Source organism: Gorilla gorilla, chromosome 5 (assembly GCF_029281585.2).
Source record: "Gorilla gorilla gorilla isolate KB3781 chromosome 5, NHGRI_mGorGor1-v2.1_pri, whole genome shotgun sequence".
In the NCBI taxonomy this organism is placed as follows: domain Eukaryota; kingdom Metazoa; phylum Chordata; class Mammalia; order Primates; family Hominidae; genus Gorilla; species Gorilla gorilla.
In genome coordinates this window covers 21,403,411-21,980,126 of record NC_073229.2, presented here as the reverse complement: position 1 = coordinate 21,980,126, position 576,716 = coordinate 21,403,411, and the positions used below count along the sequence as shown (strand labels likewise).

At 42.3% G+C, this 576,716-nt stretch overlaps 5 protein-coding genes, 4 long non-coding RNA genes and 5 pseudogenes across 42 annotated transcripts; 6 read left to right on the top strand and 8 right to left on the bottom strand.

Annotated features, from left to right (window-relative positions):
- The first annotated feature begins 15,764 nt into the window (after nucleotides 1–15,764).
- On the top strand, nucleotides 15,765–20,053 carry LOC134758697 (uncharacterized). The gene is made up of 2 exons (XR_010134149.1): nucleotides 15,765–16,518; nucleotides 18,288–20,053. It is a non-coding gene; the product is annotated as an uncharacterized lncRNA (long non-coding RNA).
- Nucleotides 20,054–134,190: 114,137 nt separating this feature from the next.
- LOC115935222 (uncharacterized) lies at nucleotides 134,191–134,306 on the top strand (annotated as a pseudogene).
- A 32,849-nt stretch (nucleotides 134,307–167,155) lies between these two features.
- LOC101135045 (N-alpha-acetyltransferase 40-like) lies at nucleotides 167,156–168,504 on the bottom strand (annotated as a pseudogene).
- A 30,728-nt stretch (nucleotides 168,505–199,232) lies between these two features.
- Nucleotides 199,233–221,867, bottom strand: LOC101131227 (uncharacterized). The gene is made up of 4 exons (XR_174776.5): nucleotides 221,662–221,867; nucleotides 220,504–220,548; nucleotides 202,598–202,750; nucleotides 199,233–202,110 (listed from the first exon to the last, which is right to left on the bottom strand). It is a non-coding gene; the product is annotated as an uncharacterized lncRNA (long non-coding RNA).
- On the top strand, nucleotides 216,133–217,560 carry LOC134758651 (uncharacterized). Its single transcript, XR_010134088.1, has 2 exons — nucleotides 216,133–216,214; nucleotides 217,425–217,560. It is a non-coding gene; the product is annotated as an uncharacterized lncRNA (long non-coding RNA).
- Nucleotides 221,868–222,473: 606 nt separating the features above from the next.
- On the top strand, nucleotides 222,474–242,493 carry ECI2 (enoyl-CoA delta isomerase 2). Of its 5 annotated transcripts, XM_019029329.4 has the most exons (11): nucleotides 222,504–222,597; nucleotides 223,600–223,812; nucleotides 224,414–224,576; nucleotides 227,264–227,362; nucleotides 227,570–227,758; nucleotides 230,372–230,441; nucleotides 231,956–232,058; nucleotides 232,823–232,943; nucleotides 238,919–239,008; nucleotides 240,734–240,877; nucleotides 242,157–242,493. In XM_019029329.4, the coding sequence occupies exons 3-11, from the start codon at nucleotides 224,454–224,456 to the stop codon at nucleotides 242,310–242,312; spliced, it is 1,095 nt and encodes a 364-aa protein (XP_018884874.1). In that variant the 5' UTR covers nucleotides 222,504–222,597; nucleotides 223,600–223,812; nucleotides 224,414–224,453; the 3' UTR covers nucleotides 242,313–242,493. The 5 variants fall into 5 exon arrangements, with proteins under 5 accessions (XP_018884872.1, XP_018884873.1, XP_018884874.1 ...); XM_019029327.4 differs by lacking the exon at nucleotides 223,600–223,812 and having other exon boundaries at nucleotides 222,474–222,597; XM_019029328.4 differs by lacking the exon at nucleotides 223,600–223,812 and having other exon boundaries at nucleotides 222,487–222,597; nucleotides 224,424–224,576.
- On the bottom strand, nucleotides 227,368–278,772 carry LOC101130624 (uncharacterized protein C6orf201). 4 transcript variants are annotated; one of them, XM_063707297.1, is made up of 7 exons: nucleotides 278,319–278,535; nucleotides 270,303–270,680; nucleotides 258,944–259,142; nucleotides 242,523–242,745; nucleotides 236,148–236,245; nucleotides 227,769–227,988; nucleotides 227,368–227,645 (listed from the first exon to the last, which is right to left on the bottom strand). In XM_063707297.1, exons 2-5 carry the CDS (start codon nucleotides 270,493–270,495, stop codon nucleotides 236,234–236,236), a joined length of 627 nt encoding a protein of 208 aa, XP_063563367.1. In that variant the 5' UTR covers nucleotides 270,496–270,680; nucleotides 278,319–278,535; the 3' UTR covers nucleotides 227,368–227,645; nucleotides 227,769–227,988; nucleotides 236,148–236,233. The 4 variants fall into 4 exon arrangements, with proteins under 4 accessions (XP_063563367.1, XP_063563366.1, XP_055246950.1 ...); XM_063707296.1 differs by lacking the exon at nucleotides 278,319–278,535 and adding an exon at nucleotides 232,074–232,281 and having other exon boundaries at nucleotides 270,303–270,665; XM_055390975.2 differs by lacking the exon at nucleotides 242,523–242,745 and having other exon boundaries at nucleotides 278,319–278,772.
- Nucleotides 270,666–289,750, top strand: FAM217A (family with sequence similarity 217 member A). Of its 5 annotated transcripts, XM_004043213.5 has the most exons (7): nucleotides 278,794–279,139; nucleotides 280,542–280,635; nucleotides 283,341–283,425; nucleotides 283,546–283,559; nucleotides 284,492–284,566; nucleotides 284,657–284,724; nucleotides 288,198–289,750. In XM_004043213.5, the coding sequence occupies exons 2-7, from the start codon at nucleotides 280,576–280,578 to the stop codon at nucleotides 289,420–289,422; spliced, it is 1,527 nt and encodes a 508-aa protein (XP_004043261.3). In that variant the 5' UTR covers nucleotides 278,794–279,139; nucleotides 280,542–280,575; the 3' UTR covers nucleotides 289,423–289,750. The 5 variants fall into 5 exon arrangements, with proteins under 5 accessions (XP_055246942.1, XP_004043261.3, XP_063563365.1 ...); XM_063707295.1 differs by lacking the exon at nucleotides 283,546–283,559 and having other exon boundaries at nucleotides 278,796–279,139; XM_055390970.2 differs by lacking the exons at nucleotides 280,542–280,635; nucleotides 283,546–283,559 and having other exon boundaries at nucleotides 278,796–279,139.
- LOC115935200 (uncharacterized) lies at nucleotides 281,521–281,611 on the bottom strand (annotated as a pseudogene).
- Nucleotides 289,751–293,121: 3,371 nt separating the features above from the next.
- On the bottom strand, nucleotides 293,122–336,350 carry PRP4K (pre-mRNA processing factor kinase PRP4K). Of its 15 annotated transcripts, XR_010134156.1 has the most exons (21): nucleotides 336,167–336,299; nucleotides 324,885–326,081; nucleotides 320,087–320,260; nucleotides 316,703–316,858; nucleotides 315,059–315,140; nucleotides 313,616–313,826; nucleotides 310,386–310,459; nucleotides 308,548–308,638; nucleotides 307,771–307,918; nucleotides 305,875–306,012; nucleotides 305,093–305,246; nucleotides 301,533–301,647; nucleotides 300,795–300,946; nucleotides 299,169–299,255; nucleotides 297,416–297,689; nucleotides 296,954–297,086; nucleotides 296,401–296,446; nucleotides 295,802–295,888; nucleotides 295,468–295,544; nucleotides 294,982–295,027; nucleotides 293,122–293,304 (listed from the first exon to the last, which is right to left on the bottom strand). XR_010134156.1 is itself a non-coding variant. In XM_055390945.2 (15 exons), exons 1-15 carry the CDS (start codon nucleotides 336,205–336,207, stop codon nucleotides 297,486–297,488), a joined length of 3,024 nt encoding a protein of 1,007 aa, XP_055246920.1. In that variant the 5' UTR covers nucleotides 336,208–336,350; the 3' UTR covers nucleotides 296,196–297,485. The 15 variants fall into 15 exon arrangements, 1 of the variants encoding a protein (XP_055246920.1); XR_010134151.1 differs by having other exon boundaries at nucleotides 296,954–297,689; XR_010134157.1 differs by lacking the exon at nucleotides 295,468–295,544.
- Nucleotides 336,351–336,457: 107 nt separating this feature from the next.
- Nucleotides 336,458–351,208, top strand: LOC134758698 (uncharacterized). The gene is made up of 2 exons (XR_010134170.1): nucleotides 336,458–336,584; nucleotides 338,822–351,208. It is a non-coding gene; the product is annotated as an uncharacterized lncRNA (long non-coding RNA).
- Nucleotides 351,209–365,428: 14,220 nt separating this feature from the next.
- Nucleotides 365,429–526,938, bottom strand: LOC101129165 (protein FAM50B). 9 transcript variants are annotated; one of them, XR_010134166.1, is made up of 4 exons: nucleotides 526,690–526,938; nucleotides 480,761–480,873; nucleotides 415,005–415,123; nucleotides 365,429–365,658 (listed from the first exon to the last, which is right to left on the bottom strand). XR_010134166.1 is itself a non-coding variant. In XM_055390974.2 (2 exons), exon 2 carries the CDS (start codon nucleotides 508,576–508,578, stop codon nucleotides 507,601–507,603), a length of 978 nt encoding a protein of 325 aa, XP_055246949.1. In that variant the 5' UTR covers nucleotides 508,579–508,601; nucleotides 526,690–526,788; the 3' UTR covers nucleotides 507,090–507,600. The 9 variants fall into 9 exon arrangements, 2 of the variants coding, with proteins under 2 accessions (XP_055246949.1, XP_004043258.1); XR_010134169.1 differs by lacking the exon at nucleotides 480,761–480,873; XR_010134168.1 differs by lacking the exon at nucleotides 415,005–415,123 and having other exon boundaries at nucleotides 526,690–526,934.
- Nucleotides 378,422–379,221, bottom strand: LOC101133654 (glutaredoxin-3-like; annotated as a pseudogene).
- Nucleotides 415,852–416,394, bottom strand: LOC115934946 (protein Cripto-like; annotated as a pseudogene).
- Nucleotides 526,939–576,716: the final 49,778 nt, after the last annotated feature.

Here is a 576,716-nt window from a genome sequence, read left to right as displayed (position 1 = left end):
GCTCCAGGATGCACAAAATCATTAGGCCAAAGCTGTTAGCAAGTCACTCAGTATCTCCATCGGTCAGCGCAGCTTGGTCTTGCAGAAGTCTGCACACTGGTTCCCCTAAGGAGGCCCCACGTTCTCCTCTGTTTGCCACTCCCCTTGCTGGGGCCACTTAATTCCTGACTCTTTTCGGACCAGGTTTCTCAACCTCTGCATCATTGACGTTTGGGCAACACCAGTCTTTGTTCTGGGTGCCGTCCTGTGCAGTGTATGGTGTTCAGCTGCATGCCCGACCTCCACCCAGTCAATGCCAGGACCACCTAACCGCAAGTCATGACAACCAAAAACGTCTGCAGACGTTGCCAAATGTCCCCTGGGGGGCTGAATCGCCCTTGGTTGAGGACCACTGTGAGGATCTTTCACCATCATGGATTCTGGGCTCTGATGGTTTCCTCCCTACAGTCCCAGAACGTCCTGGCTTTACTTCTGCATCATTCTAAGAGCTGTACTAGCTCTTTCCCAGGAAGTCCAGTTGCCTTTATAGAAATCAAGCTATATGATTGATGTCTAACATAGGGCATGATGTCTGGGGGCCAAAGACAGCAGGATGATTTCTGCTTCACATAATTACCAGCAGGATGAGAAAGGCAATTGATAAAATGGAAAGTCCCTTTACGTTTCCAAGTCTGAGTTCCTCATCTGAGAAATGGAAGTAGGAATGGGAAGCTTGCCTAACTCAGGGCTGTCATGATGGTCAGCATGTTAAGTGATTGACTCATTTGTTCCTTCAACATTTATCAAGAGAATGACATGCCAGGCACGGTGTTTGGTGCATGGGATACAGAGAAGTATTAGACAAAGGGTCCGACCTCAGAGTAGAGACAGACACAAACACCTCTCTAACACAGTGGTTTCATTGGTGAATGTGTGGATCAACAAAATGTGGTGTGTGCAGACAGAGGAATATCACTCAGCCTTAAACAGGAGGGAAATTCCGACACATGCTACAACACAGATGAATCTTGAGGACATGATGCTGAGTGAAATAAGCCAGTCACAAAAGGACAAACACTGTGTGATTCTACCTTTACAAGCTACCTACAGGAGTGAAATTCATAGAAACAGAAAGTAAAATGGTGGTTGCCAGGGCCTGGGGGAGAGAGTGGGAGTTATTCCTCAATGATGTTAGAGACTGAATTGTGCCCCCCTAAATTCATATGTTGAAACCCTAATCCCCAGTGTGCCCGTATTTGAAGACTGGGCCTTAGGGAGGTAGAGTTAAATGAAGGCCGAGCCCCAGTCCAATGGGACTGGTGTCTCTATAAGAAAAGGAAGAGATGCCAGAGCCCCCTCTCTCCATAAGCACACAGAAGAAAGGCCATGTGAGGACACGGGGAGAAGCTGGCCAGCCACAGCCAGGAGGAGAGGTCTACCAGACACCAACCCTGCCAACGCCTGGATCTTGCACTTCCAGCCTCCAGACTGTAAGAAAATAAATGTCCGTTGTTTAAGCCATGCAGTCTGGTACTTTGCCATGGAAGCCCAAGCAAACTGATACAAATGGGTAGAGATCTTCAGTTTGGGAAGATGAAAAATGTCTGGAGATGGGTGGTGGTGGTGGTCGGACAACAATGTGAACGTGCTTAATGCCACTGAACTGTATACTTAAAAATGGTTACAATGGCAAATTTTATGTTTGGTATATTCTATCCCAATAAGAAAGCCACACACCCTCAGAGGCCATCAGAGAGATATGCACAGGACATTACGAGCCCTGAGAGGGGGGCCTGGCACAGCTGGGGAGGGGCATGGCAGGGGGGTTGTGGGTGGAAGAAAGAGCAGAGCAGATGGGGAAGCCACATAGGCTGAAGGACAGGCAAAGCCGAGATACGGAGGGTGAGAGGAGGGAGATGTGTGTGTTGAGAGCCACAGGCAGTTTGAAGTTCCGGGAGCTTGCAGTGGGAGGTGGGATGGGGAGGCGGCAAAGAGGTGAGAGCTGGCCTGCACAGTGAGGAGATGGGGGCCATGAACACCCTGGGAAGGAGACTGGAATTCCAGCCACCACTGAAGGCTGTTGGGCAGGGCAGCACCATGGTCAGTCACCTACACTGAGGCGATGTATGTGAAAGCCCTTTGCAGGCTGTAAACTCCTGCAGAAATGTAAAGTTCCATCACCGTGGTTATTGCTAGTGATGATGGCTGCAAGTGGCATAGAGCATCTGGTGGAACAATGCAACCTAGGGTTGCAGGGCCCTTCAAGGCAAGTTCAGGAAGCTTGGACAAGCTCCTCAGAAGACGGCCTGTCCTGCAGATGCAGGTAAGAAACAAGGGGCCATAAATATGGACCAAAGATTGTTGAGAGCCACTAGGAGACACCTGGAATATAGTCACAAATCCAGACCCACAAATTCCGCCCAACAGAGACTTGGTTACTTAATAGAGCTGGCAGTGCAGGGAGGCCTATTCATGAGGCTGCTCCATTTCAAGAAAACTCTGCAAGAATCTACACAGAAAAGAAAGCCTGGGACTCTGTTGAGGGAGCAGTCACAAATGTGAGACCTGAGGAGGAAGGAGGGAAGAAGGGTGTTGTTTTGACTATGGGAACTCATGCAGAAAGCAGTTAGACATTTTAAAGACTAGAAATGTGCTATGCACTGATATTTATTCAGAAATGGTGGGTTGAATATTTCCTATACTCATTATGGGAGCAGTTCTGCCCTGTGACGGTGTAAGCCCCCACTTGTACAACAAGGCTGGAGTATTGGAAGGTAACCCTGACTTTAGGTGCGAGATTTGTGACTTAAATTTTGCATATAATTCAAATATTTGTAGATTGAATCTTGCCTCTTCATTGACATACATTAGAATCTCACAGTTGTAGTCAATTTGTTTCTGATTGACTTTTCCCTTCAAGGGCATTGTTAGAGCCTTCCCTGCAACCCTTGCTTCTCTTGGTAGCCCTCAGAACACATGCACATGCGTGTGTACACACACGGAGCCCTGCGAGGCTGATGGCTTTTAAAGAAAGCCCTTGACAAATCCTTCTAGATCATGAGCAATCATTTCCTAGCATTTCAGTTTTGAAGGTTCAGACTTTTCAATTTGGTCACAACTGAAATATGTTAAGCTCTGAAATAAAATATCATGAAGGCATTTCACACTTTTCATCTAAAACTCCAAAGCTAAAACTCAACAAATATTTATTTGGCATCTATTATACTTATCACTATGTGGAAAATATTTTGTTTATTTTCACTCTACCTGTCACTAAGGAATATTTATGGTGACTTTACAAAGAAGTATAAGACCAGACTTTCTGTTGGGAACAGCATCTTTCCCCCTTTGACTCCCTAGTGTCTGGCACAAGCTGTGGAACATAATAGACTCTCCACAAAAATTCTTTCAAAAAATGAATGAAAATACACATTCAATTAGGGAATTAGTATACACACATAATAAAATAAATATAAACATACATGGATATAATGGATGCTAAAGAAGTCATAAAAAAGTAAGAGGCAGTGAGAGCAAAAGAGGCGGGGCCAGCATTGATTGAGTCCTTACCTTGTGCCCAGCACTCAGACACTAAGTTCCATTTCCCTCATGAACCTCTGATCATTTGTAGCAGAAGAAGAAATCTAAGGGCCAGGAGGTTTTGTGTCTTGCACAAGATCACACTGCAAGTCAGAGAAGGATCTGGAATTTGAGCTCAGATTTGTAAGTCTCATTGTCCCTGTCTCTGCCATGAAGTGCCACCAAAGGCTTCGAGAATGGAAAGAGGCCACTGTGGGGCTGGCTGTCTGGGAAGGCTCAGGGAAAGGAGGGATATGAGCCACACTTTGAGCCTGGGACTTGGGAAGAGCAGGGAGGGAGAGGGCCGGCTGGCTGGAGGAGGCAGCTGGCCAGGACAGCAGTGGAGGATTATCCTGGGAAAGAACCAAACTGTGACAGCCTCGAGAGGCTTCCTCTCCAGGGCCAGAGCTGTTCCCAGGACATGATGGTTGGGCCACCAAATTGTAGACCCTTAAATGCCAGGCTAAGAACTGAAACTTCATCCTGTAGCAACAAGAGACTGTGAATATTCAAGCCTGATTAACTGCAAAGTCATCTTAAGGGGAGACCTGAAAAATTAAAGAATACATAGGGCATGGAAAAGCTGAAGTTCCCTTTGCTAAGGAAAGCTGAGATCTGAAACACAAGCCTGCTCCTGCCCTTCTGTCTCCCCCACCCCAGCCTGCCACCTTTCCTGGCCCTTTATGCGCCTTCCTCGCATGACACACATAATCTAGTGACCTTGGTGACTAAGGCACAGAACTGGAGAGAATGCATCACGCCCACTCATTCCTGTCAATGGCAAAGGGCTGCCCAGTTCAGACGTTCCCGGCAGGCAGCCACAGCATCCTCTCGCTCTGCATCCAGGGTGACTCAGCATTTGCAGAGACATGAATGTGACGCAGTGACTCAACTTCGCCCTCCCACAGGACTATCCCAGGCTGTGGGCTGTGTCCCAGGACCAACAGGACAGGTGCCAAGAGGGCAGGCCTTCGCCAGGCCCTGCACTTGAAGAGGCTGGGGAGGCCAGCCTGGCTGTAGGCTCCCCTCAGCCGGCCAGGTGTGCCCATCCCTGAACTCTCCTGCCATTGGCCTGTGCCAGAGCTGGAACCCCATCCAGATGAAGCCCTGATTTGGACATTAGGAAAAGGATCTCATTTTTAGTAACAGCATTGCAGATAACATGACGGTGTAGCCATGTGGATTCAGACTTAGAGATGGTCACAGGTGAGCAGCACTCAGCCAGAGCCTAAGATGCTGGGGGTGGTTTTTGGAGCACACCTCAAAAGAGTAAACATTCTTTATTATTATTATTATTATTATACTTTAAGTTGTAGGGTACATGTGCACAATGTGCAGGTTAGTTACATATGTATACATGTGCCATGCTGGTGTACTGCACCCACTAACTCGTCATTTAGCATTAGGTATATCTCCTAATGCTATCCCTCCCCCCTCCCCCCACCCCACAACAGTCCCCAGAGTGTGATGTTCCCCTTCCTGTGTCCATGTGTTCTCATTGTTCAATTCCCATCTATGAGTGAGAACATGCGGTGTTTGGTTTTTTGTCCTTGCGATAGTTTACTGAGAATGATGATTTCCAATTTCATCCATGTCCCTACAAAGGACATGAACTCATCATTTTTTATGGCTGCATAGTATTCCATGGTGTATATGTGCCACATTACATCCTAAGGAGATACAAAGTATGTATTGATGTGCTGACTTTTCATCTTAAAACCTCAATACTTCATACGTGAAATTCACCTCTCTGATCTGGGGCATCTAAACCATGACAAATAAAATCTCTCACCCCAAGGGCCTCTCCACCTCTCCCACACCCTCCTTCTCACTAAACCAGTTCTTCAACTCCAGGCTCACTCCTCACAGATGCTTTCATTCTGACACAACACTCCTGGCTTTCCTCCCTCCCTCCCTCCCTCCCTCCCTCCCTCCCTTCCTTCCTTCCTTCCACATCTGGGTTCTCTGGCCCTTTCAACACAACACTGCAACTTCCCTCCCTCCCTGGTCCAGCTGTGCTCACCCAGTCGACCTCCAACCCTGCCATCTGCCTTTCTCACATTTGCTCCCATGCAGCAAGTGGGGTGGAAGAAAACCATGAACTAATTGCTGGCACTGGAGGTTTATTGCTTCTGGTCACAACTGTCCCTAGTCTGGCAATCCTCTTTTATGTCCCTAGCCAGACCCGTTTCTAACACTCTATGGTGCTGATTACAGACCTGTAATGCTCCCAGAGTTGGGGGCATCCTGAGGTGGGGGTGGTGGCCAGCATGCTGATGTTTACAGGTGCCTCCATAGCTGAGCCCAGCACTTTGGTGTTGGCAGTACCTGACACACCACAGAGTGATTCCCAACAGGAACTGAGGACAACGGTGGATGAAGACAGGGCTGCTGGGCACGTAACAGGCTCCCCATGGGGACTTGCCGGCTCCACTGAAAGCATCTGAAGTTCCTGGGTGTCCCCCATCAAGTAGAACAAAGGAAGTACTGTTTTGTTTCTATCCTTGGGAAACTGCTCTTATTCCCTAGATATGCGGCCAGGAAACTCAGAAGACAGTTTAAATACAGTGCTCTCCATCAAGTGACATAGCCACATCTGCCTTATCTGACTGCCATCTCTCCAATCAGCATGGAAAAAAATGATAAACTGGGTTTTTTAAAGGAAAGAACACTGACATAGAGGTCAGGAAGCCTGGGCTCAGCTCCAGCACTAACCAGCCATGCACCCCAGGAAATGACAGCAGCTCTCTGAACTCAGCTTCCAACACCTGGAAATGCACAGGGAGGGGTGGGATGAGGTGATCTGGCAATTCACTCGTGTTCTCACATGCAGCCCTCCCCTTTTAACGTAACACAACGTTTGCCATTTTAGTCATTTTTAGGGGTACAGTTTAGTGGCATTAGGAAAATTACACTGTAAGAGTGAATGAGGCATCACCCAACCCTCAGGAGCTGTCCAGAGAAGGAGGTGAAGTTTGTGCATGGGGAAGATACAAGACATACAATAGTAAGTGGTATTGGATGCCACAGTATCCACTACATGGATGTTATGCACCCATCACCAACATCCATCTTCAGGACTTTTTCATCTCCCCAAACGAAAACTCTGTCCGCATGAAACACCAACTCCCCATTTCCCCTCCTTCCCCAGCAGCTCCTGGCCCTTCTCATGCTACTTTCTGTTGTTATGATTTTGACTACTCTAGTACTGCATGTACGTGGAATCACACAGTATCTGTCCTTTTGTGTCTGGCTGATTTCACTGAGCATAATGTTCCTCCATGTTGCAGTGTGTCAGAATTTCCTTCCTTTTCAAGGCTCAATAATATTTCATTGTGTAGATGACCACATTCTGTTTATCCATTCATCACTAAGAGACACTTGGATTTCTTCCACCATTTGGCTGTTGGGAATAATGCTGCCATTAACATGGGGGTATAAATATCTCTGCCAGATCCTGCGTTTGATTCTTTGGGGTATATACCCAGAAGTGGGATTGTTGGGTCACACGGTAGCTTGCTGTTGTCTAAGCAGCGCCTTCCCAAACTTCCCAACAGAGCAGCCACACAGCCACTGTAAATGAGTGCAGGAACTAGTAACTGTCCAGTAGTGGCCAACATATCACGCTCTATTTTTACGAATTCACCCAGATTCAGCATTCTGCATCACATCATATCCTTGTTTGTTTATAAAAGTGTTGCTTTATACTACATTCCAGTGTAAGGAACATTTTGCTCTGCAGAGTCCAAAAAGCCCTGCTTCTCCTGTGGCTTCCCCGGGCTGGGCTGTGATGGCAGTGCCCAGTTGGACAAGTACCCAGAACAGGGTTGCAGTTAAGATCCCGTCCAGCTCTGACACTCTCTGACTTAAAGCAACACCCTCCCAGTGGCTTCTTCATTTTAAACAAAAATGAAGTGAGCTCAGGACTCTTGCTGCTGAGCCAGGAGGCGTGAGTCACTAGCCATGGGAATTTCAGGCATCTGCGTGTGTGCGATGACGGCTGGAAATGGAGAGGGAGCATTTCTAGAGCTGAAATGTCGCAGAGGCACAGCCCCCAGTGGGTCTGGCACAAAAGCAGTGTTATATCGAGAGGCCTGGCAGCGCTGCCTGGGCTTGTTTCCCAGCTCCTGCAGCTCTCGGGGGGTTCTAGAAGATCGTCCAGACTATGACTCATTCATGTGTTACTGTAATAGAGAAAGAAGTAGGTGGCAGTGTGACATGGATTTCACAGAGAATTAGTGAGAAATCTGTGTCCACTCAAGCACATTTTATGTTGTCTGAATGTGAGGATTCTCCTTTGGGCTGTTTATGGGCAGGGTGGGAGAGATATCGCAGAGGTGCAGTCATGGGCTTCCAGAGGCTTTTTACAATTCTATAGTGGCCATGCTGGGAAGATGCCCTGAGAAGACACTGCGACTGTCCATGTGACAGCTGCGGGAGTGAAAGCCATTGGAAATTCCTCCAAACCCATTGAGCCAAGGCTGCCACTGCCATGTCCCATCCAGGTGAGCCTTTGGCCAGAGCTGGCTATGGACTGGTTTGCATTTCCCTGCTTTTGATTTCCCTGACAGTCTACGGTGGAAATGCCAATGGGGAGTGAGGAGATGGAAGAGAACACAAAGGCAGACAGGAAAGGCTGAGAAGGTTCTCCCATTGGACACATAGTCCTAGATGCATGAACTGTCCCTTGAGAGAGAGGAGTGGGACTGTAGGTCTAAATTCACATCACTGTAAATTCCATTTGTATCTTCACGGGATGTGACGAGGACCATAATGTCAACGCTCTTGAGACGTCTGCCCACAGGTGCCCTCGTGCTAAAGCTTTCCCTCCCAGCTCCCATTTCAGGAATGAAGGGTTTCTTCCCCTAGCTGCAGCAGATGTCACCAGTGGACAGTCTTCAGTGGACAGCTCTCTTCTGGAAATACCCTAGCTGAAGGGAGCCAGTCTGACTAAGCTGCACAGCTCTTTCTGATGCAGACTATACACCAGCCATGATGCAGAAGTCAACTTGCAAGTGGAGAGAGAAGGAATTCAGACCAGAAATGGACTAGGGTTCACAGCTGAAAAATACCAGTAGTGGCCATGAGGTAGGTTGTGTGAGCCACAGACCTGAGAGACACCGTGGGCAGCAGCAGGAGAGGCGGTGGTGACAGAGGCCAGCACCCCAGGCCCCTGGTCTGCAAACACCTCCAGTGAAGCCAGGGCAGAGTGGTGACCAGGCGCCATCCTCCTCCACTGTCATGACAGCAGGTGAGACCTGGAATGTGTGTGCAACCCCACAGGGAGCCAGGATCAGGAACACTTGAATTCACTAAAGTAACCCCAAACTGACAGAGAAGCCTTGAACTGAAAGAGAAATTACTTAGTTGCCTGAGAAATAGCTAAATTTGTTTTTGCACACCTGAGGCTTGTGAACAATCTGAACTTCATACCTGCTCCACAGTGTTTGCAGTTTAATCACTTCTTTCCTGCTTTTCATTACAACGGCAGGGGGAACAGAATAGGGTGCCAGGACAAGGCCCACAGACACAGCTCAGTAAGCTCTCCAGCTCTCCAACAAAATCCTACCTGCGAGGGTGTGGCAGCCATGGAAATGCCTTGCTCACATCTCTCTGCAAGAGAAGCTTCTGTGGAGAACACTGCTGACTACAGCCTCCAGCTGCTAAGCCTTGGATCCATCATGGCGGCCAAGCCAGGTCCCACCTCCCCAGGCTACCCAGAGAGGGTGCCAAAGCCAGGACTCTGGAGGATTCCTCTTCCTGGCAACTTTGGCCCAGGGACTCCCAGTGGCCCAACTGGGACTCTCAGGGCTTCTGTGACATCTGAGGCTCCTCCTGACCATCCTTCTTCCCTCTCTCCCCTCACAGGGGTCAGACCCACACTTCAGTCTGAGGGTCCTCCCTGCCTTCCTATGCTCCCTCCCCTTTGTCACCAAATGTCTCCTCCAATAAACCTCTGGCATGTGTACTCTAGTCCTAGCATCTGCTTCTCAGAGCACCTAAACTGACAAGGGAGAAAGAAGACGTTCCCTGGAAAGAACTCAGCATAAAAAAAAAAGAGATGGCCTGAGGATCTTGACTCGGGAATAGGCTTTGCTAGAGAGAGGCAGGGATCAGAGTGTAGTATGCCATCTTGTGTTTGAAGCCAGCGTTGGCCCAGCTCCCTGGACTCCTGTTTGGGTTCTGAAGTCAGAAGATGTGACAAAAACGTTCATCAAACTTTGTGACATGCTAGGGGGTGCCTCTCCACCAGAGTGTAACCCAAAGCGGGAGCATTCTCTCCAATATGGACACGAGTCCAGCTTGGAATCCCTAAGATCTCCCGGTTGATCTCCCAGTGTTCCTGGTGGGGGCTCCCTCCCAGGCCTGCAGCAGCCTTGGCAGGCAGAGCAGCTACCTGCAGGAGGGACGTGTGTGGAACAGCACTGGAGTGGCACCTGTGACATCAGAACCAACTGGCTGCTTGCTTGTTTGGTGGTTGCTGTTTTATTTTCTCTAATGACACCCCTCCAGCTTCAAAATACCATGGTTTTATTCCACGTAGGTCTTGCCTCCCTGACCAGACCATAAGCTCCTTGTGTCAGGGATTATACTTTCTGTGTTTTCATCCATTTCTAGGGACATCATAGAAATCCAGGATATACTGGTTGGCCATTGGTAGTTACATAATTGTTCAAATTTTATTTTTTATTTTTATTTTTTTGAGATGGAGTCTCACTCTGTCACCCAGGCTAGAGTGCAGTGGCATGATCTTGCTCATTGCAACCTCCACTGAGTTCAAGCGATTCTCCTGCCTCAGCCTCCCAAGTAGCTGGGTGAACGTCACCACATTCCACTCATTTTTGTATTTTTAGTAGAGACGGTGTTTCACCATGTTGGTCAGGCTGGTCTTGAGCTCCTGACCTTAAGTGATTTGCCCACCTCAGCCTCACAGAGTGCTGGGATTACAGGTGTGAGTCACTGTGCCCAGCCTCAAAATTTATTTTAGACCTTCAACTCTTTGTATAGTTTCATGTGCAAGGGCACTATATCAATACTGTTTGAGGATGGTTATTTTCCAATAGCTATTCCTCTTGATATGAAAGCTATGATGAGCAAGAAATTCAGAGATATAAAAAGAAATTGTTTTTTCAAAAGATGAATTTATCAAGTCACGATAACATACCAGGCATAGTGATGGGCTTTGCAGGGGGAATGATGACACAAAGATGAGCAAGACACAACCCCTGTCGTGCACTCATGTGGCCTGATGGGAGGGACAGGCATGAATCAATAGGTCTTACACAATAAGATAAGAGCTACAGAGTCTGGGGACCCGGGGGTTCTGACGGCACAGGAAAGACGGTGACTAACTTTATCTTATCTTCAAATCCTCAGGAATGCTCTGGAGAGGATTAGTAATTGAACTGGCTCTTGCAGGCTGAGTAGGTGTTTGCCAGTTGACAACAGAATGTAGGGGGAGGATGTCCAAGAAGAGGAGAGGAGGGCTTTACAAGTGCAGAAAGGCCAGGAAATCACAGTCTTCCCAGAATGTGTGGAAAGTGAGAGGCTTAGGGGCATGGCCAGCCATGGGCAGTGAAGCAGCTTAGCCCTAGGTTTTCAAGGCCCTTAAACACCACCCTTGGGAACGCAAACTTTGCCCTAGAGTTTGTTACTGTGGAGCCGTGTAAAGTTCTGGAGGGTAGTCATATTTTATATTTCAGTTATAGAAACTTTACTGCTTTATTAAATAGAAAAACATCAATTGTTGGTTTTTTGCATACCTTACCAGTGTTCACTCAAAGACATGTTTCCTTGTTTATTTATTTATTGCTGTTGCATTTTTTTAAACTTTTATTTTAGATTCAAAGGTACATGTGCAGTTTTATTATATAGGTAAACTGTGTGTCAAAGGGGCTTGGTGTACAGGTTATTTTGTCACCCAGGTAATAAGCATAGTACCTGATAGGTAGTTTTTCAATCCTCTCCCTCCTTCAACAACAGATATGGCCCCCTGTCTGTTGTTTCCTACTTTGTGTCCACTTGTACTCAACGTTTAGCTTCCATTTTTAAGTGAGAACATGTGGTATTTGGCTTTCTGTTCTTGTGTTAATTTGCTTAGGATAATGGCCTCCAGCTCCATCCATGTTGCTGCAAAGGACATGATGTCATTCTTTTTATGGCTGCATAGTATTCCATTGTGTGTGTGTGTGTGTGTGTGTGTGTGTGTATCACATTTTTTAAATCCAGTCTACCATTGATGGGCATTTAGGTTCATTCCATGTCTTTGCTTTTGTGAATAGTGCTTCGATGAACATACTTGTGCATGTGTCTTTATGGTAGAAAGATTTATATTCCTTTGGGTGTATATCCAGTAATGGGATGACTGGGTTGAATGGTAATTCTATTTTAAGTTATTTGAGGAATCGCCACACTGCTTTTCACAATGGTTGAATTAATTTACACTCCCACCAGCAGTGTATAAGCATCCCCTTTTCTCCACAACCTCGCTAGCATCTATTATTTTTTTACTTTTTAATAATACAATTTCTGACTGCTGTGAGATGGTATCTCATTGTGGTTTCAGTTTGCATTTCTCTAATGCTTAGTGATGTTGAGCATTTTTCATGTTTGTTGGCTGCATGTATGTCTTCTTTTGAAAAGTGTCTGTTCATGTGCTTTGCCCACTTTTTAATGGGGTGTGTTTTCTGCTTATAAATTTGTTTAAATTCCTGATAGATTCTGGATATTAGACCTTTGTCAGATGCAAGTTTGCGAATATTTCCCCCCCATTAAAGACGTTAAGTTTATAGAGATGGCCAATCACCCTCTGACTTTCAACTTAGAGATGAGATCATTAGTTTGTTCCTCTTAAAAACATATTAAATGGAACAAGGGATATATTTTTTTTTTCCTGGAAAGAAAGAGGTCATTTTTCTTTTTTCAAGTTGTGGCCACTCCTCTTTTCCAGTCCTGCTGCCACCACCCTTGTCCAGGTGTGCACAGCCTGAATTACAGCAGTAACCCTAATTTGCCTCCCTGACTCTAGTCAAATGCGTTTTGCTCACACTGCTGAGGGACAGACTAAGCATTTCACTCCCTGCCTCCCAAATGTCCATGGTTTCCCATTTTCAAGAAGAGAAATAGCAAAAGTTTTAGACTTAAATGTGACACAATTAATTGGTAATGGGCATGTGTCCTCCAAGAAGCAGATACTGAAATAAAATTCAAAGTGCAAGAGATTCTAGGGGATAGCCACCTGTGAAGGCTAAGGAGGTGGGAGCAGGAGAAGCTGAGAGGGAAGGAGCATTGGACAGGAAGAGCCCCAGATCTCATGGCAGTCCTGAGCGAGTCCTAGGCAGACAGACAGAAAGTCCTTGAGCCAAAGCTGCCCATAAAGGGAATCACCCAGAGGGCAAGAATGGCCCACTTCTAGCACCACTGCCAGGCTCAGTGTTGGCCGGAGGCAGCTGGCAGAAGTGCGGCCAGGTGCGAACACCCTGATGGATCCAGAGGTGCAGCTTCCCGGAGGTTTCAATCAGCTGTGATCTCTGCAAAAGGTTTGCTTGCAGGCAGGCACCTCTGTGGCTACTGCAAGATACTTGGTCCTTTTGCTTTTATATACTGAGAAACATCTGGATTCTGAGGCCATAGTCAGGCCAGGAAGAAGGGCCACAATGGATCACTGGTGTTTCTTGGCTTTGTGTAGGAGGTGGGTAGGTACAGGGATAGGATAGTTGTGGCACATGAACAGTGCATTTGGCATCCCTTCTCTTACACTGTTAGATAGAGTCAAATTCCATAGTCTGGTGTTCAAGGTTATTCATAACCTGTCTCTCTGGCCATTGAATGCTATGGAGTTCTCAAGGCAAAAACCGCCTCCTCCTTAAATCCTTCCCCTTGTCCTCTGCCTTTGCTCTAAGCCCCCACAGCCCTCTGAGCCTTACTTATGGCACCTACTATTGTATATCTTGTATCTTCCCCATGCATAAGCTTTATCTCCTTGTCTGGACAACTCCCCGGGGTTGGCGTGATGCCTCATTCACTCTTGCAGTGTGGTTTTCCTAATGGCATTGATGTACAGTCCGGTCGAGTTAAATTAACTTTCTCCTCTCAATGGACTCATCACATGGGAACACTGAATTCAATACCAACACGGGGGCTGACGCCTGGGCCTCCTCCCTCCAAGAACGTAGAGGGTTTGATCATGTGTTCCTGCTACCATGCAGTAAAAGGTGAGGCTTTCCTTTACCGCTGCATGTCGACCTGTCCTTCCACTCAAATAGAAGATATCCACAGCAAAGAGCCCTGTGTTTCTCTAAGAACAGACCTCGGCAGAGGCATTTTATAACATCACAATATAAGGACCAGCACCTTATTTTTAAAAAATACTTTTTAGGCCGGGCACGGTGGCTCACGCCTGTAATCCCAGCACTTTGGGAGGTCGAGGCAGGTGGATCATGAGGTCAGGAGATTGAGACCACCCTGGCTAACATGGTGAAACTCCGTCTCCACTAAAAATACAAAAAAATTAGCCAGGCACGGTGGTGCATGACTATAGTCCCAGCTACTCGGGAGAGGCTGAGGCAGGAGAATGGCATGAACTTGGGAGGCGGAGCTTGCAGTGAGCCAAGATCGTGCCACTGCACTCCAGCCTGGGTGACAGAGCGAGGCTCCGTCTCAAAAAACGAAAAACAAAACAAAAACAACTTTGTAAAGCCCTAACAATATATAAACGGTAGCTATTCAATATCTCTTCAGGAATAAAGCAAGCAAGGAATGCCAAAATTGGAGGCTGTGGTGGGGAAGGCGGCTGGCAAGACTCAGAACAAAATGTGCTGCTCTACTGTTTTGGCCTGAGCCAGCTTTGGCCCCATGATGGATCCGAGGCCACTGAGTTTGAAAGTAACGTTTGGCTAATTCCATCTCGTCTTCGACAGATCACTTCCTCCTCTGCTGAGATTTCTCACAGCACTTCATCTCTCTCTCCTCTCTGGTCAACCCCAGTATCAGTCATCACCACGAAATACATCACTCTGAAGTGAAAGTGCGGTGGGCCCTTCCTAATTGTGCAGAAATAGGGATAATGAGCTAGCCAGTTGCGCTGCCTTTTAAAAGAGAGAGAGAAAGAAATGAAAAAGAGTCAGAGTCACTTCAAGAAGAAATGAGCTATCTTTACAAAAGCAGGGGACAACTTCTAGAAATAACCTCCAGAGTGGAAATTTGATGACTGCCTTATTCAAAATACTTGCTGTAACTTAAAATACACTGTCAGGGTATTATAGAAAAGACAGTTGTACTTTGCAGGAAAAAATAAGGCTTCACGAGTAGGAAAAATATTTTTAAATGATCTATTTTTCATAAAAATGTAGTGCTCATGATTTGTCACCGAGGCATGGGCGCTGGTTTCATCTAGCTGCTCTCATTTGCTCCTGTGATACACCTGTGCTTTCCAAGGACACCCAAGGGGCTGCACCCCTCCATAAGCAATGTTCAAAAGGAGCACGGGGCAAGTGCTCCCAGCGCCTCATGGCTACAGAGCCCTGGGCAGTGGCACCGGCCACCTGAGACATGCCCCTGGGACATCTGGGTTTCCCCTGCCCATTTCTCCACGCAGTAAACAAAGAGTGGTCACTGTGTTGCCACCTACCCACAACCATGGCCATACATGCCACCCAGCAGTGGCATGAGTCAAGCCCTATCCCATTCTGTAGGGCAACAAAGCCTGCTAGAAAATCAGAGCCAGTGCTTATGGTTTTCTGCAAAACAGGTAAGACAGCAGGTGAGTTCCTCCAGCCTTTCAGCATCATGCTCACAGTCCCTTCTCTCCGCTCCAGATGACCCTAAGTGTCAGCCCAGCGATGGCGCACAAATCCAAGGATGTCACACAATTCTACTGATGGCTGAAGTGGGTCTGCCCCCGAAACAACTCTGGACAGTTTTCTGTCACTCCTGTGACCTCTCCTTTCTCCAGCTATCACCTGTTGGTGGTCCCTGATTCCAGACAATGAGTCAGGGACCCAGAGGGAGAGTCAGCGTAATCCCCGACCTCAAAGGAAAACCTAGACAAGAGGGACAGAGACACAGGAGAAACAGCAAAAGCGACAAAGCCAGACAGAGAGAAACGCAGGAGACTGCGAGATGGCAAGACAGAGAACCAGAGGAAGGTAGAAAGACAGGTGAAGAGAGAAAGACAGGTAAAATAAGGAGAGGGAGGAAAGAGAGCAAATTGAAAAGGATTTTCTTTCTTTTTTCTCTCTGGTGGCTTGAAAGTTCTTTGAAATGATTCATTCTCTGTCCTCTTCAGACAGCAGCAATCAGCCCATGCTCATGTGCAACCTCAAGGAAGCCTTCCTGGCTCAGGGGAGGAATGTGCTCTTTGTCGCTCTCTGGCCATTGGCTGGCCCCTGAGGGCTCCAGGGCGCCCCTGATAACTACATTTAGACAGGCAGTCACAAGCCTGGGGACTGCAGGCACAGTGAGGAAGGTAGGGAAGGGTCTCTCCAAGACAGGCCCACTAGGAGCCCCCACTGGGAGTAGTGCAGCCCCTGTCAGGGGATGGAGTGTCTGGAATTCCATGGCTGAGGTGCAACAGGTGACTAAAGGTTTGAGGAGGCAACGCTCCCACTCACAGTCAGAAGCAGAGGGGATGAGATGGCCAGATGTGATTGGAATCAGACACAGTGAGGTTTGAATCCTCACTCTGTCCTTTTTGTTGTGTGGCCTGTGTGACAGGTCCCACAGCCTCTCCAGCCTCTGTGGGAAGAAGGATCATCTGATGCCTACGTAATAGAGTTGCTGAAGGAGTGGAAGCAGCTTTGACATTATCAGTGGAACCCACCAGTGCAGCAGTGCAGACTGCTTCATCCAGGGGCACCTGAGGCAGCAGATCTGAGGATTAGGGACATCGGGAGCTGAAGCCTGGCTGGAGAGGTGGTGCGCACGAGAACCCCCACGTTCCCCGACAGGAGCCTGAAAAAGGTAAGTGGCAGCCAACATAGGTTTCACAGCCAAAAGTGGAGGATTTTATGCAGCAGGCCAGTTCTCTGAAAGCCCACTTGTGAAAGGATACGTTCTGGGGATACCCACTCTACCTCCTTACAAAAAGCCTGTTTGAAGGAAGAGGCTTTCTGGCCATACTTGGTGAATTTATATATATTTGTCAGGCTGGGCACAGAGACACAAAAATTAGCCAGGCATGGTGGCACGCGCCTGTAGTCTCAGCTACTCAGGAGGCTGAGACAGGAGAATCGCTTGAACCCAGGAAGCAGAGGTTGCAGTGAGCAGAGATCGCTCTACTGCACCCCAGCCTGGGTGATAAAGCAAGACTCGTTCTCAAAAAATAATAATAAAATAAAATAATAAAATAAATATATTCGCCTTGTGCAATATTTCAATGCTTGGCAAGGGAAGTTTTTAATTTTTAACTAATTTCTTTCTAGTCCTTGGTAAAGCCATTTTCTGTCTTGCCTACATTTTAGCTTTTTAAAAACCCTTTCTCCAGTTTTACTGAATTGACTGATTTACCCCCCAAAAAAGTTTGTTTTAGTTTTTTATAAAATTTCTAGCAATAGATTTGGAATGGCAGAGGGAAGGGAAGACTAAGAGACAGAGGAGGAGTAGTCTGAGGGTCAAAGAGGGGCAGTTTGGTCACCAGCCTCCAATGAGTTCTACCTTTGGGTCTCCTCTTCCTTGTGTCATCCTCTTCCATGCTGGATAGGAATGATTTGTGTAACCAAGAGGACAATGCAGAAATAACATAGCAGTTTCCCCCTTCCTCTCTCTTGGATCACTTACACTGGGATAGCAAGATGCCATGTTGGGAGGACACGGAAGCAGTTCTAGGGAGAGGAGCACATGGCAAGAAGCCAAGGCCTCCTGCCCACAGCTGATGAGCAGCCATCTAGGGGGTAGATGTTCCAGCTCCAGTCTCAAATGACAAATCACCTTAATTGTGACCTTACAAGAGACTCCAAGCCAGAACCATCCAGCTAATCTGCCCCTGAACTCCTGACCCACAGAAATTATGGGAGATAATAAATACTTGTTGTTCTTTTAAGCCATTAAATTGGGGGATAATTGGTTCTGTAGGCAGACAGAGGAGGACTCTGAAAAGCAAAGGAGGATTTGAGGGACCCAGATCCCTGCAGTCCTGACTGCCATGGCTCTCCTGGGCCCTGTCTACGCATCTGAATGAATTGCTATAAGCTTCATAAGCAGCTGAAAGAATATATATTTTATAAGTTGGAAAATTTGATGAATTGGTCATTATGGAAATAGATCCTTAGATGAATTGACTTTCAGTGAATTAGTTTTCTGTGAGTAACCTAGAGCTGGAATATCTAGAGTGTTTTTATATTTTTGAATCGTAGAGCCAGGGTTTTAGAAAGCATTTCAACTGAGAGATGTTAAGGTGAGGCTGATATAAATAAGTATCAAAGTAGTAGTAGCTGAGACAGAGGTTTGGGAGACATAATATCGTCTGTCCCCTCTCTCTCATTCTCATTACATTTATCTGGGTCATTGTAAGGCAAATGTAATAAATTCCCTATCCATGGATGACAATACTTATACTTTTTTATTTTTGGTAATCTGTGATTATGTTTGGGAATAAATTTGCCTCTACAGGATGATGATAAGAATGTAATTTGCAGATAGAATAAAAACAGAAATTGGATTCATAAATAATGTCTCCACAGATGCTTAAAAGATGAAAATTCTACTACTTTCACTAACATGTGGAAGCCTAGTTTCTTTTGCAGATACCCTGTGATTGCCAGCAAGTAAACCAGATGCAATTGTGGTTTCCGTGAAGCACAGCTGGAAAACTGCTGCCCCCACGGAGGAAGAGGAAGATGGGAAGATGGTGGTTACTGCACACCAGGCACCAGCCTCGGGGCTATGAGCTGTACAAACATTACCCATTTAATCCTCGTGACCATGTTCTGAGAAGGCTGTCAATGATCTCACTTTATACATGGGGAAATTCATGCAGACAGAGCTGACTAAATTGCCATGGTCACCCAGCTAGTAGGAACTGGAGCTGTAACTTGAACCAGGGTCTTTTGTTTCTGTGGCTCCTGGTAGCACATGCCGGGCTTGAAGTGAGATCCGGAGTATGTTGGAAACAACGTGTTCCCCATCGTGAAAGTCCTTATGATACCTTATGATGCAGAGTTGGCAGCCAGCAGCAGGGGCTTCCAGAAGCATGGCTGACCCTTGTTGGGATCTCGCTCCTGTGAGCCTTGGAATGTCTAGGGAGAAAGAGCAGCCAAATTTAGAGCTACAGGAGCTTTGAGATGCAGCTCAGGCATCATCTCTGGGAAGTCTTTCCTGGAACCACAGCCTGGGCCCTGTACCTGATTCCCAGCCCCTCTGGCTCTTTTTGCATTTGCTGCCTCTTTTCACAATTCTGTCTCCTTATGTCTTCCACTCTACATGCAAGCCCCTTGAGGGCAGGACCATGACTCAGTCATCCTGTACCCTAGCACCCACCCTGGGTCTGCATCTGGAAGGAGCTCACTAAGTGATTATTGAGCCAAACTGAACTGTAGCAGGAGTGAGCAAAGCTAATTCACGGGTGCAGCATGGGAGCACAGAGCTGCCAGAATCCAGAGACAACTGTAACTGTCCCAGCATAGGGGGCTTCAGGCCGTGGTGAGAGCCACTGAAAGCAAGAGAGCCAGGTGGTGGCTCAGTTCACACTGAGTCCTGCTGAAGAAATAGGCACATCGTGTGTGTTAAAATCAGCACCCCATGCACCTGTAGGAAGAGACTGAGGCACCCTGGAGGCCCCTGCCAATAATTAAAAGGCCCTCTGGGGCCTGTGGGAGCCCTAGCTGATGAAATCACAAAGGCCTCAGCCTCTAAAGTGTTTCCAGTAAAATGCTACCAGGATTTTCCTCCCTTAAATCTGGATGAAAGGGCTGTCTGTGCTACAAAATGCACACCTGGCGTTGATATGCAGTCTCTTGCTGCCTGTTAACCAACCCACCAGCCAACAAGTTCTGCCCACTGGCAGGAGCAAGGACTTATAAAAAATAGTGCCTCCCTCCCAAGGGCTTATGAGCTGGTTAAGTGCAGAGGACAAATAGAATGAAAGAAAAGGCAATCTCGGCATAGTATTCAGTTAATTCTTCTCTCTCTCTCGTTCCCTCTCTCTGTCCTTTCTCTCTTCCTCCCTCCTTTCTATGACTTGTCCTCTCCACACAACTCCTTTTCCGTTTTCCCTCCCCTGCCTCCCTACCTTCTTTCTTGACTTCCCATCTTGCTCCCTTTCTTCCTGCCTGCCCATCTGCTTTCCTTTCTTATCTCTTGTGCAAATTCTGCATATAGTCGCTCTCCTCATTTCATGACAGGCTGTCTTCATCAGTTTCTGAGTTCTTTTGTTATTTTATAATATATTTTACATGCTGTCCTCATAAAATCCCCTCCCCCAGAAAAGGCCCATTCAAAAGTACTTACTATACGTCCTTAGATAGGCAATGATCTCTGAAATATATATAGGCTTGCTCTATATGTGTTTTTGTAAGTGTACTTTTCTTTCATTAAATATGCAGATCTTAATTGTACAGTTTGAGGTGTTTTGACAAAGGTATATACCAGTAAAACCACCACGCCAACCAAGGTACCAAACACTTTCATCTCTCTGGGAAGTCCCCTTGTGCCACCTTCCAGTCAACTCTCACCCTCCAGAGGCACCCACTGTTCAGATTTCTACATGCATTTTGCCTGTTGCTGAACTGGAACCTCACAGCCTTTTACGTCTGGCTTCTTTCACTTAACATAATGTTTTTAAGTCATCCATGTAGTTCATTCTTTTTTTTGTTGCAGAGCAATATTCCATTGTGTGAATGGATGTACTTTATCCATCAACAGTTGATGAAGTTGGGTTGGTGGCACTTTTTGGCTATCGTGGGTAATGCTGCTCTGGATGTTTCTGCACAAGTCTTTATTGTGGACATGGGTTTCCATTTCTTTTGGGCAAATGCCCAGGAACGGAATTGCTGATTCATTAGGAAGTTATATGTTTAACTTCATAAGAAACTGGAAAACTGCACTCCACAGTGGTCATGCTATTGCACATTGCCCCCAGTGCCATGTGAATGTTTCATTCTTGGGGTCTAGAATATCTTACTGCAGTTTTAATTGGAAGTTCTCTGATGACTTTTGATAGAGTATCTTTTCATGTGCTTATTGGTTATTTCTTCTTTAAAGAAGAGTCTAGATCCTTTTCCCATTTAAAATTGCATTGCTTCTATTTTTACTGTTGATTCTTAGAAGTTCTTTACATATTTTAGATTTATGTACAGTAAATATTTTCTCCCAGTCCATGGCTTGCCTTTACCTTTTCTTAATGGTGTCTTTTGATAAACCAGACATTTTAAATTTTCATAAAGCCTATTGTATCGGGGGTTGTTTTTGTTTGTTCATTTATGGTTAGTACTCTTTTTGGTGCTAGCCAGGAAAACTTGCCCTACATTCTCCTAAGCTCATGAATATATTTTTCTATATTTGTTTCTAGGACATTTATAATTCAAACTTTTATATGTTCTAGCCTATCACTCATGTATAGTTATATATAGTATAAATAAGGGTTGAAGTTCATTTTTCTTTCCATATACTTATCCAGTTATTCCAGCACCATTTGTTGAAAACACTTTCTTTCCCTCATTGAATTTCCTTGAAGCTTGTGCTCATAACTTATATAACGAGTATTGTGTTACAATTTCCATTCTATTTCTTAATTTTTCACTTAACACAATGTTTATATGATCTATCTGCAATGCTATATTCAGTCATTTGAATTCACTCATTCATTTTATCATTCAATAAATCTGCAGTGGTGAAGAAAACAGAACATGGCTTTATTCTCATGAAATTTATAATCTAGTGAGAGATATTGGCCAAAAAATTATACACACACACCCAGGTAATGATAAGAGCTATAAAGAGAAATAAAGCAAGACAAACAGGAAGAGATTTAACGGGAGGTGCTATTTAAATCGGGCAATGGGTCAGGAAACCTTGCTCCTGGTCCTGACATTGGAGGAGAGAGCCATGGGCTCATTCAGCCTTGAGTTGAGCAATTGCTTCCAGAGGAGCTAAAAGGCCAGAGGGCCCAAAGGGTGGCAGATGAAGGGGTGAAGGGCAAGAAATGAGATCAAGGACCACATCATATACGACCCTAGAGGCCAAGGTAAGGACACTGGATTTTGTTTTAAGAATGCTGGGAATCCACTGGAGGGTTCTGAGTGGGAGAGTGATATGATATCATTTGTATACTTAAAGTATTTGGATACAAAGAAGAACGGGGTGAGGAGAATGGACGTGGGAGGGCAAGTAAAGCAGGAATCACCATGAGCAGGGAGATATGATGTGGCCTGGGCCAGGGTGAGAGTAGTGGATACATTCAGAAGTGGTCATATCCTGATAGACTTTGAAAGTAGAGCTGATGGATTAAATATGAAGTGGAGCGGGAAGATGAGGACTCAAGGGTAACAATAATAAAATGTGGCACATTCAGGAAGTGACAGGTTTGAGGGAGGAATAGCAAGTGTGATTTTAAAGAGTTTGAGTTTGGGAGGCCTGCTAGTGATAGAAATCGAGATGTTAAAGAGGCTATTGTGTATAGAAGCCTGGAATCCAGGCGGGGAGGCTGTGGTCAGAATCAAAAGTTTGGGAGTCATTAGTGTGCAGATAATATTTGTGAAATCACAGAACTAAGAGATCACTTACAAAGTGAGTGACCCTGGAGGAAGAGTCTGAGGACGCTCCACCGGGGAGCCTTCACTATTCTGAGGTTCGAAGCATGGGAGGAGGACCCAGCCAAGGAAGCTGAGAACGTAAAGGAAAAGCCAAGAGGCCGTGGGATTCCATGAGCCAGGCGGAGGGAGTGTCTGCATAGGAGAGCCTGCCCCATTGTGCTGGAAGCCCTTACCAGGTGGAGGTAAATCAGGGCAGAGAATTGCCCTCAAGATTTGTCCCTGTGGGAACATTGCTGACCTTCGAGATGTCAGGCTTGAGGAAGTGGCAGGACGGGAGACTATATGGAGTGTGTACTGGAAAGAAGACAAGTGTTGAGGAAAGACCGATGGTAAATAGGTTGAGCATCTCTAGTCCGAAAATCTGAAATCTGAAATGATCCAAAATCTGAAATGTTTTGAGCACCGACATGATACCACAAGTGAAAAATTCTATGCCCAACCTCATGTGGTGGGTCACAGTTGAAATGCAGGCACATGACACCCAGTTTATTCTGTGTCCCCAAGGGAAAAAAGATCCTCCCAGGCCCCTTCAGCTGCCATCTATCTTTTTGGCAGACACCCAGATTCCCCACGCAAGCACGCTCACGAACAATAATAAAATAGCAATGATCCAGGCGAGACACACTGACTGCACATTCCCCTCAATGCTCCACAGAAGGCCAAGACCTCTGTGCATTACTTACTGTGTGTGTGTGTATGTGTGTGTGTGTGTGTGCATTCTCTACTCTGTGGGATAAAGATATTGTTGAAAATGTCAAAAAGGCCTGCAGATAACCCTATGGGTAACAGTGATAAAAAAAAAAAAAGAGAAAGTATTTATGTTTATAGCACAGGAAGTCAAGCTGTTGGAGAAACTGGACAATGGTGCATGAAACATCTTACAGGGGAGTATGGTGTTGGAATGACCACAATATGTGATCTGAAGAAATAGAAGGATAAAACTAATGCCATTCTATGCTAAAAGTGATAAGCAGAAGTTAATGAAAAAGTAGGAAAACACTGGGTAAAGATGAACATGAAGGTCTTGATCATGTATTGAAAGAGTTGATCTGTCAGCATCCCTGTGAACACATGCCACTTAATGGTATGCTGATTATGAAACAAGAGAAGATCTATCACAATAAACTGAAAATTGAAGGGAAGTGTGAATATTCAACAGGCGGGCTGCAGAAATTTTAGAAAAGACGTGGCATTATATGTTTAAAGATTTGTGGTGATAAAGCACCTGCTGATCACAAAGTCGTAGAGAAATTCATTGACAAATTTGCCAGAATCATCACTGATGAAAATCTGATGCCAGAAACAGTCTATAACACTGATGAAACATCCTTGTTGTGGTGTTACTGCCCCAGAAAGACATTAACTCCAGCTGATGAGACAGGAATGAAGGATGCCAAGGACAGAATAACGGCTGGGATGTGCTAATGCAGCAGGCACGCGTAAGTGTAAACTTGCTGTGATGGGCAGACTTGCATTCATGCTGTTTTCAAGAAGTGAATTTCTTACCAGTCCAATTGTTATGCTAACAAAAATACATGGGTCACCTGGGGCATAGTTTTTGATTCATTTCACAAACATTTTGTACCAGTGGCTTGTGCTCACTGCAGGGAAGCTGGACTGGATGATTGACTGAAAGATTTTGTTTTTCCTTCAACAACTGTTCTGCTCATCCTCCAGCTGAAATTCTCAACAAAATCATGCTTATGCTGTATCATTTCCTCCAAATATGACATCATTAATTCAGCCATGTGACCAGAGAATCCTTAGATCAATCAAAAGTGACTACAAAAACACTTTCTTGAACAGCATGCTAGCAGCAGTGAACGGAGGTGTGGTTGTGGGGGGGGTTTCAAAAGGAGTTTAACATGAAGAATGCCATATATGCCATTGCCAATGCATGAAACACAGTGACTAAGACACAGTCGTGCATGCCTGGCACAACCTCTGGTCTGTAACTATGTTTAATGATAATGATGAACAAGGTCGTGTCTTTGAAAGATTCTGTATGTCAAGTGAGAAAAAAAAGACGTCTGACTTCCTTACATATGGTAAAAATATTCCTTCAGAGTCCATTAGTAAGCTGGAAGAAGTGGATATTGAAGATTTTAACATTGATAATGAGGCTCCAGTTATTCGTTCACCGACCAATGATGAAGCAGTAAAAATGGTTCTGAATCAAGATGATTCTGATAATAGTGACAGTGAGGACGATGTTAACGCTACAGAAAAAGTGCCTAGAGACAACATGGTGAAGATGTGTGAAGGGCTTATCGAAGGACTAGGGCAGCATGCATTCGTAATAGAACGTGAAGTCATGTCAGTTTATAAAATCAAAAAGAGATTTCTAAGACAAAACCCGCAGATAACGAGGCAGATGACTCTGAGGAAACATTTAGAAAGGCCACTCAGCAGAATGCCTCCTCATCCCTAGAGGACACACTTCCTGGTCCCTCAATGCCTCTAATGTTTCCCTCACCTAAAAAAAAAAAGAAAAAATTACAGTTACAGTAAACTTTTAATCCAAGCAAGGCAACATAAGTGGAGACTGAAAGGCTGCTTACTGTTGCTGTTGTTTAACAGTTGTTCCAGGTGTCTGGTGATGCTACTGTGCTGCTTACACTTTATTCTCTCACTGTAATAATGGTATGTCAGTAAGTGTAAGAGAATGACTGCTTATCAGCATTATATAAATTCAAAGTCAGGAATGATGGTGATGCCAAACAACTGCAGATTCTCCACAGAGATGGCCGAGATAGTCACGCCTTTGCTTTCTGATAGGTCAATGTCGACACACTTTGTTTTATGCACAAAATTATTTAAAATCATGCATAAAATTACTTTCATGCTATAGGTATAATAAATATGCAAAATATATATGAATTTCATGTTTAAACTTGGGTCCCATTCCCAAGATATCATTATATGCAAATATTCCAAAATTCAAAAGAAATTCAAAACCTGAAACTCTTCTGGTCCCAGGCATTTTGGATAAGGCTACTCAACCCGTATAATGTAGGGTCCAACCCTACAGGCCTCTTCATGTGCGGAGACGAGAGATCGTAGGAAAAATAAGACACGAAACAAGGCCAGGCACAGTGGCTCACACCTGTAATCCCCGTACTTTGGGAGGCTGAGGCGGGTGGATCACGAGTTCAGGAGATCGAGACCATCCTGGCTAACATGGTGAAACCCCCATCTCTACTAAAAACACAAAAAATTAGCCTGGCGTGGTGGCGTGTGCCTGTAGTCCCAGCTACTTGGGAGGCTGAGGCAGAAGAATGGCATGATCCCGGGAGGCAGAGCTTGCAGTGAGCCGAGATCGTGCCACTGCACTCCAGCCTGGGAGACAGAGCAAGACTCCATCTCAAAAAAAAAAAAAAAGAGTAAGAAAGACAGCTGGGCCCAGGTGGCCACTATCACCAAAGCGTGGAATCCAGTAGTGGCCTCGAATGCCTGGACACACTGCTATTTATTGTATACAAGGCAAGGGGTCAGGGTAAGGAGTGTGAGTCATCTCAAATGATTGATAAGGTCAAGCAAATCAAATGTCCATGTGACAGGGGGCCCTTTGTGGTAGCCGAAGCAGAGAGGGAGGACAGCATACGTCAGCATTTTTTCTATGCACTTATCAGAAAGGTCAAAGACTTTAATACTTTCACTAACTCTGCTACTGCTATCTTCTAAGAACTTAAAAAGAGGAGCCAGGTATACAGGCAGAACATGAAAGTGGACAAAGAGCATGACCACTGAAGCACAGCACCACAGGGAGATGTTTAAGCCTCCAGACGACTGTGGGCAGGCCTGGCTAATGTCAGACCTCCCACAAGAGGCTGGTGGAGCAGAGTGTTCTCTAACTCCCCCAGGGAAAGGGAAACTCCCTTTCCTGGTCTGCTAAGTAAGGGGTGCTTTCCCAGGTACTGGTGCTACCGCTAGACCAAGGTCTGCTAAATAACGGGTGCCTTCCCAGGCACTGGCCCTACAGCTAGACCAAGGTCTGCTAAATAACGGGTGCCTTCCCAGGCACTGGCGCTACAGCTAGACCAAGGTCTGCTAAATAACGGGTGCCTTCCTAGGCAATGGCGCTACAGCTAGACCAAGGTCTGCTAAATAATGGGTGCCTTCCCAGGCACTGGCGCTACAGCTAGACCAAGGAGCCCTCAAGCAGCCCTTATCTGGGCGTGACAGAGGGCTCACACTCTTGTCTTTTGGTCACTTCTCACAATGTCCCTTCAGCTCCTAACTCTGTATGGCCTGGTTTTTCTTTGGTTATAAGAATAATACAAAGGTTAATACTGAAACCTAATGATTGATAATATCCATAATCATCTCTATATCCTACTTCTAATACAACTTTCTCTTATCCTATTTTCTTAATTATATTGGAACATCTTGTGCCTTCAGTCTCTTGCTTCGGCACCTGGGTGGCTTTCTCCCCACAGTGTAAGTCTTCGAAGGAGTTTTGTGTCAAATCTATTCATTTTCCCCCTTAACACTGGTACTTTTTAGATCTCATTTAAGAAATTTATACTTGCCCCAAAGTGACATAAGTTTTGTATTTTCTTGCACTAGCTGTGAGAATGGTTTTCACAGCTAAACTTTTAATCCAGTTAGTTTATTTGTGTGTATGATATGAGGTAAGACACTTTTCCTCTCGTCTACAGAGTTTATACCTTCTGCTCTCTCCTCAAAACTTCCTCCCCCATTTCTTCCTCATACCGTGATTTCTACCTCACAGAGAAAAGGGAAGCAATACTGTGAGAATGTTCACAAACTGCAACCCTGCATCCGCCTGCCTACCTGCAACTGTGTCTATGTCCTTGAACTCTCTCCTATTCATACAAGTGAGTTTTCCATGTTCCCACCAAGGGCAGCCTCTCAATCTGAGCCCTCAATCCCACCTTCTTTGTCTCCCCAATGCTTCCTCTCTCCTCCATTATCAGCTTTTCCCTCTGCTAAATTTAACTCACTTCTCAAGAATATTGTGAGTTCTTCTTTAAAATAAACAACAACCCATGTTGACCCTCCTTCTCCCTCCTGATACCTCACTTCTCTTCTTTTTCTGCATCAAAACTTCTCCAAGCATTGTCTATAGTCACTGTATCCAATTTCTCTCCTTTCATTCTCCCTTGAATCATGGTTTTGCCCCAACCAAGTACACACTGAAAGTAAAGCTGACAGAATTTGCTAATGTACATTGTTCCTTTTCAATTCATGAATGACCTCCACATTCCTATATCCAATGGTCAATGTTCAGTCTTTATTTTCCTTAACCTGTCATTTAAAATTATTGTTCTCCCTCTCTTCCATGAAACACCTTCATTCAATGTTTCACTCTCTCATTTTTCTCCCCACTCTCTGGCCATGTTGGAGAGCTCAAGACGCAATCCTTAGTCGCCTTTTCTATCTGTATTCACTCCCTTTGGAAGACCAGCCAGCCTCATGGCTCTAACGCCATTTGTTCACTGATGACTTTCTGGTATGCATCTCTAGCCTGTGCCTCTCTCCTGAATTCTAGGCTCATATATTACACTGCATTTTCACCTCATTTTGATGTTCAACAGATATCTCAAACTTAGCATGTCCATGAGCAAACTTCCAATCTTTCCTTTCAAACTGGCTCTGCACAATCTACCTCCTAAAACACAAGTGCATTCTTCCTGTTGTTCAGAAGAAAAATCTTGGATCCTTTCTTAACTCTTTTTGTTGTTGTTGTTCTCTCAAGCTTCGCATCCTATCCATCAGGAAGTTCTGTAGGCTCTATTGTCAAAATATTTCCAGAATCAAACTACTTTTTACTACCACCCAAGTCACAACCATCATAATCTGTTGCCTGGATTTGCTGAAACTCTGTTTATAGGTCTTACAGCATGTTCTTTAATAAAGTTTAAAATATATTTTGCATAAAGTTTTTGTTTTACCTTCTTCTAGATTAGTTCCTGGATATTTTATCATCTTGTTGCCGTTGTAAATGCGTCTTGTTTCCTAGTAAATATTTTAGGTGATTAGTTCTGGTAAAGCGTATGTGTAAATTGACCTTGTATTCAGCTACCTTGTTGAACTCTCTAAATATGCTGATAGTTTGTTTATTAAGCCTGGTAGATTTTCTATAAAGATCATCTGGAAATAGTGATAGTTTTATCTCTTTCATTTTAATCTTCACATTTCTTTTTGGTTTTATTCTACTGCATTTTCTAGTAGCAGCATTTGTTTTACATTAAAATGTAAAGCAGGCAAGAAAACAAAAACTTCAGGTAAAATTAATTCTAATAATACATTTTGGAGGAGGAGCCAAGATGGCCGAATAGGAACAGCTCCGGTCTACAGCTCCCAGCATGAGCGATGCAGAAGATGGGTGATTTCTGCATTTCCATCTCAGGTACCGGGTTCATCTTACTAGGGAGTGCCAGACAGCGGGTGCAGGTCAGCGGGTGCGTGCACCGTGCGCGAGCTGAAGCAGGGTGAGACATTGCCTCACTCGGGAAGCACAAGGGGTCAGGGAGTTCCCTTTCCTAGTCAAAGAAAGGGGAGACAGACGGCACCTGGAAAATCGAGTCACTCCCACCCAAATACTGCGCTTTTCTGACGGGCTTAAAAAATGGCGCAGCACAAGATTATATCCCGCACCTGGCTCGGAGGGTCCTACGCCCACGGAGTCTCGCTGATTGCTAGCATAGCAGTCTAAGATCAAACTGCAAGGCGGCAGCCAGGCTGGGGGAGGGGCGCCCACAATTGCCCAGGCTTGCTTAGGTAAACAAAGCAGCCAGGAAGCTGGAACTGGGTGGAGCCCACCACAGCTCAAGGAGGCCTGCCTGCCTCTGTAGGCTCCACCTCTGGGGGCAGGGCACAGACAAACAAAAAGACAGCAGTAACCTCTGCAGACTTAAATGTCCCTGTCTGACAGCTTTGAAAAAAGCCGTGGTTCTCCCAGTACACAGCTGGAGATCTGAGAACGGGCAGACTGCCTCCTCAAGTGGGTCCCTGACCCCTGACCCCCGAGCAGCCTAACTGGGAGGCACCCCCCAGCAGGGGCACACTGACACCTCACACGGCAGGGTATTCCAACAGACCTGCAGCTCAGGGTCCTGTCTGTTAGAAAGAAAACTAACAAACAGAAAGGACATCCACACCGAAAACCCATCTGTACATCACCATCATCAAAGACCAAAAGTAGATAAAACCACAAAGATGGGGAAAAAACAGAGCAGAAAAACTGGAAACTCTAAAAAGCAGAGCGCCTCTCCTCCTCCAAAGGAACGCAGTTCCTCACCAGCAACAGAACAAAGCTGGACAGAGAACGACTTTGACGAGCTGAGAGAAGAAGGCTTCAGACGATCAAATTACTCTGAGCTATGGGAGGACATTCAAACCAAAGGCAAAGAAGTTGAAAACTTTGAAAAAAATTTAGAAGAATGTCTAACTAGAATAACCAATACAGAGAAGTGCTTAAAGGAGCTGATGGAGCTGAAAACCAAGGCTCAAGAACTACGTGAAGAATGCAGAAGCCTCAGGAGCCGATGCGATCAACTGGAAGAAAGGGTATCAGCAATGAAAGATGAAATGAATGAAATGAAGCGAGAAGGGAAGTTTAGAGAAAAAAGAATAAAAAGAAATGAGCAAAGCCTCCAAGAAATATGGGACTATGTGAAAAGACCAAATCTACGTCTGATTGGTGTACCTGAAAGTGACGGGGAGAATGGAAACAAGTTGGAAAACACTCTGCAGGATATTATCCAGGAGAACTTCCCCAATCTAGCAAGGCAGGCCAAAGTTCAGATTCAGGAAATACAGAGAACTCCACAAAGATACTCCTCGAGAAGAGCAACTCCAAGACATGTAATTGTCAGATTCACCAAAGTTGAAATGAAGGAAAAAATGTTAAGGGCAGCCAGAGAGAAAGGCCGGGTTACCCTCAAAGGGAAGCCCATCAGACTAACAGTGGATCTCTCGGCAGAAACCCTACAAGCCAGAAGAGAGTGGGGGCCAATACAACATTCTTAAAGAAAAGAATTTTCAACCCCGAATTTCATATCCAGCCAAACTAAACTTCATAAGTGAAGGAGAAATAAAATACTTTACAGACAAGCAAATGCTGAGAGATTTTGTCACCACCAGGCCTGCCCTAAAAGAGCTCCTGAAGGAAGCGCTAAACATGGAAAGGAACAACTGGTACCAGCCGCTGCAAAATCATGCCAAAATGTAAAGACCATCAAGACTAGGAAGAAACTGCATCAACTAACGAGCAAAATAACCAGCTAACATCATAATGACAGGATCAAATTTACACATAACAATATTAACTTTAAATGTAAATGGACTAAATGCTCCAATTAAAAGACACGGACTGGCAAATTGGATAAAGAGTCAAGACCCACCAGTGTGCTGTATTCAGGAAACCCATCTCATGTGCAGAGACACACAAAGGCTCAAAATAAAAGGATGGAGGAAGATCTACCAAGCAAATGGAAAACAAAAAAAGGCAGGGGTTGCAATCCTAGTCTCGGATAAAACAGACTTTCAACCAACAAAGATCAAAAGAGACAAAGAAGGCCATTACATAATGGTAAAGGGATCAATTCCACAAGAAGAGCTAACTATCCTAAATATATATGCACCCAATACAGGAGCACCCAGATTCATAAAGCAAGTCCTGAGTGACCTACAAAGAGACTTAGACTCCCACACATTAATAATGGGAGACTTTAACACCCCACTGTCAACATTAGACAGATCAACGAGACAGAAAGTCAACAAGGATACCCAGGAATTCAACTCAGCTCTGCACCAAGCGGACCTAATAGACATCTACAGAACTCTCCACCCCAAATCAACAGAATATACATTTTTTTCAGCACCACACCACACCTATTCCAAAATTGACCACATACTTGGAAGTAAAGCCCTCCTCAGCAAATGTAAAAGAACAGAAATTATAACAAACTGTCTCTCAGACCACAGTGCAATCAAACTAGAACTCAGGATTAAGAATCTCACTCAAAACCGCTCAACTACATGGAAACTGAACAACCTGCTCCTGAATGACTACTGGGTGCATAACGAAATGAAGGCAGAAATAAAGATGTTCTTTGAAACCAACGAGAACAAAGACACAACATACCAGAATCTCTGGGACGCATTCAAAGCAGTGTGTAGAGGGAAATTTATAGCACTAAATGCCCACAAGAGAAAGCAGGAAACATCCAAAATTGACACCCTAACATCACAATTAAAAGAACTAGAAAAGCAAGAGCAAACACATTCAAAAGCTAGCAGAAGGCAAAAAATAACTAAAATCAGAGCAGAACTGAAGGAAATAGAGACACAAAAAACCCTTCAAAAAATTAATGAATCCAGGAGCTGGTTTTTTGAAAGGATCAACAAAATTGATAGACCACTAGCAAGACTAATAAAGAAAAAAAGAGATAAGAATCAAACAGATGCAATAAAAAATGATAAAGGGGATATCACCACCGATCCCACAGAAATACAAACTACCATCAGAGAATACTACAAACACCTCTACGCAAATAAACTAGAAAATCTAGAAGAAATGGATAAATTCCTGGACACATACACTCTCCCAAGACTAAACCAGGATGAAGTTGAATCTCTGAATAGGCCAATAACAGGATCTGAAATTGTGGCAATAATCAATAGCTTACCAACCAAAAAGAGTCCAGGACCAGATGGATTCACAGCCGAATTCTACCGGAGGTACAAGGAGGAACTGGTACCATTCCTTCTGAAACTATTCCAATGAATAGAAAAAGAGGGAATCCTCCCTAACTCATTTTATGAGCCCAGCATCTTTCTGATACCAAAGCCTGGCAGAGACACAACCAAAAAAGAGAATTTTAGACCAATATCCTTGATGAACATTGATGCAAAAATCCTCAATAAAATACTGGCAAAACGAATCCAGCAGCACATCAAAAAGCTTATCCACCATGATCAAGTGGGCTTCATCCCTGGGATGCAAGGCTGGTTCAATATACGCAAATCAATAAATGTAATCCAGCATATAAACAGAGCCAAAGACAAAAACCACATGATTATCTCAATAGATGCAGAAAAGGCCTTTGACAAAATTCTACAATGCTTCATGCTAAAAACTCTCAATAAATTAGGTATTGATGGGACATATTTCAAAATAATAAAAGCTATCTATGACAAACCCACAGCCAATATCATACTGAATGGGCAAAAACTGGAAGCATTCCCTTTGAAAACTGGCACAAGACAGGGATGCCCTCTCTCACCACTCCTATTCAACATAGTGTTGGAAGTTCTGGCCAGGGCAATTAGGCAGGAGAAGGAAATAAAGGGTATTCAATTAGGAAAAGAGGAAGTCAAATTGTCCCTGTTTGCAGATGACATGATTGTATATCTAGGAAACCCCATCGTCTCACCCCAAAATCTCCTTAAGCTGATAAGCAACTTCAGCGAAGTCTCAGGATACAAAATCAATGTACAAAAATCACAAGCATTGTTATACACCAACAACAGACAAACAGAGAGCCAAATCATGAGTGAACTCCCATTCACAATTGCTTCAAAGAGAATAAAATACCTAGGAATCCAACTTACAAGGGATGTGAAGGACCTCTTCAAGGAGAACTACAAACCACTGCTCAAGGAAATAAAAGAGGATACAAACAAATGGAAGAACATTCCATGCTCATGGGTAGGAAGAATCAATATCGTGAAAATGGCCATACTGCCCAAGGTAATTTACAGATTCAATGCCATCCCCATCAAGCTACCAATGCCTTTCTTCACAGAATTGGAAAAAACTACTTTAAAGTTCATATGGAACCAAGAAAGAGCCCGCATCGCCAAGTCAATCCTAAGCCAAAAGAACAAAGCTGGAGGCATCACACTACCTGACTTCAAACTGTACTACAAGGCTACAGTAACCAAAACAGCATGGTACTGGTACCAAAACAGAGATATAGATCAATGGAACAGAACAGAGCCCTCAGAAATAACGCCGCATATCTACAACTATCTGATCTTTGACAAACCTGAGAAAAACAAGCAATGGGGAAAGGATTCCCTATTTAATAAATGGTGCTGGGAAAACTGGCTAGCCATATGGAGAAAGCTGAAACTGGATCCCTTCCTTACACCTTATACAAAAATCAATTCAAGATGGATTAAAGACTTAAACGTTAGACCTAAAACCATAAAAACCCTAGAAGAAAACCTAGGCAATACCATTCAGGACATAGGCATGGGCAAGGACTTTATGTCTAAAACACCAAAAGCAATGGCAACAAAAGCCAAAATTGACAAATGGGATCTAATTAAACTAAAGAGCTTCTGTACAGCAAAAGAAACTACCATCAGAGTGAACAGGCAACCTACAAAATGGGAGAAAATTTTCGCAACCTACTCATCTGACAAAGGGCTAATATCCAGAATCTACAATGAACTCAAACAAATTTACAAGAAAAAAACAAACAACCCCATCAAAAAGTGGGCGAAGGACATGAACAGACACTTCTCAAAAGAAGACATTTATGCAGCCAAAAAACACATGAAAAAATGCTCATCAGCACTGGCCATCAGAGAAATGCAAATCAAAACCACAATGAGATACCATCTCACACCAGTTAGAATGGCAATCATTAAAAAGTCAGGAAACAACAGGTGCTGGAGAGGATGTGGAGAAATAGGAACACTTTTACACTGTTGGTGGGACTGTAAACTAGTTCAACCCTTGTGGAAGTCAGTGTGGCGATTCCTCAGGGATCTAGAACTAGAAATACCATTTGACCCAGCCATCCCATTACTGGGTATATACCCAAAGGACTATAAATCATGCTGCTATAAAGACACATGCACACGTATGTTTATTGCGGCACTATTCACAATAGCAAAGACTTGGAACCAACCCAAATGTCCAACAATGATAGACTGGATTAAGAAAATGTGGCACATATACACCATGGAATACTATGCAGCCATAAAAAATAATGAGTTCATGTCCTTTGTAGGGACATGGATGAAATTGGAAATCATCATTCTCAGTAAACTATGGCAAGAACAAAAAACCAAACACCGCATATTCTCACTCATAGGTGGGAACTGAACAATGAGATCACATGGACACAGGAAGGGGAACATCACACTCTGGGGACTGTTGTGGGGTGGGGGAAGGGGGGAGGGATAGTATTGGGAGATATACCTAATGCTAGATGACGAGTTAGTGGGTGCAGCGCACCAGCATGGCACATGTATACATATGTAACTAACCTACACAATGTGCACATGTACCCTAAAACTTAAAGTATAATAATAAAAGAAAAGAAAAAAAATACATTTCATTTAATCCAATATATCCAAAACAATATCACTTTTCTAAGTTATTCACTCACCCTTTCTTTCTATATCTCACTGCTTCCTCATGAATTTATTTCTTTACTTTGCTGGGGTACTTCTTTACAGAATACTTTCATTGTATGTTACAAATTATGAAGACTTGTGTAATTGAGAATATCTGTTTCATCCTTATATTAAAATTGTTTAGCTGCATATAAAAGACTAAATTTGAAGTTATTTGCCTTCATGTTTAGAATCTTTGCTTCTTTCTCAAATCTATCTGACTATATGTAACAGTCTATTTTTTCTTGTTCATTTTTGATCTGATCTTTTATTTTTAATTAAATTTTTCATAGTTATTTTCTAGTTCATTTCAGATAATCCCAGGATCTGAAGCTTTTGCAGTCTAAATCTATTTTGGATTGTTCCCTCTGACTCTTATTCAGGGAAGCCTGCTTCCTCATGATTTTTGCATATCTATATATTTTTAAATTTTGAGCTCTTATTTGGCTGAATTTAATCTGTAGGCGACCTGAAGGACCTGACTCTAAGAAGGTGTCCACCAAAGAGGATCTGTATTTGATTCTGCTGGATGTCTTAGACTGGAACCATTTGAATTTCATTTTAGATTAATGTTTCTCTGACCATTCAGGAAGTATAAATTCAACACCAGATGCAAGAGGAAAGGCCAGTGGTTGCAAATTCTCAGGGGATTATGACTTGGTTTTATCCCTTCTGGCTTCATGCTGGAGACAAATATGTCTCCTAAGTGATTCTTTTGTCTCAGGCAAGTGGATTCTTTTATTTTTGTAAAGCCAACAATTCACTAAGAACATGGACTCTTTGAGAGGTGGCTTCATAAAAAGAGGTGCAGTGGGCAGCTCCTACAACATTTCCAGGTTCCCAGGCCTAGTTTCTATTCCCTATTTGACAAGTTATTCATACTCAAAGTTCTAAGATCTTGGATAACCATTTGCTTCATTCACTCATCCATTCATTCGACATATATGTACTCAGCACTTACTCTGTCCCAGGCTTTGCTTCAGGGGCTGTGCTTTATCAGGAAATAAAATAATCAGAAATCCCTGCCTCACAGAGATTACATCCTAATGAGGGCAGCCTTCATTTCCAGCTTCATTGGCTATACTTGTTTCAACTCTCTATTTGTTGAGGGAGGCAGAAAGTATAGGCTAGACTTACTCACTTATGGATTCAGTATTGTATTTTAAAACATTTAAAAATATATCCAGCATCTAGATGTTTTCCATGGGGAGCTTTTCAGCATATCTGGTCTGCAATACTTTCAGAAGGAACCAAATTGTTTTTCTCAAACCCAATAACTTCAGTTGGTTCTTCTCCAATTATTATTCTACCTTCATGTTGAATATCCTTTCTTGGCTACTTGAAGCTATGTAAAAGCTTATTTAATTGTTTTCTCTTTTTGGTCAATTAATTCTTATTTTCCTGGTATAATTTGTTCAGTGTATTGTGTTTCTTTATGGTATTTGTGCTCTTCAAATGTGTCATTATCTTTTCCTCTGAGCTCATATTTCCTTGGTTCTATCAAAGCTGGTAATTGCCCGCCTACCATAAATAATTAGAAAATTGGAAAACAAAATCTATTAAACAACTGTTTTCAGACATTGAACCACAGGCAGCACAAGACTATGACTCCAGTGAGAACAAAGACAAATGAAGTGAGCCCTGCACTTGTACCAGCTTACTACCTGGCAGCAGTTTCTAGGTTACAGTGCAGGGAGGAAAACCCAATAATCCCAGCAGTCTTACCTAGTGAGGAGTAGAGATCAGAACTTGAGAAAGCAGAAGCACCTAGAATTGGCTGGGTGGATGCCTGGAGCAGAGGTAGCTACATGGAGTGAGGGCTTAAGAGAACAGAGGAGTCCCCTGGCGTCTTTGGCCAAATTGTGATCTGAGCATGCATGGAAGGAAAATCCACAACACCAGAGAAAGAACCACTGAGAAGCAATAGGTTGAACAATTCCCGGAGTTCTCACAGGGCTGGGGAGAGTTTGCAATCTCATCAATTATAAGAGACCTCACAATACACAGGGCATTGGATAGAGAGAGTCCTTAGAAGGGCCACACCTTAGTAGTGAGACTATTAGCCTTAGAGTAAGGGCTGCTCTGGATCTACCCTTATAAGCCTGAAAAGCAAGCCTCAAAAGGATCAGTCTGATCTGCAAGTAATGTAACTGCAGGAAGAACACAGTCCAAACACTCTTTAAAGGAATATGACAAAATCCAGCATTCGCTGACCTAAAATTCTTGCTGCTCAACGTTTAAAATTTGTTTATAATTTGTATTAACTAATTTTTCTGGGAATCATGTGGTCTTGACTTAGGTCTTATTTAAATCTATTTACTAAGCCTGAATGTGATCAATATATAAGAAATTTAGAGAGATTAAGTACCCACATACTCAAAGTACTTGTATTCTTTTAGTATCATATATCCCAAGAGCTATGAACAACCAGTGTTTCCCAATGGTTTTTAAATTATTGCTCCCCTCAGGAGTATTTTAAACATTTTTTAAATAATTACTCCATTGCATAAGATTTTAATATGGCAGATATAATGTATACACTTTTATGCATTGGCTTACGTAAATGTATATCTATGATTTAGACATTAAAAGAGTAAGATTTTTCCATCCCCTTGGGAACAATATTTTTCCCATTGAGAATGCATGCTCTAGACCCTCTGCAGTCAGTTATTTCAAACATTAAAAATGTCAGTCCTTTATGCTTATCTGCCTGCATGTCCTATCTTCTAGCAACAAAAAAATTAGAAGTCAAAATTTTCAAAATGCATTTCCAGTGGCATCCAAAACATGAAATATTTGACAAAAGAGGTCAAAAAACCTGTACACTGAAAACTATGAAAAATCACTGAAGAAATTAAAGACCTAATTTAAATGGACAGCTACACCATGTTCATGCATTGGAAGACTTTAATGTTGTTATGATATCCACTTCCCCCAAAATTGACCTACAGATTGAATATAATTTCTATCAAAATTTCAAATTTTTTAAGATATAAATTAACAAACTGCTTCTAAAATTTACATGAAAGGTAAAAAATCTAGCTTGGATAGTCAAAGCAATTTTGAAAAAGAACAAAGTTGGGAGACTTACACTGCCTAATTTTAAGACTTAATACAAAGCTACAATAATCAAGACAATTTGGTCATTGTGTAAGGATAAACATGTGGACTAGTGGAACAAAATAGAAAGTCTAGAAATAGACCATACACAAAGCTGCCAAGGTATTTCAATAGGGAAATAACAGGGTCTTTTTTTCAACAAATGGTGCTGTAATAACTGGCTATTCATATAGAAAAATATGAGCATCAACACTTATCTCACGCCATATAAAAATATTAATTCAAAATAGGTCAAATACCTAAAAGTAAAACCTAAAACTATAAACTTTCTAGAAAAAAAATATAGGGGAAAATCTTTGTAACCTGAAGTTAGGCAGATATTTCTTAGTTATGGCCTGAAAAAGTATAAACATAAAAGAAAAAACACAAATTGGACTTCATCAAAATAAAAAACTTGAAAACTTTGAAAGATATCGTTAAGAAAATAAAAATGCATGCCACAGACTGGGAGAAAAATATTTGAATAACGTACACATTATAAGGTATTTATCTTTAGAATATAGAAAGAATTCTTGGAACTCAGAATAAAAAGACAAATAACCCAATTAAAAATAGAAAATATATTTGAACAGGAATTTTACCAAATAAAATATATGATGGCAAAAAAGACACACAAAAAGATCCACAATATCATTAGTTATTAAAAAGAATGCAAGTTGAAACCATATGTTACTAATACATACTACTAGAATGTCTAAAGTTAAAAAAAAAAATAAAACTGACCATACCAAGTGTTGACTAGGAACTCTCAAACATTGCTGTTGGGACTGCAAAGTGGTACAGTCACTTTAGAAAATCAGTTTGGCACTCTGTAATACAATTAAACCTACATTTTCCATATGACCCAGCAATCCTACTTCTAGGTATTTACCCAAGAAAAAGAAAATATTGTACATGAGTGTGTATAGCAGCTTTATTTGTAATAGCCAAAAACTATAAGCAACTCCAATGTCCATCAACCAGTGAATTGACTAAATGACTTTTGGGATATTCATGCAATATTCAGCAATATGAAGGAATAAATGACTGATACATTCAATGCCATGATGAATCTCAAATGCATCACACTTAGTGAAAGAAGCTAGACTACTTCTTTCACTACCATATGATTCTATTTATATAAAATTGTAGAAAAGGCAAAACGACGATGATAAAGAACAGATCTATCTTTCTGGGGAAAGGTACTAGGGTGGGGTATTGGTACGGGAATTCTGTAAAGGGTCATTAGTGAACTTTTTGAACTGAAAAAATTGTTGTGTCTTGATTGTGATGGTAGTTACACTAATACACCCACTTGTCAAAACTCAACACTGAAAACAAGTAAATTTTATACACATTATAGTTCAATAAATCTGCCTCTTTTTTTTTTTTTTTTTTTGATGGAGTTTCGCTCTTGTTGCCAAGGTGGGAGTGCAATGGCACGATCTCAGCTCACCACAACTTGCGCCTCCCAGGTTCAAGCAATTCTCCTGCCTTAGCCTCCTGAGTAGCTGGGATTACAGGCGCCTGCCACCACGCCCAGCTAATTTTTTGTATTTTTAGTAGAGATAAGGTTTCACTATGCTGGCCAGGCTGGTCTTGAACTCCTGACCTCAGGCGATCCACCTGCCTCAGCCTCCCAAAGTGCTGGGATTACAGGCGTGAGCCACTGTGCCCAACCCCTGACTTTTTTTTAAAAAGCCCATACCCCTAAGTAAATACTTCTAATTCTAAATACATTCTGGATTTCAGAATGAGTAGAAGGGATATGGACTTGGAAGGATCTTCTGGCTTTACAATCTGGGTTCAGCAACTCCTCCCCACTTATTTGCCACAGGTAAACCTGCTGCTAGGTAGATCTGTCTTCCAAGATCTGCTACATAGAATGCAACTGATAACACAGGAGTGGCATCCAGGATGAAGAAAAAAAGAATTCTCAGGATCTTCCTGATCCTCTCACTGTTGTTACTCTTTCACTCCTTACTCAGCCAGTCTCTGGGCCTTCCCTAATTTTTGCCTCTTGCCTTTGGCTGGCTCTAAGCTGCTGCTGCTGTTTTCCTTACCATCCATTTCCCCATAAAAGCGTGAGTAGTAATGTGGTTGAGGGGGAGGGGCCAGAGGTGGAGAGATATAACTAGAAAGTTTTCTCAAAATTCATTCCTCAATACGAGGCTCTCTCTCACTCTGTGTTTTCCACTGCACCTGGAACCACTCTATTTCATCGTCCCAAAGATTTCTCACGATTTTTGCACTAGATTCTGGGAATCATCAATATCTTCTGGCTTCTTGGGTAGAGATCCTGGGAAAGAGCCAACAGCTGGTGCTCGTCCATAATCATTGTATTTACTGAATTCCAAACTAACTTTTGTCTTGAATCTTTTTGCTAGAATAAAAGTTGGAATTGGATTATAAATCAATGCAACAGTCAACAGCAGCTCTACTGAAGCCAAGGTGGGGCTGGGTCCCATAGTGCTGCCCTACAGGGTTGGGAAAGGAAGACAAGGAAGATTCCAGGAACACTGAGTACTGAAATCAAAGAAGCAGAGACAGAGATGATGTAGTGTGCTTGGGGCAATAGGAGCAGGCCAGTCTGGAGGAACAAGAATAAAGATAAGGTTGGAAAGCTGGGGGTGGGGTGTCAGTTCATGGGACTTTACATGACAATGGAGGAAGTTTGTTTTCTGCAGGCAATAAGGAGCCATGGATAATTCAGATGATCCAGCAGCATTATGATCTGATATGTTGTTTCAGGCTTAAAAGCCAAACTTCCCAATGGAAAGGCAAAGAAGCTGCTGGGGATAGGGGAGCTGGAGCACTGGGCTTTTGTCAAGAATTCTTGGCTGGTGTAATCGAAGGTAGGAAATGCTGGAAGCACAGAGCAAGAGCAGAACCTTCTAGTTCAGCCTCCGGATTTTACAGCTGAGGAAATGAGGCCAAAGAAAATCAGAGACTGGCCAAGTGTCAAGGTGAGTTAGTGGCAGACCTGGGACTAGAATACTGTTCTTTGGACACTCACACCTATGCTCAGTGCTGGCAGCAAGGCCTTCACACAGTTGTGCAGTTGGAAGTAGCCAGTGATTTTCGAAAATTCCTATTCATGGAGGAAGGCGTATAAAATGGTCAGATCATGGAAAACGACATTCCAGTTGGGTCTTTCCAACCCACGGTACAGGAACAGCTTCTCAGACAAAGTGTATTTGCCCATGGTCTTTCCAATAAATTCTCAAATAGATGTCAAGATTGAGCAGTCAACTTGGTCACCTCCTCAAGCAGGCTTTTGGACTTGTTGGAAAGTGCACATCCAGCCACCTAAGCACTTGAGCCCAAACCCTGGCTCAACATCTGGTCCCTGTTTCTCAGTGTCAGGTTGAGTGGATTGTGCAAAGCACACATGCCTCCTACCAATTTAGCAATTGATAAATTGCTCTGGGGGAGCACTTTCAAGGAGTCCTCTTGCTCTTTGTCTTTATTCTCTGGCTATTGGGGGTTTTTTAGGTCACAAAGACAGAATGGGACAGGGAAAAAACTTAAACAATTATTGCTCAATCTCAAACTGGGAGCCAAGTAACTTAACCTACTAATTGTTCTGAAAGATTTCCTTTGCTCTTTCTCCTTCAACACAACCTCTTATCAGAAATCATTCATTGTGGCCTGCAGAAATTACACACCAAATTCCAAGGTTGGCCACTAGTATAAAATAATAGATCATTAGTAGACTTCTATGAATTACACATTTATAAAATAGTCCAAGAACACCATCTGGGTTGCTGTAGGTCTGCTGGGGAAACAGGTAGGGAGATGGAAGGGTCTGTGTCTTGATTCTGAGCCAGACATTTGATTGATGACTATATCGGACAGTTGACGTCTCATCTTCATTAGCAAATGTATTCCTATTATCTACTCAATGACCTAAGATCAATGTAAAAAAACAAAAATGATAACAAAAACCTTTCCCAAGCTCAAAACTTTCATGTTATTTTTTTTTCAAATGTTTTGACTGATTGGAAGAATTAAAATGAAATTTACTTCAAAAGCAGCAAACATGAGTGATGTTGTGTGCACATGAACTGGATTTATTAGGTTAAAAAAAAAGCCCAAATAAACCATCTTAAAATATGCTAATACATGTCCACAGCATCCACAACACACTTTTCCCTAATGTTAAATATGAAAATACAGTGCAAATCACCCCGGAAATGTGTGGTGGAAAAAAAGGTATGCCGTGGCTGAGATAATCAACACACACTGATTACTGTTTTTCTAAGTGCTTATGAGTCTTTTGCATTTCTTCTATATAATTCAGTATCAGAGTTAATGACGTATCATAGTTTTCTCTGATTCAGAAGCACCTCAATTCCTGAAAGTTTTTGCTCCCTTCAAGACAACTTATCTGCAGCAAAATTACCAATAAATCTCTCAGCATGAGAAATAACAGGGCTGAATGACTTTGTGATGAATAAAGAGGGTGGTTGGCTTCTCTCCATTCATCTTGATAATCTTCATTGCTATGTAAACAGTAAGAAACATTATCATGATTCATGTTCAAGTCAGTTCTCAGCTCAACACTGTATCCAGAGAAATGCTACCTAGTAAACATTTTATTAGGATTGCAAGGCACCGGCAAGAAAATGGCAAAAACATGACAGCCTGAACTTGTAAGTGAATGTGTGCATGAGAAAGAGGAATACTGAGAAAGAGTAATTAATCTCTGTGAAATTAGACACATTTAGCAGCATGTCTAATAAATGAATACTCTTCTAAACATGGTTAAACTATTCACTTTTCATTATTCTCATCAGAATCCATGTTAACCCAAGTTAGGAGATACCAGGAATAAACAGTAAATCCCACAATAAGGGTTTCAAGTCCTTCCTATTTTTAACATCCCAAAACTTAGAAGTATGAAATCAACATGATCATTATAGGGGTGCTGAAAGGCTGGGGTTGGGTAGATATTCTAAAAATGTCTGAGAACTGATAGGATCATATTTCCAAACAAGTCCAGACTTCTGTCATCTGTGCCCAGTTGGAAGAAAATTCTCAATGTAAGAAAATCATTCTCAGGCAGGCACCTGGAAGAATCTGTGATTGCCAAAACATTTCCAGTGAACCACTTTCCCTCTCAGGATACATGGCCCTGATCCATTTGCATAAAGTCCTAATGCTAGAAAATCAACCAGAGTAGACAAGATCTGCCTGTCGGTTTCAAGCCAAGAGGAAAAGAGGAAGCCAGACACTCCTCCAAAGCTTTCTTTCCCCTTAGGATTGCATCAGTTCCCACTCTATGGGATTATTTTTAAACGTTGGTTTAAAATATTCCATAGCCCAGCTGTTCAATACCACAACATAAGGTCAATTTTATATAGTTGTACTTCCTTGAAGAGCTAAAGTAAGGTGACCCAAAAGGCCAATTTTCCCCATCAATAAAATATTCATTCTTGGAAAGCTGCCATTGTGTTATGACACTTATATTTCCTTGTTTTACTAATGTAAAATTTGAACTTTGAAATACATTTGTGGATTTAATGTTTGTAGTTCTCAGGCTTGGATCACAAGATCTCAGTGTGTATCAATTATGTTTGCTAACAATGAACTGAGCCTAGATATGTCAAATCCAGTGATACTTCCCAATTGCATAGAGCCCAATTTAGCCAACCAAATTTCTTTTGAATTGTCAGAATGAGCATCACACCTGTGAAATAGTCAGAAGAGGAGCTACTCTGGGAGGCTGAGGCAGGTGGATCACTTGAGGTCAGGAGTTCAAGACCAATCCGGCCAACATGGTGAAACCCTGTCTCTACTAAAAATACAAAAATTGGCCAGGCATGGTGGCCTGCACCTGTAATCCCAGCTACTCAGGAGGCTGAGGCATGAGAATCAATTGAACCCTGGAGGTGGAGGTTGCAGTGAGTCTACATGGCACCACTGCACTCCAGCCTGGGTGACACAGCAAGACTCAGTCAAAAAAAAAAAAAAAAGAAGAAGAAGAAAAGAAAGAGGAGCTACTGCAACATAGGATGGTGAGGAAGGGAGGTACTGAACACAGACTAAGGAGCAAGAGCAACTAGCAAGGTTCAAATCCAAGCATGTCACCTGTTGGTTTAGCTGAGGGTCTGTGCCTCAGGCTTCTCTTTCAAATGAGGAAGGAACTTCCTTCACAGTTTTGTTTTGAAGACTAGATGAGATCATACCTGTGAAGCTCTTAGAAAAGGTTTTAGGCTGTGGTGAGTGTGCATGGTGTTTGGCATTAGCATCCTCACGAATCAGCAGAAGCTTTTTTGTTTGTTGATCCTCACAAAATTCCTGTAAAGAGAGACTCGTTTTACAGATGAGGAAACTGGGACTCAGAGTGGTTAAATACTGTATTCAGGGTGATACGGTGAGAAAGAGACATCCAGGAATATTTGCTTGTTTTCTCTTTTGTGCTGTTGCTCTCTAGATACTGTATTTTACTTCTTTTTTGAGCTAACCAAAATTTTTATTTCAGTACTTTGAATTATCCCTTTTTCTCTTCTTCCTTTTATCACATCTTCCCTTTCCCCCTTTTCCTTTCTTCCTACAAGAATATTTTTAGCATCTCCCATGGACAAAACGCCCTTTTAATCCTCACAAAATAGATGCGCATTGTTAAAAAGCAAGGAAGGCCTCTGGTGCCCTTGTCTCCCAGAAGGGAAGAAGGCTCTGTATCCTCCCCACTTCTTTGATGTGGCCTAAGAGCTTTCAACTTCACTTTTCCTTGAGGTTCATTCAGTAGCCCCTAGCAAGGAGCTGTTCCTGCCCAATCAGAGATCTGAAAGTCAAGTTCATGTGCCCACAAATGGCTCCAAAATAAAGTCTCCCCTAAGACCCTCATCTAAAAGTAGGTTGCTCCCTCCCTAAAGAGTGCCTCATTTTAATGATACACAAGATCCTGGCTCAGAAGCACTTTATGTTCCAGACTTTCCCAGACAGTGCTGACTTCAATGTCATTTTCAAGAAAGATAATTCCTTAAATGTAAGCCTGTAAGAAAAACTCCTGTTTCCTTCCTTATACTCACACTTAACACAGAACACTTCTGTAACCAAATAAGTGTGGGGTTTTCCCACACCAACTAGTTCTCCAGTTCTCTTCAGACACCAACTTGGTGTTCAATAATTCAATTCAATTCTGACACCACCTACCTGGGATTAGCACAGATCCCACAGGTCAAGTGTTCAGTTCCTCCTGACTCCTCACCCCACTTCAGACACCAATCACAAGTGATGGTCTCTAGGTTACCCACAACTCCTGTCTGACTTGGTTACAAATAGGAGGGTCCCATAACCTCCTCCTCAGTTTTGATCATTTGCTAGAGCAGCTTGCAGAAGTCCAGGGAAATACTCACTTATATTCACCTACCACTTTATTACAAAGAATATTACCAAGGATACACATATACAGCCAGATAAAGAGATGCAGAGGGCAAGGTCTGAAAGGGTCCCAAGCACAGGCACTTCTGTCTCCATGGAGCTGAGATGCACCACCCCCAGCACGTAGACGTGTTCATCAATCTGGAAGCTCTCAGCCCTATACTTTAGGGATTGTTATAGACACAGAAAAATCTATGATGTAGATCTTTCATGGCATAGGCAGGATCAATTTTTAACTAAATCTCCAGCCCCACTCCTCTACCCAGAGGATGGAGAGTGAGGCTGAATGTTCCAAGCTTCTCATCATGGCTTGATCTTTCTGGTGACAAACTCCATACAGGAGTCCACCAAGAGTCACCTTGTTAGAATGAAAGACGCTCCTATCACCCAGGAAATTCCAGGGGATTTAAGAGCTCTGTGCTGGGAACTGGGTCAGAGACCAAATATTAGGACAAAATATTCTCCTCGCACCCCTATCACTCAGGAAATTACAAGGGTTTTAGTGGCTGTGTCAGGAATCAGGAGCAGTGACCAATATCTATCTATTTCTTATTATACCTCAAAGCCCAAATGTAACTTTTTTAAATGTGAGTAATGGCTGCATTTTCTGTAGGAAAAAAAAAGAGAACAAGACAAGTACTCCCTCACCAGAAAATAGAATAACTTCCTGGCCTCATCAACATGCCACCTCCAGCGTCAGCATTGGCCCAGAAATACAACCATTTTATATTTTCAGAAGCTTGACTTCAGTCTAGCCAAAATGAATTCAGCTCACCTGGTTTTACTATGCATGTGGATGCATGTGTACACAAAATGTGATCGTGTGAGTTTTCCTTCCAGCAGCAGTGAGCTGCAGAGACTGGTCTAAAACAAAAGGCATGGGCAGCAGGGCTGTGGAAACGGGCTGCCTAGAAATGCTGTGCTCACACATGTGACTCTGAATCCCAGCTGATAGTTTGCCAAGCTAATGTGATTAATGTGCCCTTGTAGGTGACGTTTCCTGCTATTTCATGTTCTCCAGTAAAAGCTGATCACACCCTGCCTTACAGCCTCCAGCAGGGTGGGGGAGTTGAAACAGGAACTCCTGCATCTCAGCTGCTGTGTAGAGGGGTGGCCAGTTCCTCAAAGAGGAATACCACCCTTAGGGGATTTAGAGCTGCTGGTCATCCTGGTTTTCCATCCTCACTCTCCCTCCCTGCCCACCACCCCAGCCCCGTGGACGTCCAGCAGGAAGTGGCGGCCATGAGGCAAGCAGCTGTGGCTAGAGATCACCCAGAAGCATGTGGGCAGAGGTGGCTCAGAACAGCCTCAGAAAACTGGAGATGGAGTTGTAGAGGACTAAATGCTAAAACTAAAGAGAGGAGAGGAACTTGAAGACGGCCTATGCTAATTTTTCCTGCTTCCCTGGAAAAGAACTGAGGCCTAGCATCCAGTTAACTAGTGGCAGAGCAGGCTGGACTTGCTACAGACTGTCCAGTATAGGACTAAATAATTTTTTTAAATGTAATGGGTGTCAAAGAGAAAATGGATGAAAACGCTTTTGCCAAATGGGGAAAGGAATAATGAGTGGCTTTTAAAAATAAATCTCCAAAAGATCTAGCACTAGATGGGTGGAGCTTCATCTGCCACTCTAACCAGTTAGGGTAAAAGGGTCAGCACTCAGGCTCCATCCAGAAACCTTCTGGCAAACCCAAATCTTCTAAGACACTGGCTCTCAAACCTTCCACACAGTGCCATCACCTTGGAGATTTAAAAAAATTCAGGTACCTGGTCCCACCTCAGAGACTTTGATTTGAGAGGGTTGGATTGGCCTGGGTGTGGGGATTTCTCAAAGTTCCCCAGGTGATTCTGAGGTGCAGCCAAGTTTGAGAATGACTGTTAAAACATGAGCATTTCTCCACTCTTCTCCTCCCAGAGCTTATCCTCCTCCAACCCCCTTTATGACGTTTCTTACCACCTGGCTCCTGGGGCTCCCTGGTGCATTCACAGATGTGGCCCACATCACTGTGGCTCACTTTTCTAAGCCTGATCCCCGAGTAGATCAATGGATCTGTCTCAGGAAGAGTGATCCTTGGAGAGACACATAATGACTCCCTGCAAATGATTCTCCTATTTGAAACACAGCTCAAGCCAACTATCATTGCTTTAAAGGGGAGAATAAAAAGAAAGGCATGCTCACTTAGCATGTGAAATTGTCCTCTATCCTTTGATCTCCTCTGCCTGGCTGTGATACTGTAAGTTGATAGAATACCACCGCATTCCCCTTAGCCACAGAAAATAAAGGAAGGGGCTTCATCAAGAATAGCTTCAAGTGAGGGAGGGAATGATCAGGTTTGCTTTCAGGAGAATGGCTGCAGTGTGTTGGTGTGGAAGATGGATGCTGCTCAGGAGACTAGAGTTAGGGAGCCCACTTCGGAGGCTACTGGCACAGTGAAGGTGAGAGGAGACAGAGCCTGAGCTAAAGCCACCTATGGGGGACTGACGTGAAACACGTGCCTGTAATAAATCCAGTGCATTGGTAATAGATTTGGGGGAGGGAATGGATTTGTTGATGCAAGAATTTAGGGAAATTTGAGTGTCTACATAAAATGACTGAAAATATTATGATCCAGGAAAGGTTAAGAACCACTCATTTAAGAAAACCGACAAAGAAAAGAACCACTAACTGGGAGAGAGAATAGCCTTAGATTCTGTATGATGTTCTGCACCTTCTTTTTAAATTCCCCAGCTATTGATCTGGAATTTTATGTATAACTCTAGCACCTGCCAACAAACTCTAAGGTTAGCCTATGCAAGGAAATGAGGAGAAAGAGTGAAATAACTCTATTTAATGGTTTCTGGTTTGACTCTCTACATGGGGCTTGTGACCTTAGCTAAATTGAAGACTTGGATGACTATGAAGGGGACAATCATGAAGTTGGCCCTGACCCTTGCTTGTAGTTTTTAAAGTCTTTATAGTAATGATTTTATTAAATAAATAGCTTTGCAAAGCCTGTACAATTATTGTTGTCATAATCATTAATGTAATTTATCAAATGGCAGAGACTACTGAAGCTTGCTTGGTTCCTTAAAAGGCATAGGGAATTGGTGGGAAATGCCAAAATCCTGAAATGGTTTTTCATTACAACGAAAGAGAACAATGAGGATATTGCTGTCAGATATCTCAAAGAGGCAAATAAAGTATAGAAAGAAGAATTCCTCTTCTTTTAAAAATAACATTTCTTCTGATTGTAAAAATAACCCATAGGCATTGTAAAAGCTGTAAAAATGTAAAAACAGCAAAAACAAGTAAAAAAATGCCAACCATATCCCAACAGCCATACATATTATAAACATTTTGATGTATTTTTCATCTTTCTTCTAAAAATACTTTTTTGTATAATTGGGAGTAATATTGTATTGTACATAACATTTTTGTATCCTAAGATTTTTTTCACTTAGTATTATAATTATGATCTTTCCTACCATCATTATTTTTCAAAAACATGATTGTAATAGCTATTTTTCCTTCTTTATAAGTGCTCCTTCAGTAGATATATTGTGATGAGTATAAAATATGTTTCTTATGTTCTCAAGATATAGCATTAGTTTTATGTTTAAATGCAATCATAGGAACTGGGCCTTTCTATTGCCTTCTTGTCTCTTTTGTGTAGATCTTTCAGTAGAAGCTCTCTTAAATGACCTTCGCTTAGCTGACTCTCCAGATTGACTGACCTTCTGTTTACTCTACTTTTTCATGACCATGCTGAATTGCTATAGCCCAGTAGTCTACTGTGATACACTGATATACTTTTGCTCTTCCTATTTTATTTGTATGCTTACCAAGAGTTGATTGGGTTTGTTCCCAACCTGTTTCTGCCACCTGTACATATTATAATGATTACACAATTTAATTATATACTTCACCAACCCATAAAATCTCAGGGTTAAAAGAGTGTAATTTCCATGAACATAAAGTAGAATCCTTCAGAAGCAGTCTATAAAGAAAAGTCACTTAAGATATTTTTACTGAAAAATAATTGTTTACAAAAATCAATCATTTCTATATACTAGCAATTATAATTTGAAACCGAATGTTAAAAAAACAGCATTTATGATTGTTCACAGGATCTATATGCTGAAAACTATGAAACACAGATGAAAGAAATCAAAGAAATCAAAGATCTAGATAAAAGCAGAGATACACAATGTTCATTGATTGGAAAACTCAACATAGTAAGAATGAAAATTTTCCCCAAACACATCTATAAATTTACTGCAATTCCAATAAAAAGTTCATCCATATATGTACACATGCTGATTCTAAATTTCAGGTGAAAAGGAAAAGGAATTAGGATAGCTAAAACAATTTTTGAACAAAAAGAATAAAGTTGGATTAATAACACTACTAAAGTAATCAAGATAGTATAATAGGACTTTTGATTTCAAAATGGCAGAGTAAAAGCAAGCTGGTTTCACTCTCCCCACAAAAACCAAAAACAAATACACAGTACTGAGATTATTGCCAGCAATATCCCAGAACTCAAATATCAGAATGAGACAGTTCCCAGGGCAACAGAGCTGTGAAATCACTCGGGGCAGATAGTAAAAGGACTACCGTATCCATGACACCCCTCCCTCCAAGTCTGCCTGGCACAGCACCAAGCATGAGAAAAATTTCTCCCTGACTCACAGTTTCTACACTGGAAAAGTGAGACCGAGGTGCACAACCAGCTTCTTTACCAACCTGGGCTCCCTACTACAACAGTCCCTGTCCCAACCCATGGGAAGCGTCAGGAGTGCCTGAAAGGAGAAATAACCCTGATTACAGCCAGTGACAAAGGTGGGGGTATTACCATTCCCAGACCCTGAAGCTTTACTATGTAACTAGGCCAAAGGAAATGCTAAATTAGCATGGCTGTCCAGCAGCACTACACTGTGGAAGGTTTGTTCCACAGGTCCCCTGGGCATAAACTCCTAGCCAGCCTTCCCACACTACCAGGATGTCCCCTTTGAGATCTCTCCCATTTGGAATGGGTAGCACTCTGGTTGTTTACTACAACTGAGGCAACCCTGGGCTTAAGGCACCATCTAGTGCCAAAAAAGAGGCAACAACATCATTGGGGAAAAAAAAAGATAATCTACAATTAAATTACAAAGAATTTCTAGGAAAACTTATCCAATAAAACCCAAAACAACCCAGGCAGAGAAGACTGAAATAAATAATCCTTCAATGCAAAGATGTAAATGTACATCTACAAAAAACAACAGCAAATGGGGAACCATGACCTCCCCAAATGAACAAAATAATAAACCAGTAACTGACCCTAATGAAACTGCAATATGTATGCTCTCAGACCAAAAACTGAAAATAGCAGTTTTAAGAATACTCAGAAATCTCTAAGATAACACAGAAAAGCAATTGAGAAATTTATCAGAGAAATGTAACAAAAAGATTGAAATAATTAAAAAATCACACAGAAATCGTGGAACTGAGAAATACATTTGCTGAATTAAAAAATGCAACAGAGGCTCTCAACAGCAGAATGGTGATATCAAGCAGAGGAAAGAATCAGTTAAGTTGAAGATAGGTTTTTTGAAAATGCACAGAAAAGAAAAAAATGAAAAGAAACAAAGATCACCTAAAAGATATAAAAAATTACCTTAAAAAACAAAATCTAAGAATTACTGGTGATCAAAACAGAGTTGAGTAAGAACAAGGGATAGAAGGTTTATTCAAAGGCAAAATAACAGAAAACTTTTAACACTTGAGGAAAAATAAATAACCAGGTACAGAAAGGTCAGAAAACACCAAGCAGATTCAACTCAAATGAGACTACCCCTAGAATAAAATGTTCTACCCCTAATCAAATGTTCAAGAATAAAAAATAAGTAGAGAATCTTAAAAGCAGCAAGAGAAAAGAAGCAAATAACATATAAAGGAGCTCCAATTCATCAGCCAACAGACCTTTCAATGGAAATCCTACAGGCCAGGAGGGAGTAGAATGACATTTTCAAACTTCTGAAAGAAAAAAAAGACTGTCATCCAAGAATACTATATCCAACAGAGCTATCCTTCTAATATGAAGCAGAGAAGTCTTTCCCAAACAAAAGCTGTGAGAATTTGTCACCAGACCCATCTGACAAAAAATGCTAAAGAGAGCTCTTCAAACTGAAAGAAAAAAATACTAACATGCAAAAACAAACAAACAAAAAAAAGTGTAAAGATATAAAACCCACTGGTAAAATTAAGTACATGACAAACCCAGAATACTCTAATACTGTAATTGTGTTGTGCAATCTACTCATAACTCCAGTAAGAAATCTATTAAAAACAATAATACCTACACCAACCTGCTAAAAGATAGACCACCAAACAATTGTTTTGCATTTATTTCTGGGTCCTCTATTCTTTACCATTGGTCTACATGTCTGTTTTTATTTCATTACTGTGCTGTTTCAGTTAGTATAACTTTGTAGTATATTTTGAAGTCAGGTAGTGTGATCCCTCCACCTTTGCTCTTCTTGCTCAGATTGCTTTGGTTACCTGGGATATTTTGTGGTTCCAAACAAATTTTAGGATTACTTTTTCTGTTTCTGTAATGAATGTCATTGGCATTTTGATAGGGATTGAATTGAATCTGTACATTGTTTTGGGTAGCCTGATCATTATAACAATATTAATTATTTCAATCCCTGAACATGGAATGTCCTTCTATTTTTTTTTATTGTGTTTGATTTTTTTCATCAATATTTTATTGTTTCTCTTGTGGAAGTCTTTCACTACTGTGGTTAAATTTATTTCTCAGTATTTTTTTCTTTGCTATTGTAAATTGGATTGCTTTCTTGATTTCTTTTTCACCTAGCTCGTTGTTAATGTATAGAATCACTACTGATTTGCAGCAGAGAGGTGGGTCTCATTTTTCTAAAAATTTATTTAGCCAGTCTATATATTTTAATTGAAGAATGTGATCTATTTAGATTCAAGGTTATTATTGGTATGTGAGAACTTACTCTGTTTGTTATTTGTATTTTGATGCCTTTGCATATTTTTTGTTTCTTTCTTCCTCTGTTATTGTTTATCTTTGCATTTTGGTGGTTTTCTGTAGTGATGCATTTTAACTACTTTTTCTTTCTTCTTTATGTCTCTGTTCTGCCAGTGAGTTTTACACATTCATGTGTTTTCATGATGGTAGATATCATTCTTTTGCTTCCAGATATAGGTCTCCCTAGTGTTTCTTGTAAGACCAGTCTAGTGGTAATGAATTCCATTTTTGTTTGTCTGGAAAAGACTTTATTTCTACCTTCATTTTTGAAGGATAGTTTTTCTGGGTATGGAATTCTTGGTTGTAAGTCTTTTTCTCTTTCAGCACTTTGACTATATCATGCCATTCTCTCTCTGCCTGTAAGGTTTCTGCTAAGAAATCTGTTAGTCTAGTGGACATTTCCTTATATGTGACTTGATGCATTTCTCTTTCTGTTTTTAGAATTTTTCTTTGTCTTTAACTTTTGACAATTTTACTATAATGTGCCCCAGGGTGAAACTTTTTGAATTGAATACATTTAGAAACTTTTACACTTTGTGAACCTGGATGCTCATATATCTCCCAAGATTTGAGATTCTCTTCAGATATTGTTTTATTAAATAGGCTTTCTATGTCCTTTCTTATCTCTTCTCCTTCTTAAACTACCATAATGTGAATATCTGTTTGCTTTATGGTGTCCCAAACGTCCTGTAGATTTTTTTTTTCTCTCTGTCTTTTCTGCCTTGGTTATTTCAAAAGACCTGTCTTCACATTTAGAAATTCTTTTTTTCTGCTTGATTTCGTCTTACCTCTTAATTTCATTGTTTATTTCCCTCATGAAATTCTTCAGCTCCAAGATTTCTGTTTGGTATTTTATATCTCTTTGTTGAATTTCTTATTCAAATCATTAATTTTCCTGATTTCTTTGAATTGTCTAACTGTAATTTCCTGTATCTCATTGATCCCTTAAGATTATTATTTTCAATTATTAATACTTCTCTGGCATTTTGTACATTTTCGTTTCTTTAGGACTCTGTTCCTAGAGAATTATTATCCTTCTTTGAGGTGTCCTGTTTCCTTGCTTTTTCATGTTTATTGTGTCCCGATGTTGATATCTGCTCATCTAATGGAATAGTTGCCTCTTTCAGTTTTATAAAATAGCTTTCATAAAGACTTATTCCTGTAGCTAGATCCTAGGGTATTGGCTGGGTAAGGCACACTGATTTTGGTTCTGGAAAGACAGGGTAGTGCAATGTTCATGCAGTTTCTTCAGCTATAATTTATGTTAGTGATGCTTGCGAGTGCCTCAGTGACCTAGGCTATAGGAGTCTGTGGTGGCAGTGTTGTGGCTTAGCCAGAGATGGGCTTACCAAATTGGCTTATAGGCAAGGGGCATGCATGTGCACATGGGGGCAGGACTGCTGGGTTGTTTCTCCAGCTAGGGGTGCAGTGCATGATGTGTTGGCTGACTTGAGAACTGGCTCACTGGGGGCGGGGCCACCAGGCTATATCTCCAGCTGCAGGGATGTTCATGTGGTGGCTCCAGGATTTGGGGACATTTTCTCAAGGGGCGGGTCAATTTGGCTGTTTCTCCAGCCAGGGGCACAGTGGTCAACTGATTTTGACAAAGGTCCAAAGGCAAAGAAATGGAGGAAGGATAGTTTCCCAACAAATATGTTGAAACAATTGGACATCCACTTTTTTTGGAAATCCCTTTTTTTCTTACCACACCTCTCCCTCAAGCCTCTTTGCAGTTCCCACATGAATAATTTTTTGCTTATAAATAGCATGTCCCTAGAAAGGAGCAATGGTAGCAACCTGCCTCAGATGCAGGCAATAAGGGAGTACCTTGTCTGGAGAATTTTAAAAATAATAACGACATTAAGAGATAATCTGCTTTTTAAATCACTGTTACAGCAACTCTAAGCAATGCCACTGATGATACACACCTCTCTCAAGACTATCTTTTTATGGGAGTCTAACTTCTAATCACTTCTGTTGAGTTTAGTAATGTATGTGTGAGCTTTAAATTAGCACATTTCTATTACTTATCCTTGAATAGACATTTTATTGTATGTTGAAGTTAATTTGGAGAACTCTTGGTTATTATAGTCAGCCCCCAGCAGACACAGATTTAGCTACACACATTCCTCTTGAAAGTAAATTCATGGCCAGGCACAGTGGCTCACGCCTGTAATCCCAGCACTTTGGGAGGCCGAGGCGGGTGGATCACAAGGTCAGGAGTTTGAGACCAGCCTGGCCAAGATGGTGAAATCCTGTCTCTACTAAAAATAAAAAATTAGCCGGGTGCAGTGGTAGGTGCCTGTAGTCCCAGCTACTCGGGAGGCTGAGGCAGGAGAATCGCTTGAATCTGGGAGGTAGAGGTTGCAGTGAGCCAAGATCATGCCACTGCACTCCAGCCTGGGCGACAGAGCAAGACTCCATCTCAAAAAAAAAAAAAAAAAGAAAAAGAAAGTAAATTCATAAAGGTATGGACACTAGATTCAAATTAACCAAGAATAGCACAGTGATTGTAAAAATGAAGAAACAGAAATCGGGTTACTTCTATTCTGTCATTCTATACAACCACTTGGAGTTTCCATTTGCCTCTGAAATTTCTGGAATTTATTGTGAAATAGAATGTTTATGATTCATTGCCAAATTTATTCTCATGTTTAAAATCTTTTCTGTCTATGCATATACCTGCTGTTTCATGGGAAATAAACTTTTCAAAAACAAAATGGATAAATACTATTCCTTCATGAGTGAAGATGGATTGATGACTCTAGTACTTCTGTTTTGATGAAGTCAATGACAAATTTGTAGAAGCTAAGGCTCTGAAACAGAAACTGTAATGTGATTATCTATTACTGTAATAGACTAATAGGCAAGTATATGGGTTTTTTTGTTTAAATAATTTAAACATGCTAATCTATTAATAGTTCCTGTTTGTACTATAATATTTATTTTATTTTAATTTTTAATCAGCATAATTATACAAAATTCAGTAGAAGAAAAACTTTACTGTCTATTTTTCTTTTCTGGCCATTATTAATTTCATTTCTTGATTATTAATGAAAATTATTTTAGTGTACTGGGCAAAGAGGTGTTAAAAATTATCTGCTTTGGTATTAAATGGGCCAGCTATGCTATTTCTTATTAAACTCGTATTGTGATATAGACCTCAATCTTTTTTCTACTTTTTTTGTAGGGGAAGCGCTGATTTTCAGATTGATCTGGGGCTATATGTGCACATCTGGCCCTGAGTGGTGAGCTTCCTCCACACTTTCCCTACTCACATCTCTACCAACGGTGGCCGGCTCATTTCATCTCCTCTCCACCAGGATGAATTCTCCTTTCTTTGCCCCTGCTGGGATGTGATATACACCTAAACCCATGGCTGCATCTGTCTATCTTGCTACCAGCACCAGACAAAGGTCCCTTTGCCTTCACAGCTGCATCATCCTACCTCTTAATTTTTTCGAGTCTACTCTTATAAACTGACAACTCATTGTAGACTGATTTGCATTTCTCTGATTAGTAACAGTTTTAAACATGTTTTACACTTGCTAGCCTCTTGGGAGTCCTGTTGTGTAAATTGCCTGTTCATGTCCTTTGTCTGTTTTTCCTTTTTGCGATTGTCATTTTCTACTTGTTGACTCAAAGGCACTAGTGATTCCAGACACTGGTTCCTCATTTTAGAAATTGCAAATATCTTCTCTCCTGCTGTCATCTTCTTTGATCATGATGTCCTTCTTTAAACAGAAATTCTGTCCGCACACTTAGTCACCAATGAAGCAATGTCTTTAGGCCCTGTCCTTGCTACTGAGACTGGACAGATTGAGTTATTTGACCCAGGCATACCTCCTCCTATACAGTATATTATAGTTACTTCTAGCGCTCATTCATTTGATCTCTTTTCTGTATTTTTTACTTTCTTTCCTCAATTCTTTATTCAATAAAATATTTTTGAGCACATATTATGTATAATCAGTATACTAGTCATTGGGATATAAGCATGTACAAATAGGCACAGTCACTATGTTGGAGGGATGGAAAAAGAGAGACCAAATAATAAATAAAGAGAAAAATACCTTTATGCTCCAAAACTTGTGAAGCAACCAAGATGTCCTTCAGTAGGTGAATGGACAAATAAACTCTGGTACATCGAGACAATGGAATATTATTCAGCACTAAAAAGTAATGGCTCATCAAGCTGTGAAGACATTGAGGAAACTTAAATGTATACTGCTAAGTGAATGAAGCCAATCTGAAAAGGCTGCATACCTGATGAATTCAACTTCACGACACTCAAAAAGGCAAAGCTATAGAGACAGTAAAAAGATGAGTGGTTGCCAAGGGTTGGAGGAAGAAGGGATGCACAGGTAGAGCACAGAGGGCTTTTAGGGCAGTGAAAACACTCTGTATGATACTAAAATGGTGGATACTTGTCATCATATATTTATGCAAACCCACAGAATGAACACCAAGAATGAACCCTAAGATAAGCTATAAACTTTGTGTGATGAGGGTATGCCAATGTAGGGTCATCAATAACAAATGTGCCACTCTGGTGGAGGATGTTGATATGGAGGAGGCTGTGCATGTGTCAGGGAAGGGGCATATGGGAAATCTCTGTGTCTTCCTCTTAATTTTGCTGTGAACCCAAAACTGATCTAAAACATACAGTAAATTATATGTAACATATATATAATTGTCTATGTATAAAATTCATCAGTTGATAAGTGTTATGAAAACAAATGATACGTGGAAGGCAATAACGAGTGATGGGAATGCTTTTTGAGCTGGTCCAGAAGGTCTCTCTAAAGAAGTGCATTTGAGCAGAGCTAAAGGAAGCCAGCGAGTGAGCTATGATGAGAATATCAAGGGAAGAGCCTTCAGGCAGAAGGAACAGCACGTGCAAAGACACAGAGGCAAGAGCAAGCCTTGTGCGTGTTGCAGGAACAGCAAGTAGGTCTGTGCAGCTGGGGGCAAGCACATGAGAAAAAGAGTAGCAGAAAATAAACTGGAGGAGTAGGTGGGAGCCAGGTCACGCAGGAGTGAAAATGCAGGCATTAGTGAGGACTCTACATTTCATTCTTCTCCTGATTGGCACAGACATTCTTTCTTAAGTTAACACCTTAAGCTCAATCTTTACTTTCTTTTTTAAAAAACTTTTATTTTAGGTTTAGGGCTACATGCGCAGGTTTGCTGCATAGGAAACTTGTGTCATGGGGGTTTGTTGTACAGATTATTTTATCACCCAGTTATTAAGCCTAGTACCCAATAGTTATCGTTTCTGTTCCTCTCCCTCCTCCTGAAATAGACCCCATGTCTACTGTTCCCTTCTTTGTGTTCATGAGTTCTCATCATTTAGCTCCCACTTATAAGTGAGAACATGTGGTATTTGATTTTCTGCTCCTGAATTAGTTTGCTAAGGATGATGGCCTCCAGCTCCATCCATGTTCCTGCAAAATACATGATCTTGTTATTTTTATGGCTGCATAGTTGTCCATGGTTTATATTACCACATTTTCTTTATCCATTCCATCACTGATAGGCATTTAGGTTGATACCCTGTCTTTGTTATTGTAAATGGTGTTGCAATGAACATTCATGTGCATGTATCTTATAGTAGAGTCATTTATATTCCTCTGGAAAAAAAGCTCAATATCGCTGATCATTAGAGAAATGCAAATCAAAACTACAATGAGATACCATCTTACACCAGTCAGAATGGCTACTATTAAAAAGTGGAAAACAAACAAACAACAGACACTGGCAAGGTTGCAGAGAAAAGGGAACACTTACACACTGTTGGTAGAAGTGTAAATTAGTGCAACCATTATGGAAAGCAGTGTTACAATTCCTCAAAGAGCTAAAAGCAGAACTAACATTCAACCCAGCAATCTTTTCTTTCAGGATGATTGTGTTTCAGCTCTGATTCATTACATACCTATTTTATGGTTTAAAATGAGAGACAGTCTTAATTTATCATCCTTCCAGATCATCCCCTCCCCATCAACCGCCAGTTAAGTGATGCTGGGAAGCTTAAAAAGATAAAAATATGTGCAAGTGATATATTAGCCCCTGTATAAATATAGAGCATGATCATCATTGGAATTGCACACATTGACACCAAGAAGCCAGGAAGATTTTTATTTTTAATTAGCAGAGATAAATCACTTGTAGTCAACTGAGAGTTCAATAGCTCTTTTCAGTAAGAGTGGAGAAATTAATCCTTTGAAATCTGTGATCATTTTTTTATAAAAATAAAAAAATAAAGATTTTCTTAGCCCTAGCACTGCCATTTCCTGAGTAATTTAGTGCAATATGCTATTGGTTCAAAAGCGTTTTCAATTAAGAAAGACAAAACTTCCTATCACAGATTAATCAAAATTCACTTTAAGTGACTTGAATTAGCAACAGGAAAAGAATCTTCATCAACTTGAAAATTAAACTAAGCAACATTTGATTTATTATTTGGAAGTGCAAGTCAAAGGAAAATTTAATCGAAATGTTTAAATAAACAGCATGTGGTTTAAATTTCCTATTGCAAAATTCAATAACAAGTATGGAATTAGAGTATATATCGGGATCAGGGTTCAGAAGACATTTCCAAAAACATCCTGCAGTCCCCCCACCTCATGTAAGGCAGACAGGCAGACAAGTCATGACTTGGGCCAAAGGGAGACATGATTTGCTATTTCCCCCATGAAGGCTGTCTTTCAGTAGCTTGCACCCAACTCTGTAGGTGGAGCATCTTTTCATTTAGTTCATCTAGTTCTCTCCTACTGGTCTTCCAATCTCAGCTCACTGTCATCTCCTCAGAAAGACTCCTTCTGACCTCTCAGACCACAGTGCCAGAGTCCCTCTGTTTGTGGGGCTTGATGCAAGTGGCATTTGCAAGGCAGAGTTCATGTCATCTGTTCACACTGATCTCTAGTTCATGGCGCCAAGTAGATGCTCAATGAATATTTGTCAAATGAATGAAGGATGTGAGGAATTTGTGAAATCACCATGAGGGCAATTGCTGTTGAAGTACTTGAACTAGCAGATGGATGCAAAGATCCAAAAATGTACCATCTGGGAATTCTAGCTTTACTGTGATTAAAGATGAGATCTTCATTTTTTTTCCTGGTGACCACATGCTTTTGATTTTCCTCAAGTTTTTGGAGCCAGGGTTTGATGCTATCTGTGACAGGTAAAAGCTGCCTTGGGATGGCTCCTCCCTTTCTGATAAAAATCCCCAAAAGCCAAAGAGAGGGGGCTCCCGATGACATGGCATGTGGACATCAACCAGGCCAAGCTTTGAGGTCAACTATTGGGTGGCCCTGAAGGCCTGGTTCCCATTTACTTCTACATGTGTCAGATCTTTCACTTCCTGATTTTGCCATTTCTAATCAAGAGAATCTAAACATAAAGCAAAGAGATGAGGGAGACAGGATGGGGGGAAATGAGGGGAAAAAGAAAATATTTCAAAAGTAGTAGTGTAATGGAATGTAGTTCTTCTCTAAAACATTTTCTTTAGACTATCTGATATAGAGCCAATTTCTCACCTGTTTTCTTTGTATATTTACCTCTGCCCAAAGAAATTCAACTAAGAACTACTGCTGTCTCAAATGCTTCCAAATGTTATTGTGATAAATTATTGTAAATTCCCCAATCATTTAAAAAAGCTTTATGTGTAAGATAATAAAGAGAACTCTAAAGCCAACCAGACAGAATAAAATTTCACATCACAGCCAGGGTCCAGCAGAGACTGTTGGGGCTGGAAGTTTTCTATCTGCTCCCAGTATTTTCCCAACTGTGGTCCATAGAACATCAGTGTCAATATCAATGAGGAGCTTTTAAAACGAGAATTTCTGGAAATTGCCATTGGGGATTACACATTGCCCAGATAATTCTTAGAAACTGGTTTGGGCTAGGTGCGGTGGCTCACACCTGTAATCCCAGCACTTGGGGAGGCTGAGGCAGGAGGATCATGAGGTCAGGAGTTCAAGACCAGCCTGGCCAAGATGGTGAAAGCCCATCACTACTAAAAATACAAAAATTAGCCAGGTACGGTGGCACGCACCTGTAATCCCAGCTACTCGGGTGGCTGAGGGAGAGAATTGCTGACATCTGGGAGGCGGAGTCTGCAGTGAGCCGAGATTGCACCACTGCATGCCAGCCTGGGCAACAGAGCAAGACTCTGTCTCAGAAAGAAAGACAGAGACTCTCTGGTTTGAGAACCACTGGTCTTACCTGGCCCTTGTGTCTTACAGATGGGGAAGATTAGGCACATCCTAGGATGACCCAACTGGTGAGAAGCAGGGAACAACCTGACTCTGACTGGGACCTTTCTCTGTGATCACCATCAGACCCAGAGCTTTCAGTGAGGTCTGCTAGTGATAAAAATAAAAACACACTTCCTACAGACCTGCAGTAGAGCTGCTTGCTGCCCACACCATTCTGCAATCCGTGGGATTAAATGTCTTGATTGTCGGAACTGGCGACAATACCAAAGGCTGGGGTTGCAGCAGGTCTCCAGCTGGAGGTGATCGGTGGTCTTTGAAAACGTGCTCCAGCAAGTGTTCCTGCTTAACCTTTTATGGCCCAGAACACCCCAGGTGGGGGTGCAGTGGGGGACACAGTGGCAGAGGGGCAACTCACTTCAATGGAGCTTGAAGCACTAGGAGTGCGAGAAGACTGTGGACACAGTAGCCTTTGGGTAGCAATTTCCCTCCACCTCACCATATGAACTGAGAATATTTTTTCAGATTTACTGCAAAATTTCACAGCCAGCCTGGAATGTCACTAGTGTTTTTGAAGTTCAGGTCCTGCTATGTCTTCGGAACATGCAATCCTCACAGAGGTCAAGGAAAACCAACCAGGAATGAAAAGCTGCATGATCGATACAGGCAGTAGAAATCCCATTGCCCTTTGGAAAGCAATTTATTTTTCTCTCCAGAACGAGAGCTATGTTCACTGAACATGAAGTCCTAAGTAGGAAGTAACACTTTTTCACTGTGCGGCTCAAGGAGAAGGAAATAGTTATTACTCAGAATAACTTCCCATCTTAAACAAGAGCTTAACTGTAAAGAATGAACTTGAGAAGTCTCTCCTCTGGGAGCTGAGCTATTCATAACTCTTGGAAGCACAGTACGCACCCTGCAAAGGCCACTGTGATTCCCCTCCTCTTCATCACCAGTGGAGTTGGTACAGCAAACCAGTCCCTGGGTGGGGGCTGATTTCAGTTGAGATGAGGTTACAAGTGGACTAAAGTCCTTCTGGAAACCAGTGAGTAAGCTCATATGGGCGAATGTGGGCAGGGGCTACTCTGTCAAGGGCAAAGTCTGAACAGCTCAATGCCACATCCAGGCCAAGCATTGCTCACCTTTCTTTCTGAGAATGGAGGATCCCTGGGTCAGATGCAGCCCTTGCCCCTCTCGGCTAGATGACTGGATCTGGAGGCTGGTGGGCGGGGGGCACTTGAGCCAAGGTTGTGGGATTGGTATTCTCACTTTGGTCAATGCACGCCTCTCCCTGGCACCTTCTCTCCACTACCTCCCAAAGCAAAACACTCCGGGCACCCGCATTGTGTCCCTTTGCCTACATTTCCAGTTCCAGGACCTCAATTTTTAAAAATTTTATTTTCTTGTTAAAAACACTTATTAAGATCCCAGAGTGACTTTTAAAAAAGACATAGGTTGACAACATCTTGGTAGACTTCACTGATACCATGACACCTGTTTAAACAAGAATGCCTCCCAACTTGCTCCAAAACATGCTTTCTGAACCAGGGTCACAGGAGGAAAAAAACCCAAAACACTCCCTTTTAATAGTGCTTATCAGTTCTAACCCCATCCCAACACCATAATGACCCATGAGGCATGACATGGACTAGGGGGACATTATGACGAGGAGAGATGGGAGGTGTCATTGAGTCACGCGGCCTTCCCTGTTTGGGGGAGGATTATTCTTGGACCTACTCTCCTACCTTATTCTTGTGAGCAGTTTCCCTCACGAGGCCCTCCAGCCACAGGCTGTGGTGGGATTTGAACCTTATCAGACATGGTATCAGTGTTATCATGGGAGCCCAAGAAGTCATGTTAAAAGTGAAGAGATCAGATGATTAATGCAATTAAGGCAAGATGTTCTAGGACAAAGGGCAATGCGTGGAGTAGCTCTGTATAAGAAAATGCAGTGGCCTGGAAAAACAATACAGAGGAAATAGTCACTCGAAGGGCTTCACCATCACCGAAGCATAGAGCTCAGAAAATCCCACCTCTTCTGATGAGTGTGGGCGACAGTTGGTTGTTCTTCCTGGCAGCTTGCTGGTAACAGTTATAACCCTCCCAAGAAGGGCTTTGGGTGCCCTGAAGCTTCAAAAGGCTACAGTGATGACAGGCTGAGGTGGGTGTGCCTGCTTGGGCCTGCAAATACCCCACCATGGTCTGACCTAGGCTTACCTGGGCTCCTGTGATCAGCACAGTGACTGCCTGGGGTCAGAGGGAGTTTCTGTCTCTCCATTCTTCTCAACCAATTCAACAACTGTGTATCAGGTTCTATTCATGAGGTTCTCTACAGTTTGCTGGGGAAGTCGTCTCTTCCCCAGGCCAAATTTTCTCCAAAGTATCCTACACAACCTGGCTTCAATATCTGTCCAGACCTGTTGACACATTCTAGTTTGTTAAAACCCCAGGACAAGAAAGTGCAAACGTCCATCACTGTAGTGTCAACTCCAGCTAGATGAGGACATGCTCTGGCGGGATGTGACCATTGCTTGGAAGCTTAGATTCCCTGCTTCTGCAGTCCCCTGTCACCACAGCTCATGCTGGAGCCCATCCTGGTTCCAGAACTCTGCCTGTAGTTTTCAAAAGGGGAATGAGCTAGATCCCAATAAGTGCATGAGCCTGTCCTTTTTGGGTGCAAGGCCCTGTGCAAATCAACCCAAGGACCTAACCTCTTCTGTCCTATCCCAACATCTTTATCCCTGGGAGATCAGGTTAAGATAGTGTATTAGTCAGGATTCTTCAGAGGGACAGAGACAATAGGATACATATATACGAAAGGGAATTTATTAGGGAGAATTGGCTCACATGATCACAAAAAGGAAGTCCCACCATCAGGTAGGCCATCTGCAAGCAGAAGAGGAAGAGAGGCCAGCAGCATGCTGCAGTCCAGTCCAAAAGCCTCAACACCAGAGAAGCTGACAGTGCAGCCTCCAGTCCAAGGCTAAAGACCCAAGGTCCCCCAGGAGGCTACTGGTGCGAGTCCCACAGTCCAAAGGCCAAAGAACCTGGAGTTCAGATGCCCAAGGAGGGCAGGAGAAAATATACCTACTGCTCTGGAAAAGAGAGAGAGCATTAAAAAGAAAGCCAAGCAAGCTGAATTTCCCTTTCTCCTGGTTGCTTTGTTCTAGCTGTGTTGCCAGCAGATTGCATGGTGCCCGTCCACACTGAGGGCAGGTCTTCCTCTCTCAGTCACTGACTCACGCATCAATCTCCTCTGGAAACACCCTCACAGACACACCCAGAAACAATGCTTCACCAGCCATCCAGGCATCCCTCAGTTCAGTCGACACCTAAAATTAACCACAATCAATTGACATCCAGAGTTTAGATAGAATAGAAAATGACTGCTTTTTCATCTTTAGGCAGTGCATGAATGGCCTTGAATGCAAGCCTCAAATGTAACAAGAAAAAATGTTCTTGCTCTTTCTATTGCATAACAGTATACATATATAAGGGCTTTTGTATTTTTCTGTTGAGTTTAGTATCATTTAAATGCTCTACAGTACAGTTACACGTCAGTGGCAGAATCAGGACTCGAATCCGGATCTTTTCCTTCCAAGGCCCTTGCTGACAGAAAGACTGAGTTTTTAAAATTAAGTAGGTTCGAATAGCTGGGCCAAATCTCACACTGAAAAAGAGGACAAGCATTTGTGTAGAGGAGCAGTTTGGGTGCCTACCCTGGGAGAGTGCAGTAGGGCAAGAAGATAAATAGAAATTTTTCACTGTAAATTTCTATTGTTCTTCAGGCCCAAGGATCTGGGAATTTCTAGGACAATGCAGTTTTGAACATCAGAAATCTGCCTCATTCCTCCAGGGCTCAAGTCTGAAATATATTCAAGACCTCACCAATAATTGCTAATCAAGGAAACCATATCCGCAAAGAGAAGCAGTTTATCTGACAAATATTCTTTTTTTTTTTTACACAGAAATGGAAAATAGATTGAATCCTGAATCTCTTGAATCCTAAATAAGCCTTATTTCAAGGAATACTCTACTATTTATGATAATCCTATGACAAACACAATGCTGCTTAAATGAAACGCATTTACCCTGGGGCCACTCAGTGAAATTGTCTTATGGAGGCCGCTTTAGTGGTTGAGGGATTGCCCTTCAATAATGCATTATTTAAGCTAAATGGATTTTAAAGGCCCTGTTAAACTCTTCACAATTTTTTTTAATTGAAGGTAGTGATGGTGAGATGGATATTTGAAGTGACCTAGAAATTATGAGGCAGGAAAAATAATGACAGAACACATTGATATGCTCTCTTATTTCTGGAGCTGGTATAACCTAAGCATAAATGGGACCATTGAGAGGGGACTAATTATTTTTCCCCTTGGAGAAAAATCACTAGCTACAATGCAAACAGTGACACCTGAATCAAGACATTCCATTTTTGTTTAGTTCTAGCATCTCAGTCAATTAAAAAAAAAATAAACTGAACTACTATCTGAGATTAGAAGGCTCAAAATAGTAAGGGGAGAATAGGGTCCAAAACACACTGCTTTCATCATTTTTAATGTGAATTTCCCTCAGTTTTATTTCACATTTTCTCATCTTATTAATACAATAGCACGGGTATAATTTGGCCTCTAGTTGATGGGTCAGAGTTCTTATCCAGAGAAGTGTACTTGTTAGCAGTGGAATGTATCTGAGTCACACGACACCAGAGTACGTTACCAGCGGCGAATCCATACAGATCTGCAGCAACCTCAATTCTTGCCTCCCCAGAAGAAAGAATTCAGCCAAGGGGCATAAGGCAGAAGGAGAGCCCAAGGCAAGTTTTAGACCAAGAGTGAACATTTATTAAAAAGTTTTAGAGCAGAAATGAAAGGAAGTAAAGTCCACTTGCAAGAGGGCCAACCAGATGACTTGAGAGATCAAGTGAGTGGTTTGACCTTTTGACTTGAGGTTTCATATGTTGGCCTACTTCCGGGGTCTTGTGTTACTTCCCCTGCTTCCTTCCTTCGGGTGGGCTCTCCACATGCGCAGTGGCCTGCTAGCCCTCGGGAGGGAAGCATGCGCAGTGTGTTTACTGGAGTTGTGCGCATACTCCCTTGAGGCATTCTTACCTTACCAGTCTAGTATTCCTAGAGGAAGGTCATATGCTAGTTAAACTCCACCATTTTGTCCCTTAGTGCACTTGCTTGAGCCCACTTGCCCAACTCCGGAGATCTTACAGGGAAGCCGCCGATCACCAGTTTCAGGTGTTTTCTATCTACTGGGAGACCGCCTTTCCCTGCTACCAGCTGCAACCAATTATTATTTTAGAGAGACAGTTAACAACCGCCTGACCATCACCAAATGGCCACTTGACATTCCTGCTGTGCTTGTGTTGGGAGGAGCCCTCTCCTGCCTGAGAGCTGCTGTGCTCTGAGAGCTGCTTGCATTTTCCATTTTCCCAGTTTGAGCTAATCATAGGTCTAGACCTCATTCTCTCTTCTTACTCAGTGCAGCGCATTTGCTCCTAAATGCAAATGCTGAGCTCAAAAAGTGCCCAGTAGAAGAGTTCCCACATAGGGAACGAGCATTCATTACTGAACTTCTGCCTTGTTTTATTCTTACTTCTTTCGACTGTCCTTAAACATAAATTACTGGCAAGCAACAAATAGCGATTGTGTTGCACACCATATGCTTTTCACATGTCAATAAAACCAGCCACTTACTCAAGAGTCTCATTTCGATGTCACCTGTCTGTCCCAGGTGTAGATAGCTATAGGTACAAGTGTGGACCTTTATCATTGTCTCCCCTTTCCCCATGCAACCCTTCCTCCAGTTTCTCTAACAGCAACCTGTGTACTTCTCCTTCATAGACTCTTCCAGCTGTGACTGTGTGTAATAATTTGTTTAAAAGCCACCTCCTCAGCTAAACTGTAGGCCCGAGGAGGGCTGGAATGACATTTACCACTGTATCCGCAGGTTGAGCACACTATGCAGGACCTATAATCAGTAGTTAATTCATATTTATTGAATGAATATAGAATGATGGGAGCCCCCAAAGCAGGCTATATCATTCAGGTCAGGACCTGACCAACTGTGCTGCCATTGCTCTGTCTAACTGCTGTTTCTGGGCTGTGTTTCACATGTCACTCCAGTTGCATTGCTTGGGCTCCAGGATGACATACTTCTTTGATTCTTATCACATACTCCTTTGCTTTCCCAGGCTCCTGAGCATTCTAGGGACTCTACAGGACGGTGGTTGTCATGAATTAAACAGTGTTTCTCACTATCCCACTACACACCCGGCTGCTAAAACCCACTTATGAACCGAGCTCAAATTTCCATCCTCAAGGCTCCTGGGCCCCAGGCAAATCACAGGGTGTGCTTAGACCCCTGCTTTCACCATTTCAAATGGAATTTACCTCAGCTTTATTTCATATTTTCCCATCTTATTAATAAAATAGCGTGGGTATAATTAAGCCTTTCATTGATGGGTCGCAGTTCCTATCCAGAGAAGTGCACTGAATTGCCAGATACAATGATGGCTTCTTCAGGGTTAAATGGGGAGAGAGTCATCATTCCCTGGGGTGGCGGGGGCAGGGACGAAAATGGGGAGGATTGATTCCAGGAGCCCCCTCGGATACCAAAATCCACAGATGCTCAAGCCCTTGATATAAAATGCCATAGTATTTGCACATAACCTATGTATATCCTTCCATATACTTTAAATCACCTGTAGATTATTGTAGTACTAATGCAATGTAAATGCTATGTAAATTGTTGCTATATTGTGTCATTTTTATCTGTATTATTTTTTATAGTTGCATTGGTATTTCTTAAATTTTTTTCAACATTTTTGAGCCATGGTTGATTGAATCTATGGATGCAAAATCCATGGGTATGTAGGGCTGACTGTATCTCCAAAGCAAGCCTCTCAGACTCCAGTGGCATCAGCCTTGCCTGGAGGGTTTGTTACAACACAAATTGTGAGGCTTTACCCCAGAGTTTCTGGTTCAGCAGGACTGGGGTGAGGCTGGTGGATTTGCATTTCTGTCCCGTTTCCAGGCAATGCAAAGCTGATGCTGCAGTCCAGGAACCCCACTTTGAGAACCCCTGCTCTCACTTGACCCCAAAAGCCCTGTGTTGAAGTCCAAGCCCTGTCTCCACGAAGTTCACTCTACTACATTTATAAATCATTTCTCCTGTGTTGGAGCATTTGAATGCCTTACCCTCTACTCTGCATTTCCCGGCTATCAGCTAAGTGGCTTGGAAGCTGAAGTGACCCTTTCAGGCCCTGCAGGATCTGATTCATCAGCTTGAATGCATCCTTTATTTTATGCATTTACCAGTCCAAGGCTGGCAGGGCACTGAAAGCCCCAGCTCACCCGTAAGTGTAGCCTGTGGCCTCGGAGATTGTGTGCTGCTTCCTAAGAAGCCTTGTAGCCATGGAGTCAGCATCGTCAGCATTTGGTGCAGGGTCAGGCAGCCTAATTTCTAGAGAAATCCCTCCCTCTCATTTAAGGAGCCCATCGCTGTAAAATGCAAACTTCCCCAGGAGCCTGAATGTTAGCTGGGACCTGAGAAAAAGTCCAAGAATATGGCCCCGACCCCTCTGGGACTGTGAAGAAGACCATTTGTAATATAGCTGATCCAGGAGGCGAGGCCACCTGGGTGCTCAAATAAAATCCTTTTCTCTGTTTTGTAGGAAGCCTCCAAGACCACATCCCCCGACATCCTAAGTGATGTGAGTCTGGCTGAGCAGCACCCACTGGAGGTAAGCAAGATTGGACCAGCATCACCCATGCCCTGCATAAGGGGTGAGGGCATGAGGGCAAGGGGAGGGCAGCCTAGAGCAAATAATTCCTTCCAGAAGAAATGATGGTGTGCAGCAGTCCCCCTGCCCCTGCCCCTCACTGCTGTATGTGAGGAGTGGGCTGCTACTCTTTGCACTGGGCTAAGCAGCAGGGCTGCAGGGCTGGCTTTGGATGCATCGGCTGGTGGTAGGGTGCAGAGAGATGGTCTGTGCGCTGGTGCCCACCAGCCTGAAGGACCAGAGCGGAGGACCCGTCTCACCTACCACAGGGTGTGACCCCAGAGGCTGCCTGCAGGGGTGGGGCAACCCGCAGAGGGTGGATCCCAAGGCCAGGGTCTAAAGGCGGCTTCAGAAGTGGCCCCCAGAAGGAGGGGGCATGTTGCTCAAGTCTTGTGAAGGGCATCAGGGGCTGGCCATACAAGAATCACTGATAAACAATCCCGCCCCTGATCCCTAAGAGAACGACTTTGAACATCTGCCAAGCCCAGAGGACATCAAAGAAGAACATGCAGCCCAGGTCTGGAAAGCTCTGTCTCTCCCTACAAGGCCTAGAACCTGGATCGTTACTGGTGCAGCCTCTGGGGGCAAGGTGAGGGAGGGAGGAATCCCGCAGCTTCCCTCTTCATGCAGGCTTCGGAGCTGGGTTAACATGCACTTCAAATTAAGTTTGGAGTAATATACGTTAGATTGAACATTTTGTTTTATGAAATGAGACTATTCCCGTGGCTAGAGAGCCAGAAAAGGCTTGAGACACGCTGAGAGTTTATCCAGGTCCCGGGAAAAAACTAGCCCAGGACCCAAGGAGAACAGGGTCCGGTTCCCTGGGGACAGTGGCACGTGGAGTCCAGTGTCTTCCTATACTGGGAGCATTTATCTATTTATAAGGTTTGATTTCCTAATTTAGGGATAGACATTTTTCTTTTTGATAATGGAAGCTTGCATTCATTGTACATTTTACTGCATGCCAAGAACTGTGCTAATCATTTAAATGTACACTTTCTAATTTCATTCTCAAGCAAACCTAGGAGGCACAACCATCTACTGTACAGACAAGGCATCTCAGGCAGTTATTCAGTTACTTGCACAGATAAAGAGTGGTGCAGCTGGGATTAGAACCCATGCAGTGGGATGTCCAAACCTGGACTTTTAATCCTCTGCAACAGTGGTTCTCAACCAGGGCAATTCAGCCCCCCAGGGGTCATTTAGCAATGTCCGGAGACATTTTTGGTTGTCAGAACTTGGGGTGGAGGGTGCTGTTGGCTTGTATTGAGTGGAGATCAAGGATGCTGCTACATACCCTACAAAGCACAGAACAGCCTCCTAGAAGAAAGACATCCCCAGATGTCCACACTGCCCAGGCTGAAAAACCGTGCTCTGCTGCCTTCCTTTTATTGATTTTTCACTTATTTATTTATTTTGAGAAAGGGTCTTGCTCTGTCACCCAGGCTGGAGTGGAGTGGCACGATCTCGGCTCACTGCAGCCTCGACCTCCGAAATTCAAGTGATTGCTTGTGCCTCTGCCTCCAAAGTAGCTGGAATTACACTTATGCGCCACCGTGCCCGGCTAATTTTTGTAACCCTGTCTCAGTAGAGACAGGGTTTTGCCATGTTGGCCAGGCTGGTCTCAAACTCCTGGCCTCAAGTGATCCACCCCGTGGTCCTCCTAAATGCTGGGATTACAGGCATGAGCTACCGTGCCTGGCCAATTTTTCAAATGGAAATAGTTTGTTTTTCTGAAAATAAACGTAATATATCATTACAAAAAAAAAGTCCATATGGAAAAATAGACATTAAAAAATGAAAATGACCTGTAATCTCACTCACCAGAGACACTTATGGTTAATGTTTGTTTACATATGTTCAGATGTTTTCCTCTCTGGACCTGCACACATACACAGATTTTTCTTTCATGCAGTCTTTCTTTATGTTTGGCCTTTTTCAAAAATGGAATCATGTTGTAGGTGTTGATCCTTAAGCCTACATTTACTTAACCATACGTCATACTTCACAATATGTATCGTAGACTTCTTTCCCAGTCAGTAAACACATGTCAGTGGTCACTGGTTCTCAGAGGCCATTCTGCCCCCTATCAAGGGTGGACTGGAAATTTGTGGGGGCTTTTCTGGTTGAGGGGTTCCTGGCATTTAGTGGGTGAGGTCCCAGGGAAGTCAGTCCCTCCATTGATGATTATCCCACATAATTTTGAAATATCGCACCAGACATTCATGTAGTTGAAAATTCCTGCTTAAAATAATCTGAGCCAAGGCATAAACTTCATTTTAATTTAGACACGACTGATTTTTGCATGTTTTTAACATACACGATGTTTCTCAGGTATGTTGAGGGGTATTAAGGGAGGATCGTACCTTGCTTTGTTGGAAAATCACATCCGCAATTGCCACTCAGCGGGATCCTGAGATCTGAGCTCCCAACACACACGTTTGAAGGGTCAACTTTCCTGGCTGGGGCCTTCATGGTGGTTTTACACAGGGCAAACTTCACACACTCGGCATCTCCTAGTGTATGCATGCCTGTGCATTCCCATGTTGAAACATTTCATTATAGATTCCTCTTTTTTTATTTCTCCTTTATATCACAGCGAAGGCAATGTATTGATTTTTTAAAACTTATGTGTGTATCATTGGGCCGTTATATTGATTTTTTTAAAAATCATATATATAGGTTATATTATCTATGAATTTCATTTCAGGATAGTAAAAGGAGCATTACAGGCACTTATCATAAAAAGGAGGCATTGCTCAGCTTGGGTGTGCTTAAGCTGAGAACCACTGATCCGTATCATCACATTTAACTCAGCCACACTCCCATGCTCACGGGCATCATGGTTTATTTGGCAAATCTATCACTGATAAATATTGAGGTGTGTGGGTTTATATAAGCAATACTCTGATGAACAAACATATGTATAAATATACTCTCTAGGCACTCACTGAATTATTTCCTTAGGAAAAAACTTCATAGGAGTAGAATTGCTGAGTCAAAGAGTATGCACATTTTCCATTTTGGTGTAGTTTTTCCAAATTATCTCTTCATGAACGTATGAGTCACACCCATGTGAGACTCGGCAAGGGGAAGATGATGTCAGGCAGCAGGCACTGCAGGTGCTGGTTCCTGGGGTGGGGGACAGCGGAGGTCCCTTGCATGGGGCCGGAGGTTGGGGGTAGTAGTTCTCTGCTTCAACAGAACAATGCCTCATTGTAATTAATGTCCTTCCTGACCCAGTGGCCCCTGTGGAGTTAGCGAGGATCCTTTCATACGTTTCTTTCCAGCACAAACTATAAACAGGCATGAGTGGATTCTGTTAATTGCAACAAGTACAGTCATGTGTCACTGAGTGACGGGGATGCATTCTGAGAAATGCACTGTTGGGTGATTTTGTTGGTGGAATGTACCATGGAATGTACTTACCTACACACCTAGGCTGTATGGTAGATCCTATTGCTCCTAGGCTACAAACCTCTACAGCAGGCTACTGTGCTGAATACTGTAGGCAACTGTGACACAATGGGATGTATTTGTGCACCTAAACATACTGAGACATAGAAAAGGTACAGAAAAAAATATGGTATAAAAGATAAAAAGTGGTCCACCTGTATAGGGCCCTTACAATGAATGCAGCTTGCAGGATGGAAGTTGCTCTAGGTGAGTCAGTGAGTGGGGAGTGAATGTGAACACTTGGTACATTCGTGTGCACTACTGCAGACGTTATACACATTGCACACTGAGGCTACACTTGATTTCTTTTTAAAAATTGTTCTGTCTTCAATGAGTTCACCTTAGCTTACCGGAACTTTTTTGCTTTATAAACTTTTTACCTTTTTAAAACTTTCTGACTGTTGTAATAATACTTAGCTTAAAACACAAACACAGCTAGGTACAGTGTCTCACGCCTGTAATCTCAACACTTTGGGAGGCTGAGGTGGGAGGACTGCTTGAGCCCAGGAGTTCTAGACCAGCCTGAGCAACATACCAAGTCCCTGTCTCTACAAAAAAATAAAAAAGTTTAGGCCAGAAATGGTGGCTCATGCCTGTAATCTCAGCACTTTGGGAGGCTGAGGCAGGTGGATCACCTGAAGTCAGGAGTTTCAGACCAGCCTGACCAACATGGTTAAACCCTATCTGTACTAAAAATACCAAACAATTAGCTGGGCATGATAACACCCACCTGTAATCCCAGCTACTCAGGAGGCTGAGGCAGGAGAATCACTTGAACCCAGGAGGCGGAGGTTGCAGTGACCTGAGATTGCACCATTGCACTCCAGCCTGGGTGACAGATCAAGACTCTGTCTTAAAATAAATAAATAAGTTTAGCCAGGTGTGGTGGCATGCACTTATGGCCCTAGATACTCAGGAGGCTGAGGCAGGAGGATTGCTTCAGCCCAGGAGTTTGAGGCTGCAGTGAGCTATGTTGCAACTACTGTGCTTTAGCCTGGAAGACAGAATAAGACCCTGTCTAAAAAAGAAAAAATCAAAAGAAAAACACACAAACACATTGCATAGCTACCCAAAAATGTTTTCTTTCATTATATCCTTATTCTATATGATTTCTTCTATTTAAATTTATTTTTATTTTTTTACTTAAAATTTATTTTTGGTTAAAAAGTAAAACACAAACACACACATTAGCCTAGGCCCACACAAGGTCAGAATCATCCACATCACTGTCTTCCACCTCCCCTCCACTGGAAGGTTTTCAGGGGCAGTAACATACACAGAGCTGTCATCTCCTATGATAACAATGTCTTCTTCTGGAATTCCTCCTGAAGGACCTGCCTGAGGCTGTTTTACAATTAACTTTTTATAGATGGGAAGAATACACTCCAAAATAATGACTAAAAAGTATAGACTAGTAAATACACAAACCAGTGACAGTAATTTATTGTCATTATCAAGCATTATGTGCTGTACATAATTGCATGTCCTCTACTTGTATGTGACTGTCAGCACAGTAGTTTGTTCACACCAGCATCGCCACACACACGTGAGTAATGCATTGTACTATGACATGAGGATGGCTACGACATCACTAGGTGATAGGAGGTTTTCAGCTCCATTATAATCTTGTGGACCCACCATTGTTTATGCAATCCATCATTGCCCAAAACACTGTTATGCAGTGCATGACTGTATTCCCGACTGATGCAGAAACTTAGCTCGGTTTCAAGTGACTTCAGTCTATCTTAGTGCTGTTTCTCACTTGGACTTTGTCATGTGTTGGACTGAGTCCCCCCCCCCAAATTTCTGTGTTGAAGCCCTCACCCCTGGTACCTCAGAATGTGACCTTATTTGGAGAGAGGGTTGTTGCAGATGTAAATTAGTGAAGGCGGAGTCGTACTGGGATAGGGTAGGCCTGTCATCCAATATGACTGGTGTCCTCATAAAAAAGGGCTATTTGCACGCAGACATGCACACAAGGAGAACGCCATGTGAAGATGAAGATAGAGATCAGGAGGATGCTTCTGCTAGCCAAGGAACGTCAAAGCTTGCCAGCAATCTACCAGAAGGTACCAGAGCAGCGTGGAACAGATGCTCCCTCCCAGCCCTCAGAAGGAACCAACTCTGCCAACACCTTGACTTTGGACCTTAAGACAATAAGTTTCTGTTGTTTAAGCCCCCAGCTTGCAGTGTTGTTTTTTTTTCTGAGATGGAGTTTCGCTCTTGTTGCCCAGGCTGGAGTGCAATGGCGCCATCTCAGCTCACTGCAACCTCCGCCTCCCGGGTTCAAGTGATTCTCCTGCCTCAGTCTCCCAAGTAGCTGGGACTGCAGACACATACCACCACACCAGGCTAAGTTTTGTGTTTTTAGTAGAGATGGGGATTCACCATGTTGGCCAGGCTGGTCTCAAACCATGTTGGCCAGGCTGGTCTCGAACTCCTGACCTCAGGCGATCCACCCACCTCGGCCTCAAAAATTGTTGGGATTACCAGTGTGAGCCACTGCCCCTGGCCTGTATTACTTTCTTATTGCAGCGCTAACAACTAGTACAGACTTCTAAGCTTCAATTCCTGAACGTATCAAGACCTGATAGCAGAAGTGCCATCACTGCCCAGTAGAATTGTTGAATGTTGAAGCTTGAGGCGATCTCAGGTGTCATCTTGTCCACCCTCCAACTGTGACATACAAAGAATTAAAATCCAAACAGGGCATGTGACTGTCCAAAATCAAACAGCTGGTTGGCAGCAGGGCCAGGTCTGAAACCCTGATCTTTTAGGTCCTTCCCAACTTCCCTTCTGCTGTGATGAGAACTAAAAGGGCAGCAAAGCTCCATAGGTAGGTTTGGGCAGAAAATGCCCTGCGAGGCTTATAACTACTATGTCATTATATCCCATCAAAATCACCTGGGGAGTCTTTAAAAGAAGCGTGTGGGCCTCTTCCCAGGACTCACTGAATCACATTTCTCAGAGTGTGATCTGAAAATCTGCATATTTTAAATTTTCAACTGGTTTGAAAATTCTTGCACACCACCCTCCTCTATGGCTGCAAGTGAGGGGGTGGGCCTGGCTGGGGGGCAAACAGCCTGGGTTGGGGGCTGCCAGCTGTGTGACCTTGGGCACCCTAGTGAAGTTCTCTAAGTCTCAGCTTCCTCATATATAAAAGCAAAGAACAGTGATGCCATTTATTGCCTCATTAGGCTGTATAGAATCAAAAAAGAAAATTCAGGTATGGCACATAGCAGGGTGCCTGGCATGTAGTAAACACTCATTAGAATTCAGCTATTATTATATTGTTATTCATAAAGAAGTGGGCATGACATTTACGACGCCTAATCTTCAGGCCCCGCCACTCCCCAATGTCAGGGGCTGTGCTTTGCCTGTGTTTTCCTCCTCTAACGAGGTCATAGACTCACACTAGTCTCTTTGCCTGGATATCTTTCTCCATCTCCCCAGATCCTACTCACCCTTCCAGGACAAGTGTCACCTCCTCTTGGCACCTTCCTTAGTCCCCAAAGTCACGTGCTGGCTTCCTCCCTGTGTCCCCAGCCCCTTGTCCAAATCTCCTCTTGGCCTCGTTCCCAGTCCGACTGATGGCAGGGTGGTGGGTCTGTTTCTCAGCCCTCACTAGCCTGTAGTCCTGTACTGAGTGCTGTGGCTCAGAGGAGGTGCTCGGCAACATTAACTAAATCGGATTAAATATGCATGCTCATTCCATTCCAAACAATGCCCTGCTGGACTTCTCTGCTGGCGGCGAGTCAGCTTTCCAAGTGACTCTGTTTCACCGACACCACCTTTTACAGGAGCACAAAGGAAGAACAGGCAAAGTGCTCAGGTCAAAGGTGGCACTTACCCTCAAATGTAATTCCTAGGGACTGTCACAGGGATTCTGGGTCATGGGTTTCTGAAAGATGCTTCTTTCAAGGTTGCAATGGGCAGCTCGTGGTGATTTCCATGGAATCTGTACGGCAGATGCTGACTCTAATACAGAGTGATGTGCATCGATTCCCCAAAGAAAAGAGCGGTAGTTAAGGAATAAAAACATCACTGTGGGCAGAGGCGATATTAATCATGGCCACTGCTCTGCAAGAACGCTGCTTCATAGGACACTATCTGTGCCTACGTTTCTTATCATGGAAGTTTCAGGGTATTAGGTCAGGTGAGATGAAAGAGGGAGACAGAGAGAGAGAAATTGATTAATGGTGTACTGCTGAGTTATTTTTCTCTTAAATATCTTCTCCTTTTCATCTGTTATAACACCCTGACCTGAAGGAAATTTCTTACGTCCTCTCCTCTTAATGAGATGTGGCTGCACAGGCTTGAGATAGATGCTGTCAATCAGGTGGACCATTGTGAACAAAAATACAGGCAGCTCCCAGGGTTGAGGTGATGGGCAAGAAGGATGACACTGGATGATTAAAATCCACCAAAAATCTCCAGCCTCCTATTTACCCTAACTTTTGACTGCTCTCCCGCCTTCCCGGGTTTACCAGAGTGCTAATGATTTGGCAAATGCTTAGGCACTCCGTGACCTGGAGTTTTCCTGCCACTGTGCAGTAAACTAGTAATCCCTGGAGAGAAAGGGGGTTTTCATTTCTTTCTAGAGGGCCTCTTCCTCTTGAAACTCACTGTCTAAACTTTGCCTCCTCCTGTCTTTCTTTTCACTGTAGGTTATCTATTCATTAATAATTGCCGCCGCCTCCTCCTCTGTGCTGTATCTTAAATTGATTCCTTTCTCTCTCTGCCCAAAGGAAAATATCTGCACTTTAGCCTAGAACCTCATTCCCTCATCTTGGAACCCTGCAACCTCCTTCCTGGTTACAGACAACCTCAGCCACAAATCTTCACAGACACCAATAAACTCTTCATCCTGATGGTCAAAGCTCTCCTGGTCCTGACCCCTCAGGCCTTGTTAAATATTGCTTGCTCTCTCTCCTTTATCTATTACCTAACTATCTATCTACCTATCATGTATGTGTCCTTTGTCAATATATACCTATCATATTTATCATTTATCCCATCTATCATTTGGATCTATTTATCACCTATTTATCATATGCATCTGTCATCTGTCTATAATACACATCTATCAATCATATGCATCTGTCTATCATTACCCTCTAATCCCATCCACTTTACCTGAATCAGGACCTTGTTCTCTCTGCCCCTGGAACAGCATGGTGGCCTCAAGACTTCTTAAATGGGGGCTTAGGGCTCCAAAGGCAAGTTATCCCTAGAAAACCAAAGGAAGTCTTGCCTTTTATGACTGAGCCTCATAAGTCACACAGTATCACCACCATCACAGCCGCAGCCCATCCAAATTCAAGAAGGGGGAATACAGAGCGCAGCTCTCATTCAAAGGAGTGTCAAAGTCATGTTGTAATAAGAGTGTGAGTTAGGAGCTATCATTGAAACCATCTTTGGGAAACACAGCATGCCACACCCCACTGCCTAGGTTAAGTATTTTAACTGCATAATGACATTTCCGTCTATGACAGACCAAATATGCAATGGCGGTCTTATAAGATTATAGTGGAGCTGTCCTATACAGTGTACCAATTTTAATCTTTTAAATTATTTATTTACTGTACTTTCCTGTGTTTAAATATGTTTAGATAAACAAATCCCTACCATTGTGTTACAATTGCCTACGGTATTCAGTACATTAACCTGCTGTCCAGATTTGCAGGTGAGGAACAATAGGCCATACCTTATAGCCTAGGGGTGTAGGAGGCCACCCCATCTCAGTTTGTGTAAACACACTCTATGATGGTCAGATGATGATGAAATCGACTAACGATGCATTTCTCAGAACAGTTCCCCGTCGTGAAGGAACACATAACTGTACTACTTGAACCAGTGACTGAATTCAAGAAAAGAAATAATTTGTCAATTGCATATTAGTTTAATCTGCAGCAAAAATCAAGTAAACTTTTATTAGGCTTCCTATTTAAAATGTGAAAACTTCTGTTAGAATTTGTATAAGAGAAAAGGTTGTGTGCAAGATCAAAACAGGTAGGGAGAGGCTAAGGATGACCACTTAAGGACTTGAAATCATCATTGGAAGTAGAATTGGTCTTGGGAAAGAAATGCCTCTAGGAACTATCCAAGCAGTTTTCCAACTTCTCCACTGCCTGGCTCCCCCTCCAGATGCTTTAACCACCCTTATTCTTACCCTTATTCCCTTATTCTTTTAATCTCTTAAATTCTACAATCCAGGCATATCAATTTTTTGTAGTTTCTTTTTTTTGAGAAGGAGTCTCAGTCTGTTGCCCAGGCCGGACTGCAGTGGCACTATCTCGGCTCACTGCAAGCTCCGCCTCCTGGGTTCATGCCATTCTCCGGCCTCAGCCTCCCGAGTAGCTGGGACCTACAGGCACCCGCCACCGCACCCGACTAATTTTTTGTACTTTTAGTAGAGACGGGGTTTCACCATGTTAGCCAGGATGGTCTCGATCTCCTGACCTCGTGATCCACCCGCCTTGGCCTCCCAAAATGCTGGGATTACAGGCGTGAGCCACCGTGCCCAGCCCTTGTAGTTTCTTAAACTTGCTGCAAACTCAGTCTCCTTAGGACCTTTGCACATGCTGCTCCCAGCCACCTATAAACATTTCTATTCCTAATTCAGGGCTAGCTTAGGTGTTACCTTCTCCAGGAGGCCTACTGAGACACACTTCTCTTTCCTACCATCCGAAAATATCCCATCTTTTGGGCTCTGCCTGGTTACTTGTCCATCTCCTCCACTAAGCTATAAGCTCTATGAAGGCAGAGACAAAATCCGTCTCTATAATGGTGACCTGACAGTGCCTGGCACACAGGAAGTCCTCAAAGAATATGTTGCAGATTCTGTCACTGCCCCATCCATAGCCCCTTGTGCTTATCTCTTTAGTTAAAGCTGGTCCAACATCCAACTGCCAGCCCCTGCTTGCCCCAGGGCTTTCTCTGGCCACTAAAGTCTGCTTTGCCTATTTCAGGATCAAGGCATAAGTTCCAGGAAAGTCATGCTCCCTAGGAGCAGCCTCAACCAGTGATTGATGGGACTTTGTGTACAAATACCCCAGCTTCCTCACCCCTTGGTGAGATAACTCTGAGGCATGTATTCTACACTGGATCTTAAAGTTTCCCAGTATGATTAAGCTCCCACAATGGTAGCAAATTCAACAATGCACCCTTTACTGGCCACCTTCCTTTCTGTCTTCTTCACTTCCAGAGTGCCAATAAACTCCTTGCTCTTGAATCCTTGACTTAGCATCTGCTTCCCTGAGAACCCACTCTAGGACAGAATGTTTGCTGAATCAATGAGTGAGCCTCTGTCCCAGTCTCTGCCGCCCACTCAGCACATCACAACTGGTGCATGAAAACTGACTGCTAGTAGGCATACATGTTCCGAGCAGGGGAGAGCATACACACAACAGGAAATTTCAAATCTTCATTTCTGTCTCTACTGGCATTTATCATTGAGACCATGCAAAGAAACCTTATTTTATTTAAAAGTGCAATGTTGAAGAGTGGCATTGAATAAGATGATTAAATCAGTAAGTAACATGGCACCTGTGAGTGTAATTAGCTCTAGCAATAGAGACCAAGACTGGCTAGATTATTTGCCAGAGAAATACTACTACTTGGTTTTCGTCTGCCTGGCAACAGACTGACATTGTACAATCCTTCTCCCATCCTGCTGCACTAATGGAGACTAACAGCCACTCCAAGTGGGTCACCAAACAGTGGACTGGATGAAAATGTTGAAGGCAGGAATGAAATTCAGTCTTTTTCTTTTTTTTCCCTCCACTACAAATCACTGTAATTTGGAGAGGGGATTTGCAGTGGATTATACATGGCTCTAGGGCCAGAGAGGGTACCTCCTCTTTTATTCCCCTGACACACTTCATCCTACAATTCTCCATTTTTCCTTAGCAGGGGAAGAATATTGCACTGGTTCTTTGGGGGATGAATACTAGAGATACTCGAAAAGTATGCAGCTTAATCCTGCAAGGGGTCCTTTAAGGTCGGAAAATTGATGGTCCAAGATTTGAAGTTCTCCTTGGGCCAAAACCCAGCTCCATCTCTAAGGGTGAGGGCAGAAGGGAGAAGCAGGCCTACAAAAAAATGGTATTTGTACTTCCCTCCCATTCTCAAAAGAAAGTGATCTTAACTAAACATGAGTGATTCTTGACAGGGTAAAGAAATCTTAAGAAACTAAGAACTCAAAGAGTTGAAGAAGAGAGCAGTCTTGCCGTACTCAGAGTGTGTGCCTGAGTGTACCTGCACGTGCATGGGTGGGGAGTGGAGGGACAGGTTTCCCACTTTACTTGAATCTGGACTCTCCTCTCTAAGGCTGACTGACATGTCTCCCTGCTTCCATCCCTTCCTTTCAAATTCAATCACCTCACCATGTTACCAGCCCAGATCTTACTGTTGGACTCTCCTGACAAGTGATAAGTGTGTCCCTGTTGCCTCTAGGGACTGAGACCGCTGCAGAGCCCAGACAGGATCCCAGGAAGCCTGAGGGAATGGCAGGGACTGAGACAAAGGGCAAGCTGGTGCCTGGTTTCCAGGAAGCAGCTACAACCTGGAGCCAGCTTATGGCAGGATGGTGAGTCCAGTGACATCAAACCCTCCGATTTTTCCAAGAGATGCCAGAAAGGTACTGACTTTTAAAACTTTATAAGAATTAAACAAAACAAGTCCGTAGGGTTTAAAAAAAAAAAAAAAAAAAAGGTCATCTCATGGCCACCAGCTTGCAAGCTCCAGCCTACAACATAAAGCTTAAGTCCTTAAGCATGACCTCCAAAGTCCTTTATGGTCTTGTCTGCTCCTGTTGTAGTTCCAGAACTACTCAGTCCTTTGTCCCCAAAGCCCCAACCCACACCTCTCCCTGAGTGTCAGCTCAAGCTAGTATGTAGGATCGAAAAGGACAGTACAGATTTGTCTTGACATGGAGTTCACATTTCGCATAGCAAACTCGCTATTTCTGCTTAGAATGCTTATTTAGGGTAGCTTCGAAGGGTGTTGAGGAGATTATGGGAGGGCACCAAACCCCCCAACTCCGGTTTCCTCTAACAAGAATGTTCTTCTATGCTCTTGGCCACCTTGCAAAATTGTATCTGTTCTTCAAAACTCAGGTTGAGCGTCCCTGGAGACTTTACTGACTCCAGAAAGAATCGCTCTCTTTCCCCCTCCCTGCTCCATTCACCCCCCTCCCCGCCCCATCCACCCCCTCCCCCCACACCTTGCATACATTTTTCACTATTATATGTGTGGTAATGTGCTGTATTATTGCTCCCACGTCTGCTCCCCTGCGGACTGTGAACTGTCGAGTTTGAGGACTGCGTCTCATCCTCAGGGCTTTGTTCCCAGAGCCCTCCCTCTGCTTCTGTATTCCGACACGGAGTCATCTATCACACTTCTGCGAACACACCAGACATCCAATAGCTGCTTGTTGTAACGAAACCAAAAGGAGAACTGAGAATTCACGTTGTCAGGCTCCTGATTCACAACTTTCCTGTAGAACGCACCTCGCCAGCCACCTGCCTAACCCATTTACGTAACCCAGTTTGGCGTTTCCTATGTCTCATTGGGCCTGCGAGGTTGTGCGGCGGCCCCACCTGCTGCGGAGCTGGGGGACTGCCGCGGGGGAGCAGGTGGACCGCAGAGCGCAATTACGCAGAGCCGTGTCTGGCCAGATTGGGAGCGGGAACAGCTTCGTCAGACTGCCTGGGTGCAGCACCTGGGCTGTGAGAAAGGCGAGAAGGGAAGGATGAGCCATATCACCGCGCTTGCGGAGGACGCGGCGCTGGAGCGTGGGCAGGGTCTGCGGGGTGCAGCCAGAGGGATTGGCGCAGCTCCCTAAGAACCACCTGGGTTTCTGGGTAGGAGGAGTCCTGGGAAAGACCTTGCATGGGTGGATGAAACAATCTTCTATTTGTGGTGAACGCCAAGGGGAGTGTTCGGAGACGCCCAGGCACGTGGGCAGGGGAGGGTGGCTGCAACGCCTTCGGCACCTGGGGTTCTTGCACCAGCTGGACCAAACCACGGACCGAGAGACAGATGGTCCTTCATCTCCCAGTGCCTGTCCAGGTGAGCATACGAGGCAGCGATTCTGACCCTGCGTTTGATCTGCCTCCTGGACTCGAATGGAGCCACACACGTCCACAGGAAGAAAAAGGGGTTGCCCCAAACAGTGTTCCCTGGAACCACAGGCCCAGGCAAATTTCCACTGAGGCAGTGAGAAGTATTTGGAAAATAAATGCACCCTTTACCAGAGAAGGGAACTCATCATCTTTGACATTTTGAAACCCTGGGGGGAATGTCTTTTTGGTGCCAGGACTTGCCTTGCATTATTTCAGTTAATCTCACACCACCTCCCGGGGTAGGTATCATTTTAAATCACCAGAGACCTCATGTTTGCCCCCACAGCAGGCACCAGCTTCTGCTGGTAAGATCCACACATGGTCCCCCACCCCCTTGCCCCATGCCAGTTTTCTTTTGGTGGGCTTGCATTAATCCAAGCTTCTATGTGGTGACCTGGGAGAGAGGAGCAGGCTAGGTGATGGGGAGAGGGTGGTGATGGAATGCTATGTTTCCCCCCTCTAAGGGCTTCCACCAGCTGGAGTATGGCCAGGAATACAAGGGCATGACGCTGATAGGATTCTTCAAGTATAAGTCAAGGACTCCAGGGCTGGGCGGAGTTGCTTGCTGCATTTGGAGTGGAGACTATTCTTCTTGTCTGCATAGAAACAGCCCTGCTCTGGTGCCCATAGGACAGGGAGCTTTGAATGAATCCCAAAACAACAACCTTGCCTGGTTTTGGCAATGCAATGACAAGCACTCCTTGTGGCCCTGCAGAAACAAGGTGGGTGGAGGTGGGGAACAGGTGCAGGAGAGTCAACGGGAGTGATGTGACGGAGCAGATGACTGCAGCTAACAGACTGGCTCTGCACACAGGAGACACTCTTTTGAGACTCAGAACAAATAGGGGACACTGTGAAGAGGATTTCTGGAAGCCAGGCTGGGGAGGGTGTAGCTTTGGTAACTATAATTTGTCATTAAAAATGAGTGTGTCATATTACAGACACAGGCCCACGAGGTCACCTGGTCACCTGGATCACACCACCGTAATGAAGATAAAAAAAAACAGATTCAGAGAAATTAAGTACTTTTTCAAAATTCCACACTAAGACAGGGGAACGGAGAACAAGCAGTTGGGATGGGAAACCAGCTCTTCCTAATTCCTCGGGAGAGCACAGTACTGTGGGAACTACAGTCTTTCATTCTCATCACAGATCTAGCTGTTCTTCTGTGGCAAGTGAGGTAATTGCTTGAATGTTAGTTTTTTGCCTTGACTTCTTCATCTTTTTTTTTTTTTTTTTTGAGATGAAATTTCACTCTTGTTACTCAGGCTGGACTGCAATGGCGCAATCTCGGCTCATTGCAACTGCCGCCTCCTGGGTTCAAGTGATTCTCCTGCCTCAGCCTCCTAAGTAGCTGGGATTACACGTGCATGCCACGACACCTGGCTAATTTTTGTATTTTTAGTAGAGATGGGATTTCACCATGTTAGCCAGGCTAGTCACGAACTCCTGACCTCAGGTGATCCACCGGCCTCAGCCTCCCGAAGTGCTGGGATTATAGGCGTGAGCCACCATGGCCAGCTGATTTCTTCATCTTTTAGTGAAATTCATATAGTACCCACACCTAATAACCCTAGTAAAATGGAATCGTTAAGGTCTCATAGGGAAATATAGTTGAGCTCCTCTGGTACAAAGAAGATAATTTACAGACAAGGTGAAGCATTCCATTTTTTAATGTAGCTGGAGTAAATAGGAGTGACTTACATTGCAGAAAAACTAAACTGTTGCAAATGGAAGTTGAGTAACTGTTGAAATCAGTGATTTGTCTTGTTTTTTTAAGAATAACACTCTAGAAGACAATAACGTTAACATGGCAATACTCCTTAAGTTGATCTACAGATTCAATGCAATCCTTATGAAAATTCCTGCCACCTCTTTTGTCTAAATTGACAAACTGATCATAAAATTTATATAGAAATACACGGGACCCAGAATAGCCAAAACAATCTTGAAAAAAAACAAAGTTGAAAGACACAAACTTTCCAATTTCAAAATGTATGACAAATCTACACTAACCAAGACAGTGCAGTACTGCCATAAGGATAGACGTGTATTGAGAGTCCAGAAATAAAATCATATATTTATAGTTAATTGGTTTTTGACAAGGGTTCCCAGGAAACCCAATGAAGAAAGAATAGTCTTTCAAACAAATGGTGTTGGAATAACTGGCTATCCACATGGAAAAGAATGAAGTTGGACCTGTACCTCACACCACATACAAAATTAGCTCAAAATGAATCAGAGATTTAAGTGTAAGTGCTAAGATATGATACTCTAAAAAGAACAGAGGAGTAAATCTGTGTGACCTTGGATTAAGCAATGGTTTCTTAGACGTGACACCAAAAGCGTTAAGCAAAAAAAGAAAAAGAAAGATACATCAAAATTATGGATTTTACAGATGAAGTCAAAAAATAGACTTGATCAACATTAAAAACTTTTTTGTGGCAAAGGGCACTATCAAGAAAGTGACAAGACAACCCACAGAATAGGAGAAAATATTTGCAAATCATATATATGATAAGCATCTAGTATTTAGAATATATAAAGAGTTCTTATAATGTAATCATAAAAAGGAACGAAATTTTTTGAGCAACCTATTTGAATAGACAGAAATTACATACAAAAAAGATATACAAATGGCCAATATGCAAAGAAAAGATGTTCAGCATCACTAGTAATTAGGAAAATGAAAATCAAAACCACAATGAGGTACCACTTCGCACCTACTAGGACAGCTATAATAAAAAAGATAGACAAATGTGGCGGAGAGAGTGTGGAGATACTGGAACTCTCATACACTGCTGGTGAAAATGTAAAATGGTGTTTCCCCTCTGGAAAACAATTTTGCTATTCTAAAGTAAATTAAACAGTAATTCTGTTCCTGGATACATGCCTAAGAGAATTGAAAAGATACATCCACATAATAACCTGTACACAAAGGTTCACAGAGGCATTATTCATGATAGCCAAAAAGTGAAAACAACACAAATGTCTATCAGTTGATGAATGGATAAACAAAATGTGGTCTATACATACAATTGAATATTATTCAGCCATGAGAAGAATGAAAAACCAATATATACAACAACATGGGTGAACCTTGAGAACATTATGCTAAATAAAATAAGCCAGACCCCAAAAGCCACATGTTATAGATTCCATTTATATGAAGTCTGGAAAGGCAAATCCATAGAGACAGAAAGTAGATTAGTGGTTGCCAAGGGCCGGAGGAGGGGAGCATGGGAAGTGACTATTAATGGGGTTGGTGTTTCTTTCTGGGAGTAATAGAAATGTCCTGGAATTAGTGGTGATGGTTACAAAACTTTGTGATTACATTAAAAACCATCAAATTGTACACTTTAAAAAGGCAAATTTTATGGAATATTAATTACATCTCAATAAAAAAATGCTCAGGTGTAGGAGAAAGGAAGGAAGGAAAGAAGGAAGGAAGGAGAGAGAGAGAAAGAAAGAAGGAAGGAAGGAAAGAAAGAAAAAAAGAAAGAAAAAGAGAGAGGGAGAGTGAGAGAGGGAGGGAGAGAGGAAGGAAGGAAAGAAGGAAAGAAGGAAGGAAGGAAGGAAGGGAGGGAGGGAGGGAGGGAGGGAGGGAAAGAGAGACAGAAAGATAGAATAACACTATAAGAAGTGTGTTGTCTGGCCCGACAGTGCAACCCACACTCTTCCAAGAAAAAAGAACGGCATGTCCCCCACAGAGAACAAGAAGGGGGGTCTCCACTGTCTCTTATATTAGGGTTTTCCAGTTAGACAAAACAAATAGGATGGATGGACAGATGATAGATAATGAGAGAGGATTCATTAGGAAAAACGACTCATGTGATTATGGAGGCTGAGAAGTCCCACGAAGAGCCAACTGCAAGCCGGAGGCTCAGGGAAGTCGACAGTGTGGCTCAGTCCAAGACTAAGGCCTGAGAACCCTATGGGGTATGTGCAAGTTCCAGAGTTGAAGGCCAAAGAACCTGGAGTGCTGGTGTCCAAGGGTAGGAGGAGAAGGGTGTCCCAGCTCCAGAAGAAGAGGGAAAATTTGCCCTCCCTCTGCCTTTTTGTTCTATCAGGACTCTCAGCAGATTGGCTGGTGCCCGCCCACATTTGAGTGAGGGCGGATCTTCCTTACTCAGTCCACTGATTCAAATGTCAATCTCTTCTGGAAACACCCTCACAGACATACCAAGAAATAATGCTTTGCCAGCTATCTGAGTACCCCATAATCTAGGCAAGTCGACACCTAAAATGAACCATCACGTTTCTTATGCTCAGGCAGTTCAGACACCTGTACCTAGAGCTAGTGCAAAGAACACTTCTGTCCGGGCTTCAAGAATCTCCACTATCGAACCTGGGGCTCCTTGTAGCCCACATTTGACCTTCCCATGCTGCTATATTCTGGAAACCAGATTGCATCTAAGAAATGTAATAGGTTTCTACATGTTACCCAGATCCAAAACATGAATGGCCTTAAAGAATTCAAATTGCAAAGGAAGCAATCCACAGTTTACAAACATGTTCACTGCAGCACTCCTTATAAGACTGAAAAACTAGAAACAACCTAACTAACAATAGGGAAAATCATGGTACATCCTTACAATGGAATAGTATAGAACTCTAAGAAAAGTCATGGCTGTAAGAGCTTTTAGTGATATGGGAAATGCTATGATCATGACAAGCAGAACATAAAATGCAAGATACCAAATTATATGTGTATGGTGTTCTCAACTATGGTAAAATATATATATATACTTACCTTAAGAAATATAAGGATTTTCAACAACCTCCACCAAAAAAAGATAAAAGGAATATGAGGATTCAGCCAGAGGTGAGATATTTTAAAAAAGAAAGAAAGAAGAAAGAAATACAGGAAGAAATATGCCATAATATTGTTAATGATCATCTTTAGTGGGTGCATTTTTTACTCTTTCACAATAAAATTTTCTTTTCAAAATTTCCACAATAGGCATGTAATCCTTTGTTATCAGAAAAAAAGGAACCATTTGGGAGGGAAATTCCAAGTAGCAAAATAGAAGAAATGTAACAGAACACCAAATGTGCCACCAGGGATGAGCTGGAAGAGTTAATTGACCTCCTGCACTGCAGCATCCCATGCAGAGAAGCAAAAGTGGGAGGAATGGTGTCTGCTTGGACATGAACAGGGTCCATCATGGGGCTTGAGGAATGGCTTGTGGATTCAGGCCTCCTTCTGGCTGGGGAGCCTCACCTAGCGTTGACTAGGAGCAAGGATACCATGGATCTAGTGGGCTGCCAGCAGGTGCAACTGCGTTGATTAACCAGATTGGTGATGAGGACTTGTAGAATTTCTTTTTTTTTTTTGAGACGGAGTCTCACTTTGTCGCCCAGGCTGGAATGCAGTGGCGCGATCTCAGTTCACTGCAAGCTCCGCCTCCCGGGTTCACGCCATTCCCCTGCCTCAGCCTCCTGAGTAACTGGGGCTACAGGCGCCCACCACCATGCCCGGCTAATTTTTTGTATTTTTAGTAGAGACGGGGTTTCACCATGTTAGCCAGGATGGTCTTGATCTCCTGACCTTGTGATCTGCCCGCCTTGACCTCCCAAAGTGCTGGGATTACAGGCGTGAACCACCGTGCCCAGCGAGGACTTAGAGAATTTCTAAAATCATTTCCTATACATTATTTCTTTTCACCTTTATGACACCTAAGATAAGGATCAATTTTTACCTGTATGATACAGACAAGGAAAATTTGCCTGTATCAGTGAAGCTAACTCTAGATGCGGTAATAGATAAACCCCAAATTATCAGGGGCTCAGCACAATAGAAGTGTATTCCCTGCTAACACACAGGCACACCCACAGACCACTTCCAGCACTGTGGCTTTTCATGTGGTGTTTCAGGACCCAGACCCCTTCCGTCTGTGGCTCTGCCCTTCTCTAGCCATCAGCACCTTCTCTCTAGCAGGTAGGGAAAGAGCCAGAGTCAAGGAGCACGTGGACATGTCAATGGCCAGGTCTGGGTGCAGCAGACGTGCCTCCCATGGACATCCCATTGGCCAGAGTCAGTCCTGGGGCGGCTCCTGGCTTCTCCCCTGTGCCCAGTGGAAAAGGAAATGATTTGAGGATGAACAAGCTGTCTCTGCCACAGTCCCAGTGTCTAAGGCATTGGTTGAAGGTCACACAGTTAATAAAAAACAAAGCAAAGACTCAAAATCAGGACTATGGTGTCCTCGTCTACCTGGTCATCCTGCCCTCTTGCAGGTCCCTGGAGTCTCCCCCTTCAGTGATGTTCAATAGGCCCTGGCTATGAGCATCCACTCAGGGCCTCGATGCCAGCATGACCACTGAAAGGGGTAAAAAAAAAAGTCTAATGAAAACGATGATTTTAAATACAAACCCATCAATAATTCTTGTACAATATTTTTCCCTAGGTTTTATTCTTCCTTGATTAACTCCTGCAACTCCCCATCAAACATAACACCAGTTGTAACACAGTTCCTTTCTGTGCTCATGATCTGTGTTGCCATATAGAGGTTGGGTTTGCAAGAGTGACATTTCAAAGGCTCCTGCCCTGCTTCGGAGGGCCCCTTCCAGCCAGTGGGATCTGCTGCCACTGGTTGGAGGGTGGTGCTGGATTCTGCCTCATGTTCTGAATGGTAATTGTTTCCAGGAATGTCGGCAAAAAAAAAAAAAAAGAAAGAAAGAAAAAGCTAAGTATAAATATGAACTTGGCTGACTAATAACCATCATTAACCAAAAGATTTATCATCCAAACATGGTCTAAAGAAATACAGATACCTGGATATACCTATTTACTTACAAACATTTATTTAAAGAAATAAGCAGGGATCCAATTAATATCATCTAGACAGTTCAAACACATTTTCTTATCTGACCACCACATGAACCCTGCTGAGACAGCTTTCCTTTCCTTGTTATGTCAATGGTGGCTGGTGATATTGGATGGTGAGTAAGGGGGTTGGTGTTTATCTTCTTGGCAACCTCTTGCTGCTGGAAACCTTTTGCTCCCTGAACCTATTTCTTGTCTATAGAAAGAGCAAAAATTAGTAAAAAAATAATAATAATAATAATAATAATACAACACCTACTTCTTAGGATCTGTAAGAGAATCATTTGGGATAATAGATTTATAGCATCTGGGACATGATCAGAGTGACTATTTCAGTTACAGTTAATGAAATGGAGACTCGGACTCGGACAGGTAATTTTCTCAAAGCCAGATAGCCAGTGAGTGGTAAGGCTGGGATTTGAACCCAGGTCCATCTAAGTCTAATGCCTGAACTCCTTTTACCTGCTGCTGACTCTTTCTACTAGGAAGCTAGGCACAAAGACTCTTAAGCTTGACCGGCTCATAGTACGCAGGGAAGGGTCCTTTCCACTTAATTTGTAAAACATCTCAATCACTGTCTAATCAAACTCTATGACTTTTCAGCATTGCTCTTCGTTCCAGCTTCTTGAACTGAAGCTGAGCTCATGTATGTGCAATCTCTCTCACCCAGGATGAATGCTCATCTGGAAATACAGGAGTTTCTGGAGCCATGTCTGAAAAATGCAGCAAAAATGGATCAGGGTTTCCACCCATCTCAGCCCACTGAGCTGGTGGTGAGGGCAGGACAGCAGCAGAGGGAAAGAGCATGCCATCTGAAGTCACAGGCCCCCAGCACCAGCTCCACCACTTAACAGCTGTTTATCCCCTGTGAGTCTCAGTTTCCTGAACTATGAAATGGAGACACCTGTAACACGCCTGTTTGCCTCACAAGGTTGAGAGGATTGGTTGAAGTCAAGCCGCTAAAAGCACACTGCAAACTGTAAAGTTCTATGTGATGTGTTTTTACCAACCAAACCACAATCCATTGCCAGACAGTTATTCAAATAAGGGACAGACTTCTGGCTGGGCGTGGTGGCTCATGCCTGTAATCCCAGCACCCTGGGAGGCCGAGGTGGGTGGATCACCTGAGGTCAGGAGTTCGAGACCAGCCTGGCCAACATGGTGAAACCCCGTCTCTACTAAAAATACAAAAATTAGCCAGGCATGGTGGCCGGCACCTGTAATCCCAGCTACTCGGGAGGCTGAGGCAGGAGAATTGCTTGAACCTGGGAGGCGGAGGTTGCAGTGAGCCGAGATCACGCCACAGCACTCCAGCCTGGGTGACGGAGCGAGACTTCATCTCAAAAAAAAAAAAAAAAAAAAAGACAGATTTCTTTCCCTTAGCAATAATCATGACTAATATATTCCAGGATGTTTTGCACTTTCCTAGCCTTCAAATAAAACTAAACCCAAACAAGAATTTTGAAACGGTCTTTAATGCCACAACTCTTATTGAGTATCTCCTGTGCGAGGCCCTGTGCTGCGCATGCTGTGGAAGGCAAATACGACTAAGACTTAGCCCCCTGCTTGAGGAGTTTGGTGGGAGAGTTCAGACAATTACATGAAGTGTGTCATACCAGAAGAGGGGAACAAATAAAGTGTTAGAAAAGTGTAAGGAGGCAGAGCTTACTATTAGTTTAGTGAACTCAAGGAAAGCTTTTTGGGGGACAGAATATTTCAATTGAGCCTTAAAAGTTGACTAATATTTGGGCAAGTAAAAATAACCACTTGAAAGCCAAGCCAGGTGTAATCCCAGCTACTCAGAAGGCTGAGACGGGAGGATCACTTCAGCCTAGCTGTAATATCCCAGCTACTCAGAAGGCTGAGATGGGAGGATCACTTGAACCCAGGTGTAATCCCCGCTACTCAGAAGGCTGAGATGGGAGGATCACTTGAGCCCAGGTGTAATGCCAGCAAGTCAGAAGGCTAAGATGGGAGGATCACTTGAGCCCAGGTGTAATCCCAGCTACTCAGAAGGCTGAGATGGGAGGATGACTTGAGCCCAGGTGTAATCCCAGCTACTCAGAAGGCTGAGATGGGAGGATCAGTTGAGCCCAGGAGTTCAAGGCCAGCCTGGGCAACATAGCAAGACTCCATTTCTACAAAAAAGAGAGAGAGAACCACATGAGCAAAGGGTTGGGGCAGAAAAACATAGGCTATGTAGGCAAAGAGGAGACAGACTTGGACTTGACTGACTCAAAGGGCACATAAAGAAGAGGCTGGGAAGCAGAGACATGTAAGTGGGAATTGAAAGTCAGCCCAGTGGCTTGTTTTTTGAACAGGAAATAGAAAATTGATCCAGCAAGAGATTGCAGAATGGTTTGCAGCAGAGGGAGACCCAAGGCAGACAACACATTCCAGAGTTCATTGCAGTGGGCCAAATATAAGGAAATTCTGAATTAGGACAGCAGCAGTGGGAACAGGGAGATGCCTTATAAGAATAAAATCCAAAAGATGTGTCAGAATAAATAGTAGAAAAGACCTGGGACTGTAAAACCTGGTAAGCAAATGGGGGTTTGTTTCACTATTTCCAAAGCTTCACAGATTCATCCATTCTACAAAGATGGGTCAGACGCATGCTGGGGTGGAAGGTACGGCAGTGAGCAAGACAGACAGGATCCCTGTGGGGCTCACGTGCTCAGGAGGGAAACCTGAACAAGTAACTCAGTGCAGAAACAAGGTGGGCACATGGCAGTGTCCCTGAGATGGGGCCAGGGAGGAGGGGAGCTATTCAGGGAGGTGGGGGGCCTCTCTGAGGAAGTGACATTTCATCTAAACTTAAATAATGAGCATGGAACAGCTGGATGAGAGTGGGGGAGAAGCGATCTTCACGACTTTTTATCCAAAAAGCATTTTAGGGAGTTACTGTTTGTTTATTTGTTTATTTTTGAGAGACAGGGTCTCATTTGGTCACCCAGGCTGGAGTGCAGTGGTGTGATCAGAATTCATTGCAGCCTCAAACTTCTGAGCTCAAGTGATCCTCCCACCTCAGCCTCCTGAGCAGCTGGGACTACAGGTGCACACCACCACACCCAGATAATTTTTTATTTTTTCATAGCTATGTTGCACAGGCTAGTCTTAAACTCCTGGCCTCAAGTGACCCTCTCACCTCAGCCCCCCAAAGCACTGAATTACAGGCATGAGCCACTGAGGCCCGGCCATGGGAGTTACGTTTTGGTGTCGAGACACCAAGGTCCCTCTGTGGCCCTAAACAAGGGAAAATCTCTTATTTACTATCCTTTGGAATAGATGAGCTCCCTGTGTCTTGCATACAGTATACTCCCAACCTCTGATAATGTCTTCTTCCTCCGAAAGTAGCTATGAGACAGTTTCCCATCTTTTCTTCCAAACAGCTGAACTTTAGATGTCCACATGAGTTTTCATTAAGTTTCTCCAAAAATCCAGCTTGACAGGTAATACTTAGCACCAAACTTAAGTGTCCCAGAAGCTCATAGACACTGGATAAACAAGACTTGTTCATCAATATAGAATATGACAAATGTCCCTGGTCCATTTAAGAGAGCAAAGGGTAGTTTTTAGAATAAGACAGGTGAACTTTTCTACCCAAAGGGTGAGTCAGCCCATCTGGTATGACAAATGCTGTTCCTGGCTTCATTCCTTGCCTGAGACCATTTGCCAAAACCTTTTTCATGAATCAGTAGTGAAGATAATCTAAGCTGTTCCCAGTAGACTCACTAGTGCATAGGTTCCAGGCATAAGACATCAATTTGGTTTGGTTATAAAATTTAATATTCTACAACTCACAGAGAATCTAATTCATTTGCCATCTGGTTTGGGAAGAAAGACCTCTGGAAACATTCAGGGGCCTTCAGGATTAATATTTCTCATCTTCTTCCCGGTCTTCCTCAAGATCTTTCCATTCACAGTAAAAGGTAATAATCTACCTGGAGTATTACCCTTTATTTCAAAAACAATAAGTTCATTCCACCTGGTTTATTTTGTAATATATCTATGGATTTTCTCATTCTCTTGCCCTAACAGTTTCAAGCCACATTAAATGTTCTCTACCCCATCCTTGAGGGCTGTGAGTGTATAGACCCATCACATTACAACCTAATTATCTTAAAACACCATTTTATACTTTCGTGACCTGAAAGGTTTACAAAACACCTTCACTTACGTTATCTCAATTTGTTCTCATGCTGACCCTGAGAACACTCCTATGAAACAGGAAAATCATGCATTGTTATTCGCATTTTACAGACGAGGCTATTAAAGCCCAGGAAGGTGACATGGTCAAGATCTGGGATTCCTTCTTTGGTCTTCAGTGTGCATCCTGCCTAAAATACTTAACAGCCCTCATCCTCAGTACATCAGTACATCAGGGTAATGTCCCCTAACCTCAGCATTCCAGATTTTCTATCTAGTTTTCCAACTTTTTCTTCTCCAATATCAACCATCTGTTCCAATGCAGCTGGTGTTTCTAGTGTTATCTGAGTCTCTCATGCCCTAGAGGGCCTTAACTGGCTGCCCTGCATCCCCCTAGGAGCTGGTGGGTGGGCGGCCGGGAGCCTGAGTACCCTGCAGGGATGCATGTGGCACTTTGCATGTATGTGCTTGTGTGTATTTGTCTGAATTCATAACTTTCATTAGATCCACAAAGAGGTCTGTGGCATTCTCCCCCTACTAAAGGCTAAAAATCAATTTCATATACCGTTTTCCTTGCCCCCAAATGTGCTTTCCACTCCTCTTGACCTATTTAATGCTATGCCTCTTAATTTTTTTTCAGAACTTAAACAAAGCCAACTACTAACATTAGTGATCTGTAAATTTCCCTTTCTAGAATAGTTTATTTGTTCTTTTCTTTCCAAAGATTAATTCAAAAAGGGAGAAGCTGAAGTATTCCTAGGGTGGCTTTTACATATGCAAATAACATGCCATAACTTATCCCAATTGATAGAACAATTAGTTGTAAACCTTAATCATTCCCTTCAGGATTGATTTAAATCCTTCCATTAGCACAATGGTGCTGTGTGATAAAGAGCATAAACAGCTCAATAGATACATCTAACCACATTGATACAGATAAGGTATCAGTTATGAAAACTATACTCTCCTCTGTAAGGATTGTGTAATGATATTCCAGATGAACAAAAATAGCAAAGGTTCAGCCATTCCCTAGACACCAAAACAAGCCAGCCTCACTGCTTATGGGGCCCGGAGGGCATAATGAGCCTTATAAGAACAGATTTGCTTTGGGAAGTGTCTTAGTGCATTCTGTGTTCCTTATGAGAGAATACCTGAAACAGGGTAATTATAAAGAAATAATATTTATTTTTTACAGTTCTGGGGGCTGGGAAGCCCAAGGCCGAGGAATCACATCTGGTGAGGGCCTTCTGGCTGGTGAAGACTCTGCAGAGCCCTGAGGTGGTGCAGGGCGTTACATGGTAAGGGGGCTGAGTGTGCTGGCTCAGGTCTCTCTTCCTCTTCTCATAGAGCCACCAGTTGCACTCCCATGGTGATATGGTTATATGTGTGCTCCCTCCAAAACGCATGTTGAAATGTGATCTCCAATGTTGAAGGTGGGCCTAGTGGGAGGGGTCTGAGTCACAGAGGTGGATTCCTCATGAATGGTTTGGTGCTGTCCTAATGATAATGAGTGAATTCTTACTTTGAGTTCACACAAGATCTGATTGTTAAAAGAGTGTAGCACTTCCCTCCTCTCTCTCGTTTTCTGTCTCACCATGTGATATGCTGGCTCCCACTTTGCTTTCTACCATGAATAAAAGCTCCATGAGTTCTCACTGGAAGCTGAGCAGATGCCAGCACCATGCTTCCTGTACAGCCTACAGAACTGTAAACAAATTAAACTTTTTTTCTATGTAAATTACTCAAAATCAGGTATTTCTTTACAGCAACACAAAAACGGACTAATACAGAAAGTTGATATCGAGGACCAGGGCATTGTTAAAAAGATACCTGAAGATGTGGAAGTGGCTTTGGAACTGGGTAACAGGCAGAGGTTTAAAAACTTTAGAGGGCTTGGAAGAACACAGGAAAATGAGGGAAATTTTGGAAGTTCTTAGAGACTGGTTAAATGGATCTGACAGCTGAGCTTCATCAGAAAAGTCCTATAGCCATGGCATCTGTATTAGTCATGGTTTTCCAGAGAAACAGAACTAATAGGACATATAAATAGATGTATATCTAGGGAAAGATTTATTATAAGGAATTGGCTCATGTGATTATGGAGGCTGAGGAGTCCCATGATTTGCAGTCTGCATGCTAGAGACCCAGGACAGCTGGTGGTGTAGCTAGAAGGCCTGAGAACCACAGAGCTGATGGTGCAGATTCCAGTCCTGCACTGAAGGCTGAGAACCAGGAGTGCTGAGAGCAGGAGAATATCCTTGTCAGTCAGACAGAATTCAAACTTCTTCCTCCCTTTTATTCTATTCAGGCCCTCGACAGAAGGGACAAGGCCCCCCCTCATTGGGGAAGGCCATCTACTTCACTCATGCTGCTGATTCAATGCTAATTTCTTCCAGAAACGCCCTTGCAAACACCCAGACTGATGTCTGACCAAATATTTGACCATCCCACGGCTCAGCCAAGTTGACCCATATGATGAACTATCACAGCAGCTACTAGATGCTGCAGCAAACTCATCAGTGTCTTCCTCAGGAGGGTTTGAGAATCCTGCTACTTGTCATGAGGAAAAGATATTTTGTCATTCTTGTCAATGTCTATCCCAAACCTTAAGTCCTTACTCCCAACCATCTCCACCTTCCTCATTTGCAGGAGACAAACATCACCCACTTGAGCCTATGAAGGCCAAAAAGCCTAAAGACCTACTCTTCTGCTTCCTCCATTCTCAGAGGATGGGGTGCTGTTTCCCTTTTCTAGACAAACCCCTCCATCCTCGCCCCTCATCCAGTCCATCTTCCCTAGAGCCTTGATCTACCACATTTAGCAGACAGTATTCTATCTTCAGACTCTTCTCTTGTGACGCTACAGTTGACCCTTGAACAACATGGGTTTGAACAGTATGGGTCCACTTATGCATGGATTTTTTTTCAATAAAAGTTACACCAAGCGTGCCTGCTTCTTCTGCTTCCCCTTCCACCTCCTCCACCTCTTCTACCTTTGTCACCCCTGAGACAGCAAGATCAACCCCTCCTCTTCCGTCTCTTCCTCAGCCTAATCAATGTGAAGACAATGAGGATAAAGACCTTCATGATGATTCATTTCCACTTAGTGAACAGTACATATATTTTCTCTTTTTTATGATTTTTCTTAAAAACAATTTTCTCTAGCTTAATTTATTGTAAGAATACAGTACATAATACATATAACACACAAAATATGCATTAATTGTCTGTTTATGTTATTTGTAAGGCTTTGTGTCAGCAGTAAGCGATTAGTAGTTAAGTTTTAGGGGAATCAAAATTATATATATGCAGATTTTCCACTGCGAGGGGAGCCAGGGCTCCTAACTTCTGCATTGTTCGGGGACCAACTATACCTTCTTTTGAAGCTCACACCACTGGCATACACCACCTGCTGTTTTTTTTTTTTTTTCCTTAGTCACCACCTCCAAACCCCTGCACCATCCCTGTGGCCATTATTCTACGGCATTAACTCCTGACTCACTGGTGACCCTTCCCCTCTTTGTCCTTCCTTCATTTTGGTAACTTCACCATCCTTGTGAATGTCCTAGCCCTTAGAGGTTTGATGCCCTCTGCAGCAACCTTTTTCTTCCTCTCTCTCAGTCACCCTCTCGCAAGATCACACCCTAGACCTTGTCTTTACTAATAACTGTGCCATGCCTGAAATCCCTTTTTCAAATATCCCATAATCTGATCACCACCTCTCATCTTTCAAACATATTGGTTCTAGAGGCCCCAAAACATAATTTTTTACCTTATCAAGACTGGCAGTCTGTAAGCCACAACTTTTTGTAATATTCATCATAAAATTATAATCATCAACTTGTAATCACTCTCAATTCCCTTGTCCTTTTCTCTTTTCCTCAGACATAGCAGGAAAAAGTCAAGACTGGGCAAATCTACTTTTGTGTGATTTCATCCAAGCAACCAAACACTGCTCAAGAAAAACAACACACTTTGACTGGCTGGTTGGACAAGTTCAAAACCATGAATATCAAAAGGACACCCACGCTCCCCAGCAATCCTACCACCCAGTGAGTTTGCTTTCACACTCTCCTTGGGGATGATGGTATACTCTCTCTCTCCTCAAATCTCTTTTTCTCTCTCCACTCTCAGCTCATGGACTTACCTCATCTTTATGGGAAAAATAGAAGCACTCTATAGTTTGATGACAGCATAATTAAATCCCCAGCCCTGAGCTCTAAACTTGTATATCCAACAGAAGACTCAACGTCTCCCTTTGGATGTCTGATAAGCACCTCAAACTTAACGTATCCAAACAGCACTCCTAATTTCTCCCAAAGACACTGTTTCTGGACCTGTTTTTCCAGTCTCAGCAAACGGCTCCACTTTCTACTCTGCTGCTTATTAAAGGGCTCACAGTCTTCCAATATGACCCCATTGCTTGCTGCCTAGGCAATATCCACTCTCCTCTTCTTTCTTATTAACACGACTTCAGTTCACGGGGCTCAATGTGACAAGCCAAAATGTTTACCTCCCCAAACTTATTTACAGACAAGAATAGTCATGTGATCCCAGTTTTGGCCAATAAGATATACTCAGAAGTTCCTGGGTGGGCTTTTCGAGGAAGCTCTTAAAAGGGGAAGACCCAGTGGGTATTACTGCTTTTGTCATTCCTCCTTTCTCTTTCTTCTTGGCTAAAACGCACACATGACGCCTGGAGGCACAGCAGCCAACTCACCAGCAGAACCAAGGTCGCACAGGTAGGAATGGGGAGCAGAACAGGTCTGGGTCCCTGATGGCATCACGGGGCAGCTGTATTAGCCTTGCACTGCCCATCTATAAACTTTTTGTTGCTTTTGAACAAATTAATCCCTATTTGCTTAAGCCATTACAATGAGGTTCCTGTTATGCACAGGTGACTGCAATTTTAAATGCATGATACTGTTGAAAACGCAGGGCAATCCTTGCTTCAGAACTAACCATCTCCTCCCAAGAGAGGTAGATACTTTTCCTAGGTGTTCATTCCAACTGGTTTCTAAAAAAATGAGTTCTTAAACCCAAATGAGTTCCTAAATATACATTTTCTCCTTTTTCCTACACTTAGGACTCTAAGTTCTCCTGCTTTGGTTTTGAATTGCCACAAAAATATCTGTTTTTCTCCGCATGATTTCCCCACTAATACCTTTGGAAACTGGCATTTGGGATCCTCACATGCTCATTTGTGTGAGGTTTTTGTCCATCTAAGCTGCTCCATGTACATACACATCAGAGATTTCCTAAACTAAAGTTCTTTTTTTTAACAAGCACCTATACAGTTCTTACTATTAATATGTGCCGAAACCCTGGTATAAGTGTTTTACAAATACAAACTCGCTTAATTTTCACAACACCCAGGTACTATCTTTATCTCCATTATTGAAATGAGGAACTGAGGCACAGAGAGGTTAACTAAATTTTTCAGTATTGCTTAGCTAGTAAATAGCAGAACTGAGTTCAAACCCAGGATTCAGAGATGGTGCACCATGCTAAGCTCACATGAATGGGGAAAACTAAACTAACCAACCAAACACAGAAACAACAAATATTCCAGAAGAACTTGAAAACCTACTACATTTAAACCACTGTCTAAACTGCAAAGAAATCCAGGAAATAAATAACACATGTTCTGTATTTTCCAAGAGCTTACAACAGAGCAGAGAGGAACCGTGTATCCAATAACTTACTGAAAGCAAAGCATGATGACTCCTCTGGGATGAAAAGAGGTACAGAGCACAAACTTAGACCATGTAGGGACATGGGATAGCATTATGATAAAATTTCCCAGGAAGCATCCAGATGTCCCCATCCAGGTTGTGATGGGGCCATGGAGAACAATTTTTCTCAGCAAAAAGCAGCCATCTCACCAGCAGAACCAAAGTCGCACAGGTAGGAATGGGAAGCAGGACGGGTCTGGGTCCCTGATGGCATCACAGGGCAGCTGTATTAGCCTTGTACTGCCAGTCTACGGACTTTTTGTTGCTTTTGAACAAATTAATCCCTATTTGCTTAAGCCATTACAATGAGGTTCCTGTTATGTACAACTCTCAGCTTAATTGGCTATGTGACTTTGGTCAATTCACTTCCTTTCTGGGACTTGGACTTCAGCATATACAGAATGAGGGATCTGGACTTTACAAGGTTACTTCCAGTTTGACAGTTGGTGGGTTGACGTTTTCGGCAATGTTTTTGTTATGGAGACTCGCATTACTCATTCTGTAAGCCCCAGGCTAAAGCTTCTGTCCTTCCAGTTGGCTGTGATGTACATTAATATTATTTTTAAATTGGGAACCTCTTTCCATGTCAATAAACATACACTATTTCACGACTTTAATGCCTGCATAATACTATGTTGTATATACTCTACTTCATTTAACCAATCTTGTTTTATTCACAGCTAAAGTGTTTCCAAATTTGCTGCCATGAATATCTATGTATCCATATCTTTATGCCATGTCCAATTACTTCCTAAGAAAAATTCCCAGAGTGATTTTTTTACATCAAAGGGAAAGCACGACTTTAAAGATTTTTGGTGCATATTGCCAAATGTCTTCCTGAAAATTTGCCCTTTTTACACTTGAACATATGAGAGTTCTTTCTTTCTCCCCATAACTTCATCAACCTGGAGTATCAATTAAAAAATAAAATAAAAAAGAAGAAAATAAAAGAAGAAAAGTTGTTGCCATTTTCCTGGAAAAAATATTTTTATTGGTTTAATTTGTGTTTCCTTGATTACTAGTGGTGTTATCAGTGTTTCCTAGGCTTATAGGCCAGTCAGTTCTTCATTAGTGAATGGGCTATGTGATGGTTAATATTAGATGTCAACTTGATTGGATTGAAGGATGCCTAGATGGCTGGCAAAGCATTGTTTCTGGGTGTGTCTGTGAAGGTGTTGCCAGAGGAGATTGACATTTGAGTCAGTGGACTGGGAGAGGAAGACCCACCCTCAATGTAGGTGGGCACCATCAAATCAGCTGCCAGTGTGGCTAGAACAAAACAGACAGAAGGTGGGGTAAGCTGGCTTGCAGAGTCTTCTGGCTTTCATCTTTCTCCTGTGCTGGATGCTTCCTCCTGTTCCTCCTGCTTGGACATCAGACTCCAGGTTCTTCGGCCTTTGGGCTCTGGGACTCACACTAGTGGTTGGCTGGGGGCTTTTGGGCCTTTGGCTGCAAACTGAAGGCTGCACTGTCAGCTTCCCTGCTTTTGAGGCTTTTGGACTCAGACTAAGCCGCTACTGGCTGCTTTCTTCCCCAGCTTGCAGATGGCCTATTGTGGGACTTCGCCTTGTGATTATACGAGCCCATTCTCCCTAACAAACTCCCTTTCATATATACATATATCCTATTAGTTCTCTTCTTCTGGAGAACTCTGACTATTTATGGCCTTTATCCATTTCTCTGTTGGTGCTATTCATGTTTTGCTTGTTGATTTAGAAAGCAATATATTTTGTATTTTTTATTACTATTATATAGCTATCTTAAAGCAATTAACCCATGATTTATTACATATGTTGTACATATTTTCTTCATTTTATCGTTTGCTTTTTAATATTTTTTATGGCTCTTTAGATGAACCAAATTGGTTAACTGAAGCAGGCAAAGGTCTTCTGTCAAGGGCTGGATAGCAAATATTTTAGGCTTTATAGGTCCTACAGTCTCTGATACAACCACTCAACTCTGCTGTTGTAGCTACAGACAATTCATTAATAAATGGACATGGCTGTGTTCCAACAAAACTTTATGTACAAAAACAGGTGGCGGGCAGCTGGATTTGGCCTACAGGCTGTAGTTTGCTAACCCCCAATCTATACAACTGTTTAATTTTCCCCCTGAGGTTCTGATGGTTAGCCCTTCTAACTGTAGCAGTATCTCATCCTAATTCAGATCTGTTCCTTGAGGAAGCCCACAGTGAGTGGCACACACAGCCTGCAATCCCTGACTTGTCTCTTTCCCAGGACAGTCCACTATCTCTATGCCACTCATTCAGTGCTGCTTTGTTCAGAGCGAATCCCCAACCGTTTTGGCACCAGGGACCGGTATTGTGGAAGACAATTTTTCCACATGGGGCGGGGAGTAGCTGCAGATGAGGAGAGTTCGATTCTTATAAGGAGCTCATAAGGAGTGTGCAACTTAGATCCCTCACATTCGCAGTTCACAATAAAGTTTGCACAGCTATGAGATTCTAATGCTGCCACTGATCTGACAGGAGGCGGAGCTCAGGTGATACTACTCACTCGCCCAATGCTCACTTCCTGCTGTGCGGCCTGGTTCCCAACAGGCCAGAGACCGGTACCAGTCTATGGCCCAGGGGTTGGGGACCCCTGGTTTAGAGGACCAAATGCTGCCATGGTTCTAGATATTTACTTCCAATATGTCATTTTATGAAATAAAAATGTAAGATCATTCCTTGATTTTGTATTTCTTTAGAGTTTTTCCAAAACATAGTTTGGAAAAAGATTATTTCCCATATTTCCAAAGAAAAATCATGGCTTTCTCTGAAATATCTGAGTTTCCATAAATTCATTGTTTCACTTAATCACATGTGGCATTTGCCACCATCTTATGGGTTAGGTTTCTGAGGCTAACTCTTTAGAGATGCATATTTTCCCTTTGGTTCTCTGCCTGCAATCAGGGTGGTTGCCAACAGGTAAAATATAAGGCCTTGGTAATGGCCTATGATCTGAATTATTAGATGTCCTCTAAGTACGTTAAAGTGAGAAAAAAAGACAGTATCACATTTTCCTGCTCAATTATACGTTTCATTTTATGTAATGAAGATAATACTTTATTAAGACAGACAAGCGTAAGTATTCAAAAGAACTAAAATCACTAAATTTAAACTGATAACACACCACTGAAATTATTCTTTAAAGAAGGTAAAGCACTGAGGTAATGATATAAGAAACATAGTTAATATTTTGGAATATTTACTATGTGCCAACATTATGCTAAGTACTTTTCAAGCATTCACTTATTTAACCCTTACAACCCTACCAGAGTGTATACTAAGATCAACCCATTTTATAGACAAAGTCACTGATTCTTATAGACATACATTTCTTGCTTATGTTCACACAGCTAATAACGGAGCATGAACTTAAAACCTGGTGTGTCTAAATTAAGGGTGCATGCTCTTTAAATTGCTTTTCTCAATAATTCTGAATCATAATTCTTAAAAAGTCCTCCCCTCTCCATACCCCCAATAATAGCAGTAGCAGCAATAGACATTTGTACAGTGCTCAGTATGTGCCAGGCCTTGTTCTAAGAGTTTTCCATTTATTAACCTATTCATCCTCCTGTTGACAAAAAGTCAAACTCTGTAAAAATATTTTAAGAGATTTATTCTGAGCCAAATATGAGTGACCATAGCCCATGACACAGCCCTCAGGAGGTCCTGAAAACATGTACCCAAGGAGGCTGGGGTCCAGCTTGGTTTTATATATTTTTGGGAGGCACGAGACATCAATCAAATACATTTAAGAAATACTCAGCAGACTTTAGAGAGAGCAGGTTGTAAAATGTTTCTTATCAGACTTCAAAGGGTGCCTGGCTCTTAGTTGATTATCTCCTGGATCTGGAAAGGAAGGAAGGAAAACAAGGGGGAAAGGGAATTCTCTACAGAATGTGGATTTTTCCCACAAGAGACTTTGCAGGGCAATTTCAAGATATGGCAGAGAAACATGTTTTAGGGTAAAACATTTTATTTTCTTCCTCATTATACCAGAGTCAGATTGGAAAGTAAGTCATGATATACAGTGTTAAATAAAATCCATCTGATGAGAATTTATGGTTTGTAGGGTATGACTCTCTAGAACCCTTAGATAGGAATTTGGGCAAGATAAAAAAAAATCAGAGCTTAGTCCTCACTCCTTAAAACCTTTATTAAGTAGGTACTATAAGTATCCCCATTTTTCAGATGAGGAAACTGAGGCACAGAAAAGTTAAGTCAGTAAATATCACAGCCAGGAGTTAAACCCAGACAGTCCTAGCTGGCTTCAGAATCCATGCTTGTAACAGCCATGGTTCAGTTATAGATGTTTAGAAATCACAGGAAAACATGAAAATCACTAACCACTGTCAATTACAGCTTCATATATCTCTTGTTGATTTGAAGAGGACGCACAGCTTCATTCTAAAACATATCAAGTAATCCCAGCTGCTTGGGAGACTGAGGCAGGAGGATTGCTTGAACCCAGGAGGCAGAGGCTGCAGTGAGCTGAGATCGCACCACTGCACTCCAGCCTGGGTGACAGAGCCAGACTCTCAAAAATAAATAAATAAAATTTTAAAAATAAAGCTTATCAAGTTTTTCTTTCTGTTGGACCTTCCCATGGCTTTTGGTGGCAAAACCCCTTGCAAAACAGCTTTCTTCCAGGCTTAGAACTCTTTTAGCAAGTATGGTCCTCCAACTACTTCCAAATGAGGGCATTATGTTGCTTTCTTAGAATGACCCCATCATCTCTTTGAGAAGCAAGTATTCTTGAAATTTTTTATATGCAAATTAAAAAGGAACATACAATCCTACTATCTACTTAGATAACTTGCTGTTGGGAAATCAGTAATTTCTGCGTTAGTTCTTCCTAGCAGAAGGAAGTCATTTCCCTTTCTTTTAACCTGGGCAGTTTGCTCTGTGAAGTTGCCACTGAAGTTGGTCCTTTTATATGTCCCTTGGAAGTCATCAGTAATTCTGACGCAGCCTGCTTTAGCAAGAAAGGTTTCAATAGCAACATAGGCTTATCAGTTCATAATACTTTATAACACACATAAAATGAACATAACACTTTGAAACATGGAAGAAAGACGTTTAGCCCAGTCCAGACATGAGCTTGCAGTCTAGAGAGGAGAGGCGTGCCTCGTGAGACACTGACTGTGCACCCATGGTGGGCATGCTAGTGCAAGTTGATGCCCTGGGGACATTTGGTGACAGTATTAAGGTGTGTCCCAAGACCTTCATTACAACCGTCTTTTCTGTATCACCCCTACCATTGCTAAATGTGCCTCCACTCCAACCTGTGAATGAGCTGGGCCTATACCTAAGGGACTGGCCAAGTTACTTCAAATAAGCCCTCATGCAACTGAAACAGGACATTAGGGCTGACCTGATAAATGACTGCGAAAGGAGCTTTTGATAATGAAAATCTTAGCCTGGGTGCAGTGGTTCATGCCTGTAATCCCAGCACTTTGGGCAGCCGAGGCAGGGGGATCATCTGAGGTCAGGAGTTCGAAAACAACCTGGCCAACATGGTGAAACCCCGTCTCCACTAAAAATACAAAAATTAGTGTGGTGGTGGGCACCTGTAATCCCAGCTACTCAGGAGGCTAAGACAGGAGAATCACTTGAACCCGGGAGGCAGAGGTTGCAGTGAGCTGAGATTGCACCACTGTACTCCAGCCTGGGCAAAACTCTGCCAAAAAAAAAAAAAAGAAGAAGAAAAAAAATCTTAGTTGTGTCACAGGTGGATGTTTTGACCCCTATTGTCAGCCAAAGCCTTTGACAATAGAGATAGACAAGGAGGGGCCGCTGAGGGGCAGCCCGGCAGCTTACTGAGAATGAAGCTGTCATTCTTTGGCTGACAAAATGTAATTTGCTAACCATCCTGCCAAATAGGCGTGCTCCATCCTGCCAAATAGGGGCTGACTATTCTATTATCTCTAGTCCTACCTTTCTGGATTTAACAGCCTCAGAGGCTGGTTTATAGTTTACACTTCAATAAGATCTCAGATCAGTTCCAACATGTGGGGAAATCCAATAAACAGGGACGCTGAAATTTATGTGTTTATTTAAAGCTTGCTGTGAAACAATTACATGACTCTCACTTATAATCATCTATTACAGTTTATAAGTTACTATCCACAGCAGATTTTGTTTGAGACAGGAAAATAAATTACATTCTCAGCATCTTGTAGAATGTCTGCCTGAGAGTTCAAGATGAGAAGTTGTGAAGTCCCCTCATGAAAATATGAAATCAGGGGCTGCATTGGTTGTAGCTGCTGTGTGTGTGCGTGTGTGTGTGTGTGTGTGTGTGTGTGTTCTCCACTTCAGTGAAAGGAAAGCATAGTTAAGGAGCAGGATGCTGCAATCAGTCAACCAACTGCTATCTAGTGATGTCTTCTCTGTTCAGGGCAGTCTCCTAGCTAGCCAGGGGCTATATGGAAGCCCAAGGCAGCATCCTTTCAGGAAACTGAATACCCATCTAAAAATAATAGTAACACCACGAGACAGAATGTGCTGATGTTCAAAGGAAGATGAAACAATAGGCATTGTGGGAGAAAAACAAGTGCCTGGTGGGTGATCCAGGAAGACTTCCTAGAGAGGATGGAATTTGGAATGGGTTCTGAGAGTGGATGCTGTTTGAGAGGCAGGGACAGAGGACATCCAGGAGGAGAAACCACCTGAGCTGAGGCATAGAGGGTGGTGCCTGAGGTATGTTGGGGAAGAGCAATGGCTCTCACTGAGGGCAGAGAACTAGGGTAAGAAAATGAGGGGTTAGGCCAGAGAGGAGGTACAGTGGGGAAAGGTTAGAATGCTGCCCTTTCTCTGTATCAGAAAGAGTCTTCTAACAGGTACCTATTAGAATGCCTTTACCCTGAGAAATGCTCAGGGGAACTTCAGAAGCCTCGTGCACTCCTCCAGGCTCTGAGAGACCCTTGGGAGCCCCACAGTCTTGTATAATAATTGGTTCCCTTGTGCCCTCCATGAGTGAATGAGGAATTAAGTAAGACACAGTTCACCCCACCAGATAGATATTATGTAGAAATTCCACCTTCTGATCTCTCCTCTTCATCATTACTTTTTAGATGAAAACACTGAGAAGCCAGGAACAGCATCAGAAAGTCTCTCCCTCTCACACAAGGAGCAAACTAAGCAGAACATCAAAAAGATTGTGCTAGAACTGTAAGGAGAAACTTCATTCGTGTGTTTAATTGAGCTCCTGTTATTTTGCCAGGCAAGGGGCTAGGCCTTGGAGATACAGCAATGAAACGGACCAGGCAAGATCCAAAGCTTCATGCAACTTGCAAACCATTGAACAAGATAGATATTAAACAAATTAATGCGTAGATAAAAGTTGGAAAGAAATATGGAGGAAAAGTTTTGGGAGCTATCAGAGACTACAACAGGAAGGCCAGGAAATGCCTATTGGAGGAGGTGACATTGAGGCTGAAATCTGAAGGGCCAGTGAGCATTAGCCCAGTGAAGAGAGTAGGAGGAAAAGCATTTGCTTTGTCACTCATTCCTTACTCTCTATGCCTGGATACCTTCTTTAGTTATCTTGATGACCTTAGAAACTACAATGACTGTGCGTCTCTAATTCCCTGAAGGCTGAGACAGTCTATACAGCCTGAAGTGAGTCTACAGTATTTTTTTCTCTTCATAATATAGAGGCATCTCCCACATCCCAGGATGTAGCTACGTTGGCAGCCCTTGGGTATTTGCAGGTGCTGCAATGGGTCTTCCTACAATTTGCTTTACAGTTAACATGAGACAGTGCTTGCTTGAATCCACCTACAGGCTGTTCAATCTTTGTCCTCAGATCTCATCGTCTTTCACATTGTAGGTCACCTCCTTTCTGAAATTCTGCCCTTCTTTGTCTCCATGACACCGTCTTTCCTCTGTTCAAATTCTCTGGCAACTTCTCCATCTGCTGTTTTCCATGCTATCAGTTGAGATCAGGTTTGGCCAGAAGCAGAGGCCCGCAGTAGCAGCGGCTTACACAAGATGGAAATCCATTTCTCCCTCACGTAAAAGCCTGGGGATTGGCAATCCAGGGCAGGTATAGCGGATTCCCCAAATCATCTAGAGGCCTGGCCCCGTGCCAGCCTCTACTGCTCCATCTTAAGGTGGAACACTCATCCTCCTGATCCAAGAAGACTGCTAGAACTCCAGCCCTTCACATCAGGATTCTAGGAAGCAGGATGAAACTTGGGACAAATAAAAAGGGGACAAAAGACGTCAAGTGTCTATTAGGACAGGTTCCCGGAAGTGACTACGTGACACTCACTCTTTTTAAAAATATATCTATTTTTAATTGGTATATCATAATCGTATATTCTTAAATCTCTTGGCCAAAACTTAGTCCCATGGTTACATCTAGTGATAAAGGAAGGTGGAATATATAGTTTTTATTTCAGATAATTCTGTGCTCAACTAAAAATGTGGGTTTTGTCACGGAAAAAGGTGAGAATGAATGATAATGAACAACCATCTTGATGAGTATGTCTAGTAACTTGGCTGTGGTGATGGCATCATAGGCATATGCATATATCCAAACTCATCGAGACACATGTAGCAAATGCGTACAGTCTTTGTATATCAATCATACCTCAATAACGCTTAAAAAAAGGTCAGTGTGAAAGCACTGATCTGTGCTACACACTGATGGATGTGGGTGTCGTCAGGAATTTCGACTTGTATAGTCCCAAACTTGCCAGTCTCATCCAACTGGGACTGTGTGCAGACAATGTCCACATTTCTCACTTCCTTTCTTTTCTTCTGAGATAGAGTTTCACTCTGTTGCCCAGGCTGGAGGTCAGTGGTGTGATCTCGGCTCACCGCAACCTCCTCCTCCTGAGGTTCAAGTGATTCCCCTGCCTCAGCCTCCTGAGTAGCTGGGATTACCGGTGCCCACCACCATGCCCAGCTAATGTTTGTATTTGTAGTAGAGAGGGGTTTCACCATGTTAGCCAGGCTGGTCTCAAAATCCTGACCTGTAGCAATCCTCCCGCCTCAGCCTCGCAAAGTTTTGGGATTACAGGCTGGACCCACCATGCCTCGCCCACATTTCTTACTTCTTGACTTTCTCCTAAGCTCAACCACTGCATCCCAACTATCTGCGGTATACCTCCGCCTGCTTGTCTATAGATCTCAAAGTCAACACCTCCAAAATGTCAATCATTCAATTCCTTCCCACATCCTGCCTTTCTTCTGTGTTTTTATGCTGCCATAAAGTGATCCCAGACTTTTCTCCACTCAACACATACTACTAAGCCCCTACTGCGTGAGAGACTCCATTCCAAGTGCTTGGGATACACTGTGGAACAAAACAGACGCACACACACTGAGTCCCCACCTGAGGAGCTGGTGTTCTAACTTCCTCCTGTTTTGCCTCAGTCTTCTTCACACCCTGCATTCTAGGCAAACTGAGTTACCTGCTATGTTCATGTAGGACCTGTCCTTTGCTTGTGTCCTCTTTCCAGAATGTTCTTTTGTTGATTTCTTACTAGCAGTGGCTCTCAATCAGGGTGATTTTGCCTGGAGACATTTTTGGTTCTCACAGCTGGATGGGGTCCTATTGGCATGCTGGTGGGTAGTAAGCCAGGGATGCTACTAAACATCCTGCAATGTATGGGCAGCCCGACAGTAAAAAAATGATCTGGTCCCAAGTCAGTAGTGCTGAGACTGAGAAACCCTGTACTAGAGTCAAGTCATACGTATCATTCAATGCCAGCTCTCATGTCACTTTCATGAAATGTTCATGATGTTTTCTCCCATTTCTGTGCTCTCAAACCTATCTATGTCTCTACTGAAATCCTAGTTCCCGTGTGTACCTCTGTGATGACGCTCATCGCTTTTCATAGGCCGTAAAAGTCAACAAGGCTGAATTTATACCTGATTCATCTGAGTTCTCAGAGGCTAGCACAGAGCTTAGTGTACAGCAAAAAGGTACTCAAATATGTGTTCTACGCAGGAGTGGGGAATACGCAAGCATCTGTCTCTTCTCCCAGACTGCATTTCCTAGGAATTAGACTGAAGATTCTAGCTTCAGAAGGGAAACTGCCAGGCTCCTTCAGCCACATCTGGAAGAGTTTCAACTGGCATCAAGCCACAAGAAAGACTCTGCCTCTACCGGCCTGAAAGGGAAAGGGCCAGTGGAAAAAGAGACTAAACAAACATGGCAGGAAATATGACTCTGTGCACCCTCAGAGGCTCCCTGCAAAAGTAATCGAAAGCAGGAAGAACCTTTGCTTAGATGGGAGCTTGACCAGCTTTGCAAGTGGGTTAGGGCAACGAGTAGCCTCAGCTGCCCTTGGAATCCTCACAAAGCAGAAACCAGGAGCCACGTGCAGTTAGCTGCACCCAGGGCAAGCTCCCAGCCAAGGGGCTCTGTGCTGTTTCTGGGCCACTCCCGGTGAGGGCCTGAGCACAGACATTGCTGTGGCTGAGTTTAGGATGGTGTGTCAACTATCACTTATTCACTGAACGTTTTTTGGCCAAGTCCTTGAGTTGTCTGGGAGGCTGGAGTGTCCTGGCAAGCCTGGAAAACTGTGGAATCTAAACAAACTGGCTCAGTTATCTCAGGTTCCTGTTGAATCCAGATGTGCCAGCTTTAGCCTTCTCATCTAGCTGCTGAAAGCCAGAAGCTCTGCTAGGCACCATTATTAATCTTCCTGGCAGCTGAAATGGCAATAAGGTCTGTGGCGTCCCAGTTCTGAATCTCCGAAAGCAGGCACAAGGGAGCTTTGGGGCTTTTGCAAAAGGAGTGATTGAAATCAGATGGAGGAGAAGAAAATGGCTCAAAGCTGTAGTCAAAGCCCAAAGCCACAGAGCTTTCGGTGAGCACTTTACTGCTAGATCTGTTCCACTGGGGAGCATGTGTCACTCATCCAACTTAATGCAGAACAGACACAACAATTAGTTATGTCTCTTACCATCACCTAATTCTCTCCTTCCACGTGCACCTAATTCTCTGTTTTCACATTCGTGCACCATGGTGGGGTTGAATGTTGAGAGAGGGTGGGCCAGGAAGAAGCCTAACATGTTTTTTTCCTTTATGCAGGATTTTGGAGGTTTAAGCAGGAAGCAGAGAGTGGGTGTGCTTTCCAGGAAGGAAACAGTGGTATGCGGCGTGGACCATGTGGTTGGCTTTCTGCTTTAAGGTTCAGCCATGGGATGAGACTCCAACTCTATGTCCTAAATCAGCCTGTCCAACAGAAATACAGTACCAGCCACAAATGCAAGCCACACATGTCATTTTATTTTATTTTATTTCTTTTTTAAATTTTATTATTATTATACTTTAAGTTTTAGGGTACATGTGCACAATGTGCAGGTTACATATGTATACATGTGCCATGTTGGTGTGCTGCACCCATTAACTCGTCATTTAGCATTAGGTATATCTCCTAATGCTATCCCTCCCCCTTCCTCCACCCCACAACAGTCCCCGGTGTGTGATGTTCCCCTTCCTGTGTCCATGTGTTCTCACTGTTCAATTCCCACCTATGAGTGAGAACATGCAGTGTTTGGTTTTTTGTCCTTGCAATAGTTTGCCAAGAATGATGGTTTCCAGTTTGATCCATGTCCCCACAAAGCACATGAACTCATAATTTTTTATGGCGGCATAGTATTCCATGGTGTATATGTGCCATATTTTTTTAATCCAGTCTATCGTTGTTGGACATTTAGGTTGGTTCCAAGTCTTTGCTATTGTGAATAGTGCCACTCTAAACATACATGTGCATGTGTCTTTATAGCAGCATGATTTATAGTCCTTTGGGTATATACCCAGTAATGGGATGGCTGGGTCAAATGGTATTTCTAGTTCTAGATCCCTGAGGAATCGCCACACTGACTTCCACAAGGGTTGAACTAGTTTACAGTCCCACCAACAGTGTAAAAGTATTCCTATTTCTCCACATCCTCTCCAGCACCTGTTGTTTCCTGACTTTTTAATGATCGCCATTCTAACGGTGTGAGATGGTATCTCATTGTGGTTTTGATTTGCATTTCTCTGATGGCGATGGCCAGTGATGATGGCCATTTTTTCATGTGTTTTCTTGCTGCATAAATGTCTTCTTTTGAGAAGTGTCTGTTCATATCCTTCGCCCACTTTTTGATGGGGTTGTTTTTTTCTTGTAAATTTGTTTGAGTTCGTTGTAGATTCTGGATATTAGCCCTTTGTCAGATGAGTAGGTTGCAAAAATTTTCTCCCATTCTGTAGGTTGCCTGTTCACTCTGATGGTAGTTTCTTTTGCTGTGCAGAAGCTCTTTAGTTTAATTAGATCCCATTTGTCAATTTTGGCTTTTGTTGCCATTGCTTTTGGTGTTTTAGACATGAAGTCCTTGCCCATGCCTATGTCCTGAATGGTATTGTCCAGGTTTTCTTCTAGGGTTTTTATGGTTTTAGGTCTAACATGTAAGTCTTTAATCCATCTTGAATTAATTTTGTATAAGGTGTAAGGAAGGGATTCAGTTTATTAAATTTTCTCATAGCAACATTAAAAAATGTAAAAAGAAATGAATGCAATTAATTCTAATAAAATATTTAAGCCAAAATATCAAAAATATTATCATTTCAACATGTAATCAATATGAAGAATATTATTTATAAGACAACTTACATAATTTTATTGTACAAAGTCTTTGTAATTCATTGTGTAGTTTACACTTACAGAATGTCAATTTGAACTAGCCACATTTCAAGGGCTTAATACCCTTGTTTGAAATGCTTACCTGCAGTGCAAACCCAGAATAATTTCATCCTTTCACAAGGTACCAATTGGTGCCCAGGCACTAACGTATCAAATATACAACAGGGGGCTAAAATAGCACTTGAAATATAGTGAGATGGGGATTTTTTAAAAAAATTTACCAGAATCCTCCCAAGGGGAATATGTATCATATGTGGTTGGGAGAAATCCTTTGAAAAGTTTGCCACGGCCAAGACAAGGGTAGGAGTTGGAGATGCAGAAGCTCCCACGAAGAACTCCTATCGATGGCTGAACTTGGATCTCTCAGAGATTTCACCATTTTTAAAAATTACTTTTCTAGGGCCAAGACAAAGGGCAATAGTGACTCAATTTATTATTGGAGAAATTTTAACAACTTCAATCTCTAATAAGAGGGCCTTAGCAAAATTGTGAACTACCCACATGAAAGAATATTTTGCCATGATTAAAATACTATTTAGAAACATGGGGATATACCTAATATAGAATGGCAAGTAGAGGAAGAAAGCAGAACTGAGTGTAATTATTCATACAAGCTGAACCATATTTAATAAGTGCAAAAGAAATATGCCAAAATATTGCCATTGTTTTTATTAGGAAGTAGCATCATGGGTGATTTTTCTGGACTTTTCAATGTTTTTCTAATGAACATATATTACTTTGAGGATTATCAGGAAGGGGATAAAACAAAACCCAGTGACTCACTTGCCAGAATTTCCCCTGTTCTGTAACTACTTAATTATATATGTGTATTTACAACGCGTGTGTCTTTTGTAGGTATGCAAGTGTGTGTGCACGTGTGTACATGGGTGCATGTGTACCTTCCTGAGTTGTCTCCTGAGCCTGATCTCAGACTAATGCTCCAGAGATCTAGGAAAAGGCAACCCTCTTCCACTCTAACATAATTATTTCCTTGAATTTTATTAATTTGGATAGAACATCATGTCTATAGCAATTCTGTTGCCATTTCTAATCCCCACATCCCCAATTGCTTTTTGAGAGATAATATCGCTTATGAACATTTCTAGCTAGATATAGAATGATTTCTCCTGTTCACTTTATGTGTAAATAAGACAATAAATCATTTCTGATCTCCAGGTTCCCTCTCCTAAATTTCAATCCAGAAGCAAGGAACCTGAGATGATTATGCAGCCAAAAAATCATGCCACATCACTTTCATGACATCTAATCATACCGGCCTGACTGAACAGCTTTTCAGAAGATCATTTTACATAGCCTGTTTTATACTATAGGGTTAAGAGGGAGAAAGAAAACTGATAATAAACAAGAAGTAGAAAATTTAAACTATTTGGAAAAAAGTCCCCAAGTAATGATAAGAAATGGGGTAATCATTAAATACTTTAAGACTGCAACATATTCAGCTAAGACACATATGCTAAGAAGATAAAAGTTTATAGAAGAAAATAATATATTATGAGTAATTCTTTTTCCAGGAGTACAGTAAATTAGATTCCCTGACAAACCCACCTACATAAAATGACTCAAATACTGAATAATAAATGTTTTAAAATATATTTTGTATATTAACTTGTGTAAAAGTAAGTATATGCCAATCTCCCAAGTGAAGTAAGACACAGAACTCTAGAAGCACCAAAGCAAGCATCTATCATGGAGAATTTTGCCAAAATCCAGAATCCTTGAGTTTCTATTTTAATGACTACACCATGTACAGGTGACAGAAAGTAAAGCCCAAAACATAACCAGGTGGGGAATAAAAATGAGATCCCCCCAAAAAGCTGAGACTCCAAAGAACTTTACCCACAGTGAAGCCCCACTGAAAAGAAAGGAATAGCAAGGAAATTTACTATCTCAACCCCAGTGTTGGAAGGAGTAAATTAAAATAATCCCCTGATAATTCATAACTATAAGTTGGGCTTCATGTGGACCTGAGTTTCTGTTATCTATGTAGTCTGAAAACCCTAAAAAGGAAAATTTAATTTAAGGTGGACATTGACGGATAGTGTTTCAAAGTGACTGGCCGAAAATACTCAACTTTAACCTAGACCTCAAATAATCTGCATAGATACATTTCTAGTAAAAAGGAGCAGTTCATGGTCAAAATAACAAAATGCAAGAAAACACGGCACTTCTAGTCCCTTTAAATAATGGAATAGTTATCTAGACAAATCCTCCCAATAAAAAAAAAGAAACTAAAAATCCTGATGTTAAAAAACAAACAGCATTAGAAGGTAGGAGAGTTCTGCTTCTGGGGAGATGAAGTAGGCATACTTTTGTCTATTCTTCCCACTAAGTGCAAGTAAAAACCTTAGTAATTATACATAAAGCATTCTCAGATGAAGGAAGACCAAGAGAATCTATCACTAGCACACCTACTCTAAAAGAATGGCTAAGCGAAGATCCCTAAACAGAAAGGAAACAATAAAAGATAGAACCTTAAAACATGAGGCAGGAGAAAACTAACATTGTAAGCCAAAATATGGGTAAATACAATAGGCTCTCCTTTTCCTCTTGAGTATCCTAAATTATGTTCGATGGCTGAAGCAAAAAATTATAACACTGATATTGCTCTAAAACTATTTGCAAAAACACAACAGATTTGGCAAGAACACAAAAAAATCAAGATTTGTAATTAACAAACATTTAAAAATTAGAAAGCCCTACCCTCTGTCTAATTAAATTCTAGAATAAGACAATAGGAAATAGGATATGTTCTGTGGATAACAGCTGATAATTTTCCAGAATTATTGAAATACATCAATAAGCAGGTGTAGGAAGACCAACAAACGTACCCCAGAATCAATACCCAGACTTATTATGGCAAAATTTCAGAGCATTAGATAGAAAGAGGCCTTAAAAGGAAGCCAAAGAGATCATCGACAAATGAATAGCAACTAGACTGACTGCTGGTATCTTGTAGCAACCATGGAAGTGAGAAGATAATAGAAAAAATACCATCAATAAGCTGAAAGAAAATAATTTTCTACCTAGAATTATATAACCAGAAAAAGTAACTTCCAAAGAAAAAGACCAAAAAACCCACAAAAACCAACAGAGACAAAAGTAACAATGTATCACCAAAACTTTCCTACTAAATTAAATTCTAAAGTGGATACTTCAGTAGAATAAAATGACCACAGATGGAAAGACTGAGATGCAAGAAGAAATGATGAGCAAAGTAAGTAAATTCAAAGAAGCATGTATTCTATCAAAAATAATTATGATAAATGGGAAAATAGTCTAGAAGTAAAATACTGTATAACTGTAGTATGTAAGTTTGGATGGGGGTGATTAAAGTTAATGCACTTCAAATCTTCATATTGTTGAAAAGAAGGGTAAATAATGTTGAAATGCAAATATTTGAAAGTCAAATATGGAAAACAATGAGTCAAATAAATAATATTAACCAAAAAAACCTGCACTACATATGACAAACCCACAATTAAAACCATAATGGTAAAAAGTTGAAGGCTTTTCCTCTAAGATCAGAAATAAGACAAGGATGCCCACTTTCACCACTTCTATTCAACACTGAACTGGAAGTTCGAGTCACAAGAATTATTCAAGAAAAAGAAATTAAAAGCATCCAAATCAGAAAAGAAGAAGTTAAATTGTCACTGTTTTCAGATGACATGCTCCTATATGTAGAAAACCCTAAAGCTTCCACTAAAAAAAAAAAAAAATCAGAACTAATAAACAAATTCAGTAAAGTTGCAGAATACAAAGTCAACATATAAAAATCAGTTGCATTTCTTTACAACAATAACAATGTATCCTACAGAGAAATCAAGAAAACAATCCCATTTATAATAGCATCATATAGCCAAAGAGATGAAAAATCTGTACACAGAAAATAAAACAATGAGAGAAATTGAAGGCATAAATAAATGAAAGAATATTGTGTATTCATGGATTATAAGAATTAATATCACTAAAATGTTCATACTACCTAAAACAATACACAGATTCAACATAATCTCTATCAAAATTCCAATGAACTTTTTTACAGGAACAAATAAAATAATTCTTAAATTCATATGGAACCAAAAAAGACCCTGAATAGTCAAAATATTCTTAAGGGGGGAAAAAAAAAACACCAAGGTTGGAGGCATCACATTCCTAATTTCAAATTGCATTACAAAGCAACAGTAATCAAAACAGTATGGTGGCACATACTTGTAATCCCAGCACTTTGAGAGGCCAAGGCAGGTGAATTGCTTGAGCTCAGGAATTCCAGACTAGCCTGAGCAACATGGCTAAACCCCATATCAAAAATAAATAAATAAATAAGTTGGGTGTGGTGGTATGCACCTGTAGTCCTGCCTACTTGAGAGAGTGAGATGGGAGAATTGTTTCAGCTCAGGAGGTCAAGGCTGCAGTGAGCTGAGACAGCACCACTGCACTCCAGCAAATACCTTGTCTCAAAAAAACCACAGTATAGTACTGGCATAAAAACATATACATAGACCAATGGAACAGAATCAGGAGCCCAGAAATAAATCCAAGCATATATGGTCAATTAATCTTTGGCAATGCCACCAAGAAGACATGATAGAGAAGGGATGGTCTATTCAATAAATAGTGTTGGGAAAATTGGAAATCCACATGCCAAAGAATGAAACTGGACCCTTACATTACACCATACACAAAAAAATCAACTCAAAATGGATCAAAGATCTAAATGTAAGACCCAATACCATAAAACTCCTAGGAAAAAAAAAATAAGAGAAAAGTTCCTTGACGTGGGTCTTGGCAATTATTTTTTGGATATGACACCAAAATAACAGGCAAGAAAAGCAAAACAAAAAATGAAAAAGAAGTAGAACTACATCTGACTAAAAAGCTTCTGCAGAGCAAAGAAAACAATAAACAAAATGAAAAGGCAGCCTATGAATTAGAAGAAAATATTTGCCAACCATTTATCAGGTAAAGGGTTAATCTCCAAAATATACAGGGAACTGACACAACTCAACAGCAAAAAGGCAAATAACCTGATTTAAAAATAGGTAGCCCTGGCAGGGCGCAGTGGCTCACGCCTGTAATCCCAGCACTTTGGGAGACTGAGGTGGGCGGATCACAAGGTCAGGAGATTGAGACCATCCTGGCTAACACAGTGAAATCCCATCTCTACTAAAAACATAAAAAAATTAGCTGGACATGGTGGCGGGCGCCTGTAGTCCCAAATACTCGGGAGACTGAGGCAGGAGAATAGTGTGAACCCGGGAGGCAGAGGTTGCAGTGAGCCAAGATCGCACCACTGCACTCTAGCCTGGGCCACAGAGCGAGACTCTGTCTCAAAAAAAAAAAAAAAAAAAAAAAAGGCAGCCGGGCACGGTGGCTCATGCCTGTAATCCCAGCACTTTGGGAGGCCAAGGAGGGTGGATCACCTGAGGTCAGGAGTTCAAGACCAGCCTGGCCAACATGGTGAAACCCCATCTCTACTAAAAATAAAAAAATTAGCCAGGCATGGTGGTGTGTGCCTGTAATCCCAGCTACTAAGGGGGCTGAGGCAGGAGAATTACTTGAACCCAGGAGGCGGAGGTTGCAGTGAGCCAAGATCATGCCACTGCACTCCAGCCTGGGCAACAGAGCAAGACTCTGTCTCAAAAAAAAAAAAAAATGGACATTTTCCCAAAGACATACAAATGGCCAAGAATATGAAAAGGTGCTCAACATCACTAATTCACAGGGAAATGCAAATCAAAACCACAATGAGCTATCATTTCATGCCCATTAAGATGGCTGTTAACAAAAGGACATGATATAATAAGTATTGGCCAAGGTGTAGAGAAAGAAAACCTTTGTGTACTGTTGGTGGCAATGCAGATTGGTGCAGCCATTAAGAAAAACAGTATGGAGGTTCCTAAAGATATTAAAAATAGAACTACCATATGCCCTAGCAATCGCTATTCCAGATATATACCCAAAAGAAATAAAATCAACACTTTGTAAAGATATCTGCACTCCCATGTTCACTGTAGCATGATTCACAGTAGCAAAGATATGGAAACAACCTAAGTGTCTGTGGACAGATGAATGAATAAAGAAGTTGTGGGATATATATATGTGTGTGTGTGTGTGTGTGTGTGTGTGTGTGTGTGTGTAATATTATTCAGTCTTAAAAAGGAAAGAGATTCAGCCGGGTGCGGTGGCTCATGTCTGTAATCCCAGCACTTTGGGAGGCCGAGGCAGGCAGATCACAAGGTCAGGAGATCGAGACCATCCTGGCTAACACGGTGAAACCCCATCTCTACTAAAAATACAATTAAAAAAATTAGCTGGGCATGGTGGTGCGCGCCTGTAGTCCCAGCTAGTAAGGAAGCTGAGGCAGGAGCATGGCATGAACCAGGGAGGCGGAGCTTTCAGTGAGCTGAGATCACACCACTGCACTCCAGTCTGGGTGACAGAGGGAGACTCCGTCTCAAAATAAATAAATAAATAAGGAAAGAGATTTTGCCATTTGCAACAACATGGATGAAACTAGAGGACATTATGCTAAGTGAAATAAGCCAGACAGAAAAAGACAAATACTGCATGATCTCACTTATATATGGAATCTTTAAAAAAATCAAATACATACAAACAGAATAGAACAGTGATTACCAAGGGTGGAGGAGTGCAGAAAATAGGAAGATATGAGTACAAAGGTACAAACTTGCAGTTATGTCATATGAATAAGTCTAGAGATGTAGTGTACAATGTGAAGATTATTAATAATATTGTACTGTATGCTGGAAATTTGCCAGAAGGGTCTATTTTAGGTAATCCTATAAGATTACCTAAAAGGAAAGATTAACAATGTGATATGGTTTGACTTTGTGTCCCCACCCAAATCTCATCTCAAATTGTAATCTCCAGGAGTTTAGGGAAGGACCTCATGGGAGGTGATTGAATCATGGGGTGGTTTCCCCATGCGGTTGTCGTGATAGTGAGTTCTCACAAGATCTAATGGTTTTATGCGTGTTTGACAGTTCCTTCTTCACAAGGGTTCACTTTGCTGCCACCTTGTGAAGAAGGTGCCTGTTTTGCCTTCTGCCATAATTGGAAGTTTCCTGAGGCCTCCTCAGCCTTGCAAAACTATGAGTTAATTAAATCTCTTTTCTTTGTAAATTACCCAGTCTCAGGTAGTAACTTTATAGCAGTGCGAAAATGGACTAATACAGAGAATTGGTACCAGCACAGCGGGGTACTGCTATAAAGATAACTGAAAATATGGAAACGACTTTGGAACTGGGTAGAGATTGGAACAGTTTGGAGGGCTCAGAAGAAGACAGAAATATGTGGAAAAGTATGAAACTTCCTAGAGACTTGTTAAATGGTTTTGACCAAAATGCTGATAGTAATGTGGACAATGAAGTCCAGGCTGAGGTGGTCTCATATGGAGATGAAGAACTTACTGGGAACTGAAGCAAAGGTTACTCTTGGTATGCCGAAGCAAAGGTTACTCTTGGTATGCCTTAGCAAAGAGACTGGTGGTATTTTGCCCTTGCCCTAGAGATCTGTGGACTTTTGAACTTGACAGAGATTATCTGAAATTGGAACTTATATTTAAAAGGGAAGCAGAGCATAAAAGTTTGGAAAATTTGCAGTCTGACAATGCAATAAAAAAAGAAAACCCCATTTTCTGGGGAGAAATTCAAGCCTGCTGCAGAAATTTGCATAAGTAACGAGTAGCCAATGTTAATCACTGAGATAATGGGGGAAATGCCTCCAGGGCATGTCAGAGATCTTGGTGGCAGCCTCTCCCAACAGAGGCCCAGAGGCCTAGGAGGAAAAAATAATTTTTGTGCCAGGCCCAGGGCCCCCCAGCTCTGTGTAGTCTCAGGACTTGGTGCCCTGTGTCCCAGCTGCTTCAGCTCCAGCTGTGGCTAAAAGGGGCCAAGGTACAGCTTGGGCAGTTGCTTCAGAGGGTGTAAGCCCCAAGCCTTGGGAGCTTCCACATAGTGTTGGGCCTGTGGGTGCACAGAAGTCAAGAATGGAGGTTTGGGAACCTCCATCTAGATTTCAGACAGTGTATGGATGTCCAAGCAAAAGTCTGCTGCAAGAGTGGAGCCCTCGTGGAGAACTTTTACTAAGGCAGGGTGGAAAGGAAATGTGAGGTTGGAGCCCCGGCACAAAGTCTCCATTGGGGCACTGCCTAGTGGAGCTGTGAGAAGACGGTCACCATCCTTCATACCCCAGAATCGTAGATCCACTGACAGCCTGCACTCTGTACCTGGAAAAGCCACAGGCACTCAATGCCAGCCTGTGAAGGAGCTGCCCAAGGCCATGGGAGCCCACCCCTTGCATCAGTGTGCCCCAGATGTGAGACATGGAGTCATTGAAGATAATTTTGGAACTTTAAGATTTAATTATTACCCCGCTGGATTTGGGACTTGCATGGGGCCTGTGGCACCTTTGTTTTGGCCAATTTTTACCACTTGGAATAGATATATTTACCCAATGCCTGTACCTCATTGTATCTAGGAAGTAACCAATTTGCTTTTGATTTTATAGGCTCATAGGTGGAATGGACTTGCCTTGTCTCAGATGAGACTTTGGACATTGGACTTTTGAGTTAATGCTGAAATGAGTTAAGACTTTGGGAGACCGTTGGGAAGGCATGATTGGTTTTGAAATGTAAAAAGGACATGAGATTTGGGAGCGGCCAAGGGTGGAATGACAGGGTTCAGCTTTCTCTCCCCACCCAAATTTCATCTGGAATTGTAATCTCCAGGTGTTGAGGGTGGGACCTCATACGTAATTGAATCATGGGGGCAGTTTCTGCATGCTGTTCTCATGATAGTGGGTTTTCATGAGATCTGATGGTTTTATAAGTGCTTGACAGTTTCTCCTTCACTTGTGCTCTCTCTCCAGCTGCCTTGTGAGGAAGGTGCTTGCTTTGCCTTCTGCCATGATTGTTAAGTTTCCTGAGGCCTCCCCAGCCATGTAGAACTGTGAGTCAATTAACCCTCCTTTCCTTTATAAATTACCCAGTCTCAGGTAACTCTTTATTATAGCAGTGTGAGAAAGGACTAACATAGTATGTGAGATGACGAATATATTAATTAACTATAGTAATCACTTCACCATATATACATATTATCAGAACACCACATTGTATACCTCAAATATAGACAAGTTTTAAAATAAGAAAAATAAAACAAAACTATTTGTTCCCCTTTTTGAAAAAAAACACATACACACGGAACATTGATCTAGATACACTGTATGCTGGGCCATAAAGCGAGTCTCAACGAATTTCAAAGGATTGCAATCACACAAAATATTGAATTAAACTAAAAAATAAGCTTTTTAAAAGTCATTAGAAAATCCTGGGCCAGGCACAGTGGCTCACACCTGTAATCCTAGCACTTAGGGAGCCCAAGATGGGCGGATCATCTTAGGTCAGGAGTTCGAGACCAGCCTGGCCAACATGGTAAAACCCCATCTCCACTAAAAATACAAAAATTAGCCTGGTGTGGTGGCAGGTGCCTGTAATTCCAGCTACTCAGAGGTTGAGGAAAGAGAATCATTTGAATCCAGGAGGCAGAGGTTGCAGTGAGCCAAGATCATGCCACTGCACTCCAGCCTGGGTGACAGAGTGAGACTCCATCTCAAAAAAAAAAAAAAAAAAAGAAAAGAAAAGAAAAAGAAAATCTTATATACACCATGGAATACTATGCAGCCATAAAAAGGAATGAGATCATGTCCTTGGCAGGGACATGGATGAAGCAGGAACCCCTTAGCCTCAGCAAACTAACCCAGGAACAGAAAATCAAACACTGCATGTTCTCACTTATAAGTAGGAGTTGAAAGATGAGAACACATGGATACATGGTGGAGGGAACAACACACATTGGGGCTTGTTGCAGTCGGGGGAGGGAGAGCATCAGGAAGAACAGCTAATGAATGCTGGGCTTAACACCTAGGTGATGGGTTGATTTGTGCAGCAAACCACCATGATACACCTACGTAACAAACCTGCACATACTGCACATGTACCCTGAAACTTAAAATAAGAAAAAAAAGAACAAATCTCCCCAAACTCAGCAATATATCACAAGTCTTTTAAATTTTTTTAGTGGGTTGACGACCCTTAGTCTCCTATTCGTTCATTCTTGCCTTCTTTTGAAAACACACACACACACACACACACACACACACACACACACGCCCTAAGAAAATTTAACTCCAAGTATCTGCACCTGAGAAAGGAGCTCCATTGCCAAGTATTTTGCCCCCAGGAATGACATGTTGTTTTAACATCTCCATGACTTCCTGCAGGTCAGGGCTTCTTGGCCACCATTCTGACCCTGTTGGTAGTTATAATAACCACCTGGCTTCTGGGGCCTAAGCACTGCCATTTGTCCTCAATTGCTTCAGGCTCCATATCCCAGTTGCTATCAGTGAGCCCACTCCTGTGACAACTTCTTCTGCCACCATTGCTCCCAGCTGAGGGAGCCACCACCAACCACCAACACCCCTTCACAGCTCGATCTGGATGGCCTTGGTGGATGATGTGTCCTCTAGGCCTTCCCATGGAATACAGTCCTCTAGTGAGCTGATTGGCCTCACAGAATATATCCATTTTAGCATGCTCACTTCTTGTGTAATCCCTTATTCTATCATCTACCAGAGAAATTCAGGTATTTCAACCTTGCTCAGCATGGGACATTGCCTTTTCCAATCTTCTAGGAGCCACCTTAGCAGCAAGTCTGCATCATTTCCAGGTATTAAATCCCAAAAGAGTTTCCTCTAAGTCAGTCAGGAGATCGAGACCACCCTGGCTAACATGGTGAAACCTGTCTCTACTAAAAAAACAAAAAAAATTAGCTGGACATAGAGGTGGGTGCTTGTAGTCCCAGCTACTCGGGAGGCTGAGGCAGGAGAATGGCGTGAACCCAGGAGGCAGAGCTTGCAGTGAGCCGAGATAGCGCCACTGCACTCCAGCCTGGGTGACAGGGCGAGACTCTGTCTCAAAAAAAAAAAAAAAAAAAGTTCCTCTAAGTCAAGAAACTCTCTCATCTCCAGTATTATGATCACTCCCCGGCCTTGATTAAGCACCCTCAGAATCTAGTCCCACACTGCTGGTCCATGCTGTCTAGGGCTGTAGACCCTTTCCTCTCTTAGCTCATGCAGCATATACCCTGATGGGCTTATGTTGCAACTTAACTCTGGTTCTAAGTCTGGCAGCACAAGGACAGGGGAACAGCTCCTGAGTTGGGCACGTATTGCCCTGAGGTAGAGAGATTTCTGTCCTGTTGCTCTGTGGAGTGCTGGTTTGTAATGGGATGGATGAGCCACTCAGGATAGGCCAGAACTATCAGTCCTGAGCCTCATATCCCACCTTTTCTGTTAGCCTACTGCAAGGCATGAGAACTGCTTTGCAAACTCTCATACTTAAATTTTTGATTGTTAATTGCTCTCAGGTTTCTAAATTTGCATTCACTGTTGTCTTATCATCCCATAGGGCTTGGATGCACTTGATAATGACCATCCGTAACAACCAGCAGGATTGGGCAGGGAACCATCAAATCACAATGCAGATTTAACTCCGTCTTTGCACCTCAAAAAGGGGCTCCAAATTTTCTCTCTTGCTCGTCTGCTTTGTATCTCTTTGCCTTCTGCTCTTATCTTTATTATTTCCATCCTTCTATTTTCTTTGTGCTTAATTTGCTGTTCTTTTTCTAGCTCCTTGATATAGATACTTGAATAATCAATTTTTTTTCTAGAATAGGCTGTAGTAGACATAGAGATGTGCCACTCTGATAACCCTTCAAAAAAGAACTGTGGGCCAGGTTGGGTGGCACATGCCTGTAATCCAGTGCTTTGGGAAGCCAAGGCGAGAGTATCACTTGGGGCCAGGAGTTTAGGACCAGCCTGGGCAACATAGCAAGACCCTATCTCCACAAAAATAAGAAATTAGCCAGGCATGGAGGCATGCACTTGTAGTCCTGGCTACTCAGGAGGCTGAGGTGGGAGTTCAAGAGGTCGAGGCTACAGTGATCTATGATCATACCACTGCACTCCAGTCGGTGACAGAGTGAGACTGCCCAGCTGCTTATAAGAGTGGTCATATGACAGTCTCCAGAAGGCAAGAGAAGAGAAAGCAGATGGATAAGAGAGAAAACACAGAAGTCAAAAGTTGGTTGTTTGGAAAGACTAATAAAATTGATAACTTCCTAGCAAGATTTATTAAGAAAAAGAGACATAAAGAAAGAGAATACAAACTGCCAATATCAGGATTCAATATAGATGAAAAAGATAAGAAAACATTATGAATCATTTTTGCCAATACATTTGACAACTTAGATAAAATGGGCAGAATCCTTTAAAAGCATGACTTACTAAAATAGCCACACAGAAAATTGAAATTTTAAATAATCCCAGATCTGTCAAAGTAATTGAATCCATAATTTAAAAACTTTTCCACAAAGAAAACTCTGGTTCCAGATAGTATCACTGGTAAATTCTTCCAAACATTTGAGGAAGAAATCATACTTACCTTGTATTAACTCTGTTAGAAAATAGAGACCAGGGACTACTTTCTAGCTTGTTTTATGAGGCTTGATAGCATAATATGTCAAGAATATTATAAGAAAGTAAAATTATAGGCCAATTTCTGTCAGACTAAGGCAGAAATTCAAAACAAAATAACAAATCAGATTCAGCAAGTGTGGTTTATCCTAGGAAGGCAAGATTGATTTAATATTCAAAAATCAATCAACGCAATTCATCACATTAACAGAATAAGTGACAAATATATAATCATCTCAGTAGATTTAGAAAAGGTATTTGATTAAATTCAATACCCATTCATCATTTTAAAAACCCTCAGCAAAGTAGAATTAAAAGGAAACTTCCTCAATCACATAAAGGGTAGAACAAAACACCCACAGCTAACAATAAAGTTGAAACACTGAACATTTTCCCCTATCAGAGCCAGGCAAGGATGTCCACTACAGTTTTTCTTTCAGCTGTTAATTGTTCATTCTAGCCAGTGTAATGAGGCCAGAAAAATAAGTAAAACATATAAAACTTGTACAGAAAAATGTAAAACGTTCATTTGAAAATTATGTGACTGTTAACATAAAATATTCAAAATAATCTACAAACTATTGAATTTAATGACTGAATTGAGTGAGGTTACTAGATGCATGGTCAATATACAAAAATCGGATCAGTTAGGAGGTAGTGTCACATATTCTAAAAGTTGACTTCAAACTCTTTCCTACCCTTGGCAATTTATCTAGCTTCTCCATACAGGTGATCTTCTTAGTTTAGATGGGGGGAAAACCTGCTAGAACAACTCCAACATTCTTTGAATGAGAGTGAGGGGTGCTCCCAAGAGAAGAAATTGCTCTTTTGTTTAGGGAAACAAATTTTTCATGAGTTGTTGGTTATGAAATGTAAGACTCAAGGTTTTCACCAGAATGGGGAGGATCTGTAAAAGAGAACTAAAGTTATCTTCATAATAATATAAAAGACTAACCTCTGAGGAGAGAGCATTTTGAGTTGTTTCCTGTTTTGTATCTTATTTCCTCTCCGTTGTCCTCCAATGCAGCAAAACTATATTAATTGCTTAATTAGTGTCAGATGTATTTTGGAATTTTCTTAGGAAATAAAGGAAGGGTTGTGATCAGATTGGTGGGTGAATTGAACCACAGAAAACAGAAAGCAATAAAGTATAGCAAACCAGGGAGGGAACCCAACAGCCAAAAGTGGTCTAGAATAATCTGACAACTGGAGTTTGCAGTTGACAGATGCTGTCTGGGAATTTTCAGAAATATTTCGGGGTGGACTAAATTTACTAAAATCAAAAGTGAGATGTGGACTCAAGTTATTTTATTTGGATATAAAAAATAGTTACACCTCAGTTATCTATAGACTTGGGGATATTCAGTTTCATTATAATTACTGTACTGATGAATAACTTTTGTATGAAAACAGAAATCACATAGCTTGCAAAGCACTTTACTTTTTATTTTATAATTTCACAGATAATTCGTTATTGTTTTATTCTCCAAACCTGTCCCAATACTTGGAAGAGATGATATATATTTTCCCTAAATAATACTTTTAAGGTATTTAAACAGAACCTAACACCATTTTAGAATAGAGCCATGCAATGATTTCTTCAGGATTATTAAGTAATCCATTCTATTTACCATAGAGCAAACATCCAGCTCATTTGAAATTGTTTGCTTGTTTTTTAGAGATGGGGTCTTGCTGTGTTGCCCAGGCTGGATTAGAATTCCTGGGCTCAAAAGATTCTCCTGTTTCAGCCTCATCAGTAGCTGAGACTATAAACATGTACCACCTCACCCAGCTGAAATAAGATTTTAAATTTGAAAGTAGACCTCACCTTTCAAGGACATCTTTATTAGAGAGCATGTTGATACTCTCTAGTGGCGTGGGCCAGATGGCCCTATAATTCTCCCCCCTTCAGGTTCTATAATGCATGGAGATGGAAGAGAATGAATAAAGAGAACATCAGAAAGGCTCAAGTGTCAAAAGAGAAATGTACCAATTATACTGCTTCCCTTAGTAAAAGTGAACCTGGGATTAGCATGGCAGCGATGGAGGTCACATCTGTCTGTGATGAGCAGAGACATCATTAAATAGCTTTTGTTTTATCAATGAATAATGTTATCTGGCCTTTCTTCCCTTAAATTAGAGCTAATTGATCAGCTCTCTCTTCCTCAAAAAAGGTGTTATCTTACACATTAACTGCAAAGCACTTTCAAAGTTTTTCCTCGAGCAGCCCACAGCAACCAAGGAAAGAAACTCCACATGTGCACAGGAAGTTGGGATGAACCTGAATCTAATATAAGAGCATGTCATGCAAAATTAAACTGGGGGGCATTCTCCAAAAGAAGTGGCCTGTATTCTTCAAAACTTCCAGGATCTTTAAGGACAATGAAAGGCTGAAGTTCTGATGAAAGGAGACGAAGGAGACATAACAGCTCCATGCACTGTGTGGTCCCCTTTGGATCCTGGATCAGAGAAAAAATATCTATAAAGAACATGAATATGGCAATTGATAAAAATTGAATGTGCACTGTAGATTATATCATGGTATTGTCTCAGTGCTAAGTTACCTAAATTTAATCATTGTACTGTGGTTATGTAAGAATTATTGTTCTTACAAAATCCATGCTGAGCTATTTAGGAGTAAGGGCATGGTGTCTGCTATTAAGTTTTAAATAGTTCAAAAAATAGTAATACACACATATGTTTAGAGAGGAGTAATAAAGCAAATGTGGCAGGATAAGGTTAGTGTCAAAGTAGAATTTTCTAAATGTTAATGACATGACTCTCACACAAATATATGCCATATAGAATGAACATGCTTCAGAAATTTATTTTACTCATTAATTAAAGAACTAACAGAATCGTAAAGCTGATTCAAAGGGAATTGAGGAGAGTGAGCATTATAAATGCTATAATTATAAATTACAGGCACTGAAAGAAATAATGCTGAATACGATTGTTAGGTTAGATATAAAACCAGTTACTGGCCCACAGGGCTATAAAATCGTAATCCTGTGGCCATCTTTTCTACAGGGGAGAAATTATTTTGTATCTGTACTGCAAAAAAAATCATTTCCACATTATACATCTGCAAGATAACATTTAATTTTACAGAATGTGAGCCCTAGTTGATGGTAAACGGTAAGTGAAACAAAGGTACAGAACTCGTAGACAATGCTCATGTATGGCAATAATAAGACAGGGTCACCTTTTACTTCATATCCAAGTCTTGGGTGTTTTTTCTTAACACTTGGAATACATAAAAGAATGAATGAAATAAACTTTAAGCACATAACTGTAAGGATTTAACCTTATCAATCTATCAATGCCAACAAGTTTCTCTGGGATTTATCTATTTATTGGTGTGTTTGTTTGTTTAATTATTTACTTTTGCAACAAGTAAAGAGACTCTTAAGACTGTCTTTCTTTCCCAGGAGGAAATACTCTTTACAAAAATATCATCTTTTTGCCTTCACTATTACTAATGTCATTAAAGGAGTACAGGCTCTGCTAGAAGGAGTACAAAGTTCAGAACATTCAGAACTTTCCTTAACCTGGTCAGCCAAATTGAAGGAAATAGGTTACAATGTCTTTGAAAAAAGAGAATAAATCTTCAGAAAAACAAGCTTTACTAGTCCATTTTCACCCTGTTGAAAAAGACATACCAAAGACTGGGCAATTTACAAAAGGAAGAGAATTAATGGACTCACAATTCCATGTGGCTGGGGAGGCCTCACAATCATGGTGGAAGGTGAAAGGCATGTCTCACCGTTGCGAGACCAGGAGGGCCAGAGAGAGACCTTGGGGTGTATACAGAAGGATATCTTTATTGAGTGCACTCAGACTTAACATCCAAAGACTGGGCCCAGAATAAAGAGAGCACTCGATTTTTAAAAATTATTATTATACTTTAAGTTCTAGGGTACATGTGCACAATGTGCAGGTTTGTTACATGTGCCACGTTGGTTTGCTGCACCCATCAACTCATCATTTACATTAGGTATTTATCCTAATGCTATACCTACCCCAGCCCCACAGCCCCCGACTGGCCCCAGTGTGTGATGTTCCCTGCCCTGTGTCCATGTGTTCTCATTGTTCAACTCCCACTTATGAATGAGAACATGCGGTGTTTGGTTTTCTGTCCTTGTGATAGTTTGCTTAGAATGATGGTTTCCAGCTTCATCCATGTCCCTGCAAAGGACATGAACTCATCCTTTTTTATGGCTGCATAGTATTCCATGGTGTATATGTGCCACATTTTCTTAATCTGGTCTATCATTGATGGACATTTGGGTTGATCCCAAGTCTTTGCTATTGTGAACAGTGCCACAATAAACATAGGTGTGCATGTGTCTCTATCGCAGAATGATTTATAATCCTTTGGGTATATGCCCAGTAATGGGATTGCTGCGTCAAATGGTATTTCTAGTTCCAGATCCTTCAGGAATCGCCACACTGTCTTCCACAATTGTTGAACTAATTTGCACTCCCATCAACAGTGTAAAAGCGTTCCTATTTCTCCACATGCTCTCCAACATCTGTTGTTTCCTGACTTTTTAATGATCGCCATTCTAACTGGCATGAGATGGTATCTCACTGTGGTTTTGATTTGCATTTCTCTAATGACCAGTGATGATGAGCATTTTTCATGTGTCTGTTGGCTGCATAAATGTCTCTTTTTGAGAAGTGTCTGTTCATATCCTTTGCCCAATTTGATATGGTTGTTTTTTTCTTGTAAATTTGTTTAAGTTCTTTGTAGATTCTGGATATTAGCCCTTTGTCAGATGGGTGGATTGCAAAAATTTTCTCCCATTCTGTAGGTTGCCTCTTCACTCTGATGACAGTTTCTTTTGCTGTACAGAAGCTCTTTAGTTTAATTAAACCTGATTTGTCTATTTTGGCTTTTGTTGCCATTGCTTTTGGTGTTTTAGTCATAAAGTCTTTACCCATGCCTATGTCCTGAATTATTGCCTAGGTTTTCTTCTATGGTTTTTATGGTGTTAGGTCTTACATTTAAGTCTTTAATTCATCTTGAGATAATTTTTGTATAAGGTGTAAGGAAGGGATCCACTTTCAGCTTTCTACATATGGCTAGCCAGTTTTCCAAGCACCATTTATTAAATAGGGAATCCTTTCCCCATTGCTTGTTTTTGTCAGGTTTGTCAAAGATCAGATGGTTGTAGATGTGTGGTGTTATTTCTGAAGCCTCTGTTCTTTTCCATTGGTCTATATATCTGTTTTGGTACCAGTACCATGCTGTTTTGGTTACTGTAGACTTGTAGTATAGTTTGAAGTCAGGTAGTATGATGCCTCCAGCTTTGTTCTTTTTGCTTAGGATTGACTTGGCTATGCAGGCTCTTTTTTGGTTCCATATGAACTTTAAAGCAATTTTTTCCAATTCTATGAAGAAAGTCATTGGTAGCTTTATGGGGATAGCATTGAATCTATAAATTACTTTGGGCAGTATGGCCATTTTCACGATATTGATTCTTCCTATCCATGAGCATGGAATGTTCTTCCATTTGTTTGTGTCCTCTTTTATTTTGTTGAGTGGTGGTTTGTAGTTCTCCTTGAAAAGGGCCTGCACTTGCCTTGTAAGTTGGATTCCAAGGTATTTTATTCTCTTTTTAGTAATTGTGAATGGGAGTTCCCTCATGATTTGGCTGTTTGTCTATTATTGGTGTATGAATGCTTGTGATTTTTGCACATTGATTTTGTATCCTGAGACTTTGCTGAAGTTGCTTATCAGTTTAAGGTGATTTTGGGCTGAGATGATGGGGTTTTCTAAATATACAATCATGTCATCTGCAAACAGAGATAATTTCACTTCCTCTTTTCATAATTGAATACCCTTTATTTCTTTCTCTTGCCTGATTGCCCTAGCCAGAACTTGCAACACTATGTTGAATACAAGTGCTGAGAGAGGGCATCCTTGTCTTGTGCTGGTTTTCAAAGGGAATGCTTCCAGTTTTTGCCCATTCAGTATGATATTGGCTGTGGGTTTGTCATAAATAGCTCTTATTATTTTGAGATACCTTCCATCAATACCTAGTTTATTGAGCGTTTTTAGCATGAAGTGCTGTTGAATTTTGTCAAAGGCCTTTTCTGCATCTATTGAGATAATCATGTGGTTTTTGTCATTGGTTCTGTTTATGTGATGGATTACATTTATTCATTTGTGTATATTGAACCAGCCTTGCATCCCAGGGATGAAGCCGACTTGATCATAGTGGATAAGCTTTTTGATATGCTGCTGGATTCAGTTTGCCAGTATTTTGTTGAGGATTTTCACATCAATGTTCATCAGGGATATTGGCCTAAAATTCTCTTTTTTTGTTGTGTCTCTACCAGGCTTTGGTATCAGGATGATGCTAGCCTCATAAAATGAGTTAGGGAGGATTCCCTCTTTTTCTATTAATTGGAATAGTTTCAGAAGGAATAGTACCAGCTCCTCTTTGTAACTCTGGTAGAATTCAGCTGTGAATCCGCCTGGTCCTGGACTTTTTTTGGTTGGTAGGCTATTAATTATTGCCTCAATTTCAGAACCTGTTATTGGTCTATTCAGAGATTCAACTTCTTCCTGGTTTAGTCTTGTGAGGGTGTATGTGTCCAGGAACTTATCCATTTCTTCTAGATTTTCTAGTTTATGTGCATAGAGATGTTTATAGTATTCTCTGATGGTAGTTTGTATTTCTGTGGGATGGGTGGTGATATCTTCTTTATCACTTTTTATTGAGTCTATTTTATTCTTCTCTCTTGTACTGCTAGTGGTCCATCTATTTTGTTCATCTTTTCAAGAAACCAGGTCCTGGGTATACTGATTTTTTGAAGAGTTTTTTGTGTCTCTATCTCCTTCAGTTCTACCCTGTTCTTAGTTATTTCTTGTGTTCTGCTAGCTCTTAAATTTGTTTGCTCTTTCTTCTCTAGTTCTTTTAATTGTGATGTTAGGGTGTCGATTTTAGATCTTTCCTGCTTTCTCTTTTGGGCATTTAGTGCTATAAATTTCCCTCTACACACTCCTTTAAATGTGTCCCAGAGAATCTGGTACATTGTGTCTTTGTTCTCACTGGTTTCAAAGAACATCTTTGTTTCTGCCTTCATTTTGTTATTTACCCAGTAGTCATTCAGGAGCAGGTTGTTCAATTTCCATGTAGTTCTGCAGTTTTGAGTGAGTTTCTTAATTCTGGGTTCTAATTTGATTGTACTGTGGTCTGAGAGACAGTTTCTTGTGATGTCTGTCTGCTCTTTTACGTTTGCTGAGGAGTGTTTTTCTTCCAATTAAATGGTAAATTTTAGAATAAGTGCGATGTGGTGCTGAGAAGAATGTATATTCTGTTGATTTGGGGTGGAGAGTTCTGTAGATGTCTGTTAGGTATGCTTGGTCCAGAGCTGAGTTCAAGTCCTGGATATCCTTGTTAATTTTCTGTCTCTTTGATCTGTCTAATATTGACAATGGGGTATTAAAGTCTCCCACCATTATTGTATGGGAGTGTAAGTCTCTTTGTAGGTCTCTAAGAACTTGCTTTATGAATCTAGGTGTTCCTGTATTGGGTGCATATGTATTTAGGATAGTTAGCTCTTCTTGTTGCATTGATCCCTTTACCATTATGTAATGCCCTTCTTTTTCTCTTTTGGTCTTTGCTGGTTTAAAGTCTGTTTTATCAGAGACTAGGATTGAAACCCCTGCTTTTTTTTTTTTTGCTTTCCATTTGCTTGGTAGATCTTCCTCCATCCCTTTATTTTGACCCTATGTGTGTCTTTTCAAGTGAAGTGGGTCTCCTGAATACAGCACATTGATGCAGTCTGTCTTTTAACTGGGGCATTTAGCCCATTTACATTTAAGTTTTATATTGTTATGTCTGAATTTGATCTTGTCATTGTGTTGTTAGCTGGTTATTTTGCCCATTAGTTGATGCAGTTTCTTCATAACGTTGATGGTCTTTACAATTTGACATGTTTTTGCAGTGGCTGGTACCAGTTGTTCGTTTCCATGTTTAGTGCTTCCTTCAGGAGCTCTTGTAAGGCAGGCCTGGTGGTGACAAAATCTCTCAGCATTTGCTTGTTTGTAGAGGCTTTTATTTCTCCTTCACTTATGAAGCTTAGTTTGGCTGGATATGAAATTCTAGGTTGAAAATTATTTTCTTTAAGAATATTGAGTATTGGCCCTTACTCTTTTCTAGCTTGTAGGGTTTCTGCTGAGAGATCTGCTGTTAGTCTGAGGGGCTTCCCTTTGTGAGTAACCCGACCTTTCTCCCTGGCTGCCCTTAACATTTTTTCCTTCATTTCAACTTTGGGGAATCTGACGATTATGTGTCTTGGGGTTGCTCTTCTCAATGAGTATCTTTGTCATGTTCTCTGTATTTCCTGAATTTGAATGTTGGCCTGCCTTGCTAGATTGGGTAAGTTCTCCTGGATAGTATCCTGAAGAGTGTTTTCCAACTTGGTTCCATTTTCCCCTCACTTTCAGGTACACCAATCAAATGTAGATTTGGTCTTTTCACCTAGTCCCATATTTCTTGGAGGCTTTGTTCATTTTTTCTCACTCTTTTTTTCTCTGATCTTGTCTTCTCACTTTATTTCACTAAGTCAATCTTCAGTCACTGATATCCTTTCTCCCACATGATCGATTCAGCTACTGAAGCTTGTGTATGCTTCACGAAGTTCTCATGCTGTGTTTTTCAGCTCCATCAGGTCATTTATATTCTTCTCTACATTGCTTATTCTAGTTAGCAATTTGTCTAACCTCTTTTCAAGGTTCTTAGCTTCCTTGCGATGGGTTAGAACACGCCCCTTTAGCTTGTAGGAGTCTGTTATTACCGACCTTCTGAAGCCTACTTCTGTCAATTCTTCAAACTCATTCTCCCTCCAGTTTTGTTCCCTTGCTGGCGAGGAGTTGTGGTCCTTTGAAGGAGGAGAGGCATTCTGCTTTTTGGAATTTTCAGCCTTTCTGTGCTGGTTTCTCTCCATCTTTGTGGTTTTATCATCCACCTTTGGTCTTTGATGTTGGTGACCTATGGATGGAGTTTTGGTGTGGACGTCCTTTTTGTTGATGTTGATGCTATTCCTTTCTGTTTGTTAGTTTTCCTTCTAACAGGCCTCTCAGCTGCAGGTCTGTTGGAGTTTGCCGGAGGTTCACTCCAGATCCTGTTTGCCTGAGCATCACCAGGGGAGGCTGCAGAACAGCAAATACTGCTTCCTGATCCTTCATCTGGAGGCTTTGTCTCACAGGGGCACCCACCAGATGCCAGCCAGAGCTCTCCTGTATGAGGTGTCTGCAGCCTGACTGGGAGGTATCTCCCAGTCAGGCTACACGAGGGTCAGGGACCCACTTGAGGAGGCAGTCTGTCCTTTATCAGAGCTCAAACTTCTCTCTTCAGAGCTGTCAGACAGGGACATTTAAGTCTGCTGAAGCTGTGCCCACAGCTGCCTCTTCCCCTAGGTGCTTTTTCCTAGGGAGATGGGGGTTTTATCTATAAGTCCCCAATTGGGGCTGCTGCCTTTTGTTCAGAGATGCTCTGCCCACAGACGTGGAATCTAGAAAGGCAGTTCGCCTTGTTGAGTACGGTGGGTTCCACCCGGTTCGAACTTTCCCGGAGGCTTTCTTTACACAGTGAGCATAAAACCGCCTACTCAAGCCTCAGCAATGGTGGGTGCCCCTCCCCTCTCCAAGCTCCAGCGTCCCAGGTTGATCTCAGACTGCTGTGCTACAGGTGAGAATTTCAAGCCAATTGATCTCAGCTTGCTGGGCTCCATGGGCATGGGACCCACCGAGCCAGGCACCAGAGGGAATCTCCTGGTCTGCCAGTTGCAAAGACCATGGGAAAAGCACAGTATCTGGGCAGTAGTGTACTGTTCCTCCTGGTACAGTCTCTCATGGCTTCCCTTGGCTAGGAAAGGGAAATCCCCTGATCCCTTGCACTTCCCAGGTGAGGCGATGCCTCGCCCTGCTTTGGCTCGCCATCCATGGGCTGCACCCACTGTTCAACCAGTCCCAATGAGATGAACCAGGTACCTCAGGTGGAAATGCAGAAAACACCCATCTTCTTCATCAGTCTTGCTGGGAGCTGCAGATTGGAGCTGTTCCTATTTGGATATCTTGCCGGAAATCCCCGTCAGTCTCTTTTATTTTAGCTATTCTGGAGGATGTGTGGTGATATCTCATTGATTTTAATTTGCATTTACATGATTGTTGAGGAAATTGAACACTTTTCGACATCATTTTTTATAAATTATATATCCAGCCTTCTACTCATTTTTCTATTTGTCTTTTTATTTTTTTGTTGTTATTATACTTTAAGTTCTAGGGTATGCGTGCACAACGTGCAAGTTTGTTATATATGTATACATGCGCCATGTTGGTATGCTGCACCCATTAACTCGTCATTTAGATTAGGTATATCTCTTAATGCTATCCCTCCCCCCTCCCCCCTCCCCATGACAGGCCCCGGTGTGTGATGTTCCCCTTCTTTCTCAGCCTTTTGGCTAAGATCTAGTGTAGTATCTGTTCTTATCAGTTTAATATTTGTCTTTTTCATATTGTTTATAGGAGTGCTCTGCACATTCTGGATGTGATCCCTTTGTCAGTTATGTGTGTATATATATTTTCTTCCACTCTAAAACTTGCCTCTTCAATTTCTTAATGATGTCTTTTGATAAATAAAAATTATTAATTTGAATGCAGTCTAGTTTATCAATCTCTTCCTTTATAGCTACTGGATTTTGTAATCTGTTTAAAAAATATTTCCCTACTCAAAGTTATAAAAATAATTTATTTTATTTTTTAATATTTATATTTAAAGCTACATTCCTTCTGAAATTGATTTTTGTGGGTAGTTTAGGGTATGTTTCAAGACTTTCTTTTCACACATGGCTATCTAACTGATCTGTCAGCATTAATTTCTTAATTACATTTTTAATTTTTTTGTATTTTTTGTAGAGATGGGGTCTTGCTATGTTGCCCAGATTGGTCTCAAACTCCTGAGCTCAAGTGATCCACCCACCTTGGCCTCCCAAAGTGCTGAGATTAAAGGTGTGAGCCACTGTGTCTAGCTACTTGTATTTTTGTACCCATTAATCAACCTCTCTTCACCCCTCCCTCCTTCCCACTACCCTTCCTGGCCTCTGGTAACGACTGGATAGAGTGTATCTTCATGAGATCCACTTTCTTCAGTTCCAAGTGATTGAGAACATGCAGTATTTGATTTTCTGTTTCTGAGTTACTTCACTTGGGATAACAGCCTCCAGCTCCATCCAAATTACATTACTGCAAATGACAAGATTTCATTCCTTTTTATGGCTGTATAATATTCCAGTTTGTGTGTGTGTGTGTGTGTGTGTGTGTGTGTGTGTGTGTGTGTGACGTTTTCTTTCTTCATTCATCTGTTGATGGGCACAATCTCAGCTCACTGCAACCTCCACCTCCTGGGTTTAAGCAATTATCCTGCCTCACCCTCCTGATTAGCTAGGACTACAGGCATGTGCCACCATGCCTAGGTATTTTCTGTATTTTTGGTAGAGACAGCATTTTGCCATGTTGGCCAGGCTGGTCTCAAGCTCCTGGCCTCAAGTGATCTGCCCACCTCAGCCTCCCAAAGTGCTGGGATTACAGATGTGAGCCACTGCACCCGGCCAAATTTTGGCTATTATGAAGAGTACTGCACTAGAAATGGAGTGCAGAATCTCTTCCACATATTGATTTCCTTTCTTTTAGGTAGGTACTACATAAGTTTTAATCCTTGAAAGCCCTGTCTTAACTTACATAAGGCTATATTAACTATTTTAACTGTGGATCTGTGGGATCCCATTTTATTATTTTATTTATTTATTTATTTATTTATTTATTTATTTATTGAGAGAGAGTCTCCATCTGTTGCCCGGACTGGAGTGCAGTGGTATGATCTCGGCTCACTGCAACCTCTGCCTCTTGGGTTCAAGCCATTCTCCTGCCTCAGCCTCCCAAGTAGCTGAGATTATAGTGCAGGCAGCCACCATGACTCCTGGCTATTTTTTTTATTTTTAGTAGAGATGGGGTTTCACCATGTTGGCCAGGCCGGTCTTCAACTCCTGACCTCAGGTGATCTGCCTGCCTCGACCTCCCAAAGTGTTATGATTACAAGTGCGAGCTACTGTGCCCAGCCACTGGGATCCCATTTTAATCAAGCCAATTTGTAAGTACCAAAAATTTGACTTTTTAAACTTCTTATTCATTGTGTTGGCACATCTATTCCCAATATCAGATATTTTAGTGCAATGGCTACTATGACTATGGGACATTTAGGCAAGAGTATAGTTAAAGTGAGGCACACCTATATTTCATCTATTTTATATTTACTTTCCTAAGATTGTAGGGGGTACAGTGTTTAAACTTAGTGGCATCTCAAAGTATAATTTGAGCTTCTGCATTGATTAAGTCTATGAATTGGAAATTTTTGGAAATTGGAATGTTGGCCTGCCTTGCTGGGTTAGGGAAGTTCTCCTGGATAATATCCTGAAGAGTGTTTTCTAACTTGGTTCCATTCTCCCAGTCACTTTCTGGTATACCAATCAAATGTATATTTGGTCTTTTCACATAGTCCCATATTTCTTGGAGGCTTTGCTCACTTCTTTTCACTCTTTTTCTCTAATCTTGTCTTCTTGCTTTATTTCATTATTTGATCTTCAATCACTGATATCCTTACTTCCACTTGATCAAATCAGCTATTGAGGCTTGTGCATGCATCACAAAGTTCTCATGCCATGGTTTTCAGCTCCATCAGGTCATTTAAGGTCTTCTCGACACTGTTTATTCTAGTTAGCCGTTCATCTAACCTTTTTTCAACGTTTTTAGCTTCCTTGTAATGGGTAAGAACATGCTCCTTTAGCTCGGTGAAGTTTGTTATTACCCACCTTCTGAAGCCTACTTCTGTCAACTCGTCAAATTCATTCTCTGTCCAGTCTTGTTCCCTTGCTGGTGAGGAGCTGTGATCCTTTGGAGGAAAAGAGGCACTCTGGTTTTTAGAATTTTCAGCTTTTCTGCTCTGGCTTCTCCTCATCTTTGTGGTTTTATCGACCTTTGGTCTTTGATGTTGGTGACCTACAGACGGGATCTTGGTGTGGATGTCGTTTTTGTTGATGTTGATGCTATTCCTTTCTGTTTGTTAGTTTTCCTTCTAACAGTCAGACCCTTCAGCTGCAGGTCTGTTGGAGTTTGCTGGAGGCCCACTCCAGACCCTGTTTGTTTGGGTATCACCAGCGGAGGCTGCAGAAAAGCAAATATTGCTACCTGATCCTTCCTCTGGAAGCTTCGTCCCAGAGGAGCACCTGCCTGTTTGAGGTGTCTGTTGCCCCCTACTGGGAGATGTTTCCCACTCAGGCTACACAGGGGTCAGGGACCCACTTGAGGATGCAGACTGTCCATTCTAGGATCTCAAACATTGTGCAGAGAGAACCACTGCTCTCTTCAGGGCTGTCAGACAGGGACGTTTAAGTCTGCAGAAGCTGTCTGTTGCCTTTTGTTCTACTCTGCCCTGCCCCCAGAGGTAGAGGCAGTAGGCCTTGCTGAGCTGAGGTGGAATGTGCCCAGTTCATGCTTCCAGGCTGCTTTGTTGACACTGTGAGCTACTCAAGCCTCAGCAACGGCAGATACCCCTCCCCCCGTCCAGCTGCAGCATGGTGGGTCGATTTCAGACTGCTGTGCTAGCAGTGAGCAAGGCTCTGTGGGCATGGGACCCACCGAGCCAGGCACTGGAGGGTATCTCCTGGTCTGCCAGTTGCTAAGACTGTTGCAATAGTGCAATATTTGGTCAGGCGTGAACCGTTTCTCCAGATACAGTCTGTCACAGCTTCCCTTGGCTAGAAAAGGGAAATCCCCCAACCCCTTGTGCTTCCTAAGCGAGGCCATGCCCTGCCCTACTTCAGCTTGCCCTCCGTGGGCTGCACCCACTGTCCAACCAGTCCCAATGAGATGAACCTGGTACCTTAGTTGGAAATGGAGAAATCACCTGTCTTCTGTGGTGATCTCGCTGGGAGCTGTGGACTGGAGCTGCTCCTATTTGGCCATCTTGGAAGCGACTCCGAGCACTTGACTTTTATACACACTTTTAAAAGGGGGTGGGCTAGCTTGAAGCAGGCTTACAGTTACAGTGGCACGAAAGCAAGGATACGGAGGCAGAACAATTAATTAAATTGTGACAGGTTTAGACCTCAGGATTACACATGACCGTTGCCAAGCAACCCAGATGTCTGTTATCTAGGTTTTGCTCAAAAGAGCCTTGCACTGGTTTATCTTATAACCTTCACTATGGTGCCCAGACAGCTGTAGCTCAGGTCTGCTCAGGCTTATCACAACCTTCACTGTACTTCTTAGATAAAACAGAATACTTGAAGTTACTAGTTACAGAGAACAAGAATCTATAAACTCATACCATAAAACAGAGGAAAATTTGTTTTTCCTCTCCCTATGTTGAGGGAGTGCTGGGAGAGTCTCCAGAGCACATTCCTTTGTGTCTAGGCTTCTTAGATAGTATTATCAAGACTTTCGCTGGGTCTGGGCTGTGCCCATTGCTGCCTCTGGGACAAGTCAGCCTATTACAGGAAAGCTTATTTCTTTCTCTTTTTCATTTATTTTTCTTTATTTCTTTAATTTCTCACCTCATCACATGGCAGAAGACAAGAGAAGCATGAGAGCCAAGTGAAAGGGGTTTCCCCTTATAAAACGATGAGAACTTACTCACTACCATGAGAACAGTATGGGGGAAACCACAGCCACGATTCAATCATATCCCACCAGGTCCCTCCCACAACTTGTGGGAATTATGGGAGATACAATTCGAAATAAGACTTGAGTGTGGACAGAGCCAAACCATATAATTGCACCTCTAGCTCCTCCTAACTCTCATGTCCTCACATTTCAAAACCAGTCATGCCTTCTCAACAGTCTCCCAAAGTCTTAACTCATTTCAGCATTAACTCAAAAGTCCACAGTCCAAAATCTCATCTGAGACAAGGCAAGTCTCTTCTGCCTATGAGCCTGTTAAATCAAAAGCAAGTTAGTTACTTCCTAGATACATACGAACTACAGACATTGGGTAAGTACACTCATTCCAAATGGGAAAAATTGGCCAAACAAAGGGGCTACAGGCCCCATGCAGGGCAGTCAAATCTTAAAGCTCCAAAATGATCCATTTTGACTGAGACATGTGACTCCATGTTTCACATCCAGGTCATGCTGATGCAAGAGGTGGGTTCCCATGGTCTTGGGCAGCTCTGTCCCTGTGGCTTTGCAAGGTAGAGCCTCCCTCCTGGCTGTTTTCACAGGCTGGTGTTGAGTGTCTGTGGCTTTTCCAGGCACATGGTGCAAGCTGTCAGTGGATCTACTATTCTGGGGTCTGGAGGACTGTGGCCCTCTTCTCACAGTTCCACTAGGAAGTGCTCCAGGAGGGACTCCATGTGGGGGCTCTAACCCCACATTTCCCTTCCACACTGTCCTCGCAGAGGTTCTCCATGAGGGCCTCGCCCCTGCAGCAAACTTCTGCTTGGGCATCCAGGCATTTCCACACATCCTCTGAAATACAGATGGAGGTTCCCAAACCCCAATTCTTGACTTCTGTGCACTTGCAGGATCAACACCACATGGAAGCTGCCAAGGCTTGTGGCTTGCACCCTCTGAAGACATGGCCTGAGCTCTGCTTTGGCCCCTATCAGCCATGGCCGCAGCAGCTGGGATCCAGGGCACCAAGTCCCTAGGCTGGACACAGCATGGGGACCCTAGGCCTGGCCCACTAAACCATTTTTTTCTCCAAGGCCTCTGGGTGTGTGATTGGAGGGGCTGCCATGAAGACCTCCGACATGCCCTGGAGACATTTTCCTCATTGTCTTGGGGATTAACACTCAGCTCCAAGTTACTTATAAAAATTTCTGCAGCGAGCCTGAATTTTTCCTCAGAAAATAGGATTTTCTTTTCTATTGCATTGTCAGGTTGCAAATTTTCTGAACTTATATGCTGTTTCCCTTTTAAAACTAAATGTCTTTAACAGCACCCAAGTCACCTCTTGAAAGCTTTGCTGCTTAGAATTTTCTCCAACCAGATACCCTAAATCATCTCTCTCAAGTTCAATGCTCCACAGATCTCTAGGGCAGGGGCAAAATTCTGCCCGTCTCTTTGCTAAAACACATCAAGAGTCACCTTTACTCCAGTTCCCAATGAGTTCCTCATCTCCATCTGAGACCATGTCAGCCTGGATTTCATTGTCCATATGATTATCAGCATTTTGGTCAAAGTCATTCAACAAATCTCTAGGGAGTTCCAAACTTTCCCACATTTTCCTGTCTTCTTCTGAGCCCTCCAAACTGTTCCAACCTCTGCCTGCTACCGAGTTTCAAAGTTACTTCCACATTTTCAGGTATCTTTTCAGCAGAACCCCACTCTACTACTGGTACCAATTTGCTGTATTAGTCTGTTTTTATGCTATTGATAAAGACATACCCAAGACTGGGCAATTTACAAAAGAAAGAGGTTTAATGAACTAACATTTCCATGTGGCTGGGGAGGCCTCACAATTATGGTGGAAGGTGAAAGGCACATTTCACATGGCAGCAGACAAGAGAAGAGTAAGAGCCAAGGAAAGGGGGTTTCCCCTTATAAAACCATCAGATCTCGTGAGACTTATTCACTACCATGAGAACAGTATGGGGGAAATCGCCATCATAATTCAATTATCTCCCACTGGGTCCCTCCCACAACATGGGGGAATTATGGGAGATACAATTCAAAATGAGATTTGGGTGGGGACAGAGCCAAACCATATCACAGGCCAAGCCAACTCTGATAAAAACAAAAACACACACACTTTTCTTTGAGGAGAAGAGTTCAAAGTTCATTTGACTTCTTCAAGGAATTTTTCTATAAAAGTTTACCAGCACAGGTGGTTAAGAAAAGGCAAAACAGATGGTTGGGAAGCCTGCATTATCTCAGCATGGTGATGAAGTGGTCCTGCCTCAGCTGGCATCACTGCTGTAGAGTGGGGTTAGTTATGATGTGACACAGAAGTCCAAAGGTGTGACACAATGAGGGATCCATCCCCTGCTTAGATTCTGAGCAGAAAGGGGCCCTGAGCACTAAATGCTGGATATGCAGGGAGATCACAAGCAATAGAGAACATACCAGGGCAAGGTGCAGAACTTAAAGACACCGACAGAGAATGAGCTGTAGCACTGTGCCACCAGTCCCATTAACTAATGAAACGGGTAGCCATAATATCTTGTAGGAATATTTAAAGGGAAAAAAGTGTGACCACAGAAATCAATACATGAACATTTGGTATTCAGCGACTACTTCATGTCCAAGCTGGTTTGGAATCTTAAATCAGAAGCCCACCTATATCAATACAGGTCAATTTTGACAGTCAGATAACTTAAATAAGCCTCATGAGCCTTGTGGGGAACACAGAACTGGAGACTCCTGATCCCACTGAAAGTGAGAAGCCACTACCCAGGGCCACTGAGTGCTACCGTTGGGAACAAAGAACTCCTGGCACCAAATATTCAGATTTTTTTTGAAGCTAGAACCTCAATTTGTATGTGTAACCTCCAAGTTTTTTAACTTTGACTCAAATTATTATAAATGCTGGTGCAAGGCAAACAAAACACATCTATTATGAGCCAACAGTTTAGGACCTCTGCATTTATGGTTCCCTTTCAAACCATATCCAATATCACCAGATCTCTATAAAAATCCCCCTTTCAAACAATCTGGTCCCCATTCCCAGATACTTCATCCCCAGATTATCTCCTTCTGTCTTGTGTCTTTGAATGGAAGACTCTTTGCCAAACTTTTGATTCAGTCTCTCCTAAGATTTTCATTTCAAATCATCTTTCTTGGCTCGGCCCACTGCAGTCTTTGAATGAGCGATCTTCCACCTTTGTGTTTGACCTTGGCATCCATGGAATACACTCCAATTTGGGGGCTTGGCATCTCTGTTACTGTTTTTGTGAAGAGAGATTCTGAGCTAGGATGTGTGTGTGTGTGCGCGTGCATGTGTGTGTGAGTGTGTGTATTTCCTTAGCTACACTGTAATTAATAATTACAATTAGAGGTTCTCAACCTTTACTGCACATTACAATTACTTAGGAATGACTTAGGAATTATACAAATGCCTGGGCCCCACCCTAGAAATTCTGATGCAATTTGTCTGGATTATGCAATTTGGCATCAATACTTTTTAAATGTTTTCCAGTGATTTAAATGTGCAGCAGGGTTACAAACTACTGAAGGAAAGGCAGCAGAGCACACGATTCAGAAGGTAGACTTACCTCCGGGGCCACCTGAGCTCCCATTCTGGTTTTATCATCCAATGGCTATGTGACCTCAGCCAAGTGTCTACAGTGTCTGAGGCTCCCTCAATCACACAAAACACATAACAGGCTGCTTCATGAGGCTGTGTGACAGTTAAATGAAGCACTGTTTGTGAAGTGCTTAGCAAGTATGCAATAAATAATGGTTATTATTATTAGCAGCTGTGAGAGAGAATCTTATAACCATATATTATTTAACAATATTTTCAGTATTCTTGCTACTTAAAAAAAATTTTTAAACATCCATATTAAAGTCCTATTGAATTAGTCACACACACAAACACTTATATACACACATATAAACTAACTTAGTAAAATGTGTACTCATTTCAAAATACTGTTTCAATAAACCATTTTCACGACAGCATAGAAATTACAGTTAAAGAAACCCTTTGAGCATTGTGATATGTAGACACCTGAGCAGAATAATGTCATCAATTTGTTAAATATAGTTGCTGCCTGATATGGGTTTGTTTTGTTCCCACCCAAATCTCTTGAATTGTAGTTCCCATAATCCTCACATGTCATGGGAGGGACCTGGTGGGAGGTAACTTAATCATGGTGGCGGCTACCCTCGTGCTGTTCTCATTATAGTGAGTGAATTCTCATAACATCTGATGGTTGTATAAGGGGCATTTCCCCCCTTGGCTCTGCACTTCTTCCTGCCACTATGTGAAGAAGGACGTGTTTCCTTCCCCTTCTGCCATCATTGTAAGTTTCCTGAAGCCTCCCTAGCCCTGCAGAACTGTGAGTAAATTAAACCTCTTTCATTTATAAATTACCCAGTCTTGGGCATTTTTTCATAGCAGTGTGAGAACAGACTAATACAGTAAATTGGTACCACAGAGAGTAGGGCACTGCTGTAAAGATATCAGAAAATGTGGAAGTAGGATTGGAACTAGGTAACAGGCAGTGGTTGGAACCATTCGGAGGGCTCAGAAGAAAGGAAAATGTGGGGAAGTTTGAAACTCCCTAAAGACTTGGAGGGTTCAGAAGACAGGAAGATGTGGCAAAGTTTGGAACTCCCTAGAGATTTGTTGAATGGCTTTGATCAAAATGCTAATAGTGATGTGAACAATGAAGTGCGGGCTAAGGTGGTCTCAGAGATGAGGAACTTGTTGGGAACTGGAATAAAGGTGACTCTTGCTATGTTTTAGCAAAGAGACTGGTGGCATTTTGCCCCTGCTATTGAGATATGTGGAACTTTTACCTTGAACGAGATGATTTAGGGTATCTACTGGAAGAAGTTTCTAAGCAGCAAAGATTTCAAGAAGTGACTTGGATGCTGTTAAAAGCATTCAGTTTTATGTACTCACAAAAATAGGCTTTGGAATTGGAACTTATGTTTAAATGGGAAGCAGAGCATTAAAGTTCAGAAAATTTGTAGCCTGACAATGTGATAGAAAAGAAAAACCCATTTTCTGAGGAGAAATTCAAGCTGGCTGCAGAAATTTGCATAACTAACAAGGAGCCAAATGTTAATGGCTAAGACAATGGGGAAAATGTCTCTAGGGCATGTCAGAGAACTTTGCGGCAGCCCCTCCCATCACAGACTCAGAGGCCTAGTAGAAAAAAAATGGTTTTGTGGGCTGGCCCCAGGGCCTTGCTGCTTTGTGCCATCCTAGGACTTGATGCCATGCATCCCAGCCATGGCCAAGGTACATCTTGGGCTGTAGCTTCAGAGGGTGCAAGTCCCAAGCCTTGGCAGTTTCCTCATGGTTTAAGCATGCAGGTGCACAGAAGTCAAGAACCGAGGTTTGGGAAACTCCACCTAGATTTCAGAGGATGTATGGAAATGCCTGATGTCCAGGCAGAAGTTTGCCGCCCTTATGAAGAATTTATGCTAGGGCAGTGCAGAAGGGAAATGTGCAGTTGGAGCCTCCACACAGAGTCCCTACTGGGGCACTGCCTAGTAGAGCTGTGAGAAGAGGGCCACTATCCTCCACACCCCAGAATGGTAGATCCACCAACAGTTTGCACCATGCACCTGGAAAAGCCACAGATACTCAATGCCAGCCCATGAAGCCAGCCAGGAGAGGGGCTGTACCCTGCAAAGCCACAGGGACAGAGCTGCCCAAAGTCATTGGAGCTCACCTCTTGCCTTGTCTCAGATGAGTCTTTAGGCTTGGACTTTTTAGTTAATGCTGGAATGAGTTAAGACTTTTGGGTACTGTTGGAAGGGCATGATTGTGTTTAGAAATGTGAGGACATGAGATCTGGGAGGGGCCGGGGGCATAATGATATGGTTTGGCTGTGTCCTCACCCAAATCTCATCTTGAATTGTAGCTCCCATAATCCCCATATGTCATAGGAGGAACCCAGGGGGAGGTAATTTAATCACGCAGGTGGTTACCTTCATGCTGTTCTTGTGATAGTGAGTGAGTTCTCACAAGATCTGGTGGTTTTATAAGAGGCTTTTCCAGCTTTGCTCAGCAATTCACTTTCCTGCTACCATGTGAAGAAGAACATGTTTCCTTCCCTTTCCACAATGATTGTAAGTTTCCTGAGGCCTCCCCAGCCCTGCAGAACTGTGAGTTAATTAAACCTTTTTCCTTCATAAATTAGCCAGTTTTGGGTATTTCTTATAGCAGCATGAGAATAGAGTAATACAATGCCTGAGCATCCATTTCTAGGCCTGACATAAATTGTTTGAAACCCAGTAGTACCTGGTCACCTTTGACCTGGTTAAAACTTACCCTCCTTTTGTGGTATTTGTGATAAAGCCTGCTTGTTCCTCATCCCACTGACCCCAAATCCAATACATCCCACAGCTGGTGAACAGGATAAAAACTAACCATTGGCCAGGCGTGGTGGCTCATGCTTGTAATCCCAGCACTTTGGGAGGCCGAGGCTGGTGGATCACGAGGTCAGGAGATCGAGACCATCCTGGCTAACATGGTGAAACCCCATCTCTACTAAAAATACAAAACAAAAAAAAATTAGCCAGGTGTGGTGGTGGGTGCCTGTAGTCCCAGCTACTAGGGAGGCTGAGACAGGAGAATGATGTGAACCCAGGAGGCAGAGCTTGCAGTGAGCTGAGATTGTGCCACTGCACTCCAGCCTGGGCAACAGGTGAGACTCTGTCTCAAAAAAAAAAAAAAAAACAACTAACCATCAACACTAGAGTCATGTAGTCATGTAAATGAGTTTCCCAGCTTGCACACGTTTTCTTTAAACCAGCCAATCCACAAGCTCCACAGAAAAGCCTAAGAAATCACATCCACAGACCCTAATAAAGGCCTAGTCCCACTGGTCCTCTCTCCCTCTCTCTGTGCCCCCTCTTCAACTGCTGGTTGAGCTCCCCGCTGCCTCTGGACTTTCCATCACCTGCCTCTTCCGTCAGCACTCCTAATATCTCTGGACCTGTGGGTAATAAATTTCTTCTGTTTTATGTATTTTGGTTTTGTCTCCTCATTGTTTCTCACCTGACTGACACACCCAAATCTAAGTTTTCTCCCAGTCAGGGCTCTCCTAGAGAGGAGCTATCTTGGCTAAAGGAAACTTTTGACAGAGAGACCTCAAGACCAAATTGATATAATAGAAGTCATGACAAATAGGGGTATCTAGGGGAATCCATCATTTAAGAAATGTAGATAGAAATGGTGGCAGCATATTTTTTAACCTCTTCTATCTCCTCCATAAAAGTAATAAAAGAAAGTAGGAAGGCAAAGCAGAAAGTTAAAGTTCAATATTTACACTATAATTAGGTTGGCAAGATGTCCCACAGAGTCCAGAATCCAAACAGGTGCATAACAAACCCAGGCAGCTACAAGTTCTGTGTGGCATCATTACCTGGACCAAGGGAAGTTGAAGGTAGCAACATGGCATCTGATGGACACAAGAAATCCAAAATATCCATCAGTGGATCACTTGAAAAGCTCCGCAGGCAACTTGGAGAAGAGCAGATGAAACTGGAAGGGATTAGCACAGGCCAACAACAGATAAATTGAAGGGGCCCCAAGAAAGGTCTGAAGTAGATAAAATGGTCGTTCTCAAAACAGCCAATGCTCCCTTCAGTCCTGTTTCACACTGAAGAGAAACAGGATCTACAGAATTTGACCATAAGTGATAGAAAAAAAGGCAAAAAACAGGATCCAAATTGAACAGGACAAGGACAATGTACACAAATGAAAAAGAAGTACAGATAAACGTGGGGCACAGGAATTGAACCAGGAAATATTAAAAAGCAAATTGCCATATTATTGGCCACTCTACAAAATCATTAGAAGAAGAAAGTCTGTAAAGTTGGCAAGAGCTCTCTTAAACCCTCTCATTTTAAAAGTTGAGGAACACTAATTTCACATAAAAATAATAAATAAAAAAGATTGAGGTAAAAGAGATAAAGAAACAGAATAAGACTATTCAGAAAATGTCTGAGTCCCAGAAAGACAGAAGGAAAACATTCCTTAATATTTCAAAATGAGCAAAAAGACATCAAAAAATGATGAAATATATAAAAAGAAAATATGCATCTGAAATAGAAAATATCAGAAAGAAGGTGACAAAACTCAATAAAGAATTAGAAATATAGACAAATCATTTCAGAAATGAAGACTAAGTTAGAAGGAACACAAAAGAAAATAAACATAATGGATAATGCCTTAAGAGAAATAAAACACTAAAAAGTTAAAATTTTAAAATGAAGAGAAAGATAAGTTGGATTAGGCAGAAAGTAACAAATACAAAAGATAGGTGAAGAAAATGCAATTAATGAATAATAGATATTCCTGCAGAACAAATTAAAGCAAGAAAACAGAACAAGCATTGTTTTCCTGAAATAAAGAGATTTAAAACTACCTATACATTTGTAAGGTACCTCATGTCTGTTTCTAGTGAGGGGCTCTGGCTGCTTCCACTCATGGCAAAAGGTGAACGGGAGACTGTGTGTACAGAGATCACATGGTGAGAGAGAAAGCAAGAGAGAGGAGGAGGTGCCAGGCTCTTTTCAAAACCAGCTCTCAGAGGGAATTCTCATGGGAACTAACAGAGCAAGAACTCATTCATTATTGCAAAGACAGCACCAGAGTTTCCTAGGATCCAAACACTTCCCATCATACCCACCTCCAATGCTGGAAATCAAATTTTAAATGAGATGTCAGGGCCACTATGTCCAAATCATAGCACAGGACTTTCTTAATACTCCTGAAGTCATACCAAATAAGTAATTCCAACTGCAACAAACTATCACTCAAACAAAAGAAAATCAGTAGGACTGACATGGTTTGGTTGTGTCCCCACCCAAATCTCATCTTGAATGTCAGTTTCTGTAATCCCCACATGTGGTGGGAGAGAGCGGGTGGGATGTAATCATATCATGGTGGAGGGAGGTTTCGTCCATGCTATTCTTGTGATAGTAAGTTCTCACAAGATCTAATGGTTTTATAAGGGGCTTCCCTTTCACTTGACTCTCATTATTCTCCTTCCTGCTGCCGTGGGAAGGGACATGTTTGCTTCTCCTTCTGCCATGATTGTAAGTTTTCTGAGGCCTCCTCAGCCATGCTGAACTGTGAGTCAATTAAACCTCTTCCCTTTATAAATTATCCAGATGGGTATATCTTTATTAGCATCATGAGAACAAACTAATACAGTAAATTGGTACTGGGTACTGGGCAGTGGGGGTAATGTAAAGATACCCCAAAATGTGGAAGTGACTTTGGAACTGGGTAACAGGGAGAAGTTGGAACAGTTTGGAGGGCTCAGAATAAGACAGGAAAATATGGGAAATTCTGGAACTTCCTAGAGACTTGTTGAATAGCTTTAACCAAAATGCTGATAGTGATATGAACAATAAAGTCCAGACTGACGTGGTCTCAGATAGAGATGAGAAACTTGTTGGGAACTGGAGCAAAAGTGACTCTTGTTATGCTTTTGCAAAAAGACTAATGACATTTTGCCCGTGCTCTAGAGATCTGTGAAACTGAACTTGAAAGAGATGATTTAGGATATCTGGCAGAAGAAATTTCTAAGCAGCAAAGCATTCAAGAGGTGACAGAGCATAAAAGTTTGGAAAATTCACAGCCTGACTATGCAGTAGAAAAGAAAAACCCATTTTCTGGACAGAAATTCAAGCTGGCTGCAGAAATTTGCATAAGTAATGAGAAGCCAAATGTTAATTTCAAGACAATGGGGGAAATGTCTCTAAGGCATGTCAGAAACCTTTATGGCAGCCTCTCCCATCACAGGCCCAGATGCCTTGGAGGAAAAAATGGTTTCCTGGGCTGGGTCCAGGGCCCCCTGCTGCATGCAGTCTAGGCACTTGGTGCCCTGTGTCCCAGCCACTCCAGCCATAACTAAAAGGGGCCAAGGCAGTACAGTTTGGGTCACAGCTTCAAAGAGTGTAAGCTGTGAGCCTTGGCAGTTTCCACATGGTGTTGGTCCTATGGATGCACAGAGGACAAGAATTGAGGTTTGAGAACCTTTGCCAAGATTTCAGAGGATGTATGGAAATGCCTGGATATCCAGGCAGAGTTGTGCTGCAGGGGTGGAGCCCTCATGGAGAACTTCTGCTAGGGCAGTACAGAAGGGAAATGTGGGGTTGAAGTCCTCAAACAGAGTCCCCACTGGGGCACTGCCTAGTAAAGCTATGAGAAGAGGGCCATCGTCCTCCAGACCCCGGAATGGTAGATCCACTGACAACTTGCCCCATGAGCCTGGAAAAGCCACAGACACTCAATGCCAGCCATGAAAGTGGTCAGAAATGGGGCTGTATCCTGCAAAGCCACAGGGGCAGAGCATCCCAAGGTCATGGGAGACCACCTCTTGCATCAGCATGACCTGAATGTGAGACATGGAGTCAAAGGAGATCATTTTGGAGCTTTAAGATGAAATGACTGCCCTATTGGATTTCAGACTTGCATGGGGCCTGTAGCCCCTTTTGTTTTAGCCAATTTCTTCCATTTGGAATGGATGTATTTACCCAATGTCTGTATCCCCATTGTATCTAGGAAGTAACTAAGTTGCTTTTGATTTTAGAGGATCATAGGCAAAACGGACTTGCCTTGTCTCAGATGAGACTTTGGACTTAGACTTTTGAGTTTATGCTGGAATGAGTCAAGACTTTGGGGGACTGTTGGGAAGGCATGATTATGTTTTGAAATGTAGAAAGGAAGTAAGATTTGGGAGGGGCCAGGGGCAGTATGATATGGTTTGTCTGTGTCCTCACCCAAATCTTATCTTGAATTGTAGTTCCCATAATCCCCACGTCATGGGAGGGACTCAGTGGGAGGTAATTTAATCATGGGACAGTTTCCCACATGCTATTCTCATAATAGTAAGTTTTCATATGATCTAACGGTTTTATAACGGGCTTCCTCCTTGACTCAGCTCTCATTCTTCTCCTTCCTGCCACCATGTGAAGAAGGACGTGTTTGCTTTCCTTTCCACTATGATTGTAAATTTCCTGAGGCCTCCCCAGCCATGCTGAATTGTAAGTCAACTAAAACTTTTTTTTCCATAAATTAGTCTCAGGTACGTCTTTATTAGCACTATGAGAAAAGACTAATACAAGGATGTTATATGTCATGGTGATGTTTTATCAGGCAGCACCTTTCCTATTTTTACCACCAGAAAACACAAAATAAGCACATTATTTCTATATGGGAACAAGTTAACCCTTGTCAGAAAGTAGAAGTTACTCTTGTTCTGCCAAGTGCTTGATTTTTGCACAGAAATTCAGAAGAAAAAGCAGAGGTATGCAGATGATGCACAGAGAAGACAGTTACAGAGACACTGAGACAGAGAAAGCGGGCTTAGGGACATGTGATGTGTTGTAACAGACACTGAAAACCAGATTCTATTTTCATGACCCTTGGCACAGACATCACACCACTAACACTGGCACCAGGTCAGAATTGTAGCTGGCTGAAGGAAATATGACAAAGGTCAGAGACACATTACTGCAATCACATTAGAGGCACATTAGAGCACAATTAGAGGCACATTAGAGTTATGGAAACCTATTTGAAGTCTTCCCACAATCCATTAGAGTGGTACACCTCCAGGCCATATCACCCCCTCACTGGCATATAAACATAATTATCTGCTTATTGAATTTGAGTATACTGAAAGCTCTGTCCCATTCTGTTTATATTTAATCAATTTTCCGCAAAGATAAAAATTATAAGAGTAGGAACTGTGTGTGTGTGTGTGTGTGTGTGTGTGTATGTGTGCGTGTTTTGCAGTAGCTGGAGGAGGAAGGTGCTAGGAATGGGATCTATCAATGGTTCTAAAACATGGCTGCACACTAGAATCATTTGGGAAGATTTTAAGAATCCCAATGTCCATGCTCTCTGGACTCAAACCAAGCTAGTCAGAATCTCCAAGATAGGGAGGCAGCAGTAGTATTTAAAACTCCCTTGGTGATTTGCATGCATAGCCAAGGTTGTAAACCATTGTTTCCTCTCTGTCCCACTCATCTAACTTCTTGTTCATCTCCAAAACTATAAAAGCATGCCTTACTATCTCCTATATTTTAAAATCTTCCTTTGATTGGGGTTGAGACTCGGGACTACAGATTGAGTTTCCTTAAATTCACCATGGTATAGATTATGTTCTTCTAACTGCTTATTTTATTTATTAGTTCACTTTTTTTAGAGATGAAGTCTCACGTTGTCACCCAGGCCAGAGTGTAATGGTGCGATCACAGCTCACTGCAGTCTCGAACTCCCACCTCAGCCTCCTGAGTAGCTAGAACCACAGGTGTGTTCCACCATGCACAGCTAATTTTTTTAAAACAAATTTTTAGAGATGGGGTTTCGCATCTTGCCCAGGCTGCTCTCAAACTCCTGGCCTCAAGCGATCCTCCCATCTCAGCCTCCCAAAATGCTGGGCTACAGACATGAGCCACCACACCCAGCCTATTTGTTTTAATATAATAGAGCAGTCAAATAAAAAAAAAATTGGTTTCTAAAGGTAAGATGATTGGCCTAAAGCAGGAGTCATGGCTGCATCCTCTCTGGTTGTGTGGGTCCCATTCATTCTTTGCTTTGATGTACTATTGTCCGGTGTGCCCATCTCATCTCTCCAAAGAGGCTGCAAACTCCCTGAGGCGAAGCCACATCTGCCACCTGGGTCATTCCCTCCACTTTGCAACATGCCTCATACACAGTGGGCACTCTATGGCCTTCTGATTTCTCTAGGATGTGTCACTCCCATTGAATAGCAACATTTAAAAACATTTTTAAAGTTTAATGTGCTTTCCTACTGCCTCAGTACATTTTTGTTCACATTTCGAACATAATCCTGACATAACTGCCTTCTCCACACACCCCTCTTGTGGTTTTCACCACACCTTACACCACAAACTCTACCTCTCCAGAATGTTCCCCCTTGGATTGGTTTCCATGGAAACCTGTCTCTGGGGGAGAAAAGTGTGTGTTTGCTGAAGGAGAACCATAAAGGCAGGTTGCCTCCTGGTGTAAAGAAGTCACCAAGGGAGATGGAGAGAGAGTTGAGGCAGAATTGCACCAACTCTAGTGGGAAGCTAATGCACTTCATGCCAGTTCAATCCTGTAGACACAGGGAGAGATGTGAAATCCCAGCTCAAGGCAGAGACAAATTAATAGGGTTGCCTTGTCACACTGAATTGAGCCTTCCAGTTTAGAATACTCCTATTCCAGGTCACTCAGTCTTCAGTGGGTGAGGCGGGGGACGGGGGGCGGTAGGAGGAGAGGAGATTATACTGAGATTGTCAGTGGAGAGTGAGCCAAGGTGGCCCCAAGCAAGGCATGGGGCCTACTTCTTAGAACAGAGGTTGGGGTGCAGTCCCCACACATGCCCACAAGGGGTCACAGTGATTCAAAATAAGGCTATTCCTCACCGTCTTCATGAGAAAAAACAAGAAACTGCCTTAGAGCTAGCAGTCTTCAAAGATACAAGAATCTCCTTGGTACATTAGAAAGCAAGCTATGAGAGGGGGTGCAGAGGCCATGTGAGCAGAGCCTCCAAGTCTACTTGGGATGTGCGTACTATTCAGTAGGAGCCACAATTTAAGATGGAATGCCACAGATGTGTTACAAGTTTACTACACAGGAACAGGGATTGGTGACAAACTTTTCAATAAGCCACTCCAGTTACATGAAGTTACTCTCCCTGTTTCTTCTGATCAATCATTTAATAAACACTCGTGAAGCTTCCACCTAACCGTACACATGCAATGTGCAAGATGCTGAGAAATTAAAGAAAGTAAAGAATATTGGAGACCTCCCCTCCAGGAGCTCAAAAACAAAATGTGGAGATCATTTTATAACCAAAGATGGTAATGGTTGTGGGATCACTCAGCTATTGGGGTGACCTATTTATCTGCACGAGTACTCCTGAAGGGAAACAATGACTTAGAGCACTAGTATTTATTCTCAAACAAGGGTCCACAAGAGATGTTCCTAATTTGGGGAACTATCCTAGAAAAAAAAAACCACACACTTGCCTTTAAGTGATGTCAAGGTTCATAAGCTTCACTGTGACACAAGGTCTTGTGTTGGTCTCCCAAAATTGTTATTGTTCTCCCAGCAATATTCCAATGGTCCACCAAACGAGCTGGGACTTTGGACACCAAATCAGTTAAGCCTCATTTTTTAAGCCCTTTGTACCATGTAAGGCCTGAGCACTTTAGCAAGTCAGGAGACTAAAGTTTAGAAATGAAAATTCAATTTAGTAGGCATAAAATAGTCAACTGGAGTGGACCTCAAATAGGTTCTAAATCTGTAACACTCAAATTCCAAGTCCTGATTTTTATATATTTTATGTATTTATTATATTAAATTATATATTATATTAAAATTAACTGGATTTTAATATAATTGACTCTGCCTCTCTTTGACCCCTTGTTTTGCTTCCTCCTTCAACTGCCTTTTCTGCCCTCCCATTCTCACAGTAACTATGACCATTTGGTCTACTATATATAATGTTTTTATTTATTTTATTTATTTCCATTTATTATTGTACTGTTGATGTTACCAAAACTCCAGGGGTTTGGTCTAGGCCCTGATTCTCGCTGCACAGAAAGCCAATCACTGAGATGCCAAGTATTGCCAAGGAAGAAGTATTAACTAGGTGCTGCAGCCAGGGAGATGGGAGCTCAGTCTCAAATCCATCTCCTTGACTTACCAAAACTAGGGGTTTATAGAGCACGGAGGAAATGTAACAATGTGTAAGAAAACAGGAACTAGGGTGGGGCAAGGAGGTGTTTGGTGCAGTGATCTGCTGAGTTTCAGCTCTTTGATACTTCCCGAAGGTCCTTTCCTGAGGAAGGAACTCATAAAACAGATACAAGTTTCAAGCTTTAACAGCAGAAGGGTGTTTCTATGTTTATCCCAAAACAACTGTCTATGGGACTATTGGGCCCATTTCATTGAGGAGATATTGCCATGGTGATACTGAAACATGTTTGTGCCAAGATTTGGCTACAATAAACTTATAGGTTCTTAGCATGCCTTCTAGGGCCATTTCATCTATTTCTGAGATTCAGTAAATCCAAAGAGTGGTTGGGTATCCTTCTATCTCCTGCATCTGTGTGTTTTACAGGTGAAGCAAAGCCAAATCTACTAGATTCGAGGACTTAGCAATACATAGTTTAGGGGAAGAACCTTTTGAAGATTTTTGTGGTTGACATGAACCTACTTGCCCAACATATTCCTGAAGGCTTCCCATCTAGCCATGAGATTGGCATGGAGGGATAGTTATGGGAGTGACCTTAGGTGGTGTTATCCAAATTTCCTTCAATTCAACTGTTGAGAAATTCCATCTCTCAGCTATAAGCAGGGGCTGCACAAGTGAAAGAATATATTGACTACTGCGTAGGAACTGTAAGTTCTTGCCACCTGATTCTTAGAAGAGTTGCACTTATTAATTTGGAAGGAAAGTCTGGCCCTCACCAAATCACCCCATTGATAATAACTGGAGGAAAAAAGAGAAAGAAAACAATGATAAAGATAATAGCAGAACTCTCATTTGGCCAGTCATACTTATTGCAGGCCTACTCTATGCCAGGCACTCGGTAGGTACCAGAGGCCACAGAATTGTCACTTTGGGCTGATAAGAAAGCAGAAAGTCAAGAACTGTACAGCAAGAACATTTTTAAGACTGCAGAGGCAAGGCAAAATCAAAACCCAGAATAAATGGAAGATAAAAAAGGGCTTAGAGAAGCTGGAGCTCCCTGGAGAGTGGTGCCATGGGTAACTCTGAGTATGTCCAGATGGCCTGAGGAAATGGGAGACAAGTGGATAATTCTAACTCAGTGTGGCCAGTGCTATTTATAGAGGCAGGAACAGGGTGGTGTGCGAGCACAAAGAAGAGAAGTTATTCCCTCATCCTCAGGGAGAAGATAGCAAGAAAGTCATGAGTTTTGCATTTAACAGTGATGGCCCCTGATGGCCATGTGGAACCCCAGGAGGCAGATGACACTTGCTCAGAAAGTTGCACAGATACTGCTTGTGGCACCATGGGATCTGTCAATGGCCTGCAGAGGTGCTCAGGTGAAGGCAAACCTACTGTTTCAAACTCTTACAAAAATTGCTGTTGGACGTCCAGGAAAATAGTGTTCACAGGCAAGAAGCACAGGTTTAAAGAGGAAAATCTACATGCAAACATGGCCTAAAAGTATTTAACTCCTGGGTCTCTGCCACCACCTTTCAATTATCCAAAAAGGAATCCCTTGCTCTTTAATTACAGTGCTTTGGAGTCCACAGGGCTTTCCAATATAGTTACTTCATGTGGTTGGAATCAGGGCCCTTCCTTGGAATAAAAGTGTAATTTAAAACACTAGGAACAGGAAAGGGAGCTAGGAAAGCCACGGGGCCCCCAGCTCTGCACCCTTAGGCACTCGCTGCTGTGCCTGCCACAGAAGAGTTCAAGTAGGGTATCCATGACCTCCCCACAGAGGAAACTCGAAGGGGCAATGCTGGCCAGTTTGCTGTTTAGATTTAAATAACACATAACATTGTACCCAAGAGCCTTCCCAGGAAAAAGTAAATGAAAATCATTTTTTAAAAGTCTGAAAATGGCCAGGCACAGTGGCTCACAACTGTGAGGCAGAGGCAGGAGGATCCCTTGAGCCCAGGAGTTTGAGACCAGTTGAGGCAGTATAGTGAGACCTTATCTCTACAAAAAATTTAAAAATTAGCCAGGTGTGGTGGTATGTGTGTGCAGTCTCAGCTACTTGGGAGGCTGAAGTAGGAGGATCACTTGAGCTTAGGAGGTTGAGGCTGTAGTGAGCTGAGACAGTATCACTGCACTTGAGCCTGGGTGACAGAGAGAGAAAGAGAGAGACGCTGTCTCAAAAAAAAAAAAAAGTCTGAAAGCAACTGTGGGAAAGCAGGGTACATGAACAGATTCTCCAGCAAAATGTGCAGAAGAGAAAAAATAAGCAGAATGGGAGAAGGAAGGAAGAGAGGAAGGAAGGGAGGAAGGTAGGAAGGAAGGAAGGAAGGAAGGGAGGGAGGGAGGGAGGGAGGGAGGGAGGGGAGGGGAGGGGGAAGGGAGGGAGGAAAGGAAGGAGGATGAAACTGAAGTTAACTTTGCACACATATATAAAATAAGCAAAACCCATATGTCTATGTCAAGAATAATGTTTACGGCAGATTAACAACAACATAACCACCTATAAAAAACAGTTAACAGAAAAGCTTAAGACTGATTCTGTCAAAGATTTACCACATAGTTTGGAGTCACAGCTTATTCTATACTCTCTGTAGCCTAACTAAGCTACACTCAGGGCAGAGAAAGAGCACATGGTAGAGCTCAGAAACAACTGAAAGCAAAAATCGGACAGAATCAGAGTTCTTAAAGGATAAGCTATTTCCAATATGCTCAAAACTTGACCAAACGATATATTAGATGGTTCTTCTTGACCTTTAATTTTTCTGGCCTTCACTGTATCAGGCCTCCTCCCTGATACTAATACCACCTTTTGTAATTGTATGGTCACTTCTTTTTTTATATTTTTCACCTCTATTTTAGTAATGTGTACTTCTCTCAGACAGATAGAAATACAAAGTACTAAGATAAGAAATCTACGTGAAGGCTATTTTCCTGGTCTTGCTTACTCGGGACTTTAGCATTTTTAACTATAATTGTTGAGGTAGGGTCTGTAGGATCCAGACATTACATATAATAATTATCATAGCAATTAAAAAAAACTCAAGACTTTAAGTAGACAATAAAAGTATTAGTTGACAATGATTACACTTACAACTGTCATAAGAATTATATTCATTCAATATGATTATAAGAAATATACAGGAAGCTCTGAAATTAATTTTTAATCTCTCCAAAGGAACTAGAGATAATTACCTGAGCGACTACCTAGTGTTTATCACCCACATTGTTCCCCCATGCTCTGATCTGAAGAATGACTGATCAGAAAGTTCTAGGCCACATTGCTTCAGTGAGGTAAAGGAGTGGAAGGTGAAAGGAACATATAACCTTTCAGACTGATAGAAAAAGTAGAAAAATACATAAAATTAACTAATTATGAAATCAACTAAGTAGACTGTGAAATCAATGCATAGTACCTCAGTTTGCTACAGTAGAAGCACAACTTTTTCTGCAAGGTGCAATAAAACCCAAGAAGGACCCTAAGGAGCACCATGTAAATAACAACCGATTGTCTGCACTCTTTTCCTTCTCCAGTTTTGTTTCATTTTTTTCATGATGGACCTGTTTGTGTGATAGTTAAGCAAGGAGCTAAAGACCACAGCGTGAAGGAAAATCCACATTATCTCAAGTGAAGCAGGTCTAAAGTCACAGGAGGAAAATGATGCTGTGCTGAGTGTGAGGGTAAAGGACCAGGTGACATGAATCTAGGGGCAGGAGCCAGGAGAATCAAAACAAGGGCAGAATGCTAAGGCTAAGATGTGACAGCACACAGCAGGAGACAACGTTCAGGATCACTGGAGGGTTTTGGAGGTCTGTTCTTATGTCAACCTGCTATGTGACACTTTAAAAAGCTGAATGACTTCAATGACTTTAAAAAGCTGAATGCCTCAGGCCAGGCATGGTGGCTCATGCATGTAATCCCAGCACTTTGAGAGACTGAGGTGGGAAGATTGTTTAACGTCAGGAGTTTGAGACCAGCCTGGGCAACAGAACGAGACCCCACTTCCACAAAAAATTTAAAAATTAGCTGGGTGTGGTAGCATGTGCCAGTAGTCTCAGCTATTTGGGAGGCTGAGACAGGAGGATTGCTTGAGCTTGGGAGTCTGAGGTGGCAGTGAGCTATGACTACACCACTACACTCCAGCCTGGGGACATTAAAAAAAAAATGCTGAGTGCCTCAAAGGCAGACGAATAGAACAATGGAACAGAATAGGGATTATTTGGGAGGTGTAGGGAAGTGAGACAGGGAGGGAGTAGCCTGTAAAGGGTGAAATAGCTGAGCCAGCTACAACAATGGGCTATGCAACTATTTCCCATGGGAAAACTCTGGGAAAAGGTCTAAATTTTGTCTTAGAATTACCCCACCTGAGGAGGCGGGAGCTGTGATTTCATGAGCCAAACCTTCTTTGGCTTTTGCTATGAGCTGTTCCCACGGGATGCTGAATCCCAGCACTTTTAGCCTGTGTGGTTCTGTAAAAGTCCTCAGGAAGAGAGCTAAAATAATGTCAGTTGGAAGTCATCATGAACACAATGATAAGGTAGAATACATGTATGTTACATTTGGTATACGAAACTGGTAACCCTACAAACAAGTGAGAAAAACAATGGACTCTTCAATAAATGATGTTGAGACAAATGACTACCCATATGGCAAAAGATAAAATTAGTTCCCTACCTCACACCATACGCAAAAATGAAGTCCAGATGGATTAAAGAGCTAGATGAAAAAAAAAGAAAGAAAATATGTAAAAAAAATTATGGGCAAATATCTTTGTGACCTCCAGATATGGAAGGGTTTCTTAAAGGATGAAGATCACAAACAATAAAGAAAAACTACATATTGGGACTCTGGAAGATGGCCGAATAGGAAAAGCTCCAGTCTACAGCTCCCAGTGTGAGCGACACAGAAGACGGGTGATTTCTGCATTTCCAACTGAGGTACTGGGTTCATCTCACTGGGGAGTGCCGGACAGTGGGTGCAGCGCACTGTGTATGAGCCGAAGCAGGGCAAGGCATCGCCTCACCCGGGAAGCGCAAGAGGTCAGGGAATTCCCTTTACTGGTCAAAGAAAGGGGTGACATACGGCACCTGGAAAATCGGGTCACTCCCACCCTAATACTGCGTTTTTCCAACGGGCTTAGCAAATGGCACACCAGGAGATTATATCCTGCACATGGCTCGGAGGGTCCTACGCCCACGGAGCCTCCCTCATTGCTAGCACAGCAGTCTGAGATCAAACTGCAAGGTGGCAGCGAGGCTGGGGGATGGGCGCCCGCCATTGCCGAGGCTTGAGTAGGTAAACAAAGCGGCCAGGAAGCTCCAACTGGGTGGAGCCCACCACAGCTCAAGGAGGCCTGCCTGCCTCTGTAGGCTCCACCTCTGGGGGCAGGGCACAGACAAACAAAAGGCAGCAGTAACCTCTGCAGACTTAAATGTCTCTGTCTGACAGCTTTGCAGAGTAGAGGTTCTCCCAGCATGCAGCTTGAGATCTGAGAACAGGCAGACTGCCTCCTCAAGTGGGTCCCTGACCCCAGAGTAGCCTAACTGGGAGGCACCCCCCAGTAGGGGCGGACTGACACCTCACGTGGCCGGGTACTCCTCTGAGACAAAACCTCCAGAGGAATGATCAGACAGCAGCATTCGTGGTTCACAAAAAACCACTGTTCTGCAGACACCGCTGCTGATACCCAGGCAAACAGGGTCTGGAGCGGACCTCCAGCAAACTCCAACAGACCTGCAGCTGAGGGCCCTGACTGTTAGAAGGAAAACTAACAAACAGAAAGGACATCCACACCAAAACCCCATCTGTACGTCACCATCATCAAAGACCAAAGGTAGATAAAGCCACAAACATAGGGAAAAAACAGAGCAGAAAAACCAGAAACTCTAAAAATCAGAGCACCTCTCCTCCTCCAAAGGAACGCAGCTCCTCAACAGCAACAGAACAAAGCTGGATGGAGAATGACCTTCACAAGTTGAGAGAAGAAGGCTTCAGAAGATCAAACTACTCCAAGCTGAAGGAGGAAGTTCTAACCAATGGCAAAGAAGTTAAAAACCTTGAAAAAAAATTAGACAAATGGCTAACTAGAATAACCACTGCAGAGAAGTCCTTCAAGGACCTGATGGAGCTGAAAACCATGGCACAAGAACTATGCGACGAATGCACAAGCCTCAGTAGCTGATGTGATCAACTGGAAGAAAGGGTATCAGCGATGGAAGACAAAATGAATGAAATGAAGCGAGAAGAGAAGTTTAGAGAAAAAAGAATAAAAAGAAACAAACAAAGCCTCCAAGAAATATGGGACTATGTGAAAAGACCAAATCTACGTCTGATTGGTGTACCTGAAAGTGACGGGGAGAATGGAACCAAGTTGGAAAACACTCTGCAGGATATTATCCAGGAGAACTTCCCCAATCTAGCAAGGCAGGCCAACATTCAAATTCAGGAAATACAGACAACACCACAAAGATACTCTTTGAGGAGAGCAACTCCAAGACACATAATTGTCAGATTCACCAAAGTTGAAATGAAGGAAAAAATGTTAAGGGCAGCCAGAGAGAAAGATCGGGTTACCCACAAAGGGAAGCCCATCAGATTAACACCTGATCTCTCAGCAGAAACTCTACAAGCCAGAAGAGAGTGGGGGCCAATATTCAACATTCTCAAAGAAAAGAATTTTCAACCCAGAATTTCATATCCAGCCAAATTAAGCTTCATAAGTGAAGGAGAAATAAAATACTTTACAGACAAGCAAATGCTGAGAGATTTTGTCACCACCAGGCCTGCCCTAAAAGAGCCCCCGAAGGAAGCACTAAACATGTAAAGGAACAACCGGTACCAGCCACTGCAAAAACATGCCAAATTGTAAAGACCATCAAGGCTAGGAAGAAACTGCATCAACTAATGAGCAAAATAACCAGCTAACACCATAATGACGGGATCAAATTCACACATAACAATATTAACCTTAAATGTAAATGGACTAAATGCTCCAATTAAAACACACAGACTGGCAAATTGGATAAAGAGTCAAGACCCATCAGTGTGCTGTATTCAGGAAACCCACCTCACCTGCAGAGACACACATAGGCTCAAAATAAAGGGATGGAGGAAGATCTACCAAGCAAATGGAAAACAAAAAAAAAGGCAGGGGTTGCAATCCTAGTCTCGGATAGAACAGACTTTAAACCAACAAAGATCAAAAGAGACAAAGAAGGCCATTATGTAATGGTAAAGGGATCAATTCAACAAGAAGAGCTAACTATCCTAAATATATATGCACCCAATACAGGAGCACCCAGATTCATAAAGCAAGTCCTTAGTGACCTACAAAGAGACTTCGACTCCCACACAATAATAATGGGAGACTTTAACCCCCCACTGTCAACATTAAACAGATCAATGAGACAGAAAGTTAACAAGGATATCCAGGAATTGAACTCAGCTCTGCACCAAGCAGACCTAATAGACATCTACAGAACTCTCCACCCCAAATCAACAGAATATACATGCCTTTCAGCACCACACCACACCTATTCCAAAACTGACCACATAGTTGGAAGTAAAGCACTCCTCAGCAAGTGTAAAAGAACAGAAATTATAACAAACTGTCTCTCAGACCACAGTGCAATCAAACTAGAACTCAGGATTAAGAAACTCACTCAAAACTGCAGAACTACATGGAAATTGAACAACCTGCTCCTGAATGACTACTGGGTACATAACGAAATGAAGGCAGAAATAAAGATGTTCTTTGAAACCAACGAGAACAAAGACACAACATACCAGAATCTCTGGGACACATTCAAAGCAGTGTGTAGAGGGAAATTTATAGCACTAAATGCCCACAAGAGAAAGCAGGAAAGATCTCATATGGACACCCTAACATCACAATTAAAAGAACTGAAGAAGCAAGAGCAAACACATTCAAAAGCTAGCAGAAGGCAAGAAATAACTAAGATCAGAGCAGAAATGAAGGAAATAGAGACACAAAAAACCCTTCAAAAAATCAATGAATCCAGGACCTGGTTTTTTGAAAAGATCAACAAAATTGATAGACTGCTAGCAAGACTAATAAAGAAGAAAAGAGAGAAGAATCAAATAGATGCAATAAAAAATGATAAAGGGGATATCACCACCGATCCCACAGAAATACAAACTACCATCAGAGAATACTATAAATATCGCTATGCAAATAAACTAGAAAATCTAGAAGAAATGGATGAATTCCTCGACACATACACCCTCCCAAGACTAAACCAGGAAGAAGTTGAATCTCTGAATAAACCAATAACAGGTTCTGAAATTGAGGCAATAATTAATAGCTTACCAACCAAAAAAAGTCCAGGACCAGATGGATTCACAGCCGAATTCTACCGGAGGTACAAGGAGGAGCTGGTACCATTCCTTCTGAAACTATTCCAATCAACAGAAAAAGAGGGAATCCTCCCTAACTCATTTTATGAGGCCAGCATCATCCTGATACTAAAGCCTGGTAGAGACACAACAAAAAAAGAGAATTTTAGACCAATATCCTTGATGAACATTGATGCAAAAATCCTTAATAAAATACTGGCAAACCGAATCCAGCAGCACATCAAAAAGCTTATCCACCATGATCAAGTGGGCTTCATCCCTGGGATGCAAGGCTGGTTCAACATACGAAAATCAATAAACATTATCCAGCATATAAACAGAACCAAAGACAAAAACCACATGATTATCTCAATAGATGCAGAAAAGGCCTTTGACAAAATTCTACAATGCTTCATGCTAAAAACTCTCAATAAATTAGGTATTGATGGGACGTATCTCAAAATAATAAGAGCTATCTATGACAAACCCACAGCCAATATCATACTGAATGGACAAAAACTGGAAGCATTCCCTTTGAAAACTGGCACAAGACAGGGATGCCCTCTCTCACCACTCCTATTCAACATAGTGTTGGAAGTTCTGGCCAGGGCAATTAGGCAGGAGAAAGAAATAAAGGGTATTCAATTAGGAAAAGAGGAAGTCAAATTGTCCCTGTTTGCAGACGACATGATTGTATATCTAGGAAACCCCATTGTCTCACCCCAAAATCTCCTTAAGCTGATTAGCAACTTCAGCAAAGTCTCAGGATACAAAATCAATGTGCAAAAATCACAAGCATTCTTATACACCAACAACAGACAAACAGAGAGCCAAATCATGAGTGAACTCCCATTCACAATTGCTTCAAGGAGAATAAAATACCTAGGAATCCAACTTACAAGGGATGTGAAGGACCTCTTCAAGGAGAACTACAAACCACCACTCAACAAAATAAAAGAGGACACAAACAAATGGAAGAACATTCCATGCTCATGGGTAGGAAGAATCAATATCGTGAAAATGGCCATACTGCCCAAGGTAATTTACAGATTCAATGCCATCCCCATCAAGCTACCAATGCCTTTCTTCACAGAATTGGAAAAAACTACTTTAAAGTTCATATGGAACCAAAAAAGAGCCCGCATCGCCAAGTCAATCCTAAGCCAAAAGAACAAAGCTGGAGGCATCACACTACCTGACTTCAAACTGTACTACAAGGCTACAGTAACCAAAACAGCATGGTACTGGTACCAAAACAGAGATATAGATCAATGGAACAGAACAGAGCCCTCAGAAATAACGCCGCATATCTACAACTATCTGATCTTTGACAAACCTGAGAAAAACAAGCAATGGGGAAAGGATTCCCTATTTAATAAATGGTGCTGGGAAAACTGGCTAGCCATATGGAGAAAGCTGAAACTGGATCCCTTCCTTACACCTTATACAAAAATCAATTCAAGATGGATTAAAGACTTAAACGTTAGACCTAAAACCATAAAAACCCTAGAAGAAAACCTAGGCAATACCATTCAGGACATAGGCATGGGCAAGGACTTTATGTCTAAAACACCAAAAGCAATGGCAACAAAAGCCAAAATTGACAAATGGGATCTAATTAAACTAAAGAGCTTCTGTACAGCAAAAGAAACTACCATCAGAGTGAACAGGCAACCTACAAAATGGGAGAAAATTTTCACAACCTACTCATCTGACAAAGGGCTAATATCCAGAATCTGCAATGAACTCAAACAAATTTACAAGAAAAAAACAAACAACCCCATCAAAAAGTGGGCGAAGGACATGAACAGACACTTCTCAAAAGAAGACATTTATGCAGCCAAAAAACACATGAAAAAATGCTCATCAGCACTGGCCATCAGAGAAATGCAAATCAAAACCACAATGAGATACCATCTCACACCAGTTAGAATGGCAATCATTAAAAAGTCAGGAAACAACAGGTGCTGGAGAGGATGTGGAGAAATAGGAACACTTTTACACTGTTGGTGGGACTGTAAACTAGTTCAACCCTTGTGGAAGTCAGTGTGGCGATTCCTCAGGGATCTAGAACTAGAAATACCATTTGACCCAGCCATCCCATTACTGGGTATATACCCAAAGGACTATAAATCATGCTGCTATAAAGACACATGCACACGTATGTTTATTGCGGCACTATTCACAATAGCAAAGACTTGGAACCAACCCAAATGTCCAACAATGATAGACTGGATTAAGAAAATGTGGCACATATACACCATGGAATACTATGCAGCCATAAAAAATAATGAGTTCATGTCCTTTGTAGGGACATGGATGAAATTGGAAATCACCATTCTCAGTAAACTACGGCAAGAACAAAAAACCAAACACTGCATATTCTCACTCATAGGTGGGAATTGAACAATGAGATCACATGGACACAGGAAGGGGAATATCACACTCTGGGGACTGTTGTGGGGTGGGGGGAGGGGGGAGGGATAGCATTGGGAGATATACCTAATGCTAGATGACGAGTTAGTGGGTGCAGTGCACCAGCATGGCACATGTATACATATGTAACTAACCTGCACAATGTGCACATGTACCCTAAAACTTAAAGTATAATTTAAAAAATTTAAAAAATTAAAAAAAAGAGACAAAGTCATTATAAGGTAATAAAGTGGTCAATTCAGCAAGAGGGCAAAAAAAAAAAAAAACTAAAACTTCTAAAATCTTACAAAATACATTAACAGGCTTCAAACAAAAAACAACAAAAAGTTTGGTACAAAAGGACTGCTGTGTTTCTCAAAAGCAAGATCTGGGGAAAGTGGAGAAAGACTGATGTTTTGGAAATTAATGGGCTCAACACCAACGAGAGTAACTGCAGATCTCAGACAGTGCTCTCCCACTCCAGCCCCGACCTCCTGAGGAGCCCTTCCTGACACGGCCTGCCGAGACTTCAGTGAGCAGGGAATGGCATCAAGCCCTCATTTACCAGTTGGTGCCAGGAGTCCAATGACTGGAGAATATGTACACTGAACTCACCTTAAGTGTGATGTACACTGGGGGGTTCCTTTTGGTCGCCTTGAGTGAGATGTATCAGAAATCTATGATCTAAGAAAATAAATATTTCATTCTGTGTCCTTTGACAGACAAGGACCAGAGGAAAATCTCTTCTTAAACATGCTTCTGTGGTTTCATGAGTCTTAGGAGTCCACCAAAAACCTCCCAGCACCCTCAACTCTCCCTTGGGTGACACCCCAGGGAGACAGCAGGGTGAGACATGCATACTTATTCCAGTGTAAAGCCACAAGGCCCTCTCCCAAAGAGTGTCCACTCCCACCACTGCCAGAGTCAAGAGCAGCAGAGAGTGTTTAGCAGAGGGACCAGGCTGGGTGCGGAAGGCCCTGTGTACGCAGGCCTCTACACAAGTAGGAATCCAGGTGAGAATCAAGGACCACTCTGGGGAGATCTACCAGGACAGACTGCCTGAGTTGAGCAGAGGGTGAGATGTGAGCAGATACTGAGGTCAGAGAGACCAACAGATCTCCAGGAGAGCAACTTTATGAAGGCTAGAACCTTTACGATCCTCCCCAAAGCAGAGTTCAGGAATGTCCAAGGGGAAGTGTTGGGATTTTTCCTTGATAAGGATTTGTTTTATCTTCCCTGGAAGAGGAACAAGGCCTAGAGATCAGGATGAGCATTAGTTCTGAGGCTGCAACCTCTTTATCCTATTAAAGAAGAGGAAGGCCTTCTCCCCCTGCTCCAGCCTGTTGCCACACGGTGACCTCAGAAAGAAAAGCAGCTGTTTTGGCCACAGAAAGGCATTCCTGCTGCAGCCTTAACTATGGCCTGCCTAGGTCATGGCAGTGGCACTAGTGCCTCACTGAGGCAGTAAGGGGCAAGGCTGGAGAGTGAGGGCAGGGGGACTGCTGGTGTCTGAGGGCTCTCTGAAGAGAGGGTGGTGGTGGGAAGTGATGCCCTTACCCTCAGAGAGCTATCAGCACCAAGAGATGAGTGAAAAAGGCATCTCTCATCTCTTGGTGCTGATAGCTCTGGGGGAAGATGAGGGGCCCCCTGATGTTATTCTACCCTGGAGACTAAGAACAGAGATATCTGGGGTACAGGCAAGAAGCAGAGGATAATGAATGGTGGGAACTGGCAGAGAGAAACAAGCAGAACCTCTGGTTTTCTTCTATGAATAAAAACCTCAAGTCACTGCCATGAGACCAAGAGGTTAAGCTTAGAATGCAGCAACATCCAAAAGCGTACACAAGCGATCACCCCATGGCAGGTCCCATATAACACCTCATTCCTGGTCCTTTTGAGAGGTGACAGCATGCTGGCAGCCCTCACTGGCTCTCGGTGCCTCCTTGGCCTCGGCGCCCATTCTGGCCATGCTTGAGGAGCCCTTCCGCCCGCCCCTGCACCATGGGAGCCCTTCTCTGGGCTGGCCGAGGCCAGAGCCGGCTCCCTCGGCTTGCGGGGAGGTGTGGAGGGAGAGGCACGGGTGGGAACCGGGGCCGCACACGGCGCTTGCGGGCCAGCTAGAGTTCCAGGTGGGCGTGGACTTGGCAGGCCCCACACTCCGAGCAGCCGGCTGGCCCTGGGCAGTGAGGGGCTTAGCACCCAGGCCAGCAGCTGTGGAGAGTACGCTAGGTCCCCCAGCAGTGCCAGCCCACCAGCACTACGCTCAATTTCTTGCCCGGCCTTAGCTGCCTCCCCGCCAGGCAAAGCTCGGGACCTGCAGCCCGCCATGCCTGAGCCTCCCCGCCCTCCTGCGCAGCCCGAGCCTCCCCGACGAGCACCGCTCCCTGCTCCACGGCGCCCAGTCCCATCGACCGCCCAAGGGCTGAGGAGTGTGGGCACATGGTGCAGGACTGGCAGGCAGCCCCACCTGCAGCCCTGGTATGACATCCACTGGGTGAAGCCAGCTGGGCTCCTGAGTCTAGTGGGGACTTGGAGAACCTTTATGTCTAGCTAAGGGATTGTGAATGCACCAATCGGCACTCTGTATCTAGCTAATCTAGTGGGGAAGTGGAGAACTTTTGTGTCTAGCTCAGGGATTGTAAACGCACCAATCAGCACCCTGTCAAAATCGAACAATCAGCTCTCTGTAAAACAGACCAATCGGCTCTCTGTAAAATGGACCAATCAGCAGGATATGGGTGGGGCCAGATAAGAAAATAAAAGCAGGCTGCCCAAGCCGGCAGTGGCTACCCGCTCCGGTCCCCTATCCACACTGTGGAAGCTTTGTTCTTTCACTCTTTGCAATAAATCTTGCTACTGCTCACTCTTTGGGTCCACACTGCCTTTAAGAGCTGTAACACTAGTCACAAAGGTCTGCAGTTTCACTCCTGAGCCAGAAAGACCACAAACCCACCGGGGGGAACGAACAACTCCAGACACGCCGCCTTAAGAGCTGTAACACTCACCGCGAAGGTCTGCAGCTTCACTCCTGAGCCAGCGAGACCACAAACCCACCAGAAGGAAGAAACTCCGAACACATTCGAACATCAGAAGGAACAAACCCCGGACATACCGCCTTTAAGAACTGACACTCACTGTGAGGGTCCATGGCTTCATTCTTGAAGTCAGTGAGAACAAGAACCCACCAATTCCGGACACACTTTCAGCCTCTCTCGTACTGTCAGTGGCGGTGGCGATGGCGATGACCAGTGGCGATGAAGACAGCCAGCCTTCCTCCCAGGGGCTACTGGTCCCAAGCTGAGTCCACTCCATGGATTCATTAAAAACAGCAGGAAAGAGCTTTCCTCATTTCCCTGCATCTTGGCACAAAATATCTTCCCACAGTCTCCGTCAGGGCATTCCACCTGCGAAAGCCTTAGATTCTCTGAAGCCTCTCTCTACGCCCAGATCTTACACCCAATGCGTTCCTCTTTGGGGTTCCAAACCACAGACCCAGGACTCCAAGATTTTCACAAAGGTGAAAATAAACATTCCATTTTCCCAAGTGTGTATGTATGGGGGAGGGGAGTATCTAGGAGCTGCAGCGAAGTGGTTTCAGAACCTCCACCCCATGGCCCAGGAGCCTCACTGTGAGGATGAGCTTCACAGTCAGCCCTCCACTCACTCTTCCCTCTCCTCTTCGTTCTCTCCTGGCACGCTGGTCTTCCAGAAGAGGGGAGGCAGTGTTCCGTGTTCTCGGGGTGCAGCCCGACAGGTGCAGGGCTGAGGAGGCCACAGCTCTGAGGGCACCTGGCAAATGGTGAGACCAAGGGAGACGACAGGCCTTAGAAGAGAGCACACTGATTTGCAAGTGGCAAAAGGTCAGTGGCAGCAGCCACCACAGTGCCCACCTGCATGGGCATGCTGGCTGTCCCCAAACTTGGTCCTGCAGCTCAGGATCTTATAGGAGCAGTCCTCCCCACAGCAACCAGACATGCTGGGGGAAGAATCATCAATTTCAAACTGCAGGCTTCTCTGAAGAATTGGTAGGCGCTATGATTGTGCCTGAACACCATTAACATAACCTCCATCATCTGTGTCCTGTTGGCCATGAGCTGCAGTCTCTGTAGGAGGAAATTCCCCCAGGCCTTTCCACCGCACCTTGCTTCCCACGCAGGACTTCATCCCCTGCACTCCACATCAAACGGGAAGTGAAAAAATGCAACAGGTGGGCAATGCATTCTCAAGCGAGGAGGCGCCAGGCTGGGTGATTACCGTTTCTCCCGTTTCTCTCTGTCCTTCCAGCCCCACTCCCTCTACTCATACGTGGTCTGCCTATCAGTTTTGGTCAGGTCGAAGGCCCAATCCATGGTGGCTGGCTCCAGTCCAGACCCTGGCCTACACTCAGTAGAGACATTCAACCCGGTTTTGATCAGATTTCCTGAACAGCAGGAAAGCCTCCAGAGGGTCTCCAGGCCTGCTGATGGCGTCCCCTTTGGCACAAACAGCATCCGTGGCTGCTGGCTCCTCCAACCACTTCTGTTTTTTCTTAGCTTTGCTCGACTTTCTCCCCACAGCAGCGACGGCGACGCTCAGCTCCTCCCTCAATCATTTGCTGGCAGGCACTCGCGACCTGCGGCTGTGGCTACGGTGAAGACAAAATGGCGGGGTCCTGCACTGCGCATGTGCCTCGCGGGCTCCGCGGCCCCCTTCCCACTGCGCCCTGGCACCCACTCGCGCCCCCTCGCGGGCCACGTTGGTTAAATTAACGGATGCAGGATACAGAGGGCCTGTGGATATAGACGGCTGACTGGATGTACACGTTTATTATATAATTTTGTTTGTAAATTATATTATGATTTAATTCTATTTACAACTTTATAATTTTTTGTTTTACAAGCCTATAGAATTATATATAATTATTATAGTTTATCCTTATCTCTGTTTCACGGAGAGGTAAATGATGACCAGGGAGTTACAAAGCTTCATAAGTTTCTCGTGAGTACCAGGGAGCAGAGCCGGGGTCTAAACCAGTCTGCTTTTTTTCTGAAGCCAGAGTCCTCTTCTTTACACCAAGCTACTCTATAGAAAGAGCATTCTCAGGCCAGGCGCAGTGGTTCACACCTGTAATCTCAGCACTTTGGGAGGCCGAGACGGGTGGATCACCTGAGGCCAGGAGTTGGAGACCAGCCTGACCAACATGGTGAAACTCCGTCTCTACTAAAAATACAAAAATTAGCCAGGCGTGGTGGCCTGCGCCTGCAATCCCAGCTATTCAGGAGGTGGAAGTAGGAGAATCGCTTGAACCCGGGGGGTGAAGGTTGCAGTGAAGCAGGATCACGCCACTGCACTGGGATCGTGCCACTGCACTCCAGCCTGAGCGACAGACTCCGTCTCACCAAAAAAAAAAAAAAAAAAGTAAAATAAAAATGTAGGAAGAGCATTCTCAGAGAAGCTCAGTTCCAAACTTCAACCTCAATTTTTTATCACTTTATGTTTTTTATTTAGGGAATGTGTATCGGAGAAAAAATAACAGAGTCTGGCTAAAGAGATGAAGAGCTCATGAGGGCGTGTCTGCATTTAAACAAGAGTAGCATTGTCAATTGTTGTCCTTACCAGCGGCCGACAAGGCGGAATTGGAACGGTGCTGCTCCTGACTACCTCTACTCCCCGCTAGGCTTAGGGGCTGGAGTGACCCAAGCCCTCAGGTTAAGAAAAGTCCGATTTAGAACCTAGGACCTGACGACAGGGAACATTTAAGCCGTCAGTTCCTACCTTAATCTTATCCCTTCTTCTCCCTCATGACACCATTTTTGTTCCCCTAACAACTCAGGGCTTTTCCAAACTCTGAGGCAATTCCTACCCCAAGCAGAATTTTGAAAGCTTTTTTCCAATACCATGTTATTCAACAACAAGCCCGCTTTGCTGCCACCACAGCCCAGCACGTGTTCCAAAAGACTGAAATCTGTCTTGTTTGTGATTGAGACCCTGCCAGGCACCCTGGGGCCTGACGGCTTTTATCTGGGGTACCTCATCTGCTCATAGGTCCTACTGGGTGCTGCTCATGAGCCAGATTTGGACAAGAACATTTTAAGTTTTATTCTGGGTTTTTATTCCTACTTACAAGGTGTCAAAGAACAAACTTTCAACAAACTGAGATTAAAAGATCTAACAGACAATTATTAGTGATTCACAAACCAGGCAGCATTCAGCCCACAAAATGGAAGGGAGCTCCACTGAGCTGAGCAGAGAGGGCAGGCTTCATAGGCAGAAAAGGCTGGAGAAAGCCGAAACAAGGAACATAAGGTGGACTTGCCATTTCAAAGTTACTTTCCTTACAGAGAGTCTTGTTGGCTTAGTGAGATTTGGCTATCATATCTCTCCTGATTTCTGAAAAGATCAGACTTTACAAGTAAACAGCTTAGCATTTGGTTTGGTGATGTGGAATCGTAGTATGTGAGTAACTCTATTTTGGGTAGGTCTGCTGGGACCTAGTGCAGGAATTCAGTCCAAAACAATGGCCTCCCATAAACTTTATTTAACAGAGTTCTGTGATGTTGAGCAAGTTACTTCACTTCTCTGGACCACAGCTTCCTCATTTGGGAATGGAGACTGTAATGCTAGCTACTTCCTAGGCTTATTGTGAGGAGTAAATACATAGGGATGGAAAGTGTATATCAGTACAATGCCTGTCACTGAAAGACTTATTAGGTGTTAGCTGTTATTAGACTGTAGCTATTGTGAATATCAGGCTTCCCCTCTGTGTTGTCTGGACTTCTGAATATCACCTTCTCCTGAGTTTCCCATTGTCCTGTTTGTCCCCCTGCAAGGCCCTTTACCACACTGGGTGAGAACCCCCAGGATACCTCTTCCCTGTCTCCATGCTCTTCAATTGCTGTTTTATTTCTACAGTTGGATTTTTCTTCCCCAGGACCTGCAGCTGCTGAAGTCCTCTCAGCACCTGCAATATCCCAGAGGGCAAAGACAGGGCCAAATACTGGATTCTGGGTTCTCTTCATTGTTGTCCCCCTGCAAGTGGAGGGGTATCCAGGCTGGGCCTTGTCCTAAGATATGACGGAACTGAATTCTTCCAGCAAGCATGTGAGCTTGGAAGAGAACACCATGCGCCACACGAGAATGCATACTGGCCAACACCCTGTGCAAAGATCCAGAGAAGCTGTGCTCAGACTCCTGACTCATGAAAATAGTGAATTTATAAATGTATATTGCTTTAAGATGCTAAATTTGTGGTGATGTGTTACATGGCAATAGAAAATAGAGATAAAACTTGACATTTGAAGTGCATCACATAATGAAATTAGTAGATGAGAATCTCTCTAGAAACAAGTAAAATTTTGAGTTAAAATGAGAGACTGGACATATAATTCCTCCTCCCTCCAAAATCCCAAGAAATGAGTAGTTAAAAAAATTTTTTTTAATTTTACAATATAAGAACAACAAGCAGAGATACTTGAAATAGGGGCTGGTTCTTCCTCACTCCCTTTGTTATATAACTGAACTTCCTCACACTTGAGAAGTACATTTCCCTGCTCCTTGACTTTCAACTCAGCCATGTGGCTTGCTTTGGCCAATGAGTTATAGGTAGACATGATGTGACCAGAGGTTTAGAACTCATCACTGATCTTGAAACCACCTTTGCAAAATTATGACTGAGACAGTGAAACAGATCTAACTTAGCCAACTCCGTCTTCTTCCAACCTGCAGGCTGTGCTTGTTCATTCTGGGTGTAGGCTGAACTAACTATGGGAGAAACTTAGTTTATAGTTTAAAACAAAGATGATAACAGCCCTTTCCCAAAGCAGACCTTCTTCTTGCCTGGGGACTAGATTGCCTTTGTAGGACTGACAGTAGCCACGAGATTAGAAATTATGATTTAGGAATCATGCAGCTGGAGGCTACAAGATTCTGACCCTCCCTAAATTGCTCCTAAGATCAATGCTTGAGATATTTTGCAGACCCTGCACTTGATGGCACCACTCAGATCAATAAACTGGCTCATCTGATCTTGTGGCCCCTTACCCAGGAACTGACTCATCACAAGAAGACAGCTTCAACTCCCTATGATTTCATCTTTGACCAATCAGCACTCCTGGCTCACCGGCTTCCCACACACCCACCAAGTTGTTCTTAAAAACTCTGCTCTCCGAATGCTCAGGGAGACTGATTTGAGTAATAATAAAACTCCGTTCTCCCACACAGCCGGCTCTGTGTGAATAACTCTTTCTCTATTGCAATTCCCCTGTCTTGATAAATTGTCTCAGTCTAGGCAGCAGGCAAGGTGAGCCCACTGCGCAGTTACAATCTTGCCTTTTATGCTTCTACCATCACTATGTGAAGAGCTGCACTGGCTAGCATTCTGGTCCAATTGGAATGGGAAAGACATTGAGTAGATCTCGACAACCTGCTGCTTAGAACATATCCCAGCTAAGCTCAATTAATTGACCCCAGGTTAATGTGCAAACATCTGAGAGAAAATAAATGATTGTTTTCTTAAGCCACCAAAATTTTCAGTTGTTATTCAGTAACATTGTGAAAAGAGGTGACTAATACAAGAGAAGAAACAACAGTAAAAAAAATTTGGACATGTAAAAGCAGATGGTAATGTCCACTTTCATTTCTGACAGTATAACATATCAAAACTAATGCCAGTTCTAGAACTGAGACATAAAACATCTAAAATTAAAAATGTAATAGGTGGTTTTGAAAGCGGAGAAGAGGATTATTGAATTGGAAGATAGGTAATAGAAAATATCCAAATCGAAGCAGAGAAAGAAAAAAATAAAAATGTAGGTAAAAGTATATGTGAAACACAAACAGTCTAAAATTAGTGTAAAGGGAGTTCCAAAAGAAGAGGAAAAAGTGGATGAGCAGAAATAAGATTTGAAAAGAAATTTTCAAAACTGACAAAAATAAAATCAAAACTCAGATTTAAGAAGTTCGGGAACCCCAAGCAGAATAAAGTCAAAGAAAATTGCATATAAATATATCAAGATAAAAGAGCTAACAACCAAAGATAAAGAGAAAAATCCTAACAACTGCTGAGGGTGGGGGTAGAGGGTGCTGGGAAACACATTACCTTCAAACCCCAACAATAAGACTGAAAGCTTACTTCTCAACAGAAATGCAGGAAGCAGGAAAAGATATTTGGAATAGTTTTTCCAAAATATTTGGAATAGTTTATCTAAACTATTCCAAAGGGATATCTTTAAAGTATTTTAAAAGACAATATTTGCCAAGTTACAATTCCAAACTCAACAAAAAATATCCTTTAAAAATAAAGCAAAATAAGCAATCACCTGCTGGCCTGTACTGAAAAAAACACTGAAGGGAATTCTTCAGAAAAATGGTACCAGACAGAAATGAAAAAATGCAGGTAGGAATGAGGAGCACCGAATAGTGTATATGTATTTAAAATACAAATGAATATTGACCATACAAAACAAGAGTAATTATGTCTTTGAAGTTTCAAATACAGATTGAGTATTTCTTTTTCAATATGCTTGGGATCAGAAGTGTTTTGGTCCATATTTGGGATTTGTTTTTTTGGATTTTGGAATATTCGCGAATACATAATGAGATATCTTCTATTTTCCCACAGTTCTGGAGGCGCAAGTCCAAGATTAAGGGGTCAGTGGGGTTGGTTTCTTCTGAGCCCTCTCTACCTGGCTTGCAGAGGACTGTCTTCTCATTGAGCTCTCACATGTTCTTTACTCTGCATGTGCACATCCCTGGTTCCTCTTGCTCTTCTTATAAGGTTATACACCAATTCTATTGGATTAGGGCTCCACCATCATGACCTTACTTAACCTTAATAACCTTTTTAAAGGCCCTGTCTCAAAATACAGCCACATTGTGGGTCAGGGCTTCAAATATGAATTTTGAGGGGATGCAATTTAGTCTATAACATTTATCTAGAATTAAAAATTCAAGGCAAGAAAAGTCACTGGAGAGGAAAAAAATAAGTGGAGTTAAAATATACCAAAGTTCCAGCATTATCAGGGAAGTTGAAAATATACTCAACTGTAGTCAGTCATGAATGTTTACTGTAACTTCTAGCATAACTTCTAAAAGAAGATGTATAACAGAAAATGGTATTTAAGAAATCAATTCACTTAAAAGAAAGCAAGAAGAAAACAGAACAGCTGAGTCAAATACAAAGGAAATATTAGATGGCAGATATAAATCTGAATATATCTGTATTGGGTTAAATATTTCAGTTAAAAGATTAAAATAATCAGATTAGATTAAAAGTTAAAAGAACTACATACTGTTTTCAAGAGTGCCTTGTAGTTATGTTACAATCAAAGTCAACTTTAAAGCAAGAAACACCACAAGAAATGAGGAGGATCATAATATAATGAAGAAGTGCTCAGATCACCATGAAGATATCACATCTACCAATTCTAAATCATATGCATCCAATAACATAGCTTCAAAATATATAAAGAAGAAATTGGTGAAACCAAAAAAAATACCCAAATGCAAATTGATGAAACTAAAAATGAAATAAATAAAAATAATCAAAAAAAGTAGGATATTTTGACACAGTCCCTGAAACATTGTAGAACATGCAGACAAAAATAAAACCAGTAAAAATGTAGAGGCTCTAAACAACACAATTAACATGACCAGATGGGCACATACAGAATACTATGTCCAACAATGGCAGAATACAATGAAATGAAAACTCCAGAAAATTCATCAGTGAAGTCTTCCAGACTAATTAGGAAGAAGTAATGCCAATCAAATACAAACTCTTTAATATTGCATATATTTATGGAAAAAGATTAACCTGGGCCACTACCTCACACCATACACAAAATCAGGCCCAGGGAGAATTTTTTAAAATCTGAGTAAATCTAAATCTGAGAGGTAACACAAATATAGCTTCTTAAAAATAAAATAAGGAGATATCTTCATGACTCTTGAGTAAACAAAGACATTAAATAAGACATTTTTAAAAATCGTCCCTAAAGGAAAAGATTAATGAATTGGAAAAGTGAAGAATTTGTGTACATTGTGAAAAAGCATGTCATCAAAAGGCAGAAAAATATTTACAATGATGTATCTGATTAAGAAATTTTTATCTAGAAAAAATAATTATTAGTAAGAAAATGACAGATAAGCCAATAGAAAAATGGACAGAAACTTAAATAGGCACTTTCTGAATAAGATATACAAATGACTAGAAACATTTATTATCATAAGTCATCAAGAGGTGCAAATTAAAATCACAATGAAATACCAGTATGCACCCAATTAGAATGGCTCGTATTTTAAAACCAACAATATCAATTACTGGTGAGGATGTGGGGGCCAATGAAACTTCCAGTAGGAGCATAAATTGGTGCAGTTACTTTGGAAAACTGGCAGTATCAACTAAAACTGGAAAAACCCATCCCCTAAGACCCAGAAATCCCCTTTCTATATATCCACCCAACAGAAATGCACACACATGTACACCAAAAGACGTAAACATTAATGTTCATGACGACATTACCTGTACAACAAGAAAGAAAGGCATGAGATCCAGAAAAACAAATACAGCACAGGACAAAGATAAGGGGAATTCCAAGAATTATAGCAAACAGAAATCCCAGGATAAGAGCTGCCCAGGGATCCCAGGAAGCAAGCGGCACAGGGAGGAGAATGGAAGCTTCCAAGGGAGTGCCTTCAGGCAAGAAAAATGGGATTGATGAATTCCCTGATGTAAGTCAGCTTGAGGAAACTTACACTGTGGGCTGTGAGTTGTGTGCAAAGAACAAGCAATGAGCACAAACAAAACTAACTAAATAAAGACATGGGCCATTGTTACTTTCAGGAAAAGAAACAAAAAGAAGGAAATGTCACACTCCAACCTTCAGCTGTGAAGATTATTTGTATATGTATATTAATATTCTGAATATTGCCTCCAACAATTTGGAAGGACTATGTTGGGAGGATAGAGAAAGGGATTCGGAGATGGGGACATTGTCAGAAAGCTAAATCTTCATTTGCTACAATAGGAAGTCAGTAGATAATGTCTAAATTTTGGAAATAATTAGATGTGTAAGGGCCAGAGAGACAGATAAAAGAATTGAAAGTGCTTGTCCTTAGAGTGGAAATGTGGAGACAGTGGGGAAGGGAGAGATGGAAACACTGCATTTTACAAAAGCCTGTTAGAACTATTTGAGTTTTTACAATTCTGTGCTGACATTACTTTGATAAAATAAAAATCAAGTAACTAAACAGTAAGTGAAATGAGAAAAAAGTCTAAAAGAACATAAACCAAAATAGTAACAGTGTCTCCAAGTAATGTGATTGTAAGTCATTAGTTTTGTTTCTTTTTTCTCCTCCGATTTTTCTACAATGAACATTTTTAACAATTAAAAGATCCAGTTTATTATTAAGCAGAATATTTTATTTATGTGAGGTCATAATTGTTTTCTGTGAACTCCCGAGGGAACTGTTACAGGTTGCTCAGCAATGAAATCAGAGCTCAGGAAGCTCCAAGTTGGGGCCTGGCAGAAGTGACACTGCTGGGCCAGAACAGGGCAACAAGTGATCCAAGCAATGTCCATAAGGGCAGGCCAGGCGCTCATTTCCGAAGTGGTCAGTGTACAAGTCTGATGGGGAGGCATGGGCACAGAGTGCGGGTGGGCACATGTGGAAGCCGGGCAGAGGCTGGGCACCTAGAAGCCCAGCAGCAGACAATCACGTTTCACATACACAAGAGGCTCTGCCTTTCAGGCTGTAGACGCCCAAGCAGGATCTGGTTTCAGGAAGCATCGCTTAAGCTGGAAAACCTGCACGTCTGCTTAACTTAGGGGCTTCCATAGCTGCCTGTTCATGTTTGTGCTGCCTGAGCCAACCAATAGGCTGTGACCTATGTCAACCAATCAGAACTCAGCAAGTGTTGACCAATCAGAACTCACCAAACATGAACCCGTCAGAACTAAGCAAGTTTGAATCCTTTATTTGACTAAGTGGACCTGAGTGGAACCTGGATGGGATCTTTCACTATAAAAGAAAAATCTTTCCTTTGCTCTCTTACCAGGATAAACTAGATGGTTAGGCAAGCAACCCGTAGTTCAGAAAAAGCCAACATGGGAAACTGGGGGATCTCTCTAAGGTCCAAACTCTGGGATTCCTGGCAGTGAGAGACTTCGGGGTGACTCAGGGAGCCCAGCCATTGCAACCAAGCCCCTGGGAACTATGCCCAGAGTTGTCAATTCATTATACCCTGTGTTAGTTCCTACAGCTTCTGTAACAAAGTAGCATAAACGGAGCATATAAACAACAGCAATTTATTGTCTCACCGTTCTGGAGGCTAGAAGTTCAAGATCAAGGTGTCAGAAGAGCCATGCTCCCTCTGAAGGTGCTACAGAAGGATCTGTTGCAGGCACCTCTCCTAGCTTCTGGTAGTTCCTTGGCTTGTGGCAGCATAACTGCAATCTTCACGATTGCTCACTCTCTCTCTCTGTCTCTCTGTCTCTCTTTCTCTCTCTCTCCCTCTGTCTCTATCTCTCTTTCTTTCTCTATGTCTCTGTCTCTCTCTCTCTCCATCTCTCTCTTTCTCTCTGTCTCTCTCCCTCTCTCTGTCTCTCTTTCTCCCTCTGTGTGTGTGTGTGTGTTTCTGTCTGTCTGTCTTCAAGTCCAAATTTCACTTTCTCATAAGAACACCTGTCACATATGGATTAATGGCCCACCCTATTTCAGTATGACCTTATTTTAACTTTATTAATCACATTAATGAAGTAACCCTATATTTACAGTAACCCTATATTCAGACAAGGTCACATTCTGAGGTCATGGGGGTTAGGACTTCAATATATAAATTTGGGGAGGTGGGACACAATGCAACCCATAATACAGTCCCAGAGTGATATAGGTATTAGAGTTTGGATTCAGCCTCAAACAGAAAGTGGGGCATACCAGTGGATCCAATTTCAAGGAGCTGAGGAAAACCGCGGCAGAATAAAAGAGCAAAGCCATATACCACCCTTCGGTGCATATATGAGAAAGAATGAATGTACAGTATTACCCGTTTGACTTCAGGTGTGACATGGAAGTATGGTACAGTAGGATGACACAAAGGAGTTGTCATTAGCATCACTGCTGAGATCATAATCAAAATCACAGCCAACAAGTCCTCAGCACCTACCTAAATGAACTATTTTACATGACTCGACACAGCTAATCCTCAACTTGGACCAATGGGATGGGTATGACTTTTATCCTATGAACAAAATTCTCTGAAAGAGAATTTAGAGGAAAGGGACTTTATTCCAGTAACAGTTGGCAAACTGAAGAGACACCGCCTTCAGTGTAAAATGAAGGTACATTCCAGAGAGCAAAAGGAAGGTTTTCCTTTTATAGTGAAAGATCCCATCCAGGTTCCACTCAGGTCCACTTAGTCAAATAAAGGATTCAAACTTGCTTAGTTCTGACCGGTTGATGTTTGGTGAGTTCTGATTGGTCAACACTTGCTGAGTTCTGATTGGTTGACATAGGTCACAGTCTATTGGTTGGCTCAGGCAGCACAAACATGAACAGGCAGCTATGAAAGCCCCTAAGCAGACATGCAGGTTTTCCAGGAACTCCAAGTATGTGTGTGACCTCTAGTAAGCAAATGGCCACTTGGCTCTTTTGAAATTAGGCTATTAGCCACTCAGGATTCATCCGAGGGATTGGCTCTTTCAAGGTTCACATTCCCCCCACGCCCCCCGTTTATCAAAACCTGTCAGCAGACAGCACTGATGATTGATTAGGTTGGTTGCATCCCATCATCGTGCTAGAATGGCTGGCAACCTGTTCCAGATTCTTCTAGTCCCGTGCAGAGATCCTTTGACAAGGCAGTGATCAACTGAGCAACTAGAGCCATTTACTTATAAGAGACACTCAGGCACCTGTTAAATATGAATTAACATCTCTTGGCTTAAGCTGGCTTCCGTTTCCAGCTGGAATGAGTCTAAAGTCTCAAGGTCTTGGGTCAGCACGATCCTGGTGAGGGTCTCATGCAGACATCTGTTAAAGCAGGCTAGAATGATTTTAAAGAGGAGCCAAATGCTTAGCCCAAGGAGATTCATTACAATTTGTAGGGCAGAACACAGAAGGAATCCTATACCAGAAGAAGCCGGCTGAAAATATTTGGAAATTGGAATTCTAATCCAGCAAGCCCAGCCAGGAGGCTTTCTGAAAGTGTCCTTTTCAGACAGCCAGCTGTAGGATTTGGCCAACTTTGGATCTCAGATGCTTCTAATTCAACCTGAATGGAAGTATTTACCCAGGTGCAGCAGGAAGTGTTAGTGACAGCATAAACACCACCACATGCAACGAGGAGACCGTCTAATGCAATGTGGTTGTGCAGGATCGCATGGGCAAGGGAATCTGGAAATGTCTGTTGTGCCCTGATGGTACAGGCAGTGGAGTGGGCAATTCTGCGAACCATGCAGGAAAGGTTTCTGATCCTATATTCATTCCAAGCAGGGTCTAGCCCAAACCAGGACCCCAGAATCCTTTCCCATTTAGATCCTTCACTAGAGTTAAGCCCACCAGGTAAATCACATCCTTGAGAGTATCCACAGCTATCATCTTTATAATCTGAGGGGCTATCACCAGCATAGTCATCAATTATTGGTAGAGCTCTTTTGGCCCTGGGATGTAGATTCTATATTCCCTGAGTTAGAGACTTAATAACAGTGACAGGAGCAACGGCTTGACCCAGAAAGCAAATGCCTGTGTTTTCTCGGGACCTGAGGCAGGGGTAGAAAAAATCTTTTTGGCTGACGTAGCTGCAGTCAAAAACACAGCCTGAAGGGGCACATAATTATCCTGAGAGGTTATGAAAATTCAAGGAGCTGTTTACAGGCAAGAGAGGGTATGTGGTCAAACCAAGTACCTGTCTTAGGTAATGACAGAGTGGTATGATCCAACCGGCAGATTTGGGGAGCCATAGAGGAGACTCTTAAGCTTTCTTTGGTATATTCTGCAGAGAGGAGTGTTACTAAGTGTTCTGTTTCTATGGGATTTTGCAAGACACAGAGGAGGGGGGTGGTGAGTATTCAGAAGAAGGGGAGGAAATGCAAGGTAGGGTAATAGGAAGGTATTTATGGGATATACCAGTGAGGAGAAAACAAGGATGAACCTCAGGAGCATGAATATGCACCCAATAGGCAACAGCAAGTGGATCAAACAGGAGTACCAAGCAACTGAGCACATTAGGGAAGCTGGTCACTAGGATGATTATAGGATTCCTGTTTCCTCCGATGACTTCGGCAGGGGGAAGGGTGACGTATCCAACACTCAGTTAGGTTGCCTGCAGAGGCAAGGATTGGGATTGCTGTACCTAGGCATTATCTTCCCACGAGTAGGAAGAACTGGAAAGCAGAGCTGAGAAAGAAAGGAAAAGGAAGAAGTACAGCATGGTGTAAAAAGAGAGGATTATAAAGAGTCCAGCAAGGCAGTAAGTCCCATGGCGTGTCTAAATAGTGGAATATATGGAACTACCCCAGAGTGGCATAAGACACCCAGGAGGCATAAGATTCTCAAAGCTATGATAATTACAATAATTGTAAAGTAAACATAAGGACTAGGCATGTTAGCTCAAGATAAGAAAGAGGTTATACAGGCCTGCTCTGGGATCTTGGGAGAAAGCAGTCTACCCCAGATGTTGTCTTCTTCTTGTCCTCGTGGCTGTAGTTTGGTTAACTTGAGCTTGATATCAGTGACTAGCTGGGCGGTTCACTTGGTAGAAGGATCAAGAGCCTTCTTTTTAAGTGAGAAATATGGATCCATGACTCAATGCTCTGTAATTTAGCAGCACATAGATTGGTTAAAAGTACCTGATAGGGTCCCCTTCCCACGAGGATGGAGGGAATTCTTAACTTGGTGTCTTTTCCATGAATTTCCTTGACAAAGCAGCAAATTTTTAGACTGTAACTGATTATAAATAGCTTTTTTAGAAGAATAAAAGTAAAACCATAATTGTCAGTGGATTACATAAGACTTAGAATGGCCATAGTTAAAGATGCAATTGAGAAAGAAATTTGATTAATTCTGTGACATACAAGTTAATAATAATCAAAATCATGACTGATGGTACATATCATAACAGATCAGAATCTTAGGAATCACATATAATTTTGGAACATATATGAATAATGCATTATACAAATATAACTTAAAAGAAATTAAACACTATTTCTTGTTTGATAATGCTTCCCACATGACTTGCCCAATAAGCCTAATCATTTAATATCTCTACAAGATGAAAAATACATTATTTGATGCTCTCCAGGGACCCTACTGGCAAATCCTAAAGTTAATTTTAGATCAAAAATACTTAATTTAGAATCTTGTTCCTGGGGAAAACCCACCAAATATGTAAAACGGTTCAAAATACTTGATCAAAACAGAATCACAGGTCACTACTAAATAGTAGTTATTCATTTAACCAGAGTGATAATAAAAAGACTTAAAAAGCAATAAAGAATGTTACATGGATATAAAAACTCTAACCTTTTAAAGCTCAGTTTTCTTTTTTTTTTTTTTTTTTTCGAGACAGAGTTTCAGAGTTTCATTCTTGTAGCCCAGGCTGGAGTGCAATGGCATGATCTCGGCTCACTGCAACCTCCACCTCCCAGGTTCAAGCTATTCTCCTGCTGAGCTCAGCCTCCCAAATAGCTGGAACTAGAGGCACACGCCACCATGCCCAGCTAATTTTTGTATTTTCAGTAGAGATGGGGTTTTGCCGTATTGGCCAGGCTGGTCTTGAACTCCTGACCTCAGGTGATCCACCTGCCTTGGCCTCCTAAAGTGCTGGGATTACAGGCGTGACCCACCATGCCTGGCCAGTTTTCCTTTTTTTTAGAGACAGGGTCTCGATCTGTCACCCAGGCTGGAGTACAGTGGTGTGTTCACTGCAGCCTCAAACTCCTAGGCTGAAGTGATCCTCCTGCCTCAGCCTCCCAAGTAGCTATTAGTTTTCCTAAGTAACCAAAAATTCAATAAAGATAACATGAAACATAAGAAATTATCTTAGTAAACACAGAGTCTTTGTTTTCTAGGTCAGTTACCTAAAAGGTAAAGAAAAAACCTCCTGTAGGTTTTTTAGATAAACTGAAAGTTAACCTGGTACTTGAATTTAATCAGACACAGGAAGAGTGTGTCCAGGGTTATGAATGTACTCATATTATAGAGGGATGTAAACAAGAAAACTAGTACCTTGAGCAGGGAAACTCATGGCTTTTAGTAACAGCATGGGAAGTTTCCTGGTTACATGGAACAACTCAAACACATCAAGAAAACCCAACAATACAGAATCAAGTTACACTGAAGGTAACATTGTTTCTCTAGACCTTCAAGGTAAACGTTTCAGCATCAGGCCATAACAGCAGTTAGAACTGGAGAAAAAAGTTACAGCAGCTGAAGAAAAGGTTGAAGAAAAAAGATATTACCCGAGCCAAGCAAAAAGATAGACCTTTTCAAGGTTAGAAAGAAGAGCTGTATTTCTTTTTTTTTTTTTTTTTTTTTTTTGAGACGGAGTCTTGCTCTGTCACCCAGGCTGGAGTGCAATGACGCGATCTCGCCTCACTGCAACCTCCACCTCTCAGGTTCAAGCGATTCTCCTGCCTCAGCCTCCTCAGTAGCTGGGATTACAGGCGCCCACCACCACACCCAGCTAATTTTTGTATTTTTAGTAGAGGCAGGGTTTCACTGTGTTGGCCAGGCTGGTCTCGAACTCCTGACCTCAGGTGATTGGCCTGCCTCAGTCTCCCAAAGTGCTGGGATTACAGGTGTGAGCCACTGCATCCAGCCGAAGAGCTGCATTTCTAACCTGAAACTAGAGAAGTTAGATAGATCTCAGGAAGAAATGTGGCAGAAATAGAAACTGTTGTAGTTCAGAGGGTGGCTGTTAAAAAACAGATTTCAGAATTAAAAATCAAAACCTCTTGCAATTTTTTTTTTTTTTTTTTGAGATGAGGTCTTGCTCTGTCACCCACGCTGGAGTGCAGTGGCGTGATCTCGGCTCACTGCAACCTGCGCCTCCTGGGTTCAAGCAATTCTCCTGCCTCAGCCTCCTGGTAACTGGGATTACAGGTGCACACCACCATGCCCAGCTAATTTTTGTATTTTTAGTAGAGACAGGGTTTCACCACGTTGGTCAGGCTGGTCTAGAACTCCTGACTTCATGATCTGCCCTCCTCGGCCTCCCAAAGTGCTGGGATTACAGGCGTGAGCCACAGCTCCTGGCCTTAATGTATTCATTCTTAACAATTTGGAAAATTCCATGAGACATTAGACAATTCTAGCCATCATCTCAAGTTAAATTTTCTATTAACCATTTCTACATAACTTGTCTGTCAGGCACATATCATGAAAGCAAGAATCTTAACGTTAAATACATGCATATTTTGCTGATAACTCAGAAGATCTGGTTACTTTTATTAAACAAACAGTATTAAACTAGTGTTAGTTGCCAAAAGTTGACTAAAGTCACATGAACTTGAAAAGCATTTGGGCTTATTTACTTAATTTATGAATACTCACATTTATTTAAAAGTCAATTTGGGGCCAGGCGCGGTAGCTCAACAAAAACAAACGAACGAACAAACGAAGTCAACTTGGTATTATGTAGACAACATACGAACAGACATGCATACACCTGTATACATAAAAATATATACAGACACAAATAAAGATTGTATGGCTTTAATTTTAAAATTTTAGCCATGTGTCAGGTGTAACTTACTTGTTTAAATGGACGGTTGGATTCTAACTGTGTCTCTGTAAATGGAACAGGTTAAAATTTATGTCTCACATGGTCAAAGCCCTTACTGAGTTTTAGAGAAAACAGGGTAGCAATTTACACGTCAAATAACTGAGAGAATCTAAGCTTTGTCAAGAAGGAGTTTGAGTGTCTTAGAGGAGGATTACAGTGGGTGCCAAGATAACCTAAAATTACAGCAATTTATCACAGGATTTTATGAGGAAAAATAAAGATGAGCCTAGACAAAGTTTAGAAATCTTTTCAAAATAATCAGCTGAAGGCCAAAAAAAATCATATCCTGGAGACCAATTTACTTATGTGATTTCTAACTTAGTCTCCATTTTCTAACTGTACTGCTGAGCTCAGGGCTGCCAACTCAAGCATTAGCCCCCCACTTCAAGAGAAGGAAATAGGGGCTTGATAGGCCTCCAAGGAGTTCCTTTCCAGGAGGTGCATTGTATGGGAGCCGATGGAACACACGAAAATCAATGATTGTCAGTCAGGACCCCCCAGTTGGAGGGATAGAGATTTAGGAACCATCACAGGTTTGTCGGCTCCTGCAACCACCCAGATGAGTTCAGAACTCTGGCAGGGACACTCCAGAGTATCAGGGTTAAGGACAGTGGCTCAATGTCAACTAGAGCTCTAGTCCCAGAATGTCCCTGGATCATCCCTTGTCCTGCTTGAGGGTACAGGGCCAGGGACTTTATCAAGATGTAATTGCAGCCATCATTTGTATCTGGGGCAATCCTTTTTCAAATGTCTGGAACATCTTCTGAAAACACACTTTTTTTTTTAAATTTTGGTTTTGAAGAATGGGCATGTTTGAGGTGTCCCTTGCTAATTGTTGTAACCAAAGGACCATTAACTTAGCAGCCTTCTCTTGACAGTCTAATGCTCAAGTAGCCCTAGATTCTTTATTCTTTTCTAAAGTTTTGGATAATGAATTGGCCAAAGAGGCTATTTCATAAGGTTACTTTACAGCCCAGTTAAGGTCAAGCTGTTTTACCAGGGTACTGAGAGCTTCAGAAAGACTAGTCACAAAAAAAAAAAAAAAAAAAAAAAAAGGAATTAAATAAATGGAATGTTTCATCATTCAAATATTTCATCTCCAAATTTTGTTGGAAAGTCTGTTCAAATTTATCAAAATAATCAAGAACGGTCTCATCCTTTTTTTGTGTAAACAGTGTATGGCTTTTCAGTTTACCTGATGGGGAAAAAATAGGGGAATGGCTTTTAGTAATCTGGTATCCTGTTTCTGTGCCTTATCAAATCCTTGGGCACCGGTCTGCTTAAAGTCCTCAAAGAGCCTTTCCCATTCAGCAGCTAACAGCTGATCAAGATTGATAAGCCCTGATGGTTAGGCTACAATGTTACTCAAATTCAAGGAAGTTAGTCTTCAAGGGACTAGGGAAATGTTTTACTAGGGCCAAAAGTTCTGACATGGACTAAGGAGCGTGGAATTTGCCAATTTCTACTCCCCATTATTTGGGCCTTAAAAGGGGCTGAGTCTGGAGGAAGTGGAAATGTCAGAAGAGAAAAAGAGGAATTCAGAAAGCGTAAAAGAGGAAGGAGGGAGTGAAAGGTAAAGTAGAGGCCTTGTAAAAGACGCAGCAGACAGGCAAGGTGACAGGAGAGGTGAGCTAGCAGAAGAAGGGTCTTAGAGAGGTTTTTCTGCAGCTTTAGTTTCAGTCTCCCAAGTGCTAATCTCTTTTTAATTCATTAAGATGTTTGCCTAATTTGGAATTGGTTTCTTTAAGGGAAGCATAGTAGCTCTTGATTTTATTCGAAACTCTAAAAGTACCAACTGCAAAAGGCTTTTCATTATCTCTGGGAAGTTCAGTGTTTTCTTTGTTCTAATTGTGAGCACAGATAGGCAAGTTTCAGAATTTCAAAAGAACCTCATCTTGGCCAACAAAGTTTTTAGATCATCCCAGGTAATTTTTGTCCAGAGACCTAGCCAATTACAACTCTCTGGACCATAATTTTTGCTCATAAAGCCAGTTGGAGTGCCAGAGGGCAGCTGATCATCAGGGAAACACAGAAATCACGGGTTACCCATTGCACTAACCTGATGAAGGCATCCCTCTAGTGCACCTTAGAGTGTCCTCACAAAACCTGATGGAACAGCTGGGTCTGCAACCTTATGAAGAGGCCACCTCTGCAAACCAGACGGAGAGGCCCCCCTTCCTGGGGAGGTCTCTTTCAGGGTCCAGATGAAGAGGACTGGCTGAGGAGGTTAAATAAAGGCTCTGAGGCTTAGATCAAAAGCGTGGGAGAAGTGCGCGGTGATTCACACCTGTAATCCCAGCACTTTGGGAGGCCAAGGCAGGTGGATCACCTGAGGTCAGGAGTTTGAGACCAGCCTGACCAACATGGCAAAACCCCGTCTCTACTAAAAATACAAAAGTTAGCTGGGCATGGTGGCACACGCCTGTAATCCCAGCTACTTTGGAGGCTGAGGCACAAGAATCACTGGAACCTAGGAGGGAGAGGTTGCAGTGAGCCGAGATCATGCCACTGCACTCCAGCCTGGGCGACAAGAGTGAAACTCCGTCTCAAAAAAAAAGAAAAAAAAGGCGTGGGAGGTCTGAATTCAAGAGGGCTTACCTGAGGCTTCCTGGCATCTCTGAGAAGACAACTGAACTCAAAGGACCCTTGCAGATCCCAATGTGTTGGTTCAGGACAGCATCAGGAGAAGAATCAGTGTTGCTTGAATTCCACTTCTGATTCCAAAGAATGTGAACAAAACTTCTCTGAAAAGGAATTTAGAGGAAAGAGACTTTATTCCAGTAAAAGTTTTCATACCAAAGAGACACAGCTTTCATGTAAAATGAAGGTGCAGTCCAGAGAACAATGGGAAATTTGACTTTTATAGAGGAAATTCCAACCCAGGTTCTCACTAAAGTCCACATATACACATGAAACATTTAAATGTGCTTAGTTATGATTGTTTGACGTTTACTGAGCTCTGGTTGGTTAATGTAGGTCACAGCCTATTGGTTGGTTCAGGCAACAAAAATAGGAACAGGCAACTATGAAAGTCCCAAAGTTATGCAGACATGCAGGTTTTCATGGAACTCAGAACACGTATGTGACCTCTAGTCAGCAAATGGTCACTTGGCTCTTACTGAATTTAGGCCCAGTCACCCAGTCAGGATTCATCTTGAAGGATTGGCCTTTCAAGGTTTGCAATCCGCCTTTTCATAAATGAGGAAACTGAGACTCAGAAAGATTGAGTAGTTTTGTCAATCCACCAGTGATTAATGACATAATACAGGATTGCTGTCTGGCTGGCTGGCTCTAAAGCCTGTGCTCACCACAGCCACTCTGCTTGTGTAGATTCCCATTGAAGTAAATGGCTGCCTGGATCTCTGAAAGAAGAAGCGACATTGAATGGAGGCTGTGCTGGGATTGATTGTGGATGTCTGCCATGGACAGGAATGTGGGAAGTTGGGGTGTATGTGCTGTGTCTATGCCACACAGTGGAAAGAGCTCTAGACAAGGACTCCAGAGAGCTTGGCTCTTGACCTGACTTTCAGTTTATGGGCTACAGATGCCACTCATCTGTGTATCAATGGCCTCACTCACTAAACAAAAAAAATAAGAAGATGATTTCAAATTTCCATTTTGCCCTAAAATTCTATGGCTTTTATATAGCTATTTTATTTATTTATTTATTTAATGAGACAATGTCTCACTCTGTTGCCCAGGCTGTAGCACAGTGGCACATTCTGGGCTCACTGCAACCTCTTCCCCTCAGGCTCAAGCAATCCTCCTGCCTCAGCCTCCTTATTTCTATGAGTATAGGCACACACCACCGACAAAGCTAATTATTTAAGGTTTTTGTAGAGACAAGGTCTCACTATATTGCCCAGGCTGGTCTTGAACACCTGGGCTCAAGCCATCCTCCTGCCTTGGCTTCCCGGAGCGTGGGGATTACAGGCATGAGACACACGGCTGGGCCTGTGGCTTTTATAATGAAAATAATTGAATTACTCCTCCTTTCTACTGAGAAACAATGTATAAATGTATTAAATTTACATATAGGTGCATAGCTGTACATAAAAGAAAAAGAGATTTTTATAGAAAAAACAAATATTTCTATCTGAACAGGATTACCTAGAGAAGTTGCAGGATGTCTTTCTCAAAAAATGTTTAAGTTTGTAAGAAAATACCTGTCTGCCTGTTAACAAGAGCCTTCTGGATGACCAGGATTCAGAATCATGTGGATGACCCGTGTTCTTGGGTAAAAGCTCTGGAGCGCTCATCAATAGCCCACGAGCACTTACGAATGAACTCCACCATCATTCATTGTTCAGTTTGGGGATGAGTGAGCCTAGGTGGGAGGCCATTTACATTCATCCAAACCAGACTGTATTCTTCATTTCACAGGGGTGCTGGAAGGATTAATAACTGTCTGGAAATGTAACATTTGTAAAGTATTTTGTAATCCTTGAAGAAAAGACACCGGATACATGTGAGATCATTGGCAGCCCTGAAATAACAGCATTGTTTTTCCCTCTCTCTTCCAGAAACCTGCCAATAAACTCTCTTTTTATATAAACGCTGTCATGCTGCTGTGAAGAAATTTCAAAGAAAAGCCATGGGAACTTCTCCCACCCTTTCCCCCTGTGATTCACCGTTGTTCTCAAAACAACTGTTTTTATGTCTGAAATGTTCAGAGCTTGAGAACTCGAGGCAGAATTTGACTGTATCTTTCCTTTTGGAAGTTGGCACACAGGCTACTCAGCAGGCACCTTCCAGTCCAAAACTCCCCATGAGAAAAGAGCAGGCTGTTTCTTTCCTTGCCCCTCCTACACACTCTGCTCTGCCCAAAGGGCTGCTTCTCCAGACCCCATCTGGGGACAGGCGAATCCAGGCAATGCATGAGTTGAGTGGGTAAGAGCCGGAAATGGGGTTGGGAGACAGCTCTGCCCACTCAGGATCAGCCCCTTATTCAGAGTGGTTAACAGCACATCCTGATGAGATTAGCCCTAATAAACATTAAAAAATACTGCAATCCCTCAGTCATTAAAACAATGTGCTATTGGTATGGATCAAAGGATTATGGTGTAGAACAGTCAAAACAATTTTATCAAGAAAGAACAAAGTTAGAGGACTCACTCTACTGAATTTAAAGCCTTATTATAAATATACAATAATCAAGACATTGTAGTTTTTATAGAAAGACAGACAAACTCATGACTAGAACAGAGGATCTCAGAAATAGATTAAGACATATATGGTGAGTTGACTTTGACAATAGTATCAAGGAAATTCAATGGGGAAAGAATAATCTTTTCAACAAATGGTGCTAGAACAATGAGATAGTCATATGCAAAAGAATCGACCTTTACCTGATACTGTATGCAAAAATTAACTGGAAATGGAGCATGGACCAATTTGTACACCTAAATGTCAGAGTTAAAACTATAAAATTTCTAGAAGAAAACAGAAGAGAAAATCTTACTGACCTTGGTTTTGGCAAACATTTCTTAAATATGAAACAACAAGCACAAAGTATGAAACAGAAAACAAGTTTGATGTCATCGAAGCTAAAATGTTTGCCCTTCTAAAGGATATGAATATAAAAGTAAAAAAGTAAGACAGAGATTGTGAGAAAATATTTACAAAACGTATGCATCAAAAGACTTGTATCTAGATTATATAAAGAGCCCTTACAATTCAATAAGAATTCAAGTAAATCAATAAGAAAAAAACCCCAAAAAATTTGAACATACACCTCAACAAAGTAGATTGACTGATGGCAAATAAACACATTAAAAACATGATCATTGTCCAAAGTCATTAGGCAAGTGCATATTAAAACTACAATAAGATGCTACTTTACTCCCATTAGAATGGATAAAAGACTAACCATACTAAGTGCTAGCAAAAACATGGGCAACTAAAGTTCTTATACACTATTGGTGAGAATGTAAAATGGTACGACCACTTTGGAAGACAGTTTTTTCTTAAAAGATGAAGCATACACATACCATATAACCCAGCCATTCAACCCATGCACAAGTGTACATGAATGTTCATAGCAACTTTATTTGTAATAACAGCCAAAACTGAAAACAACCCAAATGTTCATCAACAGATGGATGGATAAACACACAGCAGTATAGTATCCATAAATGAATATTACTCAACAATAAAAAGAAATAAATTATTGATACATGTAAAAACATGGTGGAATCTCAAAATTATAATGCTGAGTGAAAGAAGCCAAACAAAAGAGGCTACATGCTGTATTATTTCACTTACATAAAATTTTAGAGGCCAGGCACGGTGGCTCATGCCTGTAATCCCAGCATTTTTGTAGGCCGAGACTGAAGGGTCACTTGAGGACAGGAGTTCGAGACCAGTCTAGCCAAAATGGTAAAACCCCATCTCTACTAAAATACAAAAATTAGCCAGGCATGGTTGAACACACTTGTAGTCCCAGCTACTCAGGCAGCTGAGGCACGAGAATGGCTTGAACCTGGAAGGTTGAGGCTGCAGTGAGCCGAGATTGCGCCACTGCACTCAAGCCGGGTGACACAGTGAGATTCTGTCTCAAAAAAAAAAAAAAAAAAAAATTAGAAAATGCCAACTCATCTAAAGTGATAGAAAGCTGACCAGTAGTTGCGTGGGGAGGGAAGATTTCCAGGAGGAATGAGAAAACCTTTGGGGGTAATGGATGTGTTCATTATCTTGGTTGTGGTGATGGTTTCACAGGTAATGACAGATATAAACATCACTGAATTGTACAATTTAAATATGTAGTTTATTGTATGTCAATGTCATTCAGTCTTTTAAAATGCTGTCTTGATCCAGTTTTGGGGGGTTTTTTTGTTTTGTTTTGTTTTTTGGTTTTTGTTTTCTTGAGACAGCGCCAGGCTGGAGTGCAGTGGTGCGATCTTGGCTCACCGCAACCTCTGCCTCCCAGGTTCAAGCAATTCTCCTGCCTCAGCCTCCCAAATACCTGGGACTACAGGCATGTGCCACCATGTCGAGCTAATTTTTGTATTTTTAGGAGAGACGGGGTTTCACCATGTTGTCCAGGATGGTCTCAATCTCTTGACCTTGTGATCTGCCTGCCTCGGCCTCCCAAAGTGTTGGAATTACAGGCGTGAGCCACCACGCCTGGCCCTTGATCCAGTTTTTAGGCCCTAGCTAGAGGCCTGTCATTTCCCTTTCTTGAGCAGCTAATTTAATTCCACACCCCAACCAACTCCCTTAATGGGATCTACACTCCAGGCCACTATTCCTCTTCCCTAATTAACCCAAGGCTGAGTACCAGACAACCAAGGACAGCCCATATGCCACAGAGCCCTGAAATTATTCCAACTGGTCAATCCTAAGCGTGCCAGCCCTGCCTCGCCTGTTGCTTCCTGCAGAAACCACAATAAGGGTGCTTGCTCACAGCCCCCCTCCCTCTGCCTTCTGACCCACCCCAGTGCTTCCCTCAGGCAGCCCTCCTATGCTCATACAAACCTGTAACACTTTCTGTTTCCTTTCCCATAATCTGTGTCTGGCATCATACCTCATCCAAGGTAGTTTGGTTGAAACAGTCCATTGTACTTCCATGAAGCTGCTTAAAAACAAAGGTACAGTTGACTCTCCCTATCCTTGGGTTGTGCATCCACAGGTTGTGCATCTGCAGGTTCCACCAACCTCAGATCAAAAACATTCAAAGAATAAAAATAATAAAACACTAAAAAATGATGCAGGCTGGGCGTGGTGGCCCACGCCTATACTCCCAGCAATTTGAGAGGCTGAGGCGGGCAGATCACGTGAGGTCAGGAGTTCGAGACTAGCCTTGCCAAAATGGTGAAACTCTATCACTACTGAAAATACAAAAATTAGCCAGGTGTGGTGGCAGGTGCCTGCATTCCCAGCTACTCGGGAGGCTAGGGCAGGAGAATCACTTGAACCCGGGAGGCAGAGGTTGCAGTGAGCCAAAATCGCGCCATTGCACTCCAGACTGGGTGAAAAAGCAAGGCTCAGTCTCAAAAAAAAGCAAATAGAAAACAATACTTCCATAGCATTTACATTGTATTAAGTATTATAGGTAATCTAGAGGTGAATGCAAGATAAGAGAGGATGGACACAGGTTATCTGCACATGCAACATCACTTTATATCAGGGACTTGAGCATCAGCAGATACTGCTATCCTGAAAGTCCTGGGACCAATCCCCTCTGGATACCCAGGGATGACTATACAAAAAACAGGAATGTAAAGATGATATGAATCTACTGCCATCATTTTACAAAGGAGAAGGAAGAGGAACAGAGAAAGCCGTCCTCCTGCCCCTGTCATCAACTCATCAGCTGTATAAGTGGGAGAATCTTTTAACTGGAAGTGTCTGAACTTTACCGGATGAGAGGAGGAATGAGTGGGGGAAATGTAGGCTTTGGGGAATAGAAAACATCTCTTTGCAAAGAAAATGACAGCAACAAACCCCAGAACAAATAGAAGAGAACTGGTACGTGAAGAGGTGATCCAGTGGCAAACATCCGCGTATGAACAAATGGCAGTGATGACAGGTGGAGCAGCAGAATCAATACTGAGGCCAGCTAGTGGGAGCCCACACAGACAGCAAGAAGGGAGCCCAGGCAAGCCTGGCAGGGCCCATCTGACCAGAGGAGCCTTTTCCCTTAGGGAAGGCTTGGGCAGCCAGATTGTCTCAGATAATGATGGTCTTGGCAAGCAAAGGACAGCAAATGTATGGATGTTGAGCAGGGCCACAGGTGACTTGCCACACACCCACCACAGCAGTGGAGACACAGCATGCTCTGTCTGAACCCTCCCACTCCCAGTGGCCATTCAAAACAGTCCCTTTTCTTCTTGTCCCCAACACCCTCATGGTGTCATTTCCCAGAGGCTGTCTTCTCACCTGCAGATTTTGCCCATTGACTTGTGCAGCAGCCCAGCCCTGCCTCGGGGGTGGAAGATTGCAGGGCACACAGGCCTCGGGAAAATTCTGCCCACCTGCCACACAGCACTTTTCAATGGCGGCTCACAGAGGCTGAGCAGCGCTGCTCTGTCCATCTACCCTTTCCTACCTAAACTGCGTTCGCTAGACTGTGAGACAGGCCCCGGAGGGTTCCTGCTCATTCCTCCGAAAATCAATGCTTCAAAAACCAATTTACCAAATGACCAAATTCACCAAAGGACTGAGTCATTAAAAGCCGATTTGCTGAGTTGTTGACTGGGACTCACAATTACCGATTGGGACTCAGCAGGCCAAGGCCAGGGGCTACTCACAGGGTTGGTGCCAAAGCCACAAAGTAATAAACAGAGATTTGGCCTTGGGCATCCACTCATTCATTCTCCCTGGATAACTCTGTTAAAGGCCTGTGGATTGAGTTGGCTTCTGGTCCAAGGATTTGGGGACCCTGGGTCCCCACTGTTGCTCTCTCAGCCTCTTGCCCAGGAGCAGTGTCTCCCGAATGCCTCTGATGTCATTTGTAGCAGCCCCACTGGTTTCTGGGTTGGAGGTCCAGGCTGCTCATAACCGAGGGTGAGCAGGCACAAAGCCTCCAATTGCACTCTAACCTGCAGAGATGCAGGCAGTCACCTGCTATTCTTGATAGATAAACCCAGGACACATAGGGTTATCCACTGCAATGAAGGCAGCTTCTCCAGCTGCCTCTGGCCTTTTATGCACCTGCACCCTCTACACTCCAGTCTCAATATTGCAAGAGATAAGCCTGTCTATAATTTAAGTAATAATGTTGAAAGATGCCCTTATCTGTACTGGAAACACATTCTATAGATTTTCTCGCGGCCTGCTTGGAACTGTCCCTTTCCCTTGGAAATTAGAAGGGATTTTGTCACTTGGAGCCATCATGTCTAGATTTCACCAATATAGAACTATCAGGCTTCCTGCAGCCAGTGCTAATGGAGACCGATTTTCTTTCAACGCGATTCAGGCTGCAGACCCTTGGTGAGGATGAGCTCACACTGTCTGTCCCACCTCCTTTAAGGCTTCTGTGGAGACTTTTGGAATCTGTTTTACTGACTTTTTTCATGGTGATCATTCATTATTCAGCATTTCAGCATTATTCAGCTTTTTATAACCTATTCTAGCACCAGCGTTTCATTAATTCCAGGATTGATTCCATTTGAGAGACACCCAGGCTGTTTCAGCCGCCTCTGTTTCCCTCCAGCTGCTGTCTTCCAGCCTTGCTGCTCAGTGCTGCTGAGGGCCATCACCCAGGAGGAGACCTCCCTGCTTTCCTGTGGCAGGCCCCTGGTTTCTGGGTTGGAGGTCAAGGCTGCTGACAACCAAGGGTTGAATGAGCACAAAGCCTGCATTTGCACTCTAGCCTGAGAAGAGTCCAGCCTGGGCTCCTCCCACCTCAGTAAAGGGAGAGCTGACTCTATATTTAAAAGGCATGTCATCAAAAATAACTTGTCTCTGCTCTCGCCTCCAAATTTCTTACAGCAGGAAAAGAATGAACTTGGCCGTGTACTGGAATCAGATAAGACTGCCCGAAACTTAAAAGTGTTGAGGAAAATAGAGGGCAAGTTGCTGGGTCAGTTATCTCTGTTATTCCTCATTTTATCCATTAAGGTGCTTTTCCAGAAAACCTTCCCAAGCAGTAAGGAAACTTTTAATGTTTTCCTACAACAGACTGAAAAGGAACAGGGGTGTCCATGGCCACATGCTTCCATCTGGGTGAATGTCACCGCTGAAAACCTGTCGGCTTGGCACTTTGAGATGAGTGTCTTGAAGACCTGCTGTTTCCCTGACCCTTGTAGTGTCCCTGAGAGGCTTGGAGCAGGACGGCAAAGTTCAAGGACAACTAGCATTGATATTGGTATTGAAATTAGACAGGGCGTCATTCCCACCATCAGGACTGGGACCGCTGCCTTTGTTGAACTTTGTCACTAACTAGGACTCGGGGCTGAGCTCTAGCTTTGAGAGTAGGTGCTCTTTCCGGGATGCCTGGGGAAAAAATATCAAAACATTGACTAATCTAAGCCTCATTTTTCCCAGACCACGCCCATCTTGGGACAATCAAGGACTTGGATGACAATCCCACTAGGGTTTGTCGCCAGCAGCCACCTAGACACCCCCATCCCTTGCCTTATACTTACCCACAGTTGGGAACCTGAAATGTTTCTCCTTTCAGCTATTTTTGCATTTCACTTTTCAGAAGTTTTATTATCATTCCTTCTGCCCAGGGCCTGGTGGGCCTCTGCTGTCCTAAAAGTCAAGAATTCCTTTAAATACTAAAAGTCAAGAAGAATTTTTTTAAATCCCAAAAGCCAAGAAGAATTCCTTTAAATCATTACAGGCTTTCCAGCCAATGAGTGCCATCTGGCTGGTCTTTGAGTAACTCCTTCGCTTGATTGAGCCCTCTTGTGGCTCAGGGGGCCCTTCAAGTTTTCAGCTTGGACACAAAAAGGCAAAACACACTTCAGAGAGTAGTCATATACAGTTGGCTCTCTGTAGGTTCCACATCCATAGATTCAACCAAACACAGTTAGAAAATATGCAGAAAAAAATGTTTTCACAAAGTAACAAAAAGCAAAACTTGAATTTGCTGCATGCCGAGTACTCCACTGAATCCACATGAATGAAGTAATGTGTAGGGATTGTATTCAGTATTATAAATAAGCTAGAAAGGATTTTAAGTACGTGGGAGAATTACATGGGTTATATGCAAATACTATGCCATTTTTTGTCAGAGACTTGAGCATCCACAGATTTTGGTATCTATGAGGTGGTCCTGGAACCAATCCCCAACGGATACCAAGGGATGACTGTACTAGGAAAAATGTAAGCAGGTCATTAACGGCTATACCAGAGAAATAGGTCGACGCTAAGAACTGAGTTAGTAGCAGACAGCTCTGATCTGAAGGAGGCCGATGTACTAATCCAAGGCCAAGGGCAGGCTGAGAACAGAGGTGACAGGGCTCAAGAAGGTGGAAGGGCAGAGAAGGAGGTTCCTACTGGGTGGCCAGTGCGTGGACTGAAGGAAAGGCACAGGCGTCTGACCCAGCATCTAATAGCCCATGCTCTGATGGTCTTTACGTGATCTAGCCTGCATGATTACTGCCTCCAATATTCTTAATATTCTCAATATGCTCTCATAGTTCAGATTTCTAAATTCATCTGCTTAGAAACCTCAAGCATTGTTCCTTAAAACAATTCCTCTGTAATGCAGCCTAGTTTTCTAAGCAAGGGAGCTTGTCCTCCAGCACTTACTGACTCGTGGCAAGTGATGCCCCAGAGATGAGGACACTACATTTATCTAAATGTTTTTTTGGTTATGGATGACAGAAACCCCACAAAGAATAGCTTAAGCTATTTCTTAGGAATTTAGTTATTTACTATAAATTCTTTATTAAATAATTATGAGTTTGCCGGGTGTGGTAGCTCACACCTGTAATCCCAGCACTTTGGGAGACTGGTGCCAGGAGTTTGAGATGTGCCTGGACAACCTGATGAAACCCCGTCTCTACTAAAATTACAAAAATTAGCCAGGTGTGGTGGCGCATGCCTGTAATCCCAACTACTCGGGAGGCTAAGGCACAAGAAACATTTCAACCCAGCAGGTGGAGGTTGCAGTGAGCCAAGATTGCGCCACTGTACTCCAGCCTGGGCAACAGGATGAGACTTTCTCTCAAAAAAGAAAAAAAAATTTTTGGAAGGTATTAGAATGCATTGTGGGATCCAGGGAAGGGTAGACCGGCAAGTTGTGAGAAAAATGGGGATGTGTTTGGGTCTCAGGGATAACCGGAGTCAGGGTCTAGATCCCCCCAGGACTCCTCATCTCTACCTGTGACTCTCTTCAGAAGCCTGCACTCTCCCTGTCTGTGGGACAGCTTTCTCCAAAGGCGAGAAACATGAAGGCCAACTCGTGAATCTCACATTTTATTGCTCTTACTGCCAGAAAGAAACTCTCTGTTTGACTAATAATTCAAAGCATTCTGGGGGAAGATTCTCCAGGCTCAGTGTGGCAGTGTGCCAACCTGAACGCTCACTTTCGGCCACTTAGCCCAGCCATAACACCAGCTGGCTGCGGGGGCAGGGGACAGCATGCCATGGATGCGGCAGCTCCCAGGAGCGCCATGGAGTAGAAGCACAACCCGTGTTCCCAGGAGAAGCAGAGAAGCTGGGTGTCTCATAACACAGCTGTCCAGAACCTTCAGAAAATCCTTCTTCACCTGGAGAATGCCCATTTCCCCCAAGGCTCTTCTCAGGTAACACCTCCAGAAAACTTTCTCTGACCCCAGTGGACCAGGTACCCTACCTACATGCCCCAAGCCCCCAGCACAGGCACCTACCTCTAGCCTTTATTTTTGATCCCCCTCCTCACCTGTGCCGTCCTGGAGAAAGCAAATGTGGCTGTGCATCTTGGCATTTCTAAGACGTAATCCAGTGCCTGTCCCATGACATGCTTTCAATTAACATTTCTTAAAACATGCATCAAAGAAACATTGAAAAATATGAGATAATACCATGGAAAGAGGCTACAGACCCACAGTATGAGTCCGTTCTCACATTGCTGTAAAGACATACCTGAGCCTGGGTGATTTATGAAGAAAAGAGGTTTAATTGGCTCACAGTTCCACAGGCTGTACAGGAAGCATGGCTGGGGAGGCCTCTGAAAACTTTCAATCATGGCGGAAGGCGAAGGGAAAGGAGGCCGCGTCTTACATGGCGGGAGCAGGAGGAAGACAGCGAAAGCAGGAGGTGCTACACACTTTTAAACAACCAGATCTTGTGAGAACTCACTACCAAGAGAACAGCAAGAGGGAATTCTGCCCCCATGATCCAATCACTTCCCACCAGGCCCCTCTTCCAACATTAGGAATTACAATTCGACATGAGATTTGGGCGGGGACACAAATCCAAACCTTATCACCCAGGAGGTGTAAAGTGGCTTGCGGGCCACTGGGTGCAGAAGATGAGGCCTGTGAGGAAGTCCCGGGCAGCATCACACACCAGCCCAGAGCAACCGAGGGTACTCACAGAGGCACCAAAACAGACTGAGTTTGTTCAGTTTATGTTGTTTAAAGAAGAGAATGTCTATTTTCAAGATTTTCATTAAAATTGTTTTAAAATTTTATATGCCGTCTCTATAAATATAAATTTCCTTCTGTGATTTCTGTGAAGCTGCAACCTCTGGATTGTCTTCTGTGTTTATTTTGAATGAGGGAATGCGACAAGCCTTTATCACATGTCAGTTATGAGGCAGGAATGGTGCTGGGCGCCAGCACCATCAAGACGTTCACAGCTCTCAGACACCAGCGATCAAATCAGAATCACGCTGTCAGTGCTTTGGTAGAAGCACCCAAAGGGACTTTGAGAGCAGAGGAGAGAGAATTCTCAGTCAGGCTGGGGCATCTGGAATCTTCCAGAAGCTGCATTGTGGAGGGTGAGAGGTGAGTTGATTTGGGTTTTTTTTATTACAGCACAGAATCTGGCTCTGGCGAACTCAGGCAAGATGGAACCACATTTGAAAGAATCTATGAAGACAGACTTGGCAAAGGCAGGAGTCACAGCAAATCAAGGGATCTGGCCAGCAAGGACTCACAGGTAACCCAGCTGGAGCTGCAGAGCTGACTGAATGAGCTCCTCGCACTTCATGTCTTTCTTTATGTCACTTCAGTCACATTTCCAAATCCTGAGATGAGGATCCAGGGGCCTGGGCTGAATGACACCCCTTTCCTTTGGCCAGGAGAGGACAGAGGGTGTTACTGACACCCCCACAGTGTGGCACAGGATGGTGGAGAGAAATGTTCCCTGAAGAATAAGGAGAAAGAGACGCTGATAGTAAAATAAGAAATGATCAGTAAAGTGAAAATTAGTTAAGTGAGGAGGTAGGGAAGAACATTGCAATTTTATGGAAATACAGTTGCTTATATGATTGGAGCAAAAGCCTAGTGTCAGAGAGCCGTAAGAGTTAGCAAGATGAGTAGGCAGGGGTTGACCTCAAAGAACTTCCCGGGCCAGGCCACAGTCTATACCCTCTCCTGACAGACTGGAGAACCACTGGGAGGTTTGAGGCAGGAAAGAGACATAATGAGATTTGCATTTTTAAAAGATCCCTGGCAGAGATGGAACTGGATGGGAGGAGGTTGAGCTACTGGAAGCCGCTTCAGGATCTAGGGGTACAAGGTGAGCTCTTTTTTGGACACGTTGAGTCTCGTCTGAGGTTTTTTTTTTTTTTTGAGATGCAGTCTTGCTCTGTCGCCCAGGCTGGAGTGCAGTGGTGCGATCTCGGCTCATTGCAACCTCCACCTCCCGGGTTCATGCCATTCTCCTGCCTCGGCCTCTGGAGTAGCTGGGACTACAGGCGCCCGCCACCACGCCCGGCTAATATTTTGTATTTTTAGTGGAGACGGGGTTTCACCGTGTTAGCCAGGATGGTCTCGATCTCCCGACCTCGTGATCCGCCTGCCTCAGCCTCCCAAAGTGCTGAAATTACAGGTGTGAGCCACCATGCCCAGCGAGTCTGAGGTTCTTATGAGGCTTCCCAGAGTCTTAATAATCCAAATCCTACCCACTCCCAATTATAAATAACAGCAAAAAATAATAAACAATATTATTGCCTCATTCATTTATTCATCAAGCATTTAGTGACCACCTATAATGTGCAGGTGTTGGGAATATAGCACATAACAATTTCTCTCTGTAAGGACTCACAATCCAGCGCAGATAAGTGACCACAGGAATACAGCATGATAATGTTCTGCTACAGAAAGAGACTGAAGTAAATTTCCTCTTTTGCTACGAGACTTAGGTGGAAAGAAAGAGTAGTGATGATTTTAAATATTATGGTAGTCCCGAAGTCATTCTCTTGCATCCCCAAAACTGACATACTCAACTCCTCAAATATCTTTAATTTTTACATTATGAAAACATAAAATTATCCAAAAAAATTCTTCCTCCACAATTCCTTTTAGTTTCCACTAAATAGTATATTTATATTCACACATGAAGATATATTACACTGCTGAACACCAAGTAACTGAGGAGAGGTTGCAAATAGCTGGAGTAAACAGCAAATTGATTAAACCATAAGTTGATAGAAAGTTCAGACGTTGCACAAACCATGATTGCTCTCACGACCGACACCAGTGCAGCCCTGGGAGCACATCTTAAGTCAGCAATCTGGAAACTCCCCCGTGGCCACCTGTTCCCCTTGCTGTTCTCAGTCCCAGGCTCTGGACTTCATATTCACAGGCACACACACATCCCTGCAGACATCTGTTTTCAAGAAATGGTGGTGCCAAACTCCTCCTGGGAAATGTGCTGAGAAAATTCCTCTATCCGTGAGCTGTGAAGAGCAGAAAGCAAACGGGAGGGGAGGGGCCTTCCAGCTGCCCTGCTCTTGCCCGATGGATGGCTGCCGTCCACCTGAGGGCACCCATTTCAATGACAGCCGCTAACATCTTCCAATGCTTCCCTGGTGTCTTGCTGTGACAGTTAATTTTGTGTGTTAATGTGGCTAGGGTGCATTGTCCAAACATTTGGTCAAATGGTATTCTGGATGTTTCTGGGGTTTTTTTTCAATGAGATTAATATTTAGATGAGTAGATGTTGAGTAAAGCAAATGACCCTTCATAATATGGGTGGACCTCATCCAATCAGTTGAAGGTCTTAATAGAACAGAGACCGACTTCACCTGAGCAGAAAGGAATTCTGCCAGCAGCCAGCCTTTGAACTCAACCTGCAACTCTTCCTTGAGTCTCCAATGTGCCAGCCCACTTCCATCTTGCAGATTTTGGACTTGCCAAGCCTCCAAGATTTTATGGGTCAGTTACTTAAATCTGTCTGTCTGTCTCTCTCTCTCTCTCTCTGCATCTCTCTATCTTGTTGGTTCTGTTTCTCTAGAGAACTCTGACTAATATACTTGGCTCATCTTCAGCTGTGTGTCCAGATGTTTTGCCCCCAAGACCTGTAGTCAGCCTCTAGGGCCTCAATCCCAGCATGGTTTCTGCACCTGCCATGCCGTGGCGTGGAAGGAAAGGTGAGAAGAAGGTGGGCTGCAATGGCACAGCAGTGTTGGGCAGGAAACCTCATGCTCAGGCCTTATGTGAGCCTTTCTGCCCCTAATGCCCTCCTCAACCCGTCTATGAGAATGTGAGGCTTCCAACTGTGCTGCACTTAATTTGAAAGATTGGCAGAGCAAGACTGTACCAGAAAGTTCCCATTGAACCCTGGCCATCGACGCAGCCCCTATAAGGGGTCAAGAGTGTGCCAGCCCCTCGCCCCTCTGCATTCATCAGCATTGGTTGAGTACATGCTGTGACTGACCGGTGTTGGTACAATGGGCACAGAGATTAATAAGACACAGCCACTGCCCCCAGGGAGCCAGAATTTCATGTCCCTTTTCTTTTATTCTTCCACAAAACTGGAAACATCATCCAGACATGAGAATTTCAAGATTTTTTTTAAAAAATCCTTTCAGAAACCACTTAAAGGGAAAACCTACTGATCACCAACTGAGGGCCGAATTTTGACAGCCCCTAACATCCAGGTGACTATACCCAGGGGCATAACGGAATTCAAGTGCTAAGGAACCACAGGCATTTTAAAGATAAATTTAGTAGCATTTTTAGGCACTGCTGTTAAGCCTGTCTGTTCTACTCCCTGAATTGGGGGCATAGCTTTTAGGTTCTTGAAAGTGAGGCTACATCCATTACAGGTCAGATTCTTAAAAAGGGATATGCATAAGAGTTTACAGAGTTTTAAAATATATATGTTTTTAAATTGTAGCCAAAATAGAGCACTCAGAGGTAATTACAGGCTTCCTTTAGAAGTAAACGTGGTTCAAAACTTCTTTCCCAGGAGGCTGTGTAGTTGTATTCACATTGTCGTCACTAGGTGGCAGCAGAGGGACTTCTGTGACTTTCAACCATTGGCTTTGGAAGGGATGGCGGAGGGGAGGCAGCTGACTCAGACTTCATTTTAGTGTAGGTGAGTGTGCGGCGTTTTCTCTGGGCAGCAACTATGTTAAGCCACCATAGTACCTATTAATGTCAAATAAGTACCCCACAGTATAGAATTGATTTTAATACATCATTATCAGTATGTGGCCAACAGGGAAATTTGCTAGATCTCAGATGCACTTTGTCTCCATTGTGTGGCCTTTCCTTGGTGTTTTTGAATAGTAGAGATAATCTAGTTTTAAAGCTGGTACTTTTTTGAATGTGTACTTTCATACTCCATGTCTCAGGTACCCCTAGAGGATTCACTTAGAATATTAAGTGAATAATATAGAATACCCCCAGGAGTATTCACTTCTCTCTTCTCAGGCTGCCTTGGTGCAGACAAATGTATTGTCCCCAACTTCCTGCCTTGTGCCCCAAGAAGTCTTACTAAAATAGTACATATGGAAACAGCAGAATGTGACTCTGTTCTCTGTGTCTGGAAATCAATGGATCAACCCCCAGTTAGGGATGCTGTAGAGATGTTTCCTGGATTGAGAAAGATAAATATTAAATTAAAAGGTGACCAAAGTTCCTTCTAATTCTAGGATTCCATTACTTATAAACATATGGCAATTACAATAAACTAGCGCTCCACAGTAACTCCCAATGAGCCCGCTTTGGGGATACCCTCCTTAAGACACGTTCAGATCATGCAGTAGCTACAGTTTATACCACTCAGCCTTGAGCTAGAGGAGCTGCTCCACCAGCCCCTTCCTCTGTTTTCCGCCCCTGCATGGGCCCTTCCTCCATGGCCTTTATCACTGCATGGTCTTACATTTACTCGGGTGCTTGTTGCATCAATGTCTACCTCCTATCCTTCACTGAAAGGTGCAAAGGACAGAGACTAGGTCTGTCTGTGCTCAGCACTGTATCCCCAACACTTCACAGAGTAGGAGCACAATTGTTGAATGAATGACTGCATGCCAGTCCCCCTCGGGCCTATCACTTTTCAGAATGGAAACCATCTGCAGACCTGGGCATCTTCATGTCCATTTCTCAGTTTCTGAGCTGGTCCTGGCTTTCTGCAGCTCAACCTGGTGCTCACAGGAGAGCTTGAGAACTCTAGAGAAGCAGGTGATTGGCCCTCTGAGTAAGGTTCCTTCCAGCAAAGTTTACACCGTTTGACCTGCCAAAACAAAGACTTGACTTGAACTGTCCCATCACATTGTAATTCCAGGGTCTTGGGCTGCCCCTCCCATTCAGAAGAGAGTTCTTTATGTCTGCAATAGACCCACATCCCTCTCCGTCTTTAATTACAACCATCACAACACTGCCGCTTTTGTTCTGCTTCCAAAATTCCCAAAATGGGTGATTTTGCCCCCAAAGGACTCACATACCAGTGTAGCCCTAGTGGGAAGCAGGACAGAGGGCGTCTCCCAGGCATATCAGACCAGCACAGGGGGAAAGGATGCCAACACATGTTAGGATATGACCTGATGTGACCTAATATGACCCTTGACAGGTTCTTACTTCACATGTTGGCTTTAGTTTCTTCGTCTGTAAAAACAGAAGGTTTGGTCAGATAGCATCTCAAGTCTCTTCCACTCCTGAAAATCTGTAATTATGCCTGGGTCATGTGGCTCAAGGGCAACTACCCCATCCCAGGTGAAGATATCCCATTTCTAGACACACTAGTTTGAAGCCTGCTTTAATAGATATATTCCAATCCCCAAAGAAACTATAAAATGATAGGAGCTTTTCCCTAGATTTTCTAACCTTCTCCTTAACACATTATGGCTGAATCTCTTACAGATGTTTCCTGACAGATCATAGTGAAATTACCTCTCAAGAATGATAACAATCAAATGCAACTTTGTCATTTTTTAATTTAACATTCACTATTTGGAGTTTCCTCAAGGATTTCCAGAGGCCTACATGATTATGGCACAATGGGTAACTTTTCTGGGGCCCGATTTTAGTAGCAGATGCTACACTGAGCCGCTTGGCCAATTGATGGGCCTGCCCACCTCCAGTCTCCACAGGGAGAGGCAGCCCTGTTTTTCTCTGCTTCCCTTAGCATACTCAGCGACCATCATGAAGTGATAAAAGTTTCACTTCTTTAATGAAAACAGCACCCAAAGAGAGTCTAGTGTTTATGTTGGTGACGAACGTTGAAAGAAAGTGAATAGCTGTAAGAAAATGACAGTTCTTCCAGAAAGTGGAAGTTTTAGCTAATTATGGCATGGTAGTAGCTCTAGTCTTTTAAGGGAAAGAGAGTGTGTGGGAAATCCCTCAGTATTTTTTTTCTCTCCTTCTTTTCCATTCTCTGGTGCCCCAACCCTCAGGCAAGCCCACAGCAGGCTCGGTGCAGCAGCGAAAGAGGCCAGCAACAGGAATCTGCAGGAGCTACAACTCTGAGGGAGAGAAACCTTGCTCTCAGTTCAGAAGAACTGCACCTCCAAGAAGTTGCCACAAACACTGTTGCCTCTCTGTCTTCCTCTCTCTCTCTCCCACCCTCTCTCTCCCAGCACTGCTGTAAGGCAGTCACAGAAGTGGGTAGTTACTGGCTGGGCAACCATAAAATAAAGCCTCAGGGAACCAGAGGTGCTAAGGAGAGAGCAGAGAGAGAAGAGTTTGGGAAAGCATACAGTATTATCCCCAGAGAAGTAAAAAAATAAATAAATAAATAAATAAAATAAGAGTGTCTGGGAAAGGAACTCCATAAAGAGGTTTATGAACTCCTGGCCAACCCCTGGCCTGAGCATGTCTAAATCTGATCCTAATTGGCATTCAAAAGACCTTGAGGACTGAGCTTAAGAGACAGGTCTCCCCAGGTTCCAGTCTGACCTCTTGGGTAAGGAGCACTCACAGGGGGCACCCACTTGGGAATGATCTGAGTAGCATTGAAAGGCTTTGAAAATTGAACTAACATTGGAATTGCAGCTCAGAGAAGGTGGGTTGAAATGTGAGGCCTGAACTTAACCAGGTCAAGTGCCTGCCAAAACAAAAATGTCAACATCTTCTGTAGGATTTAAACAAGACCTGAAGTCTTACATATAATAATCAAAATGTTCAGGGTACACTCAAATAGTATTCAGCATATAAAGAACCATGAAAACCTCAACATGTATGGGAAAAGTCAATCAACAGATGCCAGTGCCATGACGACACCAATGTTGGAAGTATCTAACAAAGCTTTTAAAATGCTTGTATGAGCAATCTTGAACACTCTTGAAGAAAAAGCAAAAATACAAGGTATCATTAAAGAAATAGAAGATATACAGGACAAAAATTAGAAATTTTAGAGTTGAAAGTACAATAACCAATATTAAAAAAAAAACACATTAGCTGGGTTCAGTACCACAAAGGATGTGACAGAGGAAACAGTGAACTTGAAGATACATCAAAAAAAGAGGGAAAAAAGGTTGAAAAAAACCTAGTAGAGCTTCAGGTACACATAAGACAATAATAAAAGTTCTAATGTTTGTGTCTCTGGAGTTTTAGAGGACGAGAGAAAGAGTGCAGTGCTGAAAAAAAGTTTGAAAAAACAATGGCCGAAGACTTCCCAAGTTTGGCAAAGGATGTAACCTACAGATTTAAAAAGCTGAGTGAACTTTTAAAAGGATAAATACAAATAAAATTATGCATAGATCCATCATAATGAAATTGTTGAAAAATAAAAAGAATGAAAAAAGTTTTAAAGCAGCCACAGAAAAACAGTGCATTGTCAATAGAGGATTTTCAATTTGAGTAACTATAGATTTTTCATCAGAAACTGTGGAGACCAGAAGGAAGTAGAACAACATTTTAAAGGAGAGAAGGAAGGAAGGAAGGAGGGAAGGAACTATAAACTGAGAATTCTGTGAAATAAATACATTCTTAGATGAAGGAAAACTAAGAGAATTCATGACCGGTGTACCTACTTAAGAGATTTGCTAAACAAGTTCTTCAGGCTGAAAGGAAATGATCCAAGAAGAAATCTCAGAACTTCAGTAATAAAAGGGAACAACAGAAATGGCAAGTATCTGGGTAAATATAATAGACTGTTCTTCTCTTTTTGAGTACTTTAAAACATATCTGATGTTTGAAAGCACAGGGTATAACATTGTCTGATGGAGTTTTCAATGTGTGCAGATGTAATACATAAACGAGAAAGGAAACCTACTGGTAAGTTTTACACATTCCAATTAAAGTGGTAAAATGCTGATTATAAATTGCCATTAAAGTGTTAAGTTTGTATTTTTTTAAATCCCTAGAGCAACCACTAAAATTTTATATGAAAAGATATGGTTAAAATCAAAATAAATTCAGATGGAATGCTAAAAAAAAAAAAAGAAAGTTCAAATAATACAAAAGGCAGGAAAGAGAAGACAGACAGGAAGAAAACACAAATAATAAAATGGAAGACCTAAATTCAAACATATAATTACATTAAATGTAAATGGTCTAAACAATATCTAGTTTTTACCTCAACTTTGATCTCCCTTTAAGGAATCCTAACTAAAAGATTTTGGAGACTTCCAGAAACCACTGGACCATACTTCTAGAATCACTGCATTTGAATTTTTATCATTTAAAAATAACTGAAAGTGTTGAAAATGGTTTGCTCTGGGGAGTTGGCATTGTGATGGCTTTAGGGAGAGGTCTGAAAAGGAATTAATTTTTTGTCTAATCTACACGATCTGACATAGACTGCAAAACATAAGTTAATGTCTTTTACTACCATATAGTTTTCAACTATTTCTCTAGCATGGTGGTGGGCACCTGTAATCTCAGCTACTTGGGAGGCTGAGGCAGGAGAATCGCTTGAACCCATGAGGCGGAGGTTGCAATGAGCCAAGATCATGCCATTGCACTCCAGCCTGGGCAACAAGAGTGAAACGCCATCTTAAAAAAAAAAAAAAAGGAAGAAAGAAAAGAAAAAGAAAAACATCAAACTTAATCTGCACTATAGACCAAATGGATCTAATAGATATTTACAAAACATTTTATCAAACAGCTGCAGAATATACATTCTTTTTCTCAGCACATAGATCATTTTCAAGGATAGACCATATGTTAGGTCACAAAACAAGTTTTAAAACATTCAAAAAATTGAAATCATATCAAGCATCTTATCTGACCATGAATGAAAAAACTGGAAATTAATAACAAGAGGAATTTTGGAAACCATACAAAAACATGGAAATGCAACAATATGCTCCTGAATGATAATGGAAACACAACATACCAAAACCTACTGGATACAGCGAGAGCAGTATTAAGAGGGCAGTATATAGACATAAGTGTCTACATCAAAAAAGAGGAAAAACTTCAAATAATCTAATGATACATCTTGAAGAATTAGAAAATCAAGAGCAAACCAAATCCAAAATTAGTAGAAAAGAAGTAATAAAGATCAGAGTAGAAATAAAGAAAACAGTACAAAAGATCAATGAAACAAAAAGTTGGGTTTTTAAAAAGTTAAACAAAATTGACAAACCTTTAGCCAGAGTAAGAAAAAAGAGAGAAGATGCAAATTAATAAAATCAGAAATGAAAAAGGAGATAATACAAATGATACTGCAGAAATTCAAAGAATCATTAGTAGCTACTGTGAGCAACTGTATGCCAGTAAACTGGAAAGCCTAGAAGAAATGGACAAACTCCTAGACACGTGCAACCTACCAAGATTGAACCAGGAAGAAGTATAAAACATGAACAGACCAATAATAAGTAACAAGATTGAAGCCATAATAAAAAGTCTTCCAGTCAAGAAAAGCCTGGAACCCATGGCTTCACTGCTGAATTCTACCAAATATTTAAAGAACTAATACCAATCTTACTCAAACTCTTCCAAAAATAGAGGAGCAGGGAATACTTCCAAACTCATTCTTTGAAGCCAGTATTGCCCTGATACCAAAACCAGACAAAGACACATCAGAAAAAAAGAAAACTACGGGCCAATAGCTCTGATTAGTATTGATGCAAAAATTCTCAAAAAAAATACTACAAACGAAATTCAACAATACATTAGAAATATCATTCACCATGACCAAGTAAGATTTATCCCTGGGATGCAAAAATGGTCCAATATATGCAAATCAATGTGATACATCATATCAACAGAGTGAAAGATAAAAACAATAATCACTCCAATTGATGCTGAAAAAATATTTGATAAAATTCAATATCCCTTCGTGATAAAAAAAAACCCTCCAAAAACTGGGTATAGAAGGAACATACCTCAACATAATAAAAGTCACATATGTCACACACATGGCTAGTGTCATTCTGAATGGGAGAAAAAATAAAAGCCTTTCCTCTAAGATCTGGAACATGACAAGGATGCCCACTTTCGTCACTGTTATTCGACAGTGCTGGAAGTCCTAGTTAGACCAATCAGACAAGAGAAAGAAGAGGTGTGCGAACTGGAATGGAAGAAGTCAAATTATCCATGTTTGCAGGTGATATGATTTTGCATTTGGAAAATCCTAAAGACTACACACACAAAAAAACTATTAGAACTGATAAACAAATTCAACAAAGTTGCAGGATATAAAATCGACATACAAAAATCAGTACCATATCTATATCCCCACTATGAACAAAGTGAAAACTTAAAAAGTAATGCCATTTACAATAGCCACAAATAAAAGCAAATACCTAGGAATTAACAAAAGAAGTAAAAGATCTCTACAATAAAAATCATAAAACACTGATGAAAGAAACTGAAAAAGGCACCAAAAAATGAAAAGATATTCCATGTTCATGGACTGGAAGAGTCAATATTGTTAAAATGTCCATACTACCAAGGCCATCTACGGATCCCATGCAATGCCTATCAAAATACCAATAACATTCTTTACGGAAATAGAAAAAACAATCCTAAAATGTATAGGGAACCACAAAAGCCAAAGTTATCCTGAGAAAAAAGAATAGCCAAAGCTATGCTGAGAAAAAAGAACAAAACTGGAGGAATCACATTACCTGACTTTAAATTATACTACACAGCTATAGTAACCAAAACAGCACAGTACTGGCACAAAAACAGACACACAGACCAATGGAACAGAATAGAGATCCCAGAAACAAATCCATTCATCTACAGTGAGCTCATTTTTAATAAAATGGAGATCATTATGTCAGGTAAAATAAGCCATGCACAGAAAGACAAACACCGCATGTTCTCATTTATTTGTGGGAGCTAAAAATCAAAACAACTGAACTCATGGATACAGAGAGTAGAAGGATGGTTACCAGAGGCTGGGAAGGGTAGTAGGGGGCTGACAGGGAGGTAGGGATGGTTACTGGGTACAAGAAAAAAGTAGTTAGAAAGAATGAATAAGAACTACTATTGACAGCACAACAGAGTGACTATAGTCAACAACAACTTAACTGTACATTTTAAAATAACTAGGAGTATAACTGGATTGTTTATAGCATAAAGGGTAAATGCTTGAAGGGCTGAATACCCCATTCCCCATGATGCGATTATTTCACTTTGCATGCCTGTATCAAAATGTCTCATGTACCCCATAAATATATACACCTACTATGCACCCAGAAAAATAAAAAATAATTTAAAAAAAAAGTATTGGATTGCCGGGCACAGTGACTCAGGCCTGTAATCCCAGTACTCTGGGAGGCCAAGGTGGGCAAATCACGAGGTCAGGAGATCGAGACCATCCTGGCTAATATAGGAAAATCCAATGTCTACTAAAAATACAAAAAAGTAGCCAGGCGTGGTAGCACACGCCTGTAGTCCCAGCTACTTGGGAGGCTGAGGCAGGAGAATCGCTTGAACTAGGGAGGCGGAGATTGCAGTGAGCTGAGATCACGCCACTGCACTCCAGCCTGGGTGACAGAGCGAGACTCCATCTCAAATAAATAAATAAATAAAAATAACGATTGGCAAGTTTGTGGAGAAATTAGACCTTTTGTGCGCTGTTGGTAGGAATGGTGTAGCAACTAAGGAAAATGTTACGGCAGGTCTTCAAAAAATTAAAAATAGAGTTACCATATAATTCAGCAACTCCGCTTTTGAGTATATACCTCCCAAAATTGAAAACTAGAAATAGAGTTACCATATAATTCAGCAACTCCGCTTTTGAGTATATACCTCCCAAAATTGAAAACTAGGAGTCAAAGAAGTATTTGTACACCTACATTCACAGCAGCATTTTTCACCCTAGTCAAAATGTGGAAGCAACCCAAGTGCCCATCAGCAGGTGAACAGATACACAAAATGTGGCGTGTGTATATGTATATATGTATATATAACCAAACATTATCTAGCCTTAAGAAGGATTGAAATTCCGACACATACTATGATATAAATGAACCTTGAAGACATGCTAAGTGAAATAAATGCTACACCATTCCTACCAACAGTGCACAAAAGGTCTAATTTCTCCACAAACTTGCCAATCGTTATTTTTATTTATTTATTTATTTGAGATGGAGTCTCGCTCTGTCACCCAGGCTGGAGTGCAGTGGCGTGATCTCAGCTCACTGCAATCTCCGCCTCCCTAGTTCAAGCGATTCTCCTGCCTCAGCCTCCCAAGTAGCTGGGACTACAGGCGTGTGCTACCACGCCTGGCTACTTTTTTGTATTTTTAGTAGACATTGGGTTTTCCCATGTTAGCCAGGATGGTCTCGATCTCCTGACCTCGTGATTCTACTTATATAAGATACCTAGAAAAGTTAAATTTATAGAAACAGGAATAGAATGGTTTAATATTGAGAAATATATTAGTTTTATGCAAGCCATCAGTAAAAAATAGAATTTTTTCATTAACACCAAGAAAGTATTCAGTAAAATCCATTATCCATTCCTGTTGAAAACTGTTCAAAAATTAGAACCAGAGTAACAATGCATTAATATGAAAAGGCTCTCTCTCCCAAACCAAAAACCAACATCACGTTTAAAACCCTAGAGGATATCCTCTATAACCATTACTAATTTATATTTTGGAAATTGTAGCCAACACAAAAACATATGAAACAAATAATAGTTATATTTATAGTAAGAAGAAGAAAGTATATATCATTGTTTGTAGGCAGTATTTCTAGTGATCTAAAAGCATATTCTACAGTTTACAGAGAACCCTTCTTTCTCTTCATCTTCACTCCTCCCACCTTGATTCAAGTTCACCTTTTACCTGAACATTTATCACCTTTAATTACTCTTTCTTGCCTTAATCCATTTTACAATATTGCAGCCAGTTTGGACTTTTAAAGACATCTTTCTGCAGACAGTTATCCAGGTGACCTTGAATCAACCCAGTTCTTCTCCCTTTCTCATTTGTAGTTTTCAAGAATAAGTATAAAATGTGCTGGGAATCCAGTGTCCTGAGATAGGCAGAGGCTGGCCACAACAGCCTGGGCTTTATTCCATTTCCCCTCCAGAAACAGGATGTCCTTCAGTGCTTTGGCCCAGTGACCCCCCAGGACCCCGGCGTGTAAAACATAGAGTGGGTTGCTTTCTGGGATCCCTCACCTGCAGTGCAAGAGGATGTACAGACAAGACTCCATCTGCCCAGGGCAGCTTTCCTGAGCCTTGAGGGACCAGCTTACAATGGACCTTAGGCTTCCGTTGTTCCTGCCTACATTTCTGTGAGTAATAAACCCACTTCATGTAACCTGATGTGCGGGTGGGTGATAGGTTGATAACCGGTGTATAGTGAATCTTCTCACACTTTCCACTTTAAATTCCCAGTAACTTCTTTGTTCTTAGAATGAAATCTAAACTCTGAACACACCCGTAAGGTTTTAAATGAGCTGGCCATTTTCTATATGATATTTAATACCTGAAATTATTTTATGCATTTGTCCACCTATTACTTTTGCCTTCCTCCACTGGAATGTGAACTCCACAGAAGCAAAGCATTTATGTATCTGGTTCACCCCCATCTCCTTAGTGCCCAGGACAGGCCTGGCACATAGTAACCACTCAATAAGCACCTCTTGGAGACATAAAAGAATGAATTTCAATTCTGAGCATTGATAACTTATGAAATAAAGTAAACATTTTTCTAGGAAAGTTTCATGGGGAAAGGTTTTATCACAGCAATCAACAGCCAAAAATTTCAATGTGAAATTAATGACAAGAAATGAAATTACCCAGAATGCAATGGAATATTTTTAAATGGGTTTGAGATCAGCAATTGGTACTTAATATGAGTTTCTGAAAGTATGACAGCAACAGAAAAGTTCATCTTAGCTTCTGAAAGTTAATAACGCTGAGTACAAAGTTTAAGAGATTACTGCCTAGAAATCCACAATTAATCAAATTAACTCCAACTACATTAAATAGATTTGTGGCCTTAGGCATATCTGCCATTACTTTATTTAAGTTAGGAAGGAATTTATTGCTTTTCAGTATGCAGGGTCAGTCACAGAAAAGCTGAAACATCCATGGATCATCTCATGTTTTTACCCTATTTCTTTTGAACGAATAAGTAGATGTTGTCAATTTGCCACTTCTATAGTTTGGATATGGTTTGTTTGGCCCCTCCAAATCTCATGTTGAAATGTGATCCTCAGTGTTAAAGGGGGGGCCTAATGGGAGGTGTATGGATCATGGGGGCAGACTCTTCACGAAGAGATGGAGGATGGGGGTAGTAGGTATCAGTGAGTTCTTACTCTATTAGCTCCCAAGATAACTGGACATTAAAAAGAGCCTGGCACCTCCCACCTCTCTCTCTTGATTTCCCTCTTGGAAGTGATCTCTGCACAAGTCAGCTCCCCTTTCCCTTCCACCAGGAATGGAAGCAGCCTGAGCTGCTCACCAGAAGCAGATGCTGGTGCCATGCTTCTTGTATAGCCTGCAGAACGATAAGCCAAATAAACCTCTTTTCTTTATAAACTACCAGCTACATGTATTCTTTTATAGCAACAAAAACAGACTGCAATACCAGCCTTGCTAAATGCTGCCAGTACCTTAATGAAGTAGGTGATCACAGCAGATAAATGGCAGATCATTTTGTATAATCATGTTATATTATTTGTCTTAATCTCACGTGATTAATAGCAGCAGTAATATATTAATTCCATCTGGCCTGGGTACCTGTGGAGTCACTGTAAGGCATGTAATTAGATTTATAAGGCTGTCTGCAATTATAATTTGGCTTAAAACATTTGGAGGTATGAAATGTGCACTACATTTCTGCTCCATGAAATTCTAAAGATGCTTTAGAATGAAAACAGTTGATTCAAGAGAATAATCACATTGTATTATGATAATAAAGTGTTACATTGGCTGGATTGAACCCGCAATTTTTCTGCAATTTTTCTATCAATGAATGCACTTGCTACAATTTAATTCAGCTTGCCTAGCATGATCAAAGATACTGTTGGGGGAGAGGAATCAGCAAGGATCCTAGCCTAGCTGGGGACTCAAGACATGACTTTGACATGATATTGTCAATTGCAGGCCACAGCAGTGAGGGTGAGGAAGTCCAATGGACAAGTGGAGTCCCAAAGCAGGTGCACTGGGGGCATAAAAAATCCAAGGGGTCAAGTGCAAGAGACCAAATGCATAGGGGTCAATAATTTAAATCAGTCATTATGACCTTCCTCTATGAGGTGAATGTAAGCACTTCCAAATTTAAAAGAAAGATATGAGTAGTCAGCAGAGAAAGAGAAACTATTAAAAAAAGCCAAATAGAAATTTGAGAATTGAAAAATAGAATACCCGAAATTTAAAAATGCACTAAGTGGGTTCAATAGCAGAATTGAGAGAGAATAATGTCAGTGAATTTAAAGATAGATCAGTAAAAATTACCTACTTGTAAAACAAAGAGAAAAAGGATTAAAAGTAGGTAAATAGCCACGGAACCTGTGGGACAATCTCAATATCACTGGAGTCCCTGAACAAGAGATGAAAGGTATCAGGACAGACAAAATATTTGACAAAACAATGAACAAAAATTCCTCAAATATGGCAAAAGACATAAATTCATAGATTCAAGAAGTCTAGAAAAACCAAACAAAATAATCTCAAAGAAAACCATGCTAACACACATCAAAATTAAACTGCCAAAAACCAAAGATAAATATCTAGAAAGCAGCCATAGCAAAATGATATATTTCGCATAGGAGAGCAACAACTCAAATACTGCAGATACTAGTGAATGCTAATGATTCCTCATCAGAAACCATAAAGGCAGGGGAGCAAAATCCTTAAAGTGCTGAAAGAAAAAAAAAATGTCAACTCAGAATTCTATATGCAGTGAAAATATCCTTCAGGAATGAATGTAAAATAAGGATATTCTCAGATGAAGAAAAACAAAGAGAATTCATTGCCAATATATCTAAGAAAAATTCCTAAAGGAAGCTAATGTGGAAGAAAAATGTTCCTAGAAGAAAACTTGAAACTTCAGGAATGAATAAAAAACAGTAGAAATGATAAATACCTAGTTAAATAATACTTTTCTTTTTTAAGTTATTGAAACTATGTATGAAGTTTGAATGCAAAAATTGTAACACTGTTTGGGAGGGTGTCAATGTATCCAAATGTAATACAGACGACAACAATAACATAAAGAGAGAGAGTAAAGAAACCTGTATGGTTGCCAGTCTTCAACATTTTACTTGAAGTTGTTAAATATAAAATCCAGATAAACTAACAGTATGTGTATATATATACACACATACATATATATATGTATATGTGTGTATATATATAATATCATAATATTATATACATATATTCTTTGGAACAACCACTGGAAAAATATATAAAGAGATTGATATGGTTTGGCTCTGTGTCCCCACCCAAATCTCATGTTGAACTGTAATCCCCATGTGTTGAAGATGGGGCCTAGTGGGAGGTGATTGGATCACGGGGGCAGACGTTTACCTTGCTGTTCTTGTGATAGTGAATTAGTTCTTATGAGATCTGGTTGTTTAAAAGTGTGTAGTGCTTCCCCCTTCATTCTCTCTCTCCTGTTCTGCCATGTGAAGATGTGCCCACTTCTCCTTCACCTTCTGCCATAACTGTAAGTTTCCCGAGGCCTACCCAGCCATGTTTCCTCTACAACCTGCAGAACCATGAGTCAAGTAAACCTCTTTTCTTTATAAATTCCCCAGTCCCAGGTAGATTGTTGGTTTGGGGTTTTTGTTGTTGTTTTGTTTTGTTTTGTTTTGTTTTACAGAGTCTCGCTCTGTCTCCCAGGCTGGAATGCAGTGCCACAATCTCAGCTCAACCTCTGCCTCCTGGGCCCAAGCAATCCTCCACCTCAGTATCCTGAGTAGCTGGGAGTACAGGCATGTGCCACCAAGTCTAGCTAATTTTCTTGTATTTTTTGTAGAGATGGGATTTCACCACGTTGCCCAGGCTGGTCTCAAACTCCTGAGCTCAAGCGATCCACCTGCCTCAGCCTCCCACAGTGCCAGGATTACAGTTCAGGTAGTTCTTTATAGCAGTGTGAGAATGGACTAATACAGACATAAAGCCAAAACAAAACAAAAAAACAAACAAACAAACCATCCTAATGGATAAGTTAAAATGGAATACTAAAAATAATTCAAAGACGGTAAGGAGGGAGAAGAGAAAAGCAAAAACAAACAGAAAAATAACAAAATAGGAGGTCTACATCTAATTATATCAATAATCACATCAAATGTAAATGGTCTAAATATATCATTTAAAAAACAAAGATTGTCAGATTGGATTTTTAAAAAAACAAACAACTATATGTTGTCTACAAGAAACCCACTTTAAATATAATGATACACATATATTAAAAGTCAAAGAATAAAAACAGATAAACCATGCAAACACTAATCAAAAGAAAGCTGTATTGTCTACATTAATATAAAAAATAGACTTCATATAAAGGAAAATTACTTACCAGGGATAAAAAGGGACAGTACAAAATAATAAAGGTCAATTCATCAAGAAGACATACAGTCATCAGTTTGTATCCACCTAACAACAGAACTCCAAAATGCATGAAGCAAAAACTGATTGAACTGAATAGAGAAATAGTCACATTTACAATTACATATGGCGACATCAACATTCCTCTCTCAGTAATTTATGGAACAAGGAGACACAAAGTCAGTAAGTGACAATGAATGATAGGATGCATATTCTTTTGACAACACATGGAATGTTCACCGTGATAGGCCACATACTACTGGATATAAAACTAACAAATGTAAAAGAATTGAATTCATACAAAGAATGTTCTTGGAATACAGTGGAATTAAACTAGAAATAAGAGAAAGATCACGAAATATCCAAATACAGCAGGACACAGTGGCTCATGCCTGTAATCCCAGCACTTTGGGAGGCCAAGGTGGGAGGATCATGAGATTAGGAGTTTGAGACCAGCCTGGCTAACACAGTGAAACCCTGTCTCTACTAAAAATACAAAAAATTAGCTGGGCATGGTGGTGGGCGCCTGTAGTCCCAGCTACTTGGGAGGCTGAGGTAGGAGAATGCCTTGAACCCAGGAGGAGGAGGCTGTGGTGAGCTGAGATCGCGCCACTGCACTCCAGCCTGGGGCCAGTGTGAGACTCTGTCTCATTAAAAAAAAAAAATCTCCAAATACTTAGAAATATCTTACCTTTCTCTCCCTTCAGGAAGGACACCTGAGGCACATGCTCTTCACTGGCACCCAGGCTACTATAGTAGAATTGAGTGTCAGTTGTCCACAGAGGTAACTTGCTTAATGATTTTACCCTTTATTGCCTGCCTTTCCTTGTCTCTTTTAATTCTCTACTCCTACACCAAGGTTTCCTGGAATCATTCCCCAAATAAACTCCTCTCTTGGGGTCTGCTTCTGGGAGACTCTAACCTAAGACAGCTGCATATACAGTTAAGTCTCATTGTTCATGATAATTAGATTTTCTAAAGTCATAGCAAACACTGAATAAGTCAATAGTGAACCACTGTTTCTAGAGGCAATCCAGGATTAGGTTCCTTTGAGTCTCTGGTTACATTTTCATCATAAGCTTATCCGATGTGTTTCTATGGAAAGACACATCATTTAAAATACATATATATGTATATAGTTGATTCAATAATACTGAATTTGCTAACAGCATTATAAACTCAGGCCTGAAGGAAGTCTATCTCACATTTTCTCTATGAGGCACATCACAGCCTTATTGCTTTTACACTAGATAGCAATTCAGCATTATGCTTGCAGGCCATTTTAAACAGCAAATCACCAAAAAAAGGACAAAAATATGAAAATATGTGGCATTAAGTAAACCCCAATAAGGACATTTATTTACAGTATGACAGTTGAAATAAGAAGGCAGAAGGTCACCTTGTTTGACCTCAGCTGTGAATATGTGCTTCGGGCAAGTCAAATTTTCCAACACTCCAGACATGTTGCAAATGCCCCATGAGTATTGATTTAAAGTTTACAAATAGGCCGGGTGCAGTGGCTCACACCTGTAATCTCGGCACTTTGGGAGGCCAAGGCAGGTGGATCACCTGACGTCAGGAGTTCAAGACCAGCCTGGCCAACATGGTCTTTACTAAAAATGCAAAAAAATTAGACAGGCATGGTGGTGCATGCCTGTAGTGTCAACTACTCTGGAGGCTGAGGCTAGAGAATCACTTGAACCCTGAGGCTAGAGAATCACTTGAACCCAGGAGGTGGAGGCTACAGTGAGCTGAGATCATGCCACCACACTCCAGCCTGGGAGAGAGAGCAAGACTCCGTTTCAAATAAATAAATAAATAAATAAATAAATAAATAAATAAATATAAAGTTTACAAATAAATTTTAGCAAGTAGGCAAACTCTCAAATATACAAACTACAAAAAATAAGGATTGACTATGTTTTTCTAATCTTATTTAAAGTCAAGCTGCTGATTTATGGATGGAATTTTAAATTTACTTCTTTCTTGTGCAGAACAGAGAAGGCAGGAGCACCTTTGCTGAGTCAATAAGGATACCATCTGCCTACGAACCATGGATGCCATTCTTGAACATTCTTCTCAGCCCTTAAATGCATGTAAATTATATGACACTGTGTTGAATACATATAATTGTCTTTGTGGCTCTCTGTGGTTGACTAAATTGTAGGTATTGTTCTTGTTCTTATGTATTCATTAGGACAGGTAAATTAATTTAAGCTGTGGTGTAAACAAGAAAAAATGGAATGACTTCAGAAAAGCAGCCATTTCTTACACAGTGTATCTATCAGTTCCAATCATTTTCAGAGGGAGAGTCCTCCAAAAATGATTTTTTTTTTTTTTGCTACAGAAGGATAGTTGAAAAGTATCCTCAAATACAAGGTCAGGTTAATGCTTGTGCAACATACAGAAAGAGTGGATAAAAGAGCCTTGGATGAATGAACAAATCACGCAGGTGTAAAGCACTTAGACAGAGGTGATAACATGAGCCAAATGTTTACTTCTGAAATGACTTTCTTCTCTAAATTATAACGATGGGAAATAAGAAAAACACCCCAAAGCAGGTAATATTCCAGCATATTATTTTTAATATCTCTGACATATAAGATTGTGTAGGAAGGCAATACAAAGCCTAGCTAGGAAGAAGAAAAGAGGATTAATTTTGTAAAGGAGACATAATAATGCCACAGGTTTAATTTATCTCAAGCAATGTCATCCAGCTAAAGCAGGAAACAATTATGATACAGAACATTGAACGTGGACTAATCATTTTAATGACTAACGGAAAAAGCTATAATAGATTTTTCACCCAGAAATTTATAGAGTTAAATAACACCATAGTTGCCTTCATACCACTCTTCCCAGTTCATTTCGGCACAGGAACTTGGCAATAGTCAAAGTCCTTTGCCTTTAGCTACCACTCACTGAAAAAGCAACATTTCAAACCACAAAAACACTCATGTTAACACCTTCTGACAACTTAATAAAAAGGTAGCAACTGACTCACAACTTATTATCAAATGTGGAAAAGCACGCTCTAGAAGGAAACTTTCAACAGCTCATCCATCATCCAACAAACCTTCACAGAGTACAGTATTTTCTGTCAAGCAGTGTGTCCAGAAATGAGAAATGGGGTTGAATACAGGGTAGAATTCTTCCCAGGATATGCCCCTTGTAATAAAATAGATTACTAATCAGATATAAAACACAGTGACATAGGGGCCAGAAGAAAGAAACGCCCAGGAGACTGTAGGAACTCAGGACAGGACTAACCAGTGGGTGGGTCAGAGGACATTCCTGGATATGCCAATGCCTGGAATGAGAGAACCTGGAAACTCAGAGAAACTGAGCATCCCAAGTTCACCTGAAATGGGAAGGTAACATGTGGGGCTGGAAAGAGGTGCCTGAGAAGGTAGGCAAGGGCAAATCTTGTGGGCCTTATTTGCCAGTGCTAAGCAGCTTGGGTTTGTTTAACAGGCAAAGGGGACTCACTAAGAGATTTTCAGCCAAGGCGAGAGATCGGGGAGAATCGTGTGGAGTGTAAGATTTAAAATTTAGGGAGAGCGGCCTGGAAGCAGGGAGAGAATGGATTGCAGAGGTGGGACTAAATTAGCAAAACTGAGAAGTGGCTGCTACAGGAATCCAGGTAACGGTAATCTCAAAATCAATGAGGGCATGAATTAAGACCATGTAGAGGGATATGAGATGAGGGGGGAAATTAAAAAAATATATTTAGGAGACAGAATCACTAGTATTTGATGAATGATAGATGTGAGGTGTCAGTGAGGTAAGGGAATCAAAGACTCTTCCAGGTTTCTAGCTTGCACTGTTAATTGGGACAGTGTATCAGAATTGTTCCTCAAGACTGAATGTGACAGACTTTGTACATGCTGTAACAACAGTATCTGATGATGTAAATATTGGAAATAAAAATTATCATGACTGACAGAGTCATCATGTAACATTCTACTCTGATATAATCTACTCTGTGATCCTAAAAAAGAAACATTCACACTACCACTGAGCACAACACTGTGAAGTCGATATGCTGACCCCAAAGATTCATTATAGCCGGAGACAACACCCCCTGGGCACCGGCTAAGAGAGTCTGAGATTCTCTGAACCCAAAGAACATCAACGGCCCTCCCAGGCAGCATCAGTCCCCTGCAATCAATAAGACAGGATCTAACCAGACTGGAGGACCCCCTCCCCAAGATTTTCATAAGCTCCAGGGGAAGCTGGTTATATAACAGGGTGAAGATTAGAGCTTTAGAGAGGTCTTGACGGAGTTTCTGCCTTTCCTACTCTTATCCAGAACCATTACACCCTGAAGATACATCTGGAGTCCAGGATTTCACTGAGAACTGGATAGCTGGGCATGCCAATTGTATCTTCAATGGCTCTCTGCTTGCTCTCAGCACGGAATCCAAACTCCTTAGCACAGATACAATGATCTTCAAGCTCAGGTGGAGCATCTACCAAAATCACAATGGTTCCCTTTTGCTGCAACTGGCCCTCCCACCCACAGGGCCATGGCAGCCATGTTTACAAGGCATGGTCTGGACACCTCTTAACAGTTTAGTAAACCAAATACGGACCCAAGATGACCCTCTTTAGGATCTAGGAATCTAAATGTCTGTCTCTTTAACCAGGAATGTCTGTCTCTTTAACCATCTCCTTTCTCTCAAATGCTGGATATAACGGGGCTTTAGTAAATGACAGCTGGTAGATATGCAAATGATTTCTCCAATAGGAAAAACATTCCTCCCGAGGTTATGGTTTTATTGCTCTATGGGATATTAAGCAGTTTTGCTTCTAACTTTGCAATCTATTCCAGCATTCTTTCTTTAACATTGACTATATTAAACTAGTCTTTTAACTTCTTCTTTAGCACCCTGTTGGTTCCCTAATTAATGAGCTAAGTAAATCTTTGACACATGCTCTTTCTATATTTTTAAAATTATACTTTGAAAAAGATAAGCTAATTTCCCACACGCCACTCTTTTCTGTGGTAGGTATAAGCCTGAGAGTAGTTTGCTTGCATTGCAAAAGGTTTCACTATCAAAATATGCTTACCAGTACGAGATTTAAAAAATATTTCCATGACAGCTGTTTCATCTTCTGGAAATGAATGAGTCTTGTATTATCTGCAATATCTGATTACTGCATTTCCATTACCTCTGAGGTAACCTAACAGCCTTGGAGAGAGTCAAGGTCTCTGAGAGGCAGCTCAGCCTACCAACTACCACTTTGTAATATATGGAGAGGCCGGGTGTGGTGGCTCACACCTGTAATCCCAACACTGGGAGGCCGAAGCGAGTGGATCACCTGAAATCAGGAGTTTGAGACCAGTCTGACCAACAAGGTGAAACCCCATCTCCACTAAATACAAAAAATTAGCCGGGCCTGGTGGCGCAAGCTTGTAATCCCAGCTACTTGGGAGCCCGAGACAGGAGAATCACTTGAACCCAGGAGGTGGAGGTTGCAGTGAGCCGAGATTGTGCCAGTGCACTCCAGCCTACGCAACAAGAGGGAAACTCCATCTCAAAAAAAAAAAAAAAAAAAAAAAACCTCTTTGGGATAAGCCCAAATTGTTCTATTTGACTTTTGGTGTTGCCCCATCTACACTATTACCCAGATCTACCTGATGAAACTTAATGATAAAGTTACTTGAGACTTGGACTCTGCCCACCTGCAAGCCTCATGTCTTTGGGGAATTCACCTGATTAATCTTTCTGGGTCTCAGTTTCCACATCAGCTCAACAGGGCAATATGCTCAACAGGGCAATTTCCACAACAGCTCAACAGGGCAATATCATTTTCCTTACAGGGTTGTCGAAAGACTTACAATTAGCCTGGTTCACTATAGGTAGTCCACAGGTGTCAGCTACATAAATCTAAAACTCCTAGGCATGCTTGGATGGGACAACTGGGGCACAGAATTTAGAGGAGTGGTTTTGTTTTGTTCTGTTTTGTTTTTTGGTTCTCTGGGAACTGGACAAGGTGACACAGCCAAGGCCCTTCCAACTCTTAAGAATTCTTCCCCAAAGAAAACACTTTGCCAATGCCTCAGCAGAACTCAAAAATATCCACAAACTCTTAACTGACACTAAAAACTTGGGTACTCCAAAAATCACTTCTGACCCCCGGGCGTCCTACCAGGTCTGCAAACATTCGATTAGGGGATGCGTGACCTAGCTGCTTTTAAGCATACGCCCTCAAGTGTTACCCCACCTCCCGGCTCAGGGCTGCCCCTCGGGATGCAGCGACCCCTCCTCGCCAGGCTCCGCGGGACTCCGGGCAGGGCGCTCAGTGCTCCGGCAGCCACAGGGTTCGGAGAGCTGAGGTCCGCCCGAGAGAGCAGCCGCGCCTCCAGCTCGCAGTTACTCGGAGCCAGGCCGGGGAGCATCTATGCCCCGCCCCACGCGCCGCGCAAGTCCTCCCGGGATCACCGTCCCCGCGCCGCGAACCCCGCGCACTTCCTCCACTCCCGGGTGATACCCGGCCTCGCTCCGGCCCCGCCCCCGCATCTGAGCCCCGACTCCTAACCGCCTAGAGCTCCCGCCCCGCCCACGCACCGACCCCCGGCCCCACCCCCGAGTCCCCCCAGCCCCAGAGGCGGCCACGGGCTAGCGGTGGCGAACGTGGCTCGGCTTCGCTCTCAGCCTGGCCCCGCCCCAACCCTGGCCCCGCCCATGCCCCAGGCTCCTGCCTCTGCTCTGCTCTCGGCCCCGCCCCTCACCCAAGCCCCGGCCCTACCCCCGAGCCCCCGCAGCCCGAGAGCCCAGGCCCCGCCCCCGAGTCCCGGCTCCACCCCCGAGCCCCCGCAGCCCGAGCCTAGGCCCCGCCCCCGAGTCCCGGCTCCACCCCCGAGCCCCCGCAGCCCGAGCCTAGGCCCCGCCCCCGAGACCCAGCCCCACCCCCGAGACCCGGCCCCACCCCCGAGCCCCCGCAGCCCGAGCCTAGGCCCCGCCCCCGAGACCCAGCCCCGTCCCCGAGACCCGGCTCCACCCCCGAGCTCCCGCAGCCCGAGAGCCTAGGCCCCGCCCCCGAGTCCCGGCCCCACCCCCGAGCCCCGGCCCCGTCCCCGAGCCCCCGCAGCCCTAGAGCCGCCCAAGGGCTGGCGATGGCGTACTTGGCTTGGAGACTGGCGCAGCGCTCGTGTCCGAGGTAAGCTTGGAGTCCCGGCCGTCCGGCCCATGGTCGCCGCAGGATACCGCTGTCCAAGCGAAGGTCGCCGCCGTTGGAAGATCCTCCTTCCCTATTGTCTAGGTGGCAACAGGATTTTGCTTTGCTGGTTTTCCGGTGAGGTAGTGCTAAAAAGTGACCACCTCGCACGCGCGCCCTCCTGCACCGCTGGGCCCAGAGTGGTCAGGATGGGCGCGTCGGGAGGTCAGGGCTATGGTTCTGTGTCAGCAGTCCCCAAGGTCTCCGCCTGCCTTCGCGCACGCTCCCATCCTCCTGGGGCCGGACTCCGGGCGGGTGAGCCGCCCCAGCTGGGCACGGTGGTTCCCTGAGCACCCGGGCCTGCACTTCCCAGCCGGGCTGCTTCTGGGGTGCAAAGCGTCGCTTGCTAAAAGCGAGGTAAACGCAAGCCGTTATCACTCGTGTGGACTTAACGCTCTGCTTTTTGGAGAACACGTATGCTATAAAGTGAAATGGCCGGGTACAGAGTAACGGCTAAGAAGCACGCTGCACCTCCCTGGGGTCCCGGGAACCCGCACGAATCTGTGTATAGGGAACAAAACCGAAACACGGTGGTGGCCTTGAAGTGGTAGAATTATGAGTGATTTTCCCGACTTTATGTATTTTCTTAAATGGTCGTGTTTTTGCTATTTGTTTTTAAAACTCACGCTTTATTTAAAAATAAATTTGTTCCACATTTTGTGGAAACTTGTACATTTCGGCTTTCTGTGGACATTTTAAATTTTTCTTTCGTTTTCTACGTGGAATCTGCCATATAAGATGCAGTTTTTCCCTTTACAGAAAATCATTTTAATATAAAACTTACTCTAGGCTGATCTTACTGAATCAGTTACTAATAGTCCAAAGTTTGAACCTAGAGTTCATTGCACCATTTTCGAGTTACATAATTGTGTTTGTGTGTTAGGTTTGGGCTTTGTAACCTGTATTATTTTAATCATCTTTTTTGCCATTATCTCTACTATTCAGTGTCATCGTCGTGAACTCCATTTTTAGCTTGTGGCCTGAGTCCTGTGTATTGAAGTTTGCCACCCCACCCCCGCTCACTATGTGTGCTTAAAAACGTGCTGATCATCCCGCGGTGGTTGCTGTTTCTGCTCTGTTCCTGGCTGGGTGGTTAAACATACCCATAGAAAGGGGCACGCCTGCTGAGCCCCCTTCACTGACTCCCTTCCACTGCAGGTAGATTCCCTCCCATCTGCTGAGAAGGCTGTGGCTCTATCTGGAATGCCAGCAACTGCTCGTGTGTTCTTTTGAATATTTCTTGTATGTTCACATCCATTCTCCCCTCCTTCCACCTGTGTGTATGTTGGAACACCAGCTTCGCCAGCAAAGAGGCAAGAATTGACCCGATATAGCTTATGGCTTATCAGTGAGTGCAGAGGCTGTTTCAGGACTTTGGGACACTTCACTAAATTCTGTGCACTTTAGCCTTTTGGTTTCCTGCTGTCCACTGTCTTGCATGCACTTCACTTCTTGCCTTTGGCAAAATTTACATGGTCATTCCTGTTCTGGTTGCTTTTATCTTTAGTTGCTTACAGATACCTCCCTGGATGGTTACTTTTCCTTTTATTTAAAGTTACTACCGTTAGCTTCTGTATTGACTTATTATCTTGGAATCCTTACAGCCAATTATTTGCAGCCAGTTTGCTGAGGCAAGTATAAAGAAAATATCTATAGACAAACATGGCATTTTGGTATGTATAGGCTGGGAACCATTAGAAATCAGGCTGCAGAAATGTGAGGGTTGGGAACAAATAGAAATCAGTCTGCCTAATTGTAGTTCTCTGCAGGTCACTGGTTTCCCGGTAGTTCAGCTGCACATGAATAGAACAGCAATGAGAGCCAGTCAGAAGGACTTTGAAAATGCAATGAATCAAGTGAAACTCTTGAAAAAGGATCCAGGAAACGAAGTGAAGCTAAAACTCTACGCGCTATATAAGCAGGTAAATGCCTACGGTCGAACGTTATTTAAAGAATTTTGGGCAAATGACTTCTTAAATAAATACACTGTGTGTGTACTAAAATGTAGCCTTAACATTTTGGTTTGTCTTGCTCCCTCTTCTCTGAAGAGTGTATGTATGTGTGTGTGTATATATATATATATATGCCAGTTTTTTATATTAGACCTTGAAATACTATTAAGGCACAAAGTGCCTCAGTGTCACACCAGAGTAAAAGAGACTTACGAGATATAATATTCACATTTGTAGACCTTACTTAGCTCTTGATTAGAATAAATCAATTGAAAAAGGTATTTTTAAGACAATTGGGGAAGTTTTGAGTAAGGACAGAGTGTTAGAAGATACCTAGAAATCATTGTTAATGGTGTCAAGGTTATATAAGAAAATGTTGATATTTTTAAGAAATGCGTACTAAGGATATAGGGGTGAAATAGCATGGATAGTTGAAGTTCTCTAAGCACAAAAAGAAAAGGATAGATGAGGCCAGGCATGGTGGCTCACGCCTGTAATCCCAGCACTTTGGGAGGCTGAGGCGGGCAGATCCCTTAAGGTCAGGAGTTTGAGACCAGCCTGGCCAACAGGGTGAAACCTCATCTCTACTAAAAATACAAAAATTAGCTGGACTGGTGGTGCACACCTGTAATCCCAGCTACTTGGGAAGCTGAGGCAGGAGAATCGCTTGAACCTGTGAGGTGCAGGTTGCAATGAGCCAAGATTGCGCCACTGCACTCCAGCCTGAGTGACAGAGCGAGACTCTGTCCAAAAAGGAAAGAAAAGAAACAGAGAGAGAGATGAAGCAAGTAAGGCCGTTTGATAATTGTTGAACCTGGATGATGGGTATTGGGAATTCATTACAGTATTCTACTTTGGTATGTTTGGAAATTTTTATAACAAAATTTAAAAACTAAAGCGCTTAAGTTTCAATGCCAAAGACTTCCCTGGCATGTCTGCCTCTCTGGGCTCCTGTGTTATCTATTTTTCTGTTCTATGATGGGTATGAGCTTCTCTTTCATATGGGTGTGTATAGTAAAAAATTTAACCTTGCCCCAAAAGAGGTGTGGCTTTGCCCTCAGCTTCTGGGAAGTGAGTCTCTAATGACTGATAGGAGTGTCTTTATTTGCCTGGATTGTCTTAACCATGTGATTTAGGGTGGGGGCTTCAGGTTATACAGTCACACACGGGTGATGGAGCCCCACTAAAAACTCTGGACACCGAGACTGGATGAGCTGAGCATCTCTGGTTGGCAGGACTCCCTGTGTACTGTCACATCAATTCTGGTAGAGGTGCCCTATGCAGACTCCATGGGGAAAGGACAATGGAAACTCCACATTTACTCCATCCTGTGTGTGTCCTCCCTTGGATGATTCTAATCTCTATCCTTTCCCTTAATAAACTATTAATTGTGTGTTTAACAGCTTGCAGTGAGTTCTGGGTGTCTTTCTAGCAAATTGTTGCACCTGAGGGTGGTCCTGGGTGCCCTCCAGCCTTGCAATTGGTGTTAGCATTGAGGACAGTCAGGAGACAAGGGCAAGCCCTTATCCTGTGGACTATGTTCCCTCTAACTTCTAGGTTGGCCAACTCTTGCCAGATGACACTATCTCTGTCTAAAGAAATTCATAACCTCCTTTACTGCCTTTTTCTTTTTTTTTTTTGTTTTTGTTTTGTTTTTTTGAGACAGAGTTTTGCTCTGTCACGCAGGGTAGAGTGCAGTGGCACCATCTCAGCTCACTGCAACCTCCGCCTCCCGGGTTCAGGCAGTCCTTCTGCCGCAGTCTCCTGAGTAGCTGGAATTACAGGAACCCGCCACCATGCCTGGCTAATTTTTGTATTTTTAGTAGAGATGGGGTTTCACCATATTGGTCAGGCTGGTCTCGAACTCCTGACCTCAGGTGATCCACCCACCTCATCCTCCCAAAGTGTTGAGATTACAGGTGTGAGCCACCGTACCCGGCTTGTTTTTCAAAGACTCTTTCTTCTTTCCTCTTTTAGCTACCTGTATTATAAAATTTTAAAAATTTTAACAGGAATTTTAAATTGCTATTTCCGAAAAGTAGCTGAGTGAGATATTTTATTCATCTCAAAACACCCACTCCACCTAGCCTCAAAAATAAAATTTAATTCCTTTTTGCTTTTTACTTACGTGTTCTTCAGTTAGGTTTCCTAAGAACCAGTAGCTCTGATAGCCCCACCCTAGCCCCTCAGCTACAGCTTTGTTACCCAGGTACCAAAAGTCCACCACTGAATTAGTGGTGTTTTTTTTGTACCTTTAGATGGGCTTTTGGAATATGCCGTGGGTTTTCAAGTATTTGTTGACTAGTTTCTTTTAAGGATTGTTTGCTTGAATATTTTTATTGTTTGTGGAAAATGTGATTACCAATATAAAACTAATGAACCATTAGATTTTTTTAGAAAGTACTTCCCCAAAACCTTTATCCTGCATTATTTTCATAGACAGGCAGTTATAATTTATTTCCAGTCTTTTTTCTGTTGTTTGTGCATTTTCGGCAACAACATCAAAGAGACTGGAGGGGGAAATTCAGATCAATTTACATACCCTGTGAAAGGATTTGGGGGAGGCATTCATGCACTTACAGATTTTATGGATCTTAAATATTTAGGGGTCTAGTTTACATGGACATTTGAACATATTGCCCCTCTCCTTTTCACAGGCCACTGAAGGACCTTGTAACATGCCCAAACCAGGTGTATTTGACTTGATCAGCAAGGCCAAATGGGACGCATGGAATGCCCTTGGCAGCCTGCCCAAGGTGAGTTTACTAGTTACTGTGCTTTTATTTGCTGTACTTCTAAAGAAGTTTGGTGCTTCTCATTAAGCCATTATAAATGGAGTCTTCAAGATCTTGATGTGCTTCTATTCTTTCTTCATTGCAAGGTGTTAGTTATTAGCATAGTAACTTTCTCAAAGTGCTTATTCATTGACCATGGGCTGAGGTTGTTTGTCATCGTCCGTTCAGGAAGCTGCCAGGCAGAACTATGTGGATTTGGTGTCCAGTTTGAGTCCTTCATTGGAATCCTCTAGTCAGGTGGAGCCTGGAACAGACAGGAAATCAACTGGGTTTGAAACTCTGGTGGTGACCTCCGAAGATGGCATCACAAAGATCATGTTCAACCGGCCCACAAAGAAAAATGCCATAAACACTGAGGTAATGTTACCTGCCCACGGAGTTTGTCCTGTTTTACTTTCTTCTTCTATGTGTTTCACACAAAAGCTGTAGAGTTTCAGCATCATTCCTATTTTAAGGTATCTCTTGTTTGATTTGTGCAGGAAGGTTGGTAATTGTGGCTACTTCATACAACAGAGTTGAGCATTCATTGTTTAGAGTTTGTGAATTTCAGGTAGGTTCTGATATACCCAGAAGGCACTGTGATTTTCCTAATAATGGAAGCAGAAATAAATGAATATAAATGAAACATGTTGCTATGAGAGAATTTGCATAGAAGCCATCTAAGGTTGGTGTAGACTGCTCCCAGAAGTATCTTCATGTCACTTAGACATGAAAGTAAGTCTTTCTGCTTGCACAGGGGCTTCATTTTTTATAAGTATAGGGAGAAAGGAGAGAAGGACTTCATCTTAAACAAATTATCACCCAGCTCCGCTTTAAAGTAGCTGCTTCACTCGGTAACGTTAGTCTTTGAATCTCTCACTGAACTAGAATGATAACAAATAATAAAAACAAACAATAAAATAACTACCTTAGCCCCTTCTTCTTGAAAAAAATTATAGGGAATTAATTGGATGCTTGGTGCTCAACTGGGACTAAAATTTGAGAGGACTATGACCATTGGGTCAATAATCTCCATTGTGGCAGAAAGAGCACACTCACTTTAAAATCATCTTCAGAATTTCATGAAGTAGGATATGTGTCATTCAACTAATAAAGCATTTAATGCTCAAACTTTATTTCCACTTTCCCCTGACTCATTTTTCTACAACTATAATTATAATAGCTACTCTGTACAGAGTGTCTAATGAGTGCCAGCACCCTCCACACAGAAGGTTATTTAATTCTCACAGGGAGCCTACTGTTATCATTACTTAACAATAAAATAATTAGATTAAGAAGTAACTTGCTCAAGTTCACATAACAAATAAGCAGCAAAACCTAAATTGAAACCCTGATAGCCAGTCCTGGTGGCTCACCCCTGTAATCCCAGCACTTTGGGAGGCCAAGGTGGGCAGATCACTTGAGGTCAGGAGTTCAAGACCAGCCTGGCCAACATGGTGAAACTCCATCTCTACTAAAGATACAAAAAATTAGCTGGGCATGGTGGTGCGCACCTATAGTCCCAGCTACTCAGGAGGCTGGGGCAGGAGAATCTTTTGAACCGGGGAGGTGGAGGTTGAGCCAAGATCATGCTATTGCACTCTAGCCTGGGCCTCGCAATGAGACTCCATCTCAAAAAAGAAGGAAGGGAGGAAGGGAGGAAGGGAGGGAGGGAGGGAGAAACCCTGATAATCCATCTCCTAATCCTGGTCTCACCAGTTGGAAGGAAGGAACCCTGATAATCCATCTCCTAATCCTGGTCTCACCAGTTGGAAGGAAGGAACCCTGATAATCCATCTCCTAATCCTGGTCTCACCAGTCGCCCTGCTGTGTGGTGTTATCATAACTATAATAATGATAGAATGAGTTCCTTATCACTTCCCTCAGGAGAAATGCTTAAACGCTTATTCATATACAGTCATCCCTTGGTATCCGATGGGGATTGGTTCCAGGACCTCCGTATGGACACCAAAATCCGCGGAACCTGAAGTCCCCCATAAAAAGGCATAATATTTGCATATAACCTCTATATACACTCCCATATACTTTAAATCATCTCTAGAGTTATTATAATACTGAATACAATGTAAATGCTATATTAAATTGTTGTTATACTGTATTGTTTAGGAACTAATGATAAGAAAAAAAGGCTGTACATGTTCAGTATAGATACAGAATTCTTTTCCAGGTATTTTTGATCTGTGATTGGTTGAATCCATGGATATGGAACCCGTGGATACGGAGGGCCAGCTGTTTTATGTAAAGTCCATGTGTCTTTTCCAGTATATTTGTATCTATAAGTATCAGCCCTCTTCATCATTTCTTTCCCACACTGAAATCTCATCTAAGGTTGAAATTGCACCTGTTTTAAATGCATTAAAAGCTATATAGCTGCATGTCCAAGATTTTCAGAAATGTTGCTGATTTAAAATTTTGAGGCACCTTCCTTGAATACCATTACAGTGTCTTGAAAATTCCAGCCTTTTGGCAGTCACTAACACTTCCCAGACTGCCAGGGGTTTCCTTGAGGTCACAACAGAGACGTTGCTTTCTAGAAAGTTTCCTCTGACCACCTCCCACTCTGCCCACACTAGATAAGCCTCAGCACCTCCTCTGAGTTCCCTGCTACTTTGTACTTTCCAACCCCCTCCTCATTTGAACATGTTAATTCCAAATTGAACATGTTAAGTCCTCTGTTAATTCCAAAAGCTCAAGGACTATTTCTTTCGTGGTCCCTTTTGGAAAAAAAAGTGGTTTATAGCCTGCAGCTCCTGCCATAGCACCAGGTACATAATATGCACCAAGTAATTGTGAAAGGAATAAAAATTCCTTCAATTATATTGGTCCACCTTTTTGGTTATAAAATACAACCAAAATAAATGTTAGGCACTTTGCTGAGAGCAAGCTTGCAGCCTGACATTTGGTGAGTTCATTGATTGATGATTCCTGTGTTCAGAGTTCTTTTCTTTTCCTTGTCTTCCCATTACACAGATGTATCATGAAATTATGCGTGCACTTAAAGCTGCCAGCAAGGATGACTCAATCATCACTGTTTTAACAGGTAAGACATTTTCTCAGGCATCCTAATTAAATTTCTATTTTGAGGGGCCTCTTAATAGATAGGAAATTGAGTTAAAAAGCTCTAAGACCTGGAGGCCGAGGCAGGTGGCTCCTGAGGTCAGGAGTTCGAGATGAGCCTGATTAACATGGTGAAACCCTATCTCTGCTAAAAATATAAAAATTAGCCGGGCATGGTGGCACACACCTGTAATCCCAGCTCCTCAGGAGGCTGAGGCAGGAGAATCACTTGAACCTGGAAGGCAAAGGTTGCAGTGAGCCGAGGTCGCGCCACTGCACTCCAGCTTGGGTGACAGAGTGAGACTCTGTCTCAAAAAAAAAAAAAAAAAAAAGGCTCTAAGATCTTTTCCAGTACTGTCATACTCTGATTTATAAATATACAAAAAATGTTTAAAAAAACACAGATACCCACTCCTTCGCAATTACCCAACATCAATTAAGACACATATGTCCACCAAAAGACTTTTACAGGAGCAGTCATGGTAACCTGATTTATAACGGCCAAAACCAGAAAACAAATGTTCAAAAACACATGGATGAATAAACAAATTGTTCACTATTTGTACAATGGAATACTCAGCTATAAAATGGAATAAATGATATACACAAGAATGTGGATGCATCTTTAAAACACAGTTCAGCAAAATAAAGACAGGAGTGTACATATTGTATGAGTCCATTTGTAGAAAGTTCTACAGTAGACAAAAGTTCTTCTCTATGGAAATTGAAGTCAGAAAGTGATTGCCTTGGAGCAGGTGGGATGGGATAGCTAGGAAGGAGCCCACGGGAAACTTCTGGGGTGATGGAGATGTTCTGTATCTTGTTTTGGATGGTGATCTTGTGGGTATTTAATTATTAAAACTCATCTAAATGAACATTTGAAAACTGGTTGTTTTATTGTATATAAATTATACTTTAATTAAACACACACACTCAGAAACATACTTTCAGTGGCTCTTAGAATAAAGGAAAAACTTCCTCATGGGATCTACAAAGCACCGTCAGGTCTATTCTGCCAGTCCTCATCCTGCACCGACTTCCCCCTGGCTTTCTCTGAGTCAGCTACAGTGGCTCTTATTTCATCTACAGTGGGGATAACCTCTCCAAAGAGCCTTTGCACAGGCTGTTCCTTTGTGTAAACTGTTCTTCCCAGCCCTCTTTTTCTAGCCCACCTGGCCTCTCCTTCAGATCTCAATTCAGTTGTCCCTTCCTTAGGAAAGTTCTTTCCTGAACTCCCTGATTAGACCAACCCTCCTGGTACATACCCTCATTTCATGATGCACCGCTCCTCTATTTCAACAGTAGCATTAGCTACATTTATCGGTGTGTTTTTATAGATCAGTGTCCAGCGTACTCACTAGTTTGTAAGTTAGGGCAGGAACCATCGCTCGTTCTCCAGTGTATTTCCTGTGCCTAACCATAGAGTTTGGCATGCAGTAGATACTCAAGAATTATAGGATGATTGAATGAGGGATCTGTTGATTTTCTTACTTATAGGAAATGGTGACTATTACAGTAGTGGGAATGATCTGACTAACTTCACTGATATTCCCCCTGGTGGAGTAGAGGAGAAAGCTAAAAATAATGCCGTTTTACTGAGGTAAGAGTAACTGACCTTTGTCTGATCCCAGAGGGCCCGTTCTTAGTCATCAAAGTGGTATTTAGTTGAGCAAAAGTGCAATATCTGCTTCTCTGTGTCAGTGCAGTTAATTGTGACTTTGGACAAACATATTTCTCTAAACTGCCTCCATCCATAGGTGGGCATTCATTCTTTCTCTTTGACCTCTGTTACCTGTTCATCCTGCTGGTCTCATGAGATTTGACTGGAAAACATAAAAGTGAGCTATAGTTGTAAACAAAATTATCTTGCATTGAGGCAGAGGAATTTAGCAAATTCTCATCCAGCCAGAGGAATGGGAGATTTCCATGAATGCTGAAAGTAGGAGACTCAGAAGAGTCTTGTAAACACAGGAGGAGGTCATGAAGGCTTTCCTCGTTATTCCTGCCAAATCTGTAACTCCCACTTGCTGTGATATTGCAGCATGTGTTCACTCACCTAACCTAATCTCTAAGACTGCGGCTGGTTTACAGCCCTGAACTCACTGTCCAGAATACAAGATTCAAACCAGGGTTGACCCATAGGTCTCACTGGTTGGTCTTCCATCCACTGCCATTCAGACGGATGCCCTGGATGAATCTGGTGCGGAAGACCAGGGGAGTGGCAGGACAGGGAGGCACTGCTGGTGGTGGCTATGGAAATACCCAGCCTGACAGAAGGCTTTATCTCAGAGTCAGACTGTCTTGCCCATGCTTCAGTCATGCTGCTTTGGCACATTTAATGATTTCGTGTTTCCATTTCTGTAGGGAATTTGTGGGCTGTTTTATAGATTTTCCTAAGCCTCTGATTGCAGTGGTCAATGGTCCAGCTGTGGGCATCTCCGTCACCCTCCTTGGGCTATTCGATGCCGTGTATGCATCTGACAGGGTAAGTCAGCTCCTAGAAAGCAAGAGGTCAGGCAAGCAGTGCGAGACGAGAGCCTTTGAATCCTCCTTCAGCGTTGCCAGTCATAAGCAGGTTACATGTTGTTTGTGGTAGAATTAACTGAATTTAGATTTTTCCCAAAGCATTAGGCTAATTTGACTGATTTTATTTTTCCTTCATTATTAACTTGCATTTTGTTGTGAACATTGTTCCAACTCTGACTGTTCCGGATTCTAGTCAAATTCCACAATAGGTATACAGCTTTCATGTTATTCTGAAATATTCAGGAGACACTTGAAAATTTGTTATGGGAGGGAGGAATAGCATCTTTGCAGGTTGTGCAAGGGATTATTTGATCCTTTTTACTGAGTAAATGGATTTAGAATTTTAGAACGAGAAGGAACTGTGAGCATTATCTACTGTCACTCCCTCCTTTGCAGATAAGAAAACTGAAGCTCTGAGAAGTTCCTTGCCCAGAACACAATTCAGCCTTGTGTTCACCATTGCATTATACAGATTTTAGTTTTTATTTTTACTACAGTAGTAATATATATGTCATAGTGGAAAATAAAATTTTGAAAGATATGAAAAAGTACCAAGAAAAGCTACAAGGTAAAAATCACTCCTTATCTTGCCACCTAGGGATAACCAGTCCTAACGTTTGGGTTATTAACTTATCTTGTTTAACCAGTCCCTGACTGCTGGAACCCTAGGCTGTTTCCAATTTTTATCATTACAAGCACCTAATAACCACCTTTAGGGTATCAGATTGTCAAGTGACTTATGCTTATGTGATGGTAAAATGTGCTGATGATACAGCCTTCTAGGAAACATATGGTTTTTACCACTGAAGAGATTTCTAGTTTTGTTCAGAGGTATTTTCCCCACTGATAGACAGGACGATATAATAGCATCCTTAATTCTTTGAATTTTCTTTTGCTGGATTCCATTGAACCAGATTGGATGTATTGACAGACCTAATTCTTATGAATAATTTTCCCGCAAAAATAGCAAATGAGATTCTAGGTGCCAGGCTGCCCAGCCTTTGTAGGTAGAAGTTTCTGTTCAAAGGCAGAAATCAATGTCTTTGTTCACAGTCTGTGTATTAGATGACTGATTAGTCATTGACCTGCTTTTAACAGGGACTGGGTCAATGGTTCCTGACCTAAAATTGGGGATCTCATTCTTTAATACTTGGAGGGCAAATATTGTATTTGAATCTTGTTCTGATTCTCCCACTGAATTGAAAATTACTTTCAATATACATCATCCTTATTTCTTTTTTTTTAAGAGATGGGAGTCTCACTCTGTCACCCAAGCTGGAATGCAGTGGCACGATCTTGGCTCACTGCAACCACCACCTCCCGGGTTCAAGCGATTCTCCCACTCAGCCTCCTGAGTAGCTGGGATTACAGGTGCGTGCCACCACATCGAGCTAATTTTTTTGTATTTTTAGTAGAGACAGGGTTTCACTGTGTTGGCCAGGCTGGTCTCGAACTCCTGACCTCAAGTGATTCGCCTGCGTTGGCCTCCTGAAGTGCTGGGAGTACAGGTGTGAGCCACTGAGCCTGGCCTGCATCAACCTTTTAAAAATTTTGATGACTTCCGTCTTATGATATAAATTGTAATAAATGTTGAAATCAGAGAACATATATACATAATATATATAAAACATATCTATTCTATATATATTATATGTATATTGCATATATATATTAAATGCTAAAAAATTTGGCCAAAAGTAAAATTTATTTGTCAAATAGTGTCTTCTGATAAAAGTTTACCCAACCAAACAAATCAAGCATCATTTAAAATAAAGGAAATTGAGGTGGGCAGATCACCTGAGGTCAGGAATTCAAGACCAGCCTGGCCAACATGGTGAAACACCATCTCTACTAAAAATATAAAAATTAGCCGGGCTTGGTGGCGGGTGTCTGTAATCCCAGCTACATTGGAGGCTGAGGCAGGAGAATTGCTTGAACCCAGGAGGTAGAGGTTGCAGTGAGCCGAGATCGTACCACTGCACTCCAGCCTAGGTGACAGAGTGAGACTCTGTCTCAAAAAAATATATAAGTAAAAAATAAATAAAATAAAGGAAATATGCTAAAGGAAAAGGCTGTAGAAAAAATTGTTCTATAAGATTTACCATTATTGGCTTCAAGAATAAATATCATATTAAATGATGGGTTAATATTTAACCCATATAACCAAAATATTAATCAGTACATTTAATCTATTTTGTACTGTGGGCAATGGTTAATAATGCCTATTAGCTCTGTCAGCAAATGATACATTTCCTGTGTGAGTTAAGAAAAAGGTAGAAATCATAACAATAATAAATCTTTGAGTGGTCACTGTTTAGGCACTCTATTCACGTGCATTATGTATATTATAAATATACGCATACACACACACGTATTCACGTAATGTACAGAGTAGCCCGATGAAAGAAGGACTTGGCCAGGCACAGTGGCTCACGCCTGTAATCCCGGCACTTTGGGAGGCCAGGGCAAGTGGATCACCTGAGGTCGGGAGTTCAAGACCAGCCTGGCCAATGTGGTGAAACCCCTTCCCTACTAAAAATACAAAAATTAGCCAGGTGTGGTGGCAGGCGCCTGTAGTCCCAGCTACTTGGTAGGCTGAGGCAAGAGTAAGGCTGGGCAACAGAGTGAGACCCTGTCTATAAAAACAAATATTCTCCTCCAATGTGGCAAAAATAAGTTTTACAATCTAGGCTGGGCATGGTGGCTCATGCCTGTAATCTCAGCACTTTGGGAGGCCAAGGCAGGTGTATCACTTGAGGTCAGGAATTCGAGACCAGCCTGGCCAACATGGTGAAGCCCCGTCTCTACTAAAAATACAAAAATGAGCTGGGTGTGGTGGTGCACGCCTATAATCCCAACTGCTCGGGAGGCTGAGGCAGGAGAATCGCTTGAACCCGGGAGGCGGAGGTTGCAGTGAGTTGAGATTGCGCCACTGCACTCAAGGCTGGGCAACCGAGCAAGACTCCATCTCAAAAAAAAAAAAAAGGAAAGAAGGATTGGTTCCCATTTTACAAATGAGAAAACTGTGGTACAGAGAGGGTAAGAAACTTTCCCAACGTCCCTAAGTAGTCTGACGCCAGAGCCTAAACCCTTAACTCCACCTGCTGCTCTCTTTCTGAAAATCAGCATTTTAAATGCTGCTTATTGGCAACTTTGCATGTACCTGTTTGTGTCCCTTTAGCTGTTGTTGGCAGTTTTCTCTGTTTCCTGCTTATATTCCTTAGGCTGTGTCTTCTGGGTACATTTTTTTTAATAAGTTTTCTTTTGGATAAAAAAAGAAGATAAATGACATTAGCAGAAACTTTTAAAACTATTGTGATTATTTTTACGTATATGCTGCATATGTTATAGATTTATATCTTCTAACAGTTATGCAGTAAAAACAGCAGCGTGTCTGATTGTAGGAAATGAAATCTAAATATTCTTTTACATATGAATTTTAAATTAACATGCTTTCATAATTTATTCATTAAGAAACACAAAAATATGTCTTAAATGTAAAAAAAAACAAAACTAAAAATGACTATATACTAAATAACCAATATTGAATTAATTCCAGTAGTTAAAGCCAACCAAAAAAACCACTGGGGCAAAATCAAGACAAATGACAGATTGAGGAAACAGTTTTTCAACTCATGTAACAAAAGCTGATCTCTCCACAATATTTTTTAAAGTTTGTCTATAAAGCGATAGATCAACAAGCTAAAATAAAAATGGGCAATGGTGAGGAATGAATAGGTCAGACAAAATGAAATATAAAGGGCTATTAAAACCATATGAGAGAAACCACTGAGAAAATGAAAAGATAAGCCACAGACCAGGAGAAAAGATTTGCCTGACGCTCTAATAAAAGACTTGCAATCTGAATGTGTATCTTACAACTATATAATAGGAAGGTAAACAGCCTAACTTAAAAAAATAGTGGAGAAAATATCTTAACAGTTGCTTCACCAAAGAAAATATACGTATGTCTAATAAGTACATGGTAAGAGACTTAATACCATTAATGGTTAGGGACATGTAAATTAAAACCACAGTGAGACCCCACTACATACCTACTAGCATGGTAAAATGAAAAAGACTTTCAATAGCTAGGTTTAGTGAGGATGTGGAGCAATTGGAACTTTCATACATTGCTGGTGGGAATGTCAAATGGTACAACCACTCTAGAAAACAGTCTAGCAGCTTCTAAGCTAAATATACATTTACCACACAGACCAGCCATACCACTTAGGTATTTACCTATGATAATTGAAAACAGATTCACCCAGTGACCTGTACACAAGTGTTCCTAACTGCCTTTTTGTTGACATTATCTGAACATTTTTATTTTTAAATTTTTTTTCAGTTTCATTGAGGTATACTTGACAAATAAGAATTGTACAGTCAGGTGCTGCATAACAACATTTTAGTCAATGGCAGACTGCATGTAAAATGCTGGTCCCCTAAGATTATAACACCATATCTTACTATACCTTTTCTTTTTTTTTTTTCGCTCTGTCACCCAGGCTGGAGTACAGTGGCATGATCTCAGCTCACTGCAGCCTCCTCCTCCTGGGTTCAAGCAATTCTTGTGCCTCAGCCTCCCGAGTAGCTGGGACTCCAGGTGCACACCACCACACCAGGCTAATTTTTGTATTTTTAGTAGAGATGGGGTTTCACTACGTTGGCCAGGCTGGTCTCGAACTGCTAACCTCAGGTGATTTGCCCACCTCTGCCTCCCAAAGTGTTGGGATGACAGGCATGAGCCACCACACCCGGCCTACCTTTTCTATGTTTGATATATTTAGATACACAAATGCCATTTGTTATAACTGCCTAGAGTATTAAGTATAGTAACATGCTGTCCAAGTTGGTAGCCTGGAAGCAGTAGGCAATACCACATAGCTAGGTGTGCAGTAGTCTGTGGCATCCAAGTATATGTAAGTATACTCCATGGTATTGGCACAATGACAAAATTGCCTAATTATGCATTTCTCAGAACATATCCCCATTGTTAAGCAACACACGACTATATATATTTAAGGTGTTCAACTTGTTTTTCATAGCAGCCTTCTTCATAGTAGCTTTTCATGTGTTGCTAGTGGCAGTGTCAAATAGTACAACCATTTGAATGCTAGAAACAACACCAATGGCATGAACTGGTGAATGATAAACATATTATTGTACATCCATACAAAGGAATACTACTCAGAAATAGTGAGGAACAAACTACTAATACATACAACAGCATGGTGACTCTCAGAAGTCAGACTCAAAAGGCTACAGAATGTAGGATTCCACTTATACAACATTCTTAAAAGTCAAAACTGTAGGGACAGAAAACAGATTAGCAGTTGCTTGCAGGTGGGAGGGAAGGACTGACTACAGAAGGCCCCCGGAACCTTTCCGGGTGGCTGAAATGTTCCCCATGTCAGTAGTGGTGGTGGCTATGTAACTCTCTATTTGTTAAAACTCATCCAACTATACGCTTTTAAAGGGTGAATTGTGTGTGCATATTAACCACATAATCTTAATTTTTAAATAAATATTATTAAGTATTGTGAAGTTATAAGCAAATTGTGATTTTTAAAAATAACACATGAAGCCAGGCATGGTGGCTCACGCCTGTGATCCTAGCACTTTGGGAGGCCGAGGCAGGTGGATCACCTGAGGTCAGAAGTTTGAAACCAACCTGGCCAACAGGGCGAAACCCCGTCTCTACTAAAAATACAAAAATTAGCCAGGCATGGCAGCGCATGCCTGTAATCGTAGCTGCTGGGGAGGCTGAGGCAGGAGAATCGCTTGAACCCAAGGGGTGGAGGTTGCAGTGAGCCGAGATCGCGCCACTTCACTGCAGCCTGGGCAAAAGAGCGAAACTCTTTGTCTCAAAAAAAAAAAAAAAAAAAAATCACACATGAAAAGATGGTTTTCTTTTCTCTCCTGCCCCTGCAGGCAACATTTCATACACCATTTAGTCACCTAGGCCAAAGTCCGGAAGGATGCTCCTCTTACACTTTTCCGAAGATAATGAGCCCAGCCAAGGTAACTTTTGGAATGTTTAAATATAAAATTTTATGAGTCATCTCAAGAAAGAAGGAAGAGTAATCTCATATACTCTCCCTTCTTTCCCTTGGTAATATGGACAAAAGAGAAGCTAATGATTTGCTTTTCAACTCTAAGAGTTTTACCAGTGGAGGAATCAGGCTATGGGAAGTATCTGCTATGCAGGAAAATTAGAAATTCTCTCTGCAGTTCCCAGAACTGGGATCCTCCTCTTCAGCTGGCTGCTTAGTGCTAGCTGCACTGCAAGCAGCACAGAACCTCAGCCTTGCAGCTGTGTGGCATTAGTCACTTGAAGGACCAGGGCTGTGCCAGCCTCCCTTGGTCCCCTGAGTTTGGAGGCCACTCGGTTCCTTTATGGATGACCAGTATCTCCTAAGGAGAGACATGATGACGTCTTCACTTTCAGAGTTACAGTAAGTACCAACAGATGGGAGGTTTTGTGGGGGCTCACGGCTGCCAGAGCCACCCCCAGTCACAGCAGCCCTTCCATCAGCCTGCTCACGGGTGTATTCTCTCCCGGGCTGGTTAAGTGGCTGCTCAGGTCTTTCACTGTGTTTCCTAGTTGCCCACGCCCTGTGGCATGACTCGAAGGGGATTGTGACAAGACTAGAAGCTGAGTTACAGGAAAAGGCTTAGCAAATATTGCTGCAAGATCTCAAAGTGGGGCAGTGGGAATTGAGCCTGTTTTCATTGCCTATTAGGATTTTGTTAAAGACTTATATATGTATGTTTTTACTCTCATTAGGCTATCACATACCCTGAATTGAACTTGGGAAGGGGGCAGAACTGACTCTACAAGTCTTGGAGCATTTGGCTATTAGAGCATTCCTTGGCTGGGTGCAGTGGCTCACACCTGTAATCCCAGCACTTTGGGAGGCCAAGGCTGGTGGATCACTTGAGATCAGGAGTTCAAGACCAGCCAGGCCAACATAGTGAAATCCTGTCTCTACTAAAAATACAAAAATTAGCCGGGGCATGGTGGCGGGCACCTGTAATCCCAGCTACTCAAGAGGCTGAGAATCATTTGAACCCAGGAGGTGGAGGTTACAGTGAGCCAAGATCATGCCTCTGCACTCCAGCCTGGGCAACACAGTGAGACTCTGTCTCAAAAAAAAGAAGAGCATTCCTTTTCTGGAAAAGAAATTGCAAATGGAGAGAGGATATCCACTTAATGTCCTCAGTTTTTTCGGAAGCTAACTATAAGTCTTTGCTTTCCTTTAGTCAAATAGAACTAATTTGAGTACCAATGCAGGTAAAGAAAACTCTCAGAGCCAGATCACTGGGTAGTTTCCAGAGAATGGAATTTTGAAAGTTTCTAAAGGTTGACCCAATGACCGTGATTTTTCTCTCCTTTTTTCCTCTTTAAAGTAATAGTTGATAGTGTATCAAATGGAAAATCATAGCTGCTGTGGGTTATAGAATCAAGCATCTGCTTCAGATCATTTCTGCCCTGGACCCCCTGATCTTGCCCCTCCAACAACGACACACAGAAGCAGCAGCCCTTATAGACCTTCCCAGGAGCCTGTCTCAGCACACAGTTTGCAAACCATTGCCTATTGAGGTCATCAGTTTCTCCCTTACTGAGAAATACCAGCAACCTCAAAAGACCATGAGTACATCTCTCTAAGCCTCCTGAAAGCAGTTAACTGAAGCCTTGTTTTATTAAGTTAGTATCTTAACCTTGCTTCTTGCTTTTCATTTCAGGCAACAGAGATGCTTATTTTTGGAAAGAAGTTAACAGCGGGAGAGGCATGTGCTCAAGGACTTGTTACTGAAGTTTTCCCTGATAGCACTTTTCAGAAAGAAGTCTGGACCAGGCTGAAGGCATTTGCAAAGCTTCCCCCAAATGTTAGTATTCATCTTTTACTTCTAAGAATCTTGAAAATGATTTCCTAAGGGAAAATTTTATTTGCCTTCAGAGAATAAGTCATAAAAAGCCCAAGACACATCTTAGTTACCTCTAAGCACATCTAAATTTGGAATTAAAAAATAACTGTAGTAATGTTGGAAATACAGTACTGATTTTTACAAAACTTATCAAATAGACCTTCCATTTCTGTGTGGGGACAGAGGGGCAATTCTGTATGGGGATTACTTGAGCAGGATGCTAGGCAGTATTTGCTGAGCACTTTTACTTTGGAATCCAGGTGAGAAGCGTGGATTAGCTACTTTGAGAGTCTTATTGTATAGCACTTTTGTTTTTGTATGTGGTAGTGAGTGACTGATTGCTTTTATATTCTTGCTATTCAAAATGTAGTCCTGGAGCCAGAAGCTTGAGCAGCTACCTGAGGCTTTTTGGAAATGTATTATCACAGGCCTGCCCCACACCTACTGAAGTGATTTATATGCACACTGAATTTTGAGAAGCACTGTCTTATATTACACATGCAGCTTAAGATTTAACAGCATTAGGGCCGAGAACGGTGGCTCACGCCTGTAGTCTCAGTACTTTGGGAGGCCAAGAAGGGCAGATCACCTGAGGTGAGGAGTTCAAGAACAGCCTGGCCAACATGGCAAAACCACATCTCTATTTAAAAAATACAAAAATTAGCCAGGCGTGGTGGTGGGCGCCTGTAATCCCAGCTACTCTGGATGCTGAGGCAGGGAGAATTGCTTTAACCCGGGAGGCAGAGGTTGCAATGAGCCAAGATTGCACCACTGCACTCCAGCCTGGGCGACAGAGTGAGACTGTGTCTCAGAAAAAAAAAAAAAGATTTAACAGGATTAAATGAACATGGGAGAAACAAGAACCAGAATCATAGAATAATCTCACTCCTATTAGATTAACTCTTTTTTTTTTTCTTTTTGAGACAGAGTCTCACTTGTCACCCAGGCTGGAATGCAATGGTGCGATCTTGGCTCACTGCAACCTCCGCCTCCCGGGTTCAAGCAATTCTCTTGACTCAGCCTCCTGAGTAGCTGGGATCACAGGCATGCACCACCACAACCAGCTAATTTTTGTATTTTTAGTAGAGATGGGGTTTCACCATGTTGGCCAGGCTGGTCTTGAACTCCTGACCTCAAGTGATCTGCCCGCCTCGGCCTCCCCAAGTGCTGGGATTACAGGCATGAGCCCACATCCAGCCTAGGTCAACTCTTAACCTTATTGTTGGTTTTGTTTTTCCAGGCCGTGAGAATTTCAAAAGAGGTAATCAGGAAGAGAGAGAGAGAAAAACTACACGCTGTTAATGCTGAAGAATGCAATGTCCTTCAGGGAAGATGGCTATCAGATGAATGCACAAATGCTGTGGTGAACTTCTTATCCAGAAAATCAAAACTGTGATGACCACTACAGCAGAGTAAAGCATGTCCAAGGAAGGATGTGCTGTTACCTCTGATTTCCAGTACTGGAACTAAATAAGCTTCATTGTGCCTTTTGTAGTGCTAGAATATCAATTACAATGATGATATTTCACTACAGCCCTGATGAATAAAAAGTTTTGTAAAACAAGCTTAAGAATTCACACAGGTGTTTGGTAGTAGAGAGTCTTACGTCTTTTGACATGAATCGTTGTTGCCAGGAACACTGGAACATGGTGCCTGGGGTCCTACTTTGAAAAGCACTCACAGCATTACAGGCTGAAGTCATGTCTTTGAATGCCACTATAGCACTTTGACGTCCACAAACAGTGACTGACTGAATTGGGCCAAATGCTGACAGCCTACAGATCACTGACTTGAGGTCTTCAGTGGGTTGCATGTTCTTTTTCAGCCATCTAGCAAGGGAGCAAAATGGAAGGAATAGTATTACTAGAAAACAAATAAGAATCAAGAATAAGAATAAGAACCCAAATAAGAATCTTAGTTGGGTTTTTTTGCACAATTTAATAAAGAGGCATGAAGGGAAAACTGGGTCATTTCATAGGAAAGCAATGCTCTGTATGAGTAATTGTTTTCTTATTTGTTAGAGTCCCATTCTTGTTTAATGTGGTACTTTATGAAAGGCATCCCTGCAAGCTGCCTTGATTGTCCTTGTAACACCCTGTTTTGATTTCATAGCTATCACTTGACAAGGACTGAGGGTGTAATTCCAAGGGCTACAGAAAAGGATGGGATATTTTGCTTTTCTTAGTCTTCCTTTTGACCTTTTCTTCAAGGTCAAAGTTAGCTAACTCACCAAATCTCTTAACTTTTTAGTTCTAAATTTTTTATTCCAGTAATTGTAATCCAAGATGTTCAGTTTTATAGAAAATATAAGAATAGAAATAAGCATTAGTTTCAATTGAGCAGTTACTAGTGCTTAATGCCCATTATCATATTTTATCCACCAAAAACAATGCCAAAAATTAAAAATGAGGTAGGTCTGTTGCTACTACCCATTTTCAAGTAGGCATCCCGAGGCATGGAGATTAAACTAGCTTCTCCAGAGTCAAACTCCCAGTAAATGTCAAAATGAAGATAAAAATCTAGGCAGAGTTCTCATTCCACAATGGCAGCACAAGCCAACTACTGCCCATTCCTCCCACAAATTACAACTAAAATCTCTAGAAGAAATACGAAAAAGAACTACTTGAGCATGCTGAAATTAATCAAAAGCAGGTGGATTGTGAAAGGGTGTCAAAATACAGAGAAGCAACTGCACAAGGATAAGTTTCCCAGATTACGAGAAATAAACACAATTGCTGGAATCTAACTCCTGAGCGTGGTATTAGAAGTAAGGCAAAACTGCAATTACTTTTGCACCAACCTAATACTTTTGCCTCAGAGGCACACCCCTATTGTGGGGTGGTGCTGCGGTGACCATGGAGTGGCCAGCCAAATAGAAGTTGAAGAAAACAAAAACACTTTGAAAAGGAAAAGGGCCCTCTGGGGGCTAAAGAGTGAAAGCAAGAAGAGAATCCCAGAGCCAAGAGAAAGAAGCTCTAATTCTGTGTATGAACCTAGATAAGTCTGATTCATAAGTGAGACAGACTCAAACCAGCATAGCAAAGGCTTTGCGAAGTGTACTGGGATTTTAACCACCACCCACAGAAGATCAAGACAGCTTGGAGTCTGAACCTAACCAGATTGATTTCTTGCTAAAACAAAAACGGCATTTTCCAGATGATGGTAACATGATCCACAAAAACATAACTTCCATCCAATGCCACAATATAGTAAATATAGTAAATATCCAGGATCCATATGACATAATATTGGATCCATCCATACAATAGAATATCTAAGGACCTGAGAAGAAGCTGTCATATGGATCCAGGATCCATATGACATAATATTTACAAAATGATGTGACATAAAAAGAAACATGGAAATGTGAACACTTGGACAGAAGGAGCAGAGTGAAACTTGTTGCAACATCCTGGCCTGTCTGTGGGCTGCCTACAGAAATGGTGTCTGTAATGTCCGACTCAGATATCAGACTGGAGACAGCAAATAGTTTTGATTTCAGGCTGGAAGCCACAGAAGGCAGTGGTGAGCAAGGCAGCACATGAAAACTACACAGGGATTGCTGCCCTGTGGACTTCTGAGGGCAAGAGATTACAGAGGAATACAATAGAATATCTAAGGCCCTAAGAAAAAGCTGCAGTGAGACTGTTTAGGAAATGAAGACCTTTAAAATCACCTGTGATGGGGACAGGGCGCACACACACATTCACAGGAAGGAAGCATGCCTAGAAAAGACCTGAGAAGACCTGGACTAATCTCAGATTAGTGAAGACCTCATGGACTTACAAATTAGTGAGGTCTTACATGCCAGTCTGCAAAGACTGGGAGAGTGGCCATATTTTTTTTAAATACCCAATTTTCAAAAAAAGATCATAAGGCATGCAAAGAACCAGGGAAAGATGGCCCATTCAAATAAACAAAACACATCTCCAGAAACAGTTCTGGAAGAAACACAGGCATCAGGCTTACTAGACTTTAAAACAACTGTCAGCCAGGTGCGATGGCTCATGCCTATAATCCCAGCACTTTGGGAGGCCAAGGCAGTCAGATCACTTGAGGCCAGGAGTTTGAGACTAGCCTGGCCAACATAGTGAAACCCCATCTCTACTAAAAATACAAAAAAATTAGCAGAGCATGGCGCTGCACACCTGTAATCCCAGCTACTCAGGAGGCTGAGGCATGAGAATCACTGGAACCCAGGAGGCAGAGGTTGCAGTGAGCCAAGATCACATGACTGTGCTTCAGCCTGGGCAACAGAGTGAGAGTCTGTCTCAAAACAACAACAAAAAAACCCACAACTGTCAAATATACTCCCAGAACTGTAGAAAAACATGAACAAAGAACAAAGGAAAGTCAAGAAAACATATGAACAAAATGAGAATATCAACAAAGAAATTATTAAAAAAATTATTGAGCTGAAAAGTACAATAACTGATTTGAAAATTTTATTAGAGGAGTTCAACAGCAAACTCAAATAAGTAGAAGAAAGAATAAGCAAATTTGAAAACAGCTCATTTGAAATTATTGAATTTGAGAAGCATACAGAAGAAAAAATAAAGTGAACAGAGGCTTAGGGACTTATGAGATGCCATCACACTGACCAATATATGCATAATGGGAGTCCCAGAAGGAGGTGAGAAAAATGAGAAGAGAGACTATTTGAATAAATAATGCTGAAAACCTGCCAAATATGAGGAAAGACATGGATATACAAATCCAAGCTCAATGGTCTCCAAGTAGGACAAACCTGAAGACACCCATACGAAGACACATAATCAAAGCTGACAAAAGTGCAAGATAAAGAGAATCTTGGAAGGCATCAAGAGAAAAGTGACTATGTACAAGAGATCTGCGATAAGACTATCAGAGTATTATTTCAGCAAGAACCTTGGAGACTAGAGGCAGTGGGGTGATATATTTAAAGTGCTGAAAATTAAAAAAAAAACTGTCAACTGAGAGTTCTATACCTGGTAAAATGTTTCTTCAAAAATGAGGGAGAAATTAAGACATTCCCATAAAAACAAAAGCTGAGGGAATTTATTATTACTACACTTGCCCTACAAGAAATGTTAAAGGAAGTCCTTCAGTTTGAAATGAAATAATGCTAGATAGTAACTGGAAGACAGATGAAAATATAAAGTTCTCCAGTAAAGGTAAATATATGAACAAATGTAAAAACAGTATTAATGTAATTTTGGTTTATAACTCCACTTTTGATTTTCTACAGGATTTAAGAGACAATTGCATAAAATAATTATGAATCTATGTTAATGGATATATAATATTAAACGGTATAATTTGTGACATCAATAACATAAGGGGAGAAAAGCTTTAAGGAAGTAGAGTTTTTATATGCAATTGAAGTTAAGTTGGTATCAATTAAGATAGATCATCATAACTCTAGGATGTTATATGCAATGCCCATGGTAAACACCAAGAAAATATACGCAAGCAGAAGTGAGAATCAAAATATGCCATTACAACAACTTTAAACATGAAGGAAGGCAGTAATCAAGGAAATGAGGGAGAAAAAAACCTGTAAGGGACAGAGAAAACAACAAAATGGCAAAACTAATTGCTTTCTTTTCAGCAATTTAAATGTAATTGGATTGAAAACATATCAAAAATCATAAGTTGGCAGAGTGGATATAAAACCAGGATCAACTATATACTGTCTAAAAGAGTCTCACTTTAGATCTAAGGATATGAGTAGGGTGAAAGTGGAAGGATTAAAAAGATATTCCATGCCAATAGTAATAAAAAGAGAGCAGAAATGGCTATACTAATTGACAAAATAGACTTTAAGTCAAAAACTGTTAAAAGAGACACAGACATAATATAATGCTAAAAGTCTCAATTTACCAAGAAGATATGACAATTATAAACATATGCACTAAATATTAGAGCTCCAAAATGTATGAAGCAAACATTGACAGAATTGAAGAATAAATGGCTCTACAATAATAGTAGAAAACTTCAATACCTCCACTTTCTTCAGTGGATAGAGAACCAGGTAGAAGATCATAGGGGAATATAGGACTTAAAAAACACTATAGACCCACTGGACCCAACAGACACATACAGTACACTGCACTTAACGACAACAGAATATGTATTTTTTAAGTGCACATGGAGCATTTTCCATATGTTAAGCCATAGGACATCTTACTAGATTTAAAAATTGAAATACAAAATATCATTTCTCATCACAATGAAATGAAACTAGAAGTTAACAGCAAAAACCTGGACAATTCACAAGTATGTAGAAATTAACACACTTTTAAATAACCAATGGGTCAAGAAAAATCACAAAGAAAAAATTTAAAATATCTTGACAGAAATGAAAACATGACAAACCAAAACTTATGGGAGGATCTGAAAGCAGTGCTAAAATGGAAATTTGCAGCTGCAAACACATTAAGAAAAAAGAAAGATTTTGAATAAACAGCCTAGATTTACACCATAAGAAACTAGAAAAAGAACAAACTAAATCCAAAACTAGCAGAAAGAAGGAAAAAATAAAGATTAAAGATAAATAAATACTAGCAATGAAAATTCCAAAAACGAAATTGAGAAAAACCATTCAAATTATAATAACATCAAAAATAACCAAATTTAGGAATGAGTTTATCCAATGAGGCATAATACTTAGTGAAAACTACAAAACATTACTGAAATAAATTACAGAAGACATATAAATAAATGGGAAGACTTCACATGTTCACGGATTAAAAGACTTAGTATTATTGAGATATTAATACTACCCAAGGTGATTTGCAGATTTAATGTAATTCTATCAAGGTCCCAACAATGTGTTTGCAGATATGTAAAATGTATTCTAAAATGCATATGGAATCTTAAGGGACCCCAAATAGGCATAATTACCATACAATCCCACAATTCCACTTCTGGGTATGTCTTAGTCCATTTTTCTTGCTATGATAGAATACCATAAACTGAGTAATTTATAAAGAAAATATATTTATTTGGCTCTTGGTTCTGGAGCCTGGGAATCCAAGATGGAGGTGCCACATGTGTGGTAAGGGTCTTCTTGCTGCATCATATCATGGCAAAGGCATAGCATGTCAAGAAACCACACACGTGAAACAGAGAGAAAAAGGAGATTGACCTTCTGACATACTAACCCACTCCCACAATAATGGCATTAATCCACTCATGAAAGCAGAACCCTCATGACCTAATCACACCTTAAAGGTCTCACCTTTCAATACATCACATGGCAATTAAATTTCTTTTTTTTTTTTTTGCCACGAAAAGATTGTTTTATTCCATGAAAATATTCTCAACAGAAAACACTACCTTTAAATGAAGGATTTACCATTAAGAAATCAACATGTGCATAAAAAGAGTAAAAATTACCAAAAAATTAAAGATTTTTTGGGACATTTCACATGTTTAAAATTTAAGAATGATTTAAACTGTGCAAATACAGATGTCTTTCCTATTGTAATAGCCCACATACAGGTTGCACTATTCCACGTCAAGGAACTTGCCTGCTACGGAAGCAAATCCTGCTTTTAGAAAAACAAACAGTGGCTTGAAAAGAACAGTTAGTCCTTACAAGAAAGTCTTAAACTTTGCCCTCTGTGGCTGTTAACCAAAAAACCATAAGCATTTCAGGCTTTGTACAGAAGACATACACAGCCAGATCACATTTCCTCCTCATTGCTAACTTTTAAAATAAAAATAGCACTAGATTTTAAAACTACTTCATGTAGTCTGTCAGTACTGAATAACGTCACATTATATAAATAACCCTGTAACGAGATTCAGTATCTAAACTTTACAGTTTACTAGCTGCAAAGGTAATACACTATATGTCAGCTGTGTAACAGTGGTGACTTGATCTTATGAAGGCAGTAACTTTCACACAATTGTCATTCAGCTTTAGTAAAACTGGTAGTATGATTCAAATAACACTGGGAAAAAGTTATTAAAGCAGTCACACAGCTTCTAAAATATTGCTTAAAATTCAATAATACACAAACCATTTCACATTCTTTCTCCCCTCAAAACAGTAAAGAACCAAATTAATGAAGATTCAGTGGTACAAATAACCCCCCACCTGCCCCATCTCCCTATTACAACACCACTAAGAACTTAGTTAAGATACAAGTCATTAACAGAATCACAAATGCGAGGCAGGACACCATGAGCAACAGGAGCACTAACAACAATATATTTACAAGTATAAACATATAGAAATTCCATTTTACAAGTAAAAGTGCACATAGATCATTACAAAGTTTCACTAGATTTTATCAGGTTCAAACAAAAGCATCACGTGGAAACATTATCACTGTAATTATCAAACAGGATTGTCATAACCCCAAATAAAAAGACAATTGGGGGAGGTCCATAAAACTTCTCATAAAAACACTGAAGAAATTAAAATGGACTTGGACATGTCTTTAGTTTGATGCATAAATCTGAAGATGCACCACTGTATATGGTAGAGCTCTAATAGACACCTACCGAGGCTACGTCAGCAGCTGCAGCGGTGCTGCCGAGTTAAAGGAGGTCGCACTGAGCTGACACATGAAGCCCTTGGTGGGATACTGTAGTGGTGGTGTTGGCGATCAACAGATTTTATTCACAAACAAAATCTGTTTTATTCACTTAAGAGCTAGACCGGGTGATTTATTTTGCAACTCTCTTTAAATCTATTTAAATAGATTATGTGCTACGTGCTTATTTTCTTCCTTTAGGAAACCAAAGTTAAGAAAAGGGAAGAAAATGAAAATGATGTTATTATTTTACCAAGTTATCCAACTACTATTTTTCTTTCTGGAAACTGTAGCTACAAATTCAAACTTCTAGAAGAAACCACTCTTTGGGGAGTCGGCTTTCCATAGCATTTCAGAGCAGTTTCACTTATTCAAATCCACTAGAGTCACTGTGTTTTCTGAAGTAAAGGGGCAGACAGCATTACTATCCATGAATTCCTGTCCAATAAATTAAATTATATTTGTAAGGCAGAAAAACACAAATCCTTCACAGAGACTTAAGCAGGACATAAAGCAAAAGGCATCAATTAAGCTTCACACCAACGTCACTCAAACAATAAAGTGACATGGCAATTAAATTTCAACATGAGTTTTGGAAAAGACATTTAAACCATAGCAGAGTATATACCGCAAATAATTGACTAGCAGAGAGTTGAACAGATATTTGCATACAAAGCATTATTCACAAGATAGAAAAGTAAAAACAACCCGTGTCCATCAACAGATGAATGGATCAACAAAATGTAGTCTATACATAGAATGAAATATTATCAGCCTTAAAAAAGAATAAAATTCTGATACATGCTACAACATGGATGAACCTTGAAGACATTATGCCAAGTGAAATAAGCCAGACACAAAAGGACAAATATTGTATGATTCAATAGGCAAATTCATAGAGTCAGAAAATAGAATAATGGTTACCAGGTGCTGAGAAGAAAAAGGGGTAGAAAATTAATGTTTAAAGGAGAGACAGTTTCATTATGGGATGATGAAAATGTTCTGGAGAAGGATAGTGACGATGGTTGCATAACAATGGGAATGTACTTAATGCCACAAACTTAATTACACTTAAGCATTTAAAATGGTAAATCTTATGTTATGCACATTTTACTATAAGAAATATTTTTAAAAAGCAATGCAATTCACCATATTAATAGAATAAACATATTATTAATAGATACAGAGAAAGCATTTGACAAAATTCTACATTCATGTGTGATAAAAACAAACTAGAAACAGGGAACTTCTCAAACTTATAAGAGGAATCTGCAGAAACCTAGAGTAAATAAAACACTGAATTGTTTTTTCTCTGAGATTGAGGAAAAAAATGAAAGATGTCTGCTTTTACCACATCTATTCAACATTGTGCTGAAAATCTTAGTCATTGCAATAAGGCAAAGAAAGGAAATAAAAGACAAAGAATGGAAAAGAAGATGTAAAAATGTTTCTCTATTTGCAGATAATATGACTATTTACATTAAAAAAAAATCCCAAGGAATTATATGATCCAGCAATCCCACTTCTGGGTATTTATCCAAAAGAATTGAAATCAAAATCTTGAAGAGACATTAACACCTCTATATTCATCGCAGCACCATTCACAATAGCCAAAGTATGGGAAAAATGTAAATCTTCATTGACAGAGAAGCAGATAAAGAAAATGTGGTATATACATACAATGAAGTACTAGTCAGCCTTTTAAAAGACAGAAATTCTGTAATACGTGACAACGTAGACGCACCTTGAGGACATGCTAAGTGAAATAAGCCAGTCACAGAAATAATGCATGATTCCATTTATATGAGGCATCTAAAACAGTCAAATTCATAGAATCAAAGAGCGTAATGATGGTTACATCGCAGGGCGCTGTGGGAGGGGGAAATGGGAATTAATGATCAACAGGCTTAAAGTTTCAGGCAATCAAGATGAATCAGCTCTAAATACCTGCTTACAACACTGTTCACAATAATGCATTGCACGCTTAAAAATTGTTGAGAGGTTTGTTAAGACCTCATGTAAAGTGTTCTTATCACAATAAAAGAGAAATCCCAGGAAATCTAAAAAATAGCTACTAGAACTAATAAATTAATGTACAAGTTTGTAGTATACCACAATAATTAACAAAAATCAATTGTATCCTTATATTTAATATTTTTCATTTACAGTGGTGCTATAAACTATAAAATACCTAGTTTTGAGGCTCAGAAAACGATACTCTAGAGTATGGCACTTTGGCACGCTGAATGCTTTGAATTAAATGAAAGCCCTTAGACTCTGCCTCCAAACCAAGGTCTCTCTAACCTTCCCTTGTTTCTTCCCACAAGTGCAGGGAGGGGCTGTCTCTGAAGTTCCCATATCTGACTGAGGGAAGTTATTCTCCGAGAAAAACAATTGCCTTTAATATTCTGTCTGAACTCTCATTAACCAGGAAAGATTAATCACCAAAGATAAAATAAAGGTTGTCACCACACCCCCCTAGACAGACTTTCCATGTACTCTTCTGAGGGCTATTCTGAGGGACTTTATCTGCATAAGGCAAACTTTGTTCATGGTGCAGTTCCTCCCCTCACCTTCCCATAACTTGTTGCCATCTCTCCCAGAGTTCAGAGGGACTTTGTCCCAGGCTATTGTCTCTTGTTTAGGCCCAGTCATCTTCCCTAAATATAATTTACTTTTCCTCTAAAATTCCTTACATCCCTCACCTTCCTCTCCCCTATGAAGCAGGCATTTAATCATCAACCACCTGGCCCTTCTTTGAATGAATAAATCTGTATGCCTTTTCTCTTGTTAATCTGTCTGTTGTCAAGTTTAGCAGACGCCTTTCATCAACCTTCAGAGGGAAAAAGGAAAGCTCCTTTTACCCCTGTGCTAGTAATAAATATAACAAAAAATATCCATGACTTCTTCACTGAAAACTACAAAACATTGTTAGGAGACATTAAAGAAGACCTAACCAAAGGGCAAATATATCCTGTCCATGTTGAAAGTCTCAGTGTTATTAAGATGGAAGTTCTCCCCTATTGATCTTGATTCAACTCAATCCCAAACAAATTCTAGTAGTCCTTTTGTAGAAACTAACAAATTGGTTCTAAATTTTTATGGCAATACAAAGAACCTAAAATAATCAAAGCAATTTTTAAAGCAGAAGATCAAAGTCAGATGCCTAACACTACCTTATTTCAGGACCTGGCCACAATAAGAAAGTCTTGTTTGGGCAAAGACATGTAGATAAATGGAGCAAAATAGGATTCAGAAATACACTCAAATATATGTGGAAATTCATTTTTTATGAATGTGCCAAAACAGGCCGGGTACAGTAGTTCATGCCTGTAATCCCAGCACTCTGAGAGGCCAAGGTGGGTGGATCACTTGAGGTCAGGAGTTTGAGACCAGCCCGGCCAACATGGTGAAACCGTCTTTACTAAAAATACAAAAATTAGTTGGGTGTGGTGGTAGGCACCTGTAAACCCAGCTACTCTGGAGGCTGAAGCAGAAGAATTGCTTGAACCTGGGAGGCAGAGGTTGCAGTGAGTCAAGATCGCACCACTGCACTCCAGCCTGGATGACAGAGCAAGACTCCATCTCAAAAAAAAAAAAAAGTGCCAAAACAATTCAATACGGAAAGGAAAATCTTTTTAACACATGCCAATGGGTCAACTAGATAGCCAAATAGAAAAAAGAAATTAACATCAAACCAATGAATATCAAACCCTATACAAAAATAAAGTAAAATGGCCTACCAACCTAAATTTTTTTTTTTTTTTTTGAGAAAGAGTCTTGCTCTGTCACCCAGGTTGGAGTGTAGTGGGGCAATCTCGGCTCACTGCAAGCTCCGCCTCCCGGGTTCACACTATTCTCCTGCCTCAGCCTCCCGAGCAGCTGGGACTACAGGCGCCCGCCACCACGCCTGGCTAAATTTTTGTATTTTTAGTAGAGATGGGGTTTCACCATGTTAGCCAGGATGGTCTCAAACTCCTGACCTTGTGATCCGCCTGCCTCAGCCTCCCAAAGTGCTGGGATTACAGGCGTGAGCCACCGTGCCCGGCCTACCAACCTAAATTTGAAGCTTAAAACTACAAAACTTCAGTAAGGAAATATAGGAGCAAGTCTTTGCAACTTTGGACTTGTCAAAGGATTCTTAGAATATAAAATGCAAAAACTGTGAAAGAAAAAAATTGATGAATTGGGAATGTAAAACCTTTGTTCTTCTGTGTTATCATGAAATAATGAAAGGCAAGCTACCATCTGGGAGAAAATATTTGCAATGCTTTTATCAAAGAATTTTGTATTGAAAATATGAAAAGAACTCTCACAACTTAATAAGGCAAAGAAAATTTAAAGCAAGCAGAAGATGTGAACCAGTCACGTCACAGAAAGTGTTTGAGACATCTTTTCTAGTAGGGGCATGGAATGATGCTCCCCAAGATCAGAACATACACGTGTCCCTTCCATTGAAATCAGCAGGGGTACGTGAAAGTCAGCAGGTGTAGGAAGTGTCAGCAAGTATTTGCCAAGACCTGCCTCTAAATTCCAGAGGGATAACACATGCCCTGACCAGCCCAGTCACCTTCATTCCCATATAAAATCCAGTGCCAAGTCCCCAGAAGGAGCCTCCACACCATGTGCCAGGTCTTTTTCTCCAAACCTGCCTCGGTTCCCTTGTACCCAGGCACTCAAGCGTTGTTTTCCTGCCTTTCCATGTAGATTGGCTTGCGGCTACTGCTTCAGGATTTCTGGCCCCACTTCTGGGGGGATCACTCTAGCCCAGGTGACAGAACAAGACTCCATCTCAAAAAAAAAAAAAGAAAAGAAAAGAAAAGAAAAATGGCCAGGCACGGTGGCTCACGCCAGTAATCCCAACACTTTGTGAGGCTGAGGCAGGAGGATCACCTGAGGTCAGGAGTTTGAGACCAGCCTGGCTAACATGGTGAAACCCTGCCTCTACCAAAAATACAAAAAGTAGCTGGGTGTGGTGGTGCACGCCTGTAATCCCAGCTACTCGGGAGGCCGAGGCAGGAGAATTGCTTGAACCTGGGAGCCAGAGGTTGCAGCGAGCCAAGATTGAGCCATTGCACTCCAGCCTGGGCAACAAGAGTGAGACTCCATCTCAAAAAAAAAAAAAAAGAAAAGAAAAGAAAAGAAAAAGAAAAAGAAAACATTAAACATTTTTCTTAAATGCTTACACAGCACACGAGTGGAGTAGCAAATCAACACAGACACTATAACATGGTAAGTACAATAAAAGATGAATTTCGGTATAGAGGAGGAGTGGCCCCAAGTCAGGATAAATTGCAAATGTCTATGGCAGAGAAGTGGGCAAAATAAAACCCATCGACCACCAGACCCCGTCTTCAGTTGCTACCACATCGATGAACAAAAACATTATGGAATCTAAACTAAAGTTCTCATATGGAACAAACAGCTCTCTTCTGTTCAAGTACTGCTTTTGTCACACTTATCAAGAGAAAAAAAAATTAAGCCCTAGAGTCCATATAAATATGGCATATTGAGCCAGTAAACACAGTTTACAAGTAATTATAATTTACATGCAGTATCCAGTAGGGATTTACAGTATTATTGAGCTGGGGGTTGGAATCCTGCCAGGTTCACCAACAGGGATAAGACATCACCATCTGCAGCTCTAGACTTAGAAAATCTGTTTACCAGCATGGTCCCAGGACTCCTGGCTTTTGTGCCTGCTGATCTGTTTACATAGCATAGCACTGAAGGAACTTTGTCAAAGCCAGCAGGCCTCATGTATGATCTGCCTGTTTTGTGGCACTAAAACTGCTATTGCCATGTGAGAGAGGGGCCTTATCCTCTCTGTGCTAGCGGGGATACACAGCATAAATTGAGCAAATGTTTGCCAGGGCAGATTCAAGGTTAGGACCTACAGTTGCCTCAATCTAACATGTGAAAATACTGTACAATGCATTCAAATAATACTTCATACTTGTCAAAACTCAATTTCACAGTCGTTTTTCTATCAGTGTCACAACTCTTTCTGATACAACATGAGGTATTAGCAACACCATTTTACAGGTGGTCAAGGGCACACGAATCAGTAGTGTTCAATAGCTCTTAGACAAAAACAAAGCTATTCTTCGATTAAATTGACATAATAACTGCACATATTTATGGGATACAGTGGGATGTTTTGATGCATGTTTACAATGTGTAATGATCAAATAAAGGTAATGAGCATGTCATCACCTCAAACAATTTTCATTTCTTTGTGTTGGGAACATTCAAGATGCCCTCTTCTAGCTATTTGAAAATAAACAAAAAATTATTGTTGGCTATAACCACCCTACAGTGTTACAGAACACCAGAACTTATTCCTCCTGTCTAGCTGTACTTTTGTATTGGGTAACCAACCTCTGGCTATCCACCCCTTCCCGTTACCCTTCCCAACCTCTGGCAACCACTGTTCAACTCTCTACTTCTGTGAGATCAGCGTTTTTAGCTTCCACATATGAATGACAGCATGCAGTATTCTTCCCCACTTCCTCTCACTACCCCCACTACCCTTCCCAGCCTCTAGAAACCATTCTTCTACTCTCTACCTCCATGAATACAACTGTTTTAATTTTTAGCGCCCACAAATGAGTGAGAACGTTTTGAAGTTTGTCTTTCTGGGCCTTATTCCACTTAATATAATGTCCTCTAGGCTCATCCATGCAGCCTCGTATGACAGGATTTCCTTCTTTTTTATGCTAAAAAGTATTCTCTTGTGTATATACACCACATTTTTAATTCATTCATCTGTCGATGGAAACCTAGGTTGACTGCATATCTTGGCTGTTGTGAATAGTGCTGCAATGCACATGGGAGGGCAGAGAGCTCTTTGACATACTGATTTACTTTCCTTTGGGTTCACACCTAGTAGTGGGATTGCTGGGTCATATGGTAGTTCTAGTTTTAAGGACAAAGCTATTATTGATGATTCTTAATAATAGGCTTGCTTTGGCTAAAGAATGAATTCTCTCAAGGGTGTCAGTTAAGTCACAAAGAATTAAGAATGATACAGTTATCAAATGACAATATTTACCATGTTACCAGGTAATAGGAGAAGAATCATTAATGCCAGGAGGCATCATCAGAACTAGAACAGTTAATTCAGCAGATCCTTCAGGAATCTGGAGTCACAGCAACCAAGACAAGGTTCATGATTGATTGATTGCAAAATGGGCCTAATCCTCCCACCTGTCCTGTACCCAAGCCCCCTGCAACATGACTTTGCAACTCCTTCCACTGAGGCGAAGCCTGTTTCTCCACCTCTTGAATCCCTGCCCAACACTGTTTTCCCACTTCCACTTCGATGCAACACCACTCCCAGGAAACCTTTTGCATTCTTATTTCTATCTCAGCACTTGAGACTCCAACCTGTAACACTAGGAATACAAAAATAAATAAGATAGGCTGACAGTCCCTGCTTTTAAGGAAAGCAAATAAATGTTTGTAAAATAAAATGTTAAAAAAAAAGTATCATTTCCTATGTTCTGATACTCTAGCTATATTTTCAGAAAGCAAACTAAGATATAAAGATCTATAACTTCATATGAAGACATCAGGACCTAAAATTGAGGTGTACAAACTTTCTATGGTTGTGAAACTTGAATTTTTAAAAATAGGTCTTGTGTTATTCTGTCTTCACATTGCTATAAAGAACTACATGAGACTGGGTAATTTACGAAGAAAAGAGGTTTAACTGAATCATAGATCCACAGGCTTAACAGGAAGCATGATTGGGAAGCCTCAGGAAACTTACAATCAGGGCAGAAAGCAAAGGGGAAGCCAGGCACATCTTATCGTGGTGGAGCAGGAGAGAGAGGGAGAGTGAGGGGGGAAGTGCAACACTTTAAAACCAACAGATCTCTTGAGAACTCACTCACTGTCATGAGAACAGCAAGGAGGAAATCTGTTCCCATGATCCAATCACCTCCCACCAGGCCCCTCCTCCAACATGTGGGGATTACGATTCAAAATGGGATTTGGGTGGGGACAGAGCCAAATCATATCAGGCTTCCAGAGCATGGTCAAATAATCTTCACTTGAGTAATCAGATATCATCACTTAATATAACCTTTACCTACTTCTGGACAAAAATGTAGTGTCTTTGCTTTGTCCAGAAAACACCATGGTTCCATTGACCACCTTCTTTTATAATAATATCTTTGCCTTCTTTGGCTACCAATATTTAAATCAAATTGGCAAATTATGCCACTGAGGACACTGAAAAAAATGCAGACAAGGACTCTGTTTCACCAGGGCCATGATCCCAGGGGAAGCTTCCAGTTCAGGCAAATTCATGAGCTGGAACTCTCTCCCGGTTATGTTACCTTCAGATCAGAAATGATCCTGTCTTTGTAGCAACATCTACATTTATCCTGACAGCCCGGCAAAATTGCTTGAATACTTACTATGTACAAAGTGTAGGCATCATTGCAATACATGCAGCATTACGAAAGAAACAAATATAGACCAGGCATGGTGGCTCACGCCTGTAATCCCAGCCGTTTGGGAGGCCAAGCAGTTGTATCACCTGAGGTCAGGAGTTTGAGATTAGCCTGGCCAACATGGCAAAACCCCGTTTCCACTAAAAATACCAAAAAAAAATTAGCCAGGTGTGGTGGCACATGCCTGTAATCCCAGCTACTCGGGAGGCTGAGGCAGGAGAATCACTGGAACCCAGGAGTCGGAGGTTGCGGTGAGCTGAGATCGCACCACGGCACTCCAGCCTGGGTGACAGTGCGAGACTCTGTCTCAAAAAAAAAAAAGGAAAGAAAAGAAACAAATATAGAAACACCATCTATCTGGCATAAGCAGGGAAAGAAGTGCACCAAAAAAGATAATTTGCCAAGGAACCAAAGCTTATGACTTTGAGCACCGGAATCCAACCAATTCCACATCCCCACTGTTACCACCTGGGCCACCATCCCTTACCTGCAGAGCTGTAAAATCTCCCAACAGCTCTCCTCCACCCATGCATTCTTTGGGAGGCTAGAGAGGATTTGAGTCAGATGATGTCACTCCTCTTGTTAAGACTGTCCAATGGTGCTCCAGTTCTCTCCATGTACAGTCTGGCAGACCAGGGATAAAGCCAAAGGTCCACCATGTCCTGCTATGGTATCCTAGCCCCCGGTCATGCCAATGGTGGGTGTGAAAAACCAAGCTGCTTCCCAACTTATGCAGCCAAAAAGCCCCACAGCTCAGTGGTTGGGTTTCTCTCCAAGAATCCCATTCTGTTCTTGCTAGATTTCTGCTCTCTATTCTAGACTGCAATGGGCCATGGAGGACCCACACTCCTGCTCCCATTTCCATGAGTTTACTCCCAATGAGGGCTCCTCTAGCAGCTTGGGGGTGGGTAAAAATGGGGTCCATGTGCTTTTATATAGAACAGTGCTTATCATTTTTTAGCTAAGGCATATAGAGATTTTGTGATCACCCTGTGTATCTCTAAATATATCCACATAAGGCAGAAATTAGAGTCTACCTGACAACTATGGTGGACATTGGAGGCTCTTTCGTGTTTCTCTTCAACAAGTGACATTTCTTCCACCCGTCAGTTACATTGTTGATGATTTTTCTTTTCCATGGGGGCATTCTGTTCGGCTTTGGGGTCAGATTAATCTCTTTTGGCAACTGATGTCTTGCTAAGATTCTTTCTAAGCCAGAGAGTTCAGGATTCTCACCTGGTAATAGAATAAGCATTAATACATTCAATGTTCCTCTCCATCTTTGCATAGCAAGAGTAACAAGGCACTGATTTGAGAAAACATATATATGCAGCTTAATAATTCCTATTGGGCCGGGTGCGGTGGCTCATGCCTGTAATCCCAGCACTTTGGGAGGCTGAGGCGGGAGGATCACAAGGTCAGGAGATCGAGACCATCCTGGCTAACACGGTGAAACCCCGTCTCTACTAAAAATACAAAAAATTAGCCAGGCGTGGTGGCGGGCACCTGTAGTCCCAGCTACTCAGGAGGCTGAGGCAGGAGAATGGTGTGAACCCGAGAGGGAGAGCCTGCAGTGAGCCAAGATCGTGCCATTGCATTCCAACCTGGGTGACAGTGCGAGACTCCATCTCAAAATAATAATAATAATAATTCCTATTTAGCTTTGTCATTCCTTTATTCCAACAATATTACTGAGCACCATTCAGATCTTAGCCTGGTCCTAGACATCTATCAGATACATTGTAAGTAAATAAAAGAATGAACAAGGCCGGGCATGGTGGCTCACACCTCCCAGCATTTGGGAGGCCAAGGTGGGTGGATCATGAGGTCAGGAGATCAAGACCATCCTGGCTAACACGGTGAAACCCCGTCTCTACTAAAAATACAATAAATTAGCCGGGCATGGTGGCGGGGGCCTGTAGTCCCAAGCTACTCGGAAGGCTGAGGCAGGAGAATGGCGTGAACCCAGGAGGTGGAGCTTGCAGTGAGCCGAGATCACGCCACTGCACTCCAGCCTGGGCGACAGCGAGACTCTCTCTCAAAAAAAAAAAAAAAAAGAATAGCAAACAAGCAGGCATGCTGGGACCACACAAATAGAGTTGGTTATGTGTGCATGATTCTCAAACTAATGGCAAGTTACCATACAATTATTATTATTGTGATTCTCATTTTCCCTTTAATTGCATACTTAATTGGAGATGCACATTTTGAAGCTTCCCAGAAGAAATAGGGTGAATGTTAACATTATTGTCAGGCCGCATAACTTGGGGCTCCGTTTTATTGGTGATTTTGCCTGAGCAAGGATTACAACGTAGGACTGAACTTAAAACAACAGCATGCTTTGTCAGTTAGAATGTGGGAGTGTCACTTACTGTTCTTTTTGATTCCACAAAATTCATTTCTGGCCAGAAATTAACTGTTTTTTCTCGCTCTGTTATAAGCATGTCTATTTTCAGCTATGCCGGTGGGAAATGCCTTCCTTCTTTTGGGTGTTCCAGTAACTGAGACTTGAGGTTTGGACTGCTGCGGCCTACTGTAGGAGCTCTGGATGGCCAGCAGTACAGTTACAACTGCATGGTAGAGCCACTTGGAGAAGATGAAGTCAATACCAGAGGGGCTTAGATCCTATGTTATCAGAAATGGAATGGCATCCCTCCCTGGTCAGCCAGCACCTCCATGAGAGCTCCAGGATGGAGTGCAGTGGTGCAATCATAGCTCACTCCAGCCTCGACCTCCTGGGCTCAAGCGATCCTCTGACCTCAGCCTCCTTAGCAGCTGGGACTACAGGCATGCACCACTACACCCGGCTAATTTTTGTTATTTTTTGCAGAGATGAGCGTCTTACTTTGTTGCCTAGGCTGATCTCATTCATAGCCTCAAGTGATCCTCCTGCCTCAGCCTCCCAAAGTTAACTTTATGTTTAAAATATAAAATAAAAACCTGGGTTTTTTAAAAAAAAATATGGATGTTTAGTTCTTTTTCTTTCTTTCTTCATGTAATCATTTCTGGGTAACCAATATAGTGTAACACAGGCAAAGCATCTTGCAGGTGAAGAGGGGATTGACAGGAAAAGGAACAAAACCTATTTTTAAGGTCAAAAGAAATTTCTTCTAGAAGGAAGGCTTTAGACCCAGCAGCAGCAAGACAGCAGTATCCATTTTTAAATTCTTGGTCTGACGGATGAAAGTCAGAGCAATAGGGTCATGTCTTCAGGATGCATATGCAAGGAAATCACTATATGTTTGGAAATGGCATCTTGGCAACGGAGCACATTTTTAGTGATGAATTTAAGACCTCAAAGGCCAATGTGCTCCCAGTGACTGGACTCAGCCTGAGGCCAGTTCCCTGAAGGCACAAACTCAGAACTCTGAGGAGTGATTTCTTACCCCTTAATGCTGTTCACCTCAGCTGCATGAACCTCCTTAAACTGGCTTCCAACCATAGCAAAGAATCACTGCACCCAAATACCTCTGAAACAAAGGCACCCCACTGCTGCTTGGCAGTTGTACATGGCAGGAATTACCGGCTGCTAAACGTGTACCGACGTCTATCACCGTCTACATTGGGAGGCTACGGAGACAAAATCTAAATCAACATAGAATGAGAATGTCTCTAGAAAATCAAAACTCATTTCTCCAACTTCACATAAATAATTACTGCATTTTCAGTGTTAATGTTGCATTTTAATTACAAAAGTAAAAGGTTTCCATTGGAATAATTAAAATGAAACAACTCAGCAAAGTCTACATAGCAAAAAGGGAAAGTTTTGCTTCATTTTCCCTCTTCAAGCTCTGTCCTTTCTCCAGAGGTAGCCACTGTCCTGAATTTCCTAAGTCTCCTTCAAAACTCTTTTCTGTGCATTTATATACACATATATATGTACAAATGTATAGTTTTCTTTTGGCATACATGGATCCATATTGTATATCTTCCTTTGCAGCTTATTAAAACTCTATAATCTGTATTGTAGATATGTTAATGTCAACCTTCTTTTTAATAGTATTCCACTATGTGGATATATGCCTTCGTTTAATTCTTCTGCTACTGAATGTCATAGGTTGTTTAAATTTTTGACTATTATAAACAATGCTTCAGTGCACGGCCATATTTATCCATCCTTGGGCTCAGGTACAAGTTGTTTCTGTAGGATAATAACTAGAAGTGGAATTGCTAAGTTGAAGGACATATACATGTAACACGATGTGAAAATATACATTTTTCTGTTGTCTTGTTTTGTCCAAGGCCGCAAGTCTGAGAAAACTCGAGTAGGTGCCAGACACCTATGCGTGCACAGCATCCCTACCAATATGTGAAAAAACAGAGGATTCATTCAGGATTCCTTAAGGCACTTGAGGATTTCTTTAGGCACAGAGTTGGGGCAGTGCTGTGTACTATGTCATTCCCCTTCCCACCCTTGGCTTTAAGGGGACTTTAGAGAAGTACCTGAGGAATGGGACTATGTCTCCTAACACTGGTGCGTCAGTCTCCTAGGGCTGTCCTAACAGTACCACAAAGTGGGTCACTTAAAACAACAAATTTATTGTCTCACGATTCAGGAGGCTGGAAGTCAGATATCAAGGTGTCAGCAAGGCCATGCTGAAACCTTGAGGGGAGAATCTTTCTTTGTCTCTTCCTACTTTCTGGTGTTTGCCTGCAATCCTTGGTATTCCTTGCCTATGGATGCATCACTCCCATCTCTGTCTCTACTGTCACAAGGCCATCGTCTCCTGCGTGTCTCTTCCTTCTTATAAGGTCACCCGTCATACTGGATGAAGAACCCTCTCTACACATATTATGTTCACCTAAGTTTAATTAATTACATCTGCACCCTGTAAAGATCCTATTTCCAAATCTAGTCACATTCTGGGGTGCTGGGAGTTAGGAATTCAATATATCTTGTTGAGGGACAATATATGTTGTTGAGGCAAAATCACCAATATATATCCATATATTTTGTTGAGCCTGTAACACCTTGAAACACAATGGTGAGTGGCTGGGATCACAGCTGCCTGTGGCCACAGAGAAAAGAGGGCAGTGTTGGAAGCCAACTGTGCTTTTATCAACGGGGTGAAGGTATGGGGAGCAAGGGCACAGATTTTCTATGAGCTAAATGTAAACCCCAGCCGGACTTGGTGGTTCATGCCTGTAATCCCAGCACTTTGGGAAGCTGAGGTGGGTGGACCACTTGAGGTCAGGAGTTTGAGACCAGCCTGGCCAAAATGGCAAAACCCTGTCTCTACTACAATACAAAAAGTAGCCAGGTGTGGTGGTGCATGCCTGTAATCCCAGCTACTTGGGAGGCTGACGCAGGAGAATCACTTGAACCCGGGAGGTGGAGGTTGCAGTGAGCCGAGATCGCACCACTGCACTCCAGCCTGGGCGACAGAGTAAGACTTTGTCTCAAAAATAAATAAATAAATAAGTAAATAAATATGTAAACCCCTTGGAAAATACAACTGACCCTTGAATAACATGGAGGTTAGGGGCACTGACCCCTGCTCAGTTGAAAATAAACACATAAGTTTCTTTTGTTAAAGAGTCTTGGCTAGGCTCGGTGGCTCACGCCTGTAATCCCAGCACTTTGGGAGGCCAAGGCGGGTGGATCACAAGGTCAAGAGATCGAGACCATTCTGGCCAACATGGTGAAACCCTGTCTCTACTAAAAATACAAAAAGCTGAGCGTGGTGGCGCACGCCTATAATCCCAGCTATTTGGGAGGCTGAGACAGGAGAATCGCTTGAACGCGGGAGTGGAGGTTGCAGTGAGCCGAGATCACGCCATTGCACTCCAGCCTGGGCAACAAGTGCAAAACTCTGTCGCAAAAAAAAAAAAAAAAAAGTCTTGCTATGTTGCCCAGGCTGGTCTCGAACTCCTGGGCTCAAGCAATCCTCCTGCCACAGCCTTCCGAGTAGTTGAGCGTGGTAGTCTAGCACCTGTACCATGCCACTACACCCAGCTACTTTTTTGACTTTTGATTCACTCAAAACTTTTACTAATAGCCTACTGTTAGCCAGAAGCCTTACTGCTAACATAAATGGTTAACACATATTGTATATGTTATGTGTATTATATATCACATCCTTAAAGTAAGCAAAAAAATGTTATTAAGAAAATCATGGCCGGGCGCGATGGCTCATGCCTGTAATCCCAGCACTTTGGGAGGCCAAGGCAGGTGGATTGCTTGAGGTCAGGAGTTCAAGAATAGCTGACCAACATGGTGAAACCCCATCTCTGCTAAAACTACAAAAATTAGCCGGGTGTGGTAGCAGGTGCCTGTAATCCCAACTACTCGGGAGGCTGAGATGGAGAATCACTTGAAACTGGGAGGTGCAGGTTGCAGTGAGCGGAGATAGCACCACTGCACTCCAGCCTGGAAGACAGAGTGAGACTCTGTCTCAAAAAAATAAAAAGAAAATCATAAGGAAGAGAAATACATTGACAGCACTGTATTTATCAACACTATAAGTTTACACCATCTGTTTACAAGAAAAATCGTCTGTCTGAAGTGGCAGGCAACTATTCAATGTACAGTACATATCAAGCAACTCAACTTTTTCTTGTAACATCATGACTTTTCTCTGCTTCTTGAGAGTACTTCTAGCATCACTAATGGCACTTTTTGTGGGTCCCATGGTGTTATTCAAGTTTTATGGTATTGCACTAAACACAAAAAATACATGAGAACTGTGAAATCACTTTACTGTGATATGCAATTTACTGGAGAGATGAGCTGCTCGCACAGAGATGATTAGTATCACATGGCATTTTAAGTGGATATTCACACCACTTAAGCTCACAGCAAGAGCAACGGGAGGTGGCTATGAAATTACTACAGCACTACAGTATTACTACAGTTAATTTTCCACAGTTATGATTTAATACTGCATCTTTTTTTTTTTTTGAGGTGTTTTGCTTTTGTTGCCCAAGCTGGAGTGCAATGGCATGATCTCAGTTCACTGCAGTCTCTGCCTCCCGTGTTCAAAAGATTCTCCTGCCTCAGCCTACTGAGTAGCTGGGATTACAGGTGCCAGCCACCAAGTCTGGCTACTTTTTGTATTTTTAGTAGAGACGGGGTTTCAACATGTTGGCCAGGCTGGTCTTGAACTCCTGACCTCAGGTGATCTAACTCCTCGTACTCCCAAAGTGCTGGGATTACAGGTGTGAGCCACCACTCCCGGCCTAATACTGCATCTTTATTCTCATTTACATTTCCCTTGACTGTGAATGGCATCAAGTACAGTCTGTAAGTGTTTGTGTGTGTAAGTTTTTATAAATTTTAACTTTTCCTAATAGGTTTGTGTACATTTTATGGTACTAAATGATAAAGTAGACTAGTATCTACATATATTCTATGCATTCACATCTTTTTCTTTTTCTTGAGTCCCACTTTGTCGCCCAGGCTGGAGTGCAGTGGCACAATCTCAGCTCGCTGCAACCTCCACCTCCCAGGTTCAAGCAATTCTCCTGCCTCAGTCTCCCAAGTAGCTGGGATTACAGGCATGTACCACCACACCGCCTAATTTTGTATTTTCAGTAAAGACAGGGTTTCACCATGTTGGTCAGACTCGTCTCGAACGCCTTACCTCAAATCATCCGCCCGCCTCAGCCTCCCAAAGTGCTGGAATTACAGGCATGAGCCACCACGGCTACCACCCTAACTTTTTCTTAATTTTTTGTTATTTCTGGACTATATGATTGGTCTACAAATTTTTTCAAATTGTGGCAAATCTTCAAAAAAATTTCCAATATATTTATTGAAAAAAATCCACCTATTGTTGCCGGATCAGGAGGACCAGAGAGAGACCTTGGGGTGTATACAGGATATCTTTATTATTGAGTGCACTTAGACCCAGCAGATTTAACGTCCAAAGACTGGGCGCAGAACAAAGACAGTACTTGCCTTTTATACATACTTCATAAGAGGGGGTAGGCTCGCTTGAAGCAAGCGTATACTGGCGCTTATCCTATAACCAGGCACGGGCTTATCCTATAACCTTCATTACGGCGCCCAGGTGGCCATAACTCAGGCCTGTTCAGAGGCTCATGACCTTCACTCTACTGCTTAGATAAAACAGAATACTTTTAAGTTACCAGTTACAGAGAACAGAAATCTATAAACTTATTCCATAAAACAAAGGAAAATTGGTTTTTCTTCTCGCTATGTTGAGGGAGTGCTGGGAGAGTTTCCAGAGCACAGTAGATAGTATTATTAAGACTTTTTCTGCGTCTGGGCTGTGCCTGTCGCTGCCTCTGGGACAAGTCAGCCTAATCCAGGAAAGTTTATTTCTTTAATTAGTTTTATTTTTCTTTAATTTTCGGCCACACTACAAGTGGACCTGCACACTCAAGTAAGTTGTTCAAGGGTCAGCTGTAGTCATTTGGAGTCTGCTTGAATATAGGAGGATCTCAGGAGCATTTCCATCAAAAGATTAGGCAATTTCTGTTGAAATTGGATGGAAGCAAACCTTACAAAAGCTGGGTAGGGTGGTGCTATGGTCTGAATGTTTATGTCCCTTAAAATTCATGTTAAATCCTAGCCCCGAAGGTGATGGCATTACATGGTGGGGTGTGCCTTTAAGAAGTGATCAGGTCATGGGAGCAGTGCCTTATAAACTAGGCGTGAGAGAGATGCCCCCCACCCCTCCTTTCTGTGTTTGGAATTGGTGGGTTCTTGGTCTCACTGACTTCAAGAATGAAGCTGCGGACTCTCACAGTCAGTGTGACAGTTCTTAAAGGCAGCGCGTCCAGAGTTTGTACCTTCTGATGCTCGAATGTGTTCGTACTTTCTTCCTTCTGGGGGGTTCACGGTCTCGCTGACTCAAGAGTGAAACTGTAGACCTTCAAGGTGAGTGTTATAAGCTCTTAAGGTGGCATATCTAGAGTTGTTTGTTCCTCCAGTGGGTTCGTGGCCTCAGTGGCTTCAAGAATGCAGCTGCAGACCCTCGCGGCCAGTGTTACAGCTCATAAAGGCACTGCAGACCCAAAGAGTAAGCAGCAGCAAGATTTATTGCAAAGAGGAAAAGAACAAAGCTTCCATAGTGTGCAAAACGACCCCACCAAGTTGCCATGGCTGGCTAGGGCAGCCTGCTTTTATTCTCTTATCTGGCCCCACCCACATCCTGCTAATTGGTCCATTTTACAGACAGCCGATTGGTCTGTTTCACAGAGAACTGATTGGTCCGTTTGGACAAGGTGCTGATTGGTGCGTTTACAATCCCTGAGCGAGACACAAAAGTTCTCCACCTCCCCACTAGATTAACTAGATACAGAGTGTGGATTGGTGTATTTACAAACCCTGAGCTAGACACAGAGTGCTGATTGGTGCATTTACAAACCTTGAGCTAGATACAGAGTGCCAATTGATGCATTCACAATCCCTTAGCTAGACATAAAGGTTCTCCAAGTCCCCACCAGATTAACTAGATACAGAGTGCCGACTGGTGCATTCACAAACCCTGAGCTGGACACAGGGTGCTGATTGGTGTGTTTACAAACCTTGAGCTAGATACAGAGTGCTGATTGGTGTATTTACAATCCCTTAGCTAGACATATTCTCCAAGTCCCCACCAGACTCAGGAGCCCAGCTGGCTTCACCCAGTGGATCCCATACCGGGGCCACAGGTGGCGCTGCCTGCCAGTCCCAAGCCATGTGCCCGCACTCCTCAGCCCTTGGGTGATCGACGGGACTGGGTGCCGTGGAGCAGGGGGCGGCGCTGGTTGGAGAGTCTCCGCCTGCACAGGAGCCCACGGGGAGGCTCAGGCACGGTGGGCTGCAGGTCCCCAGCCCTGCCCTGCAGGGAGGCAGCTACGGCCCCGGGAGAAATCGAGCACAGCAGCTGCTGGCCCAGGTGCTAAGCCCCTCACTGCCCCGGGCGGCGGGGCCGGCCTGCAGCTCCCAGTGCCGGACCTGCCGAGCCCACGCCCACCCGGAACTGGCGCTGGCCCACAAGCGCCCCGGGCAGCCCGGGTTCCCGCCCGCGCCTCTCCCTCCACACCTTCCCGCAAGCTGAGGGAAGCAGCTCCAGCCTTGGCCAGCCCAGAAAGGGGCTCCCGCAGTGCAGCGGCAGGCTGAAGGGCTCGTCAAGTGTGGCCAGAGTGGGCGCCAAGGCTGAGGAGGTGCCCAGAGCGAGCGAGGGCTGCAAGGGCTACCAGCATGCTGTCACCTCTCACTTCCACTATGTGAGGACATAGCAAGAAGGTGCCCTCTATGAACCAGAAAGTTTTCTCCAGACATGGTATCTACCTTGATTTTAGACTTCCCAGCCTCCAGAACTATGAGAAATAAATTTTTCTGTTTATAAGCTTACCCAGTCTATAGTATTTGTTGTTTTTGTTTTTTTGAGATGGAGTCTCACTCTTGTCGCCCAGGCTGGAGTGTAATGGCACATTCTTGGCTCACTGCAACCTCCACTTCCCAGATTCAAGCGATTCTCCTGCCTCAGCCTCCCAAGTAGCTGGGATTACAGGCACCCATCACCACGCCCAGCTGTTTTTTGTATTTTTAGTAGAGATGGGGTTTCACCATGTTGGCCAGGCTGGTCTCGAACTCCTGACCTCAGATCCACCCGCTTCAGCCTCCCAAAGTGCTGGGATTACAGGCGTGAGCCACTGTGCCCGGCCTCGGTCTACGGTATTTTGTTATAGCAGCCCAAACAGACTAAGGCACCTGAAGAGAAGAAATCTCAGCAGGAGGCTGTGAAAACTGTCAGCCTGGGAAATAGCCAAAGAACCCACACAAACACCCCCAGGAGACAGTCTGCCCTTTTTTTTTTTTTTTTTTGGAGACAGAATCTCACTCTGTTGCCAGGCTGGAGTACAGTGGTGCGATCTCGGCTCAGTGCAACCTCCACCTCCTAGGTTCAAAGGATTCTCCCGCCTCAACCTCCTGAATAGCTGAAATTACAGGCACCCGCCATCATGCCCAGCTACTTTTTGTAAACATGGGGTTTCACCATGTTGGTCAGGCTGGTCTTGAACTCCTGACTTCAGGTGATCCACCCGTCTTGGCCTCCCAAAGTGCTGGGTTTACAGGCGTGAGCCCACCGCGCCTGGCTTTGGAATTGCATCTTAATCTCTGTGGCGGCTGCTATTTTGTTTTCTAAGTTCATGAGCACATGTGGCTGCCTCTATCTTTGTCCTCCAGTTAAGCAGGAACAATTCAGGAGGCAGACTCCACCCAATGCTGCAAATCGGCCCTATTATCATTGACCCTGACAGAATTTCAGGAGTGTCAGGCCACTCCATACTGCAAACAGTACAGGTTGCTTATAATCGCCAGGAGGAAAGAAAATATCCAGCTTCTTCCTGGTGCAATCATGGCCATAGGAGGAAGGAATAGTAGGAAACAGAGCAAAGGAACAAAGTTCAAAACTTGACTTTCCACTTGGAAGTTCTCTCACTAATCTTAAAATCAAATATAAAGCTTAAATTGTAAATTTAGCGGCATTTCCCTCTCAGTACCCTTTCCATATTCCCACAGGTAAGCTTTGCCTAAAGAAGAGAGTTAGGCCTGGCCGTGTGTGGTGGCTCACGCCTGTAATCCCAGCACTTTGGGAGGCCGAGGCGGGCATATCATGAGGTCAGGAGATCGAGACCATCCTGGCTAACACAGTGAAACCCCATCTCTACTAAAAATGCAAACAAATTAGCCGGGTATGGTGGCGGGCACCTGTAGCCCCAGCTACTGGGGAGGCTGAGGCAGGAGAATGGCATGAAACCGGGAGGCGGGGCTTGCAGTGAGCCGAGATCGCACCACTGCGCTCCGGCCTGGGCGACAGAGCCAGACTTCATCTCAAAAAAAAAAAAAGAAGAGGGTCACGCCTAACTTGGCTCACAAAAGACTATTTATGCAAAAGAACAGGAAGAAGCAATGGATAATCAGCACGAGTAAATTCCAGAATAAGCCCATGGATGGGGATGTGTGTCTAGAGGACCGATCACACCTACAACGTACAGAGCAAGTTCTGGCCGGGTGCAGGGGATCCCACCTCGAATTCCAGCACTTTGGAGGCAAAGGCGGGCGGATCACTTGAGCTTGGGAGTTCGAGACCAGCCCAGGCAACATGGGGATGTGGGGGGCGGGGGGGCAGCTCTACAAAAAATTAAAAAATTAGACATTGTGGTGGCAATGCACCTGTAGTCCCAGCTACTGGGGAGGTCGAGGTGGGAGGATCGCATGAGCCCAGGAGTTTGAAGCTGTGGTGAGCCATGATTATCGCACTCCTGCACTCCAGCCTGGGGGATAAAGCGAGAGCCTCGTCTCAAAAAATAATAAAAATACACTAAGTAAAAGAAAGAGTAAAAGTTCTTCCTTGCGTCTTAAAGTAGAGGCAGTTTGTATCAAGATAAAGTGTATGCTTGCTGAAAAGAACTCATGCCCACCCTCGGCCCACATACATTTTTTCTTGTCCTCTTCGCTCTTGTGGGAATAAAGCGTCTCCATCAGGTGATTCGGAAGCAGCTTGTGGAGGTTAGACAGCATCTCAAAGGTGTGACACAAAACTTCTGGCTGGGCATAGTTTTTCGGCTTCTTACACTTGTCAAGGAGTGAAAATTTCACCACGCTGGAGCTGCTGCTGGCTGTTCTCATGATGCTGGTTGTATCACAGAGAAGAACAAACTGAGAACATGAGGAGTGGATGGGGTGTGCAGTTGTTCTGGCAAGCTTTCCTCCATCTCCAAGATGAAGTGGAACCAGCTTTCTGATCTCTTATTGCCTGGCATTCTGAGAGTCACAATGGCCCAGGTATTGGTCCGGAACCCTGCGTGTTCATCCTGCATTTTCAAAGCAGAGAAAACCAGCCCATTGAAAATATGCTGCCAAGTCATTTGGGGATTTGTGGCAGAAACTCCAGTCTTGCGTCTGGACATGGACCATTTCTGGGGAAAACTGAGAGCTTTGCTAAAAGGAAGAGGGGAAAGCGGGGGCGCGCATATCCAGTGATATTTTCCCATCTGGTACTTTGTAGAAGCCTTGCTCCCAGTATGTACCTAATTAAGGCTCCACAGACCTACGAGGCCCCAAGAGAGAGTGGTTACATCAGTGCAGTCCTCAGCAGAACCGAGGAAAGAGCTTCATCGTCCAAAACTGAGGAAATGCCCAGATTAACACAGGTAAGAAGCCAAACTAGTTACTCCTTATGTTCTTATCCAAACTAATACCAAGGAAACAAAGTAAACAAATGCTCAACCGGAGCTTTCCCGGTAAGAAGCCATTCTTCATTGCAGACCAAAAAGCAGAGAACAATAGAAGTATTAAATAATCTTAAATCACCACACTTGATAGCACAGTCCAGAGCAAGACAGAAGCTGCCAAGAACTAGTATCAGATTTGGAACAAAAATGCAAATAATAGAGTTTGTTACAGCTACTTTTAGATTTCAGCATGCTCTACCAGGAGCCAGGTTCCCCATAATTGCTCTACTCTTCATGAACCAGCTAGAGAGCCACACTGCAGGCTGGTGAGAAGCAGAGAAGGCGTGTGAGCCTAGTATGCTATGGCAAATCTGGGAGCGTGGGCTAGCTTTTCACCAACCTTAAAAACCTTTGGCCAAGACTATTAAAGCATCATGATTATACCATATAATACATTAGTGGCCAGAGCGGCAGATATAAAATTCCATTCATATATGCGTATATATAGATAGATCGATTTTTTTTTTTTTTATTTTGAGACAGAGTTTTGCTCTTGTTGCCCAGGCAGGAGTGTAATGGCGTGATCTCGGCTCACTGCAACTTCTGCCTCCCTAGTTCAAGCGATTCTCCTGCCTTGGCCTCCTGAGTAGCTGGGAGTACAGGCATGCGCCACCATGCCCAGCTAATTTTGTATTTTTAGTAGAGACAAGGTTTCTCCATGTTGGTCAGGCTGGTCTTGAACTCCCGACCTCAGGTGAGCTGCCCACCTCGGCCTCCCAAAGTGCTGGGTTTACAGGTGTGAGCCACCTTGCCTAGCTTTCTTTCTTTTCTCTTTTTTCCTTTTTTCCCTTCCTTCCCTTCCTTCTTTTCTTTTTTCTTTCTTTTTGAGACAGAATTTTGCTCTGTGGCCCAGGCTGCAGTGCAGCTCACTGTAGCCTCGACCTCCTGGGCTCAAGCAATCCTCCCACCTCAGCATCACAAGTAGCTGAGTATATAGGTGTGCATCACTACGCCCAGCTAATTTTTGTTATTTTTCTTTTGTAGAGACAGGGTCTTGCTATGTTACCCTGGCTGGTCTCAAACTCCTGACCTCAAGCAATCCTCTTGCCTCGGCCTCCCAGACTGCTGTGATTACAAGCGCAAGCCACTATGTCTGGCCTATTCCTTTTCTTAACTTTCAACTTGCAAACTCAAAAAGTAAAACTTAAAAAAAAATACTTTAAATGCAAGTACATATTTAAAATATGTTATATAACTAACAAGAACCACTTGAATTCAATGTGATTCTCATAATTCTACAGGTGTTTTTGGTGGAGAGAAGGGGGTAGAATATTCTGGCAGCCGGAAGACATATCCCCAGCTTCTTTCTTCCAGGCAAAGTTGAGTGCATTCCTCTAAACCTTCATTTATATAAATAGTAAAGAACAAACCATGTTTTAAGCCATTCAACATGCCAAGGAAGTGATCTACTAAAATGTAATTCTTTATACTTCATGTAAATTGACTCATATGTTCTTAGTCATTGCTCTCAATAGCAACTGATGAATGTTTATAGTTATCTGATGCATGCTGACTTTGGTTGAAATCTGAAGTAGGTCACAATTATTAAATTTTGTTTTTAAATAAACTATCAGATGGATATATATTTTTACATATTTTATATATATATATATTTTTACAATGAATAACACTTCTAGGAATCAATCTCATTCATTTTCTCTAATTATAGTGTAATTAAAGAACACTGTTTAGGATGGGAAAGACCCGTCATGAATGACGCCTGGCAAATATTCTGCTGCTAACCAGCTGTGTGATCTTGATCTGAGCCAACCAGGTCTCAGCCCATGGTGCTAATATTCTTGGATGGAACAAATGCTTTCATTTTGTATTTTGTTTTGTATTCCTCTTATTTCCAATTCTATTATTCAGTGTATAATATATTTACCTTTTCAAAACTGGGCTTCTAACATGTTATTTTCTCGCAAGTTTTTTCTTGTTGTGATGAGAGCTGCTATGCCGGGCAGCAGCCCACGTAGGTGCTAGCAGTGTATTATTAACTAAATTGATCCCGCAGCGCAGCAGCTGCATGACTCTGGGTTGTTTTTCTAGTTAGGCTGATCTTTTATTCATGACTTTTAGGTAAATGCAATTCCTTTTTCTGTTCCTAAGAGGGTTTCTGTGTCTCCTGAATACCTTCTTCTTCCCCCTCGCCATGGTGGGTGTGACAAGATCAGCTGGCTTCCAGAAGGCAAGGTGTTCAGTAATGTTCAAAGAGAGAAGATTATCTCCAAGTTTTTTAAGGAAAGCATTCTAAAGAAAGTATTCCGTTCACAACAAATGAGGTGGGAGGGGTCTGACGACCAGAAAGGGACTTCAAGTTACACCTTTCCTGGCACCAGAAAGTAAGTTCTGACACTGAGACTTCAACCAAAATTTAAAGTGAATTTGTGATATAAGGCTAGGAAAATAGAGTTACAGAGTATAGGCATCTGAAAAACAGAAAGGCTTATGAAGCAATTCAAATTGCAGAAATCAAGTCTTAAATCAAAATAAAGGAGAAAATATATGATTGAGAATGTATTCAAAAGCACTAGCTGCAACATATGCAGATGTGAAATTCAGTGATTGATGTGTTTATTTTGCTTCCATTTGGAAATATGTTAATATACATCACTATCACATATTCCAGGAATAAATAGTTTTTAAACAATATTTCTTACCTATTTGCAACAAAACAATGGCCTCCCAAATAGGACATTGCTATGGGAGCAGAGTGTTAAAGGTTAATTTTTAAAACTTCAAATTAGAAATATTTGCATATATATTTCTTAAAAAGGAATTATACAAACACAAAAGTATATTTAAGATGAATGCTCAAAGAACAGAGTTCTAAATCAGGATAAATTAGCCACTACTGAAAGACAAAGCAGTTCTCAAAAAGGAAAAACAAAAATAAGACCAGATCGCTAAACCATATGCTAAATACAAATTGCCCATAATTGAAATGAAATGTTTCCCACTGACTTAGCATCTTATTTGAGAACAAAAATGCATATTATTATTTAGAAAATAGTGTCCTAACTTTCAGAAAATGTTATATAATTATATTGAACAAGATTCTGCTGTAGGCTGGGCACAGTGGCTCACAGCTGTAATCCTAGCACTTTGAGAGGACGACACGGGTGGACCACCTGAGGTCAGGAGTTTGAGACCAGCCTGACCAATATGGTGAAACCCCGTCTCTACTATAAATACAAAAAAATTAGCCAGGCGTGGTGGCATGCGCCTGTAGTCCCAGCAACTTGGGAGACTGAGACAGGAGAAGTACTTGAACCTGGGAGGCAGAGGTTGCAGTGAGCTGAGAATGCGCCATTGCACTCCACCCTGGGCAACAGAGTGGGACTCTGTCTCAAAAAAAAAAAAAAAAAAAAAAAGAAAAGAAAGAAACAAAAAGATTCTGCTGTACGTGACCAGCCATGACCTTGGCAATTCTAAAGAGAAAAAACAAAGGAAGATGAGGACAAATGCATGGGTAATATCAAAAGGTGAAAGATACTGAAGGAGGTAGACTGAAATAGAAGGCTTTTCCCTCCAGAATAATTAGAAACTAAGTAATGTTGCTACTGACATATCTTTGCATAATTCAGGACAATGAAAAGGAATGTTATCTCAAGGTGCTTTCCAAAGTAGTTACGTGGTAGTCAGTGTCATCATCGCCTTTGTTATAGGAGGAGAAACTGAGGTGGGCAGCAAGCTGTGCTTACTGGACTACTAACTGACTGGCCCAAAGCCTGCCTTTGTTTCCTTAGCCTGCCTCCCTTGTAATTAACGTAAGAGCTTGCTAAATGCCTGAAATAGAGAGCATCTGCCTCATCCTACTGTGTTTATGAAACAATGGTTTCACTCAGGATCAGCTAAAGAGGTGCAGATTTAAAGTAAGGCAAGCTGAGGCTACCACTAAAATCTGAATCCTGGGCATGGCCATGAGATGGCTGGAGGTGTAGGGGCCAAGGGTTTGGCCCTCTGAAGATTTGCTGAAAAATCAAAATTAGCCAGGCGTGGTGGCCTGCACCTGTAGTCCCAGCAACTTGGGAGGCTGAGACAGGAGAAGTACTCAAGTACAAAAGGCAGAGTAATTGGGGAAAAGGCATACAAATTTATTTAGCATGTGTTTATACATGGGAGTGTACAGAATGAAAACTCAGAAATACAGGGGAGAGTTTCCATTTTTATGCTTAGGTTCAACAAAGAATGGACAGCTGTGTAGAAATACGATCGGACAAAAAAGGTCTGATCTAATGCTAATAGCCTGAGTTGGGGAACCCAGCAAGGCCTGTCCCTCTAGATTCTTCTTGGCCTCTCTGAGCAGCATTCCTTCCTTCTGGGTATGGGCCACTCTCTGGAATGGGGGTCAGATAATTTCTTTATGGCCAGTTTTTACACAGAAAGGCAAAGGGAAAATTGGAGTAATATTTTTAGGTTTTATGGCTGGCTTTGGGAAAAAAGCATTCTGATTTCTGTAACCTGCATTGGAGAAAAGGGATTCTAGTTTCTCAGGCTAGCCTCGGAGGGAGACTGGGACTGAGAGACAGGAGGGCAGAAGAAGGTCAGAGAAAAACGTGCTTCTGAGGCTATTTCCGAAGCCTTCATTTTGGGGTACTGTTTTCCGAGCCCCAACAGAAGGAAGGTGCATTTTCTTTGGCCTTGGGATTGATGTTAAGCTGGGTCTGAGCTGCTGTAGAAAATGACCCACTGTCCAACCTCCTACGCTGGGCTGGAGCCAGACCAGACCCAAGGGTTTGGAGAGGGCACAATTTCCAAGTTGTCGCTTTCATATTTCACATCTCCACAGCCGTGCACATTTAGCAATGAGGGAATGGCCAGCCATGATTTTGATGCTGATGTCAAAGCATTCAAAAGTCTCCAGAGAAAGGAAGACCAGTTGAGTGGGGGTGATAATATGAAAGGAACATTTTTAAGTTCTGTTAAGAAAAAAAAAGAATCTTAGAGGATGTATTTATGGATGACAAATCTCAGAAGGACTCTAAGGGATCAGGAATCAGTTTGAGTTCTGAAATAACAGAAAAAGGCATGAACAGAAACATAAAGCAAGGAAGAGGGGAAATGTGTAAGCCAGATATTTGGAATTTACACACACGTGTGCATGTGCACACACAAGCACACATAATTTGTCTCAAGAGCGGGGAACATTTCCCAGCTAGATACATTTGTAGAAAGCATTAGCTGGAAATACATGTACCCCAATATTTATTCCCATTCGCAATTTTTCTAGTAATTGTAAGATGGAAAAGGTTATATAATACATCTAAGGCTCAGGTTACTCAATTATAAAATAGGAATAACTAGGCTGAGCTCAGAGACTCATGCCTGTAATTCCAGCACTTTGGGAGGCTGAGGCCGGCAGATCACCTGAGGTCAGGAGTTCGAGACCAGCCTGGCCAACATGGCGAAACCCATCTCTACTAAAAATACAAAAAATTAGCCGGGCATGGTGGCTGGTGCCTGTAATCCCAGCCACTAGGGAACTAGGGAGGCTGAGGCAGGAGAATTGCTTGAACCTGGGAGGCAGAGGTTGCAGTAAGCCGAGATCACACGATTGCACTCTAGCCTGGGTGACAGAGCAAGACTCTGTCTCAAAAAAATAAATAAATAAAAACTAAAAATAAGAAATAAAATAGGAATAACTGGTGGTACCTGCTTCATTGGATTATTAGGCATATACATTGGTTAATCCATATAAAATGTTCAGCACTATGCCTGGCATATAGTCACCACACCATACATTTCAGAAAATACTATTTTTGCAATAATTAAATCAATTGAAACATTTACTGAGTGCCTTACCTACTACAGTACATGCCAGGCACTCTGTTAGATAGAATATGGGCAGATATCACCTTCAAGGTGTTGAAAAGAAAGTGATTGAGACATTGTAAATGAATAATTACAATGTAACTGAGTAAGGGACTGTAATTAAATCATTATAACAAAGCAGGGATCTTGGAGGAGATAGCAACTTTTGTTTTCTCTTTTTTTTTTTTTTGTATTTTTTCTAGTAATTACACTTCCTGAACAATCAGGAAAAATGACTTGTGAGTTAGAACTGTAATGACTAGAATTTAGGCAGGTTAAAAAAAAAAGGAGATAAAAAGGAGTTACTATTACAGGAAGAGTAACAATGATGTATGCCCTGGAGGAGAGTGTTTAGGAAAATTGTAAAATGTCCGATGTGCTTGACATGTAGTGGGCGCTGGGAAGGTGATGAGCAGATACCTAAGGGATGGCTGCAGAATTAGGGTTTCCTTCTTCAGGCATTAGGAGGCAGTTGAGCAGGTCTGTATTTTAGAGCAGCAGTATGGAAAACAGCCGAAGGAGGAGAGGGCCTAGAAGGGAAACCTCCAAGGAGGCTACAAGGAATGAGGCCTGCACAAATCTTGTTCATTCACTTACATCGACTGTGCTTCTACTATGTGCCCAGCACAGTTTTAAAGGGTTGGGGATACAGCAATGAACTAGACAGGCAAGGCCCCGGCCCACATGGAGTTTGATATACTACTGGGGAGAGAGAGACAATACACAAACAAACAAGTAAACAGCAAGATTATGAGGAGTACAAAGAAGTAAATAACAACGGGGTGTCATGAAATAGAGTAAGGTAGGTGGAAGGTGGGAAGAGCTTCTTTAAAGGGAAGGTCTTTCTGAGGAGAAAATGGAAACGCAGAGGAAAGAGTCAGGAGTCAGGGATCAAAGAACCTGAGAAACCCCTGACATTGTGTTCAACATGCGGTATATAAGTGCATTTTTATGGGGAGATTCTCAGAGGGACATGGCCGTGATCTCATCCCCCCAAATGTTTAGTATTCATTTGCTGTACTTACATATATAATTAATTTTGTTTTAAATTTTTCTCTATATCAAAAGGTGGGGGTGATGATAGCTATGTAGATATATCTAACTAGATAGAGAGATATTCTTCCCCCACCCCTCCACTTATTTCATGAAGCTGTAATAGGAGATATGCATTTAGGGGTACAAAATTGGGCTGTGTGATTTACATGTATCCTCTACATGAAAAAAGAAAAAAATCATCTTTTGTTTTTCCTATTGAAAGGCCGACGACGGACCTGAAACTGACCGGATGGGCTTGGTGTCAACAAGGATGCCTCTTCTTCTATGTTAATATATTGTACAAGCATAGATATAACTTCACATGTATCAATGCGTATATATTTTAGCTTAGTGGGGAGGACTACGTACCGGGCGGTGCTGCTGGCTTGATGTGAGCAGGCGGTGGGAGTGGAGGCGGGTGGGCCAGGCCCCGGGTCCCAGAGGCCTAGTGGCCATCTCGCAGAGAGCTCAGCCTGGAGAGGCCCAGGGAAGGGCCTGGAGGCCTCGGGGAAGGCCCGGGGAGGGTCAAGGAAGCCCGAGGAGGCCCAGGAAGGCCCAAGAAGGTCCAGGACGCCTGGGGGAAAGTCCGAGAAGGCCCGGGAGGCTCAGGCTTTCCCGCGAGGCCTGGGGCGGCCCCTTCAGGCCAGGATGGCCGAGTGGGCTGCGCAGCCCCGGAGGAGGCCGGGCGGGGCGCAGGGACAGGGCCTGAGGCTTGTTGTCCTCCCCTGGCGGCCCCGTGCGTCCCGCGGGCCCGGCGGCCGGATGACCCCCGAGAGGCTCCGCGCCTGGGCGGCCGGCGGCGACCCCGCGGCCCGCGAATACGCGTGGACCTTGTGGAACGCAGGGCCTCCCCGGGCGCCCCCGCTCTCTGGTAGTTGCCGGGAGACCCGGCCGGTGGGGAAGCCCGCGGAGCCGCAGCCCCGGCCCCGGCAGGTCTCTCTGGGCCCTGCCTGGGCCCTGGGCCCGACTCCCACCCCTGCGCCGGCCCGCGGGCTTCGCAGGCCCTGCACTGCCGACCGGGCTGCGCTCAAGGCCGCCAGCCGCCCGCTGCCCTCTTTGTCCCCCCGCTGCAGGAAGGCCGCGGCAGAGGGGGCGCCCTCCAAGCCGTCAGCCACGCACGCGGAGGCGCTCGGGCCTCGGGGCGGCGCACTGGGAGACGACGCCGGGGAGGACACGTGGGCCTTCGCGCGGTGGGTTAAGAGCCCCGGCCCCGGGGAATCCCGCAGCCCCCTCCTGCTACCCCTGGAACTGGGCTCCCCACCCAGTCCGGCCACAGCTCAGGAGGAAAAGGGGATTCCTCTTCACGGGGGCCTTGCAGCTCCCTTGAGACACGCGCCTTCAAGCACTCTGGCCCCTAAAGCTCCTGTCCCCCAACTCGCAGTCCCCAAGGCGTCCTTTGTCCCCAGGGCCGTCCTTCAGGTGCGGTGGCCTTTTCCAGGAGCTGGATGCCCTCCTTCTTGACACACACCCAGTGGCCCCAGGCAGCGCCACCTGCTCAGCAACCTACTTCCTCCTGCATTCAGACCCAGTGTCTGGCATGCACACACCTGTGGACCAATAACCGGTGTTGGCTGAAAACCTACCTAAACTAAATCTCCTATTTCTTCATACACTTTTCTGTAGGAAACAATCAATTGTAAACGATTAGCAGATAGACCGATTACTGCGGTGGCTTTAATTTGTGATTCTTGGCCTGGTGCAGTGGATCACGCCTGTAATCCCAGCACTTTGGGAGACTGAGGCAGGTGGATCACGAGGTCAGGAGTTCAAGACCAGCCTGGCCAACATGGTGAAACCCCATCTCTACTAAAAATATAAAAATTAGCTGGGCGTAGTGGTGCTCGCCTGTAATCCCAGCTGCTCGGGAGGCTGAGGCAGGAGAATCGCTTGAACCCGGGAGGCGGAGGTTGCAGTGAACCGAGATCGCGCCACTGCACTCCAGTCTGGGCAACAGAGCGAGACTCTGTCTCAAAAAAAAAAAAAAAAAGTGATTCTTTCCAGATAGCCATACCTTAATCCAGTGACTGTTTTGCTTGTTACCTTAGAGTTCTCTAATTCTTTTACCTTAAGCGGCAGTGGGTTAAAACCCTTTAGGTACCTTGATTGATTGGTGCGGAAAATACTGTTTGGTCCTGGGGGCATTTTGTTGTCTCCGAAATATGCACGGGGTGCTTGCCTGGCCTAGTTGTAAGGGTTCAACCCTGCTTTCAAATGGAGCAATTGTTTTGAATGATTAAAAGGAGACTTTGTGCCCCTGTTTTCTAAGTTCCGGCTAATTCACCATAGTTTGTTCCAATGTGTATTTCATCTTCTTAGCTGATAGTTGCTTTCTCACCTCTGATCTCAATTTCCTAATCTTCTGTTCTGAGATCTGCCAGTTTGCTGTTGTCTGTGCTCCTTTTGAGTCAGGCTTGCTCCTTGCTTCTGGTTGGTTTCGTACTGTCACCCCCACCCTGCTCTCCTAGCCCCTCTCTTCTGCTTTCTAAGCATTCTCTTACCTCCTTTAGATGGGAAATCAAAACTCACACTTTCTTTCTTTTTTATAAATGTTGACCCTTACCCATAAATGTGCCTATCCCACAATCTGTGTAGGATTTTAAGGAAACAGAGCAAGAGCTACAACAAAATGGGGAGAAGAAATGAGAACTGTGCTAATAGCCTACGTGTGTCAAACATCTCTCAGGAGGTATGGCAGGCGCTGTTGAACTTGAGTGTTTGGGCAGCGGCTCCTGTTGCTAAGACGTAACTCCCATGGAGTTTTCTTGTAGTGATGCCCTTGCTGCTTTGGCATCGTGGGCAGTTTATCCTGTGTTTTCCTTTTGGCACATTTGGAACAGCAAATGGAAATTTTCTATTTCTTTTAACAAACGGAAAATTAGCCAGCTCTTCTCCAAATGTCAAACATTTCTAATTGCAATTTGGCTTTGTTAAAGGTGCTGCCTTGTTATCAACCAGGCAGTGCTCACTTCTTTTGTTTTCACACACACACCCTTTGTGAAAAATATTGGTAAGGCAGGTGGGATATCACAAAGCATAATCAAGTCCCATCTCTTAAGAAATTTGCAAACTGTCAGACTTCATGTTTAGTTAATGAGCGTTCTTTACCAGTTGATCAATTTGGTTATGTTAATTTTTTGTTGTTTTGGTGTTTTTTGTTTGTTTGTTTGTTTGTTTTGGAGACGAGACTTAGTCTTCCTCTGTCTCCCAGGCTGGAGTGCTGTGGCACGATCTCGGCTCACTGCAACCCCCACCTCCCGGGTTCAAGCGATTCTCCTGCCTCAGCCTCCTGAGTAGCTGGGACTACACGCATGTGCCACCACGCCCGGCTAATTTTTGTATTTTTAGTAGCGACATGTTGGCCAGGCTGGTCTCGAACTCCTGACCTCAAGTGATCCACCCGCCTTGACTTTCCAAAGTGCTGGGATTACAGGTGTGAGCTACCACGCCTGGCCTGGTTTCATTAATTTTATTTTAGAATTGCAACAACACAGTTTCATCAGCTGAGGATATTTCTCTCACATGTGCATTTCAAGCAAGAGTACCAGGATTATATAGCTGAAAAAAGCTTAAAAATCCACCAGACATCGTAAAAAAGTCTGAAGGGGTGCATCTCACACATGAACATAAAAACCCAGTCATCGTGCTGTGAACTACAAAAGGATCTTTAAAATACAAATAACTGGGCCTCACCCTCATTCTTTTTTTTTTTTTTCTTTTTTTTGAGATGGAGTCTCACTCTGTCACCCAGGGTGGAGTGCAGTGGTGCTATTGTGGCTCACTGCAACTCTGCCTCTCAGATTCAAGTGATTCTCCTGCCTCAGCCTCCCAAGTAGCTGGGATTACAGGCACCCACCACCACGCCCAGCTAATTTTTGTATTTTTAGTAGAAATGGGGTTTTGACATGTTGGCCAGGCTGGTCTAGAACTCCTGACTTGAGGTGATCTGCCCGCCTCGGCCTCCCAAAATGCTGGGATTACTGCCACTTGAGCCACTGTGCCCGGCCCTCACCCTCATTCTTTAAAATCAGGATTTGTAGCATTTTTTTGCAACTATTATTTTTAAAAAGCTCCCCAGGTGATTCTCATGTAGAGATTAGCCCTTGTACATATCATGCCAGAGAGCAGAGAATTAATTTTATTAATTATATTTTTCATAAATCTATAGAGAATGATAATCTGCAGTCTCCCTTCCAATGTTCAACTACCCTTCCTATCAGGAGATATCTCTTTGTGGATAAATTAATCCTCATGCTGTTTTGAAGCTTATTTCTCTCTGTTCCTCCTTAGTGAAGAGATTGTATCTAATAATACCTAACATTTCATTTGCTTAGAGTTTAATTTACAATGCTTTTTTGAGACAGAAAACAATTGGGTTCATTCCTAAAAAGTTACTTTCTTATAAACAAATCACCTCTTCACTTTCTGTTTTCCAGAATAAATTGTTATAATCTTCTACACACCTCCCACATTTTCCCCCATAGCACTCTGCACAATGTCTGGAACATAAATACTCAGTTGTTATTAGCACCTTTCCCGTTTTATTTTTGGCTTTCTTTTGAATATTTCCTAAGTGTTCCTCCACATCTGGAAGCCAGAATGAGTAGTGGGCTGGTTAGTGTTGAATATAATATGAGGGTTAGAGACTTCCTGTGGTTGATGGAAAGATTTTTACAGGCTTTTATTTTTTTAATTTAATTTATTTATGTATTTATTTTGAGACAGAGTCTCACTCTGTGGCCCAGGCTGGAGTACAGTGGTGTGATTGCAGCTCACTACAACCTCCACCTCCTGGGTTCAAGCGATTCTCCTGCCTCAGCCTCCCGAATAGCTGGGATTACAGGTGTGTGCCACCAAACCTGGCTGATTTTTGTGTTTTTATTGGAGACAGGGTTTCACCATGTTGGCCAGGCTGGTCTCAAACTCCAGACCTCAGGTGATCCTGACCTGCCCCGGCCTCCCAAAGTGCTGGGAGTACAGGCATGAGCCACCACACCTGGCTTTTTATAGACTTTTAGATCTGATACTCAGATATAGAAAGTTTGATGAATGCACCATTGTGTTCCAGAGGCACACTGAACAGGACATTTTATTACATTTTAAAAATCAATTTTGAAAACCTGTGTTATTATATTTAACAAAATGTGAATGAAACCACAAATTATTGTAAAAGCCTTTCTAATTCCTCAACAATAGGCATTATCAAACTGATAAGGGCTTGGTTAAGAGAAAATTGCTTTCTCCTCAAAGATGCTGATAAGTTCTTTATAATGAGGGGCGAGAGTCATGAAGCTTTGTGCCTTTCGTCATACTTTACCCCAAGAACATGTGAAATTATTGAGCTTTTTATGTTTTCTTAATGTTAAGTTTATCCTAAAACTAATATTGTTTTAGAACTTATCTCACTGGAATTTGGATTCAGAAGTACCTGTTTCTGAAAATAAAAACCTCCTAGCTGGAAGGGATGGAGCAGCAGGTGGTAAGAAATCCTAGATGTGTATACTTATACTGAAAGAATCACTCATATTAAAAGGGGGTTTGTTTTGAATATAATCAGTTTTATGTAACTATTAATTGTCATTTTTTATACACATTTCAGGCAAAATTAACAAGGTAAGGATGAATGTTTGGTTTTAAGGTATTCATAAAACATACTATTTTAAAATAAGTATGTTCTTTAAAAAAATTTTCTTCCTGAAAGTTAAACTTTAAATTTCATTTCTGTAGAGTTCTTCACACAAGTCGAAGTCAAATATTTTAGAGTTTCAAGTTGGTTATTAAATGAATATTTTGTTATATTAAGTATTTTTCAGTATAACAATAGTATAAATGAAAATTGAGTATAGTATTTTGTAGTCATTGCCGAAAGGGAAGTAGTCCTGTCCTTTAAAATGTCTTGAAGCAGGCCGGGTGCAGTGGCTCACGCCTGTAATCCCAGCACTTTAGGAGGCTGAGGCAAGTGGATCACTTGAGGTCAGGAGTTTGAGACCAGCCTGGGCAATATGGTGAAACCCCATCTCTACCAAAAATACAGAAAAATTAGCCGGGCATGGTGGCACATGGCTGTAGTCCCAGCTACTCGAGAGGCTGAGCTCAGCAGGAGAATCGCTTGAGCCCAGGAAACAGAGGTTTCAGTGAGCCGAGATCGTGCCCCTGTACTCCAGCCTGGGCGACAGAACGAGACCCTGTCTCAACAACAACAAAACGTCTTGAAGCAGTTGAAATGACCAATATCTTGTTCTGAAGTAGTGGAAAATTAATCTTTTTGTTTATCCTTTTTGATCAAAACATAAAACATTTAACTGCAAAATAAAGACAATCTTAATGATATTCAAGTCTTATTAACAGTTTAGTTGGTATTTATAATAAATAGGTTATACTAATTTCTGCTGAAATCAGTAAAAACAAATGATTTCTTTGTATATAAACAAAGTGTCATTCAGTTTTACCATACATTCCTTGATTAGAACAAGAACTATACATTGTTAGAACAAGAATAGGGAACAGAGATATATTATGTTTAAAAGTCTTCTGCTGCCTTATAGAACTATTTGGAAATTCCAGTGGAGCAACTGATGCTAGAACCTAATTTGTCGGTGCATAGTCAAAAAAGTACACAGGTGGGATTTTATTCATCATACCCTTAAAATATTATATTTTAAAAATATTTGCAGCTACTAAACTATTACCCATTATTTTTCTGTCATCAGAATAGTAAACAAGGGATCTTTCAATTATGGAATTGTCCTCTTAATGAAGGAAGTACCATAGAGAAGAGGTAAGCGAATAGTTATTTTGTAACACCGTAAATTACTGAAATAAATTTAGATACACATGATATAACTATTTGAAATACAAGGACCATGAACAACCAGAAGAAAATAGTATTCTGTGGGAATAGCGGGCAATTATAGAAATCCACCCTAAAGCAGGAAGTGGCTGCAGATACCATGAGACAATTAGAATAGGTAGGAGTCAAGAGTTGACCATGTTCTGACAATGAAGGTTTTAGATGGATAAAGTATGGACTTCCCGTTGAAAGCAAAAGGAACTGTAATAGGAAAGTAGTATTGCATTCCAGGGACTATGTTAATTCGTTATATGTAGTAATTCATTTAACTCACAACCGACCATATAAGGAAGGTAGTTATCATCATCCCTGTTTTACAGATGAGGACACTGAGGCATGGTGACAAGTTAAGTAACTTGCTCAAAGTCACACAATATTAATGAAAGGGAGAGCCAGGATATGAAAGTAGCCTCTCAGACCTTACCTGAGGTTTTTTTTTTTGAGACGGAGTTTTGCTCTTGTTGCCCAGGCTGGAGTGCAAAGATGCAATCTCAGCTCATCACAACCTCTGCCTCCTGGGTTCAAGCAATTCTCCTGCCTCAGCCTCTGGAGTAACTGGGATTACAGGCATGGGCTACCACGCCCAGCTAATTTTGTATTTTTAGTAGAGACGGGGTTTCTCCATGTTGGTCAGGCTGGTCTCAAACTCCCGACCTCAGGTGATCCACCCACCTCGGCCTCCCAACGTTCTGGGATTACAGGTGTGAGCCACCACGCCAGGCCGCTTTTTTTTTTTTTTTAATACTTTTTTAAGTTCTGGGATACATGTGCAGAACTTGCAGGTTTGTTACATAGGTATACATGTGCCATGGTGGTTTGCTGCACCCAACCTTACCTGAGTTTTAAATCTTTTTTTTTTTTTTTAAATACTTTTTTAAGTTCTGGGATACATGTGCAGAACTTGCAGGTTTGTTACATAGGTATACACGTGCCATGGTGGTTTGCTGCACCCAACCTTACCTGAGTTTTCTTTTTTTTTTTTTTGTGACAAAGTTTCACTCTTGTTGCCCAGGCTGGAGTGCAATGGCACGATCTCAGCTCACTGCAACCTCTGCCTCCCAGGTTCAAGCAATTCTCTGCCTCAGCTGCCCGAGTAGCTAGGATTACAGGTGCCTGCCACCAGGCCTGGCTAATTTTTGTATTTTTAGTAGAGATGGGGTTTTACCATCTTGGCCAGGCTGGTCTTGCACTCCTGACCTTGTGATTCACCCACCTCGGCCTCCCAAAGTGCTGGGATTACAGGCGTGAGCCACCGCGCCCGGCCCCTGAATGTTAATTCTTATTTTTTTGATTCTTAAACTTTATCGTGCATTAAGACTAGCTAGAAGGCTTCTTGGAAATACAGGTTACTAGTATTTGGAAATGAATGCTTTTTGAGGGCTGCTTTGTGGAGCTTTTACATAGTGTCTTAGCTCATGGATCCTGAGTTCCATGGCTCTTTTGTGTAGTTTAGCAGGAGAGTGGTTCACTTGATATCAGCTATCTCCTAGTCAGAGAATTTTACCTCTGTGAGGCCTGGGATAAAGTTCACTTTATGTTAAAATTCAAGGGGGAAATCAAGTTCTATGGCAGTTGTGGTGACTGATGACCTAAAGGAATATTGGTGCTGATGGGGATAAGAAAGGCTATTTTTATGAGAAAAAACCTCAGCTGGGAAAAAGTATTTCAAGGTAAGTGGTCAAATGAAGTGAACTGAATTTTATCACAGTAGCAGAGGAGAGAACAAATGGAGGCGGTAGAATGCAGCGGTTAGGACCAGGGGCAATGGGAGTCCACCACGTGGAGTTCCAGCTCTCCCACTTCCTAGATGTGTGCCCTCAGCCACTCTACACCCCCGTTCCCTTATCTGCAAAAGGTGGAAAATAAAAGTGCCTATCTCATGAGGTTGTGAGGACTAAACAGAACAATGTGTTTGGCAGGCATTTGCTATTAATTAATATTGGGTAGGTTTAATAATGTTGCAGAGATGGAAGTTTGGTATCAATGAAAGATTTTTCTCCTCAATATACATCAACAAGTAAAAAGAATAAAAGTAATGATAACTTGTTTAACATTTTGCAAAGCATATTCATATAAATTCTCTTGCTTCTCAGACTACCTCCAAGGTAGGTATTATCATTTCCATTTTGCTCACTCACTGGTAGCAAAGGGGTTCAAACCTAGGCCCTCCCTTTCCAGATTTCACACTCTTCATACTACATGTACGTGTCTATTAACAGTTGTAGATTTAAAGTGATTTTCCTGTGGTTTTTCAAAGGCAAAGCAGTATGCCTAGTATTTAGCTAAATTAGTATTTTTTTTCTTTTTCTTTTTCTCTTTCTCTTTTTTTGCAACAGGGCCTCATTCTGTCACCCAGGCTGGGGTGTAGTGGTGCAGTCATGGCTTACTGCAGCCTCAACCTCTGAGGCTGAAGCAGTCTTCCCAACTCAGCCTCCAGAGGAGCAGGGACTACAGGTGCATGCCTCCATGCCCAGCTAATTTTTTGTAGACAAGAATTTTGCCATGTTGCTCAGGCTGGTCTCAGAATCCCAGGCACAAGCAACCCGCCTGCCTTGGCCTCCCAAAGTGTTGGGATTACAGGTGTGAGCCACTGTGCCTGGCCTCAAAAGTATTTTTCAAAACTTTTCCAGATTACTTTGTTATCTTTAATGTCAACTGGCTTAAAAAGAAACAAGAGGATATCAAGACTATATGTCAACCAATGCATCAAATCTTTCAATCTCAGTATTTCTAGTTATCTTTAAAAAACGAAAACTAACTAGAAACTCAGTATTCTATGGCTTTTTTGTAGTTTTCATTTTAACATAATACCTAGAATTACTCCTAAAATAGAAGAGCATCATTATATGAAAATTACTAGGGACTATATCTGGGATAATTTTTAATAGGTATTGTTTGCTTCCTTTTTTGTTACGGTAATTTTTAAAAACCACAGTGGCTAACATAGAAAGCTTTTTAAAGTAACCTAATTACATTTTTTGAGTTTCCTTTTATCTAATTCTGGATCAATAAACATTTCACTTTAATTTCAGTTTGAGTTAGATATCCTCATTTTCAAACATAATAATTGCATGTATACTATAGACAAACATATAGTTAGCCACTTTTAACCTTTGTCTATTCACAGCCACAGTTAGCCGTTTTAGGTATCATAATCTAGTCACCTGTGCTTGCACAAAGGGATGCCCAGTTAATATTTTAATCTATATTTTTTAAAATTTATGTAGTTGTATATTAGAGCATTTTTGGAAACTAACATATTTCTGTTACAGGTAGCTAGATACACATATGCCATTGGGAACTAAACATTAACCAATCTTTGATAAAGGGTACTTAACTGTATCATTTTAATAGCATTTTAATTCTAGTCAATAAACCATTAATTAAATTATTTTTTAAAGGGAATTCAAAAAATCTTCAGTGGAAACTGGCTTTAATGTAATCAATCATCCTATAAGGGTCTTCACTCTGAACCACCCATTAACAATTGCTTCAGTTGATAAGCAAGTTGGTCCTTACCCTGGACTGCCAATGCCATTAGGTCTCTGCTGGCCCTATGCTGACGGAGACTTTTTTAAGAACAGAAATGAGATTCATATTAGCTCATGTTCAACTATAGAAAACAACGATGGTGAAATGTTACCTGCTCCAAATTGGAATTTGAAACATGGAAACAGCAGTGGGGAAGAACATTTCACAGATGAAAGTGATTTATCAGAAAATGAGAAGACAAATGATACTCTACTCAGCTATTTTAAAAGGGTGGACCTGAACTTGAAGCCAGAAACAATAAAAAATGTTGAGGAACTTTTCACCGAGGAGCCAAATGAAGTATTTCCATATCCTGATTTTCTCCCTCCTCCTTTCAGTACTCTAGACTTGCACAATTTAGCCCTCTCCAAATCTGACAATTGGAAAGCGACAGTGGACCCTGCAGAAACCTCTGTTGAACACTTGATAACTCGTTTACTGGAACTAGAACGATTACAACATATGACTATTCAAAAAGAGAGGCCAAGACTACAAACGACTTTCTGTACTCCAGCAGTTACTGAACGACCCTCTTCCTCCAAAGCTACACCGAAAGTGAGACAGCCAAAACTTTGCGACTCTTTGGGTCTTCAGATACCTTGTGTAGATAAAAGTCAAGAAAAAAGTAAAAACAACTCTGGTTCTTGTAAGCTTGAACAAAATGCTTTAAAACAGAATTGGAGCAATGCTGGCAAATATAGATGGAATTCTAGACCACTGTCTCTAAAAAGTTCTTCCACCACAAAACAATTGATTGAAACTTATGATAAGAATCCCAAAAGTTCTATTTTAAATCCATGCCAAGAACTCTCATTCAAGCCTACTATTGGCCAAACAAATCAATCAATGGTTAAAATGGTCTCCACAAGATGTCTGCCATCGAGGTCTCCAATGCCAGTTTCACCTATATGTCTGTCTTTTCCCGAAAATCAGAAGGAAGAAATTAAGGCACCGAAGAGAAACTTTGGGACCAAAAAGAAACTTTACCGACAAAATATAGTGTTGAATAGACCGTTCTCTATTCAGAAGCTAAACTGTTTGTCGCCTTCCCTTATTGCTAAGGATAAGTGCTGCTCACCCATTGAACAAAAATAACTCTTTTCTTTCATACATCTCAATGTGAACAGATCTACTCTAAGAAGCCCAACTAAGATATGGTTAATTATTCCAAGACACAGGTACTATTAACAGTCCCCGAAAATCACCAAACAGTTGCTTGATGTGACATGGAGTGAAACTTGTGAAAAGCACTGCTGAGATGTCTACATATAAACCCACAGGCTTCTATACTGACGTATTTCACAATCTTTTGCATGTTGTGTTTCAAATAAATGGTCACTTGGTAGACTATTCTATTCAAAAGGCTACTCTTTTTTCAGTGATTGTTTTCCAGTATAATTCCATCAATAAATGGTATAATTGACTTATTGCAGCTGTAGTTCTTGTCATATAGTCATAAGAGTTGATTTTTTAAAAAGTCTTTCTCACTCTGGTATCATTTTTTTTTTTTTCCTGTGCCCTCATCTCCACACATCTATCATTTTGACCTACCCTTTGGGCATTTACTTGGCCCTTAAAAGCTAAAGAAGTTGTTGTTCTGTTAATGTACAAGATCCTCTAGATCCTCCTAGCTCCTCCCAAATCCTTAGAAATTTTCTGTCCCTGGCCTTTCTTTGTCATATACATGAAAGATAGTTCTCTTTGGGGCCCAACTACAGGTTTAGGCATGAAATAATCCTCTTCCACTCAGATCCAGTATTTTCTAAATGTTGAAGGAAAAATTGAGTAAGATCATTGTCCACAGAGCAGCCAAAATGTCATGTTACTAGAGTTTTTTCCAAGGCTCTGCACTGCTGGAAGTCTTAAGGCTGGCTAGTTGAAATTCATTTAGCCAACACATAACTCATTAACTAGTGAAAAAAGGAAAACTATGTGACTGACAAACTTTACTGCCCCTAAGAATCAAGGAAACAAATAGAGTCCTAGCTTCTATTGCAGGCCCTCTGAAACACAATCTTTGGAAGTGGGACCCATGGACACACATTATAAACAAATATTCCAGGTGATTTTAATGCAGGTGGTTCTTGGATCACACTTTGAAAGATGTAAAGGAAAGGACTGATGTAACATACATAAATTAGAGGTTCAGGTATTTTGGAATATACTGTGTTTGGGTTTTAAGTGGATGGTTGGTGAATTCAAATTAATTTTTCTAAAAATTAAAAAAATACACGATTAAAACTTCAACCATTATCCAAAGGTACCAAATGAAAAGTAAAAGGCGGCTGGGCGTGGTGGCTCACGCCTGTAATCCCAGCACTTTGGGAAGCTGAGGCGGGTGGATCACGAGGTCAGGAGTTCAAGACCAGCCTGACCAAGATAGTGAAACCCTGTCTCTACTAAAAATACAAAAATTAGCTGGGTGTGGTGGCGGGTGCCTGTAATCCCAGCTACTCTGGAGGCTGAGGCAGAGAACTGCTTGAACCCGGGAGGTGGAGGTTGCAGTGAGCCAACATTGCCCATAGCCTGGGCAACAGAGCAAAACTCCATCTCAAAAAAAAAAAAGCCTTTCCCCCCATAACCCCACACACAAAGACAGCCACTAAATTTTTGGGTGTAATCCCTGCAAATGAGATGGAATATTTGAGTTAGGGATGAGTGAATTAGTGGATAATTCAAATAAATGCAGAAGAGAACAACTGTAGCTTTTCCAGCTTTAGTAGCTTAAGGTTCAGTTTTCTTAGAGGCAGGGGTCAGAGAGCATGTTTAGTTTTTAATTTCAAAGAATTTTCTAGAATCATATAGCACAGCAATAGAAAACAAACGTAATTGGTTAGTCTCCCTTAGCATAATGAAATTTTACCTGTATCCCATACAATCAGTCCCATTAATCCAAAGTGGTATAATATCCCTCTCATAAAAGTATATGCCAAAGTGGACTTACATTTTCACTAAATTCCAACTTGCAATGACCTGTTTCCCACAAACCATCTTTAATTCTTACAATTCGTTCTAACTTGTGTACTGAACATTTTTGACAAGCCCTCTGTGTCCATTCTCATTTCTACTTTCCTTAGCTACCTGGATTCTTTCCCTCACCCCCAGGGTTATGATGTCATTTTTATTTGTAAAACCTTCAGAAAGGACATGCCTGTTTGCTCACCACTGTATCCTGGCAGGTAGTACTTGACTACCAATTGTCATGCATGACATAGTGGTTACAAGCACTAGCTCTGTCGCTAGGCTGTCTAAATTCGAACCCAGACTCTTGCCACTGAACACCTCTTAACACCTTTAGCAGTTTCCTTAACCTCTCTTGCTTCACTTTTCTGATGGGTAAAGTGGGTAGACTGTCTTTATCTCATATAATCATGTGCGGCTTAAATGACCAGCAGCAAAAGTGCCTGGCATATACAAGTATTCACAAAATACATTAGGGAAGTAAGAATGACACAGGAGGGCAAACCATCTCGAGAATGGACCTCCTTAGCACTAGTTAGGTGCAGAACAATAATTCCTAACAATGTCCTGTTTCTTGCAGGGCATGTGCCAAAGCACAGGGAAATGGTACGGTGCAACAGACAAACCCTTTCAGTAAGACTAGGAGTGGGAATGGGCATGGGAGATGGGACTGAGACCAGAAGTGGCAAGTTTTGTAGGGATTAGAGATGTATCATCTCAAATTTATCCTGTAGACTGATAGGGGAAAAAGACCTGGTTCAAACAGGTGAAGTGGGACCCACCTGTCTACATATGCAGTGGACAAAACTGGAGACATGAATACAAAATATTTGGCTATTTTTCATACTTGGTGGAAGTCAACGTCCACCATTATCTTTAAATAAGAAAACATTTGGCAGTTTATAACACACATAAAAATTCTGTTCAGGAAAACTTAGTTTGCTCATAAACACCCATGTTTAGCTCTCCAGTCATTGATGGTCCTCAGCTCACTGGATCTTCATGAGGTTGAATCTTTCTAATTAGAGAAAGTATGTGTGGCCGGGTGTGGTGCCTCATGCCTGTAATCCCAGCACTTTGGGAGGCTCAGGCGTGTAGATCACCTGAGGTCAGGAGGTAGAGGCGAGCTGTGATCATGCCACTGCACTCCAGCCTGGCGATAGACGGAGAGTCCGTCTCAAAAAGAAAGAAAAAAAGTATGTGTGAAAGGTCCTTAACCAATACATCCTGCATACTATTTTCCCTAAAATGTACCAGATACAATAACCTCATAGCCACTTTAGATAGTTATGCAGTCTAACAAAATTATAACTGGGGCCTTTACATGAAGACTATCCAGAGCCAGTGCCATTTGACCATTTCTTAGCCCAGAATCAACCATACTAGCTTCTACCTGCCACTCTGCGGTGGTTAGCTCCAATGGGGTGGGTGGGTGCATTCTACAAGGCCATTCTGCCTGCCCTTCTCCAATCCTGCTTTGCATGCACTAAGATTCACAAACTACACTGTGAATCTATTTTACTCACTGTTTTGAAAAGCCAAAAACAGTTCCTTAAAAGAAGAAAATAAACAGTGGGTATACTGAGGATAAGAGCCCAAGATTTGTCAAGCTATCATGTGGGCAATGAACCAATTTATTTTTATCGTTATAAAAACAGGAGCTGGCTCATTACTTATCTGTTTCCATTACTAGGAAAACCAAAGCAGAAATGTATATAACAGGAACATGAATATAATACACCCTTTGGTGTTCTGCACCTAATGCTTTGAAAATGTTTTGATGTTTGTGAGGAAAATCTGAACTCAACCAAAGAAAAAAACCAGGAGACAATATGATAATAAGAGGCATATTTTATTCAGTTTCCCAGTAAGTCAATTAGAAACATGCACTGCTAAAATGCAAGTTACAATTCAAATGGTACCATAAATAATTAGAGTACACACTGAGCATTTTCAGAAATCAGCTTCCATATCTTGATCACTAAATGGAAAGGTTCTTCAGAACAGTCCCTTACCCTATATACAGAAGGAGAAGAAAAATTAAGGATGCCATAATGACATCTATCAGAATAACTGGAAAACATTTTAATTTAGCATACATTATTGACATGTAAAAAACACAAATGAATTTGTCGTGAACATTTCTATAAGGAAGACATTCCATTAGGAGAATGATAAAATTCATGTTGAATATATGCTGGAACTAGGATACTATTAAGAAAGAAACACATTTATGAAGCCCAATTGGCAAAGATGTCATTATAACTAAAGGAGGAAAATTACATATTTGAATATATGGCTTCTTTCCTATCTTCAACATTCAAAAGGGCCATTTCTTAACTACTTCGCCTAAATTTTATCATGCTGATTCCTTTGTTTCATCTCAGAGATTTTATTTCTACCCCATATAGCTAGAATTCTGCTTACAAATGATAAAATACAGGTAAAGCATAAGAGGAATGCAAATATGGAACAAAACTGAGAACATCACATTTTACTTCCTCTACCACATACCATAAAACAGTACATAAATATTTCATATTGAAAAAAAAGTCCTGAGTACTTATTTTTGTTAGGAATAAAGTGGTACTTAATAATGGCAAAACATTTCTATTATTTTAAAACAAAATTTTGAGAAAGTAGAGTGAAATGAGATAGCTATCAGGGAATGAAGAAAACGGGATGTATTAATAACGATTTAAGGGTGAATATAAGATCCTCCCCCTGCTCAAAACCTCGAAATTCCAACCTCATTTCTGATGACCTTCAAGAATAAAGTCTATCCAGAGTGTAAAAAATGTCTATGCTTTCCAGATCTCAACTATTCTCCCAACCCTAGAAAAAACTGTAACATCTTTGAGAGCCATACCTAACACTTCTATGAGCCCTCAAGTCTGACAATCACTTGATATCACTTTTGCCATAAAGTATAATAAAAGCAAAAAATTCATGGCAGATAGCACTGGAAACTATACAGCTACTCTAAAAGAGGAATGCAAATTTATTAAGGAGCATTCACTAAATAAATTCAATCTAGTAGGTCTTGCAGAGTTCCAAATTGCACCTCAGCAAAATTACAGAGTGTAAGAAAATCATGTAACGTACATAAGACAGTTGATAGGGTTTCTTTCAAATAGGCAGTCTAGATATGCTACATTGGGGAGCATAAAAAACCCAGAGTATCTTTTTCATTTCCCTTAAAAAAAATGGCTCTGAATATTTTGTCTACTTTAAGACTGGAACACTGGTTAATAACGAGGTTTCTAAAGGGTAAGTTGGGGAATAGATACTAAAGGAGTTGAACAGTATTCTGAATATTCCAGTTTGTATTCTTTTGCATCTGCCTAAAGCTGAAGACCACTTTTAGATATATGCTATTCTGGTGGTTGCTGTTTTTCTAAGAATCATTAACATCCAATTTTGACAACCATGTGTTATGTGGAATCTCAGCATCCAGCAGCCTTTTATATTACTAAAGTTGACCACTATTTTTATTTTAGGGGAGGAGAAACTGGGGGAGGGGGAGAGGCAGGAAGTATGATAAAACAAGCACTTTACAGACGCACACCACAATAGCACTAATTCTAAATACCAAACACCAATAAAACCCAAATCATAATGCTGAAAACTAAAAAATTAGACAAAAAATAAATGAGGGATTGTTTTTTAATAAATCTTTTATAGGACAGAAACCTTAGCTCATGTCTTCTGGTTGTCATCATCTTCCACTGAGCTGCACCTAAAACACAAAGAACAAGTAACAAGCAACTTTGTTTTTTAAAGAACAGGTAATAGTTTTGAAGGTATAAGATGAACTGTTTCTAGTGGAACTTACTTAAAAAATTACATAAAATGAAGCCATAAACATCACCAGAAGCATCAAATTGTCAACTACTTTGGGTGAAAATAACTACAAAAGACTTGAATATGCAGCATATTATCACCGAAATAAATAATGGTGGGAAAATCACTACCCATTTCATTAAGGTAGAATAGCTGCACCTGTGACGCCTTAGTTAAAAGGCTTCACTCTACCTGAAGATGAAAATCACCTTGTATTTATTTTAGTAAGTCTAAACCGTGAAGAGACGGGGTGTAGGTTCAGAGGTGGCTTATTATATCATCTATCACCTTCCTGGCTGTAGTTCATTTCATGTCTTTAAATGGAGCAAAACCCACCAGAAGAATCAATGCTGCTATTCTGATTTTCCATTCTTGAATGCACCAAAATGTGCATGCTTGTTGTAATTAGGTGCCTGGGTGAATAAAAAAATCCCATTTACAATTTAAAAATATTATTTAAACCCCTAAAATCTGATTATTTTCCATATTTCTCTGGGAGACAAGCATTAATTTTACCCCCCAAACAGCAAAGATCACATATATTTCTGAAAAATTCTCTTCTACCATGTTAATAATACAAATTCCTTTGTGTTGCAAAACCAAGCTGATTTACACGATTTTGTCTTAAATTGTTGCTAAATGTTTATCTACACATGCTGTCAGAAATAACCTTGTTAAGAAGGTGAAGCTGGTGTCTCAGCAAATCAGACCCCTTGGAGAAGGCGTCGAATGGCCTGTGCCCCGTTTTCCTTTTTCTCTTTCCGCACCATCAAAAGGAAAAGTGAGAAAATAGCAGAAACATTAGTTAAATCCTGAATTATACCCCATAACCTACAGGAATAATCTCACTACACTGAAAGCTGACAATATTTGTAGGATTTTTTGAAATAATTAGGATCCTAATTATTAATAAACTGGTAATTTTGGCTAGGTTTACATCTTTAACTAATAATACTTTCAATTAAAAACTTTCAGGAAAAAACCAAAAGGTTGCTTTTAACTATTTATGGTTTACCTGACTTACCAGCACTGAAGACAAAAACTTTTAAAAATGGCTACAAATGCCTTGTTCACAAAAGACTTTATTATCTAGTGATGCATACTGAGAACATACAGAAATCTGCATGGTCCACTTCACATGCAGTAGAACAATCTTCACTTTACAATAAGTGAGTGTCAACTGTTTTATGCAATAGACAACACTTTAAAGTCACATTCTTAAAGAAAAGCTTCATTTACAAAAGAAATAAAAGGTAAAGAAGCAATTACCGCTTTTAAAAAGCAGCTGCTTTGTTCAAGAGTGGAAGGTTTATGCCTGTATTGAAAGACAACATGATCACAAATAATGAAAACAATGAACAAATGAAAAACACTTTTACCATAAAGCAGTACACTTTCAAAATGACATACAAATAGTTAAAAATTTCATTACGTTGTCTAGCCTTTAAATATGAGGACTTTCAGAATTAGGCCTCAACATTTGTAATTAGTAAATGAAAACTACGCATCGTTTCTATGTCACTAGGAACTATATTTAACAAAATGTATATAAAGTCTATAGCAAGTTGATTTAAAAAAAGTAAAGTTAATAAGAAACAGTACACTGAAGGCGCTCTATCCATCAAGCGCGTTCTCTTCCAATTTTAAATGTGATGAACAAACAGAAATTGTAACTATGCCACAGTTGCAATGCCAAAAAATAAAACAAGATCAGTTATCACACATGCAGGGAATTCTGCCACAAAGCTAACATCCCTCATTTGTCAGTTGTTCCAATAAAATAACATCTTAAAACACCAGAGATGTTGATGGTTTAGCTTACCTTCAGTGTACTGAATGCTGCACACAACCTGCTTTAAAAGGAGACCATCCCTGCAGGCAGGCTCAAGAAGGAACAGACCCCTTTCGGCACTGACTACACCAAGGGCATGCTGCTGTGGCCTGCACACACACACCTAGGAAAACGTGAATATAAACAGCATTTATGCTGGCCATTTTATCTCAAGACCAAAATGAAGCCAAGTCTGCTAAGAACAAATCAACCACCCAATATTACTACTCATTTCATAACAGATGCTTTTGTCTTTATGTGAACTGCAACCATATACATTAGCACTGTAATTTTGTGCAGTCTTGGCAATTTAAAACAGTTCTACAGTGAAATTTCACGTAAGACACAAAACAGATTAACTAACATTTCTAAAAGAAATATCACCCTTGGTGTTAATTCAAATATATCATGCTTCCTCAAATTTGCTGGAGAAATATTTATAAGTTTATATACATTAATAAACTGCTGTGAAATTTCTTCAGTCTTTGTATTTACTCAAACCCTTGGAGTTTCTTCATCTTGTTTAAATTTTTTCCTGGATGAAGGCATGCTGTAGGGCCTGGTTGATGCTAATTCGTTTAGCTGGGTCCAACATCAGAATCTGGTCCAACAAGTCCTTTAGCTGGTGTACTTTCTTACGTTGGTCTTCAGGAAGTCTCTGGCACCCAATCAAGTCAGCCAACAGGTCCTTAGTTGGATTAATGGTGCTCATAACAGTAACTTTCTCCTAAAAATAATTTTTAAAATGCGTGTCTCTAAATAAGTTACTAAGCATATATAACTTAAATCAGATTGTTTTGGGGTCTATCAAAAATATTAAAAACATACATACATACAAAATATATATACACAGTGCACATTTTGGGCAATGACAGACTGCACATATGATAGTGGTCCCTTAAGATTGGAATACCATATTTTTGCTCTCCCTTTTCTATGTTTACATACATACATACACTTACCACTTGCAAAAGTGCCTACAGTATTCAGTCCACCAACTTACAGTTCAGGCCTAGAAGCAAAAGGCCATACTACTTACCCTAGATGTGTGTGAGTGTATGCTGTGGTTATGTGATGCATGACTGTATCATCATCATCTATTCATTTAAAACTGTGCTGTGGTTTCCTCTATGCTGTACATCTTTTTAAAAGACCAGCCTGGGCAACACTGCAAAACCCATCTCTACTAAAAATACAAAAATTATCCAGGCGTGGTGGCACACAATTGTAATCCCAGCTACTCAGGAGGCTGAGGCATGAGAATTGCTTGAACCTGGGAGGCAGAGGTTGCAGTGAGCCAAGATCGTGCCATTGCACTTCACCCTGGGTGACAGGTGACAGAGCGAGACTCAGTCTCAAAAAAGAAAAAAAAAAGTCAACTCCAAGTTAGCAATGAAAATTTACAATAAGATAAGCATGAGCTGTTTGCACTGTACTTTCCCTACCCTGAAGTGGTAAGTGACAGACATGTAAATAAGTTAATACCCTGAAGTATTATTAAGTGCTCTGACAAAGACAGGGACATATGCTATAATAATGGGACAAAAATAAGGAAATCATTACTTCAATCTGGGAGTTTTCAAAAGGCTCATACAGAATGTGTATTTCAGCTGAGGCCTGAAGATGACACATTTTTTAGGGGGTTGGGGGTGAGGCAGCACAGGAAATGACTAAGCTCAGGGAGGTATGTTAGCAAAGGCACAAAGGTCTGAACCAGCACGCCTTCTGGCCAAATGTGGAAGGGTGGGGGTTCTGAGTGTACTGAAGAGAGGTCTGAAAACTGAAGAAAGCAGTTGGATTTGTCATTCTGAGGAACTTAAATGTTATTTCATAGGTAACAGGGAGCCAACAAAGGTTTTTAAGCAGGGACAGGAACATGACCAGATTTGTTTTCAGAAACATCACTCTAGCAGCAATAAGAAAGCTGGATGGGAAGCCAGACCAAGAAAGTAACCCAAAGAAGATGTGACGAGGGCCTAAATACGACCTATAATAAAAATAAATTAATTATGCTAGAAAAACATTTTAAAATCCCTACATCTTTTCCATGGTCTGATGTGTTTTATTTAGGAATTGGTCGAAAGCAAAAAGGAAATACTTACTTTTGTGTTTTTGTTTTTTTTTAATTCACCAGCTCCTAGTATGATTTAGTACTCAATTAATTAACAATAAAATAACTATTGAATGCTGCATTTAAAACACTTACCCTCTCTGTTACTTTATCAACTTCTATGTACATGAAGTTGAGATTTTGATCAAAATGCTGATCTTTGAACACACCTTTTCGAATCATCTACAAAACAAAACAAAAACTTGGGTTTTGAACTATTATGAAACAGTCAGGCCTACTAACAATTTAATTAATGTACAATAAGTCAAATAAGTATGTTATTTAGTCTCTGTAGGTTTGTTTTATCTCAGATTCCCTTGATCCCAGGAATTCATTAACATCTTTGCAAAAGCAAATACCAATGCTGTACCTAAAACTACTTAATAACATGAAATTATATTTGTCCAGGCAGTGACTTAAAACAATTATAACATCAAATTGTCCTTTCACTATTTAAAATTGGAGAGTCAACAAAGACTTTAAATTATTTCTTCCTAAAAATATCACAGAACTCAGGTTTTTTCTCCTTGGCAGTTAGGAAACCTAATGCCACTTTACTAATTATGTTCCAACAGCCCTGATACAGGTCAGACTTCATTAAAACTAATACCAACATAGCTCATTTTTATGTAACTTATTCTAAAAAAAGTCCAACCTAATAGAATTTGGACAATATGTACAAATCAGCCTGGTCAACATAGTGAAACTCCATCTCTACAAAAAAATTATTAAATAAATTAACTGGTTGTGGTGGCACATGCCTGTAGTCCCAGCTACATTGGAGACTGAGGCAGAAGAACTGCTTGAGCCCAGGGGTTCGGTTCAAGGCTGCAGTGAGCTATAATTGTACTCCAGTCTGGGACACAGAGCAAGATCCAGTCTCAAAACAACAACAACAACAAAACACAACTGAAAACCATACAGTTTTCTGACCTTTACAAAAAATGCGTAAATCTTTAGAAATTCAGCAAATAGGCTGAAATCTTAAAAAGCTAAGTTACAGCCGGGCGCGGTGGCTCATGCCTATAGCTACTCGGGAGGCTGAGGCAGGAGAATGGCATGAACCCGGGAGGCAGAGCTTGCAGTAAGCTGAGATCGCACCACTGCACTCCAGCCTGGGCGACAAAGCAAGACTCCATCTCAAAAGAAAAAAAAAAAGCTAAGTTATGGCCCTCAGATACTTTAATAAATGCTTACATTCTTGCTTCATGTTAAACAGAAACTAGCATTATAGCTGAAGTATCAGGGGTGAGTTAGAAAGATATTAAATGAGAAAAGGTACCAAGAAAGGTACCTTACTTTCTCAAATAACCTCCAATCTTTAATAAATTAATTAACATCAAGTTCCTCTTACAATATCTAATATTCACCTATTCATTCTCTGACCACTAAGCACGTTCTTGTATTTTACCTAATTCGATCTACATCTTTTTCCATTCTGTCTTCCAAACATTTTGAAACTTTTACCAATAAGGGTGTATCCCCAAAATATTGCTGCTCTCTGTCCATCATTGAAAAAGTTCTCTTATCCTTAGCGCTTGGCTGATTAGAACCACTAATTTAAAACACCAGAAAAGGGAAAGACACTAAGAAATCATGATAGCCATCTACCCACCTTTCTGAAATTTTTGTTTTATAGCTCACTAGTGGTGAGCAAGTGTCAGCAGTCTTGTCAGTTAATAAGAAACTAAGACCTTAAAGAAGCTCATGCTAATGTCTTACCTTATTTGGCATCTTTCCTTTGAGATCCATTGCAAGCTTCAGCATATGGTTATTGGTTTTGCCAGGGAATAAAATTTTTCCAGTATAGAGTTCGTATAAGGTGCAACCTACAGACCACATATCTATACCATAGTCATAGCTTTTACCTATAACTGAAAACAAAATCAAAGTTTTAATATACGAGGATAAAGAAAACTGACGACTATTAATTTTTATTTCCACTAATGAGGGGCTACCTTAGCCCCCACAATCTTCATGCCTTAGTTTGACAATTAGTTTTGTGTTCTTTCCCACTAATTCTTAATAGAGACTCAAACTTAAAAACCTTAAAAATGGAGGTGTGGGGGAGGAACTTAAAGGGCAAAAGAAAATATGTATTTCTTCTCTTTTCTCATTTCGCCTTTGGTGGAGGTGCTAATCAGCCTCAACCAAGGCAACAGGAAAAAACAAAGGTCCCATACAATCCATAAATGTGATAATCAGACCTTGAATAATCAAGAGCAGTCTTCTAAAGTCGAGGATTTTCCACAACTGTTTTGCTACTCTTGCCCGACATGATCAAGACTCCTGTCACAACTACCTTCATTCCACCTGAGGAGGATGAACTTGCTATGGTTCCCTTCCTCATGAATGAACTCGTGCAGCTGCTGAAGTGTGATGGAAAACAGTGCTTAGACATTAAGTATGCGGTTTCCACCACATATGATGGCCCAGGTCAAAGAACATTAAGAAACTTACTGATTTCAGGAGCACGATAAAATCTACTGACAAGATAAGGTGTTATGTCATTATCCGCAACATGTGAAGCCGACCCAAAATCGCAAAGCTTTAAAATAGTTTTGGATTCATTAACCTGCAAAACATTTTTTCAAGGGAATTTAATTCAAGCCAGGAATAATTAATACAAATAAATAAAAATTATTGGCTTTGAAAAGTTTTATTAATTCCAATACTGAGAACAAAGACATTCATTTAAAAATTCCTTTTCTATTTATTTTTAATTCAATTTCCTAACTATGAAAAGTTAATATGTATCAAATATTCATTACAATGAGTAAAAACTGTTTTCAGTGAGGAAATGGATATCACAACGTACATTTAATTTTAACAACTGCATTTTTAAAAGGGTGGGGTACTGAGAGAAAAATCTAATTTCATGAAGCAAAGCATCTTCTAAAAAGACCCTGAATACCTGAATAAAGTCAAGTTTTATAACTAAGGAATCAGACTTAACTTTCAGTTGCCAGAGAATTACGATGGCAATGAAAGCAGAAGGGTGATTCAGAATAAACTTGGACAAAAACAAAATATTCATCTGAAGCTGCTATATGATCCCAAATTTAGCAATCACTTCAAGTCTAAAAAATATTAAATCCCTCAAATATAAAGAAGGTATTAGTCAAGAAAATGTTAAATATATCTGGCAAAACTGATAAACATGAACTCTATATTAGTCATTTGTTTCTTTTTTCCTTTGTAAATACTTCAACATACACAGTAATAGTGACATCTGCTGAGAAAGGCTGGAGTTGCTCCCATGACTGCTGCCACTCATGAGTCAGAGGCATGTTCAGGATTAACAAGTGAAGATAATTCATATTCCAGAGTCCCTTCCCCCCTTCAAAAGAGACACACACAAATTCCGAGTTGGGACTTGAACTTGGCCTACTGCTCCCACCCCAAAGCAGCATAACACTTTAGCCTTAGGCAGTCTCTGTGGGGAGACTGGACTATTATAAATGATATCCAGAGTTAAGCTATTAATAGGAACAGAAATGATTATTTTTAACTCCCACATTGATTACTATTCTTTTCATCTTGGGAATCAGAAAAGCATCTTAAAATAGAAAAGTTATTTTAAAACTTTTTAAAGTATAAGCTGAATTCAGCTACTTAAGCAGTTTCAATACCCACAGAAAACTTAAGAACCATTTTAAAATTAGAATCTATCAGTGGAACTCTTGGGCTGGCTAAAACGCCTTAAAGAATAGCAGGGTATCCATACTCATATGCACTTCAGTTTGCTACACAACTTCTACTCCTGTCATGAGGAATGTGGTACTTAAACCACACTGATACCTGAAATTACGAGCTAAAGGCTTTGGATTTTCATTAACAAAAATCAGCTCCGTCATTAAGGTCTATTTTTTCCTTCCCCAGGAAGAAGGGAAAACATTTCTTAAACGTATGTGAAAACCTATACTAGTTTAGCATTAGGTTTTAAAAACAAGAGTTTCTTCTGTGACACTGGCAAATGTGTTATTCTTTAACCTCCACAATGGTCACAGAGACGCTCACTGTAAATGACCTTTTAAATTGTACATGTTTTGCATATTCTTTGACATGAACCATGTATTTCACAGTTAAAAAACAAAAAATTGGCTCACGCTTATAATCCCAGCACTTTGGGAGGCCGAGGCGGGCAGATCACGAGGTTAGGAGATCAAGACCATCCTGGCCAACATGGTGAAACCCCGTCTCTACTAAAATACAAAAATTAGCTGGGCGTGGTGGCGCCTGCCTGTAATCCCAGTTACTCGGGAGGCTCAGGCAGGAGAATTGCTTGAACCAGGGAGTTGGAGGTTGCAGTGAGCCAAGATCACGCCACTGCACTCCAGCCTGGTAACAGGGCAAGGCTGTGCCTCATAAAAAAAATTGAGGTAAAAATCAACTATGAAATTGGCCACACAAATTTACACTTCATTTTTAATGTACCTACCATTTCAATGAAATTACTCAGCTCCCCTAACTCCAAGTTACATTAGATATACAATACAATAATAATTCAGACCAAACATAAAAATGGAATGCACCTCATTACTAATGTGGTTGTCTGGAAGGAAATAAAGGAAATATTTTAAGATATTAACAAAAAAGAAAAAGAGAAATATGAATTAAATAGCTTAGTTATTGATTAAAAAAAAACTCCTTAAACTTTAATGAGATCACCATTTTTTAAAGAATTTATCTTGGCCAAGCATGGTAGCTCACACCTATAATCCCAGCACTTTGGGAGGCTGCAGCAGGAGGATTGCTTGAGCCCAGGAGTTTGAGACCAGCCAAACCTCATCTCTAAAAAAAATTTTTTTTAATTAGGCAGTCATAGTGGCACGTGCCTGTGGGTAGTCCCAGCTACTGGGGAGGCGGAGGCAGGAGAACTGCTTAGGCTTAGGCGTTGGAGGTTACAGTGAGCCATTATGGCACCACTGCACTCTAGCCTGGGTGACAGAACAAGACCTTGCCTCAAAACAAAACAAAACAAAACAAAAAAACAAAAGAAAAAATCAAAAGTATTTATTTTGTTATAGCTCCAAGAGTTCCCAATAAAGAACACCTTACACGCTTAGCTTTTAGTCTTCAGGATCTCTCCTAGGCATCAACTGTAGGAGGACTGATAAAGAGAACCCATTTTAAAAAAATGAAATGCAGAATGTTACCAGCAGATAAGCTGGAATTCTCCAAGTTGCGAACACGCCCCAAACTGAAGGCCACAAAACAGGGTGAAGTAATGGGGCCGGGGAGGGGAGGAGTGTGTGTGTGCACTAATCACATCACTATGATAATATGTATGTGTTTCAAAATTTCAAAAACATATACATTGTGAAATCTGCATGTTACCACCAGAAGTCACTAGTCGAAGAGAATTAAGATTTCAAAAGGTGAGAACACATGGACACACAGGGGAACAATACACACTGGGGTCCGTCAGAGGCTGGAGGGTGAGAGATGGGAGAGGATCAGGAAAAGTGGGTACAAACCCTCCATGACACAAGTTTACCTATGTAACAAGCCTGCACATGTACCCCTGAACTTGAAAGTTTAAAAATAAAATAAAATAAACTTCGAAAGCGATGCCTTTAAATATAATACCTAACCACAACTGAGCTTTATTGTGTTTGAGCCCCCAGGAGCCACAGCTTAGGGAGCCATAAAATTAGCAAACAGAAGAGTACGGACACTCCTTATTTCAAAACAGCAACATGTGCAGCATTTTTCTAAAGATAACAGAAGAAACTCATTACTACAGTAAAGCATTCCAGGATTGGTGCATACTTTAAATCTATCAGTCAAAAGAGAAAAAAAGGGACAACTGCACATTTCCTTTTTCTTCATACTTGTCAATAAAATTTCACTGTCTGATTTCCAAGAAAGATAAAAAATTATTAGTCATGTGAAATAGGTTATTAATATACTGAACTATGCTCTAAGATGTCGTTTCTCATAGTAATAATATTACTGCTAGTAAGAAGTAAAATGTATGCTCAAGATGTACAGCGCAGCTTGGCTGTTTGACTTACCAGGATATTGTCTGGCTTGATATCTGCATGTAGGATATTGCATCTTTTAAGGAGTTTCAATGCCAGGAACAACTGCTGACTATAGGATCTTACAGCTTTAATATGAAGACCAACATCTTTACCATATTTTTTTAACACCTCTCGTAAGTTCATGCTTTTAGGAGAAAATTAAAAAAAGAAAACAAAATAGGAGTTAAAATGCAAAATGGAAATATAAAAAGGCAAAAACATTTGCAAGCATAAAGTAAAATCAAGCACAAAATAAAAATATGTAAGAACCAATATAAAATGATTTGATAAATCATTTTATATTGAAAGGAGAGCATATCAAATTGTATGTATATAACACAGTTTCCAAATAAATTCAATTTTCTAAATAGGTAGGAAGAAAGATATGCAAGGTAAAACTCCCATTTCGATTTTAGAATAGATTCACATCTGAAAACACAACAAAGCCATACTGTTGAAGATAAAAATTCCTTCCTTGAAGTATTTCATTTTAAGAGAGACTCTCTGTTGAACCCGGGAGGTGGAGGTTGCAGCGAGCCAAGACTGCACCACTGTACTCCGAGCGGAGCAACAGAGTGAGACTGTCTCAACAACAACAACAACAACAACAACAAAGACTAGCTGTTAACCGCAAGTTAAAAAACAAAAACCAGAGCTGTGTGGATAAAACAAATCAAATACGCAGAAAATCTGTTACAGCATTTATCCAAAATGAGATGGTAAAGATGAAGAAGTTAAATTTGCAATTTAATGCACAGGTTTTGACATTGTACCTGAGAGGCTCGAATACGAGACAAAGATGCTGCTTGTGATAGAAGTGCCTGAAGAGTCTCAGACAATGAAATTTGTCATCAGGATCAGCATCATTAAGTTTTTTCAAGAACTCTAATTCCTTTAAACCAGTCTTTTGCCTAAAATAAAAAAAAAAAAAATTGGGTTAAAATTGAATATATACAGAATTTAGGAGCACTAAATAATGTATTTGCTAGCCCCAGTCTGACGATCAGGTGATGTGTGGGAGGAGTCTGTATATTTTTAAGTACTAATAAATCTACTGAGAAATGGTGTCTCTATATATCATTCACATAACACTTTAGTTAGTCAACTATCATTATCATACACAGAGTTAATTTCCAAAATAATCACTGCTCAAAACAGAAACATTGAGGAACAAACCCATCTTATTTTGATTTTTAAAAAATTTTGATTTTGCCTGAAGGAACATCAATCTTGTATATTTTATCTCAAAACAGGCCAGGTGCGGTAGCTCATGCCTGTAATCCCAGAATTTTGGGAGGCGGAAGTGGGTGGATCACTTGAGGTCAGGAGTTCAAGACCAGCCTGGTCAACATAGTGAAACCCTGTCTCTACTAAAAATACAAAAATTAGCCAAGGGTGGTGGCGGGTGCCTGTAGTCCCAGCTACTCGGGAGGCTGAGGCAGGAGAATGGCTTGAACCCAGGAGACGGAGGGTTTGCAGTTGAGCTGAGATCCCACCACTGCACGCCAGCCCGGGCAACAAGAGCAAAACTCCATCTCAAACAAACAAAAACAAACAAAAAAAAACAAAACAAAACCCACATCTTGACATTATTTTTAACAAAATGGAACCACACTGCACACTAGTCTTGGTTCCTTTAAGAATGCAGTAATGGGCCAGGTGCAGTGGCTCATGCCTGTGATTCCAGCACTTTGGGAGGCCGAGGCAGGTGGATCACTTGAGGTCAGGAGTTCAAGACCAGCCTGGCCAACATGGCTAAACCCTGTCTCTAGTGAAAATACAAGAATTAGCTTGGCGTGGTGGTGGGTGCCTGTAATCCCAGCTACTTGGGAGGCTGAGGAAGGAAAATCCCTTGAACCCATGAGGCAGAGGTTACAGTGAGCCGAGATCATGCCACCATGCCACCGCACTCCAGCCTGGGTGACAGAGCAAAACCCTGCCTCAAAACAAACAAACAAACAAACAACAACAAAAAAACAGAACATAGTAATGGATGCCTTATCAAATTTTAACACTTGGTTATCTGAGGAAATTCTTGTTACAATTTGTCAATAAGCTACATTTTATAGTAAGCAGCTAAATACAGAAGTTGGGGCTTCCCATCAAAACAAGGTCCTTTCTAAGCCTAGGGCAATCTAAACTTAACACTTATTTCCAACATTTCAAACACATTAAATTCATTTTAATACCAGCTTAGTGTGTGGTATTAAAACACACAGATATGGCAATTAACTTTCTATTGGAGGAAAACAGGAACAAATTAAAAAAAGACAGATTCTCATCACTCTGATAAATTTTCACTTTTTTGCAGGTCACCATAGTGACAGCTAATCAATATGATCCTTTCATTTCTCAACTCGTCTTCAGATAAAGCAAAGGATGGCATAAGACAGGCAATAGAGGGAAGGAGTTTAAGTTGTTATTGGTGCATACAGTAGGTACTACAATGCACTGAAATGAATTAAAAATAATCAGCCTGTTGTTCTAGTACATATGACATATGGCTATAATTTTAAAATCCAGTCAAAAACAACTGTTTCCATTACTTTATAATTGCAATACTTGTTTTACACATTCTATCATGTATCACTTTAAAAAAATAGTTTAAAAATATGTTCTTCTGTAAGTATCCATACTGTTAAAGGTTTCCTCACGTCTTCTGAACTTACATGAGCTCATTGTTTCTGATGATCTTTACAGCCACTTCTTGGTTGGCTCTTGCATTATCTCTGGCTCGTACAACATTACTGAATACACCTTGCCCAGTGTAGCCATACACATTGTAACGTTTATCTAGGACTTCACCTATGTTCACACCTAAAAAGGCAAATTGAAAAATTAGAATTCTGACTATAATAAATAGAATCAGAAAGTAGGAAACACAGTGCAGTCATTTAAAAATTGTGTTAAATCTCTACTATTTAGTTTCCTAGACACAATGAAGAATCAAAGCCATGCCTCCACTGATCACTCTATCAGAGTGTGGTTAGAAGCTGCATGCCTACTTCAGATCACTACAAGAGTTCCTGTTGTCCTATCAACTGCTGATGATTTTAACATTGAGTAAGTTTTTCCAATTGTAGTCCTGCATGACAAATACCACATGACTGGCATCCAAAGTTTCCTGTTTGTCGTTTTTCTTGGTTTCAGATCAAGACGAGTAAGTGACGTACCCCTTCCTTCTGGAAGACTATCTCATGGCTGAAAATAATTTTGAATATATTTAGGTTGTACATCAAGACTTTACCTCACTCCATTTGTGATGTTTCTGGGCTGCTTTTAGAATACACACGAGTTCATGCAGCTGTTGGATGTGCCACAATTTTTAAAGATGGCACTGTGATGTGATTTTTCAGAGTTCTCCAATAATCTGTGATTGCATCAAGCAGCATGCTTTTGCATGGTGTTACAATGAACTCTAAAGTTAATATAAAATGTGAACTTACGATAATAGCCTTCTGCATCGGTCCAGTTATCTCTGAGGTTGGGATTCTCTTTGAAATCTTTTCCAATGCCAGCGGCCCGAAGACGAGCACTCTGAAATTAAAGAGGCAACATGAACAGTTTACCCACTTGTCAGACATTTAAAGCACTTCCTTTAAAACACAAAAGGGTAACACCAGATATAATTTAATAAAAGCATTTTATTCCAAATTAAATAAACTTTTACTATCACTTATGTAAATCCAACATAGCTGAAACATGAGACCAAAGTATCTTGATTCAAAATAACACTAAAAAAAAAAAAAACCCCTCCCAGCCTGGGCAACACAGTGACGCCCCTTCTCTACTAAAAATTAAAAAACAAAAAAAAAGCGCCAGGTGTAGTGGCATGTGTTTGTAGCCCCAGCTCCTTGGTAGGCTGAGGCAGGAAGATCGCTTAAGCCCAGGAATTCAAGGCTGCGGTGAGCCATGATGTCACTAATTACTGCACTCTGCACTTTAGTCTGTGACAGAGGGAGACCCTATCTCAAAACAAAAGAGAAAAAAAAGAAAATAACTCAAAACCAGATACAAATTTCTATAGCTGTTATACCATTTGTTATACCATTCTTCCCATACATGCATGAAATGTAGTAAGTCACTGGCTGCACTAGTTGACACTACGTGGAAAATTAAAAAATAAGAATATATGGTACTCCTGATTATTCTTTTTTTTTTTTTTGAGACGGAGTCTTGCTTTGTCACCCAGGCTGGAGTGCAGCGACGCGATCTCCGCTCACTGCAAGCTCCGCCTCTCGGGTTCATGCCATTCTCCTGCTTCAGCCTCCCGAGTAGCTGGGACTACAGGCGCCCGCCAACACGTCCGTCTAATTTTTTTGTATTTTTAGTAGAGACGGGGTTTCACCGTATTAGCCAGGATGGTCTCGATCTCCTGACCTCGTGATCCACCCGTCTCGGCCTCCCAAAGTGCTGGGATTACAGGCGTGAGCCACCATGCCAGGCCCTTCTGATGATTCTTTATTGCACCTTACTCTCCAAGATACCCAGAAGACTCTTCAATATCAACCAAGCAAATGAGTACTGACACCAAAACTGGGTCAATACTCATTTCATCCTCTCCTAATTCATTTATAGGTTGGTGTTCCTATTGCTCTGTGTGTGTGTGTGTGTGTATGTGTGTGTGTGTGTGTATACATATACATGACTATCTTACCACATTTTTATTTTCCCTGTTACATTTATCTTCTCTACCTCCTCTTATGAAGGCCTCTTATTTCTCATGTCCTTTGAAATTTATATTGAAAATGTCCCCAAGTTTGACCACGTTCATAGTTTAAGACTTTTCCAACATAAGGCATCAATAAAATTTTAAGAAAAAAGTGGTGAAATCACCAAAATTTCTTAATCTACTCCTTATAACATTTCCAATTCTTCAATATTCTATTAATAAGTTCTCAATCACCTACTAATATAATATAGAGGCCCCAAAGTGGAGTCTATTCTAATAAAGACCTAGAAAATACTGTTATCTCCTTATGGCACCTAACTACCACATGTATGTGTATGTATTTAAATACACAATACTGTACAAATGACATGTTTATCATTTGGTGTTTGACTTTTATAAAGCTCTCAAATTGTTCTGCCATACCTGTCTTAAAATTTTTGACATTAATTTTAGACTTATAAGATGCAAAACTAGTAGAGTTTTCAGATTCCTTTCACCCACACTGTTCAAAATATTTATTACATTTGCTTTATTCTTCTTTCTCTATATGTATATATGCACCAATATATTTGTTTTTTTTTTTGTTTTAACACTTGATTTAAAATAACTTACATCAAAATATGCAGCAAACATATCATCAGATTCTGTAAACATATCAGGTGCCAACAACTTCTTCTGAGATGAACCTTAAAGGAAATTAGCATTAATGTTTGAAAAGTGAAGAGACGATTTAAAACACAAAATAAGTGAATGGGAAGTCATTAATAGTAATTCAAACTTTGTTGCCCTCTTGCACATCAGTTTCCCAACAGTATTCAATTTAGAATCACTTTATTAACATTTATGATACATAAAGGTATTCACTTTTTAGTAACAGAGTGCATTTCAGAAAGTTGAAAGACCGGCCAGGCATGGTGGCTTACGCCTGTAATCCCAGCACTTTGGGAGGCTGAGGTGGGTGGAACACCTGAGGTCAGGAGTTTGACACCAGCCTGGCCAACAAGGCGAAACCCCATCTCTCCTAAAAATACGAAAATTAGTCGGGCATGGTGGCAGGTGCCTGTAATCCAAGCTACTTGGGAGGCTGAGAAAGGAGAATTGCTTGAACCCGGGAGAGGGAGGTAGCAGTGAGCTGAGATCGCGCCACTGCACTCCAGCCTGGGCGACAGAATTGGACTCTGGCTCAAAAAAAAAAAAAAAAAAAAGTTGAAAGACCCAATGTTAACTTTTACTATTCTTAGTTTACACGAATAAGCTAATAGCTAAGCAATGACTTCACATTAAAATAAAAGCTCATCTTTAAAACATGTTATTTATTTGCACCTTAAATCCCAAAAGGTTAATATTTCAACTATAGATCTAAATCTCTATGTATCTCTCCCTTTAAAAGTCCAATAATCCCACAGAAAACCTGGCTAAAAAATAAAAGGATTTTCTAGAAAAAAAAATCCAGTCGCTTTAATCATATGAATGCATGCTCATTATCACTTACATTAAGGGAAATGCAAATTAAAACTACAATGAGGTATCAATTTCTGACCTCTGATACTAGCTAAACATCCAAAAGTACAACAACATTCTGTTAACAAGGCTCTGGATATACAAGCACTCAGAAAGACGGCAAAATGGTACAACCCTTATAAAAGAGTGGAATTTGGTAATACATAGCAAAATTATATATTCACTCTCTCTTCTGACCCAGCAATCCCACTTCTAGGGAACTATCGTAAAACACAGTGGCCAAGAATTAAAGAATGACTTAATACACAACGCCATTATAATCAGTACCCAATGAATAGACAGAAACTGGACACAATTCAAATATCAAAGTCTGACTGAATAAACTATGGTGGAGCCTATAAAAAGGAGTGAGGAAAAGCATATCGATCTAAGTATGTATAGTTTGGTTTTGTGTGTGTAGGTAGGATACAACATATACACACATACATGCATACATGAAAGAATGTATTATTAAGAAAAAAAGATGATTCCTAAAAAACAAGAGCAAATGAAAATAAACCTAAGCCTATCAAATTTGTGGCATACCATACAGAGATTTCAAATGATTTTAAAAGCCAGAGAATTGTGCCTATACAACTTAGAATGTATCCTAAAAACAACCACTGAAATTTTAAGCCACAGTTAGTATATGTAGTAATGATAATCATACTGATGTCTAATGTGTATAAATTTCAAGATAACCTATCTGTAATCATGTTAAGAACTAAATTTTTCACTGTAATAAGAGATAGAAATATAAAATCGTAAGTTAATAAACCCCAATAATCTCAATTTTAAATTGGCAATATCTGTGTAAACCCCTCCTTTCCAAAAAAGTATCTACTTCCTAACTTTGTCCAGTGCAAAGGCCCAGAAATCACAGACACTAGTAAGTGTGCTGTGATGTCTAAATAGCATTTCCTATTAAATGGAACCAGGGATCCTTGGAGAAATAGCTGATTCTGCTCTGGGCAGGACATGCACAAGATAAACCTGTACATCTTGCTAGAGCAGGAGTCGGTAAACTATATACAGACTGTGAGCCAAATCTAGCTGGCTGCTTCTTTCTGTATGGCCTACTTTTACATTTGTAAGTGTTCGGGGGTGGAGGAACAGAATACTTTGTGGCAAGTGAAAATTAGATGAACTTCAAATTTCAGTGCCAAAGTTTTTTCTGGAACACAGCCATGTCTGTTCAACAATGTACTGTCAGCTGGGCGTGGTGGCTCACGCCTGTAATCCCAGCACTTTGGGAGGCCGAGACGGGTGGATCACGAGGTCAGGAGATCGAGACCATCCTGGCTAACATGGTGAAACCCCGTCTCTACTAAAAATACAAAAATTAGCCAGGCGTGGTGGCAGGCGCCTGTAGTCCCAGCTACTTGGGAGGCTGAGGCAGGAGAATGGTGTGGACCCGGGACGCGGAGCTTGCAGTGAGCCGAGATCGCGCCACTGCACTCCAGCCTCGGCGACAGAGCAAGACTCTGTCTCTTAAAAAAAATAATAATAATAATAATAACCATATATTGTCTGTGGCAGGTTCTGCCCTCCAACAAGTTCACTATATGGAACTGTAAAGGAAAAGGCCAATATAATTACTAAAGGCTCAACCATTTACTACCTAACCTCTTAGACAAAAAGTTTGCTGGTTCCTGTTCTAGAAAGTAAGAAAGCTATATTGAATACTAAAGGGCTGGGGCAAAAGGACAAGAGAAATCAACTGAAAAAGGGCTCCTTTCCCCAACCCAGTTACAGAGACCAATCTGAGCTTCAGAAAGAAAAATAACAGCACCAGATCGAAACACATCAAGCACATAATGACACCAAACGATGAACACCTAACAAAACAGTCAAAATCTCATTAGATATTTCCGGAGGCTGTTAGGGCTCCAACTGTATTCTAAAAATTGGTAAATAAAGAAAATAATAAACATGTATTTACCCTGCCTTTCCTATACAAACTATCTTTTGGGGTAACCAAAAGGTGGAAACCTCTTATTTAATGTTTTAAAACATTAATGTTCTTAACTGACAGAGACACAAACAAGTACTCAGAAGGGGAATAAAATCATAATTGGATTTGCTTTAAAATAGCAAGCAAAACAAAAGGTAACGAATATGTGAGAGTTCAGTATACTATTCAGGATATGTGAACTAATAAAAACACATTTATAGAGAACATTTGTAAGGACATATTTAATATTATATTACTGCAATATTCAGCAGAAGGAACATGTCTAATCTTTCACTTTTCCCAATCCCACCCCAAATAAGGTCTCTTATTATAAAGTTACAGAGCTAAAAATTCAGAGAAAAGCGTCGCCAGGACAAAACTCTCTCACCATTATTCTGTTCAACTGTCATTAGATTATGCTTGGCTTTCACTGAGGCCTCAAATGTATCAACATTTTCCCGTTCATACTCTTTAACATCAGCAGCTACTCGCTCCAGAATGTCATCTGGAGATGGTGATCGTGTTCTCGTACTGCTCTGGGGGCTGCTTGGTTCAGATGGCACAGACATATTGCTATCTTCAGCAAGGTATTTATATTTCTGTAATAACAATACAGAAGATAATACTTTCATAAAATTGGATGCTATCCAAATACATTCATGGCTAAGAGTTGCTGCAGTGAAAAGTTAAGAGAACGTATCAAATAATGTAACAAACCAAATGGTATTTATTGGTTCAATCAAATCTACAATCCCTTATGTAATTTCTAAATTCACAAAAATCTGAAAAAGTTTTTCTTTCTTCAGTGCACATTCATCAGGTGGCAGCACTGGACCTGATCAGATGAGGCACCATTTATTGTCTTATTTTCTCCCCAGTGTGACTATCACAGTATGCCTCACTGTAGAAATATTAACGTGTTTGATTATGGGGTCTGCTGCAGACCCCACTGATGGCACATAATAGATGCACCATATCACCTTTCTAAAACTCAAAAATTTCTGAGTTCCGAAGCACATATGGCCCCAAGGGTTGGAGGTAAGGGGTTGTGTACCTGAGCAAGAATAAAAAAAGATTCATCCACATCTTCAGGGATATCAGTTTATTAACTACAATTTTACCAGTGTCCCAGAAAAGTAAGCTTCCTCCGGAATTAGTTTTGCCCTACTTCCTTTCTGGTGATGCAAGTTCTGTCCTTCACTTCAACGTGGCATACTATTACCTGATTTACGGTTTGCTATGTGTGTTTAGGTAAGCTGCCACAGCTGTTTTCTCCTTTTGTCTTCGAAGGAAGAGCTGACAACCTTCCAAGTCACCAAACCTTATAATTAAATGGCTATATCAAGATCTTTGTATAACATTCTTTCCCCACCCAATCTTCTTCATCATCTGGCTCTAGTCTTATTTTTCAAATGTTTCATTTAAACTACCATATTCACATTACAAAACTTGCCATTACTAAATATTATTTACTTTATTCACATAGTAACATGCATAATTTTTTGCTAAATAAAATTCCTCCAGTTTATTCTATACTCATACGTGTTCATTAACTTAAAAAGAAAGCAAACTTCAGATTCTCATGTTTTACAGAAGAGGTTTACATCAGAATTCTATGTATAAACAACCAGAATTCTATGTATAACCAACAAAGAGCAACCATCTCAGTTTTAGTAACTAAAAAAAGATCATTTTTTCAAACCTCACAAAGATAATTTTATATATACTATCCTTTTCTAAGGACCTGTTCAACTGTTATTAATGATACATTTTTGTTAAAGCAAAAAAAATTTTACTACAATAATGGTTATTTTTCATTAAAATCACATACCTGAACAATTGCCTGCCTTTGGATTCTTCTCTGTTCTATTAGGGCTTCTTCATCTTCTTCCTCTACATCAAAGTCTTCAAGGCTTAAAGAAAAATTCAAACACCCTTAAGAGATTCTAAAACCATACCCCTTATACATTTTAAAGTTAAAGGCAGGAAAATGTAGGTATCAGTAAGTTAGAGCAAAAGTCTTAAGTCCTATTACTTTTGTTTCCAAACCATCTCAGTTAACTGCCTGGTTTGGAATGTGGGGAAGTAACCTAACCTTTGTCTCAGTTTTCTTCTCATCTATTTCATGGCACCAAAATTGGGAATAAAAGAAATAACTCCAGGTTTACAAAAGTTGCCACTAGTTTTTCCATGACCTTAGTAAAGTCACTTTACCTATCTAGCCTTAGTTTTCTCACCTATAAAATGATGGCAAGGGTAAGATAAGTAAATTGCTACCTTTTCTGGATGTCAGAACCGCCTGAAAGCTCAAGAAAGCTATACCCGTACTTCCCTATCAAAAATGCACATGCAAATATTTGCATACAATCTGAAGGGGAATGTGGCTCTACTCCGCAACACTGCCCCCAACCCTCCGCACTAACCCTCAAATACCACCTCCACAATCTTTATGATCCTTCCCAGTGCAACTTTTTCAATGATCTTACCTGCTGAATGTTCGCTGCAGAAGAATAGGCAAACTATACTCTGATTCTATCAGAATCTAGGTAGAATGCCCTTCTCCCATCCAACTTTAATCACCTGGTTTTAATCAGGGTTTTTCATCCTTAGCATGATTTGTTTTTTGATATGGATAGTTCTTTGTGTGTGTGTGTGGGGGGGGTTATCCTGTGCATTGTAGAATGTAGTATCCCTGGCCTCTAGCCAACAATCACAACAAGAAATGTCTTCAGACATGTCCCCAGGGAGGCTAATAACCTCCTGTTGAGAATGGCTCTAGATTTGTCCCATTTATTTTTGAGATATTCCACTTAGACAATCAAGTCTGCATTTTATTTATTTTTGTTTTTTGAGACAGGGTCTCACTCTTTTTGCTCAGGCTGGAGTGCAGTGGTGTGAACAAGCTCACTTCAACCTTCTCCCCCCAGGGTCAAGCGATCCTCCCACCTCAGCCTCCTGACTACAGGCGTGTGCCACCAGGCCTGGCTAATTTTTGTATTTTTTGTAGAGACAGGGAAAAATGTCCCCACAATTGTATTAGACACTTGAAATGTTTCTACATTTTCATGTTGTAAAAAGGACACTCATCACAAAATAGCCTCAATTGCAAAGTATGTATCATCTAACACAAACTCAAAGTTCTAAACTTTTATAGAAAATTCCTCCCAAAATCTAGTAACTCTGGCTGGCAGGACTAATGTATGTATTGTTCATAATAAAAACAAAGGGTAGGCTCACAATAAAATGAAGGCCCAATGTTCACTCCAGCCAAAGCTGAAACACCTAAATTCAGAAAACCGCTTACTAACTCTGTGATACAACCTACACAATATTCACAAAAGACTAACTTTTAAATTCAGAGCCAAATTAATGGAGCCACTTATAATATTTAGGTGGAAATTATTTAACAATTTCCAAGTCAAATAAGACTTCTCTAAACTGGAAAAACAAAGTTATGGGTAAGTTCTATTCTTACTTATCATCAGACGAAGATTCCTGCTCAACTTTCATTCCTTCAGAAAGACTTCCTTTAAATTTATCTTCCTTTACTTTGCTTCTGCTCCTTCGTCTACGACCACCGCGTGATCGAGACCGCCTTCGCAAGCGTGATCTGCTCCTCCGACCTCTGTCCCTATTTAAAGAAGAAAAGACAGGTATACATTTTTTTAAATGTCAAAGTGGGAAAGGCATGCATGTGTGGGCACAGGGGATATATAGAAATTCTACTTTCTACTCAATTTTGCTGTAAACCTAAAACTCTTCTAAAATATAGTCTATTTTTTAAAAAGGTCGTCTGAAAATTTTAAGTAAAAGAACAGAACATCAGAAAGACTGAGATAACCAGCTTAGCTGAAGATAACTAAAACATACCTACTCCTTATCAAACTCTGAACTAAGAAATTCTTCCCATGGATATGAACTTGAACTTGAATATAAGCTCTATGGGGATAAATACCTATTGTTTCTTTGTATTCTTACAGCACCAAGGTTGTATACACAGGCACTGGAGTGAAGGGAGAGACCGAAAAGGGGCAAAAGGGAACTTGGAGTGATGAAAACGTTCTCTAACTTGAGTGTGACTTATGTGTCTGTCAAAATTCACACAACTTTACAACAAAAAGCATTTTACTTTATGTAAGTTATATGCATGTTTCAAGGAGCTCAACTTAAAGAAACCTCACAAACATGACAGTAAATGAGTACTTAAAAAAAAAAACAACTGGGGGCTGGGTGCAGTGGTACACACATATAATCTCAGCACTTTGGGAGGCCAAGGCAGGCAGGGAGCTCAGGAGTTTGAGACCAGCCTGGGCAACATGGCAAAACCCTGTCTCCACAAAACATACAAAAAAATTAGCTGGGTGTGGTGGTGCGTGCCTATAGTCCCAGCTACCGGGAGAATTCCTTGAGCCCAGGAGACTGAGGCTGCAGTGAGTCGTGATCGCACTGCACTCCAGCCTGGGTAACAGAGCAAGATCCTACCTCAAGAAAGAAAAGAAAAGAGGAGAAGGGAGAGGGGAGAGGAGAGAGAGAAAAGAGAAAGATCGGAGGGGAAGGGAGGGGTGGGGTGGGGAAGGGAAGAAAACCCTCAGGCAAGGAGAATGTCAAGAGAGATGATAGCAGAGATGAGAATAAAATCTTAGAATGTGCAAATTGGAGTAAAGAATAGTAACAGATCAAATTGAGCTGAATATTAGTCCAACATGAACACACAAGGTAAATCAGAAGCAGTCAGAACATGTCACAACACCCCCAGAAAGCCTCAGGAATTGGAGACTCCCTATCCTCTGCAAGATGGTGTGAGGTAAGAGCTGAGGACAGAATTGGTTGAAAGCCTTTATAAACAGCCAGACTCGGTACAGTCCCCTCCCCAACTCAGTGGAAAATGTCAACCACTCCCTTCACATTCTAGCAGAACACTTAAGATTTGCCTTCTAGAGAAGGGTTGGTCACTCCAGATGCTGAGAGGCACATACCAAAGATAGACAGATTATAAGGAAGTTTACATTATGAAGGAAGAGAACTCTACTGGTAGCCAGGTCTATTTCCCAGGAGGAAATGAAAGGATTCCGGAAAACTCATAGCCCAAGAAAATACATCTACAGTCACTAATATCCAAAAATATCTAATTACTCTGAAGTGATAACCACTAGCTGACAAGTTCTACACTGTCACAATAGAAGAAAAATCCCATTCAGCTTTCTCAGTATCTAAATATTAACTCAGAATAGGCAGCAATGAAGGATCCAGCTGTGTGAGAAAAGTCTTCAAATGAAAAGTAAACATGCAGCAAAAGGAATCTGGGAAGAAACACAATATAGCAAAGAAAACTATAAAGAACAAAAATTTCACACAATAACCTTGCTATTGTCTGAGAGACAGAAAATACTATTTCCGGAAAACATGAATAAAATGTTAATACGTGGAACAATACAGAAGGTCCAATAGGAAAAAACAGAAAGAAAGAAAGAAAAAAAAAAGCAGAAAAATTTCCCAGAAGGCCATAAACTCCCTGCTTTAAAGGGCCTATCTAGTAATTAGCAAAACAAATGGGGATAAAGATCTACATACTGAGGCACATAATAAATTTCAGAACACAAGACATTTTTTATAAAAAGGGAAGAGAGAAAAAAAGCAAGTCTTGAGATCAGCTTGGAGCGAGAAGACTAGCAGTGTCAGAAGGGAGGTCCTCTCTTCATTCCTCTCCCAACTATTTGCTCAGCAATGAATACATACAGGATCACAATGATTATACTGACTCTAGAAGAACAAAAAAGTGTGATGAAATTAGGCAAAAGCGAAACATGAGTAAGGGGTAGTATTAAAAACCCTCATTGTGGCTGGGTGCAGTGGCTCACGCCTGTAATCCCAGCACTTTGGGAGGCCAAGACGAGCGGATCATTTGGGGTCAGGAGTTCGAGACCAGCCTGACCAACATAGTGAAACTCCATCTCTATTTAAAAAAATACAAAAAAAAAAAGCTGGGCATGGTGGCATGGGCACCTCTGTAGTCCCAGCTACTTGAGAGGCTGAGGCAGAATTGCTTGAACTCAGGAGGTGGAGGTTGCAGTGAGATCGCGCCATTGCACTCCAGCCTGGGCAACAGAGTGAGACTTTGTCAAAAAATAAAATAAAATAAAATAAAACCCCTCACTGACCAGAGTACACTCAGACCATGCATTTCCATTTCTAGGAATACAGCATAGAAAAATTCTGAGAGATATGTAAAGATGGCTATAATATAAGCCTTTGTTTCTTAAAAATTATATTCATTTATTACTTCAATTAAAAATGTTAAAAGATTGGTGAACAAATACCCATTTATGTTTTATATCAAAATATTTCATGTATGTATGAATTTTAAAAAATGATTCCCTGCTTTATAAACCACCTTTTTAACCTATTACTGACTACATATGCTTCAGATAAAATGGTTTCTATGGCAGATTAAACAGGCCTTTGCCTAAGTCTACAGTAACTATCAATATGCAAAATTAATATAAAATGTAAGAAACTGGGCTATATATTTACTACTACATGATCTACCTTGCTGGTTAAAAAAAAAAAAAAAATCCCTAAGCCTGGCTCATTTAGTATTGATTGATAAAAGAGAGGAAAAAGTCCTATTTTTAAAAGACTAATTTTATTGCATCTTAAATGAGCAATGATTTGTTTAAAATTCAAAGGAAACGATATAAAAGAAAACCCATGTGTAGAGATTGCTGGTAAAAGGAAACTATGGGAACACAATTACGATTTTTCAGAGAAAACTGGTCTAAAAGAAAACCTACCAACTGAGCTCACTGGTGGTTCAAAAACATTCAGAGTTTAATGAATCACAAGGATGAAATGTCTTTACCTTCTCCGAGGAGATCTGCTTCTTCTTCTTGGAGACCTGCTACGTCTGAGTGGGGAACGAGACCTCCTTCTAATGGGAGATCTACTTCTTCTTCGGGTTGGAGACCATCTATTGATGGGGCTGGCATCTTTTGATCTTTCACGTCTACTGAGGATATCATCTCGAGGTCGTGTTCTTAAGGGGATCAAATGCAAGTTAAAAGAAATATAAATCAAAGTAAATGATTTTTTTCTATATGCAAAGAACATCTGTAAGAAAAGGCACATTAGCCTAAAGGAAGTGAACTCTGATTAATGTGTTTTGTAACAAAACTTACTCAGATGACCACAGTGATATTTTGGTGTTATTGCAGGCAAACAATGAAAGGTCTTATTTCCTCTGGTCCCACAATTTGAAAAATTACTAAAGGTTATTCATACTGGTAAAGTCACTGATTCTAATTTCAAATAAACCAACTAAAATAAAACCTCCCCAAGTGAGTATAATACTCCATTTACTCAAATATTCCATTTTCATTGACGACTTTTTCTTTCTACATCCTGACATTTCTCCAATTAAGGATCTTTTTTTTTTTTTTTTTTTTTTGAGACAGGGTCTAACTCTGTCACCCAGGCTGGAGTGCAGTGGCGCAAACACGGGTCACTGCAGCCTTGACCTCCCAGGCTGAGGCAATCCTTCCACTTCAGCCCCCCTGAGCAGCTGGAACCATAAGGGCATGCCACCACACCTGACTAATATTTTGTTTTGTAGTGATGGGAGTCTCACTATGTTGCCCAGGCTGGTCTCGAACTCCTGGCCTCAAGTGGTTCTCCCTTGGCCTCCAAAAGTGCTGAGGTTACAGGTGTGACCCACCATGCCCGGGCAAAAATCTTCTTTTTAATGTCAAGTATAATAGGCCAGGCACAATGGTTTACACTTGCAATCCCAGCACTTTCAGAGGCTGAGGGAGGACCGCCTGAGCCCATGAGGTTGAGGCTGCAGTGGCTGTTTGTGCCACTGCAGCCCAAGTGACAGAGTGAGAACTTGTCTCAAAAAAACAAAAACAATAGCTAGGTGTGGTTGCTCACACTTGTAATCCCAGCACTGTGGGAAGCTGAGGCAGATGGATCACTTAAGCTCATGAGTTTGAGACCAGCCTGGGTAACATGGTGAAACCCTATCTCTACAAAAAATATAAAAATTAGCCAAGTGTGGTGGCATGTGCCTATAGTCCCAACTAATAGGGAGGCTCAAGTGGGAGGATTGCATAAGCCTGGGAGGCAGCGGTTGCAGTGAGCAGAGATCATGCCACTGCACTCCAGCCTAGGTGACAGAGTGTGACCCTGCCTCCAGCCTCCCCAGAAAAACCCCACAAAAACCCAACTTTTTAACACTTATCACACAAGTACCTTTCAGTGAGTTTTACTCTTGTTTAATGTGATATTTGTATTACAACAGGCCTTTCTACAGCTTAATTTTTTAAAACAGGTTTTGAACATTTCTTAATGTTATTCCAGGTTTGGTCACAACTATTCAATCTGAACAGTCAGATTGTAAATAGGTTTGTCTCCATAATCAAATAATATTACAGTATTTTCCTCATTTATTATTATTATTATTTTTTGAGACGGAGTTTTGCTCTTGTTGCACAGGCTGTAGTGCAATGGTGTGACCTCGGCTCACTGCAACCTCTGTCTCCCGGCTTCAAGAGATTCTCCTGCCTCAGCCTTGAGTAGCTGGGATTACAGGCACGAGCAACCACGCCCAGCTAATTTTATATTTTTAGTAGAGACAGGATTTCTCCATGTCGGTCAAGCTAGTCTCGAACTCCTGACCTCAGGTGATCCACCCGTCTCAGCCTCCTCAAAGTGCTGGAACACAGGCGTGAGCCACTGCAACTTGCCTTCCTCATTTAATAAAAACCTAAAAACACAACCTGCCTTGCATGTTTCAGCACAGTATACAGAACCCAATAATCCTTCTCTGATCCAGCCAAAATGAGCAAGGTAGACTTTGATTCAGATCTGTAGTGCTTACTTCTTGGTAGTGCTTACTTCTTGATAGGGCCATCTGAGGAAACTCTTTTATTTAATCTGCTCACATACACATACAGCCTCAAAAGACCAGTTAAAAAATATAAATGGGCTGGGTGCGGTGGCTCACGCCTGTAATCCCAACACTTTGGGAGGCCAAGGCAGGCAGATAACCTGAGGTCAAGAGTTCGAGACCAGCCTGGCCAATGTGGGGAAACCTCATCTCTACTAAAAATACCAAAAAAAAAAAAAAAATTAGCCAGGCGTGGTGGCGCACACCTGTAGTCCCAGCTACTCGGGGAAGCTGAGGCAGAAGAATTGCTTGAACCCAGGAGGCGGAGGTTGCAGTGAGCCAAGATCACACCACTGCACTCCAGCCTGGGCGACAGAGCGAGACTCCATCTCAAAAAAACAAAACAAAACAAAAACAACACACATATATGTGTATATATATGTATATATAAATGGATGGGATAAAGTAAACTAGTATAGAAAGAACAGAGTGTTGTCTGCTAAAATGCAATGAAAATAAACGGTGGCTCAGGCCTGTAATCCCAACACTTTGGGAGGCCGAGGTGGGCGGATCACGAGGTCAGAAGTTCAAGACCAGCCTGGCCAACATGGTGAAACCCTGTCTCTACTAAAAATACAAAAATTAGCTGGGCATGGTGGTGCGTGTCTGTAATCCCAGCTACTTGGGAGGCTGAGGCAGGAGAATCGCTTGAACCCAGGAGGCAGAGGTTGCAGTGAGCCGAGACCACGCCACTGCACTCCAGCCTGGCAACAGAGCAAGACTCCATCTCAAAAAATAAAATAAAATAAAATAAATAAATAAATAAAAATAAAGAAAATAAAAATGTTCATCCTCACTAGTCACCTAAGAAATTTCGATTAAAACAATTTTTGGGTTTTTTGTTTTGTTCTTAAGAGTGACAAAATACTATATGGTATCCTGGTAATAAAGGTTTTCCTACACTTTCCTAATACAGTTTTAGGAAAAGGGGCAGTTCACCTAGTCATAGAAGTAGAAGTAGAAATTGACCTAACTTTCCTGGATGGAAATTTAGCAATAACTTTCTACAATGTAAATGTACATACCCTGAGACTTTGCAAGTCTACTTCTATGAGTCTATTCTATAAAGAAACCTCACACATAACCAAGGCACATCTTCGCATATAATAGTGAAAAACTGGAACCAACCTAAATTTTTCATCAGTTTCAATAGGAGAATGATACTATAATACACCTACACTGAAATACCAGTTGCTGTCAGGCAGAATGAAAAACAATCTATATGTTTTGTCGCAGAAATGTTTCCTGAAAAAAGCAAGCCACATGTGAATATGAATAATATGACTCCAGTTTTGTTAAAAAAAAAAAAAATTCCCTTATATTCATGTTATTGTCTGTACAAGGAAAGACCTAAGATAAAGTAAATTTCTAAGGAGTGGTAGTGGAGAAATGAAAAGGGAGACAATTTACAGGCTTATTTGGATTTCTCTTTAATAAGTAAGTATGCACCACTTCTGTAATTTAAAAAAATATTTTTGTTTCAAATATTCAGCTCTAGTCCTTAATAAACTCCTCAGAATTTGCTCTTCAAACAAAGCAAACTGAAAGACCACCAAGATAATTAAGAAGCACTTGAGATAACAGAATCAGTAAAACTAATCACTGCCTCAATCCAGGAAGCCAAAGGAAAAAGGGGCTATTTCATTACAGTGCCACTCAGAAGTAAAGAACCAAGACGCTCTTAAGACACAGCACTTGGAAATAAAATTTGAAATTTCTCTGAAAATATGATGACTTCACTTTCAGGGTGAGTTTATATTTATACCCATTCACAGAAAATATTATTATGAACACAGTAAATGGCTAGGAATTAATAACATCCTTATATAGTATAAGCCAATACTCTTTTAATAAGCAAAACCTAGCTGGCAATTTCATAATACTTAAATACTAAATACAAAAAAGACATTAAGAAATCTGTTTCTAAAGTAGTTTAAGTGGTATAAACACTCCTCCCCGCAAATACTTCTGTTCTATGATCCCACGTAAATTATATACATTCTCTGATTCTATTTCATTTATAAATTAGGTATGAGAGCCCCTTCACCTCATGAGTTAAGATAATCACATGAGGATTTATAAGAACTAAGACAATATATTATTCAAATAGTACAAAATAATTTCATATACTATTCTTCTTAAGCTTAAGAGACACTACTTTTCAACAATGAGATTATATGTATTAATACAAAATTTTCCATTTTAATTATACTTTGGGGACCAAAAAATATTGGCATTGGTTTCTATTTATACTGTTAAAATTTAAAACTCATGCAAATACAAGAGAATGAACAGAACACAATTGTTAAACTGATTACCTTTCCCCCTTTTCAAAGTTAAGAGTTTCAGCCTACACTGTTCATGAAGTAATAATCCTCTCTCTAAACGCCCCCAATGAAGATTTATCAGCCAAATTACATGGATTGAAAGGAGTGCCTTAGCAAACTAGGTATTAAATCAAGAATGTGAAAAAACCCAATTCTATCATCAAGCTCAGTATTTGTTAAACACCTATACTTAAAATACTCATTGAAAAAAGTGCAAATATTAACATGGTTAATGGATCGGGTTACTTAAAATTATGAAACTCATTACTACTTCATTTATTTTTATTTTTACTTACTACTTCATTTTTAACGGTCCACAAGTTCTAGTTTTCCGTTTAAAATCTCATGCACTGGTAAAAAGCTTTAACATTTTATACACAAGTTACCTTGGAGAAGAAAGTCGTCTCCTCTCTGGTTCTCGTCGTTTTCTTTCTAAGGATCGGCTCTTGGCTCTTCTCCCAGGAGACAGTGTCCGCGAGGGGGATTTGCTCTGCTTAGATCTTCTATCATTCAAAAGTGGAGACCTGCTTCTTCTTGATTTATCACGTGGTTTTGGAGACAAACTTCTTCTTTTAGGACTACGACCAGGTCTTCTACTGGGTGACCTATTTTCTTTCCCAGATGAAGCATCTTTAGAGGGAGATTTAATTGGCTTCTTTTCTTTATCAGTTTCAGACCGTTTTGATTTTCTCTCTTTGGACCGTGACCTTCTGTCTTTGGATTTACCTCTTAAATCAACTGGGGATCTGGATTTTTTACCTCGATCACGACTTCTACTTTCATTTATAATTGGGGATTTTTTCCTATCTTTTGATTTACTTTTATCTTCAATTTTAACCTTATCATCAGTAGGCGATCTGGCCTTACCAATTTTCTCTTGAGATCGCCTTCTAAGGGTAGGGGATTTTGATTTCCTTGCTTGATCTTGAGACTTACTTCTTTTGGATGGGCTTTTAGATTTTTTCCTCTCCTTTGACTTGCTCCTAGTTGTTTTCTCTTTAACGATTTCAATACCCCCCTTACTTTTCTTTTTATCAGACCTATGTCTAGTCCGTTCTTTGGATCTGCTTTTACTTCGTTTTTTTGTAGTAATTTTATTGTCCACAAGTTCAAGTTTCCCCTTTGTACTTGAAGATCTAGTACTAGACCTATTTCCATTTCTTGCCTTTTCATGAATCTCCCCCTCTTCTTCAGAGCCAGACTCATAACCTTGCAAAATGAGCCCCATACCAGACTGGACCTTTCCTTCCATTAACTCATTATCAAGTTCGGCCTTAATCAAGGCTCTCTGTTTTTCCAAGTCTTCTAGCAAAGCTAAATCATCAAGTTTAGTTCTTTTTGCTGGAGACATACCCTCTTTATCAGAAGCATCAATAACCTCTTTTCTTTTGTGTTTCTTATGTTTATGCTTATGTTTATGTTTTTTATCCTTGTCTTCTTCTGAGGAATGTTTATGTTTCTTATGTTTACTTCTGTGTTTATGCTTCTTTTTTTTGTGACGACTGTGCTTATTTTGAGACTGGTCTTCTGATACTTCTCCATTTTCTTCATTTATACTCTTTTCAGAATTAGCATCTTCTATCCTATAAATATATCAAACACATTTTAAAATCATATCATTTATCAAGTATTCAAAGAGCCATAAGAAAATAACAGTAATGAGAAAATACCTCTCAATGTAATACATGAAGTCAGTCACTAAAATTTTTTCAGAACAGCTTCAGACATTTTATTTCAAAGAAGGTCTACGGCAAGAACTGAGTTGGATAGTGATACAACTTTATTGTGTTTCTAATGGTTGAACTCACCAAAAGTATCAGAGGAAATCCCTAATGGAGTGAGCTTAAAAATTACAGGTTAGAGAAAAAGGGAAAAGCAAACCAGGCACAGCAAAACCTCATTAACATTGATTTAGTATAAGAAGCCACTCAGTAACTTAATTTTTAAACCAACGTTTCTCACACATTAACAACCAAAGGGCCCGTTTTCTTTTTTAATAAGACCTACTAACTATTAACATACACTGGAAGACTAATCTCCTTCTCCACTTGAAATTCATGAAACTTGGTGTCTCTACAGTAAACCCAGCAGGTCACTTGTTTTGAGCAGATTTCATCTTATACCTTAAAAACAAAGCAAAACAAAACAAAACTCTAGAGCCAATACTGAGCTATACCCAAAATAAGCACTCAATCAATGTGCATTGGTAGCTGATACTGATGATGGTGATAGTATAAACACATCCTCAAAAGTTAAACTTCAAAGTGAACTAAACCGGAAGTTAGGACTCTAGGCTTGTAGTAAGCAATCATACGACATTAGGCTGAACCACATGGAAGGGCCTTTTGTAACTCAACAAGTCTAATATCAGTAATTTAATATAGTACAGCCCAATATTCATTCAGCAAGTGATTTAATCTCTCTGAATTTCAAATGAGAACTCAGTTTCCCAAAATACATTCACATTAACAGATGCTATGGAAATAAATAAATAAAGTGGGGGATTCTGTGCTTAAATGTTTGGCTTATGCTGAGTTAAAAAGTTTATGATTCTAAATTATTTTGTCAAGCCCTTGGTGTTTAATAATCCCAAGTTAAATACTGGTTCAAAAGCATTATTTAACTTTCTCTTTAAAAGTTACTCCATAATAAACCATCACCCTAGAATATCAGACCAAAAGTGGCCTTAAATTATCTAGATTCAGGCCATCATACTATTTTTAGAGGAAGCTATGGATTATTTTGTCAGGTCTTCATATTATATACTCCTATACTTTTAGTAAGTTTATCCTTGCAACCTAAGAATTCATCCGTCTACTCACAATCTCTTTAACATTTAAAAAAGACTCACCAACCACGGGTAAGCATTAAGCCACGCGGCAGGAAAACAGATGTACAAGCCAGGCACGGTGGCTCACGTCTGTAATCCCAGCACTTTGGGAGTCCAAGGTGGGCAGATCACCTGAGGTCAGGAGTTCAAGACCAGCCTGACTAACATGGGGAAACCCCCTCTCTACTAAAAATACAAAAATTAGCCAGATGTAGCGGCACATGCCTATAATCCCAGTTACTTGGGAGGCTGAGGCAGGAGAATCTCTTGAACCTGGGAGGCGGAGGCTGCAGTGAGCCGAGATTGTGCCATTGCACTCCAGCCTGGGTGACACAGTCTCAAAACCAAAAAAAAAAAAAAAAAGAAAACAGATTACAAAACCAGTATCTGCCTCCTTCAAAGAAATTAATGTCTGGTGGAAAACTAAGTCACATGACATAACCATAAAATACTGGAGAAGTGCAATGATGAAGACACAAATAGGGGCATTATGGGAACACTGAAGGATCACCTAAACTAATTTCGAGAACGGTCAGGGACAGTGTTTTGTAGATCACAGAAAGAAACCAATTTGTTAAGCAGGGACGTTAGGAGGAAAGAAGAAACGTTTACTGAGAAAGGACAGGGATTAAAAAATAAAGGTTGGCCCAGGCACAATGGCTCACATCTGTAATCCCAGCACCATGGAAGGCCAAGGCAGGAGGATCACTTGAACCCAGGAGTTCGAGACAAGCCTGGGCAACATAGTGAGACCTCATCTTTATTAAAAATTAAAAAATTAGCTAGGTGAGACCTCGTCTTTACTAAAAATAAAAAAAAATTAGCTATTCAGGAGGCTGAGGTGGGAGGATTACTTGAGCCTGGGAGGTCAAGGCTGCAATGAGCCATGATGGGGCCACTGCACTCCAGTCTGGGTGACAGAGCAAGACCCTGTCTTTAAAAAAAAAAAAAAAAATTGAGTAACACTGCCCTAGAGAATGAGTAAGGAATTAACAAGAAGGGAAAAAGGGGCATTTCAAATAGAGAAAGAAGGTGACAAAAGGCAGTTATATATAGCAAACTTCAAGTCGATCAGTGTTGTGAAAGACACTGAGGTAAAGATTCCAAGTGGAGCCAGGCATGGTGGTGCACACCTGTAGTCCCAGCTACTCAGGAGGCTGAGGTGGAAGATCACTTGAGCCCAGGAGTTTGCAGCTGCAATGACCTATGATCACACCACTGCACTCCAGCCTGGGCAACAGAGAGAATTCTCCATCTCATTAAAAAAAAAAAAAAAAAAAAAAAAGATTCCAAGTAGATCAATTCCAGGAGATAACAAGATAATATATGATTCTAGGAGTGGGTAGTTGAGAGAGAATTAAAGGTTCACTGGAGTCACAGAGGCCCAGGAACTGCAAAAGTAGGTTGTCTAGCCAGGTCTCACAGTCTTCAATAAACTTGCTGGGAGAAAGGGTTGGGGAGAGAGAATGGCGGTATGACTGAGAAGTTACTAATTAGTTGACAACAATGAGGGGGAGTGAAAAACACATAGCCACTACAGGGTACCATACTCAAAGAACTTTGATTTTTGGATGTCACATTGCCAACTTCCATTTCTGGCAGGAAAAGGTATTTAAGAGATGTGCAGAAGAAGCTACGTCCTCTGGTGAAAGTCAGGTTTTAATCTGGGTTGACTTCTCTCTAATGGAGTATGAGAAGACACATGACAAATACAGTAGTGTTCTCTGGATCATTAATTTTTCTCAAAGACTTGGAAAAAGTGCAGTATCTTGGTATTATAAAAACACCACCAGGCCATGTGCAGTGGTTCACACTTGTAAGCCCACACTTTGGGAGGCTGAAGTTGGAGGATTCCTTGAGCCCAGGAGTTCAAGGCCAGCCTGGGGAGCACGGTGAGATCCTACCTCTACAAAAAAATTTAAATTAACTGGGTATGGCAGCATGTGCTTGTAGTCCCAGTTACTCAAAAGGCTGAGGTAGGATCACTTGAACCCAGGAGGGGATCACTTGAGCCCAGGAGTTAAAGGCTGCAGTGAGTCATGATCACGCACTGCACTCCAGCCTGGGCAACAAAGGAAGACCCTATCTCAAACACACACACAAAAAACAAAACACCATCGTTGTTTTATTATGGAAGGGAAAGAAGTCACATAGATTTCAGTAAAAAGATTCCAAGACATTTCAACTTTGTTCTTTATATAGGCTATATTCTCATCCTTTGTCCCCAGAAATCTCCCATCCCATAATCCAGAAGGTCTTTTTTTTTCCTGAACCTTGACTTACAGGGGGAAAAGTCTGAGAAAAATTTAGGCTAATTCAAGTTATGAAGGTAGGAGAGTCTTTAAAGATGGAGAATGATCTTTAGGCATATAAAATCTAAGTGCCCAAAGTACAAAATTCTAGTCACTAAGCTCAAATTCAAAATTACCTAAAGTTTTGAGTTTTAACTCAAGACTGTCCTCAAGACAAAGGATAGCTGAGTGGTTAAGCAGTCTCTGAAGCCAGACTGCCTGGGTTCAAATCCCAGTTCCATTACTTACTAGTTGTGTGGTCTTGGCAAGTGATCCTCAGGCAGGCATTTCATCTACATGACGGAGAAAACAATAGTACCTACCTGAAAAGGTGTTATGAAGTTTACACAGTAAATAGATGTTAAATGCTTATGACAGTGCCTAGCACGGACCAGCCCCCACCCCCCCGCCAAATAAGCTATTATTATTGTATAGATGCTAGACAAATATATTTATTCACAAAAATCCTGTGGAGCTGAGAGGGCTGCTAATAAGAATGTTATTTTTAGGAACAGCATCAAAGAGCATAGATTCTGGAGTCAAACTACCTGGTTTAAATGCTGCCTCCAACATGACAAAGCTATTGTGACCTTAGGCAAGTTGCTCTTCTGTGCCTCGGTTTCCTCAACTGTAAAAAATGGGGAAATAGTACTGACAAATCATAGGCTTATGAAAATTAAATGAGTTCATAGTATAAAAGGCTGTCACACTAAGTGTTCAAGAAATGTCTCTCCATTTGAGTTGAGAATTTTGAGTTTCAAGGGACTTGCCTAAGGTCACACATACAACAAACCAGTGAGAAGGCTGTTATTTCAAGTCAGTCAAAAGATCTTCCATTTGATTAAGATGCTTTAAAAGTCAGATTATGTCACTACTCTTTGTGAAACTTTATTGCTTTCTACCTTATTCAGAGCAAAAGGTCCTATACTTACAGCCCCAACATCCCCCACACTCTAAACCTAACACTTCTCCCACGGTCACCCTGCTCCAGCCACACCATGTTCCTTGAATAGGCATACTCACATCTCAGGTACGTGGGACCTGTTTCTCCTGCCAGGAATGCTTTCCCCAGATACATGCATTCCTGGCTACCTTGGCCTACCTTGTCTTTGCTTAAACGTCACTTTCTCAAACAAGTTTTCCTGATCAATCCATTTTAAATGCAAAACCACTCCACTGCACACATATTCTCCTTCTGTGCTTAACATTTTTCTCCAAAGCAATTGTTACCACTAATATAATTCTTGTTTGTCTCTCCCTATCATAATGTAAGCACTATATGAGCAGAATTTTCATTTTAGTTCACTGCTCTATCTCTGAGGGCCTAGATTATCTAATCTATAGCAGGTGCTCAGTAAGTATTGTTTGTGTTAATTATATATATAGAATAACATAAGGCCGGGCACGGTGGCTCACACCTGTAAACCCAGCACTTTGGGAGGCCCAAGCAGGCAGATCACTTGAGGTCAGGAGTTTAAGACCAGCCTGGCCAACATGGTGAAACCCTGTCTCTACAAAAATACAAAAAACTAGCCGGGCATAATGGCGGATGCCTGTAATCCCTACTCCGGAGGCTGAGGCAGGAGAAGTGCTTGAACCTGGGAGGCGAAGGCTGCAGTGACCCAAGATTGCGCCATTGCACTCCAGCCTGGGTGGCAGAACAAGACTCTGTCTCCAAAAAAAAAAAAAAAAAGGCTGGGCACAGTGGCTCACACCTGTAATCCTAGCACTTTGGGAGGCTGAGGTGGGTGGATCACCTGAGGTCAGAAGTTCAAGACCAGCCTGACCAACATGGAGAAACCCCATCTCTACTAAAAATACAAAAAAATTAGCTGGGCGTGGTGGCACATGCCTGTAATCCCAGCTACTCAGGAGGCTGAGGCAGGAGAATTGCTGGAACCCAGGAGGCGGAGGTTGTGGTGAGCTGAGATCACACCATTGCACTCCAGCCTGTGCAAAAAGAGCAAAACTCTGTCTCAAAAACAAACAAAAAGCATATAAAAGTTGTCTAAAGCTGATTTACACTATCTATTATAGACTCTTAGAACTTGAAAGTTAAGATTTTTGCTTTGCTCAGTTTTATCTCCAGTGCCTCACACAGTGCACACACATAGTAGGCACACACCTATTTTCTGACTGCGTGATATTCAAAATTACTTACATTTCATCAACCCCTCCCAAAGGAAAATCAGTTTTTTGAACCTTATCTTTTCTAATGCTAACAATTTACAAAAATCTTAGGAGTTTCATTAAAAATTGTTAAGAGTTTACCCATAGAGGAATCGACTTCTATCAAAAGAAAATCTAGCTCCTAGAGCTTCTGGGAATTAGAAATACATCATGATGACCAGTATCACTGTAGAAGGGTCATTCCCATGAGTGACTAGTTTCCACTGTAAATTAATGAGTATTATCTCAAGAAATAATGAGTAGGTTCCTGCTAAAAATGCTACCAGCTCAGTACAATTAGGTTAACCTTAATTATAGCATTTTCTTATACAGGGGCTAGGCATACAATGGATCTTTACTAGTCTCAGCTCATCTCTCAATGCAAATGTCACAAATCACAACTAAAGTCTGACCAGGTCAATCTGGAAAACTTGAAACACTGAGTCAATGGCATAATGTATTACATACAATGGGCTTCTGCTAAAATAGCTAAATTAGCTTTATTATCAACGACTTTCTTCTAAAGCTCAAGAAAAAGGTTTCTTGTTAAGAAACCTAACGGTCCTCTTGGATAGTTTATACTGACAATAAATATAGGCCATATACATTTCATTTATATAAATTTACGCTTTAACATTAACATTTTACAATTTAATATCCCGCATTTAGCCAAGTGGATGTGTATACCAGCCTGGTCACAACAGGTTTATCACAAAACAAATATTTATTGAGAACCTATTGAGTATTGGATAACATTCTTCAGATCACATTATTTGGAAGCAAAGGTGGATGAGAAGTACAGACAACATGGGGTTGCTTAACAGTATTTATTTGTTTTGTTAAGTTTTACCTTTTAAAAAACCCAAGTCTTGAGGCATCCAGCACAATGAATGAAAATCGTGGAATGCCTTTAAAATAACATAGTCACGGTCAGGTGCAGCGGCTTATGACTGTAATCCCAACACTTTGGGAGGCTGAGACTGGCGGATCACCTGAGGGTCAGGAGTTTGAGACCAGCCTGGCCAATATGGTGAAATCCCGTAAACACAAATACAAAAATTAGCTAAAAATACAAAAATTAGCACGGCATGGTGGTGCATGCCTGTAATCCCAGCTACTCGGGAGACAGAGACAGGAGAATCACTTGAACCTGGGACGCAGAGGTTGCAGTGAGCCAAGATTGCGCTACTGCACTCCAGCCTGGGCAACAGAGACTCGGTCTCAAAAAAATAAAATAGTCACCAATCACCAACCACCAGTGTTATTTTAACTTCTTCTTTCACAATTTTTTCCAAACAATAGTCTTAGTGAATTTATTTGGTAGGCATTCAAAATATACAGAGACACAGAGAACTGACTGATTTAAATTTGTGTATGAATAAAGCCGTTTTTAAGCTAGACAATTCTTTAAAATTTTTTTTAGTGGTGAGCAAAGTGAACGCCACTGCTATTTACCAGGAAAGTAATTAAGCCTATTTCTCTGACAAGTTAAAATGTATATATCTTTTAAGAAACTGGGTCTCACTATGTTGCCTGGGCTAGATTCAAACTCCTAGGCTCAAATGATCCTCCTGCCTCAGACTCCCTAGTACCTGCAGCACTTGAGCCCAGTAGCTCAAGAACAACCTGGGCAACATGGGAAGACTCTGCCTCTACAAAAATATTTAAAAATTAGCTAGGCATGGCCCAGCATGGTAGCTCACGCCTGTAATCCCAGAACTTTGGGAGTCTGAGGTGGGCGGATCACAAGGTCAGGAGATCGGGACCATCCTGGCCAACAAGGTGAAACCCCATCTCTACTAAAAATACAAAAATTAGCTGGGCGTGGTGGTACGTGCCTGTAATCCCAGCTACTCGGGAGGCTGAGGCAGGAGAACTGCTTGAACCAGGGAGTCCAAGGTTTCAGTGAGCCAAGATCACACCACTGCAATCTAGCCTGGAGAAAAAGTGAGACTCCGTCTCAAAAAAAAAAAAAAATTAGCTGGGCATGGTGTCATATGCCTGTGGTCCCAGCTACTCCAGAGGCTGAAGTAGGAGGATCACTTGAGGCTGAGGCTACGGTGAGCCATGATAATGTTACTGTACTCCAGTCTGGGTGACAAGAGCTCGTGTTTCAAAAATAAATAAAATGAATAAAAAGAATTAATGTAGCTATAAAAATCAGAATGGGTCCAAAAGACCAACTAGTCTTAAAACATTCCCTCTGGTCTCCGCTTTGCCAAATCAGGTTTGAGAAATTAGTTCTCAATAAATTAGACATGTCACATCAAAAAATGTATCTTTCTGGGACAGTGGAAAAAAACAAAAATAATTTCATACTTGAAAAGCAATTTAAAAAGAAGCCACATTGTATAGTGGGAGGCCAGACAGTACAATAGTTAGCAGCAGGGCTTTAGAACCAGACTGCCTGAGTTTAAATGGGTGTGCCACTGAGTGTGACCTTGAGCAAGTTACTTAATTTCTCTGTGTTTCAGTTTCATCATCTCTAAAATAAGGAAAATAAAAGTATCTACCTCCATAGGGTTGTTAAAAGAATTAAAGCCTTCAGGGAGCTTAAAAGCTGCTTCTTATATTTATTCTTTCTAAATTTTCTGTTTTGAATAGATTCTATATAACTGTAAACTACTCAGTGTTCTCTAAAGAACTGTTGTAGACACTATATTCAGGGACTCACTATGAGCACCAGGCATAGTTTGCTTTCATACCAAATGGTTATCTTCTTTGTTAAATACTTTCAAACTACTGAAAGTGAGACATATACAGACCAAATATTCCATTTACACCAAGTGCTCTGTGGGGAAGGGAAGGGAAATTAAAGATTATCTGTTACTCATACAGCAGAGGCCGAAATATGTATTTTTGAAACTATTAAGTCTAATATTATTTGAATACAGTATGTGAATAAACTATGGCTGACCCACTCCTCGAAATGAATCTGAACCATCCCTAAAATCAAATAAATGGACATAATATTACAGAACTTTTCAGATTAGTAGAAAATGTAACCACAGAGCATGAGATCTGCACTGTATTGGCATAAACACTGTAATTGTGCCACACAATGAACTTGGTGAGAAACAGTAAGAGGTTAAAGCTAATTTAAAACTTCAGAATCCATTTGTTCTCTGCTAAGTCAAATTGTAAAAATAATACAGCAGTTTTGAAAAGCCCTTAATTAAAAATTCCGTTTCTCTGCCTAGCTGAGTAATGCAGATGATTGAGGAGCCCAAAACTGGATGCACAGCAATTAAGTGTCAGGTTGTCTGGTGGCAAAGATTTCTTCTATCGCTCAGTCACAAGTTGCTGGGAGACTATACCTCTTTCTAAGATGGCTGGAAACAGATCAGACAGTGCAGATGCAAAAAAAAAAAACAAAAAACAAAAAAAAAAACAAAAACGGTCGCTATAGGAACATTGCCGTAAGATCCATTCTCTCTGTTAAGGTTCTTGTTTGAGTTTTCCTAACATAGACATGAACAGCAAAATACTGCTTTAAGTTAACCAGTGGTTAACCTTTGCAGCATACACGCGTATTTTTTTTTCATTTTTCATTTGGACGCATAGATTCTTAATATTAGCTTAATTATAGACATAAAGTGGTTTGACAGTAGCTAGCAATTCCCACTACTCCTTCCACTCGTCCTCCTAACGAAGGGTTATAAACTCAGGCAAAAAAAAAAAAAAAAAAAATGCCAGGCCTCAAAACCAAAGACTCTATCTTACTTTGCCTCAAGTTTGCAAGTTGGTAAAAAAGCTGCCGGTAGGCACTCAAAACAAAACAAAACAATACTGGGTGACTGCTGGACTAAAGAGTACAAGGTGACGAGATCAAGTATCCCGCTAACCACAGACTAGCTCTGGGATGGCCAGAGAGTGTGACCCCAGCACCTCCGCTCTCTGCTTTCAGGTCCTAAACTGACACCAGTAAAAGGACGACTGGGGGTACCGCATGAGGAAGAAAAGACTTCGGGCTTGGCCCGCCTGCTGCCACTGACCCTCGTGTCCCCAACACCGATGCCGCTAAAAGCTGCGGCCAGGGAGCTCAGATGGGTCCCCAAGAGAGGAATAGGAAAGCGCGACCTCACTGCCGCGGCAGCCGCCACGCGCACCGGACCTGTAGAGGCCGCTCGCGCCTACGACTCCCGGGGTAACGACGCGCGGCAGGCCGCGGCCGCCTTCACCCCAGCAGCCGCGGCCTCTGGGAGAAGGAAGCTCGAAGGCCGCCTGCTCCCCATGCCTCCCACCCCACAACGAATCGCGCCGGAAAAAGCAAAGTTTGACTCTCGCCGTTAGGCCCGAACTTTCCCGCCAGCCCGTGCAGCTCCCACTCGGCAGTCCCCGGGCTCCAGCCTCTGGCCCACTCACAGAGACTACTTACTCTGGCTGCTCCCGTAGCGACTGGGTCTCCGCGGCGGCCATCTTGAACTTCCTGACTCCTCGGCGGCGGCGGCGGCGGCTCCCGGACGGTGGAGGGTAGGGGAAGTGGAGAAAGAAGGAAAAGAGCTGCCGCGCATGTGCCGACCGCGTAGGGAAGAGCTGGGTTCTGAGTCCGCGCTAAGAATCCGGATATAAAACCCCACGTCCCGGGACTAGCGTAGGGCGTAGTGTCGCAGCTTCCGGGAGCATGGTGGGCGGTGTTGCTAAGGATTGAGGTCGAGTGTCAAGCTTGAGCTCTTCAGTCAATGCTAGAAATGGACGTTTAGTTATAGAATCCCGCTAACGAGGGGAGCCAACAAGAGAGGGATGTCGGCATCGGGTGTGCGGTTCCAAGAACTGATTGGCTGTGGAGATTAGAAGTTGGGTGAAAATTCTCTTAAATTCGGGCAAACGAATTGATGATTTTTCCCCTGGTCGGTGTTAGAGACACAGTAAATGCTTAACCATCTCGCTAGATAGCTCAACTGAAGTGGCATTAACTTCCCGGGAAAGTGTGTAGAAAGGCATTTTTAAATACTGTAAACTCGAACGTAAATATCTTTTAATGTGGAACTGTTAGTACATTTAACACTGAACATCTTTTCAACTTTTACATAGTTCAAGGGTGACACGATTCAGTTCGTTATTTCCGTAATTGGAACGTGTAATGTGTTTTGGCCCAAGTTGCGTTATGTGATTTTGTTTTCTTCTATAACGACTCTACAGTAATGGGGTAGAATGGAATATTGTGGGGAAAACATTTACTGGCTCTTGGAGAACTCTCAAAACCAATTAGGTTCTTTAATTCCTCTTTTAAAAAATATTTCTCGGCCTGGCGCTGTGGCTCACCCCTGTAATCCCAGCACCTTGGGAGGCCGAGGCGGGCGGATCACCTGAGGCCAGGATTTGGAGACCAGCCTGGCCAACATGGTGAAACCCCGTCTCTATTAAAAATACAAAAAATTAGCCGGGCGTGGTGGCGCTCGCCTGTAATCCCAGCTACTCCGGAGGCTGAGGCAGGAGAATCGCTTGAACCCGAGAGGCGGAGTTTGCACTGAGATCACGCCACTGCACTCCAGCCTGGGCGACAGAGCAAGATTCCATCGCAAAAAAAAAAAAAAAAAAAATTATCCATACTTTGGAACCTGGAAGCAGCGTGACGATCACTTTCATTCTTGTAATCATCTGAGTTTGCCTTTGTCCTAGAAAATTGAGTTCGGAATCTCCAGACTCCATACATATCTCTTGATTTCCAGGGGAGAAGGGTTTTAAATGTTCTTACAAAATGTCTCTTGTTGCCTGAATTCCAAACGTTTTGAAATGTTAGGGCCAGGCGCGGTGGCTCACGCCTGCAATCCTCTAGCGGTGGCTCAAACGTTTTGAAATGTTAGGGCCAGGCGCGGTGGCTCAGGCCTGCAATCCACTAGCACTTTGGGAGGCCGAGGCGGGCGGATTGCCTGAACTCAAGAGTTCGAGTCCAGCCTGGCCAACATAGCGAAACTCCGTCTCTGCTAAAAATACAAAAAATTAGCCGGCGTGGTGGCGCCTGTAGTCTCAGCTACTCGGGAGGCTGAGGCAAGAGAATCGCTTGAACCCCGGGAGGCCGAGATCGCGCCATTGCACTCCAGCCTGGGCAACAAAAGCAAAAACTCCGTCTCAAATAAATAAATGAAATAAACTTAGTAAACTATTTTTAAATAATGTTAAAATTAACGGTGTACGTAGTAGAACTGTGAGAGATCTCATTTTGGAAATAGAGTGATATACTTGAAGGCAAAAGATTGGGTCAGGTACTATTAACACGTTTTACACATGAACAAACCGACACTAAGAGGTAAGGTAATTTGCTTATGATTGAGTTCCCAAGTACAAAGCTGATTTTTGAACTAAAATCTGACTCGAAAATCTGCTCTTTTCTTATCAGGCTGCTTCCTACAAAAATATAACCTCGCTTAGCATCTGCTTGTTGAGCATCCACCCTCACAGCTCTTTGGCATTCAAATGTTTGTTGAGTAGGGGTAATAGAGCACTACGTTCGAATCAGAAAATGCCTTATTTTTCCTTGCTTGCAAGAGCCTATTATAAATAAATGCCTTGTTTTCGCTGTGTCTCTTTCTTGTTGTCGAGAGCTCAGGCTGGTCTTAATTTCTGCAACCATAGTATTATCTCCCAGGTCTCCTTCTGCCCTGTGTATTTTGCAGTTATGCTTTATGTGGAGATGAAGCATCCTAAGTGTGGGGAACGATATATGGGGCCCGAACAATAGGTGCTGAAGCCAGATTGTGACTAAAGTTGGTATTTGAACAAACCAAGTCTTTATTTTTTTAAAGAGCATGGTAAAAACTAAGTTTCAAAAATCGATGCTGGCAAAAATTTCCTTGAAAAAATTCTCACCAAGTTCACTTGCACGGTACTACCTGGGGAATGAAACACATTTGTCAAGGACACGCCCAAAACTATGTTGCTGTTGTAATTTTCAAAGACTGGGAACTTCGGCAGGGGGAGTTACAATTAAAGCAAACATCGGCGTATCAGTTTATTCATTCAGCAAACGTTTATGAAGCAACAAACGTATGCCCAATATTTCAATCTTGCTGCTCTTCCTCCCCAAATTCAGGAACCTTTGTAACGGAAAGCGGCCCCGGGCAGGCGCCTTTTGAGCAGAAGAGTAAAACCGGTAAGTCAGCAGTGGAACTCGCCTCCCCGGAAATCCTTGGAGGGGGCGGGGCCCTGGGGAGGCGCATGCGTACTTGCGTCATCGTTGGGTAGCAGCGGGGAGGCGTGGGAGGATCTGAGGCCTGCGGTGTGCCTTGGTCCCTTCTGTCCCCGCCCTGAAGCCTCCTGCTCAACCTGAGGGCCACCGGCCTCTATCCGTCGGTGCCGATGCTCCTTGCTTCCCAGCCAGAGCGTCTCATCTCTGGGCCCGGAGCCCCAGGCTCGTTCTCCTCAGCTCCTGCCGGCGGCGGCGCTCTTGCCGCCATTCCTGTGAGGTCGTTTTTCGGAGCAGCCGGGCCGGCCGAGGAGTAAGTAGGCGCCAGAGTTCTAGCTCGGGCATCTGCCTCGGGGCCCTGTCGCCGCCGCGCCCCGGATCCTGCGTTGGTCCTGTCCGATAAAGCGGAGGTCGGCCCTGCTTGCTGACGAGACCGTAAAAACCACGGCGCTTGGCGGCCTGCCGCCGCCACACCTCACCAAAGTGTACCGGCCTGAGGCTGGCTTCCGGCGCGAACTTGCATTTGTGACTTTCTCTTACCGTCTTTGTTTGCTTCGTTTTAAGTATTACTTCCAGATAAGGGACACATTCTCGAAATACTTTGAAAACAGTTTTGAATTTTGTTCCTCCCGTTGAAACGGATTAAATTTGGACCTTTCAAGCTACACTGTGCAATCATCAATCTCAATAAGCTCTTAATAGGCTCATTCTTCCGTAGGCTACAAACAAAATAAAGATCATAACATCCTGCGGAGGAAGCCATTGGTCCATGTAGAGTCGCCAGATGTCAATTAAGAGTAGATCGCTTTTCAGAGAATACTTAACGACTCTGGTTTAGACCTGGACTTGGAACTTTGAGGTGTTTGGAACACTGGGCAGAATTTTCCTTTGTTACAAAACAAAGTTTATGAGAACGCAATTTGTTTTTGTTGTTTTTGTTGTTAGTATTGAAGCAATTTTGGTGCAAACCAAAGGATAACAAAGCAAAACAATGAAAATCACCCAGAGTTCCATTACCCCCACTGAACCAACTTGAATATATTGGTTTATTTTGGCTTTTTTCCATATGAAATGTTAAATTTTCTTGTACTCACGTGTAGAATATGATAGTTTGCTCTTTCATGTAACATGTCTCCCAATTTTTACATACATAATTCTAGTTTCAGTAAGCATTTTTATAACTACACTCTTTTTCCTTTGTTATTGTATGTCTAGGTTATTTCAACTTTGCACTGTTGCTTGTAACTACTATGTGATGAGGCAGTAGCTAGATTAGTATTTAGAACGTGAGCATTCAAGTCAGGCAGACCTGGGCTTCACAACTTACTGTGCAATGTCAAAGAGTTTAACTTTTTTGAGCCTCATTTTACACAGTAACATGGGGATAATGGTTCTGATTGCATAGAATTATTATGAGAGTAAAATGAAATGAGTGAAAGTGCCTGCAGCATGTATTGTTAGTAAATGCTGTATTACTGTAGGCAAATTTTCTTTTGTGGTTTTTTGGTGACATGTATGATTTATTTCCGGATTTTGAATATACTTAAATACTATTAACCACAGTAGGGGTATGGGGTTTGATCCACAGCTTTTCATATATTTTATACAATATATTGTGTGTTTGATACACAGCTTTTCATATACTTTATTATAAGTAACACATGAATTAGAAATAATTTTTCACAATAGGAAAAACTTTTTAAAAATTAAAATTTATGATCCTGCTAACCATAGGTGAATAGTCACATTTTGGGCAATCCTTTTTTATGCATATATATGTAGTGGTTTTATTTTATTTTATTTTTATTTTTTGAAACGGAGTCTTGCTCTGTTGCCCAGGCTAGGGTGCAGTGGTGCGACCTCGGCTCACTGCAACCTCCGCCTCACGGGTCCAAGCAATTCTCCTGCCTCAGCCTCCCGAGTAGCTGGGATTACAGGCGCCCGCCGCTGCGCCTGCCTAATTTTTATATTTTTAGTAGAGACGGGGTTTCACCATCTTGGCCAGGCTGGTCTCGAACTCCTGACCTCGTGATCCACTCTCTTCAGCCTCCCAAAGTGCTGGGATTACAGGCATGAGCCACCGTGCTGGGCCTGTAGTGTTTTTTAAAAATAGAATTATATTATAAATTGGGCTTAGTAACTTGCTGAAAATGGCAGAGGCCAGTGCGATGAGAGTGGGGTGATTAAGGGAGTAGGAAGTAATGCAGGAAAGGGAGTTTGTAGGATTTAGATTTCACTGAAAGTGTACTGGACAGGTTGGGCATAGTGGCTCAGGCCTGTAATTGTGTCACTTTGGGAGGCTGAAGTGGAAAGATCCCTTAAGCCCAGGAGTTCGAGCCAGCCTGGGCAACATAGGGAGACCCTATCTCTCTAAAATAAAAATAAAAATAATTATTTTGAAAAAAAAGTTTACTGGACAGAGTAAGTTCAGGGTTGAGGAGTGACCTGATTTGTTTTAGAAGGCTCATTTGACTGCCATACGGAGATAGACTGCAAGGGACCAGGGGAGGAAGATGCAATCCAATTAGGAGAGTATTTAAGTAATCTCTGTGAGAGATGGTGTTAGTTTCGATCAGGGTGTAAGTAGGGAAAAATGATTGGGTTCTGGATATATTTTGAAGGGATAAGTTATAGGATTCACTGATTGATGGGATGTGGAATTCAAGAGAAAGTGACTTAAAGAATTTTGGTTTGGGCAGTTAAACAGATACAGTTGGCACTTACCAAGATAGAGACTGAAAGTGGGGGGAAACTAAATAGAGTTCTGTTTCAGTCATGTCACCTGTTGTGGAGTCTAACTAGTTGGAACAGGAGTATGAAAGACTTAATCTTCTGTTCTTGAGGTATCAATTTGTCCCTTCATTTCTGTCAGTTTTTGCTACATATATTCTGTTACTAGGTGCATCTATCCTTGTAAATTGTTAAATCTTCCTTGTGGGTTTATCCTTTTATCATTAAAAATGTTTCTCTTTTTCTCTAGTAACATTGTTTTAAAGTCTATTTTGTCTGATATTAATGTAGCTATTTCAGTTCTCACGTGATTACTATTTACATGCTTTGTATCATTGAATCTAAAATGTGTCTCTTGTAGACATATAGTTGGATCTTGGTTTGTTTTTTGTTTGTTTGTTTTTTGTTTTGAGACAGAGTCTCGCCCTGCCTCCTTGGCTGGAGTACAATGGCGTGATCTGGGCTCACTGCAACCTCCACCTCCCGGGTTCAGACGATTCTCCCACCTCAGCCTCCCCAGTAACTGGGATTACAGGGGCCCGCCACCACGCCCAGCTAATTTTTGTATTTTTAGTAGAGACGGGGTTTCACCATGTTGGCCAGGCTGGTCTCGAACTCCTGACCTTGTGATCCACCTGCCTCGGCCTTCCAAAGTGCTGGGATTACAGGCATGAGCCACTGTGCCTGGCTGGATCTTGTTTTTTTTAATCTGATAATTTCTGCCTTTTGATCCAATTGTTTAATCATTCACATTTAATGTTATTGATATAGTTGGATTTATGTATGCCATCTTATTTTTGTTTTCCTTATGTCTTGTCTTTTTCTTTTCCTGTCTCTCCTTTACTGCTTTGTTTTGGATCAAGTGAATATCTTCTAATGTAGCATTTTAATTTCTTGAGTGATTTTTTACACTGTTTTAAGTTTTTTTTAGAGACCGTAGTGGTGCTCTAGGGCTTACCGTACAATTAGCTTAACTTATTAGAATCAGCTTTGGATTTATACTAACTCAATTGCAGTGAGATATAGAAACCTTACTCCAATATAGTTTTATTCCATGTCCCTGTTTTCTTGTGGTTTTGTTGTTGTACATGTTATAGTTGTTACAAACTCAACAATACATTACTACAATTATTACTTTTACATCATTTGAAGAAAATGAACAAAGGAAAGCAAATATATATTTGTAGCTTTTGTTATAGTAACCTTATTTATCATTTCAGGTTGTTTGTTTCTTTTTCTTGTGGATTCATTACCATCTGGAGTAATTTTTTTTCTTTTTCTTTTCTTTTTTTTTTTTTGGAGGGGTAACAGGGTCTTGCTCTGTTGCCCAGGCTGCTGGAGTGCAGTGTCATGAATATATCTCACTGTAGCGTCAAACTCCTGGACTCAAAGTGATCCTTCCACCTCAACCTCCTGAGTAGCTGGGACTACAGGCACATGCCACTAGGCTTGGCTAATTTTTGTATTTTCTGCACCTCAGCCTCCTGAGTAACTATATTACTCTATAAGCACACATCACCACACCCAGCTAATTTTTAAATTTTTTATAGAGACAGAGTCTCACTGTGTTGCTCAGGCTGGTCTCTAACTCCTGGCCTCAAGTGATCCTCCAGCTCTGGCCTCCCAAAAGTGCTGGGATTACAGGCATGAGTTCTTTGTATGAGTTCCTTGTATATTTTGGATATTAACCCCTTGTTAGATAAAAGGTTTTTCAGTATTTTCTCCCATTCCGTGGATTGCCTTTTCATTTTGTTGTTTCCTTTGCTGTGCAGAAGCTTTTTTGTTTGGTTTAGTTCCATTTGCTTATTTTTGCTTTTGTTGCCTGTGCTTTTGGTGTCATTTACAAAACAAACAAACAAAATTATTGCCAAGACTAATGTCATGGAGCTTTTCCACAGTTTTCTTCTAGTTTTACAGTTTCATGTCTTACACTTAAGTCTTTTCACTTTTTTTTTTTTTTTTTTTTTGAGACAGAATCTCCGTCTGTTGCCCAGGCTGGAGTGCAGTGGTGTATGATCTTGACTCACTGCAACCTCCACCTCCTGGGTTCAAGCGATTCTCCTGCCTCAGCCTCCCGAGTAGGTGGGATTATAGGCATGTGCCACTGTGCCCGGCTTATTTTTGTATTTTTAATAGAAATGGGGTTTCACCAGGCTGGTCTTGAACTCCTCACCTCAAGTGATCCACCCGCCTCAGCCTCTCAAAGGACTAGGATTACAGGCAAGAGCCACTGCGCCTGGCCTCTTTTAACCATTTTGAATTGACTTTTGTGGATGGGGTAAGATAAGGGTCCAATTTCATTTCTTGGCATGTGGTTATCTAGCTTTTTCAACACCATTTATTAAAGAGACTATCCTTTCTTTATTGTGTACTTTTGACACCTTTGTTGATGATTAGTTGGCCACATAAACGTGGATTTATTTCTGGGATTCCTATTCTGTTCCATTGGTCTATATGTCTCCTTTTATGCCAGTACCATACAGTTTTGATTACTGTAGGTCTGTAATATAATTTGAAATAAAGAAGTGTGATGCCACCAGCTTTGTTCTTCTTGCTCAAGATCGTTTTAGATATTCTGGGTCTTTTGGGTTCTGTATGGATGTTAGGAATTTTTTTTTTTTCTGTGAAAAATGTCATTGCAGTTTTGCTAGAGATTGCGTTGAATCTGTAGACTACTTTGTGTATTGCAGACATTTTGACAATAATGATTCTTCTGATCCTGAACATGGGATAGCTTTCCATTTATTTGTGTTATCTCCAGTTCTTTCATATATGTATTATAGCTTTTAGCATACACATCTTTCCCCTCGTTGGTAAAACTTATTCCTAAGTATTTTATTCCTTTTGATGCTATTGTAAATGGGATTGCTTTCTTAATTTCTTTCTTGGATACTTCACTGTTAGTGAAGTGTAATTGATTTTTTTTTTTTTTTTTTGAGACGGAGTCTCACTCTGTCACCCAGGCTGGAGTGCAGTGGCGCAATCTCGGCTCACTGCAAGCGCCGCCTCCCGGGTTCACGCCATTCTCCTGCCTCAGCCTCCCGAGTAGTTGGGACTACAGGCGCCCGCCACTACGCCCGGCTAACTTTTTGTATTTTTTTTTAGTAGAGACGGGATTTCACCTTGGTCTCGATCTCCTGACCTCGTGATCCGCCCGCCTCGGCCTCCCGAAGTGCTGGGATTACAGGCGTGAGCCACCGCGCCCGGCCGTGTAATTGATTTTTGTATGTTGATTTTGTATCCTGAAACTTTACTGGATTCGTTTCTTCATTCTAACAGTTTTTAGTGGCGCATTTAGGGTTTTCTGTATATAGGATCATGTCACCTGCAGAGACAATTTTACTTCTTCCTTTCTGATTTGGATGCCTTTTATTTCTTTTCCTTGCCTAATTTCTGTGGCTAGGATTTCTAGTACTATGTTGAATGTAAGTGATAAGTGTGGGCATCCTTGTCTGTCCTTGTCACATTCAGTTGTATGTGCAATACTGGAACCATCCAGCTCATAGTCACATAATTCCTCTTTGTGCAGCCTTATGTAAAATCACACCCCTGTTCACATTTTTTTCTGTCTGTCTCCCACCTCTCCAGGCCCCTGCCCTGCAACTTTCAGTTACTTCAGACTCTCAGAAGACTAGCCTCTAAATACCTTAATTTATCTGCACTACTGTGATCTACTTGAAATTCTCTTCCCTCTTCTGCAGTTTGTAATGGCATTCAGGCCAAAAGCTGTAGTAGTTTTAGGGCTGTCTTCATTTGCTTCTCTGCTCCTAGGGATCATAGTGCTGTGCTGTCTGTTGTCCAGCATCTGACACAGTTGGTTTTATATTTTGTCTAGTTTTCTAGTTATTAAGCAGGTTAAGTCTGGTTCCTGCTATTCCATGTAGCAGGAAGCAAAGGTTCTCTCATGAATTGTTAGCATAATAACATAAGCGTGGATTCCAAAAATTCATTACACAGATCCTGGAAATCTGTTGACTATGTTTTATACGTTCTGTGAAAGCTGGAGAATATATATTTGTTTTACTATGTGTATCACAAATAAAATATCAATTTCATGTGCCAGAGAATTGAATACAGTATCAAAGGGTCATTTCATAGTGTTATCATCACCATCCATCCTGTAAGTCCTTTGAAATTTCTTCTTTTCTATGGATCTAACATTTATCAATAACGAATTCCTAAGTGTCTATATTAGTTAGCCCAGTGTTTCTCAAAGTCCACCGCATGTAGAAATCATCTAGGGAATCTTGCTAAAATGTGGATTCTGATTTAGTAGGTCTGGGGTGAGGTCTTCCCTTTTGCAATTCCAGCAAGTTCCCATGGGGTGCTGGTACTGGTTAATGGAAGTCACTTAGAGTAGCAAGGAGCCTGTTTGCCTAGTATTTACAATGAGCACATGTTTTGGGTATCATCAAAACAAGAGAATCTAAAAATGTATGGTGTGGGTGGAAGGTTGTGTTATTTGATATTTCAAAAAGATCATTGAAATCAGAAAATCTCAGATATGTTGGATTTCATCACATTTATTCTATGGCTTAATGTTGTTTTATTTTGAATATATAATAAGAGAGATACCACAAATCTTTAGCTATTAATATTTAGGGATGTTAATGTCCTTAATTCATATTGTCTTAAATGTGATTCATTCCCTCTATAGGTATACTAAAATAGGCATTCATGCCTACAAAACCATCTTCCTAACTTTCTTTCCTCTTTTTAGTCTCTTCCTGAACCAGTGACAGTGGTTCTCAAACATTTTGGTCTGAGGACCCCTTTATGGCCTTAAAAATGATTGAAGAGCTTTTATTTATGAAGATAATACCTGCTAATACTTGTTGTAATCTATTAACATTGAGAAATGTAAAAATTTTTATTAATTCACTTAAAATATCAATAATAAACCCATTATTTGCTAATATAAATTGCACTTTTTAATGAAAAATAACTTTAGTTTCTACTGTGTGCTTCTGCATTTTGAAAATATGTCTAGGATACGGTATGTATTTAGGAGATATTTTCTAAATAAATGCATATTCATTTTTTAAAATGGGACAAATGTAGCATAGACATATTTTTGCTAACAATATCCATATAGTTGCAAATTTCACTTTTAGAATTTGCTTTCAAAAACAGGTTGTTTATTCTTCTTTGTTATGCCTTAATTAGTAAATCATATATTATAAAACTTCTTCAATGCAATTGGTCTTTGGTCAGCCATTGACATAGGAAGAATTAGAAGGAGTCCAGGGCTCCTTGGTACTGGCTGTGACTGGATAAGTAGGTTGCGGCTTAGTTTGTGTTTAGGTGTCATAACTAGGCTAGGTTTGGGCCCCAGAAAGTGCTAGCCTTACTGTAGGAGAGGAAGTGGTATTGCTGGGTGTGTCCTCAGGTCAGGAAGTGGGACGAGTGCAGTATTGAAGCCCAGGGGGGTCCTTGTGACTGGAGGAAAGGTGAGGTTTCCAGTAAAGGATTCAGAATTCGGGCATGGTGCGGCATGCCTATAGTCCCAGCTACTCAGGAGGCTGAAGTGGGAGGATCACTTGAGACCAGGAGTTCAAGGTTGCAGTGAGCTGTTGTTGCGCCACTGCACCCCAGCCTGGGTGACAGAGTGAGACCTGTCTCAAAAATAAATACATAAAAATAATAATTTTTAAAAAAGGATTCAGAATTCTAGAATACATATTATCTTTCTATCATGCAGATCTGTTCTTAGGATTGTATTTTCCAAATCATGAATAAAATAATTTCCAAAATACTTATTGGGAAATTATATATATGTACTGTATTACTTGGAATAAAAATCAAATAAAAGTCAAACTTCTTAATGTGGCCTGTAAAGCCTTGATAATTTAAACCTTGCCTATTTTTCAGTTTAATCTTTCAGCCACACTGGCCCTCGTGTTAATCCTAAAACATGCCATGCTTTTTCCTACATTAAAGCTTAGGGTTTTTGATATTTCTGCTGCCTGAATTTCTCTGTTCTCACTCTTCCTCTTGATCACCATGACTTATTTTTCAAGTGTTGGCTTAAATGTCCGTCTCACAGATAGCCCTTATCTAAATAACAGCTTTCCCTCTAGTTCCTAGATAAATTAGGACCTGTTTTTTCTATAACTTTCTTAAAGTATCCTATTATTTTCCCTGATAAAACCTTGTTGGACTGTTTGTCAGTATATTTATTTGCCTGTTTATTTGGTGTCAGTTTCTCTTTTTTTCCTGTGTGTTTGTTTGTTTGTTTTTTTGAGACACAGTTTCACTCTGTCACCAGGCTGGAGTGCAATGGTGCAATCTCGGCTCACCACAACCTCCACCTCCCAGGTTCAAGCAATTCTTCTGCCTCAGCCTCCCGAGTAGCTGGGATTACAGGCATGTGCCACCATCCTGGCTAATTTTGTATTTTTAGTAGAGACAGGGTTTTTCCATGTTGGTCAGGCTGGTCGCAAACTCCCGACCTCAGGTGATCCGCCTGTCTCGGCCTCCCAAGGTGCTGAGATTACAGGCGTGAACCACTGCACCCGACCCGTTTGTTTGTTTTCTTATTAGACTATAAACTATATGAGATCAGACCATGTCTCTTTTGTTTATCACTCTGGCCTACCTGCTAACACAGTGCTTACACATAATAGTAGGTGCTCAAGAAATACAGTGTTTGATGGATGAACGTAAAATTGTAAGAGCCTGAACTAGTGTAATATCGAAAATAGGGAGGAAGACATGAATTAGGAAAGCCTTTGAAAAATTAGCATGTTCTGTGATGAAGCTACATCTAGGCAATATTTTTTGATACTTTTTAAAAAAAACTGTAATAGCTACCCAATATTTAGGAATGATATACATCACACATCTCAGTGAGGTATGTAGCCTTTTGTACTGGTGAAGAGAGCCAGGTGAAGTCCAATTCTAAGGATCTAAACACTCCATTCTAGTAGAGAGCCTGGAGAAGTGCTCTTGCATAAGCTCATCCATGTAAGACCATCCATAACTTAGTGAAATAATTTTCATTGCTGTTTAGCTGCAAAAATCACTCACTGTTGTGCCTTCATAAGATTATCGGTTTTAGTGTTTAATCATTCACAGCCTTGTCAAAACTGAAATGGCTAGGGAGAGAACTATTTCCCTACATTAAAACTTCGAGCAGTGCTCTTCATAGATTTTGTTTTGAATTGTTTAGGCCCATCTCAGAGTTCAAGACACTTAGTCTCTCCTAAGAGAAATCATGGTCACAACAAACAGAGATTAAATAAAGAGCAAGAAATTAGAAGAAACTCAAACCATTCACTTAGATCATTTGTTAGATTTTGGCCTTAAAAAGAGACAAAGTTGCTTGAAACAAGTGATTAAACTGAGATTTTTAGATTATTATTTTATTCATACCTTTATTGTGAATAAATTGGCCACATGATAACATTTTATAATGTTAAATAAATATGATATATACAAATCTGTATACCACAATTAAATTGGAGGGTGATTTGTCATTTAAATAATTTATCATAGGATTTTTATAAGATCAAGCGCTTAGTGCATATCAAAGAGACAGAAAGTTTTCATTTCAGTTCTGCACGTTCACTGAGTACCTCTTATGTACCAGTTGCATTGTTCTAGAATCTTATCTATCATGTAAAGCTAGGTACACCTGAAATAGTTTAGTTATGGTGGCAAAGTTAGACTGCAGTTATTGGCTGGGAATTTTTTGTATATCTTCCATAAGAGGGCAGCAAAGGACCAGCATGATTTTTTCCTTATCATGAAGTCATAGCAGAGATTGCCTCATATTGCAAACTTAATAGAAATCTTCTCAGAGTAAGGGCAAACAGAAGGCATGGTTACAAGTTTGCTTACTGTCTAGCCTGTCTTTTATATGGTCTGATACGGCTTTTTAGTACATAGATTATCTCACATCACAGTGATAGCCTAGTGATTAAATGTTGATCCTGGGGTCAGTTGTCAGGCTTTAAATCCTGGAACCATAACTTAACTAGCTTCGTGGTCTAGAAAGACTACTCAGTCTTTCTGAGCCTGTTTCTTCCTCAATTTTTTAAAAAAAGGAGGGCAAGGGATAGTAACAATGCCACTTCACATGGTTTTAATAAACAAAATGAAATTTGTGTCCCGAAGAGGCTAAGAACAGTTAAAAGGTGGAGCTAGAAAAACCACCCTATACTAGCCTTAGGTGCATTGTATTTATTTAAGTTAAACTCTTATTAAAAAGAGTCTCATAAAGGAAAATATAGGTCATTACTTTCTGTAACTACTTAGTATTTTTAGTTAACTAACATATATATCTATGTACTGACCAATTATTTGCTCATACAATTTATCAAACCAATTAAATATACACTGTTAAATTTATTTCCCTGTCCCCCGAGACAGAGCCTGGCTACGTTGCCCAGGCTGGAGTGCAGTGGCACGATTTTGGCTCATGCAACCTCTGCCTGCCAGGTTCAGGCAATTCTCCTGCCTCAGCCTCCCAAGTAGCTAGGATTACAGGCATGGGCCACCATGCCCGGCTAATTTTTTGTATTTTTAGTAGAGATGGGATTTCACCATGTTCGCCAGGCTGGTCTCAAACTCCTGACCTTGTGATCTGCCTCCGTGGCCTCCCAAAGTAAGTGCTGAGATTACGGGCGTGAGCCACCACGTCCGGCCAAAAATTTTTTAATTTTAAAAGTCAATGTATATCATTTGTATTTTATAGTTAGTGCTTTTTTTGTATTGTTTAAATTTTTAAAATTTTTCCATTAGTCTAAAATATTTTCATGTGTGCTTTCTACTAAGACAATTTAAGTTTTGTTTTTGACATTATAGTTTTTAATACATTTGGATTTGGATCTTATATCTTGTATGATACAGAACTCTAATTTTCTCCTTTAACTACATGCATAATCATTTTTTCCACCTCCACTTATTGAATAGTTCCTAATTTTCCCATCAATATCATGTGTTTCTTCTGGCATAGCCAAAGTCCCATAAATGTGTGGGTCTGTTGTAGTTTCCTATTTAATTCAGTTAATTTGTCCAATTTGTTTTATTATGCCTTAATTACCACAGCTTCACAGTAAGTCTTTATGTCTGATAGGGCAACTTCCTCTAGTGTCTTCGGAAATTTCCTGACTTTAAAAAAAATCCTTATTGTTCATGCTTTTTTAAAAAATTAGCTTTACATGATGCATGAAAAAGATCTGTTGGAATTTTGATTGTAATTATGTTAAATCTATAGGTCAACTAATTACAATATTGAATCTTCTTATGCACAAACGTGGTATATTTCTCCATTTATTCAGGTCTTTATTTAATGTCTCCTAATGTCTTTTTGTAGTTTTTACTTAGAGATCTTGCATATTTGTTATTATATTTACTCCTAGGTACTTGGTATTCTCTAAGATTATTGAAAATGCTGTCTTCTTTTTAATTACATTTTCAGGTATTTGTCATTGGTATAAAGAAATGTATTTGACAATAATCTTATAGTCACCTTAAATTCTCTTATTTCTAATAAATTGTACTTTTTTTGGTTTTCTACAAAAATGATCATATCTACAAATAAAGTTAGTTTTGTTTATTCTTCTGCATCATTTTGAATTCAGTTTATTATTTCATGTGCTATTAGAACCTTTAATTTAGTATTATTTATTTTTTGATTTGTAAATCGGAATGCTTTTATTATCTTTTCATTTAGGATGATGTTTACTGTAGGTTACTTAGATACGCTCTATGGAAATCTCTTTTATTTTTTCTAAGACCTTTTATTATGAATTTAATGTTGAATTTTATCAAATGCTTTCTCTGCATTTATTAGAATAATTATGATTTTTCTCTATCTGTTATAATGGGTCAGATTTATAGATTTTTCTCATACTAAGCCTATCCTTGTATTCCTTGGATAAATCTAACTTGGTAATGTTTACTTTTTTCATAACTTTTAGCTATTGAGTAGATACCAAATTTTCTTTCAAGGTCAAGTTTGATAGTTATAAAAAACTAGTGATACTAAGTCATAGAAAATATACTTTATTTTATAAAAAGACTTTAACTGTAAAAAGTAAAAAAAAAAAGAAAAAAAAACCTGGCCGGGCACGCTGGCTCACGCCTGTAATCCCAGCACTTTGGGAGGCCGAGGCAGGCAGATCACGAGGTCAGGGGATCGAGACCATCCTGGCTAACACGGTGAAACCCCGTCTTTACTAAAAATACAAAAAATCAGCCTGGCGTGGTGGTGGGCACCCGTATTCCCAGCTACTCGGGAGGCTGAGGCAGGGGAATGGCGTGAACCCTGGGGGTGCGGAGCTTGCAGTGAGCCAAGATTGCGCCACTGCACTCCAGCCTGGGAGACAGAGCAAGACTCTGCCTCAAAAAAAAAAAAAAAAAACCCGAGAATTTTAATTACTGCCTTTACTTTTAATTCAGTGGTTTTTAGTATATTCACAGAGTTGTGTAACAATCACCATAATCAATGTTAGCATATTTTTATTACTTCAAAAAGCAACTCTGGACTCATGAGCAGTCATTCACTCCCCATCTGCTCCCAACCCCTTTGTTCCCATCCACCCACCCAGCCCTAGGCAGCCACTAATCTACTTTCTGTCTCTACAAATTTGCCTGTTCTGGACCTTTCATATAAATGGAATCAGGCAAAAGAAAGGAGATTTCAGTGCTCAGTGTTGCCAGGTATCTCTGCCTCCAGTTTTGCAACTTCCTGGAAAGCTCATTTTGTTCAGATTGTCTGCCTGCCTCTATCTATCCTGCCTTCCATGGATGGCAGAGATTTCATCTCTTTTGTTTGCACAGCCTTGAAAGGTGCTTGATACAGAGATGCTTGGTAAATACTTGCAGAATAAATTATAAAAGTAACACATACTCATAAAAATTTTAAAGTAAAAATATGTATAGTAATAAGAAACACTTGGTGCTTATTACATATCATCCAGTGGGATAAATGCTTGTAAGTACAGTCAGCCTTCTGTTTCCCTGGGTTCCAGATTTGTGGATTCAACCAGCTGTGGCTCTAAAACATCTGGGGGGGAAATGGCATCTGTACTGAACACGTACATACTTCTTTTCTTGTCATTCCTTAAACAATACAGTATAACTATTTACATAGCATTTATACTGTATTAGGTATTATAAGTAATCTAGAGATTATTTAAAATATACTGGAGGATGTGCATAGGTTATATGCACATACTATGCCATTTTATATCAGAGACTTGAGCATCCAAGGATTTGGGTATCTGCAAATTTTGGTATTCTTGGGAGGTCCTGGAACCAATCTCTCACAGATACCAAAGGATGACTGTATTCTCCATTCCTTTTCACCAGCTGAGATAGTACTGTTATCTGCACTTAACAGATTAAGAAAGAGGTGTAATGAGTAATTTGTTTAAATTCTGTGGTGGATTGTGTTACTTTGCGACTGTATTCTGTGCTCTTCCCTACAGGAGGATTATTCATTCCTGTTTACTTGAATTCAGGCAACATCATGTAACTTGATTTAAGGAACCGATACATGAGTGGAAATTCTGTGTGGCATTTCTGAGCAGAAGTTTTATGAGGCAGCACATGCTCACTGTGTTACCTGTTCCTTCTGCCGTGAGACTGGCAGATGGACATTCTCTATCAGCCAGGATATCAGAATGAAGAAATGTAGAACATAGACCAAAACACCAATGAGAAATGAGCCTTTGTTGTTTTAGGGAAAGTGTGTTACCAGAGCATAATTTAACCTATCCCAAGTGAATACATGTTCATGGAGTCAATATCTATACCTGAAAATTGAAACTCAGGTTGTCTACACCTAACTATGCCTCTGTCTTTTCCAAAGGTATAAAGTAGGAGAAACTTCCCCATGATCCTACTCTTCCAGTGTTAACTACAGTTAAAATTTAGTGTAAAATTATTTAATACTTTTTCCTATGTGTATGTCAATGTTCATTTTTTTAAAACTGGGACCACTTTATATGACACATACTATTTTAGAGCTTCCTTTTCCTACTTAGTAATATAAAATGGACCACTGTCACAGGTTAGGTTTTCCATAAACAGACACTGAGTTTGGAATATAAGATTATTTTCAGGGATCAGCACCTTTAAAAGGAGAAGTGAAGGAGTAGGATTGGGGAGAGCAAGTAGAGCTGTGGTGCTGGCCCACAGATGTCTCTCTGGGGTTCGTATTGTTTGTCAGAGTTATCCCATATCTTGTAGAAGTGGCCATGCTTTTCAACCCACTCCTTACTCAGTGGCCTGACGTGGGCTGCCCTGAGCAAGGTAGCTTTCTGCAGCCGAAGCAGACCACTGAAGTTGCTGGCACCTAACTCCATCTTTGCAGCTGGGCCGCAAATCCTTTCTTGAAGTGGGATCTGGACATTTATATTTGTCTAGCACAGTTCATTTTTTGCATCACTTGGAAACCCTTCTCTGTTTTCATTCCTTTTGTTCTTAATGTATATTATCAAGCCTCTAGTCTAAAATCACTAGATAAGTTTGTTGTAAACTGTCTTAACTATAAAATGAAGAAGGTATAGTTAACTATAATACGAAGAATGCATTGGAAGTGTAAATTTTAAAGGAGTTTGCTGATTAATAACTCTTTTGTTGTAACTTTTGTTTAATGATGTTTGACGAATACTTTTTTTTTTTTTTAATTTGAGGCAGAGTCTCACTCTGTTTCCCAAACTGGAATGCAGTGGCATGATCTCAGCTCACTGCAACCTCCGCCTGTTGGGCTCAGAGATCTTCCCGCCCCAGCCTCCCGAGGAGCTGGATCTACAGCCTTGTGCCACCACGCCCAGCAAATTTTTGTATTTTATTGTAGAGATGGCATTTCACCATGTTGCCCAGGCTGGTCTTGAACTACTGGACTTAAGCAATCCGCCCACCTGGGCCTCCCAAAGTGCTGAGATTACGGGCATGAGCCACCGCGCCTGGCTGACAAATACTTTTTAAAAATATCCAAGTTTCTGGATTTTATTCACCTCTACAAAAATGATTTAAGTCCTGTAGAAACATGTGCCCACAAATGACACAGTGATCTCCAGCAATGTGTTCAACAGCACGTTGAGCATAATTGAGCATAACAGACATTTTTAAATTTGTTGTCTCAAATTCCATTTAGATTTGGCTATTGATGCGAAATTAGGGACGTCATTTTTCACTAGATTACTTTCAATGCTGGAATCCATACTTAAAAAAAAAGAAGAAACTAAATTTAGTATATCTTTCTTTGCCACTTCAGGCTTCCAAAGGAGAAAAATTCATGGATAAGTCATTAACTGTTACAAATGCATTATGTCTTCAGTTGTGATGGTTATGATAAAACATCTGTTTATTTTATATTTGTAATTTAGTAAAATTAGTTGATTCAAGGAGCTCTATCATAAATGGGAAGTAATAAAATGATAATAATTAAAGCAGGTTATTTTCCTCTGGTCATTTTTGCATTCTTTGTAGCTCATGAAGTAGATTTGTTGCTTTCATCTGTGTCTGCCATGTATGTTAGACAGGAAAGAAAGGAAGTAAGAAAGATATAGCCGTGTGGGGAAAGGAGACAGAGGGAAGGAGGAGGAAAGGGAAGGAAGGAAATAAAATCAACTCTTCGTTTTCTGCACTTTCCCTGAGCAAGTTCTTTTTTATTTGTGTGTACAATGAATCTTTGCGTTTCTCCCTGCCACGCCCCCTCCCAACCCCTTTGGCTAATAGAAAGCTCTGAAAAAAATTTTGGAACTTGTATCCAAATGCAGTGGATATAAAAGTTACTTATTTCCCCTGGCTTTTCAAAAATATGAGTGAGTGTTGGATATTAGAGAGCTACCTTACTTTAGATCGAGACCATCCTGGCTAATACGGTGAAACCCCATCTCTACTAAAAATACAAAAAATTAGCCGGGCGCGGTGTTGGGCGCCTGTAGTCCCAGCTATTCGGGAGGCTGAGGCAGGAGAATGGCATGAATCCGGGAGGCGGAGCTTGCAGTGAGCAGAGGTCGTGCCACTGCACTCCAACCTGGGCGAAAGAGCGAGACTCCGTCTCAAAAAAAAAAAAAAAAAAAAAGACAGCTACCTTACTTCTATTGGAAAGAGATGATCTGTGTGGTCAGTATCAGTTTCTTCACAGGAAAAAAAAAAGTGGATTAGTAATAGTGTTGACTAGGCACCGTGCTTTACATTTCTTTACTTAGTTCTCAAAACAATCCTATTACATAGGTATTATCCCATTTAACAGTTGAGAAATCTCAGTCACAGAGTTAAGTGACTCCCCAAAGGTCACATGGGTAGTAAATTACGGAGCTCTGGATTTCATGCCCTGAACCAATGTGCTATTAAAAGCCACATACTAAGGTTAATACACAAAATACATGTCATAAGATAGGCTCCAAATTGTTTTAGAGCTTCCCAGCAGTCAAACAGCAAAAAGGAAGCATGGTTATTTTCAAGACTTAGGATACATATGTGATAAAAGCAAAGCAGTTACTCAGCGGAAGTGCACCTTCCTCAGAAGTTGGGCCTGGAAAAAAACTTCAGATATTTATAAAATTGATGCCATACAATGTTGTGAACACTATGTTTCAAAACTGCCCCCCAAAATAGTATGAAGCTTTCTTTTTTCACATGACAAATATATGAGAAACCATTATTATTATTAGTACTGTTTTGAGACAATGTCTTGCTCTGTCAGCCAGGCTGGAGTGCAGTGGCTCACTGTATCCTGAAACTGCTGGGCTCAAGGGATCCTCCTGCCTCAGCCTCCCAAGTAGCCAAGACTACAGGCACACAAAACCATGCCTGGCTAATTTTTTTATTTTTATTTTTTGTAGAGACAAGGTCTTGCTATGTTGCCCACGCTGGTCTCAAACTCCTGGCCTTAGGCAATAAATCTTCCTGCCTCGGTCCCCAAAAGTGTTAAGATTACAGACATGAGCCATCACGCCCTGCTGAAACCATTATCTTATGATTTCTGATGTGTGACTCTTTCGTTGTATGGCATGATCCAAGGATAGATTATACATCGATTCAGTGAACAGATGGACTCTATTCTTCTGAGCAGTCCTCCATGAGTATGTGTTTTGAGGCTAATCTTTTGGTAAGGATAGACTAGCAAAGAATTTGATTGATTCTTTCCGTCAGGACTCTAGAGTAGAAATATTGTGTATTGTCAGTTAAAGGCAGATCTTTGAATTTTAACCAAGCCAGCAGAAGGCAGGATTCATACGCTTCCAGGTATGTCTGAACAGAAGCCTGCCTGACCACAACACAGATGTGATCTTCTAAGAGTCTTTCTTGGTGTAAAATCCCATGATTCTACAGGGTTTATTCAGATCCTAGTGTCTTAATGAATTGATGTAACAGTACAGTGCTGTATTCTATGAGAGTGTTATTATTTGTAATGAAAATAGGGAGAATAATTACACATTCTTGCTTTCTTTGGATCAGAGCTTCTTTACTGGTAAATACTCCCCTTTTCATATTTTTGTACCAGTCATCATAATTTCAAAAATAGTATAATATTGTATTCTAAGCATAACATTTTAACCTGTGTTTATATGTGAGAAGTTTAGAAAATATAATAAGAAAAAATAAAAATCTCCCACAATCCTACTGGAGGCTATGAATCTTCTCAGTCCTATCTGTTCCTGCACACATGCTAATGAACTAAAAAGGATCAGAATATGCACACTGTTAAGTAATCTACCTCATTCATGTAATAATGTATCAGGGATGACTCAATGCCATTACATATTAATAGACATAGTGCCTGCAGAGTATTATGTGGACACACTCAGGGCTGATGCTCTGCTAGTATCTTCAACGCTGCTGGAATAGCCATGCTGGTTGCTAAAATATGGAAAGACTTCCATACTGGTTAGTAAATGGTGCTGCCCTGAGCCCTCTGAATGCCTTCCCACTGGACCTCCCCACCATCACACTCCCCAGCAACTAAAGGGTTAACGCCTGTCCCATCTGGGGCCTCTAGGATCCTGCTATAGTAGTGTGGCCAGCCTGCTTTCTGATTGATCAGTGCCCATACCAATGGTTAAAATTTTGGATATCATTCTTAAATGTATCATACCACATTGTTGGTAATATTTCGTGTGCTTATTAGAAAGTATTTTTCTGTTAAATATATATGTGTGTATATTTTTAAGTCTTCCAACAGACTTCTTTGACATGTTATATCTTCAGGAAGCCATAGGCTCTCATGGGAAATTGGTCTCTGGAATTATCAACTGCATTAATGTAATAATATATATTTACTAGAACAGTGGTTTGACATATGAAAATCTTAATTTATACACCAAGCATACTTGAATGTAGACTTTTCCTTCTCTATAGACCAGAAACCATGGCATTTATTTGGAATTGCTTGATGTCACTTTAAATTGAGACATTCAATCCATTCCTCTTTTGAATATGAAAAACTTTTTCCTTTAAGACAATAGTATTTTAGACTTCACCATCCTGCCATACTGTTCTCTTATATTTCTTCATGTTCTTTCTTCACTAATCCATTTCTAACACACCCATATAATTTTTCAGATTTTTTTTTTCATATTTCCATTTTTAATATTCCACATTATATGGGTAATTTTTTATAATCTGGCTTTCTGCATTTGACCTCATACTAGTTACCAGCTTTTATCTGTTTTAAATAAACAGCTTTGTTGTAAGGTTCGTTAAAACAAAACAAAATTTTTTTAATTGAGTTAGGGTCTCTCTCTGTCCCCCAAGCTGGAGTGCAGTGGTGCGATCTTGGCTAACTGCAGCTTCCGCCTTACGGGTTCAAGCAATTCTTTGCCTCAGCCTCCCAGGTAGCTGAAATTACAGGCACACGCTACCAAGCCTGGCTGATTTTTGTGTTTTTAGTAGAGATGGGGTTTTGCCATGTTGGCCAGGCTGGTCTTGAACTCCTGAGCACAAGTGATCCACCCACTTGGGTCCCCCAAAGTGCTGGGATTACAGTCACACACCACCACACCTGGCTGATTTTTGTATTTTTAGTAGAGATGGGTTTTCGCCATGTTGGCCAGGCTAGTCTTGAACTCCTGAGCTCAAGTGATTCACCTGCCTTGGCCTCCCAAATTGCTGGGATTACAGGCGTGAGTCACCACACCCAGCCAAAAGAGCAAGTAATTCTTGCAAATTTTTTACCCAAACCTTTAGAATGTGTTCTTTTTTTTTTTTCTTTTTTTTTTGGTTTTGGGGTTGTTTTTTTTTTTTTTTTTGAGCATTTATGAAATGGCTGTGAACTTCTTCTAACTTCTAACTTTCCAAATTGTCTCTTTTTGGCCCTAGGAGTAGAATTTTTCTTTAATTCTCAGCTGGTGAGATCTGTTGCCACCACAGTTTAAAATAACGATTAAGTACTGAGGCCAGCCCATGCCTGATCCTTCAGTGATGTTAGGAAGGTGAATGCTTGGCTGTTTGAAAGCTTCCTTATTGTCATTTCCAATCCATTCTCTCTGCTTCTATTCCTTTTCTCCCAAAACATTTCAGTGTTGTCAGTTCATACTCTGGTGTCTTTGGAAAAAGAGATTGTTGTCTTTTTATGAATTTGTCCAAATTTTAGTTGTTTCTGGTTAAGTTTAGACCAAGAGGGATCCATGTCCCTACAGGATTACCCCTATTTCAACTAGTAGATGAGGAATATCCAGCTTTAATTTAGCAGAGCAAAAATCCATTAATGTTTTCTCATTACTCATAAAAAAAAATCCAACTCCTTACTGTGGCCTATAAACCTCTCCATGATTGGCCCTCCTTAATTTATCTCTTTTAGTCTTGAAATTTCAGGCACACCTCCTTTTCTTTTAGTGAAATTCTCAAAGCCAGGTGCAGTGGCTCACCTGAGTTTATTCAAGTTTATTCAAGGCTAATCCGTAATTAGCGAAATAAAGGTTACAGCTGCCTGTTAGTGACTCAGGTCGTATAATCACATTCCTTTAAGGCTCAAAATAATGTTCCAATAGCTTTGATTTTGAATTACTTATTTTCACAAGTTCTATAAAATTACAGAGTTCTCATCTATTTTTGTTGGCAGCTGTTTGCCTAGCAGTTGAAAGTGCTTAGCACATGATAGGATATGATAAACATTTGTTTAATTTATTTCAATATTGTCAGTCCATATTCCAGCTCCTTTGGCAAAGGAGACTGTTGTTTTTATATGAATTTATCCAAATTTTAGTTGTTTCTAGCTAAGTTTAGACCAAGAGCCCCCACAGAATTACTTCCATGTCAACTAGTAGAGGAAGAGCTTTAATTTAGGATTTAAATGCCACACCACAATTATCTAAAGTGACTGAATTGAGCTACTGATTAATAGTCCTTCTAAAGAAAATTTTAGACACACATTTCATTTCTGTTATTGCTGACAAGTGTTTTATTTTATAGAATAAAAGGCATCTTGCCTGGGATAAAATTTCGAAAGGCTGTGTTTTTGTAGCACTTTCTTTTTTGGAAGGATCTCTTTTTAGCTACTCTGTGTCATGGTGATGTTGAGTTCTCTGTTGGAAGCTAGAGTTCCTGAGTTTTTTGATGTTTCTAGGCTTTTGGGTTTTGTTTAAGATTTGTGTTTCTGGAAGGAACATTTCCATGGTTACGCCCATTCCTTCTACCATCCTTGAAAAAACGAGCCAGTAGAGTAATCTGATTCCTGGATTACTACTACACAGATGTCTTTTGTATCTGCCTACACATGAAACTGCTAGGCAAGTTCCATTTCCATGCATTTACTTCCTTCAGTGCCTTTTTAAAATGAAGCACTTTTAAGATTAGGAATGAAAGACTTGGATTGGCAAGTTAAACAGGGATTGGCCTACGTTATGTTAATAGTCTAAACTCAATGTAGGATTAATTTAGAGGTACAGTGTATGAAGGGAGAGACTGTTTTGGGAACAAAACTAGATCGAAGCTTTGAGCAGAATTTGCACACACGTGAGTAATACTATATGCAGAAAGACTGCTGTACTTAAAAATAGTTTTCAGGTTTTTAAATATAAAGTTTCATGTTGGAATAGTAAAATAAAACGTATGAACTTTTACTGACATGGAGCAGTAAAATTAACTTTTCCTTGGAACAGCTTGCATGCTCATTGCTGCTCCACACAAACCTAGGGTAAAGATGCCCATGATCTAGCAGTTTTCTTCTCTGAACATTGCAGAGCATTTGCACAGACATGTTTGAATTTACACTCATGAGTCAATTTCAAGTAAGAAGAGGGAGTAAGAGAGGGACCTCCTTCTCAGGGTTAAGGAAGGCCTAAATTATGAAAAAGTAGTGCAGCTTTTTTCTTAAAGTAACGGTAAATTTACACCACATTTCTCTATGAATCCAGTATATGAAAAGTTTAATTTGCATATTAACTATTGCTGTGCAGACAGCTTGTCAAGTGATGATTTTGACAGCCTGGTGTCTGTCTCCATTCTGCTGGGACATCAGACGCCATTTCTCTTCCTCCTGAGAAAACCACCTCTCATACTTTGGTATCCCTCTAACGTGTTTCAATTGTAAATTACTACTAATACATAATTACTATTCATTTATAGAAGCTTCTAGCTTAAACATACAAATATACTACAAGTGAAACAACCATAATCTTAACCTCTAGACATAGATTATTTTTCTATGAACACATTAACATATATGTCATAGTTACTATTGTTTTTTACAATAAAAGGCTCATACTATACATACATACAACTTGTTCTGGTATATATTTTGAATCTTCATAATAGCATTTGTACATATGCTTTATTTTTTGTAGTTTTGTTTTTTTCTTTAGCCATCCTTGCAAATACTATGTATTTTGCTTCCTTAAATCAGTATTTCAGTAGGAAAAATTCTTAGAAATTAAACTGTGAGGGCAAGCAATTGTGAACATTTACATTTTAATAAGTACCAACAAATTACCTTAAAATGTATACCGATGGATACTCTTAGTAAAATGTAAGAGAGTGATTCACTACATTCTTACTAGCTCAGGCGTTATCAATTTTTTTTAATTTTAAATTACTGCCTAAGAAATACAGTCATATATCTTGTTCTTTTATTTTAAATTTCTATTTGAGAAGTTATGCACTTTTGTTTGTTTGTTTTTTGAGACAGAGTCTTACTCTGTCATCCAGGCTGGAGTGCAGTGGCACAATCTCAGCTCACTGCAACCTCTACCTCTCAGGTTCAGGTGATTCTCGTGCCTCAGCCTCCTGAGTAGCTGGGATTACAGGCGCCTGCCACCAGGCCTGGCTAAGTTTTGTATTTTCAGTAGAGATGGGGTTTCACCATGTTGGACCAGCTGGTTTGGAATTCCTGACCTCAGGTGATCCCCCCGCTCAGCCTCCCAAAGTGCTGGGATTACAGGCATGAGCCACCATGCCCTGCCAGTTACGCACTTTTTAATGTGATTATTAATCACCATTATTTCTAGTTATTCAAGCTGACTGTTCACATATTTTACCCTTTTTAAAACATACATTTTAAATAAATTGATAATAAATGTTTTTGTCAAATATTGCACGTCTTCTCCCCTACATTTATTGAATGCTTACTACATGCTAGGCTCTGTGCTAAATACTTTACATACATTATTCCATTTAATCCTCACATTAATTTTGGGGAATGTGTTATTCATGTTCACACAAGGAAAGTGGGTTCAGAGAGGTTAAGGAATTTGCCCAAATTTACAGTTAGTTTATTTTTATTTTTATTTTGAGACAGGGTATGTCTCTATCATCCAGGCTGGAGTGCAGTGGCACGATCCCAGCTCAGTGCAAACTCCGCCTCCTAGGTTCAAGCAATTCTCGTGCCTCAGCCTCCTGAGTGGATGGGACTGTAGGTGCCTGCCACCATACCCAGCTAATTTTTTGTAGAGGCAGGGTTTCACCGTGTTGCCCAGACCTGGTCTTGAATTCCTGAGCTCAAGTGCTCTGCCCGCCTCAGCCTCCCAAAGTGCTGGGATTACAGCCACGAGCCACTGTGCCCGCTCCACAGTTTTAGAAGTGGCATTCAAACAGAGCTCAATTGCAATAAAAGGCACACCACAAACTATGATAATCCCCCACCTCTTGGATTGTCTTTTATCTCTTAACTTTGTGGAGGGTTTTTGCTTTGATTTTGTTATGTTATGATGAAGTTTTAAATTGTTAATCATTCCATATGGTGTCTAGGTTTCCGCCATGATTATAAAGCCCTTCCCTAGTCCCACGTGATACAATTTTCTTTCTTATAATACTTTTATGTTTCATTTCTTTTTAAGTCTTTGGTATATCTGACAGCAATTTATGTATGATTCAGATGTATATTTTTTCCCCAAAGGTCCCAACACCTTTACTGAATAATCTTTTCCCCATAATTTGAGATGACATCTTTATCATACACTTATATGCCCTGTATATTTGAGTCTATATCTGGACTCCCTTCTGGTGTAAAGAAGTGCAGTTGACTTTTGTATAACGACCTTATACCTGTCCACCTTGTTAAACCCTCTTACTATTTCTAATATCATGTCTACAGATTCTGATTTTCTGTTAAAATGGTTAATAATTCTGTCTCTCTCTTTTTTTTTTTTTTTGACATGGAATTTTGCTCTTATTGCCCAGGCTGGAGTGCAGTGGTACAGTCTTGGCTCACTGCAACCTCTGCCTCCTGGGCTCAAGTGGTTCTCCTGCCTCAGCCTCCCAACTAGTTGGGATTACAGGCACCTGCCACTACACCTGGCTAATTTTTGTATTTTTAGTAGAGATGAGGTTTCACCATGTTGGCCAGTCTGGTCTTGAACTCCTGACCTCAGGTGACCCGCCTGTCTCAGCCTCCCAAAGTGCTAGGATCACAGGCGTGAGCCACCGCGCCTGGCCCTTAACATGGTAAATAATTCTCTGATAAAGATTGTTCTAGTCTTTTCAATCCTTTCTCATCCTTTTGATTCAATTTATTTTTCTTATGTGCTATTAAAGTCCTTCAAGTCTATGTTGTTTATTTTTTGATTTCTAAAAATAAAACCAAGAATACCAGAAAACCGTAAGGCTGAGGTAACTGAAAACCAAACTCAAAAATTGATCTGTAGGGTTGTTCAGTTACTCTGTCGGTTAGTCACCAGGTCGTGTAAGTGCAAGTCCTAATCAGGAAAAACCAAGACTTTGTGAATTAGGATGGGGACACTCCAGAGGATTCGGAGACCTCCTTGACTCCATGGAGTACTCTGAACTCAATGCCTTGAGCCTCCTCTGCTTGTCAAAGCCTTTCCTTCCTCTTAATCCTCCCGAGGGTGTTTTCCTCCTGACACCAAATGTGTGATGTCCGTTCTAACACCAGCCATTTCTCCAGTTCTCTAGACATCAACCGGATGTCCAATAATTCAATTAAATTCTGATACTGTCTGCCTACATTAGCATCCACCCCTACAAGTTAAAGGCTCAGTCCCACAGTACTTCCCTACTTCAGATGCCAGCTGTAAATGGGGTGCCCAGGTGATCCACATTTCTGCCCAGGTGACTACAAATGTGAGGGTTCCCATGGCCCCTTCCTGTCAGTTTCTATAATTTGCTAGAATGCCTCACAGAACTCAGGAAAGCCCTAAAGCACTGATTATTCTCATTTTATTATAGAAGATAACAGCTCAGGCCTGGCACAGTGGCTCACACCTATAGTCTCAGTAACTTGGGAGGTTGAGGTTTGAGTATTAGAGCAGGTAGTTAGTCAGACGTGAGCAGGGCAGAAGAGGGTCCTTCCACCACCAGGAATGTTAGGCAAGCATCAGGTGATGGTCAGGTGGTTGTTAACTGTCTCTTTAAAATAATAATTGGTTGCAGCCAGCGCTAGGGAAAGGCAGTCTCCCAACAGATAGAAAACACCTGAAACTGGTGACTAGCAGCTTCCCAATACGATCTCAGGAGTTGGGTGAGTGGGCTCAAGCATGTACACTCAAAGGCAAAATGGCAGAGTTTAACGGGTATATGATCTTCCTCTAGGAACATTCAACTTGTAGGAAAGAACGCCTCAATGGGCATTTGTTCAACTTCAGTAAACACACTGTGCATTGGCCCCCTCCTAAGTGCTGGCAGGCCACCGCACATGCAGAATACCAGCATATGAAACCCCAAGTCAGAGGTCAAACTGGGCACTTGAACTCCTCAAGACTCCTGCTTGGCTATCTTCCAAGTGTACCTTACATTCTTTCATTCCTGCTTTAAAACTTTTTAATAAACTTTCACGCCTGCTCTAAAACTGACCTCCATCTCTCTCTCTGCCTTATGCCCTTCAGTCGAACGAACTCTTTCTTCTGAGGAGGCAAGAATTGAGGTTGCTGCAGACTCGTGGATTTGCCACTGCTAACAGGAGGATGACTTGAGCCCAGGAGTTTGCGTCTCCAGTGAGCTATGATGTTATCACTGCACTCCAGCCTGGGCAACAGAGTAGGACCCTGTCTCAAAAAAAAAAAAAAAAAAAAAAAAAAAAAAAGATCCTGCTGAGGAACTGCCAAATGGAAAAATGCAGAAGAGAAGGTATAGGGAGAGGGGCAGAGAGCTTTTACGCCCTCTGTGGGTGCACCAGCCCTCAGTTCCTCCAAGTTTTCAACCCGGGAGCTCTCCAAACCCTGTTCTTTAGGAGTTTTTATGGAGGATTTATTGTGTGGACTTGGATCCATTAAGTTATTGGCCATTGGTGATTAACTCAACCTTCAGTCCTTTCTCCCCTCCCAAGAGATTGGGAGTGGGGCTAGAAGTTCCAGCCTCTAAAGATGCCTAGGTCTTTTATCAATCCACCCTCATCCTGAGGCCATCCAGGCACCCCCAGGCGCCAGTCAGCTCATTATCATACAGAAGATAATCTTATCACACGGGGGATTCCAAGGGTTTTAGAAGCCACGTACCTGGAACTGGCACAAAGACCAAATATGTTTTCTTGTGCTTTACCTCTCTTTTAAAAACATGTAACTCCTTGTTATGGGTTGAATTGTGTCCCCTGCTTCACGATTTTCATATGTTGGAGTCTTGACCCCCAGCACCTCAGAATTGTTGATGAAAAGAGTCAAACTCTGTAAAATATTTGAAGAGATTTATTCTGAGCCAAATATGAGTGACCAATGCCCGTGACACAGCCCTCACGAGATCCTGAGAACATGTGCCCAAGGTGGTTGGGGAATAGCCTAGTTTTATACATTTTAGGGAGACATGAGACATCAATCAAATACATGTAAGATATACATTGATTTGGTCTGGAAAGGTGGCACAACTCAAAGATGGAGGGTGAGGGGCAGTTCCAGGTCATAGGTAGATTTTAAAATTTTCTGATAGGCAGTTGGTTAAAAGAGTTATCAATAGAATGTCTGGGTTTCGATAGGGGTTGTGGAGACCAACGTTTAAATTATGCAAATGAAGCCTCCAGATAGCATGCCTCAGACAGAATAGACTAAATGTTTCTTATTAGACATAAGGTCTGTGTTGATGTTAAATGCTGGTTGGCTCTTTCTGAATTCCGTAAGTGGGGATGGTATAACGAGCCATGTCTGACCCCCCCATTTCCATCATGGCCTGAACCAGTTTTTCAGGTTAACTTTGGAATGCTCTGGCAGAGAGGAGGAGTCCATTCAGATGGCTGAGGGATCTTAGGATTTTATTTTTGGTTTACAGAATATAGCCTTATTTAGGGATAAGGTCTGTAAAGAGGGAATCAAGTTAAAATGAGTTCATTATGTAACTGAGTACTCTCATTTTTCAGTTTATTTTTTAATTATTTTCTCCTCTTTTCTCCTCTCCCCTTTCCCCCGGCTTATGCCCCCAAAGCATGCCTGCCTCAGAACCTTCACCCTCTAGGAGGGGTTGCCTTGGAACTCCCACCCACCAGGAGGGCATGTCAAAAGCACGCCCACTTGGCCACTTTTATAACTTCTGCCCAGGAAGGCACGAACTCAGCTACCCAGTAGTTAAGGCACTGGGCCAGCAGGGGGACCCCTCGCCCTTGCTCACTCCTTCCCCGGCCTTGGATAAGTGCCCACTTTCTGCTCTGGGAGCAAAACGGCACATGTAAAGGCAGGACTAACGTTCACGACTCTTCCCCAAGCTAGCTTCGGAAGAAACCGCTTTCTTTATGCCAGACCTCGCTCTTGTTATTTGGACTACGCAGGCAGCAAGCAACTAACCCTCTGTTTGGTGACTGTTATGGATGGGCCCTAATCCGGTACGACTGCTGTGCTTATAGAAAGGAGAAACTGTCCAGGCGCGGTGGCTCATGTCTGCAATCCCAGCACTTTGGGAGGCACAGGCAGGCGGATCATGAGGTCAGGAGATAAGACCATCCTGGCCAACGTGGTGAAACCCCATCTCTACTAAAAATACAAAAATTAGCTGGGCGTGGTGGCGCGTTCCTGTAGTCCCAGCTACTCGGGATGCTGAGGCAGGAGAATCGCTTGAACCAGGGAGTCAGAGCTTGCAGTGAGCTGAGATCACACCACTGCACTCCAGCCTGGTGACAGAACGGGACTCCGTCTCAAAAAAAAAAAGGAGAAACTTGTACATGGAGATATGCGTAAATGTACAGGGACACAGGAAGAAAATGGCTTTCTACAAGCCAAAGACAGAGGCCTGAAACGGATCCTTGCCTCACAGCCCCCAGAAAGAGCCCACCCTGCCCCAACACCTTGATCTTTGATTCCCAGCCTTCAGAACTGTGAAACAATACATTTCTGTTGTTTAAGCCACTTGGTTATGGCAGCTATAAGAAATTGATACACTTTTTTTTTTTTTTTTTTTTGAGATGGAGTCTCACTCTGTCAGCCGGGCTCTGGAGTGCAGTGGCACGATCTCGTCTCACTGCAACCTCTGCCTCCCTGGTTCAAGCAATTCTCCTGCCTCAGCCTCCCGAGTAGCTGGGATTACAGGCGCCTGCCACTACCGCCAGCTAATTTTTTGTATTTTTAGTAGAGATGGGGTTTCACCATGTTGGCCAGGCTGGTCTTGAACTCCTGATCTTATGATTCGCCCTCCTTGGCCTCCCAAAGTGCTGGGATTACAGGAGTGAGCCACTGTGCCTGGCCCTAATACACTTTTTTGTATGAGGAAGTTACATTGCAAGAGCAAGTAAATATTCCTCTATACATCCCCAACCACTTCCACTGTATATAGACCAGTAGCTAGAGTTAAATCCCTGTGTGCCCCAAGGGAAATTACAGATTTAACACAAGAGAAGGCTTACACATCAAAAGACTTGTAAGACTTTGATAATTTATGTCTTCTCTTCCCTGAGATAATTCTTCCAAAGCTTAGCATTCACTGGCTTTTGTTTATCCTGCTCATGTCCACTGCCATTTTTTGATGTACTTAATTCATAGGTCCCTTGTTGGCTCTTTAGTCCTCATTATTCATTTGAAAGCTTCTGGACTACCATAAGGCTATCTATGAGATGTTGGTATAGCGCCCTGAACATCTCTCTTATCTTACTTAGTACACTTGTATGACTTTAACTTGTATTTTCCCCACTAGGCCCTCTTTTGTGTGAGGATTCCCAGTGTCTAGCACCATGCCTGGTACATACCACGTGTTTAATACCTAGTTCTTAAAGGAAGAAGGAAGAGAGGAAGAGGAAGGAAATTCCATCCAATAAATGCTATTTAGGAACAATGTGGATTTATCTTTCTCTTTAGTTACTTAGCAGCTACATTAGTATCCTTAGAACTTGTGCTGGAGAGATTAGTGTTGGCAGCTTATTATTTCGTTACCCTTCGAAACTGCATGGGTAATAACAGACTGTGGATAGTCTCACATGCTGTCTCCAAATACTTTCTCCCTAAAACTAGAGCATATCCTCTTAAACACTGGCCTTGTTCGCCACCACCATGGCCCAGAACCAGGCCCAGTAATCCTGGGGAGTGTTCCTGATTAGAACTCTGGGTCAGAAAGGATAAAGATGGCTTAATCTCACAATCCCACTTTCTGCTCTGTTCTGATACTCTTGATGTACACATGTTCCTCTGCTAGGTACTTTTCATTTTTTTGAGGGCCTTCAGTCTTCTGTTCAAGTGTGCATGGTGCTTCTAAGCCTTCTCACTTACTTTTGAAATTAGCATTCTACTCAGAATAGATAAATGCTGCCAACTTGCAGTTCTTTTGCTTGGCCCAGATTCCCTTATAGTTTGCAGGTAATTTTCAGGGTCTTCAGTATGAGATTATTTTCATTTCCTAGTTTCAACACAGATGGTTTTCTTCTTTACTTTTGGTTCATTTCCATGCATTTTGGGGAAAGGAGATAGATAAATGTGCACTTTTCAGCTACCTTTCTGGACAATATTAGCATTTCCCCTTTACTTCTGAATATCCTTTGGACTCTCCTATATTGGAAAAAGAGGGTGATTTATGACTATTTTAATGGAAAACAAAAATAAATCTATAGACAAGTTGTTAGATATATTAAGAGTTTAACAAGGTGAAGATTATAACAGCTATACCTTCACCCAGCTACCCTTGCTGGGTTCTAACTCGCTGTCTCTTTCTCTTGTTGTTGTTGTTTTCCCCCATGGGTGAGTTCTTTATGGCAGTCTCCACCATTTCCTCATAATCATTTTCCTTTTGATTTCTATATTCTGACATCCAGTTCCCATCATACTGCAGCAGCTGATCTCTCAAAATAAATTCATTGATTTTTTTTTATAATTGCAGTTACATTTTTTCACCTTTACTTTCCTTGCACACAGGACTGTATTTGATGCTGTTAATTAACCCTTCTTTAAAACTTTGTTTTTTGTTTACTTCTGTTTCTTTACTGACTGTGTACAGTAATCAGAAAAATCAGAAAAAGACCTGATTTTCTCTAAATCAGGCCTTTTCCCCTCAAGGATCTTTGTGGCCATTTCCCCTGGTTTCCTTGAGGAGAAAACTATCTGTCTACATCTCCCTCTTAACCCAACTTCCACTCCGCTATTTTAATAGTCTACTGGATGCTACGGTGAACAATTTAAAAGACAGAAGGACTGGGTGACAAACGTGAGGGAATTTGGACTGATGTCTGCATGTCTGGCTTGAGTAACAGTAGGGACAGCAGTGCTGTTTCACATATACAAGGAACATGAGGGAGAAAAGGGCTCAAGAGGATCATTTTGATTACAACAAACAGGAACAATGGAAACCACCTGACACCAGTCCCAAACCACCAGTGACATTAGTCCAACCACTTCAAGAGAGTCTGAACTAGGTAGAAAGGCAAACTGATAGAGGCTCTCGGGAAAGGAGTAACTACTGAGAAGTCAGCAAGAGAAAAAGTAACTTGACAACACTGTTTTCAAACCATTGCAGCTACCTGAAAAGATCCCCTTTCCTGCTCTGGGAGGCTGTTCCATCTTCAGCATCAGCACTTTATCACAGAAGGCCCAAGCAGGGGAGAATGTTGCCACAGAAGCCAAAAAGGGAAAGTCTTAGTGAAGAGTCAAGAAAGAAAAGTCTTGGAGAAATACTTTTCGGTATGGCAGTGAGGAGTGTGGTGGCCTTCTTGAGAGCACTCTCACTACCTTGGTGATAGGGGCGATTTTGCAGTGTGTTGTCTGCAGAGAAGGCAACCTAAAGAAGGCATTCATGAAATGCAGCCTGCTTCTTGAACGAATCTGGATGAAAGGCAGGAGAATGCATGGCAGCTGGAGGAAAGCCAGGATGCAGGAGGGCATTCCTTAGGGCAGTAAAGTGGATGTACATGTGGGGTTAGAGAGCAACCCAGAAGCATGAAGCATGAGCCAGAGTCCAGGGTGCTTTGGAAAGATTTAGATGGGGGGTAGGGCCCATCCTTCTCTGTCATAGGAAGCAGGATGTAAATGGAGTTTCTCTGGTTGGCTGGAGGTTGAGGAATATTGCTTCCTATGGCTTCTATTCTCATCTACTGAAATGTGAGAAGAGGCAGTGGGAATGGAAAAGCTACCATGGGAGTGAGAGGAGAAACTCAAGATAAATGAAGGAATTTCTGCAAGCAGTGTGGAAAGCTGAACTGAGACTGGAGCCATGCATTTGGGGTGACGTCAGATCTTCAGCGGAGTGCTTTTTATTTTCCAGCTTCACTTAATAATGTGAATAAAGATGATTTTGGTATAGGAATTTGCAGGATGGCTAATAGTGGAAAACAAAGGAAAATGGGGTAATAATAGAGCCTGCCATTTCAGAGCGTGATCAAAGTGACTCACAGTGAGATCTAGACTAGAGAGGGCAGAAATGAAAGGACCAAAGAGGAGAAGATGATCTCAGTGGAGATAAAAGGTAGATGGACGAGGAAAACTAGAGAGCTAGAAGGTTGTGATTGGAGATCAGGATGATGGCATTTAAGAGCCAGAGGTGAAGTTTAAAAATAGGGATTGTGAGCTGTCCATGTTGGCACATGCCTATAGTCCCAGCTACTATGGAGGCTGGGCAGGGAGGATCACTTGAGCCCAGGTGTTTGAGGGTACAGTGAGCCATGCTCATGCCGCTGCCCTCCAGCTTGGGCGATAGAGCAAGACCCCAACTCTAAAAAAAAAAAAAAAAGAAGGAAAAATAGGGATTGTGCAATAGAATCAAACATAGAGGTCACTGGATAATAACAAACAGTAGTTTATGAGTAGCTTTTGTGTAGCTTTTTTTGATTTTTGTTTGTTTTTTGTTTGTTTGCTTGTTTTTTGAGACAGAGTCTCACTCTGTCACCAGGCTGGAATGCAGTGGCACGATCTTGGCTCACTGCAACCTCTGCCTCCCGGGTTCAAGTGATTCTCCTGCCTCAGCCTCCCGAGTAGCTGGGACTACAGGCACGTGCCACCACGCCCAGCTAATTTTTATATTTTTAGTAGAGATGGGGTTTCACCATGTTGGCCAGGATGGTCTCGATCTCTTGACCTCGTGATCCGCCCACCTTGGCCTCCCGAAGTGCTGGGATTACAGGTGTGAGCCACTGCGCCCAGCCTTTGTGTAGCTTTTTGAGCAGCAACACAATAGTGGATAGAGCTGTAAAGAACACAAGGAGAGGAAGGGAAAATTCAAACAGCTGCGGCTGGTTGATCTTTTAATGCCTGGTTCTTGATTTTGAATCCATTGCTGTCTTTACAGGAGGGCACTAATTTCCAGCGAAGAAGTGTAGGTTGCTTTGATTGTATCTCGTTCTTACAAAATGTAGACTCACCAATGGCTGTTGGTTTTTTCAGTGGGCCTAATGCATATAGCTTCCAGATGTAAAGGTAAAGTACTCCAGTGGATGATTCATTTTAAATTAGAAATTAGCTTAAAGGCTAATAAAAGTTGAAAATAAAATTTATCTCAAACCTAGTTAGGTGTTTTTTCTTTTTGGCAAGAGAAAATGGATATGAGGGAAGTATTCTTCCTGTAGTGGGAGATCAGGGGCAATATGGTGATACCATAGCCATGGCACAGATAAAGTGGGATCTAATAATTTAGTTAATTTTATCTGTTTATTTGACTGTAGGTACTTGAGCATATAGTTGTTTTGTTGTTGTTGTTGTCATTTTTTTTAAGAAAAAGCATCAGTGTTCTTTTGCTTTGTTTTGTTTTTGAGAGAGAGAGGTCTCGCTGTGTTGCCCAGGTTGGTCTTGTACTCCTGGCTTCAAGTGGTCCTCCCACCTTGGTCTCCCAAAGTGTTGGAATTACAGGTGTGAGCCGCTGCACCCAGTCAAGTTTTCCTTCTTAAGTGATAAGAGTGATACTTAGAAAGATACTCACTTGGAAGAAGATAAATTAAAAATTTTAGCACTTTTTGGCCACCTAAAATAATTGCATGGAAGAGTGACCAAGAAAAACACTGAAAAAAACTTTTCTTTGGGAAAATATATATTCCTTATATTCCTTAAAGCAAAAATGAATAGAGAAAAATTGGCACCCCTGTTGTGTTAGAAACTATTTGAAAAATGATGAATTGTAAATATTGTCAATTTCAATACTCTGGTTTTGATTTAAAGTTTTAAATCGAGATTTTGTGATGGAATGATTTCTTCTGTTTGTATGGTAGTGAAAGCTTGCTTATTACCACAATACTAGAAACTTGGCCATAAACAGGAATCTATGTGCCTGGGCAGAAACTACCCCATAAACACGTTGTTATTTTAAAATCTTAAAGGAGAGAGGATATCAAAGTATACTCTTTATCATTTTCTCTTAGAAAATCTGACATTGTGTTTTTGGACTAGTAAGTAGAATAGATATTTAGCAGGAAATTTATATGTAGGCCTTTGGGCTTCAAAAATACTTATCCCTGTGATCCTTTGGGCGTATCTATGATGTCATGATGTTGACGGTGTCAGCATAGTTTATTTTGTCACATTTGTGCTTTCATGAACATAAAACCTTTAATTCGTTTTCTTTAAAAGGTACGGCAGCACCATTTTAGTTAAGCAGAACAAGTTTCACTTCATGTGACTCAATCAATGAAGGAAAATACAACTTTTGATAAAGACACCAGTGAGCATTTTATTGATTAATGGGATGCGTTATTTAGCTTTATGCTTGCAGACAGGCTCAAGATTAGATCTTAGTACACTGGGAAAAACTTCAGGTATACAACATGTCCTAACTTTTGTTGTGTTGACATTCAAGCTAGAGTTTAATACTTCTCTGATGAAGGTATTAAATAATGTAGGTTTCTAAGCTGTATGCAACTAAAGCATATTTGCTTCATGACCAACATCTATATGCTGTGATGTTATCCAGTGAGTGAAACACAGGTCAACTCTACACGAAGCCTTTTTTTGTATTCCTATTTTGTCTTCTCCATCTCTCCTTTCTTATTATAGCATATTTTTTTTACTCTCAGGAAAGAACATTTATGCAGGGCTTGCTTACCCCAACAAAGCATAGCACAGGCGGGGCTGACACAAAATCAACGGGAGAAGTTTGAAAAAAGAGAACTGCTGGGATTAAATGTTCGGTGATTTACTTGTTGTATTAGTCCATTTTCACGCTGCTGATGAAGACATACCCGAGACTGGGCAATTTACAAAACAAAGAGGTTTATCGAACTTACAATTCCACGTGGCTGAGGAGGCCTCACAATCATAGCGGAAGACAAAGAGGAGGAAGTCACATCGTATGTGGATGGCAGGAGGCAAAAAGAGCTTCTGCAGAGAAACCCCCATTTTTAAAACCATCAGATCTCATGAGACTCATTCACTATCAGGAGAACAGCACAGGAAAGACCCACCCCCATAATTAAATCACCTCCCACCGGGTTCCGCCCACAGACGTGGGAATCATGGGAGTTACAATTCAAGATGAGATTTGGGTGGGGACACAGCCAAACCATATCACTTGTTGAATGCACTTGGATTGTACGGAGTGGGGCTGAGCTGCTGATGTGTGTGCTTCATCCACTTTGGGGCAATTTTCTTATTGTGTAAACTGAATCATGCGCCTGTCCTCATTTGGCTTCACGTTAGAACCAAAAGATGAGAGATATGTGCCCTTTAAATGGGCTTTTAGTCACATTTTATAACATAATAAATCTAATTTTCAATGAATATACCAACGTATATATCTAGAATAAGCCATTTGCTCAGGAAAACATATGTCAACATACTTATATGCAATAAACGCCAACTGAAGCTTAACTTTTTCTAACAATTCTGAAGTCTCAGAACATTTACTACCTCTTTTTAGGAATTGCTTCCAGAGCCATAAGCACATTTTTACAAATATTGCCAACAGTGATATAATATCTTCATCCATTAACATTAAATTGAATTTTTTGCAAATGATCAAAAGGTCATTCCGAGTAAATTCTGTTGTATAGTGCAGATGATCAAGCTGAGTATTTTCCATGTTTTTATTTTAGAAAAGAGATGTTGCTATAACATAAGTAAATAGATTCTCGTATGTGGCAGATAAATTTACTTGTAATCTGCTCTAGAGTGAAATTATTTTTTACATATAAGCATTGTCATCATTCTAAGGATTATTGAATAATGCATATAAAATGTTGTTGTGTATTTGTGTATGTGTATATAATTTTTTGAAAGTTTCTTTATCCTATTGACCCTTCTCAAACAGTAGCATATATATATAATATGTGGTAGAATTTATGTAGGAACATTGTCTTTTTCCCAGTAATGCTGATTCTAAACTAGATTATGTAAATTTCATGTAACATGACATTAAGAATAGTGGGGTGCTAAAAATATTTAGAAATGATTTTAAAAATTGTCGTATTTCTAACATAGAAGGATATTGTCATTTTTAAATAATGTAAAGAAAAAATGCCCCAAACTATCTCTTTAATAAAGTTTTTTTTTAAATAAAAAACCATTTGTTCAACACTTTATAATGTATATGTTATTTCTCATACCTGGTGTTTTTTTCATAACAACTAGAGAAAATTGCTATTATCATTATTCCCATTTGAAGAGAAGCCCATGAAGTTTCATTAGAGGTAAATCATCTTGCTCAAGATCACAGAGCAGTAAGTGTTGGAACTGGAATAAACCTAGATTGTCTGACTCCAAATCTGTGCGTGTGTGTTTAATGTTTTAACTTTTATTTTAAAAGTTCAGGGTACATGTGCAGGTTTGTTACATAGGTTAACTCGTGACTCGGGGATTTGGTGTACAGATATTTTGTCACCCAGGTACTAAGCATAGTGCCCGACAGTTTTTTTTTTTTCCCTGAGCCTCTCCCATCTCCCATTTTCCTCCCTCAAGTAGGCTCCAATGTTTGTTGTTCCCCTCTTTCAGTCCATGTGTTCTCATCATTTAACTCCCACTTGTAAGTAAGAACATACGATATTTGGTTTCCTGTTGCTGTGTTAGTTTTCTAAGGATAATGGCCTCCAGTTCCATCCATGTTCCTGTAAAGGACATTGTCTTATTCTTTTTTATGGCTGCATAGTATTCCATGGTATATATATACTACATTTTCTTTATCCAGTCTACTGTTGATGGGCATTAGGTTGATTCCATGTCTTTGCTGTTATGAATAGTGCTGCAGTAAACAGACGAGTGCATGTGTCTTTATGATAGAATGCAAATCCTGTGGGTTTTTTAATAAGATAATTTATATGTGAATACTTTGCAGTAGGAAAATGGAGTATAAATCAAAGAGCATTTGACAAGATCGAGTCCTGGCTCTGTCCCTGAGTAGCTCTGTGATCTTAGGCGGTTTATTTCATCTCCTTTCTTGTGCCTTAAAGTTAAAAGACAATAAACTTGGAGAAAATATTTGCATCATATGTGACAGATAAAAGATTAACATCCAGAACACATAGCCAATTCCTAAAGACAAATAATGCAATAGACTGTGCAATTTAACCGTATAAGATAAAACAACTAAGGAACACATGAGTGAAAGCATAGAGAAAAGCTGAGACAGGAAATGTTACCAGGCATCTGAGAGAAGCTGTTTCTCATGACTGAATGCTCATTTAACATGTCAGTTTTTTAACAAGGCAAAAAGACAATACATTGTGGAACAAAGTTTTCATCATGTGACAAAAAACAACATGCCCATTCTTCAAAAACAAATTTCCTTAGGACTTGATATGGTCTGGCTCTGTGACCCCACCCAAATCTCATCTTGAATTGGAATTGGAATTGGAATTGGAATTGGAATCCCCACGTGTTGGGGGAGAGACCGCATGGGAGGTAATTAGATCGTGGGGGCAGTTCCCCCATGCTGTTCTTGTGATAGTGAGTGAGTCTCATGAGATCTTTGGTTTTGTACGTGTCTGGCATTTCTTCTGCTGGCACTTTTCTCTCCTGATGCCATGTGAAGAAGGACATATTTGCCTCTCCTTGTGCCATAACAGTAAGTTTCCTGAGGCCTCCATGCAGAACTGTGAGCCAAATAAACCTCTTTCCTTTCCAATTACCCAGTGTTAGGCAGTTTTTTACAGCAGTGTGAGAACAGACTAATACATGACTCGGTAGGAGGGATTTAGCATTTGGTGATTTGGATAGGAAACATTGATTTCCTGATACAGTGGATGACATCTTCAACAGTGCTTTTCCTCAGACATGGGCAACTCAGGTGGATGCTCATCTTATCCTTGTTTTTAATTTCAAATTTATGTATTCCTTTAATAAAATTAACATATAATCAAGGATTTAAGAAATATCTATCAGTACAGAAAGGCCCCAATCTTCCCTGCCAGTATTCACAGCTCCACAGACATAAATACTTTAAATGTTTTTGGGTTATGTCTTCTCATAGTTATTTCCATAGCTTCCAATGATGACATGTGTTTGCTGTGATTTTTTGATTTATCCATATTAATCATTTCTACTGGGGCTTTCTGCTCTGAGAGATTCCATAGTGAATGAGCTGGTGTCTCAGGCTTTAAACAATGATTCATGCTCTTTCTTCCACCTCTGTGGAGGCCACGTTGGACTGTGACATTAGTGAGAAATAAACCCTTATTATGCTAAGCCACTGAGATTTGGGGGTTGTTTGTTACCACAACATAGCCTAATTTACCCTGACTACTAAACTGCCCAATTTCCTCACCAGTGAAGCTAGCCTCACTGGTGAGGAATAAACTCTATAGTGCCTCACTCTTAAATATAAATGCATAAGCAAGATTCATCAGATATTTGAGGAAAGTGTTCACATGAAGAACAGACTCTTAATCAAAAGCAGAGGAACTCATAGGTAACAGAGACAATGCAACGAATAGAAGAAAACATTTGTTTTAAAAGCCAGGCGCGGTGGCTCACGCCTGTAATCCCAGCACTTTGGGAGGCCAAGATGGGTGATCACCTGAGGTCAGGAGTTCAAGACCAGCCTGGCCAACCTGGTGAAACCCCATCTCTACTAAAAAATACAAAAATTAGCTGGGTGTGGTGGCATGCATCTGTAGTCCCAGCTGCTAGGGAGACTGAGGTAGGAGGATCACTTGAACCCAGGAGGCGGAGTTGCAGTGAGCTGCAATCAAGCCACTGCACTCCAGCCTAGGCAGCAGAGCGAGATCCTGTCTCCAAAAAAAAAAAAAAAAAAAGAAAGAAAACATATGTTTTAAAATTATAATTAAAATCTGCAAAGACAAGGAAAGATATTAAACCTATAAAACAAGAAGGTGCTATAGAAAAGAAACAATGAGAGAACAAGAAAGAACTTTTAGAAATAAATAATAGAGTAGAAACTAAGATAAATAAATAGATATGCAAATTTTCATAGCAGTTTTATTTATAATAGTTCCAAACTGGAAACAACCCAAATGTTCTGTAATGAGTGAATGATTAAACAAATTGTAGTACATTTATACTGTGGAAATACTACTAACAGTAAAAACAGAAAAACAACACACACATAGCTTAGAAGAAATTATGCTGAGTGAAAAAAAGCCAATCTTAAGCATGTTGCGTGATTTCATCTATGCAACATTGATGAAACAACATCATTTTTGAAATGGAGAACAGATTACTGGTTGTCAGGGATTAGGAATGGGGGAAGAGGGAGTAGGTATGTTCATAAAGTGGTAACATGCGGGACTCTTACGGCTACGGTACTGTTGTGTATCTTGATTGTGATGGTGGCTATCCAAGACAACACAAGTGATAACATTGCAAAAAGTTACGCCAGACACACACACAAACACACGCGGGCATGCGTAACTTGTGAAATCTGAATGAGCTCTGTAGATTGTACCAATTTCAGTTTTTTTCTAGTAGCTGTATGTTTAATATTGCTGTAAAGATATACTTTTTTATACAGTTATTGTTAATAATTTGAAGATGTTTATTGCATTCTATTTTTAGTGGGAAAACATTTAACATACTTTTATTTAGCACAACATTGCGAAGTACAAAAAACATGTCACTGAGTAAGCAGGATTTTTCTATTCCTAGCCCATTTCTGAGGACTAAATCATGAACTGCTCCCAATGTAATTAAGTATTTCTTGCAATAGTTGGGCACCAAGTTTAAGATTTATTAATTTTCTCCTCTCAGTATAGGCAGCAATTCACCATTTTCTTTCAGCTCCTTCACAATATCCAATCCTCCCACCAGCTCCCCTTTCACATACAGCTGAGGATATGTTGGCCAATTTGAGTAATCTTTTAATCCTTGCCGAACTCCTTCATCTTCCAATATATCGAATGTTTCATATTCACCACCAGTACTATTTAGTATTTCCAGAATTTGTTTGCTGAATCCACATTTTGCTTCCTGTTTGTTTCCTTTCATAAAGAGCATCATAGAAGCTTCATTTGTCAGCACTTTGAGCCTTTCCTCTAATTTGGGAGCTTTGGGACAAATTGTATCTAGTTCTTCAGATGCGTGTAGCTCCTTAATTACATCAAGTCCTCCTATGAGCTCTCCAGAAACGTAGAGCTGAGGATAGGTAGGCCAATTGGAATAGGCTTTGAGCCCCTGGCGAACCTCCTGATCTGAGAAGACATCAAAACTGCTAAACTAAATATTATGTTTGTGAAGAATTTCCACCATCTGCTTGTCGAAACCGCAGAGTGGTTCTTGAGGAGTTCCTTTCATAAACAGCGTGCAGGGGGCAGCATGAGTCAGTTTCTGTAAGCGAAGGTTGAGATCTTCTTTAAGATGTTCGTCAGTGCTGGGTGGGAAGGAGCCACTAGATGCATGTCGCTGAGCTTTTTTGGTCTTTAAGATGTTCATCAGTGCTGAGTGGGAAGGAGCCACTGGATGCATGTCACTGAGCTTTTTTGGTCTTTAAGATGTTCATCAGTGCTGAGTGGGAAGGAGCCACTGGATGCATGTCACTGAGCTTTTTTGGTCTTTAAGATGTTCATCAGTGCTGGGTGGGAAGGAGCCACTAGATGCATGTCACTGAGCTTTTTTGGTCTTTAAGATGTTCATCAGTGCTGAGTGGGAAGGAGCCACTGGATGCATGTCACTGAGCTTTTTTGGTCTTTAAGATGTTCATCAGTGCTGGGTGGGAAGGAGCCACTAGATGTCGCTGAGCTTTTTTGGTCAACTCTGGGATGTGTGCACCATCTAATCGGTCAATTTTCTGAGAATTATTGAAAAACAGAAAAGTGGGAACAGAGCCAATTTCATATTTTTCAGATACTTCAGGAACACCTTCAGCTTCCAACTTCACAAATGAAACTTGAGGGTGTTCTTTAGCTAACTCTGCCATAACTTCGTTCATCTGTGCACATTGTGGACCACAAGGAGGGACTTGGCTTTGAGGCACAGCAGCTCCTCAAACTGCCCGGCTGAGCTGACCTCTTCTACAACTGCTGCAGCTGCCTTAGCCGCCCCTGCCACCGTGCTGCCGCCACCACCAATTTCAATTTTTCAGTTTTGATATTATGCTATAGTCGTTCAGGATGTTAACAGCGAGGGAGTCTGGGGGAGGGGTGCATGAGACATCCCAGTACCTTTTTTTGAATTTTGAAATAATATTTCCTGTGAATCTATAATTATTTCAAAATAAAAAGCTTTAAAAATCTTCAAATAAATAAACAGATACTTTGGAAGATAAAGTCAATAACATATCCCAGAAAGAACAAAAAAGGCAGCATGGAGGACAGGAGAGAAGGGAACGGAAAAGATAAGAAAATTAGAGAATCAACTCAGAGGTGCATGATATTAGGAATTCCAGAGAGAACAGAGTAAACAAAGGAGAAGAAACTAAAATAATAAAAATCTACACGAACTTGAGAACATGTGCTTTTGTACAGAAAGGGCTTCCCGAGTGCCCATTGCAGTGATGCAGAAAGGCCCAGCACACCGGAATGGCCTTTCAGAACACTGAGAGGCAAGGAGAACATCTGTGCTGGATTGCCTCTTGTCAACCTGATGACACCACCGTTCTTCTGAGGTTGGGAGCTATACTTCCCAGAATTCTGTTCCCAAGGTGGCAGGGATGGAGCTGAGCTTAGGCTCGGTGAAAGTCTGATTTGCAAATGGCTCCTGCAGGGTGCCCAGCCTGCCAACAGCAGAGACAAACATTGAGCCCATGATGTGGCACTGTTATTTGGGGGAATCAACAGTTTAACGTGGACCATTTCCATCCTGCCAGGAGCACTGCTTTGTTCTCACTGGAGATGGATAGATTGCCCTCCCTGTCCACAGTGGTTCCTCCAAAATGGTCATCTCTGGACTTACTTACAGAATACCTAATGTATGATAGTGGCACTCTTCCTAGCTTTGCTTCTGACAAGGAACTGATTTCACAGCAAATGAAGTGCAGCAATGTGCTCACGAAAGCATGATGTTGTGAATGCCTTTATTTGGAATTCACTGGTCTTACCGTGTTTGCCATCATCCTGAAGCTTGGCTTGATAGAGTGGCAGAATGGGCTTTTGAAGATTCAGTTATGGTGCCAGTTGATAAAATAACTTTGTGGAGCTGATTTAGTACCCGATGAGATGCAGAAGATACTCCGAATCAGTGACTAATTTATGATGTAGTTTCCCCCACAGCAAAGATACGAAGTTTTAAAAATCAAGGAATGCAAATGGGAGTAGTGTCTTTTACTGTACATCTAATGATCTACCAAAGTTTTGGCTTTTTTATCCCCACAACATTAAACTCTGCTAGTTTAGAGGTCTGGGTTTCCAGGGCAGGAATACTTCCACCAGGGAACACAACAGTGAGTCCATTTAACAGGAATCTGAGACTGTCATCTGCTCACTTTGTCAGACAAGTGTTTTCTGTGCTAGATGGAACAACTGATCTTGATTATCAAGGGTAAATTGGTTGGCTACTGCACAATGGAGGCAAGGAGTAACTGGGCTCCAGGAGATCCTCCTGGTAATCTCCTGGCACTCCCATGCTCTGTAGTAAAAGTTAGAGAAAACTATAGCAACCAGAACAAGCAGAACAATGTCGCACAGAAACTTCAAGAATAAAGATTTAGGTCATCACACTAGACCAAAAAACAAATTAAAACACTGACTGGGCTGGGCACTGTGGCTCACACCTGTAATCCTAGCACTTTGGGAGGCCAAGGTGGGTGGATCACTTGAGATCAGGAGTTCCAAACCAGCCTGGCCAACATGGTGAAACCCCGTCTCTACTAAAAATACAAAAAAAATTATCCAGGCATGGTGGTGGGCACCTGTAATCCCAGCTACTCCAGAAGCTGAGGAAGGAGAATCACTTGAACCCAGGAGGCAGAGGTTGCAGTGAGCCGAGATCACGCCACTGCACTCCAGCCTGGGCGACAGAGCAAGGCTCTGTCTCAAAAAAAAAAAAAAAAAAAAGACTGGCTGAGGTGCTTGCTGGGGACCAATGTGATAGGAAATGAGTGGTGGGAGGAGGGAATTACACATACCAATTACAGCCATGTGACCAGTTCCAGAAACAAGTACTCTAGTCATTAGAGATATTTTCTATATTGCTTAGATATGGACATTTGTATATATAAACTGATATTTTTCTTTTTTTCTCTCCCATTCCAATACCCTCTAATAGTATCAGTGTATGAATCATGGTTACTCGTATGGTCCAGTTTTAAGTTATAGGATAGCAAGATAAGATTGTGAATCAGAAGATAAACACTTATTCACAGATGGATAAAGTGGAACTCTGGGTTTCTTAGGTTTGGCTGTATGAAGAATAAATGAATCATATAATGTAAAAGCATAATGTTGCTAATATCTTTATTTGGAAGTTAAAGATTAAAAATAGGGTGTATGGATGCCGAGCTGATGAAGGAGTAGACTGCTGGATTATCTGGTGTTAGCACAACTCTCGCTCATTGTTAAGGCTGAGAGCTACATTTTCCAGAATGGTTTCCTTTTCTATGTGGTTTTTGGTTAGAGTATGCTTGTGAGAGAAACTCGTATGAGATTTGGAAGATGGAAGTGAATCAGTTGCAGTGAAATGTGCAGGTAGGCGAGAGCTTCACAGTGGCTTCCTGGCAAACTCTTGAGAGGATAGTTGGTGGAAGCTTCTCAGAGATTCCTGAGAATTTCGGTAAGGTTTTGAGAACCACCTCTCCTCAATGATTCAGACTGAGATGTTTAGCATAGATTTCTCTGATTTTTGGTGACAGATCCAGTGACCTTTACTCCTTCAGCTTTTCCAATAGTCATGAAAGATCCTAATTTTATATTAATTTCCTTATCCACAGAATGTGTAGGCAGAGTATGGTGTTGAACACCTGTAGTCCTAGCTACTTAGGAGGCTGAGGCAGGAGGATCATGTGAGTCCAGGAGTTCAAGACCAGCTTGGGCAAAGTAGTAAGATCCTGTCTCTTAAAAGAAAGAAGATGACAGAATACATAAAATGACCTCTTTTTATTTTGTAGTACACTATGATACAAGATTCTAAAAGCTTCCAGAGAGAATAAAAGATTGTATACAGAGAATGAGAAGTCAGCATGGCATTGAATGTATCAACAGTAACTTAAGCCAGATGAAAATGAAGCCAAGCCTTTATAATTCTGAGGGAAATTGATTTCTAAGACAGAATTCTGTATCCAGCTTAGTCAATGGTGAGGGTAAAACAAAGACATTTACAGACATGAAAAGTTTCAGGATCTTATGTCTACTTCCCTCATGAAGCAATTGAAGGATATGCAACATTAAAATTAGGAAATGAGCCTAAGAACCTAAGGAACCTAAGGGATTTGGAAAACAAGGAAGCCAATACAGGAGAGAAGAGAATTCACAGGATGATGGTTGAGTGAATTTCCAGTATGGAAGTTGTGCAATGGGCCTGAGGACCAGGCAAGGCTGGGCAGTAGGATGGAAAGCTGTTGGGGAAGGCCGGGCACAGTGGCTCATGCCTGTAATCCCAGCATTTTGGGAGGCTGAGGCTGGCGGATCACGAGGTCAGGAGTTCGAGACCAGCCTGGCCAACATGGTGAAACCCTGTTTCTACTAAAAATACAAAAAAATTAGCCAGGCGTGGTGGCACGCACCTGTAATCCCAGCTACTTGGAAGGCTGAGGCAGGTGAATCACCTGAACCTGGGAGGCGGAGCTTGCAGTGAGCCAAGATTGCGCTACTGAGCTCTGGCCTGGGACAGAGCAAGACTCCGTCTCAAAAAAAAAAGCTGTTGGGGCAATGTGGCCCAGGGAAACAAACATGTGGGATCAGTGGACCTGATGAGTTCCATACATTAAGAGGAGTTCTTCAGCTCTATCAGAGAGTTTAGGAAACATTAGTAAGAGTACCTAGAAAATGAGGCAAATGAAAAAATGAGATAATTTTTAACTCCTGGAAAAAACAAATGTTGTACAAGAAAGGGAAATAGAACCATACTATATTACGTAGCTCATCAGTGAACGGTACTGTCAACAAAAAGAGTCAAACTGTACAATATTTGAAGAGATTTATTCTGAGCCAAATATGAGTGACCATGGCCTGTGACAGCCCTCAGGAGACCCTGAGAACATGTGCCCAAGGTGGTTGGAGAGCAGCTTGGTTTTATACATTTTAGGGAGGCATGAGACATCAATCAAATACATTCAATAAATACGTTGGTTTGGTCCAGAAAGGCAGGACAACTCAAAGCTGGAGTGGGGGTGTTCAGGCTATAGTTAAATTTAAACATTTTCTGGTTGACAATTGGCTGAGTTTGTTAAAGACCTGGGATCCATAGAAAGGAAATGTCCAGGTTAAGATAAGACTTTGGAGACTAAGGTTCTTTTGAAGTCTTATAGTGGCTGCCCTTAGAGACAGTAGATGGCAAATGTTTCCTATCCAGATCTTTAAAAGGTGCTATTTTTTTCTTTTCTTTTCTTTTTCTTTTTTTTTTTTTTAGACACAGTTTCGCTGTTGTCGCCCAGGCTGGAGTGCAACGGCTTGATCTTGGCTCACTGCAACCTCCACCTTCTGGGTTCAAGTGATCCTCTTGCCTCAGCCTCCTGAGTAGCTGGGATTACAGACATGCACCACTATGCCTGGCTAATTTTTGTATTTTTAGTAGAGACGGGGTTTCACCATGTTGGCCAGGCTGGTCTCAAATTCCTGACCTCAGGTGATCCACCCGCCTCCACCTCCCACAGGGCTGGGATCATAGGCGTGAGCCACCGTGCCCACGGAGATTCTTTACAGATGCAGATTTTCCCCCAGGAAGGACAGCTTTGTAGGGCCATTTTGAGATATGGCAAAGAAACATGTTTTGGGGTAAAATATTTTTGTTTTCTTTCTTGTCTCCTAATGTTATGCCAGAGTCAGGTTGGAAAGTAAGTCATGGTATACATATGGAGTTAAATAAACCCCACTGATGAGAATTTATGGTTTGTAGGGCATGACTCCCCAGACCCCTTAGATAGGAATTTGGGCAAGATAAAAAAAGTCAGAGCATAGTCCTCAGTGTTTATATAGTGATAACAATATAAGTATTAGATATCAATTTAATCAAGAATTGGGATACAACTGTACTAGAAGAGTTCTTGTATGTAGGTAAGGTGTGTGATGTTTTATAAGAGTACTAAATTCTTATGCTTCATCAGAAGTCAGCATATAATATTTAAAATAAGCAAGAAATGGAAATTAAAGAATATTAGTTAGAAATATGGAGGTAAATTTCAGAAGAAACAGCTAAAAATGGCCAGGCATGGTGGCTTATGCCTGTAATCCCAGCACTTTGGGAGGCCGAGGCAGGTGGATCACCTGATGTCAGGAGTTCGAGACCAGCCTGGCCAACATGGTGAAACCCCATCTGTACTAAAAATACAAAAAATTACGCGTGGTGGCAGGAGCCTGTAATCCCAGCTACTCGGGAGACTGAGGCGGGAGAATCACTTGAACCCGGAAGGTGGAGGTTGCAGTGAGCCGAGATCGCACCACTACACTCCAGCCTGGGCGACAGAGCGAACTCTGTCTCAAAAAAAAAAAAAGAAAAGAAAAGAGAAGAAAAAAAAGAAACAGCTAAAAATGCTGAAAGGGTTGCCTCTAGGAAGTGAAAATGGAGTATGGGAAAGGAAGAGTAAAACAGGGATTGATATTTTTCTTACAGTCATTAGAGTACTATTGGGCTTTTGAAATTAGATATATTTCTTACTCCGATAAAAAAATTAAACATCAGAGAAAAGTATAGGAAAAATTAACACACACATGGGAAAGGACATTAATAGGCAATTCACAAAATACAAAGAACCAATTGACATAAAAATTTATTTTACTAAAAAATTAGGTAAGTAAAAGCATGCACAGCAATCAAGTATGTTTTTCCATCGAATTGTAAAAAGCCTGACTTCTCTGCTTATTTTTCCTGTTCAGTAGATTGGAAATGTCATAACACTTACCTTGATTAATTTATTTCAAGGAAGTAATGAGATAACGCACAAGAACTCTAAACTCTTGTATGAATAGAAAGCAATGGAAAACAAGAAAGCTGCCTCCAGGATACAGTCCTCAAATCTGGCTAAAAAGATAGTGCCAACTTTCACATTTGACATTCTTTTATTTAAATAGATAATTCCAATTGTAAAAGTATCCCCCTACCCCGCATGAGATTCTATAGGACTACTAAGTGGAAGGAAATTTTCATGTTTTCTGACTTGGCCCTGTGCAAAATGTTTGCTCTTCATTAATCTATCTAATTACACTGGTGGAAAGAGCACAGAGAGAAATGAGCACGTAACATACACATTAGACTGTTCTTATCAGGTGTTTCAAAGATGCTGGGTCATGTTTAGGGTGACCACACGTCCTGGTTTGTCTGACACAGTCCTGGTTTATGGCTGTATTCTAAGAGTGATTATCAATAGCACCTACTTTTATTCTCAGAATGTTCTCATTTGGATGATAAATTATATGGCTACCCTAAGTCAACAGGTATTAATTTATGCTAATTAGAAGACAAAATGCTTTAGGTACCATATGAGAAAAGGTAAATTTTGTTATATTGCACATGTTTTAAGACATTGGATTATATTCTTGATGACACAAAATACTATAATATGTGTGTGGCTAATGCAGTTAGAATGAGTTTTGTTTTGTTTTGTTTTCTCTCTCAAAAGATAACTGAAATCTGCTTAAGCATTTGGACAAATTCTTTGTTGTCAGCCCATATGCTTCAACAGCTTACTATGGCGTTTGTCCCAATAAATCTACCGTAAGTTGAAATATGGTAAGTCAATACTGCATTAAGAAAAACGTTTTTAAAAGTGAGAAAAAAACAAACAAAAAACCTGCATTTAACACCCCGATAAACCCACCATAAAGTGAAAAAAATCATAAGTCAAACGTCGTAAGTTGGTGACTATCTATATTCTGTAGCATGTTGACAGGGAATAGATTTATCCTGGAAAATATTAAAGTCAAATGATACAAAGAAACCTTGTCCATTAAAAACAAATGCCAGTACAGCTCCTATGAAACTTTTTTTTCAAACTTTTATTTTAAGTTCAGGGGTACATGTGGAGGATGTGCAGGTTTGTTATATAGGTAAACATGTGCCATGGTGGTTTGCTGCACAAATCATCCCATTACCTAGGTATTAAGCCCAGCACTCATCAGCTATTCTTCTTAGTGCTCTCCCTCCTCCTACCTCCAACCCTTTGACAGGCCCCAGTGTGTGTTGTTCCCTCGATGTGTCTATGTGTTCGCATCATTCAGCTCCCACTTATAAGTGAGAACACGCAGTGTTTGGTTTTGTGGAACTTGTTATTTTTAACAGAACTTCATAATGGCACCACCTGATTTACTGCAGAGTGCACCCGTCTCTATAATCGATATTCTTAGTGGTGATCCCAAGGATCTACAACATTCTAAATTGTTTTCTATATAAGTAAGGGAATTTACAAATGATGATATCTACCTTCCTTATCAACCAAAATTTCTTGGAATGGCTGAAGAAAAAAAGTTATACTTTAATAACCTATCAGTGCACTGGAAAGTGAGAAAGAGTGCCGTCAGCTTGCTAGAAACTAAGAAATTCCTGAAAGAGGGAAAGCAAACAGGCTCGCATGTATAGAGTAATGAGTCTAGAGGGAACTTTATCCAAAATAGGTGGGGGAGAGACCTTCTGTGAAAGTGGGGGGCATGTCCTCGGGGAATAAAAGGTGTGAGAAGAGGTCCCAGGGGCAATCATTGCGCTGATCGATTCATTAGGGAACTGCACTTAAGGGCAGGTTAGCCAGTTTCTGTTTTGGTTGAGCAACTGACAGTGATGGCCTTGCTCTCAACATAAAGCAGACATTGTGAGTTCTAGAGATGGAGAGGCAGGGAAATGCCTCAGTAGCTAATGAACCTCTTAATATAATCTATCAAAATGTTACAGTAGGGAGCTAGTTAGACATGAGCAGGGCAGGAGAAGCCCCACCACCACCACCACCACCAGGAATGTCAGGTGACCATCAGGTGATGGTCAGGGGGTTGTTACACTGTTTCTTTAAAATAATAATTGGTTGCAGCCAGCGCCAGGGAAAGGCAGCCTCCCAATAGACAGAAAACACCTGAAACTGGTGATGAGCAGCTTCCTGATCAGATCTCGGGAGTTGGGCGAGTGGGCTCACACATGCACACTAAAAGGCAAAATGGTGATGTTTAACTGGTGCATGACCTTCCTCTAGGAACACCTGACTGGTAAGGGAAGAACACCTCAAGAGCATGCATACAACTTCAGTAAACACAGTGTGCGTGTGGCCCCCCCACCGAGGCCTAGCAGGCCACTGTACATGTGGACAGCCCACCCCAAGGAAAGGATCAGGGAGAAGTAATGCAGTCCCGGAAGCATGCCAACGTATAAGACCCTAAGTCAAAGGTCAGACTACACACTTGATCCCTCAAGTCACCCACTAGGCCCTTTTCCAAGTGTACTTTAATTCCTTTCATTCCTGCTCTAAAGCTTTTATTTTATTTATTTTTTTGAAACGGAGTCTTGCTCCATCATCCAGGCTGGAGTGCAGTGGCATGATCTCGGCTCACTGCAACCTCTGCCACCCAGGTTCAAGCAATTCTTGTGTCTCAGCCTCCCAAGTAGCTGGGACTACAGGCACACACCACCACACCTGGCTAATTTTTGTATTTTTAGTAGAGATGGGGTTTCACCATGTTGGCCAGGATGGTCTCGAACTCCTGACCTCAGGTGAGCCACCTGTCTCAGCATCCCAAAGTGCTGGGATTACAGTCGTGAGCCACCACACCTGGCCTGCTCTAAAGCTTTTAAATAAACTTTCACTCCTGCTCTAAAACTTGCCTCAATCTTTCACTTTGCCTTATGCCCCTCAGCCAAACTCTTTCTTCTGAGGAGGCAAGAATTAAGATTGCTATTGACCCAGTAGGTTTTTGCCACCACTAAGAAACCTGTGGAGATATTTAATCTTTTATCTGTAGCTATCTGCTTAGGAACAAAAGGAAAGGTAGCTTCTTCCATGACTCAGCTTTCAATTAATTTTTTTTTTGGCAGAGTGAATTGGGGCCCCAGGTTTTTATTTTCCTTTCATAAAAGCAATCAAGAAAAGACTTAAAGACAAGTGTAATAATGTTCAAAGAAGAACTTCAGGCGAATTAAATTGAACAGAGTTTAACTGGGTGAAGAACGATTTACAAATTGGGGAGCCTCCTGAGAAAGAGTAGGCTCTGAGACTCCAGTGCAGCCATGTGGTGGAAGAAGATTTATGGACAGAAAAAGGAAAGTGGTGTACAGAAAATGGAAATGAGGTACAGAAACAGGCAGATCGGTTATAGCTTGGCGTTTGTGTTATTTGAACATGGTTTGAACAGATGGCCATCTTTGATTGGCCAAAACTCGGTAATTGGCACAAGAGAAGGTTACAGTTTGTTTACACCTCCATTTAGGTTATAGTTCATGATGTACCTTTAGGCTATAGTTCATGATGTACCTTTAGGTTCAGAGAAATCTTTAGGCTTAACTTAAAATATGTAAGAAGGCAGCTTTAGGCTAGACTTGTTTTAACAATTCCCCCTTTTTGGTCATTCTCTCAAAATTTGGTCAAAATTGAGAAGATGACCAAAACTTCAGTCACTGATGGCACTATTACCATCATAAATGTACATATTTGCTCTTGAAACCCACTGGGAAATAGTTTAACAGTGGATTTTGTAAAATGGGAAGGAGGACTTCAGGTCACTTTTTTTTTTTTTTTTTTTTTGGTAAGGGTTAGAGTAGAGGGTACCTCTGTGTGCTGCAGTGGTCTATTCACAGGAGAAAAAAAACAAAACTTGGTCTGTTCTAGGATTTATGTGTTTCCTTAAAGTCTTAGTGTGATTATGTGGCGTTTGGCACAATTGACTCCATTTTGGTTTGGTCAGGTCTGCTGGGGCCTAGTGCGTGAGCTTAATCCAAAACAATGGCCTCCCTTAACTTTGTTTAAAAATTCCCTTTGTTTGGTCAGGTTCTCACTTAGGTGAGAGTGTGACCAAAACTTAGGGCCTCAGTGCCTCTCTCCATTATTATTATTTTGGGTTTCTGGTCTCAGCACGTCATTCATAGGTTAGGGTGCCCTGAGGGTCACACATTTCTTTTAGCTCTTGATATTCCAGTTGAAGAGAGACCGCTTGACATTCTAGAGATGGCGGCATGCAAACCTTTAAAACTTTTGAGGGAATACAGCACACCAGGGAGACTACTATTTTGACTATCCAGAGGATAATACCAAGAGTTTGGCGTATGCTCCTTAGCTAAGGTCCCCATAAACCAAACCACCTAAAATCAAACAGATCAAAGAATGAGCTAGATGGTTTACTTGCTTTAAGCATTCTCTTCGTTAATCCTCTGCAACTGAATCTCTGTAATACCTGATGTGATGTATTTCTTCTTAGACAACAAGAAATGCCAGCAGCTGTATAGATACTTCTTTGTTTAGTCAGTAAGCAATCTAGAGCAATTCTATTATTTAGCATCACTTTCACAAGAGAATTTAAAGTCTGTCATGTAAACATAGCCTTTGTAGTAGAATCTGCTATAGAGCCTATTATGAGGGATCAATTTTTAATTTACTCCAAGCCATGAACATTTACTCCAAACTGTGAAAAAGGACGTAACAAATGATGCCCTTCCAGAAGAGTTTAGACCTTTTGGCAATGTGCTCTTTATTATTATTATTTTTAATTTATTTGTCATTTCTGAGACGGAGTCTCACTGTGTCACTCAGCCAGAAGTATAATCGCTTGATCTCGGCTCACTGCAACCTCTGCCTTCCATGTTCAAGCGATTCTCCTGCCTCAGTCTTCTGAGAAGCTGGGATTATAGGAGCCTGCCACCACGCCCGGCTAATTTTTGTGTGTTTAGTAGAGACAAGGTTTTACCATGTTGGCCAGGCTGGTCTCAAACTCCTGACCTCGGGTGATCCACCCGCCTCAGCCTCCCAAAAGGCTGGGATTACCAGAATGAGCCACTGCATCCAGCCGACAGTGTTCTATTTAGCTCACGATGTAGGTTAAGAGGATTGGGCCGGGCGCGGTGGCTCACGCCTGTAATCGCAGCACTTTGGGAGGCCGAGGTGGGCGGATCACGAGGTCAGGAGATCGAGACCATCCTGGCTAACACGGTGAAACTCTGTCTCTACTAAAAATACAAAAAATCAGCCGGGCATGGTGGCAGGGACCTGCAGTCCCAGCTACTCGGGAGGCTGAGGCAGGAGAATTGTTTGAACCCGCGAGGTGGAGGTTGCAATGAGCCGAAATTGCGCCACAGCATTCTGGCCTGGCAACAGAGCAAGACTCTGCCTCAAAAAAAAAAAAAAAAAAAAGGAAGTTTAATCGACTCATGGTTCTGCAGCCTGTCCAGGAGGCATAGGCACATAAGGCAGCTTCTACTTCTAGGGAGGCCTCAGGAATCTTACAATCATGGCGGAAGGGGAAGCAGGCTCATCTTACATGGCTGGAGCAGGAGCAAGAGAGAGCGAGTGGGGAGGTGCCACATATTTTTAAACAACCAGATCTTGTGAGAACTCACTCACTACGCAGTATCAAGGCGGGATGGTGCTAAACCATTCATGAGAACTGTGCCCCCATTATCCAGTCACCTTCTACCAGGCCTCATCTCCAACACCAGGGATTACAATTTGGTGTGAGATTTGTTTGGGGACACAGATCCAAACCGTATCAGAAACTTAACTCTGAAACCCTGTGTAAATATAGTACCTATCAAGGCTCGACATAGATATTGAGATGTTTTCTAAATTAATCTTCTCTTAGTCTGTTCTTGTAAAGTTACGAAACCAAAAGAAAATAGAATTAACACTGTCTTAGTCTTTTCTGTCTGCTATAACAAAACAGCGTAGACTGGGTAATTTATAAACAACAGAAATTTACTTCTTTCCAGAGCCTGGAAAGTCCAAGATGAGGCTCTGGCAGATTTGGTGTCTGATGAGGGCCATTTTCCGGTTCATAGTGTTACTGGTAGAAGAGACCCAAGTTACCCCGAGTTACAGGTGGTGAATCCATAGGCATCTGCAGCAACTTCAGCCCTGGCTTCCTCAGAAGAATGAATTCAACTGAGGGGCATACAGCAGAAAAAGAGACTGAGGCAAGTTTCAGAGCAGGAATGGAGGTTTATTAAAAAGGCTTTCAAACGGGAAAGAAAGGAAAGAACCCTTGGAAGAGATCCAAGTGGGCGCCTGAAGGTCAAAGAGAGAAAAAAGCAGAGCCTTGAACCTTGATCCTAGGAGTTTATAGGCTGGCCTCTTTCCCATGATTCTTCCCTTAGGCTGGGCTTTCTGCACGTGCAGTGCCCTCCTTACCCTTAGGAACTGAGTATGCACAGTTTAGATGCCCGGCAATGACTCTGAGTCATGCTTACCCAGCATTTCCTTGGAATCAACATATGTATCGTCAATAACGTGTTGCATTCATTACCACAGCTCTTCTGCTCTTCCTAGAAGCTGATTAGGGAGCACATTTAGGGAGTTAGACGCTTGCCCATCTGAGGCTTTCTTCCTTTTTCTGATGGCACGTACCTGGAACATCGTACTTTGCCATTTTTATGTCTTAATGTGCATGCCCAGGAAGTTGCTTCTCCCTGGGGTCTGCATTCAGTTAACATTTTTTTTTGTTAACATGTGTGAATCATCAGGAAATGACCTCTCCCTGGCGCTGCCCAATTGTTGTTTTTAAATAGGCAATGCAATGATTGTCGAACCATCACGCAGCATTCCTAGTGGGTTGCGGGGTTGAGCCCTCTCCTTTCCCGCTCATGCCTATCTATCTACTTATAACAATAGTGGACACACCTTCTAGCTGTGTCTTCACATGGTGGAAGGGCAAATGAGCTTCCTTGGTCTATTTTGTAAGAGCACTAATCCCATTGATGAAGCCTCTGCCCTCATAATCTAATCACCTCTCAAAAGAAAGGGATTGGCCAGGTGTGGTGGATCACACCTGTAATCTTAGCACTTTGGGAGGCTAAGGCAGGCAGATTGCCTGGGGTCAGGAGTTCAAGACCACCCTGGGCAACATGGTGAAACCCATCTCTACTAATACATACAAAAATTAACCAGGCATGGTGGCGCGTGCCTGTAGTTCCAGCTACTCTGGAGGCTGAAGCAGGAGAACTACTTGAACCCAAGAGTCAGAGCTTGCAGTGAGCCAAGATTGCGCCACTGCACTCCAACTTTAGTGACAGAACAAGACTCCATCTCCAAAAAAAAAAGGAAGAAAAAAGGGGATTATCCTCTGTATATAATCATGTTAGGGGTTAGGATTTCAACATTAGAATTGCAGGGGAACACAGACATTCAGACCATAGCAAACACCAAACACCAACTAGGCAAAAAAGAACAGACCCCCAGTGCCATCAGGGTCACACTGACATGTAGAAGCCCACCCACATCTGAAATTCTGAACTCCTCTACCCCTGGGGTGGGCTGGGGGATCATCTGAAATGACGCAGACAAATGAATCTCACTTTCTGGATTTATTTATAGACCCCCTGTGTTGCAGAGCTGTACTCCCTTCCCACTGTGGCCACACACCAACCTGAACAGTATCTCAAAACAGCTTGAGGTGTGGTGTGTGCTCTCCAGGATGACTCCTGCCTTTGAAATGGTCCCTAATGCTGCCATAACCACCCAACCAGCTAAAGCTGAATATATTGATAGTCTCAGCTCAGAACAAATTGCAGTTTAGCGTTTCCTACCTGAGTGTACAGGCACTAAGTCTAGCTTTGCTTTTGAAGTTAATTGTTCTCTCCTTTATCTGTCTGATATGGCCCTAATGTAATATTAGGGCCATGTAATATTAACATTACATTTAATGTAATATTAACATTAATATTAATGTAATATTAATAATAAATTAATAATAAATGTAATATTAACACATTACATTTGCTCAAAGGTAATTTTTATCCATTAACAATAACTCGAGAATGTTCTTTTCTTTGAGAGAATCAGCACTCCTCCATGACTGCTTTACATGTTCGCTATTTGAAGAGTGCCTCAATCACTGCCAGACCTCTTTTTCCCTTCAATTAACTCAGAACATCCAAGATTGAACTTATCATCATTGCTTTAAGAAGGCAGCCCTCCCCGGCCCCTGCTGCAAACCGCATTTCCAGGAGTTCCATGACTCTGCTGCCTGCCAGGCTACAAGACCTCTGATTCTTCTTACTCTCTGTGTTCACTAAGAAGTATCATTTTGTTTTTCAGTTTCCTGTAGGATTTTTCCAGTCCTGTCCATTTTTATGCTTACCCCCAGTCCAGATCTTCATCTCTTCACACCTGTATCCGTTATGATTGTATTGTACCTCCTAACTATTTCCACAAGCTTAACAGTTGTCTTCGCATTCAGCAAATACTAATTGTCACAGTGTGCTAAGCCTTTCCTGTCCATTTCCATCCTACACACTATTCCAAGACTAATTTTCTTAACATGTGCACTTATCACTGTGCCAAGATGGTCAGTTGATCCCAGTCTGCTTTCTTTCCTTCAGACATAGAAAGAGAATTTCTAGTTGGGCACTCAGTTAAAAATTTCCTCCCATCGATTTTTCTCACATCCACCTCTTCTGGGACTCTACTATTGGAGGTTGACCTGTGTATTGGGCCATTCATTTTCTTATTCTTCATTTCCTATTTTCTATCTCTTTATCTTTTGGCTCTACTTTCTGGGAAATTCTCTCATGATTATCTTGTAACTCTAATACTGAGACTTTCTTCTTCTCACTCTGTCTTTGTTTTCTGTGTGTGTGTGTGTGTGTGTGTGTGTGTGTGCCTTTCATATTGGCTGCTCACACATCTGGTGCTCCAGGCTATCTTCCTTTGTAAGAGTGGAGCCTGTGAAGCTGATTGACAATTCTGTGTGTGGGAAGTTTGTCAACTATGGTCTTCACTGCAGGGTGGCCTAATAGAGTCATTTTATTGGAGAACTTCCAAAGTCAATATTTGTAGGTCTTTTGCCTTGAGCTGGTCATCTTCCCCAGGGAAGAATCTTCCAGACTTCAACCTGGAGATAATAGGCCTCGCTCTCAGTTCTCTGGGAAGTTGTTGAAGTTCTAGACATCAATTAGAGAAACTTCCCATCATTCCTCTTGTTTTCCATCCAGTATCTTCAAACTCAACTGTGCTTGTACAACACTGTTTTATTATCTCCACACTTCTGCCAAAGTAGGAGAGGCCATCTGAGCAGGGTCGACAGACTTAGCAAATCAAAATGCAGGCACCCACTTACATTTACATTTCAGATAACAAGTAATTGTTTAACATAAGTGTGCCTCATGCAATATTTGCGACACACTTATACTCAAAAAATTATTCATTCCTTATCTCAAGGAATGAATTATCTTCCTTATCTGAAGGAATGAATTATCTTCCTTATCTGAATTCCTTAAATTCAGATTTAACTGGGTATCCTATATTATCTGGCAACCCTACATCTGGGTGTTAAACTGCTTCTCAAATAGACTTTGTGCCAATCTTCCTGGTTTGGGCCCCATTTTTACCCCTACAAGAGATGCCTGGATCTGCCAGTATCTGATCCTTCAGGCAATGCGAATCAAGCTGTTTTCCAGTTTATCTTGGAGCTGACTTGGGAATGGCTTTCTTGGGTCTGCTAAGTCAGTTACCACTTGCCCATCTGCTTTCCAGCTTCCAAAATTGGGTGGCTGTTTGTTTTTCTCTTATAAATCTATAAAGCTTTATAGGCTTAAGTCTTTTTGTTTGTTTTGCTTTAGTATTGATTTTGGTTTCTTTTGCTCATCATCATATTTTTGGTTTTTAAGCATCTCAATTGAGGTGTTACGTTTTAAGCCGTACAATTTGTGCTATTTGGCAAATGTACATGGTGGGGTAGCCACAGCCATAGTCAACACATAGAGTATTTCCCACTACCTCGGAAAATTTCCTTCTGCTGCTTTGCCCTCATTCTGTTCCTCCACTCCCTGGCCTCTGGCAATCACTGATCTACTTTATGTTATTTTAGTTTTGATTTTTGTACAGTTTCATAAAGCGAGATCATGGCATATGTAATCTTTTGTGTCTGGCTGCCATCACTTAGCATAATGCTTCTGAGATTCATCATGCATCACGCATTGCTGCGTGTATCAGCAGTTTTCTCCTTTTACTGCTGAGTAGTATTCCATTGTATGAATATATACAATTTGTTTACCCATTTGCCAGTTGAAGAACATTCATTTCCAAGTTTTGGCTATTTGAATAAAGCTGCTATGAACGTTGATATACAAGTCATTGTGTGGTTACATGTGTTCATTTCTCTCATGTAAATTCCTAGGAGTGTTTCTGAGTCACATAATAGGTTTATGTTTAGTTTTGTAAGAAATTGCAAACTGTTTTGCAGAGTGGCTGTACCATTTACCATTTTAAATTTCCACCAGCATGTGTGAGGCTTCCAGGGGTTCTACAGCCTCAAAAATACTTGATGTTGTCAGTCGAATTAATTTTAGCCACTTTATTGAGTATGTAGTCCTATCTTGTTGTGATTTTCATTTGCATTTCCCTATTGATTTTGAGTATCTTATTTGCCATTCAAATATGATCTTTGGTAATGTGTCTGTTCAAATCTTTTGCCAAATTTAAAAAATGAGGTTATTTATCTTCTTGTTGATCTTGTAAGAGTTATTTCTATGTTCTGGATACATTCCTTTTCAGATAAATGATTTGCAAATATAGTTAACCCTCATTATTCATGGATTCCATATTTTTGAAATCAACTATCCACTAAAAACTTTTTGTAACTCCATGTAAGATACTGTAAGGACATATTGTGACTGTATGGTCAATGATAGCCATAGGCCCACTCAGACATTTCACAGGGCTGACACTATGTGTCACATAGCAGTGTGATGCAGCCTGGCCCTGGCGTTTCCAGTCTTGGCCCTAGATTTCCAGGGGATGAGATCACCTCAGCACAGATGCAACTCTCATAAATCTTACAACAAATCTGACACTTAGAGGAATAGCTTAAACTCTATGAAAGAAATACCTGGTGACTGACCCAGACTGAATACAGGTATAAGAAAGGAGATGAATCCTCCAAACTCTGAGAATGGTCTCTAGATGGGGACCCTCCTGGTCAGGTGGTTATCCAACCCCTGACTGTGTCTGGCCCGTGCCACCAGCCTGTCCTGCTATCCCTCTTAGAAGAAGAGTGCTGTGAGAATAAACTGAGCAGCTGATGTTGCTGAATACTCATCTTTAACATCCTCAGATGGAAAGGGAAAAGTCCCCCCTGGGGGAGCTAGTTAACTAGGCCCACCCGAGAGTTTCCAAAACAACACCTCCAACTCAGCACTCGCAGCACTTTTGTGGTCATTTGCAGACATGCAGACATGCAGAGTGGTGAAACATTTGATTTACTTGATGTGCAAAATCTCAGCTGAGGCTGTATAGGACGATGCTCTGCCGCCTTGTTCCAGCTCTCAAACCGTAAACAAATGTCCATTCTGCACCCTATATAGAGCCATGCTTTTGCATTTTTGTACTTTTGTTGGTGATTTTGCTGTTTAAAATGCCCCCAGGCACGGTGCTGAAGTGCTGTCTACTGTCTCTGAGTGCAGGAGGCTGCGATGTGCCTGTGGAGACAATACCTGTGCTGGATGAGCTGCCTTCAGCGTGAGTTGCTCTGCTTTTGGCATTAAGTTCAGTGTTAATGAAGCAACAGCCAGGTACATTGAGGCAAATCACCTCTTCCCACCAGGAAGTGCTAAAGTAGCATCTATAGTAGGTGACAAAACTGTGGAAAAAATGGAAAAGCGGCTAAATTTGTGGATTTGTGAGACAATGTGTGATTAAAACAAAAAAGTGTTGTGAGGCTGAAAGCCAAAGTCAGGAAAATGTCAAGCCCTTCTCAGCTAGCGCTGACTGGCTCGCATGTTCCAGAAGGTGATACAACGTGAAAAAGGTTAAACCTGCAGGCGAGGCGGGTTCTGCAGATCAGGAGGCTGTGGGAGAATTGTAAAAACGCCTTCTGAGTGCTATACAGGAAAAGGGTTATGTGGGAGGGCAGGTTCTCAATGCTGATGAGACCTGTGTGTTCTACTAGGATGTTGATAAACAAACCTCTGTAACACAAATGGTGTTTCAGCTGATGAAAACATTGTGACCAGACGCTCACAGAACCTAACCTGTGCTTTCCCCAGGAGAAATAGTTCAGTATTCATTAGTTCTGGGTTTGAGGCACATTCACAGAACATAACTACCTCGAATCACAAGAATCAGCTGTGCTTCCCTCTATCCCTGCCCTGGGGGCTCCAGTCCCATTGAACTCTCTGTAGTTGCCTGAAGATGCTTTTCCTGGGGTGCCCTCTCCTCTCTGTCTAATTACCCAGATCCATCCTTTAAGCCTCAGCCCCAGTGATGCCCAGGAAGTCTCTCTGGACCCTCCCCTAGGGCGGCTGAGAATCTTTTCTTCAGCGCCAGGTGACATGCCCTGCATACACCTCTGGCTCAGCGCGCATCGCAGCAGCGGGATACGTCACACACTCCTCCACCTCCCCCACCAGCCTCTGAGCTGCTTCAGGGCAGGCCCTTTCTTTTCTTTCTATCTATACACACATATGTGTAAATATGTATATTTGTATATGTGTGTACATATAGACATGTATTGGGAGCTAGCAAAAACCAACACTGTAAGATATATCCTATGTTACACTGTTATTTTATTATTTAAATTAATGTACAGTATCATGCCTATTTGATCAATTCCATGTTTTTATGTTCCGGTACTTAGCACAAAGCCTGGCCCATAGAAAGGATCAGTAAATATGTGTTGAAAAAATGTCTAAAAGTTAACAATATTTATTCATGCTACTGAATTGAGGCTTTCTGAGTTATAAGCTTTTAATAAGTAGATAAAATCATTTGAAATTAATATATATAATTAACAGCTTGTTCCCTTAAACATTTTAAACAATTCCTCTGCCCCCTGTTTTTAAAAATTTGAGCTATCTATAATAAAATTTTGCTGAGCAAAATTAAACTTCAATTTAGTCTAAATGAAATAACTAGAAATGTGGATAAAGCAGTCTGAATTAATGAGTTTTTACCCTGCTCAGTCTAATTATAGAATATTGGAGCCAGAGAGATCTTAATGTATGCAGGTATTAATAAGGTTTTTCCAAGTTAGCTAAGAAGGTAGGAAGGTATATTAGTCCATTTTCACACTGCTGATAAAGACATACCCGAGGCTGGGTAATTTATAGAGAAAAAGAGGTTTAATGGACTCACAGTTCCACATGGCTGGGGAGGCCTCACAATTATGGTGGAAGGTGACAGGCACTTCTTACATGGCAGCAGCAAGAGAATATCAGAGCCAAGCAAAAGGGGTTTCCCCTTATAAAACCAGATCTTGTAGGACTTACTCACTACCATGAGAGCAGTATGGGGGAAACTGCCCCCATGATTCAATTATTTCCCACTGGGCCTCTCCCACATAATCTTGAATTATAAGAGCTACAATTCAAGATGAGATTTGGGTGGGGACACCGCCAAACCATTTCAGAGGGGAAAGAGCAGAAACAGCCTCACCAGGCTAAATGGGGCCTAAAAGGAAGTCATTCACAGACAGCGCTGGGCTTGGCTTTCTGATAGCAGCTCCGTGAATCACTAACTAGCTATCTCTGTGTCGGCAGGAGTTTGCCACTTCTGGAGCTGAGGCTGCTGCTGTGGAAACCCAGCAAGTGCAGCCTTTTTGCCAGGGCTTGTCCTGACTCATTACTTCTACCACTACTCTCTCCCTTGTCTTACACTTCTGCCCACGCTAACAAGCATCAACAGAGACTTCTACAGGTCTCTGTAGGGGAAAAACTTTTTCCTATATGCTCTCAGGTTCAGTGCTTGGGACTCTGCAGATTAAACTGACAAAGACAGGTTAACAGGAGAAAAGGCACACAAATTATATGTGATGTTAGTATTTTAATTTTTACATGTGCACAGGAAGGTCTCACACAAAAGGAAGTGAAACCCCAAAAAAGTGGTTAGGGCTGAGAGCTTATATACCATGTTAACAAAGGACAGTAAATTTGTGGAGAAGTGAATAAACGAAAGTGCTTGGGCTTCTAGGAGCAGTAAACTGTGGGAAGGTAAATATATGGGGGAAATTATGGGAAGTAAGTGTTATTTTAATAAGGTTTGCTTATGCAGATTCAGATTGGTGTCTGATAAGCATCATCTCTTCCTGACATGGGAGAGGACAAGGGGAATATCTTCACAAAGGGAATTTATGTTCTGCTTTTAGGCAGAAAGGGGGCAGGTAGAGAGCTTATCTTGTGTCTGCTGTTTCTTGATTTCCTTCGGCAAAGCAATGTTTATGCCAAAGCGGCATCTTATGGAGTGGCAAACTCTCATCCCCTTTATCTCAAATTCAAATTCCCACAAAGAAAGCATCCCATTGCTTCAGACAGTCACCCTCCTTCTTACTGAGTTGAGATCTCACATCAGTTCGTCTTCTGAGATAGGGTCCACCCTCTAAATGAGCTGCCCTTGGGCCCAGCACCTCCTCCTGGAGCCTGGACAGTGAGAAGGCACATTCTACTTTCTCAGAGGGCCTGTCTGAGTCACACCACTGGGAACTCTTCTCTGAATCAACAGAGGCAGAAACTGATGCCTGAAAAGGTGGGGTGGGAGGTGTTTCCTAGGAGGGTGCCCTTCAACCCTGTGATCTAGGTCTCTGAAGCATGTCCTTGCCCCAGTATTGAGAAGTCTGTCTAGTTGGCATGTTTCTTTCACCTGCTCAAATTGTTTGGGTTAAGCCTGCAAAGCCTGGATTAATAGACACATTTGGCTAACAGAATATTTACACATATTATCAAAATAATTTATGGTTAGAATTTAAGGTTGTTTGATATCACTGGACACTGAACAAGTGGGCCCCCACAACATAGTGTTTATTTTCATTTTTTCATAAACCTAGATCAATGAATTGCTGTTTTAAAAACAAATACGTAACACAAGGGCAACTGGTATGAAGTTTACCAGAAGTCACGGTTAGTTAGAAGCTATTATTAATTTTTTTAGAAGTTTGAAGGAAGGCAATGTGGAACATTGTATTTATTCCATTGATATTTATTGAGAATCAACTATGCACCGGGCACTGTTCTAAGCCTTGGAGATATATCAGTGAACCAGATAGACACATTTCTCGCTTTCATGGAACTTAAATAGTATATGTAATCAACCTGTTTTTCCATGTTTTAGAACAATGAAGAGTAGGGCAGGAGTGGAATGAGGGTCAAAAGTAAGCCTTGGAGTCCTGCCCCAAAGTTTTCTAATTAGATTATGAAGGAAAGACCTTATGCAACTAAATTACCCATTTGGGTCAGGTGTGGTGGCTCATGCCTGTAATCTCAGCACTTTGGGAGGCCAAGGCAGGAGATCACTTGAGGCCAGGAGTTCAAGACCAGCCTGGCAAACATAGGGAGACCTCATCTCTGTAACAAATTTAAAAATTGGTAGGGCATAATGATGTGCACCTGTGGTCCCAGCTACTCAGGAGGCTGAGGTGGGAGGATCATTTGAGACTGGGAAGTCAAGGCTGCAGTGAGCTGTGATCGCGCCACCGCACTCCAGCCTGAGTGACAGAGGGTCATTTGTGTCCTATTGATATTTGTAATAATTAATGGTCTTGTTGCCCCTTAGGGTTGCTTCCTTTTCCTTTTCCCTCACTCTCATTTTCCCTGACTAAAAAGGAAAAAACCTCAACAAATAACTAGTAGCTGGCATGTTAATTATTAGATCACTTTTAAGCTTTAATAAACCCAATGATGTACGATGAAACCTCAGGCCCCATAGCCTGAGTAGGTACCAGTTTCATCACAAAAGACCCATTGTTGCCTCAGCCAGTGTTCATTGAGTTATGCAGCCCCAGGCTAGCATGAAGAACCCTGCCCTACTTCCAGCTCTGATTTACTTTATTTGAAGCAGATTCATCTCTGCTCACAAAATGAGTTCCTTGCAACCCATTAAAATCCTCGAAGTACAAGGCCATGAATGGGGCACTCCTTCTTGCTACTCTCAGCAAATTAGCAACCTGATTCTAAAATTTATACAAGACGCAAAAGGCGAAGAAAAGCCAAGACATCCTTAAAGAACTAAAAAATAAAGCACTCAAGAGAAACTAAGACTTAATATAAAGCCACAAGAATTAACACAGTAACGTTGAAACAAGAATAGAAAAGAGAGCAATGGAAAAATCAAAGTCCAAAAACAGAGCCACACATATGTAGGTATGTGATCTATGACAAAGAAAGTATTGGCCGGTGGCTCATGCCTGTAATCCCAGCACTTTGGGAGGCCAAAGTGGGTGGATCATCGGAGGTCAGGAGTTCGAGACCAGCATGGCCAACATGGTGAAACCCCGTCTCTACTAAAAATACAAAAAATTAGCCAGGCGTGGTGGCATGCACCTGTAATCCCAGCTACTCGGGAGGCTGAGGCAGGAGAATCACTTGAACCCAGGAGGTGGAGGTTGCAGTTAGCCAAGATCGTGCCATTGCACTCCAGCCTGGGCAATAAGAGCGACATTCTGGCTAAAAAAAAAAAAAAAGAAAAGAAAAAGAAAAAGAAAAAAGAAAGTATGGTAAACTAGTGAAAAAAATACATTTAAAAAAGCAACGGTGCAAAGTCATTTGAACAACTATATAAAAAAAAGAAAACCTTGGAACATATACCATCTACAACAATCAATTTCAGAAAGTAACTTTAAAAATAAATGTTTAGGTGGGCCACAGTGGCTCATGCCTGTAATCCCAAAACTTTGGGAGGCAGAAGCAGGCAGATTGCTTGACTCCAGTAGTTTGAGACCAGCCTGTCCAACATGGCAAAACTCTTTCTCTACTAAAAATACAAAAATTAGGGGAGTGTGGTGGTGTATCTGTGGCCTCAGTTACTCAGAAGGCTGAGGTACAAGAATCTCTTGAACCATGGAAGTGGAGATTGCAGTCAGCCAAGATTGCACCACTGCACTCCAGCCTGGGAGACAGAGACTCCATCTCAAAAAAAAAAAAAAAAAAAAAAAAGAATATGAATGTTTAACAAATAGCACATAAGAGAAGATACATTATTTTTATAATATCAAGTTAGAGGAAGATTTCTTAAACAGATCACCAAAAAAGAAAAAACAGTACTTATAAAGAAAGAGATTGGTGAATTGGACTACATTCAAATTAAGAATTCCTGTTTATCACCTCTGTGCATACAAACTAGAAAATCTAGAATAAATGGATAAATTCCTGGACACATATACCCTCCCAAGACGAAAGCAGGAAGAAATTGAATCCCTGAACAGACTCTGAAATTAAATCAGTAATAAATAGCCTACTGACTACAAAAAGGCCAGTCCAAGATAGATTCACAGCCAGATTCTACCAGATGTATAAGAAGAAGCGGTATCATTCCTACTGAAACTATTCAAAAAAATTGAGGAGGGACTCCTCCCTAACTTTTTCTATGAGGCTAGCATTATTCTGACACCAAAACCTGGCAGAGACACCACAAAAAAATAAAGCTTAAGGCCAGTATTCTTGATGAACATCCATGCAAAAATCCTCAACAAAATACAGGCAAACCAAATCCAACAGCACATCAAGAAGCTTATTCATCACGATCAAGTAGGGTTTATCCCTGGGGTAAAAGGTTGATTTAACATACTCAAATCAATAAATGTGACTTATCACATAAACAGAACTAAAGACAAAAACCACATGATTATCTCAATATATGCAGAAAAGGCTTTTGATAAAATTCAATACCCTTTCATGTCAAAAACTCAATAAACGAGGTATTGAAGGAACATATCTCAAAATAATAAGAGCCATCTATGATAAACCTACAGCCAACATCATACTGAATGGGGAAAAGCTGGAATCATTCCCCTCGAGAACTGGCATAAGAGAAGGATGCCCGCTCTCACCACTCCTATTCAACATTGTATTGGAAGAACAAGCCAGAGCAACCAGGCAAGAGAAAGAAATAAAGGGCATCCAAATAGGAAGAGAAGTCAAACTGTCCCTGTTTGCAGATGACATGATTCTATATCTAGAAAACCCTATAGTCTCAGCCCAAAAACTCCTTAAGCTGATAAACAACTTCAACAAAGTCTCAGAATACAAAATCAATGTACTAAAATCACTAGCATTCCTATACAGTAACAACAGTCAAGCCAACAGCCAAATCAGGAATGCAATCCCATTCGCAATTGGCACACACGCACAAAATACCTAGGAAGGCAGCTAACCAGGGAGGTGAAAGAGCTCTATAAGGTGAACTACAAAATGCTTCTCAAAGAAGTCAGAGATGACACAAACAAATGGAACAACATTCTATGCTCATGGATAGGAAGAATCAATATCATTAAAATGGCCATACTGCCCAAAGCAATTTATAGATTCATTGCTATTCCTATCAAACTACCAATGACATTCTTCAAAGAACTAGAAAAAACTTTTAAAATTCATATGGAACCAAAAAAGAGCCCAAATAGCTAAGGCAATCTGAAGCAAAAAAAAAAAAAAAAAAAAGAAAAGAAAAAAGAAAAAAAAGAAACAAAGCTGAAGGTATCATGCTACCTGACTTCAACTATACTACAGGGCTACAGCAACCAAAACAGCATGGTATATTGGTACAAACACAGATACATAGACCAATGGAGCAGAATAGAAAGCCCAGAAATAAGGCTGCAGGCTGCACACCTACAACCATCTGATCTTTGACAAAGCAGACAAAAACAAGCAGTGAGGAAAGGATTCTCTATTCCATACATTGTGCTGGGATAACTTGCTAACCATATGCAAAAGATTGAAACTGGACCCCTTCCTTACACCATATTAAAAAATCAACTCAAGATGGATTAAAGACTTAAATGTAACATCCCCAAACTATAAAAGCCCTGGAAGACAACCTAGGCAATACCATTCTGTATATAGCAACAGGCAAATATTTCATGATGAAGACACCAAAAGCAATTGCAACAACAGCAAAAATTGACAAATGGGATCTAATTAAACCAAAAAGCTTCTGCACAGCAAAGGAAAACATCAACAGAGTAAACAGGCAACCTATAGAATGGGAGAAAATATTTGCAAACTATGCATCTGACAAAGATTTAATATCCAGTATCTATAAGCAACTTGAATTAACAAATAAAAACCAAACAGCCCCATTAAAAAGTGGACGAAATACATGAATAGATACTTTTCAAAAGAAGACATACTTGTGGCCAACAGGCATATGAAAGAAAGCTCAACATCACTGATCATTAGAGAAATGCAAATCAAAACCACAATGAGATACCATCTCACATCAGTCAAAATTAGTATTATTAAAAAGTCAAAAAATAACAAATGCTGGCAGCGTTGGGGAGAAAAAGGAAACAATTATATGCCATTGGTAGGTATGTAAATTAGACCAACCATTGTGGAAAACAGTGTAGCAATTCTTCAAAGACTTAAAAACAGAAATACCATCCAACCCAGCAATCCCATTACTGGGTGTATACCCAAAGGAATAGAAGTCTTTCTGTCGTAAAGACACATGCATTTGTATGTTCGTTGCAGCACTATTCACAATAGCAAAGACATGGAATCAACCTAAATGCCCATCAATGGTAGACTGGATAAAGAAAATATGGTACATATCCACCATGGAATACTATGCAGCCATAAAAATAGAAGTAGATCATGTCTTTTGCAGGAACATGAATGGAGCTGGAGATCATTATCCTTAGCAAACTAATGCAGGACAGAAAACCAAATACTGCATGTTCTCACTTATAAGTGGGAGCTAAACGATGAGAACATATGCACACAAAGAGGAGAGCAACAGACACTGGGGCCTACCAGAGGGTGGAGGATGGGAGAAGGGAGAAGATCAGGAAAAATAACTAATGAGTACTAAGCTTAATACTGGGTGACAAAATAATCTGCACAACAACCCCCCATGACATGAATTTACCTAATATAACAAACCTGCACATGTAGCCCTGAACCTAAAATAAAAGTTAAAAGAAAAAAGAACTCCTGTTTATCAGAAGACACCCCTAAGGAAGTGAAGAGGTAAGTAACAGGGTGGGAGTAGATACAACACATATAACTGACAAAGGGCTCACATCCAGAATATGTAAACACTATGAATCAGTAAGAAAAAAATATCTAATGAAAAAGTGAAAAGATACCAAATTAAAATCAATGAGGCCGGGTGCGGTGGCTCATGCCTGTAATCCCAACATTTCAGGAGGCCGAGGCAGGAAGATCACTTGAGGTCAGGAGTTCAAGACCAGCCTGGCCAACATGGCAAAACCCCTTTTCTACTAAAAATACAAAAACTAGCTGGGTGTGGTGGCAGGCACCTGTAATCCCTGTTACATGGGGAGGCTGAGGCATGAGAATCGCCTGAACCTGGGAGGTAGAGGTTGCAGTGAGCCAAGATCACGCCACTGCACTCCAGCCTGGGTGACAGAGCAAAACTCTTGTCTGAGAAAAATAAAAAAAAAAATGGGATACCACCACACATCCTCCAGGATAGCTAAATAAAAAAGACTGACAATTTTAAGTGTTGGCAAGGATATGGAGCAATAACTCTTACTTAGTGCTGAAAGGAGTATATAGTGCTAGGTGTCAGGTATTAGATTTTAAAATTAGCATATTTAGGACCTATGTATTTTACTCCTGGGATAACAGAAATGTATGCATCAGGAAAGACATGTACAATAATTGTTACTGGGACATCTGGGGTTTGGTCTAGGGCCTGCTGCTCACAGCACAGAAAGTCAGTCACTGAGAAGAGTATTGCCAGGGAAGGAGGCTTTAATTGAGTGCTGCAGCAGGAAGAACAGTAAGTTAGTCTCAAATCTGTCTCCCTGACCAACTAAAATTGGGGGGTTTATATAGTGAGGAAGGCAGGAAAACAGGAATTAGGAAGGGGTAAGGAAGCAATCACGATGGACGAGGAGTCTGGCATCTCGTTATCTGGATGCGGCCATCTGAGGAGTTTCCGTTCCTTGCCTGAGGGTCAGTTTCCTGAGGAAGGAACTCAGATGGGACAAATGTAAGTTTGAAGTTTTAAGATCAGGGAGGATCAATTTCCATGTTTATTCAAAAAACCATACATATTAGTTCTATGGGCCAATTGGGCTGGTTTCAGAATGTACATGTCATCATTATTTGCAATAGGAAAAAAAAATCTTGAAAAAAAATCCAAATGAGACTTCTCGTTTCCAGCTTGGAAGCTGTCACTCCTGTCCTCACAAGAAAAAGTTGAACAAACTAAAAATCAACTTTTAGGTTTATCAGAGAATTGAGGTCACAGGACAAACCACTACCTCTTTGGAGAGGCAGGTGAATACAGCAAATCAATCATAGCTTACCAGGAGCAGAGGCCACTGGAGCCAGGACCAGGGAAAGAAAACCTAAATAGCAATTGCCAAATTGCTGGAGGCTCAGTGTGCATGAGCTTGAAGAATAAACATTAGGAAGGTCCCATTATAGGGGGCCCACACTTTCATAAGCCTAACTCCAGGGGAGCCCCCACCAGGTGCTCAGAGAGAACACCAGAGAAAGGCTCTCTCCTGATTTCCTCAGGGAAGGGAAAAAGTAACCATTGTGAAATACATCCAGGACATTGTGTCTTAACAAAATCCCTCCCTCGAGGGAAGCTGTACCATGGAGGCTAACTACCTTATGGTTTTCCAGAGCCTAGCAGACCCAGGGGATGGAGAACACCCAACTCCAGCCCCTTCTAGCCTTCCTGCCTCACCTAAGCAGGGATAGAGAAGGGTACTGGTTGGCTGAGAAGCAGCCCAAGGCACAGGCTCTGCAAAATGGAGACCTAATCATAGGTCTACAGAACACTTCCCTGCCCTCCACACCTCAGCACCACATCAATAGGGCTCTTGCAACAGGAGAGGACAGCCGAAAAAAATGCAAATTTTAGACCTTATTTAAGAAGTCTCTGGGAAAACCCAAAGACAACAGGAGAGAAAAAACAAGAGGATTAGAGGAAATTTTAGCCTCTAACACCTGTAGCTAGAGCAAACTGTAGACAGCTGAACTCCCAGCCAGAGAAGCAACTTCACACGAAAGGCATACTTGTCTCAGTTCTTTCTACCCAGTCATGTCTAGCAATTCAACAAAAAATGATGACACACGAACAGGCGAAACAACACAGCTTGAAGACGCAGAACAAGCATCAGAGCCAGATTCGGTTATGCCTGAGATTCTGGAATTATCAGACCAGAAATTTAAAGTACCTGTGAATAATAGGCTAAGGGCTCTAATGGAAAAAGTGGATCATATGAAAGAACAGATGGGCAATGTAAGCAGAGAAAAGAAATTTGCAGAATTGTAAGTACGGAGAGAAATGTAACGTGACTAACTCCATCTTGCTTCTAACTTCACAGGCTAAATTGGTTTTTTGCTTAATCTACCATAGAGGCCAAGGTAACTATGAGAGGAATTTTGTTTATAGCTCAACTTTGAGGCAAGGAAAACTAACCCATCTCCTTGTTCGGAGGTTGAAGCCACATTCATAAGACAAAGTTAGAATTCCGGTAGGGTGTTGAATTTTGCTAAAGAAGAGGCGGCAGAGTTAAACAGTGACCCGTCATCATTCAGCTTGTTTTTCCATAAGTTGCTTCCTGACCCAGAGTCATGGAACCCAGGGTTGCAAGATTTATAAATTTCCCAACTACTCCTACAGATAGCATCACTGTTGTGAAACTGAAGGGGAACTGGTCTTTGAGACATTTTTCAGATTTAGCACTTTGGTCAACCAAGAGCTGCCACCTACCTGGTCCTGAGTCCCCCTCCCAGCTGGATAAAGACAGTTCTAAACAATTCCACGATTTCCTCAATTGTTTCAGTTTCCAAGCCCCCTGCCTGGCAAAGTACCATTAAAAAAACCCCTCGTCTCCAAATTCTTGGAGAGACGGGTTTGAGACATCTCTCCCGGTCCTTGTCTGGCCGCCTCTGCAATAATTAAACTCTTACTTCTGCAATACTTCTTGTTCTCACTGCTCTTGGCTTTTTGGGCAGTCAGCAAGATGAACCCATTGCGCTGTTACGGAAACTCAAGAAAAGATCAAAAGGAAATGCTACAAATCAAAAACACTCTAACAGAAATTTAAAAATGACTTTGACGGGCTCATCAGTAGCTCGAAAATGGCTGAGGAAAATCAGTGAGCTTGAAGATATGTCAATAGAAACTTCTTGAACTGAAAACAAAGAGAAAAAAGAATGAAAGCCATAGAACGGAATATGCAAAAACTGTGGGAGAGTTTAAAAAGACATGCATAATGGGAATACCAAAAGGGGAAGAAAGAAAGGAACAGAAGAAATATTTGAAGTAATAATGGCTGAGAATTTTCTAAAATTAATAACAGACACAAAATTAAGGATCCAGGAAACCGAGAGAACACTGAACAGGTTATATGCACTTACATATATCATAGTCAAACTACAGGAAAATCAAAGAGAAAACCTTGAAATAAGCCAGAGGAGATAAAACACCTTATTGTAAAGGGACAAGGATAAAAACAACATCAGACTTCTGTTCAAAAACCATACAAGCAAGCAAGAAAAAACTCACCAACTTAGAATTCTGTGTCCAGTAAAATTATCCCTTAAAAGTGAAGGAGGTCGATGTGATGAATATGCTAATTATCTTGATTTGATCATTATGCGTTATATGCATTGAAACATCACTGTGTATCCCATAAATATGTACAATTATTATACAATTATTTTACATCAATTTTTAAAAGTAAAGGAGAAATAAAGACTTTCTTAGACAAAAATTGAGGGAATTTAACACCAGTAGATCTGCCTGCCAAGAAATGCTAAAAGTTCTTTAGAGAGAAGGAAGATGCTGTAGGTCAGAAACTTGAAACTTTATCATTTTGAAAATGTGGGACCCTCCAGCTACCATCCCCTCCTCCCTCCCTCCCTAAATCCCTCTCATACATTGACTGTCCTTAGGAAGTGAAGTAGCTTTTCTTGGAATCCTTAGTCAAAATTAACTTGGTGCCTGCTCGTTGCTTTCACACGTGTGTTAAGACACACACAGAATGGGGGATAATCACAATTTGTGGTGTGGAGGAAAATAAATTTTATTTTCAGTGAACTCTTGGTGTTCAAACCTTGTGGATTTCAGTACCTCCCATATGTGAGGTTTAAAAATCAGAGAAATGGCCGGGCACAGTGGCTCATGACTGTAATCCCAGCACTTTGGGAGGCCAAGGTGGGTGGATCACTTGAGGTCAGGAGTTTGAGACCAGCCTGGCCAACATGGCAAAACCCCGTCTCTACTAAAAATACAAAAATTAACCGGGCATGGTAGCGTACACCTGTAATCCCAGCTACTAGGGAGGCTGAGGCAGGAGAACTGCTTGAACCCAGGAGGCGGAGGCTGCAGTGAGCCGAGATCACACCGCTGCGCTCCAGCCTGGACAACAGAGCAAGACTCCCATCTCAAAAAAATAAAAATAAATAACTCAGAGAAACCCGTTAGTTTTAAAAGTGTCATTTAAGGGGGAGGAAAATAGAGACTTCTGTGCACTTGAATGAGTGAAAATTCACACATCTATTTCTGCCTTGCTATTTTTATGTGTAATGATGTCTTTACTTTGGCGGTTAGTTACATCTGAGAATAAGTACACTCTATTAACAAGGAAACACTACTTTCTCCTCCCTTTCTCCAGAATGGGCTACTGGCTTCTCGCTCTCCTTTTCTCCTCCTTGCAGGTGACGTCACACAGTTCTGCTGACACCCTCCGTGAAAGTCAGGGCTGTGTGGAACTCACTCCAGCGCCCCCATCCTTAGCCGCTGCCTCGTGTCTCCCTGCCCAGGGCTCAGCCGCTATGACAGACGCCCTGAGCTGTAGTGCACTCCAGGCTTCTGTCCTCGCAGACAATCCCCAGACACAGGGGACGGAGATCTCATTTCGGGTGGGACTCTGGAGCTTTTTCCAGAGCCAGACTGCTTGGTGGGGCCACTGGAGCTTTTTCCAGAGCCAGACTGCTTGGTGGGGCCACTGGACCATTCTGGAAGGGTCCTTGATTGAACATTTTGGGGCAGGTTTTTTTTTGCCTGTCCTTTATAAAGGCTGTGGTGCAACCCTTCAGGCACTTTTCTCCTTGAGTGTGACTGGCACAGGGCCTGACACATAATCGTGCTCAATATCTTTCCTCTATGAAGGAGGCACACACACACACACACACACACAAAAGAACTACAGGGGAATTTTAGAAGAGACAGACAACTGTGTATGGCTGAGGTGAGAATCAGAACTGTTTTGTGGATGAGGCTGATTAGAGGAAAAAATTAAAGTGTAGGTTCAATCCCTCATTCACCAGACACTATCACCAACTGGCATGTTTTAGTTTTGCTATGGAAAGAGAAATAATGGTGACTGAAAACAAACACAAGGCTTTACAATCTGGTGAAGCAGATGAATGTTCATCAATTAATTACATAAATAAATATAAATTCACACGGGAAGCAACCTAAATGTCCAATAGGAAAATGGTGAAATAAACTGTGATAGGTTCTTTTACTTTAATATTATGTGGCCACTGAAATTGTTTCAGGTCTGGGCACAGTGGCTCATGCTTGTAATAACAGCACTTTGGGAGGCTAAGGTGGGAGGATTACTTGAGCCCAGGAATTCCAGACCAGCCTGGGCAACATCATCATGTCTCTACAAATAATACAAAAATTAGCCAGGTGTGGTGGCACCTGCCTGTAGTCTCAGCTACTCAAGGCTGGGGCGGGAGCATCACTTGAGCCTGGGAGACAGAGGCTGCAGTGAGCCATGACAGTGCCACTGCAGTCCTGCCTGGGTGACAGAGTGAGGAGTGAGACCCTGTCTCAAAAAAAAAAAAAAAAAAAGGAAAAAACAAAATTGTTTCAAAGATTCATAAGATGAATACAATAACACTGGGTGTTTAAAAAGTGGGATATAGGCTGGGCATAGTGGCTTACGCCTGTAATCCCAGCACTTTGGGAGGCCAAGGCAGGCGGATCATGAAGTCAGGAGTTTGAGACCAGCCTGTCTAACATAGTGAAACCCGTCTCTACTAAAATACAAAAATTAGTTGGGTATGGTGGCATGCGCCTCTAGCCCCAGCTACTCGTGAGGCTGAGGAGGGAGAATCGCTTGAATCCGGGAGGCGGAGGTTGCAGTGAGTCGAGACTACGTCATTGCATTCCAGCCTGGGTGACAGAGTGAGACTCTGTCTCAAAAGAAAAAAAAAAAAGTGGGATATAAAAATACAAAATAAATCCCAATTTTATAAAAACAAATGCATGTTTGTCTATGATAGGAAAGTTGTTACAGACCACAGTGAACAGTGATTTCCCCTGGTGATGGATTAGGAAGCATAGAGCATCTTCTCCTTAATGATGAATGTTTTGCGAGGAGGTAAATGGATTTGTTTTTCCAACGTTTAAATTTACAATTAGATGCTTTGCATGCTTTAAACGAGGAATTAAAGCTTTAGCATGGATTCTTTCTCTCTCTTTGAGTCGTTTCATTTGGTTTTGATGGGGCAGGAGTAAGGTGAAGGTCACCCAGCACTTGTTGAGTGGGTCGTGTGTTTCTGGAAGAAGCCCTGGCGGAGAGGGGTTTTGAGAGATGTGACCTCTGGGCTCTCATTCCCTTTCTGCACCTGTCTAAGCAGGTTCATCTCCTCTGTCTGCCGTTTGTCTTGTTTTGGGTTTTGTCTGCTATTTCTGAAGGCAAAAGCTTGTGTGCAAGGAGAAAGTTCTAAGAAATGCTTCCAGGGATGATGATGAGAGTTTGATTTTCAAGTGAGTGTTCCTGAGCATCTGATTAAACTCCTATGTCAGTATAAAAATGTACATTGTTCTGGATTAATTCCATCATTTCATAGCGATAAGTCCCATCTTCTACAATTCCCACCAAAAGGGACTATCTTGTTTGAAAGCTTTTCCCTTGGGAGCCACTGGTGTATTATGTTTATCAGCTTTTAAAAAATTCTGTTTCTGTTTTTCCTTTAAAGTAGCTTGGCGTTTTTGAGCTGAAAATCAAAAGTACTGATGGTATACCCATGAAGATAGAATAATGCATATAATTTGTTATACAAAGTGAAAATTCTAGAAGGTTTTTTCTCTAATCTGTAAAATTTTTTCTTTCAAGATAGTTTTTCTGTGTTCTCTAAATTTTTATTCCAAAGACCTACTGGGTCATTTAAAGTGAGAGAGACCAGTTGGACCAAGGATGATGGCACATAAACTTGTCTTTTACGATGGCTTGGACTTACCCTCCTTTGCGAAATAGAGATACTGAGAGTTGGCCTTATGAAGATGGGGGCTATTTTTGCATTATGATTCAAGAGATGATGAAAAAAACTCCTGCTGCTTTCCTTATACCCCAAATTACACAATTAGTGACTTATGCTTTTAAGTCTAGAAGACTTTTCATCGTGAGTTTCTGTTAAAATATAAATGTCCAGGATGGAAAGCAGCTTCCATCCAGAATCTTACCAGGGTTCCTGCCACCAACTGAGAGGACAGAGTGGAACGACCTGGTGGGAAAACTCATCCCTGCTGGGCCTGAGGGATAGGCTGGAAGGAAACTGGCTTCGCCAAGGACTTTTCATAGCTGCTTCTGGTTCTGCAGTGAGAGATTCTAGTATACAGACTGTACAGTTACTCAGAAGAACAAGGGTAATGCATACACATTTCACCTGCTTGAAACTGGTTGGTCATTTGCTTCTGGAATTTAGTTTATTCTCTTTGCTGATTAATTTATAACCTATTCCATCTTTCTCCTCCCTTTGCTGGCAATTGCTGCTCTTTTTAGGGATTGTTGTGGGGAAGAGACTATGATTTTCTACCAAAGTGTTTCTTAGAGTTCAATTCCATCCTACTATTCTGGGAAAATGTGGATCCTCCCACCTCTCAACCATCATCCCTTCCCTTTCTCAGTTTTTGTTCTGCTTCTGCAAGTTTTCTTAACATGTGGGCAATGGAATCGTTGAGCAATTTTGGTGAAATAAATTTCCATTTACCAACGTGTGAAGAGTACGCATTTCAGGGACTTCCAGCGTAGGTATACAATAAACTGTGGACTGTGTTTGAGGAAACCCAGCTGTTCACTACCACAACTTGATGAAATGAATGATGGACTCGAGCCTTTCCGGGCTTGGCTGGCAGCCCCCGAGTCTCAGTCCCGTTCTAGGAAGAAGTGCACCAAGGTCACCGTGTGCAGGGAGAGAGAGTCACATGGCTCTCCACCAAGAACAGATCCCATCCCTGCTGTGTCTCTCACCCCTGCCTCCTGAGAGCGTCACGTTGGGAGATGTACCATCCCTGCTGCAGGAAGGAGTTTGTTAGCAAGCTCTGGGAAACATCTGGTTCCTTGAACTTCCTATGTACCTCATGGTGGGAGATTTTGAGACATTTCACCATTTATCAAAAATGGTTTTCAATGTTAAAAATGGTTCTTTTTTGTTTTGGTTTTGTTCAGTCTTTTTTCCTTTTTCTTAATGTATTTCCCATTTTTACTGTGCATATTCATATACATAATGTTTTTTTAAAAAGGGTTTTATGCCAGGTGCGGTGGCTCACGCCTGTAATCCCAGCACTTTGGGAGGCCGAGGCGGGCAGATCATGAGGTCAGGAGATCGAGACCATCCTGGCCAACATGGTGAAACCCTGTCTCTACTAAAATACAAAAAATTAGCTGGGCATGGCTGTGCGTACCTGTAGTCCCAGCTACTCGGGAGGCTGAGGCAGGGGAATCACTTGAACCCAGGAGGAGGAGGTTGCAGTGAGCCGAGATCGCACCACTGCACTCCAGCCTGGTGACAGAATGAGACTCCATCTCAAAAAAAAAAAAAGGGGGAGGTTTACAATGTATAGTTTTTATCACCTAGTTACAACTAAATATTGTGAATATTTTCTCTTTTTTTCTACAACAGTTAAAATAATTACATAGTTTGGAAGAAACATAATTTTTTAAGTAGTCTCACTGGGAAAACTGAGATAAAATTTTTTTCCAAGAAGACTTCATTTTTTTTTTTACAGTGTCTTGAGCACAAAGGGAACTCCTGTCTTAGGTAGCTTGCTACAGATGATAGAAACTTGCCCTTCAATTAACCTTGTAACTTGCTTCTCTACACCCACATACTCGTGAATTAAGTGATCCACTTTGTCTTTTCCAATCTGTCTCTCCCACGTGCTTCTTCTTTCCTGTCCAGTCTCATCATGCAGATGAACTTTCCTTACTTCAGCACTTCTGGCTCCTCCCTTTAAAAAGAGATGATATTAGTTGATTTTGATCAACTCTACTCAGAACTTTATCCTCAGTTCCACATTAGGATTAGCCTTTAATAATCTGAAGATATAATTCAATTGCTTAAAAGAAAATATTATTAGAAGACCTTGGTAGAATTACACATATCAAGAAACACTGGACTCAGACATGATGTAGATATGACTGACTTTCTTTCCTTCTTTTTTTTTTTTTTTTGAGATGGAGTCTCACTCTGTCACCCAGGCTGGAGTGCAGTGGTACGACCTCAGCTCACTGCAACCTCTGCCTCCCAGGTTCAAGCGATTCTCCTGCCTCAGCCTCCCAAGTAGCTGGGACTACAGGCACACATCACCACACCCGGCTAATTTTGTATTTTTAGTAGAGATGGGCTTTCACTATGTTAGCCAGGCTGGTCCTGAACTCCTGACCTCAGGTGATCCACCTGCCTCGGTCTCCCAAAATGCTGGGATTATAGGTGTGAGCCACTGCACCTGGCCTCTTTTTTTTTTTTTAAATAATTTCTCAGGGGAGGGCAGGGCAGAGGTAAGAAATAGTTGGTACTGTAAGGAAGTGTTAGAGACTATTATGGAAAGGTGTTCATTATCTTAAGGCAACTAACAAACGATCATCCTTCAGTCAGAACATTGGAGCAGCAGCCTTTACTGGTCATGAAATTTGCATGATATCTAAACTTGTATTTGCAGAAAAAGGTAAATGTTGATTAATAGCAACTTTGTATAGAAAGGCAGATGCTAGCATAAAAGTGGTACGTGCAGACAGTGGTAGTTCTGGAGTCCTGGTCCTTGAGGTGCTTGTCCATCACAAGGCCGTCACACCCAGGTAGAAATGCCTGACGCAAGCAGCAGAGCTGTCCATGTCAGCATTTACACAGGGAACACTTCTTGGACAGCTGGGTGTCACGGGGCTCAAACCTACGGCTCTCATTGTGCATGTAATATTCACAGGTCTGTCCATAGAAGGACAGGGCTCAGACACAAAAGAACCCCAGCATGCAGGTTCCCCATTCAGACAGCAGGTTCTGTTTAGCTCCTTACTGTCTTGTATCCCCATGGAAGGGATATACTGGGAAGACCGTGGGTGAATTGCAGGCTCCTCCTGAGGCTGAATGCTGTCATCTCTGAAGGCTAGGCCTCCTGAGGTGACTGTGCAAGTTCATGGTGGCCCAACCCGGCAACGAATCCCGTTTCAAATGCCTTGAAATGGCCATGATCAAAATTACACTCTGACATTGTCCCCTGAACATTTGGGCAGGCCAGAATATAGGAGAGAGAGAATTTTTCATTGTTTTTAGTTAGGAGGGAATGGCTGATGGTTGCTTGGCTATTCCACAGATTCACGGCAGAGCAGCTCCTTCTGGATCCCTCATCCCCATGCAAGCTGGGAGCTCTGGTCGGTGCTTCTCAAATCTGTTTTGTTTTTCTGAGTCAAATGGGCTGCTGACAGCCCGTGAGCTGGAGCACCTGAAGCAAATCTATTCCCAGTTTGAACAGCGCAGGTAAGGAAATTGCCAGAGTGACCATCACTAATTTTGCTCCCTGGTGCTAAGTGCACCTAGCGGGCATGCTGAGTTCTACACCCTCCTGCCATCCAGTGGCGTCAGGGACTGGCATGGTCCCCAGTGCTTTGCTGCCTTGGCTGCCTGTCTGTGCAGGGCCAGTTTCAGCTGTGTGCAGCCTCCAAGCTTCAAGCACAAAGGATCACTCAGTTGCTGAAGAGCGGGAGCCCCAAGCATCTGTGGTAGTTTATTGGCGTGCTCAGTAATCTTCCTTCAGCTCAAGCAACAAGCTCCTAAACAAGGATCAGGTAGAACTATTTTGCATTCATTTGCAGCTAGCCATTAAAAAAATTGCCCACTCATTTAGGAAGCAGCCACAATTTATGCTTTGTGATAAAATTTTTCAAATGATTATATTTCTCAATGATTAAGCACCACGATCAAGTATGAAAAACAAATATTCAAAAGTTTTCAATATATGCAATATGTGATGAACATTTTAGTATTAAGAATGTTAAGAATAAGCAGTTTTAAAAAATAAAAAATGTAATATGAAAATATTTTAAACATTACTATAAATGAATAAAAAAGCATATTTTTTAAGCATCAGATTGGCAGAGATAGGAAAACTCACATCGTGCCCTATGCCCATGAGAGACTGGGAAAAGCACCTCCTCATATATTACTGGTGGGAGCATTCATAGACGCAACACTTTCATAAGACTGTTTGGCAGTGTGTGATGACAGTTAGAACTTGCACACTCATTTTCCGACATGGGAATTTCTTCTTAATTCATGCTAAGATAAGCAGACAAACCTCAAAGGAGACTGGCCGAGGATGGCTGAGTGCGGCGTTATTTATCTCCCGTGCCGTCAGTGGAGAGCCTGCTCTGCCTTCCTGTTCCGGTGATGTGCAACTCACTGGATTCAGAGCTTATGCATAGCCCCAGGGCAAACCCAAGGTACCCGGCTAGTGACTGAAGGGACATTTCTTCTGTTCTGGGTAGAACAGTCACAGATTCTAGAGCAGGGGCCCTGACACTTGATGAGGAGCATCCACTTTGTCTTTCCCTGAAGCAAATCATTAATGTCCAGCACATAGCAGTTATGTCAGCTCCACAGATGGAGTCTGGCCCATGTGGCTGCTGTCCCCTGGGCTCAGCGTCCCTGCTCTGAGATCCACCTGCAGGTATTTCGCCAGGGCAGGTCTGGTCTCCCACACTGACTGGCACCAGCCAGGATTAGAGACTGAGTGGCCTGGGGCTCCCTCCTGTGTCACCTTCGTTAAAGCTTCGAGTTCCAGGAGCAGCAGCCTTCTCCTTCCACCCTCTTCAGGAACACCACTGGAGCCTGGTGGCCATCTGGGTGACCCGATGCCCTCAGAGTGGCAGGGTTTGCTCCGTCATCATGAATGGCATCTCCATGTGCCAGTGTCATCAGATGGTCAGAGTGGGGTGTGGGGAGCATAAGGCAGTTGTGTTGTGGATTTTTTTTTCCTAGAGGAATTAGAAACCTATTTACATACAGTTAGCATTAATTTACATACGATCCTCTCATAACTAACTCCAAAAACTTCTCTATGAATTCAACTAATTAGTGCAACTAATCACTATTGTAGCCCAACCCAGCATTAAGGGCATTAAATACATAAAATACTGAATAGATTTGTAAATTCATCATCATGATAATGGTAAATCAGCTTAGGTCGCTCCCAAATGCAGCTGGCAATAGCTGCTCCCAGCCCTGATTCCTTATGCTGGAGCGATAGCTCAATTAACAAATTCCAGGGAAATTGTACCTTTATAACAGTTGGCTGAGTTAACTCCTACTCCCCACCTCCCCTAGAAAGCACAAAGAAGGAAAAGAAACTAATGTTAATTTACCATCTTTCATTCAATAAGCACTGTGCTAAGGGGGCACAGTTATTATTCCACATGTATTCTGTCATTCAATAAGAAATCCACATAGTTGTGGTTGACGAAGATAAGAACACATAGAAAATGTCACATTGTAGATTTGTAGGTTATCTGAGATTGCCCTTAGGGTTTGCAGTGTTTGGCCTGCATGAATGCCTGCCGCAGCTGAGTCTACCTTTCCCTCCTTTCTTACCCTGTATCCTGGAGTGACTAGACCACGGCCTGCCTTACTTGAGAATAGAAACTGTGGGGAGGGGAGCAGCTCAACCTGCTCTGCCACTGGCCATGTGTTGAATCCCACCTGATGGGTTCCACTGGGCATTGATATTGTCCTGCACATTATTGAAATGACATGCTCACCACTGGTGTGTATAGCTGACTTTCAGTAGGATTTGGGGAAATGTTACCCCTTCAGAGGTTGGGCAGGGGATAGGAGGGATCTGTTCTCAAACAGTACAAGAGTCTTCAAAATTCAAGCTACTCTGTGCAGTCATCTTAAAGTACTGATTTTTTTTCTTTCTTTCTTTCTTTTTTTTTGAGATGGAGTCTCACTCTGTCACCTAGGCTGGAGTGCAGTGGAGCAATCTTGGCTCACTGCAACCTCTGCCTCCCAGGTTACAGTGACTCTCCTGCCTCAGCCTCCTGAGTAGCTGGGATCACAGGCATGCACCACCACGCCTGGCTAATTTTTGCATTTTTGTAGTAAGAACAACTTGTGAGTCATTCTCCTGGTGAATACCTTTCCACTGTGGCCCTAGGGCCTAGAACCTTCTCCTGTGGACCTGACTACCAGCAACAGAGAAGTTTGCTTCTTGCAGATGAGCTCAGTTCTGTGCTAATGAGCTCTTCTTTCCCCACTGCTGCCCCCAGACATGGCTGCATAAACCTTCGCCAGCCAACCTTTGCTGTGGAGGGCAACCATGGTGAAATCCACCGCCGTTGGCCTTGAACAGAGACGGTGTCCTGGCTGAGAAGTTAGAGGGAGGAGAAGTGTCTAGTCTTCATAGCTTTCCAAAATGGTCCTGTCCTGTGTGGCAGGGTGTTTCTAGGGTAATAGAGTTTCAGTTATACTGTGGCCTGATTGATATCCAAACACTCCGTGGAACTTTTTTTCTAGAAAAAAAATGTGTGGCTACCAATAAATTCATAAACAAATTGATAGGTAATTCTTTTGTAATTTGGGGTAGACCGCCTGTTCCAATATTTTAAAGCTATTGTAGCATAGTTATTTTTAAAATAAATCACTGCCCTACCTTAAGTCAATTTCTCCCAACACCAGAGTGATAGTTCAAAATTATAAATGTGAGTAAACTGTAGAATGAAATTTCCAGTGTCTCTGAATGGACTGTGCTCATTGCCCTGTCATTGCCCATTGTCTTATCCATCCACTAAGATCTCACTTTCCTCCTTCTGTGACTTCCCCTTCTTTGAACGTCTCTGGGACCTGCTTGATTAGGCACTGCCTTGCGTGTTCTTTTTTTTTTTTTTGAGTTTTGTATTGTGAAGTAGATTTTAAGTCCCATGAGTGAGAAGATGTATCTTATGCTGCTTCTGTATTGGTAGCACCATTTGGCTCACTGTTATGTGTCCCAATATGAAGCTATGTTTCTCATGTTGAGTTTAGGTGATATCACATGGCTATAAAGGGGTCAGTTCTCCAACAAGACAAAACAATTCTTCATGTATATTCACCCAGCAACAAAGCATCAAAATATAAAGCAAAAACAGATAGAATACAAGGAGAAATACATGAATTCCATGTTATAGCTGGAGACTTCAACACCAGTATATCAGTAATTGACAAATCTAACAGGCAGAATATCAGTGAGGTCATAGTTGTACTGAGCAGAACCATCAATCAACTGGATGTAATTGACATTGTAGACAATTTATCTAACAACAGCAGAGTAAGCATTCTTCTCAAATTCATGCAGCTCATTCAACAGGATACACCACACTCTGGGCCATAAAACATACCTTAACAAATTTATAAGACTAGAAATCATACAAAGTTTGCTGTAAGACCACAATGAAGTTAAAATTAAAAAAAAGAAACAGATAGTCGGAAAATCCCAAAATCCTTGGAGATTAAACAATACACTTCAAAATAACACATGGGTCAAGGAATAGGTCTCAAGAGAAGCTTAAAAGTGGTTTGAATTAAATAAAAATGCAAATACAACTTTAAAAAATTTGTGGAATGCAGTAAAAACAGTGATGGGGGACATTCATAGCACTGCATGAACATATTAGAAAAAAGATATATCTAAAATCAATAATCTAGTTTCCAATTTACTATTAGAAAAAAGATATATCTAAAATCAATAATCTAGTTCCCAATTTACCTTAGGAAACTAGAAAAAAGAGAAATCCAAAATAAGCAAATGAAAAGAAATAATAAAATAAAAATTAGAACATAAATCCAAATAAGCAGACAAAAAGAAATAATAAAAATTAGAACAGAAATCAATGAAATTGAAAGCAGAAAATCAACCCCAAAGTTGATTCTTTGAAAAGATGAATAAACTTGATAAACCTTTAGCCAGACTAAGGAAGAAAGACAGTAGAAACAATACTAACACCAGAAAATAAAGATGGGTCATTGTGATGCCATGAACATTAAAGGGATAATAAAGGATTATTATGAACAACTCTACGTCCACACATTTGATAGCCTAGATAAAATGGATCAATTCCTTGTATCAATTCCTCTATCCAGACTCTCAGAAGAGACATAGGTAATCTCAATAGAACTAAATCTGCTAAATTTGAATCAATAAGCTTCCAGCTAGGCATGGTGGCTCACACCTGTAATTACAGCACTTTGGGAGGCCGAGGCAGGAGGATCCCTTGAGTCCAGGAGTTCAAGACCAGCCTGGGCAACATAGTGAGAACCTGTCTCCACACTAACTAAAAAAATTAGCTGGACGTGGTGACATGTGCCTGCAGTCCCAGCTACTTGCAAGGCTGAGGTGGGAGGATCGCTTGAGCCTGGGAGTTTGAAGCTATAGTGACCCATGATAGTGCCACTGCACTCAGCCTGGGTGACAGAGTGAAACCCTGTCTCAAAAAAACAAACAAAACAAAACAAAACAAAAGCAACTTCCAAAACAGAAAGCAGCAGGCCCAAATAGATTCACAGGTGAATTCTACCAACGTGTAAGGAAGAAATTATACCAATTCTCTACAATCTTTTCTAGAATGTAAAAGAAGAGAGAATAATTCCTAACTCATCCTACGAAGCCAGTATTACTCTAATATAAAAACCAAAAACATTACAAGAAAGGAAAACTATAGACTGATATCACTGATGAATGTAGACAGAATAATCCTCAACAAAATATTAGCAAATCAAATCCAGCAGTGTGTTATTTCAGGCATGCAAGCCTGGTTCACCATTTGAAGGTCAATTAATGCAATCTATCACATTAACATGCTAAAGAATAAAAAAAACTATATGATCATATCAATAGATGCAGAAAAAGTATTTGATAAAATTCAAACTCATTCATGACTAAAAAAAAAAAAAAAAAACTCTCCACAAACCAGGAACAAAGGGTAATTTCCTTAATTTGATAAGAAATATTTACCAAAACCCTACAGCTAACCTCATACTAAGAGTGAGAAAGTAGATGCTTTCCTGGTAACATCAGGAATAAGGCAAGGACATCCCCTCTTACACCATTTAGACTCAACATTGTTGCGATGTCCTAGCTTACACAATAAAACAAGAAAAGGAAAGAGACAACACAGTCCCTGGGTGTCTATGGAAAATTGATTCCAGGAACCTGCCTTTCATACCCAAATCCATGGATCCTTAAGTTCCTTATATAAAATGGTGTCGTATTCGCATGTAACCTACATACACCCTCCCACAAACTTTAAATTACCTCTAGATTATACTACCTAAAAATGCTATGAAAAATAGTTGTTATGCTGTATTGTTTTTTAAGTGGTATTTTTAAAATTGTCTTTTCCCAAATATTTTGATCCATGGTTGATTGAATTCGTGGATGCAGAACCCACATATATGAAGAGCTGATTGTAAATAGATTGGAAAGGAAGAAACAAAACCATCTTTTTTTTTTTTGTACATTACATGACTGTCTATGTAGAAAATCCCACAGGATCAACAGAAGTCCTAAAACTGCTGAACAATTATAGTAAGCCTGCAGGATACATGATTAATATAAAAATATCCATTGCCTTCCTGCATACCAATAATGAACAATTGGAATTTGAAATTTAAAACAAATTGTCATTTAAATTATTTAGCACCAAAAAGAAAGAAAGATTTAGGTTCAAATCTAACAAACCAAGTACGAGATCTATATGAAGAAAACTACAAAACTCTGTTGAAAGACATCAAAAAAGATCTAAATAAATTGAGAAATAATCCATGCTTGTGACTAGAAAAACTCAACATTGGCAAGATTTCAGTTTTTCCAGACCTGATCTACAGATTCAACACAATCCCAATCAAATCCCAGCAAGTTATATTGTAGATATCAACAAACTGATTCTAGGGTTTATATGGAAAGGCAAAAGACCCAGAATAGTCAACAAAAATATTGAAGGAGAATAATAAAGTCAGAGAAATAATGCTATACAACTTCAAGATTTACTATAAAGTTACAATAATCAAGACAGTGTAATATTGATGAAAGATTAGTGAAATAGATCTATGACATACAAGCGAGATCCCAGAAATAGATCCACATAAATAGAGTCAACTTGTCTTTGACAAAGGACAAAGACAATTCAATGGAGCAAAGATGGTCTTTTCAACTAATGATACTGGATCAACTGGACATCCACATACAAAAAAGACCTTAGACACAGACCTTACACCCTTTCTAAAAATTAACTCAAGATGGATCACAGACCTAAATGTAAAATATAAAACTATCAAACTCTAAAAGATAACATAGGAGGCCAGGCATGGTGGCTCACACCTGTAATTCCAATACTTTGAGAGGCTGAGGCTGGAGGATCACTTGAGGCCCGGAATTTGAGACCAGCCTGGGCAACATAGTGAGACCTCGTCTCTAGAAAAAATAAAATTAGCCCAGTGTGATGGTATGCATTTGTGTCCCAGCTCCTTGGGAGGCTGAGGCAGGAGGATTGCTTGAGCCTGGAAGGTCAAGGCTGCAGTGAACCGAGACTGCACCACTGCACTACAGCCTGAGTGACAGAGTGACAACCTGTCTCAAAAAAGAATTTTTTTTTTGTATAGCTGTACAATGTGTTTGTGTTTTAACAGTCAAAAGTTAAAAAACATAAAAAAGTTTATTAAAAAAGTTACAGTGAGCTAAGGTTTATTTTTGAAGAAAAAGAATTTATAAATGTAAATTTATAAAAACATGAATTTATAAAAAAAATTTATACATTTAGGCCAGGTGCGATGGCTCATGCCTGTAATGCTAGCACTTTGGGAGGCTGAGGCCAGTGGATCACCTGAGGTCAGGAGTTCGAGACCAGCCTGGCCAACATGGCGAAACCCCGTCTCTACTAAAAACACAAACATTAGCTGGGTGTGGTGGCAGGAGCCTGTAATCCCAGCTGCCCCGGAGGCTGAGGCAGGAGAATCGCTGGAACCCAGGAGGCGGAGGCCTCAGTGAGCTGAGATTGAGCCATTGCACTTCAGCCTGGGCAACAGAGCGAGACTCTGTCTCAAAAAAAAAAAAAAAACGGGAAAAAAATAAAACAATGTACAGAGTGAATGGGCTATGTGGGCTTGAACTGGAATGATATGCCACTAGACGGCTCCGGACCTGTCCACTGGGGCCACCAGAGGGCAGCGACGGCCTGGGAAGGTGCAACCACCTGCCGCATGTGCTTCCTGCTGTTCCTTGTACCCCCAATTCAGAGCTCAAAACTTGAGTCCTCCCTGAGTTCTGGCCTGAGCTGAGTGACTTGCCTAAGTTTCAGGACAGTGACCCCGGGGGCACCCCTTTTTGGCACTGACTGGCTGAGTTCACGAAAGGCGCCTCTGAAGGGAGCGAGGTGTGACTTCCCTTCGAGTGCCTGGGACAGGACTGACCAGGCAACCAGGCAGCACTGACAAGAGGTGGGGACACCGAGCAGCTCTTTTCCTGGACCTTCCCTCCTGCTCTGTGGACTTCAGGGAGGATGCGCTTCAGAGCTCCTCACGAGTGAGTCACACGTGGAGACAGTGTGGGGGCATCCACCTCCGGGCCCATAGCACCCCACAAAAGATGTTGTTCTGGCCATAGTCTCCTGTATTGTCGCTTGCCTTGATGCTGCCCCGATTCACCCCTCAACCGGGGGTACAAGAGATCACACTCTGGGAGACCAGTGGCGCAATGTTTAATTTTTAAAAGGGAGCTTCAACTCCCAGGCTGAGGCAGGTGGATTGCTCGAGGCCAGGAGTTGGAGTCCAACCTGGGCAACACAATGAGATCCCATCTAAAAAAAAAGAGAGAGAACACTTTATCCCTGCCCTTCCTAAGCCCTAATAAATTACTATGTGTGTGTGTGTGCACAGGTACACATGCTTGTGTGTATATATGTGTGGAAAATCCAAAATTTATATGTTAAAATAATTTTGCAGGGTGCAGTGGCTCACGCCTGTAATCCCAGCACTTTGGGAGGCCAAGGCGGATGGATCACTTGAGCTCAGGAGCTCTAGATCAGCCTGTGCAACATGGTGAAACCCCATCTCTACCAAAAATACAAAAATTAGCCAGGCGTGATGGCGCATGCCTGTGGTCCCAGCTCTTCAGGAGGCTGAGGCACAAGAATCACTTGAATCTGAGAGGCAGAGGTTGCAGTGCACTGAGATGGCACCACTGTACTCCAGCCTGGGTGACAGAACGAGACTGCATCTCAAATAATAATAATAATAATGTGTTCTTCCTGTCACATGGAATCTTTATACTACAGATAAAACAACTAGGCCGAGTGTGATGGCTCACGCCTGTAATCCCAGCACTTTGGGAGGCCAAGGAGGGTGGATCACTTGAGGTCAGGAGTTCAAGACTAGTCTGGCCAACATGGTAAAACCCCATCTCTACTAAAAATACAAAAATTAGCCAGGCGTGGTGGCACACACCTGTAGTCCCAGCTACTCAGGGGACTCAGGCAGGAAAATTGCTTGAATCTGGGAGGTGGAGGCTGCAATTTATTTTATATAACAACAAAAAGGTGGCACTAACTGGCATCTGTGCCTCTACAACATAGGTTCTAAATTAACTTGAACATTGGGTAACATAAGCCAATTGACAAAACTTGGCATTCATCAAAACTGTGGATTGAATTATGGTTATATCTTGGAATCCTATTAAATTTAATCATGGTGGCCGGGCATGGTGGCTCATGCCTGTAATCCCAGCACTTTGGGAGGCTGAGGCGGGCGGATCATGAGGTCAAGAGATCGAGACCATCCTGGACAACATAGTGAAACCCTGCCTTTACTAAAAATACAAAAACTAGCTGGGTGTGGTGGCGCGTCCTTATAATCCCAGCTGCTCGGGAGGTTGAGGTATGAGAATCTCCTGAACCCAGGAGGCAGAGGTTGCAGTGAGCCAAGATCGCGCCCCTGCACTCCAGCCTGGTGACAGAGCGAGACTCCGTCTCAAAACAAAAAACAAAAAAATTTAATCATGGTGTACTCCTATAATCTTAGAAAAGTCACTGAATATAAAATAGAGGAAAATTAGGTATGCCTCACTTTAACTGTAGCCTTGCCTAAATTTCCCATAGTCAAAGTAGCCATTGCCCTAAAATATCTCAGATTGCACATAGTTAGTTCCTCCAACACAATGAATAATAAATTAAAATAAGTCTTTGGCACTTACAAATTGGCTTAATAAAATACAGCCTACAGGTTCTCAGGGAAAACAGTTAATATGGCCCAATGTAAAAAAACAGGGCCTTCAAGGATTAAAACTTATTATATAAAATCTAATTAATAAAGAGATGATTATTCCCCAGTGCTTCTCCGTTTGACAGCCCTGTTCTTAACTTTGCCAGTTCTCTTTTTTTTTGAGACGGAGTCTCACTCTGTTGCCCAGGCTGGAGTGCAATGGTGCAATCTCGGCTCACTGAAACCTCCACCTCCCGGGTTCAAGTGATTCTCCCACCTCAGCCTTCTGAGTAGCTGGGATTACAGGCAGGCACCACCATACCTGGCTAATTTTGTATTTTTAGTAGAGACGGGGTTTCACCATGTTAGTCAGGCTGGACTCGAACTCCTGACCTCAGGTGATCCGTCCACCTTGGCCTCCCAAAGTGCTGGGATTACAGGCGTGAGCCACCGCGCCCGGCCAAACTTTGCCAGTTCTTAAACCTAGAAAAAATAAATAACACCTCATGGTGATGACTCCAACCTTAATCCTGAGGTCCCATCCATTAGCCTTCATACACATTACTCAGTTTTATTAAAATAACTGACCTCATCCAATCAACAACCAGGAAATATTTTGATATTATAGACTTGGCTAATATGTTCTGCATACTGCCTCTTTTCACGGCCTCTCAGCCACAGTCTACATTCACCTCTGAAAGGACACGATACACCACAGGGTACACAGCTTTACCACCATGCACATTCTTGGCAGACAGGATCTCAACTACATCTATTTTCACCCAGGAGCACAGGTATGACATTACATTAATGCCTTCCTCTCCCCAGGCTATTCATTTGACACACTCATTAAGGGCATACAAGACCAACACCTGGTCCTTTTGGGGTTCTGGTGGCAACATATTTCATATTTACACATTTTCCTTAATCTCACTGCTGCTGCTACGTACCAAGCAGTCCACCTTAAATGGGGCTTTCACCAAAAGAAGCCTCTAAGATCTGTGAAAATTCAAATCAACAGGCAGTCCTAGTAGTGCCTCCAAGATTCTTTCACTACAAAGGCTTTGGCAACCTCTTCTCAGCCGTCTCCTGTAGTCTCTGGACCACCCACAATGGCCATAAGTTGCCCAGAGGCTTCTGATGCAGGAAACTGCCCCTTTCAGCCTTGTGCTATACTCCATTGAAACAAATGCACAGCTAATGCTAGATGCCTTTTTTTTTTTTTGACAGGGTTTCTCTGTCGTCCAGGCTGGAATGCAGTGGCACCATCACGGTTCACTACAGCCTCAACCTCCTGGGCTTAAGAGATCCTTCCACCACAGCCTCCCCAGTAGCTGGGACTACAGATGTGCACCACCATGCTGGTAGAGACTGGGTTTTACCACATTGCCCAGGCTGGTCTTGAACTCCAGGCTCAAGCAATCCTCCTGCCTTGGCTCCCCAAAGTGCTGGGATTACATGCGTGAGCCACCGCGCCCGGCCTTGGACTGTCTTGGAAACAGAGAGAGGCTCTCATAGACCTTGAACTTGTGACCCTCCATCATAAAAATGATGGTGCTCCATGGAATGTAGCTGCTTTCCATCCCTTATCCAGGATGTCCCCGATAATGGATGAGACAGCTCAGGCAGTCAGCACTGGGTGCCCTGGCCAAAAAATGGCCCCATCTCCACAGACATTGCAAATTCTTGGGCCATTGCCTAGGAGTTGTCCCTTTCAGGATAAAAAAGTCTTGGAATCTCTTGCCTGACATATTCCCAAAATGTAAATCAAAACCACACTTTTCTGCATGTACTAAGGCCACAGTGCAAGGTCCTGCCAGGACACTCCTGATCTCCTTCTGAGTTACAGACACTACTGTTAGTAACCAAGGCATGCATTACACTTCTCAAAGTATACTAGGCTCTTGAAAAAGGCATTCCATAGAAATTTCATATCCCTGATAAGTCCCAGATAGCTGCTTTGACTGAGAGATACAACATTCTCCTCAAATGAGTCCTTTTCAAGTTTCAGTCTGCAAAGTGGGTCTCGGTCTTGCCTCAGACTTTAATTTCTCTTAATTCAAGCCACTCAGCCAACTCACACCTTACACCAAGTTAAAGAAAAAATTTTCCCATCTTCCTTTCTTATATAGAAAAGGGAATATGTCTCTTCTTCATGTATGTAAGGACTCATTATATATGAGACTCTTTAATTATGATTTCCCTCATCATCATAAATTTTCATTCTTACCCTCCATCCCATAAGGATGGAGGCCAGGCCAAGGGCACATACTCCCCTGGGACCCCTTAGCCATAGTGTCCCTGGGGCCAGGCAGTTGGTCATCAGATAGGGGACCCATTTGAAACTAAAACTTCTACCACCACCCAAAAAAGTAAATAAAAAATATGCCCAGTGCATGGGCACACTGCAGGCACTATGGCCTGTTGGTCCCATTACTGTTAGTCTAGGTGCTTGCATTGGTTTGTAATCCAGAGGCCCAAACTCACCAAGGAAGTCATTGTTTCAACTAGCCATGACAAATGCTGAGATTTGTCACATGCCATCAGATTTGGCTAATACAAGTCCTACAACCTATAGACTTCACTTGCTTGCCTGTCACCAACCACACAGCCCATGGTAATTGGCTAAATTAGAGGATCTGCATGTAGGCTGATGTTAGAGCTCCAGCCTTAGCCACAGATATTTTAATTGGCAAACAGCCTTACATTCTATTAACCACTTACACCCAAATTAAGGCATATAATATTAAAACCTATTTGCAGCAGAACTCATTGCCCATCTGGGCAAAACTTCGGATTGTTGAGAACGTTTATATTCGACCACTCCTAATCGGGGCTTTAAGTGTGCCAATCTGGCTCTGGCACAGATGGGCCTGTCCCCAGCACATGTAAAACCACCTACCTGAGCGTGGGCATGCTATTTATAGGAGTGTTTCTCAACTGGGAGTGACGTTGCCCCCGGGGACATTTGGTTGTCACAAATTTGGAGGGAGTGCTACTGATGTCTAGTGGGTGGAGGCTAGGGAGGCTGCTAAACCTCCCACAGCCCACAGGACAGCCCCCACAACAGAGTTATCCAGGTGCCCCAAACCTCAGTAGTGCTGAGGTTGAGACACCTTGATTTGTAACAGTGTTTCTTCTAGAAGTGCAAAGCTCTATAATCACATTTCCTGGATCCCTGAAGCAAAAGTAACTTTTGAATAAATGAAATGGCTCACTTTCAGACAACTTTTTCATTTGGTTCTTTTTATTAACTGGGAAAAATAGCCAGCAGCTATTATAATTTTCTGCTATTTACATCATATGCAATTTTATCTGACGTGGGCAGAGTGTAAATCACGTTAACTAAGTGAAAAAAAAAATCAGCCACAAAACTTTTTTATTATGTATTGATCAGCTGAAATACTCAATCTTATGTGAAAGACATTTTCCCATTTTGCTCTTTCACAATTGTGGCTTTCTTTTCCCATTGTTGTATATATATGCATATATTTGCATACATTTTTAAATGGGCTATAATTTGTAATTCCAACTTGGCTGTAAAAATGCAACTTTAGCCAGGTGTGGTGGCTCATGCCTGTAATGCCAGCACTTTGGAAGGCCGAGGTGGGCGAATCACTTGAGGTCAGGTAATTCGAGACCAGCCTGGTCAACGTGGTGAAACCCCACTCCTACTCATAATACAAAAATTAGCCGGGCATGGTGGCACGCACCTGTCGTCCCAGCTACTTGGGAGGCTGAGGCATGAGAATCTCTTGAACCCGGGAGGCAGAATTTGCAGTGAGCCAAGATTTGCGCCACTGCACTCCAGCCTGGTCGACAGAGTGAAACTGTGTCTCAAAAAAACAAACACGACAACAAAAAACACACAAAAAATGCAACTTTATGTTTATAAATGTAGTAAGGTAATACTTTCCAAACAATATTTATTTTTTTCTTTTTTTTTTGGAGATAGAGTTTCGCTCTTGTTGCCCAGGCTGGAGTGCAATGGTGCGATCTCGGCTCACTGCAACCTCCGCCTCCTGGGTTCAAGCGATTCTCCTGCCTCACACTCCCGAGTAGCTGGGATTACAGGCATGCGCCACCATGCCTGGCTAATTTTTATATTACTAGTAGAGACGGGGTTTCACCACGTTGGCCAGGCTGATCTCGAACTCCCGACCTTAGGTGATCCACCTGCCTTGGCCTCCCAAAGTGCTGGGATTATAGGCGTGAGCCACCGCGCCTGGCCCCCAAACAATATTTCTCAACAATTTCACACATGTGAATTAACAATTAGCAGTCTTGCACAATGATACTTTTTTGGTTTTATAGTGAGGGAAAACAAGATGGAGTAAGGAATAAGTATTTCCCTCAATGCTGTAAGAAGGACCAAATTCAAACACTGAAATATTTTTATTCCTCTGGTCTTCGTATACAAAATAATTTGTAAATAATTACTTCTTAGTGTAAGTAGCTAAACTGTTTTTAAAACTCAGTTCTATTGAAGTGTAATTTATAAATATTAAAATTAAAAGTATACTTTAGTGAGTTTTGACTTCTTTTGTTTTTGGAGTTATTATTTAGAGCAAAATTTGTTAAATGTGCAATAAAAACATATTTAAGAAGCACAGCTTGACTACACTGTGGAAGGTTAGCAGTTCCAAAAAGTCAATAACATCTCAACCATTCTGTCAAACTAGGAGAAAGTCCAGTGTGACTGAATAGGAAGAAGTTTGAATTGAGAATGTCTGTAGTTTTATTATGAATTAGGAGTTAGGGTATCCTGCTAGGAAGTCACGGTACAACTGACTTTACTTTTGAATCTCGCTGTCTTCATCCGGACGGGGATGGAGACTAAAAGAGGATTAGACTAAAAGATCTCTCGGGTTCCTTGCAGCCCAAATGTGCTGTGGCTTCCAGTCCATGCTTTCAGAACAGTCACCCCGGCCACTCCCTCCTGGAATTCCTCCTCCCCGCCTCCCCTCCCGTCCCTCCACACCCTCCCGCTTTCTCCTCCTCCTGCTGCTCTTCCTTGACCTCCTTCCCAGCCTCTTCTGAAATGTGGGAACAATGCAGGCTTTACCCCGGCCCTCTGATCCTGGCACTGCCCACTCTTCATGGCGGTAGCAGCCTCCTGCCTGCTGGTAATGCCCAAGTCTGTGTCTCTGCCCCACCTTCCCCTCCCCCACTCCCGTGGCCCCAGGAAAACATCAGATGGCCTCAGGATATTTGTCCATGGGTGTCCAGAGGCACGTCCGACTCCCCACGCCCAGACAGACTCCTCTCCTTCTCCCTCCCACCCCACATACTGCTTCTCTCCCCATTTTCCTTGTTTAGGTGAAAAGCACCAGCACTCATTTCAATCTCAGAATCACTCCCGGGGGTGTGTTCTTCCTGCCACACGGAATCTTTATGCTAGACATGACACAACTAGGCTTAGGGAAGTGGAGCAGCATGTCTAAGCCACACAGCCCGCCAGTGGTGGAGACTGGATTTAAAATCAGGGGTGTCTGACTCCAAGGCTAGGGCCTTTGACCACTGCCCTACACCCCAGTATGTGCCCCAGCCGGGGACCCGGGGCGCTGTCCTCAATGCCTCCCCCTCACCACTCACCGCCGCCCCGTTGCCAGGACTCGAGACTCACAGGGGTCTCAGGTCAGCTCCCCTGAGGATCTCTACCCCTGGCTCCGTTCACCCACCCTCATCCTCGCCTGGATATACCCATCTCCTAACCAGTCTCCCGTCTTCCTCTCTTCAAGCCACACTTTGAGTTGAGAAAAGGTGCTGTTCCTACAACACAGATCAAGCCACTCCCTTGCTTGAAACACTCCAGTGGCAGTCCACAGCTTCTGGGACAAGAGCCAGCCTGTCACCCAGAGCAGCCCCATCTGCTTCTCTAGCCTGATAGCCATCCTCGTTATTCTCAGATCCTGTATTTGCGAATTTGCCTCTTTGATAAAATGTGCTTGTAAGCCCCAAGTCAATGCTCACGGTTTTTTCGTGGTCATTTACACACATACACAGAGTGGCTAAAAACATGAGTTTCTCGACGTTGGTGCTCTTAGCTGAGGCTGAACAAGGCGATGCTCTGACTTGCTGTTCCAGTGCTCATAGTGTAAGCAAGCGTCCTTTCCACTGTCTATTCAGTGACTCGTTTTCCATATATGTGTGCTTTTTGTTGGTAATTTTCTATCTCAAGCCGTTCCTATGTAAACTGTTGAAGTGCTTTCTGTTTTTTGGGGGGTTTTGTTTTGTTTTGTTTTGTTTTAAGATGGAGTCTTCCTCTGTCACCCAGGCTGGAGTGCAGTGGCATGATCTTGGCTCACTGCAACCTGTGCCTCCCAAGTTCAAGCAACTCTCCTGTTTCAGCCTCCTGAGTAGTGGGGACTACAGGTGCGTGCCACCATGCCCGGCTAATTTTTGTATTTTTAGTGGAGACGGGTTTTCACTATGTTGGCCAGGCTGGTCTCGAACTCCTGACCTCAGGTGATTCGCCCGCCTCGGCCTCCCAAAGTGCTGGGATTACAGGCACGAGCCATGGCCCTGAAGTGCTTTCTAGTGTCCCTAAGTGCAAGAGGCTGTGATGTGCCTTATGGAGAAAATATTGTGTGGTAGATAAGATTTGTGTGGGCATGAGTTACAGGGCTATTGGCTGTGAGTGCAATGTTAATGAATCAACCATATACGTTAAGCAAGGTATGTTCTGTTTCACGAAACAGAAACACACAAACAAGGTTATGTTGATCAGTTAACGTTAATGTAACCAGAGACTGGAAGGAACCTAACCCTGTATTTCTCTTGGGAGCAATATTTTATTATTTGCTAGTTCAGTGTTTGCAATGACTTTACAGACCATAACAATGACTTTATAGACCATAATGAGAATTGGCTATATTTTCTCCTAGTCTGTGCCTTGTCTTTTCATTTTCTAAATGGTATTTTTTTGAAGAGCAAAAGTTTTTAATTTTTTTGAAATCTACTTAATTTTTTCTAATTTAATGGCCTGTGCTTTTTATGCACTAAGAAATCTTTGCCTAATTCAATGAGGCCACAGAGACTTTCTTCTATGTTCTCTTGCAGAAGTTTTATAGTTTTAGCTCTTACCTTTAGGTCTATGATGCATTCTGAGTTATTATTTGTATATGACATGAGAGTCAAGGCTTTTGTTTATTTGTTTTTGGCACTATTTGTTGCAAAGTCTATCCTCTCCTCATTGAATTATTTGACCAAGTACCTTTGTAAAAAATAAATTGACTATATATGTGAGATTCTATTTCTGGACTCTATATTTAGACACAATGGAGATTGGCATTTCTATCCACACTATCTTGAAGTTTTGAAATCAGGTAGGATAAGTCCTTCAACTTTCTTTTTCAAAATTGCTTTTGCTATTCTTGGTCCTTTGCATTTCCATACAAATTTTAGAATCGGCTTATACATTTCTATTTAAACACCTGCTGGGATTTTGGTTGAGAGTGCACTGAACCTTTTGAGAGGCCACTTGTGAGGGAATTAACATTTTAATATTAAGTCTTAATTCAAGAATATGATATATCTTCAATTACTTAAGTCTTCTGAAATTTCTCTCAGGATTTTCTTGTAGTTTTTAGTATACAAGTCTTGCACACATTTTATTTAATATTTCCCGGTTTTATTTCATTTCTTATTTATTTATTTAGAGACAGAGTCTCGATCTGTCACCCAGGCTGGAGTGCAGTGGCACAACCTCGGCTCACTGCAACCTCTGCCTCCCGGCCTCAAGCAATTCTTGTGCCTAAGCCTCCCAAGTAGCTGGGATTACATGTGCATGCCACCATGCCCAGCTAATTTTTGTATTTTAGAAGAGATGGGTTTTCACCATGTTGGCAAGGCTGGTCTCAAACTCCTGACCTCAAGTGATCCACTCACCTAGGCCTCCCAAAGTGCTGGGATTACAGGTGTGAGACACCCCGCCTCACCCCTGGTTTTATATTTTTGATGCAATTTTAAATTTCCTTTTCATAATTGAGATTTTATTAGTTTTTGTTTGAGCATCAGTACTCAGACATTATGAACAATCTGTACACAATTATTAATATAAATACTGAAATTCTAGAAAGCCTTGTAGCTATAATCTTTTCTGCAGTTATTCCAGGGACTTTCTAGCTTAAATTTTAAAGGCAATTTGTCCTTATGAGGATGTTAACAACAACAAATATCTTCTGCTAGTGATAAGCTCTTAGATGGTAAATCACGCTAATTTACAACTTAGCACCATATACACTATATGCTCAAAACTCTCAATCCGGCTGGGCGCGCTGGCTCACGCCTGTAATCCTAGCACTTTAGGAGGCCGAGGCAGGTGGATCATCTGAGGTTGGGAGTTCAAGATGAGCTTGACCAACATGGAGAAACCCCATCTCTACTAACAAAATACAAAATTAGCCAGGCATGGTGGTGCATGCCTGTAATCCCAGCTAATCAGGATGCTGAGGCAGCAGAATCGCTTGAATCTGGGAGGCAGAGGTTGCAATGAGCTGAGATTGTGCCATTGCACTCCAGCTTGGGCAACAAGAGCAAGACTCCATCTCAAAAAAACAAAAACAAAAAAAATCTCAATTCTTCACAGCACAGTAGCAAAATTATTAGGACAAACTGGACTACCATAACCAAATATGTCACAGAGAGCACCCAGTTCTGCCAGGGAAGCCAAGATCAGGGCACAGTTTTCTGCTCCACGAACAACAAACGTGGAAAGAGAAGTTAAGGAATTTAAAATGTTTGAACGTTTAAATTCATGATTGTGACTCAAAATTTCCATTTCTTTTTTGTATTATAGGATACAAAAACTCTCCTCACACCAACTTATGGAATTACTAATTTAACATCCAAACATTCAACACCTCCCTTATTTCAACATCCCACTATTTTCTGGTTGTTGCAGATAAACAACCAGCACTTAATTTTACATCTTCAAAAAATGGACATTTCCACTTATTTACATATGTTTTTTAAAAAGATGATGTATAATTCCTTCTTTCTTAAAAAATATATTTCTAGAATTCTAGAAGCTAACATTTATACAATAGCTGGAAACCGATTTCTCTAGATTCAAAAATACGGCAGACTGAAGTCAACAGATGAGACTTAATACAGGACGTTAATCAGATTTGGCTTCCTTCTCTCTTTCTTCAGAGGCTGGACTCTACTAGTTTTCAGTTTCTCTGTGTTTGTAGGTGAGTCTTCTTCAGTTTCTTGGTTGGCCACTTTGTTCTTTTGCTTCCATTTTGCCTTTTGTTCCTGCGTTTTTTGTCTGAAGAGTTATCCTTTCTGGCAGGCTTTTGTGGCTTAACTTGCACTTTTGCAGGAATAGGTGTGGCTGACAGCCTTGTCCCACTCCCCTTGGGCCCATCCTCTCCTGCCCACCCCCAGCTTCACTGACCTTCCCTTGGGCATCATGGGGTGCTTTTGATGGGGAAGGAGGCTGCCTGGCTGTAGAGTGGGGAAGCCTTTGTAAAGCAGGTGCTCCCTCACCCAAGCTGTGGGAACCTGCTGATTCTCTTTTTCTTTTTTCTTCTTTATTTTTTAGAAAAGTTTTCGGGGGCAGGCACGGTGGCTCATGGCTGTAATCCCAGCACTTTGGGAGGCCAAGGCAGGTGGATCACTTGAGGCCAGGAGTTTGAGACCAGCCTGGGCAACATGGTGAAACCCTGTCTCTACTAAAAATACAAAAATGAGGCGGGCATGGTGGCGCATGCCTGTAATCCCAGCTACTCAGGAGGCTGAGGCAGGAGAATCGCTTGAACCCGGGAGGCGGAGGTTACAGTGAGCTAAGATGGTGCCACTGCACTCCAGCCTGGGCGACAGAGTGAGACCCTGTTTCCAAAAAGAAAAGAAAAGAAAAGAAAAGTTTTCAGTTCACAGCAAAATGGAGAGGAGGCAATGGAGACAGGCCGTACACCTATAGCCTCCACACAGGCACACCCTCCCCCACCATCAACGCTTTGCACTATGTGATGTGTTTGCTACAACTGATGGCCCTCCATTACCACATCATCATCATCACCGTCCCCCCAAGTCCATAGTTCATGTTAGGGTTCACTCTGTATGTGGTACTTTCTATGGGTTTGGACAAATTTATAATGACACATTGTAAGGAAAAATTGTATTTTTCTATCTACACTCACAGAATACTTCTGGCCATCAAATGTGTGGGTTTTTTGGAATGTCCTACAACTCAATTGACTTCAGACGCTGTCTACTTAGAGTTGGTGCAGACCCCACAGGTTAAGTGCTCAGTCCCACAGGAATGCTCCCCTACTTCAGATGCCAGAGGCAAGTCCAGACTGTCACCTGTGCTTCCAAGCTTCTGCCTGTAAATCAGAAACGGCCTCTATCCCCTCCTCAAGTTTGAAAATTTGCTAGAGCAGCTCACAGAACTACTAGAGTACCTGTTTACTATGAAAAGATACAACAGCCAGATGGAGATGCACACAGCAGCACATGGGGAAAGGGTCAAGGAGCTTCCACACCTTCTTCAGGTGAGCCCCCTCCACATGTTCACCCACTGAAAGCTCTCAGAACCCCGTCCTTTTGACTTTTGATGAAGGCATCCACACACACACACATGATCAAGTCATTGGCCATTGGCGATGGACTCAACTCTCAGCCCCTCTCTACCCCCAGGACTGGTCAGTGGGCTAAAAATTACAAACCTCTCATCGCCTGGCTGGTTCCCCTGGAGACCTGCCCCCATCCTGAGGCTATCCAGGAGCCCCCAGCCACCAGTCACTTCATTAGTATACAAAAGACCTTGATCACTCTGGGATTCCAAGGGTTTAGGAGTTGTGTGCCAGGAAATGCAGGCAGAGAGTAAATGTAGCCGTTCAGTGCAGAGGATGTTTAGGTCAAGGCTGGGCATAGTGGCTCATATCTGTAATCCCAACACTTTGGGAGGCCGAAGTGGGTGAATTGCTTGAGGCCAGGAGTTCAAGACCATCCTAGGCAACACGGTGAAATCTTATCTCTACAAAAAATACAAACATTAGTTGGGTGTGGTAGTGAGCGCCTGTAGTCTCAGCTACGCAGGAGACTGAGGTAGGAGGATCACTTGAACGCCAAAGGCAGAGGTTGCAGTGAGCCAAGATTGCACCACTACACTCCAGCCTGGGCAACAGAGCAAGACACTGTCTCAAAAGAAAAGGATGTTTAGTTCAATGACGGACCACATATACCATAGTGATCCTGAGACAGCCAGGTGGGAGGGGGTCCCTGGAGAAACTCCAGTCAGCCTGCCCACTGGGCTGCAGCCGCGCGAAGTTTGCTCCCTTTGCAGCGGGGAGGAGCCTGGCCCCTCCTCTTCCTGTGTGGAACCTGGGATTCAGGGATTCAAGCTGCATGCGGGAAGTGCATTAGCAGGGATTCTGGCCTAGCGAGAGTCCCTGTTTCCCCCTTTCCTTCCTTTTCATCCAATAAAACCCTGTCTTACTCACCGTTCAAATTGTTTGCAAGCCTGAATTTTTATGGCCATGGGACAAAGAACCCTGTCTTTAGCTGAACTAAGAAAAAGTCCTGCAACAATACCATAAGATTGTAATGGAGCTGAAAGTTTTCTGTCATCTAGTGGTGTTGTAGGTGTTGAACCATCCAAGACCAACCCATTACCTTTTCTATGTTTGGATATGCAAATACTCGCCATTGTGTTATAATTGACTATAGTATTCAGCACAGTAACATGCTGCACATGTTATAGTAGGTAGCTAGCCAGGCAAGAGTAGGGCAGGAGAGGGCTCCCTCCCCCCACCTACCAGGAATGTCAAGTGATCATCAGGTGATGGTCAGGCAGTTGTCACAATCCCTCTCTAAAAATAATAATTGGCAGCTGGAGCCAGGGAGAGGCAATTTCCTGATGGCCCACAACTGTCACACTAGAGTGATAATTGGTCACAGGCCCAGGGAGAGGCAATTTCACAATATATAAAAAATACTTGAAATTGGTAATTGGCAGCTCAGGAATTCGGTGAGTAGGCTCAGGCATGCACATTAAGAAACAAAATGGTGAAGAAGGACCTTCCTGGGACATTCCACCAGGAAAGGGAAGGAAGCCTCAGGCAAGCATGCATACAACTCCAGTAAACACACTGCGCATGCTCACCTCCCAAGTATTAGCAGGCCACCACACGTGCAGGCAGCCCACCCTAAGGGAGGAACCATGGAAAAGGGATGCAAGACCCTGGAAATATGCCAACATATAAAACCCCGAGTCAAAAAGTCAAATGCCACACTTGACCTTCAAAGTGTCCACTTGGATCTCTTCCAAGGGTACTTTCCTTTCTTTGCTACTCTAAAGCTTTTTAATAAACTTCCACTCCTGCTCTGAAACTTGCCTTGGTCTCTTTTTCTGCCTTATACCCCTCAATTGAATTCTTTCTTCTGAGGAGGCAAGAATTGAGGTTGCTCCATATGGATTTGCCACCGGTAAATCAGATATTCGCCACCTCTAACATACAGGTTTGTAGCCTAGGAGCAATAGGCTCTACCATGTAGCTGTAAACCAAAAGTCAAATTCTAAGCAATCCCAGCCAATGGAATGGACTCCTCCTCCTGGCCAAGGGCATTCTAAAGTAAATCTGAAACACTAGTTCAGGCCATGATGGGACATGCCTCATTACACCTTTCTCCCTTTGGGATTCAGGTGCAGCTGGCCAGCATTAACATTAAAATAGAGACTTTGCAAATGACAAAACAGACTCTGTAGCAATAAGATACCAACATGACAGATAGCAGACCCTGAAAGAAATCAAAGTATTTTACCCCAAAATATATTTCTTTGACATATTTTGAAATGGCCCTGAAAAGTTGTCTCTTGTAGGGGAAATCTATATTCTGTAAAGAATCCTCCTCCATTTCCAGGTCTTTTCCTGATCTAGGAGAGAATTAACTAAGAGTCTGGTACCTTTTTTTTTTTTTCTGAGGTGGAGTTTTGCTCTTGTTGCCCAGGCTGGAGTGCAATGGCGCGATCTCGGCTCACTGCAATCTCTGCCTCCGGGGTTCAAGTGATTTTCCTGCCTCAGCCTCCCAAGTGGCTGGGATTACAGGCAGGCACCACCATACCCAGCTAATTTTGTATTTTTAGTAGAGATGGGGTTTCACCATGTTGGTCAGGCTGGTCTTGAACTCCTGACCTCAGGTGATCTGCCCACCTCAGCCTCCCAAAGTGTTGGGATTACAGGCGTAAGCCACTGTGCCTGGCGAGTCTAGTATCTTTTTACGTCTGATAAAAAACACTTGCAATCTATTCTCTCTGAAACCTGCTACCTGGAGGTCTGGAGGCTTCATCTGCATAATAAGAACCTTGGTCTCCACAACCCCTTATCTTATCCCAGATACTCCCTTCTGTTGATTCCACGTCTTTAGATAAATTTTAGAAAATTTTTGAATCCAGCTGTGATCCGAAAGCCCACCTACTTTCAAGTTGTCCTCCACCTTTGAGTTGTTCCACCTTTCCAGACCAAAAAAATGTATAACTCACAGGTATTGGTTGATGTCTCATGTCTCATTATGAAATGTATAAAACCAAGCTGTAGCCTGATGGTTTGGGCACATGTTCTCAGGATCTTCTGGGGCTGTGTCACGGGCCATGGTCACTCACATTTGGCTCAGAATAAATCTCTTCAAATATTTTACACAATTTGACTCTTTTCAATCACATAGCCTAGATGTGTAGTGGGCTATACCATCTAGGTTTGTGTGTATACATTCTATGATGTTTGAACAATGAAATTGCCTAACAACACATTTCTTAGAAGCTATCCTTGTCATTCAGTGATGTATGATTGTATATATTTTTTCTTATGTCACACATGTATCCACCATTATGGTATCATACAGATTAGTTTCACTTACCTAAAAATCCTCTGTGTCTTCCCTCTCCTCTAACCCTGGGCAACCACTGATTATTTTACTGTGTCCATAGTTTTGCCTCTCACAGAAATCTCCTGTAGCAGAAATTGTACAGGATATAGCCTTTTCATATTTGCTTATCTCACTTCTAATATGCATTTAAGTTTCCACCATGTCTTTTCATGGTTGCCAAGACCAGCTCAGTCTGGGGAGACCCTAACCCAGCGGTGCTAGAGGAATTAAAGACACACACACAGAAATATTGAGGTGTGGAGTGGGAAATCAGGGGTCTCACAGCCTTCAGAGCTGAGAGCCCTGAATAGAGATTTACCCATGTATTTACTGACAGCAAGCCAGTGGTAAGCATTGTTTCTATAGATTATAGATTAACTAAAAGTATTCCTTATGGGAAATGAAGGGATGGGCCAAAATAAAGGGATAAGTTTGGCTAGTTATCTGCAGCAGGAGCATGTCCTTAAGGCACAGATCGCTCATGCTATTGTTTGTGGTTTAAGAATGCCTTTAAGCGGTTTTCCGCCCTGGGTGGGCCAGGTGTTCCTTGCCCTCATTCTGATAAACCCACAACCTTCCAGCGTGGGTGTCATGACCATCATGAACATGTCACAGTGCTGCAGAGATTTTGTTTATGGCAAGTTTTGGGGCCAGTTTATGGCCAGATTTTGGGGGGCCTGTTACCAACAATGGTTTGACAGCTCACTTCTTTTAGCAATGGATAATATTTCATTGTCTGGAAGTACCACAGTTTATTTATTAACTCACCTACTAAAGAACGTTTTGGTTGCCTCCAAGTTTTGGCAATTATAAATAAAGCTGCTATAAACATCCATGTGCAGGTTTTTATGTGGACCTAAATTTTCAACTTCACTGAGTAAGTATCAAAGAACATGACTGCTTGTATGAATGTTTAGTTTTATAAGAACCTGCCAAACGGCCTTCTAAGTGATTGTACTGTTTTGCATTCTCACCAGCAATGATTGAAAGTTCCTGTTGTGTCACATCCTCTCCAGCATTTGGTGTTGTTAGAGTTTGCATTTTAGCTATTCAAATAGGTGCATAGCAGTATCTCATTGTTTCAGTTTCCAGTTGCTAATGGCAGATGATGCTGAGCATCTTTTCATATGATTATTTTCCACCTCTATATCTTTTTTGGTGAGAAATATGTTCAGATTTGTTCCCGATTTTATAACTGGGTTAATTGTTTTCTTATTGTTGAGTCTTAATTATTTTTATGTTTGTTTTGCATATTTTGGATAACAGTCCTTTATCAGATATGTGTTTTGCAAATTTTTCTCCAGAAAAAAATATGTACTTTTTTCTAATTTGGTCTTGAGGTCTCTCTCTGCAGAGTGGCTATAAACTCTAGGCTCACCCTAATGGGGCTCCAGCAGGTTTGGTTGTGGATGTTTGCAATGTGCCTTTTGGGGGGTACTTCTTTATCCTGGCAGACGGCCTAATGCCAAAGTGTCTGATCTGTGAGCAGGTATCCTTCTCACACAACAAACCTGTTTATACTGGCAGACTCCCTTGGGACTCTGGTCTGAACTGTGTCTAGTTTATTCCTATGAACATAGCCACTGTCTAGGAGAGCCCTAACTAGGAAAGAAGTTAGGTTTGGGCGTGTTAATCAGGTGAGACACGGAGGAGGCAACCCAATAAAACACACGGAATACCAGGAGCCGTGTATTACTTACAGGTCCCAGAGAGAACAGGGCAGCATGCCTCACAGGGCCAAGGGAAAGGGGGAAGCCATCCTGGACACACACACTCATCCAGCATGTGGTGAGCAAGAGAGGTATGGGGAGGGACTGGTGGGCCAGGCTTTATTCAAGTCTAAGATGTGAAACGGGCAGGTTTCTCGTGGGGAGGTCAAATTGGTGGCTTCACAGCAAGCAGGCCTGAATTCTGAGTCCTGCTGTGACTGAGAGGTGGTCACTGTGGAATATCTGTGTTGTCCATGCAGAATGTGGGGGTCAGTGGAGTGCTTCAAGCAAGTTGTATCTAGCTGTCCCATAGGGAGGTGGTCACCAGGAGGTGGTTGTATGGGGCAGATATTTGGATCAAGCACCTTGAGGAACTGGGAGGAGGTGGAGAACTGGAAACCACATCAAAGGTGGTTGAGCCCTGCTTCTTGTATGAGAATGTCCACTTATATTCAAAACGGATATTGAGGTAACATCAAATGAAAGGAATTCACTGCACACTCTATTGCTGGTTTTCGCATTTTCTTAACTGGCTGCCTCAGAACCGAAGTTTTAATTTTAATGAAGTACAATTTACCAATGTTTTCTTTCATGGCTTGTGCTTTTGGTGTTTTAATTTTAATGAAGTACAACTTATCAATGTTTTCTTTCATGGATTGTGCTTTTGGTGTTGTATCTAAGAAGTCATTGAAGGAATCATGGTAATCTGTATTCCCTCTGATGTTACTTTTTAGGAGTTTTATAGTTTTTCATTTTACTGTTAGGTCTCTGATCTATTTGGAGTTAGTTTTTGTGAAGGGTGCAAAGACTATATATATATAACTATATATATATAGCTATATATATAGTTATATATATAGCTATATATATATATAGTTATGGGGATATATATGCATTTGAACATCCAGTTTATAAACCGAAAACAAAATTCTAAGCCCCCAAACCATCTGAATGGAACCCTCCTCTTAGCAAGGGCGTTCGAAAGGTAACCTGAAAAGCGAGTTCAAGTCATGATGGGAAGCGGAGGTCAGACATGCCTCATTACATCCTCCTCCCTTTTGAAATTACTAATAGAACAGATTCTTTAAGTCTGATGAGAAACACAGTCTATTCTCTCTGAAGCCTGCTACCAGGAGGCTTCATCTGTGTGATAAAACCTTGGTTTCCACAACCGCTTATCTTAACCCAGACATTCCTAAGTCTTCAGACAATAACTTGACTCTCTCAACCAATTGCCAATCAGAAAATCTTTGAATCTACCTGTGACCTGGAAGCCCTTCAGCTTCCCGTTGTCCTGTCTTTCTGGACTGAATCAATGTACGTGTTATATGTATTTGATTGATGTCTCTTGTCTCATAAAATGTGTAAAATCGGTTCTCCACTGCTCTCTGAGCTTCACAAGGGCACCCAAGGACAACAACAAGAAGAAAGATGCCAAAAAGTTGGGCAAGAAAGACAAAGACCCAGTGAACAAACCCCGGGGCAAAGCCAAAATGAAGAAGTGATCCAAAGGCAAAGTTCGGGACAAGCTCAATAACTTAGTCTTGTTTGACAAAGCTACTTATGACAAACTCTGTAAGGAAGTTCCCAACTATAAACTTAGAGCTCCAGCTGTGTTCTCTAAGAGACTAAAGATTCGAGGTTCCCTGGCCAGAGCAGCCCTTCAGGAGCTCCTTAGTAAAGGACTTATCAAACTGTTTCAAAGCACAGAGTTCAAGTAATTTACACCAGAAATACCAAGGGCGGTGATTCTCCAGCTGCTGGTGAAGATGCATGAACAGGTTCAACCAATTGTACATTTGGAAAAATAAAACTTTATTAAATAAAAAAAAAACAAAATAAAATGTATAAAACCAAGCTGTACCCTGACCCCACCTTGGGCATGTGTTCTCAGGATCTCCTGAGGGCTATGCCATGGGCCATTAGTCACTCATATTTGGCTCAGAATAAATCTCCTCAAATATTTACAGAGTTTGACTCTTTTGTGGACAAGTTTTTCCAGCTCTATTAGTTGAAAAGATGACCTTTGTTCCATTGAAATGTCTTTGTTCCTTTATTGAAGATCAGCTGACTATATTTATGTAAGTCTATTTCCAGGTTTTCTATTTTGTTCCATTGATCTTTTTCTCTATTCTTTCACCAATACCACACTGCCTTCATTACCGTAGCTTTATAGTAAATCTTGGAGTTGGATCCAGTGGTCCTTTTAAATAATAGTTACCATGAGTTAATCTTGACTATGTAGCAGGCACATCCATGGGCAATGAATAATGTATATTCATTATCTCATGAACATAGCGACTCTGCGAGGTAGCATTCGTTATGTCTGTTTTACAGATTAGGAGGTAGGCTAAAGGAGTTAATGTAATTTTTCTGAAGTCCTGAAGCTCGTCAGTGACAGAGCTTGGATTTGGAGTCTGTCCAGCCCTTTCCACCTTTTCTTACTCCCTTGGCTTCCCACCCACTCTCATTTGCTGACTCACTGCCTATGAGGTAGTGTCTTTTGGCTTCCAAACTAGAGATTGGCAAGCACTGAGGAATGTTATAGGTCCCTAAAGCAAAACATAGGACAGACAGATGCTTAGGAAATTACTAAATATCATTTCCTTATTTGCAAGTAAAAAATCTCCCTTTCCATTTGCCCACTTAAGGCAAACTGCTTTTGTTTATTTTTAAATAAAATTTTAGCCTCTAAGCTCTACCAGAGACCTGGAGGGTCTGAAATTGTCTAAAGACCTATTATAGCAAGCAGAGAGCCTTTTCTCCAAAGTCCAGCTTCAGACCAAGGTGGCTTCTGCTGCTCTGATTTGTGTTTGTCTCTCTGATTTGTGCATTTCCAGGCCCCTCTCCTAGAGTATAGCATGCTTTCAAGCTAGGCTCTTTGGGCCTATGATTTTGACAATGTTCTGGCAGGTCTCAATAGAAACACTCCTGCTCGGAAATATTTTAATGGTAGGTGGAATAAGACAAATGACATATTTAGTGTAGAGTCTAGGACATAATAAGTGCTTACTAAACATTAGGCAACATTGTTAAGATTATGATTTTTGCTTGTCAGTCTCAAAATGTACTCCTTGTATATCCTTCATGATGCCTCGCTGTGACTGTGGAGATGCTACTTCATTGTCCTGTTTTGTTCCATTCATATATTGCCACTTCCAACATTCTGTTTCAAGTCACATTGAAGTCAGCATTCATTTGGCTGACAACCTATCACAGGGCATCTTTCTGCATAAAATGAACCAATTTATAGTGATTGCTGACAGCTGTTTTTGAAGGAAAGGCCATTTTCCTTAGTTGATTAGAGGAACAGTGATTAATTCAGCCCATCAGCCTGCAGCAGCAAATGCTAAAAAGGGCCTCATTGTGTAAAGCCCCCCAAGTCTCTTAAAACCTACATTTTTGAATTTGTCAGAACTTCCTGAGCCCAGACTGGACATCCAGAGGTCACTTAATGTACCCCTGGCCTCCTACACTATGTTTAAAGACCTCTGAAAAAAGACAGCTCCTGTTTCTCCTTGGCAGAGAGCCACCGGGGGGGTGAATTTGGCAGCATCTCTGCTTCGGGATTCTGTGGACATTAGAGCGGGGGCCCTGCCTCGAAAAGTGACTCACTAGTGCCTGAAAGGCGATAAAGTCTGGTGACACATCACAGGGAATGTTTAAAGTGCATAGGGAGAGATTGTTTTCTTTCCCCCTCCTTGCACCTAGCAGGGAGAGGAGTGTGCGGAAAGACGGAGTTGAGACAGAAACTTGTTAGCATAACACCGAAGGAGTTTTGCTGTGAGTAGCATCAGCATAGCAGGAGAACATCCCTAGCTCTCCTGCCGCTGCTCTGCCACAAGGAGAGAAAGGGAAAAGCAAATTCAGCAGGACCTCTAGGACTTTGCTATAGATCTCCAGGTGGAGCCAGGACCCTCCAGGAGAACTGATGGCTAGAAAAGACTGCAAGTAATGTGGAGGAAGGAAGAAGAGAGAGAGCAGAGAGAGATGATTCTTGCAAACATTGACCTGTGTAGAGCGGATGTCAACTTGATGGGATAAGACCTGGGTTGACTTGGTATCTGGGTTCAGGTCAGCAAACTCTAAGGGCATTTCCTTCTACTAGCAGACAGATCTGCTCATCCTGCAACATTGTGGACAGTGCTGAATGGCTTCCAGAACATTCCTCTTATGTCTGCTGGTTAAACTTTGAAGCATCTGAGCCATTTGGGAGAGCAGGGACCCCCATGAACAGGAGATACTGGAGGTGTCTGAGGCCACTTCATGCCCTTTCTCAAGAGTGGCCTGCAGGTCTTTCAGCCACTGGCCACTGAAGTCCAGCTCCTGCCAGCCATGGATTTGGGCACTGGGTTCCAGTGTTGAGAAAGTTCTTGACTTCCAGCACTTGTTTTCCTAGTGGACAACAGGAGTCAGAGACAGAGAGGGAGAGTGAAGATGCAGAAGATATATCCTTTCCATTGTGACCCAGATAAGAATGTAGCCGGTGAGCTTGCTTCCTGACACTCATTTCCCAGCTATTTGTTGTAGTCCAAGTTGTGCATATTCTTTCTGTTAGGTTCTTATGTTTGTCTTAAGCTCACCCATCTTTTCTTCTTCCCTCATTTTTTCTTTATAAATCAAGAAAAATTCTGCCACTTTCTTTCCCTGGCTCACTGCACAGCCAATCAATAATTTTGAATCCTTTGTGTATCAATTTCTGCTGGCTATTCATTATTTGTGGAAACCATATTAATGGGTCCATAAAAATCACAGCAATCCATTTGTTAAATTCATCATAAGAACAGGTTACATCTTTCTGGCCAAGTTTCACGGTTTGGTAATATCATATTTTGGTTTTAGAATTTATAAGGTGCATTCTCCCATACTTTCCAAATATATTTTTTATTCATTGCCCTCTCTGAATTAGGCATTTTTGGGGATGCATGTTTTACAGATATGGAGACAATGGTTCAGAGAAATCAGCTTGTTCACAGTGGGGCCAGAGCTGGGACCTAGGGCTTCTGACTCTATGTCTCAGGTCATTCCTATCACACACACACTGAAGGAGGAAAGAGTTCCCTTGTCTGGAGAAGACATATCAAATTCATGCGGGTTAAACACGGAAATTCCAAACAGCTGTAGTTTTTGCGAAAATGGTTGAGCTATGGACTTTTAAAGTAGTTGGCCACCTGTGGTGGTGGGTGGAAGGGAGTTACGGCAGGATCGTTGTGCTTCAGGGAGGATTCAGTGTCTGCACGACCATGGAGGGGGGTGCAGGGCACCAGGTATCCAGGACTGTTGGCAAGAGTTATGCTTTGAATTTCCCAGAGAAGACACACTGCTGTGAAAGGAAGAAATCGCTGGTTTTTCTCCAACTGCTTAGCTGTTAAGAAGCAAGAAGCCTATCTCCAAGGCAGCAGCAGGCCTCAGAGAAAACAGTAGGACCCTTCCTTCAAACAAAGGAGAAAACTCCCACAACTCAAAGCAAGTGCCCCCTGGTCATTCTCTCAAAAAGCTACACGCTCCAAACAAAAGACAGACTTCACAGGCTAGAGACGGGCTCTGCACTCAGGATTGGTGCTCGGGGGCACAGAGCTGGCTGGGCAGGGCCAGAGGGGAGGGACCACATTCTGCCACATGCAGATTAAAGTAGTATCTTTCTGTAACTGGTCAATGTAATATGAGCTGGGAATGAGCAATTTCACACGTTTTTCTGAGATATTGAAAAGAAATACGCTGATGTGGCTGGAAGTAATTTCCCAAAGCCCGTGGATGGAGTTGATGTCAGTAACTGGCTATGAGGTTGTTATTGACAGGACTGTTTGATCCCACTGAAGTAGTGGTGCTTAATAAGTAGCTCAGTGTGGCTCAGGAGCGAGGCCCAATACTGCATATAAACCTCCATCCTGCAGTTTATCCAGAGAGCATGCGGGAGGTGAACCTTCAATCGTTTGCTTGATGGATTTTTTCTTTCCTTGGAAACAGGAAAACGAATCTCAGTTTTCTCCCTAAGCCTTAGGCAACAGGGCTCCTTGCAAGTCACCTTCCCTTCCTTGTCCCCAAAACAAAGATGCATACATGTTCCCCGAGCACTGCAAACACAGCCTTTCTTTCAGGGGCAGCTGGGTCCCTGGATCCGCTTTCCCTCCCCTGGGCTGGTCCCAGTGTAAATCATCAGATCTCCAGGTCCACTCGTCTGCACACAGGCTGCTTTGTAAGTGGGAGAAAGAATCCACAGAACTTTACACTAAATCCCCATGGGAACCAGGTGAATAGGTGTGTGTGTTTGCACACAAGCCCGTATACATGGCAAACCAATCCAAGAGATGGTGACCGATGGGTCCATAAAGACTCTGGCTGGCAATGCTGTCAGCTTCCTTCAGCTGAGCATCAGTTAGTTACCCTGGTAGTCTCAAATGTCTCCTTGTGCCTGGAGACAACACAGGGCCTGGCCCTGAGGACTCCCAGGCTGGGTCGCCCGGCAGCTGCACCTGTTGTAGGCTGGGTAGGCCCCCTAAAATGCTTTGGGCAGCCCAAGAGTGTCTTCCTGAGTCATTTGGAGCTGCCCCACCAGCAGCCCAGTGAGAGATTCACAGCCCTAGTGGAGAGTGGAAGCCTTGGGCTATCCCAAGCAATCCTTGTGTCTGTGGGGCTGGTGCCGCCCCTTTGCGTCTCTTCTTGCAGCTAAGCAGAGCTCAGAGGCCAGGGAAAAAGCCACTGGGTGTCTTTGGAAACAGCCGACCTGATTTTCAACATTCCCTTTGAGCATTTGCTAAAGGGGCACCACAGAAGGGCATTAAGGATGCCACCGTGGAAGGAAGCTGCAGATGACAGAAGCATGAGCACTGCTGGAAAATGAGAAAGCTGAGTTGGGACTGCGTGCCATGGAGAACCTGTACTGTCACCCTCCCCAGCCATCTGACTACCAGCAGCTTCAGCAGCATCATCATTTGCATTCATTCATCTCTTTTCCTCACTCCCTCCCTCGATGAATCTCTTTGGGAATGATCTTCAAAAACTTTGGTTAGGTTTTCAAGGTGCTTTTGATTCACTGTATTTTTCTTTAAATAAGCCTTTTAATTGAGCACAACATTCATAGAGAGAAGCGCACACATCCTGAGGGGTCAGCCCAAAGAATTTTCAGAAAGTGAACACGTGAGGGTGGCAAGCACCCGGACTAGGAACCAGAACACCGCCAGTGCCCCAGATGTGCCCTTTTAGTCCACTTCTAGTCACTGTGCTCCCACGAGGGTGCTGACCCTACCCTCTAGTACTGACATTGATGTTGCTTATTTGTGAACTTCACTTGAATGAACTCATGCAACAGCGTGTCTGTGAGGTTCATGCACGTTTCTGAACGTGGGATCGCTGAAGTGTGGGGTTGTATTCAAATCTGTAGTTTGCACTCAAAGAACAGCAAGTGGAAGAAAATTACTTTGGAAAGGAATTTTCAAATCGAGTGTGAATGAGAGGGTCTTCGGGACTTTGGCCTTTGGAGTTGAGCTGACCTAAAAGTAGAAGGTGAACTAGGATCCTCTTAGCTCCCCACTCCACTCTGAACTGTGCTCCCAGGGCAATCCAGCTTCTGCTGTCTTTTACTACTACTTCATGTAATGATAAAAATTATGTCAGGTTAAATATCAGTAATTGCTTAAGTGAGTTTGTATACCAAGCTGTGTAGTAACGCCTCACTGAAACACTGCTCACCTGAGACTGCCATTCAGTGTGTTGACGAAAAGAGTTAAACTCTAACATATTTGAAGAGATTTATTCTGAGCCAAATGTGAGTGACCATGGCCTGTGACACAGCCCTCAGGAGTCCTGAGGACATGTGCCCAAGGTGGTTGAGGTACAGCTTGGTTTTAAGTATTTTAGGAAGGGATGAGACATCAATCAAATACATTTAAGAAATACATTGGTTTGGTTCAGAAAAGGCGGAACAACTCAAAGTGGGGGGGCTTCCAGGCTATAGGTAAATTTAAACATTTTCTGGTTGATAATTGGTAGAGTTTATTTGAAGGTCTGGAATTAATGGCAAGGAATGTTCAGGTTAAGATAAAGGACTGTGGAGACCAAGTTTTATTGTTCAGAGGAATCTCTCAGATAGCAGACTTCAGAGAGAGAGCAGGTTGTAAAATGTTTCTTATAAGACCTAAAAGCGTGCCTGGCTCTTAGTTGGTTATCTCCTGGGTCTGGAAAGAAAGGAAGGAAAACAAAGGGGGAAGGAGATTCTCTGTAGATTGTGGATTTTTCCCACAAGAGACTTTGCAGGACAATTTCAAGGCATGGCAAGGAAATGTATTTGGGGGTAAAACATTTTGATTTTCTTCCTTGTTATGCCAGAGTCAGATTGGAAAGTAAGTCACTATCTACAGGGTCAAATAAAACCCATCTGATGAGAATTTATGGTTTGTAGGGTATGACTCCCTAGACCCCTTAGATAGGAATTTGGGCAAGATAAAAAAAATCAGATCTTAGTCCTCAAGTGTAAAGCAGATCAATTGAGAATCCAAATCTGCAGGGTATAAGGTCAGACGCAGTCAACCGATGCATGAACCAAGAAGCATTTATAGAAGCCTTTGGCGCTTTTCCTTCACTCACCTCTGTCCACAGGCTCTGAACTAATTCCTTCATTTTTTTTTTAAATTTGCAAATAAGATTACTGTATCATAGATTTGAAGATGCACCCAATTATTTTATAAGCTTTTTTTTATGTAACACTAAGAAATTAAAAAAATGCTGAAGGTGCAGTCTAGTAGGAGACCCTGCAGCTGAAATGCTGAAGTCATTCTTTGTGTGCAGGAAACAAGAAAAAAGCCTGCCATGCAGAAAGTCACTGAGAAACCTGCTGGCCTCCATGGTGGCACGTGGGGGAGGGAGGAGAAGAAAACTCCTGAAAGAATGTGGACCACAGAGCATGCTCTGATGGGTATGTGGGCTGACAAAGAACAGGGAGCGCTAACAGTGAAAATGAAGAGCCTGCCCCGCCTCCCAGCGTGGACCTTGACCTGGGGCCAGACCAAGGCCACTTTATAGAAACCTCCCTGGAGCGTGTCTCAGGTGGCCCTCCCTGCATCCTGGCCTACCTCTGGGGCCCTTCTTACCCACAGTCCTACTTTTCACCCCCCTTGACCCCAAGAGGTGTTCATTTATAACGCCCCTGCATCTTCTCAACTTCAAAGTCAGCTCGGACCTCGTTGACCCAGACAAGACCTTGGCTGAGTCTTGACAAACTGGCACAGGGTCCCCAGACAGAAGACAGCTTCCCTTTCTCTTTGCTTTCCTTTATTTTAGCTGAGTCCGGCCTCCCCAGCACTCTTTTCCATCTGGGGACAGTTCGTGCTGGTGGGAATTGGCAGGGGCACACTGTCCAGAGACAACTGAAACACAGGTGTCCTGCTGGTGTGCCAGCAGGGCGGCCGTCCTACCAGCAGCAGGACACGTTGTTGGCCACTGCCCATGCAATAATCAACGTGGGACAAACAGTCCCATGGGGAGTGAGGTGATGTGAAGAAAAGGAAGCCGAAGAAGAGAAGAAGCTGAAGGGCCAGTAAACACACACATAGATGCTCACCCTCCCCTTCACTGGAAAAATGAACGGCTGCTGTTGCCGAGGGCTGGTGAGGATGAGGCCCCAGGCCTGCAGGAGGGCACATCCGGTCGGCCGCCTCGACGGGCCATCTGGGTAGCTGCTGCCCTTTGCATGTAAATAAAGCTCCTCAAAGCCCCATTTCACAATTGCTGGGAGAAACAGCATCCTTCCCTCCTTCCCTGTATTTCCAGGGAGGAGGTGGCTGGTTTTTTTTTGTTGTTGTGTTTGTTTGTTTGTTTTGTTTTGTTTTTTCCAGATTTCTCCCAGCCACATCCAGCTTCTTGTTCTGTAATTTTTTTTTCCAAATTACTGACTGCCTTCTTTCAAGGGGAAATGGAACTCAGAAAGATGGGAAGATACATGATAAGAGCACTTAAGAGAGAAGCCTGTCCATTTCCACCAAGGTTGAAGTGTGCATACTCCAGGATCCAGTCCTTCATGTCTACACAAGGAGTCCCAGGAAAAGGTCTGTGCAAAACATTTGTAATTACAACAGAGCAGCCACGACCTAGCCCTCCTTCAGCAGAGGAACGAATAAACTGGTTTATTCAGTCAACGCAGCAGTTAAAATGAGAGAATTAGTGATGTTGAAAGGAAAAATGAAGAGCAAACAGATACAGTAGGAAGTTATCACGTACATTTCAAAAACACTCAAAACAACCGTAGATTTTTATGGATTCATGTAATAATGCAGTAAAAATACAAAATCAGAGCCAGGACTGTGGCACACTGAATTCAGCACAATGGTCGTCTCTAAATGTGGGTTCATGTGGGAGGAGGTGACCCCGGGGTGGGGGCTTCTGCTGTATTTGTCATGTTTGGGTTATTTGAAAGGGAGAGAGAGCACTGTAGTTATACAGTAAAATGCAGACATATTTTTTATTTTAGTGGTGAGTATACAGGTGTCTGTTGTGCTGTTTTCTGTGTGTTTGAATGGTTTCATAATTTTTAGAAAATTAAACAATGAGGTCGGATATGGTGGCTCACCCCTGTAATTCCAGCACTTTGGGGGGTCAAAGCAGAAGGATTGCTTGAAGACCAGCCTGGGCAACATAGCAAAATTCTATCTTTACAATTTCTAAAACATTTTTTAATTTAAAAATGATAAACAATGAAAAACTGCAAAGAAATAGATTGAAAAGTTCACAGTTGCTTTTGCCACATTTTGTGAATGTTATTTTTATAATGAAAAATTACAGATAATTTTGATTGCTTTGAAAAGTAATTATGTGGAAAAGAAAAACCAATAGCAAACCATGGCATAGTTCCTGAGGCCTGCATCTTTCTACCAACCTCTTGGCAAATCGGGAGCTCTTTGTGAGGTGTGTTACCAAAACCCGCTGGAAGGGTATTAGCAACACCCCACAATGAACCCAGTGTTGCTAATTCTGACGCCAATATTTCCACAGGACTCAGTTGATGGAATCTTCCTGAATGTGTTATTTATGGTACCAAATGAAAAAAGACCTCATTTACCAGCCACACTCTAGGCTGCAAAGAGACAGATTTTTAGGCAGGTTCTTCATTTTATTTTTGCCCCATTTAAAACCAGCATCTTTGTAGTAACCAAAGTTAATTCAGGGCACATTTTGCTGCATTAGGTCCTGGGCCTGGGATCACTAAGACCTTTGAAATGTAAATAAAGCTCCCAAACCCCCATTTCACAAATACTGGGAAAGCCAGGCTCCCTCCCAAATTTCCAGGGCGGAGAGGGGCGCGTTAAGATTCCTCCCAGTCGTCTCTAGCTTCTTGTTTCGGAATCCTTGCCCCAGATTACTGATCGTCTCACTGCATTATCTTCCTGAATTTGTGTCTCCTTCAGGGGGGATACCTCCCACCTCAACGTGTGAGAAATTGGGGCACACATGGGAGAGATGGAGGTGGCTACATTACTGCACCCCAAAACCTCCTAAAGATAAGCGTCACATATCCTTGCAATCAAATCCCCGGTTGTTAAACGCCCTCTGCTCTCCTTGCCGGCAGGAACTTCCCAGTAGCTCTTTCCCCAGTGGAACCTCGCCTGTCATTTTGTTTGTTTGTTTGTTTGTTTGTGTTTTTCATCTGGGTTTTGTTGTTGTTGTTGTTGTTGAGAAGGAGCCTCGCTCTGTCACCCAGGTTGGAGTGCAGTGGCGTGATCCTGGCTCACTGCAACCTCCGCCTCCCGGGTTCAAGCGATTCTCCGGCCTCAGCCTCCTGATTAGCTGGCACTACAGGCACCCGCCACCACGCCCGGCTAATTTTTTGTATTTTTAGTAGAGATGGGGTTTCACCGTGTTAGCCAGGATGGTCTTGATCTCCTGACCTCGTGATCCGCCTGCCTTAGCCTCCCAAAGTGCTGGGATTACAGGCGTGAGCCACTCTACCTGGCCTTGGTCTAGGGTCTCTTAGTCTTTCACTCTCAGGCACTTTGAGGAAATGTATTAAACAGGACAATTTTGTTTTAATAGTCTTACTCTTGGCTTTGCCGCACGAGCTATGTTTTTGTTTCTAAAACAAAAATAAGGTTTATCAAAACAAGATGATCCTTAAGGGTTTGGCTAAAAAAGAATTCTCTATGCCAAGTGAAACTATGCCTGCGGAAGTTAAATTCTCACCACCCCTCCCACTCTGCACCCGCCCTGCCACCAGCCTCACTCCTTGAAAATCTAGTTTGGGAATCAGAACATATCCAGAACAAAATGGAACCACGTTGTGCAAGGTGTCAAATGAATGATGCAAGCAAGAAATGTTGTAGGCATCGGTGTGGCATGGAGGAGAAAACCAAGGCCTTGTGCTACCTGCTCAGAAAGGTTAGGAAATGACAGAAACGGAAACCGAGTTTCAATAGCAGCATCTCTGAACTGGCTTTTTGTGTTCTCGGGCTGATTTTGCAGGCTGGTAGCAGTTCCCTGTCTAGAAGATACAATGGGGAGGGGGTCGTAATTCTGCTGCAGGATAATTGCCAAGGACAGAGGGAGGGCTGTGTTCTCCTGCCTGAAGATGGAAGTAAAGGAACATTTTAACTGGGCAAAACCCTTCAATCCTAGCCCAGCTGAGCAGGGAGTTGATTTTCGAAAGCAGAGCTATACGGACAGCCCCTGTGCCGGATATGACCTCCTATATTAAGAAAAGGTGGAAAAAACAGAACTGAAAGGAGTAGAGATCTTCCTACAGTGCCAAGGCAGGCTTTAAGTCAGCTTTAGAAATAAATCAGCCGTGAGCAAATAACACCTCGCACAGTGCTCGGTCCTCAGCAACTACTCAGTTAAAGTCTGTTGAACGGATCAGGGATAACTGAACTCAGGAATCTAAGGAATAAGCATGATATAATTAATTGCAGCTCTGGTCTTAAGATTTCCTTGGGTTTCACCCCTGGCTGAGATGATACCACAAGGGATACTCCCTGTTGCCTCCCGCAGCCCTGCCCTGAGCTGAGACCCATCTGTAGGGCGTCAGGGCAGGAGGCGACTGCAGCTTTCGCCGAAGATGAGTGAGCTCACGCCACAGCTTGGAGAAAGGAGGCACGAGCACAGTCATGTTACCGAGGCCAGGGCAGGGCTGAAGCCCCCCTCTCTCCATAGCCGTGTCTTACTATGACAAGGAACAAGTTTTTTCTCCACTTTTCCCTCCACTCCTAGGTTCAGGTCAACATGAGGGTGACCATCGCCAGGGTCAGTGCATTTGGTGGGAGACCAGGGACCGTTTCTGGGAATGTCAGGCATCTTGTTTTTCAAATGCTCACTTCACTTCACAGCCCCTGTGAGTGCCCTGAACCTTTGCAAGGTATGTTCTAAGAAAGGGAACAAGGCCGGGCGCGGTGGCTCACGCCTGTAATCCCAGCACTTTGGGAGGCTGAGGCGGGTGGATCACGAGGTCAGGAGATTGAGACCATCCTGGCTAACATGGTGAAACCCCGTCTCTACTAAAAATACAAAAAATTAGCCAGGCATGGTGGCGGGTGCCTGTAGTCCCAGCTACTCGGGAGGCTGAGGCAGGAGAATGGCGTGAACCCGGGAGGCAGAGCTTGCAGTGAGCCGAGATCGCACCTCTGCACTCCAGCCTGGGCGACAGAGTAAGACTCCATCTCAAAAAACAAAAAGAAAGAAAGAAAGAAAGGAAACAAATGAGGATGAGAGGAAACAGCTATGAAATCCTCAGAATCAGGTTCCGCCAGAGATCCAAGCCCCAGTGCAGGAGTGGCCTCCTGTTCACTGGCTTTCTCCAAAAACGGCACCAGTGGGGGCCAGACACTTCACGTCTGGGCTGAGCATCTTTCCAAGCACGAACTGCGCAGCCTATGGAAGTGCAGGGCGCATGACAGAAGAGAGGATTTATTCAACGACACAGAGTTCTTATTTATTTTTACTTTAGAGAACCATCCAGAATGCATTTCCACCTGCTTTCCTTCTGTGGCTGCTACTGTAGCTCTTATTTATACCATCATTCCTTAGAACAAGGTGAAGTGGATGTGGGACTGCCGTGAGCACACGGTTCAGCAGAGGTGCCCTTCCCAGCCTGCCTGGTGCTGTCAGAACCATGGCTGGAGAGAGTGCCTCCCACTGTCCTCAAGTCCTCCCTGGGGGGTGACCATGTCTGTTTCATTTGTGCTGATCCCTGAAGGAGACACAGAGGGCAACGGAGTAACTATTGGTGCAAACCATCGGAATAAGATGCTTATTTCAATGTTGCAATGGAAGTCAGAATTTTCTGGTCAATCTGCAATATAATTGAAGCTAATACAAGCCTGCTATTAGAATTAACTAGATAGAGAGAGGGATAGTGAGCGGGGAGATGGCCCATTTGATCAGCAGAGCTTCTTGAAACTTGGATATGGTAAGAGGGTTGTGTGTCACCCTGAGTGACAGAGGTGGCCCCACTTGGTATTGTGTAAAATCACTAGCCAATGTTGTATGGATGATGTCACCACTGACATGTACGCATTCCTGTCGTCTCTTGCCTGCAAACTGATGGTGAGATACTTGTGGTAAAAATTATTTCTCATGCATCCTTCATGCTTAGCAAAGTGCTGCATTGACTTTTGCTTATTTTGTGGATGTTTGCCAGTGAATCTTTGGCCCAGAATTGGAAGCAGAACCCAGACAGGTTGGCTCGTCTTACCCAAACCACTGGTGCAGGTTTGCACTGAGTGGAACGTATCCACTAATTAGCCTAGAGATAAAAATTCTTAGGAGATAAACTTCATTATGGAAAATTTCATTAAATTTTTATAAATATTGAGAAGGGAAATAGTGTAGTATAATCCTCCTGTATTCATCATCCAGTTTAACAGTTGTCACCTCATACCCAATCTTTTTTCACCTGTACGGTCCCCCACCTGGATTGTTTTGTAGCAAATCCCAGACATCGCATCATTTTGTCCATAAATATTTCAGTATGCCTCTCTAAAATAGTAAAACTCTTTACAAAATAACCTTAATATCAATATTGTACCTAAAATAATGAACAATAATTACACAATCTTATCAGATAGTTATTGAATTTTCCAGTTTTGCTGATTATCTTATAAAGTTTTATAATGGTTTTTTTCAATTGACAAAATCAGGACTTCACCAGAGCAGGTAAAATCACTGAGATGGTTCTTGTGTCTCTGAAGTCTCTTCTAATCTCTACTGTTTCTCTTCCTCACCACCTGTTTGGAATGTTGTGAGGTACATGGATGTGCTTTGGTCAAAGAATAGGCCTTGGCGGACACCCAGGCCTGCATGACTCAGGGAGTTTCGCGTGCCAGCGCACACCTCCACTTGTTATATAACCTGTTTGTGTAAGTTCATACTTGGCTCTGAGCCACTATTGTCTGTAAAAGGTATAACTGTCCTGGTGATGCTGTACAGAGGCTCTTGGCTCTTGGGGCTCAGCTTTGCCTCAACATGGCTTAACGTGGCGGGCACACTGGTGCCCAGAGAGAGAACCAGAGCTGTCCGTCCTGCAGATGGACACAGGGGAGCCACAGCAAGGCTCACGCTGGTGCCCAGAGAGGGAGAGAGTGAAGCTGCTGACCCTGAAGGCAAGGCAGAGTCTGCCATGCAGCTGCAGATGTGGGGGAGGCAGGAGCCGCAGAGCCAGAGCAAGCGGCTGAGATAAGAGCGGACAGCGTAAGAGAAGCTGCCCATGAAAGCGCTGGTGTGAAAAAGCTGTTAATGAAAGTGGCCACTGAATAAAACCATATTCACCTGCCTAGAGCCCCCCAAGTGTTCTTTCTGCTCATCCACCCACTCCCCTTGGACCGCAGCATGGGCTGGACCTGGACCCCAGGATCTGAAAAATGTATTTGTTGAAGAAATACAATTTTTGTCCTGTAGAACCTGCAATTTGCTAATTGCATTTATGTGGTATCTTTGAACATGTGTCTCTGTCCTCTGTATTTCTGGTAGTTAGATCTCGGGTTCAATGTCTTTGTCAAGAATACTTCCCAGATGGTGTGTGTACCTCAGCTGCAGGACCCTTATGCTTGGTTGTTGCCCATCATTACCATAGGTTATTTCATCAGAGGTGGCAAAATGGGGATTTTTAAATTTTTAATTCATTTTTTCCTTTATTTTGTTTGCTGGAATACTTCTATTAAGAGAAACTTTCCCTCATCAACTATTTGATAATGTAAGGTGCAGTTTATATAAAGCCAGATACATGCTGGATTCTTTTCCCTTACTGACCAGTTTTTAAAACAAGTTGGTTTCCTAGTCTTCTGCAACCAGTGATTTTGATACAGAATGGTTGGGCTCCTGGCTAAACCCCACCCTTGGGCCTGGAGCCACAGCCCTAAGTGAAAACAGCTGACCCCGTTTTCCACCCAAATGTTGCCTTTTTGGCCTGCCATGCCCCTATCCTGTGCCCATAAAAAGACTTCAGCTGGCAGAGCAACACAAGCGGCTGATGCAAGGGGTCGGGGATGCAAGCTGCTGAACGCAGGGGATACAAGCGGCTGAGCATCAGAGACTACAGATAGACGCAGCTAACTTCAGACGGTGCAGCTTCAGGGAAAGATCACCTTCTTCCCGCACCATCCCCTTTCCAATTCCCCATTCTGCTGAGAGCCACATCCATCCACCAATAAAATCCTCTGCATACACTACCCTTCAGTCTGTTCCTGTGACCTAATTCTTCCTGGACACCAAACAAGAACCTGGGTGCCGAGAGGGCAAGGGCTTGGATGCTGCTGCGGGGCCTGCGCAGAGTCTGCTCTCATCAGAGAGGAGCGACCAGCTGTTTCCAGCATTTGTTCTCTCCAGTTCCAGCACTCACCTGCTCACACGCTCCCTCTCGCGAGGAGTGGCCAGCAGCGGGCTGAGTGAAATGCGCCACTCCAGTTCCCGCCTACAAAGCATGTCAAGGTCAAAGGAACAATCCCGTCTCAATTTGTTGCAGTAGATATTGCTCTTGGTTTTGAGTATCGGTATGAAGGAATGGACTTAAACAGAGGAATGTGTTTTCTTCCATTGCTATTTGTGTTCTTATTGATGCTCAAGTGGTCACATTTTCAGCAAGAGGCAGCCTTAGCAATGTAACATGAACGATGGCTTTGATTTACGTAGTGATGAAAGTTATGTGTGGTTGTGTAGACATCATCTATGATGATCTCATTCAGAAGGGCCCTCAGTGACAGCCTCTCATGTGTAAGGGACTGGCCAGATCCCATGCCACAAGGAACTTCTTTATGGCCTCATCACCTATTTGTCTGCTTCATTCACACAAGTGTGGTTCAAGTGAATGAATAAATGGATGGGTAAACTTCTGTAGGCCACCAGGCAAAAGTTACATTATGTCAACTGCTCCTGAATACATGTGGTATAACAACCATAGGTAGTCTTCATAAGACACTAAGCTGAGGCAGTGAGGTAGAAGTGGCAGGCAGGAAGAGGGTAAAAATATGTATTGAGACCAGGCGCGGTGGCTCACGCCTGTAATCCCAGCACTTTGGGAGGCCAAGGCAGGCAGATCACTTGAGGTCAGGAGTTCAAGACCAGCCTGGCCAAGATGGTGAAACCCTGTCTCTATTAAAAATACAAAAATTAGCCGGGTGTGGTGGTATGCGCCTGTAATCCCAGCTACTCAGGAGGCTGAGGCAGGAGAACCGCTTGAACCCCGGAGGTGGAGGTTGCAGTAAGCCGAGATCGCACCACTGCACTCCAGCCTGGGTGACAGAGTGAGACTCTGCCAAAAAAAAAAAAAAGAAAAAAAAATATATATAATATGTATTGAGTGCCTGTTTTGTGTAAGCAGGGTTCTAGTCATTTAAGATGTACCTGAATAAAACAAAGAGCCTTACTCTCCTAGAACTTGTGTTTCTACCTGGGGAGACCGTCAGTAAACCATCCACAAGATAAATACAGCAGATGCTGTTAGAAGATGATGGTGCTATGGTGTGCTGTGGAAAATAGAAAGTAGAGGGAAGTGAGAGGGATTGCATACACCAGGATTGTGACTTTACACAGAAGGGTCAGTGGTGCCATTTTAGCAAAGATCTGAGAGAGGTAAAGGAATAAGCTTTGCAGAAGTGTGGGAGACAAATGTTCCAGGTACAGGAAATGACCAATGCCAAGACCCTAGGGTGGCAATGTGTCTGCTTTGAGTTCTAGAGAAGGGGTATATTATACATCGCCTTTTGTGACTCACTTTTTGGCAAACATTATGCTTCTAAAATGAACCTGTATTTTGGAATATATCTGTGGTTCATTAATTCTCATCTTTGTATAGTATTCTATTATATAAATACACCATGATTTATTTAGTCAATTAACATTTGGGTGATATCTAGTTTTTTTGCTATTATAAATGCTGCTATGGACCAGGCACAGTGGTTCATACCTGTAATCCCAACACTTTGGGAGGGTGAGGTCGGAGGATCACTTAAGCCCAGGAGTTTGAGATCAGCCTAGGCAACATAGTGAGACCTCATCTCTCAAAAATATATATATTTTTAAATTAACTGGGCATGGTGATGTGTACCTGTAGTCCCACCTACTTTGGAGGCTGAGGCAGGAGGATCACTTGAGTCTTGGAGCTTGAGGCTGCAGTGAGCTATGATCATGCCACTGACTCCAGCCTGGGCGACGAGTGTGACTTTGTCTCAAAACAACAACAACAACAATAATAATAACAGTAATTAAAATGTACTCTGTGAACGTCAACTAATAACTACAGTCATTTTCACTGGCCAAAGAGAAAGGGACAGGTGTAGGCTGAATTCATGCCCAGTAAAACTAAGTGGCACTGCAGTTTCAAGAAAACTGCACAGAAGCATGAATGAAGGGACAGTGGAAAGGATGCTGGATGATCATGAGACACAATGATACAGCAGCTGCTATAGCAACTTATTTATGTTGGGAGTGGCTATTGGTTTCAGTAAAACAATGCCACTTGTCCATAACTTTAATTTTAACAACTTAACTTTCATTGGTTTTGTAACTTTGTCCTTAATTTTTAAATCAGTTTTTGTTTTATAGCTATAAAATAACTACCCACAAAAGAACATTATTATAAAAATAAAAAAGTCCACACCCATTTAAGAATCTTTTTTTTTTTTGGTCGGACGCAGGGGCTCACGCCTGTAATCCCAGCACTTTGGGAGGCTGAGGCAGGTGGATCACGAGGTCAGGAGTTTGAGACCAGCCTGGCCAATATGGTGAAACCCCATTTCTACTAAAAATACAAAAATTAGCCAGGCATGGTGTCGGGCGCCTATAGTCCCAGCTACTCGGGAGGCTGAGGCAGGAGAATCACTTGAACCCGGGAGGTGGAGGTTGCAGTGAGCCGAGATCACACCACTGCACTCCAGCCTGGGTGACAGAGTGAGACTCGGTCTCAACAACAACAATAAAAAAAGAATTTAGAAGAACCATTACCGTAGGTGGAGAGAAAGTGATCACAGGAGACGCTTTTGTAACTTACCCAACATCCCTTACCTCTCTGTCTTACTCCATTTGTGCTGCTAGAACAAAATACCTAAGACTGGGTAATTTGTAAACAATAGAAATTTGTTGTTTACAGTTCTGGAAGTTGGGAAACCCAAGATCAAGGTGCCAGCAGATCTGGTGTCTGCTGATAGCTACTTCTTGCTCTGTCCTCACGTGATGAAAGGGACAAACACTCTCTCGACTCTCCTTAATAGGGGCACTAACTCCCATTCATGAGGGCAAAGCTGTTATGACCTCACCGTCTCCTAAAGGCCCCACGTCTGAATACTATTGCATTGGGGATCAGGTTTCAAAATATAAATTTTGGAGGGACACAAACATTTAGACCATAACAGTCTCCTTTTCTGCGTCCTAATACAGCCTTGAGTTTGTTTAGCTATTTCATCTCCCCTGTGCAGCCACGTGTTTAGGGGAGACTGCCTCATCCACTTTCCAAGCTCCTGCTGGGTCCTAGCCAGTTGTGGCCACCTCATATAACTTGCCAGTGGTTGGTTTAAACATGAGCATATGATGCGATTTTGTCCAACGAGACCCAAGGGATAGGCTGGTGGGGTGTTTCTAGGAAAGATTTCTTCACTTTTAACAAGAGATACAAAGAAATGTCAACCCCTATCTTGTTTCTCTGAAACAGTTGTGTGTGGACGTCTCACTTGAAACTCCTTCAGCTCCCGTGTAAGCACAGGGAGAAGCTGGAATGCCGGGGGCGGAGGAGCAGAAAGGTGAAAATGATCTGAGTCCTAAGTTTCACATGCATGAGCCCTGGAGAGCCTTATCTCCTGACTTTTGTTTCAGGAGATGGTCAATTTCCCCTGATGTTTGCTCCGTTGAAGGTGAGTTTCCATTACTGGCAGTTCAACACGTTCTAACTGGCACAGGGTCCTATAGGGTCTACTTGAGGATGTGCCCTGGGCTCCTGGCCCACTTGCCACAGCGGGCTTGAGCTCCTGCAGGCTCATTATCCCGGCACCTGGCACAGGCCTGGCAGCCAGTGGACATTTAGTAAAGAGCTGAGGACGAGGGATGCATACTAGATTATAAATAAAGGGACCTAACCTGTTGGCCATACCCATGAGATGGGCACATAAGACCTCTGCGGTGCCCTTTGGGAGGCAGCAAGGATACTGGGTGTCTGCGTTCTCAAGCGGCACCAATCTAAAGAAAGCTGCATCTCAACATAAGTTACTACACACTGGAAGTCAACCGAGTAGAGGCCCAACACTGAATGGCAAATAGCATAATGAAGAGCAAATTAGAACGATTAATAGGAATGCAATCAGAAGCTCTGCAGGAATAATGGAGAATAATAGATCATAAATGAAGTACGGGATTGGCTCGACGGGTGTATTTCCAGCCCAGCAGGCAGCATGCTGTATTCATGCTTCACAGCGACAACAGCAAAGAAAATACATGTGATTTTACAAAACAATGGGCCTAACTAAGCACGCATATTTAGTTCTCTTCAAAAAAGGAGGAGGGAGCCACAGCTGACAAACAATTTGATCTTCTCTCCATTTCCAGCTGGAGATTTTAGAATGAAGCAAGAATGAATTTTTATCTTTTTCAGGTTAACTTTGTAAAAATTGCTTTTATTCCCCAGGTTGGGTGGGAATCGTAACAGAAGACGTAACAACTCTGGGTAAAAAGTGTACCATTGTAAGATCTGCTTAGTAAGTTTCATCAGGTAGTAAGCATGCAATTGATATTATTTGCTTTTCAGATAAAATATGAAAAGAAAATGTATGGAAGTCTAATTTATAGACACTGTAGCTTTGCAACCATAAATAAAACTCGAGTAGGGAACAGAGATAACAAAACCAAACTCACAGAATCTTGGCTTTCATGCAGGCTATGGAATGAACTCTGCCAAGAGGAAACAATCAAGCACTACCTTCTCCCAATAGTGGTTCTTTTTTATTTAAAAATAAATGATGTAAGCAAGTTTGTTCAAGATAGATTTTGAGACCTGCAGGAAACCTGGGGAATGCTGGGCCCCTGAGTCTGAAGATCATTTCTCCTGCTCCTGACTAGCTCATCTCTGCTCTGCTGGGAGGCAGGTCCTGCCCTCGCTATGGAGCAGGTCCGGAGGGCTCCTCACTGGAGGAAGAATATCATGGGTGGCCAGAATTCTGACCTCTGGAAGCCTGATGCCTGAAAATTATACCCCAGGAACCCACTGATTTTGTGAGTTGCCTGGTTGGTTGGAAAAAATTATTTGACTCTGGTTGACAGAAAGTACCAGTGACAGGTGAAGCCAGCTGGGCTTCTGGGTCAGGTGGGGACTTGGAGAACTTTTCTACCTAGCCAGAGGATAGTAAATGCACCAATCAGTGCTCTGTATCTAACTAGAGGATTGTAAATGCACCAATCAGCATTCTGTAAAAATGGACCAATTGGCACTCTGTAAAATGGACCAATCAGCAGGACATGGGCGGGGGCCACATAAGGGAATAAAAGCTGGTCACCAGAGCCAGCAACGGCAACCTACTTGGGTACCCCCTTTGTGCTGTGGAATATTTGTTCTTTCGCTCTTAGCAGTAAATCTTGCTGCTGCTGACTCTTTGGGTCCGTACTACCCGTAAGAGCTACTCACCGAGAAGATCCCCGGCTTAATTCTTGAAGTCAGCCAGAGTGAGAACCCACCGGAAGGAGCCAACTGTGAACACACCAGGGTTATGAGACCAGACTGCCAGCTTGGGCCTGTGCTTGGTTCCACCAGTCGTGTGACTTTAGATAAGTTGCTTAAATTCTCTGAGCTTTAAATATGTATATGTAAACTGGGATTAATAAATAATACATCTTAGGGGGTGGTGTTAAGATTAAATGAGTTAATACTGATTGTATAGCACTTAGAATAATGCTCAGCACACAGCATGTACTTAGGCTTCACCTGTCATTCTTTTAGTCTGTTTTACGGCAAATCCAAGCAGCATTCTAGTGTAGGAGTGTCAGAGCCACACGGATGTTTACACCTGCGTCAGGGCTGTAGGCCTCATGCCACAGCTGATCTGCACAGAAGCAGATGGAAGGGGATGTCTGTGGCCTCACCCTCTTTAAGATTTATCATTTTACTGCCTAGATAAAAAGCGAGACAAACCACAGTAGAAAATGTCAACTCTTGCTTATTGGCCAGGACAGTGTGTTAAGTAACCGAAGCCCTCCCCAAGACTGGCCTAAAACAGACGGGGTTCATTTTTCTCACAAAAGGAGTCTCTAGGAGGGCAGGCCAGAACGTTTGCAGCTGCTCCAAGAGGCCTCAGGGACCGAGTCTCACTGTGTGTTTTCCTCCTCTCATCCTGAGCTGACTGGATTTCCTTTCCATATTTTTTCTCTCACGGTCACAAGATAGCTACTGTTTTGCCAATAGTGACAACTGCATTCCAGGCAGAAAGAAATGGAGAGTGTACAGGGAAAAATAAAGTGCTTTCCTATAGAAGGGTATTGCCCTTTTTGGGGAGGGGCAGCCGCTCTAGGGGTTTCCACCTGCATCTTACTAGATAGAATTGTCGTATTCTCCCCCATCCCCCCCAGCCCCTGGCTGCAAGAGGCTGAGAAATGGAGGATTTTGGTTTTTCAGCTTCTAGAGCAAAGAAAGGCAAAGGGGGAAAAGGGTGGGAGTGATTTTAGGGATACAATCTACAGAATTGACCACATGTGACAATGCCGCAGAGGAATATTCCTGCCTGGGTTCAATTTTTGAGTCACTAAAACATTGCTTAACCTTTTACCACAAAGAACTTTCTGGGTGGAAATGGTTTCTGTCCTAGAAAATGGGCTAATAGTGTTGTCTTTGGGAGCCCAGCATGGAATCCTGACATGAAAGAACGTATTTCCTCTTGCAATTTTATTCCCCAGTGAAAGATTAGGCTTCAAATACAAATTCCCTTGAAACGGACAATACAGGAAGTTAAATTTAGACCTAACGGAGTAACTTCTAGAGCAGAAAATGTCCTGAGACAGGTATTCAGTGAGAAGAGCTGCACTAAGAACAGGTGTGGAGGCAGTTTGGCCTTAACAGCAAAATCTGCTGCTCCGCAATGTTGCCCAACCAGGGCATTTTTGTCAACTCGGCGCTAATGTGGATTTATTTTAGGAAACTAAAGACAGTCATTTATCACAAAAAGTAGGTTAAAAACAAAAGAAGCCCTTTGTTCAAACCAAGTCTTCCAGGTCACTCTGGTGTGTCTAACAGCTAAGGGTCTGGCTGTAGTGGCCACTGCAGGGCCAGGGCTGCCTTCCCCTCTCCCCTGCCTTCCACATCAACTCTGGGTTCTGGATGTTTCTGTTTTTTGGGGTTGGCATCAGTAGTGAGCACAGCTTATGTGCAGGTACAAAGTGTTTTAAAAGATTTTTTTTCCAACAGTTTTTCACAAGAACTCTTTCTTTTCTTTTTCTTTTTTTTTTTTTGTAATGGACTCTCACTCTGTCACCCGGGCTGGAGTGCAGTGGTGCCATCTTGGCTCACTGCAACCTCCGCCTCCTGGGATCAAGTGATTCTCCTGTCTCAGCCTCCTGAGTAGCTGGGATTGCAGACACATGCCACCACGCCTGGCTAATTTTTGTATTTTTAGTAGAGATAGGGTTTTGCCATGTTGGCCAGGCTGGTTTGGAACTCCTGACCTCAAGTGATCCACCCACCTTGGCCTCCCAAAGTGCTGGGATTACAGGCGTGAGCCACCGTGCCCAGCCCACAAGAACTATTTTTATTGTCAGTAAGTGGAAGAAGTGATGAGTGATTTATTTGTGTTTCCCTGGGGTCACAGGGTCCAGGGTGATGTGCCGCAGGACTTAGAACTCACACGCTGCAAACTTGTTGCCTTCCCTCTGAAACACAGGCCCCAAATTTGGTGCACGTGTGCATCAGCGAGCGCTTCTTCAAAATGCAGATTTGGGGACTGACTCTGGCTATTTGGCTTCAAAATTCTTGGATGGGACCTGGAAATCTGCATCTTCCACAAGGAGCCCAGGCAGCCTTTACTGATGTGGAGCAGAAATCACACTTTTGAGAAACCTTGTTCTCTAGCCTGGTGTCTTAGTCCATCTGTGCTGCTATAACAAAATATCTGAGACTGGGTAATTTACAAATAATAGAAATTTACTTCTGCCAGTTCTGGAGGCTGGGAAGCCCAAGATCAAGGCATCAGCAGATTTGATGCCTGGTGAGGGCTGCTCTCTGCTTCCAGGGTGGCACCTTGTTGCTGTGTCCTCACATAGTGGAAGAAGAAGGGACCAAAGGGGATGGGAAGGGTGAATTCTCTCCCTTAAGCTGGTGTGCCCCTTCCACCATGTGAAGACATAGCAAGAATGTGTGAGTAGCCCTCACCGGACACCAGATCCACTGGCACTTTGATCTTGGACTTCCAGCCTCCAGAACTGGGGGAAATAAATGTCTGTTGTTTATAAGCCACCCAGTCTACGGTGCTTTGTTATATGGTGTGGATGGACTAATACTCACATGGCGAAGTGGCTTGCACTAGTCAGGCACAGCTAGAAAAGCAGAGCTGGGATTCAGACTCATGCCTGAATTTTGTTCCAAAACCAGAACTGCGACCTCTTGTTTAGATGGCTTGTGGACTACTCATTGTATTGAGAGTACCACTTTACTTCCGATTCTGCCCTGTATTTTTACTAAGTGAATACAATCTCAAGGATAACTTCTAGAATTCATCATTGCTTCATTATATTTCCAGTTGCCCCACACTAAATTTATCGGTCCCAATTAAGTCCATATAAAGAGGAGTATCAGCGGAAGAATAACAAGGTTCATAAATTTGGAAAGGAGAGCTTCATTTCTTATAAAGGGTTGCAGCCTACCAGATGGCCATTCTGACAGGCAGGAAGCATAGCCTCCGGCCAGAATCCAGAAACAGACACTTCAAGGGTGGGAAGAATAAGGAATTTATGCTGAACGGGGTGGCCAAATATACATATTCAATAAGCTACAGGAGGATCATAAATATTTATGAGAGAGGTAACCTGCGAATGCGCAACCAAGCACGATGCCTCTCTACATTCAAAAAATGGCAGTGTCAACATGATGGGGTTGAGTATTTGCCCTCTGACATCAAAAGATGAAGAGGGAACACAAAAACCCTCTCTGTGCATCCTCTGTAGGCCAGCCGGAACCACTCTGTGGTTGGTGGTCTCTTATCAGGAAGGAATACTGGTGGGTTGTTTTGTCCAAACTTCAAAAGAGGTGCAGCGGTAGGTGGTTGGTTGATGTCTGGGTGGTCTTTCCAAAAGGCTGGTTTCTGTTTAACCTTAGGGAAGAAACCCTAAGGGGGGTTAGCAGGGGCCTGTCCAACCTCCCAGTGGTCACGGTGGGGAACTCAGTTTTCATTTCCCTGGGATACCCCTGGCCAAGAGGGGATTGGTTCAGTTGGTTGGGAGGCACAGGATTTCATTTTTTTCAGGGTGTTAGTGTGGAAAAAACACACAAGCTGCAAGTGCGTTTTCCTATTTTCTCACTCAACAACACAACAATCAACACAGATGAAGACTTCTGTGAACAAATGCGGGAGATTTCTCCCCAGCTGCAAACAAGCAAGCAGTTCTTCAGGGGACACCAGCTGGGTGTCCTCTAATTCAACTACAATGCTGTTTACCTGGAGGTCGTGTCAGATCTCACAGTGCTCAGTGTCTGAGGCTGCCATCCTTAACCCCAATCACTAGTCACAATTCTGGGCCTCCGGAACTTCTGACCTATTAGCTTCAAGTTGGGGTTCCCACAATCCCCTCTCTGGGTTTGATTAATTTGCTAGAGTGGCCCGCAGAACTCAGAGAAATACCTTTACCAGTTTACTTAAAGGACATTACAAAGGATACAGAAGAAGAGATGTGTAGGGCAAGGTATGGGGGAAGGGGTTTGCTACCCTCCGGAAACCTCCACCTGATCACCTACCTGGAAGCTCTCCAGATTCTGTTCTTTTGGGCCTTTTATGGACACGTCATTATGTAGGCATGATTGACAAAACCATTGGCCATTGGTAATCAACTTAACCCCCAGCTCCCTCCACTCCCTGGACATTGAGGGTTGGAGCTGGAAGTCCTGAACCTTTAATCCTGCCTTGGTCTTTCTGGAGAACAGACTTTTCCTTAAACAGTCTAGGGAGCCCAGCCATCAGTCAATCATTAGCATATGAAAAGACATCATAAAAGTCAATTATAAAAAGACACTTGGAGATTCCCAGGATTTTAGGAGTTGTATGCCAGGAAACAGGGGATGAAGAACAAATATATATTTCACAATATCTCCCCTTGAGATGAGATTGAGAAATACAATAAATTAGAAAACAGATTTCATACCAGCATAACCAAAATAAATCTTTGCCAAATTCAGACGCAACTCAAATGTCCATTGACCTTAAAAACAATGACAACAAAGCCAACAACAACTGGAAGACCTTCCACTTTCAGGGCCAGGATGGGCAGACTGCAGTGGAAACCGGGGTGTGGATGCCACGAGCCCGCCTGAAAGCAGAATTTAGGAAGCAGCTTCTGGAATGTACTGCAGGTCTCAGTAGGCCATGAGTCTTGTAAGCCCAATCTGCCTTCACTGGGCTTGTCTGCAGCTTGGCCTCGTGCCCCTGGACACACGTATGAGGTGAAGATGGCAAAGAGATTCACATGCTAAGAAGCCACCCTCGTCAGGCTGGCCTGTGCTGGAGTTTAGTGTCTGTCATGTTGGGGTGTGGCACCTTTGTTTGCAGGCTAGCCTTTATATACCCCTGTATTTCATTGTTTGCTTTTGTTTTTTCCTTTAGTCGCCTAGTAAACATTTCTACTGGAAAACCTTGCCTCAGAAGAACTAAGAGGAAAAGCAGTGTCCACACCCAGACCAGCCTCGCCAAGGAGGGCAGAGGTTCCCCTCGAGGACGGTCTTGGTCAACGTGGCCACAGCTCCTGCTCCAACTAGCACTCAAAGGAGTCTGCTGGGGCCCCAGGGAACACGGGGGGCAGTGGCGCACCCTCAGTGATGGCTGCTCTGTAGACAGAGCCCCAGGACTTCTCTCCCTCCTTCTTCAGCTCTCTGCCCTGTTGCTCTGCACAATCACAGCGCTTGTCACTTACATGTCTGTTTACCTGACCCCTTGCCAGCCTGTCATTGTTATTTTGGTATCCCCAGCACCTATGTGATGTGTAACATGTAATGAAGGTTTCTCTCATGAAACCAAACGGTGAGCACTGAAGTAGGGGGAGAGGCTGCATGAGCAAAAGGACCATTATCCTCTCTCTTCTACCAACTGGGAGGCCAACAAACTGAGGAGATGGGCTGCCCGGTGATGGGAGGACAACATGGTGCAGCGTCCTTGGAGAGCTTCCGGTAGGCCTCAGGCTGCCGTGAGGGAGCTTTGGGTTATTAGCTGTTAAACTGTTGCTATTTTGAAAAAGTTGAAAGAGCACTGTGCACTATGTGCTCAAGTGCATTGGACTCAGGAGATGGTTAAGAGGGGGTGAGTTTGGGGAATGCTTGCACTGGGAGAGAACTTGGGGTACAATTCCATGCGTGTCTGTGGGTCTCTCCACAAGATGGCACTCATCTCTTGTTCTTAGCTCCTGCTAATGAAAAGTTTGTAATTTTTAAATCCCTGCAGAGCAATGAGGATGACTTCCGTTTCCTGTATTGGCAACTTACATGTTTTATTTCCCTGCGAACCTGGGCCATGGTGAGGGTAGCTGCATTAGGTACTGAAGTCTGGTGAGCCCTACGGGGCACAACGTGGTCGCACATCCTGCAAAACCGGGCTCCCTAAGTTAGTTTCAGCACAGGTGTTTGGAGTGGTCGCTAGGGTGACCTGTTTGAGTAACTTGCCCTATTCGATGCTGGCCTCGGCTAGTGGGACTGCTGCCATTATTTTGTATTGCTGTAACAGTCACCGGTCACACTGACTTTGTCTCTGAACACAAGCCTGGGCTTGTTTGTGATTAACAGTGTCAATCTGCAGGAGAAAGATCCTTGGTCTCTGAACTTCATGAGAGGAGTTAAAAAAAAAATTGCAGACTGAGGTACCCAGTATAAACCATGAGGAGAATCCTTTGGAAGTCTTTTTACCACCCTTGGGACGCAAGGAGTGCGCTTACTCATGGGATTGTTGTATTATCAGAAGTAATGTACTTTATCAAGTCTCTTTCCCTCAATACAATCCTTCCAAGAGGATGCTGCCCAGGAATTTATAGGATGAGGCAAATTCCAATGATGCTAATCTGGCCTCATTGATAGATCTCCAAAATCTTCCAGTTGACCCCAATTTTCACCAGTCTTGAGAAAATTTGCAATGGGCCATCCTTCCCCCTTCCTCATGTCGTGCCACAGGGCCGAACACTCAGTGGTGCTGGAGATGTTTGTCACACTTGATGCAGAATCTCGTTTCATACAAAGGCCACAGGGGAGACAATTCCCAATTCAAAAACATTTAAAACAGTATGCATGTAGGCAATCCTTGCAAATGTCACCAACTAATGATAATAATCCGTCCTGTTTCTGCAGGGCCTTATAATACATGTGCACTTACATCTCTATCCTGCCTGCAGCCCCATCAAGACACCAGGAGACAGATTGTTAGGTCCATTTTGGAGAGAAGGAAATGAAGACTCAAGAAGGTCATGATTTCTACAAAGTCACAAAGCAGGCATGTCTCAGAATTGGGATAAAAACCTATGTTGCCTGAGTCTTGGCCCACTCTTTCCTTCAAATCCTTGGTTGTTTCTGGGTGCCAGGCACTGTTTTAGATATTAGGAACACAGCAGCAAACAACTGTCAATTTACAAGAGAAAGATCCTTGGTCTCTGAACTTCATAAGAGGACTTAAAAACAAATTGCAGGCTGGGCGCAGTGGCTGGCCAGGATCGTGAAACTCCATTGCTACTAAAAATACAAAAATTAGCTGGGCGTGGTGGCGTGTGCCTATAATCCCAGCTACTCAGGAGACTGAGGCAGGAGAATCTCTTGAACCTGGGAGGCGGAGGTTGCAGTGAGCCGAGATCGTGCCATGGCACTCCAGCGGGGCAACAAGAGCGAAACTCTGTCTCAAAAATAAAATAAAATAAAATAAAATAAAAAATAAAAATAAATAAATAAATAAATAAATAAATAAATAAATAAATAAGGCCAGGCACAGTGGCTGATGCCTGTAACCCCAGCACTTTGGGAGGCTGAGGCAGGCAGATCATGAAGTCAGGAGTTCGAGACCAGCCTTGCCAAGATGGTGAAACCCCGTCTCTAGTAAAAATACAAAAATTAGCTGGGCATGGTGGCGTGTGCCTATAATCCCAGCTACTCGGGAGACTGAGGCAGGAGAATCTCTTGAACCTGGGAGGTGGAGGTTGCGGTGAGCCGACATTGCGCCATTGCACTCCAGCCTGGGCAATAGGAGCGAAACTGTGTCTCAAAAAAAAAAAAAGTTGCAGCCTAGCAACAAAGTATAAGCCATGAGGAGAATCCTTTTACCATTTCTTAAGCTTTCAGACCACCCCTTTTGACACAAAGGATGCACTTATTCCTGGGATTGGCCTGTTGGGTGGGGTGCAGTTTTAAACAGGGGGCTCAGGTGACATTCAAACAGAGGCCTGAAAGTGGAAGAGGTGAGTCACGCAGAATTCTTAAGGAAGAGCTTCCAGGCAGAGGGAACAGCTGTCACAAAGACCTGCCATGGAAGGGCCTAGTGTATCCCAGGAAAGCACTGAGCCACCTGCTGAGGGACCTGGAGACCACAGTCTGACCTCGGCTCCTCTTCTGACCAAGACGAAGCCATCAAAGGACTTCAAGCTGACATGTGCTATGATATTTCTGACATCTTAACAGGGTCGCTCTGGGAGATTTCCTTACAATATAAATTGTCAATATAATCCAAGAAAACAATGGCCCAGAGGAAAAGAGTATTACATGACTATTACTGTAGGTCTCTCCGTGAGGTGACAATCACAAGCACTGTCTGTGGGGTGCCTGCCATGGGCCAGGTAGTTGGCAGGGGGCTTTCTTTACCCACAACATTTCATCCCGTCCTTGCCGTTGGCTGCATGATGTATTTATTATTATGCCATTTTACAGATGAGAAAACTGAGACTCGAGTCCACAGGCTAACCAGTGGCGGCCTTGGGCCATCACTCTACGGCCCTTCGCCTCTGTTGTGAGCACGTGCATGTCAGTCAAGGCTGAAACGATCCCTTCAATGAAAGAAAATGTGATATTTGGTAAAGTGCCTTGAAAGAAATACTCTCATAATAAGAATTGGTAAATGTTGTCTAATTAACACATTGGCAGTGTTCTTCATGTCATTTCTACATGCCATTCAACCTGCAAATATTATTTTTTAAAATTAATCTAGTAATATTTAATGCTTTTTAAAGGGAGCCTTTGATTAACTTTGGTCCCATCAACAAACACAAATTGCATTAAGCTTTTTGAACAGCCTTTGTAAATGTAATCATTTGACTTCCTTAATCGTCTGATTAACAACAACGAAAAATCTTTCCAAGTACTTAATAATTCCTGTAAATATAACAAAATCTAGACATATAATAAATTTTATATTCTCTTAAAATATCAACATAAAATTATAGTCTACATCAACTTTTTAACTCCACATTTTAAGTTAGAATTACAAGTTTGACTGACACTCCAGCACACAAAATCCTCTTAAATGTAACAAATTAGGAAAAGGCCAAATATCCACAGATTACCTCCTAACCCCAAGATATCAGAAATAGATTTGATTCATCTTCATCATTTCTACACTTAATTCTGTCTCTTTTCAGGATTACAAGTCATTTTCCCACTAAAAAAAAAAGATTCAGAATAAATTTGGAGTTGAATTTTCAAGTGAATTTTTGGGGCCTCCTTACCAGCTGGCTGAGGTTGCATCATGAGCAGGGATGTTAGCTTGGATGCAGGAGTTAGAAGTAGAGAGGTCAGGATGATTTTTGTTGATTTTGTACTTGCTAAGTCACTGTCTTGCAAATAGATCAGCTCCTAGTCCTGGCCCCTACATTCGGTCATATGTCACCTGCTTCTGTACACTTAGAGATGCCTGCAACCTTGCCAGGTCTCTGTAGCACATGGCTGGATTTAACGACATCGTTTCTGGTCTAATTCTATTCTAAATTCTTTTCATATTCTGCACATTTGCTGCAGCTGTAACTTCCAGCCACTGCTCAAAGATGAAGATGGGGCTTAAAGCTAGACAGTGGAGTGAGGCTAGCCAAGGTCAGAACTGCAGAGATGGCAGGTGTGTATGTGCTGGGTGAGGCCAGCTTGTTGAATGTTGCCATGGCCCGTCCTCCTCATTCGCCTCTGGGAAACACAGGAGGAAACTGCACAAACAGAACCTGTGTGCATCTGAGCAGCTGCATCCTCAGAAAGATCTGGCTAAGGCAGTGACATCATGAAACTGGAATTTCTTTCACTCTGGAGAAGTGAAAAGAGCTGCAAACGGATCTTTAGGGACTGGTTATTATTCCCTGTTTTAATGGACATTTCTTTCATCTTAAAGTGCATTAAAAAATTGATGTGGCAATATAAATACCACCTTCCCCTCCACCTTTTTTTTTTTTTTAAAGCAAGATGTCTCTTGAATTTGTATTTGTTTTGCTATTTAAAACTAAATCTTTAAGGAAAGCCAACGCAAATGCAAGCTCTTCAGTGCTTATGCTCACTCAGTGGACTCCTTGGTTCCCAGCAAGCTCTAGCTGCCCAACTGAACTTCTCTTTGTGGGTTTTCAGAGGGCTGGGGAATGGAAATGGGTTGGTGTGGTTCTCCAGTTTGCTCGTTCTTTGCCGTATGGCAGGCTTTTCACACACAGATGGGCTGCTGAATGTTCTATCATTGCAGACTTGCCTCCAGACCCAGGTATATATTTCAAGAGCAGAAACCATTGGCACAATCACCCCTTATTCTGTTTGTGGAAGAAAGTTGCCATCCACACAGAAAATTATAGTTTTGGCTGGGCGTGGTGCCTCACAGCTGTAATTCCAGCACTTTGGGAAGCTGAGGCGGGTGGATCATGAGGTCAGGAGTTTGAGACCAGCCTGGCCAACATGGTGATACCCTGTCTCTGCTAAAGATATAAAGAATTAGCCAGGCATGGTGGCATGTGTGTGTAATCCCAGCTACTCGGGAGGCTGAGGCAGGAGAATCACTTGAAGCTGGGAGGCGGAGGTTGCAGTGAGCCGAGATCACACCATTGCACTCCAGCCTGGGCAACAGAGCAAGACTCTGTCTCAAAAAAACAACAGAACAAAACAAAAATTATAGTTTCTACACATGTGGGTTTGGAATTTGAACAAGTTATTTTATTCTGGGAATGCTTTATCATCGCCTAAAATGACGGCTTCTTTCCTAGTTGTGATTTCTCTTTGCCACGTTACCAGGATGCACAGAACACACAGGGAGCAAAGCTCTGGGTTTGCCTCTTGCAAAACTGAAAAGCCACATTAGGGATGAGGCAGTCATCTGAGCCAGCATCTTGTCTGGAAATAATTATGGCTTGCTCACAAAGCCGTGGAAATCTGCAATGCAGAGAAATACAACATCCTTGCAAACTCAAATAAAGGGAAGCAAATCCTTTTGGACACAGCTGTGCCTAAGACTCCCGGAGTGAAAGGAGCAAAATTGTACCTATGACCCACTGTGTCTATTGGAAACCCTAGAATCAATGTCATGTTCATCACCCTGTTAAATAGCAACAGATTTATGAGGAGAGAAGCTTCCAGAAAGACTGCAGAATTATCTTTTTTGGTGCAGTTTGGGACTTTAATTCTGAAAGGATTAAAACCTGTCCAGGTTCTTCTGGTGTGTTCCTTCCGTCTATACAAGGAGCATGTGATTTTTTAAAAATGTTGACTTTGCAGATCCCATTAGTTAGGTGGGAAATTGAGACACCAGAGAGGCATGAGGTTCCTCATTTAGTCTGGACTCAGTTCCTTTCCTAAATTAAAGGAAATGTAGCATGCTGCTGACTTTGTGAGTTTGCTTTCAGTGCATGCTATGTGTGAGGTTGGAGAGAGTATGGGATCAAGCAGAGTTGGGAACAGGCCCCCCCCAAAATCTGGCCATTAACTGGCCCCGAAACTGGCCATAAACAAAATCTCTGCAGCACTGTGACATGCTCGTGATGGCCATGACGCCCATGCTGGAAGGTTGTGGGTTTACCGGAATGGGGGCAAGGAACACCTGGCCCACCCAGGGCAGAAAACCGCTTAAAGGCGTTTTTAAACCACAAACAATAGCATGAGTGATCTGTGCCTTAAGGACATGCTCCTGCTGCAGATTACTAGCCAGAACCCATCCCTTTATTTCGGCCCATCCCTTGTTTCCCATAAGGAATACTTTTAGTTAATCTATAATCTATACAAACAATGTTTATCACTGGCTTGCTGTCAGTAAATACGTGGGTAAATCTCTGTTCAAGGCTCTCAGCTCTGAAGGCTGTGAGACCCCTGATTTCCCACTTCACGCACTATATTTCTGTGTGTGTGTCTTTAATTCCTCTAGCGCCGCTGGATTAGGGTCTCCCTGACCGAGCTGGTCTAGGCAAAGCAGTGTGATCCGTTTGCAACATCTGACTTTTCCTTTCTATTCAGCCCAGCACAGGGGCCAGCCAGAGCTCACAGTCCCAGCCTAGTAGGGATTGGCTACACAAGTCTTTTGAAGAACGAGCCCAGATGCATATTTATTTTGAGTTGCTCAAGAAACTCGGTTGATAAAATTGCAAGTGTGAGAAGTGAGGCAGGAGAATCTGTAGTTTTATCTCAGTCTTCTCCTGCCACCATGTGTGTTGGAGAAAACAAGTGCACAAGAAACTGGGGCTGGGGGTTCACCAGGGGTGAGGGAAGGGGAGTTGGTGTTTAATGGGTACAGAGTTTCCATCTGGGAAGATGAAAAAGTCCTGGAGAGAAATGGTGGTGGTGGCTCCACAACACTTTGAATGTACTCAGTGCCACTGAACCATACACTTCCAAATGGTTAAAGGTGGTAAATTTTATGTCCTGTGTATTTTAACATGATGTTTTAAAAACTTAAAAAGTAAGGTAGTGGGAATCTGTAACTCAATTAGGCAAACTCTAAGATGACCCTGCGAGTCCTTCTCCTGGAGCATGTTCTCGAGAATCTCCCCTTGAGTGTGGACAGGACTTGATGGTATTTCACTCCTGGGATTAGGTTACTTATAAGGGAAAGATAAAGCGATTTTGCAGGTGTAATTAAGGTCCCTAATCAGTTAACTTGGAGTTAAAGAAAAGGGAGATTTCCCAGGGTGAGCCTGCCCTAACTAGGCCCTTTACCTGGGGGCTTCCTGAGGAGAGATTTGAAGCAGCAGAAACCCCCTCCCTTGTCCCCAAAGATTTGCATGTTATGGAGAGGGCCATCGGGCAGGGAGCAGCAGGTTGCCCTAGGAGCTCAGATCCTGCATCCTCCAACCACAACGACCTGAATTCTACCAACAACCAGTGAGCTTGGAAGGAGTCTGTGCCTCAGAGAGGACTGCAGCCCTGGGCAGCATGAGGATTTGAGCCTGGTGAGACCCTGCGGGAGACCCCACTGATGTGTGCTTGGATCCCTGGCCCATGGGAACTGTGAGTTAGGAAGTCCGGATTGCTGGAAGTGGCTAAGTTTGTGGTCGTTTGTTAGACAGCAGTAGAAGATGACTGTAGCCCTGGTAGTCACGGAGGTGTGTGTGTGTAGCATCTGCTGCAGTATAGGCAGGTATCGTCCATGTAGCCAGTGCGCCTTGGCAGCTGCTCTGCACAGGGGAAAGAGGCCAAAGGTATCCATCCACGGAGGGAAAGCACTGTGTGGGGGACAAGGTGCAGGTGACCTTGTTGTATTTGACTAAATTAATATCAAACTGAGGTGATCCAATGGAAGAGCCCCAGGGAAATCAGAGCTGCGTCCTACAAAACACATTCTCCTCTCATAGGAGACGAAGGCATGGGTTAAAAAGCACACTTTCATGCAGCACACAAACTTCCAAGGGTGGATCCAAAGGGAGAGACCTCTCCTCCTCACACGGCCAGGCATGCAATTTTCATTTTTTGTGTCCATAAAGATGCGTGCTGGCCGGGCGCGGTGGCTCACGCCTGTAATCCCAGCACTTTGGGAGGCCCTGGCGGGCGGATCACGAGATCAGGAGATCAAGACCAACCTGGCTAACACGGTGAAACCCCATCTCCATTAAAAATACAAAAAATTAGCCAGGCGTGGTGTCGGGTGCCTGTAGTCCCAGCTACTGGGGAGGCTGAGGCAGGAGAATGGCGTGAACTCGGGAGGCGGAGCTTGCAGTGAGTGGAGATGGTGCCACTGCACTCCAGCCTGGGGGACAGAGCGAGACTCCGTCTCAAAAAAAAAAAAAAAAAAATGCATGCCAGGGAGGAGGGAGATGGCTGAGTTGTGTGTGCCTGGAGCTGTGAAACACTGAACTGTATGCTAGAAAGCAGTACCAAGTGGATATGGTCAATATCTGCCACCACGGGCAGTCGCGTGGCTTCTCAGTTTCTGCACCTATAAAATGCCAGGATCAAACTGGAGTGCCGGGTGTGGGGATGAGATCCATCCAGGGAGCCGCGGTCCTCTGATCAGAGGCGGGACCATCACTTCCATCCCAGGGATCTCCCCCAGAACCCAACTTTTCAAGCGTCGAACATCTCTGAGGTGCTCACAGTTGTTTATTACTAATCACGCAAGGACTGACACAGAGGCTAGGAGAGGGAGAGTGGACTTCGTGTCCCTGTGAAGCCACATCCTTCACATCACCTAACAGGCCCCGCCCGGAGTAGAAGTAAGCAAGTGGGTGAGCGCTGTCGACATGACCAGCCGCACTAGTTTCGGGAGCTGGATGTGGGGTGAGTGAGTCCATGGCTTACAAGGGCAAGCGTGCACTGTGCTCCCCTTCATCCCTGTCCTTCCACAACTGATTCTCGGCATGGTAGCCGGAGTGATGGCTTAAAATACAAAGCACATCATGTCACACCCCTCCTTGAAATCCCCCAGTGCCTTCTCACCTCACCAGGCATAACCAGCAGACTCTCGGCCTGCTCAGCAAACAACGGCCACCCTGACCCTGCTGTGGCTCCCGATGCTTTGTGCTTGCTGCTCCTCTGCCTGGAATCCTCTGCACTGTGTCTCCTCAGCACTGTATCTCCTCACTGAGACTCAGCTCCTCAGGGAGGCCCTCCCTAACCAACCCCTCTAGACAGGCCCCTCCCGCTTCCCCAGGAATCTTCACCCTCTTTGTCATATAAGGCTGAGGAACGGAGGAGACTGGAGAAAACCTTGAGGTATCGAAATGAAATTAGACCTAGAGTTATAAATTCATGAGATGCATATCTGTATCTTACATATACCCAGAGTTAGATAATTGTTATAGATGTATGTGCATGTATGTATATTTATGTATGTTTATATCTGTGTGTGCACATATATACATGCACATACCTGCTATCTCTGTCAGCTGGAAGGGCCTAGAAGCAATGACAGCCTGGCAGGCACAAGCGCAGCCAGCACTCAGGCCTTGGTTGGAGAAATGGCCGATTCCAGCACAGGGGTGGGGAAAGTCCAAGAGAATCTGGGAATGTATTTTTGTGCCAGATACCAAAGAAGCACCCAAGAATAATAAGAGTAATGGGGATATATCAAAAAGAGGCAGGTATTTCACTCCTGTAATTAGGTTAGTTATAAGGGAAGGATAAAGGGATTTTGCAGGTATAATTAAGGTCCCTAATCAGTTTACTTGGAGTCAATCAAAAGGGAGAACTCCCAGGATGAGCCTGACCTAACTAGGCCCTTTAACTGGGGGCTCCAGGGGGCTCTCACAGGCCGATTTTAGAATGATTTCGGCATCAAAATAAATAATTGGATTACAATACATTGTATGAGATAGGAATCCATGAATCCATACTCATAAAAACATAAGTAATTCAATAAATAAACAAATGAGGAGTAGGAAAATCTCTTCCTTACAGTAGAATGCCAACTAATAAATGTAGAGGGAACGATGGAAAGATAATCACTCTTAGGCAACAGTAACAGTAGTTGTTGATCCATGTGGGTGTCCCTGGTGGGTGGAGGTTTGATGAGAAACAGGATGTTGGCAAAACATTGAACTACCTTCCTACAAACCACTATCAAATGCAAGGGGGAAGCGGCAGACACAGCTGGACTGCATGATCAAGGTGAGACCATCTCAGGTAGGACAGGTGGCACCATGCGCCTCCTGGTTTGATGCACTAAGAAGGACACAGCATCTCCTCGGTGGCATTACAGCCTTGAGTGCCAGAGGGGTCTCAGCCCAGGTATGAAGGACCTGTGCTCCTGTGCCAATGGCACAGCGGCAGAAAAAGACTTGGGGCTGTTCCATATGGGAACAGACTGAGGTGACCAGAAGCTCAGTGCAAGGTGTGCTGTCTCAGAGCCTGCACAGAAAAGGCTGGTGGGCCCTTGGTGGAATTTGCACCAGGTCTGTGGATTGGATGGCTGTGCTGTATCCGTGTTCATTTCCTGACTTGGACAGTCTTGTTTTGGGGTGACAAAGAGTGCCCTTGTTTTTAGGAGGTACACAGTGGGATATTTAGGGATGAGGGCACTGCTATGGTCTAAAGGTTGTGTCTCCCAAAAAGTCATCTGTTGAAACCTAATCACCAAGGTGATGGTATTAGGAGGTGGGGCCTTTGGGAGGTGAGTGGAGCCCTCATGCATGGGATTAGTGCCCTTACACAAGAGGCCTGAAGGAGCTCATTTGCCTCTTCCTCCACATAAGGACACAGGGAGAAGGTGCTGTCTATGAAGAAGAAGGCAGGCCCTCACCAGACACCGAACCTGCTGACACCTTGATCTTGGACTTCCAGCCTCCAGAACTGTGAGAAACACATTTCTGTTGTTTATAAGCCACCCAGGCACAATGTCAGGATACATATAGCCAATATATGTCAGCGTGTATATATATACACACAACCTATTGTATGAGACAGGTGACATATCCTGACTATACACACACACACACACACACACACACACATATACATACACTGACACACATATATTTGATATATATGTATATATGTATATGTAGAGAGAGGGTGATGAAGCAATGTAATGTTATTAACAATTATGAACAATTAACTACACAGTTGAAAACAATATTAACAATTGGGAAGTCTAGGTGAAGGGGAAAGAGAGCTTTTTGTACTGTTCTTACAACTTTTCTATACATTGGTAACCTCTTCTTAATCTACCTTCCAGGGTTTTTGAGACGACCAGATGAAATAATGTTAAATCTCTATTAAAAGATGTTTTAATGCAAACATATGTAATTACCTTGATCATGTCTCATTTACTTATTAGCCATCTTCCTGCACGAGACCGTGAGCTCCATGAGAGCAGGGCCTCACCCTTTACATCCTGCTAGATCTCCCTGCCTGGAACAGTGCCTGGCATAACAAATACCAAAATATATTTCAGTAAAAATACTCAAATATCTGTTGAGTAATAAATGAATCACAGAAATTAGGTCAATTGTACACTTACCATTATTATAATATCATGATGTATATATATGTTAGTAAAGAGAACTTAATCACCTTCAGTCTGCCTCTTAGAAATCTTAAAACCTATTTGCAAATCTACTAGCTTATTGATTTGTTATTAGAGTAATTACCGATATGTAACTAAAATATACTTCCACATAATTAAGTATATTCATTTGCATGATAGAATTTGATCACTTTCTTAATGTAGTGGTTGAAGAGAACTGTCATTTAAACAGTGCAGATAAAGCCCTGAGAAATAAGTACGCATTTCCTATTAGAGAAATGTTCTCCAAGAGACATTTAAAAGGACCTAGGATGAGGACCCAGCATGGCCCTGCGTGGAGCCGGGACTTGGGTTTTGTATGGTTGCACGAACTGCCACTGGCTGTTCCAGAATAAAGTGCCCTACAACACATGTTTTCTAGCAGATAGTACCTTCTCGTCATATAAAAGCTTGGGCAAATGTTCAGAGTGGACACAAAGTCAAGCGGGATCATCAGCAAAGAGAGGGACGATAAACCAAGAAACACTTGTTCTTATCAGAGCCAACTCCGTGTGAATGATATTCCGCAGTTCGTCACTCCAGCTGCTGGAACAGAACGTTCCAGGGAGATGGGATTTGCCCCATTGCTTTACTGGAAACAGTGGGCGGGGGTGCAGATCTGGTTCTTAGGAAAAGAAGACTTTAGCCCTGAAGAGCCAAGATGTAGTCCCAACGCCTCAGAGAATGTGTCTGGCATGAAGTGTAAGTAGCAGATGTAGCTCTTTTATTCCTTTCTAATAACACAGCCTACAGAAATCGTTCTTTCCTTTTTCCTATTCCTCTTCAAGCTGCTTCATGTACCTTCACCATCCCATAAGTCAAAATCTGCTCCTGCGATTCCCTATTTCTTTTTTTCTGTAACTATTTCTTTTTTTTCTGTAACTGGGGAAAATCCCTTACCACACTACTTTCCCTTCCTGCCTTTCATCCCTATAATTTCAGAATATGAACTTCAAATAATCTTAGGGAGAAACTGAGAAAGACTAGCAGTATAAAGGATATAAAATGTGGACAGCACATTCAAACACCAAGATTTCAAAGCTAAATAGAACGATGGATCCAGCAGTCTTAAATTCCTGAAGCACGGCATTTCTAACACGATACTGAGTAAAATATCTTTATCTGCGTATCTGGCTCTATTCGGTCTTTTTTCTCTCACTTACATTTTGAATTTCATCCTGTTGAATTTCATATCTCACCCTAGGTGCCTTAAATTCTGTGTGTATGTGCACCACCCACATCACTGCCCAATTTGGGAGCAGTCCTAGTTAACATTTTATTTACTACAGAATCATAAATAGATGTACTGTAATATCAAAGGCACTTTCATAAGCCATCTGTTGACAATATTCTAGATCTTCTCACAAGTCATATCTTATTAAAAGCCTGATTCATACAGACCAGATGTCCAACAGTAAGGAAATGGTTTAGTAAATGATGGTACATCAAGATCATGGAATATTATGCCATAATTAAAGTTATAATTATGAAGTCTATTTTGGAACACAAGACATTATACACTTTTATGAAAAAATACATAAGAAGTAGGTATTCTCTGCTTATAACTATGCTAAATATTGATGTACTGGAAAAAGTTGAAGGTAATATGCAAAAATGGTGAGGATATGTATTGTTTTAAAAATTATTTAATCTTGGCCAGACACAGTGGCTCACACCTGTAATCCCAGCACATTGGGAGGCCGAGGCAGGCGAATGACAAGGTCAGGAGATTGAGACCATCCTGGCTAACATGGTGAAACCTTGTCTCTACTACAAATACAAAAAATTAGCTGGGCGTGGTGGCACACGCCTGTAGTCCCAGCTACTCAGGAGGCTGGGGCAGGAGAATCGCTTGAACCCGGGAGGCAGAGGTTGCAGTGAGCCAAGATCACACCACTGCACTCCAGCCTGGGCAACAGAGTGAGACTTCATCTCAAAAAAAAAAAAAATTATTTAATCTTGATGATAGATTATCCTTAAGCAAACAAACAAACAAACAAACAGAAACATAATTTGCAAAATTTCTGAAGGAAAGTGTGACCCATAGGGTGATCTGGAGCTTTCTTGCTTATGCACTAAATGCATTTGGTCATAACCCTGCCTGAGAACACTAGGGAGTTTTCTTCCTCCCTGTTTATATTATTTTAACTCTGTAAAGAGAGCTAAGTATGTCTGATTTGCCCAGAACTGTAAGTGGACTGTCAGTGAATGAAGTAGTCAGAGACACAGTGGGCAAAATTTATTTCTTGATTCAGAGAATTTGTATTGGGACATTCACCCTGAACCAAAATCTGGGGGATACCAAGACAGACACAGTCCCTTCTAGGCAGGAACACACATCTAATCCCAGGTAGACTTGTCAAGCTTACATTGCACCTCTGCAGTTTTTTCATAAAGAAGACATTTAGATTTCAAGAGCTTGATGGACATTTGCTGTGTTTTACCGCCCAGTACAGTGACTCCACTTTTCCCCCACTATATATAAGAGGTCTTGGTGGGAGGGTGAATTCAGAGGCCTGTCTCCCAAGATAGAAGCAGAGGGGGTCGGGCCATCCTCCTTCCTGGAGGGATATATCCACAGGAGTGGGCATGAGCCCGGAGCCTGGCCCTTCATTTTGCCCATCTGCACCCTGACTTTTGGGCAAGGGCTGGGAGCAAGGGCCAAGGTTACTCTCAGAAGCACAGCCAGTCTTGGGGGAGGTCGTTGCTGTGTCATTGGGTTTCACAGCTCCCTCGTCTCTGCTGGTTCCCAAGCTTGGTTCTTCAGTCTTCTATTGATTCCACGAACCACACTTACATCCTTGAATACTCCTCATCCACCCCTCTTCTTTCCAGTGAATTCCTTTCTGCTTATCTTCGCCCGAGTTGTTTTCAGTTGTTTGTGGTCAAGAGCTCAAATAATACAGAAAGGAACGTCATCCGCTTGGTTTAACATCTCAGTTAGGAAGAAGGCAGACCTAGAGGCAAATCCTGCTTCAATCATTAAGAAATCTGGATGGTTCCTGAAGCTATGAATGCCTCAGTTTCCTCATCTGAAACTGGGAAGAATGACCACTGCCTCCTTAGTGAAGGCTAAATGAGAAAATATAAGCTAAGAATCTGGCAGTGTGCCCTGCTTATACCAGGATATTCCAAAGTACTTTTTTAAAAATTCCCCTTTCTTTCCTCTCTGTCCTTTTCCTCAAATAAATACGTGAGGAAATCTGTTGGCTGGTAGAACTTTAAAACCAAACAAAGGAAATTAGAATCTATAGTTCTTTGCTCCCTAGTTTCTGGTTTTCTCTCCCATAATAAATTCTCAGGATAATCATTGGCATAACATTTCTGTCTGTAGAACTGGATAATTGGATTTTAGTAATTCTAAAATCAGCAGACAGTTTGCTAATGGAATAATCTTCATATTTGTTGACAACAGTGAGGAATAAAATAATAATTTTTTGTTGACAATATTAAAAACCGAAGCTGAAAACCCCTTTCTGTTCATTGTTGCCCATAAAGGGAGATGCAGGGAATTTACTTCATTGTCAAATGATATATATATATTTTAAACACAACAACAAAGACCCCAAGCTATCTTTCCAAAATGTCAGGGCCAACTGGCCCCACAGTTTAATCCAGAGCAGTGGGAGCAGCCACAGCAGCAGGCTCCAACCAATTGCTCTAGGGATTGACAAAGTTGACTTCCCATCTCAATACACGCCTCACTGCAGGAGCAGCACATTCAGCCTGGTTGGGAAACAACCATCAAGATCTGGTTTTGTGAATGGTAAGGTCAGACCCATGTATGATCAATCCGAATTCGCATAATTCACTTGAGTCTACTATTCCTCAGTTTACTCATTACATGTGGCTGAACAAGGAGCTGAGACCCTCTAAAATGTATTATTAATTCATCTATGGACCTGGCCAGGCAAAGAGGAGTTGGTTCCTAAAAATGATGATCTTGTTGCTTTGGAGACAGGAGCGCAGTTCACAAAACCTAGAACGCTGTGGTTGAGGCTCACTCTAGGGCCGGCATCTCTTGTTCCACCATACACCTCAGCGGCTGGTGTTTGCAACGTATTCTCCATCCACTAATTGAAATGTTACAAATAATTTAATTCCACAGGATGATTTTATGTAATAAGCACACAATCCAGCTGATCCCATTTTTCACTCTTTGACCTAGACCCTAGAGAAATGTTTCCAAAGAAGGAAAAGGAATTTGGACTCAGTATTCAAACAACAAGAGTAATTACTCAACAAAGAAGTCAATTAAGCAAATTACCCACGAACTTGGTGGCTTCTAAAGCATGATCATTATTTATGATCCCTCACATTTTCGCAGGCAAGGAATGTGGGAGAGTCTTGGGGTGTCTCATGAAGCTGGCAGTTACCTGGAGGCTTGGCGGGGCAAAAGGGTCCACTCTGCAGGCCACACCCTCACGATGGCGGCCGGCGGGTGCCAGCCGCTGTCTGGAGACCTCAGCTCCTCTCCACGTGCTCTTCTTCACCGTGCTGCTTGTGCCACATGGCATGCTGGCTGTTTTCCCCTGAGCTAGCAAGCCAAGGGTCTAGGTCTGTGGTTCTCAGCTGAGAACAGTTTTGCCCCCTAATATGGTTTGGATCTGTGTGCACGTCCAAATCTCATGACAAATTGTCATCCTGGTGAATTTCTCGTGACTGGTTTAGCACCATCCTTTGGGGCCCTGCTCATGATAGTGAGTTCTCATGAGATCTGGCTTAAAAGTGTGTGGCGTCTTCGGCTGTCTCGCTCCTGCTTTTGCCATGTTTGGTGCCTGCTTCCGCTTTGCTGTCCGCCATGAGTAACAGCTCCCTGAGGCCCCCCAGAAGCAGATGCTGCCACGCTCCCTGTTCCTGTGCCTGCAGAACTATGGGCCAATTGAACCTCTTTTCTTTATAGTATATATATAATATATATATACACTATATATATAGTATATATAGAGTATATATATACACTATATATATACTATATATAGTATATACAGTGTATATACTATATATAGTATAGTGTATATACTATATATAGTATAGTGTATATACTATATATAGTATAGTGTATATACTATATATAGTATAGTGTATATACTATATATAGTATAGTGTATATACTATATATAGTATAGTGTATATACTATATATAGTATAGTGTATATACTATATATAGTATAGTGTATATACTATATATATAGTATATACACTGTATATACTATATATAGTATATACAGTGTATATACTATATATATAGTATATACAGTGTATATACTATATATATAGTATATATACTGTATATACTATATATATAGTATATATACTGTATATATACTATATAGTCTATATATAGTATACTATATATACTATATATAGACTATATATATAGTATATATAGTCCCAGATATTTCTTTATAGTAATGTGAGAATGGACTAGTACACTCCCTCATCCTGAGGACATTTGGCAAAGCCTGGAGACATAATTTTATGTTTACTATTGAGCAAAGGGTGCTACTGACATCTGATGCGTAGGCCAGGGATGCTGCTAAACATCTTACAATGTGCAGGACAGCCCCCACAGTAAATAACTATCTGGTCCAAAGTGTTAAGCGTTAACAGCACTGCTGTTGAAAACCCTGGTTATAGGTGGAAGCTGCAGTGTCATTCATGATCTAGCCTCAGAAGTCACCTTTGGTCACTTTCATCATATACCATCAGCCATCCCTGACCCCATGTGGGTCACAACACAAGGGTGTGACTGCTGGGAAGCAGGAGCTGTCAGGCACTCTTGGAGCTAAGTCTTTGAGTGGGAGGACTACCAGTGCCTTTTTCCCCCTTTCTGCTTATCCCTATTGCCTGAATTTTCTGGAAGAAAAATATACATTTATGAAATTTTATATATATATATATATATGCACACACATGTTATATATAATACAAAATAAACATCAAGAACAATGCACTAGGGCTAGGTATGGAGGCTCACACCTGCAGTCTCAGTGCTTTGGGAGGCTGAGGTGAGAGGATTGCTTGAGTCCAGGAGTTGGCAGTCAGCCTGGGCAACATAGCAAGATCCTATCTCTAAAAAAAAATTTTTGTTTTAATTAGCTGGGCATGGTGGTGCACGCCTGTAGTTTTCTGGACTGAGCATCTTGGGGTGGGACCTACTCAGGTGGGAGCATAGCTTGGGCCCAGGAATTCAAGGCTGCAGTGAGCTATGATTGCACTACTGCGCTCCAGCCTGGGCAACAGAGGGAGACGGGGTTTCACCACGTTGGCCAGTCTGGTCTCGAACTCCTGAACTCATGATCCTCCCACCTCATCCTCCCAAAGTGCTGGGATTACAGGCATGAGCCACCGTGGCTGGCTCACAAACTTCTTAAATGAGAGGTCTGTATTACTGCCTATATGTCTCCACCTCTCAACCCCCTTTTTGTCCTCACTGAGGCTAATGGGCTGCTAAAGGCAGTGGTTTTCTGCTCTGATTTGCCACAGTGTTTCTCAAAGACTGGGCCCCACTCATTTTCAATAGGATCACCTGAAGTTCTTCTGGACTGAGCATCTAAGGGTGGGAACCTGGCAGAATTGTAGATTTTGGGGAGCTCCCCCTGTGACTCATGCCCACCGAAGTTTAGGCATCTTGGGGTGGGGAGTGGCACAGGAGGCTGAGGTGGGAGCATTGCTTGAGCCTAGGAGTTCAAGGCTGCAGTGAGTTATGATGGCGCCACTGCACTCCAGTCTGGGTGACAGAGGGGGACTATCTATTAAAAAGAGGAAGAAGAACAATGCACTAACTTCTCAGCCACGTTGCCCAGGCTGATCTTGGACTCCTGTACTCAAGCAACCCTCCCTCCTCAGCCACCAGCTGGTCCTCAAGTTCATCCTCATAGGTGAGACGCCGCTTCTTCCCATGAGCTGTATTTTGATGCCTCTTTCAAAGGCAGAACTGGATCTGATTTGCAACAGAAGTTCTCATGATGTGAAATTGTACACAATGAAAAAGAAAGAAGAGAAAATTGTCCTGAAGAAAATGACTTAAGTTTGATCTCATTTCCTTTCCCTTTTTTGCTAGTTATTTATAATTGAACTTGAAATTCATCTTGGCTTCTTTGGACTTTCCATCTGAAGGCGGGACTTGAATCTCTACTGAGTGACACAGATCAGAATGATCCATCTGACCCAGTTAATATTTAGCACAAAGAAGGAAATGATTGTGCAAAGACGGAAGGGGGATTGGAAGATCAAAGTATTTAACTCTGTCACTTCGTAGTCTACAGCATCAGATATTATCAGTGGTGTTGGATGGTTGATACAGTCAGAAATGTGCTTTCTTGAAAGATATCTCTCTTAAAAAACAAAACTAACGTGTCAAGCAGACCAAGGCCCTTATCTCCTGGTTAAATATTAGCATTTCTTGAGTCAGAAGGGTGTAGACTGGGGCTGGTGGGGCCCAGGGGATGCAGTTGTGGAGGAGACTTAAGAGGCAGGAAGACACTGCGCCCGAGGTCAGCATTAGCAGAAAACACAGGCTCTTGGGGGATGCCATTCTGGGAAGGAATCCTCAGTAGGCTTGCTGCATCCTCATCCAGTCCCCATGTTTCCCATCAGGCAGGTTCCTGTGTGCAGACTGTGGCCCGTTCTGAGTGTCTGTTCCTTTTTCTCTCTGCAAACGGCCTTTTCTAGTGTGGGCTCTACAGCCGGGTCCTTCTGGTAACAGGAGAGAGAGATGTCCCTATCCCGTGGCTCCGATCACAAGACTGCCCTTTCTGCAGGAGGAGATTGCTTTGCACTGGCTTTCAAGGCAGTTCCAGGCCCTCAGTTCCTAGAAACACAGAAGGAACTGATCTCATGCCCATTATCTGGCCCAGGTGAAACCCTGAAGCAGCCCCACTTACCGCTGCGCTGAACACTCTTCAAAGTCACACAAAGGCTCAGCTTGAATGCCATGTCATTCTTTCCCGTTAGCCTCTGGTGGGTCTAGAGCATGGCTTCAGAGAACCTTAGTGTCCTGATTTCTTCCTGTTTGAAGGCTGCCTCATGGTGGAGAGACAGAAGCAAAGCTGTCTTTACATGGAGAGGTGGCATTTAGGCATTTAGAAGCAGTAAAGGTGGATAGAGTGATAGGATGGGAGAGATGTTATAAAAGAGATATTTGCCCTTCAATGTATTAACATAATGGTAAATTTAAAAGACAGATTTTCAAAATTGCATATAAACTTATATAAAGTTTAATGACAAAAATATATATCAAGTTTACATACACAAACATATCTGGGACAAAAATGACTGGGAGGAAAAAATATCAAAATAATAGAGGTTTATTCTGAGTATTAGGATTATGAGTGATTTGTTTCTTTTCTAAGCATGTGTTGGACTTATAATATGAAAAACAAAACCCTATAAACATCATCTAAAAATTATATACAAGTTCTAGAGGAGGCAAAGGAGTCCAGGTTAAACCATATTCCAAGAGAGTTAAGTCAGAATTCTCTTCCTCTAAACACCCATTGCATCGCTAATTTCCTGTGCTCCATGAATTGACCTGATTTGCACTCCAGCAGTGCCCTGCCTCTCTCCCTCCTACATGGGGCAGCAAGTCCCCGGCAGTCTGGATGCTATTCAAGCTCTACAAGCCCACAAATAAGCATTTTCATCACACAGATGTTAGACATGACCCATTAAAAGAAGTGAGACGATGCCATTGCAATTTAACCCAGGGAAGAAGAAAGAACGCGTAAAAAGCCATATGGTTTCATAGAATAACAAAGAACATCTGTCTCCAGACTCATGGGCTGGGTACATCTCTAAGAACAAAGCCCTCTGCCAGCCTTTCTGGAACAGGATTGCTGCTTTGAGTCAGAATGAAGCCATACGAATCCCTTTTCCACTGCTGAGACAGAACCCTCTTTTCTGACTAACTCCCTCGTTTGGACAGAGATCTCTGTAAGGGTCAACTCGTTGGCTCTGGAGTGTCAGGAGGTGAAGCCACTAGGACTCTGTGAAGCTGGACTTTTCAGGACTAGCCCAGAGCCCTGGGCAGAAGTGCAACTGGCCGAGGGTTCCACAGAGACTCAAGAACAAACTTGAGAACAGGTGTGGGGCCAAGACAGTCGCTGGGCACCATTTGAAACAAGAGGCTACCTGAAAAACATGCCTTCAGCGGTTTGGCGAGGAGAAACCTGTTTGAAAGGGATGGAGTCTTGCCTTTGCCATCACCTGCTCTGGTTCTGGACGGTTTGGTGCTCACTGAGCTCTGTTCTCTTTACATCTCATGCTCACATCTCTTCCTGCTGGTCCAGGAAGCTACTTGCCTCTACAGAGGGTGTCTTCCTGTCTCTCTTTGCTTTGTAAAATCTCAGAGAGGAGATATAATGAGTCTTGGCATGGAGAACACAGTGTTTTCTGAACCGTGGCTTGGGATGCATTAGTGGGTTGAGAAATCAGTTTTGTGGGCTGAAGCCAGCATTTAAAATGCAAAGGAAGACGAAGAAACAGAATGGAATAGGAATGAATGAACTGAATTGAAAATATTGGTCTATTGCATATGGCAAGGGTGAGTATGATTTCCTAGAACTGACATGAAATCTGGTTTCAGTTTTATACACGCACATACATAGATACGTGTGGGTGGTGACTGCGTACTTGGCTGGGATATAAAATGTATTTAAGAGTCATGGCCAGACAGATTTAGAAGCCAGTGGCTTAGGTAGATGTTGTTTATACGCAACTGTGGTATAAGAATGGATATATATTTGGTATTTTTCCCCAGTTCCTGGCACAGAGCTTGGAATTTCCTGAGTGATGGGAGTGTTTTTAGTTATTTATAATTAGCCTCTTTCATCACACCTGAGTTTATGCTATGGCGGTGACTCCTGTTGGGGGTTAGTTGCCAGAGGAAACAACCATGTGATTAGAAAGGTGGAATTTTCAGCTCCAATCCCGACCTTCAAGGAACAGAGAGGAGCTGGAGATTTTTAATCACCAACAGCCAAGGATTTAATCAATTGTACCCATATAATGAGGCCTCCCAAAACCCCTGAACAATGGGGTTTGCTTCTGGGGTGGTGAACACAGAGGTGCTGGGAGGGTGGTGCACCCAGCGAGGGTCAGGAAGCTCCATGCCAGCCCCCCTCATCACTCGCCTTGTGCGTCTCTTTTATTTAGCGGTTCCTCCTTGCACCCTTTACAACAAACTGGTAAATGCAAGTAAAGCTTTTTCCTGAGTTCTGTGAGTGAATTATCAAGGCTGAAGGGGCAGGTCATGGGAACACCCAGATCCATATTCACCAGGCAGGAGCATCTGAGCCCAGGCCACTCATTTGCAGTGGTAGTGTGAGGCGGGAGCTGTCTAATGGGGCCCTCACCCTGTGGGGTCTCTGCTAACTCCCGGAAGTTGGTTCCAGAAGCAAAGGAAATGCAGCTGCCCCGCTGGCGCTGAAGCATCGATCGTGCTGTGGAAAAGCCCACACATTTGGTCTCAGAAGTGGAGTCAGAAAAGAGACAACACAGGGCCAAGAAGGAAGAACTGTGGTCCGCCATGATTTTCTCTGTCTCTTCTACACGTAGGTTGGCAATGGCTGTGGCCCAGTCAGCATCTTTCCCTCCATTTTATCTGTGCTGGTAAGCGAGTTTACTCTGCTCCTCCTGCAAGTGAGAAGCTGAGCGTCCATTTATATGCCACTTTTCCCTGCTCTACCTGCCACTAAATCTGCTCCTTCCTGGCACAGACAAGGAGCATATTACCTGTGTCATTTATTTAGAAATTAACAAAATAGGCCGGGTGCGGTGGCTCACACCTGTAATCCCAACACTTTGGGAGGCCAAGGCAGGCGGATCACCTGAGATCAGGAGTTCGAGACCAGCCTGGCCAATATGGCAAAACCCCATCTCCACTAAAAATACAAAAATTAGCTGGGCATGGTGGTGTGCACCTGTAATCCCAGCTACTCAGGAGGCTGAGGCAGGAGAATTGCTTGAACCAGGAAGGTGGAGGTTGCAGTGAGCCGAGATTATGACACTGCACTCCAGCCTGGGCAAAAAGAGCTAAATTCTGTCTAAAAAAAAAAAAAGAAAAGAAAAAGAAATTAACAAAATACTGTCATGATATTAGTGACTTCTTTCTGGGTGTGCATCTTCACACTCTAATAAGGGGGAGTGCCACCAAAACCAGGCAGAAGCTATTTTGTCTAGCCTTATATTCTTTTTTTTTTTTTTTTTTGATACGGAGTCTCGCTTTGTCACCAGGCTAGAGTGCAGTGGCGCGACCTCAGCTCACTGCAACCTCCACCTCCCTAGTTCAAGTGATTCTTCTGCCTCAGCCTCTTGAGTGGTTGGGACTACAGGCGTGCACCACCATGCCTGGCGAATTTTTGTATTTTTAGTAAAGACAGGATTTCACCATATTGGCTAGGCTGGTCTTGAACTCCTGACCTAGTGATCTGCCTGCCTTGGCCACCCAAAGTGCTGGGATTACAGGCGTGAGCCACCACGCCCAGCCCAAACCAATGTTAAAAAGCAGTGTTCACCTGTTACATTGCAAAGATGAAAAAACATACCAAGAGTGGGCATGGGTTTGGGGAAAGAAACATTTTTACACACTGCTGATGAGAATATAAATTGGAGCAGTGTTTTTGGAGAGTGTTGAGTTATTGATTGCTATGTAACAAATGAACCCCAAACTCAGTGGCCTAAAACAATATTCAACAACCATTGTATTCCTTCTTATGATTCTGTGGGTCTATTGGGCTTAGCTGGGTGGTTCTTCTGCTATGCATGTTGTTGGCTGGGACTGGAGTCATCTGGTGGCTCATCTGGGCTCGCACATCCCAGATGGGTCACATACGTGGCTATACCTGGCAGTTGGCAGTGGCTGTGGGCTGGGAGCTCAGGTTGGGCTCAAGTGAGACATCTACACATAGCCTCTGCATGTAACTTGCCTTTTTTCTGCAAAGTGGCTAGTTTTAAGAGAGTGTGTCTTTTTAAGGCACATTTTCCAAGGGGTGGGAAGCGGAAGCTGACAGACCAATTAAAAGCTACATCTGTGGGCACAGCATCGCTTCCACCATATTGCATTGCTGAAAGCAGTCACAAGGCCTACCAAAGCAGGTGGAGAAGAGCATGTTTTGACGGGGGAGGAACAAGTCCACATTGCATTGCAGAAGCATGTGTAGGATGAGAGATGTATTGTGATTGTCTTTGGAGAATTTAATATGCTGCAGAAGGTAACTGGTTAATGTTTATTAAAAATCCCTAATATCTCTATATCTTTTGTTCTGAGCAACTCTGCTCCAAAAATTTATTCTAAATACATAGTGATAGATATTTCTGAAGACTTGACTAGCAGGTGGACATTTCAATTTCCTTCTTAATAGGCTAAAATTAGAAGATATTCTCATGTCCCCAAATAGGAAATTGATTAATGGTGGTATACCCTACTATATTGTCTAAAAGTGACCCTAAAAAAATAATACATAGGGTAAATCATGTCAACACTCATTATTTTAGAGAAATAGTGTACTGGGGCATTTTTCTTGGCAGGGTGGAGCTTGACAGGGATCCCTTTACCTGTGTTTCTCAGTATGTTGACTTTGAAGTTTCCTGGGGGGTATGTGGGCAAACTCACATGGGCCAGAGAGCTTTCTCAGAGGAAATGGATCAAAACTTCAACCCTGTCATGGGTCAAATGTTTATTCTAAAATTCAATCAGGTATTCATCATCTAAGCCATGGAAATTGACTGGAACTTATATAAAGCTTATAGCTTTACCTGGCTTAAGGTCTTCTCCCTCAAGGACAAACTGTGGAGAGGTTAGCCCTGATCTGATAATTGGGAAGGTCTCTTTATTTAATGATTCCATTTTATTCTATTAATGGTCTGAGTATTATAATGGTCTGATTCCATTTTATTTTATTAATTACTCTTCTGTTTGCCCACTTAAAAATAATCAAAAATATTAAAAATAATCTGCCAATATCTCTTGAAGTCCTCAATCTCGTCCTTGAAAATCAAGCTCTTGGGAAAACTGGCTAGCCATATGTAGAAAGCTGAAACTGGATCCCTTCCTTACACCTTATACAAAATTAATTCAAGATGGATTAAAGACTTACGTGTTAGACTTAAAACCATAAAAACCCTACAAGAAAACCTAGGCAATACCATTCAGGACATAGGCATGGGCAAGGACTTCATGTCTAAAACACCAAAAGCAATGGCAACAAAAGCCAAAATTGACAAATGGGATCTAATTAAACTAAAGAGCTTCTGCACAGCAAAAGAAACTACCATCAGAGTGAACAGACAACCTACAGAATGGGAGACAATTTTTGCATTCTACTCATCTGACAAAGGGCTAATATCCAGAATCTACAAAGAACTCAAACAAATTTACAAGAAAAAAACAAACAACCCCATCAACAAGTGGGCAAAGGATATGAACAGACACTTCTCAAAAGAAGACATTTATGCAGCCAAAAGACACATGAAAAAATGCTCATCGTCACTGGCCATCAGAGAAATGCAAATCAAAACCACAATGAGATACCATCTCACACCAGTTAGAACGGCAATCATTAAAAAGTCAGGAAACAACAGATGCTGGAGAGGATGTGGAGAAATAGGAACACTTTTACACCGTTGGTGGGACTGTAAACTAGTTCAACCATTGTGGAAGTCAGTGTGGCGATTCCTCAGGGATCTAGAACTAGAAATACCATTTGACCCAGCCATCCCATTACTGGGTATATACCCAAAGGATTATAAATCATGCTGCTATAAAGACAGATGCATACGTATGTTTATTGCAGCACTGTTCACAATAGCAAAGACTTGGAACCAACCCAAATGTCCAACAATGATAGACTGGATTAAGAAATTGTGGCACATATACACCATGGAATACTATGCAGCCATAAAAAATGATGAGTTCATGTGCTTTGTAAGGACATGGATGAAGCTGGAAACCATCATTCTCAGCAAACTATCACAAGGACAAAAAACCAAACACCGCATGTTCTCACTCATAGGTGGGAATTGAACAATGAGAACACATGAACACAGGAAAGGGAACATCACACACCGGGGCCTGTTGCGGGGTGGGGGGAGGGGGGAGGGATAGCATTAGGAGATATACCTAATGTTAAATGACGCGTTAATGGGTGCAGCACACCAACATGGCACATGTATACATATGTAACAAACCTGCGTGCTGTGCACATGTACCCTAAAACTTAAAGTATAATTAAAAAAAAAAAATTTCAACCAAAAAAAGAAAAAAAAAAAAAGAATATCAAGCTCTCGTTACTCAGGATACTTTTTGTGGTTTTTAAAATATCAGTTCAAAGTTTATTTATTTATTTATTTTTAAGACAGAGTCTCACTCTGTTGCCCAGGCTGGAGTGCAGTGGCACAATCTCGGCTCACTGCAACCTCTGCCTCCGGGGTTCAACGGATTCTTCTGCCTCAGTCTCCTGAGTAGCTGAGACTATAGGCGCGTTCCACCACGCCAGGCTAATTTTTCGTTTTTTTGTTTGTTTGTTTATTAGAGATGAGGTTTCACCATGTTAGCCAGGATGGTCTTGATCTCCTGACCTCGTGATTCGCCTGACTCGGCCTCCCAAAGTGCTGGGATTACAGGCGTGAGCCACTGCACCCGGCCTCAAAATTTTAATTATAGTTTTATATTTTAATGGGTAACACATTTACATGATTCACAATTCAAAAGGTACAGCTGGATATACTGGGGGAAGTCTCTTTCTCATGCCTGTCTCCTAGCCATCCTATCCCACTCCCCAGAACCAGACAGTGGCTTCCAGAATCTTATATATCCTTTCAGAGATATTCTAAGCACAATATGAGTGAATATATATATCATTCTCCCTCTATCCTCTTTTGCAAATAGTGGCACATTATATGTATTGCTTTTCCTCGCAGACTTTTTTTCCGACTTAAAAACATATCTTGGAGCAGAGCAGCAGTGTGAGGAACTTGGGGAAAGTTCTCTCCCAGAAGGACAGCTATTAAGCTAATCAAAGTTAGCAAAATCTGATCAGCCAAAATCTCTGGAGATTGATCAAAGTGCTTACAACAAAGCTTGTATTCAGCAAACCTATGGAAACACAGTAAGAACAGGGGGAGGCTATCCATTGATCTAGGGCTCCCCCTCATCACCATAGCTTTGTGTTGCAGAGGAGCCGCTTCAAAGAATTTGAAAGCTGAGTGGCAGCTCCTATCTCCCCCAGCTCCTTGGGGTAGAAGAGATATTCCCAGTGGATTCCACAGGCGTTGAATATCGGTAGATCCATTTCCCAGAGCTCTATGCTGCAGAAATACTATACTGAATGGTGGTGGCAGCCAGGTAGTGGAGCCTGTTTTCCCACCCCTACAGAGAAAGGATCTGGGTGGGACTGGTAAAAAATGCAGTCCCCTATTCCCTCCAGCACTGTGTTGTGGGAGAACCGCTCTGGTGGGCTTGGCAGCTCCCATCTCTTCCAGCTTCTGGAGGGGAAAGAGCTATTCCAGATAGATTTGGTAGCTGGTGAATGTTGGTAAATCCTATCCTTCATTCCCCCACCCCCAGCTGTGGGTCACAGAGATATACACTGGGCTGTCATGGCACCAGTTCTCACCTCCCATACACACGCAGCTCTTTCTTGGTAAAGAGGATCCAGGTGGGGCGGCCGGGTGCCCATCTTCTTGCCTCTCCAGCTCCTGCTCCATAGTGCAAAGTTTCTGCCAAGGAACGCGTTGGAGCCAGTTTCAAGACTCATCACACACCGTCCTTGCCAAGGGGCTCTACTTTAATTGGATTAGATTGTTGAGCAATTTAAGGCCCCAGGTCATTATTGAAAACAGTAGAACAATCAACTAGCAATTAGTGGAGACTAACAATTGGGTGTGATACCAGTAGAGGCAGACTAGCCAGAAACTTAATGCGGAGATCAAAGAAAGAGACAACTAAAGGGATCTCTGCTAAACCCACAATCCTCCCTGGTGGTCAGGAGCTCTGTGTGCTTGCCCAAAGCTGAGTCCTCTGAAGAGTGAATGAAGAGGAACTTCTGAGCTACTGTTCCTTGGCTGAACACAGGGCAAACTCACAAACTACCTGAACAGTAAAAGCAGTCTCAAAGCCACATACAGATCCAGTGGTGAAAACCTTACTGGTTCAGGGGGTTAAGTACAACCTCTGACAAATCAGAGACTGACTAACAATCTGAGCTGACCCAGGGGTGACCCACAGAAAACCAGGCTTACAGATAAAATTGAGGGGGAAAACGTTTGGGCAGAGACATCAGAGGCTGCACAATGGAGGAGACTAGACTTTACTGAGCTAGTCAAGGCAAGACACTGAACAAATACACAAACAATCCCCACAGGGGGAGAAATCAGTATTTAGAGTTGCTACAATATATTAATTAAAATGTTCAATATTTGATGAAAGCTACCAGACACACAAAAACGCCAGGCACAGTGGCTCATGCCTGCAATCCTAGCACTTTGGGAAGCTGAGATGGGTGGATCACTTGAGGCCAGGAGTTGGAGACCAGCCTGGCCAACATGGCAAAACCCCATCTCTACTAAAAATACCAAAAAAAAAGAATGACCTGGGCATGGTGGTGCATGCCTGTAATCCCAGCTCCTCAGGAGGCTGAGGCAGGAGAATTGCTTGAACCCAGGAGGCAGAGGTCGCAATGAGCTGAGATCATGCCACTGCACTCCAGCCTGGGTGACAGAGCAAGACTCTGTCTTAAAAAAAAAAAAAAAAGACACACAAAGAAACAGGAAAGTGTGACCTATACATAGGAAAGAAAGCAAGTAATAGAAATTGCCCATGAAGTATGCAGACATTGGGCATAACAAAGACTTCAAAGCGATTCTTATAAACATGTTCAAAGAAATAAAGGAGACCATGGCCAAAGAACTAAAGGAGAGTATGATGATAATACCTCACCACATAGAAAATATAAAAAGATCAAAGTTATAAAATTGAATGAAATAAAAATTCTGGAGTTACAAAGCATGATAGTTGAAATGAAAAATTTACTAGAGAGGCTCAAAAATAGATTCGAGCTGGCAGAAGAAAGTATAAGCAAACCTGAAGATAGATCAATAGAGATTATGAATTGGAGAAACAAAAATAAAAAATAAACAGAGCCTCAGAGCAATGTGGGACACCATTAAGCACACCAACATATGCATACTGGATGTACCAGAAGGAAAGGAAAGAAAGAAAGGAACAGAAAATGTGTCTGAAGAAATAATGGTTGAAAACTTCCCAAATTCCTTAAAAAGAATTAACCTGTACATCCAAGAAACTCAATTAATTCTAAGTAGAGTTAAAACAGAGCCACACTCTGTTTTATATCATATCATATCAAGATATATCATAATCAAAACATTGAAAGCCAGCAATAGACAATCTTGAGAGCCTCAAGAGAAAAATGACTCATCATAGGCAAAGGAACTCAAAATTAATTGACTTAATCCCCAATATGCTGATTCTTCATCAAAAGTAATAGAGGCCGGTGATTCAAAGTGATGGGAAAAACAAAAAAATCAAACCTGTGAATCAAGACTCTTATGTCCAGCAAAACTATCTTTTAAAATTGAAGATTAAATAAAGGCATTCTTAGATAAACTATAAACTAGGAATTTGTTGCTTTGAAAAAGAAGAACAAAGTTGTAGGACACACACTTCTTTATTTCAAAGCTTACTATAAAACACCAGTAATCAAGACAGTGTAGTTGTGGCATAAGGATAGCAATATAGATCAATGGAATAGAAATGAGAGTCTAGAAATAAACCTATGTGAAATAAACCCAAATTATTGATAAGGATGCCAAGACCATCCAATGGGGAAAGAAAAGTCTTTTCAACAAATGGTGCTGGAACAACTAGATATCCACATGCAGAGGAATGAGATCAGACAATTACCTCCCACCATATACAAAAATTAACTCAAAATGGATCAAAGACATAAATGTAAAAGGTAAAACTATAAAACTCTTAAAGGAAAATAGGAGTATATTCTCCATGACCTGGAGCTAGGCAATAGTTTCTTAGATATGATACCAAAAGCACAAGCGACAAAAGAAAAAAAAAATATATATATAGGATTACATTAAAATTAAAAACTTTTGTGCTTATAGAATACCATGAAGAAAAAGACAACACATAGAATGTGAGAATATTTGTGAATCATATATTTGATATGGCACTTGTATCTATAATATATAAAGAAATTTTATGAGTCAATAATAAAAGCACAAGTAATCTCATTAAAAAGTGGACAAAGGATATAAATAAAAATTTCTCCAAAGAAGATAAACAAATGGTCAATAAGCATATTGAAAGATGCTCACCATCAGTAACCATCAGGAAAATGCAAATCAAAACCACAACAAGATACCACTTCACACCCACAAGGATGGCTATAATAAAAAAGATGGATAATAATAATTTGTGTTGGTGAATTAGTAGAATTCAGGAAGCAGAGAATTTGAAAGCCTCATACACTACTGGTGAGGAAGCCGAGAATTTGAAACCCTCAAACGATACTACTAGAAATGTAAAATAGAGCAGCTGCTTTGGAAAACACACTTGCAATTCCTCAAAAGGTTACGCATAGAGTTACCATATGACGCAGCAATTCCACTCCTAGGGATATACCCAAGAGAAATGAAATATTTGTGTACAAAAACTTGTACACAAATCTTCATTAGTGGCATTATTCATAAAAGCCAAAAATTGGAAGCAACCCAAATGTCCTATAACTAGTGAACGACGGATAAACAAAATGTGTTGTATCTACTAGAATGTTATCTGGCCATGAAAGGGAATGAAACCCTGATACATGCTACCATATGGGTAAACATGAAAATGTCATGTTAAGTGACAGAAACCAGAAATAAAAGGCCACATAGTAAAGGACTCCATTAATGTGAAATGGTGAGAATAAGCAAATCTATAGAAACAAAATAATTACTGGTTTCCTAGAGGTGGGGAGGAGAGTGAGAATGGGGAATATCTGGTGATGGGTAGAGGGTTTGTTTTTGTAGTGATAAAAATGTTCCAAAATTAGATTGTGGTAATGTCTGCACAACTTTGTGAATATAATAACAACCATTGAACTATGTACTTTGGATGTGTTCTCTGGCATGTGAAATATGTCTCAGTTAATACATATATATTAATTATATACAGATGGGATCACTCATGAGACGAGTTCAGTTGCCAGTTGGGGCTGCAGTCATCTGAAAGCTTGATGGGGCTGGAGGATCTGATTCCAGGACCGGTGCCCAGTTTTGTTTGGCTGGTAGCACGTAGCCTTTGTTCCTTGTTCCTTGCCAGGTGGCCCTTTCCATGAGACTGCCTGAGTGTTCTCATGACAGGGAAGCTGGCTTCCTCCAGAATGCGTGATCCAAGAGGGCAAGGTGGTACACGGAAGGTACAATGCCTTTCATGACCTTGTATCATATGTTACACGCTGTCATCTCATCCAAGTCCTAGTGATTACATAGGGCATGAAACCAACAAAGAATCACTGCGGGCCCTCTTGGAGGCTGGTTCCCACAAGTGGGGTTAAATCCTGCTGCTTTCTTAGTGACTTCAGTCTCTCCAGCTCATCAGTCATAACCATTTTGTAACACTGCCCTAACTAAATACATTCAGTTCTATGGTGTAGAACTGTGAAGTTTCTCCTGGAGATCCCTGGTGATCTCCATGGTGATCCCTGGAGCCGTTCAAGTTTCTCCTGGAGATTGAAATGTGTGTGTGTGTGTATATATATACACATATACATGCACATATTTATATATATTCATATGCACATTCAGATTCATATACACATTCATATACATACACACATACATATATAATCATGTTCATATACATATACACATATTGTTTCTCAAAAAGTCTCACTTATTGGTTTGAAGGCAATAAATTCTAGAAAAATAAATTTCCAGCATGAGTTAGGTATGAGAAAAATCTAATTTTTCTTTTTCTTTGTAATATTTACTATGACATTTACTTGGCAAAAATACATGAGTCCGTAGGAAATGGCTTTCCCTGCTGCAATCCTCCAGCTAAGAACATAAAACCCCTGTCTCTCATTCTGAGGAATCAGGAAAAATACAAATAAGATCCTGATCCCCAAGCCCCCCAGATCAATATAGTGGCACCTGCTTGTGTCAGGCTAGTTAGGGGTCTGTCAGTCTATCAGTATTTTCTGAAGTAGCTTAATTAATTGTGGTTTTTTGAGAACATGGGAGATTTTGTGATGTTCCTGAGAGCTCATCTCTATGTGGGGTTTTTCCACAATAACAATATAGGAAGACGTTCAGAGTGGGCAGTCTTCAAGCCAATGTTATTTTGCCTTCATTGCATAAGGATTGTCTTGTCCATCCCGCAAAAGCAAAAGCAGCTGAAAACAAAGACTTTCTAGTTGGCAAAGGGAGGGAACACAGCAGTACCCAATAGTGAATGCAGGCATTAGGAGACCAGAGTAGGACCCCTTAACAGGTGCAGCCTCAGGACTGCAGGTGATGGGCTGCCTTGGTCGCTGATGTCAACACGAGACTTTTATTCTCCTCATGCATTTCATGGGTCATCAGAAATCTCACCCAATCACGTGAGGAACACCCAGTGTTCCAGTGCAGTGCCCTGAGAAGAGGAGGAGGGCAGGAGGGAGTGTGGGCATCAAGTTCTCAGGTCCAATGCCCTTATTTGCTAACCAGCTTTGTGACCTTGGGCAAGACACTTCCCTGCCAGGGGCCTCACTTCTATTCTGTTAAATTAAAAAGCTGGACTCATTCAGGGGTGTCCAGATGTTGAGATGCCAGTGATAACAGGAACTTCCAGGGGTGATCATTTTTTACTATGGCCAAATAAAATTATTAAAGAAAAAATGCTTAGCATCTAAAATAACTATAATTTCATTATAAGAAAACTTTAGTACCAAATAAAAATACATAAAAATGAGAAAACACAACATAAATTTTATAACCTTAAATGGGAAAAAAACCCTTAGTTTTATAAAAACTTATCTCATCATTCTTCTTGTTCTCATTTCTCTAGAGACCTTTGAAAATGCCACAGAGCAGCATTTGGGAACTCTGGGGATGGCTCTCAGGGCCTCTTGTGCTCTGACATCCTGGGACTCTCTGGTTCATTCAGCTGTCAGCTCACACCAGATGCTAATGGTGCCAGGCATTATTTGTCCAGGTTTTTCCATTTTATTTGGAAACTACTCAAGGTAGAAATAGCTTTTCAAATCTGTACCAAAAGTACCCTTTTGCCCAGTGATATGCCTCACCAGCACTATTCCCTGCTCAATGTTGCCTGGTGCTGGTGTTGGGGCCCCCTGTCGATAACTGACCTCCTCCTTGCTGAAAATCCTCCCGGGGGCTCCATGACCCCTGCAGCCATTAGGGTAATGTGGAGGTCCTCCAAAAAAAATATTCCTGTTAACTCCGTGAGGATGGCTTCAATCCCACAAATTAAGGGCCCGGTCTCGCAAGACTGCTCCTGCTTCATACACCAATTGTGTCTGAGCCTCCTGTACTTCTGATCAACTGGCTATAAATTGGGAGTTTCCATGACCCTACTTTCTAGAGCGGCTCTCAGAACTCAGGGAAACAACTTCCATTTCCTGGTTTATTTTAAAGAATATTACAAAGGATATAGATGAAGAGGTGCATAGGGCAAGGTCCAGAAGGGTCCTGAGTGTAGAAGCTTTGATCCTTTGTGGAGTTAAGGTACACCACCCTCCCTGCACAAAGATGCATTCGCTACCCAGAAGCTCATCATATCTTGTTCAAGAGTTTTTGAAGAGTGTGCTGGGCGCGGTGGCTCACACCTGTAATCCTAGCACTTTGGGAGGCCGAGGCGGGTGGATCACGAGGTCAGGAGATCGAGACCATCCTGGCTCACACGGTGAAACCCTGTGTCTACTAAAAATACAAAAAATTAGCTGGGCGTGGTGGCGGGCTCCCATAGTCCCAGCTACTCAGGAGGCTGAGGCAGGAGAATGGCATGAACCCGGGAGATGGAGCTTGTAGTGAGCTCCCATTGTGCCACTGCACTCCAACCTGGGCGACAGAGTGAGACACTGTCTCAAAAAAAAAAAAAAAAAAAGAGTTTTTGCAGAGTGTAACCTCCAGACTCCCACTCCCTCCTCCAGTTCCCCAAAGGTAACTGTCTTGGAGGGTGGTGGGTGGGGCTGAAAGTTCCAATCCTCTAGGCACTGTTCTTCTGGTGAGCATCCCCATTCTGAAGCTAACTAGGGGCCCCACCCTAGGTCACCTCATTAGGGTAAACACAGATGTCATTGGAAGGGGTTTGTTATGAATATCAAAGATACTCCTATCACTCAGGAAAATTCCAAGGGTTTAGGAGCTCTGTACCAGGAACCTGGGACAAAGACCAAATACAGTTATTTTTTACAACAAATTCCCACTTCTAACATTGTGTGACCCCGTTTCAGTGACTTAGGCCCACTGAGATTCAATTTCTTCATCAGACAAATGCCAACAATCTCAGGGGGTTGCGCTGATGACTGGTGAAATATGGCACGTCAAGTAATCTGGCACACCTGGGAGTCTGAGGCTGCACTTGACCCCTTCCCCCCCCGGGGTCCATCTGTGACAGAGGCTCCTGGCTTGTCCCAGGCACATTTGGTCACCCTGTCTCTTGCTGTGCATGCAAGGCAGGCCAGGTACCCACCATGGCTGCAATGATAGAGAATTCTTAGAAAAATTTCAGAAGGTTGTTGTGTGTTGGTTATTTCTCCTTGCTTTCAGCAGAGACCTGAGTAACATGCATGCAGGGATGAGCTAACCTGTCTGCCAGCAGTGCTGGGAGAGACAGCCTTGCCCAGCAAGGGGTCCTCACCTACAGACTTCAGTCCAAGTCTGGAGCCCTGCATGACATAAAAAACCAAATGTTTCATTACGCCCAACTGAAGTTACCATTAGTGGCTTCAAAGCTACAGCCTCAGCAGGAGATAAGATTGATGCTGGGTGCCATATTGTTTTAAGGTATCCCTCATTAAATTTAGGGAGTGGGGTGGAGAGAGTTCAGAAGCCAGCAAGTAAAAACGAGAATTTCATACTTAACATCATGTCTAGAAAATAACTTTGGCTGGGATTAATTCATTGCACATGGAACTGACTAGAAATCCATCTAAGTTTTTGAGAGGATTGAATTATCAAAAAAACCCATTAGCCTAGACTGAAAAACCTATGAAAGCAATCTCTGGTTCCCAAATCTGCATCAGCAGGAAGCAGGCAGCAAAAGATCTGTAGCTCTGCCAAATGGGGCTTGGATGTGGTCATGGAGGACCAGGAGGGTAAAGCCAGAGGGTATGCGGGACAATGAACTAGGGAGTTCATCCCAGACAGTGGACCCAGGGCAACCAAGGGATGATACCTCCAAGGCAGACAGAGTCTTTGCAATACCTCCCAGTAGAATTTGATAGTGGCCAGAGAAGTGGCTCTCGCTGGTGCTTTGCATTCCCTTTTCCTAATGTTTGTATTTGTTTCACCATTGCATATCAGGTATGTGAGAGGACGGATTGCTTATTCTTTAGTTTATAAGTAGCTAGATGACAAAGAGCCACATTCAGACTTGAAGGAGAGGCCTGTACATCACCCCAGATATAACTACTGGGCCCTTGTGGTGGTCTTCTTTGCTTTAGGACTGAACGTGCTATGTGTGAGGAAAGGATACACTTGGATATTTTTGTAGCGAAAGGGATAGACTACATCACAAACTGTATTTATCCCCTGATTTCTGCTCTCCATTTTTTCCCATAGTAATAGAACTTGGCTTCCCAGATAAGGACTATATCTCCCAGCTTCCCACGCAACCAGGTGTGGCCAGGAAACCAAGCTCCGGCAACCACTACAGTGTTTGTTGGCTTACAGGACTCTTCCTGGAGAGACAGTTGTTTTAAGTCTTTTGAACTTTCTTTCTCCCCTTCTGTTTTCCAGGATGTAGATGTGATGGTTAAAGATGCAGCTGCCATCTTGGATTATGAAGTAACCATGGATATGGAAGACACATACGATGAAACAAGGTAGAAGCAGCCTGGGTCCTTGATGTTACGGCCAACTTACCTCTAGACTTCTTTGAAGCAGAGAAATAGGCTTGCTTAAGCTACAGGTACTTTGTGTATTTTGTAACGTGCAGTTGAACCTAACTCTAAGTAACACCAAAACAATTAAGAAATAAGGCAGGATTAGATTGTAGTCGGCATACCAACTTTTTTTTTTGAGAGAAAGTCTTGCTCTGTAGCCCAGGCTGGAGTGCAGTGGCATGATCTTGGCTCACTGCAACCTCCGTCCCCCACGTTCAAGCGATTCTCCTGCCTCAGCCTCCTGAGTAGCTGGGATTACAGGTGCCCACCACCGTGCCCAGCTAATTTTTTTGTATTTTTAGTAGAGACAGGTTTTCACCATATTGATCAGGCTGATCTTGAACTCCTGACCTCAGGTGATCCACTTGCCTCAGCCTCCCAAAGTGCTGGGATTTTTACAGGCGTGAGCCACCGCGCCCGGCAGCATACTAACTTTTAAATGAAAACTAGATTGGAGAATATGGCTTAGACCAACAACCAAAGATGTGGGGTTCTACTATCAGCACCCTCAAGTTTAGGTCTTGATCTTCTATGTTGGAAGGGCAGACTAAATAGCAGACATCCAGCCAGCCAGTTTCCTGTGGCTCACCTGGGGATCTTACTGGAATACACATTGATTCAGTAGGTCTGGGGTGGGGCCTGAGATTCTGCTTTTCTATCTGCGTTTCTAACAAGCTCCCAAGTGCCGATGCTGCTGGTCCAAGGGTCTCACTTCAGGTAGGAAGAATCTGCTTCACACCCTAATGAAGTGTTCAGAGCCAAGAGCCTGTCCTGGGCCCTGACCCTACTTGCACCGAAACTCAGGGGGAGGAGTTCATAAGAGGTAGAAAAGGCAGCCATAGAGCATTTGTTCTCCAACCAAATAGCTGGGGAGCTTCAAAACACTGATGTCCACTTCTGACCCTGAGGTCTGGCTCTGGGTGTGACCTTTGAATTGGGAAGTTTAAAAGCTTCCCTGATGACCCTAAGGGACAGCCATTGGGACCCACTGTCCTAGAAGGCTAATGTTTCCGTGGAAGTTCTTGCTTATGGGCTGAGGCAAGAACTCTAAGAAATGTCCCTCCTATACTCAGGGCTGGGACTGGGGTAAGGTGAGTGAGGCACCCAACTTGGGCATTAAGGTTAAGGAGAAGGAGATCCCCAAATACTCAGTAACCAAATAATAAATAATATTTGAATTATATAAATAAATATCTAAATATATATAAATATATGTAAATATATAATATATATATAAATGTATATATAAATATATATAAATAAATGTATAAATATATATATAAATATATATAAATATATATATACACATATATATTTTTTTTGAGATGGAGTTTCACTCTTTCACCCAGCCTGGAGTGAAGTAGGGCAATCTTGGCTCACTGCAACTTCTGCCTCCCAGGTTCAAGCGATTCTCCTGCCTCAGCCTCCCAAGTAACTGGGATTACAGGTACATTTTTGTATTTTTAGTAGAGACAGGGTTTCACTATGTTGGCCAGGCTGGTCCCGAACTCTTGGCCTCAGGTGATCCACCCACCTCGGCCTCCCAAAGTGCTAGGATTACAAGCATGAGCCACCACACCCGGCCTGAATACAATATTTTTAAAAATCAAAATTAACAGAAATAATCCACAATGAATAAAATACAAACATTTTCAATGAAGACAGGATCTGTAACTGTGCCCTGTGGAGTCATATTGGAGCAAAAGGAAAATCAATGATACCGACCCTGCAGGCTACTTGCATTAGCTCACTGTCCTCCTAACTTCTGGGCTAAACAACCCAGCTAAAGCCCACTAGAGGGGGGCTGCTCCCCAACCTTTGCTAGCCCCCTCCTGCTGACAACTGCTGATCCTGGGACCAGTGATGGGCAGGTCCACCTTTGCCCTCAAATGGTTCTGAACTAGGTCATTGCAGTCCTTTAAATAAATTAACCAAAACCATAATAATAACAACAGAAACATTTATTAAGAGCTAAGCGTTTTACAAATATTAATTCACTTAATACTCACATCAATCTTATAAAGTAAGTGCTCTTGTTATTTCCTTTTACAGGTGACCAAACTGAGGCATGGGGGTTTAATAAGCTTACCCAAAACTACACAGCAAGGAGGAGGCTGTGTCGGGAATCAAACTCAGTCACTGTGGCCCCCAAGTCCATGCTTATAACCACCAGGTAAAAAATGTGCCTCCTATTCTAATTTCTGTCTGACAGTGGGCCCAGTCATGGTTTCAATACAGCTCAGCAGAGCAATGCAGCAAATCCAGGTAGCAACACTAAAATACTCAGAAAAGACCAACCAAGCAACCAAAGCATAACATCAGCAATAGCACAACCAATGTGAATCATGAGAACCCTCTGTCTTTATTAAATGTGGGGGAAGAAATCAAGTGACTCGTGATGGGGCCTAGAAATGAGTGTCTCCCCCCACCCCCGGTTTCCGCTCTGGCAGGCGGGTGTTAGCGGATGGTGTACTTGTCCCACTTCTTCTCCGGGTCATAGGCCTCCCAGCGGCTGGCGGGGAAGATGTGCTTGTTCTTCTCGTACCAGCTGCGCAGCACCACCTTGCCTGCGTGCGACTCGTCCTTCTCCATGGTGGCGTCGCTGAGCAGGCGCACGTCATCGTGCACATCGAAGCTGAAGAGCGGCCCGCTCTTGCCCCTCGCCCTGGCGATGATGAAGTCGTAGAAGGTGTGGTAATGCGGCAGGATGAGGTCCTCCTTGATGAACATGAGCTGCTCCACGCCGGCGGAGCGCAGCTCCAGGAAGTCCTTGCGCAGCCCCTGCAGCGCCTTCTTCAGGAACTGCTGCACCGTGTTGCCCTTGCGCACCCGCACCGTGCGCCGGTGGCCCGAGCCGTCCCAGTAGCTGAAGGTGACCTCCATCTCCTCGTCCTTCACTTTCTCGCGCTGCGCCTCCCACTCTTGGCGCAGCTCCTCTCGGAGCCGGTTCTCCTCCTCCTCGCGGTCGCGGTCTGGCAGGAAGCTGGTGTCCACGTCGGGGTTCTTGCCCAGGTTTCCGGCGCGCCTGGCCTCGGCCGCGTCGGCCTGGTCATCGAGGTCGTCTAGTGCAAAGGACAGGCAGGAGATCTTACGCTTGCGCTCGCGCCGCTGCTCCTGCTCCCGCTGCCGCTCCTGCTGCAGCCGCTGCTCCTCCAAGTGCTGGCGCTTGGCCAGCTGCCGCTCGCGCTCCCTGACCAGGGCCTCCTGCCGGGCCTTCATGTCGTTCAGGGTCACCAGGCCCACCGTGCTGGACTTCAGCTCGGCCTCCACGGCGTCGTAATGCGCCGAGAACCTCTTGTCCACCTGCGACTTGAGGATGGTCTCCTCGGCGATGCGCTGCTTCAGCACCTCCATCTGCTCCCGCTGCTTTTCGCGCTTCTTGAGGAGGTGCATGGCACGGCCTGCCTCGCGCATGGTGCCCTTGTACTGCGCCATGGCCCGCGCCTACCCGATGGGCTCTGCAGCAAAGGGGAAAAACGCGGCAGGTAGAGGGGGGCCCACGCAACGGCGGGGAATGCTCAGCTCTGCGCCTCCTCACAGGGCTTTCGGCAGTGATGGAAGCGTTCAGGGGCTGGGCCGACCTGCTAGGGTAACCACCAACCTGACAGTGTCACCAGGCACCAATTTCCAGCATTTTATTTGACCTCAACAAATGCAAATGCGAATGGCCCCACGTAACGGGTGGCTGCCATGCCTGAGCGCAGCGCTGAATTTGGGGAGCTGCATACAGAGAGGGTTGGGCTACTGAGCGGACCCTTACCTGCCCAAGCACCCTGTCGAGCGGAGACACGCGGGAGCTGACCTCCACGAGAACCACCCACGAGCAGAGGCCCACTCGTCCCGGGCTCTCGCGACAGCCGTGGACACAGGAAGTGGAGGCGGTGCGCCCCCTGGCGGGGAGGCGGGCCCTGAGGAGAGTGCCAGGCTCCTGGTAGGGCCGCTGCGGAAACAGGAAGTGGAGGTGGATCGCCCCCTGGCGGGGAGGCGGGCCCTGGGAAGAGCTCCGGGCTCCTGGTAGGGGCGGGGCTCCTGTGGGGCGGGCCAGCGCGGGGAGGATCGTGGAGGAGGCGCTTCTGGCCCTGCCCAGCCGTGGCTGGCCGGGGCTCCTGTTTTCATGCTGTGGGCAGGGCGGGCCCACACCTGCTGTGCCTGCGTGCTGAGCCTTCTCGTGACCAGCTGTAAACACGCAGAAGCAATGTGGGCGCAGCGCAAGCTGCTGCGGCCACCCAGAGAGCCTTGCAACAGCCCTGCTCTCCAACCCTCCTCCTCCCGCCTCTGATGCTACCCCGCTGTGGCGTCTCGTGAACATTACCTGCGCACCACTGCCTGTAATTCTTTCTTATGGCCCCAACACAACCATTCTTTGATAATAGAACCCTACTCGCCCCCCAATTTCGTGACAAAACCTGCACTCAGCTTGTTTGACCTCTTCTATACAGCAGTTTCCCCCGGGTTCTAAGCTCTGATAACCATGGGAAACTGAGTTAAAGTACAGCAGTGTCTTCACTGTGAGCCTCTAACATGCCAGTTTCCACTGTAACTCTCCAAGAGCAGGGCAGACCAGTTCATGTTTCGTGACCGTTTCTCCCCTGCAGGAGATCTGGTAACACTCGCTGAAACCAGTGCTTCCTGGGACCTAGTTTGGAAAAGCTGGTTGTGAAATACATACTGCGATTCAGCCTCCTCCCGTCTAAGGGCAACAATGCCTGTGAGCATAACCTTACCAAGAAGCGTGAATCATATGATAATTACATATGGCACCCACATATCCAGAGGAGAACAGCAGGGTGTGAGCACTCATCAAATTGTCCAAGCCAGAAACCTAGGCCTTTTCCTGGAATGACGTTCCTCCACAGGTAATCGATTACAGAAGAGCCTTTCACACTTTCCTTTTTCTCCCATTCCCCACCACTTGCCTTAATCTAGGAAATTAGCATTTTTTTAAATCTAAAGCCTTCTCATTGTTGCCCCATCACCAGAATACAAGAATATCTTATTTTATTGAGCTCTGGGATACTGTGTTTTGTTTTTGTTTTTACAAATTGAAGATTTGTGGCAACAGCATCAAGCGCCTACTGGCTCCATTTTTCCAGCAGCATGTGCTCACTTCGTGTTCCTGTGTCACATTTTGGTAATTCTTGCAATATTTCAGACTTTTTCATTGTGATATCTGCTATGGTGATCTGTGATCATCGTTCTGTGAGGTTATTGTAATTGGGGGCACTCCGAAGTGTGCAATAGAAGACAAAGACGTTTATTGATTTAACTGATAAATGTTATGTATGTTCTGACTGCTCCACTGACTGGCTGTTCCTTCACCTCTCTTCCTGTCCCCAGGCTTCCCTAGTCCCTGAGACACAGCAATATTGAAATTAGGCCAATTAATAACCCTGCAATGGCCTCTAAGTGTTCAAGTGAAAAGAAGTGTCACACGTCTCTCACTTTAAATCAAAGGCTAGAAATGATTCAGCTCAGTGAGGAAAGTATGTCAAAAGCCGGGATAGGCCAAAAGCTAGGCCTCTTTTGCCAAACAGTTAGCTAAGTTGTGAATGCAAAGGAAAAAAATCTTGAAGGAAATTGAAAGCGCTTTCCTGGTAAACATATGAATGATAAGAAAGCAAAACAGCCTTATTGCTTATATGGAGAAAGTTCTAGTGGTCTGGATAGAAGATCAAACCAGCCACAACATTCCCTTAAACCAAAGCCTAATCCAGGGCGAGGCCCTAAGTCTCTTCAATTCTGTGAAGCTGAGAGAGGTGAGGAAGCTTCGGAAGAAAAGTCTGAAGGTAGCAGAGGTTGGTTCACGAGGCTGAGGAAGGAGGTCACCTCTATAACATAAAGTGCAAGGTGGAGCAGCAAGTGTGATGGAGAAGCTGCAGCAGGTTATCCAGAAGATCTAGTTAAGAGCACGGATGATGGAGGCTACCCTAAACAATACATTTTCAATGTAGACAAAATAGCCTTCTATTGGAAGAAGATGCCATTTAGGACTTTTATATCTAGAGAGGAGAAGTCAATGCCTGGCTTCATAGCTTCAAAGGACAGGTTGACTCTCTTGCTAGGGGCTAGTGTAGCTGGAGACTTTCAGTTGAAGCCAATGCTCATTTACCATTCTGAAAATCTTAGCGCCCTTAAAAATTATGCTAAATCTACTGTGCCTGTGCTCTGTAAATGCAACAACAAAGCCTGGAGGACAGCACATCTGTTTACAGCATGGTTTACTGAATATTTTTAAGCCCAGTGTTGACACTTACTGCTCTGATGATTCCTTTCAAGATATTACTACTCATTAACAATGCACTTGGTCACCTAAGAGCTTGATGGAGATGCTCAAGGAGATTAAAGTTGATTTCATGCTTGCTAACACAACATCCATTCTGCAACCCATAGATCAAGGAGTAATTTTGACTTTTAAGTCTTATTATTTAAGAAATACATTTCCAAAGGTTATAGCTGCTGTATATAATGATTTCTCTGATGGATCTGGGCAAAGTAAATTGAAATTTTTCTGGAAGGCATTCACCACTGTAGGTGCCATGAAGGACATTCACAGTTTTTGGGAGGAGGTAAAATATCAACATTAACAGAAGTTTGGAAGAAGTTGATTCAAACAGCATTACATGTTACAAAGAAATCTTTCGTGAAAGGTAGAATCAATCAATGTGACAAACTCAATATTGATTTAAGAAACTGCCATAGGCCCAGCCTTTGGCAACAACCACCCTGATCAGTCAGCAACCATCAACACTGAGGCAAGACTCTCCACCAGCAAATAGAGCACAGCTCACTGAATGCTCAGAGGATCATTAGCATTATTTAGCAATTAAGTATTTTTAATGAAATTATGCACATTATTTTCTTAGACAAAATGCTACTGCACACTTACTAGACTATAGTATAGTATAAACATAACTTTTTTTTTTTTTTAGACGGAGTCTGGCTCTGTCGCCCAGGCTGGAGTGCAGTGGCGCAATCTCAGCTCACTGCAAGCTCCGCCTCCCAGGTTCACGCCATTCTCCTGCCTCAGCCTCCCGAGTAGCTGGGACTACAGGCGCCTGCCACCACGCCCGGCTAATTTTTTGTATTTTTAGTAGAGATGGGGTTTCACCATGTTAGCCAGGATGGTCTCGATCTCCTGACCTCGTGATCCGCCCACCTCGGCCTCCCAAAGTGCTGGGATTACAGGCGTGAGCCACCGCGCCCGGCCCATAACTTTTATATGCACTAGAAAATTTAAAAATTTGTGTGACTGTCTTTGTGGTGGTCTGGAACTGAACCCACAGTATCTCCGAGGTATGCCTGTATTCTTGTTCTTGTCTAACTTCTATACAATATCCTCAGAGATCCTCATAAAAAATGAATCTGATAACATTACTCTCCTACTTGAAAAACTCCAACTTCCCTTGTAACAGCCACATCAGAATCTCTTTGTTTGTCCTCTAAGGTCTCTAATAGGTGGACCCATGCAGCACTCACCCAGCTTTTTCACTGCGCCTGAATAGAAGATGCCCTTTCAGGCCAGGCGCAGTGGCTCACACCTGTAATCCCAGCACTTTGGGAGGCCGAGGCGGGTGGATCACGAGGTCAAGAGATCGAGACCATCCTGGCCAACATGGTGAAACCCCGTCTCTAATAAAAATAAAAAAAAAAATTAGCTGGGTGTGGTGGTGCATGCCTTGTAGTCCCAGCTGCTCGGGAGGCTGAGGCAGAAGAATTGCTTCAACCCAGGAGGTGGAGGTTGCAGTGAGCCAAGATCGCACCACTGCACTCCAGCCTGCTGACCCAGAAAGACTTCATCTAAAAAAAAAGTTGCCCTTTCATAACTGTTACCTTTGGACATACTCTTTCTAGAAAGTCCTGCCCTTCGCTGTGCTATCCCTGAAGATCAGCACAAATGTCATCTCCAAGAGGAAGCCTGGAGCACCCACCATCACCATCACCACCCACAGATGGACAAAATTACCAATAGTCTCCTCTCTCAGGTTTCCCATATAATTACCTTTATTACACTTAACATAAATAAGATAGCCTCTCCACTTCTTTTTTTCAGTTAAATGATCCAACCTACTAAACTTTAATTCAATCGACTATAGTTTGGCCACAAATACTATATTCACTCTTTCTCTAATCGAATCAGAACTTGAATGTCAATATCATCCCTAAACCTTATCATCCACCCTCCCATTATCCAGCATCCACCTCTGAACTCAGTCACGGCCTCCAAATACTATAGCCAGCTCCCAGAATTAAAAGGTTGAGCCTCAAATTCTCAGAAAATTTTAACAAGAAAAACAACTAGAAAGAAGGAGATTTATCCTAAAAGTCTGATATACTGTTCTGTAGAATTTTCCCCTAAGTTCCAAGATGGTAACTTCCTCTTTCAGCCTTAATTCTCAGCGAAAATACCCACAAAACTAAAAGCTACTGCTTTAAGCTCTTAAATTTTATCAGCAAAATGAGGCTGAGGACCCGGGCCCACACAAATGGTGAAACTTTAAGAAAGAAGAATAAATAGAACAAAAAAGAATGATTGTTCTAGTTATTCTTCCCTGATTCAGACATTGTGGTTTGTTTTTCCAATAGGTTTTGTCATAAAGGAGGAAATAGGCATATTACGGAAAAGTTTGAAAAGAAATGTAAATAAATAAAAAGTTCACTCAACATGAACACATAAGTAACATAACTATTAATGTTTGCGAGTTCCCTTCCAATATTTTATGTGCACATAGATCCGTATATATTTAGCAATTTTAATCAAACTTTGTATCCCATTTGATGACTTTTTTTCCATTTAAGTTTTTTTTTTCTTTTGTTTTTTGAGACGGAGTCTCGCTCTGTCTTCCAGCCTGGAGTAGTGCAATGGCGCGATCTCGGCCCACTGCAACCTCCACCTCCCGGGTTCAAGTGATTCTCCTGCCTCAGCCTCCCGAGTAGTTGGGATTACAGGCGCCCACCACCACGCCCGGCTAATTTTTGTATTTTTAGTAGAGACGGGGTTTTGCCATGTTGGTCAGGCTGGTCTCAAACTCCTGACCTCAGGTGATCTGCCCTCCTCGGCCTCCCAAAGTGCTGGGATTACAGGCGTGAGCCACCGCGCCCGGTATTATTCTTGTTTTTATATAATCATCACAGTCATTGATTTAAATAAATGTGGTACATTCTATTGTAAAAAATAAATAAATAAATAAAAGTATCAATAGCAATAATACAACAGAGGGGAGGGAGCAGCATTCTGTTCTAGTGACTCAGAAATGCCGATTAAATACACAAACTAATTTAGAAAAAAATGTGCCCTCCTCCAGGCTTAGTCACAAAGTAAAATATGCAAACAGCATCAATGTTTTAAAAATCTCACAAAACTAAAACTTAAACTATTTTAACAAGAGAAAACTTAGTTTTCAATACAAGCAACAATAACAGATCCTCCCAAATAACACCTTTTGTCATGGTCGGTTTTCATGTTGCTTTCCACCAGTCTGAATTCTATTTTAAACGGACTATCCTACAAGTGGCAGATATACTGTCGTCTCCAGAGTCAGCCTTGAAATGAAACAGCTGATGGTGGGCCTGGCCTGGGTGTAGGGCGTGCCCCGATAGCATCTCCACTCAATGATCCCTCCAACACCACCACAGTATCCTGAACCAGTTGTCAAAGCAAAGCCACAACACTTCACATCAACCAGGTGCCAAAAAAGAGCTAGTGCATGAATTCAGAATTCCGTCACCAGACCAGAAGTCCTTCAAAGGATATCTGGATAATATTATTGCACGCTTTCGAATAAAGGGTTTAAAAATGTCTTCCAACCTTTGCTTGGTGGAAAGCCAATATTTTGGCATGCAATCAGGTAGGGGTAAGGGGAAGAACCCTCACATGTTCAGAGACAGGGAAGTACAAAATATACTAGAAGGGAAAAGCTTGAACAAGAAACCTATGACTTCTATATGTGTTCCCTGGGGGAAAAAATCCACACCACGTGAGAGAGAAATGAAACCTAAGAGATGTCACAATTTCAAAGTAAATGCTGCACCATAAATGCCTCTGAGCTGTAAGACCTCATTTTTTCTTTCATTTGTATCAAAGTAATACATGTTTGATAAAACGGTTTAGAAGAATGGAACATGGTTTTATATTCTTGGTTTAAAAAGAAAAGTAATCCTAAAAGGGTTATTTTCACAAACAAAAAAGCAAGCCGTTTCCTGTCCATTTTTCTCTTCCCTGGAGGCAACCACCTCCAGTCCTTTCAGTTGCTTCTTCTGGTGATTACCTCCTTATTTTCTAATAATTCTTACATTGCTATGTTGTGACTAATGAATTTTAAATTTTATCTACTGACTTTTTGTTTTGGTGAATGAAGATTTAATTTTTCTTATGATAGATTGAAATGTCTGGCCAGGTCATTTGAAGAAGAGCGTATTATGGATGCTGTCAATTTCTAAGCCAGATAGGAAAAACGCAAGAAATTAAAGTACACGCCAATCCTAATTATAAATAGAACGGCAAAATGCCCAAACAAAATATTAACCAATGGAATTCAGCAGTTTATGAATACACACATGAAAACGGACAAAATAGGCCTTTCTCAAAGGTAGCTCAACACTAGAAATCTCTGTGTGTGTAACTTACCACACTAATAACATCTCAATCCCTGCAGTTAAAATATTAATTGCGAACTAGAGTCCTTCACTTGATGAAAAGTATTTTTTAGAAACGTACAGCAAATGTTATTTTCATAATATGCTTTTATGTCCTTTACAGTTTTCTCAAAAATAAAATTATGGGGTGTTTTCACCAGTATGGGGCTTACTACAGCTGGGTGAAGGTAGTGAGTGTCCCACAGGCACCTTCTAGGAGAAGGGCAGATAGGGAGAGAAGCTCTGATGCTCTTTCAAAGGGTGGGACATCTTTTGTTCTGAAGTGGCAAAGCATCACCTGAGGGATAGCTTTTAGAATTTTTACCAGGGAAAAGAGGGGCATGACAGAAGGCAGGGGCCAAGGAGAGTGGCTAGGAGCTCATGCCTACATAGAAAAGAGTATGAGAAAAAGTCAGAAGCCTGCCTAGAATAGCACATGTACTAAATGTATCAGGAATGTCCCCCTCCCACTGTCCTCTTAAAGGAACGTAGAAGATGAAAGTGTTGTTTTATGTAGAAACATGTAGAAAGAATTACGTATGACACTGGCCAGTTTTTCCAGGACCCTTCTTTTTTTGGAAAGTGCTACGGATGTGGGTTCGCACACTACGTTTCACAGCTGCAGCCCATGGAGGCAATTTAAAAATGTGTGTTGAAGCCAACTCTGGCTCTCTGGCAGTCCCCTCCTCTTGTTTTCAATACTGTCCTTAGCAAAGATGATTGGTATCTAAACACCTCTGTGCTCTTCTTCCTTCATCAAACTGAAAGCAGGTGGTTCAGGTCCTGGGAAGGGAACAATGGTGGGATTGATGATTGCCTTGAAATTTTTATTTTCCTCCCAACTTGGAGTGATCTTGGGTGAAGCGCTCCTCTGCTGGGGCAGCAGCTGCTGCTCTGCTGGACCTTTGACTGGGCTCAGGGATGGCTACAGTGCACACTGCTCACAGCCAACACTGAGCACTTGGCAGAACATCACGAGTGTCACAGAGGCCAGCAGGCCAAGGGACAGCCGGGTTTGCAGCAGGCAAGGCTGTTCCTGGAGCTGCTTTCCAGGATGACTGCTGCAGGATTCCTGGATAATGAGACTGGTAGAGGGAGGCCACCCTGAGGTAACAACTTCTTGGCACTTGAAGCAGATGATGAACAATTGTCTAATAAGTTCAGGAATTGAAATTCTAAGATAGGAAAGTGCTTTAGAAAATACCTGAACCTAGTGTTGACTTTGGGTAAGCAAGTGAAGGACCAAGCACTCTTGGGGAACCCTGAAGACAAAACAAATCAGAGAGGTGCTGGCTGTTATCTCATTTGTGGTGTTAAAATGTTCATCAGTTATTTATGTTGTCTCTGACAACATTATAACAATAAACAGAGATAGAATGTGCTGTTTGACTCTATGTACATTTGTTCCCTTTACTTTCAGCCGTTTTGTAGAGAACACCCCTCTATGGTCTCCCCTGTGACTGTGACTACCTCCCCAGGGAACCACCACCCTGGAGCACCCTGGAGCTTTTGATAAACCCACTCACACCCCCAGCTTCATGGAAAACCAGACCACTTAATAATTTTCCCAGAGCTATCGTGATCCTCCAGGGACCCGCCAGCCCCAGGGGAATTGCATTATCATCTGTGGTTGCCAGTCTGTATTTTACTTGGCTCATCACTTTTAGGGTTTATTCTTTAAACAGCTTGTAAACATGGAAGATACTGCCCCAGTGACAGGACAGTTGTGCAATGTATACACAGGACAATTCTTGTTGCGGCTCCTAACAGGTTGGACCTACGGCCCACCCTCTCCATCTTTTAACTATCTGCAGACTTGTATTTTTTGTTAGAAGCACCATTGATTGTGGTAAGAAATCCACAAAAGAAGAAACAACTTCGTGGTAATATATTCTTGCCATTCATTGCTTTAATTTGGGGCCAAAAAAATAAAAAGACATGAGCTGGTTGCTTAACATTTATCCCTAGTTACACTTTGAGCTAGGCTTTACCCTAAAGCTTTTTTTCATTTCTTATTAAATGTACATACAGCAGCACCATTTGCTGTTTTTGGTATATAGTTGTGTAAGTATTGACAAATGCCTGGACACCTGTAATTTTTGGCAAGGTCTAAATCATGCTCATCTTTCACTTTGATTTCAAAGGTGCTGTTCAGGGCACACGTGGCACAAAATCCGTTATTTATTCCAGCTGACCCGAGCTTCAGAAGCACCCACTGCACCCTGTGAGCTCATTTGCTGATGCTCCAGCGTTGGGCATTCTGCCTGCTGAGGTCCAAAGAACGTGTTCCGGCCTTTGAGTGGTGCTCGGCTCTGTTCGTTGGAGGCGGGGCAGGTGCAACACACCAGCTGGTTAGATCCTGGACTCTGTTACATGCCGTGACTCCACAGCCCTGGGTATATGCTATGTTTTTTTTGTTTTTTTGAGAAGGAGATTTGCTCTTGTTGCCCAGGCTGGAGTGCAGTGGCATGATCTCGGCTCACTGCAACCTCCGCCTCTCAGGTTCAAGCGATTTTCCTGCTTCAGTCTCCCGGGTAGCTGGGATTACAGGCACCCCCCACCATGCCCAGCTAATTTTTTGTATTTTTAATAAAGACAGGGTTTTGGCAGGGCGCGGTGGCTCAGGCCTGTAATCCCAGCACTTTGGGAGGCCGAGGCGGGCGGATCACGAGGTCAGGAGAGCGAGAACATCCTGGCTAACACGGTGAAACCCCGTCTCTACTAAAAAATACAAAAAATTAGTTGGGCATGGTGGTGTGCGCCTGTAATCCCAACTACTCAGGAGGCTGAGGCAGGGGAATGGCGTGAACCCGGGAGGCTGAGGTTACAGTGAGCCGAGATCGCGCCACTGCCCTCCAGCCTGGGTGACAGAGCGAGACTCCGTCTCAAAAAAAAAAAAAAAAAAAAAAAAAAAAAAAAAAAAAAGACGAGGTTTCATCGTGTTGGCCACTGCCCTCCAGCCTGGGCGACAGAGTGAGACTCCGTCTCAAAAAACAACAAACAAACAAACAACAACAACAACAACAAAGACAGGGTTTCATCATGTCGACCAGGCTGGTCTCAAACTCCTGATCCACCCGCCTTGGCCTCCCAAAGTGCAGGGATTATAGGCTTGAGCCACCGCTCCCGGCCCTATGTTTTGTTGTGTTGCCATTTATTCAGAAGAAACTTTTGGCCTATGACTTCCTGGCTAGCACGTCCCAGTGTCTTGGTTTATATTAATAGTTTAACCTGGGGTATGGGAGGGAGGGAGGATGATTTATTGATGACTGCTGTTGCTCTCCTATGGGAGTATATGTGAGGTATTGCTGAAGTCTTGCCATGAAATACTTCTTCACAGAATATTTTAACAAAATTGAAATATAGCAAAAATAGCAATGTTTTTGGTATACAGTTCTATGAGTTTTGACACACACAAAATCATGTGATCCCCACTACAAGCAGGAACAGAATGGTTCTGCCATCCCAGAAAACTTGTATTATCCCTTTGAGTCACACTCTTTCCCCATCGCTGCCCCTGGCAACCACTGATCTACTTTCCACACCGCTATAGTTTGGATATTTGACCCTCCAAACCTCATGTTGACATTGGATCCCAATGTGGGAGGAGGAACCTAGTGGGAGATGTTTGGGCTGTGGGGGTGGATCCCTCATGAATAGATGAATGTTCTTCCTGGGGGAGGAGGTGAGTGAGCTCTTGACCTGTTAGCTTCTGAGAAAGTTAGTTGTTAAAAAGAGGCTGTCAGCTCCCCCTCTCTCCTTTTGCGTCCCCCCTCACCATGTGACCTCTGCACATACCAGCTTCCTTTTGCCTTCTGCTTGAGTGGAAGCAGCCTGAGGCTTCCGCAGAAGCAGATGCTCATGCCATGCTTCTTATACAGCTTGTAGAACTGTGAACAAAATAGACCTCTTTTCTTTATAAATCACCCGATCTCAGGTATTTATAGCAACACAAACTGACTCTGATGCATACCTATATTTTTTGCCTTTTCCAAAATGTCACATCATGGAATCATACGATATGTAAATTTTAAGTCAGAGTTATTTCACTCCAGTATAATGCATTTGATTGTCATCCATGCCGTTGCATGTGTCAGTAGTTCATTCCTTCATTCTTTTTTTTTCTTGTGTGTGTGTTTTTTTTTTTTTTTTTTTTTTTTTGAGATGGTGTCTTGCTCTGTCACCCAGGCTGGAGTGCAGTGGTATGATCTCAGCTCACTGCAACCTCTGTCTCCCAGGTTCAAGCAATTCTTGTGCCTCAGCCTCCCAAGTAGCTGGGATTACAGGTGCCCACCACCATGCCTGCTAATTTTTTGTATTTTAGTAGAGACAGGGTTTCACCATATTGACCAGGATGGTCTTGATCTCCTGACCTCATGATCTGCCTGCCTCGGCCTCCCAAAGTGCTCGGATTACAGGTGTGATCCACTGTGCCTGGCCCATTTTTGTATTTTTAATACAGAGAGTTTCACCATGTTGTCCAGCTGGTCTGAAACTCCTGACCTCAGGTGATCTGCCTGCCTTGGCCTCCCAAAGTGCTGGGATTACAGGAGTGAGCCACCACGTCTTTCCAGTTTTTCTTTTTTTTAGTTTTCTTAAAAAAGATGGGGTCTTGCTCTGTTGCCCAGGCTGGAGTGCAGTGGTGCAATCATAGCTCACTGCAACCTCAAACTCCTGGCCTGAAGTAATCCTCCTGCCTTGGCCTCCCAAAGTGCTGTTATTATAGGCATGCACTACCAGGCCCAGTCCCAGCTTGTTTTCATTTCTATACCTATGAATAGGATTGCTAGGTTATACGGTAAGTCTTTGTTTAACTTAATAAAATCTACTAAACTGTTTTCTACAGGGACCGTATCAGTTGTCATTCTCAGAAATGTATGAGAGTTCCAGTTCCTCTGCATTCTTGTCAGCACTTAGTGCTATGGTTTTAAAGTCCTCTAAAAGTTCACGTGTTGGAAACTTGGTCCCCAGTGTGGCAATGTTGAGAGGTGGAACCTTTGAGAAGTGATTGGGTCATGAGGGCTCTGCTCTCATGAATGGATTAATCATTTCATGGATTAATTGATTAATGGGCTAATGGATTAATGGGTTATCATGGGAGGTGGTTAGTTATCACAAGGGAGGGTCTGTTATAAAACCCAGTTCAGCTCTCTCTTGTGGCCCCCTCTCTCTCTGTGATGTCTTCTGCCATCTTGTGATGCAGCAAGAAGGCCCTCACCAGATGCCAGTGCCATGCTCTTAAGACTTCCCATCCTCCAGAACTGTAAGAAATAAATTTCTGTTCTTTATAAATTACCCAGTCTCTGGTATTTTATTATAGCAACATAAAATGGGCTAAGACGCTGGATATTATGCACTTTTTAAATATTTTGGTCATTCTACTTAATAGGTATGTAGTGGCATCTCACTGTGGTTTTAATTTGCATTTACCAAGTGGCAAATGATGTTGAGCATTTTTTCATGTGCTTACTTGCTATCATACATCTTCTTTAGTAAAATGTCTGTGCAGATCTTTTGTTCATTTTTTAATTGGGTTGTTTGTTTTCTTACTATTGAGTTTTGAGAGTTTGTATTGTATTCTGAGTACAAGTCTTTCATCAGGCATGTGATTTGCAATAATTTCTACCAATCGAACTTCTCTCTTTATTCTCTTGCCTTTTGCAGAGTAAAATTTTTAATTTTGATGAACTTCAATTTATCAGTTGCTCATTTATGGATCATGCTTTTGATATCTTATGTAGGAATTCTTTGCCTAAACCAAGGCCACACACATTTTCTCTGATGATTTCTTCCAAAAGTTTTATAGTTTACATTTTCCATTTAGATCTGTGGTCCAGTTTGAGTTAATTTTTATATAAGATGTGAGGTTTCGTATCCTTTTCCTTCCATCTAAATGTTGGACTTCCTTCAACATTCTTTAAGTGACTAGTCTGTCACCCAGATTTTCCAAAAGCCTGCACAAAGCCTGTATCTTCTCTTGATAATGCGAATCTATGGTGGAGGCATAGGATTATTGCCCTTCAGAGTGCTGAAGTTGATCTCAGGGACTGTAGCCTGCCTCTCTCTGTCCTTGGCTTCAGTACATAGTGTCCTTCAGTAGACTCAGGCTCCTTGGCACATTCTGGGCCACATGTGCTATATAACTGGCTGTCAATGGTGTCAGTGATCATGACACCAATGGCGTTGTACTTGGGGCTTCCCCAAATGCTTCCTCAAAACATGTACAGATGGCCATTCTGATACAAAGAAAGCCCATTTTCAGACACACTGTTCCTAAGATGTAATAGTTTGAGAGTCTACTAACACACAGCCATGTTTTCTTTGTAACCAAAATTAACTTGCTAGATCTTGACTGAGCCAGTGGGATTATCTATAATTGTTCTAGGTATTAAGATTGGGTCTTGGTGTCTGCTAGATGGTGCATACTGTTTTCCCTGGAAGAACTTATTGTGAGTGATGCTAAGGATACTGAGATTCCAGGGGCAGATGAAATGTAAAAGGTGAAAGCTTCCTGCATTTTATCCTTGAGATCGTCCATGCAACCACTATACACAGCTACCATATTCACAGGGTTTGCCTACAAGAGTTGATTGCAATTGAATATTGCTAGAGGGTCTTCAGTAAACTGAGTGTTTTGCAATGATATAGTAATTCTCTATACAAGAATTGCCAAGACCAAAGGCCAGGGGTCTAGGGGACAGGACCAGACTGACTGAATAAGGATGTACGGCTTAAAATTATTGCTGGGTTATATGGCCTCTTTGTTACTGCTGTTGTTTTATTTTTTTCTGCTGCAGGGTCTGGCATGATGTACATGCTCAGAAATGTTTGATGAATGAATGAATAGATGAATGAACAAATATCACATTGATAATATGACACTGTGATACTACTGACACTGACAACACTAGGCATTACAGTAAAAGCATTCAGTGCTACATTTTCACTTTCAATTCTCTATTTTGAGTGAAGGTGTCAAAATTCACTCTTCACAAATCCCTGAAGCTCTGGAATCCTGCAGCTGGAAATGCGGCACCCAAAGACATGGCATGCAGAGTGGAAATAGTCCCATGTGAGGTCGGGAGTCCACAGTGTCGGGAGAATTGGGTTCTAATGTTGGCATTACTGCAAATTTGTTATGGGCTTAGAGGAAGTTACGTAAGTTTTCTAAGCTTCATTTTTTATCTGGAAAAATTACCTGCTGAGAATTTCTGATCCTTTTGAGTTGTGCAAGGCTAGGATTCAACCAAGAGAACTTTCTCATAACTCATCTAAGTTGATCACAAGACGTGAAATAAGGGAGCCCAAAGCTTGTTTGCGTCATTCCTCCTGTGGCTTCTTCTCTAGAGACTCCAAACTCCAGTTTCTTGTGGCGGGGGTGGAGGTGGAGAGATGCCAACTCAGCAAAGGCCCTAACTCATGGATCACATCAGACTTTAGCTGTTCATAATGGGGCTGGCTGATGTGTTGTCAAATTAGTCCAAAGTCAAGTCCAAAGGGCAGAGGAGGGATGAGATCAGTTACAAGAAACCCTGGGTTGGGCAATAGAGGGGAAGGAGGCGGTCACTGGGCCTTACAGGCAGAACCTGGCAAAACAGCAATGGCAACTGCACAGGCTTTGAGGAGCCAACTCTAGGACAGTGAACGCTAGAAATGCAACCCCTTATGCTCCCCTGGAGCTCCCTGTGAAATTTCTCCATTTCTAGTGTCCTGGTTGGGGAAAATATTTTCTTCTCTCATGCTCCTCCTCCTCCTTCCTTCCACCCTGCCCTAACACAACAGGACTGTCACCTGCTGGACACTTCACTGACATGCAGAAACCCAGGGCAAGAGGAACGCATTCTACCATCAAGGGGGCCACAGATTACCCAACCTGTATTTCTCTCTGATATCTGTTCACTTATTTTAAAATAAAAATATTTTTGTACTGCTTGAATTTTGTGAAAGCTTTACATAAAATAGCCTCTATGCAGTTCTACACCTGAAAGATAACCATTATTAACTGTTGGCATTTACCTTCAGACTTTTAATGCATATGTTAATTTTAATATAAATGGGATCATTCTGTATGTTGTTTAATATCCTCAAACGATATAGCATACTTCTTTCCATGGTAACACTAAAAGGCCTACCTGATCTTTTTTAATGGTTCCAATATATATTTCAATGTAAGACTATATCAAAATGTATTTTACCAGTTTTTTATTGTTAAACATTTGTTTTTATTTTTTAACTCTATAATGATCATTCTTACATATGCATCTCTGTGAGATAATTCTTATAGTGCCTAGAACTTAATGTATATAATTATTAGTAACCTTTTTAAACCTGATAGCCCTTGACTTTGATTTTAACTTTAGCATCTTTTAATATGTTCTTCAGATTGTATGATCAAATCTTTTACCAATTGTTTTCTTATTGATTTATAAGAACTCTTTGTATATTGAGGCTATCAACTGATCTTTCATATAAGCTCCAAAAATTTCCCTCAGTTCGTTACTTACATTTTAACTCTGTGGGTTCTTTTTTCTTTTCTTTTCTTTTCTTCCTTTTTTTTTTTTTTTTTGCCATATATCAGTTTTTGTATTTTATTTTTGTATTTTAATTTTTATGTAGCCAAAGCTGACAGTCTTTGCTTTTATGACTTGTGAATTTTATACATATATGAATTTCATACATATTTGAATATAAGAATATATCATATTCTCGCTCAGTGTCACACACGTTCACTCAGTTTTATAGGTTTTAAAATGCCTGTTTCTTTTTACATATGTAGTTATTCTTGTTGGGATCTAGTTCTGAACATACTGTCAGTCGGTACCAATTTTTTCCAAAAAAGGGTACTAAATTAAAATAAAAGCTTAGAAATTTTTCTCCACCTGCCCCATGGGTCATAGCTATTCTTGCTAATTCATTGTGGAAAAATAATTTTAAAAATGTTTTTATTCATTTGCAAATTACAAAGCTTGCTTGTATTGTATATTCTATCAGTTGAGAGTCTTTCTGTCCCTGATAAGAGAAAGCCTGACTTACACTGGTTTAAATAAAATATTTAATAACTCATTTATCTGAAAAGATCAGAGGTCACATGGGCTTTGGATGTGACTTGACTCAACAGTTCAGTCATCTCGCCATCCCTCTTTCTGCTTCATCGTTAGGCTGGCACTCCTTAGGGCCACATGATGGTTTCCAGAAATTTCCAGGGGCTACATGCTGTCTTACTTGATTGCTCTCTCAGAAGGGTGATCAGATCTGCCAACAAATTTCTTCTTGCTTTTTAAAATCGTCATAGCCAGGGAAATGAATAGTCCCTTTAGATTAAAAATATTTTATTTAGGGCCTACCCTAAAGCTGGAGGTAGAGGGGAGAATGGTGGTAAAACATAGGATGCACTGGGGAAAGGTGATAGCCATCCAAACAAAAACTGGGATCACATAACCAAGAGGAAGGGAAAATGGAAGCTGAGTGCTGAAATTAGCAAATGCTCACCACACACACACGGTCCTGCTTGATACAAGAACACTGTGAAGATCAGTAGCTGCTAACACATTTATCTTACAGACGAGGATACTGAAGACTCCAAGAGGTGTATGTCTTGCCCTTGGTCACTTATCTAGTCGGTAGCGAGGCTCAAATCTAGATCTTATGATTCTAAATTCTCGGCTCTTACCAGTATCCTAAATTACCACCCCACAGGCTTGAAACTACTGCTGAGTATATGGGACTGACTCAGTTCTACAAACTTGTTTTTAAAAATTAAAACGGTTGCCAGGTGCAGTGGTTCATGCCTGTAATCCCAGCACTTTGAGAGGCCGAGGTGGGTGAATCACCTGTGGTCAGGAGTTCAAGACCAGCCTTGCCAACATGGTGAAACTTCGTCTCTACTAAAAATACAAAATTAGCTGGGTGTGGTGGCACATGCCTGTAGTCCCAGCTACTTGGGGGCTGAGACGGGAGAATCACTTGAACCTGGGAGGTGGAGGCTGCAGTGAGCCAAGATCGTGTACCACTGTACTCCAACCTGGGTGAGACAGAGTGAGACTCTGTCTCAGATTAAAAAAAAAAAATTAAAAAGGTCAAAGGAGATACTAGCTATTCAACATAAGGGTGAGCCATGAAGATTTGATGCTCTTACTGTGGGCAGAACAGCATGTGAGGTTCCACTATGGTGGCACCAAAGAATTAGAGGATCCTATTCTCTCTTAGCCTGGGTTCACCCAAAGAAGTGTGTCTCCGGAGTGTATCTCAGAACTGTGGGGTGGGGAAAACAGGAGAAGCATTGATTCAAGAGCTCCCATCTCCAGTGGAAGATGGTTCCTTCACAGGATGTTGTTACCCCACATTTTTAAGGGGTATATGAGTGAGTGCCCGGTGGGTTGCCTGGGACACCCCAGCCAGCCACTGCATCTGAGAAGCCAGGGACAGGCAGTGAGAAGAGGCATTCTCAGCGTGCTGCTGCGTGAAGCTGGTTGGATGGAACTGTTCACTGTAGCAGTGGCTGGAAGGAGCAGGGAGGAGAACATTTTAAGTGGGACATGAGAGGTCTTCCTTACATGAATCCATTATAAGCTAACAATACAAAACTCGAGTTAAGGAAGTGATACACACACAAGCCCAAATTCCTCTTTACTTAGTTCATGTCTGATCACTCTTACTTGGAATATTACAACCACCTTCTAAAAAGGTCTTCCTAGTTTCTCTTCATTCAACTACTGCAGTAGTCTTTCAAAAAGAAAAATTTTAAAGTTGTTATTATTTTACTGAAAGGTTCATTACTCCCCACTGCTTCCAGGAATATGTATGAATTCCTTTGCTTGACATTCAACACGCTTCACAATTGGCTTTACTTTAATTAAACAGCTGTACTTCCCGCAACTGCCCCCAGCTGGACTCAAGCCAGTCTAATTTCCTTACCGTTCGATAAACAGGCCAAGATTATTCCTTCTCAGTGCCTTTGCTAATATTGTTCACTCTAATGAGCAGGGATGATATGCAAAACAGTTACCAACTGCCATGGCAGGCACTAACCAATGAGAGTGGAGACTGAGCCAATCAGAACTGATATCAGGTGTAACTGCCAATATGGGTTGACCAGTTGACTCAGTCCTGCCCCCAGCCTCCATTCACTCTACTGAAATTCCATTTCTTTCAACTTCCATGAAGTTTTCCTGGACTGCTGTTGCCCATGTTGGTTTTTTTTTTCTTTTTTTTTGAGACTAATTACTACTTTAAATTCTTGTATTCAGAATCTTATTAAAGATGTTCATGTGATTATACAAGAGCCTGAACCACCACTTTTTGGGCAGCACACTCCTCATCACCTCTCCATATGGTAACACCTTTGTGATATTTCCTACAGCGAGTAGAAAGATAGAAGTCAGTCTTTCCTACAGCATGGTTGATGAAAAACAGTTTTTATTGTTAATGTTTCAGAAAAGTTTCAGCCTTGCAAATTCATGACTAAAACAATGCATGACTGGTAGTGACATAAATTTGAGAATTTTTGTCAAATACGAGGAAAACCTTTACTAAGTTTCTTTCATGTGTAACTATAAAATTTCAGGGAATTTCAAATATCCTTGAAATGCTCTTTGAATTGCCATTAGATATATTCCTGGAAGCCATCCCAACACCATGATGGCTGGCAATATTTTAACCTGTGTGATAGTTAACACATGGCCCCCCAAATGCTTTGATACTCCCCCCATTGAGAGGTGGGTCTACCTCTCCTTCTCTTGAATCCAGGTGGGATTGTGACTTGGTTGTAACCAACATATTGCAAGATCACAAAAGGTGATGTGGCTATGGCTTTGGCCCTTGGAATACTCATCTTTGGTGTCCTGACTCATCATGTAAGAAGTCTAACTTCTCTGCAGCCCCCAAGCTTTGAGGAAGCCTGGGCTACGTTTAGAGGATGTAGCTGACAGCCCTAGCTACAATCGCCACTGGCAGCCAGCGTCAACCACCAGACATGAGTGTGGATGCCTCCATTTGATTCCAGTCCCTGTCAGTAGGGTCACCCCCACCATGGAGTCTTCCTAGCTCCCCAGAAGTTGCTGAGCATGGACAAGCTGTGGCCTGCCCAAATTTCTGTCCCGCAAAATCCATGAACATAATAAAATGATTGCTTCATGCCACTAAGTTTTGGAGCAATACTTACACAGCAGTAGTGACAAAAACAACTATGGGCAAAAGTCACTATGACCCAGGTGCACTTCTAATATTTCTGATGCCCTGGGCTTGAGTACAAATGGCCTACATACACCACATGTCTAAATGTGTAAAGGCTTTAAATAGCATAAAGAACACTAATGAACGGTTAAGTAAATGTGTTCTCTCCTCCTTCTATGAAAACTATGCCCTTATAATGAGCTTAAAGGCCAGGTTTTGATTTAGAATTCCCATGGAAGCCTGGCCTCTCACCTCCTTTACCCACCTAAGGCTTCATCCTGCACTTTGCATCTTGCCAGGCCTCACACATATGCAGACCCGAGTTATATCCATATTCCCTGTAGACAGTCGCCTCTTGGCCACCTCTTGGAGCACCAACAAACTCACTAGAAGTGAAGTTTGTTGTCCTTAGAAAGGTAGATACAGATGAGGGCCCCAAGCAAACTCTGATGCAGACTTCAGGTGTGGGGCAGGAAATTCCAGGATCCCAGATGTGGCGTGGAATCTGGGTCTTGGGCTCTGGGAGCGTCCAATCATTTGGCCCCTAAAACTTCTCACCTTATGCCAGACAATGGCCCGAGGGGAGTGGCCTTGCTGCAGCCGAAGGCACTACTTGTGCTAACCACAAAAATATACCCGTCTCAACTCAAACCCAGTGTTTCCTCAACTCAACTTTCCCTTTGTAGTTTTGCCACACTAGACAAGGGGAAGCCAGAATGGAAAGGCACAGCAATCCTAATCAAGGAAAACATGACAAAACACAAGGCCCCAGGGAAGGAAGGAGCCAAGGAGCTATGGCTTCATTAGCTTCCTGGAGATCCACCTCTACCTCCATTTCCTGGTTCATTCTTTCCCTCTTGATAGACACGGTGGGGAAAACAAGATGCTCATCAAATATGTCCTGAGGGTTCCAGGAGAGAGTTTCAATGAGGGCAGAGGTCAAAGCTCATGGCTGTCCGGCTGCAGGGACCTGCAAATGTGCTTTTATTTGGCCTGTGCCATGTTTAATTTTTTTTTTTTTCTGAATAAGTGGCTAAAATTTAAAACTGGAAGATCTTACATTAGAAACTGGATATCTTGTTTTTCCTGGAAATTAGGAAGATCTGGAAAACTGGACCTGCATTCCCACAGGGCAATAAGTAGCCAGAAGGGAGGAGTGGTTGCCCCTTAGATAAGCTCTGAGCTCTGCAGGTCTCCCGGCCTCACCAGCCCACAGAAGCCCTCACACTCATCTTTCTCACTGTCTGATTCCTGGGGTGGTTCAAGCATGCACTGTGTGGGTTGGAGCAATAAGACACGAACCCAGATATCCACAGAACAAGACAGTGAAGACTAAGTGTTATGCTGCACGGTCGCTGAGCCCATGGCAGAAGCTTCATATTTGTCAAGTGAATAAATAGCTGCAAATATGAAAGACTATAGTGCAGTTTTGGTGAATATGCCAGGGAGATGGAGAGTCAAGCAATAAACTTATCTGTTCAGAATCTTCTCCAAACAGCACATCTCATACAGCTTTCTTCCTTTACTATTTAGTCTTTAATATAATACCCATTATCTGCTAATAATAATAGACCCTACTTTGGATCCTTAAAGAAAGCTTGCACAAAAACTTCTCAAATAAGTGGATAAATGAGAAAGAAAAGGCAAAACTGCAGCCCCATTGGTGAATTACTTCAAATTTGTCATGAAACCTAGGTTTATTTTTATCTTTTAGACTCAACCATAGTTTTGTCCATTCTATGTAGCCCTTAAAAAAATAAACACCATAGTATGGTGGTTCCTCAAAAAATTAGAAATAGAATTACCATACAATTTCAGCAATTCCACTTCTGGGTATATATCCAAAATAATTGAAAGCAAGGACTCAACCAGGTATTTACCCACCCATGTTCACGGCAGCATATTCACAACAGCCAAAAGGTGGAAGCAATGCAAGTGTCCATCCACAGATGAATAGATAAGCAAAATGAGGTTCAGCTGCACAATGGAATATTATTCAGTCTTAAAAAGAAAGGACACTCTGACACGTGCGACAACATGGATGAACCTTGAGGACATTACGCTCAGTGAAATAAGCGAGTCACAAAAGGACAAATTTTGTATGATTCTACTTACATGAGGTGCCTAGAGTAACCAAACTGACAGAGACAGAGAGTAAAAGGATGGTTACCAAGGGTTAGAGGAGTGGGGGATGGGAGTTATTATTTAATTGGGACAGAGTTTCAGTTTGGGAAGATGAGAAAGTTCTGGAGGCGGATGGGGGTGATGGTTGCACAACAATGTAAATGAACTTAATACCACTGAACTGTACACTTAAAAACAGTTAAGCTGATAAATTTCATTATGGGTATTTTGCCATAATACAAAATAGGTATAAAACATACACTTGTGAATTTCAGTTTCTCATTTAAAGTCAAAATTAAACACAGATTACTTCCCTGAGAGGATATGGAACAGCTATCAGGGAAGCAGATGGAATGGTAAGATGAAACTCAGAGTTCACTAAGCTAATTGGCCAATTGAGGGGGGACCCATAGTACTTTAAGGTAAGCTACTGTCTGACCTCTGCAACCCTCCAGGCCAATAAACACCTCCTCCCTTTAGTTAGACAAATGCTGGGAGAATCAGAATTCAATTTTCACAAACTTTTTCAAAATATTATTTAAAGAAGATGCAGAAAAGCCAGTTAAATGTGGGTAAGGCTGGCCTAACCAACGTTTTTAGAAAACACTTAGCATTACTTGGTCAAAGTAACATCGCAGCCCAAGAAGACCAGCGTATGAAGTGATAACATCTATAGTTGCAGAGGTCTGTTCTGGGACCAGCCAGGGACGCAGACCCCAATCTGGGACACAGATGAACCAGGAGTGTTAAATAGTAATATTTGCATGAATGCACAGTTAGATAGTGTATATATTGAGTTGTATATTTTCTTTTTTCTCTTTTTTTGAGATGGAGTCTCACTCTGTTGCCCAGGCTGGAGTGCAGTGGCTGATCTCAGCTTACTGCAACCTTTGCTGCCTGGGCTCAAGCGATTCTCCTGCCTCAGCCTCCCGAGTAGCTGGGATTACAGGCACCTGCTACCATGCCCGGCTGATGTTTTTTTTTGAGACAGAGTCTTGCTCTGTTGGCCAGATTGGAGTGCAGTGGTGTGATCTCGGTTCACTGCAACCTCCGCCTCCCGGCGCAAGCAATTCTCCTGCCTCAGCTCCTCTCAGTAGCTGGGATTACAGGAGTGTGCAACCACGCCCAGCTAATTTTTGCATTTTTAGTAGAGATGGGGTTTTACCATGTTGGCCAGGCTGGTCTCGAACTCTTGACCTCAGGTAATCCACCCGCCTCAGCTTCCCAAGGTGCTGGGATTACAGGCGTGAGCCACCGTGCCCGTTCAATTTTTGTAGTTTTAGTAGAGACGGGGTGTTACCATCTTGGCCAGGCTGGTCTTGAAATCCTGACCTCATGATCCACCCGCCTTGGACTCCCCAAGTGCTGGGATTACAGGCGTGAGCCACCATGCCTGGCCAGTTGTATATTTTCATTAGTGTGGCTCTAATAAACATAAATGTCTAATCTCATCATGCCGAACATGATTATACTAAAATACACAGGGAGTTTCTGAAACACATACATGCATTTTAATAATGGATCTGCTTATTATCGTGTTATTCTCTTAGATCACACAGCACACAAACACTCACAGTCGTTCAGAATCCTTGCCATCAATCTGGGTTCTGACTTTAGCTAGCTGTCCGACCTCAGGCAAGATACCTCCTGGGACCTGAATGCCCTCATCTGTAAAACTGCAACAACTCTATCTACCTCGCAGCACTGTTGTGAAGATGAAATGAGTTAGTGCAAGTAAAGTCTTTTTTAAAGCTGGGTCTATCACATAGTAAGTGCTCAATAAATTTAGCAATATGTGTTTGTGAGCAGGTAAGAGCAGTATCTGGATAGCTCCTGCCTCTGACCCACCCGATCCCTTCCGCGTATTTGCAAGTCATTGATATTTTAGTTTCAAATTCATGTGTCCAAATTCTTTGTTAGACTTTTCCTTTCCTATTAGCCCTTTCACTCCAGAGCAAGGATGGTAAGACGCCCAGGGAAAGGTTGTGATGTGATCACAGATTGCTGTCTACATTCACACTCAGCTAGGGTTACTTGCAGGAGAAACCTGCCCCTAAGCACACAGTCCACATGTGCCAGGGGTGGACACACACAAGGGCCCTGCTGCCACCATGGCTGGGACCTTGCCCGCCTTGGGCACAGGCAGGGCCCAGCTTTTCAGATGAGATCACCAGTGTCTGACCCGGGAGCCAAGTGCTCCGGCCAAAAGACTCCAAATAAAGCCAGCTGAGGTGCTTTCTTTTGAGATGGGAGAACATGTGTTCCATTCTTAAGGGGAGAAAGCAACTCAGGACTTCATGTTTTCATTGTACTTGGCTCTCACTGCCTCTAACTCCAGGCGTTTGTGGAACAGGGAAATGAGCTCCGAGTCAAATGATAAAGCTGATATGATTCATGTGTCTTTCAGGAGGAAAGAGACAGGAAACGGAGGCCTGGCTGCCTGGGCTGTGACGTCGCCCCTCTGGCATGCTGTCCGGGCCTGGAAAAATGCAGCTGGCACTGCCTTGAGGATTTGGAGCAGGAGACAGGAGTTATGTGGTTGCTTGGCCAGCTCCCGAGTACAATAAACTTAATCTTGGAAGTCTTACTCTTGAGGGTGAGGAAAGGGTGAAATGTCGGTATGTAGACTCTGTCGCCAAGAAGCACCAGGAGAAATGCAAGAAGAAACAAATCCCCTCAGTTAAAATGCCAGTGGAAAAACACTTCTGAAAAACAAACACCGAGAAGCACAATGTGTTTTTATGTGCTTGAGATTTTTTAAAAACGAGTTTTGGAAAATAGTCTCTTGATGTTTACATAGTTCCCCGTGAATAAAGGGCAACTGGGAATTTGGCCTGGCCTGGCTCTCAAGTAGGGGTCCGCAACCTGCAGCCCGAGGGCCCGTCGGTCGCTGCTGGCTTCTTTCTATGAATGCTGCCCTACTGAACACAGCCGCGCCCCTCTGTGACCTGTGCCTGCGGCTGCTCTCATACTACCACAACAGAGCGGTGGGGGGCGTTGCAGCACTCACCTCACAGCACAAATACATCAAAATAGTTACTGTCTGATCCTTTACAGAAAAAGTTGACTGATCCTTGGTCTAAAACAGGAGAGGGAAGTACTCACTCACCTCAGTGCCCATTTCATGCAGAGCTGCAAGAGCTCTCTGCCCTACCACAGTGCGGCCACCTAATTGTCTCTCCTTGGCAGAATACATGCTTTGCTGGCGGCTGTGGGGAGGGCAATCTGGCTAAATAATGCATCAGCAGGGCTGCCTCTGTTCTTAGTTTTCCTGCAGACTTTGCTGGGTCATGCAGCTAGGTTAGATTTCAGAGGGTCCTGCAGAACCACACTGACTTCCAGTTCCCTGTCTCCTTGTCTGTAGGGTCTGTGAGTGCAGGGCAAGGCCAGCTCGTTTTTGCATCTAATTTGTACCATAGAGTCGGTGCTGAATAAATGTGTTTTTTTTTTTTGAGACAGAGTTTCGCTCTTGTTGCCCAGGTTGGAGTGAAGTGGCACCATCTGGACTCACTGAAACCTCCACCTCCCAGGTTCAAGCGATTCTCCTGCCTCTGCCTCCCAAGTAGACAGGATTACAGGCATGCACTACCATGCCTGGCTAATTTTTGTATTTTTAGTAGAGATGGGGTTTTACCATGTTGGCCAGGCTGGTCTCAAACTCCTAACCTCAGGTGATCCACCCGCCTCAGCCTCCTAAAGTGCTAGGATTACAGGCTGAGCCACTGCGCCTGGCCAATAAATGTGATTTTAAATAATAAACAAGTACACACACACTAGATTACATTTTCAGAATTACCAAGTGAGTGGGAGTCTCAACCCCATCTGTTGAGACCTTATCCCATGCAGACTGTCCAGAACCTCAACCCAGCAGGGTTCGACCCAGATATGAGGGTTGCAGGGCAGCTACAAGGTAGCCCCTCTTCAAGCCAATATACATATTTTTACATTAGTCCACATTATTTAGTGGGAAGAAATAAATTTTCTTTTAGTAAAACTTGGTAAAAGATATATATTTTACCATATATCATACCAAGATACCATATATCTTCCTTTCCATCAAAGGCTTTATCAGCACGTTGAATATAACAGAACATCTCAACGTGCTGAGTTTGGAATTGGCTTTCAGTTCACAGTTTTTCTATCACTTGTGACTAGATTATGATTTAGTCATTCACACAAAGAATTGAAAGAATAATCTAATTCAACATTGATTTAATAATTATTAATTGTTTTTCCTGGCTTTCATTACCCTAAAAACATGTTTGTTTGTTTGTTTTTTCTGGAGGCCTTATTCTCTTGAGTTTTCTTTTGCAATTTTCTGAGCACAACAATTTCTTGGCTACATGTTAAATACTTTGAAATTTATGCAATAAAACAAAACCACGCAGTCCCAGGAAACATCCCTCTACAGCGCATTACTTGGTTTCAGAATCTCGTTGACCATGTGGTCAGCTTCAGCAGGCTGGTTTCAAGTTTGGTGTTGGGAACCCAGGGGCCGCCCCTTCAATATTTCCCCAACTAAGAAAGGTGAGCACAGGCAAGGGGATCTGTCTTGCTTCCTCTTCAAGGCTTGACTACTATGGTTGGTACAGGACAGGCTTATATTTAGCCATTTATCTAATGAGTTGTATGTGGAAACCTGAATTCATCAACATCCCGGTTGTGATGGATTCCAATCAGGTTCGAGCATATCCATATTCCTGGTGCAAGACAAGTCTCCTGAGTGTCCCACCTCCTAATCCCACTTAGCTGCCTCACTTCCTTCCTTCACAAAGATTGAGTCAATTTACAATCTTAGAGCAACAGATCACCATAGAACAATAATGATAGTAATGATGGCTCCCATCAGACCGTGAGCTCCATCAATAGGGATATCTGTCTCTTTTGTTTGCTCACTGCTACACCGCACTCCAGGGCCCAGTCCAGCACTGCTACGGCCAAGGGAAGTAGAGTCTGGCTAGCAAACCATCACGGTGCAATAGACAGGCACTCAATAAATACTTGCCAAATGAAGGAATTTGCTGAAAGCTTACTGTGGGTAAAGTTCTTTCTGTGTCATTTCATTTAACCCTCGTGACCATTACTATGAGCAAAGCATTGCTATACCCATTTAACAGGTGAAAAATTGAGGCTCTGTGTGCAGTTAATTGACTTGACCACATACATTCAGCTGGTGTAAGGGGCACCCAGTTGAACTCAGGCCTAGTTGGCGTCACAACCTTTACTCTTTCCACAATGCAACTCAGTCCCTGGGGCCATGCAGTTAGCTCTATTAGGGAATGAATCCTGGTATTCAGACCGGTCAGGCATGGAACATGCCTGTGCAGGTATTGGCTCACCACAAAATATTAATTACCACAGGGGAATAGGTTAAAGGCTATTTGTAGGGTAGCAGGAAGCCTAATCTATTGCCAGCTGCAGATAAAGACCAGCCAGAACTCTAGCATATCACTGGCAATGAGGGGTGGCTTTGTTTGACTCTGTGTGGGCAGGTTTTGTCGGATAGCAAGAGCACCCGGGCTGGTATTGCAGAAAGCAGTGTATAAGGATTCTGTAATCCTACTCTTAATTTGTCTAGTCAAATGCAGGTTTTATAACAGATGGACTCTGGCTTACGGTCCATGGCCAGACAGGGAGAACTATGTATCACATGTAATGTAGTCCCGTGTGTGAGCGCTCCAGGTCACATAGCACCAGGTCACATGTGCTCCAGGTCAGCATGGCTAAATATGAAAGGACACACACACGGCTGGGCGCGGTGGCTCACGCCTGTAATCCCAGCACTTTGGGAGGCCGAGGAGGGAGGATCACCTGAGGTCGGGAGTTCGAGACCAGCCTGGCCAACATGCTGAAACCCCTTCTCTACTAAAAATACAAAAATTAGCCAGGCGTGATAGCGGGTGCCTCTAATCCCAGCTACTTGGGAGGCTGAGGCAGGAGAATCGCTTGAACCTGGGAGGCAGAGGTTGCGGTGAGCCGAGATCATGCCATTGCACTCCAGCCTGGGCAACAAGAGCAAAATTCCATCGCAAAAAAAAAAAAAAAAAAAAAAAAAAGACAAGATAAGACACACACCCTACCCCTAGCAGCCGGCAGCAGCCAGCTCCGGGCAACATACCTTAAAGCAGAATTCAAAGGTCACTAACATCAGAATCACTGCTGGGGTCTAAGGGCTGTTAACAATGAAGACCCTAATCCAGACCCTCTGGGGATGGGTCGCAGGAATCCTGGCTTATTTACAAGCTCCCCAGGTGGTTCTTCTGCGTACTAAACCATAAGAACCATTGTTCATGGACTTGGGTAGAAAGAGGAGGTTCATTTTTCACTTTTAGATGTGTGCAATATTTGGTACTTTTGTAATTTAAAGAGTATAGGTCTGGGGGAAGAAAGGAAGGAAGAGAGCAGAAAAGAAAGAGACGGTATTGTGAGAAGTCTCTGTATGGGGTGCTGGGGTACAGAAGCCACATCCCCTGGACTCTGGATGGTCCCGTTGGGATCGTTTGTCTCTTTGTCCCCCTTCACCTGTTTTCCTGCCACACTCTCTGTGCCACTCTCATAGGGCCACACCACCCAGCAAACACCACAACACCCTCCTCTGCCCTCCCCATCCTCCTGGATGCTGGAATTGTCTTTCCCAAGAGACAAACATTCCATATTTCATGAGCAGCAGAGCAAAGCCAAACCTCCCAAGAATTGTATGCAAAGTTGCCTTTTTAATATGAACAAATAAATCCCCGGTCTTACTAGTTTCTGGTCGATGTGGCATGGGGTTTATTCAGTATACTCCATTATATAATAAAGCATACTCCATTTTTTGTTTGTTTATTTAGTTATTTATTTATTCATTTTCCGAGACAGAGTCTTGCTGTCCCCCAGGCTGGAGTGCAGTGGCGCAATCTCGGCTCATTGCAACCTCCACCTCCCGGGTTCAAGTGATTCCCCTGTCTCAGCCTCTCAAGTAGCTGGGATTACAGGCGCGCACCACCAGACCCAACTAATTTTTGTATTTTTAGTAGAGACGGCGTTTCACCATATTGGCCAGCCTGGTCTCGAACTCCTGACCTCATGATCCGCCCGCCTCAGCCTCCCAAAGTGCTGGGATTACAGGCGTGAGCCACCGTGCCCAGCCTGCTTTTATTTTTTTTTTTAATGAGGTTCTCTCACCTCAAAACACAGAAAGAGTGCCTTCTGAAGAAGACATTAAATTCTAAAATACTTAGGTTTTCACTGTTTGAGTCTTAAAACGAAGCCATTCTGGCCCCGGCTTCACGGCAGGGCAGCGGTAGGTAATAATAACACTAAACCCTCTAAACCCTCATGGAAAACGGCAGGGTCTCGCATTTACCAGAAGGGATTGCTTCCCATGCAGGGTTTTCACACTGGCGAACGTGAATCCCAGACATCAGCTGCTCTCAACTTCTCCGTAACTGGCTGCTCAGGTCTACGGATGCCCTATTTATGGATAATAGCTCCCATTTATGGGGTCTCTAACCTGAGCCAGGTACTTGGCAGACAACCCCACAAAGGTAGCCTGAAGACTCTATTCACAGGTGAGGAAGGTGAGGCTGAGGGAGGATCAGCCCTGTGACCGACCACATAGCTGTGATCAGCCCTTCGTGCCTCCTCCCTGTGCCCTGCTTTGCTGGGAGCACAGGCATTGGCCGTTACCAGTCACTGCTCTCCAGCAGTCTTCTGGTTGGCTCCACGTGCACCGAAGGGGTTAACACAGCTCACTTACTGGGGGTCTGGCACAGTCTTTGCAGATGTGGTGAGAGCTGGCTGCATGGCTGGGGTCCTTTCCAAAGAGCCAGGACTCATCGTTCACAGCAGGGGCCCTCAGCCCCAGCTGCACGTGGGAATCACCAAGGGAACATTTAGAAATCCCATCCCTGGTCACACCCAGACCAATTAAGTCAGAATTTCTGGGAATGGGGGCAAGACATCATCATCTTATGACACTCCAGAGGCCGTTTCAACACAACCAAGGCTGAGCCCCGCTGTTCCGTGCTTCAGTCAGCCCCCCTCCACCCTTGCTACTCCCAGTGTTGTTCATGGACCTCAGAAGGGCATCACCTGGGCACCTGTGAGAAAGGCAGACTCTCAGGCCAGCCCACTATGTGCAGTCAGAATCCACACCAACAAGGCCCCTGGGTGATTCACTTGAACAGTAAGATTTCAGAAGCACAGCTATAGAGGGCTGCTTCTAATATGCTGCAAAGTTTGAGAATCAGGGTAGATCCTTAAGCTTCCAGATCTGTATGGGGGTGAAGGGAAAGGTGGTGTCTTAAGCCCACATCAAAAATACCTTGGGAAACTGAAGTAGCAGAATGAAGACAATGATGCCCTCCTGTGCTCTCCTGAGTCTGAGTCTGTAGCATCCACATATAGGAAGAAAAGCAGGGGTAAGCGAAGTGAAATTATTCACAGGCTAGCAGCAATATCCTGTATTTTTTGCATTAAAAAATAGATTACCTGTGATAACTGGTTATTTTCCTACATCTTATTGATCTATTTCCATGTAACAAAGCAATCTGTAACTTAGTAGCTTAAAATCACCATGTATTTTCTCACAATCTTGTGATTCAGCAATTTGGGCTGAAATTAATTGGGCTGGGGTCACTCTCGTGGCTGCAGTCACCTGGTAGGTCAGCTAGGCCTGGATGGTCTGCAGTGGCCTCATTCACGTGTCTGGGGGTCAGCCGTGGTGATGGTCAGCTGGGGGGTCCTTGAGGGAGCCTTGGCTCTCCTCCGCGTGGCCAGGTGAGCCTGGGCTTCATAAACAGTGGCAGCAGCAGCAGCATCTGCATTCTACGAGAGCAGGAGTGGAAGCTGCAGCTCTCTTACAGCTTTGCTCAAAAGCTGCACAATGTCACTTCCAGCACATTCTATTTATTAAAGAAAGTCAAAAGCCCAGGCCAGATTCAGGGGGTGGAGAAATAAACTTTCTCTCTTGATGGGAGGAGCTGCTAAGAATTTGTGGCTATTTTTAACCTGTCCCATTTCAACCCTTTGGCCATCATTATGTACGTCATTTGCCCCAGCAAAATGCACTCCCCCATCCCAAGACCACGCACTAGGGCGTGGTCATCCCATCATAGAACTAGGCTCAGAACCTGTCATCTCATGCCCTGGAGCAGGTGCAGATATAGGAGAGTCTCCTGGAAGGGTGCAGTTTCTCTTCATCTTGCAATCCAAAAATAAAATCCTAACCCCCTCAACTGACTGACAGACCCTCCTGTCAACCAAGGGCATTCCAAAGTTAACCTGAAAAACTAGTTCAGGCCATGATGGAAAGTAAGGGTCAGACATGGTTCACAAACACTAACACAGAGACCTTAAGACTGATAGTGCTGTGACTGAACCACTGCACTCCAGCTTAGATGACAGAACAAGACCCTTTCTTGAAAAAAAAAAAAAGAAAGAAATTTGGGAATCTGGAGTTCTCTTTTTAATGTTATCTGTCTTGTTTTCTTTTAGTCTGGGCTGGTGGTGCCTTCATCAGGACAACTCTTTTAAGACTGTGTAGGATTCCCATGAATCACATAGGGTACATTCCATGCCACAAAAGCCACACTATCCATTTGTTTTGAGACAGATCTCTTTCTATTCGTCCACGTCAGGCCACTCGGAGACAATGCCTTAAAGCTTAGCTGAATTCTACTTTCTAACCCACTAAGTCCTGAGCCCTCTATGGTTCTTCTAAATTCTGTTTGCAAACTCAACAGTTTCTTCTTAGCTCATTTCTCTTTTGCAGTGTCTTATATTCTGCTGAAAACATTCACGTGACTCTCAACATTCTGTGTTAGAGATATTCTTAACCAGAGCTACAAATTTAATAAATACGGTTTTTGTTTTCTGTTACCACAGGTGACATTTTCCCAGTTGTTCTGCCACGATATAATGTGTGTTGCCTTTTTTTCCAACCTGAAATAAGAATCTCCTCACTGGTTTTTCACCCTCCATGAATAGTCTGTCTGTCATTGCTCCTCACAGCCTCCTCACTTTTCCAGACTCAGCCTAACTAGTCCCAAAGATGTCATGTACATGCATTTTTTCTTCTTTTTTATGCCAGCATCTCAATTCCAGAAACAATTTCTGTGATGTATCATCGCTGCCTGGTAGGCCATACCATACCAACATTTAGTCACATAAAGCAATTGTTATTTATTTGCTAAAGATTCTGCTCTCTGATCTGGGCTCAACTGGGTGGTGGTTCTACTAGTCTTGTCTGGGGTCACTCATGTGGCCACAGTCCTCTGGAGGGCCAACCAGGCCTGGTCTAAGACACCTTCACTCCCATGGTCCATAGTCAGCTGGGGCTGTTAATTGGTTTATCCAGCAGGCTAGTCCAGGCTTCTTATGTGCAATAGCAACATGCCAAGAGAGCACCAGTGGAAGCTGCAAGGCCTTTTGGGTCCTGTCTGGAAGCTGCACAGCATCACCTCCACCATATTCTACTATCAAACCAAGTCATGGATTCAGAGAATGGAGAAAGAATTTGTGACCATTTTTATCCTACTAGACCTTGGAAAAGGAATTATTTCTTAATAAATATAATTTGGCAGACAAAACCTCAGATCATGGGGTTCAAGAGTCAGTAATTGTAAGCAGGTGCTTGGTAATAAATGTTGAGAGCCACAGAGACTCAGGGAGTGGGGACATGAGAGCCCCCCTAAGAGGGAAGGGTCAGGTGGGAGAGAGGGCGAGACACCTGCATGAGAAGTGGATTCATCTGCATAATAACAAAAGCAGCAGCAACAATGCAATAATAATAACCTCTGCTAATATTTACTTAACACTGAAGATGTGTCAGGAACTATGCTAAGTGCCTTCATATGCATAGTTTCACTTAATTCTCATAACAAACCTTAAGCACTTTTTTTTTTTTTGACACCCAGTCTTGCTCTGTCACCCAGGCTGGAGTGCAGTGGTGCAATCTTAGTGCAGTCGTGCTCACTACAACCTCCACCTTCCAGGTTCAAGCAATTCTCCTGCTTCAGTCCAAGTAGCTGGGATTACGGCGCCCACCATCACACCTGGCAAATTTTTCTATTTTTAGTAGAGACGGGGTTTCACCATGTTGGCCAGGCTGGTCTTGAACTCCTAACCTCAGGTGATCCACCCACTTTGGCCTCCTGAATGCTGGGATTACAGGCGTGAGCCAACACGCCCGGCCCAAACCTTAAGTACTTTTGTCAGCCCCACTTTACAGATGAGAAAAATGAAGCTTAAAAGGTGAGAGGTATACCCATGAAGCCTCCAGAGCCAGTAAGCGAATCTGATGTGTGCTTCCCCATGCGTACTGTGGCAAAAGCTTCTGATGGTTGGTTTATCATATATTTGGGCAATTCCGCAAGGATTGTTATCTTAGCAAAGATTACTGTGAATGATCTGATATTTGATACAAATGAAAGAGAAGTACAATCTTCCTGGGAATGTGATGTGTTTTTCACTGGTTCTAATTCTGTCTTCCTAACAATTGAAGACACCAAATTATGATTAAAAATTCCCTCTGGAGACCAGGTCTTACCACAAGCCAGCAATCAGACCTGGGAAGGTTATGCACTCTCTTTGGATCTTTCTTGTAAAATGAAAGGGCCATGATTAGGAGACGTCTAAGACCTATCCAAGTCCTGATGTGCTGTGATATACACACACATATATTTGTGTAATATACATATGATATACACACATATTTGTGTATGTATATATCACAGCATATTACACGTGTGTGTGTGTGTGTATCACAGCATATCAAGACTTTTTTTTTAGATGAGGTCTTGCTGTCACCCAGGCTAGAGCCCTGTGACAAGATCTAAGCTCACTGCAGCATTGAAATTCTGGCTCAAGCAATCCTCCTTCCTCAGCCCCCCTAGTAGCTGGGACCACAGGTACAAGTCACCACACCTGACTATTTTTTTTTTCTTTTTTGTAGAGATGGGGTCTCACTATGTTGCCTGGACTGGTCTCAAACTCCTGGACTCAAGCTATCCTCCTGCTTTGACCTCCCAAAATGCTGGGATTACAGCCATGAGCCACACCCTGCCCTGTGATATGTTTTTTAGCATTCAAATGACTGCTTCTGTTTCAAGCCAGTAAATCCTGACTTAGCTTTGATTATAGACATTGTGGCCAGCAGCAGTTGCTTCCTTGCAGGATCCTGATAAACAAGACTGTCAAGACCCAGAAAGGAGGACGCCCTTGGGCATTTCAGAGCAAGGCCAGAAGTGTTAGGGTTGCATCTCATGTGTGCATGTGTGTAAGTGCAGGCATAGGTGCGATGAATGTATTGCCCTGATATATTTAAGACTAGAAGATATGCCAAAACAATGTTATCAAAACTGTGACATATTATAAATGTTTGCATTTGACATTCAACAAATGAATACACTCACACCATGAAGTTTCATTTATGTCATTTAGTTTTAAGTCCGATGTCAGGTAAGGCCTAAGCCCAATTGTTCTCCAGCTGCTTCCTGTCCACCTGCACCCTCTCCATCCCGCACATGGTCCCATTGGCAGAAAGTGGAGGCTGCCATCCCTAATGCCTATTGGCATCTAAGGACAATCTCTCTATACTCCTTTAGCTTGAGGGCAGGAGAACTTGATAGATTTTAATATATTAAAACCAAATCTATTGGAACCTTATAGAATCATAAATCTAATTTGTTTAGAGTTTTGGAATGCAGGGGTGTGTGAATTATTGGTTTGTTCAAGTGCTCATTCACTTGACAAGTATTTATTAAGCACACAATAAAACATTAGTTCATGGCTGGGCACGGGCTCATACCTGTAATCTAGCACTTTGGGAGGCCGAGGCAGGTGGATCATGAGGTCAGGAGTTTGAGACCAGCCTGGCCAACATGGAGAAACCCTGTCGCTACTAAAAATACAAAAATTAACCAGGCGTGGTGGTGAGCGCCTGTAATCCCAGCTACTCTGGAGGCTGAGGCAGGAGATTCACTTGAACCCGGGAGGCAGAGGTTGCAGTCAGCTGAGATCATGCCACTGCAGTCCAGCCTAGGCAAAAAGAGCGAAACTCCATCTCAAGAAACAAACAAACAAACAACAAACAAACAAAAATTAGTACGAGACTAAAAACCAGGGTTCAGGGTTTATCCACTTACAACATATTTGATAATTCAGGGCCTCATCCTGAAGCGACCTGGATTGGTGTGTGACTGACACAGTGAGATATGCAGCAGCAGGATGATCTGCACTCTGTGACCTAGGAGAAATAATGCCACCTCCCTAAGGACTCACCTCCCTCCAGCTCTGAGAGTCTATGAGTTGTGAGAGTTGGCTTCAGTTTCTGGTTTCCAGCTTTAGGAATCTATCAGTTTTCTATTTTCTATTTTTTTTCTATTTTCCCCTGTGGGGCTGCTGTGAGCATGTCCTAGGCCAGGATTTGGAAGTCACTGATGGACTCCCAGAGGAACTGCCTGGCCCAGTGAGCACTTGGTTGGGTCCTCATTTGGTTTTGTGGCTGGCACAGTTAGGCTGCAAGGCAGGGCTGAGCTGGGGTATGCAGCAGTGGGCAGCTTCCACTGCCTTCAGGAGCTGAGTGCTGTGGAGATTTCTGGAGGGGAAGATCTGGGGTGAATCAAGGCCATACAATTGCCGTGTTGAGTCTCCTATTTTTCTTTTAAAACATTTTAAACTTATTTATTGACAAATTGTAGTTGCATATATTTATGGGGCACAAAGTGATGTTATGATTTTGAATACAGTGTGAAATGATTAAATCTAGCTAATTAACATCCATCACCTCAAATATTTGACATGTTTTGTGATGAGAACATTTGAGATTTACTCTTTTAGTGATGTTGAAATGTACAGTGCTCAGTTAAGTATATTCACAACATTGTGCAATCAATCTAAAAAAAAATTGAACTTATTCCTCCTAGCTACTTGAGACAGTGTACCCTTTGATTCTTGCCTCCCCACTCTCCCAGCCCAGCCTCCCAGTAGAATGGTGGCCACCATTCTACTCTCTGCTTCCATGAGTGCAGTTGTTTTCAATTCTGCTAATTCGCATGCTTGCTCTCCCATTTAAACTCCAACAGGGGAGAGACCCTTTTCTCTGCATGGCAGCTTGCGTCTATCATCTGTCTACCCATTTGTCTACCAATTTCTTTCTTTTTTTCTTTTTTTGAGACAGGATCTCACTCTGTCACCCAGGTTGCAGTGCAGTGACGTAATCATAGCTCACTTTGGCCTCAGAGTCATGGCTTTAAGTGATTTTTGCACCTCAGCCTCCCTAGCAGCTGAGACTACAGTCATGTGCCACTATGCCTGGCTAATTTTTAAAATTTTATTTTTGTAGAGACAACAATCTCACTATGTTGCCCGGATGGGTCTTGAACTCCAGGCTGCAAGTGATCCTCCTGCCTCAGCCTCCCAAAGTGCTGGTAATGGCAGTGGTGGGTGGGCCGTCTAGAGCTGCTGCTGCCATCACGGCTGCAGCGGGAGTGAGGGCAGGGACCGTGGCGGCAAAAGCGGCTGCGGGAGCAGCAGTGGTGGTGGTGGGACCCCTGTTCCCCATGTCCCCGGTGCCCTGCATCCCCAAGGCAGCCGATTGCCCCACTCCCACCCTCGCATGGCCAGGCAGGACCCACTCCCAGGCCCGGAGCCTCTGGCATGGCCTCAACCTCACTCCCTGCTGCATCCTGGGAGCCCGCGAACACCCATCCAAGGGCACAGAAAAAGACTTTAGAATAGATTAAAAGTCCGTAATCTATAAAGACTGAGAATAAGACATAATCTTGGGGACCAGTGACCATGGCTTTTGTTTTTCCTTTAAAAAGGGTCCAAGTTCAAGGCATGGTGACTCAGCAGGAAAAGTATCCCCTCCACAGAGAGGTAGGAGATAGGACATGAAACCGTTGGTGGAGCCTCTGTATCTCTTGGGACTTCCTTTCCTTCTTCCACAAATTGTAGAAGACCAGCAGGAGGGCCTCACCTAGCAGTGGGTTAGAAATGCAGGATCTCAGGCCACACTCTGGACCTACTGACTCAGTCTGCATTGTAACAAGACCCCACGCGATTCTGTGCACTTTGGGTTTGAGGAGCGAGCACTGGTCTAGAGATTTCTCAGGCACTTTCCAGTGCAAATTTCCTGTCATTCTAAAACCCCACGGGTTGGCGTGCCCCACTGGCCAGAAGGTGAAAACACATTTTGGGAGTGCTATCTCTGGGACAGTGACAAGGGTGCTTCCCCCAGACGACCAGGGCTTCCCCGAGCTCCTCCACCCCAGGGCTGCTATTTCAGGAGCTCTCCTGCTGAGTCACCAGAGGAAAGCAGCCAGGGGAGGAAGCAGCCGTATCCTGTGCACTCGGCTGGACCAGCGAGGGCAGGTGACTCTGGGGGGCCTCTCCCTTGGCGGTGACTCCACGCAAAGGTGGAGAGCCGTTCATGAAACCCTGTGATTGTATCTGTTAGGCAGGAAGGAACTTATATTTTTCCTATTCCTATATCCCTGGTTTCTGGAAATTTCCCGATAGTGAGAAATTAGAGGGGATTAATTTATCTTTTCTTCACTCCATCTGAGTAAGCCCTGGAGTGAATACAGAGCCTTAACCATGGAAAGGAGAGACGGGGAGAGGCCCCTGCAGCAGGAGTCAGTAGATGTGGATTCTCATCCTGCCACCCACGGTGTGATTTTAGGTAAATCCTAGGACTCTCTGGGTTCAGATTCCACACTGGTAAAATGCTTCAACCATCTCTAGGCCCTGCCCCTACACACAGTGGATGTTGGAATGCAGCAAACCTTTTACTTATTCATCTGTTGTAATTTAATGTTTTATATAGAAATATATCACGTGATTCAAAACCCAGATGTTCTAAAAGCTGTAACTTGAGAATTGCTCTTACCCGTTTCTTCCTCACTGCTGTTCTCTTACAGGTAATGACTTCTATGAGTTTCTTACATTTCCCTTCATTGAAGCACAAGCAAATACAAACACATGTTCTTGTTTCCCACCCTTTTGTACACAAAAGTGGCTTACTATGTGCAGCATTCTGTATCTTTTCTTGCTAGCTTGCAGTTGTATATTGAAGATGGCTCCATATTGGACCATTGGAATTCTTTACTCCTTTTTCTGTCATATGGTGTCCATTAAGCTTATTTAGCTAGTTTAACGTGCTTGTTTATCTAGTCCCCTATTGATGGCTGCTTGAGTCCAATGGAGCTAAATTCTATGGGCTCTATTCACTTACTGATGGCTGGAGGAAGGCAATGCTCACTATAGGAGAGGCACTACCTCTCTCTTTTTTTTTTTTTTTTTTTTTGAGACAGGGTCTCGCTCTATCACCAGGCTGGAGTGCAGTGGCACAATCTCAGCTCACTGCAACCTCCACCTCCCAGGTTCAAGTGATTCTCCTGCCTCAGCCTCCTGAGTAGTTTGGATTATAGGTGTGCACCACCACACTCGGCTAATTTTTTTATATTTTTGGTAGAGACAGGGTTTCACCATGTTGGCCAGGTTGGTCTCAAACTCCTGACCTCAAGTGATCCGCCTGCCTCAGCCTCCCGAAGTGCTGGGATTACAGGCGTGAGCCACTGCATCCGGCCAAGGCACTATCTCTTTAATCCTCACAACAGCCCTGCAAGGTAGACGTTCGTTATGAACTGCATGTATCCCCCTAAAATTCACACATTGAAGCCGTAACCCCCAGTGCGATGGTGTTTGGAGACGGGGCCTTTGAGAGACAGTCAGGGTTAGATGAGGCATGCAGGCAGAGTTCCCATGATGGGATTTAGTGCTCTTATAAGAATGGATACTGGAGAGTTTGCTCTCTCTCTCCCTGCTTCCCAGTCCGCCAATATGTGGGGGCACAGCAAGGATATGGCCACCTACAAGCCACAGAGAGGGCCCTCACCAGAACCCAATGCTGGCAGCCCTGATCTCGGATTTCTGACCACCAGAACCCTGAGAATCTGCTAGCACCTTGACCTTGGGCTTCCCCGCCTCCAGCACAGTGAGAAATCACTTTTTGTTGTTTATAAGCCACCCAGTCCATGGTAATTTGTTATAGCAGCCCAATGCACTAAAACACTGGCTGAGTGCCCACAGTTGCAGTAAGTAGGGTGAGGCAGCATGGTGGGGTAGAAGGGAGGGCCAGAGTGGAGCACCCCACCAAGCATCCTGCAGCTCCTGCATCATACGCAGGATGTGCTGAAGTTCCTGCCTGACCCATGGAGGAACCCAGAAAGTAGCCAGCTGGAGGGCTGGCACACATAGTGATGGCAGGGTGACCCTGCATCCCAAGGCATCACAAGGCTGCACTGTGGACAGCCTTGGCTAGGAGCCACGTGGAGGGCACGGTAGCATGCAGAACGCCAGTGTCTGTTTTGTGCTCTAAAACAGAATACCTGAGACTGGGTAATTTATGAAAAACAGAACATTACTTCTTCATTCTCCTGGAGGCTAGGAAGTCCCAAATCAAGGCGGTGACATCTGGTGAGAGCCTTCTTGCGTGTCCTCACATGGGAGAAGGTGAAAGGGGAAGAGAGAGTGAACCCACTCCCACAAGCCCTTTTTAGAGCTACATTAATCCATCCATGAGTGTGGAGCCCTTGTGACACAACCACCTCCCAAAAGGCTGTAGCTTCCCACATTGCTGCATTGGGGATTAAGTTTCCAACACGGGAATTTAAAGGGACACGTTCAGACCATAGCAACCAGTGACAAGTCTGGTGTTGCCCCAGAGCATGGCAAAAGAGGGCAGCGGAAAAGTTGAGCTGGAGCAGGATGCAGAACACCCAGGGACTGTGAGTGGGCAGTGTTCACACCATGGAGGGCAGGCCACAGAGAAAGCTATGACTTGGGATGGAGGCAGAGGCGCCAGGGGCAGCAAGTGACACAGGAAAGCCCAGCAGTGACAAAGGAGACCCCACCCAGATCCTGGGAAGGCTGAGGGAGAATGGGTCAAGCCATTGGGGAACAGGGTGTCCATCCTGGGAACCGTGATGGGAGCAAACTTCCTGGGAGCTCAGTTAATAGGGCTGAGAACTTAGGTGTAAGAAATAAGGCAAGATTCAGCTACTAAACTCAGGGCCTGTTTTTGTTGTTGTCGTTGTTGTTTGTTTGTTTGAAATGGAGTCTCACTCTGTCTCCCAGGCTGTAGTGCAGTAGCGCAATCTCAGCCCATTGCTACCTCTGCCTCCCAGGTTCAAGCAATTCTCCTGCCTCAGCCTCCCGGGTAGCTGGGATTACAGGCATGTGCCACCACACCTGGCTATTTTTTGTATTTTAGTAGAGACGGGGTTTTGCCATGTTGGCCAGGTTCGTCTTGAACTCCTGACCTCAGGTAATCTGCCTGCCTTGGCCTCCCAAAGTGCTGGGATTACAGGCCTGAGCCACCGTGCCCAAGGGCCTGGGCTTTGAATGAAGTCTCCCAGGCTAAGATCAAGACTATAAACACAGAGCTTGCAAGGAGAGGTCAAGGATAGCTGCGGCTGCGGCGGGCCAAGGAACATGGCGGGTGGGCAGTGACGCCGAGAAGGCCTGCTTTTCTCTCCCCTGCCCCATGGCTATGTGTAGTTGGGGACTCCTGTCCACAGGGAATCAAGCTGTAACCTTGACTAGGTGGCCTGGTGGAGTGCTCCAGTATCGGTTTTGGGAATGGGCACGTAGCAATGCACTGAAGCAGGCTGGACAGTCCAGGTGATGACCACACAGGTTGAGTCCATCCTCTAAATCTGCAGGTTCCACATCCTCAGATTTAACTCACCGCACATAAAAAAATTTCGGAAAAAAATTAAAATAGCAATACAATAAAATTAATACAAACAAAAAAACACAGTATAACAATTATTTACACAGCATTTGTGTTGTCTTAAGTATTAGAAGTACTGTAGAGATGATTTAAAGTATACAGGAGAGCACTGTGGGAGGCCAAGGCAGGAGGATCACTTGAGGTCAGGAGTTTGAGACCAGCCTGGGCAACATAGCAAGATCCCGTCTCCACAAAAAGTACACAAATTAGGCAAGCATGGTGCTGTGGGCCTGTAGTCCCAGCTACTCAGAAGGCAGAGGTGGAAGGACTGCCTGAGCTCAGGAGATTGGGGCTGCTGTGAGCTATGATCACACCACTGTACTCCAGCCCGGGGGGTAGAGTGAAATCCTTCTTTAAAAAATAAAAATAATAAATAAATAAATTAAATAAATAAAGTATATGGGAGGATGTACATAGGATGTATGTAAAGACTCTGTGATTTCATAAGCATCTTGAACACCCATAGTTTGGTATCTGCACGGAGTCCTGGAACCAATCCCCCTGGGATGCTGAGGGATGACTGTATGTTCCCTCCAGCCATGCTGTACAGCTTGGGTAGCCTGAATAATCTCCCCTGTGACACTACAGAACATCCCCTCAGCTCCCCAGGGTCGGAGAGGTTCTTCTCTACACCTCAGGGTCTCCCTGTGGCTGGCTGAGGAACCAGCCACTTCTTTGCAGACTGACAAGGGGCTTGTCCTGCAGGCAAAGAAGACTATTATTTCTCTCTGCAGCTGTCCAGAGAGGCACACCCAGCTGGACACATGCTTCTCTGCTTAGTCACCAATGGCCATACCCTAGCTTGGCACAGCTGGAGCCTCCAGGAGCCCAAACAGAAAACTCATCTGCAGACCGCACCAGCTTCACAGGCACCAACTCGGGAGCTGAGAACTTGGCAAAAACAAGCACTGTAGTGAGTAACTGCAGCAAGCACGTGTGCACGCACACTCACGTACTCACACGCACATGTGCACACCCAGACACACTCATGAAGCCATTCTGGTCAGCCCCAGATAGCATCATGCTGAACAGACACTGCCCCCTGCCCTGTCTGCTGAGCTCTTCCTCCTGCCAGAGCCCACTAGGCTGGCCTCCTCAATGCACTGCCAATCCTACAGCAGGTTCACTTGCTTTTTCATGAATCTGCTAAATTGTTTGTCCTCTGGAGTTGTATTTCGACTTTGAAGCCATAATATGCAAGCAATACATTCTCTAAACACTATGAAAACGTGTTTGTATGTGGCTTGGTTCTAGTGTCTCTGCTCATGGACAAACTCTTCCGACTCACAGACTCTAAGCTGAAACAGCTCAAAGAGTGATGTCCAACCTTTCTTTACCATAAAGAAGACTGGGTCCCGGATGTGTGGAAGGACGGCCTCTTCTATCCATTCCTTTGAAAATAATGAATCACTCTTTCTGACACAGGAAGACATTACTATAACCTGACCCAGCAACTGGGTTCTGACCCTTCACCCATTTCTGTTCAACTCCCTCAACCTTCTGGGAATTCCTGGCTCAGGCTGCCCACTCCCACTTGCTACTGGACATGTTTGTAATCAGCTTTCATCCGCCTCCCCCTCCCCACCCACCTGGGATCCTGCCATTGGCTTCCCTCTTGAAGCTTTCATTTATTCTACTCATAACTCCTAAGGAGATGCCGCGGCTTCCAGACTTTCTTATTATTGTAAAAAAAAATTGAGTAATTCTTACTTCATCATTTTGGCAAACTTTAGGATAATTTTATGGTAATTTCTTCCATTAAGATCTGTTCTTGCAAAGATGTATCTGCATGAGTGATGGCTCACCCCTGTAATCCCAGCACTTTGGGAGGCCGAGGTGGGTGGATCACCTGAGGTCAGGAGTTTGAGGCCAGCCTGGCCAACATGGTGAAACACCGTCTCTACTAAAAAATGCAAAAATTAGCTGGTCGTGGTGGTGTGCGCCTGTAGTCCCAGCTACTCAGGAGGCTGAGGCAGGAGAATTGCTTGAACCCAGGAGGCAGAGGTTGCAGTGAGCTGAGATTGCACCGTTGCACTCCAGCCTGGGCGACAAAGCAAGACTCCGTCTAAAAAAAAAAAAAAGTTCAAGTACTTTCTAATGGAAGTGTGTCCAGGCTGTGGGGTGGGGGAGACCCAGGGGAGGAGGTGTGGGAGGAGGTGGTGGCTGTGTGGTAGGAGTTGGGGGGCAGAAGGAAGGCTCTTCTTGCCAAGGTACTATGAAGCCCAAAACACCACTATTAAAATATGGGTATGAAGGCCTAGGCTTGACTTTGGTTCAAAGTTTTTTAGGAAGTAATTGTTTGAAATTCAAAAGCATTTTCTGTAGAAACAGTATCATAAATGGAAGATTAACTTTTCAAACAAACCCACAAAAATGTATTTAATCTTTTTACTAATTATCTTTTCACTACCATCTTTTTACTATTTAATTGCTAGCTGTGTTAAGTAGCGCTTTGACATCTGCCTCAGTTTCCTCATCTGAAAAGTGGGGACGCTGATATAGATGCCTGTCTCAGGGTTATTGGGAGGATGACATGGATTTATGTGTGTAAAGTTATTTTCTTTTCTTTTTTCTTTTTTCTTTTTTTTGAAATGGAGTCTCGCTCTGTTGCCCAGGCTGAAGTGCAGTGGCGAGATCTCGGCTCACTGCAATTTCTGTCTCCTGGGTTCAAGCAATTCTCCTGCCTCAGCCTCCTGCATAGCTGGGATTAAAGGCAACTGCCACCATGCCCAGCTAATTTTTGCATTTTTAGTAGAGACGGGGTTTCAGTATTTTGGCCAGGCTGGTCTCAAACTCCTGACCTCAGGTGATCTACCTGCCTCGGCCTCCCAAAGTGTTGGGATTATTGGCATGAGCCACTGCACCCAGCTGTGTGTAAAGTTCTTAGAACAGTGGTAGGCCCATAATTAGGGTTACATTTATTGTTATTATTACTTGTCGCAAAACTCTAATATGCTTCAACCCCTGCTTTTAGAGCCCTGCTGAGTCTAAGGGGGGCTCAGAAGCCCCAGTGGGGTGGGACTCCCTTGGGAGGGTGAGATTCCAAGGTAGCCGCTGAGGCAGAGACGGCAGCCCAGGGGACACAAGATTGAACTGGCTGCTCCTGCCTGGAACGTTGGTCAGCTGCGTCTGTAGAGTGGAGTCTTCCTGAACTCCAGGGGAGGTTAGTCTTTGGGTCAGACACTTTAGACATGACAGAATGGAAGGGGGTGGGTGTCCTGAGACCTGGCACGGGCCATCATGAGCAAGTGGGGGCCACTGGACAGGCTGTGAGAGGCAGGGCTGTCCCCTGTGTGCCTTCCCAGGGATTGTCCCAGCCCTGCTTTTTCAAAGGCCTTGCTTGACACAGTGGGAAAGTTCTTTATCACTGCTGCGTTGGACTTTGTTGCCGACAGATTAACCCAAGGCCAACTAAGAATTACTGAGAACAAAGTCAAAGGCTTCCGAGTTCCCCAGGTCTCTCTTAGGGCCCTTGTCTTCTCTTTCCACTGCCTTTTGAGTTAAAGAACATAAAGGTGCTGGGCAGGAAGAAAGGAGACCACCTCCCAGAGGAGTGTGGTGTGGAGGAGGGGGATTCCAGAGCAGGCTGGAGTTGGGAGACAGAGGGCATGGCCGGGAGGACAACCTTGGCTGCAGCGGTGGCTGTGGAGCCTCCTGAGCTCCTGTCTGCATCCCTGGTCCTGGCTTCACAAACAGCCCTTCTTACTTCTACAGATCATTTTCCTTTGGGCACTTGTCTGGCCCTTCCGCTTAGACTTCCCATTTTTAGCCTGTGTCCTCTTCACTATTATCTTAGGAGGTTTACAAAAGTGAGCACTGTATAATTATGTGTATGTTTATGTGTGATCTGAGTAATACTTTGTACTCTTCATACACACACAAGCTTCTCCTCTGTAATCTGCACATGTAGCAATTCATACTCGTAAACACAACTTCCATGACATCCCGGAAAGGGAGTTGGAGTCATTTCCGTTTTGAGTAGTAGGGGGCGAGGCCTCTGAGGTAAGGATTTTCCTCAAAATTCCTCCCTGAGACTCTAATTCACCCAAAAAGTATTCATTGAGCACTTACTGTGTGCCAGTCCCCACTCTAAGTGCTGGTGATACTGCCATGAACAAAGAGATGCAGTCCCCAATTTCATGGAACATGGCATTTTTTCTAATAAAGTGGCATTTCCTAATTATACAACATGATATTGGACCTTTTCTACACATCTGCTTCCAGCACTGTTAGTTTTTTTGTTTGCTGTAGGGGTTCATAAAAATCAGTGATTAAGATTCAATATTTAGGCCAGGTGTGGTGACTCAGGCCTGTAATCCCAGTACTTTGGGAGGCCGAGGCAGGTGGATCACTTGAGGTCAGGAGTTCGAGACCAGTGTGGCCAACATGGTGAAACCCTGTCTCTACCAAAAAATATAAAAAATTAGCTGGGCATGGTGGCACGCTCCTGTAATCTCAGCTACTCGGGAGGTTGAGGCAGGAGAAGTGCTTGAATCTGGGAGGCGGAAGTTGCAGTGAGCCGAGATCATGCCACTGCACTCCAGCCTGGTCAACAGAGTGAGATTCCATCTCAAAAGAAAAAAAAAAAAAACAAAAAAAAGATTTTAACAGATTCAATATTTAAAATAGAGGCTTCTCATTTCCTGTTGCATCTAGCTTTCATCCATGCCCCCAAGTAAAACTGCCTTGCATTTGAGCAACCATTTATCATCACTGTAATGATTCAGATGTCTAACTTGGGGTAAGGCCAGAATAAAATTAAATGGGAGATCTGTTATAGATTGAACTGTGTTCCCCTACAAGATATGTTGAAGTGCTAACCAATATGGGATGTTTGAGTTACATTAGTTTCTCAATCGCAGTACTACCAACACTTTAGACTACATGCTTCCATGTTGTGGGTGCTGTCCTGGGCATAACAGGATGGGGAGCGTGTCCTTGGCCTCTACCCACTAGAGCTAGTAGCACCAGGACCACCCCCAATCAATCATGGCAACCAAAAATGTCTTCAGATATTGCTAAATGCCCCCAAGGGGAAAATTTCCCCCAGCTAAGAATGAATGATTTTTACAATCCATCAAGAGGCTGGCTGGGTGCGGTGGCTCACGCCTGTAATCCCAGCACTTTGGGAGGCCGAGGTGGGCTGATCACAAGGTCAAGAGATTGAGACCATCCTGGCTAACATGGTGAAACCTCGTCCCTACTAAAAATACAAAAATTAGCTGGGTGTGGTGGCACATGCCAGTAATCCCAGTTATTTGGGAGGCTGAGGCAGGAGAATCGCTTGAACCCAGGAAGCAGAGGTTAAAGTGAGCTGAGATTGCGTCACTGCACTCCAGCCTGGTGACAGAGCGAGACTCTGTCTCAAAAAATAAAAAAAAATAAAAAAAAAAAGAAGAAGAAAAGAAAAAAGAAAAAAAAAGAGGCTGACATTTAATGTGTGTTTTATGGTAAAGTTTCTTGGCTATGAACAGTAATCGTGAGAAGCTGGCTTAGCTGAGACAAAGAAAGTAAATCATTATTGTGGGCTAGATGGTGTCCCCCGAAAAAGGCAGGTTGAAGTCCTAGCCCCCGGCCCCTGTGAATACGGCCTTCTTTGGAAATAAAGTTTTTGACGATGTGATCAAGTTGAGGTCACACTAGAGTCGTGCAGGCCCTTAATCCGATGTGACCGATGGATGTCCTTACACAAAGGGAAGAGACAGACGTAGACACGTCCAGCAGGAAGGCAGCCTGTGAAGATGGATGCAGAGGCTGCAGCAAGGAAGCTGCAAGTCAAGCGCCAGGGACTGGCAGCAGTCCCAGGAGCTGGGAGACACTCCTGGTGCAGACCCTTCCCCAGAGCCTGCAGAGGACATTCAGCCCTGCCAGCACCCTGAGTTCAGACTTCTCGCAGCAAGAAATATCAGACAAGAAATTTCTGTTGTTTTAAGGCACCCAAGTTGGTGGTAATGTGTTACAGCAGCCACAGGAAATGAATCCAAGTATCCGGGAAGAAGCAGCCCTGCCCTGAAACAGCTCACCTGGGGGCTGACGCGCAGGAGTTTAAAACTCCCAGGAGCTGGGTGCGGTGGCTCACCCCTGTAATCCCAGCACTTTGGGAGCCTGAGGCGGGTGGATCACGAGGTCAGGAATTCGAGACCAGCCTGGCCAACACGGCGAAACCCCGTCTCTACTAAAAATACAAAAATCAGCCAGGCATGGTGGCCCGTACCTGTAATCCCCAAGAGGCTGAGGCAGGAGAATTGCTTGAGCCTGGGAGGCAGAGGTTACAGTGAGCTGAGATAGTTCCATTGCACTCCAGTCTGAGCGACAAGAACAAGACTCCGTCTCAAAAAAAAAAAAAAAACCTCCCAGGTTACTCATACCAGCTGGTGATGGCACAAACCTGGTGAGGCCCAGCAATTCACAGCCAAGATGAGCAGTTCCCGCACGGGCGGGTTCTGTGCCCTGTGCTGAGTCGTAATGAGAGTGCGGTGGTGAATACAGAAGATTCTGCACCCCTTTCCCGTCACGTAAGAACAAGTGCTATGGTCGTTATGTAAATCAGTAATTCATACACAGTAAACACTCCTATATAATATAAAATACACATGGACACACCTATCCAAGATGAAAGCACAGCATCTAATACTGACATACTAGTAAAGGGACTGCAGAGGACCACCAAAACACGACTGTAGGAGACCAGACTAGGCTGCCCTAAACTATGTCTTTTTGTCATAAGAATTACTTTGAGAAGACCGGGCGCGGCGGCTCACGCCTGTAATCCCAGCACTTTGGGAGGCCGAGACGGGTGGATCACGAGGTCAGGAGATCGAGACCATTCTGGCTAACACGGTGAAACCTCATCTCTACTAAAAATACAAAAAAAAAAAAAAAAATAGCCAGGCATGGTGGCGGGCGCCTGTAGTCCCAGCTACTCGGGAGGCTGAGGCAGGAGAATGGCGTGAACCCGGGAGGCGGAGCTTGCAGTGAGCCAAGATCGCGCCACTGCACTCCAGCCTGGGCGACAGAGCAAGACTCCGTCTCCAAAAAAAAAAAAAAAAAAAAAAAAGAATTATTTTGAGAAACTGCTGACACAGAAGAAGCTCTGAAAACAGAGAAGTTACCCTTTTGTAAGGGAAATTTATACCTGTAATGGAAATTCCTATTTGTAAGGGTGTTCCCCTGTCAGTAGGAGGAGGAGAAACGGCTATAAATTATCAAGAGACTGTCATCAATGGAGAAGGCACGGGTTTAAATTTGTATGGCAAACCTTACCCTGTTTCCTGTGCTTTTCCTGGTCCATCCTCACAACTTCCTCATATACCCTTCCTTCTTTGTTTCAGGTGAAGATGGTATTTCAGCCTGAACTCTAAGCCACCTCTTTGAGAGTTACTCTTGTCTCTGGGTGTCTCCCTGTGCGTATGAGACATACATGTTAGTAAGCTTCTGCTTGTTTTTTTCTTGTTAATCTGTCTTTTGTTACAGGAGTCCCTCCCAGCTAAGGCTCAGAAGGGCAGAGAGAAAATTATTTTTTTCCTCTCCTACAGAGCAAATGTGTGGGATTTCTCTGTCTACATGAGAACTGTTTTTCAAAGAGGTCAACGTCTTGTGAGGCTGTGTACCTAGTTTGTTGATTGTTGAGAGCAACCCTGAAGATCCCTCCTTCTGAAATTGCCTTTAGAAGCAGTTTGTGAAACTTTCAAGAAACTTGGACATATTCCTCACATAACATTCCACAGCTCGCCCAGCTCCTGCATTCCTGAGACGCGACTTCACATGAGTTGCAATGACTTAAAAATAGAATCTCTCAAGAGGGATGAATATGACACTCATGCGTGCCAAGACGTGTGTGTCTTAGTCACTAAAAGTGCCAGGCACAGTGGCTCACACCTTTAATCCTAGCATTTTGGGAGGCCGAGGCGGGCAGATCACTTGAGGCCAGGAGTTCGAGACCAGCCTGGGCAACATGGCAAAACTCCCGTTAGTACTAAAAATACAAAAATTAGCCAAGCACAGTGGTGCACACCTGATATCCCAGCTACAAGGGAGGCTGAGGTATGAGAATCGCTTGAACCCGGGAAGCGCAGGTTGCAGTGAGCCAAGATCGCGTCACCACACTCCAGCCTGGGTGACACAGCAAGACTCTGTCTCAAAAAAAAACCAAAAAGAGTCCTAAAAGTGTTCACACCTTTTCACCAAATACACCAGCTAGGGAACATTATGGGTCTATGCACGATACCCTAATCTTACGGGTACTGATGCTGCAGAGGATTATTTGTATCAGGAAAAAATGGAAATGATGAATTCCCTCAAAATGGGAACTGGTTAAGTAACTTTTGGTACATTCACGTGATGGGATACTCCTAAGACACTCAAACTTAAGTTTTAGAAAAAAGATTATAAAACATGCACAGCATAATCCCAGTTAGATTGTAGCAAATACTGAAAGGATAGACCTCAGCATTGGCGGGGCGGGGGTGGGGATTCTAATGTTCCTCTTTTGGGCTTTTTGTATTTTTATTTCATTTTCTTTCTTTTTTCTTTTTTTTTTCCAGTGGATACATATTATTTTGTAACAACAACAACAAAAAGGTTTATTGAGATAAATAAAAATTTACCCTATTTTAAAGGTGCAGTTCTATAGATTTGGCAAATGTATTGTGATGTCGCCACCATCACAACCGACATATAGAATGTTCTGTTGACCTAAAGAAAGAAATTGAGGCAAAATTAATACAGAATTTATCTGGGCCAAGGTTTAGGACTGCAGCCCAAGACACATTAAGAAGGGCTCCAGAGAACACAGGAGAGGCTTGAGTTTTGTATTGCTTTTGTTTTTTTGAAAAAGGACAGGCCGGGTGCGGTGGCTCATGCCTGTAATCCCAGCACTTTGGGAGGCCAAGGCAGGCCGATCACATGAGGCCAGGAGATGGAGACCATCCTGGCTAACACAGTGAAACCTCGTCTCTACTAAAAATACAAAAAATTAGCTGGTCGTGGTGGCAGGTGCCTGTAGTCCCAGCTACTCGGGAGGCTGCGGCAGGAGAATGGTGTGAACCCAGGAAGTGGAGCTTGCAGTGAGCCGAGATCGCACCACTGCACTCCCGCCTGGGCGACAGAGCCAGACTCCGTCTCAAAAAAAAAAAAAAAAAAAAAAAGGACGAATCATCAGGAGAGGGGCCAATTATCAAAGTTGTTTGTTAGGAATTCTCATTGGTTTACAGAAATAACATTGAATAACATTGATTAGTGATTGGCTACGCACTGTTGCACTATAGGGCATGCCCAGCATACGGGGCTGCTGTCACATTTCAATGTCTTTCTGGACCTGACAATTTAAAGGGGCTCACATTCCTCAGATGAAAGGTTTTTTTTCTTTCTCAGTTTCTATCACTCCAAAAAGTCCCCTGTGCCCGTTTGTAGTCATTCCACTACTACGCCTTGCCAGGCCCTGGCAACCACTGCTCTGTATTTTCTGTTACTATCGCTTTGCCTTTTCTAGAACGGCATATAAATGGAGTTGCATGGAACATAGTCTTTTGGGTGGGCTTTTGATCTCTTAGCCTATTTTTAAGATCCGTCCATTGACTTCCAGACTTCATATGACATAGTCAAACAGCATTCATGCTTCATTGGGTGAGCCCTGTCAGTTGGGGGTTCCATTGCTTACAGTTGGTAGTATTCTGAGCTGATATAATATAGAGATTGCCTTTGAAATTCTACTTATTCCTCAAGATCCTCCTTAACACCACTTCCTCCAAGGAGCCTCTCAGAATAGTTCTGTCTCTTAGAATAGTTATGACTCCTTCTCTTTGAATCCTTGTGGCATATTAGGACATTCATCTTCTCCTTTGTAATATAGTTAATTGTGTCCTGGCTTAATCTGTCCCGGTATTTCCAACCAATTAGATGTCAATGAGGCTTCTTAAGGCCAACAGCTATCGTATTCTTGCAAGTGCCTCACTGCATAGCACACAATTAGCACTGGTCTGATTCCTATTTCCATCACTTTCCCAGCGTGTTGCCCTCTCTGCCCTGGTCATTCTGTCCTCCTCACTGTCCTGCACATGAGCTGGGCTCACTCTCACCCCTGTGACCTCCAGGACACTACAGGCCAGTGTTTGCAGGCCTCACAGACAGCATTGTTTATAATGGGAAGGAATGCTAGGTGTCTGAGCCTGTGGAGGTTCCCTGCCCGGCACACTGCAGGGCTGGCAGGCTCCAAACATACTTCTCAGGAGAGGCAGCCAAGAGCCCTTGCGTGAATTCTAATCTCTGCCCGTGGCCTCTCCAGGCTTTGTTTTTGGTCTCTCAAAAACTGACCTCTTTGAGAAAACAAACAATTCAACTCTGCAGGGTGTAGCTAAGCATATAGAAGGGGGTACTAAGTTGTTACTCCCAGTAAAGAATCTTGTTATTTTGCTGTAGGACCTCTCAGAACTTTCGGAATGGTCACGTGGTTTGTGGATCTCCAGCAGATGATACAATGCCCAGCAGTTCCCATATGTATTTAACCGCAGACTCTGCCCCATTAAAAAAAAATCTTGAAAGTAATTACAGACTCAGGGGAAGATGCAAAAATAGCGCAGAGAAGTCCTGGGTGTGCTCTCCGCTTCTTTCTGTATTTTGTCTTAGCCACGTGTAGGAGGCTCAGACTTTCAGAAGCTGCCTTCAAAACTTAAGCGCTACTTTTTGTTTTGAGACGGAGTCTCGCTCTGTCGCCCAGGCTGGAGTGCAGGGGTGTGATCTCGGCTCACTGCAACCTCTGCCTCCCAAGTTCAAGTGATTCTCCTACCTCAGCCTCCCGAGTAGCTGGGACTACAGGCACGCCCCACCACACCCGGCTACTTTTTTGTATTTTTAGTAGAGACGGGGTTTCGCCATGTTAGCCAGGATGGTCTCTATCTCCTGACCTCGTGATCTGTCCACCTCAGCCTCCCAAAGTGCTGGGATTACAGGCATGAGCACCGCCCCCGGCCCTATGCGATACTTTTTACTAAGATCTCCTGGTTTAACAAAGACAAAGAGAGTCCATTCCTTCCAAAGATCTGAGAGGTCTTCACATTTAGGGATGGAGTACATTCTTCTGTGAGCAGCACACACACAATGCGGCTTTCACGTGTAGCTTCTATATTCCAAGGGCCAGACCCAGAATATACATTTTAAAACTTGTTAGCAGCAGCCACAGGCAAATTAAAGCCCAACCAAAAGACCGTATTTCAGAGTAGAGTGCATGTGAAGCAGCTATTCCTCCCAGATATCTAGTGATGGACACTGGCAATCAGAAACAGGTAAGCAAGCCCTAATTACAGAGATACCAAGAAGTGAGAGGTCAGAAAGGAGAGAAAAACCAGCTGAACATGGCATTCTGCTCTCTAATGCTGCCCTAAGATTGCCACTTGCTCGAAGTGTAATTTGTACCCAAGGAGGGCTAAAACGATGGCACTCCTGACCCCTGACTTGGGGAACTCCTCACCTGCATTCGAAGTTCATCACAGATATTCTGGCTTTTGAATTGTGTTTCTTTTTCCTCTTTCTCTCCAGCCGTGGCCTTCTTCTCTCCCCCAAATAGATCCAATTGCATCAGCCATGGCCTTGTTCCCTGAATCCGCCATACCCTGCCTGGCCTTTGCATGCGCAGTACCTGCTGCTGGGCGCGCCCTTTCCACCTCTGTCTTCAGAAACCCTCTCCAGTGCCCCCAGCTGGAAATAACCACTCCCTCTCCTGGGCTTTCTTGGCCACATTCTTATTCGTCAGGATTTTTCTGCAAGGGCCAGAAACTTCAAACTAATTTATGCAAATATGGGCAATTTATGGGTCTCAAAACCAAACTCTAGGAAGGGCAGTGATGCCAAGAGGCAGGGATCAAACTTCATTCACCAAGGAGCCCAGGGGCAGGAAGGAGGTGTCAGAGTTGGGCCAGGGTGGGGAAGTGTTCTGTGTTCGGCAGCAGCTTCCATTCAAATCACTTAGTGGGGGCAGGGCCAGGGAGGCAGGAGGAGGCTGTTGGCGCTATTGGCAGGAGAATTGGGAAGACGTGATGGGAAGATAGAGCACTAGCTGTCAGAACGGTTCCACCTCTGCTAAAAGGGGATTACATTTGACTTCTTGGGACACCCGTGGAAGCTCTGTCCTCTCATGCTGGTTTGTGAGCTCCTTAAAGGGCAGTGCCTGGTCTTGTTGGTATTTCTGCCACCCCAGGGCAGGGCATGAGCACAGCAGTGCCTATACCCAGAGGGCCTCAATCATGTTTGTTGGGTCAAATAGTCATTAATAAGGTCGTTTGGCACTGATGAACTTCATGTGGCGTAATTCATGAAGCGTGTGACATTTAGGACCTCTGGGTGGGTTAAAGAGCAGATGAACAGTTAACGAGTCCTCAAGGTCACCTTTCCCCTAGCAGACTGACTCACCTGCCTTTAGCCTAACCCATCGTTATCTCTCTAATTAAGATAAAGAAATAAAGCAAAGATTTACTGTCAAGTAACCTAGCTACTGCTTTGTTAAATTTTTATCTGTGAAAGATTAATTATCTGATAGTGCCTTATTTTGGATTAGTACAGTCATGATAATGATGATGAAAAACACCGTTACAGGTTTTAACTTACCAAGTCCAATATTTCTTTATTTTCTCTAAGTGGCTGGCCTCCCCTTGACTGCTATGGCAGCATGAGATAAAGCAGTTGACAATATTCCAGTCAACTGTTACTTTTAAAAAGAGAGGTGTTCATTTTAGACTTACTGTCCCAAGACCTCTAGAAAAAAAGTTCACATTAAATAAAGGGATTTTTTGAGAAGCATATAAATAGTTTGCTCTATTGGGCAGCAGGAAATGCTGGGCGTGCTGTGTACTCAGGGCTCACGGGGTGGGAAGGAAGTGGCCTGGAAGCAGAGGGCTCTCCCTCCAGGCCCCATTGACAACTTAGGTATTATCCTTGGTCCTACACTCTGCTCCCCACCCGACAGATTCTACCTTCTAAAGTTCATCCCACTCTCTCCTCATCTTTGCTCCCCGTAGCACCATAGTCTGGGCCTACATTCTCTCTCCTAAGACCAGAGGCTGGAAAACTCTTTCTCTCAAGGGCCAGTGAGTGTTTTAGGCTCCATGGACAAGCAGTCTCTGTTCCAGCTGCTACTCAACTGGGTGCCTCAATTGAAGTGGCCACAGCAGATGCATAAGTGGTGGGTGTGGCCACGCTCCAGTAAACCCCAGGCTGCAGCTGGGTTGTACCCTTAGGTTGTTGTTTGCCAACCCCTGGAAGCATCCGTTAGCCACTTCATCCCCAGTTATTGGCCTGGGTTTTTCTCTTCTTTATATCCCCAGACCCTTACGGAGTGTCTTGCACCTAAGAGATATTCAATAAAATTTTGTTGAAAGAATGAATGAGTTCCCTAATCTAAGCATGCATACCTATGAGGTCATTCTATTACTGAGCTGCCAAATATTGTTTCCAATTTCATTAACTTAAGAGATTTGGAACTCTTTGGATATTTACTAAGAACTAGAAATCCATTTCTCTCCTAACCACACAATGTACATATTTACTTACTGTTCTAAGCACACTTGTTTTAGAAACACAGAATCCAGCATCTCTTACTGTGAGCATTTTAAAACACCTTCCTGTTGGTGAAGGTAAGCATGGTAAGTGTGATCAGATCTTAAACAAGAGGAATTTTGTTTTCGTTTAAACAACAGCATCTCAGACATAAGAGAATGATGAAAAGGTCTGTCATTGGCAGGAAGAATACGATATCATTAAACTTTGTGTTCGGTCAGACATATTTTGCATGCCTTTATGGTTAATCATTCTTAGAAGAGATTCCTCACCTTATTACTCCAAATCACAGCAAAAAGGCTTTGTTTTAGCTGTTTTGCTTTCATTTAGAAGGGACGCCGTGGGTCACACAGCTTCCCTCTGCCTAAACATCACCTCATGCGGAGGGGTGTGTTCCTCTTGGGACTAAGCTTGAGTGTTCTACCCTGAGAGGGCACAGTGTAAGATTTGGGTGAAGTATCCACCACCCTCATTAGCAGTGTCCTACCCTGAGAGGGCACAGAGTAAGATTTGGGTGAAGTATCCACCACCCTCATTAGCAGATTCTTCCAAGGTACTGTGTTTTAACAGCTGTTAGAGAATGACAGAGCCAAATCCCACCCCAACAGACAAGCAGAGTTTGGGGCTAGACCCCTTAGGTAACTATGCATATCTCAGGGGCCAGCAAGCTGCCATAGCTGGCTTTCCCCAGCTTGTGGGAGCCCATTGTACACATCTGCTCCCAGTGACTTCACACTGGTAGCTTGAAGTGAGTGATGATGGGAGTATTTACACAATGGAAATAGGCCAATGATACAAATCAGGGCATTCTAACACTGTGGGTGTGAGACTGATCAATGTTACTTGGTTCCTGCTTTCAAAGAGTCTGTCTGGGAGATAAAGCATGGACATAGGAGAAGATCCTAATAATGTCAACCTCTCAAAGGGACCTTATGTAAATTTCTTAACCCCTCTGCATTTCAGTTTTCTCATCGATAAAATGGGGGTAATAATACTTACCTCGCAGAGGAGATAGAAGGATTAAATGAAATAATGTATATAAAGCATATAGCTTGTGGGAAGGTTGATAGTATGTACTTATTAAAGGTGACTATTATTATTACTGACTAACTAAAGAAGAAAGGGTTTAAGGATGAGAAGAGTATCAGGAAATTAAGATCTGACGCAAGTGAGCCTATGGCAGGAGTTTTAGTCTACAGACTACTGAATAGCTAAAGGGTCAGTGTCAGCCATCTGGTCTACTCTCAAGGCCTAAATAGCACAAGAATCTTCCAGGAGGAGGTTTGGTTCTGCTCCTGGCTCTCATATCACTTCTGCATGTGATGTAAGTGTTCACTCGCAGCCTCATATATCAAAGAAATCAAAAAATAATCAGGAGAGAAACAGCTGCTATCAAAACCCGCTCAGCTGGCCCCAACCCAAGGTCTCAGGAAGAAGACAACAATACACGGAGCCTACAATGAAATTGGTGTCTATGGAAGCAGGAAAGAATCACATGCCTGCTACAACACGCTCTGAATGGGCTGATTCCACTGTGCTTTCAAAAGGAAGCTCTTACCATGGTAATTGTGTCAATGTGGACACTCTGAGCAAATGCAAAAAAGACACAGGCTAAGCTCCTGTTTCCTTCCAGGAAGTAGAAAATATTGTCTCATGTGTGTTTCTGGAGGATTCTTTTAACAATTTTGTTGAGTTTATACCTTCCTCACCATGGAAATCCAAATTAATAAAAGTAGAAATATTCCAGATTTTACATACTAGGACTTAGAGATGTATCTGTTTATGCACTCAAATGAGATGGCAAGTGAGCAGTTTGCTAACAAAGGACTTCTTTCAGATGGTGTCATCCATAGTTGCCATTGGATATGAGTTACCAGTTAAAATTCTTAGTTGTAGCAGCAGAAACCAGTTTTGCTATTTTAAGCAAGATGGGAATTGATTAAAAGGACATTGAGAAGCTCAAAAATTCTCTTGGCAGGATGGAGAGCCAGGCTTGGAAGTAACGCCCCCAGGAAATCCCTCCTCTACCCACTCCAAATAATGCCACCACTGATACTGCAGGGCATCGCCAACACTAGCGGCACTCCTGACACTGGACGTCACCAGACTCCAGCTGTGGCTGCAGCCACAGCCGCTGTCAAGACTGCCTGCGGAAACTGGACATAGCTCCTGGCTTCTTCACTAGCATGGATTGTGTACCACGTCTATTTCTATATACTATGAGCTTCTTAAGCAAGGCTCGGCATGGGTGCGTATGATTGGTGGAACTTACATAATACGCCCATTCTGAATTGCATAGGAAGCTGAGAAAGTGAGCAGTTGGCATCATTAGCTTTGCTACCAGGAGTGTTCTCTGCTATTTAAGGTAGGGGATTCCATAAACATAAGAAAAGGGATTCAAATCAAGTAAGAATGCTTCTGGTTGCAAGTAATAAAATATCCAACTAGGCTGGGCGCAGTGGCTCATGCCTGTAATCCCAGCACTTTGGGAGGCCAAGCTAGGTACATCACTTGAGGTCAGGAGTTCAAGATGAGCCTGGCCAACATGGTGAAACCCCCGTCTATACTAAAATACAAAAATTAGTCAGGCGTGGTGGTGCACGCCTGTAATCCCACCTACTCGGGAGGCTGAGGCAGGAGAATCCCTTGAACCTGGGAGGCGGAGGTTGCAGTGAGCCGAGGTCGTGCCACTGCATGCCAGCCTGGGCAACAAAGTGAGACTCCATCTCAAAAAATAAATAAATTAAATAAATAAATAAATAAATAAATAAATATCCAACTAAAATTGACCTAAATAAGAATGGCATATTTTCTCATATAATGAGAAGTCCAGGAGTAGGTGGTTCCAAATTTGGTAAATTTAGTGACAAACAATGTTAAAGATCCAGATCCCAGCTGAGCATGGTGGCTCACGCCTGTAATCCCAGCACTTTGGGAGGCCAAGATGGGTGGATGACCCAAGGTCAGGAGTTCGAGACCGGCCTGGCAAACATGCTGAAACCCCATCTCTACTAAAAATACAAAAATTAGCCAGGTATGATGGTGCATGCCTGTACTCCCAGCTACTCAGAAGGCTGGGGCAGGAGAATCACTTGAACCTGGGAGGTGGAGGTTGCAGTGAGCCGAGATCGTGCCACTGCACTCTAGCCTGGGCAACAGAGTGAGACTCCATCTCAAAAAAAAAAAAAAAAAAAAGAAAAATTTCCAGATGCCTTCTATCTTCTTGCTCCACCATCCATAGAGCACAGATTTTTGCCTTTAGGCTTAGGTCCTTATGGTTAGGAGATGATGGCCATAGCTCCAGACATTACAGCCTCACATATGCAAGTCCCAAGAGTCGTGTTTCTCTTTGCACATCTCTTTTTATCAGAGAAAATACAATATAGAAAGTGTCCCCTTGTGTCTCACTGGCCAGGAATAGGCCATATAACCTTCCTAATCGCAGAGGAGACTGGGAAATGGAATACCTGACATTTCAGCCTCCATAGTGCAAAGTAGACTCTGCCAAGAAAGACCAAGAATAGGTGAGTCTCCGTTAGATAGGAAACCAGTAGGGTCTGCCGTTGCCACCATTTTTAGAAATGCTGGAAGACTACTAGGCTGGTATTATGAAGTGAGATTACCACTAGATTTCAGCCTACATGAAAATGCTGATCTTTCAGTAGCATATGCCAGGTGTGCTTTGCTGGGAAGGATTCTGAAGCTCTGCCTGGGCTCAGCAGGAAAGAGTAACATCATTGGTTAGTGATGACTGCCATGGGTATGGGAGAAGGAAGTGTCTCCACACAGGCCACAATTTGCATACCCATTGTGGAGAGAGACCAGTCTGTTTTGTGAACTTCTTCATTTCCTTGCAGAGCATTTTGAAGGGCTGAGTGCACCAGGGGAGTTCCAGCAGGGACAGCTGTGGGCCTGGAGCTTCTGTGATGCCTTACCTAAACACCACCATCCTGCATTGTTCTTTTCCTGATGTCCAGGTTGTCTCTTTGACACACTTTTCCAGCCAAAATGATTGGCACAAATCCTTGGCCTGTGAATAAATGCTGGTGAGTGCCAGCACTGGCCGGGGGAGAGGATCAACTGTGTTATGGGAAGGCTCAATATTTTCTTCAAACGCTTACTTCACCTGTAACGGCCACTCTTGGTGAACTTGCTCTTATCTCATAATTTTTGCTCCTGAGATCTAGGGATGTTTGGTTGAGATCTACGTATTTCAGGGTAAGATGTAGCTCTGTCATTTGGCCCTTCTTCAAGCACATAACCACAAAGAAAAATATTAATAGTAAACACCCATTACAACCACAACCACTGCCACCACTAATGATAAGTAACACAATAGAGTAAACTTTACAACAGCCCTCTGAGTTAGTCAACTGTGGGTAATAACAGTAGCTAACTTTATTGAGTGATTACAGCCTTCCAGTCACTGCGCTAGGTATTTACATACATTCATTCAATCCTTGCCACAATAACCCGAGGGAGGTAGTGTTGTGTTTTCCATTTGCCAGATGAGGACACTGAAGCCTAAAGAATTTAAGGAGCTTCCCCAAGGTCACATAACTTGTAAATGGCAGACAGTAGATTCAAATACATGTCTGTCTTTACTCCCAGGTTTAAGCTTCTACCCCTCCTATCCCAGTGCTCTTTATTGTTATTATTTTCATTTTAGCGTATTATTATTTCCTTTTTGGTAAACTGAGGAAACTGAGGTATAACGATTGGGAGTGGTCCCTTGATGGCCACCCAGCTGGTAAAGGACAGAGCCACCTGGGAGCCTCCGCAGGCTCCTTACTCCACCACCCCATGGGGTGAAGACATGATTGCTGCTGCAAAAAAGTAGGGCTGCAGCTGTGGAGAAGTTAGGAGATTGGGGCACAATAGCTCAATTGCCTAATCCATCAGACATCTTTGCTACTGTATTCAAGCTTCCAAACAGAATGTCATGTAGCACAGCTGAAAAGGGCAATACACTAGAAGGCAGGTATACCCGGATTGGCTTCTTGGTCAATTACTTGACCTCTCTGAGCCTCGGTCTCCTATTCGGGAAATACAACCCACTTTATAGAATCGTTGGGAGAATTAAATGAGATAGCTGCAGGAACTATGCACTTCATGCCTGACACTTAAATGCACCCACCATTGTTTGCCCTCTCCACAGGTCTGTCTTTTTTTCTCTTGTATCCAGAAGGTTTGTACTTCTCACACTCTAATCAGGAAATGTTTCAGGAGGACAGTGAGTCCTGGTCGTGGGCTTTTCCCACAGGGATTGACCAGAAGCCTGGACACTTTCACTGTTTTTCAGTGAATGCATCTTTCAAGGCTTTAGGCCTTGTAAAACAAAACCATATTGCATTAGTCACATGTCTTGAATGGTGAACGTGAGCTGACAACTGCACCTGTTTGAAAGCAGAGATGGCATCTTTCGTATCAGAGGATCTCAGACCCAAGACTTTGCTTGGAAGATGGAGATCAAAAGTCTGAGTGACCACCAATGGTTAATAGGTAGCCAATCTTTATTCATTTATTCTCTTGAAAGTGCATTTTGAGATTTTCAGACAAGAGCTACAATTTAGTCATGCGGTATACCAGACTGCTGGTCACTTAGGAAAGTGTCCCTTATGGTTGCCTACAGATAGCAATGTGTGGGCCCTCCATCGAGTGCTAAAATCACCACTTCTAGACAATAAGTTCCATGAGGGTAGGAACGTTATAGCCTAGTCCACAGTAGGTGAGCTCATAAGTGGTGATGTTGGATGTTGCTGGCAGGTGAATGAATGGGTGGGTGGATGGATGCGTGGATGGCTGGTTTCAACTTTTTCAAAAAGGAGATTCTGTAGAACAAAGACACCATAAGAACAAAAGTAGATTGCCACTTCCCTCTGGGTTTTTGGCAAAAATTTTCCCCCTCAAGTTACATAAGCACGTACGTAAAAAGAAAAACTGGATGAAGGAAGTGAGCCTGTTGGATGACATTTGTCCTGGCCACAGCTGGCCACCACAGACAGAAGACTCTCCCCAGGCTCCAGAGTGGGCCACAGCCACAATGGCAGCCATGCCCCTTCAGCTTTCAGTGATGAGCTCACACTGACACCCACAGTCTCCTTTCCTGGGTTAAGAAGGAAGTGGCACCAGAAGTCAACAATTTTATGTTTTTCTTTTTTGCCTGTACAAATGGAAGAAGCATGAAACAAAAATTCCCCCTAAATCTTACAACAGCCTTGGAGAGTTAGTAACAGCTTCATTTGAAAATCCTACCGACTTTGCATAAAGCCACCACAAGTGTTTTTAGTAACAATTTGGAGGGCAAAAAAGAGCACTGACTTACAAAGCACCTACTGTGTGCCATGCACGGGGGAGCTGGTTTTACAGGTAGTGTCCCTTATCCTCAGAACAGTCCTGTATTTTCATTCATGTTAAATGATGGAAGACAATGGGTCACATGACTCACCCAAATTTGTAAAAGTAACAGATTCAAATCTAGCTCTAAAATAAAATATTAGGTTTAAGTAAGAAATACTCAGGTGAGGTAACAAGGAAGTTGAAATAGAGTGCTGGATGGATTAGCACATTTACATCTTGCATAAACCATAAATAATAATACAATGATCACCTGTTTTTGTTTTGATTTACTGACCCACGGTCTGTAGATCATGTGCCTTAGGTTTTTGTTTTTTTACTACTAGAAATAGATTTGAGCCAACACATCTACGACCTTATCTGATTCTCTTATAATCACTTCAGATGTTTGCCATAACATTTACCATTCAGGGTTTCCCAAACTGGTGCCTTGTGGAACACTTCTCAATGAGGTATTATAAAAGGGGAATTGAAAAAGTCTTGCATGCACAAATTTAAATTAAACAGAGGTAAGCAAAAGTACAGATTTATTTAACGCCAAACTTTCCAGTTTCCAGAATCTTTAACTGTTAACGTGTATAAGAAATTGTCGACTGGGCATGGTGGCTCACGCTTGTAATCCTAGCACTTTGGGAGGCTGAGGCGGGCAGATTACCTGAGGCCAGGAGTTTGAGACCAGCCTGGCCAACATGGTGAAATGCTGTCTCTACTAAAAATACAAAAAAGTAGCCGGGTGTGGTGGTGGGCGCCTGTAATCCCAGCTACTCGGGAGACTGAGGCAGGAGAATCGCTTGAAACCGGGAGGTGGAGGTTGCAGTGAGCCAAGATCACGTCATTGCACTCCAGCCTGGGCAACAAGAGTGAAACTCCATCTCAAAAAAAAAAAAAAAAAGAAAGAAATTGTCAAGGGGCATGCAGTATACAGCATTGGCCAAACTTATTTGAGCTCAGAATCTTTTTTTTTTTTTTTTGTACCATGCTTATGAACAACTCCAAAAAGAGTAGGCAAAACCTTTACACAGATTTGTGTTTTGCAAGCTCAGCCCTAGAAGCTGCCATCAGATGAACTGTGAGTCTGTTCTTGGTGCCTGGCACTAACTTGGGCCAATTCAGCTTCTGAGAGTCCCAGACTGGCTAGGTTCATCTTACCTTCCAAGCTACTCTATTAATGCTTAATAATAATTTTTCATGGAAAGTACTTCAAAGTCTCAATTTCTTTCACCCACACACCAGGCCATCATTAGCCATTGACATGTTGATTTTCCATTGAGAGCAGGAGCTACGTCTTGCTCACCTTCCTGTCACCTTGGTTAACCCATTCATGACTGCCGAAATGGTCCTCAGTTAGATGCCTGCCCATCTCTCCAGGTATGCAAGACAAACACTTCTATCTCCAATTGACATTAACAAAACTGAGGCGCGAAGTGAAAGTTAGAAAGTGGCACAACCAGGACTAGAACTCACAACTTGGGATGCCGAGTCATGAGGTCATTTTGCTAAAGGCATGCTGGTCTACGGCTCTAAACTGTTACTGAATAGTATTCTAAAAGGAAAGAAGATTGAGATTAAAATTTTAAAAATGACCACATTGGATTCTTGCCGCTCTTACCTCACAAGACTATCTGAACAGCCCGGAGGTTAGTTGCTGCAGGGCTGAAGATGTTAACAAACAAAAAGAATGAAACAAACTCTTTCACAACCGGACAAATGAGAACAGTAAACAGGAACCCATCCTGCCACTGCCCAGGGAAACACATGCAGACTGAAATCACTCCTCTGTGGACCATCATATGAAACTCGCCCCTGCGGCCACACTGTTCAGAACTGTGCCAGGTGGTTACCCAGCTGACCCAAATCCTACCATCCAGTACTCAGTCCTTTGCCCATTAACTAGATCTTAGGGGAGTAATATTGGGGATAGAAAATACGTTATAAATTTAATTTAGCTAAATGTCATCCTATGTGCCTTTGCAGCATGCAGGCACAGTCAGGGGCTATTGGCCTTACTGCGGAGGGGCTGTGAGCCCTACAGTGGTTGCTTTTTCCCAAGGTTCTTTATCAAAGTTCCCAAGCTGGCCTGCATACAGGAAGCATGAAAGGCTTTCTAGTAATTCAGTTATTGCTCCTAGACCCAGCAGTGAAGGAATGGTATCAACACTGGGCCACAGCCCTAGTCAAAATGTGATCCATAGAGCTAAGATGTCAAAACTCAGAAAAAAACACTGCTTAGACTAAGCATTATTTTGATAAAATACTTTCATGTTGGAAAAACCTAGAATTACGAGCATTTCCAAGGGAATGTGTTTACTCCACACTGTGAGTTGCCAGCAGCAGGAGAAACCCACATATTTTCCATGAGGATAAAAGTTCACCTGGATGCAGCTATTTCAACATTCCTACTGACTCAGGGAGATCATCCGGAGAAAGTTCAGATGAGGACACCATAACCTGTGTTCACAATTGGTCAATAAACCCAGATTCGGAGTGTTTAGTAACAGAACTTAGCCCGGAGCGTGTGTAACGTAAGTCAGCAGGTCTGAACCTTAGACTGTCTGGACCACCTCCTCATCGCAGAGGTGGCGATGCTGGGCCTGCCCTGCTCACACAGCTGAAGAGTATCACTGGGAAGGAAGTGGGCTTGTGAGATAATCCAATCCAGTGCTTCCCAGCCTTTAATGAGAAATGGTAAACCAGTGCGAGGAAGAGCACGGATTCTGGAGTCAGATGGCCATCCAGTGATGGAATTCTTGCTCTGCCACTATGAGCTGTGAGTTGAGCAAGCGCCCTGAAAACTCTGTGACGTGGAAACTACAACACGTGCACAGAGAACAGCACAGAGTGCATTCCACAAATGGTGGCTCTTGGCTGACCCAGACCCAGTGAGAGGCAGCTCTGCCCTGGCCCCAGGCTTTACAGGGCCCCAATCCAGCCCCTACCCACTGGGGTGAGGACGTCACCTGGAGCTCATGTGTCTTTCTGTAGACCACATTCCAGGTAACTGGGACCCCAAATTTCCTTCCCAAGTTGCTCTGTTCTCACTTTCAGGTCCTGCATGAAGGGATTCCTTAGGATCTGTCTTCCTGGGGAGCACCACACTGCAGGTGACACCACCCGTGGGCCTGAGGGGTGAAGACGGGCAGCTGTTGTGAGTCGTGCATAGAGCTTGGGCATGTGGTCTAAGCAGGCCGAGGCTATGCATGAGAGCCCACTCAGGAGCTGGGGTGAGAAGAGGAGGGGGCAGGCCAGAGGCCAGGAGCGTCCTGCACTGCTACATACATGTGCTGTTAACCTCAAAGTGCCCAGAAATTTTACATTTGAACCTTGTCTTCAGGTCATTATGAAGGTATATTTGCAAAGGCAGGAGGATATGGACATATTTATCAGTCTGGCGAGCAACTTTTAAATATTTAAACCTATGGTGCGTGGGCCTCCATGTGCACTCTTGCCTGGGGCCCCACAAATGTTAGGGGCACAACTGACTACTACAATTGTATATATTTTTCATTGCATCAACCACTCTGTGGAAGATCCCATATTCTACCGTGTTGAATATCTCCTCTTTTCCAAGAGTCATATTTACATGGCTTCATTTTTATGAGGAATGAATGAGAAAGTTTTATGGCTTCTAAAAATTTCATTTTTAGAGACAGGGTCTTACTCTGTCACCCAGGCTGGAGTGCAGTGGTATAATCATAGCTCAGTGCATCTTGGAACTCCTGGGTTCAAGCCATCCTCCTGCCTTAGCCTCCTGAATAGCTGGGATGATAGCTATGCACCAGGCCCTGCTTCTTATATTTATTCTTTAAGGGAAGTTCAAAACAAACGTAAAGAAACAACAGCCTGTGGGCCACTGGACATCAGAGTGTAGTTCATCGGGGTGAAGAGGCTTGTTTTAGAGTCAGTGCAGCCCTCGGAATGGTCACGTTGGCCCCTCAGAAGCAGAAGTTGGTTGATCCCTGTTCCAATGCTCAGCCACTAATGAGCCTCAGCTGCTCCCTCCATCTCAGCTTCTGTGTCTTTCTTTAGATTATTACCAAACACATGTGTTTATTTAGCCTCTCATGTATTTCTTATTTTCTGCCCCGCCTAACAGCTAAGGTGTGCGTTCCTTGAGAGTAGAGGCTATGTCTAATATCTCTGTTTCTGGCATAGAATTGAACACATAAGCATAGCTTAGGAATATTTGTTAACTGGGTCATCAAGGTGTCTGACAGGACGAAGTAAGTTTGGTTTCTAACATAGTTTTAGATGTTCTGAATTCTTCTAAAAATAATACATTTGAAAACAACCCTTTACTTCAAACAGTGGTTTATCTCTGACTCTAAAACTGATGGATTTCAAAGTACATGGTTTCTTGACCAGGTTTTTAAGGTGGCTCATTACTCTACAGACACAGTCTTAAAGCGGCTTCCTCAAGGGCTTGACTCACTAACCTTGCTGAATCTCCATGATGAGTAGAACTCGGTGTACTCATTTTTTAATTGATACATAATAGTCGTACATATTGATGAGGTACGTGTGATATTTTGATTTGTGCATACGATGCTTAATAATCAAATTAGAGTATTTAGGATAACCACCGCTTCAAACATTTCTCATTCTCTGTGCGTCCTTGATACAAGTAATTTCTCTTTTAGAAATTCAACCTAAGGAAACCAAGCAGAGTCCACCTTTAAGCCCAGGATGACAGGAGTGACGACATCTGCTTTGACAAGCAGTCATAAAAGTATGTTTTTAAATAAATTCCAGCTTCATGGGAAAATTCTCACAATATAATATTAAATTAAAAAGCAGGATATAAAATTATCTACAGAATATACAGTATAAACCCAAGTGTGTAAGGAACACACACAACTACATCAAGGCAACAGAGTTGCCATTTGTAGTTGTGGAATTCTGAGCAATTTTATTTTCTAATGCATTTTTGTCACATGTGTGAATATATTACAAAAAGCTTTTTCAAAAAATAGGAAATTCCAGTTGGGCACGGCGGCTCACGCCTGTAATCTCAGCACTTTGGGAGGCTAAGGCAGGTGGATCACTTGAGATCGGGAGTTCAAGACCAGCCTGGCCAACATGGTAAAACCCCATCTCTACTAAAAATACAAAAATTAGCTGGGTGTGGTGGCATACGCCTCTCATCCCAACTACTGAGAAGGCTGAGGCAGGAGAATCACTTGAACCTGGGAGGCGAGGTTGCAGTGAGCCGAGATCACACCACTGCACTCCAGCCTGAGTGACAGAGAGAGACTCTGTCTAAAACAACAACAACAAATAAAAATAGGAAATTCCATGAACAAAATTAAAAGTGAAAAATGACACCAAAGAAAATTTTTGCAAGTGAAAAGTGACACCAAAGAAAAATTTTGCAATATACATGAGTCATAAGGTTGCTGTCACTGATTTATAAAGAACACACACATATCGAAAAGCAAAATATTAACACTTACATAGAAAAATGGTAAAATACCCTGGGGCAGAGATCAGCTCTCCACCAAAACCTGCCTCCCTTTCTCTGCAGTCCTGGCCTTACGCTGGGTCAGCCTGCCCAGGACACTATGTTTTCTGTGTCTCTTGGAGTCTGGTGTGAGTTTGAGGTTCAGCTCTCTCCAGTGGATTGTGACAAAAGTGGGGTGCACGAATTTTATGTCTGGCCCCAAACCCTGGTAAGCAGGTTATAAAACAGTTCAATTCCATTTCCAAAACTTAGTATACAGTGCTGTCAGCACTTTACTGATACGAGCTCATTCCATCCTAACAACAACTCCGTGAAGCAGGAGAGGATCTCCCCACTTTAGAGATGAGAAAGCTGAGGCTAGAGACAAAGTTCACTCTGTGGCATGTGGTCTATTTCTGCATAGAAACGACGTGAAATGTGATACACACTAAAACATTACGGTGCTTATTTCTGAATGTTCTGACTACAAATACTGTGGTACATATGTTTTCTCAACAAATGTACAATCTGTAATTATACATGTGAAATTTTTAAATAGTAAAAGAATTTAAATGACAGCAAAATAATTAGAGTTGTATGGACACTAGATTGCACAATTTAAGACAGTCGGCCAGGGCCGGGCACAGTGGCTCACGTCTGTAATCTCAGCACTTTGGGAGGCCGAGGCAGGTGGATCACCTGAGGTCATGAGTTCCAGACCAGCCTGGCCAACATGGTGAAACCCTCTCTCTACTAAAAATGCAAAAATTAGTAGGGTGTGGTGGCGAGCGCCTGTAACCCCAGCAACTTGGAAGGCTGAAGCAGGAGGATTGCTTGAACCCAGGAGACGAATGTTGCAGTGAGCCGAGGTTGCACCACTGCACTCCAATAACTTTTAAGAGGAGTAGATTATATGTAAACCATCCCCATCTCCCTACTTTTTTTGGTAATTCTAAACACAGAAAACATAATTTTGTCTGCCAAAATTGTAACCCAAGTGTATTAGTCCATTCTCACACTGCCGTGACGAAATACCGAGACCAGATAATTTATAAAGAAAAGAGGTTTAGTTGACTCACAGTTCTGCATTGCTGGAGAGACCTCAGGAAACCGACAGTCATGGCAGAAGGCAAAGGAGAAGCATGTACCTTCTTCACCGGGCGGCAGGACAGAGTGAGTGCAAGCGGGGAAAGGCCAGACGCTTCCGAGCCCGTCAGATCTCGTGAGAGCTCACTCACCATCAAGAGAACAACATGGGGGAAACCGCCCCCTTGATTCAATCACCTCCACCTGGTCCCGCCCTTGACCCTTGAGGATTATGGGGATTATAATTTGAGGTGAGATTTGGGTGAGGACACAGAGCCAAACTGTATCCCCAAGTCTGAAAGCTTTGAAAGGAGGACAGAAGGGCGGACAATCACTGGGAGGTCACAATCCACCCTGACCCTTCTGTCTGTCTAAGTGATATGGAACTCTGCCCCGTTTTAAACCATCCTGCCTCCCAAAGGCTCCCACAGTGTCTTAGACACGCAACAGAAGGTGCTCAGAACTGGATATCCCTTGGCATGACGAAGTCAACAGCACCGCTGCCGGTTACAGGGTGACTGTGGTGAATGAACAGTGTCACTGTCACGGGAAAACACTGGGCACCGCTCTGTATGATGGAACGTGACCCTCTGACTCACATCCACCTGTGATGGGGAGGCCTACCTACCTGGGCTGCCCATGCCGGCCGCTGAGCTCGTGACAGATGCACCAATACTAACAAGTTCTAAATCAGCAAACTTTTTCTGTAAAGTGCCAGAGAGTGAGTATTTTAGGCTTTCAGGCCATACAGTCTCTGTTGCATCCCTGCCTTGTAGTGTGAGTGTGGTATGGCTGTGTCTCAATAAAACTCTCTTTTTTTTTTGAGGCAGAGTCTCGCTCTGTCACCCAGGCTGGAGTGCAGTGGTGTGATCTCGGCTCACTACAACCTCCGCCTTCCAGGTTCAAGCAATTCTCCTGCCTCAGACCCCCGAGTAGCTGGGATTACAGGCATGCGCCACCATGCCCGGCCAAATTTTTGTATTTTTAGTAGAAATGGAGTTTCACCGTGTTTGCCAGGATGGTCTTGATCTCCTGAACCTTGTGATCCGCCTGCCTTGGCCTCCCAAAGTGCTGGGATTATAGGCATGAGCCACTGTGTCCGGCCAATAAACTCTTTTTACAGCCAGGCACAGTGGCTCATGCCTGTAATCCCAGCACTTTGTGAGGCAGAGGCAGGCGGATCACCTGAGGTCAGGAATTCGAGACCAGCCTGACCAACATGGTGAAACCCCATCTCTACTAAAAATATTTTTAAAATTATCCAGGCCTGGTGGCACATGCCTGTAATCCCAGCTACTCCGGAGGCTGAGGCAGGAGAATCGCTTGAACCCGGGAGGTTCAAAACAAAAAAACAAAACAAACAAAAACAAAAACTCTTTTTACAAAGACTGGCCCGACAATTCATCCACCTAACCAAAAACCACTTGCACCCCAAAGGCT

Coding starts and splice junctions, on each gene's coding strand:
- ECI2 (XM_019029327.4), top strand. CDS start 222,554: ATGGCGTACTTGGCTTGGAGACTGGCGCAGCGCTCGTGTCCGAG. Junction 227,363..227,569: donor CCCTTGGCAGCCTGCCCAAG/GTGAGTTTACTA, acceptor TCGTCCGTTCAG/GAAGCTGCCAGGCAGAACTA. Junction 232,944..238,918: donor CCGTGTATGCATCTGACAGG/GTAAGTCAGCTC, acceptor CTGCCCCTGCAG/GCAACATTTCATACACCATT.
- FAM217A (XM_055390967.1), top strand. CDS start 270,720: ATGCTGCCAAGTCATTTGGGGATTTGTGGCAGAAACTCCAGTCTTGCG. Junction 271,020..284,491: donor AAATGCCCAGATTAACACAG/GTAAGAAGCCAA, acceptor GCTGCCTTATAG/AACTATTTGGAAATTCCAGT. Junction 284,567..284,656: donor ATAGTCAAAAAAGTACACAG/GTGGGATTTTAT, acceptor TTCTGTCATCAG/AATAGTAAACAAGGGATCTT.
- LOC101130624 (XM_063707297.1), bottom strand. CDS start 270,495: ATGAGAACAGCCAGCAGCAGCTCCAGCGTGGTGAAATTTTCACTCCTT. Junction 259,143..270,302: donor CGAAGAGGACAAGAAAAAAT/GTATGTGGGCCG, acceptor TTCTATTACCAG/GTGAGAATCCTGAACTCTCT. Junction 242,746..258,943: donor ATGTCCACCATAGTTGTCAG/GTAGACTCTAAT, acceptor CTCCCTTGCTAG/ATGGCTGAAAAAGAACATGC.
- LOC101129165 (XM_055390974.2), bottom strand. CDS start 508,578: ATGGCGCAGTACAAGGGCACCATGCGCGAGGCAGGCCGTGCCATGCAC.
- PRP4K (XM_055390945.2), bottom strand. CDS start 336,207: ATGGCCGCCGCGGAGACCCAGTCGCTACGGGAGCAGCCAGA. Junction 326,082..336,166: donor TCGCTACGGGAGCAGCCAGA/GTAAGTAGTCTC, acceptor ATATATTTATAG/GATAGAAGATGCTAATTCTG. Junction 316,859..320,086: donor AGCAGATCTCCTCGGAGAAG/GTAAAGACATTT, acceptor TTCTTTAAATAG/GGACAGAGGTCGGAGGAGCA.